General features: G+C 41.5%; 3 protein-coding genes across 7 annotated transcripts; 2 read left to right on the top strand and 1 right to left on the bottom strand.

Moving 5' to 3' along the window:
* Positions 1 to 106,318: 106,318 nt before the first annotated feature.
* On the top strand, positions 106,319 to 156,294 carry LOC126284811 (glucose dehydrogenase [FAD, quinone]-like). The gene is made up of 9 exons (XM_049984007.1): positions 106,319 to 106,369; positions 116,871 to 117,129; positions 129,660 to 129,891; positions 139,753 to 139,931; positions 141,972 to 142,226; positions 151,246 to 151,426; positions 153,129 to 153,304; positions 153,495 to 153,766; positions 154,769 to 156,294. The coding sequence occupies exons 1-9, from the start codon at positions 106,356 to 106,358 to the stop codon at positions 155,115 to 155,117; spliced, it is 1,917 nt and encodes a 638-aa protein (XP_049839964.1). The 5' UTR covers positions 106,319 to 106,355; the 3' UTR covers positions 155,118 to 156,294.
* Positions 156,295 to 158,064: 1,770 nt separating this feature from the next.
* Positions 158,065 to 309,380, bottom strand: LOC126284810 (ankyrin-1). Of its 5 annotated transcripts, none has more exons than XM_049984004.1 (10): positions 308,883 to 309,380; positions 304,831 to 305,078; positions 290,263 to 290,423; positions 255,846 to 256,038; positions 251,703 to 251,923; positions 221,048 to 221,315; positions 205,053 to 205,292; positions 203,869 to 204,126; positions 190,129 to 190,347; positions 158,065 to 167,676 (listed from the first exon to the last, which is right to left on the bottom strand). In XM_049984004.1, the coding sequence occupies exons 2-10, from the start codon at positions 305,005 to 305,007 to the stop codon at positions 167,374 to 167,376; spliced, it is 2,040 nt and encodes a 679-aa protein (XP_049839961.1). In that variant the 5' UTR covers positions 305,008 to 305,078; positions 308,883 to 309,380; the 3' UTR covers positions 158,065 to 167,373. The 5 variants fall into 5 exon arrangements, with proteins under 5 accessions (XP_049839961.1, XP_049839963.1, XP_049839960.1 ...); XM_049984006.1 differs by having other exon boundaries at positions 309,231 to 309,380; XM_049984003.1 differs by lacking the exon at positions 308,883 to 309,380 and adding an exon at positions 308,248 to 308,364.
* A 70-nt stretch (positions 309,381 to 309,450) lies between these two features.
* Positions 309,451 to 368,349, top strand: LOC126284809 (girdin-like). Its single transcript, XM_049984001.1, has 3 exons — positions 309,451 to 311,857; positions 367,478 to 367,709; positions 368,254 to 368,349. Exons 1-3 carry the CDS (start codon positions 309,695 to 309,697, stop codon positions 368,295 to 368,297), a joined length of 2,439 nt encoding a protein of 812 aa, XP_049839958.1. The 5' UTR covers positions 309,451 to 309,694; the 3' UTR covers positions 368,298 to 368,349.
* The last annotated feature ends 82,454 nt before the right edge of the window (positions 368,350 to 450,803 follow it).

Here is a 450,803-nt window from a genome sequence, read left to right as displayed (position 1 = left end):
CATGCAATGTGTGATTTTCATGAGCAATAAAAATGGCGGATATCATGTTTATGTTGATCTCTATTCCAATTTTCTGTACAGCTTCCGGAACTCTAGTAACCGAGGTGATTGAAAACTTTTTTTGATGTGTGTAATAAAAATGCAATCCTTCAAAGCAGTCACGACACATTAACTATTAGTATCTGTGCAGTATAGCTGTTACACAATTTCTTATATATTTCTCTTCAGTCCTCTTCTGAATATTTAACAGTCAAAATATTTTCACTATAAGGCACTATGGCAGACAAAGTACCCAACGTCTAATTAACAGTTCGGCCTGTAATGCAGCCGTCTAATGATGAACAAAAATTCGAAACTGGTAATGGCACGGAACATTAATGACAACCATATCCTCTCCCGATTACTTGAACTAAATTTATGGCATCAGAATAAATATGGACAACAAACTGAAATAAAAAATGAACTTTAGCCGCTTATGACTGTGTGCAAAATCTGTGTACATTTACATTACTCCTACTCCATTTATTGGCATAGAATACACAATTGTATTACAAATTCCTCTGATGAAGTCGTGACAGTGATTAACTAGTATGTTTCACCATTTATGTAACATGTGAGAGACGTATGAAAAGAAGGTCAGTGCAAAATAAAAGAGTGTAAATAACACTACATCTACATTTTCAGAAGGGATAGATAAATGCTCGACAAAAATAAAAACTATAATAACTTAAGTACAATTTATTATCAGTCTTGCAAAGACTGTTGTGGATAGATATGTCAAATTGGTAACATTAAATCCAAAAAAAGTAAAGAAAATAAAAAATTGTAAAATAAAGTATTTATGCAAGAAAGCTGGATATTCACTTGTTACTGTTGGAAAAACTATGAAAGTAGTTTACCCTTTTGTTGTATCCTGTCCTTCAAACTGCATATTATTATATACACAAAGTCCCATAACGACATCGCTCAACTATAGTTTTATTGACACATTATCTTTTGTTCATATGCCTTTTCAGTAATGGCGGGGTAATAAAATGAAGAGATGCTTAGAGTTCTTCTGTTCACCTTAAAAGGCAAATGAAATAACCAAAATAAAATCATTTCAGGCCACAGTGTTTTCTGTAAGGAAAGAGAAAAATAAATTTGTATATGTTGGATGTAAGACAATTAAACGTACTATTAAAGTAAGAAACAAATCTTTGTTTTAAGACAGGTGTATGAATCTTGCGTGAGGAAAAAACTCTCTGGTAAACGTAGTATAGGTTTTTAACAATTTTTGAGTATTAGAAGTCGAACCACATGCGTTGAAGACAGTACTACAGGAAGAGGGTAAGAAATGTTGGAGGAGACAAAAGTTGGAATACGAGCTGGACAGACAGATTGATACACAGGCGAACGCCGGCAGCGGTGGCCTAGCGGTTCTAGGCGCTTCAGTTCGGAACCGCGCGACTGCTACGGTCGCAGGTTCGAATCGTGCCTCGGGCATGGGTGTGTGTGATGTCCTTAGGTTATAATGAGTGTGTGTATAGTGTAGTGTAACGACTGTGCTGTATTATGGAGACAGTTAAACCCCGAGCCGACACAGAGCATACTACTTTCGAATAGTACAAAGGAACTTCAGGTCTCTATCGCACGGATGGATCAGCATAAACAGTGTCACATGCCATCCCTCAATAAGGTACTGTAGAGTGGTTTGGAATATGATTTAGGACGTTAAGGCAAAGGTTTGTGATCAGGTGTTTCACGCCACCACCTCTCCAATTCTTTCCAGCTAAATACTGGCTGTGCAAATTTCCTCTGACCTTCTAGGTTTCAGATTGGGTTCCTCCAACTGAACAGGCATGTGTTTGAAGTTTCTGCTTCAGAAGTGGGTACAAAATGTAAGGTAGCATAATTCAACTGAATTTAAAGCTGCACAATTGGTTGTTTTAAGTCAGAACTGTTCAATAAAGTCCTAATTAACAAATTTAATGTTACAGAAGCCATGAATCTGTAACAGAAAGATGCATTACGTAAAATACATTTTTGTGCAAAACAGACTTTCCCTTGATGTGCCACATTCAACGAACATAGCCTAATGAAACTTGGATCACACGTTGAAAGAATTGCTAAAGTACAGTTCAGGAGATTATACGCAAAGAGACAAACGGAAATAACATTTTTATTCACAGACAAGATTATACTGAAGTCGCCAAGATTTCTTATGGTCCGTGTGAGTCGCCCTGCTAAACCGGCAGGACAGGACGGCTAGTTTAAGTTGTGCAAAGGGACCAAAACAAGCAGCTGTCAGCTACACTCGAACATACAACATTTTATTTGATCAAACATTACAAGAGCCAAGAAAAATTAAAAAAACACAGCGTTAATTTTGGAAATTAATTAGCGGCTGAATCTCATGCCTTAAGAGCAAGACCATTTTAATTTAAAAAAGGCTGAAATCCAATAACTTCAAGCTCAGCCAAAATCAGAAATTTAAAGGGAAAGCCTTAAAATAGTTCGTTAAGTAGGATGAAGGCCCAAAGAATCTGACACTTTAAGAGCAAAACAACTTAAATTCAAAATCGACTGAAGGTCCAACACTTAAGACTCAATAACATTAATTTTTTAAAATACCAGAGGCTTTAGGTAAAGCATATAATAAATTTAGCTGAAGGGCCGAACCATCTAACACCTTAAGAGCAGAACAACTTAAATTCCAAATCGACCGAACACCCAACATTTAAGACTCAATAACATTATTTTTAAAAATGCCAAAGGCTTTACGTAAAAAAGTTCTTAAATTAGGCTGAAGGCCCAAAACCATCTGACGCCTTAAGGGCAAAACAACCTTAAAATCGGCTACAAGTCATACAAGTACAAACAACAAGAAAAGGCAGTACAGACAAGGGCGCTCAGAAGTTCTGAGGGTCTGCCTGGAATTCAAACACTAACACCCGCTTAGTTGAGACAGGCAGTTGGCCCAACCATTGCCGACCCAACGACAACCCGACCAACAAACAGTCAACGTGCTCGATGGGATTTAAATCCATGCAAATGAAGTCAGGGGCGAATGTACCCCTCGAAGGACGCACATGGGCAATGAGTACAGTGTCACAATAACGTTGACCAGTGTACCACATTTAAGATTTGGAGATCAGCACATCCATGCAACATTATGCCTCTCCACACCACAACACCTGATCACAACGATGATGTTCCTAGCTCTCAGCATATGAGGTACGACCAGCATGGTCGAACATCATTGTTTTGGTGACCCAGGTGCTAACGTGTGAGGGGAGGGTATAAAGTTGTATGGACGTACTGACTTATAAACCTTTGAACATGGTAACTCACCAGTCAGCGTTACTGTGACAATGTACTCATTTCCAATGCGCGTCTTTGCACAGATGCGTTCGCCCCTGATTTCATTTTTATGGATGACAATGCGCGACCGTATCAAACAGTGCAGACGCAGAAGATCTTGGAATGAGAAGATATTCGGTGAATGGCGTGACCTGCCCGTCCTTCCGACTTAAATTCCATCGAACACGTGTGGCATGTGCTGGCGAGATGTATAGCAGCACATCTATATTATTAAACTTCCAAAAAGCTGTAGAAATAACGCCACTGATCAGTATGACGTCAAATTGCAACGGATTATTATCAGAGAAGGGGAAAAACGTACGGCAGAAGAAAAAATAGTGTGAAAATTTGTCGATAGATGGCGCTGTATGTGTCAGATTTCGTAAATGATAACACCTGTCTTGCGCACGACCCATTGAAGTTGGTTCCTTCTTTCGCGTCTGCGAGGTTCGCCATGACAGTTTCAATGCAGGATATGGCTCTGCTTAGAATGATGACCGTGCACACGTCGCTCTGCAGAAGTTCCGGACACTGAAGGGTTTGAAAAACGGCGTTGGTCCGATGACTACCGTGGGTCTGGAGAAAATGATTCGGAAATTCGATAAGGCGGGTTCTTTGGCGTGCAATCTGGTAGAAGGAGGAAACGAATTGATTCGACGTGGTGTGGAAACGTGTAGTGGACGGAGAATTTCCCGAACATTTGACATACCCGTGAGCACGATGCGTAAAATCCTACGAAACATCCTTCTTTGCTATCCATTCAAAATTACCCATGAGCACGAGTTGTTTTCTGTTGACCTGCCAACAAGAGGAACCTTTGCTTTAGAATTTCTTGCTCGCATGGAAGTCGACAATGATTGGCTAGGAAGATTTTGTGGATAGACGAAGCCCACTTCCGTCTGACAGGATATGTCAATACACAGAAGTGTCGAGTATGGGCAACTGAAAATTCACACGCAAATCAACCAGTACCACTTCATCCTGAAAAGGTCACTCTGTGGTGCGGGTTTACTGCATCATTCATCATAGGGCGATATTTTTTCGAAGAGACGGGTGCTTCCGGTCCTATTACCTGTACCGTCACTGGTGAGCGCTGTGAGTGTCTTTTGCGCAACCACGTCATTCCAGCTCTCCAACAGCGTTGATGTGTGGATGGGATCATTTTTATGTAAGATGGAGCACCTCAGCACATTGTAAATCCAGTTCAGCAGCTGCTCAAGTGCCATTTCGGATATTCTAGAATTATTAGCCACCATTTCCCTACAGCCTGGCTGCCGCGAACACCTGATATTAATCCGTGTGAGTTTTGGCTGTGGGGCTATCTGAAAGATGTTGCGTTCAGTGCTCCCATTGCAAGCTTAGCTGGATTGAAGGCACACATTGCGCAAAACATTCTGAACGTGACCCCGGAAACACTTCGATCACTTGTGGAACCTGCTGTTTCTCGATTTCAACTGGTTGCAGAAAACGGTGGACAGCATATTGAAAAAGTTTTGCACCAGTCACACGGAAATTAATAAGCCAATTAGATTTTGATTGATGCCTTATATTTGGTTTTGTGGCCTCAGAACAATTACAAACCGACGTGAGTGATGCTTTTTATGCGGGTTTTGGCGTCAGGACAATTAAAAACCGATTTATTACATCCGACGTGATATGAACTTCCGTTGTGGATGGGCTTACGTAACTAACAGTATCACACCTGTACACAAATGGGCACTGAATAGTACAGTTTGTTTAACGTCAAACGTACACCTTAGGCATTGTTGTATGATTCATTTGTCATTTGTAGTCGACCAGTATTAAATTATCATGTTTACAGCGTCATCTATTTCTACGTTTTGTAACTATTTATTTTTTTCTTCCGTACGTTTTCCCCCTTCTCCGATAATATTCCGTTGCAAATTGACGTCATTTTTACCAGTGGTGATATTTCTACAGTGGTTTGAAAGTTTAATCATGATCACCCTCTACGTACACCAATGGCCATTCAGCAGTTGTGAAGAGCACTTGTGGAGGAATGCCACAACCTACCACAAGAGCTCCCTATGAACCTTGTGGGCAGCTTAGGAGGACGTTGTAAAGCATATACTCCCGTATGTGATATTGTCTTTGAATAAGAGTATCATTTGTGTTCGTCTCATTTCGTATTTATTTCCGTCACCTTCTGTATTACACTGTAGCACTTCTTTCTGTGTATGGTCCAAATTTCATCGAGCTACGTTACTTGGCACTGACACATCATGCGAAACGTACTTACGTCCTTAAATTTTGCACACCATTGTAGTATAACTGCGCGACAACAATTTAACAAAATTTATATTTTAAAACCAGCTGAAATTCCTACCGAATAGAAACGATCTTTCTACATGAGCAATATGACTAGGTATTTGAAGATGGTTCATTATGCCAAAAACTTGTAATTTCAAGTTGAAGTTATGGGGTTATTGTGCCAGAAAACAAACCATTCTTAAAAAGTATTTTAGCACTCATAAACGCCTCTGTATTGTCTAGGAAGCCTGCGCTAGACAGACAATCAAACAAGTCGTATTAATGAAATGGTTCAAATGGCTCTGACACTGAAGGACTTAATTGCTGAGGTCATCAGTCCCCTAGAACTTAGAACTAATTAAACCTAATTAACCTAAGGACATCACACACCCATGCCCGAGGCAGGATTCGAACCTGCGACGGTAGCGATCGCGCCGTTCCAGACTGTAGCGCGTAGAACCGCTCAGCCACACCGGCCGGCTGTATTAATGAGTTTTATTAAAATAAGAAAATTACAAAACGTAACTTTAGTAAGCAAAAGGCGACATACGAAATAATCAATCTTCTTCAGTATAGACAGTTCCAATTCTGTGCTACACAGAGACTACAAACGAAGTGACTAGCGTTGGCACTGCTATCGAAATCGCTAATCTTGAAGCTGCTATTCAACTGGGCCGTCCCCAGTCGGTCGCGGCGCTTACGTTCTCCTCACATAGGGGCCGCTGCTGTCGCGTTGTCGTCCTGGAGGTAGGTCCACTCAGCGTGCGATTGGCTGATGTCTTCTCACAGCCGTCTCTTCTCTTTCGTTCCCGACTGGTGGGCCAGAGCTTTATTTACGCCGTAACAGTCTCCATTACGAGGAAAATGTACTTTAAATTTTAAACAGAATTATTAAAACTTTTCTGTCTTATTAAACTGTGGGCGAACGTATTTTCTTGGTAAACACAACGATTTTGCCCTCGACTGTGGAAAACGATCGAGATGGCACAGCGGCAGAAGGCAGTGGACTCCCATTGGAAAGGAGGTAGTTTACACACCTAAGAGACCATCTACGTATGGGTATTTCTTGATTTGTCTAAAACGCTGTAGGCGGATGCCACAAGTTTCCTTCGAAAGGGCGTGGCCGACTTCCTTTCTCAGACCATTTTGTGATCCGTCACTGATGCTCTTGAAACGTCCCTTTTCGACCATCGCCAAAGTTGCTGTAGCGGTTCGCGATGTCTCGCGATCAGATCCGACGGAATCTTTGGCGCTGAGCGGCGCAATTCAACGACGGTCTGATCTACGGATTCCACGGAGAGGTTTGTCGGTGGATCTGCCATAATCCTGAACATATCCGCACTGTAGAACACAGTTTAAAATAAGGCTCGGCCAACATCCCTTTGAACAGCTAGACAAACTTCTTAAGACATCTAATCCAACTCCAGCAAACCAGCAGAGAAGACTCCGATATCCAACCACTGGATTTCAAAATAGGACTGGTCACTGTATCTCCTGCCGATAACAGGATAATAATCTAAAGTCAAAAAGGAGATTTTTTCAAAAGGCTCTAAGCACTATGGGAGTTAACATCTGAGGTCATCAGTCCACTAGACTTAGAACTACCTAAACCTAACTAACCTAAGGACATCACACACATCCATGCCCGAGGCAGAACCTGTGACTGTAATGGCAGCGCGGTTCCGGACTGCAGCACCTAGAACAACTAGGCCACAGCGGCCGGCAAAAAAAAGAAAAAGGAGATGGACACACACAAAATCACTACAGTTCAAATATCTGCTTCATTCGTTACAGGAAACGACCAGCTATGGCAGTGTGCACATAATGAGGGAGGTGGGGGGGGGGGGGGGGGGGGGGGACGATGTACAGTGGCAAAGAGCAGTGTGCCACGTGACGCTCCAGCTCATAGCGTCAATCTGCTGCGCCTGCCAGTTGGGACTGCTAATACTTTTCAAAATATCAAGATCCTAGTATATCGATATTTAAAAAAATATCATTATCGGTTCTCGATATGTCGACAAAAGTGTCGGTATAGCGACGTAAAAAGTATCAACGTACCTGCCAATAAAGATATCCGTTGCGCATTGCAAATACACTGCTGGTTTTAGGGCTGTATATTTAAGTATTGATTTATTATTAGATATTCTGTACATCAACAAGCTAGCAGCGTGCCTATCCTCCTTAGAACAAGAATCGAAAGGAAAACAATGCACGATCACGCTTGGCGATAACCACTTGGCTAACAATGGTAACTGCATGTAGTGGCACAGTAACAGGTGTCCGATGGTCCGTCGTTAGGTTTCGTCACATATCGTTTTTGTCCAGAACATTTCATGTTGAATTTCCTATTTTTTTCTTTAATGCCGACGCCAGCTACCTAACAGTTGTTTTGTCAAAACTGCGTACTGAAGCTGAACGTTCCAGTTTCTGTTGGTAGCGCCGAGCGCCGAATACGTCAGCATTTCCCTCACACGTCTCCACCAACCGCAAAGACCAGTCATCATTCAGATCTCTTTCCATCAGCTTCAGCAGCTTTTTTTGAAGAATGCCGATGTAAAGAAATAGCACACTAGTTGCGTTAAAGATGTTTTTAACGCAACCTGTGTGATATTTCTTCATATGGGAAGTTATTCCATTCACACCGCCACCCTCCAGTGCAATCGGGCTGCTTTTTTTGTGTCTTATACACTTGCTTCACATAGTCAAAAGAGAAAGATTGAATGTGACGGAACCTCAAAAAGTAGTAAGACTCCGTCACATAGTAAAAGTAAAATTATGCTCTACTACAACATCAAAAAAAAACTTCAAATACTTACCGAAATTTCGGGAAAAATATAATGCAAAATAAAAATATCGGCACTCGATATAGACATTTTGATATATACAGGGCGAGTCACCTAACGTTACCGCTGGATATATTTCGTAAACATCAGCAAATACTGACGAACAGATTCCACAGACCGAACGTGAGGAGAGGGGCTAGTGTAATTGATTAATACAAACCATAAAAAAATGCACGGAAGTATGTTTTTTAACACAAACCTACGTTTTTTTAATGGAACCACGTTAGTTTTGTTAGCATATCTGAACATATAAACAAATACGTAATCAGTACCGTTTGTTGCATTGTAAAATGTTAATTACATCCGGAGATATTGTAACCTAAAGTTGACGCTTGAAACCTCCGACGTTCAGTTGCATGTTGTAACAAACACGGGCCACGGTCGGCGAGCAGCATCTGCAGGGACATGTTTACGATAACGAACGTGTTTAAGAGTGTGGCTGTAGTGCACTGTTGTGGTTTGGTCTAGCTGTCGCAGTGTCCGCATGTAGCGCTTGCTGCTATTGTTATTCTGCATTCGTCTCCGCACGCAGACCAACTGTAGTACACCGTGTTACCAGACGTCAGTGACAGTGTAGTGTTGTAGGAACTGTGACCATGGTATATTCGAACTCTGAAAGGGCGGAGATGATACTCATCTATGGCGAGTGTCGACAAAATGCAGCTGAAGCCTGCAGGTTGTATACAGAACGGTACCCGAACAGAGAGCATCCAACGTGCCGCACATTGCAAAACATCTACCGCCAACTAACTGTATGCAACAGGTATGGTCGTAGCACGAAACGGGTCCGTAACAGGCCCGTCACAGGAGAAGCGGGTGCAGTTGATGTGTTAGCTGCTGTTGCCATGAACCCACACATGCGTACACGGGACATTGCGAGAGCCGGTGGACTGAGTCAAAGTCGTGTCATGCGCATACTGCATCGTCACCGCTTTCACCCGTTTCATGTGTCGCTACATCAGCAATTACATGGTGATGACTTTAATCATCGAGTGCAATTCTTTCAATGGACATTAACAGAGAATGCGTTGCAGTTCTACCTGTTTACTGATGAAGCGGGTTTCACAAACCACGGGGCAGTGAACCTACGGAACATGCATTACTGGTCCGTGGACAATTCTCGCTGGCTCCGACAGGTAGAGCGACAGCGACCTTGGACTGTGAATGTATGGTGCGGAATCATTGGCGACCACCTCATTCATCCTCACTTCAGTGCAGGGGCTCAAACAGCTGCAACGTACATCGCGTTTCTACAGAATGATCTGCCAACGTTGCTCGAAAATGTCCCACTGGAAACGAGTCGACGTATGTGGTATCAGCATAATGGTGCACCTGCACATTCCGCAATTAACACTAGGCTGACCCTTGACAGGATGTTCGACGGGTGTTTCTTAGGACGTGGAGGACGCATAAATTGGCCAGCCCGTTCTCCTGATCTTACACCTCTGGACGTCTTTCTGTGGGGTACGTTAAAGGAGAATGTGTACCGTGATGTGTCTACAACCCCAGAGGATATGAAACAACGTATTGTGGCAGCCTGCGGCGACATTACACCAGATGTACTGCGGCGTGTACGACATTCATTACGCCAGAGATTTCAATTGCGCACAGTAAATGATGGCCACCATATTGAACATCTATTGGCCTGACATGTCGGGAGACACTCTATTACACTCCGTAATTGAAAACGGAAACCACGTGTGTACGTGTACCTCACCCCTCATGGTAATGTACACGTGCGTCAGTGAAAAAGACCAATAAAAAGTGTTAGCATGTGGACGTAACGTGCTGTTGCAGTCTCTTCTGTACCTAAGGTTCATCACCGATCCCTTTGGATCCCTACGTAATTCGGTGCTCTCCAATACACACGATCGAACAACGGAGGAGTGGTACTCAAGCGTCAACTTTAGGTTACAATATCTCCGGATGTAATTAACATTTTACAATGCAACAAACGGCACTGATTACTTATTTGTTTATATTTTCAGATGTGCTAACAAAACTAACGGGGTTCCATTAAAAAAAACGTAGGTTTGTGTTAAAAAAACATACTTCCGAGCATTTTTTGATGGTTTGTATTAACCAATTACACTAGCCCCTCTGTTCACGTTCGGTCTGTGGAATCGATTCGTCAGTATTTGATGTGGTTTACGAAATATACCCAGCGGTAATGTTAGGTGACTCACCCTGTATATATCCACCGATAATAACAAACCACAACAAACTGCTCACATTTTAATATTAGACTCTGTAGGTATCTATCTGGAAGTACCACCATTCGGTTTTTAAAAATCTTTATTTGTTATCGATAAACACTCAAACGACTATGCACAGCAAATGGGTGTAGTTTCTACGATACGTTTCTAAGAGCCCTATCTCGAACAAACTTGAAAATTTTTATCCGTTTCCGAGATACAGAACTTCAAAGTTACCCTACTTCTATACGTAAAATACGCACGTAAAACCCAGCGTGAAAATACGGTCTGAAGTGTAAAATTAGTTTTGCGCGATTTCAGTTTCACATAAGTAAACTATGAAAATTTTAGGGTGGAAAAATATACAGGTAGATATTTTTTGCAAAAAATACCGACGTATCAACATATCGATATTTTGTCAACAGCCCAACTGCCACAAGCACGAGCATTGATTTTCATGGTAGCTTTATCTTTGGTGGCGTTACTGAGGCGACCACGACAAGTAATGCTTTAGGGAAGCGACAGCGATAGCTTTCTGTGCACGTAAGTTCTGCTAGACAGAGTCATTAGCAGAAACAGTGGGTCGATGCACGCCCAACCCAGCGTTGCCAGTGAGCGTGGCAGGCAACGACTGGAATATGAAGCACAGTGCACACACGTGACGCCGTGAAGTATACTCGGTCCGCCTCCCCGTGCAGAACGCTTCGCATTGCCGCCTTATAGCGTTCACCCCGCTATAGCTACTGGCTGAACCGCCCTCTGCTACATGACCTCTTCATGCAGAGTTCTTCTACGCCCGCTAAAGCACAACACTCCCCTTGAAAATTGGCAAGTGGCTAAGCTGGTTCCCACACCTGCCCTTGAAAAGGCATTTGGGAATTCTTTCGAAACTTTCACAAGGAGAGAAGAACTTTATTAATCACTGAAGGTCACAGACTGACAACTCCTAAAATCCACTTTGCAATGCCGCCACAGCCCCAGAGGACACAAAACTTGTCTCTTGCACACCATCAGGGATTATAGCATTTTGCCTCTTAAAATAACACCAAGTTCTCGCTATGACGTATTAGTTCATCAGCTGCACTAACCGCGCAAGCTGTGGTTTGCGGGATGTTATATGAAATGAATTATATTGAATGAACCATGAACGTAGATCCAGATAACTTCACCTGGCACTTCCCTAGATAATGAAGCGCCTCATCTCTTCGAAAGGTGTCTCGAAGTCCTTCGTTCATAGGCTGTGGCTCCTGACATCTCATCACAGACTCTGATTATAGTGCTGCAAGCATCATAATACTCATAGAAAAGTGCACTGTATCTGTTTCCATGTCTCTTCAGTGAATTTTAAAGAGGTTTTCGGAGATATTACTACAATGCTACAATATACACTACTGGCCCTTAAAATTGCTGCACCACGAAGACGGCGTGCTACACACGCGAAATTTAACCGACAGGAAGAAGATGCTGTGGCATACAAATGATTAGCTTTTCAGAGCATTCACACAAGGTTGGCGCCGGTGGCGCCACCTACAACGTGCTGACAAGATGAAAGTTTCCAACCGATTTCTCATACACAAACAGCAGTTAACCGGCGTTGTCTAGTGAAACGTTGTTGTAATGCCTCGTGTAAGGGTGAGAAATGCGTACAATCGCGTTTCCGACTTTGATAAAATTCGGATTGTAGCCTATCGCGATTGCGGTTTATCGTATCGCGACACTGCTGCTCGCGTTGGTTCAGATCCAATGACTGTTAGCAGACTATGGAATCGGTGGGTTCAGGAGGGTAAAACGGAACGCCGTGCTGGATCCCAATGGCCTCGTATCACTAGCAGTCGAGATGACAGGCATCTTATCCTCATCGCTGTAACGGATCGTGCAGCCACGTCTCGATCCCTGAGTCAACAGATGGGGACGTTTGCAAGACAACAACCATCTGCACAAACAGTTCGACGACGTTTCGAGCAACATGGACGATCAGCTCGGAGACCATAACTGCGGTTACCCTTGACGGTGGATCACAGACAAGAGCGGCTGCGATGGTGTACTCAACGACGAACCTGGGTACACGAATGTCAAAACGTCATTTTTTCGGATGAATCCAGGTTCTGTATACAGCATCATGATGGTGACATCCGTGTTTGGCGACATCGCGGTGAACGCACATTGGAAGGGTGTATTCGTCATCGCCATACTGGTGTATCTGCCCGGCCTGATAGTATGGGGTGCCATTGGTTACACATCTCGGTCACCGCTTGTTCGCACTGGCGGTACTTTGAACAGTGAACGTTACATTTCAGATGTGTTACGACCCGTGGGTTTACCCTTCATTCGATCCCTGCGAAACGCCACATTTCAGCAGAATAATGCACGACCGCATGTTGCAGGTCCTGTGCGGGCGTCTCTGGATACAGAAAATGTTCAACTGCTCCCCTGGCCAGCACAATCTCCAGATCTCTCACTAACTGAAATTGTCTGGTCATTGGTGGCCGAGCAACTGGCTCGCCACAATACGCCAGTCACCACTCTTGATTAACTGTGGTATCGTGTTGAAGCTGCATGGACAGCTGTACCTGTACACGCCATCCATGCTCTGTTTGACTCAATGCCCAGGCGTATCAAGGCCGTTATTACGGCCAGATGTGTTTGTTCTGGGTACTGATTTCTCAGGATCTATGCACCCAAACTGCGTGAAAATGTAATCACATGTCAGTTCTAGTATAATATATTTGTCCAATGAATACCCGTTTATCATCTGCATTTCTTCTTGGTGTAGCAGTTTTAATGGCCAGTAGTATAGTTTTGATACATGGGTGGCCACCTCATTTATTAAGTCATGCCAAGCTGAGGAAAACGCATTTTCACAATCAACTCTGAATGAGAGTCAATCTCATCAATCAGAATAATAATTGCGGGTTCTGATTTTAACGCATTGAGCACCATAATACTCGCAAAACAGTCCACCATAACTGTTTCCGTGTTTCTTGAGTTGTACTGTTCAGAATAAAACTTCAGGTTATTCTCTTAAGTGAAATGTAGCACACGTTATCTATCTACTAGTGTTCAAAATCTGGATGCTAGTTCTAGACTGGGCTGCGCTATTCTAAATCCCTCTGGCTGCGTGCATTGAGTGCGCTATTATGATTTTTCTCTCAAGTTTATCAATCTGTCGTATCAGCACAACAATCATTTTGTTAATTTTAGCAGGTCAGTTTTTAATAACTGAATTTGTAATTATATGGATATCAGTGTGGTGTGAGTTGGCTTCCACCTTTGCTCACTGAATATGTGCCAACGTTGCACGATATAATTATCCCAGATTGAGAGCGGGGCAACTATAGATGTGGACCAATGGAATTTCAAAATGTAAATTGCATAGCACGATTTTGTTATCGCTCTATGCTGTGTAATTAATTGAAGTTCTCTAAATTTTTCTCCGCATGACTGTAAGATCAGGTTGTACAATAAAAGAAAAAAAGATACTGAAAATTCGTAACGAAGTCACGTCAATGGCGGATAGGTGCCACGTAGAAATGTCGCGTTCTCTTCCACAAAAGGCAGCAAATCAAACTGTTAATACATTCGTAGTTAGCATAAATATGTGGATTATTAAGACAAGAAAGCATTTTAACACATTCTTGTTTGAGATTTAACTTAATATAATTTAAGCACAGCTACAGAGCACGATGCTTACACGATGAGAGCAGGATGGCAAAAGACAAAAGCAAACAGCTAGGAATCTCCTGGCTGCTCCCGAAAAAAGTGAAAGTCGCACCTTCGTCTATTGGTATAGATAATACAACGTTAATATGTGAATTCTTTGGTTCGCAAACGCCACACAATATTTTTACACACAAAAAATATTCTTTTAGAAAGGGTTATAACATTGGGTAAAGTCTTCAGTATTGTCAGGTTGGTTTCTTAATCATATGAACATTAAATATTAATACTAGAATTTATACGTATGACGTCAAATCTCTTTGCTCAAGGACAACACAGTCTATTCTCTTTGCTTCCCCTCACTCGCAGTCCACATGGCACAAACAGCTGTCACTTGTAAAGTGGGTAACCTTTCTTTCATACTGGCTCCCATTGCTATACCAGTGCATGTTGTTTGATACTATACAATCTATATTTTTCCGCACTGTGGTATTACACAACATATGTTGGCAGTCTACTTGCCAAGCAGTTACACGAAATCACGAAATTATTCGACATTTATTGCGTTGACTCCATGAACCTCAGTAACAGAATACGGGCTTCCCTTGTTCAAATGGCTCTAAGCACTGTGGGACTTAACATCTGAGATCATCAGTCCCCTAGACTTAGAACTACTTAAACCTAACTAACCTAAGGACATCACACACATCCATGCCCGAGGCAGGATTCGAACCTACAACCGTAGCAGCAGCGCGGTTCCGGACTGAGCCGCCTAAAACCGCTTGTCCACAGCAGCCGGCAACGGGCTTTCCTGATAACTGTGATTTCCTAACAGGAGGTGGAACACATCGGCCATTTGAAAAAGTCACTCGCTCTTGAGACAGACCACCATTTGGAAGGACCAGAACATAAAGCACATCACTTTCTGGATGGAGAAGGCCTCTTCGGTCCAGTACCCGAAAACACCTCTAGCATCCACGACAGCCACAATACACACAATACACAGGGAATGGTCTAATCATCTATGGAGATGTCGAACCCTGCATTCGCTCAGTTTCTTCTGAAGAGGGCTTCTTCAGCAAGCTCGGGGATGTAGTAGACTCTAAATCAGTGAATTTTGAATGAAGTGAAATTTCGTAGCGATGTACATTCACATCAGCGATCTCTCGCTGGGGTGGATGCTGTTTAGGAACGTCTCCAGCCCCACTGAAACACCACCACGAACCTCGGAACGTGCCACGCCAGCCAACTCATTGTTGGGAATAATCATCTCTCTCCTTCAAAAATTTGCGCGAAAATTCTGGTATGCGAACATATTCGCACGCTTTTTAATATCCAATTCATCTCTCATTTCCACAATCTCCTATAACTTAACTCGCTCAGACCCACCTACACCCACGTGTCTATTCTCTCTCACTCATACAGCACAACTCATTATCATTATCTCTTTGTACCTCTGTAACTGCCACTATCTCCTGTCTCACTACCTCGTTCTGTTCTACTACTACTCTCACCTTTGTCTTTCTTCCTCTCTCTTATTGCTAGTATCTCATTCTTCCTTTTCCACGGCTGGTGTCTCTTCTACCATCATCTCCCTCGTACTGGTTGCTTTTGTCGTATACTCTGTCCTTCATTATCACTGCCTATCACACGTTTCCACTTTCTCCTTCCCTTTGCTCCTCTCCCACTGGCACTGTCTCCATCACTCTTCTCCTATCACTGTTTTGTCGTTGTCAACTACGCTCCACTGCAACTGTATCCCTCCCTTTCTCTCACACGGTCATTGCCTCCTTCACTCTTTCCATACCGCAACCAGTGTCTACTACATTCCAGCAATTTTAACTTTTTTGTCTTTCCCACTGCCCCTTTCTCCTTCTATCTCAGCAAAAAAAGCGCCAATAAGTTCGCATACCAAAAATTTTGAGAAGAATTTTTAAGGGTACTGAGAAAAGTAGAATGAGACAGCTGATGCCCCACTTTTCGGTCACACTCATTTAAACAGGAGCATAATCGCCTTTTTTGTGCTCCAATAAGTGCTTTTTTATGCTGGATCCCTTCTTCTCCCCGCCACAATAGGACAAGTCACTCATACGAAAAGAATCTTATCGTCCACCCCAAAATTTTGATAGTTTACTTATGTGAAACTGAAATACCGCAAAACTAATTTTACACTTCAGACCGTATTTTCACGCTGGGTTTTACGTGCGTATTTTACGTATAGAAGTAGGGTAACTTTGAAGTTCTGTATCTCGGAAACGGATAAAAATTTTCAAGTTTGTTCGAGATAGGGCTCTTAGAAACGTATCGTAGGAACTACACCCATTTGCTGTGCATAGCCGTTTGGGTGTTTCTCGATAACAAGCAAAGATTTTTAAAAATTGAAAGGTGGTACTTCCAGATAAATACCTACAGAATCTAATATTAAAACGTGAGCAGTTTGTTGTGGTTTGTTATTATTCAGATTTCGCCTCATACCGGATTTTAGGTGCATATTTTACGTGTAAAAGTAGGGTAACTTTGAAGCTCTGTAGCTCGGAAAGTGATAAAGATGTCAAGAACATTTTCATGGTTGTTCGATATCGGGGTCTTAGGAGTATATTGCAAACATTTCAGCCATTTGTTGCGCATAGCCTTCTTGGCACCTGCGGCTTTGTTATGGTACGAAAAAACAATTTTGGGGGGTTTGCTAAGGTACTACACATAAACTAATGGTGCCCCCATAAGCCTCTTAGGGCCAACCGTAAACCACATCAAATGCAAAAGAACCAAATGATTCGTTCCATTTGCGTAAGCAGAAGGATGTGCGTAATATTCAAATGGTTCAAATGCCTCTGAGGTTATTAGTCACCTAGAACTTAGAACTGCTTAAACCTAACTAACCTAAGAACATCACACACATCCATGCCCGAGGCAGGATTCGAACCTGCGACCGCAGTAATATTCACACTTTGAAAGTTTACTGTAGGCTACTGATACTAACACGATCCTTCTGTTCGGTATACAAATCGTTCTTTGCCCAAGGACTATCCTAAACATTTATCCCTAGCTTTCTGTCACCAATACAACCCGATGTATGAGACCCAGAAGAATCCTATGAGTGGCGTTTCGGAACATATTAGGTAGCACATGCTATCGCACGCGTATCTATGAACTTCATCTTTCTTCATTGATTCTCTACATCCTTCTATATACTGAAGGCTGCAAGCACATTTCAGAAATCTTCATTCCTGTCGATGACTACGCGCATACTCTATTAGATGTTCATCGCCCTTCATGATGTGTCCTATCAACCTATAGCTTCTTTTAGTCAAGTTGTGCCATAATTTTTTTCTCCCTGATATCATTCCGTATTTGTTCATGAGTTATCGGATCAAACTATACAATCCTTAGCACTGTTCCGCATCACTGCAATTCAGAAACTACTATTCTCCTCTTGTTAGCACTCTTTAACGTCCACTTTTCGACTTAACAAAAGGCTTCATTCACAGAAATACATCCAAAAAAATCTTTCTAGAACATAAATTTCTTGCTATTTCCAGTTTTCACTTCACATATTCTTTACTTCTATGCAGTCAGTACTTCTTCTTGGCAAACTACAAGATTCTTCTACTACTTTCCTAACGTAGCTAACTGGGACTATACACTGTTACCTTTGTTGATCTCCGTATTACCTTAATAGTGTGACGGAATTATTATCTTGATAGTGTGACGGAATTGTTACCTTGATAGTGTGACGGAATTTCAGTTCAGGCTAAAGTACAGTCAAAGTATTAGTCAGAAGCACTCCTGTGGCGTTTGCGCCATACGATTATACTAAGAAAGAACTGTGGGAACACGGAACTATCGTGCTTCTTTGTTATGACGTACATCACGATACAGCAGATAATTTCTTCGAACGGCTTCCGCGATTTGGTAATTTTGCTTGCGTTACAAATAGCGGTAAAGGAAAACCTGGATGGATCTTGTTTTGTTCCACACGAGACGGCAAAGTGCAACCAGGACACGCCGGCCGAAGAAGCCCGGAATGCAAAATGCTGAACAGTCTAAAACGGTTCTGAGAGGGCGTTCTCTGATACTGCAATGGCAAAACCAAGTCAGCTCCCATTTGCGGCTCATTACTTCTGTCATTAAACATATTACTACCTTTCAAGGTGCGCCAGAAAATAGCAAACTTCCTCTGGCGACAGAGAAAAGTAGATCACTCGAAGAAAGGTTTAAATATGTTACATAACTCTTTAATTATATTTCTTTGGCTCCATATCATTTTGCCAGTAAGAAACAAAATACAGATAGAACGCAAGTCCTTTAGTGAACTGGAATAGCCTCAAAACCATCCTAGAAGGAATAAATGTTCGTCGTTTGATCACAAACAAGAATTATTTATTAACTTGTACGATTAATGTCCACTTATGGTTTCAAAAACTGGTTTCGATTTAGTAATCTACGATGGCTCTGAATTTTTTACGTGAAATCTGTTAAATCTCTTTAGATGAAACAAACCTTACTAGCATTCTACACCTTTATTCCCCACGTCTTCATATTTGCAGCCCTCTGACGCTAGATGGGGTCGAATTGTAGTGTTTAACATGGCGGCATGTAACACGGCGATGTAACTACACACATCAAAAAAAGTTTTGCATCACCCCGGTTCCCAGAACTCCTGAATACAGACGTTGACTGTGTATACTGTATCACAGACACAGTCCTTTGAATGTTCAGAGATGTCACAACACCCACCCAAATATGTAAACAACCATGCATGAGCAGCGCCTATTAGACGGAGGGGGTCCAGGAAGGAGGCACACGGCTCGTCTTGTCTATAGTTCAACCATGCCTAGGCGGTCAGTACCGCGGTTTGATCTCGTCCGCATTGTTACTTCGTGCCAGGAAGGGCTCTCAACAAGGGAATTGTCCAGGAGTCTCGGACTGAACCAAAGCGATGTTGTTCGAACATGGCGGAGATACAGAGAGACAGGAACTGTCGATGACATGCCTCTCTTAGGCCGCCAAAGGCCTACAACTGCAGAGGATGACCGGTACCTAAGTATTATGGCTCGGAGGAACACTGACAGCAACGACACTATGTTGAATAATGCTTTTCGAGCAGCCACATGACGTTGTGGTACGCAATAGGCTGCATAATGCGCTACTTCAGTCCGACGTCCATGGCGAGGTCACCTTTGCAACCACGACACTATGCAGGGCGGTGCAGATGGGCCCAACAACATGCCCAATGGACCGCTCAGGATTGGCATAACTTTCTCTTCACCGATGAGTGTCGCATATGCCTTCAACCAGACAGTCATCGGAGACGTGTTTGGAGGCAACCCGGTCAGGCTGAACGCCTTAGGCACACTGTCCAGCAATTGCTGCAAGGTGGAGGTTCCCTGCTGTTTTGAGGTGGCATTATAAGGGTCGACGTACGCTCTGGTGGCTAGGAAAGGCGCCGTAACAGCTGTATGATAAGTGAATGCCATGCTCCGAGCAATAGTGCAACCATATCTTCAGCATATTGGCGAGGCATTCGTCTTCATGGACGACAATTCGCGCCCCCATCGTGCACATCTTGTAGATGACTTTCTTCAGGATAACGACATCGCTCGACTAGAGTGGCCAGCATGGTTCTCCAAACATGAACCCTATCGAACATGCCTGGGATAGATTTAAAAGGGCTCTTTATGGTCGACGTGAGGCACCAACCACTCGGAGGGCTCTAAGACAAAAGGAGTGGGACAATCTGGACCAACAGTGCCTTGATGAATTTGTGGACAGTATGCCACTACGAATACAGGCATGCATTAATGCAAGAGGACGTGCTACTGGGTATTGGAGGGACCGGTGTGTACAGCAAACTGGACCACCACCTCTGAAGGTCTCGCTGTATGGTGGTACAATATGCAATGTGTGGTTTTCATGAGCAATAAAAAGGGTGGAAATGATGTTTATATGTTTATCTCTATTCCAATTTTCTGCACAGGTTCCGGAACTCTCCTAATCGAGGTGATGAAAAATTTTATTTTGATGCGTGTATATCGGTGCGTGAGAAACAGTGTGCTGTAATCGAATTCCGAATTATAAACATTCGTCCACACATGCTCCTTGAGCATGACAATACCATACCACACACGATCCCTGCGACACCTGCATCGATCCGGCAGCTTTGGTTCCCTGTCATCTATCATCCTGCATACAGTTCCAACTTGGCTTCATCCGATTTTCATCTGTTTCAAAAACTTAGAGCACACCTTCTGGGATCCACTTTGATAGTGATGAAGCGGTGCAAGCAGAGGTGAGGCTGTGGCTCCGTCAACAAAGTCGAACATTCTAAAGACGGTATCAACAAATGGGCTCTGAGCACTATGGGACTTAACATCTATGGTCATCAGTCCCCTAGAACTTAGAACTTCTTAAACCTAACTAGCCTAAGGACATCACACAACACCCAGCCATCACGAGGCAGAGAAAATCCCTGACCTCGCCGGGAATCGAACCCGGGAACCCGGGTGTGGGAAGCGAGAACGCTACCGCACTACCACGAGATGAGGGCCGGTATCAACAAACTGGCCTCTCGTTGCAAGAAATGTGTCCGTCGACTGCCTGACTACGTTGGGAAATACATGTGTGGAAGTGAAAAATAAAGATGTAGAATGTTTAAACGTATGTTTTATTTAAAAAAGCATAAAAAATAAAAGGCATTATTTTTCAGCATGCCCTCATATTAAGATGTGCAGTAGATTTCACTATGAGTCACGGAGAATTAACAGCCAGTTTAGTCACAGTTAACTCTAATTTAGTTATTTATCGTATGATGGCGGAAGAAATACTAGACAGCTACTTACAGCTAATATAGACATTTCATCACATTTACATACAATCACAGGTTCGGAATGGGCTCACAGCTCTAAGTCCAGGTTTGCAATACAGTCAGAAGCTTTTGCAACAGATTGTGAAGGTCTTCCATCGTCCCTGTGAATGCTCCGATGGAACATTCAAATGTTATGTGGTGTACTGTTTACTGGCGTTCGCCGCAGTCACATTCAGGGAAGGATTCCCATCCCCATTGGTGCAGCAAAGCTCAACATCTGCTCCCATCAGTTCAGATCCGCTTCAGTACTCACCAGTGTCATACGGGTAGATGTAACTGGAAATGCCGTGCGGCTAGAGCCTCCCGTCGGGTAGGCCGTTCGCCTGGTGCAAGTCTTTCGAGTTGACGCCACTTCGGCGACTTGCGTGTCGATTAGGGATGAAAAGCTACTTGTCGACACAAGGGAGTTTTTACTGGTTGTTGAAGCTTCAGAAAAGATTGTTCCCCCATTATTTGTTTCATGCGTCTTACAAGTAGAAGCTACTATCCTGCAGGAGCATTGCTGTTCGCCACGATGCTTGTATAGACTTCAGTCGCTGGGCTTCTGATAGTAAAGTTTCTGAATGAATTGGTAATTCTGGGTTGTCTTCTTTATGCACTAACTTTATATACTCTCTAAGACAAAGTCAAAAAAAATGGTTAAAATGGCTCTAAGTACCATGATAATAAACACCTGAAGTCATCAGTCCCCTGGACTTAGAACCACTTAACCTAAGGACATCACATACATCCATGCCCGAGACAGGATTCGAACATGTGACCGTAGCAGCAGAGCGATTCTGGGCTGAAGCGCCTAGAACCACGCGGTCATAATGGCCGGATAAGACAAAGACAAGAAATTATCCGAATGGAGCTGACGTCGGTAGATGTGATGTACATGTCCAGACAAATAAATGATTACAATTTCAGAAAAATTGGATGATTTATTCAAGAGAAGGAGCTTCACAAACTGAGCAAGTCAATAACGCACTACTCCAGCTCTGGCTCTTATGCAAGCACTTATTCGGCTTAGGATTGATTGATAGAGCTGTCGGATGTCCTATTAAGCGATATCGTGCCAAATTCTGTACAATTGACTCGTTAGATCGTCAAAATATCGAGATGATTGGCGGGCCCTACCCAATAATGCTACAAATGTTCTCAAGTATGGAGAGATCCATCGGACTTGCTGGACAAGGTAGGGTTTGGCCAGCACAAAGACGAGCTGTAGAAACTCTCGCCATGTGCGAGCGGTCATTTTCTTGCTGAAATATAAGCCCATGTTGGCTTGCCATGAAGGGCAACCTTACTGGGCGTAGGAGATTGTCAATGTTCCGTTGTGCTGTAAGGGTGTCGCAGATGTCAATCGAAACGATCCTGTATGAAATGAATGAAATGAAATGACACCGCACACGATCGCGCCTGATTGTCGAACCGTATGGCGGCCGATGGTCTGGTTGGTATCCCACCACTCTCTGGGCCAACCACGGACACGTCTTTGCTGGTCTTCAGGGCTCAGTTCGAAGCGAGACTCATCACTGAGGTCCGCAGCTCGTGGTCTAGTCGATAGCGGTGCTGCCTCTGGACCACGGGGTCCCGGGTTCGATTCCCGGATGGGGATTTCCTCCTGTCGGGGTGCTTCTGGTCCTCAGCATCGTCATCATCTTGGAAGTGGCGAGACTGGATTGAGTAAAGATTGGGAATTTGTAGGGACGCTGATAACCGCGCAGTTGAGCGCCCCACAAACCAAACCTCATCATCATTATCTCACCACTAAAGACAATTCTATTCATTAAGATTCCATGCCGAATAAGGCCAATGCTCTGTGAGCTCAGCCCCTTTCTGTAAGGCGCCTTTCAATGGCCCGTGTGGTCACCGAAGCACCAGTTGCACATCGAATCGATGATATTGATAAATACGGGACTGAAGATTGCTCGTCTCTCCATTTCGACCACTTCCTTCTTGACGCTATGTTCGGCCATAGTTCACCCATTCATACCAACATTGTCGAAGAGTGGCATCGCTCTCTTTCAAATGTCTAGCGATTCTCCTAATACTCCAACATGTTTCTTGGACGCCTGCTACACGTCCTCTGGCAATCGCTGACACCTGCATATATTAAAACTTCCTGGCAAATTAAAACTGTGTGTCGGACCGAGACTCGAACTCGGGACTTCTGCCTTTCGCGGGCAAGTGCTCTACCGCAGGAGAGCTTCTGTAAAGTTTGGAAGGTAGGAGACGAGGTACTGGCAGAAGTCAAGCTGTGAGGACGGGACGTGAGTCATGCTCAGGTAGCTCAGTTGGTAGAGCACTTGCCAGCGAAAGGCAAAGATCCCGAGTTCGAGTCTCGGTCCGGCACACAGTTTTAATCTGCCAGGAAGTTTCATATCAGCGCACACTCCGCTGCAGAGTGAACATCTCATTCTGGAAACCTGCATATATTCTTTACGCGCCTGTCTGCGAGGCATAGTTACTGTCCATCTGAGTACACGGAATGAACTTCGCAAAGACTTTATGTATTGGTATCGATTTGTCCCCTGTTCACTATCCTTGCAAGCGGTATAGGGAAATTGTGCTGCAGCGCCACATATTCATCCACCGACCGCCAAAGTCTACAGTTTGGCATTTTCATTCGATACCTGTAGGAATATCAGTTTCTGACCAATTATCGTATCTCCCTGGTGGTGCGTCGTTATTTATTTATTTATTGTGACTTTATTACATCTCGAGAACTAGTATATCATCTATAAAAAATGCCAGCTTCTCATTCAAAATAGTCGGAAATTAGATTTTTTGTAATTGTATTTTTTGAGAGTTGTATGTGTCTGGGATGTTGGGACGAGAAGGTTTCTTAATCCATGCGTTACAAATGTTTCTACAGCCCATTGTTCGAAGCAGTGTCACGTCAGCCGTGGGACGCTCTCAGCCGGAGACGGCCGGCTCAGGTAGAAAACTTGTTGTGCTGCGACGCACGTTCACAAATGATATATATTAGATGGCTAGGTCACATAACTCATGAGGAGGTATTGAATAGAATTGGGGAGAAGAGGAGCTAGTGGCACAACTTGACTAGAAGAAGGGATCGGTTGGTATGACTTGGGGGGGGGGGGGGGGAGGGGCTCTGAGCACTATGGGACTCAACTGCTGTGGTCATCAGTCCCCTAGAACTTAGAACTACTTAAACCTAGCTAACCTAAGGACATCACAAACACCCATGCCCGAGGCAGGATTCGAACCTGCGACCGCAGCGATCTCGCGATTCCAGACTGCAGCGGGTAGGACATGTTCTGAGACATTGAGGGATCACCAATTTAGTATTGGAAGGCATCGTGGAGGGTAAAAATCGTAGAGGGAGACCAAAAGATGAATACACTAAGCAGATTCAGAAGGATGTAGGCTGCAGTACGTACTGGGAGATGAAGAAGCTTGCACAGGATAGAGTAGCATGGAGAATTGCATTAAACCAGTCTCAGGACTGAAGACCACAACAACAAGAACAACAACAACAATGCACGCAAACACATACGCCAAAAAAGCTGACGACCAACGTGTGCAGGCTGCCGAACTCAGCATATCCTGCTCAGCCACGTCTTTTAACGCCTAGAAGATCGAGGGAATTGCTGTCAAGGACCAATTCGAGTTACAGGAAGGATTAATATGTGGTCCTGGAATTTCAGACTGAATGTAACTAACGAAAACACACTCACACATAATTTTTGGTCCGCCACATTGGATTAGCCATATTGAACTTTGAAAATCCTACCTCAGATTCGTTTCAGCGACAACAAAAAAATATAATAACATGTAATTTGTGCAAATTGAACTAATATAACATACAAAAGTATTCCTTAAACTTTAAAGAGGTTTTTCTCGAGAAATGATTTTACAAAACTTCGTGCAGCATAAAATAAAAACTATTCAAGCAATCAACTTCTTCCTTTGACCCCGAAAAGTAAACACTTTTCTTGAAAACTTATATCGATAATATATGAAATTTTTTAATATTAACTATTTTTCGTACCTTCATAAAGAGTGAAACAAACTCCCAAAATTCGAACTCAAAGTTCGAGTTAGCACCATATCGTTAAATTTAATGTTATTTCATTGTGGTTAAACATAAGCTCCCATAAATTTTATGAAGTATCTACTGTTATCCATTTTTTATTTCAGATAATTCCTGATCAAATCATAGTTATGGCGCCATTTTTCTTTGTTTTTGTATTTAAAATGTAAAATAAAGTTCATAGTAGAATCATTCATGGTCCCCAAAAAGATCCATTGTATGTATTTTCATTGTCTGAAAAAAAGTCCAAACTTTGCCCACTTTTTGCTCATTTGAATGAGAACCTGGCTTTTAGACAAGACTTACACATCCTCTGATTCAACGTTTAAGCGGCATTTGAAAGACGCAAGGTATACAAGTAACGCGAAACATTTTAAATTTTTGATGTTTAAAATAGATGGAAGGCTTTCTAGGACAGTATACATTCAGGTTCTTGTCCAGTTACTGTCCTCACCAACGACACGCATGCGCGGTCTTTTACTCTAATACATTACATTCTGCTTTATTTACGAAAAAGAAAACCACTTTTTGCCCTGCACACACTTCGCATTCACATCGAATGCAGTGTGCATGGGAGAGCGAGATTCCATATCGGTGACTCGGCTTGAGATCTGTCGTGAAAAACATTTCAGACGGAACGATGGATCTGACTGTTTACTATTCTTATCAACCAATTGCGAAATTTTCGTCGAAATATATGACGCTGAATGTTTCCCAGAGATCGCGTGAGACGCCTGAACCAAAATAAATTTAAATGCTCCCACTGTAGGCGCGTCGTTATGTTTACCGGTAAATATTTACAGCTGAATGTGGAGCAGATAGGTGGTACACACGTCCATTCATGGCACAGTCCCTCTCCGTCGATTTAACAACTTCAACAGAAATTGCCTGCAGAGACTGATATCTGTTATCTCTACTGCCACTAATGCGTTTCTGTTTTCATGAGGTGACAGAGCGACGGCGAGTCACACTGTTGATAGGGATCTGTACAACAGCTGCGGACGTTTAACCCGACGGCCCACTTCTTGCTGTTCGAGAAAAAGGTGCATACAGACACAAGCACGACACTAAACTCCACACGCAGTCATCAGAGCCAGGAGTGCTGGGGAGATACACTAATGACGTATTACCCACACTTTGCTGAGGACAGCTGCCATCGTGCGCAAAGAAAGAACCTCTCCATTTGGGGACGGCGCTTTCCGGTTGTCCCCAATTACAATGCAACACGCCATTATTCTACACGTTTGCACTTCATCCACATTCGTTTCTTAGTATGTAAGTAGGCTGTTTAGGTTTTCTTATTGGTAACGCCACGTAGCGCTCTGTATGAAAATCACTGGCTGTGCCGTGTGCAGTCTGTGGCTGGTTTGCATTGTTGTCTGCCATTGTAGTGTTGCGCAGCTGGATGTTAACAGCACGTAGCGTTGCGCAGTTGGAGGTGAGCCGCCAGCAGTGGTAGACGTGGGGAGAGAGATGGCGGAGTATTGAAATTTGTAAGAATTGGTGTCATGAACTGATATATATATATTATGACTATTGAGGTAAATACATTGTTTGTTCTGTATTAAAATCTTTCATTTGTTAACTATGCCTATCAGTAGTTAGTGCCTTCAGTAGTTTGAATCTTTTATTTAGCTGGCAGTAGTGGCGCTCGCTGTATTGCAATAGCTTGAGTAACGAAGATTTTTGTGAGGTAAGTGATTTGTGAAACGTATAGGTTAATGTTAGTCAGGGCCATTCTTTCATAGGGATTTTTGGAAGTCAGATTGCGTTGCGCTAAAAAATATTGTGTGTCAGTTTAAGCGCAGTCGTGTATAACTTTTCTAAGGCGTACGTTTCATATGTCGACCCTTAGCCGATGATACCTCACTGGCATCTTCTGATTTTTTTTCTTGTAGTTTGTATAATAATTGTAGACTTTGTTTATTGCTAGCGCGTAATTGTAGAGAGAATCTCCTTTGTAGTTGTAGTCTTTCATTGTTGTACAGTAAAACAGTTGTGGCATGCATGTAGTTTTGCACGAAGTATTTCGCAGCTGCGCTTGCAATTAACTAGATATTATTTTCAGTGATATGTTAATGTGTTCTCTTATTTTTGCTCTTCAAATTGTGCTTTTTTGTGTTGTCGTGTGAAATATTGTGACAATAATGGCGTGTGAAAAACGTAATACTAGGCTCCAAAGTAAACTGAGAAGTGACAGTGAAGACGAAAGCAGTGTGTTAGCGCCACAATGTAATGAATTAACTAATGTTCAAAGTAGTAATTTGGTAATTGTGCATAGGGAAATGGAGCGGGTTGCAAATAATGGTGTAGGCAGTGAAACATTTAGTGAACAGGGAAGCATTATCGATCGATCGGTCGGCAACAGCTCGCCTCAGGATTCCGAATTGACAGGACACAACCTTGCAAATACTGTAGATTCAGGTTTTGCGTCCTCACCGTTTTCTCAAATAAGTCAAGACACATTTTCTGTTTTTCAAACTGCGAATATTGCCGGTTCAAATGCATTGCCGAATAGCACTAAGGAACATGTTTCAGACACCAGTGCATTGTTATTACAATTAATGCAACAAATGGGACAAAAGCTTCAAAAGTGAGACACAATGGAACAAAATCTTCAAAAGTTAGACACAATGGAACAAAATCTTCAAAAGTTGCACACAATGGAACAACCAGCCACAGACTGCACACAGCACAGCCAGTGATTTTCATACAAAGCGCTACGTGGCGTTACCAGTAAGAAAACCTAAACAGCCTACTTACAAGTAGCCTGCAGAACCTATTTGGTAAATAGGAACGAACAGTGAGAAGGGAAAGAGATTTTTCTGAACACTTGTTTCTCGTAGACGCGGAAGTGACCACGACTTCCTTTGCGATACTAGGCTGCCTTTTCAATGCCTGATATACAGTAAATAATTGCGCCACCATGCCCAGAGTATTACGCAGTGCCATCTTGTGCCTTATGGCGTCATTCGGATGTGGTATGGAAGCGCATGTGGTCAGCAAGCCGCTCTTTCAGCCATTCCCGACGGTGGAATGACACTTCTCATTTGAGCAGCTCACATTTGCCCTTACTAGGCTGGGTGCAGCCTACCTGGTTCTGCCACCGAGGTCAAAACCCTGGCGGTATCTGGAACTGAATCCGGGTCCTCCGCATGGGAGTCAGACGCTCTGACTCCTCAACTGCTTTGTAGGCAAGTATATATAGTGTGCCTCTCCTAAGAGTCTTTTTTTTTCTTCAGAGTGCAGGTGGACTCATCCCAAACAAATACTGCGACGACTAGTATCGACAAAAACGCTGTTTTGCTTCCGGTTAGAGAAACATTATTTCTAAAGCGGAATTTTATATATATACTATGTGGTCAAAAGTATCCGGACACCACCAAAACATACGTTTTTAATATTAGGTGCATAGCGCTGTCACTTACTGCCAGGTACTCCTTATCAGCGGCCTCAGTATTCATTAGAAATCGTAAGAGAGCAGAATGGGGCCCCGAGTTCCCGGGTTCGATTCCCGGCGGGGTCAGGGATTTTCTCTGCTTCGTGATGACTGGGTGTTGTGTGGTGTCCTTAGGTTAGTTAGGTTTAAGTAGTTCTAAGTTCTAGGGGACTCATGACCATAGATGTTAAGTCCCATAGTGCTAAGAGACATTTTGAACCAGAATGGGGCGCTCCGCGAAACTCACCGACTTCGTACGTGGTCAGGTGATCGGGTGTGACTTGTGTCATACGTCTGTACGCGAGATTTCCACACTCCTAAACATCCCTAGGTCCACTGTTTTCGATGTGATAGTGAAGCGGAAACGTGAAGCGACAAGTACAGCACAACTGTGTACAGGCTGACCTCATCTGTTGACTGACAGAGACCGCCGACATTTGAAGAGGTTCGTAATGTGTAATAGGCAGATATCTATCCAGCCCATCACACAGGAATTCCAAACTGCATCAGGATCCACTGCAAGTACTACGACAGTTGAGCGGGAGGTGAGAAAACTTGTATTTCATGGTCGAGCGGCTGCACATAAGCCACACATCACGCCGCTAAATACCAAAGGACGCCTCACTTCGTGAACGATTGAACTGTGGAAAAACGCGTGGCATGACGAATCACGGTACACAATATGGCGATCCGATGGCAGGGTGTGGGTTTGGCGATCGCCCGGTGAACGTCATCTGTCAGCGTGTGTAGTGCCAACAGTAAAATTCGTAGGCAGTGGTGTTATGGTGTGGTCGTGTTTTTCATGGTGGGGTCTTGCACCCCTTGTTATTTTGCGTGCCACTATCACAGCACAGGCCTACATTGATGTTATAAGCACCGTCTTGCTACCCACTGCTGAAGAGCAATTCGAGGATGGCGATTGCATCTTTCAACACGATCATAATGCACGGCCTGTGGCGGAGTGGTTACACGACAATAACATCCCTGTAATGGAATGGCCTGCACAGAGCCTGACCTGAATCCTATAGAACACTTTTGGGATGTTTTGGAACGCCGACTTGTGCCAGGCCTCACCGACCGACATCGATACCTCCCCTCAGTGCCGCACTCCGTGAAGAATAGGCTGTCAATCCCCAATAAACCTTCCAGCACCTGACTGAACTTATGCCTGCGAGAGTGTAAGTTGTCGTCAAGGCGAAGGGTGGACCAACACCATACTGAATTCCAGCATTACCGATTGCGGGTGCCACGAACTTGTAAGTCATTTTCAGCCAGATGTTCGGATACTTTTGATCTCTTACTCTCTCTTTCTCTCTCTCTCTCTCTCTCTCTCTCTCTCTCTCTCTCTCTCTCTTTCTATCCGCAAACATTTGCTTTAGAATGTATTCCTTAAGAGCTATGAGCACTTGTTCATCTTTGCTACTTTGTAACACAACTCTTCTAATGATCAAGTGCTCATAACTTTTAAGGTATGCGTTTTAGAGCACACGTTTGCTGTACATTTTTTTCTTATTGTGGTCCATACTACCACTCCCCAAAATATGGAAAGCAAAGAACTTGCAGTAGAAGGGATTTTGTTTCACAGTATCGAAGATGAAAAATTGCTCGTAGCTCTCAAGGTATGGACTTTCGACCCTATCTTTACTGAGACTTTACGCCATTAAGTATGATAGACCCTGTATATATTCGTCCTATACGACATGGTCCATTTCCTTAGCACTGGCTCTTTCTTATTCTTACACTCCCAAAAATTCCTCGGTCTTTCACATTGGGCTTGGCTTCTTTCTTGCACCCACGACGAATTTAATTAAAAGAGGTAATGGTTTCAATCTTGATATATCATAGAATCCGGCACTTGCTGTAATAAGCTCGCAAAGACGTCGTCACAGTGCAGCTCACAATGATATATCGACATGCCAACACAGATCAACTGCGGAGTCACAGATACAACTCGCGCATTATGCACGTCTCTGCCGCCGACCACCGTCTCTGGCGCATTTGCATCTGTGGCCGCATGCGCTGCGCGCGGTACAACGAAGCGAGCACTGGAGCGGCAGTCTTGCGGCTCACTCTGAATATGGCTGAACGCTATACAGCCGAAATATTAGAAGAAGAAGGAGATTTGTTGCGGCTGCACACCCGAAACTTAATGGAACAGTCTTTGCGCTGCCAAAACCTGAAGATTCACATTCATCTGTGATGGTTGGCGTTCGATCACTGCGCTGCACCCGTCGTTACACCATATCTCAGAGATTTTCGATTGGCGACAGGTCTGGGTATTTGGGCGGCTGCCCTGGCTGACATACTGGAACACCAAGAAGGCACATGTTCGTGCAACAATGTGTGGTCGTGCATCGCCTTGCTGAAAAATGGCGTCTGGGGTGTTGCGCAGAAAGAGTTTGGCTACGGGTCAAGGATGCCGTTCACGTGGGACACATTGGTCGCAGTGCCCTGGACATGCACCAACTGCGATTTATACTTGTACCTAATAGCACCCCACACCAAAAGGCCTTGAGTTGGCGCTGAATGTCTTGCGCGAATGCATTCACTGTGATGCCGCTCCCCCTGTCTGCGTCGAACCGCAATGCGGCCATCATTTTCAAACAAACACAACCTGGATTCGCCCGAAAGCACTACCTCATGCCATTGCTGTTCCCAGTGACGTCGTTTCATACACTACTGCCATCTGGCACGTTTCTGCACATTCGTCAAAGTTAGGCGGAGAAGTAGACGACGAGCACGGAACCCATGCCGCAATAAACGGCACGGACTGCTGCCACCCCTGATAGTGTACGATGTGTTACACTGTTCTACTGTTGCGCCAGAGAAGAGGAGCACGCAGCTCTGTCCGTGAGTGCCATTCGGATGATGTGTCGACTGTCTCGTGCGTGCGGAGTGGGAGGGTGGGGGGGGGGGGGGGGGGAGACGAGCGGGTGCAACTAACGCATCTACGGGTTTCCGTGAACCACTCTGCTCACACTCGGTGCACCATAGACACACTTTGTTCCACACTATCAACAAATACATTCTTCCATGCCAATAAAGCGCTCTCTATCAAACTCACTGATTTGACAGTACGGTTTGGTCATACGTGTTCAAAGAGTCGTGCACGCCGCGAGTTCTAGCCGCGCGGTCTAGGGTGCCTTGTCCCGGTCCGTGCGGCTCTCCCGGTCGGAGGTTCGAGTCCTCCCTCGAGCATGAGTATGTGTGTTGTCCATAGCGTACGTTCGTTGAAGTTAGAGTAGGTAGTGTGTAGGCTTAGATACCTATGACCTCAGCAGTTTGGTCCCATAAGACCTTACCACAAATTTTCCAGTTTTCGTCGTGAACGTCTCCTCAACTCACACCTTCAGTTTATAACTGTAAGTAGGCTGTTTAGGTTTTTTAATTGGTAACGCCGCCGCCACGTAGCGCTCTGTATGAAAATCACTGGCTGTGCCGTGTGCAGTCTGTGGTTTGCATTGTTGTCTGCCATTGTAGTGTTAGGCAGCGGCAGCTGGATGCTAACAGCGCATAGCGTTGTGCAGTTGGAGGTGAGCCGCCAGCAGTGATGGACGTGGGGAGAGAGATGGCGGAGTTTTGTAATTTGTAAGACTGGATGTCATGAACTGCTATATATATTATGACTATAAAGGTAAATACATTGTTTGTTCTCTATTAAAATCTTTCATTTGCTAACTGTGCCTATCAGTAGTTAGTGACTTCTGTAGTTTGAATCTTTTAGTTAGCTGGCAGTAGTGGCGCTTGCTGTATTGCAGTAGTTCGAGTAACGAAGATTTTTGTGAGGTAAGTGATTTGTGAAACATATAGGTTAATGTTAATCAGGGCCATTCTTTCGTAGGGAATTTTGGAAGTCAGATTGCGTTGCGCTAAAAATATTGTGTGTCAGCTTAAGCACAGTCGTGTATAATTTTTCAAAGGGGACGTTTCATATAGACCAGTCTTGTATAAAGTTTTCTAAGGGGACGTTTCATAACGACAACGAGAGCTGCAGGCATATTCTACAGGTAGGTGGCATATAGCCGCGGTATCGGAGTTGACCTTGAACCCGCGGACCGACATGCTTCAAATGCTAACTATTTCTGCAGAACTTACTAAAGTACATGTTCTGTGAATACGAGCGTCCTATCTCTAATCGTCCAAGGGGTTCTGTTTTCCCTGAACATGAGTATTTTTCTCAGTATTTGTGTTTCTATTTTTCGATGTCTTTGACGCTGGTAGTTACTGACGACGTCTCCGGTGCGTGGAAGGCTTCTGTGAGAACGACTTTGGCTTTGATGGACAGTGATTTCTTGTTGTACGCATTCCAGGTAATTCTGTGACCTTTACTCGATTTTTCCGTGCGTGTCTTACTAGCTACTCCTTCGTTTCTAGTGTTTCCAGGAATTTCATCTCGATATTTGCAGTGTTAACTTGCGTCATGTTGTCATACTTAGTTGCAAATGATGTCAGATTTGGAATCTGTAAGTCTATGTGTTGTGCTACTTCGTAAGAGATTTATAGTCCGGTCTGATGGCGGTCTCATTAAACTATGGCGTGACTGGTTTCCTGGGAAGTCCGGGTAATTATTCCTAGATCGTCAGCAAAAGCAGGACACTTAATGCTGATTCGTTTATCTTGTGTTCCCACACTTACTCCACGTATTTCTCCCAAATTTTGATGATATAACCGAGTACTACGTTGATCACCCTGGCTTACTATCGTTCTAATTTGAACCGTTTTTACTTCAGAGAACGTGTCTCTCAAGGTCTGTTCCATTAACATAATTGATATCCACACCGTATTCACGGAATATATTAAACAGGGTCATGCCGTCGATCGAGACGCAGGCTTTTTTGAAGACTTCATTGTTTATTCTGCAATATGCCCTCCTTCGCTCCAGCAATACGCTTCAACGGAAATGCGATTCACGAATTTGGCACTAAATAAAAATTTCAGCCTTCAAAGTCTAGTCGAAGTCAGAAATTGAAAACAAACTAGTGCTGGGCAAAGATGGGAGTGGGAGATCAGCTGTGACTTACTGCGTGGCACTCACTTTAACTGATTTAGCAAAACACGTAAATCTAAGACATAATAGCTCCCCTCTGCTATTAAAAAGGCGCCCCATCTCTGAAACACCTCTCCGTCGTGCGCGGTCCTGATGAAGTTGTAAGTCTGCACCACTCTTCCAGTTTCGAAACGGCCATATAGCTCCTTTACGCTGCCCTCTCAGTAACAAAGCATTTTTCTCGAACTGTCAAATAAACTAACTGCGGCTATTGTATTCTGCTGTTACTACACGTAATACTTTCCGAGCTGTTCATATAGCGTAACGAGAACGGCGTTAGTTTGTTGATCAGGGGGGTCAATGAGACCCGAGTCGAATCTATGCGATGGATTAACGACCGCCGCCGGAGCTCCGGCCAGGCTAAGTGGAGTTTTTAGTCGTTTTCCCACGCTCGTTTAGGAAAATGCTGGGCTGGTCTCCAATTCCGACCTCGGAAAATACGCAAACAGTTAAAATACGATCACAGAACAAGAGATACACAATCCACCGACGCCTGTCGCACATGACTCCCCTGCCTTAGGTAACGGACGGCTGCCGCGACAGGTAGGGCAAAGATAAATGAAAATTTCCCAAATCTTAAGTACAGAGGACAACGTAATAGACAGAATTAACGCTAAGAGGGAAGATTACGTGTAATAGTTTCTCGAATAATCTCTCGTTTTTTTTCTTTTTTCAAATTTATGACTGATCGTAAGACTATGAAACTTTAGGGACACATTTTTAAGGACATGCTGAAGAGACATAACGAATAAAACACTGAAAGAATCACATTTTATTTTCCATCTGAGAGCGTAACTTTGCGTGCCATGTTTACGTTCCGTGTTACAAAAGCTACTCAATGTGGCTGCCATCTGCATCGACGACAGCCTGGAACCGCTCTAATAGCGAAAGTTGGGTGTCAGCGTTGTATGACGTAAAATGCAGCACATATAAAGTGACCTGTATCTACGTTTTTACTATAAACTTTTTCCAATATGTGGTATGTTTTACTTCGGAGGATTCCAGTAACTATGGGCAATAGCGGGAAGATACCCAGGTCTTTATGAAGCTCTACTATTAGACTATAAGATGAAACCAACTTTTTTTTCTAAATAATATCGTCAAAATCGAAAGTTAATGGTTGATTAGTGGAGAACACGTGCTAATTCTAAAACTGTAATTTTTAATTTTTTTGCGCGAAAAGTAAAAGTTTCACTGAGAACTAACGACAAAGACACGTGTAACACTGCTTCATCTACATAAGAACTTTTTCTTTATTGTCGTCGGCGCAACCATTTTCTATCCCACGTGACAAAACATGAATGCATGGCTGGATATTGGTTCTGAAGTTTCCATAGCATCAATTATCAAACAGTTTTGAACATGTGTACAGACACAGTAAAACGGCTGTGTGTGCGTTTGTGTCACCGAGCGAGCTGATGCGGTAGTAAGACACTTCATAGGCAGTCGTTCAGAATCCAGTACGGCCATTCAGATTTTGGTTTTCCGTGATTTACCTATATCACTTAAACAGAAGCCGGGAGGGGCACCATCGATTTCCTTCCCGAATTTGAGCCTTTGCACCGCCTCTAATGACATCATCATTGACAAGAGGTTCAACCGTAATCTCACATTCTTCCTATCGCAATCGTTTCTTCTGTAAGCGATAAAAGCGATATTTCTATTGAAGTTGCAGACCACCGAATCTTAACAGTGTTTACGGAATCACCACAGATATGACTACACAACAAGCGAGATATACCACCGTATCAGATTTCAGAAGTATGTATCATATTTATTTCCAGATAACGTTTGCGTAAAATTATTGCCTGACGACATAGGAGCTCAAGTTTCCCAACAAACTAAATTAAGAAAACAGTCTAAAAGCTAACGGTTTCTGACGTGTGCCATGTAGCACGCAATAAGCTGCGACCAATAACTCTGAAGCTCAGTATCATCTACACTGTTTTATAGAGCCAAGTCTTTAACGTTGTCACCAAAAATCTCGAATATTACATGACAAATGTACTTCATATTTTTGCACGATACTGTAATGAAGGTTCGGCCAGACATAGGCCACGTATTTTATTAATGCATGTAACATATAAATATGGTGAAACGTTGTAACCATAAGTTTAGAAAAGTTTTTTACCGATTTAGTTCAAATGTTTACAAATTACTCTAATGAACCTTTCTACACACGCTGGCCATACATTTTTAAGATATATAATTTGTAATGGGGAAACGTTCTTAGCAAAAATCTTGATAAGTTCCGGAATGATTTATTTCTAATTTTTACATAATATTCTAATAAACTATAAGGCGAACTTAGGTTATGTATTTTAAACAACAATGTACAGGGTTATTGTTAACACAAAGAGTTACAAAGATATTGCGTGATTTGTTTCCTTACCTGTAGTAAAGTATAACCTCGATAGCAGGACATTTAAACTATAATACAAATTGCTTCTGCCACATATTACATTCTGACTCATTACATATAACAGTAAAGTTGTCTTACGTATTAACGGCTGATGATTATACACTGCAGAGATAAAGAAACTGGCACACCTGCCTAATATCGTGTAGGACCCCCGCGAGCGCGCAGAGGAACCGCAACACGACGTGGCACGAGGTCGACTAATATCTGAAGTAGTGATAGAGAGAACTGACTCTTTGAATCCTGCAGGGCAGTCCATAAATCCCTAAGAGTACGAGGGGATGGAGTTATGAACGGCAGGTTGCAAGGCATCCCAGATATGCGCAATAATGTTCATGCGTGGGGAGTTTGGTGGCCAGTAAAAGTGTTTAAACTCAGAAGAGTGTTCCAGGAGCCAATCTGTAGCAATTCTGGACGTGTGGGGTGTCGCACAGTCCTGCTGCAATTGCCCTTCAGAATGCACAATGGGCATGAATGGATGCAGGTGATCGGACAGGACGCTTGCTCACGTGTCATCTGTCATAGTCGTATCTAGACGTATCAGAGCTCCCATATCACTCCAAACGTACACGCCCCACACCATTACAAAGCCTACGCCAGCTTGAACAGTTCCCTGCTGACATGCAGGATCCATGGATTCATGAGTGTCTTCATACCCGTACACGTCCATCCGCTGGGCAGAATCTGACACGAGACTCGTCCGACCAGGCAACATGTTTCCGGTCGTCAACAGTCCAATATCGGTTTTGACGGGCCCAGGCGAGGCGTAAAGCTTTGCATCGTGCTGTCATTAAGGGTACACGAGTGGGCCTTCGACATACTGAATGGTATGCACGCTGGCACTTGTTGATTGAATCTGCAGCAGTTTGTTGGAGGGTTGCACTTCTGTTACGTTGAACGATTCTCTTCAGTCGTCCTTGGTCCAGTTCTTGCAGAATGTTTCACCGGATTCCTGATATTCACGGTAGACTCATGAAATGGTCGTACGGAAAATGCCCTCTTCATCACTACCTCGGAGATGGTGTGATCCATCGCTCGTGCGCCGACTATAACATCACGTCCAAATTCACTTAAATCTGCCATTGTAGCCGCAGTAACCGATCTAACAATTGCGCCAGACACTTGGTGTCTTATACAGGCGTTTTTGAATACGCATGTCTATACCAATTTGTTTGGTGCTTCAGCGTAGTAACGCTACGGGAACGCTACATCTTATTAAAGACGGATGGCGAAGGAAATTGAACGTCCCCTTTCGAAGAAACAATAACAGTAAACAAGACTAAAAGTCATAGAGACAGAGAGAGGAGGGAGGGGGATATGGAGAGGGGAGAGGGAGGAGAAGTTGGAAGGAGAGGGGTGGGGCAAGATGAAGTGATGAATAAAGAGAGGGGAAGGAGAAGATGGGCAGACAGAAGAGGCAGAAGGAGATTTTCACGTATATTCAGTTCCCATAGATGTTTAGAAATTGCAAAGCATTGCTGTATCCGCTAGTCATCTACAGGGTGGTTAGAAGGACATAGCCAAAGAGGGGACCTAGGGCGTCTGGGAGCCCTCTCTCCCACCCCCACCACCACGCCTTACCACATAGGGACCACACACGACCTAGTTACCATGCACTGATTTTCATTTTCAATCATACAATGAAATAGGGATACGCACTGTCCATAGTCCTCAAGGCCAATGACAGATTTAAAATATCTATACATCCATAGCACTAACGGCTGTCACCCATCCCTATTTAAGACAAGACCAGTTGCTGGTCTTGCTTGAGTTACTTTTTTTTTAATGAGTTCTTACTTGCAGTTGTGGTATCGTGTCCTATCGATGATGCCAAAGCCGGCCCCTCGAAGATCCCTACGGGAGCCGTGAGCGGCCTATGAACATGGGCACCAATGAAGAACCTCCAGATCGGCGACCGTACAAGTTGTTGTTGTTGTTGTTTGATTTGGGGCAAGGGACTAAACAGCGAGGTCACCGATCCATTCGGATTAAAGAGGGATGGGAAAGAAAGTTGGCCGTGCCCTTTCAAAGGAACCATCTCGGTTTTTGCCAGAAGCGATTTGGAGAACTCACGGTAAACCTAAATCAGGATGGCCTGACGCGGATTTGAACCGTCGCCCTCCCGAACGCGAATCCAGTGTGCTGAGCGACCATACAAGACCGCCAGGATGGTGTTACAAAGCAGCGGGTACCTGATTCTTCTAATTCAAGATTACTTCTAGTTACTAATTCGTGACAACGTTACACCGGGCTGATGATAACTCAACTGGCAAACTTTCAGTGTAAACAGGCTCACGCCTGTGTCGGGCCTCTGCTTACAGCTAGGCACGACTGCCCGAGGTTGTTCACAGTGTAGCAGGACTTTCTCACAAGTTGAGTAAATTATATTTATTTAAAATGCACTTGTGCCAAGTAATATTTTGCTTGCCTGTCCACATATCTACGGCGACAGGTACTTAGGCCTCATTCCACCATTTATAATCAGCAACGAGGACATACTGTAACATTCGGCTCCTCGAAACATAGCGACTACCGTCTCGCATCATAACACGATCGTTTGTTGTTTCTGTGCTGTGTGCTATTTTGATAGTTTCTTGTTATGAATAATTTTGTAACAAGAAAGCAGAGGAAAACTGATCCTGATCTGTCCACTAGCATTATGCTCAGCTAAAAATGTGTACGCACTACTATAATAGCCTAATTTCCTATCTATAGCGGTTTAATGCCAGCACTGGAGTCGTTATCTGAAGGCTGGTACTTGCAACAGTCTGGGACAGCAATATTTCAGTATTTCACGAGGCAGCGGAGCTGCTGATATCTTTACGAATAACATTGCATTAAAACCAGTGCACTTGAATTTGTCTGTGTCGCTCAAAAATCGCGTTGATCACAAAAACATCGCCAAAATGGCGATAGTTGCATTTCTTTAAAAAAAATTGCTCAATATTCTATGATTAATAGCCCAAATGCCAAAATATCACTCACTGATGAAAACCAGTTCCAATGCGGAATGGAGTTGAAGGGTTTTGAGGAGAGCGGAAAGGGTATGTGATGACTGCACATTATATAGTCTGTTCGTTTCTAAAAGATACACTGGAGTCCAAAATTAAAGCAACAAACGAGAATTTTGCAAGGTTTTTTTATTTTGTCACAAAACGGCACACCCAGGTGACAGTAAAGTAGAAACAATGTAAAAGATACAGAGCGCAAACAACTGCAACATTCATAACAGTAGACAAAAAGTTCTTCGTTTCTCCAACTTAACGTGTTTGCACACATATTTCGACAACTGGTTAATATGCTCAGTATGGGTTGTGACCACTTCTGGCATGAATGCAGGCGTGACAACGATGGGGTGTGCAGTGAATAATGTCATAAATCACATGTTGAGGCAATAACGCCCAGAGCTGGTCGCAAGTCTTTGAGAGTGATTGTTGGATGTTGACGTGATGCAAACTGTCTCCCTTGTGCATCCCAGACGTGCTCTATGGGACTCAAATCGGATGAGCTAGCAGGCCACGCCATGCGTGCATTACCATTCGTTTCCAAGAAAACACAAATCACCCGTTCCCCGTGAGGCCAAGCATTATCATCCATCAATACAAAGTCTGGGCCAACAGCACCTCGCAACAATCTCACAGGAGTCTCAAGATCTCGTCACGATACCCCACTCCAATTAAACCTTCTGAATGCACCCATATAATTTCATGAGGAGGTTTCCGAGTGGTCAACATAAACCCTGTCCACACCATTAGGGATCCTACCATGATGTTTGGGTCCCGAAATCGTGTTCCAATTCCAGACGTGATTCCGTAGAGAATCACTCTCCAGACTAAATCGGGACCGATGTGTGAAAATAACATTGGCTCACCGTTCGACTTCCCAGGCGACGTATTGACGACTCCATTCTAGACGTTCCCTTCTGTGAAGACGCGTCAGAGGTACACATACAGCAGGTCTCGGACAATAAAGGCCACTCTGCAGTAGCCTTCTGTACACCGTTAACTCCTGTACAACGTCCAGTGGCTGTTGCGAAGTCAGATTCCAGTTGCCGTACAGTACTAAGGCGGTACCGTCGTGTCCTAACAGCCAAATAAGGGTCCTATCTTCTGATGTCACACGTGATCGGTCGTGCGCTGGTCTTCGGGTACAGTTTCGTTCTCTATAAACTGTAGCCGCATCCGAGAAACAACGGAGCGATTCATATTAAGCCATCGGGCCACATCAGTTTGCAGTTGTCCCTTCCATTCTTCCTATTGTCCTCTGCCTCAGAGAGTCTGGTAGGTGTCTTTTCTGTGCAATACTGCACCGTCTGTGATTGGATGTGGAACTACTTCGCAAACATTATACCGTTCGATAGGTGCCCTGATGTCATCATTAGGGTACTTGTCCGTTGACCAGAATGCCATCTTCCGTGCACGGCATGATCGTACGGACGTCTGCTGACAATTTGTATGATTATATCGTGAATTAGAAACAGGACGGGGAAATAGCCATTTGTTGCTTTAATTTTTGACACCAGTGTATTTAGAACAGGCTGTTAGAATTCTTCGAGCCGTCTGCGCCCTGCATTCCTCCCTCCCCCTTTCGTCCCAAGCCTCTTTACGCTTTCGTAATACTGTAATAAATGAAACCAGCAATTCCATTCACATTAAATATTAAAATATGCATGCATTCATGCACTATCAGATGAGGAAACATGTACGATTAAAAGAACAACATGCAATGTCAGAATTCCATATTTTATTATGACGTATTTTATTTTATTTTAAAACAACGTACAACCACCAGTTTTTCCAAAGCCTCCACCGACGTGAGGTAGCTCTCCGTGTTGAGCCGCTGAGTTAGTAATTCTTGGATTCGGGAGGCGATGCAGTTTGAATGCATCCGCTAAAAATCTTACAAATGGTTTTCTGTGATTTCCCATTGTCAAATTAGGCAAATGCCGAGGCTGGTCCCTTACTATAGGCTACAGCCAACTCCTTCCGAATACCTTTCTTTCCTTACAGACGCCAGTTCGCTCTGCGTAAATGAAACGGGCGGCATCGAAGGCAAGCCGAGTATTTCTTCTGAGACTCCCGGCACGAAAAGCCGTATGATAAATAAATAATCATCCAAATTCTCCTCATTTAGGCTCAGACATTTGTCTGCCACGACATTCTTTAGCGCAGAAAATGGTCTTCCATACGTGGCAAGAAGTGACAGATGTGTACTTAAATGAGGAACTTTTGGAAAATGTAATGTTGAATAATTCTAGATCATTTGCATATTCCCCACTAAAACCTGTTCTAGCTTCACTGTCCAACAGAGATCTCTTTATTACAAAACCCCTGGCCGAATAATCACGGTGTCCCAAAAACTTGCCCTCGTCTATTCCTGATCACTTCCTCAGCTCAAATCCAGAAGAAAGACGAAGAGTGTAAAATGACTTTGAATGGTGAAGGGAGACTGGAGCACTACTACTTAGTAGTCAAATGGTTCAAATGGCTCTGAGCACTATGGGACTTAACATCTGAGGCCATCAGTCCCCTAGAGCTTAGAACTACTTAAATCTAAATAACCCAAGTACACCAGACACAGCCATGCCCGAGGCAGGATTCGAACCTGCGACCCTAGCGGCCGCGAGGTTCCGGACTGAAGCGTCTAGAACCGCTCTGCCACAGCGGCCGGCGCTTCTTAGTCATTTGCCAAAATACACCACTCCTAAATAAAGAGATGGTATATTGTTATTCATGAAATTTTCAGAATAAATGAAACATATTAGTCTTTTTAAGTCCTCTTCAACAAATCGGACACTTCCCTTTAAGAAAATCCTTGTTACGTCCTTGGTGGTTACAATTAAAGTTTCTCTACTTGATCTAGTGTAAACAGAAAACGTTTACCCAACTTTATAGGAACGGTGTTCAGATTGTACGGTGCAGGACTTGCGTTGTTACTAATAATAGTCACATTATCCCGTTAGGCGCCGGTACTGTTACGGCTATGTACGGTTGAAACACAATCATCAGTGTGCACTACAGCTGCATGCAGTCAACGTGAGTCTGGACGAGGTGGGCAGGGTTTTACTCGAAAAACTGTTTTATCAAAACAACAGCAAGTGTCGACGCTTAACAGAAGTGCGGAGACGTCGTCTTTTCACACCGATATTGAAGAACGTGTTTCGGAAGCGCGAATTAACTGGTGACTGAGGAATTGCTCGTGGGAGAGGCCAACGGCCAGTTGCATATCAAAATGACTGAATAAGCTTCTGCTGCCGTGGCTGACAAGGGAAGTCTCTCAGCTCGAACGGGAAATCTATCTTCTAATTGAAGTTAGCAGCTTTTTGTACTACTGTGATTAGGATGGCGAAAGCATTCGATTACTCTTACTTTGCCCATTATCGGACTTTAAAAACATGCACGAGGTTCCCCAACAAAATGCGTGAAACAGTGTGCAAATCACCATGGAAACGTTTGGCGGAAACAATATCTAGACCCTCCTCAGAATCACATTCGTGGCCTGCAAAATCAAATGCCACTTGAATCACATACTTGAATTTAGCGATGTGTGAAAGTATTGTACCTAGCCGATAGTGAGGCATATTGAAGCTTAGGCTGACACACTGGAACAGAATGTTGGTTATGAATAAGAGAATGCATTTACATTACGAAAATTGTCTTTCCTGTTTTAGCGCCAAAGTCCTCCACATTTTTATTTTATACTGTCGGAAGAAATATACATCCATTTTATTGGTTTTAGTGGAATGATCATGTGTGCAATGTCTTTACACATAAATGAATCATGTACTACTGTTGAGTCCTTGTGGGCACTTCGAGAAGCACAAAATATTATACGTTTCTGGTTATTTGCGACAATGTCATTAACAAAATTCACGGATAGGAATTTTAAATTGACTTTCGATATTTTCCTAACTATACCAGCCACAGAATGTATGTTTGGTGGAAGATTGCCTTCAATAACCTTTTTAATTTGAGAACAGAAAGTTTTTTTTTCCCTTGAAGACAAATGTACAGTTCGTTTTAGGTATCCACTCCTTGACAGTGAATATACTGGGTGATCAAAAAGTCAGTATAAATTTGAAAACTGAATAAATCACGGAATAATGTAGATAGAGAGGTACAAAATGACACATATGCTTGGAATGACATGGGGTTTTATTAGAACAAAAAAAATACAAACGGTCAAAAAATGCCCGACAGATGGCGCTTCATCTGATCAGAATAGCAATAATTAGCATAACAAAGTAAGACAAAGCAAAGATGATGTTCTTTATAGAAAATGCTCAATGTGTCCACCATCATTCCTCAACAATAGCTCTAGTCGAGGAATAATGTTGTGAACAGCACTGTAAAGCATGTCCGGAGTTATGGTGAGGCATTGGCGTCGGATGTTGTCTTTCAGCATCCCTAGAGATGTCGGTCGATCACGATACGCTTGCGACTTCAGGTAACCCCAAAGCCAATAATCACACGGACTGAGGTCTGACGACCTGGGAGGCCGACCATGACGAAATGGCGGCTGAGCACACGATCATCACCAAACAACGCGCGAAAGAAATCTTTCACGCGTCTAGCAATATGGGGTGTTTTTCTTTTTTTTTTTTTATTCTAATAAAATCCCATGTCATTCCAAGCATGTGTGTCAATTTTTACCTCTCTATGTACATTATCCCGTGGTTCATTAAGTTTTCAAATTTATACAGACTTTTTGATCATCCGGTATATTGTATAATTATAAGTTGTATTGTGTGCAAACTGGACCAAGGCAACGGTTCATTTTCCCTCTGTTTTAGATTTTGTCGCACCGGAAGTTAGTTGATAATTAAATCAGTGTTCCAAATGCAGAGTGGCTGTATCTACAAACTTGCAGTTTTCTGATATGCTCCTTCGACATAATGGGTAGCAGACTAGTATATATGTTGGTCTTCCTGTATATCACTGCCATTGATGAGATTAGTGATGCGTCTATGGCACAGTCTGTATTCTTCGTTGAGGTGTGCTACGGAAGCTCAGAACGTTTAAACTTCGTGTATCCGATTTCCCTTGATTTTTGCATTCCCCAAAATTTCAGATGCCAATCACGCATAAATTTTCCTTCATTCCTTGCTGCTTCAAACTGAGATGGAATGTACTGTTTCATCTCCCGTTCTCTGACTGACTTGTTTCCTGGAAATAGATGTTCATTACGTCTTTTTTTTTCTCCACATAATCAAAATTACTTCGATGTTCGATGTGCTTTTTATATATAGATGTCTCTTCAATAACGACCCGTAAATCTCAACATGAAAGTGTATCACAATCGTAATAAATACGTTGATGACGTTCTTCAGGAAATTTTGTTAAAATATTGGCAGTGTTGGAGTTCTTTTCTGGTTAAGGTTCATTGTCACCACAGCCGTTGGCTTCTCTTTGAGGAGTGCCGTTTCCGCTGCTGCCACTAGCACTATAATCTCGAACACTATCAACCGCATTATCGCCTTTTTCTTCATCCAATATCCTATCCAACGTAACTTCAGTTCAGGGATCAAAAGAATATTCATGTTTCTGAATAATCAGATATACCAAAAACATTGCACTAGCACTCCGTCTTCATGCCACAATTGGCCCATCGGGACCATTCGACCACCGTGTGATCCTCAGGGGGCGTGTGGTAAGCACACCGCTCGCCCGGTCGTTACGATGGTTTCCTGTGACCGGAGCCGCTGCTATTCGGTCGAGTAGCTCCTCAGTTGGTATCACGAGGCTAAGTGTACCCACAAAAACGGCAACAGCGCATGGCGGCCTGGATTGTCACCCATCCAAGTGCTGGCCACACCCGACAGCGCTTAACTTCGGTGATCTGACGGGAACCAGTGTATCCACTGCGGCAAGGCCGTTGGCAAAAACATTACAAAAGTGTCATAATCGTGTCGTACACCGTCTTCCATTGGATAACGCCTTCTTAACTTGGATGCCACAATATTTAAAATGTTCGAAACATAAATGGTTTCGTTCATTTTTGCTGTATATACATGACAGTACTGGCAGGCGTATACTAAATACATCAACTACTTGTTTAGGTAACTCACTGACTGAGGTCTTAACTCCCGTCCTCAAAGACTGCACGCTCTGTTGTGTACAAACCTATGAGCAACACAGCCACGTGCTATCTCAGGCGTGGTTAGAAATGTGAGATGGGTCTACGTACAAATTTTTAAACGCAGATTCCGTTCCAGCCGAGAGACTTCCCTTCTGAGAATGCTGGAAGCAGGCAGTGTACGAGCTGTGTCATGACATCTGAACACTGCATGGTCCATCGTTCGAAAAGTGCTGCGAACAGTTGTGCATGGTATCTCTAGTGAGTGCTGCTCCAGGCTGTCACCGATTACAGATGGCAATCACGTTGAGTAACGTTTGTAACTTGGAACTTAAATGTGGTACGCAATTAGCAGATATCACCCGCTCAGCCGCGCGGGTTTAGCCGAGCGGTGTAGGGCGCTGCAGTCATGTCCTGTGCGGCTGGTTCTGGTGGAGGTTCGAGTCCTCCCTCGGGCTTGGGTGTGTGTGCTTGTCCCTAGGATAATTTAGGTTAAGTAGTGTGTAAGTATAGGGACTGATGACCTTAGCAGTGAAGTCCCATAAGATTTCACACACATTTCAACACATTTCACCCGCTCAAGTGGAAATTAAAATGTGTTTATTTCAATGGTTTATTCGTTATTTCTCTTCCGCGTGTCCTTAAAAAATGTTTTCATAAAGTTTCATTGTTCTACGATCACTCGTTTTTCATGAGGGCCTTCTCAAGAAGTGAAAGTTTTAATTGAAACTACCTTGTATATCTGTATTCTTCTGACAGCAACGATACATTTTCTAATCAAAATATCCACGGGCGTACTGCCGGTCTACAATGTCCAACGGGCACAATATTTCGGCGAGCATACACGTCGCCATCATCATGACCTCAGTCCGTCAGTTCACCTGATGATGGCGGCATGTATGATCGCCGAAATATTGTGCCCGTTGGACACTGTAGACCGGCAGTACGCCCGTGGATATTTTGATTAGAAAATGTAATGTTGCTGTCAGTCCTAAGTTATCCATTCGCGAAGAAGAAGAAGAAAGAAACGATGGAATTCATTTTTTTAACATCTGCTGTAACTGTTTATGATAAATTTCATGACTAGCTGTACAAGTCAGCGCCAACAACAGCTGGTAACTCTCAACTCCACTTATCGAGAGATAATTCTAGAAAGAAATCTGTTTAAATGATTATCTTAGCATTCCAGCTTAGAAAAACTAGAGTAAGAATTTGCTCGCCAACTGGTTGAATTTCATTATATAAGCAGCCTAAGCAAGTGGCGGAAATTCTTTCATACACTTGCATGATGAACATACTTTTTATTAGCGAACAGTAGTTCTTCTATGTGAATGTGGTAATAAGTCAACTGTGATGGATAGTTTTAGTCTTTTGAGTAATGTTGATTGTTTTGGTCAGTTAAGGGTTCAAAAATCTAGCTTCGTAGCTACTGTCAGCATCTAATTTAGTAACTTAAAATTTCACAAACGTTACCTTCATGTAGTACAGCGGAACTGAAGTAAGATGTAACATTTCTCAATGGGCGCCATAGTTCATCAGTGTTAAAAGCCACCACGATCTTAAACCAGAGTAAGCTTGTATCAGTTCCCCCTCCCCCCCCCTCCCCCACACCCATTGACGGAATATGGAAGAACTAGGATCATAAACGCTGTGGGTATACTGGATGTTAAGTATTAAGCAGTTACGAAATAAATTACTATCCTCCCATGTAAGGACTAAGCTTGTCTTTCCCAAGCCAGATGAATTGCATTTCATTGCAACAAGCTTAAAAATTCAAAAGACGAACCATCTCAAAACGATTATTTTCATATTACTGCAACTAGTAAAACGAATGTCAGCTGCCACAAATGTAGCAAAATGCAAAATACTTTGGTATGCCAAGCTGGAAAAACGTAACAGCGGAAATAACAGTTCACAGCTGGAAACAATGCTGTGACACCAGTACCAACATACAACCATCTACAGTGATGCAGAAACGCAAAATCATATGAAGTGTGGGAGGGGCAGGTAGTAGGCTTGCACTATGGTTAGAACACTAAATAGACCTACCGTAGTCGGACTTGCTTACTAGAGAAACTGTCTACGATAGGACGTCCCGTGCTGTCCTTCTACAGTATTCGCTAAGCAGTGTTCCTACCATATACCACTGATGCACTTCGCAAGGTCAGTCGTTCGACTAACAAGCGAGATAACATTAGCACCTGGGAACAACCTAGATAAACTCCTTAAACCCAGTTCGGAAATTACGTAAGTACGTTCCCACTGTAGAAACTAACAACGCACATCAGCTAGATTCGCGTCACGTAGGTGTCGCTAGAGAGGACAAAATTCCAGTACAGCATTAGTAATGGCGTATGAACGAACGTTCTTCGAGAGATCCGGGCATGTATAAATCAACTAGTGCATTTGATGTCATTTGTTTTTCTGGAGAAGTACTGATAGATGTGGACATCAGACAATTTTCTAGTGGTCACATGCAGTATAGGTCGTTCTACTCACGTTCCGCGTCATCATGAATGGTGAAATCCACCCCTACTGCTGAAAGAATTGCTGCAATACGGTGAGTAATGCACAACGTAAGCTCCGTTAACGTATTTTAGACAGATCAGAGCGCGGAGTGACTGCTAAAGGTAGTTATTTTAGCTATTTGCATCTGCGAGTTAAGAGTAAGGCCAAATGGAGATGGCAGATTCCTGTATTTGTGACTTCCTTGAAACGTGACACGGCAGTTTTTCACAGTCACGTATGTCACGTTTGCGCGGCACTAGCTTATCAATAGTTTCTTAGTGAGAGCGTACATCATGACACAAACTTATGTACAAATCGCACAGAGTAAAAGATCGGTAGAGGAAAAGTTGGAAACAGTCTACATATAAACATGCTTCGTGTGCCCTGTAACAGTGTGTTTCAAAAATACTTCCACAAATTTTGTTGACGTTCGACATCTTTCCAGGTGCAAACCAACAACTTCACTCATCCACCGGTTCGACTCATTGCATCGTGTATGGCGTTGTGTCGCCAGGGAGACTTGTTTATATTCGACTTTCGTCTGTCTTCTACGTGTCCATTGCGCATATGTACAACAGGTAGTGGGTTAACTGAAAGTGCTCCGTTCAAACATGGCACGATATTTCTTTCGTGAGCAGGCAGACATGATTTTAATGTACGGCCGCGAGAATAGTAATGGGGACGAGCCCGGACTGCTGTACCAGACAGCATTTCCAGACCGAAGACAGCCGAGTCATCCAACTTTTGGTACCGTAGTCTTGGCGAGACAGTATCGGTAGCACCACAGACTACTGACCGAGGAAGACCACATCTCATCACGAAGAACACGTTCTACGGACTGTCAAAGAAGAGCCAGATTAGTGGTCCTGAGATGTGGTATATTTCTAACTTCGGAAACGAGCATACTTCAGGGGCAACCCTACATCTACATCTACATCTATACTCCGCAAGCCACCCAACGGCATGTGCCGGAGGGCACTTTACGTGCCACTGTCATTACCTCCCTTTTCTGTTCCAGTCGCTTATGGTTCGCGGGAAGAACGACTGTCTTAAGGCCTCCGTGGACGCTCGAATCTCTCTAATTTTACTTTCGTGATCTCCTAGGGAGGTATAAGTAGGGGGAAGCAATATATTCGATACCTCATCCAGAAACGCACCCTCTCGAAACCTGGCGAGCAAGCTACACCGCGATGCAGAGCGCCTCTCTTGCAGAGTCTGCCATTTGAGTTTGTTAAACATCTCCGTAACGCTATCACGGTTACCAAATAACCCTGTGACGAAAGGTGCCGCTCTTCTTCGGATCTTCTCTATCTCCTCCGTCAATCCGATCTGGTACGGATCCCACACTGATGAGCAACACTCAAGTAGAGGTCGAACGAGTGTTTTGTAAGCCACCTCCTTTGTTGATGGACTACATTTTCTAAGGACTCTCTCAATGAATCTCAATCTGGTACCCGCCTTACCAACAATTAATTTTATATGATCATTCCACTTCAAATCGTTCCGCACGCACACTCCCAGATATTTTACAGAACTAACTACTACCAGTGTTTGTTCCGCTATCATACAATAGAGGATCCTTCTTTCTATGTATTCGCAATACATTACATTACTCATGTATCCATATCCTCTCAAACGTTTCCCGGGTGGTACGCCTGCCGATCACCCACCACAGGAGAACTTCTGTCAATGGTTTGTTGCGCAAACTGCCGATTCGTTATTTCTCTTCAGTTTTATTTACAGACGCTTGGAAGAGGTGAGGTAGCAAATTCACACAGGCAACACATATGGGCCGGTCGCAGTCCTCATGCTACATCACAGGCCACACATCAGCATCAGTTAATGTGTGGATCGGAATTGTAGGTGACTGTCTGATTGGGCCATAAGTTCTCCCAGCACGTCATACAATTGCTGTCTAGAGGGACTTTACTCAGAACATGCTCCAAGACCTTCTAAAAAATTGTGCATCGTGGAGTCCCATCACATTTCATTCCCAGTGTTGGAGATGCACTGGCTGCGATGTACCATGGCAGATGGCCAATTATAGAAGGACCAGTTCCGTGGCCTACACGCTTCCCCGACCTCTCCTCTGGATCGTTATACCTGAGATCACATTAAAAAATCGGTCTATGCAACAGACCACCCGGATACAGAAACTCTTCGTCGATGCGTCATGGGAGGCTGCAATACCATTCGAACGCGTCAGGAGAATTTGAAAGAGAATGATAGTTCACGCTTCAAATTCTATTAAGAATGGAAGAAACCAGCTGCGTGCACTAACAAATATATTTTAATAGTATACAAGTGTTCACCTGGCAAGTCAACAGCCAGTATTATGCAAAATAAAAATTTATACATGACAATGCAGTATCAAATATTATATACATTTTATGTGAGAACGAATTACAATGTAATAAATACCAAGGACAGAGTAAGATGATGTTGTAGTCTACTCGGAGGAAAACGAGCACTCAGTTTTAGGCTTTTCCAAGTAAGGGCGTTATACCATTAAACAAATTTTTATTACGTAGCAGCAGCTGTTCATTCAGAATGAAACCGTCATTAAGAGGAAGGCGTATGAAAATTTCTAGTTCTTCAAGGATATAAAGTCTGAAGCCTTTCTCGTCTGTGAGCAGGATAATGACGTCATGAACTTGTTTAGGTTTATGGCCTGTAATTAATAAATGATTAGCAAAGGACGAATTATATGTATTTGTACTTTTTTTCCCTAAGAGATTTTCTTTAAGTATAACAGCAGTTCTGTCTGTCTTGCGTAATAGGGTGGACATGGACCACAGCTAATTTTATAGACTCTCGAGTTTTGTAAGGGAGAGTGCACTGGTTTCAAATTATGAATAAGATTATTTTTCAAACTATTGATAGTAGAAAATGCTGCTTTACAATCATATTTATTTTGAAGGAGACACTGAATCCTCAAGGATACAGGCCTCAAAATTGTACAGAAAATTTTTTTGTTTTTATTATATTCCTCACTAGGAGAAGTGCGAAGAGTGGTGATTCTATCATTAGTTTCATTTTTTTAAATATTGTCCATAATGGTTGGTTCGTACACGTTGTCAATTGCGATAATTTTATCAAATTAATCTCAGTATCGACATTTTCATTAGATGAAGGAGTGGACACAGTTCTACGGATGGAAGAATGAAAAAATGACTTTTCCGTGAGAATGAGCGTGTGTTGAACAGGACGGTACTATTTCATCAGTGCATGTTTCCTTGAGGAAAATTTTGAAAAAAATTTTATCAACTGTAGCTAATGTTAAATGCAAATAATTTAACTGACGGAACTTGTTTTCAAGCTCACGATTGAAAGCAATTTTTTCGTGAAGTTCGTTAAAGATTATAAAGAGGTGATCAAAGCTGTTAGTAGCACCTTTGTAAATAATCATAACTGGAATATGAAATAATATTTAGAATGGGGCCGAAAATTTTTTAAAAAAGCTTTTCTTCTAATAAAATGAAAAAAATATCTGCAAGAATACTAGCTAATGGGTTACCCATTCTAAGACCGTCAAATTGCGGGTACAACGGTTCGATGAAACCGAAATAGTCATAATTGACTACAGTTTGAATTAAATTCATGAAGACAGTTATTTGCTAATCAGAAATCTTTTTTTATGAAGATGTATATTTTTTCTGTTGTATCTTAACTTGTTTGCATTAATATCGAACGATAGCAGCTTGGTATTTTGATCACAATGTAAGTCTTTGATTTTGCTAACGAGATTTTAACTGTTGGAAACTGAGTAATTATTTTGGAAGGCATAAGATAGTTTTAACTTCTCTTGAAGAAACTTTGCTAGGCAGTGATAAACACTATTCATACTAATCGAAATCGGGGGAATCGGATGATCTATTTTGTGAACTTTAAATTGAAAACGTAACTTTGGATGTTGATGGTTCATGTTAATAAGATGTCTTTTGTGGAACGGTCGGAGTAGAAATTTATCATCATTAATAGCGCATCTAATTTCTCTTTGCAAAAGTGGAGTGGGGTCCTCATATAACTCGCAACTACTGTTTTCCCCAAAAACCTATACAATTGTCGTTAGATACTCCAGTTTGCTAGTAACAACTAGGGCGTTGCCTTTATCGGATTCGTTACTAATGTGTCGTTTTTTAAGCTTTCTGTTAATGCTTTTAATTAATTTTTTGTCAAATTGACTGTACTTTAAAAATTAGCTAAATTTTTGCTAACAATACTGCATACATCATGATACAGGTGGCGAGAATTGTCCGTTTTCATTCTGCCGAGACCAATTTTATGTCGATAATCAGATTTTCTAACATTTTGATCAGATGAATTATTACAGTATACTTTAGACATTTTTGCAATAATGAAGCTCGTCATTTGAAAAATTTATGCCAGTTTCATTTAAAATTCTGTTTAAAATTTGTACTCAGTTTTTTCGAAGTTGTTAGCCAAGAACGACTTTTAACCAGGTTCAAGGCAAGAATGTTTACTTAATTGCTATTCATTCCTAATCTGGATCATTTCCTTACAATTTTCTAAGCTGTCGCTGATGTGATTCTAAAATTCATCAATTTGGAAAGTGCAATGTACTCGAAAAATATTTGTTATTTGTAAATACAGATAGTAAGCTTCCTCATTTAAAGCGTCTTTCTTTGCGTAAAGATTTCTTATTTGTTCTGAAATTATTTTTTACACTAAAAGCCTGAGAGTATTTGGTTCCTTTTTACACTGCTTGAAATTAAAAGAGCTTTTACATAACTAGGTACGTCCCATTTCCTCAATCGTTTTTTAAAAATTAATTCCCATACTTTGTGCCTATAATCTTCTTTCTTATGTCTTTATGTGTGCCAACAGCCTTAGATACATAATCTGGTAAAAATCTGACAATTTTAATAATGGCTGTGAACCAGAAACCGTACAATAATGTTATTGTACAATACAGCCAACCGGTTGCAATGAGATTTAACTTGATCTGATTCGATGCCGACTATGGATGTCTTCATCAGAAAATCCAAAATGATTACCTAAAAAGATTACAAAAGCATCAACATAGAGGAAAACGAAGAACAGATAGTTATTACACCGAACAAATTTAAGAGGTGACTATATTCACATGTAGTGACAGATGAACAAATATATGAGCAAAATGCTGTCGTCACGTAAAATAACTTCTTAAAATCATAATTAAAACTATATACAAGTTAACAGTGGTAATTGTCAGTAAAAACTGTAGCTACTTGACGTAGCTAAGGGCCGTAACAGGGAACAGGAAGTGGAGGGGTGGGATCAGACTAAAACCCCATCTATTAAGAATCGAAGAAGTCAGCTGCTTACACTAACAAAAACATTTTAAATAGTATACAAGTGTTCATCTCGCAAGTCAACAGCCAGCATTATGCAAAATAAAAATTTATACAAGACATTGCAGTATAAAGTATTCTATACCTTTTGTATGAGAACGAATTACAATGTAATACATAAAAAGGAGAGAGTAAGACATTTTAGAGTCTCTTCTGAGGAAATATTTTGGAGTTTCTAAGTAAGATGTTCATAAAATTAAATTATGTCAGTCGGTGACAGGAATGGAAGATGGAAGTGGCGGAAATGAGGATGCTGAGGTGGATGTGTGGGGTAACAAAGAAGGACAGGATAGTGGAACCCATGGGGAAAAAGATATAAGAGAGCAGACTGGGGTGGTACGGACTCTTACAGAGAAAAGGGGAAGAGTACATCGGAAACAGAGTTGAAGATAGAAGGAGCGAGAAGAAGAGGAAGACCGAAGATGAGGTGGAAGGATAAGGTATCCGGGGACCTAAGGGAGAAATGATGGAAGAAGGGAGAGGCAATGGATAGAGTACTATGGAGGAGAAGGCTCCAGAAGAGCAACGCCGACCCTTCGTAACGTGGGACAAGGCACGTCAAGCTCCTGTGTTGCGGTTCTTAATTTTAAGCACGATTCCTGGTTGCCGTCAATAAGACGACTTCTCAATTTACTCTTTAATAGGTTCACGCTTGTTCCTTAGACTAAATAAGAAAGTAACAGCAAACAGCAGATTATTCAGATAATTTCATGAGTCAGAAATACTCTTCCAGCTGTAAAAATCAACATATCTTTATTCTATAGGCCTTTCAAAGAAGACCACTTGTGCTGTGGACTAAGTTCTCACTTGCTTTTCTTCAGAATTTCTATATCAGCATAAAGGCATTCAGATTTCAAACTCGACAACTCTTTCTTTTTTAATTCTAGTAATTGACACTTAAAAGTGAAACAAAAATTCTCTTTCAAAATCTACAGATAATTCATTTTCGAATGAAGTAACTTCTTGTCATAAAAAAATTGTTTCCCATCTCCTGTAGTTTATGATTAAGCTGATTTAGATAGGACGTAACGTCTTCCTCGAAATATAACTTTGTTCGAGAAATTTTGTCAAATAATGACATGGTTGGAGACCGTGGTTGTTATATGAAATAAATATTCACTGTGTACAGCAATTCACAGGAAATCAATGTTAATTTGTTTTGGTGTAAGCACAACAAAAAGTTCCGCGATGAACTGAGAAAAATACGAAATCAGTAAAATTACTTTTTCAGTAAAGTAACCTAAATCCCAAGCGGATGCTCCGTGTACACCATCAACAATAAAATTTTGGATCCTCTGATCGTTCATTAGTTCTGGATTGTGAACACATTTCTCAATAAGAAATGCTTTATTTTCTGTTAATGAGGAAGCGATACGTTTCAAAACGTTTCCTCTTGATAAACAATCAGCAGAAGATCTACCCACTCACTTTTCATTTCAAGTAAAAGTTCTTTAAATTTGCCATGCTTAAGAGTTGTAGCTACACTATGTGAACAAAAGTATCTGGACACCCCCAAAAACATACGTATTTCATATTAGGTGCATTGTGCTGCCACCTACTGCCAGGTAATCCATATCAGCGACCTCAGTAGTCAGTAGACATAGTGAGAGAGCAGAAATGGGCGCTCCGCGAACTCAAGGACTTCGAACATGGTCGGGCAATTGGGTGTCAATTGTGTCATACGTCTGTACGCGAGATTTCCACACTCCTGAACATCCCGAGGTCCACTGTTTGCGATGTGATAGTGAAGTGGAAAGGTGAAGGGAGACGTACAGCACAAAAGGGTACAGGCCGCCCTCGTTTGTTGAGTGACAGAGAACGCCGACAATTGAAGAGGGTCATAATGTGTAATAGACAGACATCTAACCAGACCATCACACAGTAATTCCAAACTGCATCGGAATCCACTGCAAGTACTACGACAGGAAGGCGAGGCCCGGGCGTATTGGCCGACCGGTTCTAGGCGCTACAGTCTGGAACCGCGCGACCGCTACGGTCGCAGCTTCGAATCCTTCCTCGGCCATGGATGTGTGTGATGTCCTTAGGTTAGTCAGGTTTAAGTAGTTCTAAGTTCTAGGCGACTAATGACCTCAGGAGTTAAGTCGCATAGTGCTCAGAGCCATTTCTGAACAGTAAGGCGGTAGGTGAGAAAACTTCGATTTCATGTTCGAACGTCTGCTCATAAGCCACACATCACGCCCGTAAATGCCAAACGACACCTAGGTTAGTGTATGGAGCGTAAACATTGCACAATTGAACAATGGAAAAACGTTGTGTGGTGTCACGAAACACGATAAAAAATGTGCCCGTCAGATGGCAGGGTATGGGTGTGTCATCTGCCAGCGTGTGTAGTGCCAACAGTAAAATTCGGAGGCGGTGGTGTGGCAGTGTTTTTCATGGAGGCGGGTTGCACCCCTTGTTGTTTTGCGTGGCAGTATTACAGCACAGGCCTACATTGACGTTTTAAGCACCTTCCCTTCTTGCTTCCCACTGTTGAAGGGCAATTCCGGGATGGCGATTGCATCTTTCAACACGATCGAGCACCTGTTCATAATGCACGGCCTATGGTGGAGTGGTTACATGACAATAACATCCCTGGCCTGCACAGAGTCCAAACCTGATAGCTATAGAACACCTTTGGAATGTTTCGGAACGCCGACTTCGTGCCAGACCTGACCGACCGACATCGATACCTCTCCTCAGTGCAGTACTCCGTGGAGAATGGGCTGCCATTCCCCAAGAAATCTTCCAGCACCTGATTGAACGTATGCCTGCAAGAGTGGAAGCTCTCATCGAGGCTAAGGGTGGGCCAACACCATTTTGAATTCCAGCATTACCGATGGAGGGCGCCACGAACTTGTAAGTCATTTTCAGCTAGGTGTTCAAAAGGTTCAAATGGCACCAATCACTATGGAACTTAAAATCTGAGATCATCAGTCCCCTAGACGTAGAACTACTTAAACCTAACTAACCTGAAGACATCACACACACCCATGCCCGAGGCAGGATTCGAACCTGCAACCGTAGCAGCAGCGCAGTTTCGGACTCGAGCGCCTAGAACCGCTAGGTGTCCGGATACTTTTGACCACATAGCGTATAATGGAGTTGATAAATCTTAATGACGAATCCCACAACATTGCAAATTTCTTCTGGAAATGTCTGTGCAAAAATTAAATGGAATTCCCATGTGGCTTGGGCCTCCTGTCTGGTAGATTGTTCTCCTGATGCAAGTCTTTCGATTTGGCGCCATTTCGGCAACTTGAGTGTCGATGTGGATGAAATGATAATGATAAGGACAGCACAACACCCAGTCCCTGAGCGGAGAAAATCTCCGACCGCAGGAATCGAAACTGGGCCGTTAGGTATGACATTCCATCGGGATGACCACTTATCTAGCAGGGGCGTACTGTGCAAAAAGTGACTCTTGATGAATAATTTAACTGTATCTCGCAATTAATGTTCCTTCCAAAATGGCAACAAATCCGTCTCTTATGCCGGTAATACTTCCCACCCGATCTGTTAAAACTGAGACAATTTTGTCGAGTAGAGTGTAACGTCTTTCAGTGTATTCAGTTACAGCGTTTGCTATAAACACTCAATGCGTCTATTATTTTAATGACAATTTTCCTAGAGTGATCTGCTTAGAACATCTAGATCAAATAGGTCGTACAAAATGGGGAACTTGAGCTATGTCATGTCACAAGACTCGACGATTGCTGTCGATAGGACTTAAACAAATTTAAGATCTTGGATCTGATGTTTGGTTATATTCCAATATATTTTGACTATTACATTTTCACTGTTACAGCAGACTTTCGTAAGTCTTTTTTGTGAGGATATCTGTTTGTTCTTAAAATCCCGGAATACCTCTTCGGATGGGTATGTTATAACGTTTTACGAGGGTATTTCGAAACGTTCAGTGCACATTATTATGCCAGGTCAAGTAACTTTTATTGAATGCGCGCCGCACTTCAAAAAATGGTTTAAATGGCTCTGAGCATTATGGGACGTAGCATCTGAGGTGATCAGCCCCCTAGAACTTAGAACTACTTAAACCTAACTAACCTAAGGACATCACACACATCCATTCCCGAGGCAGGTTTCGATCCAGCAACCGTAGCAGTCGCGCCACTGCACTTCAAAGTGCCACACAGCACACTATTTTATAACAAGTCGCAGTCCGACCAGCAACACCCACGTCTATGCGTCGTCGGTCAAATTGTTGTCACCATTTCACAACGGCTGGACCCGACATACCATTTGGTCCATACACCGCCGGAATTTCATGATGAATCTGTGCGCAACTAAGACGTCTTGACCTCAAGAATCGTAATGTCTCGCATAATTGAACTTTGGAGTATATTTCCAGCTATCGTGCCATTTCACTCCCAGATTATGAGTTACCGTACCACAGCAGGATGGTGTCTGTAGGAAACCCAGACCATTCACTCTTTCCCAACAATAGGCTGTTCTTACACTGAAGAGACAAAGAATCTGGTACACCTGCCTAATGTGCAGGGCCCCCGCCAGCACGCAGAAGTCTCGCAACACGACGTGGCATGGACTCGACTGATGTCTGAAGTAGGGCTGGAGGGAACTGACACCATGAATCGAGCAGGGCTATCCATAAATCCGTAAGAGTGTGAGGGCAGATATCTTCTGAATAGCACGTTGTAAGGCATCCCAGATATCCTCAATAATGTTCATGTCTGGGGAGTTTCGTGGTCAGCGGAAGTGTTTAAACTCAGAAGAGTGTTCCTAGAGCCACTCTGTAGCAACTCTGGACGTCGCATTATCTTGCTGGAATTGACCTAGTCTGTCGGAATGCACAATTGACATGTATGGATGCAGGTGATCAGACGGGATGCCTACGTACGTGTCACCTGACAGAGTCGTATCTAGACGTATCACGGGTCCCATATCACTCCAACTGCACACGCCCAACACCATTACAAAGCCTCCACCAGCTTGAACAGTCCCCTGCTGACACGCAGCGTCCATGGAGTCATAACGTTGTCTCCATACCGGTCACGTCCATCTGTTTGATGCAATATGAAACGAGTCTCGTCCGACCAGGCAACATGTTTCCAGTCATCAAGAGTCCAATGTCGGTGTTAACGGACCCACGTGAGGCGTAAAGCTTTGTATCGTGCAGTCATCAAGGGTACACGAGTGAAGCCTCGTCTCCGAAAGACCATGTCGGTAATTTTTCGTTGAATGGTTGGCACGCTGACACTTGTTGATGGTCCAGCATTGAACTCTGCAGAAATTTGCAGGAGGGTTTCACTTGTGTCATGCTGGACGATTCTCTTCAGCGTCGTTCGTTTTGTTCTCGCAGGATCTTTTTCTGGCCGCAGCGATGTCGGAGATTTGATGTTTTACCGGATCCTTGATATTCACGTTAAACTCGTGAAATGGTCGCACGGTAAAATGCCCACATCATCGCTTCTTCGGAGTTGCTGTGTCCCATCGCTCGTTCGCCGATTGTTCAAATGGTTCAAATGGCTCTGTGCACTATGGGACTCAACTGCTGAGGTCATCAGTCCCCTTGAACTTAGAACTATTTAAACCCAACTAACCTAAGGACATCACACACATCCATGCCCGAGGCAGGATTCGAACCTGCGAGGGTAGCGGTCGCGTGGTTCCAGACTGAAGCGCCTAGAACCGCTCGCTCGGCCACTTAGTCCGGCTATGACCGACTGTAGCTCCACGTTCAGACTCACTTAAATCTGGATAACCTGCCGTTGTAGCAGCAGTAACCGATCCAACAACTGCGCTACACACTTGTTCTCTTGTACAGGTATTCTGTCTGTTTATATATATCTGTACTTCTCCTTTGGCGCTTCAGTGTATAAAACGAATTCTGCAGGTCAGTAAAATTTTGACAGTTTATTTACATTTGTACATAGACACATTTGTTATCTGACAAAGCGAAGTGGTACTATGGCAGTAGAAGGCCCTAACTTGCTCTAGGTACAGCCAGGCTCCGGTAAAAGTAGAGAGCTTTGTGAAACTGCAGTGCAAGCATGGAAGGTGAGCCCGGAAAGTGTCTTAGCGGGCAGGCGCGACGGCTTGCAGTTAACGTTTGTTGCATTTGTTCACGATGAGAGAACGAATTTATCGTTACGAGGAAGAATGTGGGGCTAAAATGTTAAAGTTGAGCAAGAGGATGGTTTGCAAATTACGGAAGGAGAAACTCGAGGTCTCGCAGAGTGGAATTAAAGTTGTTACTCCAAATAATGTGAAACAAGGTGCTCACAATAAATATTTCATTGGCGATATGGATAAATGAATTGCCAGGCAGCAGTTTCTATACCATTACGAACAATATAAAGAAGTATCACCTTTGCGAAAACTACTCAGCTTTTGTCGCAGACCTGTACTTCAAGACTAGGAAGGAAACTCTTAGAAAACTTTGTTTTGTCCATGGGATATAGTTTTAAAAGGTATCAAAAGAAATGTGTTATGAGCGATTGAGAGAACACAGTTACACAAAGGGCATGCTACATTAGATTTTTACAGACGAAAGAAGCATTATTGTCAAAGCGGCCGGTGACTTAGACGAAACATGCTTTCATGCATGTTGTTGCTTTCATTCATGTTGTTGTTGTACCACCTTAGTCCGCTCTCTTGTATCTTTTTCCCCATGGGTCCCACTTTCACAGCTCCTCTAACAAATTCATTTCTAATCCTGTCCTTCCTTGTTACCCCACACATCCACCTCAGCATCCTCATTTCCGCCACTTCCATCTTCCTTTTCTGGGCTACTGTGACTGGCCACGTCTCTGCCCCGTATATCATAGCAGGCCTTACCACCGATTTGTACAGTTTCCCTTTCAACCCAATGCTCACCCTCTTGTCACACAACACTCCACTCATTTTACTCCAGTTATTCCAACCTTAATTTATTCGGTGTTGTATCTCGCTTTCGAGTCCTCCGTCCCTCTGTATGTTATTCTTCGTACCAGGCTAATTTTTAAACTATTATACACAATTTGTCTTATTGGCAAACACTCTCCTCCACGATCATTTGCTGGTGACAAAACTTTCGGCATTTCGCAAAGTGGGGGATGGAATCTACTTTTTGAAACCAACCACAAGGTGATGGGGGAAGAAAAATTTTCATGCGATGATTAACATGGCTCACCAAAAGATTAAAAATAAAATAGATTAATTGAATAGATATAATGAATAAAGTCATTTTGACAAAGAAATAAAAATAAAAATTTCAAAGTAACTATAAAGTCCCGAACTTAAAACTTTTGGAGTGTCACAATAACGCTTTAATCCCTATGTCACTCCAGCTTTAGTGAGACCACTAATAATTTTAATGCTCTTGAGCAGCGGTCGTTCAAATTCGGCCCGAGAGCCGCATGCTGCCCATACTTCTCGCCCGCATTTTATCCATAATACACTCCTGGAAATGGAAAAAAGAACACATTGACACCGGTGTGTCAGACCCACCATACTTGCTCCGGACACTGCGAGAGGGCTGTACAAGCAATGATCACGCGCACGGCACAGCGGACACACCAGGAACCTCGGTGTTGGCCGTCGAATGGCGCTAGCTGCGCAGCATTTGTGCACCGCCACCGTCAGTGTCAGCCAGTTTGTCGTGGCGTACGGAGCTCCATCGCAGTCTTTAACACTGGTAGCATGCCGCGACAGCGTGGACGTGAACCGTATGTGCAGTTGACGGACTTTGAGCGAGGGCGTATAGTGGGCATGCGGGAGGCCGGGTGGACGTACCGCCGAATTGCTCAACACGTGGGGCTTGAGGTCTCCACAGTACATCGATGTTATCGCCAGTGGTCGGCGGAAGGTGCACGTGCTCGTCGACCTGGGACCGGACGGCAGCGACGCACGGATGCACGCCAAGACCATAGGATCCTACGCAGTGCCGTAGGGGACCGCACCGCCACTTCCCAGCAAATTAGGGACACTGTTGCTCCTGGGGTACGGCGAGGACCATTCGCAACCGTCTCCATGAAGCTGGGCTACGGTCCCGCACACCGTTAGGCCGTCTTCCGCTCACGCCCCAACATCGTGCAGCCTGCCTCCAGTGGTGTCGCGACAGGCGTGAATGGAGGGACGAATGGAGACGTGTCGTCTTCAGCGATGAGAGTCGCTTCTGCGTTGGTGCCAATGATGGTCGTATGCGTGTTTGGCGCCGTGCAGGTGAGCGCCACAATCAGGACTGCATACGACCGAGGCACACAGGGCCAACACCCGGCATCATGGTGTGGGGAGCGATCTCCTACACTGCCCGTACACCTCTGGTGATCGTCGAGGGGACACTGAATAGTGCACGGTACATCCAAACCGTCGTCGAACCCATCGTTCTACCATTCCTAGACCGGCAAGGGAACTTGCTGTTCCAACAGGACAATGCACGTTCGCATGTATCCCGTGCCACCCAACGTGCTCTAGAAGATGTAAGTCAACTACCCTGGCCAGCAAGATCTCCGGATCTGTCCCCCATTGAGCATGTTTGGGACTGGATGAAGCGTCGTCTCACGCGGTCTGCACGTCCAGCACGAACGCTGGTCAAACTGAGGCGCCAGGTGGAAATGGCATGGCAAGCCGTTCCACAGGACTACATCCAACATCTCTACGATCGTCTCCATGGGAGAATAGCAGCCTGCATTGCTGCGAAAGGTGTATATACACTGTACTAGTGCCGACATTGTGCAGGCTCTGTTGCCTGTGTCTATGTGCCTTTGGTTCTGTCAGTGTGATCATGTGATGTATCTGACCCCATGAATGTGTCAATAAAGTTTCCCCTTCCTGGGACAATGAATTCACGGTGTTCTTATTTCAATTTCCAGGAGTGTATAATTGTTACTCAGAATAGCATTTTTACAGAGAGCTAAATAGCTTGCAAAGAATCTTTCCAGATTTTTGGTACGGCAAGAGAGCTCTTGACATTACTAGTGTGCTCTTACTGACAGGACCTGAACGAGAATCGCCGCCGCGAGAACTCATCAACGTGACAGCCATACCCAGGAAGAAGTGCGCGGGAGAAACGTGAAGCGTGGCGGCGCGCCGGACGTGTGCCCGTCCAGCCGGCCGTCAGCTCTGTCATGTCGCTCAGTGTGAGTCACACATTAACTTTTGGTGATCCTGAGCGTCACCGTGTTTAAGTATATGTGTACTCGTTCGTGTTGTGATTATCTTTCTTAGAGTAAATAATGTGTGGTGTACCGTTAGAAATAGTTAATAACAGGAAAATAAGAGAGGACAACAGAAGTTCCTAAGCAAAATGGGGAGAAGAATTTTGTCTTATACAGGGTGTTTCAAAAATGACCGGTATATTTGAAACGGCAATACAAACTAAACGAGCAGCGATAGAAATACACCGTTTGTTGGAATATGCTTGGGACAACAGTACATTTTCAGGCAGACAAACTTTCGAAATTACAGTAGTTACAATTGTCAACAACAGATGGCGCTGCGGTCTGGGAAACTCTATAGTACGATATTTTCCACATATCCACCATGCGTAGCAATAAAATGGCGTAGTCTCTGAATCAAATTACCCGAAACCTTTGACAACGTGTCTGGCGGAATGGCTTCACATGCAGATGAGATGTACTGCTTCAGCTGCTCAATTGTTTCTGGATTCTGGCGGTACACCTGGTCTTTCAAGTGTCCCCACAGAAAGAAGTCACAGGGGTTCATGTCTGGCGAATAGGGAGGCCAATCCACGCCGCCTCCTGTATGTTTCGGATAGCCCAAAGCAATCACACAATCATCGAAATATTCATTCAGGAAATTAAAGACGTCGGCCGTGCGATGTGGTCGGGCACCATCTTGCATAAACCACGAGGTGTTCGCAGTGTCGTCTAAGGCAGTTTGTACCGCCACAAATTCATGAAGAATGTCCAGATAGCGTGATGCAGTAATCGTTTCGGATCTGAAAAATCGGCCAATGATTCCTTTGGAAGAAATGACAGCCCAGACCAGTACTTTTTGAGGATGCAGGGACGATGGGACTGCAACATGGGGCTTTTCGGTTCCCCATATGCGCCAGTTCTGTTTATTGACGAAGCCGTCCAGGTAAAAATAAGCTTCGTCAGTAAACCAAATGCTGCCCACATGCATATCGCCGTCATCAATCCTGTGCACTATATCGTTAGCGAATGCCTCTCGTGCAGCAATGGTAGCGGCGCTGAGGGGTTGCCGCGTTTGAATTTTGTATGGATAGAGGTGTAAACTCTGGCGCACGAGACGATACGTGGACGTTGGCGTCATTTGGACCGCAGCTGCAACACGGCGAACGGAAACCCGAGGCCGCTGTTGGATCACCTGCTGCACTAGCTGCGCGTTGCCCTCTGTGGTTGCCGTATGCGGTCGCCCTACCTTTCCAGCACGTTCATCCGTGACGTTCCCAGTCCGTTGAAATTTTTCAAACAGATCATTAGATCCTTTATTGTATTGCTTTTCAATCCTTTGGTTACATTAAACCTCCGTTGAAAACTTCGTCTTGTTGCAAGAACACTGTGTTCTAGGCGGTGGAATTCCAACACCAGAAAAATCCTCTGTTCTAAGGAATAAACCATGTTGTCCACAGCACACTTGCACGTTGTGAACAGCACATGCTTACAGCAGATAGACGACGTACAGAATGGCGCACCCACAGACTGCGTTGTCTTCTATATCTTTCACATCACTTGCAGCGCCATCTGTTGTTGAAAATTGTAACTACTGTAATTTCGAAGGTTTGTCCGCCTGAAAATGTACTGTTGTCCCAAGCATATTGCAACAAACGGTGTATTTCTATCGCCGCTCGTTTCAAATATACCGGTCATTTCTGAAACACCATGTAAGTGGACACAAAGAACAAACTGCTATTTTCTTAGCGCGCTGAAAAACGGTTTAATTTAGAGATGCAGTTTATTTCGCCATTACATAAGTGAGCACAGTTCATTTACAGTAGCTTTTCCTTTAAATTCAGATGAAAGTAAAGAAAATTGTTCACCTACAATCAACGTCATTAACTCTTTGTGGCCGCGCGAGATTAGCCGAGAGGTCTAAGGCGCTGCAGTCGTGAACTGTGCGGCTGGTCCCGGCGGATGTTGCAGTCCTCCTTCCGCTGGTCATTAGGATAATTTAGGTTAAGTAGTGTGTAAGCTTAGGGACTAATGACCTTAGCAGTTAAGTCCCATAAGATTTCACACACATTTGAACATTTTTAACTCTTTGTGCCAATACCAGTTTGCAAAATGAGGCTGTCAGGAAGTATTACACGACGCAAATAACATTCTTTCAAAAAAATACGAGACCTTCCACGGACGCTGATTTGTTACGCAATGAATGATAATTCTTTTTAAAACTTTCCTTCAACGTTTCTCAAATATTGGCTAAAATAAATAAGCCTATGCTTTTGGAATCTACTTGTCGCTGCCGCACAGAAGATATATCAACACATATGTTTGAGAAAGTAATTAATAAAGTAAAAATATGCAAATACATTAGTTTTGCGTGTTATTCCAGTGCAGATACAGCTTGGACGGCTCAGTTTTCATTACTTGTGCGCCTCTGCACAAACGATGCAATAGTAGCAAGTGATTTGTTGGCGGAATGGCCACGAGACGTCACACAAGAGATTGTGATTTTATGGATGTAGCTAACGATTTTGTAGGAAACAATTACTTACATAGGAGCGCTTTAATATGAGTGTGTACATACAGTTATGTGTCAAAGACGGGCGTACACAATCATTTGATACGATTGGTTAAGAGGGAGTGGAATTTAACAAAATTATTCTCCATTCACTGCCTACTGCATCACGAGAGCTTCACACGTTAAATTTCAAATAATGGATTCTAGAATGTTATGAAAACCATTATAAGTGTTGTTATTTTCATTCGTGCACGCGAACTTAATCACCGAAAATTTGAAGAACTGCTGGACGAACAGCAACCTTGTTACGGTGATGACGCCACGTGTTGCTCTCAGATGGCTAAGCAAAGGACAAGTGCTGCAACGGTTTTCGAATATGATATTTGAAATTATTTCATTCTTACCACATAGCAGTAAAAATTATGCTGAATTGAATGATGTGTAGCGGGCTCTTACAGTTTTTTGTCCAACGGTACACAAAAATTCAATAACGTAATTTGAAATTGCAAATACCAAATAAGATAACTGAGCACGTGACTATGAACCCAAACTACAATGTACATATAAAGAATGGGGCGGTTAAGACTGTTTGTGGAAATATCTGGGACACTACAACTTCGATGAAAAAAATAAAATTTGTTCGTCTAGAAAAGAGACATCCAATGACATAAACTCGACCCCCCTCTCCCCCCTCCCCCTCCCCCCTCCTCCCTCCTCCCTCAGCCCCTGCCCCACCCTCAGGGGCTGGAGGCTATTCAGCTTTGACATCTTCAATAAGACTCTTCAATTTTTAAGGCGTATTTGGATTCTCCGAAAAAAAATGTAACTTTTGTACGGAACAATTTCATCGTTGCATGATGGTTGCCTCTGTAATCGACACAAATCAAAATAGGTAACAAACTGTCGAAAAGTGACAGAGAATGTTCGATATCTTAACCACTGCGATACGTTTTGTATCATTCAAATAACCGCCTGTGATGCACAACGGCGAACATGCGTCGCAGTCCATGGTCAGACTCCCGCTTTAGGTGCAACACCTCTAGCTGCAAAGGTGTAGCTCCATTCTGTCGAGCGCGACTGGGGCCGTACCGCGAACGACGGACAAGGAAACAGCGGCGTGAAGCGGCCGCGGTTCGCTTTACTGCAAACATTTAAACCGCAAACGTCCCTTCCAGCGTGTGCAACGATGTGGATGATTGCAGAGAGGGTGATATCATTGCTTCGTACTTTGCCTCAAATAACCATGTAGGAGAAGCTCATCTATGGTATGCGAACGTGTTCCGTAAGAGGGATGTTCCTTCTGCAACGATATTTTGCAGTATTACCCAAAGGCTCACTGCAACAGGAGGTGTTCAACCCACACGAATAATTCGACCACGGCCTGCGACGAACGAAGATGTCGCAGTGGATGTTTTAGATGGAACTGCTGTATATACTCACAACAGTTCGCGGCAATCACTCGAGGTGCAGGAATGCCGCGACGAAGTGCTCTGCGCACACAGCATGACTGCAGATACCACCTATATCAATTGTCGTACATGAAGCCCTACATGGGGGCTACTTTCAAAGCTCCTTGAACTTTTGCAACTGGATATAACAACAACTAGTAGCCAATGACGATTTTCATTCACCGGTACTCTTCTCTGATAAAGCAATGATTACGAATAGTGGTCACATGAATAGGCATAATATGCAATTATGCGCAGTGAAGAATCCCCAGTCGATCTGGATTGTCAATGTTTGGTGCGGTGTATTACATGTCCGGATAATTGGCCCATACATCATTAACGGTAATATGAATTGCAAGAAAATGTAACTCTTACAGCCGTCCTTATGATCTTATTTATTCTATAGCTAACAGTTTCTGCATTTCAGTGCGCCATCTTCAGGCCTTGAAGGGGTTATCACGATTCATATATACACTGCATCAGTGCCCAACAGAACTGGTTTACGCAGACTATCTGTGACTGTGATGTCAGCACTCCAACCATCAACTGCAGTCGATGCGGAGTATATGTGGATCCTAACAACTCCTTCAGCATCAACTAAGGCCTGAAGATGGCGCATTGAAGAGCATAACCTGGCAGCTACACATAAATAACATCATAAAGACGACAGTAGGCATTTAGTTTTCTCACAATAATGAATGGCCATTGTCCTCAAGATCTTCAGTCAAAAGGATGGACATACAAAAAAGGTAATGTAAATGGTTGAATCTTTGAGACTGTTTAGATAACACAAACATCAAAAAACGTTTTGCATCACCTCGGTTACGAGATTTCTGTAATCTGTACAGAAAATGGGAATAGAGATCAACATAAACATAATTCCGCCCTTTTTATTGCCCATGAAAACCACACATTGCATGTTGTACCACCACACACCGAGACCTTCAGAGGTGGTAGTGCAGATTGCTGTACACACGGGTACCTCTAATACCCAGTAGTACGTCCCCTTGCACTGATGCATCCATGTATTCGTCGTGGCATAGTATCCACAAGTTCATCAAGGCACTGTTGGTCCAGATTGTCCCACTCCTCAACGGCGATTCGGCATAGATCCCTCAGAGTAGCTGGTGGGTCGCGTCGTCCATAAGCAATTCTTTTCAATCTATCCCAGGCATGTTTGATAGGGTTCGTGTCTGGAAAACATGCTGGCCACTCTAGTAGAGCGATGTCGTTAACCAGAAGGAAGTCGTTCACAAGATGTGCACGATGGGGGCGTGAATTGTCGTACATGAAGACGAATGCCTCGCCAATATGCTACCGATATGGTTGTGCTATCGATCGGAGTATGGCACGTATCGTACAGCCGTTACGGCGCCTTCCGTGACCACCAGCGGCGTACTTCGGGCCCTCAAAATGCTGTCCCAAAACATCAGGGAACTTCCACCGTGCTGCACTCGCTGGACAGTGTGTCTAAGACGTTCAGCCTGACCGGGTTGCCTCCAAACACGTCTCCGACGATTGTATGGTTGAAGGCATATGCGACACTCATCGGTGAAGAGAAAGTGCTGCCAATCCTGAACTGTCCATTCGGAGTGTTTCTGGGCCTATCTGTACCACGCTACATGGTGTCGTGGTTGCATAGATGGATCTCGCCATGGACGTCGGGAATGAAGTTGCGCACCATGCAGCCTATTGCGCACAGTTTGAATCGTAACACGATGTCCTGTGGCTGCACAAAATGCATTACTCAACATGGTAACGTTGCTGACAGGGTTCCTCCGAGCCATAGTCCGTAGGTAGCGGCCATCCACTGCTGTAGTAGTCTTTGGGCGGCCTGAGCGAGACATGTCATCCACAGTTCGTCCTCTGTATCTCCTCCATGTCCTTACAACATCGCTTTATTTCACTCCGAGACGTCTGGACACTTCCCTTGTTAATAGCACTTCCTGGCACAAACTAACAATGCGGTATTGACAGTCTAGGCATGGTTGAACGACAGACAACAAGAGCCGTGTACCTCCTTCCTAGTGGAATAACTGGAACTGATCGGCTGTCTGACCCCCTCCATCTAATAGGCGCTGCTCATGCATGCTTGTTTACATCTTTGGGCAGGTTTAGTGACATTTCTGAACAGTCAATGGGTCTGTGTCTGTGATACAATATCCACAGTCAACGTCTATCTTCAGGAGTTCTGGGAACCGGGGTGATGCAAAACTTTTTTTGATGTGTGCATTTTGCCAATACTACTGGAATAAGTCTCACTTCGACAGGTTGGCTTACCTGTGCATTATTTATAGATATCGAAAAGTTCTGAATGGATATTATCATGGTCGGTGAATTGGACGATGACGTCCTCATGAGAGCCTGAGTGTTCACCTCATTTAAGGCCTCCCATTATTTTCCTATGGGGAAAGCTAAAAGAGAAATGTTACACGCACGTATCAACAACACCTACAAATATGCGGCACTGAATGTGCAAACATTGGCGAAGATAGTTAGAGACGTAGAAATAGGGTTGCGATATGCATAGCAGCAAACGGGCACTATTTCGAACGTCTGCTCCAGTAAAACAGTAATATTTGTAAGAGGCTAGGGACGCACCTAAGACAGGCACCCCGATGGTAAGAGGCAAGGAAACTCACATTAAAAAAACACCCCGATCGTAAGAGACGAGGGGACTCACATTAAAAAAGCTACCCGAAGGGAACAAAACACATCTACATCCACGTCGTTGTTCCTGAGTAGCGTTAAATGTACTTGTTACTGCACTAATAAACAAACCAATGACCTGTTCGAACCCATTTTCACTTCGGCGCCATCTGTAAATAATTAATAATTTGGACACCGTAATGTATTATGGTTTGGAGAATCACGTTGGTTTGCTGTAAAACACTGGTGTCGCATTACAGAGTATAAGAATACCATCCTTCTATCCTCCTGGGATCCTAATCTTTTGGTTAATTTCCTGATTTCCTGAGATACTAATACGTTTGTATTGGTTGTAACCCATTTTGATTTGTGTCGATTACAATGCCATCTACCACGCAACGATAAAATCGTTCCATTCAAAAGTTGCGTATTTCTTTCCGGAGAATCCGAATCCGCAATAAAAATTGGAAAATTGGGGGTTCTTATTGAAGATTGCAAAGTTGACCCGACTCCCAACCCTTGTGGGGAGGGGGGGGGGGGGGGCAGGAGGATCGAGTGTTGAGTGTTGTATAAGTCCCCCATCGAGACGAACAACTGTTGTTATAACCCTTTTTGTAATCCGATTCGTAGTTTCCAAGATGTTTTCCAAAACAGTTTTAACCGCCCCACCATGTATAAAAGGCAATGTCCTGCCTGAATGACTCAAAATTACCCAGCCCAAAGGGCTCAGGGTAACAGAAACAAGAAATTTGGAGAGGGTGTTAATCGTAGGCGCCGTTTAAGAAGTGATTTTTCGAAATTCCATCCCTAAGGAGGTGAAGGAAAGGATGAAAATTTTTTTGGAAAATATGAAGCTATTAAGGCAGTTCTAAAGCTAGATCAGCAAAAATTGGTATTAGTTGTCTCGCTCAGAAATAAAGAAATACGTGTTTCAGCATTTTTTCGAAATTTAACTCCTCTGGGTCTGAAATAGCGAGTGAAAGATTTTTTAAATAAAGCATCACTAAACAATTTCTAAAGTACTTTTAAAGCTACATCTATGAAAATTAGTATTTGACCTCTCGGTTAGAAATAAAAGAATTTAGTTCTAATGTTTCTGGAAATTCAACCCCAAACGGTGGGAAATAAGAGATGAAATGTCTTACAATATTTCGTTATGAAAGTATTTTCAAATCTAAATCTATGAAAATCTGAATTTGTCTTCTTGGTTAGGAATAAAAAAATATGTGTTTCACTGTTTTTGGGTATATAACTCATTTGGCGGTGAAACAGGGAATGAAAGTCTTTGTGGAAATATTTCATAATGCAAACATTTTTGACGCTAAATCTATGAAAATTTGTATTTGTCGTCTCGATTAGAAATGAAAAATACGTGGTTCACTGTTGTTTAGAAAATCAACCCGTGAGGAGGTGAAATAAGGAGTGAAAATTTTTAAGAAAATATCGTAATATTAAAAATTTAAAGATAAAAGTATAAAAATTCGTATTTCAGTCCTCGTTTAGGTATAATCCCTGTCAAGTCTCAAACATCTATAATGTATATATGCAGACTGAAGCTGCAAATGAAAATTTGTCTGTGCAATTGAGCAAAGCCTCTCTGTGCCGCTTCAGTCTGCATATACATATCAAAGAAATATGTGTTAGGGAACAAACGTTACTATGGAAATATCTCCACAAGAACGAAAAAGACACGAGTAACAAAAACCTTGGACTCCAGTTACCAGAATCCGTTTCTAGTCAGAAATACACTCAAGAAAGACCGTGATTCTAAACCTTCAATTAGCATGAAAAGCTTAAAAGGTGTTGCAATTCGTAAACAACATAAAATTCGATTAAAGAAAAACAAACAAAAATCTGTGTATATCATACAATCTACGGGAGCAAAGCAGAGGATGCTAAGCTGGTTATATATAAATGAACTTGAAGAAAAAGATTTGTCTAATTTTCCGACTGTTTCTATGCTCCAGTCTGACTCAACTAACGCCGAAAGTATTTACCAAGACGTGGCGTCTTATTTGAAAGAATATCTGAAAGAAAAATGCTTTTTGGAAAAGCATATTTGTTTCATCCTCATAGAGAACCCTTGGAATGTTGAAGATGACGCTCTCAAATTACTCTGTCAGTTTGGGTTTCATACAACTTATTTGAGAAATGAAGCAATCGAACTTCAACACGATACGCACCTTATTTATGCGGCATTGTGAAAAGTTTGAATTTTGGAGATGAGTGCCTAGCAATTACAAGAATTTACGAGATTGTTCACAGTTTAACACCCTTCCCTTCAACATACCTTTTTGAAGATTCGTTTTTGAGAATGAACTACTTGAGAATAATTAACGTAATAGGTTGTCCAGTAGTTTAACAGATGCAGGGAAGACTTCATGCAGTCCAAACGAAGCACATATAAACAAAACAGCCGAAAAGTACAATACAAGTCACATTAATTATCATTTTTATTTTTGTACTTAAGTTTGCTTTGAACTGAAAAAAATTCAGTTTCATGAACTATAGCTATTTTTGAAGCCTTTGGCATGCGAAGATTATCAGAAGTGAAGGGGCTTCTCGGTTTTTTGTTGTTTGAAAGTTTGAGATTAATGGCAATAGAATATAGTTTATGTGGCCATTTGAACAACGTAACATAATTTTTTAATGATACGGCTGGCTAATATTGCACAGAAGTAGTTTGAAATCAAGTTCAGGGACAGAATACACGGATCCCAGGCTCGTTTTTTGACGATGATTAAAAATAATAAAATTAATAATGAGTTCCTTCCTTTCCTGCAACTGTCCAGTGACATAAACGTTATAAGATTGTGCGGGACTGGTCAACTTTATTTTTAGGAAGGAGTTAGACTGGACTCAATTAGACATGCGCAGTGTATTCCTTCTTTTAGTTCACTGAAAAGTTGACAGGGCCATTTTAGTCCTATGTTATTTTCTACATTCGCATACATGCTGTGAAATTCTGTCTGTGTCAAATCCCCACGCTGTCCAATGCTTCCACAAAGATTGATTATTCAAGTAATCACCAACATTCCTAACGGGTGAGCATCGCTAAAAACGTAATTGTTGTGAAAACGGCGCGAGGAAATTTTAAATTCTTATTCTGTATATTGGAGGATTTTATTGCCACTTTGTTGATCATATCAGCAACTACACAACAATTTAATTATACGAAGGAGTCAGATTCAGCCAAAGTTGCAGTCTTTCCAGATTCAGGCATGTTAAGACCCTTTTTGGTCCATTTTCTGTCACTGCACTACTACCTTGGGCATTTTTACATAGGCGTGAAGTGCTCGTTATACAGATACAGCACGTCATAAAGTTTTGTTCGTGGAAAAGTGCTACTAAAATCACAGCTTGGTGACCTCAGGATCCTTGCGATGTCCCTAGAAACCTTTCCAAGGGTTCACTACATCAGTTCAAATTATATTTGGAACTCAGACTTCATTTTACGTGTATATTTTACGTGCATAAGTACGGTAACTTTGAAACTCTCAATCTCGGTCATGAATAACATTATCGGAAGAAAGGTTTCTAGGAATCGTCATGTTAAGAACATATGGTGAAAGGTTCAACTATATGCCTTGAATAGAAATTGTAGAAATAGGCAGCCATACAACTGGTACTTTTGGTATGCAAAGATTATGGTTTTCCATGTGTAACTGAATAACGAATACAGATTTTCGAAAACGGGAAAGCCGGCCGCTGTGGCCTAGCGGTTCTAGGCGCTTCAGCCCGGAACTGCGCGGCTGCTACGGTGGCAGGTTCGAATCCTGCCTCGCGCAAGGATGTGTGTGATGTCCTTAGGTTAGTTAGGTTTAAGTAGTTCTAAGTCTAGGGCACTGATGAGCTCAGATGTTAAGTCCCATAGTGCTTAGAGCCATTTGAACCATTTTGAAAACGGGAAAATGGTGTTTCTTTGTGAATGTGTAAAAGACGTAGTTAATATTTGAGTCATTTGCTATGGATAATTATTTTGCTAATAGTGGCCCAAGGTGCAAAAAAAGCTAAAACATGATTTTTGCTGTTTCTGAGCTATCCTGCATAAATATGGTAACTTTGGACTTCTGGATCGCGGTAACGGATAACGACACAGGAAGAAGTATCATAGCTCCTTGTGACTTCCACCTTAAGAACATATAGTAACAAATTCGACGATCTGTAACGAATAGAAATTATAGAATTGGCCATCCCCACAATTGGTACTTCTCGTATCCAAAAATCGTGGTTTTCTCGGAAATCACTGATAAGCAAATGCTTTTATGAGCAAGATCAGGTCCACATTATACGACACCTAATGCGAAAGAACCAACCGATTTGCTCAGTTTGCCTGGGCTGGAGGAAGTGCGTAATGTTTAAGTTTGTACCCCACACTGTAGGATAGCTACACTATGGCGGTACTTCTGATAGGCATAACAATGGTCCCCAGGGCAAAGGCTATGTAAAACAGTTGACCCCTTTCCTCTCTGAACAACAGAACCCGAGAGAAGCGTCCTTGAAAAATCGCATTTTGGCGCGCTGTTTTTGAGACATATTGATAGCGAGCACTGTCGTGTACGGATAGACAATGAAGTATGTAACACAAAATAATTGCAATTCTTAAACAGATCTTAAATACTTATAGGATTTGCAAATGGTGGAAAAAATACAGGTAGCTTTAAGCTTCCAATAGCGACATTTGTGGACCTGACCATCACTAACCAAGGCAAAATTGGACTGCTGTCTGACTGGATCACTCAGCTCGCGCTTAAATCGAACCCACCGCCCCCGCGCGCATAGGCCGACTGAAAATTCGTGGCCCTAAACACGCAACACGGCTGAGAGTGCAGCGGAAAGTGTCACTAGTGGGACCTCGGTCAGTGGCAGATGGAACTGCTAACAGTAGGGATGCGAATTTTAACTACTATTCTTGCGTTTTGTGCGCTCGGTACATGGTCCAGTCACCTTAATGTGAGCGTCGCCTACGTTCGAAGTGAACGTGTAATAATCACGCAGAGACGATAGGTGGCGGCACTGACAATGGAGGATATACACTATGTGATCAAAAATATCCGGACAGCCCGAATAACATAAGTTTTTCGTATTAGGTGCGTTGTGCTGACACCTACTGCCAGGTACTCCAAAACAGCGACCTCAGTAGTCATTAGACATCGTGAGAGAGCAGAATGAGGCGCTCCGCAGAACTCGCGGACTTCGAATGTAGTCAGGTGATTGGGTGTCACTTGTGTCATACGTCTGTACGTGAGGTTTCCACACTCCTAAACTACCCTAGGTCCACTGTTGCCGTAGTGATAGCAAGGTAGAAACGTGAAGGGACACGTACAGAACAAAAGCGTATAGGCCGACCTCGTCTGTTGACTGACAGAGACCGCCCACAGTTGAAGAGGTTCGTAATGTGTAATAGGCAGATATATATCCAGACCATCACACAGGAATTCCAAACTGCACCAGGATCCACAGCAAGTACTATCACAGTCAGGCGGGAGCTGAGGAGCGGCTGCTCATAAGCCACACATCACGCCCCTTAATGCCAAACGACTCTTCACTTGGTGTATGGAGCGTAAACATTGGATGATTGAACAGTGGAAAATGTTGTGTGGAGGGACGAATCACGGTACATAATGCGACGATCCGATGGCGGGGTGTAGGTATGGCGAATGCCCTGTGAACGTCATCTGTCAGCGTGTGTAGTGCCAACAGTAAAATTCGGAGGCTGTGGTGTTATGGTGTGGTCGTGTTTTTTATCGAGGGGCCTTGTACTTCTTGTTGTTTTGCGTGGCAGTGTCACAGAACAGGCCTACATTGATGTTTTAAGCACCTTCATGCTTACCACTGTTGAAGAGCAATTCGGGGATGGCGATTGCATCTTTCAGCACGATCGAGCACCTGTTCATAGTGCACGGCCTTTTGTGAAGTAGTTACACGACAATAACATCCCTGTAATGGACTGACCTGCATAGAGTCCTGACCTGAATCCTATACAATACCTTTGGGATGTTTCGGAACGCCGATTTCGTGCCAGACGTCACCGACCGACATCGCTACCTCTCCTTAGTGCAGCACTCCCTGGAAAATTGGCTGCCATTCCCTAACAAACCTTCCAGCACATGACGGAGCGTATGCCTGTGAGAGTGGAAGCTGTCATCAAGGCTAAGGGTGGGCCAACACCATATGGAATACCAGTGTTACCGATGGAAGGCGCCACGAACTTGTACGTCTTTTCAGCCAGGTGTCCGGATACTTTTGACCACATAGTGTATAAAGTACGTCGCAGGTACGCGCAAAAGACTGAAGTTGCTGCGTTGTCTGACGCCAAAACGGACAAGACCATTGGCTTTTGAGAGAAGGGGTAAAGCATATCGTCCATCGCAAAATGGTGCTATCCAAAACCGACGCCGAGGCAACTTTGGTGTACCATGGGCCCTGGATGACAGGTGTGAACGACGGCTGCAGGGATCTGTACGGATCAGTAGACGTGTCACTGGTGAGCAACTGACCGCCCAGGTGAACCACAGGGCTCTCAAAAGTGTCACCTCAACGATAATTCAGCGAACGTTGCTGGGTATGGACCTCTAAAGGTGGCGCTGGTTAATGCACCCATGCTGACTGCTGTTCATAGGCGACGAGTGTTGGAGTTTGCACGTCAACACAACAACTGAACGTCCACTGAGTGGTGACAGGTGGCCTTTTCAGATGACTTCACTTTATGCTCCATCGGATTGAAATCAAACACACAGCAGCAACCGTCAGAGGGTCCACACCGGATAAGGTAGCGTTATGGTCTGGGGGGATACTTTTGTGGCATTCCATGGGTGACCCCGTCATTCTGAAAAGCACAGTTGATCAACACAAGCAAGCATCTGTTCTAGAAGAAATGATCACCCTTACATGCAGTTTGTTTTTCCTCGGCGTGGTAGTATCTCTTAGGAGGGCAATGCAACGCGTCACACAGCTGGCAGTGTATGTCCGTGGTTCGAAGAGTACCAGGACGAGTTTACCGTAGCCCGCTGGCCACCAATCTTCCCGGAGAGAATCTGTGGGACTTACTCGATCAGGCTGTTCGCATCATGGATCCTCGGCCGAGAAGGCTAGCGCAGCGGTGCAAATGGTGGTTAATCAGGCTTTTGATGGTTGGTCACATTAATGTGGTTGGACAGTGTTCATTGCAGAGCACGAATAAAGGTATAGCGTGACGATGCACATTGACATTTTACCTTTCTGTAATTGTAAGTGAGCGCCCGCACATGGTAGCTTGTAGCAGAGCCACACTCAAGGAGCCAAAGAGCCGCATGTGGCTCTCCACCCATGGTTTGGCGAATTCTGGCCTATACCAAAATAAATTGTTGGATGTCGGCCTACATAGGAAATGGATAAATCCTATCTCTTTCAGTAGCCACAGCCAACATACGAAGCCAGTAGCTACACAGAACATATAAAGTTCCGACCCGACCACAACGAATTAAAACTCAGGTAGTTAAGTTAAAGATAGTACATCAGCTATAACGCAACCGGCACTAACTAGCATGCGGTCACCTTTAAGTCAAGATTTCGTAAAACTTTATGAGGAACTGTCCACGCTCTAACCATAAAGTGTATGTTAGTAACGTTTGTCGCAGACGATCGTGTGAACTTACATCTGTAGATCCTGGTCTAGCAGTACAGTAGCTCAGTGGGTTCGCTCAGGGGACTGGCCACATTCTGAAATAAAACACTGAGTTATCATCGAGTGAGTTAGAAAGGTATTGTGTCACATCGGCGAGCAACCACTGATGACATAACGGCCAAGAAATAGATCGAAAGAAAGAAGAAGGAGAAAGAGAAAGTAGTGAGCGTTGTTGCCTGGAGTCCCATGTTCGAGTCACGAAGAGATCTGCAGTTTTCTCCACTCAAGGGCGGGATGTTTGTGTTGTCGCATTGTTTCATATCATTACCATTGACGTGCAAGTCGACAAAGTGGCTCCAAGTAGACAGACAAACCTCGTGGCTGAACTGTGCCGGCCTATACAGGCATCCCATCATTACATTTTATGGGAACTTATGATGGGGGAAAAAACTGGTTTGTACAGCCAATGATGTAGCGATCTGTTTCCTTTTCGATCGCGAGTGAAACAATGAGTGTTTAATGGGGAACTAGCCGAAATTGTGTTCATAAATAAATAAATATAGCGAAAGCCTATAGGAAATATGAAGGGCTTATTTTAATAGTGGTGCAAGTCCATTACCTCCACTTTTCTGCCTATAATGCTTCTGCAATTAATGATCAAAACAAACAGAAAAAAATGTTCATCTCTAGCAAGAAGTCATATGCTTGTACAGTTCTGTTATCTCAACTGCAGAGTTTTCAGCGCTCATTTGACTTCAGGACACTGTATCTCACAATGAACAAAAATGGACTTGTACCACTATTGAAATAAGCGCTTCATACGTTGTCATTTGTAAAATGCATCAGAACTGGACGCATGTAAACAGAAAATAAAGGAAAATTAAACTTTCTCCCAAGTGGACAGAGATCTCTGGCTTCGCTACAGGTCAGTAAGTTGCATTCATTCATCAAGTTATTATTTACGTTGTCGACTTGTAAGTCGACAAACTACTAATATGTACTGACTCGATGAATGTCGTACAATCTCTTGCCAGGGCAGCCGAAGGAAGAGTTGTAAATCCTTTGGAACACGATATACTGAGAAGTCTCAATTGAGTAAAGGAGGTGCGTCAACCAATTCATCTACAATGGATATCGGGGCAAGTTGAAACTAGGGGCACTGAACGTGCAGATCAACTGGCGAAAATGCTGCAGCGTCGGCTTCTCGCTGACGTACCCATACCAAGCGATGATTTTCGAACGAACCTGACCAACGAAGCAATGACGACATGGCCAAAGACAGTGGACACGGACTAGAACGTCAAAGCCACATGGTATTGGGCGACTCTGAAACAGATTCCACGTCACAGTTGGTTTTTCAACTTGGCACACGCGAAAAGAGAGCTTGTTGCCATCAACAGAATAAGAGTATGGCACATGAATACCAATAAAAAAAAAAGACAAAATTAATTCCCTCTTCAATCTGTGGTTCCTGCCTCAATGACGAGGACATCGTAAGTACGTTGATAGGATGCGATAAATAGTCATCCAAGAAAAGTTACACTGTACAAAATTTTAAAAATTAAGAAAGTTTTTCCTCTTACAGCAGCTCTTCGTTCCATAAATAATTTCCTTGCCAGACGTATTTGCCATTTCATTCGTCTTTGTAAAATGAAACTTTAAAATCTGAAGATTTTTTCTTAAGTTCATTATGTGTTTCAAAATGCCTTTTACAAACTTTGGGGACGGGTGTCTTACACTAAATCAAGAAAAAAGACTAGTAAACATAAGTCCCAAAATGCATACTTTAAGAGCCATAAGCATTTGTTCATATTCCATACTGTGAAACACACCTCTTCTGCTGCTTGGTCTTTCCTTTCCGTATTTTTGGAGAAGATAGAATGGATCAAAACAAGAAAAAAAACGTCTAGTAAACAGGGGCTCTAAGTCCATGCCTTAAGAGCTATGAGCACTTGTTCGGTAGAAGTGATATGTTTCACAGTAGCGTAGCTAAACAAGTGCCCATAGCTCTTAAGACATACATTTTAGAGCCCATGTTACTGGAAATTTTAAACTTGTTTTGATCCATAATACCTTCTCCTCTGCTATTACAATGTATTTTTTCACATATAAGCTGTTCTCGCCTTTTCGTAACAAGTAATAAGTATTCAGAGATGAATACACCAAGCAGATTCCGAAGGTTGTAGGTTGCAGTAGGTACTGGGAGATGAAGAAGATTGCACAGGATAGAGTAGCATGGAGAGCTGCATCAAATCAGTCTCAGGACTGAAGACTACAACAACAGCAACCTTCTTCTAAGATACGGAAAGGAAAGAGCTTGCAGTAGACGAGGTGTGTTTCACACTATCGAAGATGAAGAAGCGCCCATAGCTCTTAAGGTGTGCATTTTAGAGCCCGTGTTCAGTACACATTCTTTATTGTTTCAGTGTAAGGAACCTGCCCCCAAAGTTTGCAGAAGTATTTTAGAAGCACCCTGTATAACTGAACTTTATTTTATAATTCATTGCTGTTATTTTGATGGTGCAATCAGACTAATGTACCTCCTTGATTACGGCACATATTTTGCTCAATTATGTTTTATATTTCGTAATTGACTCAGATTAATGTCTTGTTTCTATCTTTGTGCTAAAAAAATTGTATCTGATGATACAGACTCTGCCTAAATCTAGATAGAAATAAAACAAGAAGAAGATCCATACATCACCACAGGTGAGTTACATATTTATATTTATAGGCTACGCCGACGGTCAACCTAAATGACGCTTTCCAACCTAACCAAAACCTCATGCTACCCTACAGATCAATCACCACACTACAGATTCCACGATCGAGACGAAACCATTAATCATATTTTAGGTAGAGAGTGCAAAAGAATTGTAGACATCAACGGCTGAAATGCCTGCACACGGCTAAAGCAGAAAATGGAGGAGGAAACAACGCAAGTAATAATTGTAATTCGTATAAATCTCAGCGCGACTAACTGGCAATAGTAATTAGCAACAACTGTTGTTGTGTATTTTACGCTTAGTTGCACGACTGCGAGAAAAAATATAATCGCGGTGCGCAGTGTAAACTTTCTGCCTCTCGATTCACGTACTTATTATTCAACAAGGTATTCTTACATTATTAACAATTATTACCTTCTTTCAGCCTCAATTCTATCTTCTTTTTTCTGTTGTTATGCACCAGGCAAACGTATACTACTAAATAAATGCTGATGTACCACCTCAGAGATATTCTGCATCAAGAGGTCATAGCTGAATCTCTGGTGAGGTGCTGTTCGCCAATGCAGAAAAGCATCGTAACAGTATCGCATTGGCTGTTTTTCTCTGGTTAATTACTTACAATTACTAATGCACGTACCAACAACTTGCAGACAACACAAACTACTGATATGAAATAATTTAAAGTCTGCATCAGTACATAAAGTCAATATGGAACGAGATAAGAGTGTAAATAGTTACTCATACCGGCCATTCTGGAATGCATGTAGGTGCCAGATGTCTTTACGTGGTGCTGCAAATTTATTTAAATGTCAAACAGTTACTTGAGAGCCTCTGCTATTACAATGTATTTTTTCACATATAAACTGTTCTCGCCTTTTCATAACATTTAATTCAAGAACGTTCTCTTTTGGCCAATTTGCTATTGTCCTGTACGATCATTACTACTGCTGTTCACTTGTCATTGTCAATACGTTAGAATTTGATAAAAATTGTACATTCACTGTCCATAAAAATAATTCGTTACCCGAAAAGCTATTCCATCTTCTCAAAATCAGCTTTAGTACAGTTGTTGGACTTTCTCGCTATTGAAATTTGGAGAGAGTGTTGAACTTGCACTGCAGGAATCGTTTAAGAAGGGATTGTTTAAAATTCAACCGTAAGAGAGTGAAGAAGGGGATGACAGACTTTTTGGAAGTACGTCGCTAATAAAGTAATTTTAAAGGTGGAAGAACGAAAATTGATATTTGGTTTTTATAAAACAAAAAAGTATAATAGTGTTTTTGGAAATTCAACCCCTGGCAGTATAAAATAGGAGCTGAAAGTTTTTATTTAAATATTTCATTATGAAAGCATTTTTGAAACTAAATCTTTGAATATTTTCATTTGTCTCCTCAGTTAGAAATAAAAAAACCTTGTGCCAGTGTTTTCTGGAAATTAAACTTCCAATGGAGTGAAATAGGGGATGATATTTTATGTAGAAATATTTTGTTGTATTAAAACATTTTTAATGGTAAAGCTATGAAAACTGGTATTTGACATCTAATGAAATGTGTATTAGGGTATGAGAGTTTCCATGGAAATATCTCCACAAAAACTCAAAATACAGGATTAAGAATGACAACCGACTCCAGCGACCAGAATCGCTTTTTGGTCAGAAGTACATTCGGAATAATTAACGTGAAAAGTTTAGAAGATGTTGCAGTTTGTAAAAAGATAAGAGGGAGACCATTATAAGAGGAATAATCAAATAACGAAAACTTTCTAGAATGCAATTTTCACTCTGCAGCGGACTGTGCGCTGATATGAAACTTCCTGGCAGATTAAAACTGTGTGCCGGACAGAGACTCGAACTCGGGACCTTTCCTTTCGGGGGCAAGTGCTCTACCGACTGAGCTATCCAAGCATGACCCACGCCCCGTCCTCCAGTACCTCGCCCCGAAAACTTTTTTCAGCAGCTAGTCGTGGTAGCGACTTGACACAACGTTTATGCACTGACCCGTGCTACAACTTTAGCACACCTGACTTTACGCAGTCAGGCCCAGAGAACAGCCCGACGTCACATCCATGACGAACGTCACTTCCATCTGCTTCTGTCTGTCTCCAATTCTCCAAGACTTTCTGCTGCAGCAAGTCTTGTCTTACCGTATCCTTCAATCTCTTCCTAGATCTTGCGATCCAGCCCATTGCTACTTTCGTCCATCTCGTTTTTCCATTCTCACTACACATCAAGCCCACTGAAGCCTTTTGCTTTACATCCCTCCAACGCTGCTAGGCTCCTAGATAAGACTTCCTGTTCTACATTGGGGCGGCTTCTCCATTCTCCAGTAGTTGAATCCCAGACTGGTCCGTAGATTTTCCTCAGATGCTTTCTGTCAAATCCAGGTAGTCGATTAACGTCTTGTTTTCGAGTGCTTCAAATCTGACAGCCATATAGTACCACAGGCGCTATTAATGTTCTGTGCTGGGTGTCCCAGCAGGAATGGTCAACATGCGACGTTATGACAAGAACTGTCATTTGAAGCAAAAAAACTCCATATGGACATATGTCCTATTTCGAACGGTTTCCGAAACAGAAAACATTTGATGTTCATTATTATTTATTTATGTACTATTCTGTACATCGCCAAGTTTACACATGTACACATATACACATGTAACCAGCACAACATGCATTTTACGAAGTATCAACTGAAAACTACGTATTTTTACAACATTCACCTCTAAAAACTATCGTAGACGTTATATTACAGCTGTTGTAGAGTCAACAGTAAATGTTCGAATATCTCACCGTCAACTTCAGTGCACTTGTGCACTCTTGAGAGAAGACGTTGTGTCGCCTGTCAGAGCACCCCTGCACGTTCACCTAACAATGGCAGCATCGTCCACGACGTTTCCACATTGTAACACACGATTTGGAGAGTAATATTGCCGGTTCCCGTCTGCACTCCATTTGAAGTCCGAACCGCGACGCCACTAACTCCATGGTGCGCTTCAGTTGATGTTACTTCAGTAAAACTTAATCCACGATACTTGAACTCTTTCACGTGCTTATACCTGGTAAAATTCACGGTTAGATCTTGGGGGTTATAGAGATTTTTCCTATGGTCAGGCAATCAGTCTTTCTAGTACAAATTTGAAGTCCGAACCGCGACTCCACTAACTCCATGGTCTGAACACTTCGTTTCATACTGTCACAGAAGAAGCTGAGTAGAACCGTGATTATGATACTGAACTGTTCCATGGGGGGTCGTGAGTTCAAAACTCACCGGGAACGGACAATTTTAATTTCTAATTTCTAGAAGTATCCACAAATGTCAAAAATCATTGTACCTGAATGTTCTGTAGCTGCACACAGGGTGATCCATTGATCGTGACCGGGCCAAATATCTCACGAAATAAGCGTCAAACGAAAAAACTATAAAAAACGAAACTCGTCTAGCTTGAAGGGGGAAACCAGATTGGTTGGCCCGCTAGATGGCGCTGCCATAAGTCAAACGGATATCAAGTGCGTTTTTTTTTTAAATAGGGACCGCCATTTTTTATTACGTATTCGTGTAGTACGTAAAGAAATATGAATGTTTTAGTTGGACCACTTTTTCGCTTTGTGATAGATGGCGCTATAATAGTCACAAACATATGGCTCACAATTTTAGACGAACTGTTGGTAACAGGTAGGATTTTAAATTAATATACAGAACTTAGGTACTTTTGAACATTTTATTTCAGTTGTTCCAATGTGATACATGTACCTTTGTGAACGTATCATTTCTGAAAACGCATGCTCTTACAGCGTGATTATCTGTAAATACCACATTAATGCAATAAATGCTCAAAACGATGTCCGTCAACCTCAATGCATTTGGCAATACGTGTAACGACATTCCTCTCAGCAGCGAATAATTCGCCTTCCGTAATGTTGGCACATACATTTACAGTGCGCTGAAGCATGTCGTCAGGGGTTGTCGGTGGATCACGATAGCAAATATCCTTCAACTTTCCCCACAGAAAGAAATCCGGGGACGTCAGATCCGGCGAACGTGCGGGCCATGATATGGTGCTTCGACGACTAATCCACCTGTCATGAAATATGCTATTCAATATCGCTTCAACCACACGCGAGCTATGTGCCGGACATCCATCATGTTGGAAGTACATCGCCATTCTGTCATGCAGTGAAACATCTTGTCGTAACATCGGTAGAACATTATGTAGGAAATGAGCATACATTGCACCATTTGGATTGCCATCGATAAAATGGAGGCCAATTATCCTTCCACCATACATTAAACCGCCAAGGTCGCTGATGTTCCACTTGTCGCAGCCATTGTGGATTTTCCGTTGTCCAGTAGTGCATATTATGCCAGTTTACGTTACCGCTGTTGATGAATGACGCTTCGTCACTAAATAGAACGCGTGCAAACAATCTGTCATCGTCCCGTAATTTCTCTTGGGCCCAGTGGCAGATCTGTACACGACGTTCAAAGTCGTCGCCATGCAACTCCTGGTGCATATAACTATGGTACGGGTGCAATCGATGTTGATGTAGCATTGTCAACACCGACGCTTTTGAGATTCCCGATTCTAGTGCAATTTGTCTGCTACTGGTGTGCGGATTAGCCGCGACAGCAGCTAAAACACATACTTGGGCATCATCATTTGTTGCAGGTCGTGGTTGACGTTTCACATGTGGCTGAACACTTCCTGTTTCCTTGAGTAACGTAACTTTCCGGCGAACACTTGGATGATGTCGTCCAGGATACCGAGCAGCATACATAGCACGCATCCATTGGGCATTTTGATCACAATAGCTACACATCAACACGATATCGACCTTTTCCGCAATTGGTAAACGGTCAATTTTAACACGGGTAATGTATCACGAAGCAAATACCGTCCGCACTGGCGGAATGTTACGTGATACCACGTATTTATGTGACTATTACAGCGCCATCTATCAGAAAGCGAAAAAAGTGGTCCAACTAAAACATTCATATTTATTTACGCACTACACGAATATGTAATAAAAAATGGGGGTTTCTATTTTTAAAAGACGCAGTTGATATCCGTTTGACCTACGGCACCGCCATCTAGCGGGCCAACCATAGTGTCATCTGGTTTCCCCCTTCAAGCTAGACAAGTTTCGTTCTTTATAGTTGTTTTTCGTTTGACGCTTATTTCGTGAGATATTTGGCGCAGTCACGATCAATAGACCACTCTGTATATACTGTATGTGTTCTGGCCCGAGGCAGCTCGCTCCGCGCTCTTGTATGTGCAAGTGCTGAATAACTGAAGCTAGTGTTCGTCATTCATCTAATTACACCTTCTGCTACGTGACAATATTTATGTGCATTGAAGGGGGAGGTGGAGAAAGGAAAGGAAAAGAGAAGGAACTACTGATGTCTGTTGTATCGGGACTTTATTCGGAATCAGCGACTAGGGGTGAAAGCGTGTGACGGACCGCGATTCGAATCCGGGATCTCCTGCATACTTAACAGCTGCGTTAACCTCTGGGCCACCCTGTTCATCGCAGTTTCGCGGACTGCTGTCCTCCATGCCCGTTACTTTGAGATTCTCCCCACGAAGTCGAACGTAATGGTGCATCTGCACTGGAGAAGGTGGTTTCATCACCAATCGAAGCAAATCAATCAGATGAATGCGTGGTATGCGTTCTTTCGGGCGTATCCAAAAGAAAAGACACCACGCATTCGTGTAGCACTTCTTTTCAATTCTTGTCGCATGCATGCTATTAGTAAAAAGTCATTTTCATACGTGATACAGCTAATACGTTCATTGTCGATTTCAAGAGCCTGAAAGTTCTCTTCGTTGAACTGCCGTATTAACTTTTAGAGTGGCAGACTGCAAAAGACAGGTCACAATCCATCTCGCTGACTTAATGCTGTTTCCACTTGGAGGCTTTCTATCATTTTATTGTCTGTCTTAACCTTAGCTTTCGTGTCACTTAGGTATATATCTACCAGACTAACCAATTTCTGTCATGGTCTTCATTAGACTCTGTCTATGGATTCTATTGAAAGCCTTCTTGAAGTCTACGAAGAGAAGATGTGTCTCGGTCGCATTCGTAATTTTCTCACGGACTTGTTTTATGACAAAAATCTGGTCTTTGATTGATTGTTCTGTTTGGGAAACTCCTTTCTATTACCAGAGGTTTGACTCGTTCTAGTAGATAGTAGGAGAAGTTCTTGTAGCAGATTTTGAGTAGTGTTGTGCCTCTATAGTTCTCACATAACGATTTATCTTTCTTTTTATGTAGGGGGCATGACACAGAAATCTTTCATTCCTCTAGCACTACCTGTTTTGTCCCGCTTAACTCAATTAACTCGTAGACTTTGGAGCAGAGAGCTTGGTCTCCAGTCATTGAAAAGTTCAATGGCAATTCCATTTCTCACCTGGACTCTCGCCATTCTTAAGGTTATTAATCTGTTTTCTATCTTCAATATAGTGCGTATGGTATATTCTGGATCTACTCTTACTGAGTCATTAAACTCAATTAATTCACTCGGTTTTTTGTGTAATTTAGTAGGCCTCTGAGGTATTCTACCTATCTTGCCCCGATCATTCCTGTATAGTTGTTTACATCTACACTCCTGGAAATTGAAATAAGAACACCGTAAATTCATTGTCCCAGGAAGGGGAAACTTTATTGACACATTCCTGGGGTCAGATACATCACATGATCACACTGACAGAACAACAGGCACATAGACACAGGCAACAAAGCATGCACAATGTCGGCACTAGTACAGTGTATATCCACCTTTCGCAGCAATGCAGGCTGCTATTCTCCCATGGAGACGATCGTAGAGATGCTGGATGTAGTCCTGTGGAACGGCTTGCCATGCCATTTCCACCTGGCGCCTCAGTTGGACCAGCGTTCGTGCTGGACGTGCAGACCGCGTGAGACGACGCTTCATCCAGTCCCAAACATGCTCAATGGGGACAGATCCGGAGATCTTGCTGGCCAGGGTAGTTGACTTACACCTTCTAGAGCACGTTGGGTGGCAAGGGATACATGCGGACGTGCATTGTCCTGTTGGAACAGCAAGTTCCCTTGCCGGTCTAAGAATGGTAGAACGATGGGTTCGATGACGGTTTGGATGTACCGTGCACTATTCAGTGTCCCCTCGACGATCACCAGAGGTGTACGGCCAGCGTAGGAGATCGCTCCCCACACCATGATGCCGGGTGTTGGCCCTGTGTGCCTCGGTCGTATGCAGTCCTGATTGTGGCGCTCACCTGCACGGCGCCAAACACGCATACGACCATCATTGGCACCAAGGCAGAAGCGACTCTCATCGCTGAAGACGACACATCTCCATTCGTCCCTCCATTCACGCCTGTCGCGACACCACTGGAGGCGGGCTGCACGATGTTGGGGCGTGAGCGGAAGACGGCCTAACGGTGTGCGGGACCGTAGCCCAGCTTCATGGAGACGGTTGCGAATGTTCCTCGCCGATACCCCAGGAGCAACAGTGTCCCTAATTTGCTGGGAAGTGTCGGTGCGGTACCCTACGGCACTGCGTAGGATCCTACGGTCTTGGCGTGCATCCGTGCGTCGCTGCGGTCCGGTCCCATGTCGACGGGCACGTGCACCTTCCGCCAACCACTGGCGACAACATCGATGTACTGTGGAGACCTCACGCCCCACGTGTTGAGCAATTCGGCGGTACGTCCACCCGGCCCCCCGCATGTCCACTATACGCCCTCGCTCAAAGTCCGTCAACTGCACATACGGTTCACGTCCACGCTGTCGCGGCATGCTACCAGTGTTAAAGACTGCGATGGAGCTCCGTATGCCACGGCAACCTGGCTGACACTGACGGCGGCGGAGCACAAATGCTGCGCAGCTAGCGCCATTCGACGGCCAACACCGCGGTTCCTGGTGTGTCCGCTGTGCCGTGCGTGTGATCATTGCTTGTACAGCCCTCTCACAGTGTCCGGAGCAAGTATGGTGGGTCTGACACACCGGTGTCAATGTGTTCTTTTTTACATTTCCAGGAGTGTATTTCCACGAAAGTCTTGCTGAGCTTCCTTCACGATGTTTCTTATGTATCCTCTCTTTGCTTTCCTCAGCGTAGCCAGTATTCGCCATCGAACGCCTTTCAGATATCTTCCCCACGTTTGCCATCAAACCACCCTCGTTTTCTCTTCATTCACTTTGTATTACTTCTTGGACTGTTTCTTTAATTGCGTCATCAGTTACCTGCCAATTCTGATCTACCTCGGCATTTTCACCCTATTCATTTTCCAATGCTTCAAAACGGTCAGCTTAAAGTCCCTAGTATATCATCTTCGCTCAAGCTTTCCTGGTCACATAGGGAGATTTTTACATTCCTTCGTATTTTCTGGTCCCTAGATCGCCTTCATCACTAATCTGATGAGGCAGTGGTCTGATCCGTATTCAAGTACCTCTTTCCTTCTTGACACTTTGTATCTAGTTATTTATTCTTGTCTCTATCAATACACAGCCAAGTTGTTTCATTGTCTTCCAGTCCGAAAGTGCCCATGTTCCTTTATGCAGGGTGTCCAACTTTACACATTTTCGAAACGAAATATTGGCCATGGATGAAGTTATGTTAGGGACTCACATAATGGGCAGGAATGCACAACCCATCAATGTAAACAAACATTACTTTCAACACTAAGCTACGTTTTTCTTAAATTGCATAAATGTGTTTTTCTACGGAAATTAAAACTAAAGGTATAATTAGTGACAGAAGATCTATTTTACTGTTCTAAATCCTGAAACACGTAGACTTTAAAGGAGCGCAACAGCGCCACAGTTTGTGCCGTAATGCGCAGGCCAAGGGTTGCCTACGACAGGCTTTAGGACGGTGCAGGCACTCCAGCACTACGGCACTCCAGCACTACGGCACTCCAGCACTACGGCACTCCAGCACTACGGCACTCCAGCACTACGCCAGAGACTGTGGCACCGTTTCCATCATTTAAAAGTCTAAGTTCGCCACAAGGCATAACTTTACAGCAGTATTTTTCATTTTGGTAGAAAAACAGATACGTGCCATTTAAAAGAAACATAACTTTGTGTTGAAATTGATGTATGCTTACTTGTACATTTCAACTCATTATCTGAGGCCCTAACATACGTGAATGGCTGTTCAGTTGCATTTTTCACATTTTGTATCATTTCGAAGATACATGAAATGGAAAAGTGGGACACCCTGTATATTATCTTCCTGTCGAAGTCAATATCACGTATGAACGTACCTTTTGCAATCGCGAAATTAGCCAACCTACTTCCGTTACTGTTGTTCACATCATACAAGCTGTGATTACAGTTAGTTTCCTTGAAAGCTACTTCTTCCCCTTTTGCATTAAGATATCTCAAGATGATTTTTTAGTGCTCACTTGGCACATTGTCTATGACATTCTCAAATTTCTCGTAGAATATACCTTTTTTAAAATATCATCACTCTCTTCGGTGGGTGCATGACAATTTATATATGTGGTTTTGTATTTCTTGGTATCTCTTTATGCAGTGAGATTCTGAAGTTAATAGATTTAAAATCTACGTAACCATAAAACCAGTACCTTGAGAATGGTTTGTTTCTGGACCTCCATGGAACACGATATAGTTTTCCATTTATATAGATTCCTGACCATCTTGTCCCTTGCAGAGGTAGTAAGTCAGTTAGTGTATTCCATATTTGTCCGCTGCACTTACAACGCTTTGTGCAGCTCCAGCCTAGTATAGACTTCTGGTGTACAGGTTCTTAACTGTGTTTCACTTCTTAATCTATTTTCTCCCTAAGGTTGTTTCGTAGAAATAAGTCCTATCCGAAGCCCTTATATGATGTTCGTACCGATAATTGGTTTCCCATTACGGGTTGTTAACACTTCGCCAAACCCCAAAGTGGAGGACTGGGATTTTTAAGTCGGGGTTTTCTCCCTCTGAATAATTGGGTTCTCCAGGCTTTTTGGTTCGCAATGCTCTTTGGTTTTCTGTTAGTGTCTTCCTCCCCTTATTATTTGGGCTAATCCCTGACCGCAAGACAGTGGGGGCAGCAGTTATAGCGGTGCTTACCCGCTTTGACATGGGATCAGCATGGACATATTTGGCGTCTACAGAGTGTATCTGTGCCATAAGCTACTGTCCCACGCTCCCTGAACCTGCCGTCTCGGTCCAGGACTAGTTATTCTTACCTAAACCCCAAAACATGATGGCCATCTGCTCGTCCTAGACCCACACTACTGCACATATGTCGAGTAATAACAGCTATGAGAAGCTGCAGTCGGCTATTATCTTAAATACACTACTGGCCGTTAGAATTGTTACACCTCGAAGATGACGTGCTACAGACGCAAAATTTAACCGACTGGAAGAAGATGCTGTGATATGCAAATGATTAGCTTTTCAGAGCATTCACACAAGGTTGGCGCCGGTGGCCACACCTACAACGTGCTGACATGAGGAAAGTTTCCAACCGATTTCTCATACACAGACAGCAGTTGACTGGTGAAACGTTGTTGTGATGCCTCTCGTAAGGAGGACAAATGTGTACCATCACATTTCCGACTTTGATAGAGGTCGGATTGTAGGCTATCGCGATTGCGGTTTATCGTATTGCAACATTGTTGCTCGCGATGGTCGAGATCCAATGACTGTTAGCAGAATATAGAATCGGTGGGTTCAAGACGGTAATAAGGGACGCCGTGCTGGATCCCAACGGCCTCGTATCACTAGCAGTCGAGATGACAGGCATCTTATCCGCATCGCTGTAACTGATTATTCAGCCACGTCTCGATCCCTGAGTCAACAGATGGGGACGTTTGCAAGACAACAACCATCTGCACAAACAGTTCGACGACGTTTGCAGCAGCATGTACTATAAGCTCGGAGACCATGGCTGCGGTTACCCTCGACGCTGCATCACAGACAGGAGCGGCTGCGATGGTGTACTCAACGACGAACCTGGGTGCACGAATGGCAAAACGTCATTTTTTCGGATGAATCCAGGTTCTGTTTACAGCATCATGATGGTCGCATCCGTGTTTGGTAACATCGCGGTGAACGCATATTGGAAGCGTGTATTCGTCATCGGCATACTGGCGTATCATCCGACGTGATGGTATGGGGTGCCATTGGTTACACGTCTCGGTCATCTCTTGTTCGCATTGACGGCACTTCGAACAGTGGAAGTTACATTTCAGGTGTGTTACCACCCGTGGCTCTACCTTTCATTCGATCCCTGCGAAATCCTACATTTCAGCAGGATAATGCAAGACCGCATGTTGCAGGTTCTGTACCGGCCTTTCTGGATAGGAAAAAATGTTCGACTGCTGCCCTGGCCAGCACATTCTCCAGATCTCTCACCAATTGAAAACGTCTAGTCAATGGTGGCTCGTCACAATACGCCAGTCACTACTTTGATGAACTGTGGTATCGTGTTGAAGCTGCATGGACAGCTGTACCTGTACGCGCCATCCAAGCTCTAATTGACTCAATGCCCAGGCGTATCAAGGCCGTTATTACGGCCAGAGGTGGTTGTTCTGGGTACTGATATCTCAGGATCTGTGCACCCAAATTGCGTGAAAATGTAATCACATGTCAGTTCTAGTATAATATATTTGTCCAATGAATATCTGTTTATCATCTGCATTTCTACTTGGTGTAGCATTTTTATTGGCCAGTAGAGTAGTGTAACAAAATGGCTGCAAAGTTTTCGACACTTAGAAATAATAAAAGGAATAAAAAACGTAAAATAAAAAAGTTTATTTCAGTGCCTATTTTGGGTAATAGGTTATACAGTATTTTCCGCCTCTTTTGTACAAAATATGGTTTTTAGAACACGTTTTCCACCAATAACTGTATGAAGAATAACCTAGTGGACACGCTTGGAATAAAAGAAAATCCTTTTGCCAATTACAGTGTTTATGAAACATTAAATGATAATTGTCCGAGATACACTGACGGAAAAAATCAAACATCAAAAAATAATTAATGTAGAGTTAGGAAAGTCCGAGAATAAATTTGTCTAGGTAACATATTTAACTGATTCAGATTGCAAGGCCACAGGTTAATGTTAGCGCGAGGTAAGTCTCTGCAAACTTGAAGTGCTAGCACATTAGTAATCGATGTAACTGCCAGAATGTCGAACGCAAGCATGCAAATTTGCATACATTGTGTTGTGCAGGTTCTGGATGTCAGTTTGTGGGATGGAGTTCCACGCCTGTAGCACTTTGTCGGTCAACACAGGGCGTTTAATGCTGTTTGTGTATGACACTGGAGTTGTCGTCCAATGATGTCACATGTCTGCTAGACTGGAGATAGATATGGTGATCAAGCACGCCAAAGTAACACGTCGACACTCTGTGGAGCAAACCGGGTGACAATAGCCGTATATGGGCGACCATTATCCTGTTGGAAAACGCACCCTGGAATGTTGTTCATGTATAGCAGCACAAAAGACTGGCGTACAAATTTGCAGTCAAGGTGAGTGGGATAACCACGAGAGTGCTCCTGCTGTCATACGTAATCGCAGACCAGATCATAACACCAGGTGTGAGTCCAGTGTGTTTAGCACGTAGGCAGGTTGGTTACGGGTCATCAACTGGCCTCCTACCAACCAAAACACGGCTGTCATTGGCACCGATGAAGAACCAGCTTTCGTCAGAAAGAGTTAGGAAAGTCCGAGAATAAATTTGCCTAGGTAACATATTTAACTGATTCAGATTGCAAGGCCACAGGTTAATGTTAGCGCGAGGTAAGTCTCTGCAAACTTGAAGTGCTAGCACATTAGTAATCGATGTAACTGCCAGAATGTCGAACGCAAGCATGCAAATTTGCATACATTGTGTTGTGCAGGTTCTGGATGTCAGTTTGTGGGATGGAGTTCCACGCCTGTAGCACTTTGTCGGTCAACACAGGGCGTTTAATGCTGTTTGTGTATGACACTGGAGTTGTCGTCCAATGATGTCACATGTCTGCTAGACTGGAGATAGATATGGTGATCAAGCACGCCAAAGTAACACGTCGACACTCTGTGGAGCAAACTGGGTGACAATAGCCGTATATGGGCGACCATTATCCTGTTGGAAAACGCACCCTGGAATGTTGTTCATGTATAGCAGCACAAAAGACTGGCGTACAAATTTGCAGTCAAGGTGAGTGGGATAACCACGAGAGTGCTCCTGCTGTCATACGTAATCGCAGACCAGATCATAACACCAGGTGTGAGTCCAGTGTGTTTAGCACGTAGGCAGGTTGGTTACGGGTCATCAACTGGCCTCCTACCAACCAAAACACGGCTGTCATTGGCACCGATGAAGAACCAGCTTTCGTCAGAAAACACAACAGACCTCCACCCTGCCCTCCAATGAGAAGTTTGACACCACAGAAGTCTCAATTGATGGTGGTAAGGTGTCAGTGGAATGCACGCTACATGGCGTCAGGCTCGGAGCTGTCCTTAAAGTAACCGATTTGTAAGAGTTCGTTGCGTCGCTGTGGTGTCAACTGCTACTCAGATTGCTGCAGCGGATGCAGTACATTGCGCCAGAGCCATACACTGAACACTTCCCTGTGCTCTTCCCTCTCCGAAGTGCCACGTGGCCTTCCGAACCCCGGTCATCTTGCTAACGTTGATTCTCGTGAGCACTGCTGCCAACAATGATGTACAGCAGTTACATTCCTGCCAAGTCTTTCTGCAGTATCGCAGAAGGAACATTGAGCTTCTCATAGCCTTCTTACACGACCTCGCTCAAACTCTGTTAGATGCTGATATTGGCCTCTTTGTCGCCTTAAAGGGCATTCTTGACTAACATCAACTCACCGCGGCAAATCTGAAAGGTAACTAAAGCTCAAGACCGTTACAGCCTGTATTTAAATTAAACCTGATTTGCATCCTCATATCGGTGCTACTACCGCAACTCTTACGTGACTGACGCGAAATCGAAATACATACACTACTGGCCATTAAAATTGCTACACCACGAAGATGACGTGCTACAGACGCGAAATTTTACCGAGAGGAAGAAGATGCTGTGATATGCAAATGATTAGCTTTTCAGAGCATTCACACAAAGTTGGGAAGACATGGTCTGAGGCATCAAGGGATCACCAATTTAGTACTGGAGGGCAGCGTGGAGGGTAAAAATCGTAGATGGAGTCCAAGAGATTAATACACTAATCATATTTAGGAGGATGTAGGTTGCAGTAGGTACTGGGAGATGAAGCTTGCACAGGATAGAGTAGCATGGAGAGCTGCATCAAACCAGTCTCAGGACTGAAGACCACAACAACAACAACAACAACAACAGCAACATGCAGCACCTAAAGGAAGAGGACGGTTTCACTCTCAGGCTGTTTCTTAACGATGAGGCTGTTTCACATGAACGGTGCAGTAAACCGGGACAGCGCACAAGTATAGGGATCAAGGATTCCCCATAGTGTTGTCGATCATGTCCGTGGATCACCAAAAGTGAATGTGTTTTGCGCTGAGCTAAGGCAAAAAGTGTAAGTGCCCATCTTCTTTGCAGAGGCGTCAGTTAATGGACATTATTATGTGGACATGCCTCAGCTGTGGCTCATGCTGCAATTGCAAGAGGACGCCGTAATTTCAGTTTTAACCAGGATGGTGCGCCACCACGCTTCCACAACGATGTCTGTGAGTTCTCGGATACTGGGTTGCCACTGAGATGGATCGGTCGTTCTTCACTGAGCAGCCTGGAGTTGCCAGCGTGGCCCCCACATTCACTAGACCTGACAGAGCGAATTTTACTAGAGGTGTTACATCAAGACATTGTTTTCAGACCTCCAGTTCCCTACAACATCGCTGACTTCAGAAGACGTATCAGTACAGTTGTGACTGATATCGCTACGGACACTTCGGGGCGAGCATAGGTCCAACTGGATTGGACGTGTATTGTGTGGCTAACGTATCACACATTAAACGTTTGTGAACATGACACATAAAACATCTTGAGTTGTTATTTCCTTACATATAATCATATACTACCTTGCTTCAAGTCATATATCTTTCAGTCACTTAAAAGTGTCTACATAATTTTAAATAACCCTGTATACCTTATTACATTCCTTGCCCAGCTCATCCTCTTTATACCTAATTCTGAACGCCCTTCCAGTTTCTTCTGTTAGTGCACTGACGAAAAAAAATCGCAACAACACGGAAGAGTTGAGCGCCATAAACGAAAGTTGGTGGGCGTGTTGTAACCTCCCCACAAAATAATTTCCGTAACCTCCCAACAAAATAAAATAATATGAATAATATTCTCATTTAGTGTAACCTCAAAACAGAAAAATTCCTAAACCTCTCAACAGTAAAAAAAAAAATAATTATGTCGTTCACATTCAATATAACCCACCAACAGGAAAATTGCGTAACGTATCAATAGTAAAATGTGACTAATCTCTCAATAAAAAATGTGTGTCACTTATAACCTTTCAATAATTGACAGTCAATTTAACCTGGTAAATTTTGGACGTCAGCAATGCTGCGTCATGACCCTGATACATCATTCTGAATAAACTGAAAACTCTTACCTTAATTAGATCGCCGGATAACGCGTATATATCTGCTCCTATAAGAAAATTTCCTGGCGCAGCTAAGTGCAATGCTGGCCGACAGATTTGTCTTATATAAAATGAAAGAACTGATTTTTCTTTTCAATAATCGGGATGGCCAAGGATTTGAGAAATTATTGAATTCTTTAAATTTAGATGAATGTCAAAAGTTACTTTTTATGAGAAAGATTATTATTAACAGATTTTTTAAAAACATTTACATGGGACTTGATGTAACAATACTACATATGCGCGAGGCTGCTTTTACCTTATCCTACAACGCTCAAGCTCCGCCATCGCTGCACACGACCGGCCCAGCCAACACGATGCACCAGACTGCTCGCTAGCAACTACTTACTGCTACTGCCACACAGTTCCTACTGCAGTCAACACTGCTCTTTGGTCTCAGATTCTCTTATATCTTACATGTTGCAGGCAGCGCGTGAGCAATCCATGGAAATTACATCTGCTCGACTGCGCTAGCAACAAATTCTTTAATCATGGACCTCTTACAGTGTTTCTACATTTGAAAGATTATTCACCAATGGCCATCAAAGCTGCTACACCAAGAAGAAATGCACATGGTAAACTGGTATTCATTGCACAAATATATTATACTAGAGCAGACATGTGATTACATTTTCACGCAATTTGGGTGCATAGATCCTGAGAAATCAGTACCCAGAACAACCACCTGTGGCCGTAATAAGGGCCTTGATACGCCAGGGCATTGGGTCAAACAGAGCTTGAATGGCGTGTACAAGTACAGCTGCCCGTGCAGCTTCAACACGATACCACAGTTCATCAAGAGTAGTGACTGGCGTATTGTGACGAGCCACCATTGACTAGACGTTTTCAATTGGTGAGAGATCTGGAGAATGTGCTGGCTAGGGCAGCAGTCGAACATTTTCTGTATCCAAAAAGGCCCTTACAGGATCTGCAACATGCGGTCGTGCATTATCCTGCTGAAATGTAGGGTTTCGAAGGGATCGAATGGAGGGTAGAGCCACGGGTCGTAACACATGTCTAATGTAACGTCCACTGTTCAAAGTGCCGTCAATGCGAACAAGAGGTGACCGAGACGTGTAACCAATGGCACCCCATACCATCACGCCGGATGATACGCCAGTATGCCGATGACGAATACACGCTTCCAATGTGCGTTCACCGCGATGTCGCCAAACACGGATGCGACCATTATGATACTGCAAACAGAACCTGGATTCATCCGAAAAAATGACGTTTTGCCATCCGTGCACCCAGGTTTGTCGTCGAGTACACCATCGCAGCCGCTCCTGTCTGTGATGCAGCGTCAAGGGTAACCGCAGCCGTGGTCTCCGAGCTGATAGTCCATGCTGCTGCCAACGTCGTCATATGTTCGTGCAGATGGTTGTTGTCTTGAAAACGTCCCCATCTGTAGACAGGGATCGAGAGGTGGCTGAATAATCAGTTACAGCCATGCGGATAAGATGCCTGACATCTCGACTGCTAGTGATACGAGGCCGTTGGAATCTACCGGTGCATTTAGATCATGGAAAAAAATATTGAGCCAGATCGGTCGTAGCTGATGAAGACTACAGTGAGTAGGCTCAATGTATAGCTAAATGTTCAACGTATGTGTGAAATGTGTGTGAAATCTTATGGGAATTAACTGCTAAGGTCATCAGTCCCTAAGCTTACACACTACTTGACCTCAGTTATCCTAAGGACAAACACACACACACCCATGCCGGAGGCAGGACTCGAACCTCCGCCGGGACCAGCTGCACAGTCTATGACTCCAGTGCCTTAGACCGCTCGGCTAATTCCAAGTTTGTTCACAAAAAATTTCATTCTCCTCCCGCAAAAAGTAAAAAGAAATTAGAGGTGACTGTGCAAAATTTGTTGAACGCTCTTTGTAAGTCCCGTCGTGGGGCCGAAATCACGTCGTACATCCTTTCACATGGATCATGTGAATACGAATTACAGCTGCGCCAACGGGCTTCCCTTTTATACCTTGCGTACGCGACACTACAGCCAACTGAATACGTGCATATCGCTATACCATGAAAACTGTGTGCCGGAGTGGGACTGGAACCCTGCTTACTTTTCTTTTCTTTCCTTTTTTTTTAAATCTCATTTTGTTCGTTATTGCTGGTCATTGGTGTATACAACACTGTTTGAGGGGCAAAGTAATCGTTCATTCCGCAAAATTGTAGCTAGTTGTGTGTTTCGCTCGCCGGCGGCTGTGGGAGAGCGGTTCTAGGCGCTTCAGTCCGAAACCGAGCTGCCGCTGCGGTCACTGGTTCGAATCCTGCCTCGGGCATGTATGTGTGTGATGTCCTTAGGTTAGTTAGGTTTAAGTCTTTCTAAGTTCTAGGGGACTGATGACCTCAGACATTAAGTCCCATAGTGCTTAGAGCCATTTGAACCACTATTCTCGTTCTTCTGGCGTTCCTAAGTCAAGTACAGACTGATCTCCCTGCAATTCGTGTGTAGTATTCCAGGTAGGCGGTCTTGCACCACATGTTGCAAACCTGCCGTAGCCACCCTTTTCCTCGAAAACCGTGCAATGTTACTCGGGTCACATGAGTGTTGGATGAATCTTTTGCAACCAGTTACATGACGAAACATTTCCTGAAATCTGCTAGAAATTGGTGAAATTCAAGTTAACTTCACAATTTTAAATATACAGGTTACGCAGAATCAATGTAGTTGACAAAGACTTCTCAAAACTAAACAATATTTGTCTACAAAACTTATTTGATATATTAAGTTGATTTGATGGTATCGTAAGAACATCTCTGTAACAGACAAGAGGAGTAACGCATTAAGAAAGAAATCTATTGTTGTGCAATAATTAATATGGTTAAAAGTGGGTTTCAATGTTATTTAAACTCATTGACCACCTTCTCCTTCCCGCCCTTTTTTTACAAATTCTCACGTCAAACTGCTAAAAGATGTGTCGCAACAAAAGAGAACGATCCTAATATTTTCGTGAGTAAACACACTGTGTTCGCCGGTAAATCTGCAATCTCTAACGACAGAAATATTCAGATGCTTGTTTCCTTTAGAACAAGCCATTAGTACATGAAAAACATAAAATAAAAAACACGATAATAATCTTGTGTAAGATGAACATACCCCCAAAATAAGTTGTAATACCTGGCATTAGCAATTTCAACTTGCCTGTTCTGAACGGCCGACTTTTGGTCAGAACAGCTGTTGGAAGACTGTAACCGCACGAGAGAATCGGATTTGCAGGTGACATTTTCCTTATTGCTGAGATTAAAAAATAACTAAAAACCATTGAAACAATTGAGTTAATAACAACAAGTCGAATATAAGATCAAATAAAAAAGTCCAAAACAAACTATATCAGATGCTCCAGAAACTGACTTAAACAAGTACAAGTCAACCTAGGAAACAAAAAATTCACCAATGTAAAAGAATTCTGATACTTGGTTAGCATTGCCTTATATGGCGGAAGACGGAAGGGAAATATAACAAAAAGGAGTGATGATGCCAAAGAAGCTTTTGACAAGAACAGAATCCTGTTAATATCGAACTGATATCTACTAAGCAGCATACAAAAAGCTTTGTGAGGTGTGTATTGCTTAGAGACTTGGACTATGAAGAAGGAAAAAATAACTAAATTGGATTCTTTTGAAAAGAGGTACTAGCGATGATCATCACGCAAATCATAACCGACAGGATGACAAATAAAAGGGTTTTGAAAAGAATGAATGAAAGAAAAGAAGCTTTGCGGGAAGAATAAAGAAAAGAAAACATTGCTTCAGTGGTCATTTTCTGTGCCGCTTCAACTAATGCATCAAAATTATTAAGGGTAAAATTAAAAGAAAAATAGCAACAAGGACACCCCGAAACTAGTTTGTGGTAGCTACAATTGAAGTGCGACGTTATCACCAAAACAAGATGCTGTTGCGGATGTATCCGAGAGGGAATCATGCTGACTACCGACTTTTTGGTTGAGAAGAGGAAGAAGAAACACGAAAGAAGCGGAAGATAATATAGACTTTTGCAGATTATAATTCCAGTTTTGAGATAGCTACACAACGACACTAACTTTGCACCATTTTTGCATTTACAGTTCTGGAGATTATTTCCTTTCTTTTGTTTTCTAATAGACTTCGAATACTGTAGAGTTCGGTGCTCAGTTTGTTCATAAAGTACTTTCTTCGTGTACTTGTTCACAGACTCTATATATGATCTGAATGATGGAACCATTTTAACCACAGTGGGTTGTCAGCTTTATTCCCTTAATGCTCCATGCGTATGAATTGCATTACTGGCCAGTTTCGGCCTTAGACCATTATCAAATGTATGATATTGGTGATGTATGTGTCACACTTAAAAAATTGTCTGTTTCGTGTTACGTAGGGACAGACAAGTTCCCACACGTACACATGTCGAATGTCACGGATATGGTCTTGCACAGAGCAGTCAGCTTACAAGAACAACTTTCACAACGCGTTATGTAGGCAAAAACTTTACTAACCGGTAGCTTTATGCCTCTTCCACATTCAGTTAGAAGCATACTGTGTGCACAGTATGCTAAACACTGAATAAATTTTCAACTGCCAAAATCACGAAAATCATTTATTCATACAGATGACTGGTTTCGGCAGTTCTCTGTTGCCATCTTCGGATCTATGTTTACATCATTACATAATCTGCTCCTTGAGTACAGTAAGTGTTGCTATATAACGTATGTCCACAGTCCGCCCCCTGTAGCTGAGTAGCCAGCGCGACAGAATGTCAATCTTAAGGCCCGGGTTCGATTCCCTGCTAGGTCGGAGATTTTCTCCGCTCAGGGACTGGGTGTTGTGTTGTCCTCCTCATCATCATTTCATCCCCATGGACGCGCAAGTCGCCGAAATGGCAGCAAATAGAAAGACTTGCACACGGCATACGGTCTACCCTAGTCAAACGACATTTACATTTTGTTTACGAATGTCCGTGTTGGTATCTTGAGCTGTACTAGAAGTCTTACATTGTACAGTACCACTTTCTGTATTGAAGGAGGAGATTGTGTAACGATGTAAATATCGATCCGAAGACGGCAATAGAGGCTCGGCGAAACCAGTCATCTATATGAATAAATGATTTTAGCGATCTTGTAAGTTGAAAATTTATACAGTTTTCAGGATACTACGGTTCGATTTTACCCCCACCACCCTGACGATTTCAGAAGTGTATACGCGATATACTGCTAAATAAATGTGCAAGGGCTAGTAAGCTCCCTGTTAGTAAAGTTTTTGCCTACATGACGTGGAAGTTGTTCTTGGAAGTTGATTGCTATGTGCAAAACAATATTTCTAATATTCAACATGTGTATGTGTGGGAACGTGATTATCCCCACGTAACACGAAACAAAAAAAAAATGTTTAAGCACCTAAATCTACATGGATACTCTACAAATCACATTTAAGTGCCTGGCAGAGGGTGCATCGAACCACCTTCACAATTCACTATCCTCCCAATCTCGTATAGTGCGCGGAAAGAACGAACACCTATATCTTTCCGTACGAGCTCTGATTTATTTTATTTTATCGTGGTGGTCGTTCCTTCCTACGTAGGTCGGTGTCAACAATATATATTCGCATTCTGAGGAGAAAGCTGGTGATTGGAATTTCGTGAGAATATTCCGTCGCAACGGAAAACGCCTTTCTTTTAAAGATTTCCAGCCCAAACCCTGTATCATTTCTGCGACACTCTCTCCCATATTTTGCGATAACACAAAACGTGCTGCCTTTCTTTGAACTTTTTCGATGTACTCCGTCAGTCCTATCTGGTAAGGCGTCCCCGGAGGCTGATCAGAAAGCCTCCCCGGTGCGTCTGACAAACCGGTTTCCGGCACTGTCTCTGGCTGAGTCAGATGCAGCTGCCTGCCCTGTTTCAGAGGATCATTCTCAGCCTTCAAGGTCCGGGAAATCGCAGAGGGTGGGCTTACTGGTAGTTGGGAGCTCCAATGTTAGGCGCGTAACGGGGCCCCTTAGGGATACGGCGGCTAAGGAGGGGAAGAAATCCAGTGTGCACTCCGTGTGCATTCCGGGAGGAGTCATTCCTGATGTGGAAAGGGTCCTTCCGGATGCCATGAAGAGCACAGGGTGCAGCCAGCTGCAGGTGGTGGCACATGTCGGCACTAACGACGTGTTTCGCTTTGGATCTGAGGAAATTCTCTCTGGATTCCAGCGGCTATCTGATTTGGTGAAGGCTGCCGGTCTTGCTTACGAGATGAAGGCAGAGCTCACCATCTGCAGCATCGTTGACAGAACCGACTGCGGACCTTTGGTGCAGAGCCGGGTGGAGGGTCTGAATCAGAGGCTCAGACGGTTTTGCGACCGTATTGGCTGCAGATTCCTTGACTTGTGCCATAGGGTGGTGGGGTTTCGGATTCCGCTGAATAGGTCAGGAGTTCACTACACTCAGCTGGCGGCTACACGGGTAACGGAGGCTGTGTGGCGTGGACTGGGCGGTTTTTTAGGTTAGAAGGCCTCGGGAAAGTGCGGGATGGGCTGCAATGTCAAAGGGTGCTTGGCAATTACAGGACGTGCTTGGACCAAGGAACAGTCGGAATTGTAGTTGTAAATTGTTGTAGTTGTGCTTGGAAAGTCCCTGAGCTCCAAGCGCTAATAGAAAGCACAGAAGCTGAAATCGTTATAGGTACAGAAAGCTGGCTAAAGCCTGAAATAAGTTCTACAGAAATTTTTACGAAGTCTCAGATGGTGTTCAGGAAAGATAGATTAGGCAGAACTGGTGGTGGAGTGTTTGTGTCTGTCAGTAGTGGTTTATCTTGTAGTGAAGTAGAAGTAGATACTCCGTGCGAATTGGTATGGGTGGCGGTGATACTTACCAGCCGAACTAAGTTAATAATTGGCTCCTTCTACCGACCCCCAGACTCCGATGATATAGTTGCGGAACAGTTCAGAGAAAATTTGAGCCTCGTAACAAATAAATACCCCACTCGTACGGTTATAGTTGGTGGGGACTTCAACCTTCCCTCGATATGTTGGCAAAAATAATTGTTCATAACGGGTGGTAGGCAGAAAACATCTTCCGAGATTGTCCTAAATGCTTTTTCCGAAAATTATTTCGAGCCGTTAGTCCATGAACCCACGCGAATTGTAAATGGTTGCGAAACCATACTTGACCTCTTAGCCACAAACAATCTAGAGCTGATAGAGAGCATCATGACTGATACAGGGATTAGTGATCACAAGGTCGTTGTAGCTAGGCTCAATACCATTTCTTCCAAACCCATCAGAAACAAACGCAAAATAATTTTATTTAAAAAAGCGGATAAAGTGCCACTAGAAGCCTTCCTAAAAGACAATTTCCATTCCTTCCGAACTGACTATGCGAATGTAGACGAGATGTGGCTCAAATTCAAAGATATAGTAGAAACAGCAATTGAGATATTCATACCTCATAAATTGGTAAGAGATGGAACGGATCCCCCGTGGTACACAAAAAAGGTCCGAACGCTGTTGCAGAGGCAACGGAAAAAGCATGCGAAGTTCAGAAGAACGCGAAATCCCGAAGATGGGCTAAAACTTACAGACGCGCGAAATTTGGCACGTACTTCGATGCGAGATGCCTTTAATAGGTTCCACAACGAAACATTGTCTCGAAATTAGGTAGAAAATCCGAAGAAATTCTGGTCGTATGTAAAGTACTCAAGCGGCAAGACGCAGTCAATACCTTCGCTGCGCAGTGCCGATGGTACTGTTATCGACGACTGTGCCGCTAAAGCGGAGTTATTGAACGCAGTTTTCCGAAATTCCTTCACCAGGGAAGACGAATGGAATATTCCAGAATTTGAAACACGAACATCTGCTAGCATGAGTTTCTTAGAAGTAGATACCTTAGGGGTTGCGAAGCATCTCAAATCGCTTGATACGGGCAAGTCTTCAGGTCCAGATTGTATACCGATTAGGTTCCTTTCAGATTACGCTGATACTATAGGTCCCTACTTAGCACTCATATACAACCGCTCGCTCACCGATAGATCTGTACCTACAGATTGGAAAATTGCGCAGGTCGCACCAGTGTTCAAGAAGGGTAGTAGGAGTAATCCATTTAACTACAGACCTATATCATTGACGTCGGTCTGCAGTAGGGTTTTGGAGCATATACTGTATTCAAACATTATGAATCACCTCGAAGGGAACGATCTATTGACACGTAATCAGCATGGCTTCAGAAAACGTCGCTCTTGTGCAACGCAGCTAGCTCTTTATTCACACGAAGTAATGGCTGCTATCGACAGGGGATCTCAAGTTGATTCCGTATTTCTAGATTTCCGGAAAGCTTTTGACACCGTTCCTCACAAGCGACTTCTAATCAAGCTGCGGAGCTATGGGGTATCGTCTCAGTTGTGCGACTGGATTCGTGATTTCCTGTCAGGAAGGTCGCAGTTCGTAGTAATAGACGGCAAATCATCGAGTAAAACTGAAGTGATATCAGGTGTTCCCCAGGGAAGCGTCCTGGGACCTCTACTGTTCCTGATCTATATAAATGACCTGGGTGACAATCTGAGCAGTTCTCTTAGACTGTTTGCAGATGATGCTGTAATTTACCGTCTAGTAAGGTCATCCGAAGACCAGTATCAGTTGCAAAGCGATTTAGAAAAGATTGCTGTATGGTGTGTCAGGTGGCAGTTGACGCTAAATAAGGAAAAGTGTGAGATGATCCACATGAGTTCCAAAAGAAATCCGTTGGAATTCGATTACTCGATAAATAGTACAATTCTCAAGGCTGTCAATTCAGCTAAGTACCTGGGTGTTAAAATTACGAACAACTTCAGTTGGAAGGACCACATAGATAATATTGTCGGGAAGGCGAGCCAAAGGTTGCGTTTCATTGGCAGGACACTTAGAAGATGCAACAAGTCCACTAAAGAGACAGCTTACACTACACTCGTTCGGCCTCTGTTAGAATATTGGTGCGCGGTGTGGGATCCTTACCAGGTGGGATTGACGGAGGACATCGAAAGGGTGCAAAAAAGGGCAGCTCGTTTTGTATTATCACGTTATAGGGGAGAGAGTGTGGCAGATATGATACACGAGTTGGGATGGAAGTCATTACAGCATAGACGTTTTTCGTCGCGGCGAGACCTTTTTACGAAATTTCAGTCACCAACTTTCTCTTCCGAATGCGAAAATATTTTGTTGAGCCCAACCTACATAGGTAGGAATGATCATGAAAATAAAATAAGAGAAATCAGAGCTCGAACAGAAAGGTTTAGGTGTTCGTTTTTCCCGCTCGCTGTTCGGGAGTGGAATAGTAGAGAGATAGTATGATTGTGGTTCGATGAACCCTCTGCCAAGCACTTAAATGTGAATTGCAGAGTAGTCATGTAGATGTAGATGTAGATCTCACAACGCGCAGCAGTATTCTAAAAGACGACGGACAAGCGTAGTCTCCTTAGTAGGTCTGTTACATTTTCTAAGTGTCCTGCCAATAAAACGCAGCCTTTGGTTAGCCTTCCCCGCAACATTTTCTATGTGTGCTTTCCTATTTAAGTTGTTCGTTGTTGTAATGCCTAGGTATTTAGTTGAATTTACGGCTTTTAGATTAGACTGATTTGTCGTGTAACCGAAGTTTAACGAGTTCTTTTTAGCACTCATGTGAATGACCTCACACTTTTCGTTAATTAAGGTCAACTGCCACTTTTCACAACATTCAGATATTTTTTCTAAATCATTTTGCAGTTTGTTTTGATCTTCTGATGACTTTATTAGTCGATAAACGATAGCGTCATCTGCAAACAACCGAAGACGGCTGCTCAGATTGTCTTCCAAATCGTTTATATAGATAAGGGCCTATTACACTACCTTTGACGTGACACACATATCACCAGTATCTTTAATTTGATAATGACCTAAGGCCGAAAGTGGCAAGTAATATGAATCGTATGTACGGTGCATTACAGGAATAATGCTGACAGTCTACAGAGGTTAAAATAGTTCCATCATTTGGTCGTTCATAAAGGTTTACCTAAAGAGCACCTCGTCTGTAAATTTTGAGACGAACCATTATGGAGAAGAAGTTACTCCGGGACTATGTAGATAAAAATTGCATAATATGAATAGAGATGTGGTACAGTAGAACCCCTCTAATCCGACCTTGGATGGTCCGTCACTCCGGTTAGTCGAACTATGCTGAGTCTCGCTAGCCTGTGCCAACTTGTCACTGACTGGACGCCTGTCGGGCCATTGTTGCGGGGTCTGTCGCTGTGCATATTGTTATACTGTACGTTATTGTACAGTTTTATCCTTTGTTGGAATTAAAAAACTTCATTGTTTGCTTTATTCCGTGTTCTCTACCGTACTTATTACTGTAGATTCACTGTGTGTACAGTTGTCTGTTTTCGAACGTGTCTGGATTCGAACGTAAACACGTACCTCTTTCACTAAATGAAAAATTAGCAGTGCTACAAAGTCTGGACGAAGGAGATTCGCTCCAAAAAATTGCAAAGTAACTGAATGTAGGTGTTATGACATTTAAGGATTGGAGGAAGAATCGGAAAGACATTGACTCCTATACAGTTACGATTGATGGTGAAAACACTCTGAAGAATCGCAAAACATTAAAAAAGCCTAAACTTGAACTGCTTGATAACTCAATGTAGATATGGTTTTGTCAAGAAAGAAGGAAAGGAACTCCAATATCCGGGTCAATTCTCAAAGAAAAAGCGATAGTTTTTCACAAAAAAAACTGGAAGCCGAAAGTAAATATGCTGCCAGTAAAGGCTGGATTGATCCTCGGAAAACTCATCAAAAATGTATCCCCGACTTTTTTCCAAGTAATCTGTTTTCGTTTTTAGTGTAAAAACAATGCATACAGTATAATCATTTATTAGTTTAAACATACAGTAGTTTATTTATTTGTAAAAAATTACTTTTTTATATACAGCGCTATAAACCTTTTTTTAGTTTACAGTATATATCGTTTATACGTTATTATGTAGAATACAGTACTGTAATTTGTTTGTCGTTTTTCCTTTTAAAACCAATACATATTATACCGTGTGTAGACGTTTTTTATTTAATATGCTGATTAATACTGTGTAAAAAGCATCTTTTTATATTACTGTAGACATCTTTTAGTTCTTAAATCGTTTAATTTTTTGTACTAAATGACTTTTTATATTTTTTGCGATGAATATTAGATTTTACGGATAATCCGACCTTTTACTCGTTCCGGCCATACTCCCGGTTCCGAAGGTGACGGATTAGAGGGTTCCTACCGTAATAAAATATTGCAGCAGCGGCGTATGATATTGAATAAAGAGTAAAATTGGCGGAGCGAATGCTGAGATCATAATTGTACCATCTGGTTCTGAGAGCGAACTGAGCAATAGAGCAGACAACTTCACGGAAGCTCACGAGGTACCAGGGGGAAGGTGTTGCCCGTGTCCGGAATCCCCGCGTCTTCCCGGTGTGACGTCACTCTGGTGGTTTCGGACGCCTCCAAGGTCGCGGAAGACGCACCCACACACCGGGCTTCTCTTCTCGTTATCAGCGGCTCTGCACAGAGTGCGCTAACCGCCGCAGTTTCCGCGAAGAGCCGACTAGGGAGGGGAGAGCGAGAGGGGGAAACTGCAATATTAAAAGCGAGCCCGCCCAGACGGGAAGCAAGTCCACCGCCGAGATCGCTTCTGGACACCTGAGCACCATGGGGACGCAAGCGTAAGTAGCCGCACGAGCAATTTCCCCCGCACTTCCCGCACACTTCGTGCAGACCTCACAAGAACCCTTAAAAGTGTTGCAGCCCAAGTTCACTGCTCTATCAACTCACCATGAGAGGGCGAATTGGCCGCTGAGTTCTATAGCGATGGCTGCATTACATAAAACAAACGGGGCAACAGTTTTCGTTTTAAACTAAATCTTCAGGGTGGGCAACAAGTCCCTGAACCCCCTAGTACCGAAAGCTAATTGATTTGACTTGTTTTATCACAAACACTTACTTATACATTAAGTGTCGAATATATGGGCGTGTTCCCCATCAGGCTGTAAACACATTTCCATTAGCCTCTATGTTCTTCTCGACATATTTTTGAGCGTGTACGTGCGAAATGTATCGTCAACAGCCTTGCGCAGGTCTTCGTTTGTAGCATAATGACGTGCAGATGCATGCGCCTTAATGACTCTCCATGGCGAGTTGTCAGATGTGATGGGGTCAGGACTCCTCGGTGAACATTTCAAGGGAGCTGCTGTTGCTGGTGAAACACAACCTGTCTACCGTCCTGGGAAGTGTTAATTTAGGAACTCGCACCTTGCAAGAGCGTAGTGAAGCGGCGCTACTCCTTGTTGCAAGAGTATACGTTCTGTGAGGCCCCTTTCCTAACCCTGAGGTATTAACCACGATTGTGACGTGTGTAAATAATTTGCTCCGTTCACAGTCTCTCCAAAACAGTACGGTTCAAGCATATGTTGTGATATCATCGCTGCCCATATTATTACGAGAGGCGGGTTCCATTCTACGTCGACTATATAAAGGGCGTACTCTTCGGCCCAAACGACAATATTTCTGGCACGTGAGCTGCTGTAAATGGCACATTCATCTCTAAACATAACCTTGCCACGGTTCGCTGCATTTGGTAACTGAGTTAGCAAATCACAGCATTCTAAAACGCGCTCATTCCGGCCTGCATCCGATAACTCGTTTACGAACGTCGGTCGAAAAGAACGGACCTTAAAGTCTCCATTCGTGTGATCTCGCTTTGTTGTCCTCGGTATGCCTAGTTCCTCTACGTGTCGACTTCCCAGGAGATAACTCAATGGAAGCAGAGGCTCCGAAGATGTTTCTTCTCGTGCCTTCTCCCTTCCACTCCGTGAGCTGTCTTTAACACAAGCAAAAGGACGTCTTTCCCAATCCAGATGCCTTGCCTTTCGCGGTGGAGTCTTATTAAATACTTCCTGGGGTGTCCCATAATCTGCCTCATTGGCTGCCCTGTGTGTTGTGGTTCGTGCACCCACACACTTGTCACTAAGGGCTGCTTACTAGTGTAACTATAGCCGCTCATATCTGCCACGGCTACAAATTAAAACTACACAGCGACTCTTACTGCGGTTCTAGGAGCTTCCTGCCTCGGGCATGGATGTGTGTGATGTCCTTAAGTTAGTTAGGTTTAGGTAGTTCTAAGTCTAGGGGACTGATGACCTCAGATGTTAAGTCCCATAGTGCTCAGAGCCATTTGAATCTTACTGCGAAAACATGTAAACATGAATTCCAATAATGTATTGCAACAACTGATACGAAGTGACAAAGTTAGCAACCTGCATAATAATGTTTTATACTAAACAGGTACGGGAGCGTCTCACCTTTCTTGTAGGTGATAACTTGACAAGTTTTAAATACTGGTAGGCGATTTAAATGGCATATAAAGATACATCTACAGTTACATAAATTTTAGGCGCTCTGCAAACGACTTTGAAGTGCATAGCAGACAGTACTTATGATTGTACCATATTTTAGAACTTGTACCCATTCCCATCATGCAACAAGTGATAAAAGACTCATTGCTTGAATGCCACTTGGCACGCGGAAATATTTTACCTTGCATTCGCGCTTCCTACGAGAACGACAGGTGGGGTATTGGGGCGAACACCTAGATTCTTCACTTAATTTTGCCTCTTGAAACATGGTAAGTAGGCCTTCAGGGGAAAATTTGCATCTATCTTCAAGCTCCTACTACTTGAGGTATTCCAACATTTTGCTGACGCCCCTTTTCACAATGTCGTTCATGCAAGACGTGTTATTTTCGCAGATCGCATTTATTCTGGCGTGAGGACATCTTTAAGACCAGAGTCAGGTATGAGGCACCACTCAGTGAAACAGAAGTGAAACGTTTACAGTTTAAAAGATTTTGAGCTATAGCTCCAAAATCAACTATGCAACCAAAATTAACTTACGTCACTTGCAGAGTGTATAACTAAAATCTCTTCAAGTTTCCTCTTTTCCTGACAAGCGGAGAGCCTGCAGTGCGTGACCTGTAGCAACCATCACAGCTGATTACTACATTGTCGCTTCTGCTCTGCAAATTGGAAGGTTGGGGCAGCGAGTCACTTACATATAAATGTTCGTTTGTTGAAAATATTTATAAACCTCCAGAGCGTATTTACTGTATCCGAAGTACATAAAGGGAAAACGGCTATGGTGGAACATCGACAAGACCTGCCACGACCATGATTTATGACTGCAAACAACCAGTTTTGAAAGCACTCCCGTTTATTATAGCGAAAACTAACAGTTATATACCAAATAAAGTTGTTGGAACACATACAGTGTTAAATACGACGAAACTCGATAAGCAATTCGTGAAATGCATTTTAGTGCTACAGTTCCATACTAACAATATTTGATAGGTTTTTACTGTACTACCCTAAAAATATTTATATCTATTTGATTATGAAGTTAACACCAATAAAAACGGGAACGTGGGAAAACTTAAAGGAAGTCACAGACAAAGCATACAAAATTGTCCTAGAGGAACGTGATAGGAAGAAAGTGTATGTAAATGGTAGTCTATTAATGGCAGATCCAAGGGGGAGGGATAGTTGGGGAAGGATGTCATACATTTTTCCATGTATAAACGGCTCTTAATCACAAAATCTGGATTCAAAAGAACTAGCATGTGATGAATAGTGCGTATTTTACTTATTATTTCTTTATTTATTTCGAAGTGTTTTTCTCAGCCATACTCCTATAGATAGTTGAGGAATTTTTGGGCCATCATATGCTGACATTTACCTGTATTTCTTTAGTATTAAATTTTTCGCCTTTGAAGGGACTTTCAAGATGACGTAGATACATTTCAAGTGCTACATAGGCACATGGTAGAAGTAGAATGTCAAAACTGCAGCAGCAAAAGCTGCTGTTTTATAGGACGCAACCAAGGTGACCAACTCCAGCGTTTCCTTTGTCATCTGTTTCACTATACAGCAGACATTTTCCAGTAAGATAACAGATTTATGAATGAATCGTATTTCCAAATTATTCTCACAGTTCTACATTTTTACAAAACTGGTTGTGCGATCCAATCGTCCCCTCCCCGCCCCCACCCTCGCATAAATTCTAGGGCCGGCCATCCTCTTACGTTGTCCCATGGATCAAACAAACCTGTGATCGTCAGCGCTGCCCTTCTGTGAATATATTCAGTTTCCTCTGTTAACCCAATCCGAGATGGGTTATACGTACTTGAACAGTGGTCAAAGACGGAACGCACAATTGTTTTCTGTCCAGTACCGTGTGTAGACTGGCTGCATTTTTCCAGTACCCTACCAATATTCTGAAATGTAACATCTACTTTCATTGTAGGTGAAGAATTTACTATGACATGAGTAGTTCGTGGGGTGGGCAGAGTCAACCTGTTCACAGAGACAAATTGCGCGTAATACGGACACTGGAATATAAAATGCTCCGGTGTGCCCACCTCACATCCACATTCACATTCTAAGTTTGCCCTTTCTCTATTCGGTGCAAATACACCAGATGTAGTCCATGGCGCAACAAGAAGTGCAGAAGGTAGAAGGTGTTTCATTTTTAGTCTTTCTCCTATTGAAAAGAATATGCTATCAATCCTTCGCGCCTATTGTAAATTCTTGTTATCATAAATGTATTGCGTGTTCCTAATTTGTTTAATATTTTGACAAATCGTACCCATTATCTGTTCCGCTTCCATAAATTCGTGAAGTTTTAATTAATAATGTGTAGCCGTCTCCCTAATGGCCAAATAATAACGAGGCGACCATGTGTTGGTGTAGTTCCGAAATCAACTATTGATCTCACAAAGATATTCCTTTGCACACGTCGAAGAGCTACTGAAGGCTTCAGTAGCTGAGTGTTTGCTGCCAACGTTCCTACTGCACCCAACAATCGAAGCAAGAACACTCGCCATTGGTAAATAATATTATTAATCCGGCTGGGAGGTGAAATCTTCTCTGTCTGCTACTGATTAATTCGTTGTACAAAAGCTAAGGTTTTGTTACTTACTTGCACGAATACTAACACTGTGGGAGGTTCAAAAACGGTTCTAATTGCTCTGAGCACTATGGGACATCTGAGGTCATCTGAGGTCATCAGTCCCCCAGAACTTAGAACTGCTTAAACCTAACAAACCTAAGGACATCACACACATCCGTGCCCGAGGCAGGATTCGAACCTCCGACCGTCGGAGGAGCACGGTCCGGACTGAAGCGCCTAGAACCGCTTGGTCACAGCGGCCGGTTACTGTGGAAGGTACTTGACAGTAGAAGCTATTCAGGTTCCAGTAAACATGAGACCGGAAGGTGCCGTTTACGAGACACCTGCGAATGAGCGGTTACTAGCCGCCACTGCCTCTAGTATGAAGTATTGTTGGGAATGCGCTACATGCATTGACCAGCTTGTCAGTAACGGTTAGTTATTCAGCGGGAATCTGAGACTGCGGGCGCTTTCTTGGCAGCTGACTATATCTGTGTAGAAGACGTAGTATTTGCCGAGCTGAGCTGCCAGATAGTCACTCACGTTATCTTCCGAGAGAGGTACCGCGATATTAGCGCAGATGATCCCGCCGTTGTTTGGAAGCAGCAGCGAAGGGCGCCGCTTGCTCGATATTCGGCAAGTCGAGTAGACGAGTCACAGACGTGGGCGAACGGAAACGTCGCCGGGCGTGCAAGGACCGTCTGCGCCTGTACAGTGATTAACGTAATAGTATTACACTGCAATCTTAGTATCAGACAGCTTAGTTGTAAGCTCTCCGCACGAACTATTAGTGACTTCCCTTACAAGAGCTGACTTATCGTGTTGGAGCGCTGTATATGTTGTATAGAACTGGTGCCAGACACTCGTGTGAGCCTCCAACTCTGACCTGTGTAATGGTTGTGAAGTCGTGTGCAGTGTGTGTGTGTGTGTGTGTGTGTGTGTGTGACAGTTGGCTCCGTGTTGTCAGTGCACCAACAATGGGGAGGAGCTCTCCTCATCGATACCGTCCAAATCTGAGGTCCATGCAAGCCTTGGTCAGAAATGAAAGTGGCAGAAGCTCCAGATCGCCAAGCGTTTAGAAAAAAGATTGGGCAGGTACGAGTTGGACCCGCGCACTGAGGGTTCCGTACAAACTTAATTACATTCATACACAGTTCATTCATACTGGGAATCGAAAATCTTGACGATTTTTGCCTGTTATCGACATTGATAGTGGCAAGATATCGGTCCAGGGAAGTCCAAGGCCTTCCAGAAAGTTACGCATGATTTTTAGTTTGAGGTCGGATAACAAATGACAAAAGAAATGTCTTTTTTCAAGTCAACGGAAATTACCCTAAAGATTTTATGTGCGAGTTTGAGGGTATCAAAATATGTGACGTAAATGGCCGTAGCTTTTGGTTGCATTGCCTTTGAAGCTTGAATTTTTTACACCGCCAAGAGAGCGTAAGCGTTAGTATTTGACATAAGTTTCAATTTGATATGCCTATCCGTTACTAAGAAAATGAGGTCTGAAGAGACGAACGAACAGACATACAGTCAGATAAGAAACGATAAAAAAAATTTTCGTGAGATATCATCACAAATTTAGTTTTCAGATTTTTTCTTTTCGTTTTTTTTACGAAATTTCATGATTCTAGGCCTACGGAAAGTACCCTATAGGTTTTGATGGATCTGCGAGTACTAAAATATGTGACATTAATGGCGGTACCTTTTGACGGCATTGACTTAGAAGCTTCAATTTTTACTCTGCGAAGGGACACATACCTCATAACGTGACGTAAATTTAAATGTGATACATCCACCTATTCCTGAGAGAAATGTTTTTAAAATAGGGTAGAGAGACGGTCAACAAAGCGATTCTATAAGCGTTCCATTTTTACCAGATTAGACGCGAATCCCTAAAATCGAAAAAAATGTACCTCATAAATATTCGACAAACGACTCTCGAATTATCATTCTGTACTCTCTTCCGCTGCGCCATCCGCTGCCTGGAAACTATTAACATAAGTGGCTGATGCTTCTCCTGAACCGCGCCGAAAACGCTATTTTTTCTAAATGATCGGCTATCCGGAGTTCCCACTAGTGTCACTCTCATTTCTGGCCAAGCCTATATCAAAAACGTAGACAAAATCGGTGACGCCGAGAAGGCGCTTTCCCCTTGTAAGGTTGCTGGAGAGGGGACGTGACAGAAAGTAGCTACTGTGTTTGGACGTGCCATGACCACACGGTGAACTGAAGTTGCCCGACTGGTTGGGTTATCAACGCCGACTGTCCAACGGGTCTGCGACGAATGGTGTACCACTCGCAAACATGTAATGCAGCGTAAGATCAGTGGTCGTAAAAAGTTCCTAACTGACGCGGACCGGAGGCGAGTACAGGGAGAAGATGCGGCCGAGGTAGTTCCGTGACGTTTTACGGACATATTTGGATCATGACGGTGACCAGTCGTTGCCCTTGCTTCTAGATTTTTTTTGGCGGGTACAGTTGTGGCACTCCTGTCTTTCAAGACGACAACTACTGCGATCACAGCGCTGCATGCTTACGTTTCTGGTTCGACGAACACTCAGGTACCGTGTCGCAATTCGACTGGCGTGATTTTGTGGCCCCAGGGATGTTTACCGGCTGCAGTGTCATCCTCTGTCTTGCTGTATGGAGTCGCATACTCTCCCGGCCGTTTTGGAGACTTTCCAGACAGTTGGTTCAAATGGTTCAAATTGCTCTGAGCACTATGGGACTTAACATCTGTGGTCATCAGTCCCCTAGAACTTAGAACTACTTAAACCCAACTAACCTAAGGACATCACACACAACCATTCCCGAGGCAGGATTCGAACCTGCGACCGTAGCAGTCACGCGGTTCCGGACTGAGCGCCTGAACCGCGAGACCACCGCGGCCGGCTCCAGACAGTTGAGCCGCCACTGTTCGGTCGAGTAGCTCCTCAGTTGGTATCACGAGGCTGGGTGTGTCCGTTCCATTCCGGGAATCGAACCCGGGCCTCCACATGGCGGCCATCTACTATGACCACGAGGGCACACGGTCGCTTTTTATCACCCAGTCTTTATTCCACAGGAAATATCTCGGACTATTTGAATCGCCTCGTGCCTAAAGGGCCTCAATCAGGATATATCCAAAATGGATTTAAGCACATCGACGTCCTGCTGTAGGGTAGCCGCATCTTTTGATGCCATAAGGCACTCTGTCAGATGACTGGTTATGGTAGGAAATACGCTACAGGAATCACGCTATACGCTATAAGGAATTCAGCCAGTGACTGAAACTCTACTAGCACGTCAAGGGAGCCCTTCCAACAGAAACAAGAAAAGCTATCCGGCAACACATTGTAAGTTTCCCGCTAAAAGAAAGTCATTATGCTGGCGAGGATATAAAATGTTTAGATCCCGGACTTAATATTCCAGTGATTTACAAGTTGTTTAAGAAGAAACATCCTGGTATAAAGATCACATTTTTAAGGAAAATGTCAATCCGCATTTCGGACTCCCTCAAATAGATTGCTGCTGCACGTGTTAAGAGCTGAAGGCGAAAATGGACTGCATTAAAACAGCCGACAAAAGTGCTGCTCAACCTGTCCCTCAGATCATTTACGTATACACAAATAATAGATGTCCTATCACATGTCCATGGGGCACTCCTCACCATAGGTTTGTCTCCGATGAACGCTCACATTCGATGAGAACGTACTGTCTTCTAATACTTAGTAAGCAGACTTCTAAGACTACCGTACGCTACGGTCGAGTATTATAAGTAAGAGTAGACAATAGCAGTTTTCTTAGTGGCTTCGGTCTGTTAATACTGTAACGGCGCTACCTTTTCGATCGCTTTGTTTCTGTATGCGATCAGTGTGTTACTAGGTTCCTCTACAACTGCAATTGGGGAACCGTCTAGAAACTGAGTGAGGAAATATATACTGGGCCGTGTAACCTACGGAAAATTTTTGTTTTACATAGTTGCCCTCCTATCTGTTACTTAAAAGTGAACACTATTTACAGCAAAACTGAAATTGTCAATGTTTAATTCAGGTTTTATTTTAAAATTGTTGATTTGTAACGTGAAACAAAGGGATGTTGTAGTAAAAATTTAAAAAAAAGAAACAATACGGGCTTATCATATAGCGTTAGAAAGCGCAACTTTCTCAAAGAAAAAGGTAAAATTAAAAGGAAAACTCAAAACAGAAACATAAACATCCCTTCAATCCTCTGTCAAGCTTAAATAATACATGTTACTATTATTCATAAGCTACTTCCACATTGATCAGTAGTAACAGGAAACTTGTCTTTGATGACGATGAAGAATGTTCTATTCAGAAAATTAACAACAATAATAAAATAGATTATTTTATGTTTGAGTATGCAAACTGAAGTTGTACCAAAAGTAATTCTTTGGTTGCATAAAAGTGCAGAAGTTACGCGATCAACTAATTTTTATTACTTATAAAAAGCGTTTTTCTTTTGTGACGTACTAATGTTGAACGATGTTCGGTTCTAATTATGAGCGACACAAACAAACAGAAAACAAACAAAAGTCGTCGGTTCCCAGCTTGTCTGTCACACATTCTTTTATGTATCTTTCCTTAGCTGTGTTATCAATACTATCGGTAATCGTACCATTTACACTACTGGCCATTAAAATTGCTACACCAAGAAGAAATAAAGATGACAAACAGGAATTCATTGAACAAATATATTATACTAGAACTGACATGTGATTACATTTTCACGCAATTTGGGTGCACAGATCCTGAGAAATCAGTACCCAGAACAACCACCTCTGGCCGTAATAACGACCTTCATAAGCCTAGGCATTGAGTCAAACAGAGCTTGGATAACATGTACAGGTACAGCTGCCCATGCGATACCACAGTTCATCAAGAGTAGTGACTGGCGTATTGTGACGAGCCAGTTGCTCAGCCACCGTTGACCAGACGTTTTCAATTGGTGAGAGATGTGGAGAATGTGCTGCCCAGGGCAGCAGTCGAACATTTTCTGTATCCAGAAAGGCCCGTACAGGACCTGCAACATGATGTGGTGCATTATCGTGCTGAAATGTAGGGTTTCGCAGCGATCGAATGAAGGGTAGAGCCACGGGTCGTAACACATCTCTAATGTAACGTCCACTGTTCAAAGTGCCTTCAATGCGAACAAGAGGTGACCGAGACGTTTAACCAATGGCACCCCATACCATCACGGCGGGTGATACGCCAGTATGGCGATGACGAATACACGCTTCCAATGTGCGTTCACCGCGATGTCGCCAAACGTAGATGCGACCGACATAATGCTGTAAACAGAACCTGAAATCATCCGAAAACCTGACGTTTTGCCATTCGTGCACCCAGGTTTGTCGTTGAGTACACCATCGCAGCCGCTCCTGACTGATGCAGCGTCAAGGGTAACCGCAGCCATGGTCTCCAAGCTAATAGTCCATGCTGCTGCAAACGTCGTCTAACTGTTCGTGCAGATGTTTGTTGTCTTGCAAACGTCCCCATCTGTTGCCTCATGGATCGAGACGTGGCTGCACGATCCGTTACAGCCATGCGGATAAGATTCTTGTCATCTCGAATGTTAGTGTTACGAGGCCGTTGGGATCCAGCACGGCGTTCTGTATTACCCTCCTGAACCCACCGATTCCATATTCCGCTAACAGTCATTGGATCCCAACCAACGCGAGCAGCAATGTCGCGATACAATAAACAGCAATCGCTATAGGCTGCAATCCGACCTTTATCAAAGTCGGAAACGTGACGGTACGCATTTCTCCTCCTTACGCGAAGCATCACAACAACGTTTCACCAGGCAACGCCGGTCAACTGCTGTTTGTGTATGAGAAATCGGTTGGAAAGTTTCCTCATGTCAGCACGTTGTAGATGTCGCCACCGGCGCCAACCTTGTGTGAATGCTCTGAAACGCTAATCGTTTGCATATCACAGCATCTACTTCCTGTCAGTTAAATATCGCGGTTGTAGCACGTCATCTTCGTGGTGTAGCAATTTTAATGGGCGGTAGTGTACTGCGTCATTTATGTAGTGTACCAAAACTACCGAACTACAGTTTTGGTACAGCATATCTTATTAATAAAGTCTGGTAACCTTTCCGTACGCTCGTAGCTTCGTTAACAGTGTGCAGTGGGTCAAACGCTTTTCGGAAACGTAGGAGTGCGGAATCTAGCTGTTGACCTTCATCCACGGTTCTCACCCGACCTGCCCACAGTGCCGTGACGTTGCCGCTGCTGCTGCTGCTGGTGGCGGCGCTGGGGACGTGGGCCGCGCCTTACGCCCCCCAGTCGCCCTTCGGCGCCCCCGCGCAGCCCAAGGGCAAATGCGACTGCGTGCAGGCGGCCGACTGGCCCCCTGTGGTGGGCAACCCGGACACGCCCCCCATGGTGGCCGTCGAGAGGACGCTGCAGCGCCAGTGCGACCTGGTGGACCCCACCGCCTGCCTCGACACCAGCGGCGACGGCCTCAACGGGGTGAGTGCTGCACCACGCTACACCACACCAGCTGTTCTCCAGTCTCAATGGTTTCCTTCGTCGTGGCCTCGGTCGGACGGCCAGAGCGCGCTTCGTCTTCGGTGTTTGTCCGATCACGTTTAAATTCAAATGGCTCTGAGCACTATGGGACTTTACTTCTGGGGTCATTAGTCCCCTAGAACATAGAACTGCCCGAGGCACGACTCGAACCTGCGACCGTAGCGGTCGCGCAGTTCCAGACTGCAGCGCCTCGAACCTCTCGGCCACTCCGGTCGGTACGTTTAAATTCATTAATCCAAAAGAAAACAACCTTCAGAGACCGCGTGAACTTCATCCACTATTATCTTGATTTATGTGGCAGTTCAGCCTTCAAATTAAAATGTTTAATAAAAGCATGAAACTCGGTTTTCGCGCATTCTTATCGTAGTCGACGAAATGACCAATTCAGAAGGTTGTCGACAATAAAATGTTCGCTGTACATTGTTGAGATCCTTAATACAATCCTTGGAATAATCTAGCTTACCAACCATGAAGGCGGAAAAAAACTGTTCCATTCTTTCGCGGAACTTTACCAGACTTGTCAAACCACCATCGTAAAACTCTTTTAGCAGAATGTTCTTTGAGGTGAGGAGGGTCATGACCACATTGGCACGTGCCCTCTCCCTCACCAGACGGATTTGAGCATGAGCATTTCCGTCCAATTATTTCCAGACATTTTTCTGTGCTATTTGAGTCATCATCTTGATGACACCTTCCGTCTACTCCTATCTTATGCATCTATATCTACCAAACACGACGTCCTCAACCATGTCCGCCTTTGTGTACAACATTTTACCTTTGCTAATTCTTTCAACTCTACATTGACAATTCAGACTTCAAGAAGAATACAACAATTCCAGTCCCAAAGAAAGCAGGTGTTGACAGATGTGAAAATTACCGAACTATGTTTAAAAAGTGACGGCTGCAAAATACTAACGCCAGCTGTTTACAGACAAATGGAAAAACTGGTAGAAGCCGACTTCGGGGAAGATCACTTTGGATCCCGTAGCAATATTGGAACACGTGAGGCAATACTGGCCCTACGACTTATCTTAGAAGATAGATTAAGGAAAGGCAAATCTACGTTTCTAGCATTTGTAGACTTAGAGAAAGCTTTTGACAATGTGGACTGGAATACTCTCTTTCAAATTCTGAAGGTGGCAGGGGTAAAATACAGGGAGCGAAAGGCTATTTACAATTTGTACAGAAACCAGATGGCAGTTATAAGAGTCGAGGGGCATGAAAGGGAAGCAGTGGTTGGGAAGGGAATGAGGCAGTGTTGTAGCCCCCCCCCCCCCCCCCCCCGATGTTATTCAATCTGTATATTCAGCAAACAGTAAAGGAAACAAAAAGAAATTCGGAGTAGGGTTTAAAATCCATGGGGAAGAAATAAAATTTTTGAGGTTTGCTGATGATATTGTAATTATGTCAGAGACAGCAAAGGACTTGGAAGAGCAGTTGAACGGAATGGACAGTGTCTTGAAAGGAGGATATCAGATTAACATCAACAAAAGCAAAACGAGGATAATGGAATGTAGTCGAATTAAGTCTGGCGATGCTGAGGGAATTAGATTAAGAAATGAGACACTTAAAGTAGCAAAGGCGTTTTGCTATTTGGGGAGCAAAATAACTGACGATAGTCGAAGTAGAGAGGATATAAAATGTAGACTGGCAATGGCAAGGAAAGCGTTTCTGAAGAAGAGAAATTTGTTAACATCGAGTATAGATTTAAGTGTCAGGAAGTCGTTTCTGAAAGTATTTGTATGGAGTGTAGCCATGTATGGAAGTGAAACATGGACGATAAATAGTTTGGACAGGAAGAGAATAGAAGCTTTTGAAATGCTGAAGATTAGATGGGTAGATCACCTAACTAATGAGGAGGTATTGAACTGAATTGGGGAGAAGAGGAGTTTGTGGCACAACTTGACTAGAAGAAGGGATCGGTTGGTAGGACATGTTCTGAGGCATCAAGGACATCGTGGAGGGTAAAAATCGTAGAGGGAGATCAAGAGATGAATACACTAAGCAGATTCAGAAGGATGTAGGTTGCAGAAGATACTGAGACATGAAAAAGCTTGCACAGGATAGAGTAGCATGTAGAGATTCGTCAAACCAGTCCCAGGACTGAAGACCACAACAACAACAACTTCTTTCAACGGTACATTGACAATTCATCAGTACCTCAGCAAATGTCCCGCAATTTAGTCATTTATGTAAGGTAGAGAATGCGGAATTCGTGACTTCCAGTTGCACAGAGCATTGTGGTAATGCAATGACGAAAGTTGAAATTTGTGCTGGACTGGGACTTCAACTCTGGTTTAGCGCTTCTCACGAGCGGCTGCCTTAACCACTTCGGCCATCCGGTCACGGTCCCTGAACGACTGAGATTTCCAGCTAATCGCATGCTGGAACGTACCGTCTCTCGTCGATTAACCCCCTACTCGCAAATTATTGATTCCCGTAGGAGATCGGACGACATTAGTGCATCCGCACTGAAACAAATGTCAAGGAGCCGTCGCGCTTTTACAGAAATGTATAAACCCTTATTCTCGTTACGATATTTCCTATCATTCTCTTCCTAGCCACACTCTGTGCTCGCTCTCTGTTTCACAGCTTAATTTTCCTTTAATTTTTTAACGTCATTCTCCTGAACCACATTTCGACCACTCCCAATTTATTGTTTCATAGTCCTCTGGCTTTCCAAATACGGACCGGCTCCACACACTCTTGCTTCAGAACCGAGCGGGGTGACGACTGTTTAACACACTGGACTCGCATTCGGGAGGAAGATGGTTCAAACCCGGATCCGGTTGGTTGGTTGGTGTGGGAGGGGGGGGGGGGACCAGACAGCAAGCAAAGTCATCGATCCCACTGGATTAGGGAAGGATGGGGAAGGAAATCGGCCGTGCTCTTTCAAAGAAACCATCCCGACATTTGCCAGAAGCGACTTAGCAAAATCATGGAAAACCTAAATCGTTCCACAGAAGTGCCAGGATGACTCTTTTAAAAAGGCACGCGATTTCCTTCCCCATCCATCACACAACATGAGCTTGTGCTCCGTCTCTAATGGCCTCGATTTCTACAGGACTTCAAAACCCATTCTCCCAATATCCATTCTTGTTTCAGAACTTAACTTCACCAACTGTTTGCCAGTATCAGATACCAGTAAGGCTCTATTGTACAACCTACTTCAACCTTACATCCACCAACCTCACAGCTTACATCAAACACTTCTTACAAACAAAATTGTATTATATATTTCGCGCTCGGTTCACAAGAATGGTATAATTACCTATTTCGTCTTATTAGCAAGTGACGACCAGATGACCTGATTAAAAATAAAGACACAGGCGGTAGTAAAATACCATATGCACTTGAATACGCCACATAATAATTCTACAACTGACCCGGTCCACAGTTACTTTCTGTGAGCTGAAGTATAGGAGTTAGTTTCTTTTGTAATTAATTTTGGCAGTATTTTACTACTCCTGCGTCCGCAGCTGGTGCTCTAGTCACTTGTGCGTGATCTCTAGCTGCGGTGTCGCTGGGTGATTCCCCACAGGATCAGGGAGAAGCTCATGGACTGCGTGTTTGTCTTGTTCTAATCATTTCATCTGCGCGTGAGTCTCCGAAGTTGTGTGAAATAGAGACTTGCATAGGGCGGCCGGTCAATAAGCCCATACTTTCATTCATTTACGATCCCTTTCTTTCTTTTCAAAAGTTCGTCTGATGACGACTTGGTAAGACGAAACTAGTAATGATACCACTTGTGTCACATGAGGATGAAACACATAATTCAAAAAAGTAACAAGACGGTCACTGTGTTTGTCTAACGGTGTATGCCTGCACTGCATGCACTTCTTTCAATTTTATGTACAGGTTTCCTTAACACTGATGTTTCGTTAGTCGCTATTCACGTATTCGCTACTCTTCATCACTTCCGTCGTTACTATTCTTATGCTAAATTCAACTTCAGAGCAGCCTGTGCACTGAACAGTTCTTCTGAATCTCCCTTAGTTTTCTCTTGACGTTAATTCCTATTCTCAAATTTCTTTCTCTTTCATCAACGGATCTTGGATACACAATTTAATTAATTCTGCTATATATAATACTTAACACGATCATGAGCTGAATGATTCCTAATTTAAGCCTTCCAAAACGTACCTTTCTGCTAAACGACCAAACGAAAGATCCGTTACTGTCGTGAACGAGACAGGGAGTACATAGACCTACAAAGAGGAACACCGTCAATGGTCTGAAATCTGTCTATATATATAAAAAAAAAGAACTTGTAATGTCCGGAGAATAAATGATGCATGTTATCTCACGGAAATCGTCTCAGAAAGTAAGTCATATCCATGTCGTTCTTGCAAGTTTACTAATCTCACGTAACCATCTACCATTTGATTATCGTGGCATTCATTTCTTAAATTTTGGAATATAACTTCGTATCAGGGTACGACTTAAACTGACGTATACTCTGAACGGTCGAAACAAACTGTTGTACAAGATTTCACGTTTTGAGATGGCTGTATGGGCATGTTCCGAAAGCCAATAAATAAATAAAAACCTTTGGAATGTGGCAAAGAACATTCCTGGTGCATCTATCATCCGTTAACTCAGGTGCAGACCAAGGGTTACAATAATAATACGTTGAATAGAGAGTATGGCTGATGAATGGCGGTGTTTGAACAGCTGTTATTTGGATGTTGTCTTCAATGAAGAATGGCGTTCTGCAGTGCGGTTGTCGATAAGTACGTTGTTTGCACGACGAAACTCGCCTGACTGACTTGTTGCTCTGAAGCTTACGTGCGTCAGGGAACTCTGACGAGTACTCCGCAAGGTCAGCATCCGAGTGTTCACCAAGTTACGTAGTCGGCCGCAGAACGGCAGCTTTATCGCGTGCCTCAGTCACAGACCGTCTGCCGGAAAGAGGCGGGTCTTCTATTTTCCGCTTGACTGAAACGTCATGTGAAACAAACCGCCATTGACCAAGCAACAGTCTCTCGGCTGCACCATCAAGGACTGACACAGAGAGTTGTCAAGGACCAGGATAGGATGAGGATGAGGAAGAGGAGAGAGAGGGGGGGGGGGTTGAGAGGGGCGGAGGGCGTGCGTTCCAAATGGATTGACAACGCGAAATGCAGGCGTGCCTGCTTCCGGAGCGGAAGGCACGGGAAATTCCTCTTTCGCTGCAGCCGCCCCAGACGGCGATGCACCAGCGGTGCGCTGACGCGATGCAGCTGGGGTCAAACGCTCTCGCCGCTGCATCGCACCTCAACAGCGACCGGCTGGCAGTCCTGAAGGTCGTACGGAAGTCTTTTGTCCCTCGCCAGCTCTGCCGCGCCCCAGCATTACCCTCACATACATCTACATCTACACTGTGTAAAACACTGTGGAGTGCGTGGCACAGGGTTCTTCCCTTTACCGAGGAATTAGAATTATATATTAATACCTTCAGCTGCTAACGGGGCGTTGATGTATATCAACGGGGACAGGTGAAAATGTGTACCCCGACCGGTATTCGAACCTGGGATCTCCTGCTTGCATGGCAGACGCTCTATCCATCTTTTTTTTTTTAAAATTATGTAGTCAAAGTAAGCGCGGCAGGCAGGTGGCGGCAAGGAGGTCAGGGGCCAATTAGTTCGCGGCCTGGCCACGTTACCGCCCCCATACCCGCCACCACTCACATTGATTGAAAAAGAACATTGATTTTTATTTTTATTTTTTGGGAGAGCATCAATACGGGATTTGAACCAGACTATTCGCTTGATATATAAACGGGTGGGAGTTTTAGAGCACGAACAGCTGTCCAATCCCTGTTCTATTGAATGCAATGTGGAGCATATCCCGTACTTGCGACGGTGATCCGCGTAGTTTCCAATTTTAATGTATTCCGTTTCCATGTGTAACAGAAATTAGCTGTAATCGTCTCCCGTCAGCCGATTGAATACATGACTTGAATAGTGACCCAACAACCACATGACGGCATTATTTTTAGTTGGCGGAAAATATTTGACGTCTGGTCAGTGCAGTAAGTTATTTTCAGAAGTCCTAGTTATAAGTGCGACGTTTTGACAAATCCATTGCCAATTGTGCATGCGGTGACTGCAAGTATATCTGTGGGGTCTGTATCCACTTGCGACAATCTGGACAATGGGCTGTGTCGCTTAGCCCAATCGCATGCAGGCGCTCATTTGTGTCGATAATGTTGTTTTTGAAAAAGGACGGAAGTACACTGCTGCTGATGTTTGCCCACAGGACATCCCAATTGACACAAGTATGCTTTTGTTCGATTTTGTTCTTGCCCTCATATTGTTTCCTGTGCTCCAGAATGTCCTTGGCAGTTAAGGGGCGATGTTGGAGAAGGACCTCGCTCAAGTAGCTCTTTTCCAGATAATATGTGCGGATGTGGGAGAGCTGGTAGTCGATCGTCTGCACATCGGTCGGCGGTTCTACGCTTTTCGGCGAGACTGCATCGAACAACTTAGCCGTAAGGGTGTCAGAGTAGCTTTGGATTAAGGAGGTCATCCGTTTAATGTACAAAGCCATTGCTTCGGCGTTCAGATCGGTCAGACCCATACCGCCATGCAGAGGGTCGAGGGTCACAGTCTTGACGTCAACTCCAAATATTTCCCCCCGCAGCAGAAAATTGGTCAACTTGCTCATTATCTGGCTATGACGGTGGGGAGTGGAAACACCTGTGCCACGTAATATGCTCTAGCCAGGATACATGTATTTATAAATTTAACCCCCGAAAATTGGTCCATGCTGCGATGAACGTTATCTATTAAAGCACCATTTACTTTGAGCGAGACATCCCGCCAATGTGCCGTTATCATCCTTTGTGGGGGGACCGTCAGTATCGTCCCAAGAGATTTGCTTTCCGTAACATGGTTAGCCCATTCTAGGCCGACATCGTCAGGTCCCCTTAGACGTAGAAATTTGCTTTTAGTTTCATTCATTTTTGCACCAGAAGCGGAACAATAGCATCTGAGGTGTGCCTCCAGTTGAATCACATCCATCTGAGCCACTGAGAGCACAGAGGATAGCGCGACTGTAGGGACTATCTCGTGCACGCCTCCCGCCAGACCCACATTCTCACCTTGTATGTCCACACACTACATTCGTGGCGTCCCTACGTAACACATTCATTACTCGTGGAAGACATTCTTACCAAGTCCCGTAAGAGTTCGGGTACTATGTGTGCATACGCACAGAAGAACAAGGGCGTGGCCGGTATTGTCAGAACCATATACTTATATGGATATGGTGTCTGTTCTTTAGGACATGGTCCGAAAGAACAGACACCATATCCATGTAAGTATACTTATCGGGGTTTCCTCCCGTACTAATAGCGCATGTAGGGCGGGAAGAATGATTGCTCAAATTGCCTCTGTGGGCGCCGTAATTATTCTGACCATTTCTTCGCGATCCGTAGGTTGCGATACGTAGCACATTGTAGTACGTCCGGGCCGGCCGCTGTGGCCGAGCGGTTCTAGGCGCTTCAGTCCGGAACCGCGCTGCTGCTGCGGTCGCAGGTTCGAATCCTGCCTCGGGCTTGGATGCAGTATCCAGAGGCCACTGGAATGGACCTTGTTTGGACACCATACCTGAACACATGCGACTCCTTTTTGTGGAGCTATATTAAAGACAAAGTGTACAGCAATAACCCCAAAACCATTGCTGAACTGAAAAGAGCCATTCAGGTCACCGACAGCATCGATGTTCCGACACTTCAGCGAGTCATGCAGAATTTCGATATTCGTCAGAGCCACTATGTCGCCAATGATGGCAGGCGTATCAAACATGTCATAACCTAAATCCAAATATCAGTAGTGACGTTTACATGTTGAATAAAGTGCGTGCAAAATGTAGTTTATGATTAATTTGCCTGTTTTTCATATAGTTCAATAGTTGTCACTCTGTAGCTTCAAGTAGTAATTTCCCTGCGCTGTCGCTGCCAAGAATCGTTAATAAACTCCTTGTTTTTCAAGTAAATATTACTTGTTATGTTAGCCGGTCTGTGTAGCCGGCGGTTCTACGGTCGCAGGTTGGAATCCTGCATCGGGCATGGCTGTGTCTGATGTCCTTAGGTTAGTTAGGTTTCAGTTGTTCTAAGTTCTAGGGGACTGATGACCTCAGAAGTTAAGTCCCATAGTGCTCAGAGCCAACTTGATATGTTAAGAAGCTCCGTAAGGTAGGAGATACCCTATCGCCTGTACGTCATGGTCATTAGCAAAGTCATTATCACCAAAAGTACAGGACATGGAACTTAACCTGCGAGTAGGGAGAGTTTATATTCATTCTCGTTGCGTGCGCGTTAATTTCATCAGGACAGCAATTCTTCCCGAGAGTCTACTCCTCCGCCGGCTTTTTCCTCCTCTTCTTCCCCACGTTGCCATAAGGAGTTACACGTCGAGTCAATTACAGACGTTATAGTAGTACAAAATAACGTGAAGATATCGTCTTCGACGTAAGAAAGACAACAGAATCCATAAAGTCGCTTTGAAACCTGATTTCAGAGCAAAACGAGCTGTTGGTCACCATTTATAAAGAGGATGTGAACAATTCTGAATCGGAACACACCAGTACGTCTAGTCACTGACTGAAATGATTATGATGCTGATGTCTTGCTAGAAGATAGGCTGTGTCAATCGTACACTATGTAACAAAAGGTGACCGGACACGTCACTGTAATGGGGAATTGGCCACCTGATGTCACCAGAGGCGGAACCGCTGCTTCCATAAAAGGAGCCGGGGAATATCGCTTTAGCAGCAGAGAGGCAGTAGCGGCAGAATGAGTCGATCAGGAGATATCCGTGATTTCAAAAGTGAACTAGTCATTGGATTCCACTTGAGCAGCAGATCCATCTAGAACATTTGAAGATATGCGCGGAAAAATGGGCTAACCGTCAAACGTAAAAGGTTAGAGATAAGTATTGCGATCTGTTAGTGGGTACGCGAACTACCAAAATTGACATTGGTCTCACCCCTAAATAAGCACTTAGTAGTGAGACCAATGTCGATCTTGGTAGTTCCCGTAACCACCAACAGATGGCAACATTTATCTTTAACCTTTCACGTTTGACAGTTAGCCCGTTTTTCCGTGCATGTCTTCATTTCAGCCCGTCTAAAGCTCCCGAAATAAACTGTTGGTGATGTGACGAAGAAGTCACATGAAGGAACAACCATAACTAAAACTAGACCAGACAAATCTCACGTAATGGCTGTCAGGAACTGTCAAGCATTGCGGGGAGTGGTCGTAAAAACTCACATGAAGTCGTGGGAAGGAGTCACTCAGAGTGCTACCAGCATTCCAGCTAGCACAATGACTGTTCGTAGTGGGTTAAAAACAATGGGGTACAGCAGTCGAGAACCTCCTTGCAAGCAGCAAAGTTCGAGTTTGTGCTAAGAGGCGCTCGAGGCGGTGCAAAGGGCGACGCCACCGGATAGCGGATGGCGAGAAATGGCAGATTTTGAGTGACGGATCAGGTATATCGTGGCAATCCAATAGTGGGTTTTTGGTTTGGCGAATGTCTCGAGAAGTTCCCTGACATCACTTGTAGTGCCAACAGTGAATTAGGGAGGAGGTGGCGTTATAGTATGGGGGTCTTTCTCGTGCTTAGCGTGTGGTGGTCCTCTCATTCCGCTTAAGAAAAAGCTAAATGCTGAAGGACATGGATGCATTTTACAGCATTATGTACTGCATAGAGGAACAGTTCTGGGACGATGTTTTTTTGTGTCAGTATGACAATGCAGCCTACAATCGTACTTAATGAACAGAAAGCAAAACATTGTGCTGAATAGCACAAGTAGTGTTGAGAGGGTGGTAAGTTATAGTGCGTGGGGAGTCCCACAGGGTTCAATTTTAGGTCCTCTGCTGTTCCTTATTCATGTGAATGACCTCCCACTTCAGCAAGCAGAACTAGTACTTTTTGCAGATGACACGAGTGTTATAATAAATCCCATTCCAGAAAAAGCAGCTGAAGATATTGTTAAGGATGTCTTTCAGAGAATTATAAAGTGGTTCTCAAAAATGGACTCTACCTTAATTTTGAAAACAACTCACTTTCTTCAGTTCTGTACACCGAATAGAGTCATACCGACAATTGATGTAGCATACTAACAGGTCTCCGTTAACAGGGTAGGTTTCTCCAAATTTTTGGGTGTTCACATCGAAGACAACTTGAACTGGAAGAAGTATATTACTGAGCTTCTCAAACAACTAAGTCGTGGTAATGAACAGATCAGCCTCCCAAGTACTTTGCATATTTCCACTCAATAATGTCTTATGGTACTGTTTTCTGGGTTAATTCATCTCTTAGACATAAAGTATCGATTGCACAAAAAAGAGGAGTGAGAATAATTAGTGGTGTTCATACAAGGACGTCATGTAGGCACCTTTTCAAGGAGTTGGGTATTTTAACTGCACCTTCAGAATACATACACTACCGGCCATTAAAATTACTACACCACGAAGATGACGTACTACAGACGCGAAATTTATCCGACAGGAAGAAGATCTGTGATATGCAAATGATTAGCTTTTCAGAGCATGCACACAAGGTTGGCGCCGGTGGCGACACCTCAACGTGCTGACATGAGGAAAGGTTCCAAACGGATTTCTCATACACAAGCAGCAGTTGACCGGCGTTGGCTGGTGAAACGTTGTTGTGATGCTTCGTGTAAGGAGGAGAAATGCGTACCATCACGTTGCCGACTGTGATAAATGTCGGATTGTAGCCTATCGCGATTGCGGTTTATCGTATCGCGACATTGCTGATCTCGTTGGTCGAGATCCAATGACTGTTAGCAGAATATGGAAGCGGTGGGTTCAAGAGGGTAATACGGAACGCCGTGCTGGATCCCAACGGCCTCGTATCACTAGCAGACGAAATGACAGGCATCTCATCCGCATGGTTGTAACTGATTGTTCAGCCACGTCTCGATCACTGAGTCAACAGATGTGGACGTTTCCAAGACAAAAACCATCTGCACGAACAGTTCGACGACGTTTGCAGCAGCGATGAACGCACATTGGAAGCGTGTATTCATCATCGCCATACTGGCGTATCACCCGGCGTGATGATATGGGGTGCCATTGGTTACACGTCTCGGACACCTCTTGTTCGCATTGACGGCACTTTGAACAGTGGACGTTACATTTCCTATGTGTAACGACCCGTGGCTGTACCCTTCATTCGATCCCTTCGAAACCCTACCTTTCAGCAGGATAATGCACGACCGCATGTTGCAGGTCCTGTGCGGGCCTTTCTGGATACAGAAAATGTTCTACTGCTGCCCTGGCCAGCACATTCTCCAGATGTCTCACCAATTGAAAACGTCTGGTCAATGCGGTGGCCGAGCAACTGGCTCGTCACAATACGCCAGTCACTACTCTTGATGAACTGTGGTATCGTGTTGAAGCTGCACGGGCAGCTGTACCTGTACACGCCATCCAAGCTCTGTTTGGCTCAATGCCCAGGTGTGTCAAGGCCGTTATTACGGCCAGAGGTGGTTGTTCTGGGTACTGATATCTCAGGAATTATACACCCAAATTGCGTGAAAATGTAATCACATGTCATTTCTAGTATAATATATTTGTCCAATGAATACCCGTTTATCATTTGCAGTTCTTCTTGGTGTAGCAATTTTAATGGCCATTAGTGCATATTCGTTAATAAAATTCGTTACAAATAATCCACCTCAATACGCGAAGAACAGTGATGTTGATACGTACAACACTAGAGGGTAAAATGACGATTTCTATCCGTTATTGAAGCGTGAGTTGCTCAAAAGGGGAGTACATTATTCAACAACAAAAATCTTTGATCATTTGCCCAACAATATAAAGTGTCTGGCATGTAGCAGATCGAATTTTAAATCTAGCTTAAAATCATTTCTTTGGACAACTCCTTCTATTCCATGGACTAGTTTCTGTTTCAGAAATGGTAAAAAAAATTGCACCTCTAAATGTAGTTGCATGTATAGAACTAAAAATTTCAGTAGTATTAATATTAGCACTATTCGTTTGTATATATATATATATATATATATATATATATATATATATATATATATATATATATATATATATATCTTGTAATCTGACTTGTTCCACATCATATTGATAAAATAATCGGGAAAATGATCTACGAAACATGACATAACTAAAACAATAAAGCAGCACCTGCGAAGCAAGGATCTGTGCCCAGGTCCCGAACTGAACCAAATGGAACACCTTCAAGAGGAGTGAGAATGTCGACGTCGCTCAAGCCCAGTGTCCAACAACACTTCCGTCTCTGTTTTAAGCTCCTTAGTAAGAATGGTCTGTCATTCCTCTACAGACACCTCACTAAACGTATCCAAAGCAGAGTTCAAGTAGTCATAAAGGATACTTTTGTTGGGATAATGTACTGGCTAATGCTGTATACCTTGTCGTGTCCATTTTCCTGGAGCGTTTCTCGAGATCGCGACGTGTCGCGCAGGAGACGGACTTCGTGGTGGTGGGTTCCGGCACTGCGGGCAGCGTGCTGGCGTGCCGCCTCTCGGAGGACGGCCGGCACCGCGTCACGCTGCTGGAGGCGGGGCCTCCCGCTCCCGCCGCCGCCGCCGCCCCCAGCCTCTACCACGCCTACGAGGGCACCGTGCTCGACTGGAACTACCAGCTCGAGAAGGACCCCAACAGCTGTCTCGCCTCCACCTGTCGCTGGCCGCGAGGTGAGTTGCACTTCTCTTGCCTCGGTCTCTTCTTCACAACCCTTCCTCATATCTCAGAAACTGACTCTTGCTGGCACTGACTGCCTGATTCTGGTCAGCTTCGCCTTAAACGAGTTATGTACTTTCACCACACTCTTCGTCCGAACAGGCCTCGGAAGCCCCTAACGTACCGACGCCGTGTTATCCCGATGATCATGATGATGTCATTACGACTACGGTAACGAAAGTTAAGAAGTCGGTCGAGAAGGCTAGGATTCTTACTAGAAAGAGCAGATAAGCAGTTGTTACCACCCCACTTAGTAAATGAATCGACTTCATTAACTTCCGGTACGATGGACGTGGAAGAATTATGGGCAAATTTTAAACACATTATAAATCACGCATTGGACAAGTATGTGCCGAAAAAGTGGGCTACGGACGGAAAAGACCCACCGTGGTTTAACAGCGGTACAAGAAAGATCGGGAGAATGAGGACAGGCAAAAGTTAGTAGAGATTCGTGCTGCTGTAAAAAGAGCGATGCGCCAAGCATACAACCACTACCAACATCTTACTTTAGCAAAATATCTTGCTGAAAACCCAAGGAAATTCTGGTCTTACGTAAAATCGGTAAGCGGGTCGGAGGCTTCCATCCAGTCTCTCACTGATCAGTCTGGCCTGGCAACGGAAGACAGCAAAACGAAGGCTGAAATTTTAAATTTAGCATTTGAGAAATCTTTCACGCAGGAGGATCGTACAAACATACCGCCGTTTGAGTCGCGTACAGATTCCCGTATGGAGGACATAGTGATAGACATCCCTGGGGTTGTGAGGCAGCTGAATGGGTTGAAAATAAATAAATCGCCAGGTCCTGATGGAATTCCAATTCTGTTTTACAGAGAGTACTCTACTGCATTGGCTCCTTACTTAGCTTGCATTTATCGCGAATCTCTTGCCCAACGTAAAGTCCCGAGCGACTGGAAAAAAGCGCAGGTGACGCCTGTATATAAGAAGGGTTGAAGGACGGATCCTCAAAATTACAGACCAATATCCTTAACATCGGTTTGTTTCAAAATTCTCAAGCATATTCTCAGTTCGAATACAATGAATTTCCTTGAGACAGAGAAGTTGCTGTCCATGCATCAGCACGGCTTTAGAAAGCATCGCTTCAGCGAAACGCAACTCGCCCTTTATTCACATGATATCTCGCGAACCATGGATGAAGGATATCAGACGGATGCCATATTCCTTGACTTCCGGAAAGCATTTGACTCGGTGCCCCACTGCAGACTCTTAACTAAGGTACGAGCATATGGGATTGGTTCCCAAATATGTGAGTGGCTCGAAGACTTCTTAAGTAATAGAACCCAGTACGTTGTCATCGGGGGTGAGGGTATCATCTGGAGTGCCCCAGGGAAGTGTGGTAGGTCTGCTGCTATTTTCTATCTACATAAATGAACTTTTGGATAGGGTGGATAGCAATGTGCGGCTGTCTGCTGATGATGCTCTAGTGTACGGGAAGGTGTCGTCGTTGAGTGACTGTAAGAGGATACAAGATGACTTGGACAGGATTTGTGATTGGTGTAAAGAATGGCAGCTAACTCTAAATATAGATAAATGTAAATTAATGCAGATGAATAGGGAAAAAAATCCCGTAATTTTTGAATACTCCATTAGTAGTGTAGCGCTTGACACAGTCACGTCGATTAAATATCTGGGCGTAACATTGCAGAGCGATATGAAGTGGGACAAGCATGTAATGGCAGTTGTGGGGTAGGCGGATAGTCGTCTTCGGTTCATTGGCAGTATTTTGGGAAGATGTGGTTCATCTGTAAAGGAGACCGCTTATAAAACACTAATACGACCTATTCTTGAGTAATGCTCGAGCATTTGGGATCCCTATCAGGTCGGATTGAGGGAGGACATAGAATCAATTCAGAGGCGGGCTGCTAGATTTGTTACTGGTAAGTTTGATCATCACTCGAGTGTTACGGAAATGCTTCAGGAACTCGTGTAGGAGTCTCTGGAGGAAAGGAGGCGTTCTTTTCGTGAATCGCTACTGAGGAAATTTAGAGATCCTGCATTTGAGGCTGACTGCAGTACAATTTTACTGCTGCCAACTTATATTCCGCGGAAAGACCACAAAGATAAGAGAGATTAGGGCTCGTACAGAGGCATATAGGCAGTCATTTTTCCCTCGTTCTTTTTGGGAGTGGAACAGAGAGAAAAGATGCTATTTGTGGTACGAGGTACCCTCCGCCACGCACCGTATGGTGGATTGCGGAGTATGTAAATCCTCAGGCGATAGTCATCACTGGATGCTTTCCCGAATTCCCGGCTTTTGTCAGTTTTCGTTATTGGAACCGGTACTTCTCGATCAAGCAGCTCCTCAGTTATCCTCACAAGAACTGACTGCACCCCGCCAGCCGATAGCGCTCTGTAGACAGGCCAGTCACCCATCTAAGTGTTATCCAAGCCCAACAGCGCGTAACTTAGGTCATCTGACGGGAACCGATGTTAACAGTACGGCAAGGCCGTTTTCAGTTTCATCATGCACGCTAGAACAAAAATATTGCAGTCACTTCCTTCCTAATAACACTTATTAATTACTCATTGAAACTGTAATGTTGGCGTAGGAGGATGTCTACAACTTGTACAGAACACAGGTTGCAATTATAAGAGTCGAAGGACGTTAAAGGCAGACACAGCGCCTGAGAATTCAAAATCCAGTTTCATTCTATTTGAAGATTCAGCAAGCTGTAGAGGAAACCGAGAAGAAATTTGGAAAGGGAATTAAATTTCAGGGACAAAAAAGTAAAAGTTTGAAACTTCCAGATGAAACAGTAATTCTATCTGATTCGAAGATCAGTTGAATGGAATGGCTCGCATCATGAAAAGAAGATGTAACATAAGCATCAACTAAAGTAAAGCAAGAGTAATGGGCTGCACTCTAATTAAATCAGGTGATATAGTGGGAATTAGCAGTAGCTGAGTTTTGATACGTGAGCAGCAAAATAACTGACGACGCGCAGAGCAGGAAGGATATAAAATTGAGACTGGGAATTGGGAGAAAAACGTCTCTATTTGTCTGGAGTGTAGTGTTGAGCCGAAGTGGAATATGAACGATAAACAATTCAGTGAAGACGAGCATAGAAACTTTTGAAATGTCGTGTTAGGAAAGCTTGTTGAGAATTAGACTGGTAGGTCGAATAATTAATGAGGAGTTAGTATATTTAATTAGGGAAGCAACAAAATTTATGGTACAAGATTACTAAAAAGAAAGATTAGTTAATAGGACACATACTGAGGCGTCAATGTATGGCTGATTAGTTGATGGAGTGAAGCGTGAGTGGGGAAAATCGTAGATGAGAAGGGGAATGAATACAGAAACCAGTTTTAGATCGATATAGTTTGCAGTAGTTATGCAGATATCAGAAGCTGTGCGCAGGATAGACCAGCATAGAGAACAGTCATCAGCCCAGTCTTCAGACTGTAGATGACAGCAGCGTCTGGTACGTGCAGATTTAAAAATTCGTTGTTTTTCAATTAATAAGCAAATACGAAAATTATTTTGTTTACTTTCTCTTCATCCTTGATAAATCTCTTACTTAGGATCTAATTGAGGAACATTAGCATATCAGTTCTTTTGTCGGAGGAGAAATCATAAGGTTTTAATTGCCATCTTGAAAAATACTGTTAAGCAGTTAATTTATTGTTTGTCTGTAGGTATCTACCTGCATCCCGAGTCAAGTTCCGTGGCACTCCGATAGAGGATAAAGTGCGCATCGGCCGCGCAGTTTGGTTTTAAGTCCCCTCTAGCGGTGTGGTACGGATCTGCGGCGAGTGGATTTCAAAGCGTGCCAGGACTGCAGATATGCACCTATAAACGCACAAAATATAATTATGTACTTTGATTTTTGCAAAGTGGTGATTAAAACTTTACGTCGTCGTCTTTTATTTCTTCTTCTTCAGTTTGCACCCGGTAGCTGTGTGGTGAGCGCGACAGAATGTCAATCGTAAGGGCCCGGGTTCGATTCCCGGCTGGATCGGAGATTTTTCTCCGCTCAGGGACTGGGTGTTGTATTGTAACAATCATCATCATTTCATCCCCGTCCGCGCCCAAGTCGCCGAAGCGGCGTCAAATCGAAAGACTTGCACCCGGCGAACGGTCTACCCAACGGGAGGCCCTAGTCACACAACATTTACATTGACATTTACTTATTTATTAGGAAACTAGCTTGTTATAGTACGCCATCTCTTGCATGGTCTTCCTAGATTTCTTCTTTCAGTGTATTTATAATTGAGAGCCTTTACCAGCACTCTTTCTCCTCTCACATGGTCTACGTATTCCTTCCATTCTCTCCTTTACTTTTTCGTTGACGTTATATACTGTCCAATCACATTCATGCGAAAACCTGTCAATAGCCTGAATAAACACTTTTTACAACGCGGGCCCCTGCGAGTCGTTGAGGAAGAGAGTCGGTAAGGTTCTGGAAAGCCATGACAGGGATGTGAAACCATGCGGACTCCCGTGTCGTGGCCATCTGCACTATGTTCGTCGGTTCAGGAACTGCCCTAACGACGTGGTCTCACAGATTCTCGATTGGGTTTTAATATGGGGTGTTTGGTGGTCACGAGAATAAGGTAAACCCGTCCTGATGCTCTTTAGACGACGCTATTGTATTGCAAGCTGTCTGATGCATCGCATTGTCTTCCTGGTAAATGTCATCATACTGAGGAAAAACAAACCGCAATTAGAAAAAATGTGTGTGAAATCTTATGGGACTTAACTGCTAAGGTCATCAGTCCCTAAGCTTAGATGCTACTTAACCTAAATGATCCTAAGGACACACACCCATGCCCGAGGGAGGACTCGAACCTCCGCCCGGACCAGCCGCACAGTCCATGACTGCAGCGCCTAGACCGCTTGGCTAATTCCGCGCGGCAAACCGCAATTACAGATGGACATGCTTACCAACGATAGATGCATACATGTTTTTATCCATTGTGCCTTTCAGAATGACGAAATCACCCACGGGACCTCACGAAAATATTCGCCAGACGATAACTCTTCATCCTCCGGTCTGGACAAAAAAAAAAGAAGTTCAAATGGCTCTGAGCACTATGGGGCCTAACAGCTGAGGTCATCAGTCCCCTATAACTTAGAACTACTTACACCTAAGGACATCACATACATCCATGCCCGAGGCAGGATTCAAACCTGCGACCGTAGCAGTCGCGCGGTTCGCGACTGAAGCGCCAAGAACCGCTCGGCCACAGCGGCCGGGCCGGCCTGGATCGTTCCGACGGTTGTTACAGGGTGTTTGCTTTCAGAGGTTTCACGCCGGTGGCGCATGAAACGCGAGTCCTCTGAGAAGGCCGCCTGTCGGTACTCAGTGGACGTCCAGTTGCGGTACGGGCGTCTAAATTCCAGCTTACGTCGCCGATGAACAGCAGTCAGCATGTGTGGATGAACCAGGGGCCTGTTGCAAAGGCCCATACGCAGCGCCGCCCGCTGGAACGGTCGTTGAGGAGACACTGTTGGCTACCCCTCGCTTTATCTGGGCAGCCAGTTGCTCAAAAGTTGCACGTCTATACGCCTGTACAAATCTCCACAGCCGTCATTCACCATTGACATGTATGGCCCGTGCTCCACCACAGAAACCTCGCCGTCGATTTTACATTGCGCCAGTTTGTCATGCACGTTATAATTTAGCCATGGCCGCACACAAACAGCTTACAAACTTAACCGTTCCGGGTATATCCACCGTAAGCCCGAAAGCCAATGATCATACCCTTTTGGACGTCATATAAATCGCTCCGTTTCCGCATTACCACAATGGCTGCAGTGTTGTCTCAGTGCGCTTCACCTATCCTCCACTGCTAGTGGCGCCATTTCCCGCCTGTGATTAATTGTTGCACGTTGAAGTCGAGCGTAGGAAATATTTACTGTTGTGTACATAGTTCTGCATAGTCAGCACATACACAACTTTCCCACTAGAGCGCGCCCCGCTAAGCACAACAGCGCAGGTGCAGCTCTCGTCCGTCTCCGCACTACGAGATGGCACTGCCTTAGAGACGGACCAAATTCTGCTTCCGCCGATCCACGTATTAATATGTAATGCAGCCAATGAGATTACTGCTAACGTAGAACCTTCTCTCCTCGCGAATCACACTCACACAGTGATACCTGAACGCACGAGGTATTATAACGAATGTACAGGCCTCCGATTAGTCAGTCTGCATTTCTCTGCACCATTCTGTACCAGTCTGCATTTGTCTGTACCATTCTATAGTCAAGTTTCAGTCTGCGCCTAATAAGATTATCATATTCCTGTACTTAGCCATGAAGATAAATGTCAAGTATCAGAGATATGTGAGAATAAGATTAACGTACCAATACCAAGCGAAATTCAGATTGTCAATTTTGGTCCCCGTCAATCTGCAACTCTAAGTGTGCAAGTGGCATTTCTTCCATCTGACCTAATGGCAGAAGATAAACACGCCACAATAAGACCACGAGACATATCGCTGGCATTCACCTACTTCGTTAAAGCAACAAGTCAAATAATCTGATGGTGTGTGTACCGAAGGTCTTACAGTACACACCCCACATTTTCTTATGTCCTCATTGGTTTACTATCTTCTCTTGTACAGGGTTGTTCGAAATGATCTAGATACTTTCAAGTGATTGCAAAAAAAAGTCTGGCAGTATATGATTAGATGAATGAAAACAGCAACTTACAAAGTTTTTGTGTCATGTTCACAACTGTTTTATGTGTGAACGATTATCGCATGGATGAGTTTTATATGTGAATGATTATCGACCGCATGAGAGTCAGTAACAGGTGCCCAGATACGTCCTACTTAGTGATGTTGAGGGAAAGTGGTGGTATGAAAATGGTGTCTTTGATGTAACCACACAAGCAAAAATCACATGGTGTCGGGTCTGGAAAACATGGTAACCATGCCATAAACTGGAGATTGCAAGGCAATGCACAAGTGATCGGTCATAGTAGCCACGTACATCATTGCGAAACTGCAGTGGAGCGACACCCTGCTGGAAAATGAAATTGTCTCTGTCCTCTTGCAACTGCGACATGAACTGCGCAAAATGCTTTTTCTTTCGGTCTGCGGGCAATGTTACTGGAGATTGCTGTAACAAAACAAACTTCTTGAGTTGCTATTTCTGTACTTATAATCATGTAGTACCTTCCCTCAATACTAATATTTTTTACAGTCACTTGAAAATGACGATGTACATTCTTCCACTCTTCTTAGGACTCTCGTTTCCTGAGTTGGTATTCTAATTTCTTGATTGCTTGTTGTTACCCTTGTTTCAGTTCCATAAATCAGAGATGGTGTTGCTACAGTTTTATAAAACTTCAGCAGCTTTTTATCTGGCTGTAGTGTGCAATTTTTTTTTTTACAATCGTTCTACAGGTGAAATTATATTTACTTAATTTTTGATCCATATCATAGTCTTATTCATATGTAATGTCATACTCTAGATATTTAAAATGTTTGTCTTGTCCCAAGGTATACATATATAGTTGACAGACAAGCAGCATATCTTTGAGTTAATTACTTTTGAATACATTGTGGGAGTGAACAGTGATCAATGTGTTACAAATATTTACTATCAAAAACAGTCTTGATCACAATTTATTTATTATAGTCACAGGTTTCCACCTCTACTGTGGTCTCTTCAGACTTACAAGTCGTATACAAAGCTTTAATTAGAGGGCTACATACATTAAAGAAAATACATAAAGCTATAAAACTATAAAACGATGAATTACCAGTGAGTAAGAACCTCCTTCTAGTGGTAAATCACTACTGGAGAAACCAGTGTACGTCTTACTGCATATAATGGAGGCTCCGCCCACTTCTGACAGAATGATGTCATTACTAACCAATGGGTTATAGGTAGAATAACAATGTAAAATTTCTTAGTTAAAAAAATATTGTCAAGAAAGGAAAATAAACACACACTAAAGTTAGCTTGTTCAACAGCTATTGTCAATTAAGAAGCGTTAAAAATATTTGAACATGTAGGATAAATGAACTACGTTTTGATAGTACATGGGTTGCCCTCTCAAGGCCTGTTAGTGAATCATTTGGAACCACTGGTTGCCATGGTGAAGTTGGATGCCATTTCAAAGCTGTGGCACCAGGCTTCTTTCCACTGAAGTTGTTGTAAAGTCGATAGGCAAATTAGTGGTTGCTATGGTGAGGATAAACGCCAGTTAAAAGATGTGGCAGCTTTATAACTTCATTTACTTTCTTTAGTGTATGTAGCCCTCTAATTAAAGCTTTGTGTACGACTTGTAGATCTGGAGATGACCACAGTAGTGATCGCAACCAGTCACCGTAATAAATAAATTGTGATCAAGACTGTTTTTGATAGTAAATACGCTACTGGCCATTGAAATTGCTACACCACGAAGATGACGTACTACAGACGCGAAATTTAACCGACATGAAGTAGATGCTGTGATATGCAAACGATTAGCTTTTCAGAGCATTCACGCAAGGTTGGCGCCGGTGGCGACACCTACAACATGCTGACATAAGGAAAGTTTTCAAACGATTTCTCATACGTAAACAGCAGTTGACCGGCGTTGCCTGGTGAGACGTTGTTGTGATGCCTAGTGTAAGGAGGAGAAAAGCGTACCATCACGTTTCCGACTTTGATAAAGGTCGGATTGTAGCCTATCGCGATTGCGGTTTATCGTATCGCAACATGGATGCTCACATTAATCGAGAACCAATGACTGAAAGCAGAATATGGAATCGGTGGGTTCAGGAGGGTAACACGCAACGCCGTGCTGGATCCCAACGGCCTCGTATCACTAGCAGTCGAGATGACAAGAATCTTATCCGCATGGCTGTAATGGATCGTGCAGTCACGTCTCGATTCCTGAGTCAACAGATGGGGACGTTTGCAAGACAACAACCATCTGCACGAACAGTTCGACGACGTTTGCAGCAGCATGGACTATCAGCTCGAAGACCATGGCTCCGGTTACCCTGCATCACAGACAGAAGCGTCTGCAATGGTGTACTCAACGACGAACTTGGGTGCACGAATGGTAAAACGTCATTTTTTCTGATGAATCCAGGTTCTGTTTACAGCATCCTGATGGTTGCATCCGTGTTTGGCGGCATCGCGGTGAACGCACATTGAAAGCGTGTATTCGTCATCGTCATTCTGGCGTATCACCCGGCGTGATGGTATGGGGTGCCATTGGTTAAACGTCTCGGTCACCTCTTGTTCGCATTGAAGGCACTTTGAACAGTGGACGTTACATTTCAGATGTGTTACGACCCGTGGCTCTACCCTTCATTTGATCCCTGCAAAACCCTTCATTTCAGCAGGATAATGCACGACCGCATGTTGCAATTCCTGTACGGGCTCTTCTGGATACAGAAAATGTTCGACTGCTGCCCTTGCCAGCACATTCTACATATCTCTCACCAACTGAAAACGTCTGGTCAATGCGGTGGCCGAGCAACTGGCTCGTCACAATACGCCAGTCACTACTCTTGATGAACTGTGGTATCGTGTTGAAGTCACATGGGCAACTGTACCTGTACACGCCATCCAAGCTCTGTTTGACTCAATGCCCAGGTGTGTCAAGGCCGTTATTACGGCCAGAGGTGGTTGTTCTGGGTACTGATATCTCAGGATCTATGCACCCAAATTGAGTGAAAATGTAATCACATGTCATTTCTAGTATAATATATTTGTCCAATGAATACCCGTTTATCATCTGCATTTCTTCTTGGTGTAGCAATTTTAATGGCCAGTAGCGTATATCTTTGAGTGCCTGGTGACCTTGGATATCCAAAGTAATCTCACTGTGACGTGACACATCCAGGGCGCGTGGTGGGAGGCACGAGCGTGCTGCACGGCATGATGTACATGCGGGGACACCCCTGGGACTACGACCGCTGGGCGCAGTCGGGCTGCCGCGGCTGGTCCTGGAAGGACGTGCTGCCCTACTTCCTGCGCTCCGAGGACAACCTCGACGTCAAGAGGCGCAGTGACTTCGTAGACGTGAGTATCCATACACGACGCTCCTCCACATGTACTCTCCCAGTCACTGAATAGCGCACGGCAGAGCCTATTACTTTCAGCGCGCACTAAGTAACTTGGCCCGTACCTGCAGACGCCGCGCTAGGGGTGGGGACGGCAGTAGTGGTGCAAGCTACGCCGTGAACCGACACCACAGAGTAGGGGAGACCGGCTCGACAGCGGAGACCAGTACACTAACGTATATCTCGAGTGACTTGTAAGCTACAGCTAGCCACTCTGCAAATGAACGTATTAACGGGTTAAGAATAACTCGAGAACACAGACGTTCAAAGTCAATAATTTTTCATTGTAGTACCAAAAAAACGGAATAGTTGCATAAAGAATGGCTCAACCAAAAAAGACGACCACGTACTACTAGAAGGAAACCGATAAAACAAAAAAGGGATAAAAAATGTAACGTAGCAAACGACATTGCTAAACAACATATTGTGTCACATGGTGCCCTGAGAAGCTGTTCGGCAAAATTACCTCAAAATAAGTCTGACTCCATAGCTGAGGAATTAGCACAAGAGAATGCCATGCGAGAGGCCCAGGTTCGATTTCCGGCCGGGTCGGAAATTTTCTTCTATCACGGAATTGGGTGTTGCGTTGTCCTTATCATCATTTCATCATCGACACACAAGTCGCCAGAGTGACGTCAAATAAGACGACTTGCACTTGGCAGCTGAAGTCCCAAAATATGTCATATGCACATTCCATGGCTTAATTTTTTTTTCTCCTTCCTCCGCATCTGTCTGAAGTAGTGAGGATTTGGGAAGTAGCTATGGTGTATTCTCCTTATTCAGCGAATGGAATAGCTATTGGTTCCTGCAATCCTCTCAAGCACAATTATAATGAGATTTTACCCTCGCATGCATCTTATGATAAAAATTTAATGGCACAGCATACAATCACAAAGCAGATTGACAGTTCAGTGTTACAGTTGTTCTCATCAGAATCGGCAGCAAACCAATGGCACCTGCCTGATTGCCCGCCGAGGTGGACGAGCGGTGCTAGGCGCTACAGTCTGGAACCGCGCGGACCGCTACGGTCGCAGGTTCGAATCCTGCCTCGGGCATGGATGTGTGTGATGTCCTTAGGTTAGTTAAGTTTAAGTAGTTCTAAGGTCTAGGGGACTGATGACCTCAGAAGTTAAGTCCGATAGTGCTCAGAGCCATTTTTTACACCTGCCTGATTCCTTCGTCATCGGCGTAAGTCCTACTTTCACTTCCACTGACACTTACTACATGTGTTGCGTGCACCAAGTTTGTTTCCCGGATTTGCGTGATGCCTGTTAAAATATTATTGCAGTACTCAAAGCAAATGGGTTCTGCCACGCTGTTCAGTCTCCCACAAACGGGAGCATTCATAAGACAGTTTCTAGGGAGGCTAGATCTGGGGGTATGGAGTATTCTTAATGTTTCGGAAGATGGATGGCGATTTGTATGAGTATGTAGATATAAAAACCTCCAGTTTTGGCCGTGTTACAAGCCGGCATAATTTTCCTTCCCATGAGAGAAAAGTGTCTGGAGGGGAAGGTGGGGGAGGGAGGCGAAGGAACCGTGGCTGCCCCTTGTCCCAGGGTATGCGTGAGTTACTCACAATTCTGGATCCTTAATAATTATGTTTAATTGATGTTCTTGTATTATCTCTGGTCTATATAGGTTGTACAATGAACACTTGAGTGAAATGCGTTCTGCACTGCCAACCGTTCTGCAGTCACACACTCCTCGCTGTCAGCGTTGGACTCTAGATAGGTGCTGTGGATAAGGGCTGTGCCCAGTCTGCACATAAACCGTGCCCCAACAGGGTCAGACATGGTGTAGCTTTATTTAGCCTTTCTCAGGTGTTTGGGAACATTTCGGAGTCCCAGTCGCTTTGTCAGGTATCCACCCTCCGGCACCTTAGCTGGATTGAATAGCACATCACAACACTGGTTAACGTGTGGTCTTTATGGCTGTCCTTAATAGGGACAACGCGCCTTTATTTAGTATCTGTGAGTGTGTTGTCTGTTCCCCGCAGCCGTCGCTGCACGGCACGGGCGGCCCGATGACGGTGCAGCGCTTCAACTGGCAGCCGCGGCTGCTGGGCAGCATGCTGCGCGCCGCGTCGCAGCTGGGCCAGCGCGTCGGCCACGACCCCAACGGCGGCGCCGGCCAGCTGGGCTTCACGCCCGCGCAGGCCACCACCGTGCTCGGCGCCCGCTCCAGCCTGCTGCGCCAGTTCTGCGGCGGCTCCGCACGCCGGCCCAACCTCAACATCGTCACCAGGGCGCAGGTCAGTCGCAGTCTGCCGCCATAGACTAAATTTCTCTGGAGTGAGCATCCAGATGCTCAGAACAGATTTCGTGTTGTCAACATACATTGCCGGCCTGGTCACGCGATCTCGGGACGTCGCGTGTGTGTGTGTGTGTGTGTGTGTGTGTGTGTGTGTGTGTAGCGCCCTGTATATTTAGAATGTCACTACATCCCTAGTACAGACGGATTCTTTTCGTACGTGTCGTGTATTATTTATATATGTTGCACAGTCATTTTAACAGTATCCATTTGATACTGGGAATAAACCAGGTACGTAACTTTTAAGGGCAAGTGATATTACATTCTGCTTCTTTGCAATAGGTGTCATAGTTCAGATGCATTCCATTTTTGGTAGTTTTCTGTATGATACGGCACTTTATAGTATTACAGAGCCCGACGTACAGTTTTGCAGTGATAGTCCTGCAGAACGACTTGACAGTACACTAGTACTTTTGCAAGTGTCAGAAAAACACCGAATTTGCCACACATTACCGATTATATCCCTGCTAATTCGTCCTATTTTCTTGTATCTCTGAGTATTTATTTTCTCGTTTTTTCGACTTAAAGCATAATTTTTCTTACTGGTGGCACTTTGAGGCATTTATTTAACGCATTTTAAGTACTTGCCCCCAGTTTATTAAATAAATAGTAGACTGAGTAATCTACATGCATAATCGACAAGTCACTGATAAATGCATGGAGGATAGTATTTACTGAAACAACTAACCTTTCCCTTTCCTATTCAACTAGTAAATTTACGAGAGGAAGTAAGCTTTTGTACGAGTCGTGATACTTGTTATCGTAGAAAATAGGTCTACAGAATCAAGCCTTAATTACAAGGCGTCTCGAAAGTTTTAAACATATACAGTGTCTCTTACTAATATGATTACTATAATTAGAGCTACATGGTATGTACCCATGAAAAGGTACTATCCCTCCTTTCACATATTTTTCTTCGCATCCGTAGCAACAACAATAATTCGCCCTAGCTATTACACTATCAAACAACGGTGAAACACAACAAAAACTCTTGATATTATAAAGTTCAAACGCTGCAGAAAGCACGCACGCACAGCGAAGTCCCGAAAACACGTGACCATCCTGGTTTAATATTGACAACATGCACAGAACGCAATGCTCACTCCAGAGATATTTACTCTATGTCTGGCGCGCACAAGCAGCACGCCGTCGAAATTCCTATAGGGACTCTCGGTAACACTACCTTGGTTCGCCGCCGGGCCACATGGAGCGCTGCAAGTTTATCGACCCATCATTTCGGTTTCTACATCTACATATGTACTCCGCAATCCACCATACGGTGCGTGGCGAAGAGTACCTCGTACCACAACTAGCATCTTCTCTCCGTGTTCCACTCCCAAACAGAATGAGGGGAAAATGACTGCCTATATGCCTCTGTACGAGCCCTAATCTCTCTTATCTTTGTGGTCTTTCCATGAAATATAAGTTGGCGGCAGTAAAATTGTACTACAGTCAGCTTCAAATGCTAGTTCCCTAAATTTCCTCAGTATCGATTCACGAAAAGAACGCCTCCTATCCTCCAGAGACTGCCACCCGAGTCTCTCAAGCATTTCCGTAACACTCGCCTGATAATCAAACCTACCAGTAACAAATCTAGCAGCCAGCCTCTGAATTGCTTCTATGTCATCCCTCAATCCGATCTGATAGGGATCCCAAATGCTCGAGCAGTACTCAAGAACAGTTCGTATTAGTGTTTTAAAAGCGGTCTCCTTTACAGATGAACCACATCTTCCCAAAATACTGCCAATGAACCGAAGACGACTATCCGCCTTCCCCACAACTGCCATTACATGCTTGTCCCACTTCATATCGCTCTGCACTGTTACGCCTAAATATTTAATCGACGTGACTGTGTCAAACGCTACACTACTAATGGAGTATTCAATCATTATAGGATTATTTTTCCTATTCATCTGCATTAATGTACATTTATCTATATTTAGAATTAGCTGCCATTCTTTACACCAATCACAATTCCTGTCCAAGTCATCTTGTATCTTCCTACAGTCACTCAACGACGACACCTTCTCGTACACTAGAGCATCATCAGCAAACAGCTGCACATTGCTATCCACTCTATCCAAAAGATCATTTATGTAGATAGAAAATAACAGCACACCTACCACACTTCTCTGGGGCACTCCAGATGATACCCTCACCTCCGATGAACACTCACCATCGAGGACAACGTACTGGGTTCTATTACTTAAGAAGTCTTCGAGCCACTCAAATATTTGGGAACCAAGCCCATATGCTCGTACCTTAGTTAAGAGTCTGCAGTGGGGCACCGAGTCAATTGCTTTCCGGAAGTCAAGGAATATGGCATCCGTTTGATACTCTTCATCCATGGTTCGCAAGATATCATGTGAAAAAAGGGCGAGTTGCCTTTCGCAGGAGCGATGCTTTCTAAAGCCATGCTGCTGCATGGACAGCAACTTCTCTGTCTCAAGGAAATTCATCATATTCGAACTGAGAATATGTTCGAGAGTCCTGCAACAAACCGATGTTAAGGATATTGGTCTGTAATTTTGAGGATCCGTCCTTCTACCCTTCTTATATACAGGCGTCACCTGCGCTTTTTTCCAGTCGCTCGGGACTTTACATTGGGCAAGAGACTCGTGATAGATGCAAGTAAGGAGCCAATGCAGGAGAGTACTCTCTGTAAAACCCAATTCGAATCCCATCCGGACCTGGCGATTTATTTATTTTCAACCCATTCAGCTGCTTCAAAACCCCAGAGATGTCTATTACTATGTCCTCCATACGGGAATCTGTACGAGACTCAAACGGCGGTATGTTTGTGCGATCCTCCTGCGTGAAAGATTTCTCAAATTCTAAATTTAAAATTTCAGCTTTCGTTTTGCTGTCTTCCATTGCCAGGCCAGACTGATCAGTGACTGACCTGCTTACCGAGTTTATGTAAGACCAGAATCTCCTTGGCGATTAAAATATTCCATATTTGTTTCGGTTTCCTCCAAAAAAGCAAGAGTGACGATCTTATATGGAAACTCGAAATTTAGTGCGGACTTCAATGCGAGATGCTTATAATAGTTTCCACAACGAAACTTTGTGTCTCGAAACGTGGCAGCATATCCAAAGAGATTCTGGTAGTAAGTGAAGTATGCTAGAGTCAAGACACAATCAATGCCTTCTCTGCGTGATAGCAGTGGAGATACTATCGAAAACAGGGCTGCCAAATAAGAATTACTAAACACAGCCTTCCGAAATGCCTTCACAAAAGAAGACGAAGTAAATATTCCAGACTTCGAATCAAGAACAGCTGCCAACATGAGCAACGTAGAAGTAAATATCCTTGGAATAGTGAAGCAACTTATATCATTTAACAAAGCAAGTCTTCCGGTCCAGACTGTATACCAATTGGGTTCCTTTCAGAGTATGCTGATGCATTAGTTCCGTACTTAACCATCATATACAACGGTTCGCTCGACGAAAGATCCGTGCCCAAAGACTTGAAAGTTGCACAGGTCACATCAGTATTCAAGCAAGGTAGTAGGAGTAGTCCAGTAAATTACAGGACCATATCATTAACGTTGATGCGCAGCAGGGTTTTGGAACATATATTGTGTTCAAACATTATGAATTACCTTGAAGAAAACGGTCTATTGACACAAAATCAACACGTATTTAGAAAACATCGTTCTTGTGAAACACAACTAGCTCTTTACTCGTATGAAGTGTCGAGCGCTATTTACAAGGGAATTCAAACTGACTCCGTATTTCTGGATTTTCGGGAGGCTTTTGACACTGTACCTCACAAGCAGCTTGTAGTGAAATTGCGTTTTTATGGAATATCGTCTCAGTTATGTGACTGGATTTGTGATTTCCTGTCAGAGAGATCACAGTTCGTAGTAATTAACCGAAAGTCATCAAGTTAAACTGAAGTGATTTCTGGTGTCCCCGAAGGTAGTGTTACACGCTCTTTTCTGTTCCTTATCTATATAAACGATTTGGGAGACAATCTGAGCAGCTGTCTTATGTTGTTTGCAGATGAAGCTGTCGTTTATCGACTAGTAGTCATCAGAAGAGCAAAACAAATTGCTAAACGATTTCGAAACGGTATCTGTAAAGTACGAAAATTGGCAATTAACCCTAAATAACGAAAAATGTGGGGCCATCCACATGAGTGCTAAAAGGAATCCAATAACTTCAATTACAATCAGTCAAATCTAAAGGCCATATTTTCAACTGAATACCTACGAATTACAGTTACGAACAACTTAAGTTGGAAGGAACACACAGAAATGTTGTGGGAAAGGCTAACAAAAGGTTGCGTTTTATTGGCAGGACATTTTAAAAAAATCTAACAGATCTACTAAGGAGACTGTTAACATTACGCTTGTCTATCCTCTTTTAGAATACTGCTGCGCGGTGTGGGATCCTTACCAGATGGCATTGACAGAGTACATCGGAAAAGTTCGAAGAAGGGCAGCACGTCTTGTATTATCACGAAATCGGGGAGAGAGTGTCACTGAAGTGATACAGGATTTGGGATGGACATCCTTGAAACAAAGGTGTTTTTCGTTGCGGAGGAATCTTCTCACGAAATTCCAATCACCAGCTTTCTCCTCCGAATGCGAAAATATTTTGTTGGCGCCGACGTACATAGGGAGAAACGATCAGCAAGAAAAAATAAGGTAAATCTGATCTCGTACGGAAAGATATACGTGTTCGTTCTTTGGGCGCGCTATACGAGATTGGAATAATAGAAAATTGGGAAGGTGGTTCGATGAATCCTCTGCCAGGCACTTAAATGTGATTTGCAGAGTTCCACGTAGATGTTGCTGTTTACGGGTTCATGTGTGTACTGCACTCTGAATTGCATTGTGAATATGTTGCTCGTATTCTGCTTGATTTTTCCATGCATCCGTAATATTGGATGAAGTAAATGATTCCATATTTGTTTTGTTTGATATAAAACAGAAGCTGGTTTCATCGCACAGTGTTTTGTGGACATTCGTTCCTGCTTACGAACCAATGTGCAAACTGCTCGATTTAAATGTATTGTACGCATATTGCTCATACTCTACTTTATTTTCGTTCACATACGTTTTTCGTACTTTCTCGCATTTAAGGGAGAATTCCACATTGGCACCTTTTGGCAGAAATTACACCAAACTTTATTACATCTAGTCATGAAATGAGTGTATAACCATGATTTGAATGGTGTTACTTCTTGCCATCGAGTGTCATGCAATTTATAGTGGTTTGCAGAGTATGGATGAAATGACAAAAACATTCTTCTTCGCAAATGCTAAAAATCGGGCAATAGTTACGCAAACGTGTTGACACGTTATTAGCAGGTAATACACACAACACAGTTTAGGCAGAAATCAATTTATGGTATTAGAATAACGCTCCAACTTTAGTGAAATTTTGTAATTCTCCACTGAACGCAAGAAAGTACGAAAAATGAAAGCGAACAATTACAAAGTGGAATACGAGTAATATGGTTAAAACGGATTTAAAGCAAGCAATTCACACACGGATACTTCTGCTATACATGAGCACACAGAACATCGTGCGACAAAACCAGCCTCTGTTGTACATGAAGCTAAAGCGAATGTGGAATTATTTACGTCACCCTGTATTACGGATGCGAGCATAAATTAAGCACATTCACAGTGCAATTGAAAGAGTGCGATACACATAAAAAGCCGTGATTAGGTACACAACGCGATGAAACCAGCTTCTGTGTCATGTCAGATGATTTTCAGATTTTTACAAGCGCTAAAGCGCAATTATGTCCACCTGAAAATGGCCACATGACCAAAATTGCATTATTGTGTTTTACAGATACGTAATTTTACCATAATATAAGTTACAAAATTTTACATGGCTTTACCGCCGACTGAAACTGCAGTTCACAGTGGTCATATGTGTGTGTGTGTGTGTGTGTGTGTGTGTGTGTGTGTGTGTGTGTGTGTGTGTGTGTGTGTGTGTGAAGCTTTTTTTTGCCGAAAGCTTAAAATGTATAGCAGTCTTTTTGTTTGCCTTTCTGCGACTCAGCGTCTCCTCTATGTGGTAAAAATCAATTAACACTTCCCTGGCATTGTACTAGAACCTTGTACATATCTTGGCTGGAGGTTTCGCTGGTTTCTCAGTACAGTTGAGGGAGAAATTTAAAAGCTGAACACTAAATGACCGACGTCCTATGTAACATGAAGCAACCGGCGATATTTGTGTCATTTGATGGCTGCTGTATCTCAGATTGTTCCCAATGTCTGCAGTGACATATGCAAAGTACTTCTAAGATTTTATTACTGTTTATATAAGTAAGAAGATGTCAATAAAGTATTAGACTATCAATAAAATGTGAATATCTGTACAGCCTGCCGCATAATCTACCAGAAAAAATCTACTACAACGTTTGTTAGAGAACAGATAGTTTGGTCATAAGAAATTGGCTGTTATTTATTCATGCAGTTAGTACGCCAAAAACTTCTAAAATAACAGTGACACACCAGCAATCTAAGCACAGCTACAATGGATGTAAACAGCAAGAATGATAGCGTCCTTTATGTATTTTAAATTTTAATCAGCAGACTGGACACACATTTGTACTTGTCTTCTTTCAAGGAAAGTTATTGTCTGTTACTTTTTAACTAAAATAAATGCAAAGCTTGTGCTCATTCACTAGGTTCCCACCTGCTGGAAGCGTCTAAACTAAGCTTTCCACACATTACATCAGATCACGTACTCCCACAGCGAGTACTCGATTGTGACCAGAAAGTCGCTCATGAAAAACGGCCTTTAACGTGTTCACCATAACAATTGTATGGATTATTTTTCATGGAGCCCATGAGAAATATGGGCCCGCAATGAACTTGTGACGGCATATTAGTTGCCTTGCCCGACATACATCGCTAACACTCGATTCTGTACAGGTCCCATGGGAAATCAATATGTCAGTTCAAAGGTAACGACTATGTTATCGAGAAGTTGCTTGTAGTTAAATGCGTAGTTAAGAAGTAAGTCATTTGAAATAATAACTCGTTCCCTGTCCGGGCACAGTCGCTGGAACTCATGAGACCTGTATGCTACGTGCTATGATGCACACCATAGTGTCGGTACATAAATTTTCTGCTGTGACGTCAGTGTTTCAACAAAGTTAGCTGGATATGCTTGAGCAGTGGTTGATTTCACGGCTCAATAGATTCCTCAAAAATTTTTACGTTCATAAAGCACTGATAAATCAAAGGTGGAGAAAGGACCACAAATTATAGAACAAGAGAGTAAGTCCACCTAACTATTGATCAAACGCAAATACAGAAATCTGGTAGCTACACGAATTGTTGCACTCCCTGACAAAGTTAAGCAGACATTGTCGGATGTCCATGCAAGTTCATAGACATACCCACCATCGATGCATATGTAAATAATTAGCATTGCAATTCCCTGTCACAGGTACACTTGCCACCAGAGTGCATTAATGTCGTTCGTGTTTTGCGCTGTTACCAGCCCTGGTAGAATATACAACGAGCATGAACAGCATCAGATACTGAGTGAGCAATGTGAAGGTTATGGAAATGCCATGCACTCGTGTCAGACAGCATTATCAGTACCTGACACACCCCATTTGGCCAGCAGAGCGAATTGTGCAATTTCGAGATTTCAGATGTAATAGTGGCTCGATGTTGGTCTGCTTGGGAATGTGAGGCCAGACATAATCAATTTCATGGATGCAGTTATCCAAATCTGCTCGCCACAGGGTAAGAGCACTGCATTGTGCACCAAATAAATTGTAACTCCTTCACATCTGCACCTGCCATCCAAGAAGAAGTAACAGATTCCCTGCATCATTTTGTGCCATCCCGCATCATTGGTTGGAGTGAAGCAGCAACCAGATTGGGAAATTACCATCCCATGTGTAGACTGCCGTTAACACCTCAACACAAATAGCTGTGTTTGGAGTGGTGCAGTGACTGGAAAGTGACTGGAAAGTGTGGACTGTTGAATGGCATCATACTGTGTTCCGTAGTTCTGCAATACCCCAGATGACCATTGTCGGCCAGTATGACGACGACTTGGTAAGAGGACCCACATCTGGTGTCACGGAGTGGGGAGCCATTACATATCATGGCTGACAGTGATTAAGGAAACTGACTGCACAGCATTATGACACGGATATCCTGCGTCCTCACGTTACCTCTCATGTGACAGTATCGTGGTGCCATTTTTCAACAGGACAGTGCTCGTCCACGCAAGACACATGTATCTATTTACGCACTGTCTCCGTGACGCTCAGGTACTCCTATGGGCAGCAGAATCTCCATATCTGTCCCCTATTGAATACATGTGGGATCAGCCTGTTCCTTAACTCGATCACAGTGCCAGTATCTAGGATATCAAGCACCAGTTTATATACTTGTGGGCCAGCTAGTCTCAGGAGAAGATATAATGGCCTTATGACGTTCTTCCCAAACGAATCAGTGCAGGCATCCAAGCCGGAGTGCATGCAAAGTCATACTAATTAGTGGGCCCATACTGCCAAGTTCTTTGTAAACTTGACGCAATTGTATAATCACTGAAGTAACGTGACATACCCTCGCAATTGGTAAGTTTCGTTTCATTTTCCACCTCCTTCTGGGCGTTTCTCTACTTTTGTCAGGCAGAGTCGCTTCCATAGCGCAGCTGCAGTGTCCAAAATGCAGCTGTCAAAAATGTTATGCTGACGTGGCATAAATAATTTATTCCAGCTGAAGATGGATGAAGCCCAAAACGTGTTTTTGGCACACAAAGCTACTTTCAGAATGGTTGATTGCTGTTTTTATTCAAGTAAACCATTGCTTGTCTCTTATGTGATGTTTCAATGCCTCTAATCCAAATTCAGATTAAAAATACATTAGTACTGTGTGTGTCATGAGCTCGTGATAAGGGGATGTTACTGAAACAGAAGGACAAAGGTGAGCAGCAGAGTGGGATGTTTTTGTCTGTTACAGGTGACCCGTGTGCTCATAGACCCACACTCAAAGAGGGCCACAGGCGTGGAGTATGTGCGAAAGGGCAAGACACGAAGACTCATGGCTGCCAAAGAGGTCATCCTCAGTGCTGGAACTGTCGCATCGCCGCAGATCCTCCTCCTGTCTGGAATCGGTCCTAAGGAGCATTTGCAGAAAGTTGGTATGTAAACAAGATGTGGTACCAAAACACAGCTAACAGTGACGTAACTCTGCAGTGAAACTTATGGCCATGAACGACTTCGTCCTGGAATAGGTCGTGCTTTCCATTTGCTAGGCGTGACACTCAGTATCCCTGTAACCCTTGTCGGATTCAAAAAAGTACATTAGAGTGCCAGTGCTTGATCCAGAGGTAGTGGTTTCGGATGCTGGTAGCAAAAAAATTTTTGTCCCCACTATTTGGCAAGATAGGAAAGGAGAAGAGAGTTTATTCCATTTCTTATCACCAGTCTCTGTGATAAAATTTTGGATTAAATTACAAACGTCCCCACGGGAATCTGAAGTTTCGTGGTAGTCTGTCCACTGAGTTCATCTATTAAGTCGTTATTCAGCAATGGGCTACATTCGCTGTTTATTAGTCTCACCTTCCTCTCTCATCATCAACAACACAAGCACAATACTGTTACATTAAATGAAAGGATGGGAAGTTTTAATAGCGTTTATTGCAGATTTTGAAAAGCAATCATAAACTCCCATAGGTAATTACATCTAACATCAATCGCATTGAAAATGGTAGCTGCTGATCCATAATGAACTGTAGTATTCAGACTGTCACGGACGACATGTATGGGAAGTACCCTGATGTATTGTACTGCATATTGGAGTAATTACTTATAGAAACTAGGTATCCAGAGAATTGGTATTTGCGCCATTATGTGTTATGCAGAGATCTAACTGTTTCTATGTCTTCCTTGACATCTTACACAACATCTTAGGACTTATGACTTAGTTTCACAAGTCTTCTTCAACTACATTGTGCAATTATTCATTAGTCTTGTACTGAAACTGATTATTCCCCATAATAATCTGTCTGGTGTGGTAAGGTCTAGGCATCATGATGTACCTTTCAGTGAGCCTGGAGGTGTTGCTAAAGCATGCCCAATGCAGTAACTGCATCTTTGTTCGTTGAGGAACTGTCACATCTTTATAAAGTGCACTGGAGTTCAGTTCCGCTGTAACCATACATTATCTAAATTGTGGTTTATTAGTCATGTAATGTACATAATCTAAATTATCTGATTCAGTTACAGGACACACAACAATAGTGTAGTAAAAAATCACCATAAACATACAACAACTGGCCCTAATAATAAAACAACTAAGTGCATGTTAATTTATATAATTTGAAAAATCAAACACTGAGTAACTCCTTCCCAAACTGTCATTTATATGTTATCATTAATTATAAATTGTTCTTAGTATACTTCAAAATAGAAGCCTGTACTGAATGCTTCTGCCTGTTAACATATAATTTGACACATTCCCCGTCCCTGAAAGATTTCCTTCGTGACATTTACAGACTGAAATGTCTGAATGGAAATCCTGAGGTTTTCCAGGTGTGATTACTAAAAGTTTCCTTGTACTATTTAGACTTATTGTCTTAGGTCAAGGCTTTTTAAATGAGAACAAATCCACGTAGAACCAAAAGAATCACGTCTGAAATGTTGTACACAGTCTATTCTGCTTCAATTACATTGTCCTCAGGAGGCAGATAAATAAACCTTGTAACATGCTGTGGCTGTTGTGTATCTTTACATGTTTTAATAGCTTGGATTGAGTCAGCCCAATCACATGCAAATTTCACAGAAAATTCAGCACTGTTGTTCAAGGAATGGAATTACTAAATATCTGACTCATTTCTTTAGGGATACCTGTCATCCATCACTTGCCTGGTGTTGGAAGACGTCTCCAGAATCATGTTTCATACAAGATGAGGGTCCAGCTGAACAACTGGAAGCAGGAAGCACTGCTGAACAATGGAACACTTCATGAATATGTGAAGAAGAGAGTAGGACCAATAACCTCCACAGGAATGTCACAGGTTTGTTGCTTTCTTTGAAGTAGTATACTAACAAATTATCTCTAATCCTTCTGATACAAACAACATGAAGAATGATGAGTTTATGAGCAGAGTGAGAATGGATTGGTACAGAAAAGATTAATTTCCAAACGGTAAGACTTTTAGTCACAAGCTTATTGTGTGTATGACTGAATGGATGGTTTGCTTGCAGCTGACAGGCTTCATCCGAACCAAGTATGCACCTCAGATGCCCGCAAATCTGCCAGATGTGCAGATATTCTTTGCTGGTGAGCAGGCTAATGGTTCTTCTGTAGTGAGCAGCTCCTCACCTCCAGCATACATAGACATTGTGCCCACACTGCTTCGACCAGAGAGTCGTGGTTACTTAGAGCTACGCAGCAAGGACCCATTCCAGCCACCACGCATATTTGCCCAGTACTTCAGAGATACGTTTGATGTCAAGGTGCTGATTGAGGGCATCAGGTATGTACCTGAAACATTTATCATGTTTGTTTATATAGTCTTGTGTTAAATACCATGTAATCTGTTACTCTGCAACAGATGTTATAAAATGCATGGAGAAGGACTTGCTGCAGGGTTGGACAAAATAATATTAACACCTGCCCAATATGGTACATGGTCTCCTTCATCATCCAGAATTCCCTTGGAGATCATCAAATCATATGAACCCAGTCTAAGAGGTCAATGTGAGAGGGTGCTAATTGTCGCATAATTGTTCTCCCCATATAGATAAAGGGCTCAATAATATTAAAATATGGTGTTTTTTAAGGACAGAGATGACGTATTACTTTATCCTTATATTCAGCTATTTTCAGTGGTAAAATAGGTCATTGTATGTTGTAAGATTTAGTGTCACGCCATTCTCATGGGATGAACATGATAACCTACAAAAGTTTCATTGACTTCGCAGTTTAACTTACTGGTAACACGGAACACCTCCAAAGAGGACAACAAAGGACAGTGTCTTTGCATTACAGAAAAAAATTCTGTGAAACTGCATGTTCGTATCAATCTGTTCGCATTATTTTGTCTAATTTCTGCCAGACGATGCAGAACAACTTCAGTTTGACTTTGAACCACATTGGTGATAATATCACCCATAAGCAACAGTTTTGCTTTCCTTTGTTCTATTTTAACCATGTGTCTGTATCATCTGCTTAACTGATATCTTGTGTAAAAAGGAATCTCCATAATTTTTTTTTCTTTTCTTTTTCATTCATAGGTTCTTATCCTTCTGTCATTCAATCCTCAGGGCGTTTTGAGACCACTATATATTTTTTTTACTCTGTACTTACTTTTCCCCCAAATCATATTAGTGACAAATTAGCACATCATTAGTGCACGGCAACCTAAAAAAGAAAGTGGTTGCCTTTAGTGTTAATTTATTTTTGTTTGTTGTTCTGATAATTCATGCTATTTTCATAATTAATATTGTAAATTCAATGGGACTCTGTTTTCTTGCAGATTCGTGCTTGAATTCGTCAGAACACCAGCCATGAGAGAGCTGGGTGCCAATCTTACACCTGAACTGACCCAGGGCTGTGAAAGATATGTAGCAGGATCAGATGACTTTTGGGCTTGTGCTGTAAAACGCTACACAGGCCCTGAGAATCACCAGGTGGGAACGTGCCAAATGGGTGACCCTTATGATCCTAACACTGTCGTTGATCCCCAACTCAGGGTAGTAGGAATAAAAGATCTGCGTGTCGTAGATGCCTCTATAATGCCACATGTTCCCTCAGGCAACATTAATGCACCTATTGTCATGGTTGCTGAGAAAGGCGCACAAATGATCAGAGATGATTGGCACTGACGTCACATCTTCGTGAACACAAATGCAACACCAGTGAAAAGATGCAGCTACATGTATTAACAAGAGGCTTATGTTAGTCAATATTATTGATCTATTTCTGAGATTCGTGAGTGGTGTGTGTGTGTGTGTGTGTGTGTGTGTGTGTGTGTGTGTGTGTGTGTGTGTGTGTGTGTGGTGTAGTATAATTGTGATTTATATTTTAAGAGTTGAAGGGGTTTACTTAAGTTTAATCAGTTTCTCTCAAGCAATTTCAATGTCTCTACTTTTCCTTTGGCAATAATTTTTACTTCTGGTACTGCGTACAACTGAATTTTTTTTTTGGTAGTTAACATGCTCCTAGAACATTTCTCTTCTAGTCACATTCTGTTTTTATCTTATGATGTCACTACATTTTTCTTTGAACATTAGGTCTTAGAAAAGTAATAAACTCTATGAAGGATCTGTCTGTCAATTCTCAGAAAATGATTACTATGGATGCCACATAAATGGGCAGTGAAAGTTTTCATTTTCCATAGTTTCCCCTTCAGTTTAATTCATTCAGACTGAAAGGAGAATATTTAATAATACCTTTATGTATAATTTGCCTTGTTATGGGCACACCTACAACGTTCAGGCTGTGAGTCTATTTCTACCTCTTGCACATTTTCTGAAATTCTGCATTACAGATGCAGTGAAATTTAGAAAGCACTGAGGTGACACTACACAAACCAGGACATTCTACATCTAGATGCTGTCTGTTGGTACCTCATAACATTCAAGTTGTTTTGGTGTGTAGTTTTAGTATTATAATGCCCCAGTATTGTCAAGTCAATAATTGCCATACTATTGTGATCTAAAGAGTCTTTTTGAAGGCAGTAATAAAGCATGAATACTATTCTATATTGGATGATTTAATATAACAGTAATAATCTGAGTAAATTCGGATTATATATTCAAAACTGAATGAGAACAATTGACTGGGATGAGTAATTCTGAAATTGTATGTAAACAGTCTACCTGTAAATCACAATCCCAGTGACACAATTAATTTAAGATCACCTGATTATCCTTCATCAAATGTGAGGAGTTATTGCTCCAGAGTTACAGATTTGTTTATTTAGTCAGTAGTCATATTGACTTCCTCTGCAGTGTAACCAAAGATATAAATATAATTATAAATAAATTATGCTCCAAATTATTTGTAAAAACTATTCATTTTTAAAACATTCTCTCTCCTGCTTCCTACCAGATTCTTAATGGAATTTGTGGTGTTACAATAGTTCATATTTGTAATGAAATTTATAGTTCAGTGTGAGTACAGGGACTCATATGGAAGTCTACCTGCCATAAATTATAGCTACAATACTCATTAATTCTATGCCAGCCATGAGTACGGCTGCTTTACAGAAACTGATTGATTTTTCTCTTCCAATTACTTGAACTCTGACAGTATCATTAGTTATCTATTAAAATTATACAAATTTCTGGCAACAAAATAGCTAACTGTGGACAATAAAATGAAAAAAAAAAATACATAAGCTTTATCCATTTCTAACTGCTAACAATATGTGTTAGGCTAACACTAAGACTACCACACTTACTGCCAGAGAATACATAATTCCATCAAAAATTCCTCTTATGAGGAGGCCACATTGATATATGAGTATTTTTTTCCTGTTTAGATAATATATAGGCAAAATGGAAATAGCAGGTCAGTGCAAATAAAGAAATGACAATACACAGACACATTCAAAAAGAACACATTAATGCCCAACAACAATAAAAATAACAACTGGAACTGATTTACAAATTACAATTTCTGAATACTGGGGCAGGCAGGTAATATTAAATCCTGATAAAACAACAAACCTAAAGTTAATAAAATAAAACATGAATCCAAAAAAAGTGAAAGTTTATTTCTCACAGCTGACGAAACCATGAAAACACTTTACCCTTCTTTTGTATCCCATCTGTGTACACATACTTTCATAAATCACATATTCTACTGATATTTTGTCTTCTGCTCATGTGCCATTTCAGTACTGGCTGGGAAATAACATGTACAGATAGTATGAAGAGTTCTTCTGTTCACCTTAAATGGGAAATGAAATAACCAAAATAAAATCATTTTGGTCAACAGTCTTTCGTATATTCACGGTATGAGAGACTAACAAAAATGTGAATCTGTTGGCTGTGGGAAAATTAAATGAGTTTTTACACTAAGAAACAAGTCTTCGTTTGAGACAGGTATCAGAAACTTGCGTGAGGAAAAAATCTCAGGAAAATGTAGAAGAGATTTTTAACAAATTTTGAGTGATTGAAATCATGGCATGTACATCGAAAACAGAACTATAAGCAGAGGATAGGAGGAAACATACATTGTACTATGTGTATGGCAGGCAGGTTGATACATGGAGAAAAACAGAAATATGAAACTAATCTGCAGATCAAGAAAATACATGTTGAAATGAAAAGAAAGAGAACTGAGGAACACCACAGGATTAGCCATCCCCCTACATGGAAAGCATTTTCTGCTTTCCAGTGGAGTATGAGAGATGTGGTTAAAGATAATCTATTGAGTACATATGGCTCTAATGAGTGTGAGAGTAGGGTGGTGTAATGTTTGTGTTGTATGATGTAAACAGTGAAACCAGGTACCAACAAAGCATACTCCTGTCTAATAGCATGAAGGGGTTTCATGTTCCTAACCAGCAGATGGATCAGCATCAACAGTGTACTAAGCAGTAGTTTGGAATTTAATTCAGTACATTGGGGCAAAGTCTTACAGTCAGAAACTTTATGCCACCCCATCTCCTTCCCTTACCACCAATATACTGGCTGTGAAAATTTATTACTTTCACAGAATTAAAATTGGTTACCTTCATGTACGGTGCCACTGAACAGGCATGTGTTTACAGTTTTGACTATGGAGGTAGATACAAATTGCAAATGAAACTCAACCATAAAATTTTGGTATAAAGTGATTTCCATCACTTGTTTCATAATTATCTTTATTTTAGAGATGTGTTTAACATCACATTTATGTTTGTACACCCTGTTTAGTAATTTACATTTTTACAGTTTATAATTCATACTTACACAATTTGAATATCATTCAGAAATTTCAACATTTCTTTTTTTCTTTCTTTCAAAAATACAACAAGTTTTTTTATAACAGCATATGAATGCACAGAAATTTAATTGTGTTGATAAAGCTTGTGTACTGTAAGTGATGATTTATTATTTTATACAACTCTGAATTTAATACAAAAATTAAATATTAACATTCCAACATGCTCCACATCTTAAATGTATCAATCATGTATGAGTATTACACACTTCCATCTGATATTTGTACTTGTATCATTTCTTACATACAGTCGACAGAGAAATACAAGATTTAAGAATGAATGAGAGTAGGGCAGATGAAAACACGCAAATGGGTGACACTTAAGATGCAGCTTAAACTCTGCACCAGTCAAAAGAATTGAGTTAAGATACATTTATATAAAAAATAAGCCATTTTGAGAATTGGATTTTGGTGGATTCCTCAAATGAGTACAATTCTTGAATCCTAACTACACAATTCTGATACAATTATTTTGACAATTTTAAGTGCAGAACATGCAATGCTCTGTCGCATTTCTTTTCTGAGATATAACATTGATTGAATATCCATCTACTATAATTCTAAAAGCATAATTTTGTTCCGCACAAAGTAATTCCATACTTGCACACATTTCAATATACAGATTCCCACTGGCGAGTTTCAAGGATGTTCTGGCAATATACAGTTTTTATTTATTTACATTCTTTTAATATATCATAATGGAAGTTTATAACAAAAAATATATTACTCTCATCTGAATATGCTGGCTATTCCACACAGAATGAAACAACAAAATAAATTATTCACCAACAACTAGCATCAAAGTATGTCACATTTAGCACGTTGAAGGTACATAATGAAGTCAGCAGACATATCTTAACGGGTGCATTGCCTGTTCTAGTATCAAAACAGCACCTCTTTGGATGAATGTTGAGAACAATAATATGGAGAACTACTAGTCATTAACACTAATAAAATAATGGCACCTTTCCAGTATTGATGAGTAGTGTCCCTTTTAACATTCACAAACATTCTAAAGGTCTAAAGAAAAAATGCTTAAATTATCATGAAATTAAGTTTCAAGGTACAGTATAAAGGAATAGATAGTTGTACCAGTATACAACGCCTTATATTAAAAATCTGTTTTTGGGAAAATGCAAAATTAAAAACACAAGAAGGCTGAAGAACGATGCTTTAACTGTTCATATGCAGAAGTATCATTTGGTTACAAAGGATGGTAGTTAATAATGCAGATACGTCCAGAGTTACTCATCTTGAGAACAACAGTGTGAAGATGCTAAGAAAATAAAATTATGCAGGATCACTTCCATAATCAGACAGTTATCATTGTCGCCTTCAGTGTGGAAGGACCTGGGTTCAATTCCTGATACCTCCTTAGACTTCTTCCGAGATGAGGATGTCTGGAATGACACCCACTCAGCCTTGCGAGACCAAATGAGGAGCTATTTGAATAAAGAACTAGCAGCACCATCAGGATTCATCTAATGGCAATAACGGGTGGAGGGGTTGGTGACATGCTGATCACATGTCCCACAGTCGAAGACTGCTTCTCATACTAACTTGCAGGCAACAGTCAGTCAGATGGAACTGCCTAAGGCCTAATCCATGAGGGGTGTATATTTAAATCATATACACTGAGCAGATAAATGCATATCAAGTGTGTGTGTGTGTGTGTGTGTGTGTGTGTGTGTGTGTGTGTGTGTGTGTGTGTGTGTGTGTGTAGGAAGTGGGGGAAAGTAGGAGATAAGGGAGGGGCTCGTAGCAGCAAGCAACAGTTTCAGTAAGTAACTTGGCAAGCAATAGGCAACGGTGACTTACATTAATAAATGACAGTATTATGTGAAGGAAAATTGCTACCCATCATATAGTGGAGATGCTGAGTCACAGATAGGCACAACAAAAAGACTCTTATAGCTTTCGGCCGTTAAGGCCTTTGTCAACAATAGACAGACATATGCACATACACACACATTCATTCATGCAGACGCAACTCACACACATGACTGCAGTCTGAGGCAACTGAAACCACAGTAGTTTCAGTTGCCTGAAACTGCAGTCATGTGTGTGTGAGTTGCATTTGCTTGAGAGAGAGAGAGAGAGAGAGAGAGAGAGAGAGAGAGAGAGAGAGAGAGAGAGAGAGAGAGAGAGAGTGTGTGTGTGTGTGTGTGTGTGCATGCTCCCATGTATGTCTGTCTACTGTTGACAAAGATCTTAACGGCCAAAAGCTATAATTGTGAGCGAATCTTTTTGTTGTGCCTATCTGCGACTCAGCATCTCTGCTATATGGCAAGTAGCAACTTTCCTTCTCATAATATGGTTACTTTCCATCCTGGACTTTTCATTGATCGATAAACAAAAGAAAAATATACACAAAAAATAATTTATTACTAAACGCTACATTCAGTATGATTTCTTTTCGACATAATCCACTCAATGATTGAGTCATGTGTCATAACTGTGGACAAGCTTTCCAATAGCCTCTTCATAAAATGTTACACCAATTAACTGTGAATGGAGATAAGACCCATCATTTGTTCCCTGCAAGCAGAAGAGAATAGTGCACCAAAAATTCATCGAAGAATAAGTAGAGAGCCAGTCTAACCAAACGAAGAGGTACAGTGACTTCTGCAATTGTTCTGATCCATAACAACACCCGTCCTCAGTGCTAGTGCAACCCGATGGCTCATTGTGCAATTTCAGTGGGATATTTTTGATCACCCGCCATACAGTCCTGACAATGCACCAAGTGAGTTCCATCTTTTCCCAGAACAGAATAATTACTAGGAGGGCTGTTCTTCCAAACTAATGATGAAGACTTACCATCAACACTCATTCAATTTATTGGCAGCAACATTTTATGAAGAGTGTATTGGAAAGCTTGTCCACAGGTATGACAAATGCCTCGATCATTACAGTGGTTATGCCGAAAAGTACCCATAAGTATACATACTTTTAGCAATAAAATACATTTTATATACACTTGTTTTTTTAGACCTATTAGCGGTTAAAAAAAGACACTCATAAATACACTCTAAAAAACAAAATGTCTTTGTTTGGCATAATGGTAATTACCATGTAAATTTCAAACTCTGAAAACACCTCTACTTTTACAATGTAGCATTTTGTTCTTGAAGTAATAGTATTCCACTGAAAGGATTAATTCACAGCTTCCTAATGTTAATCATTTAAGTCTTCTTACCAAAAACAAAATCTTATCCCACACTCAACATGTCCCTTACAAAATGAAGCTCAAAGGTCGAAGCAGAGGAATGAGACTTCTTGTATCACTTTTCTGATAACAATCTTGTAAATTGGTTGTCTCAGGGACCACAGACCACTAAAGGAGAATCTAACATCCTTTTATGCAGTATATATTTAATTTCTGCACTCTTACGTATGGTGTCAGGAGTACTTTATCTTTAATATGAAGGATGTATTCACAGACAACAAAGAACAATTCAGGCTCAAGAAACATTACTCTAAAATCAGTTTTAGCAATGACAAGAAAAGGGAATGTGCCATGTAGAGAAAGAACACTAACTGGAGTTTAAAAGAAATGATAAAGGATCAAATGGTGCACCCCTTTACAGAGAATGTTCAAGAAAAGTTGCCTCAATAAATGTTAAATTACCAACCATAAAAAAAAATGAAATGCTGAAGGAACAGTAGTAGTAGTAGCAGCAGTAGTGGAAGAAGAAGAACCAACAACAAAGGTGGATGTATGGCTGTCCCCTAAACAAGATTTAATGGACCATCAATAAAAATCACATAAAAATGGTACCACTTTCGAATGACTCTCAATTAAAATTTCCTGTATTAAAATAGTACACCTTTTTCTTTTCTGTAGTTTGACAACTAAAAGCTTCACCATGTGTAGCAAATAGCACACTTCATCAAAAATGAATAGTGGAAACCACTGTCAATGTCTATTTCAAAATGAGACAATATTATGATACCAAAAATAGGTTACAGCACATCTAAATAGTCACATAAGGTTTTTTATGACTCACAGTGAAAAGGTCACAGGAATGACATTTTGGAAAAAAGTTATACTATTACAAGAATCAAATCAACACCTGTAATTAAGGTAACCCACTCATAAAACCCTTATTCAGTGATACCCAATAAACTGAGATGGAAAGGAAATTATAAGGTGTTCTATAAAGTATTCAGTTATCTATGTATTCTTTTTATACACATTTGTGTTGGTCTGTAGCAATACAATTCATACATAATTATCTGTGTTCGTAAAACCACATTCCATGTAATACTATAATATTTGGACACACACACAATATTTGCATGATCTAAGAGTTTATAATAGCACAGTTCTCTTGAAATTCTTCCATATATATGAAATTTTTGTTGTTATGTTTTATGCTGATGTTTCTAGCAAATCAATAGCATTGGTTTCAGGAGTGCTTTTCAAGATAATATCCAAGTACTTGGATGCCTCTAGGCTTAACATTATCATTCAGATAGATAGTTATAAATGGTAGTGCAAAACTGGTGACTTGGTACAAATAACTGCAACAGAGCAACTGGATTTAGCGCAGCAATGCTCTAATCATTTGTCATCAGTCTCAACAGTTTTGTCAGTCAACTCAGCATCTTCTTGCACTCATATACATGTTACAGGAAACTGTTTCTGGAATTTTGTAATCACTAGCCTTTGGCATCAAATTTAACAAATACCACAAATTATTGGCTTCTTGGTTTTAATTAGTAAGTTCCTTTCACACATTTATTCAGTGGATCAAATTAATAATGCACACTATACAGTAAAACTATTAATGTTTGAAAAATCATGGTTGCTCACAGCTATATTAATCAATTCATTATACAACCAGTGTCCATACTGAACAGACCATCTGCTGGTGAATTGTGACACCATAATCATGTATGTGAAAATCAATAACTACTATCAAGCATCATTTACAGATCAACATCTCCATTTTGTTATAAATCATGAAAAAGTATGGCATACTGTAAATTGGTGGTGAAGCACATGAAAATACAATGAGTATTGTGGCGCACCTCACCGCAGATTTACTGTATGCTAATGCTTCATAGTGGGTATGGGTTGTCACACAGATGGTTATGATGTCACAGTGCATCTGAGGATGGTGTGTTTATGATTGACCTTGGCTATGTAATAAACTAATTCATACAGCTGTGATCAACCATGATTTTTCAACCATTTTTACAGGCTGTTAATCATTGCTTTCTCAAAATGATGTGAAAACTATTAATGTAGTGTACTTTTACTAAAGCATAACATTTCAAATTTTAGTTCAATGCCATGGACAGAGATGTTACTGGATCGTAATGCTTGCATTATTTCAGAGCCAGTTTAATACAGCTAACACGTGTACATTAGTTACTTATTTAATTATGAGTTGCTGGAAAAGGAATGAAAAAAGATTATGACTTAAAATCTCATCAACAATGTGGTCACCAGAGGTAGAGTACAAGTTCATACTGTGTCAGGGATGGGGAAGGAAATTGGTTATGCCCTTTCAAAGGAATATTCCCAGCAATTGCCTGGGGGGATTTTCAGAAATTATAGAAAATCTAAATCTGGGTAGCTGGACATATATTTGAACAGTCATTCTCCAGAGTACTGGATTACTGGAAATGAGGGGGCAAGAGGAGAGGGGGCAGAACAAAATAATGCAGGACATTTAGCAGTGGCATGAAGCAAAAGTGCAACAAAAAGCACAAAGATAAACAATTCATTGTGAAGCAAAGATAATATGTTTAAACACAGCATGAGATTATATAAACATTGATACTGACAAAACTGAAATCAGTTTCAGAAAGCCTAAAAAATCACCCATGAAGTAACAAGCTGTGGAGAAGAAATGACTGCTAAAAATAAATATAAAGGTTTCATTCTTCTGATGGCTTACACTAAGTGCCCATGAATGCTTATGCCATCAAAAAAACAATTAATGGTTATTATATTTAAGTTCCTATAATTTCCAGGGAAATAATGTTCAATTATGAGACCTCTGTTGAACAATACTAATATCACAAAATCTTTCTATTTGGAATTCTAAAAATTGCTTTAATTTCCTTTCATTTTCTGCACATAACAAGTAACGTGGTATTTATCTTTCAGCCCATATTTAACTGTATGCAAAAATCATATTTACTTAAGAAAAGCTTGGACTTTTTTTCTGGGGGTGGGGGGCCTTGTACAGCAGGTCTGTGACACCCTGTACATGATCTAATGTGCTCACAACAAGCAGCAGCAGCAACTAGATCTAGATTAAAGAACATGTTTTCCACCAAAAATAAGAAAAAGGATCATATACAATGCACACAGTATGGTGTGCTTCCTTATCTCTGAATCTCATCAACACAAAGAAGTGAGAAAATAACGGAAGACCAAACATTTCCATAAAAATTACAAAAGAAAACAATTTTTTCAAACCACTGTTATAACTGTCATGGTTTGCCAAATATTTCCACAAAGAGATTTAAAAATTACTTAAAATTAAGTAAATATTGATAACCAGACAGAGAAAATATGACAATTAAACTGTAAAATGTGTATAGCTACAAATGAGGGTGTGTCATAGTGTATTGCTATTTCTAATTATGGATGAGTGGTTACAAAAGAAAGGTGTAGATGTATAACAGGTATTTTTGTTCATGCAAACTGAGTGATTAAACACACACGAAGAGGCAGATATACAGTGAATAACACATTTCAGAGAATTTTGTGACAAGTTCATAGAACATATAATAATGGGTGACTAACTGTGAAATAATGCTATTAATAATAAATGCAATAATAATAATACTGGCAAGAGAGAGGAGGGCCACAATTAGATAACAATGTCTTCTTTTAAAGACATGCAGTAGCTTCAACAAACCACTGTGTGACATAGATCCTTTTCAAACTTGTTAAATTATTCATTAATAAATATGAGATATATCATTACCAACTGGCAAGTATACAAATATTTTACCGATATTTGTAACAAGTTGAAAGACTTAAACTATGTAACAGAAGTGAAAAGATCTCTGGTAATGAGATTCATTTGAGAGTGTAGCGAAATTTAAACATCTGGTAGAACAGTGATACCACAACATGTTTGATTCCAAATGAAGTAATTCAAATAACCACAAAACAATTGCATTGTCATTAACACTACAGCAATGCTTGCTACTGTCATCTTGTATAACCTTCATTGAGCTACAATTGCCACAGCATGTTACTATAAGTAGGATTATCTGTTCCAAAGTAAAAAATAAAAATGAAATCTTTATGTGCAAAGGAAAATGATTAGCAATGCTATCTCTCACTTTTCTCCTATAAACAGACTAATATAGATCACAAACCTAACACATTTCAATATGAAACAATTTTCCTGAAGATAAGGTTCTTCTTGTTTCAGTCTGTCTTAAAAATGATAGGAATATTAAGATAAAAATGAATTTGACTATATTTCCACTGGGGATTTTTGCCATCTGAGGAGGAAGACAGTTGCAAAAATCATTTTCACGACACAAATGAATTTGACAATGGACGAAAAGCTATCCCATATGGGTGGCAGTGCTGAGATACTGCAAGGTTTTGAAAAGTGTCATACTCATCCTATTCTTGGGAAATGTCATGATACTGTGCTTGTCCCCAGTATAAATATCAGAACATCCACAATACCTCAACACTTCACAAGGTTATGACAATGATATTCATTTAAACATCGCAGTATTTCAATGCTGCTAGATGAGTGGACATGCAGGGTTTTTCAGCAGCAGTATATGTGGGTAAAGTCTACATTCACACTAACGCAACAACTGATCCACAGGTGACTAAATTATCAAAAAACTTATAAATATCATTTTTTTTTAAATCTGCCAATAACTCTATTACAATTATTGAAAAAGAAAGGCCAGAACAACATTGAAAACTTATTTGAACAAGACAATGTAACTCAGTGTAACTCTGGACTGGCTACATAACTGCACCACTTATGTTGTAAAAGGAATTATGAAACAAAATCGCTGTGAAAATAAACACAGCATGAAATGAACAGTCTTATAGTCTTACATTTATAGGGTCACAAATATAACTTAACAAGGTAAACAGTTAAACGTGAGACATATGAGAGTAAATTAATTAATGCCTCCAAAACCAAGCAGATCTCCAGGAGCATTTCAGGAGTGATCACAATGGATAAATCAGGTTGCATGAAATTATAAAGTACTGGAAGGAAATGATACAATGAATTTCAATGGAAAGAGACTTTTAAAACAATAAATGTCAAAAATTTCTGCAAATCCTGAACCTGAGAGTGGAATAATAGAACATTTTTCTCTGAAATATGTAAGCATAGAGAACTAACTGCAGGAGCAGAAACATAACTACAACTAAAAATGTCTGAAAGAAAGCACACTAAAACATATAAGGATAATGGCTATATGGTTTCTATTAGAAAAAAAAAACAAGGTACTGACCTGTCAATATTAGTGTAGTTACAACGGATCCCTTACATACACATGCGCGCACGCACGCACACACGCACACACACACACACACACACACACACACACACACACACACACACACACACAGAGAGAGAGAGAGAGAGAGAGAGAGAGAGAGAGAGAGAGAGAGAGAGAGAGAGAGATTCTATCTGAAAGTTGATGTTCCATGATATTCCAAGAGTTTGGTACAACAGGAAACAAGAAATAAAGCTCATGTGGATTAATATTACAAGCACATGGTAAAAAAAATAGAATGGAAAAGCCAAGTGAGCACCACTAAGTAAACCATGTCACCCAATAATTGTTTTGAACCTGCTCTTTCCTTCATGCCCATGTATAACAACTGCCTGGACAGTTCAGCAGACAAAGTCAGTCACTGACTGGTTGCACAAAATGCTCTCACACAAAGCTTTTAGCACAGTAGCCTATACACACTCTCATTTCCAACAGCACAATATTACAAATATGTCTTCAGAATTTGTACATCAAACATATCACTTCACTATGTACTAATTGTTTGTTTCATTATATTAGTACAGAATGTTGTAATTAATCAGCCATTTCAATATCATACATAACTTTACTTGGAAGAAACCAGAATTCACAGCAGACTACAAAATTCCAGGAGCTACAAAGAACACCAATTTATGGCTCAAAGTTGAGAATGTATTCACGAAGTGTGACGGGCAGTGGCAGCTTGTTTACATGAGTTCCAGGACGGCGACCGAGTGCAGTATAAACAGCCACACGTGCAATCTGTTTGAGTGTACGAGGTTTCCCACACAATTCTCGCACTAAGTGGCAAAGAGCTGCTCCACGTGGTGGTACGAGAGCTGCTTGCGCGTGGAGCTGCCTTAGACAACTGAAAAGTGTAGTGTGGTCCATACAAAAGTAGTACAACCAAATAATTCGTGCAAATCGTTGTTGTGGATCAGACAGCAGCTCCTCCTGTAGGGGGAAAAAAAATCACCTCTTTAGTTTCGGAATGTATTTTATAATTATCACAATGTTTTAATTATTAGCTGCAGTTGCCCATCTGTCTTATTTACTGAAGCACAACATTCACATATTTAAGGAAATAATTAGCCTTTATTTCTATGAGGGAAAATAATTCACTCAGAAATTCATTTATGACAGAAAGTACAGATGACCAATAAAATCCAAATGATAATGAACAAATACCAATATCACACTAGTTCTTAAGGTACAGTATGAGAGTGGGGTATGCACTATTTTCTATGGTTTAAGTGTAAAATAAAGCCTGAAATATTAGCAGCAGCAGAAATGTGTGTGTATTTCTGAAAACAATCAATAAACTTATAACAAGACAGCAATATTCTAATTCATTCATGTTATGCACATGTGCTGCTCATTATTTCATCATAACTGTCAGTGGTAGTCTTTCTTATCAACCTCTGTTTTCATCCATTCAGAACATTACCTACTTAAACATTTGTTGAGTTCACTTGCATATTTGTAAGTCATGTTCTCAAGGAGAAATGTAACATATAACAAAAGTGAAATTTGACTCAGAATGTGCACTTTGTTATATAATTATAACTAATTTTAACCACTGACATAATACAACAGTAAAATATTGAGTGGAATACAAACAGTATGTAATGAGTGAACAAAACAACAAATTGAATAGTGGAGGCACAGTGCAGCAGATAGTCACATAAACAAAAACTAGAACATACTAGATTAACTTAGGACATCAAATTCTAGGTGAGCACTCGAGAGATGGACATACACACAGAACTATGTGGGTAGTAATTTGTGTGGGGGCAGAAAACACACAGTTATACAGTGGCAGAGAACACACCTTTAAGTCACAAATTTGGTGTATAGGAGGTAATCAGACCATGCAATAAATTGCAGTTTCAACTAGTTTACATTATTCATTCAAAATCGAGTCACATAATTAACAGACACTAAGTAAAACTTCAAAAATCTTAACGATTCTTAACATACATTTATCAACATTAAGAGCCAGGATTTTCCAGGTAAAACAGACCTATCACCATCTAAAAATTCTATTACTTAATAATAACATTTATGTGTGAAACAGTTTCTTTTTTACAGTTTCTTTTTCATAATACTGATTTCATACTGTGAAACTTTCATCACATTAATTTGATACACAATTTCATGATTATGTACTCTGCAAACATGGCATAGACTTGAATCTGTGAGTGGTGGACTAAATCCTCTTTAATGAGATGGTGACATGGAGCAGGAACCCTATGTGCACAAGAGCAGTTGAGGTCCATGCCACACACAAGGGTTCTTGATCTGTGTCATCTCCACCTGCTACCTTTGGACTATAATCTGAGATGGTTTTAAACAGATTGAAACTGGTCATCAGTTTTAAATAAATGTGTGTATGTGACAAAACTGTCTTTTAATTTTTATTGACTATTTTTCAGGATAGTTTGTGCTTCTCTTCAAGCATCTGCCAGTTCAGTTTGTTCAGCATCTCTTGACAGACTGGCATGGGCCAAACAACCAAATGTCCATCCATGCTGCCCTTCTTTGTACACATTCAATATCTGCTGTTAGTACTATTTGGTATGGGATTGGTTGCAAGTGTGTTTTGTAAGCAATCTCCTTTCTCTGTCTGCCCCTTGCTTTATCTATAATTGGACTTACATTATCATTCCATTTCATATTCCTACAAATTATTGCGCCCAGGTCGTTGAATGACTTGACCAATTCCAAATGTGACTCATTGATATTGTAATCATAGGATACTTTTTTATCCTTTTTCTTCTTTGGAGTGATCAATTATGCACATTTCTGAACATTTAAGGCAAGTTGCCAATCTTTGCATCACTTTTACATATTGTCAAGAGCCGACTCAATTTTATTGTGCAGCTTTCTTCAGGCAGTACTTCATTATAGATAACTGCATCATCTGCAAAATGTCTGAGGTTACTGTTTATATTGTTTAGAAAAATCATTAATATATAATAAACATATCCCTGGAGCACTTTCACATCTGTCTATGTCTCTCCATCCAACTATGTCCTCCCCACCAAGAAATCCTCTACTAAGGTCTAAATTTCATTCAAAACACAATACAATTGTGCTTTTGATAGTAACTTTAGGTGTCATATTGAGTTCTGCAAGACTGCTTTGATACGTGGCTTTCAGGATGTCATATGAGAAAAGTGTGTGCATTGGGTCAAAACTTGAGTCCAGATCTTACGTTTATTGTGAGCAGTATGCAATTGATTGCACCTGCTGAGCATGAATTCATTACTAAATGCAATACCTCTCATAAATGTGTCAATGGTTATTACCTGCTCATCTTCCTAATCATCATCATCATCATCATTACCATCAACAGTTTTCTACTATGTTCACAGATCCTTTCCAACTTCATTTCCTGTGATCCAATGCTTCCTTCTTCATGTTGATGCATGTGTAGTCACCGAGCACATCTCTTTCTCCCTTGCCTCCTCTTTCCTTCCATACACTCCTCTATGATTGTTTTTATAAGCCCCTCCTTCTTTCTTAATGTATGCCCAATCCACTTTTCTTTTCCTTCTTTTATTACATTCAGTAATTCTTCTTAGGATCTTTACACTCTATGCATCCAACTACTTCTTTCCATCCTCCACCATGTCTGTATCTCAAAAGTCTCCACCCTTGTTATATCTTTCCTCCTCACTGTCCATGTTTCAGCACCATGGTAGAGGACACTCTACAAAACATTTTATTAATCTTTTCTTAAAAGTTTTGTCCATATTGCTGCTGAAAACTCTTCTTATAAAATTCTAGTGTACTATGTGATAAACAAGACCACTAATAAATTAACTTTCTCTGAAGTTCTTGTGTGTTTTGCCTTATATAGCACTTTTCATTTGTAGACCATTCTCAGCAGGGAGTTCCTTCTCTGTTTTCCTTTTTATCATTTTTCCCCTCTTTTCCCCATGCTGATTTACAGAGAAGATATACAATTCTAATGACTTTTAGCTAAAATTTAAATACCTGTACCTTCTGCCTCTCATACACACAGGTAATAAGATAAAAAAATTAAAATTGCATAAAAGTATAAAATTTCCAACACTAACTTCTGAGAAATCAATGGACACATATCTGTTAGTAGTTAGTTATTTTCTTTGGTAAAGTGATTTCATGACTTTTTCTTTTTTCTTTTTACCTATAAGATGGTAAAATTCTAGCAATCTAAATATCTTGCACTGAATCGGTATCTTATTTAGAATTTTATCTTTGGTGGAGATAGATTTTCTAACAAAAACATTGAAAACCTCATCACTGGCTTTATCTTCATCTAAATGTGAGGTCAAACACACATGATCATGGAGTAGTTTTCATCTTGGAAGTAGTCAGTTTTGAGCCTAGTAATGAATGAAATTTATTTCACAAGAATTCAGGTGAGGAGGACTGGTAGGTTACACAGTTCATGGTCACCAGTATATGTGTAAATGTTAGGTCTTCAACGTATCTCATACAGATTGAGTTAATAATGATCCATCCCCAATAGGTGATACTACAATGTACAAAACAAAATGTTGTAATCTACAACACTATCTCCACTCAGACTTAGCACATTTTCTCTAGATTTATCACCACTATCTCATTTGGAATCAATTCAAAGTCATTAAATAAGTAGATATGAGTCAGTTAAGTATCATCTTGTTGCTACCCACATTTGCATAATCTGAACTATTTATAAGCTTTCTTCATAAGCCTACAAATTTCACTTGATACACTGTAAGATCATGCCTCCAATATTAAGTATTGATGTGGTACTGATTTAAACACTTTTCAGAAATCAAGAAACACTGCATCTACCTGACTCTCAAGGTCCATGACTTTCAGGATGTCATGATAAAGATAAGTGATTTTAGTAGTAATAAACTGTTTCTAACACTTTACACTAATTTATTACATTAATTATAGTGCCCTTCAAGCATACCATTAAAAGTTTTTGTCTTACTTGCGTATTTTCACAGTAATCAAGCAAAGTTCGTTTTGTTTACATATCGCAGCCAGGCCGAACTTTTGAGCTTTCAGATTAAACTTCATACCGCAATTTTAAGTGCATTTACTGATAGTTTAGTGTGCCAAATACGTTTGCTGCCCCTTTATATCTGTAGAGTATCGTCATCTCTTAAGTAATTTCCAGTAAGAAACTTCTGAACCATTGTTTACATTGTCGCGAGTAGGCCTAATTTTTTGTACACGTATTTTCATTGTTTTCCAGTAACTTAATTGTCTTTCTGTCACTAAAATCGATTTATACCATGAGTGTAAAGTGCCTGACGCGCCGTAGAATCGTTAGCTCCGGGGTCTGGTGTGATGGATGTAGTAACTTTTTTCATTGGGGAGATTGTAGTGGCGTGGGAATTGGGAAAATGAGCGAGACTCGTCAGTGGTTCTGTAGGCTATGCAGTAGAGATAGAAAGATTGTGGAACAGGAGGGGAAATTGCTGCCCTTCAGGCTGAGTTAGATGAGGCTAGACGAGAACTGTGCAGGTTAAGGGGAGAGAAGGGTAAACAGGGGTGGGAAGTGGCAACAGGCATAAGGAACAGGCCAAGAAATTCTTCTGACAGCTTTCTTATTAATGTACAAAATAGGTTTGACCTGTTGCCTCAGTCGGAAACTGATGAGCCTCTCACAGAAGTAGATGTAGACAGAGCTCAACAAGCTTTCAGCAGCAAATTGACTAAGAAGGTAGGGAAGTGTGCAAAGAGAAAGAAAGTCTTGTTGCTAGGTAGTTCGCATGCTAGGGGTGTGGGCCAACTTCTGCTGGATGAATTAGGGTCAGAATACCAGGTCACAAGTTTTTTCAAACCTAGTGCTGGACTGGGGCAGGTTACAGAGGATTTAGGTTCACTATGTAGAGGCTTTACTAAGGAAGATACCGTGGTTATTGTGGGTGGGCCGGGCAACAGTATTGACAGAGATCCGGGGTACATGGCAAATATTGCATCGGCATCGAGTCATACCAGTGTTGGGTTTGTGTCGGTTCTGGAGCACCACGACCGGCCTCATTTGAGCTCTTCTGTCAGGAGAGTTAATTTGGAGTTGGAACGGCTACTTGGATCTGATGCGGGGTCACACATTGGTGTGGTTCCTGTTGATTCAATCTGTAGGTGGGACTATACTAGACATGGCCTACACCTCAACAAGAAGGGGAAGGGTAAACTGGCTGGGCTGATAGCAGGAAATTTAAAGGGGGGAGGAACTACATCTCATGGTGGTAACTCTTTTTTAGTGTAAGATCAGTGTCCAGTGGGAAACTCAGCCACGCAAGTACTAAAGATGTTAAAAAAGTTCAAGATACTCACTAAAGTAAAATGAAAAATGTTAGTATATTTCATCAAAATATTGGGGGATTGAAGAATAAAATTGATGAGCTTCTGCTTTGTTTAGAAGATATAGAAACTGAGAATGTAATAGATGTACTATGCCTGTCTGAGCATCACATTGTCACTGATATGCAAAAGGTTAGTATCAATGGGTACAAATTAGCTGCACATGTAAGTAGAGATAATATGATGAGAGGAGGAGTTGCCATATATGTCAAAAACTTCCACAGTGTAAAAGTTTAGAAACTAAAAAATTTTGTGTAGAGCAACATATGGAAGCATGTGCCACTGAACTAAAACTAAATGATGGCACTTTCATAATTGTAACAGTGTATAGGTCCCCCTCAGGGAATTTCCAGCTATTTCTAGAAAACTTGGATGCTTTGTTGTTCTATCTGTCAGACAGGGGGAAGTAAATTATCATTTGTGGGGATTTCAATGTTGATTCCCTGAAAGATTGTGATAGGAAGAATGACCTTGTAGTATTACTCAATTCTTTCAATTTGAGCCCCGTCATTGATTTTCCTACTCGGATAACAAAGAACAGCAGGACATTGATAGATAACTTTTTTATAGACCAAGATAAGTTTAAGGACATAAATGCTTATCCTGTTGAGAATGGTCTTTCAGATCATGGTGCACAGCTAGTTACAGTACATGGCATACCTCCATGCAGTATATCAAATCAGAATTTCAAAGCAGTGCATTCAATTAACAATATAAATACTGCAAACTTTAGGGAAAGACTAAAGGAGCTAGACTGGGATGAAGTGTATATGGAACCCGATGCAAACTTGAAATATAACTTATTTCACTATACATTTTTAAGGGTATTTAAAAATTGTTTTCCCAAGAAAACAGTGAAACATAATTCCAAGAAAACATATAAAAAACCTTGGCTAACTAAAGGAATAACAATATCTTGCAACCGTAAAAGAGAACTGTATCTAAAAGCAAGAGGGAGTACTGACCCCGAAATTGTTCAATATTATAAAAACTATTGTGCGGTACTAAGAAAAGTTATTAAAACGTCCAGAAGCATGTGTATCATGTCTGAGATCAGTAACTCTGATAATAAAATTAAAGGAATTTGGAATATTATTGAAAGGGAAACAGGGCAACCAAGAGCACAGGAAGACTTTAGTGCCATAAGACTGAATGACAAGTGTACTAACAAACAATCTGAAATTGGAAATATTTTCAATAATCATTTTTTAAATGTTGTGGAGAAAGTAGGATCTAGATCTTCACTAGAAGAGACAAGGCTTCTAATAGAAGAGGCCATACCTGTGCAGTTTGAAACAACTGTATTTCCACGAACCTCTCCCTCTGAAATCAGTAAAATAATAAACTCACTGAAAAGTAAAAGCTCTTACGGAATTGATGGCATTTCCAGCAAGATACTTAAAGCTTGTTCCCCACAGATAAGTAGGATTCTCAGCCACGTATGTAATACCTCTTTGGAGTACGGTGTTTTCCCCGATAGACTGAAATATGCCATTGTAAAAGCATTGCATAAAAAGGGGGATACGTCGGACCTCAACAACTATCACCCAATCTCTCTTCTGACAGCTCTATCAAAAATTTTTGAGAAAGTAATGTATTCAAGAGTAGCCTCCCATATATGTAAAAATGAAGCACTAACAAAATGTCAGTTTGGTTTTCAGAAAGGCTTTTCAACAGAAAATGCTATATACGCTTTCACTGATCAAATATTAAATGCTCTGAATAACCGTGGTTTTCAGAAAGGCTTTTCAACAGAAAATGCTATATACGCTTTCACTGATCAAATATTAAATGCTCTGAATAACCGGACATCACCCATTGGTATTTTTTGTGATCTCTCAAAGGCCTTTGACTGTGTAAATCATGGAATTCTTTTAGATAAGCTAAATCATTATGGTTTGAGGGGGGCAGTGCACAAATGGTTTAATTCATACTTAACTGGAAGAATGCAGAAAGTTGAAATAAGTGGTTCATGTAATGTTAATACAACAGCTGATTCCTCAAACTGGGGGGCTATCAAGCACGGGGTCCCACAGGGTTCGGTCTTAGGTCCTTTACTGTTCTTTATATACATTAATGACTTACCATTCCATACTGATGAAGATGCAAAGTTAGTTCTTTTTGCTGATGATACAAGTATAGTAATAACATCCAAAAACCAAGAACTAAGTGATGTAATTGTAAATGATGTTTTTCACAAAATTATTAAGTGGTTCTCAGCAAATGGACCCTCTTTAAATTTTGATAAAACACAGTATATACAGTTCCGTACAGTAAATGGCAAAACTCCAGTAATAAATATAGACTTTGAACAGAAGTCTGTAGCTAAGGTAGAATTTTCAAAATTTATAGGTGTGTCCAGTGATGAGAGGTTAAACTGGAAGCAACACATTGATGGTCTGCTGAAACGTCTGAGTTCGGCTACGTATGCTATTAGGGTTATTGCAAATTCTGGTGATAAGAATCTCAGTAAATTAGCTTACTATGCCTACTTTCATTCACTGCTTTCGTATGGTATCATATTCTGGGGTAATTCACCATTGAGTAGAAAAGTATTCATTGCTCAAAAACGTGTAATCAGAATAATTGCTGGAGCCCACCCACGGTCATCTTGCACACATCTATTTAAGGATCTAAGGATCCTTACAGTAACCTCACAGTATATATATTCACTTATGAAACTTGTTGTTAATAATCCAGCCCAGTTCAAAAGTAATAGCAGTGTGCATAGCTACAACACCAGGAGAAAGGATGATCTTCACTATGCAGTGTTAAATCTGACTTTGGCAGAGAAGGGGGTAAATTATGCTGCCACAAAAGTCTTTGGTCACCTACCAAACAGCATCAAAAGCCTGACAGATAGTCAACCAACATTTAAAAATAAATTAAAAGAATTTCTAGATGACAACTCCTTCTACTCATTGGCTGAATTTTTAGATATAAATTAAGGGAGGGAAAAAAACTAACTCAAGCATTAGTGTCATGCAATATTTTGTGTAATGTAATATCTTGTACAGACATCTTTCATTAACCTGACACGTTCCACATCATTACGAAGTGTCGTATTCATGATCTATGGTACAAGTATTGATCTAATCTAATCTAATCATGAGAAAAGTGCAAATTGGGTCAAGTCTCACATCCAGATCTCAGTTTCTGAAGGACCTAAATTCATAACTAATTGCAATGTTTATTTTTCTGTCTTTTTCTTTTTTCTGGTGGTAAAGCAATGAATTGTCTCCTCCCTCTAACCAATGACACAATACCATGAACTCAATGGGAAAACATGGAGATTTCATCTATATCCCACCCACTTCCACATCCAAGCATGCTAATGTATGCTAGTATCTTGGCACTCAATCCAATACTCTTCAGTTCAAATCCCGCCATTGGAAGAAATTTCCATTACAAAACTTTGCGCAGTAAAGGAAGGAGACATGTTGAGGTTCTGTTTCTTTTCACTGTACATTACCTTGAGTTAAATGTCAAATGCACTTACAGTGTCCTATGACATGATGATATGTCACACTGTTGATGACAGACAATTATCAGGTACTGGCATTGAACTAAGTGGTCCTCACTGTGTTATTTATGACTGGTAGGCTATGATCTGGCATCTGGTTCCATCTTCTCCTTGGTTTTCATTCCATATTTATTCATAACAAAACACAACATGCACTACAACAGCATTTATCACAGTCATCTGTACAATACAGGTAAACATTTGACATTTCAGAAGGGTCATCAGAAGAAAATGACAAATAGTGTGGTCCTTCCTAAAATAGCTGTGTAAGTTCCTCTATTTTTTCCAAATTTCACTGACAGCACAAACTAATTTCAGTTTTGATCCATATGTTTCACGTACTGGGAACTAAAGGATATGTATTATGTGAAAGCATCTTAGGAGCACTTACATTATAAAACTTGAATTGCTCTCTCTGAGAATTAGCAATAACATTAAAAAACACAGGGAACTGTACTGAAATCATTAAACATATTACTAATGGACATGCTACGGTATATGAGAATACATTTCATCATGTCAGCTATTTAGATTCCAGCTTCAAAGACAAATACCAGTACCATACCACTTCAACTGAATCAATACTTTCAGCTCACAATATCTCCTCTCCCCCCCCCTCCCCTTTCCAAAAAAATCTCTCATATTGAACATTTTTGTATCTCCTATTTTTTTCCTGGCATAAAATGTAACTGAATGTTTCAGGGCCATAATAATAGCCTACAGTGAAGAACTTGTTACACGATGTTGAGGTATAATGGCAGGAAGCTATCAGCAGATTAAACGGACAAAGCACATGTTGTTTCTTTGTGGGCAGAGGCAAACTAATACCTACAGTTAGATAAGACATCAAGAAAATTTATTAAATAATTCAGATGATTTCATATCAGGGTAAACTCAACAATAAGACAAGTGAGGTCATAACAATGGCTCTTGACAATTAAAGTGAGAGACAAGTTGGGAGGAAAAAATTTGCAACATTATTGAAATACTGTTCACACATAGTTTTAGAAATGGAAAAAAGATTTCCTCGAGGGTTTCATACAATAATATATTTTGGTCTGATTTTTAAATGATATACCAAATGATTGGTATACTTCAGATACACAATAGCAGTTTTGTCAAACACAGAATCGAATGGTGTCTTACACATATACATTTTCCAGCCTCACGTTACTCAAATGGTATCATTACAGCTTCTGACTTGTTTCCAAGACATTAGATGATCTCTTTAAGAAAGGAAATAGAATTAGTAAAATACTAGGAAATTAAAATAAAAGCAAACATGACTGTTTTAACACTATAGTGTGTGTGTGTAACTAAAGAGTGCACGATACAAGTGCCTCCACAGCCAGCCAAGAGAGGTCACTTCAAAACCTGGACAGATGGCATAGGAAGAGCTGTGCTATGAGCACAACAGCCCAATATAAACCCAGCCCACTGGCCCTTGGTCTCACTTATGTTAACTTGCTTATTGTATGCTCACCTATGAGACTATATATTTAAGTGTTCTATAGTTGTACTATTTTATACCTCATTCAGTATTACTGAGGAACTCTCCATGTGGAGGCAGAATAAAACTTGGTTGAGTTACTTCTGATATTGTGTCTGTATGACATTACAACATACTTGTTGAGAAGTGTAGCATTCTATTCTGCATGTTTCATTTCTTTGGTTCAATATACAGCCAACATGTCAATGGAAGAAGTACTTCAAACTCTTGCCGAACAACAGCAAGCTCTCACTGACCATCATCAGGCTCTCACTGTGGCACCAAACAATTTGACAGCCTCATTGATGAAACAGGTTCCATTACTGTTGATGCGACCCCCACCATTTGCTCCACATGACGATTCTGAGGAATATAGGGAAGCACATGAAAAACACCTTCAGCAACATTTTCAACCTTTTGGAGTTCACAATCCCAATGATGTGTAAGACTTTATTTTTGGCATGGTTTTAATCTCATGTTTATCACCTTTTATATCAGCTAGCTCATCTTCACAAGCCTACCAATCTCTCTTTAGATGAAATGTGTCAGTTGCTCTCTGTTATCACTACTTGTGTTGAGATCTACCGTTGTCAAAAGTGGTCACAACCACTGCACACAGCTTTGACAGAGGAACTTCATAGGCTTAGCTAACATTGCCAGTTTGTTACTGAGACCCACTGGGACTCATATGCTGATTTGATGGTTCATGATGCCATAATATGTCTGGCCCCAGAGAGAAAAGTTCATGAACGTGCTTCACAATGTGAAAATCTGTCTCACGAATGTTCTGAACATTGCTCAGTCTTCTGAAGTATCTTTGGCAGCAGGAAATTAAAAAGACAGAGTGTGAAGTAGGCGCTACTGCTTGCTCTTCTCCTCGGCTGCTTTCAGTTAGCTCACAGGAGGGAAGACGATGTTGCATTCATGCAACCGCAGCCTCCACGCCACATGGAACAGTGCCGAGCTAAGTACCAGCAGTGATCAGCATCACAATAGTGCCTGTGTGCACTCACTGCTTTGTTCAACACATGAGGGTTCCATGTCCAAAGCATTGGGTGACATGCAACCATAGTAAAGAAAACAATGAGGATGGGGAGGAGGGGGGGTGCATATTGTGTCTGTGTATATGCTCTCAATCTCCTTCACCAGACACGAACATGGATGTGGAGAATATTTCCCAAATGATGGTAGCCCTCAACAAATTCTGTATTGAAGTACGTGTGATAGACAAGATGTTAAAAGTGCAAGTGAACACAAGCACACAGTGATTTTGTTAAACTCTCAAACTTAATCAGATCTTGGATCAGCAGTGTCGTCTCTTGTCTCTTGATGGTTGGTGAGTTATAAAAAACAACAAATACTCATATTGGGACAGTTTTCTACTTCTGTATTGCACAATGCAATTGTTTGGCCTTTGGCTTTTCTAGTAGTGGGTGATGCCAACACTGAAATTTTATTTCGGTTAGATGCCTTCAAAATTTTTTGGTTCTCTATTTCTAACAAAGTGCATCTGGTATTGAATCAAGTTCTGTATCGACAACTGGATGCACTCTGCTTGGAATATTCCTCCCTGCTTTCAGAAGGTTTAGGGTGTCCTACTCCTTTCAAAGCTCACACCAAATGAAACCGACAGCGTGCCCCATTGTTTTCGTGCCCACACAGAAGCAAAGTCAAATAAGAACTAAATTGACTTTTGTCTTTGGGTGTTATCACACCTAACCCCTCTTGTGAAGGGTCTACTCCACTTGTAATTGTCAGAAAACCTAATGGCAACCTTAGACTCTGTAGTGTCTGTAAATTCTATTATTGATACCTATTCCTTACCCCATCCACATGAATACTCGACACAGCTTAAAGGGGCCCAATAGTTTTCCAAACTTCTTCTGGATGATGGCCTTCATGCCGGAGCACATTAACTACTTCGATGATATTGTGGTTTCATGTTCCTCAGACGATAAACATTTGCAGAACCTTCATGCCTTGTTCACAGTTCTACAGACCACTGGTTTGAAATGTAACTTAGACAAATCACAACCTTTTTAGCCATCTACCTCTGTTTTGAAGTCTTGCATGCTGGCATCAACCCTTTACTACATCAGCATGTCAATGTCTGCCCCTGGTAGCTGAGTGGTCAGAGTGACAGAATGGCATGCCTAAGGGCCCAGGATCAATTCCCAGCTGGGCTGGAGATTTTCTCCACTCAGAGAATGGGTGTTGTATTGTCCTTATCATTATCATTTCATCCCCATCTACACACAAGTTGCCGAAGTGGCGTCAACTTGAAAGACTTGCACCAGGCGACCAGTCTACCCAATGCGAGGCCCTAACCACATGGCATTTCCATTTCCATCAGCATGTCAATGCCATTACGGCTTTGCCACACCCAAAGAATGTCAAAGAGTTGCAAGCCTTTCTCAAAAAGATTGTGTACTACCATAAATTTCTTACTGATGCATCACAATGGCCTGCCACTTCATGCTCTCTTACATAAAGATGTTTCTTTCCACTATTTACCCACCAGCAAGTGTACTTCTACCCTGTTAAGATCAAAATTACACTCGGTACCTTGGTTGGTCACTTTCCAAACAGGCCAACATCTTGTTTTGGTCAAAGTTACTCACCAGTATGGCCTTGGGGCCGTTCCAATGCACAAATATGCTGACAGACCCAAATGTCCCACTGTATACGCTTCCGAATCAGGCACAACATCACTACTCACAGACAGAGAGAAACCCTCAATATTCTGTACATGGTCCAAAAATTTCATGTTTTCTTACATGTTTCTACGTTTCATTTGATTACTGATCATAAATCTTTGGTTTCTCTTTTCAATCCTATGACATCTTTACCGAACATAGTGGGCCTTCATGCAATAACTATGAGATTCATTTTCTACCCACAGCACAAAACGCTAATGTAGATGCTCTTTCTCAACTGCTGATTGTTCCCAATCCAACATTTTATTAGGATGAACTGTTGTCTTTTCACTTGGATGTTGAAGCTGTCACAGGCAATTTGTCTGACAAGATTTGCCTGTTAAACCTCTGGGCTGTGCATAGATCCTATGCTCAATTATTACGTTCTCGACCACTAGCTCTCGGTTCTTGTGAACATGGATGGACAATGAATCACATTGGGAAATTTTGAGAAAGCATCAACTACTACAAGCCAAAAGGAGTTAACGAACACACCTGCAAGATCAGCATAAACACACTCCCAGGGGCACTGTGGGACAGGACATGGTGAAAGAGAGGCCGATGGTGCTATTTGACAGGTGATGCACTGTGGACAGCGTGTCGTAACATGCATGATCTAGCCAAACTATGTGGTGGCAGGCCAGCAATTTTGTATGAGAAACACCCCAATGGTTCAGCTGCAGAAGGCTCATGATGTCCCACCACAGTGCATGACATGGCAAAGTCACAATGCCATTGAAATGCTGATGTAAAGGGTTGATGGCTACTGAAGAGACAACAGTCAGGGTTGTGATATCCTCTGCATTGTGGCAGGGCGTCATCCACAGCGGTTATGGATATGGCCCTCTCAAGGATTTTTTCAAATGACCTAATAGTGTTCAGAAAGAATGGATTAAATACAGTTGGTGGTGGAGTATTTATTGCTGTCAGAAGTAGTTTACCTTGTAGTGAAATTGAAGTAGATAGTTCTTGCAAAGTAGTATGGGTCTAAACTATTAAACTATTAATTAAGTCAATTTACTGACCCCCGACTCAGAAGACATAGTTGCTGAACAGTTCAAAGAAAACTTGTGTCTCATTTCATATAGGTACCCCACTCATGCAATTATAGTCAACGGTGACTTCAATCTACGCTCGATATGCTGGAAAAATTATACATTTAAAGCTGGCAGCAGGCATAAAACGTCATCCGACATTGTACTGAATGCTTTCTCAGAAAATTATTTTGAACAATTGATCTCACTCAAAGCATAAATGCTTGCAAAAGCATACTTGACCTCAAAGCAACAAATAATCCTGGACCAATAGAAAGTATCATAATAGCTACAGGGATTAACGACAAAAAGGCAGTTGCTGCTACGCTAAATACCATAACAACTACAACCATCAAAAAGAAACACAAACTACATCTTAATGCTCTTTTAAGAGACAGTCTCCACTCCTTCCAATCTGATCATGTAAGTGTAGAACAGATGTGGAAAGATTTCAAAGAGAGAGCATCAATGGCAAATTGAAAGATATATACCACATAAATTAATAAGTGATGGTACTGATCCCCAATGGTACACAAAATGGGTCAGATCAGTGTTGGAGAAGCAATGAAAAAAAGCATGCCAAATTTAAAAGAAATCAAGATTGGCAAAGTTTTGCAGAAGTTCAAAATATAGTGCATGCTTCGATGCAAGATGCTTTTAATAATTTCCACAACGAAACTCTGGCAGAAAATCAAGAGAGATTCTGTTCATACATAAAGCACACCAGTAGCAAGACGCAGCCAATACCTTCACTGCACGATAAAAATGGTGAAGTCACTGATGACAGTGCACCTAAAGCAGAGTTATTAAACATGATTTTCCGAAACTCCTTCACCAAAGAAGACAAAGTAAATATTGCTGAATTGCAATCAAGAAAAACAGCCAATATGAGAAACGTAGAAGTAGATATTCACAGAGAAGCAAGGCAGCTTAAATCACTTAATAATAGGAAGGCCTCTGGTCCAGATTGTAGACGAGTCAGGTTCCTTTCAGAGTATGCTGATAAAATAGTTCCAATTTAGCAATTATATATAACCACTCACTCATAGAAAGATCCTTACCTAATGGCTGGAAAATTGCTCAAGTCATACCAATACCCAAGACAGTAAATAGAAGTAATACGCTGAATTGCAGGCCCATATCACTAACATCAATTTTCAGCAAGGTTTCGGAACACATACTGTGTTCGAACATTATGAATTACCTCGAAGAAAATGATTTACTGACACATAGTCAGCATGCACTCAGAAAATATCATACTTGTGAAATACAACTAGCTCTTTATACTCATGAAGCAATGAGTGTTATCGACAGGGGATGTCAAACTGATTCCATATTTTTAGATTTCCAGAAGGCTTTCAACACCATTCTTCATGAGCACCTTCTAACCAAACTGCGTGCCTATGGAATATTGCCTCAGTTGTGCGACTAGACTCATGATTTCCTGTCAGAAAGGTCATAGTTCACAGTAATAGATGGAAAGTAATCGAGTAAAACAGCAGTAATATCTGGCGCTCCCTAAGGAAGTGTCATAGGCCCTCTATTGTTCCTGATCTATCTTAACGACATACGAGGTAATCTGAGTAGCCCCAGAGGAGGCTATAATGTTATGAATGGGGTATCCAATCAGAAGTTACAAAATACCGGCCTGTTCTATCCCTGTTGCATGAAGGTGGGGTCCCACGTGCCATTGGACGTTCAACGAGTAGCGTGTCATAAATTATGATTGCGCACCCATTTCTATTTCTCCGATTACAGGGCCACCCGTGATGAAATAAAGAAAATGCTTCAGACAAAATATATGTAGATTTTGCTGTAGAACCATAATTAGCAACTGCAAATGGGGACTTCCATTGAAAATTTCAAAGTTGCCGTCTGTCACCCATACATGGGTTGGGGCGGTGAGTCGAATGTGGCATCATTCGATGTCCACCTCTGACACAAACAAATTGAAATTATAACTATTTTTGAGTTGATGTGTAGTTTTCAAGAAATTTCAACATCTTCAGTCAAAATTAACACACTATATAAAATCCACTGTAACAACAATTTTAGACTGTTAGCAAAAACGAAACTTTTTGAAACATTGGCCCTTTGTGTAAAACAGGGCTCAAACCTGAATCTTTGCCTTTCATGGACAATGATCTTACCAACTGGAAAAGGGTGCCAAAAGTTATGTGAAACTGAAGAGAAGTGGTTTGTAGCCTTATTTAAGAAATGATTCTGGTATTCAATTCATAATTTTTGAAAAACTGAAGAGTTAAATTCAACTGAACAGAGAGTCAAGTCCTTCTGCTTTCACATATGTAAGAGTGTCAGTGCCCTCACCAATCAATCTTTCCATCTGAATCATCTAAGTATATCTCATGCCCAATAATGACATTTTCATCTGCAAGTTCAGGCTCTGAATTCCTTACTATACCAGAAGTCCTACAACAAAGTATATTGCAAATAATGGCCTAGTGGTAATGTCCAGCATGAAGTTTTTACTCTGCAATGGAATGTACCCTGAGCGTGCAGCTTTTTGACAGATCAAAACTTCATGTTGAATCAGGTCTTAGGAGAGGGCCTTACACATTGTTCTTCCTTCTTTGATTCTCATCTTACAGGGTTTGAAGATCTGTGCCCATACATCAATTTTCTTAAGCAATATGTTGTACTCAAAAAAATTGAAACAATAAATTTGAAGACTTAGATTTTTGACCAATGTTAAACATAAAACATTTAGACTATTGTAAGAGAACTGCTGGGTGCTGAGTTCGTAGCATATAAGTTTCGTACTCACAGAATTCTAGTTCAATTCCGGCTAGTAGCAACTGATTTTAGTTGAATTCTTTATTTATTGTCAAATGGAAATGTTAATTAAAAGACTTCAGTCACAATTATTTCTAATAAAAATAACATTTTTTATATTTAATTATTAACTGGATGAAAGTAAATAAACATTTTATATAAAAATGTAAAATGACAATACTGCTCAATCTCCAGAAATAAAATCTTCTGCTTTAGATTTTTAGACCTAATTTTAATTTATTGTGAATATTCATGCTTTCAAGCAAATAGTAGATAAAAATAAAAGATGTTATTTTTATTAAAAAATTAAGATCAAGTATTTGTTACTTAATTTTTCATTCGATAATAAATATAGAATTCAAATAAAAGTTCAATGAAATGTTGCTACGGACAATCACATTCTGGCCATAATAACACACAGATAATAACAGATACAACCCTTTATTAAGTATAGATTAACTTTTACAAGAAGATAAGAAGATACTTGCCACAGAGTGGCTACACTACTAATCCGATAAACATAGGCTGAATGACGACATGTGTGTGTGTGTGTGTGAGAGAGAGAGAGAGAGAGAGAGAGAGAGAGAGAGAGAGCTCGAAAGGGGGGGAGGGGGGGGGGCGGGGGCTGGCCAGGTCCGACTCTATAAGCTACTGGTCAGTCATTACAGAGCACTGCAGAGAGGCTGCATGTGCATTCAAGAGCAGCATCCTCTGCCAGTGCTGGCATCTTCCAACTTCTGTGACATCAGTAGAACTACACACCCTGATTACGGTTGTGGAATCTTTGTGGGAGTGAACGAAAGACCTTCCACACAAACAATTTTCAAGAGAGCCTGAATGGTGACTTTGGTAGCAGCCAAGGAGCACTCAACCAAGTACAAAAAACATGAAAACGTGTCAATGTCAATCAGTCAAAAGACATTCAGATACAGACCTGCAAAATACAGACAGATTTGTTTTCAGGGTTGGGTTGCTGGAGTCCATGGGGAGAACGAAGCCTTGGGAGAAACCTGTTGACATGCACCTAGGGGACATGCAACAACAAAAAGCTAAAATACTCAATGTCCCAGTCGGGGGAGGGCGGGGGGGGGGGGGGGGTTGGGGGGGGGAGGAGGAGGAGGAGGAGGAGGAGGAGGAGGAGGAGGAGGAGGAGGACAATGTCTAAGACTGACAGATGTTGTTCCAAGACAAAGTAGTTACGAGGCAGATCAAAAGTGCAGCTTGGAGGACAAGAAGACCAGCAAGTTGACAACCCGCTTGAGGATGGGATCTGACAATGAGGCCCTATGAGACTGGTGGGAGACGATACCCAAATGAAAAACACATGAGCTCTTCTTGATCAAACTCAGGGTCCGGACCAATGATCAGCCAGGATAAGGTGTCCATGTTGGCATTGGGCCCACTGCAGCAAAAATGAACGTTGCAGTTGTATTTGGAGAGGAACAACGCCCACCGCTGTAACCTGTGGGCAACCTTATAGGGGACCTGTGTGGATAGAATAAACAATTGTAGTCTGCAATTAGCTGGAATTTGTTTCCATACAAGAAAATGTGAAATTTGGTGAGTGTTTATTCAATGGCCAGAGCCTACTTCTCGACATGACAGTAGTGGACCTGTGCTGGACTGAGAGTTTTGGATGAAACACCAGTGGCAGCTCTGAGCTGTCTGCATTCCAATGGGTATGGACTGCTTCCACACTGTACTGTGAGGTACCCATAGCCAAAACCAGTGGTTTGTCAGGATCACAAGTAACTAAGCATGGTGCGAACCTGAGGCAGTCCTTCTATATGGTGAGGTCTTGCTTGCACATAGGAGACCAGACAAAGAAAGCACCCTTGTAGAGAAGGAGGTAGAGAGAGTAGACAATGGTGTATGTTCCATGGATGTACTAGTGATAATAGGCAGTTTTAACCTGGAAAGCGTGAAGTAGTTGCAATGGACAGACACATCAAGTCCATGATGACCCTGATAAGACTCACCAGGGGTTGGATGCCCTGCCATGATATGGTGTGGCCCAAATACTCAAGAGATAGTTGGAGAAATTTGGACATCTGCAGACTGCAACACAGACTCATGGAACAGAGCCTTTTACAAAGGGCCCGGCGATTCTGCAGGTGGTCAGCAGTAAAATGTCCAGTAACAACAATGTCATCCAGACTGGTTTATTCAACTAGCATTGTGGACAACAATAAAGGTAATAGTTTGAGTGACTGCTCTATACATAATGTCAGACATGAATTGGCCAAGCAAGGGAATTTCCTGTTCACCACATATCCATAGACACCTGCATACCAGTAACAGTGGCAGAGAGCCGTATCTGAATATGTTTGGGCATTAAGCAGCAAATGTGCCCTGATGGTGTCTACCTGTAGTCGCAGTGGTAGTGAGAGAACCAAAACCTAAAAATAAAAGCTTGTTGGAGTCCTGATCAGGAATTGGCCTTGACAATGACAGTTCCTGAATGTCCATATCCATGTTCTCTGATGTTGCATTCAGTGCAACTGAGTATCAGACCACCACATTGTGGCCTTTTCTGACACTTACATTGTGACCTTTTCTGACACTTACAACAGACGGCCCAATACTGGGGATACACTGATCTGTCATGTTTGAAGTAACAAGAAGCACACAACGGCGACAAGGAGCAGTGGCTGGAACACTGTTTACGGGCTATGCAGAAGTCACAACATCGTCGTCCTGATTTTGTCCCTTTTACATAGTTTCTCTGAAAGCCTGTGACAGTGAAAACAATAGGTTTATTTATAAATAACTTTTCTGGTACCAGTCATGATTTTCAATTATTCATATTTTACATGAAGTGCCTCAGGAATTGTTTCCCATTTTCAAGTATGTTTTCTCTTTGTACTACGAGATTTTTACATAATGTTTTCGATGTGTGAGGTTCTGCTTTGTTTTGTTGATGTTTTTTATATACTGCAGTAAAGTCAACAAAATGAACCAGAACCTTACACATCGAAATGGCATAGTATAAAGAGAGAACACACTTGAAAATCAGTATAATTTCCCAAAATATGTCATGTAAAGTATGAATTAAAGAAAATCATGACTGATAGCACAAAAGATATTTATAAAGAAACCCATCATCATGAAGCTTCCTGGCATATTAAAACTGTATGCCAGACTGGGACTCAAATTCGAGACCATTGCTTTTCACGGGCAAGTACTCTTTTGACTGAGTTACCCAAGAACTACTCACAACCTGTCCTCTTAACTTTACTTCTGCCAGTATCTTGTCCCCTACCTTCTTAACTTCACAAGTGCTCACCTGCAAACCTTGCAAGCGCTCCTTGAAGAAAAGATACTGCAGAAACATGGCTTGCCATGCTGGCAGGGTGTTTCCAGAACTCTGAAGCGGAGTGAGCATTGATAAGAAACTTCCTGGCAGATTAAAACTGTGTCACGGATCAAGACTTGAGCTTGGGACCACAGCACACAGTCCACCAAACAGTTTACATCTTCCAGTAAGTTTCATATAGTGCACACACTGCTGCAGAGTGAAAATTTCATTCTGGAAACATCTCCCAGGTGGTGGTTGAGCTATGCCTCTGCAATATCCTTTCTTCAAGGAGTGTTATTTTGCAAGGTTCACAGGGGAGCTCTTGTGAAGTTTGGGAGGTAGGAGATGAGGGAGAGCTTTTGCAAAGTTTGGAAGGTAGGAGACGAGGTACTGGCAAAAGTAAAGCTGTGAGGACAGGTCATGAGTCGTGCTTTGGTAGCTCAGTCAGTAGAGCACCTGCCTGTGAAGAGCAATGGTCCCAAGTTCAGGTCTTGGTCTGGCAGACAGTGTTACTCTGCCATGAAGTTTCAGATCTGCACCCACTCTGCTGCAGAGGGAAAAATTTGATTCTGTAAATCCATCATCCTCCTGAATGAAGTGCACACAGCCAGGTCACTCTGTACCGCCGCGATGTTGACCAAAGGCATGTGAGACTTCATATGACTGGGCACTGGACAAATCCTCTTCAATGGAAGGGTTTGCTAATTGGAACACCCACTGCTGGACTTCCTTATCTGGGGCAGAGCAGGTGATAACATCATGAACCATGATGTTCACATATGACTCCTTTGACTGGCTGTGACAAAATGGCAATTGCGGTTAAGGCCATGGAGAGTCACTGCACAGGCACCATAAGTCTTATGGGGATGCTTCTTGCATTGGTACAATTCAACCATAGCAGCCAGGATGTGTGTCCAGCAACAATAATAGGAAGACAACAATGAGCATAGACTGTCAAATGAAAATGCTGAAGGTTCCAGCAATGGGGCCAACTGCTAGATCACCTGATACAATGACAGAGAAATCCATAATAAAAACAATGCACAACATACCTCCACATCTGTAATGTGAAAGGCATGGAAATGTTGCCGTAGGCAGAGTTTGTATGCTTCCCAATCTTCTGCTGCCTCATCAAACTATGGGAACGGAGGAAGAAACATAGACAGAGACAAAACTGGAGAGAGCAATCCAGCACAGCCTGCTGCATGACCAGAAGAAGTTCTGTCTGTCATTACACCAACATATGAGGCAGAAACTCCATATCACAAAAAGATGCAAAAAGCAACCGTAGAATGACACACGTGAAAGTACGATCCTACTCGTCGCCAATTTGTTCTGACCAAAGAACACACAGGTAATAACAGACACAACACTTCATGGCATCCGGAATAACTTGCACAAGAAGATACATGCCACAGAATGGCTACACTACTAGTTTGTGAACATACGTCGAATGTCAACATGTGACTGATAGCAAGACTTGCCGGGTCTGATTCTATAAGCCATTGGCTGGCTGGTATAGTGTACTGTGTAAAGGCACCATATGCATCCAAGAGAGGCAACCTCTACCTGTGGTAGGACCTTCTGACTTCTGTGGCACACTGTACAACTGTACACTCAGATTGTAGATGTGGAATTTATTCAGGTCACCACAAATCAAGCCTGTGACTTTACTATTACAAGACTAATATGCTATGCGCTCAGCTACTGGCAGCTCTGTTTAAATTATCACAATGTTTTGTACGTAACAGTATTTGTAAATTTTCAGAAGAGAATTTTTTCCAAGTTCTTGAAAAAAGGTGTGTAGCATGCTGGTTTAGGATTGTATTGATATTCAAATCCTGCAAGAAAATCAAAGGAGGTCACTCTATAGGGCACCTTTGCAACACGTAGGGCTTTGCATTTGGAGGTCAATGATTTTATCAAGTAAACCACCCAAAAGTACCTCACAACTTGACCCAAAGTGTCACTCTGTATGTACCCCTTTACACCATTTTCAAAGTCTATTACGTATCAACAGCGAAAGAGAAAACATTTGAAACACAGTAGTTATATAATGGCACAATGCTAGTAACATGAAAGCTCAGCCAGTTGCTCAACTTCTCGAATTCACTATGGTGACATTTAATTTTGTGACAAACATTTGACGCTGATATTTAGAAGCAGAGGTAGTAACTTCAATGAGTCAAATAACAAATGAAGGTGTTCTTCATTACCTTTCGGCAGACGGCGGAGACGTAGCACTGCAGCACCCAGCCGACCCTCTGCGGTCGGCGGCCAGCACCACCCGCAGACCCGGAGCCTGTGTGACAACCTGTCCGTCCGATCTGACCAGCATCAGGCACCACCACATTTGGGTCTGCCCCATACTGAATTAACGTCAGTGTCAGATTATACACATGCATCAGATCTGATGGACCTCTAGCATTCTGAACCTGTGGAAACAGGAGAAGTCAGTGCTGTCCGATGACACTGTCTTCAAAAACAAAAAGTACTCTCCTCACACACACACACACACACACACACACACACACACACACAGTGAGAGGGAGCTTTAGAAAATGAAGGAACTTGCTTTACATCCTTCCAATTTGTTGTTTCTGAACAAAGCAGCTATTGCTCCACAATCATTGGTATGTAACTTTTTGATTCCTTTCAGCATCCAAAAATTAGCCTCTATACAACCTAGAAAGTGTTGTGCATGAACTGAAAATAAAAATATTATGAAACAGTCACAAGGAGAAATTGACATTGTTACTGTGATTAATTAAACGAAGGCCAAAAGGCCCATACTGATGCCGTACCCACAATGGAACCAATGAAGATAACATTATGCAACATGTATGCAACTCAAAATTTTTAATGGTTTCAACTAATTAAGAGAAAACTAGCAATGTAAGCAAACACCAGAATGTAAGCAAACATCAGAGTGTAACCTAACATCAGAATGTAACCAAATATCAGAATGTAACCAAACATCAGAAAGTAACCAAACATCAGATCAAATTAAGAATAATACGAGAAACTATACTTTTCATTTTAAAAGGAAGAAAGAACTTGAGGTACTAAATAACATACAATAAAAAAAACCACAATGGAATAATGACAATATTATGAAAAGGATGGATTCCTGTGTACCATATAGTGGAGATACTGAGTCGCAGACAAGCACAACAAAATGACTGCTAAACAAAAACGTTTTCTTCAGCTAAAAAAACCTTCTTCAGCTAAAAAACCTTCTTCTAAATCAGACAACACACACACACACACACACACACACACACACACACACACACACACACACACACACACACCTAACGACTTTCTCTGGCTGCCAGCTTCGGCAGGTCGTGTGTGCGTGATTAGTGTTTGCGTGAATGTCTGTGTGTATGTTGTCCAATTCAGAAGAAGGCCTTTTGGCCAAAAAGCTTGCCTCTTTAGCAAATCTTTCTGTTGTGCCTGCCTGCAACTCAATATCTCCACTATATGGTGGGTAACAATTTACCCTTTTCATAATATTGTTATTAAATAACATACCAGAAATGTGAATTAGTTATATTAACATGTTGAAGCTGGAAATAAAAGCCAGGAATATAATTATTACAATCAAACTTTACGTCACATACAGATAATCAAATTAATTATAGCATTACTGCATGTATGTGCCACTTTCAACAGTAACATTAATTATAAATCAATGGATAGCAATTAGAATAGTAACAGATTTGGATGTCAGCTCATGATCTTTATGAAATTACATTTAAAAACATGTAACTTTATGAAACAGTTTCAAACAATGAAACATTCAGGTTAGTATAGCAACAACATTAAAAGGATAGATTGCTACTCACTGCAAAGACGGCATGTTGAGTTACTGTCTGCAGCTCGTGTGTCATCTTTGTGGTGAGTAACACTCTATCCTTTTAATAATATTATAAATCAGTTTTATATTTAGGAAGATTATTTCCCATATAAATACATATTTTTATTACATGAATGAAAATTCCACTACTTTAGATAAGATTTGTTGTGGAACTGGAGCTAAAAAGATTTGTTGTTTACTAATAGCTTTTCTGGAAGAATCAACAGAAAGTAAAATAAAAATCTGTCAAAGTAAAAAAAAAGAAAAAGATAACTTTTTACCTGTAGTGACAATTAAAAATTTGTGTCAGACCAGGAATCACATCCGTATTTCCTGATACACAAAAGTTCATTCCAGTAATGATTTCCTAACACTACTTGAGGTTCTCTCATAAGAATAGAACCACTAGGGCAAAAGAATTGATGGGGGCAATAGTTTACTGTGCCATAAGGGATATATATTAAACAAACTAAATGCACTGAAATGAAATGAATGGAACCTCTCTTAACTCAGTACCACCTGGGACTGGAGCAACTGAATTACGTACTCCGCCAGGGTTTCGACTACCTTTCATCATGCACTCAAGTGAGAAATGTCCTGCCCACTATCCTTCCCACCCTTCCCACAGTGGTATTCTGCCATACACCAAACCTACACAATATACTAGTCCATCCTTGCACAATCACTGCTCCCAACTCCTTACCTCATGGCACATAGCCTGTAATAGACCTAGATTCAAGACTTGTCCCATACATCCTCCTACTACCACCTACTCCAGTCCAATCATGAATATCACCTACCCCATCAAAGGCAAGGCTATCTGTGAAACCAATCATATGATCCACAAGCTAAGAAGCAAGCACTGTCCTGCATTCTATGTGGGCATGACAACCAACAAGCTGTCTATCTGCATAAATGGCCACCGACAAACTGTGGCCAAAAAACAAGTGGATCATCATGTTGCTGAACACGCTGCCAAACATGACATCCTTCATTTCAATGTCTGTTTCACAGTCTGTGCCATACAAATCCTTCCCACCAACACCAGCTTTTCTGAATTGTGCAGGTGGGAACTTTCTCTGCAATACGTTCCCATAACCCTCCTAGCTTCAACCTTCGTTAGTCACTGTCGTCATCCATCCAGCCCCTTCCCTGTTCCCATTCCAGCACTACACAGCCATCATTCCACCATCACACTCAGTCTGTTTACTCCTCTCCTTTTCCGCTACTCCCCCCCGCCCTCCAAGTAGTTGTTTCCATTTTGACGACCAACCCAGTGGTCACTTCAGGTGCTGCTTGTTGCGCTGTCATGTGTGCTCACAGCACTGGAAGATGATGACTGACTGTATACCCAACAGCACAACATTAACCCATTATTCCGAGAAAGCCTGAGAGAGCCCAACAGAAATTTCACTCTGATACACTCCTAAATACCTCTTTCTTTTTGCAGTAATTACTTTGTATTTTATGGTGGTCCCAATTCTACAAGAAGTATAAAATAGCAATGTATTACAGTAATAGCACTACTTTGTTATTATACTGTTATCATTCTTTTACAGTTAAGATTACAGCTTCCAGCAGTTCTCTGTGTTATGCTACAATGGCAGGTACAGCGGTCATAGTGGATAGGATGTTGACAACTTTTCGTAGTTGTTTCCAACTGATGGCAGTATAATTATTTCAACAAAAATGTCGTTTTATGAAAATACATTTGTTTATTGAACTTTAAATTTTGTGCTAAATTGTTCAAAGTGGCCATATGAACGAGCTATTATTTCACGAGCCCGACTGCTTATCTGTCACGCACTATGGATATTAAGATATCTTTTATGTTTCTCCCAGTATCTTGCTAATCAAATGCAGTTATCTTAAAATGTTTTTTGCAAGCTTCAAGTATTCCAAGAATCGTCATCTAGCAGCAGGAAGTCAAAAATAATTACAGGTCTTGGTTTGGATGAAATGAAGCATATAAGAAAAAGCGTATAAGCAAAACTGAACTCACTTCAGACAGTGACAGTGTTCATTAGCCACTGTTTTAAAAGTCACAGCGAATTTTCCAGCTGGAATGGGGAATTTGAAGTGAGGTAGTGAGGTTGTTGAGAGGTGATTTCTGTCCACAGAAACACTTCACCAAATAAGCCCAAAATTATATCCTTTGCAATTATAAAGTGGACACACACACTGTGTCAGGACATGTTTTATTCGGTATAATTAGTGAAACAACACGTCATGTAACAGCTGTTACGTAAACACTTTTCGGCCATTTACATTGGCATGACTGTCACCTAGTTATCAGTTACGATGAATGGGCATAGGCATAGGGTGTATTTTGTCAAAACACACTATCACATTGCAGAGCATGCATTACAACATGACAGTCATGACCTCGATGCCTGTTTCACCACACATGCCACCTGGATTCTTTCCCAAGACAACAGCTTCTCAGAACGAAACAGGTGGGAACTGGGATTATGACAGGATGTCAAATCAAACACCTTTCAGCCATCAAATTTCCAAATTCTTATTTTATCTGGATACTAGTTTCGGTGATCTACTATGCCATCTTCAGGTTCCCTGACTTACATGTAGGAAGATTTCAACCTCAGTTCTGGTCAAAATAGGGGCCGGCATTCAAATACTGGCATCTGTAGACTTCTGCTTGATACAGCAATCACTTGAACCACCATCTGCCATCACTGTATCAAGCAGAAATCTACAGATACCAGTAGTTGAACACTGGCCCCTATTTTGCCCAGAATTGAGATTGAAATCTTCCTACACATCAGTCAGGGGGCCTGAAGATGTCATAGTAAATCACCAAAAGTGGTAGTCAAATAAAATAACAGTTTGGAAATTAGATGGCTAAAAGGTGTTTGATTTGACATCCTGTACTGAACATCCGAGTCCCTGCAACAATCTCTGAAAAGATGGACATACAGGGACTACAACATGTCCTTGGTTCTCGCCATCCACCTGGCATTAATTAATTTCTTCGATCTCAGCATTTCTTCATAGTAACTGTTCCTTTCTTTACTCCGTTTTAGTTTCCTACATGTTTCATTTTCTGAGCTGTCTATTTTTTGCCATCGCCCTCCCATTCCTTCACATGTAATGCACTTAGCTTTGCACTCTTATTAACTCATGCATGATGGTTTAGCAGTAATCTCCATCTTGTGTATTACCCTATCTTCCATCTTTGAGCTCTCAGGCTTTCAAATCTCATCTGGTGCAGTCCACAACAGTCAGTCATTCCTCCACTTTTTCAAACTCCACCCCTTTTCCTAAACCTCACCATTTCTTTTCCTTCACCCCTCTTCCTTTCCCTTCAGTCCTCCTGCCAGAAGGAGGGGTCACTGGCTCCAAAATCTTGCATGCATAATCCTTTTAATATGTATGTTCTCCTGCTGCCACTTGGTGAGTAGGTTTTTTATCTATCAAGTTACATTATTAATTCCTAGTTACTAATAAATGTTAACTGATATGCATTAATTTTTGTTTTAACACTGGTCCATCTAGTAATTAATGTATCAAGTAAACTGAAATTTTGTACATCATTTAGTAAGTCTGGAAACACTGAAACAATTTTCATAACAATGCACTTTGAGTCCAATAAATCATCATAAGAATGATCAAGAAACAGTCCCATAAAATGTCTCCTTGGTGCAGTACAGGTGGGTTGTAAATGAAGTATGATCAGATTGCACCTTCATGACTGAACGTTTGAAGCAATTCTAGTGCAGCCATAATTTCATACAGTGTACATGCACACAGGGACAGTTTCGGTTTGGTGTTTATATCTAACTGCGACAGACAAGAGGTCAGATAAATTAGGTAAGAAACCCACTCCAAGTTATTTTAATAATATTTTCCCTAGCTGTAATGGATAGGTGCGCTATGGAACAGCTAGAACTGTTACAAATATATCACAGTTTTGGTGGAGACATGATATGTAGTATTAAAACAAATACAATGTTTAATTTTAAATTTGATACACAGGCCCCCAAACTGCAACTTTGATAGCCTGCACGTAAACACAGCCTTGCATTAGAAGTGAAATAAATAAAGATGCAATGAAATGAAACTGTTCAAAAATGCTGAACATGCAATGTAGGGACACAGTAGTGGCAAATGAAAATTTGTAGCAGACCAGATGACTGAACTAGGTTTTATTGCTTATCCCGAGTAATCAGCCTAACTATTAAGCTGTCTGTCAGGTCTCCAGACTTGACTCACAGCATCACTCATTTATGGTATGTAATTGTGAAACAAGTTTAAAGAACTTTTCAAGATAAAATCAAAATTAGTTCAATACTGAAACATAAAACATCAAATGAAAACTGCAATTACAAGAACAATAATACTCATTACATTCAACAAGAATCTATTTCTTTTACAAAGTTTAATCAAAAGGAGCAGATGGGGAAGGTATCAACTGTTATATTAAGACTAACTCCAAGCAGTGATGGCAATGTTATCTGTGTGACAGTTAGTTCTGCTTGTGGCTGCTCCAACTCCAGAAGTTGTGCCAAACATGCTATATGGGGGTAGTCGCTGGACCACCACAGGAAAGAAATATTCAGCACAGTAGTACATTTCTTGTTATTGAAGCCTCCAATGCTGGTTTGCAAACATAACAGTTACATGTTCTGGATTTTGATTTACAAATCTGCCTTTTTTAAAAATAAATGCTGATGGTTTTTTATGTTGATACTGTTTTGTGCTAATTTTACTACAATTTTAACTCTCTCTCTCTCTCTCTCTCTCTCTCAATTTGTGGTAAATATTGGTTTCTACAGGCTAGTTTGTCTCATATAACTTCACGCAATCAGCCATAATCTTATCAGTATGAATATAATGGTAATGACCTTGTATGATTTGGGAGACCCATATAACAAGGTGGGCTGGATCACAAAAAAGGCCTGTATCAATTTTACATGAACACTTTCTTCCTACTTGGGTCTATAATGGACCTCGTGGTTATAGACACTGACTGACTACATCTACCATTGCAGCCACTGCACTGTCACATTGCTTGTGATTGGTGATCAGGTGGGACTTAGTATCACAGAGAAACACATGGAACTTCTTGACACTATATATTATAAACAATATATCTCTCTCTATTCAAGATTAATTTCTCCATGCTGTACTTAATGCTTTTCATATTTGACACAAAAACCCTTTCCAGCTATATGTGAAGCTTTATTTACAGAAACATGAGCGATTTTGTGATATTGACTCACATCCCCAGGCATACATCTGAACAGGATACAAAACATATAGTAAACATTATGACCCAGAAATGAACACTAATTCAAATAGCATAAGCCATATGACAACCAATATGAAAATACTTACACACAGCTAAAACATTAAAAAAAAACGGACATGTTAAGACCATGTTAACCAATGAAAAGAAAAAGTCCCAACTAGTAAGAGTTGTTGGCCTGACAGTTAAAAAACTCACATAATGTAGGGAAGCAGTGGACGGCATCCCTGCCTCGTTGTACAGGGCCGCACTGCAAGAGCTCACGTGTGTAACGGCAAAGGGCACTAGTGTCAATACACGCAGACAAAGGGTATTTACAAACATTTCTGTGCATATCCCACTATCATAAGAATGACTGAAGCTCCCCATTACACAACACTACAGTACAAATTACAAAATATTTTACCATAAAAAGTGTATGGAATAAAAACAGGCCAGACGAAAGAGTATAACAGAAAGCACAGGATCAATAATCAGGCAATCAAAAAACCATGACATTACGTCCTTGAGAGGCAGTCAGAGTTTGATAGCATATTGTAATGCCTTAACTCCTCTGATTATTAAGGGTATATTGGGAGTATACTTTTAAACTCCACATAATTTCAATCAATTCAAGAATGTTTATTTTAAATTATTAGCTGCACTTATTACAGAGTGGCCAAAACCTTTTACGTGGTTGCTTAAAGGACTGTTTGAATACCTCAAACTTTTGGCACTAATTCCCTCCTCAGTGACACACACAAGTACATTTACTAGCAGCGTGGCCCTGTATAGCGAGGCGGTTGTAAAGATGCTGTCTGCCGCTTCCCAACAAAATGAGAGTATTTTAACCATCAGGCAATCAATGCTAATATAGTTGCGTCAGTGAAAAATGATCCCCGACAATTTCTGTGGGCTGGGCACAGTTGATTCTTATATCTACCTCAACCAGTCACATAAAAATTTTGTAAATGTCTCTATGGTAACATCTCAGTGTCATCACAGCCCTATAGATGGCTAATACTTCATCTGCAGCCGACTGCACTTCATAGTTGAAAGTTGACTACAGCACTACTAACTGTCACTAATTTACTCACGACGAATCAACTAAAGCCAGGAATTGTCATTTTTTAATTGTGTATTAACGCTGTTTCAGTATATCAGTTTTTTGAATTGGTGAACTGATTCATGATGCCCTGCCTGTCGCAGGAAATGGCATTTTATTTTGAGAAGATCGAGTTCCTCTTTTTCCCATTTTATGGGCATAATGTTTTAGCTACATGTATCTTCATACTGGTTGTCATATGGTTTATATTATAGGATTGGTGTTCATTTTTGGGTCATGTCAAGAGTACGTTTTTTATACTGTTCAGATGTACAGCTGAAGGTGAGATCTGATATGAAACTGGCAATGTTCCTATAAATAGAGGTTCATATCAACTAGAAGCAGTTTGAGTGTCAAATTTGGATTACTTCAATAAAAGTTGCGCACAACATAAAACTATTTGTAATTTAATGCTTTAGATGCAAATTCAATGAGATGTTCTGTGTCATCATCATATTTATGAGACAGTGGTGCAATCTGAGGCATTAGTGGCTCTAGCATTAAGCATTTGGCCAGTTTGAATTTAGCTAATAAAGGAGCTGAGATAAGGTACTTTATCTTCATCTTTTCATCAGCATTTTCCAACCCTGTTAGCGTGTTCACTGACTCAAGTTTCTCAAAACTTATTTTATTTAACTTTGCGGCTGGATGCTCTTCCTTTCACAGCAGTCATCAGTCCAGTGAGGGACAATATTGAACAGGTAATTCGGTATGTAAAGGGAGATGAAAATCTAATGGTAAAGGGGGATTGGAATGCGGCTGAGGAGAAAGACTAATTGAGTCCTGCAATAAATTTCAGCTTGTAGTAGTGAATAGTCTGTCCAAGAATCACAAGGAGAGGAAGTATACTCCGAAAAGGTTAGGAAATGCACAAAGATTCCATTCAGATTACATCATGGTCAGGCAGAGATTTCAAAATCGGATATTGGATTGTAAGGCGCACCTACAAGCAGATATAGACTCTGGTCACAATTTAGTAATGACAAAGAGTAGGCTGAAGTTTAAAAGAGTATTCAGGAAGAATCAAAATGCAGAGAAGTGGGATATGAAAGTAGTAAGGGATGAAGAGCTATGCTTGAAGTTCTCTGAGGCTATAGATATTGTGTTGATGAGTAACTCAGTAGGCATTACAGTTGAAGAGGAACACACAACTCTGAAAAGGTAGATCACAGAAGTTGGAAAGAAGAACATAAAATGGTTCAAATGGCTCTGAGCACTATGGGACTTAACTTCTGACGTCATCAGTCCCCTAGAACTTAGAACTACTTAATCCTAACTAACCTAAGAACATCACACACATCCATGCCCGAGGCAGGATTCGAACCTGCGGCCATAGCGGTCGTACGGCTCCAGACGGTAGCGCCTAGAACTGCTCAGCCACTCCGGCCTGCGAAGAACATAAACACAGAGACAGTATTTGTGAAGAAAGGAGAAAACTATAGCTGAATAGCTGATTGATGAAAGGAGGAAGTACAAAAATGTTCAGGGAAATTTAGGAAGACAGATATACAAGTGCAGGGAAGCTAAGGCAGAATGGCTGCATGAAAACTGTGAAGAAAGTGAAACAGAAATGATTGTCAGAAGGACTGACTCAGCATATTGAAAAGTGAAAATAAAAGCAAGTGCAGTAACATTAAGAGGGCAATGGTAATTCCACTATCCAATGCAGAGAAGAGAGCAGATAGGTGGAAAGAGTACATTGAAGGCCTCTATGAGGGAGAGGGCCCATCTGATAAGGTGATAGAAGAAGAAACAGAAGTCAACAGGTACAAGGTTGGGTATCCAGCATCATAATCAGAATTAAAAGAGCTTTGGTTGACTTAAGACCAAACACAGCAGAAGGAATAGATGACATTCCATTGTAATTTCTAAAGTCATTGAGGAAAGCAGAACCGAACCAACTACTCACATTGCTGAGTAGACTGTACGAAACCGATAATATACCAGCAGACTTCTGGAAAAATATAATCCACACAATTATGAAAATAAGAAGAGCCAACAAGTGTGAGAATTATCACACACATAGCTTAACAGCTCATGCATCTAAGTTGCTGATAAGAGTTATATACAGAAAAATGGAAAGGAAAACTGAAGATCTGTTATCTGACAATCAGTTTGGCTTTAGGAAAGGCAAAGGCACCAGAGATGCAGTTCTTATGTTTCGGTCGATAATGGATGCAAGACTGAAGAAAGATCAAGACACATTCAAAGAATTTGTAAACCTGAAAAAAGTGTTCGACAATGTAAAATGAAGTGAGATGTTCAAAAATTGGGAAAAGCTATAGGGGAAGATGGGTAATATACAATATGTACAACCAAGGGGGAACAATAAGACTGGAAGACCAAGAACGAAGTGCACACAGATTAAAATAAAAAGGGTGTACGACAGGGATGTCCCTAGTGTTCAATCTATACATTAAAGAATCAATTATGGAAATAAAAGAAAGGATTAAGAGTGGGATCAGAATTCATGGTGAAAGGATATCAATGATAATATTTGCTGATGACATTGCCGTCCTCAGTCAAAGTGAATAATTGCAGGATCCTCTGAATAGAATGAACAGTCTAATGAGTACAGAATATGGATTGAGAGTAAATCAAAGAAAGACTAAAGTAATGACAAGTAGCATAAATGAGAACATTGAGAAACTTAACATCAGAATTGGGAATCATGAAGCAGATGATGTTAGGGAATTCTGCTACATAGGCAGCAAAATAACCCATGATGGACTGAGCAAGGAAGACATAAAAAGTAGACTAGCATTGGCAGAAAATACATTCCTGACCAAGAGAAATCCACTAGCATCAAATGTACGTCTTAATTTGAGGAAGGATTTTCTGAGAATGTATGTTTGGAGCACAGTACTATACGGTGGTGAAACATGGATTGTAGGAAAACCAGAACAGAGGAGAATCAATGCATTTGAGATGATGTACTCCATAGGAACGTTGAAAATCATGTAGACTGATATAGTAAGGAATGAAGACGTTGGCAAGAAAAAAGAGTATATGGAAAACTGACAAGAAGAAGAGAAAGGATGATAGGACTCTGTTGAGACATCAGGGAATAATAATGAATAATGAGTGTGTGGCATCGGTGGTGGGGAAGAATATCTTCCACACACTATAGGGAACTTTCACGTTAAAAACTGGAGAGGAAAACAGAGATTGGATGAAAAGGTTGGTACAGAAGAGGAATTCATGGTTGGCCACATCAAACCAGTCAGTAAACTAATGAAGAAAAAAATGTTCTGTGTATGATTGTAGTCTAACTGTTTTTGTATCATATTTGACACAGAAAGCGGGAACCACCCCAGCATTTACCTAAAGGAGCATGAGAAACTGCCTAAAAACCACATTAAGGCTGTCAGTACACCACCCACGATCATTAATCCATACGGGCCAGGTGATGTATCCGTGGCTGCAGTGGCATCAAATATGGGAGCAAGAGGCATGAGTACCTCTGTCCTTTTCTACATGTTGATACACACACTGGGCAGAGAATCCAAATCACTGTCAGATACTAAAGCAGTGATACCCATTATCTCTTACTATACAGATTTGACTCCTTTTATTTCTTCCAAAAAATTTGCCTATGGCAGAATAATGAGTCATTTTGCAGAGCAGAATTTCATAATTGCCTTTCAGTCTGCCTTTTCTAAGGGATTCTCTATTAATTCTCATCTTCTTTTTATTGGCCCCATCCAATGTCCTCATGGAGTTGGAGTGTTATTCTGGATCTGACAACCGTTAATGGGCAGGCAGATGCCCTTCTTGTCACCCTCCCCGTCCCCCACCCTCTACCCCATGGGAATGGAGAATTTGTGTACCCCACCTGTCTGCTTTTAGCACTAGCCCAGGTCGAAGCATGAGAACATTTTAGAAATGTTTGTAAATCATATAACTGAGGTGAGATTTGGGTGCCAGCCAGTATTCATGTATTTGGATGTGGGAAACTGCCTGAAAACCACATCCATGCTTGCCAACACACCAGCCCTTGTTGTTAATCCCCCAGATGGATTTGGTCCAGGGCCAGATTTGATATGCGGCCGGCGTGATTTCCTGAATCCCAGAACTGGCATGCTAATGCTCACAGCTATCCTTACGAGTCTTACGAAGTATTACCTTAATAATAAAAAATTAAGGTCGAAGTGTCAAACTACAACACAGGAATAAAACTAAACTCAGAATGAGAGAACATAAAATACGGAGTCCCCCAAGATTCATTGCTTCATCTGCTACTCTCCTAACCCACATAAATGACATAACAACAACTTTCAAAAAACTACAGAAAAACTGCCTCATAATATTTGTTGATGACAGAAGCTCGCTAAGGCCACAAATTCTCATTCATACTGGACACAGTCCACAAAATAGTTGAACATCCTCCAAGTGGTTTACAACAAACAATTGTATCTTCATCTCAAGTAGTCTCTAATTAATCGTTTCAAATAAATTACCTACTGATATCTGAAATAAACATAAATGATCATACAGTAACTTGAAATTCCAAATTAAATATTCATTAGACTAATAAGTTAAAATGCAGTCAGCACACAGATAAACTATTCAAGAGGTCCTATTTGACCCGTTTTTCACTCAGGAGTATTTCTCAATATGTTGATTTCAGATTAGTGTGCTTGTGTATTTTCTATAGTTTTAGTACCTGTTGTTACTGATGTAACATTCTCAGACAATGCATCTAAAGTAAAGAATGGATTAATTCAGCAAAACTGGGCAGTAGGAATACTGAGTCAAGTAAACATTGCACATCTTGCAGAGATGTCTTCAAAGAAATTCTCAGTACATTTGCGTTTAAATTATATTTGTTGTTAAAAATAAAAGTCAGTTTCAGTTGAACTGTGATTTACACAGCCACAATACACAAAATTGTAACAACAAAATTCCATGTTGACTGAGCCCCTGCAAACAAATTATTTGATTATCTACATTCAATGATTAGTCTGTTAGCCACATGACATATAGCGCCGTTCTCTATAAAAAGGCCTCTACCTTAGGGCACATGGCTAACTCCTGTACTTCAATAAATATCAGAGTGGTCATTTAATGATGATGTAAATAAAATAGAAAGAAACTTCCACATGGGAAAAATATATCAAAAACAAAGATTCCAAGACTTACCAAGCGGGAAAGCGCCGGCAGACAAGCACATGAACAAAACACACAAACACACACACAGAATTACTAGCTTTCGCAACCGATGGTTGCTTCTTCAGGAAGGAGAGGGAATTGTGTGTTTTGTTCATGTGCCTGTCTGCCGGCGCTTTCCCGCTTGGTAAGTCTTGGAATCTTTGTTTTTGATATAGAGTGGTCATTTAGATATTCAAATAGCAGCAGATAATAACAGGTGGGTGTTTACTACAACAGATGAAGCAACAGTCTCTTTTGATCCTTTAAAGTAGCACTTTTCCTGTTAGTTTTGGCACGACGAATTTAGTTTGAGTATGTACAAACATACAAACACATTACAGCAACTTCAGATACTTAATGATCAATGCAGTTTCAATCAATTGCTTTAATTTGTTAATGAATACCTTGAGCTGATTCACATCTCTGCAGTTTTTTCTTCACCATGAGATCTACAGAACACAATGGATAAATAGATGGATGAATAAATGAAGAGAAACATAGTGCATTATGTGACTGTGCTGATTAAATAAAACCAAAAACTTTCTGCATTTTCTTGCATTGGTGTACTCAGGAATGGCATGCATACTTACCATATCTGACAATGATTGAAGGATGTGTTGCGTGCGTTGTGAGAATTGTACGTTGGGATCGAGCCCATACTGGAGAAGCAGAACCAGCAAGTTCCTAATAAATTCAAAGTTTTGTGCTTTCTCCTCTTCTCGGTTCAAAGCTATGCTCTCACTGGCAGTGAATACAAGCACGTGCATTGGTGTTAAATTGCTGCGAGATGTGCAGTTTGGATTTGCACCATGCTTACAGAGGATCCGTACACAATTCAGGTAGCACACCTGTAAAGCACACATTTGTTGTTTGAAAAGAAATCAAATAAGCTGAACTGCTCAAAAACGATTATCTCGGAAGCAGTATATTTCCAAACAAGTGCAAGACAGTTTGTCTTTGGAAGGCAATTGTTTTCTGAAAACATACAATCCAAGAAACTTATGTCTCCAAAATTTCCATGTTAATGAAGAGTAAATGAAAAAGAATAATTCACAATTGCATCACACAGCAAAAGTGAGTCAGCATTCACAACACTCTTTCATTAAGATTAATAAAGTTATTTACAACAAAGTTGGATGATTGGAGACATAAGTCTTCCATGGAGCTACAGTGCATAAACAAAAGAAAAAAAATATTCACTCAGGAAATCATACCAATATACTTATGGTGCAAATGGAGATTATACTTCACACTCTATGGAAAATAACAGTATTTTGGAAACATTAACTGTAACAGTGCCAGACTTATTGAAAACTTGAATTATTTCATTTATGAAGCTATGAGACTCATAAAATTGCTCTAAGGACATTATCACTCTACATGAATGATTATTTGTCAGTAAACTTCACAGATGTAGCCAGCACCTGTTGTTTCTGTCTGTTACTATATCTTACGTACTGCCATATTCATGAAGGCTCTCCTTTATGATGGTATATGTGGAACACAAAGTGTCAGTTAATGAACAAATGAATGAATTACATGAGCCAAAGCTACTCTGGTTATTTCCAATGGTTTGTTGAGGTTTTCCATAGTTTTTACCCAGGAATCTAAGTATGAATAGCAGTAATGCAAAGAACAATTATTGATGAAATTTTGCTAATCGCTCCAGCAACTGTGATTCTTTTTGTAACTAAATTTTTTTAACAACACTGGGTTATATATAAAGCATACTCTACAGTTCTGCAGCCTGTAACCTGGGCTGTGCAATACTTACCTTCATAGTGTGTGTGAAATGATGGAGAGGATCTTTGTTGATGAGAGGAACAAGGCAGACCATAAGTGGTACAGATCCATCACGGCCAACAACATTTGGATTTCCTCCCTCTTGCAAAAGCATATTTAGTAGCTCATAGCGGAACTCCCAGTCACGCACATGCCTCAATACGCAGGCCAGTGCACTGTTCCCTGGGTGATTTATAGATGGTCGTGCGCCATTTTGCAGGAGGAAGCGTACCTGCCAAATATTTGCATGTTTCACAATAATTTTTTTCAGATGTAAGGTAAATCTGCACAGTGGAGGTCAATGGAAGTTCACATTTCTTATTTTATCTCGAGTTTTAATTATAACACAGGTTGTTTACAACTCTAACTCTGTCTAACACACACAAAAATCAGTAAATTACCTAACCAATGTAAATAATTTTTATCAAATTGTAGAAATATAGAATTTTTGTGACAAATTATCACTGAAAATTGGATGTGCAATAAATCTTTTCGCGCCAATTTCTGTAATATCACAAACTAGTGTTGGGCATACTGCTATGTCTTTTGCCTGTCTGACAGCTAGTACACCTTTGTAGTTTGACAATTTAATGTATTTATAGTATTTATGTTTCACTCTATTTATTTACATTTGATTGAGACCTTCGCAGATGCGAACAATACAATCTTTTTGCACATGCCCAGCACCCACAAGAAGATAGCAGCCACTTTGTCAATGTAACATTCTTTACTGTATCAATACAATTAAAGAAACCCTTATACTCTGAAAACAAATTTTGTAATTTGAAGGAGGAAAGCATTAGCACCTGTCACTCTGTCTAAAGGTAGCAATCATACATAGTAATGATGGTGGTCAGTCAGTAACATTGAAAAATAAACTGTATTATGAAATGAGTCATTTGAAGAAAAGGGATTTTAGAACTAAGTGTTTTTAGTATTACAACAGATTGACCTCCACAGCAGGTCAGAGACAAACTTGCTGTCTTCTTTTTTTCCTGGCCTTTACCTGCATCACCACAGGGTCAACATGTGAATTTTCGGATTTGGCATTGTTAGTGGTGGAGGATAGCCAGATGCCTTTCATTTCCTAAATGATTGTGAATCAAGTAGTTTGGGTAGGACAAGGGTACCCACCCAGTATTCACCTAGATGGATGTGGGAAACTCCTTAGAAACCACATTCAAGCTGGTTGGAACACCAGCCATCACTGTTGATCCACAGGAAATATTCGATCCGAGGCTGGTGCATGTTTCCGAATCCCTAGAGCAGCATGAAAGTATGTGCATCTACCCAGGTGGTTAGAGACAAATTTGTTGTCAAATAGACAAGCACTTACTCAGCCTGGAAACAGTGCTCTAAGCACATGGTGGGGCTACATTGGTTACTCACAGTACACTGTAAACCATGTGGCCACAAAGCAACAAATCAGTTGCTGTGTTTTGATGGCTCAGTAATTTTTGCTATTCAAACTGGTTTTCGTTCTGCACTGAAGTTCTCTTACTGAACATCACTGCTTGCAAACCAAGTGCTATGTCTCAGCTATGCAGCACTAACCGCATTAACAGACCATAGTATTTTGGTGTGAGGGCAAAATGACAAATTTGTCAAGAAAAAACAAACTCAAAGGGACAAATGCTCGCGGATCCAGAATTCATGGAACTCTGGAAACAGTAGCTAATGCAGCAACAGCAACTAATGTAATAGAATCTATTGATAAAATTACTGCAGCTGCAGAAACAATGAAAGACTCTGCTGATAACACTTAGCAGTTTCAAGGAATGTGGTGAGTTGTCAGCAGATTAGCTACAATAACTCCTGCTGCACTGCAAGCAAGAGGTATCATGGATCCATCTCATCAAAGAGCTTTACTTCTTCACTTCAGTAGCTTGTTATATAAACTGGCGTAGAACTTACACCTATTAGTATGACCAGGTAGTTTGTCATTTTCTATAACCTGTGATTTGCTAACCACGAAAGCCTGCAAACACACACAGTAGCCGCAAGTCCAAAATTTAATCAGTACAGCAAACAGTCTGATCAAATGTGCACACCTTGGGCTGCTTCCTTACAAGGCTTATCTCACTGGTGCAGTTTCACATGTCAACAGAGCAATGAGTCCCACACTGAATCCCTCATTAGAAATGTGACACTTAGCTATGCTCCCAGTTGAGAAGTATGATCAAAAGCCCATAATTTTCTCAGTGAAATGTTTACTTAGCTGATTCATTTGAAATTGCTTCTAGTTCTAACTGAGTTTTTGAAAATGATATTGTGGTACTACCTCTTGCACACACATAATATCCTTGATTACTTGTTGGCTACATTAACACAACTTATAAGTAGTGCATACTCATTTGATTCATTGCCTACACCACAAGGGGATCTTGCCAACTCATGTGGTGTTCATGCCATCACAGTGTGGCTACAAAATCCTACTATTCTGGATGACCAGTACTGGTGCATTCATCTCAATATCAGTGTTCAAATCTAGCAACAATACTAAATCCATTTAATGGTTACATAGAGTCATAAATAATCAGACTTGTGCCTCACTCACTGGTGCAAGGCAGAGTGCTGTACAGGTAGCCCTGCCAGTGGCTCTAATGGAATGTCAATGTCTACTGTTTTCATCCACATAGTGTCTTGTTCATTCACTGAGCTGGTCCACTTGAGGTTGCAGCTGTTAAGGAATTGACACTGTCTGTCAGTTCAGTGTTGGAGGAAATGGTTCATCATCCATGGGTTGACAGTCCTTCACCAGTTCCGTCGGCAGTGGCTGCTGTTGGTGGTGTGGTGGTGGTAAAGATGGCTTAGACACATGCTGGTGGTGGTAAAGATGGCATAGACACAGGTTGTAACGGCACTGTAGGCGTGTCCAGGGTGTGAACCAGGGAGTATCAGCAGTCCGTAGGGATGGCCTGAGAGCATGTTGCTGAAAGTGATGGGGCTGGAAGTCCTCTGCATTGGCTCAAAGAGTAGGGATGGCCCCTATGTATATTGCGGCAGCAACTGGTTTCAGTGATCGATCAGGTGCTCCTGCATGGCCGTGACGAGGAACATTTGGCACCAGTTGTGGCTGGTTCTCATACCTGGCTTCCAGTCAAACACACAAACTTACACCATATGCGCAAAATAAGAGAGCACATCCACCGTCACCAACTACACTGCAACCCAGAAACAGCCAGCAAAGTCAATGTGCACCCTGTAAAATCAATGTACACCCTCTCACAAGGGTGCTCAGCACAGGGCTTTGGGGAAAAGCTGCATGCTGGTGATGCCTGGTCGCAAGCACAAGGCTGACACATACGCACAGCATGCTCAAATGCAGTGTCTATCCTTGGTCAATAAATGTAGGGCTGAGCTAAAGTTTTCATCTTCAGTATTCCCAGGGTGAAATGTGTAGCAATTGCAGCATTCTATTTTGGGAGACACTCTGGCCAACCACTTTTCACAACTGACACAATTCTATTCTGGAGGGTGTCCTAGCTAGTACCACTACAATTCTGCGAGCAGTATTGGGATATCTTTGCAAGATATGCTGCAGAATCTCATCTAGGGCAAAATACACTGCTTCCAGATGGTCAAATTCAACACTGGTGCCAATGGGGAGCCATGATAGTGCTGTGGCCTTCTCACCAGACATCACAGTGCCTAGAGTATCAGCAACCAAACTGAGAGCCTGCAGCCGCAGGTTGCCCGCCTCACAGGCACACCGAAGCATTACACAACCGACAGGCAATATTGATGAACGACCACAGCAACAACCACAACAACAACAACACCACAGCAAAGACACCAGCGGCCACCAGGGGCCACTAGCGGCCCACGTAAACATAAGGAAGAAGTCGCTGCAGATCCCGGAACTATTTTCACACGTCAAACCACGTGATGGAAAATAGTTCTGAGATACTCATCCACCAAAGCGCTATAAAAGGCCGCCACTTGGCCTCACATCGGCAGTTCATCAACCGCCAGCAGACTTGGATAGCTGCTGCCCCGGAAGCCTGGCTTGGATCTTCTCGTGATCTCTGGATTAGGCTTGGTATATCAGAGAAGTCTCTGGCAGAGACTAGTAGTATATTATTTCAGTTGTTTTCTATCTGATTCTTGTATGTAGTTGTGATTCGAAGACAGATCACTGTTTTGTGCTGGTGTTAGACTTGGAGAATTTGTTTTGGTTAATTGAACAGTCCAATAAATTGTTTTCAGACTTTGATCGTTAGTTTCTTCTGCTTACACAGACATATCAGATAGTACATTGGTATTTGCATGCTGTGGAGTGGACCAAAAGTAAATGTCATAATGGTAACTGCTCAAGACCAAAGAGCAATATTGCATGCACTGGGCCATTTTGTCTAGAAGGTGAGAATGTGGAGCAAAGAGAGAAACAAGGAGTCTGTAGTCTGTAAGTAACTGGAACTTATTCCCACAAAGGAAAATGGGCAATTTTTTAATACCATAAACAACAGCCAAAACCACCAGCTCAATTTGTGAATAATTTTACTGCACCTGTGAGACTGTCTTAAGTGCAAAAGCTATTGATTGCTTTCTACTATCACTATTCTTATGCAAGAGGATAGCCTCAATCCCTTATTGGGTGTATTGGTAGCAAAGGTCAGAAGCCTGCCCAGTGTGAACATCACTAAATGTGGTATAATGTCAGACGTGTTTCCAACTGCAAGAATGGTTTGCGACACTCAGGAGACCAAATGATGCGACACCTTTCTTCCTCAAATGGTCCACTGGGTGTATGAGGTAATATGCCTGGGAAACAAACATTGTGTAATACTTCATTTTCCCCAGAAGACACTGGAATTCCTAAGTTTTTAGGAACCAGCAGCTTCTCGATTGCTTCAATGTGCTCTGCTAATCGTGTGATCCTTTTGTTGCTTAATACATGCCCCAAATACTGTGCTGACAACCCAATCCAAATTGGTCTTGTTCAGGTTACAATGGAGCCTGTTTTCCAGCAACTGCTGAAATAGTGTTTGAAAGTTCTGCATGTACTCTTCCCTAGTAGCACCCATCACCCACACATTGCTCAAATATTTTACATAATTTTGAAATGCCACAACTTATCTGCCCTGTATATCTTTGGAAAATTCATCATGTTGAAGCTACCTCAGAAGGAAACTTCTTGTATTGATACATTCCAAAACATATATTCCACTACCAGAATTTTCTACATGTCTGCGTCTAGAGATAACTGCATGTACGTGTACTTTGTGCTGATCTTTGAGAAACATTGCCCCCTTCTAACTTTGCTAAACATTTCTCTGACTGAGGGATTGTATGAATCTCATTCTTTCTTGGTGTGTTAATCAAGCCTTAAAAGCACGGCAAATTCTAAAGGACCGCTTTGCTTTCTTTACAATGATCACGGGTGTCACCTACTGACTAGCCAAGATGAGCACAACTGCATCCAATTCCAGTAATCTGTGTAACTCAGTTGTGAATGGCCATGCATGACAAAATTTCAGCACAGCGGACTGCTTGAGTGAAATATACACCTCAAAGTCTTTGGCCCTGCGCAACACTGATAGGGATAACTGCTTATAATTCAGTAACGATTCTAAATCCTGGAAAAGTACCAAGCTGGACACCAGGTTCACCTCATCCAATAGTTGGAAACCAAATGCAGAAAACACATGTAAACCAAAACTATTTACAGCCAACAGTGACCTACAGCCATCAAAGTGATTTGCCATTCTACATTCTGTCTACACAGTAAATTGTCATCACAAAAGGATCTTTTGTTGGTTATATGAAATAAGTTGTGGTGCGGCAATGGCTGCAGATGGGGAGTCAAAACACTGGTATGTTTCCTGGTTAATCAGTGTAACTACTGCCTCTTACCCACCTGGAATTTAGTTGTAATATCATTGATACCCAATCAGGAATTTATTAGGCACTTGGTGGGTTTTGCCAAGATGGAAGTTAAAGCAAACACCAATGCATGGTCAGGTTCTGCCATCAAAAGTACATTGGCAAACACTGTGGCATCAGCACCTAGTGCTGTTTTCCTGGTCTAGCACACTGCTGTCAAACGCCCATGCTGTAACTGGTGTAGCATTTGTCGAAAAACCATGGGCAATGGTAATGCTTGTGACATGCCAAACAGTCTGGACAAGACTTAAGCATCAATGGGGTTTAACCCAACACTAAGTGAAAACTTTTCTTAAAATCTATGTTGGGATGCCCAACTAGGTTGTAAAAACTTTTCTTAAAATCTATGTTGGGATGCCCAACTAGGTTGTAACCCTGAGTGTCATCCAGAGAACTAGGTTGTTGACATGTGATGAAGAGCTGAACTATTTACTGAGAATCTGGAAATACATTTTGTGCCACTTCTGATATATCAGACATTTTGGCAATATTTTTTATCATGCTCAGCTCAGGGTTGGAAGATTCCAAAGCTATAGTCTGGACGTCGTTCTCTGCTGGTAATCTGACAACTACGAGCTTCAAACAAGAGTGTCTTATTTTCAGTTATCTGTATAGTTACTAGTTTATTTTTGTAATTTCTTGCTGGTTTGAGAGCTTACTAGGCACAACCTTTTATTTTAATAACAGTGTAGCATAGAGTACCGCCATTGTTATCTAGCCAGGTTTTGATCCCTGTATCGTACAGAGTTTTTGTTTGCTTCGGTTAGAACAGCTCAGTGTTGGTTAGACCATAAGAGAGAGGGCACCGCGAGTTCCTGCTGCTAATAAGGCGAGTACACCGTTCGTTTATTACATATTTTTACGGGCTTCAAACAGGAGTGATTCACAAATGAATGTGTTGTTGTTGTGGTCTTCAGTCCTGAGACTGGTTTGATGCAGCTCTCCATGCTACTCTGTCCTGTGCAAGCTTCTTCATCTCCCAGTACCTACTGCAACCTACATCCTTCTGAATCTGCTTAGTGTATCCATCACTTGGTCTCCCTCTATGATTTTACCCTCCACACTGCCCTCCAATGCTAAATTTGTGATCCCTTGATGCCTCAAAACATGTCCTACCAACCGATCCCCTCTTCTAGTCAAGTTGTGCCACAAACTTCTCTTCTCCCCAATCCTATTCAATACCTCCTCATTAGTTACATGATCTATCCACCTTATCTTCAGAATTCTTCTGTAGCACCACATTTCGAAAGCTTCTATTCTCTTCTTGTCCAAACTAGTTATCGTCCATGTTTCACTTCCATACATGGCTACACTCCATACAAATACTTTCAGAAACGACTTCCTGATACATAAATCTATAATCGATGTTAACAAATTTCTCTTCTTCAGAAACGCTTTCCATGCCACTGCCAGTCTACATTTTATATCCTCTCTACTTCGACAATCATCAGTTATTTTGCTCCCCAAATAGCAAAACTCCTTTACTACTTTAAGTGTCTCATTTCCTAATCTAATTCCCTCAGCATCACCCGAGTTAACTAGACTACATTCCACTATCCTCGTTTTGCTTTTGTTGATGTTCATCTTATACCCTCCTTTCAAGACACTGTCCATTTCGTTCAACTGCTCTTCCAAGTCCTTTGCTGTCTCTGGCAGAATTACAATGTCATCGGCGAACCTCAAAGTTTTTACTTCTTCTCCATGAATTTTAATACCTGCTCCGAATTTTTCTTTTGTTTCCTTTATTGCTTGCTCAATATAAAGATTGAATAACATCGGGGAGAGGCTACAACCCTGTCTCACTCCTTTCCCAACCACTGCTTCCCTTTCATGCCCCTCAACTCTTATGACTGCCATCTGGTTTCTGTACAAATTGTAAATAGCCTTTCGCTCCCTGTATTTTACCCCTGCCACCTTCAGAATTTGAAAGAGAGTATTCCAGTCAACATTGTCAAAAGCTTTCTCCAAGTCTACAAATGCTAGAAACGTAGGTTTGCCTTTTCTTAATCTTTCTTCTGAGATAAGTCGTAAGGTCAGTATTGCCTCACGTGTTCCAACATTTCTACGGAATCCAAACTGATCCTCCCCAAGGTCCGCATCTACCAGTTTTTCCATTCGTCACAAATGAATAGGAACTGTAATTGCTATGTTCAGATGTGAGCTGAGTTGTTGACGCTTAGCTCAAAGTTCCAGGCTGTGGTGGCTTCCGTCACACAGCTTGAGGCATCACTGTGGGGTGTCAGATGCAGGAATGAGAGGGACATCAAGCATGTCCGATGTGTCCCCTGGATGGTCCACTGCTGTTGCCACCCCAGATACTGCCTGCACTGAGGTTGATCCCCTACCCGTGGTCGAGTGGGAGATCATTCCAAAGTCTGGCAGGTAGCGAAAGACTTCCCAAGAGGCCAATCATAGGGCCTCCCCAGTTCATTTGACAAATAGGTTTCAGGTGTTATCTGTGGCTGACGAAGTCTCTGAGTCAGATGCCGTCATCTACCCTGTTCCAGAGGACGTCTCTGAGCCGGATGCCATCATCCACCCTGTTCCAGAGGAAGCTTCTTGGCCCACAAGGTCTGGGTATTCACAGAGGGCGGGTTTGCTGGTAGTTGGGAGCGCCAACATCAGGTGCATAATGGGACCCATTAGGTACATGGCTGCCAAGGAGGGGAAGGAAGCCAGTGTGCACTCTGTGTGCATACCGGAGGGAGTCATTCCGGATGTCGGAACGGTGCTTCTGGATGCCATGAAGACTACAGGGTGCAGACAACTGCATGTGTTGGCCCATGACGGTACCAATGACATGTGCCACTTTGGATTGGAGGAGATTCTTTCTGGCCGGTTAGCGGAAATGGTAAAGACTGCCAGTCTTGCTTGCAAAATTAAGGTGGAGTTCACAATCTGTAGCATCGTTGACAGAACCGTCTGTGATCCTTTGGTGCAGAGCTGAGTGGAGGGTCTGAATCAGAGGCTCAGGCAGTTCTGTGACCGTGTAGGCTGCAGATTCCTTGACTTGCGCCATCAGGTGGTGGGTTTCCAGGTTCTGTATAAGAGGTCAGGAGTCCACTACACACAGGATGGAGCTACCAGGTTATCGGGCACTATGTGGAAGGGACTTAGCTGTTTTTAGGTTAGAGGGTCTCAGGAAACCCACAGAAAGGGCATCCATCTAAAAGGGGGCAGTTAAACACAGTAAGGTAGCTGTAGAAACGATCGGTATTGTAGTAGTAAATTGTTGTAGCTGTGTTGGGAAAGTACCAGTGCTCCAAAAAGCACTACAGCTCACATAGTTATAGGTTTGGAAAGATGGCTAAAGCCAAAAATAAGTTCAAGTGATTTTTTCAAACGACCTAACAGTGTTCAGAAAGGATAGATTAAACAGAACACTTGCCCGCAGATTCAAAGGTTCCGAGTTCACGTCTCGGTCCAGCACACAGTTTCAACCTGCCAGGAAGTTTCAAATCAGCACACACTCCACTGTAGAGTGAAAATCTCATTCTACATTAAATACAGTTGGCAATGGAGTGTTTAATGTTACAAGTAGTTTACCTTGTAGTGAAATTGAAGTAGATAGTTCCTGCAAAATAGTATGGGTAGAGTCTCACTTCCACCCTCGGTATTCTGAAAAAATTATACATTTAAAGCCGGTGGCAGGAATAAAACATCATCCGAACTTGTACTGAATGCTTTCTCAGAAAATTATTTTGAACAATTAGTTCATGAGCTCACTCAAAGTGTAAATGATTGTGAAAGTGTACTTGACTTCTTAGCAACAAATAATCATGCACACATAGGGAGTATCATGATGAATACAGGGATTAGTGACCACAAGGCAGTTGCTGCTAGGCTGAATACCATAACACCCACAACCATCAAAAAGAAATGCAAAGTACATCTATTTTAAAAAATCTGATAAAAATGTTATTAACACCTTTTTCAGAGACAGTCCCCACTCCTTCCGATCTGATCATGTAAGCGAAGAAAAGACGTGGAATGATTTCAAAGAGATAGTATCGATGGAAATTGAGAGATATATACCACATAAATTAATAAGTGATGGTACTGATCCCCTGTGGTACACAAAATGGGTCAGATCGCTGTTGCAGAAGCAATGAAAAAAGCATGCCAAATTTAAAAGAATGCAAAATTCCGAAGAGTGATAAAGTTTTGCATATGTTCAAAATATAGCTCTTACTACAATGCAATATGCTTTTAATACTTTCCACAACTCTGTTACTTAGCAGAATGAAACGGTTCAAAAGCTGCGTCCATGCACAGACCCTGAGGCTTTAGAATTTACTGTACTGTCGCAGTATGAGTTCAATGGCATAAATACTCACTTAGCAAACTGCAACAGTACAGTAAATTCTAGTGCCTCAGGGTCTGTGCATGGACGCAGCTTTTGAACCGTTTCATACTGCTAAGTAACAGAGTGTTCTGGATTACAGAATCTGATATGTTTCCCACCTTTCAGCACAGCATAAATATACACAGGTAGTTTTCCCATAGCCCTAGAGCGTCATCAAACACTGCAAATGATGGGGATGGGAGTGAAATTTGCACCACAGGTGGTCGAGTGGCAGGTGCCCTGGTTCGGATCAGCTCTACATTCTACCGGATCTCCTCCTGCTGTAGTTTTGTTGCAACAGCATCTGTTCCTGCTGTTGTTACTGCAGCACTATTTGATTCTGACAAAGCTACATAAAGTTTTGAATCATTGTTACGAGCTATTTTGCATGTGATAATCAACCCTGTCATCACTTTTGTAACACACTACCTAGGTTGGGAATGCCACTAGACAGTTTCAGAGATAACCAGTAAGTGGCCGAAAAGAACCGAGTGGACTACAGTAAATCAAACACAAATTTGAAAGGACATATGGAGAGTAATTCAGAAATGAAGCCACAAACAGTCAACAGTGTACAAACAAACCTGAATGGCAAACTGACAAAAATAACCAAGGAACTGTCATGGGGTGTGAATAGCAACATCAGCAACTGGAAAGTTTTAGATACATTAAGACCACGGGCAGAGAAATGCGCACTCAGTTTCATCACTGCTTTAGTCATCAGAGGGTCTTGCCAAATCACGTTGTATTCAGATGCCCATGGTTCAGCCATGAAACTGTACAACTCTGAATAGCCAGCACTTGTGCATTCTTCTCAACATCAGTGACCAAATCTAGCACCAGTACTAACTCAACAATTGGTGCACAGACTGCAGATGACGCTGACCACAAATCAATGTAATGTATTGTGTATAAATAGGTAAGGAGATCCACTATTAGTTGGTTCTGAGCACTATGCGACTTAACTTCTGAGGTCATCAGTCACCTAGAACTTAGAACTAATTAAACCTAACAAACCTAAGGACATCACATACATCCACGCCCGAGGCAGGATTCGAACCTGCAATCATAGCGGTCGCTCAGCTCCAGACTGTAGCACATAGAACCACACGGCCATTCCGGCCGGCACTATTAGTTGATTATCCTATTGAGGATATATTATTGGGAACAGTAACTACTGTAAAATACCTCAGAGTAACCATTCAGAGAAACCTAAGGTGGAATGACTGCATAAAACAAATAGAAAATAAGAGAAATTGGATGTCACGGGAAGCTTTACCAACCGTCTTCCTTCACACATTCCATTTATGAATGGAACAGAAAAGGGGGGAAATAACAGTGGTACCAGAAGCTCCCCCAACCACATGCCTAAGGTAACTTTCAGAGTACAGCTGTAGATGTAGATACATGAGTATTAAGCCCTGAATGACACCATGCAAAGTTTCCTTGATGAATTTCATATACTCACTTGTAAAGCAGCCATAATCATAGGGCGGGACCCACTACTTCCCTGGGACCAATTGGCGGTGCAGTGGTGGTTGGGGGACTCACTCTGCATTTAAAGCATTCTTATTCTTACATCACCAACTGAGTGATACAAAGGGCAATGAGCTAACAAGGAGGAAGAATTCCACTCATGATATACCCACCCACCCACACTTCACACACCCCAAATATCCTGCAGATTGTTTTCAGATTGCATTATTATGTTTGCTGGATATAACTGGACACACGTGGAACGAACATGTCATGCATGTGTACAAAATCAAGAAGCTCCAGTCTAGGGTTTCGCCCTATGGCCTATGTCACATCACCTAGGGCAGACGGTAAGGTGAACCATTTCAGGGAACAATGTGACTGTTGAGGGAACCTGTGCTCTTAAATTTTCCTTATGTGGCACAGATGTCTACAAAAACAAAATATGTCATCATCAGTGTCCTTGCGACTATTTTCACAATCGACAAATCTCCTCACATTATTATTAAATACAATGGTCCCAGCTTAGCTATTCTACATTTCATCTGTTTTGATAACAAAATGGAATCACATACCATATCACTCATACCCATGACACTCACTCCTATTTCAAAATAGTAGACACTGAGCTGCATTTCTCTGAACTTTTTCAGTGTCTGCTGTCTATCCTGTCTGGTAAAGATTCAATACCATGCAGACATATTCCCAAAGAGAACAGATAATCATAGTATAGGCAGCCTTTTTAGGAGATATGTTGCATCTTCTAAGTGTTCTGCCAAAATAACTCAGTCTTTATTTCGCCTTACCCACCTCATTTTCTACATAATGGTTTCAATTTAAGTTGTTCATAATTGTAACCTGAGATATTTATCTGAATAACAACCTTTAAATTTGTTTGATTAATTATATAACCAAAATATAACGTCACCCCCCCCCCTTTTTCTGGGATAGGGGGCTGTACTCATGTGCATGTGGAGGACCTCATATTTCTTACTGTTCAGGGTTAGCATTTTTTTATTGGTCAAGATCAATAGCTATAAGGGGCATTCAATAAAAAACACATCATGGATTTTTTTTTTTCCTTAGCAAATTTTGGATAAGAAATTCTGAATTTGCTGTGGGACATCATGGAATATTCCAGCTTCGGTCCCTATAGTTTCATGAAGTTCCAAAAGGTGTAGATGCCACACATGAGCTTCAAATTGGCATCTGCAATGGGGGGGGGGGGGGGTGTCCCAAGCAGAGAGTTGCATTGAGATTCTTTTGACAGGAAACCATAGCATCACAGATATTTATAGGTGCTTGCATAAGGTCTACTGAGACTTGGCAGTAAACAAAAGAATGGTGAGTCACTGGGTGAGGTGTCTATCATCATCACAAGGAGATCAAGCAAACCTGTCCGATCTCCCACGTGATGGCAGGCTGTACATAGCTGTGACTCCTACAGCGCTACCTTCACAAAACTGAAGAAATGACTTCGCTGTATTCATCACCATAAAAATGTAAATGATCTTCCTCTCCTCCATGAGAATGCGAGGCCTCAGACATGTCTGTGCACCTGAGAGATGCTCACAAAACTTTATTGTACTTTACTTCCTCATCTACTCTACACTCCACATCTCGCATCTTCATACTTCCATCTGTTTGGCCCAATGAAGGTTGTACTCCATGTGAAGCAGTGTGCTGATGGTTGGGAGGTTATCAATGCAGCAAGACATTGGCTCCAATGTCGACCAGTAGAATGACAGCATGCAGTCATACAAGCCCTCCCAGTAAGGTGGGGTAAGGCCGTCACACAGAACAGACCTTATGTTGAAAAATAGGCTTATGTAGCCAAAAAAAGATTAACATGGTGCACTGGAATTCTGAATAAAACCAACCAGCTTTAAGAAAAAATGTGTTCCATTACTTATTAAACACCCCTCATACTTTTAGCACTATACAGATATCTTGTCCAAATCATTTTGCAATTTGTTTTGATCTTCTGATGACTTTAATAGATGGCAAACAAAAGCTTCATCTACAAACAATCTAAAGAGGACTGCTCAGATTGTCTCCTATAGCCAACATTAATAACAGCAGAGGGCCTATAATGCTTACTTGGGGAACATCAGGTATCACTTCTGTTTCTCTACATGACTTTTCATTCTTTCCACCTCTTATGTTTTTCTATTAAGTAAAATAACCACTTGTTTTTGAAAATTTTTATCTTTTTTCATTAATGTTTTCTTGGGGAATACCACACATCACTTCTGTTTCACTACATGACTTATCATTCTTTCCATCTGTCATGTTTTTCTACACCCAAAATAACCAATTTTTTCACTGAATTTCATCTTTTTTTCATTATGTTTACCTAGCAATATGTAGTGCCAACTTGAAAATCTCACGTTATTGTTCAGACCACATTTCACTGGAATTTATTGTTCAGGTTCTTATTTCAAGTGGTTTGATTCCATTTGTGTAAGCAATTTTCAGTAGGGACTGTTAAGTTACGATTAACTGAAGTTACATACAAAAGTACCATGAGTTAGTACTTATATTTGAGAATGAGAACTTATACTAACCCACTTGAAAGTTAAGCATCTCAGTTTTCCTGTATAGTATTTTATATTACTAAAAACTAATTGCCTCTCATAATAATTAAACTTGAAGCTCTCAAGCAGTCCCATTTTCCATCACAGATTTACATTAAAATCACTGTTAGATTAGAATTTTAACTACTTACTATTGCCACTTAAATTTTTCTGAATCATCGGACATACAGCATTGATTAATAATTTTATCCATTTTGCTTTTCAATATGGCACTCATTCATAAAAATGAGAGGAATCATAACACAGATGACATATAGTGTTGATATATTTTTATAAATTTGTATGCAGCAATATTTTCTGTGGGTCCAAACTTCTACTTATTCTATCAGGTCATCGTAATAAATGAGTGAACTTAGCAAGGAATAATATACAAGTTAACGTCAACTAAACATATGGTGTCATGTATATTTTTTAACACCACAGTCGACACTTGGGTGAACTTTAAGATTCAAGGCAACGAGGAAGAGGTGCTACCGAGGAGAGGCTATGAATTACAAGCCTGTAACATCACAGACAGATATGATACTTCACACGCACGCAAGATGATTAGAAGCTGCTTGTGGAGAAGAGTGTCAAAAGTCTTACGGAAACCTATCAATATGGAATCAACTTGAGAACACTGTTAACAGTACTCATTACTTCATGTGAAACTAAAAACCATTTCTATCTAAAAACAAAGATGATGTGACTTACCAAACAAAAGTGCTGGCAGGTCGATAGACACACAAACAGTACCGTGTATGTCTATCGACCAGCCAGCACTTTTGTTTGGTAAGTCACATCATCTTTGCTTTTAGATATATTTTCCCATGTGGAATGTTTCCCTCTATTATATAAAAACCATTTATGTTTCACAAGAACAATATATTCTGAATCTGTGCTGGTTATGTGTCAACAGGAACAAAGTATATGTTCCAGAATCATATTGCAAATCAGTTTCAATAAGATGGGTCTACAATTCAGCAGCTTGCTTCTATTTCTTTTCTGGTGTATTGATGTGATCTGTGCAAATTTCCAGTTTTCAGATATGGATCTTTCCTCCAGTGAGCTGTCGTATATTACTGCTCAAAATGAACCTACTTCATCAGTATATTCTGAAAGGATGACTTGCCTTTATTAAGTGACAAATTTCTTCACTACACAGCGGGTATCTATTAAAAAAATCTTTCTTGTTGGCAGCCATTTTTTATTCTAATTCTGGAATATTTATTGCATCTTATACAGTGAAGGAATTTATGAAAACTGTGTTACATAACTCTGCCCACAGGTAAAAAGAGTACATACAATTGCAGGTTTCTCCTTCACTAACTGTACACAAGTTTAGTTCACTCCACTCTCTGTGGAGACAGGTTGTTGTTCATTTTGGTCTATTTGGTCTGCAGCAGACACAATAACCACTAAATTTAAAAACTGAAAACATTAATCATTCATCCTTTTCCATTCACAACAAGTTTCTTGAGAATGCAGGGCCAGATAGATGCCCATTTGCTTGTTTTTCAGTAATATTAACATAAAATGTCGAAGTGGAGTGTTTAAAAAAATAAAGTGGCACAATACGCAAGAGGCAGAGTATCAGTAACATGCTTCAGTAGAGAATAATATGGTGTTAGTACCAATCAAGCCCAAGCAATAATGAGCATAACAATTAATCGAATGCTAGAAAAACTGCTAATGTCTGCTTACCAAGTGCAATACATCCCACTTGTTCCAAGGCTGATTATCATGGTCATAGCCATACCGTGCCTCCTCAAGGGCATATCGCACGATCAGACCATGTAAAGGAGTGTTGCCTAAGGAGTCTGGCTCATTAATCAGCTCCCGTAATCCATGATCCAGCAGCAGCTTACATGTTTGCAAGGTATCTTCTGCTGATTTACGTCCAATGAGGAACACAATATGTAAAACTGTCATCTGCTGCGTTGCTGTCCTCACTCGAGTCTCTGCGCCACAACTGTAACAGGAAACCCATTTTAACATCAGACTTGGAGAATACTGTTGTCACCCACACTGATTCATCCACTTGTCTAAAGTCTCATTTTTATATACACTGCGTGATAAAAAATATCTGGACATTTGACTGAAAATGATTTACAAGTTCGTGGCACCCTCCATCAGTAATGCTGCAATTCAGTATGGTGTTGGCCCACCCTTAGCCTTGATTACAGCTTCCACTCTTGCAGGCATACGTTCAATCAGGTGCTGGAAGATTTCTTGGGGAACAGCAGCCTGTGCTTCACGGAGTGCTGCACTGAGGAGAGATATTAATGTCGGTCGATGAGGCCTGGTACGAAGTTGGTGTTCCGAAAAGTTCCAAAAGTGTTCTATAGGATTCAGGTCAGTCCATTACAGAAACATTACTGTCGTGTAACCACTCTGCCACAGGCTGTGCATTATGAACAGGTGCTCGATCATGTTGAAAGATGCAATTGCCATCCCCAAATTGCTCTTCAACAATGGGAAGTAAGAACATCCTTAAAACATCAATGTAGACCTGTGCTGTGGTAGTGCCATGCAAAACGAGGGGTGCAAGCCCCCTCCATGAAAAAAAAATGGACACACGATAACCCCACCACTTATGAATTTTACTGTTGGCACTACACATGCTGGCAGATGACATACAACAGGCATTTGCCATACCCACACCCTGCCATCAGATCGCCACATTGTATACTGTGATTTGTCACTCCACACAACGTTTTTCCACTGTGCAACCATCCAATGTTTATGCTCCTTACACCAAGCAAGGTGTAATTTGGCATTTAGGGGTGTGATATGAGGTTTATGAGCAGCTGCTCACCCATGAAATCCAAGTTTTGTTACCTCCCGCCTAACTGTCATAGTACTTGCAGTGGATCCTGATGCAGTTTGGAATTCCTATGTGATGGTCTGGATGGATGCCTGCCTATGACACATTGCAACCCTCCTCAACTGTCGGCGGACTCTGTCAGTCAACAGACAAGGTCGGCCTGTATGCTTTTGTGCTGTGCGTGTCCTTTCGCCTTTCCACTTCACTATCACGTTGGAAACAGTGGACCTATAGGTGTTTAGTAGGAGTGTGGAGATTTCATATGACACAAGTGACACCCATCACCTGACCACGTTCGAAGTCCGTGAGTTCCGAGGAGTGCCCCATTCTACTCTCTCATGATGTTTAATGACTACTGAGATAGCTGATTTTAAGTACCTGGCAGTAGGTGGCAGCACAATCCGCCTGATATGAAAAAGTATGTTTTTGGGGGTGTCCAGATACTTCTGATTACATAGTGTAGATATCTTAATATTTTAACTTTCATATAAATATGGCATGAAGATAGACTACCCATCAACAACACTAATCAGGCACTGAACAGTAAACAGGTGCACACAAAGTAGTAAAGATGTGTGCTGAGTTGTCAAATGCTCAATGTTAGTCAAAGGGCGGGGAGCGATGGTGGGAGCAGAGCGTGGGGGCTGGGGATGGGGCGGGGACAGGGACAGTGGGTGGAGGAGGTGGCGGGGTTGGGGGAGTTGGAATGGGAGTGGCATTGATGTGGGGTGGAGGCAGGGGTGGGGCTAGCACTGGGGTGGGGGGTGGAGTCAGGGGTGGGGCTAGCACTGGGGTGGAGGGTAGAGGCAGGGGTGGGGGTTGGGGGTGGTATTGGAGGGAGGTAGAGACAGGGTGGGGGCTGGGGGTTGGGGTAGGAGGCAGAGGCATGGGGGTAGGGGTAGAGGGGTGGGCGAGTGTTGGGGCTAAGGTGTAGGGTGTAGGGGTGTAGTGCTGAAGGTAGGCAATTTTAGACCTATTTGTATGCCAGCAGTGTTTGCTAAAGTAACTGAAAAGGTCATGTATCTAAAAATAATTGATCATTTCATTCCACATAACTTGCTGTCAAATGTACATTTTGGTTTTAGAAATGGTTTAACAACTGAAAGTGCCATATTATCTTTTCTCTGTAAGGTACTGGACAGACGAAACGAAGGTTCCAAATGGTAGTCATCTTTTTGGATTTAATTAAAGTGTTTGGTAGTTTTATCACAAAATATTGCTATAGACGTTGGGCCATTATGGAATATAGGCAGTACCCAGCAATTGGTTCACCTTTTACTTCAAGAAGAGACAGCAAAAGGTCATTCTTCATGACTATGATATGGGGTCCAAGTGGGCATGGTTACATGGGAGAAGGAGGGAGGGAAGGGTCCCCCAAAGATCTCTGCTGGGGCCACTTCTTTTCCTTATTTATATACATGATATTCCTTCTATACTGAAGAGCCAAAGAAACTGCTACACCTGCTTAATATCACATAGAGCCCCCATGCGCAAGCACAAGTGCTGCAATAGGACGTGGCATGGACTCGACTAATGTCTGACGTAGTGCTGGAGGGAACTGACACCAGGAATCCTGCAGGGCTGTCTGTAAATCTGTAAGAGTACAAGGGGATGGGAACTTTTCTGAACAGTACGTTGCAAGGCATCCCAGATATGCTCAATAATGGACATGTCTGGGGAGTTTAGTGGCCAGCGGAAGTGTTTAAACTCAGAAGAGTGTTCATGGAGCCACACTGTAGCAATTCTGAATGTGTGGTGTGTTGCATTGTCCCACTGGAATTGCCCAAGTCTGTTAGCAAGCACAATATGCATGAATGGGTGCAGGTGATCACACAGGATACTTACGTATTTGTCATCTGTCAAAGTCGTATCTAGACATATAACGGGCCCCATATCACTCCAACTGCACCCCACACCATTATAGAGCGTCCAACAGCTTGACAGTCTGCTGCTAACGTTCAGGGTACATGGATTCAAGATGTTGTTTCTATACCCACACACATTCAAGCGTTCAATACAATTTGAAATGAGACGTATCCGACCAAGATACATATTTCCAGTCATTAACAGTCTAATATCAGCATTGAAAGGATAAGGTGAGGCATGAAGCTTTGTGTTGTGCAGTCATCAAGGGTATATGAGTCAGCCTTCGGCTCCGGAAGCCCATATCGATGATGTTTCTTTGAATGGTTCACATGCTAACATCTGCAGCAATTTGCGGAAAGGTTGCACTTCTGTCAAGTTGAACAATTCTCTTCAGTCGTTGTTGGTCCCATTCCTTCAGGATCTTTTTCCGGCCATAGTGATGTTGGAGATTTAGTGGTTTACCGGATACTTGATATTCACAATACACTCATGAAATAGTTGTATGGGAAAAGCCCCACTTTGTCGCTACCTTGGAGATGCTGTGTCCCTTCGCTTGTCTGTCAATTATAACATGACGTTCAAACTTGCTTAAATCTTGATAACCAGCCATTACGCAGCAGTAACCAATCTAACAAATGTGCCAAACCCTTGTTGTCTTATATAGCCATTGCCAACTGCAGTGCCATATTCTGCCGTTTACATAGTTCTGTAATTGTATATGCATGCCTATACCAGTTTTTTTGGTGCATCAGTGTAGTATTACTAGTGATTCTAAAATATTTCTGTTTGCTGATGACACTAGCTTGGTAGTAAAGGACGTTGTGTGCAACAATGGCACTGTTTCAAATAGTGCAGTACAGGACATAATTTCATGGCTTGTATAAAATAAAGTAACATTGAATCGCAATAACACTCAGTTTTTACAGTGTCTAACACAAAATTCAACAAAACTTGACATTCTATTTACACAGAATGGGCATATGATTAGTGAGAATGGACAGACCAAATTTCCAGGTATGCAGATAGACAGCAAACTGTCATGAAAGCCCATGTTCAGGATCTTCTTCAAAGACTTTATGCTGCCATTTTTACTATTAGAACAGTAACTACAGTTAGTGATAGTCTGATACGAAAAGTAGTCTACTTTGCTTATTTTCATTTGTTTATGACATATGGTACTATATTTTGAGATAAGTCTTCTTACTCTCAGAGAGATACTGCAGAAAGGTGTGCAGTTCTCTGCTGTATCCATTTTCAGTATGCTGCCACAACAATTCAAAACCTTAGCAGTAATCGAAGTGCTTTCAAATCTAAACTGAAGACTATCCTCATGGGCCACTCCTTCTATTTTATTGAGGAGTCCCTTGAAAAAAATAGGCTAATTACTATGTTACTTTGTTGATTGACTTTACATATACTTATAGCTTGTCATTTTTTAGGATTCATAAACTTTTTTTGTTTGTTGTAGCTTTTCTGTTGTGATTTCATGTACTGACATATACCATGACTCTGGAGATTTGTTCCTCAATTTTGGTCCTATGGAACTAGATGTGTAAAACAGAGAAAAATAAGGAAATAAAATGATATGAGAGCTTTGTTGAACACCCTAATACACACAACTAGGACATCATCAGACAATGACCACCTTGACTCCATCAAGTGACATCTGATGACAGAATTAATAAGAAACTGTATTTGTCAATGACATTACGTACACTCCACCTCGGAAACCAACACATAACAACAGTCACACACGAAAGGAGGACGAACATATAGCATCACTTCTACTCTGTGGTGCAATGACAAGTAAACTAAATAGGTAGGTAGGTACATAGGAATGAAGGACATTAAACACTAAGATATCAAACCTGTATTCTGACCACATGAAAAAATTAAAGAAATGTTGACGTGTAAAAGATAATCTTGGCCTAAAAGTTCCAAGGATTCATAATATTCCATGTGAGTGGAAGCAGTTATGTGTAGCTGATTGTATAGATCTGCGCTGAACACCAACATCACCATAAGTATAAAAATTTTAAAAAAATATGTACTCGCTACACATTGTTTAGTCAGTAAACACAAGACTATGTTCAAGCAAATAAGGATTATGGCCCACATCAAAAACTACTGAGACACTGTGAACAGGGAAGCCACTGAATTTACACTGTGTGACAATAACCTTACCAAACACTTCAGTTACACAAGTACCAAAGCAAGGAAGCTGGTACATGACAAAGAAACATGACAGAGGAATTCATTGACTAGTTTACCATTTTATATGAGTGGCACCATTGCAAATTGTGGTCATGTGCGTGCAAGCTGCATTTGCTTCTCTCTCTCTCTCTCTCTCTCTCTCTCTCTCTCTCTCTCTCTCTCTCTCTCTGTGTGTGTGTGTGTGTGTGTGTGCGTGTGTGTTTTTTAGTTAATTCAGAAGAAAGCTTATTTGTTTAACAGTTTTTTTGTTGTGCCTGCCTGTGACTCAACGTTTCCACTGTATGGTGAATAGCAATCTTTCCTTTACATAACATTGGCAGTTATTTCTCTACTTTGTTTGTGAGTATGCTTTTCAATTCCCTGTCTGATATCTACACACTGCAGCACATGAGTACCGTATTTACTCGAATCTAAGCCGCACCTGAAAAATTAGACTCGAAATCAAGGAAAAAAAAATTTCCCGAATCTAAGCTGCACCTGAAATTTGAGACTCAAAATTCAAGGGGAGAGAAAAGTTTTAGGCAGCACCACCAAATTGAAACAAAGTTGGTCCATTGTAATATGAGACACAATTTAGGTGGAATGAATGATGATACAGCTACAGTAGTTTGGTTAGAGACGTAAGCTTAGCAGTTAAGCTTAACCAGGTAGCCATTGCTGTGTGTCCATCCGTACTTATACGGGTACCCTTCCTTTTTCACGTGCTTCGTCTGGTTTGAATTGATTGCTTATTTTTCTTTGATCTGATAAGTGCAGTTCTCTTTGTTATAGGTGTTTACGCCACTCTAAGCTGAAGATGCATTACTGTACTGTGTCATGCATTGTTTCTCGCATTCTGATAATGTATGTTCACGGCCTGTCGCTGCTCGCAGCATGGCTTGCTTTTGTGCGCGCTACCGCCGCTTACACACACAAAAAAAAAAGAGAGAGGAAGCGACTCATTAGCAAAATAATGGCAAGAGACTGCTATTTGTTGTTACTTACACTGCTGCTTTCTTTGATAATGATCAACAAGAACCAAATAATAGACTGCATATGATAGAAGATGTTCTGACAAGAGTTTAGCGAAAATTTGTCTGCGTTTGAAAATCTTTGCAGGCTCCTCTTTAGTACATTACATTCTGCACAGAAATTAGAGTCATCTTAGATTTAAAAATCTAGTCAACTGCCGTGTTTCATTTCTGACTGTATCACTATTAGGCATAAGAATAATACGAATATAAACATGACATGATATGTATATTCTTCCACATTTGCTGTTGTCTCACTCTAGTTTCGTAGTTTATTAGGCAGACAGAATTTAAATGAGATAGCAGCAAACACGAAAGAATACGTCTCAAAATGTTTATATACATATTATTCTTATGGTGAAGAGAATATTGCATGTGAGTCACAATTCATAAAAGTTCCTATTAGCAACCCTTCTCTTCCCACAGGTAGGAAAAAATTCAGAATGTAGAGTTGGCCATATTGACACAAACATCCCTAACAGTCTTGCCAGTCAGATTTTCGTAGTACATTTAAACGCTGCAACATCCGAAGATGAACAATGCAGAATTTGTATTTATTTCGATGGATAATGTATGAAAATGCAGTGGTCAAAACTCGGGACGGAGGAAAAAAAGCTCGTTTTCCACCTTTTTTTTAAATTTACTTACTGCAGAGGTTTTGGTGCCAGTATTTATCTTCGTGCCTGCAAAGCATGCCTGTGTAGTGCTACATATATTCGACAGCAGAAGTTAGTTGTGGCGGCACCTACCAACATTTTTCACTCAATTCTAAGCCGCAGGTGGTTTTTTGGATTACAAAAACTGGAAAAAGTGCGGCTTAGATTCGAGTAAATACGGTATATAACTCCAGTCTGAGACCTAGAGAGGAGAGCATTGTCTAAATGAAAATTATTTCTACTTCTGGTGTTGGGGTTGTGAATTGCAGATTTCATCCTAAATCCACTCTGGTGATTACCTTCCGACAGCATATGCATTGGCACAAAAGTGTAAGAACCCCTATGTTGTTGAAGAGGCTTCTGTAAGGCTTATGGTTATCATCTTTACACGCTATACTTATTGCACACTTCTGCATAATACCTATTTATTTCACCTAAGGTTAAATTATGATGCAGGACAGTACTGAAAGAAAGAGTGCAAAGTATGCTAGCAACCCCATCTGCACATCAACAAAATTAAAGAAATTTCAGTGTGTAAATCAAGCTGAAATGAGCTTTATGATACACTTATCCCCACGCCTGTGCCACCTCAGTTTATTATCTGATCGGCTGCTCTGAAATTTTACACATGGAGTTTGATCTCTATTTCTAGTAATCATAAGTAGGACTTGAGAAAACTTACAATACAAGAATGCAGCATGTTTTTTCCACTTTTAATGTGTTTATCAGCAATAATCAAATTCTTCCTTCTTAAGATAAAAGTTGGCAATCCTGTTTGTATGTCATAAGACTGGTTTATAACAAACATTTTGGTAAGCTTGTTCCACGTTTCTCCTTGTCTGAAAGGGTGTGTTGGGCCACTTTATCAGTGTATTAATAACATTATGAAACATCACATTTGGAAAGAGTCCTTCAGTGCCTTTGGTAAATCATTTATTTAGGACAAGAATAGGTGCAGGCCAGGTATCAAACTTTCTGAGACACGCAAAATTTAGTTTTATTCTTGTAATCCCCAGTTCCATCCATGAAAAAGGGATGCCTTTGATACAATAACATTTTAATTTACCAAGTAAAATATTACGATCTAGACAATCAAAGGCCCTAGCAAAGGAACAATGGGACTGAACAATATGGAAATCAGGTGGATGGCAGATGGACTTTAAAGATGAGTGTGGACAATTTTAAACAGTTTCATTTCAAGGTATATTATGAATTTCATAGTGTTACTGCAGCATTTTGAATTCAAGAATGAACATATAACAAGAGAAACACTGCACTAGAGTTGAGGAGGATGTGAAAGATTATTTACACCTCTAATTACTTTCCTGCAACATCCCTCTGGGTCTATAGTTCAGAATGATTTTCTCTTCTATTGATGCCTATACATCTTTGTTTTACTATGTATTGTTTCTATGTCCTGCTTTATCTTCCATTATAAAATGTTTAAAATCATAGAAACTGGAGATTTAATTATTTTCATTTTGGTTTCTGTCCATTATATTCCCAATGTCGCAGTTTACAATTGGTAATTACAAGCTCTTCATTTGCCCCTAATGAGAAAAAATGCTTTCTTTCATGGTGAAAGTTTCGTCCTTGACATTGTTTCACAGGCACTTTCATCTCCTCACTCACTTAGAAAAAAAAAGAAATCAGTAAGTCCTGAAGAATAAACAAATAGCATCAAGAAATGTGTAGGGAAAAATAGCATTAAAAGCTGCCATTCAGTGCTTCTACTAATAATTTCACATTGCAAGACCTGATGAGAAGAGGCAGCAAACCAATTTTGTCACAAGCTACTACCAATCAATAAAGTACAACTCATGAGTTCCACAATCTCATTCATACAAAATCAACAGAGTATTTCCATGCAGCAGCAAAAGTTCATAGACTTAATAATATTGAATGCTTTTTGAACAAAATAATTTTGAGTATTGGACCATGTCATTATAAATTACTAAAGCACTTAAACTGCTGATGTTTCGACCAACTTGCTGCAACAAGTTGGCTGAATTGTTGGCAATTTAGTTGCTTCAGTAGTTTACAGTGAAGTGGTCCACTACCCGAAATTATTTTATTCAGAATGACAACAGCCATGGAAGACTGAAAAACTAATACTGAATACTATCTTAAAACATTAAGAAATAATAAAGCTTCAAATTCAAAAACATTATGCTAAAGTGTTCTAAGAACAGCAATCAACACTTCAGTTCAAATACTTCAATGCTTCTGCAAGTTAAAGAAATAATGAATTGTAAATAAGTTTTAACTGTTGCCTGTGCACTGCCACTTTGCTCTTATGAGTGTGTTTCAAAAACAAGGAGGAAATTGTATTTTTGTGAAATATATATTTCTATTACACGCACAAGAATATATCATTTATTGACATTATCATCCTCCTTCACTTGACACTTCTCAAACTGCTGCACCAACTTTTTATTGCAACAGAACAACTTTTTCGTGATTTTAGTTGTATGGGATTAGACCATGTTCTAAAGCAGGATGTTTCACTGATATGCTCCTCTCAGGTGGCTCGCACTCATTTCACAGCAGTCAGCACCCAGCTGGCTTGCAGAAACTAATGATGGAGAAGGAGAGGTGATGGTAACAGAAGTGAGTGAGTAATCAGAATGAGATATTTTCATAAGAGAAACGGTAGTCAACTAGTACAATTCTATGGCTGCTAACATCACGTTATGCTAAGATGTATCACTTTGGAGTGGCTCACTAATGTGTTCCACAGTAAATTTCATAACTTTCATCTTGTTTAATATTTTGACAAAGCGAAGGACATGGGGCAGGGAAGCATAAAATGCGATATTTCTTATGATTTGTGCATTTCTGACAAAATTTAAATTGAGCTAACTTGTACTTCATGACCATTTTCTTAATCATTAACATTAAAACACAGTATGTAAATGAAAGTTACTTATTTTGTTCTCGCTAAAGCAGCCATGTTCGGTAGCACTTCTGGAGCACTGCCCATTCAAAGACAGGCTTTTAAGTTGAAACCTGTCAGTGAGCTTCTGTGAATAGATTTCATTCTCTTCATTGTAGAAAATACTTGCTGACACAAGCATGTAGAACCAAACAATAACATAATCACAGCTGCAGACTTGTAAAGTTGCAGAAGTTTATGTTGAGAATAAGTCTCATAAAATTCTATGAGACTAATTTTATTATCGCACTTACCACACATCTGGCTATCATAGTGCAGGATAATAAGTTCTAATTGTAGCTCAATTTCCACACTATCAACATCAATGAAAAAGGGAAGTGTAAAGACTTTCAAAATCCCAGAAATGAATCTAAAATTCATGGATCAGTTCAGTAAGTATATTTTGATACTGTTCAACATTCCACTCTGTTCCAATGTTCCCATTTCCTAGCTCTATTCCACAAATGGAGTTTCATCTCAAAGTCCTGACTGCAGACATACATCTATGCAATCAACACATTTTTAATCTGCAATGCTAAATGCAAACAGTCATATGGTGCATAACATCACAGAGGAAGGCCAAATCTACTATCCACTGTTCATTTTTCAGTTCTGCAACAGGCTTACAATTTAAGTCTGTAAATTTTCTCTCTTTTGCCCCATAGTTAAAGGACTTTACTCCAACTCTGCCAGCATGTTTCACTGTTATATGGCACATCACAATAGCTTTAACTGGAAGTGTTTGAAAGCATCACTGCAGAAGAAATTTGCTGTCCAAGTCATGACAGTCATTACTTCCCTCACGTTTATGTGGCCATGTTTGCAGCATCGACACCAGAAGTAAACACAACAGCCATAAAATGGCGACAATATTCAGGGCCAGTTTAAGGCACAAGGGGAACAAGCCGCTGTTTGGTGTGCCGAGCTGAGAAGGGTTCCAGGGGTGCCACAGCTGTAAGATAGCCATATACATTGTGTATCATAATTAGTACCAAAAACTAACCCATGCAAAAGTGTGCAAGAGGAAAGGGGGAAGGGAGGGACAGCAAATGACAGGTTGTTTGTGTGGAAAAATGTTGTTCTGAAACGAACCCTGACAATACTAGAGTCTGCAGTTCTTTTCCTGTTGATGTGTTAAAGTACTTGTTATGGTTCAAATGGCTCTGAGCACTGTGGGACTTAACATCTGAGGTCATCAGTCCCCTAGAACTTAGAACTACTTAAACCTAACTAACCTACAGACATCACACACATCCGTGCCCGAGGCCGAATTTGAACCTGCGACCGTAGCGGTAGCGCGGTTCCAGACTGAAGCACCTAGAAACGCTCGCCCACATAGGCCGGCACTTGTTATGTATTTTAATATTAAAGTCATTATGTTTTATGTCCTTATTTTACAAAAAGAAACAAATTGCAATACAGTTTTACATATTTTACAGTAAAGATAAAAGTTACATTAAGCTTTGCCTTATACAGTTTTAAGCCCCATGTTAAAACCGTTTTTATCAACACAACTGTCCATATTATTATTTTTATAGATTATTATTTATGAAATGATTGCATGTTTAAAAATTAATATTAAAGTCTACATATTAATGTAACAAGTCCAATTCATTATTTTTACAGATTATATTTCAATAAATGACTGTGTAGATAAAAATTCCAACACATTTTTATAGATTATTTTTATGAAATGATTGTATGTTTACTTTGAACTTTGAGATGACATGTCCAGTCACATTTAACACCACCTAATGGCCACAGATTGTTATTTAACATAGGGTGCCTCACTAAACAGCAATAATTCATGGTACAAGTATAAATATGAGCTGACAAGATGCAGTGTATTGAGAAAATTTAGAGGATCAGCATTTGAAGCTGAGTGGCAAACGATTCTACTGCCGTCAACATACATCGTGCATAAGGACCATGAAGATAAAGTACAAGAAATTAGGGCTCACATGGAGGCATACAGTCAGTCACCTTTTCTTCACTGCATTACGATTCGAGAGACTCAACTAATAGGTCTGCAATTTGAGCATGTTACCATATAGCTCTCCAGATTGGCAAAACAATCTGCAATTTCACTGAAGGAGTGTTTAGAAAGGCATGTTTATTGCTTGCATCTGAACATATAGTGTTTTCTGTTAGTGGCATAAAGTCATTCTATGAGTCCATGATCATTGTCACTAGTCAATACAATTGTCCATCTGGAATGTTATTTAGACAATGGAAACTCCAGGTTGGATTATCAACAACAGGAAAAAGGTACAATGTTACTCACCATAAAGATGACTCATTCCATTGTCTTTGTTTGATTCGATAAATGTATTATTGTAATTCTTGCAGAAATATTAAATCTCATTTGTTACATTTAACTGACAGATTCCAGTGCTGGCTGTGGCTGAAGCATATTATGGTATATATTTTTTTAATGAAAAATGTAGATAGAGATTAACAATAAAGATGACCCTCACAATTGCAGAAACGCACAATGAAAAGGCTGTTATGCATTGCAGTTTTCAGACAAATACTTCTACAGCAAACACACACACACACACACACAGACACACACACACACACAAGTACCCCTCACGCACACAACAGTTACACTCGGCATATATGACCGGAATGCAGCTATAATGTGAATAGCTATCTGCAGTGGAGGAAGAGGGAAGAGAGGAAGATAGCATAGTGTGGGTGTATGTATGTGAAAAGAAGGGGGGGAGGGGGAGATGAGTGCTGTGTGGCATAGCGTGCAGGGACTAGGAATTGCCAGGCAAAGTATCAGGTGGTGAGCTGTGGGGAAAATATGGATATAAGAAAAGAACATAAGCAGGGAAGGGGATAGGACAGGCAGGTACAACAGCAGAGGGTTGCACACAAAGAGAGTGAGGGAATGTGAAAATGGGGAAGGTGACAGGATGAGGGGGGGGGGGGGGGGGGGAGGGGGACAGACACTGTTGGGTGGAGGATGGAATGACACTATGTTACTGTAGATTGAGGCTAAGATAATTTCGGGAACAGAGAATGTGTTGCAAGAATAACTCCCTCTGTGCTGGTGGTGGACGGAAGCATACAGATGACTCAGGTAGTAAAGCAGCCATTGAAAAAGGGATGTTATGTCCAGCTCCTTGTTGTGCCATGTGGTAGTCTAATTTGTTCTTGGCCAAAGTTCGGTAGGGGCTGGTCATGTGGTTGCTGGTCATACCAGCATAAAAAGCTTCACAATGGTTGAAGCAGACAACATGACTGCTTTCACAGGTGACCTGGCCTTTGATGGGATAAGATACACACTTGACAGGACTGCAATAGAAAGTGCTGGATGGGTAAATTGAGTAGGTGTTGCACCTGGGTCTTCCACAGGCATATGAACTCTATGGCAAGAGGATGGGATTGGGAGCTGGAGACGGACTAGAATGCTGTAGAGGTTGAGTGAGCGACAGATCACCATTTTAGGAGGGGTGGGAAGGATCTTGGGTAGAATGTCCCTCATTTCAGAGCATGATATAGACAATCAAAGCCCTGAAGAAAGACGTGGTTCAGTTATTCCTGCACTGGGTGATGAAGGGGACAATCCTTTGCAGCTGGTTCTTTAGGGTGGTGTAAGGATTGAGGGTGTGTGAGAAAATGGCATGGGAGATGTTTTTACAGACTAGGTCTGTGGAATAGTGCCTGTTTGTGAAGGCTTTGGTGAAACCTTCAGCATACTGGGAAAGAGAGTTCTTGTCATTGCAGGTACACCATCCCCGAGTTGCAGATATCCTGCCCCCGAGTGGCAAGGCTGTTTGGGAAAGAGAGACAAGAACTCCCTTTCTCAGTATGCTGAAAGTATCAAAGAGGTTCTCACAGACAGGCACTATAACCCCAGGACCTAATCAGCACAGAGATTTCCCATGCCATTTCCTCATCTATCTCCATGCCTGAAATGAGGGACACCCTATCCAAGATCCTCCCAATGTGGTGTTCCATTGCCCACACAACCTTCGCAATGTCCTAGTCCATTCCTATGCCACTCCCAATTCCAACCACTTGCCACAGGGATCATATCCTTCTGGAAGATCTAGGTGCAACACCTACCCACACCACCCACACCCTGCAGTTGTTATTCCAGTACTATCACAGGCTTATCTTACCAAATCAAAGGCTAAGGCTGGACCAACTGCGAAGGCAACCATGTTGCTAAGAAGGCTTTGGCTGAAAGCTATAATGTGTAACAGTGTTTTCGATGTGCCTGTCTGCAATGCGATGGGTCATCTTTATGGCGAATAGTAATCTACCTTTTGCCTGTTGTTGATAATCCAACCAAAAGTTTCCATTGTCTAAATAGTAATGAAGATGGACAATTATATTGACTAGGGAACTAGTGACAATGATCCTGGACTCATAGAATGACTGTATGCCAGTAATAGAAAACACTATATGTTCAGATGCAAGCAATAAATATGCCTTTATAAACTCTCCTTCAGTGAAACTGCAGAATGCTTTGCCAATCTGTAAAGCTATATGATAACACACTCAAATTGCAGACCTGTTTGTTGAGTCAGTCTCTCTCTCTCTCTCTCTCTCTCTCTCTCTCTCTCTCTCTCTCTCTCTGTCAGTATCCTGTACAACTACTTGTCATTTCATCTCTGGTTCCAATAATAAATACAGCAAAGAAAAACTGATTGTGTGTATTCCTCCATGTGAGCCCTAATTTCTTGTACTTTATCTTCATGGTCCTTATGCATGATGTATGTTGGCGGCAGTAGAATTGTTTGGCACTCAGCTTCAAATGCTGGTTCTCTAAATTTTCTCAATAGTGTTTCGCAAAAAGAACGTCACCTTCCCTCCAAGAATTCCCATTTGAGTCCCTGAAGCACCTCTGTAACACTTACATTTTGTTCGAACCTACTTGTAACAAATCTAGCAGCCCGTCTCTGAATTGATACAATGTCTTTCTTCAATCTGACCTGGTAGTATCCCAAACACTCTATCCGAACTCAAGAATAGCTCACACCAGCGTCCTATATGAGGTCTCATTTATAGGTGAATCACTCTTTCCTAAAATTCTCCCAATAAACCGATGTTGACCATTTGCCTTCCCTACCATAGTTCTCACATGCTAGTTGTTCCTCGTATCGCTTTTCAATGTTAGGCCCAGATATTTAAATGACTTGGACTGTAAGTAGGACACTAGTAGTAATAGTGCATCCAAACATTACAGGTTTATTCTTCCCCACTCATCCACATTAACTTACATTTTTCTAGATTTAGGACTAGCTGCCATTCATTATATCAACTGGAAATTGTGTCTAAGTCATCTTGTATCGTCCTATTGTCACTCAACACCTTACCGTACACCACATCATCAGCAGCAAACAACGGCAGATTGCTGCCCACCCTGTCTATATAGAGAACAACAGTGGTCCTATCATGCTTCCCTGGGGCACTCCTGATGATACCCTTATCTCTCACGAACACTTGCCATCGAGGACAACATACTGGGTTTTACTATTTAAGAAGTCTTTGAGCCACTCGCATATCTTTAAACTTATTCCATATATTCATTAACAACCTGCAGTGGGGAACTGTGTCAAATGTTTTCCAGAAATATAGAAATATTGAATCTGCCTGTTGCCCTTCATTCATAGTTCTGAGTATATCATGTGAAAAAAGGGCAAGCTGAGTCCCGCACGAGAGATGCTTCCTAAAACCATGCTGATTCACGGACATAAGCTTCTTAGTCTCAACAAAGTTTATTATATTCGAACTGAAAATATGTTCAAGGGTTCTGCAACAAACAGAAGTTAGGAATATTGGTCTGTAATTTTGTAGGTCCATTGTTTTACCTTTCTTACACACTGGAGTCACCTGTGCTTTTTTCCAGTCACTTGGGACTTTGCGCTGAGCGAGAGACTCATGATAAATGCAAGCTACCTAAGGTGCCAATGCCACGAATTACTCTTGGTAAAACGAACTAGGATTCCATCCAGACCTGGTGATTTATTTATTTTCAAATCTTTCAGTTGTTTCTCTACACCATGTGCGCTTATTTCTATATTGCCCATACAGGAGTTTGTCCAATGGTCAAATGATGGTATGTTTGTATGGTTCTCCTGTGTGAACTATTTTTTGAACAATTTTCAGGAAAGTGTTCAAAAGTATTTCACATGACTGTATCTGTACACCCCCCCCCCCCCCCGCCTCCCCCCACACTTACGAATCCATAGACATCTCAGACTACACTCAGCAGGTTGATGTTGCCTCCAACTACTATTGCATGATCTGGGTATTTACACACTACTGACTGTAGACTTTCTTTGAATGATTCTAGAACTGTCACAGCAGAGTCGGGTGATCAGTAAAAACATCCAGCAATTAACTTAGTTTCATCTACACCTTTTACGTGCAACCATGTAACTTCATTGTCACTCTAACCTTAACCTTAATAGAGACTATGTTTTTGTCAACTGCAATGAACACTCCAATGACTTCTTACCCCTTCTTCCAGATATATGTTCCTAAATATCTCAAAGTTTTCTACTCTGGGTTTCTGCCAGTTATCTGTCCCAAGGATGATCTGAGCGAGAGAACTTTCCTGGAAGGCAGTAAATTCAGGAACTTTATTATGAATACATTGACAATTTACAAATAAAATTGTGACAGTTGAAGTGTCTTTATTCTGAATACTGTTTGACTTCCCTTCCTGTGAATAAACTGGCTAGCACTCTTCAGTCACCTCAAACTATCGCCTAGATTAAAAAACCCTCACGAACACCCAGCAAGTACTCCGCTACCCAATTACCTGCTTCCTTTTTATAGTGTGAGGGTCGGTCAAAAAGTAATGCCTCCCATTTTTTTTCTACTTAAAAAAATTAAGTTAAGTGAAAAATTTGAATTTGGCGCCATTCCTCAAACCTTCTTCTGCAATCCACTGCAGTAGTAACTTTCTGTGTCAACAGGTGGCAGCACAGCAGAAGTTTGTAAGATGGCCGACATCGATGTTCGTTTGAGACAGCGTTGTGTGATTGAATTCTTGAATGCAGAAGGTGAAACGCCCATACGCATTCATGAAAGACTGAAGAAGGTGTATGGTGTTGTGACAGTGGATGTCAGCACTGTTAGACGATGGGTTCGTCGTCGTAAGGAAGCTGAAGGGCAAACACCGTTGACTGACGAAAAGCGGAGCGGCAGGCCGGTGAGTGCAGTGACTCCACACAACATTCAGCAAGTTGATGACATCATTCGTGGTGACCGTCGGGTGACTGCAGATGAAGTGTGTCGCATTATTTCTCTTAGTAAAGGCAGTGTGATCACGATTATTAAACAATTGGGGTACTCAAAAGTTTGTGCACGGTGGGTTCCAAGAATGTTAACCGATCAGAATAAAGAGGCAAGGAAAACAATAGCCTCCCAACACTTGCAGCGCTTCCGTTTGGAGGGAGATGAGTTTCTGAAAAAAATTGTGGCCGGGGACGAAACATGGGTGCATTTTTTTGAACCCGAATCAAAGAGGCAGTCATTGGAGTGGCGTCACATAAGCTCGCCGAGGAAGAAAAAATTCAAAACTGTGCGATCGGCAGGGAAAGTTATGGCAACAGTTTTCTGGGATACAGAGGGTGTGATTCTGGTTGATTTTTTGGAGCAGGGATGCACAATAAATTCTGTTCAATACGTCACAACCCTCAAAAAACTTAAAGCACGTCTTCAGCGAGTTCGCCCAACAAAATTAATGGCAGATGTTCTTCTTTTGCATGACAATGCAAGACCACACACCAGTCGTCACACCTCTGACGAGATTGTCAAAATTGGATGGGAAGTTTTGCCTCATCCCCCATACAGCCCTGACCTGGCACCATCAGACTTCCATCTGTTCGGGCCACTAAAAGAAGCTCATCGTGGGATTCATTTTGAAGATGAGGAGGCCGTCAAAACATCCGTGCGTCAATGGCTTAGGAAGCAGAGCTGTGATTTTTACCGTGCTGGGATACATGCCCTTGTTCAAAGATGGACCAAAACTGTAGAGATGGGCGGAGATTACATTGAAAAATGACAAAATGATCCTCAATGTTGTGGTTTTCAACCTATGTAATTGCATTTAAATTTCCTGACAATTAACCGTAGAAAAAAAAATAGGAGGCATTACTTTTTGACTGACCCTCGTACACCCCTGACCTACAAGGGGGCCCAACAAATTCTTACACAATAACACAGCCCAAGAAATCTGCAGCCAAGACTGTCACAGAGTCAACAAAGTTCTTGCTTGAGACCCTCCACATAGCTCCAAACCAAAGGACCCTAATCAACTTTGGGAACGATGCTACAAATTGCGAGCTCTGCTTGAACCCTATGAGGCTAGCAGTCTTCCTTACCTCTTCCAGCCACCTGCACATACTGAGGATCACCTCAGAACCCATGCGACAGGCACCGTTGGTGCCAAAGTGAGCCACAACTTGCAGAGAATTGGACCTGCACACTTGATAGCCACCAGCAAGGCCACCTCCACATCTCGGATGAAGCCCCCGGCAGACATTCTGAGTGCACGTTGGCTTTCTTTCCAGCCCCGAAGACCTAAGGAGTTACACAATGTGCCCAACATTGGAGCTCCCAATAACCAGTAAAACCAACCCCCCCCCCCCCCCCCCCCATGTGCTTGCTCAGCCCTTGCTGAAGGAGCAGCCACCTGTCCACTCACAAGGTGAATAGGCGAGGCCAAGTGGCTCTCCGCCTTGAGCGATGTGAATGTATTATCATCTGCTACTCACTCTACTGACACCGAGGATCCACTGTGTAAGGTGCACTAGGAGGTGCCTCAGAAGCAGAGCCCATGGGCAAACAGGTGACATGTGAGGTATACCATGCATAATGCCAGATTCTCTGCCACAACTGCACCCCGAGGTAGCATATTAAAGGTGATTGACTGTAGCCAACAACACATTCAGCTGTTTGTGATTTCTGGCCAGCTCCTCCCGTGACCACACACAGCATGCACACAACCTTTCCATCCTAGCAAGACTAACTGAAGTGAATTATAAAATCAGACAATCCTAGATATGAGACTTGCTATCCACCAGATGTGTCAGCAAAGTATGCTGACGCATTATATGTGGAAAACACTGAAAAGGATGAACACTTAACTTGCCACTCTGCAGGCGCACTCATATCAAAGCCGAGAGCTGGAGCCTGACCGACTGGCTTACTGATTAACAGATGGTTGCTTTCAAAACGAAACAAATGATCACCTATTGAACTACATACTGAATAAATGTACACTTACAAAAATGCAAGATGAACCCTCTTAAACATACAAATATGCACAAAATTTTATAAATATATTAGGTGGAAAACACAGAAAAGGATAAACACTTAACTTGCCTCTCTCTAGACATACTCATATGTACATATATATGAAAATTATTCAGACACTTATTTCTCTGCCTCCACCAAATGGATAATTTCAGTCACAATGATTAACAGTCCTTTCCTTGATTTTTGCACATACACTAACTGATTTTCGGTTTCTAAATGTCCGTAATCTCTTGCATGGAAGCCTTTGTAATGTCACTCTGAAATGAATTTTTTCATTGTGTTCAGAGTTTTGAAGCACAATAGGTGTCTCAAGACACCATCAGATGATGATGATGATGATGTCCCATACTCCGAGGAGTGTAGGGAATAATGCGGGAGACCCGCACCGCCGACAAGGCAAGTACCAGGAACACAAAGACATCTTACACTGACATGTTGTACATTGATGTTGGTGTGTCTTACCTTCACTCTGAAGTTCCTAATCTGGCCATCATGCTACTTTTCACTGATTTAAGCACTGCGCTGTAAGCATATAAGCTTGTATTTACAGTTATGCTGTACCTATCAACAGTCATTCCTCTGATGGCACTGCATCGTTTGCACTTACCTTGTTCTGCATAACGATGTCTGACCACCCCATTTTACCGCAAACACTCTCTTCCCAGAGAGAAAATGAGCATGAATGCTCTTGCTCACCTAGCCACCTTCTGAACAGATCTGGTCTAAGGCACGTTTCTGAGCCTAATGCTTCTCTTCCTGAAGCTGAAGACACTTTGAAAGGCTTAATTGTTATATGGACTTTTCAACATGCTGAGACTATTTCTGTTCAAACAGCAACTAATGAAGTCTTTATAGCCTCTGAACATGTCTCCAGCAATGGGAGATGAAATGTTAGACACAATACATGCCTTAAACCATAGCCTAATGTTTATAAAACTAAAATCACCAAGAATGTAAAGCTCAGCCATGAAACCCTACATGATAAGACCAATTTCTTTATTCCAAAACAAAAAAATGTTTTTGGTTTTGTCTCAACACAAGAATGGACTACTTTTTGACCTGATTCTCAAAGTAGCCTGCAAGTGTCCATGCACACATTCATCCAAAGTAGTGGGGTTGTATGGGTGATGCTGCACAACTGAAATTTCATTTCTACATCATAACAGATTTTTTGCTGTGTTGTGAGGATGAGTGTGTGTGTTTGGATCTTAATAGCACTCAATGGCAAGGTTATCAGTGCACTTACAGTCACTAAAACAAATTTATTTATTTATTGTTCCATGGGACCAAATCCAGGAGAAGTCTCCATGGTCATGGAACGAGTCAATACATGAAATTATAACACGATAGTAGAACCAGATAAAATGAAATATAAGAAACAAATTCAGGAGACAAGTCATAAGTTTAAATAAAGAGAATTAACACTCGAATTGGCGTAATTTTTCAGCTCTTCCAGGAGCTCCTCGACAGAATAGGAGAAGTGAGCCATGAGGAAACTCTTTAGTTTACACTTAAAGGTATTTGGGCTACTGCTAAGATTTTTGAGTTCTTGTGGTAGCTTGTTGATAATGGATGCAGCAGAATACTGCACTCCTTTCTGCACAAGAGTCAAGGAAGTGCATTCCACATGCAGATTTGATTTCTCCCTAGTATTAACTGAGTGAAAAATGCTTACTCTTGGGAGTACGCTAATATTGTTAACAACAAATGACATTAAAGAAAATATATACTGTGAGTGCAGTGTCAGAATTCCCAAACTGCTGAATAGGAGTCAACAAGAGGTTCTCGAACTTACGCCACATATAGTTCTAACAGTCCGTTTTTGAGCCAAAAATACCCTTTTTGAATCAGAAGAATTACCCAAAAAAATAATACCATTCGACATAAGCCTATGGAAATATGCAAAGTAGACTACTTTTCATGTTGAACTGTCACTTATTTCAGATACTGTTCTAATGGTAAATAAAGCAGCATTTAGTTTCTGAACAAGATCCTGAACATGGGCTTTCCACAACAGCTTACTATCTATCCGAACACCTAGGAACTTGAACTGTTCTGTCTCACTTATAATATGCCCATTCTGTCTGATCAAAATATCGGTTATTGTTGAATTGTGTGTTAGAAACTGTAAAAACTGAGTCTTACTGTGATTTAGCATCAAATTACACTCCTGGAAATTGAAATAAGAACACCGTGAATTCATTGTCCCAGGAAGGGGAAACTTTATTGACACTGACAGAACCACAGGCACATAGACACAGGCAACAGAGCATGCACAATGTCGGCACTAGTACAGTGTATATCCAGCTTTCACAGCAATGCAGGCTGCTATTCTCCCATGGAGACGATCGTAGAGATGCTGGATGTAGTCCTGTGGAGCGGCTTGCCATGCCATTTCCACCTGGCACCTCAGTTGGACCAGCGTTCGTGCTGGACGTGCAGACCGCGTGAGACGACGCTTCATCCAGTCCCAAACATGCTCAATGGGGGACAGATCCGGAGATCTTGCTGGCCAGGGTAGTTGACTTAAACCTTCTAGAGCACGTTGGGTGGCACGGGATACATGCGGACGTGCATTGTCCTGTTGGAACAGCAAGTTCCCTTGCCGGTCTAGGAATGGTAGAACGATGGGTTCGATGACGGTTTGGATGTACCGTGCACTATTCAGTGTCCCCTCGATGATCACCAGAGGTGTACGGCCAGTGTAGGAGATCGCTCCCCACACCATGATGCCGGGTGTTGGCCCTGTGTGCCTCGGTCGTATGCAGTCCTGATTGTGGAACTCACCTGCACGTTGCCAAACACGCATACGACCATCATTGGCACCAAGGCAGAAGCGACTCTCATCGCTGAAGACGACACGTCTCCATTCGTCCCTCCATTCACGCCTGTCACGACACCACTGGAGGCGGGCTGCACGATGTTGGGGTGTGAGCGGAAGACGGCCTAACGGTGTGCGGCACCGTAGCCCAGCTTCATGGAGACGGTTGCGAATGGTCCTCGCCGATACCCCAGGAGCAACAGTGTCCCTAATTTGCTGGGAAGTGGCGGTGCGGTCCACTACGGCATTGCGTAGGATCCTACGGTCTTGGCGTGCATCCGTGCATCGCTGCGGTCCGGTCCCAGGTCGACGGGCACGTGCACCTTCCGCCGACCACTGGCAACAACATCGATGTACTGTGGAGACCTCACGCCCCACGTGTTGAGCAATTCGGCAGTACGTCCACCCGGCCTCCCGCATGCCCACTATACGCCCTCGCTCAAAGTCCGTCAACTGCACATACTGTTCACGTCCACGCTGTCGCGGCATGCTACCAGTGTTAAAGACTGCGATGGAGCTCCATATGCCATGGCAAACTGGCTGACACTGACGACGGCGATGCACAAATGATGCGCAGCTAGCACCATTCGACGGCCAACACCGCGGTTCCTGGTGTGTCCGCTGTGCCGTGCGTGTGATCATTGCTTGTACAGCCCTCTCGCAGTGTCCGGAGCAAGTATGGTGGGTCTGACACACCGGTGTCAATGCGTTCTTTTTTCCATTTCCAACGAACCTATTTCATGAACTACATTATTTGATACTGTTTCAATATTACATACAAGATCCTTCACTACGGAGGTGGTGTCATCATCAAACAGAAATATTTTTGAATCACCTGTAATATTACAAGGCATAACATTTATATAAATTAGAAACAGCAATGGGCCCAGCACCAACTCTTGGGAAACGTCCCCCTTAACAGTGCCCCATTGGGACTGAACATCACTACCACTCTCAATATTGTGGAGGATTACCTTCTGATTTCTGTTCTTAAAGTAAGAGGCGAACCAATTGTAAGCTACTCCCCTTACTCTATAATGGTCCAACTTCTGCAGTAATATTTTGTGGTCAACGCAGTCACAAGCCTTCATTAAATCAAAGAAAACATCTAGCGATCACACCCTTTTATTTAATCCACCCAAAACCTCACAGAGAAAAGAGAATATAGCATTTTCAGTTGTTAAACCATTTCTAAAACCAAACTGTACATTTGACAGCAAATTATGTGAAATTAAATGCTCCCGTAACCTTGTATACACAACCTTCTCGATAACTTTAGCAAACACCGATGGCATAGAAATATGTCTAAAATTGTCAACATTATCCCTGTGTCCCTTTTTATAATGTGGCTTCACTACTGAGTACTTTAATCGGTCAGGAAACCGACCACTCCTAAAGGAAAAGTTACAGACATGGCTAGGTACTGGGCTAACATACATAGAACAATACTTCAGTATTCTGCTAGATACACTGTCATATCCATGAGAGTTCTTGGTATTTAGTGATTTAATTATTAACTCAATCTCCTTCTTGTCAGTATCATCAAGGAGCATTTCAGGTAACAGTCTTGGAACACCTTTTTCTAAGAGCGCTACACGATTCCCCGTTGGGACTAGGTTTCTATTTAGTTCACCTGCTATATTCAGAAACTGTACATATATGCGACTTATCAGTAACACAGACATTCCCACTACACACTGATTCTATATCCTCGACCTCTCTCTGCAGACCACCCACTTCCTTTATGACTGACCATATAGTTTTAATTTTATCTTGAGACTTAGCTATTCTATCTGCATATGACATACTTTTTGCCTTCCTAATAACAGTTTTAAGCACCTTACAATACTGTTTGTAATGGGCTGCTGCATTTTGACTTTGACTGTTTCTAATGTTTTGATATAATTGCCACTTTGTTCTACAAGATATTCTTATCCCTCTAGTCAGCCACCCAGGCTGCCTGTTTGTGCTAGTAACCTGTTTTGAACGTTCTAACAGAAAGCAACTTTCAAAGAGCACAAGAAAAGTCTTGAGGAATGCATTATATTTATCATCTATTGTATCAGCACCATAAACATCTTGCCACTCTTGTTCCTTGATAAGTTTTACAAAGGTCTCTACAGCAACTGGATCAGCTTTCCTAAAAAAGTTGATAACTATATTTAACATGTGTTGCAGCACAAAAATATTTTAGAGTTAAAATTAGTGCATCATGATCTGAAATGTGGAGATAATCTCTAAAATTGTTGCACACTTTTGCACTCAAAATGACCACACAGTCACTCTATCTCATATGCACTGAAGCAACTTAGAAAGAGGAAAAGTAGCTGTGCATGAAATTAAAACACAAATAAAATGACAAAGGAACTAAAAGAAAAGCAGAAGGAAAAGTCACTGGCTTTCCACTAACAAAAAAAAAACTTGTGTGAGCTAATCATCCCATGAACACATTAAAACCATATCCTCAAAAACCTTGGGAAAAATGTTGGACAATTTACAAAACTTTAAAACTTGAAGTACATTCATTTGTACATAACTTAAAATAGAGGGCAGATCCTGCAGCAAAGAGCCTTGTCAGAAAATAAAAACACATTCCAAAAAGTGTGATGTACAGTGATCTGTACACCACAAGAACCACACACTGGAGGGTCCTTTCACCAAAGCAGGAAGCAAAGTGTCGTAGGGCTGTGCCCTATGTGAAGATCTTGTCCTGTCAACATGATGGAAGCACATATGCCGTGACTTTGTTTTGTGCTTTACTAGACAAAGCTTATTATCTATCACTTCCAGTCAATTGGCTTCCCATCAACACACGACTTTGTACATCAACAGCAAGGCAATAGCATGTAGGGGAATGGCACACTGAAATAACTGAGGGTCACGACATGCCTCCTTGGCTGCCAGATCTGCCCTCTTATCCCCACAATACCCATGTACCCTGGCACCCAGCAGAAAGACACCTCCTTCCCCAGTCTTTGTAGCTGGAAGAGGACATGCTGCATATTCTGGACTACTTTATATGCTGGGTACAAACATCTCATAGAGTGAAGGACACTCAAAGAATTGGAAGGAACAGACAAAAAATTTAGCACTGGAAGTATGACTCATCTGCTCTAGTGTTCACAAGATCGCATACAATTCTGCATCAAAGGCAGCAAATTCTTGAAGCAGTCCAACCTTGGGGAAATTATCTGGGAAAATGATACAGCACCCAACCCCTGTTTAGACTCATCCGTAAAGACGGCCACATTGTTGTGGTGCTCATATAAAATGCCAGAGAATATTTCATTAAAAACAGAAGCAGGAGTGCAATCTCTCCTGTATTGCATCAAATCTAAAATTATCCTGAGCCTCCACAGTAACCAGGGCGGCAGACAGTAAAACCCGGGATTTGCGGTCATATTTGCTCCATATCATGTGACTCCAGTGTACAACGCACTTGGATCCTAAACAGCATTGTGGCTCATGGATGGTTGGAGAAAAAGTGTTCCAGAGGTGGATGAGCAATAGTATGTTATGCAGATGAAGTCGGAGCTGTGAGAAACTTAAATGCCTGATGTACCATGAGGAACTGCCACAAGATGGTGAGTGGTTGTTCCCCAGCCTCAGGACAGACGGGATATGGGACTGGTCCTATAAGCACCCAGTGTCAGCCAAATCCCTTCATGGTAGATAGTGCCAATGATCTTCAGAAAGCCTCACTGATCCATACACCGTGCATCCACAGTGCAGCCGTGAATGCAAGAAAGCTGTAGAAAACTGGAGAAGACATGCTCTGTCTGCTCCCTGAGATCTGTGGCTAAGGAGCTTTATGATGTTCAGTACCTAGAGGGACTGTACAGGACTCCTTATTGTAGACGTAATGCTGTTCATGGCTGTGGCAAAGAGGGTAACACTTAAAAATACTGCCCTGAGGGACACCAATGTCCTGCTCAAAACACTTTGACAGTCTCTCATCAGCTCAGGTCCTAAAAAACCGCCGAGACAGAAAAAAACGTACAAAGATGGGGAGGTGGTCATGAAAGCCCCACTAATGCAGTTGTGCCACAAGCTGTGTCTCCAAGTAGTATCGTAGGCCTTAGTGATATTGAAGAATATGCTATACAATTATGTTTATGTAGAAAAGGCTGCTCAATAGCTATCTCTATCAGGGACAAGTTGTTGACAGTGGACTGAAATCTCCAGAATCCACCCTGAGAGTGGCTAAGGAGTTGCCTGGTCTCCAACAACCAGACCAGATGGTGGTTAACCTTTTGCTCTAGTATCTTTCCTCTACAGATTATTAAGGCAATACTCCTGCAACTAATGGAACACATGTGGTCCTTTCCTGGTTTGAGCAGAGGTATCAGAATTGCCTCTCTCCATGAGTTGGGGAAGTTGCCTGTCAGCCATATAAGATAAAAACATTCAAGGAGGATTTCCTTTGACACCACTGGCAAATGTCTAAGCATGTACAGCCGGATTTGGCCATGACCGGGTCCAGTGTCATGAGTCTCAGACAGTGCCAATTCCAGCTCGTATGTGAAGATAGGGGAGTTGAAGGCTTCAGAACCATGGGAACTGAAATCCAACTTGCCCCTCTTGACGGTCACACTATAGCAACGAAATGCTGAATCCTGGCCTGCATTGGCGGTAACTTTTGCAAAACACTCAGCCAGTGTCTAAGGGATGTCTCTGGGTGTTGTTGGGAGTCACCTCTGTTTCGTCAATGCTGCTATTGGTAAATAACTGTGTTTATTGTAAATCTTCTGGACGGCTCTCAAACTCAAGTTAAACAAGTGGAGAGGTTGATAGACTCCAGGAACACTTGCCATGAGTGTTCCTTGCTCTCCTTAATGATGTATTGAGCCTTAACTCTGAGGTTTTCTGCTGCTGGCCGACATTTAAACCATCAAAGAGCAGCACACCTGTGCCGGATTATTGATGCCACTCATGGGACCACCAAGGTACAGGTCACCTCATAAGATGGCCTGAAGGCTTCGGGATGGCTACGTCAGTGGCATGATGGATCACTCATGTGATGTAGTCCACCAATACCTGGATGTTGTGGCATTCAAGGACAGCCAACTGGCTGGCTGAACAGTACCCAGTTAGCGACAATGATCATCCATCTCAGTAGCTTCTGTTCAACCAATCCTCCATCCAGTAGGTGGATCCACAGTGGGAAGTGGTCACTGGAAGAAGGTCAACAGTTGCTTCCCACTGTGCTGACTGGCTGGAGATCAGAAAAAGAGGTCAATGGCTGAGGATTACCCAGTAGCAGTCAATAACTGAGTTGGATTGCCCGTGTTGAAGTCGCACAGTTCCCGAGACTCAACCCCTGGGGCAAGTATAGTTCGAGCCTCATTATACTTTGACCAGTAACCTCACTGTTTGGCCCCTCCCCCAAATCAATCAACCAACCAACCCCATAATACATTATGGGCACTGAAATAGCCCAGTAGGAGAAATGGATGGAGGAGTTGTTCAATAAGGTTTGCAAGAGTCTCAGAGTCTACTGTACCCTGTGGAGGTAAATACATTGAGCAGACAGTGGTCTTCTGACCCAAATGAACTGCAGTGGCTACTGTTTGTAGGTCAGTAATGAAAGAGAGAGCAGGGGAGTGGTGTGTGATATTGACAAACACAGCAACACCTCCCTTAGCTCTGTCGCCAGTCAGATCATTCTTTCGATGGAGGACACAGCTCAGCAACACGGGGCATCAGTGGCTTTGAAACATGTTTCTTGTAAACACAAGGACAGGGACCTGGAGTTTCAGTCCCTCCACATGAGTCCTGAACCCATTCATGTTCCACTATAGTATGGGAGCGATCTATCACAACTGTTGTACTTTCACCAGGGTGGGGAGCCCGTAATGAGTGGAGTTTCAGTTTTGGAACAAGACAGCTGCCCCAGGCTGGCTTCACACTCCACTGGCTCTGAATCAGAAGCAGCAAAGTTATCAAGGTGAATGATATTGACAGTATCTGTGGTGAAAGCTTCCCATTTGCTTTTTTTTTTTTTTAGAATGGGAGGTCTTTGGAGGAGGCAGTGCCATATTTTTTATGAGGCTCTGCCTTTGGAGATATTGGAAGGTCCACAATGATGGCAACCGTTCCTTTGTCTGATGTTCACAGGAGGGCTATGGGCTCTGAAACAACTGCAGCTTGACATGTGCACTGACAAATGCAGGTACTAGTGCTGATGCTCCATTTGTGTAGAAGCATTTGCTGTCAAAATAGGCTTTTTAAGGGCTGAAGCAAAAGATGTAGTGAATGTGGGAAGCTGCAAGGCCTTATAGATCATCTTGGCCTCTCCATAAGGGATGTCTCAATCTCTTGTATCTTCCATTCTTCAAGGAAGACAGAGCAATCACTACTCTAGACAAGCTGATCCTCAGAGCAATTGACACACTTTGGAAGTGAAAAGCAGCCAACACCGTCAAGGGTGGCCTTGCCACTTTTGCCACAAGCTGTTTTAGTCTTATACCCTAAGGTGACATGCCCAAAGATCTGGCATTTAAAACAGTACACGGGGTTGGGGACATACTGCTGTATACTTAGTCGAAGGAAACCTGCCTTGATATGCTCTGGGAGGTAAGGATGAAAGAGTCAGATTTTACGAGGTCCCCATCCACCCTTTTCAACATCATCACATCAACAATCCCTTCTTTATCCCACCTATCCTTCAATTTATCCTTGGGAATGTTGACAGGATCTCTACAGGCCAAAATACTTTTGCTATAGTTTAAGGCGTCGTGGAGCTCTGTTTCTATGGCATATTCCACAAGGCATTTTGTTTTCCAGAAGCTGGTGACTTGTTGGGAACTAGCAGTTTCAACCAATAGCATTCCATTATGCAATCACTTGATGGATTTCAGAGTACCTGTGCCACCAGCAGTCCATACTTTCTGCCAGGAGGAGCAAATGGCTGGTCCCACGAGCAGCTACCAAAATGAGCCTTATTCAACTGAGGTGCAGAAAGTTCCACAAGAGTTGCCCACTAAAGACTTTAACAGCCATGAATCTAATCAATGTGCAGCACACATTGAGATTGAGGGGGTTTCCATCTTCATGATCCGGGTGGTCAAGCCAAGATCCCTGCTCCCTGCCATGGCATACAGTGGTCGCTGAAGCTTGCCCATAGCTTCTGATGATGGGGGATTGGCAGCACTTAATAGTCCCCAGCTCAGGAACCCTGTGGTCGCCAAATGAATGCTGAGCCCCTGATGGCTTGTGAGGAAGACGATCGTGGTAAAAGAGAAGGCTGCTTTTAGACAGAAGTCTTCTACAATAGCTTCATTTAGCTAACTTGAACTCCCTCTCCAAGCTTCTGCTGTTGTGGCAAATATTCATTGTACCCCTACTCCATAATTATCACATTCACAGCCTAAAAGAGGGCAGAAAGGAATCCTCTTGACAGAGAATTAAGTTCTGGACCACTTCTTAAATACAGAAGATGTGTATCACCATTCTAAAGACTGTCTATAGCTCTCTCACTTATAATAATGAACTCAAGTTTTGTTCCCTGTAGCAATACATGTTGTCAGCATTACACAGCAAAAACAGTAATGGAAGTTTGCAAATATATTACGTTGTCTTCGTCATGGTGAGCACAACCACCTTAAATTTATTAAATGAAGGTGACATTTTCTGAGTTTAGGCTGTTTTCATTTAAACCTCTTCTTCATTTCACAACATTATTCCTATCTTAAGTGCACCCCCTGTTTGCCAAATCGAACTGAAACAAATGGAACATCGCATGAATATACCACCATTTTCATACATATAGCACATTATTCTAGGACCCTATCCTTCCGTTAAGTTACGCTCACACCATTATGTCTGCATTTCATGACTAATATAGCTTGCATTTTATATACCTAATCACTCAATAATGGCATAAAAAGTGTAAACACGTTGTGGGACAAAGAAGACGTCTAACTAAATGTATCATTTTGTAAGCAGAATGAGATTTTCATTCTGCAGCGGAGTGTGCGTTGATATGAAACTTCCTGGCAGATTAAAACTGTGTGCCGGACTGAGATTCAAACTCAGGACCTTTGCCTTTCACAAGCAAGTGCTATATCATCTGAGCTACCCAAGCATGACTCACGCCATGTCCTCACAGCTTTACTTCTGACAGTATCTCGTCTCCTTCCTTCCAAACTTCACAGAAGTTCTCCTGCAAACCTTGCAGAAGTAGCACTCCTGGAAGAAAGGATGTTGCAAAGTGAAGTTTGGAACATAGGAGACAAGATACTGTTAGAAGTAAAGCTGTGAGGACAGGGCGTGAGTCGTGCTTCGGTAGCTCAGATAGTAGAGCACTTGCCCGTGAAAGGCAAAGGTCCCAAGTTCGAGTCTCGATCCGGCACACAGTTTTAATCTGTCAAGAAGTTTTGCGTCATTTTGTGTTTGTGACTTAGCATCTTATGCACCTATTGTTGTCACATTCCATATTATGTATATGTATATTACATATACAACTGTATCAGTCTGCTACTGACATTCCATTCCCTAGCCCAGCCCCTTAGTCAGTTTCAAATACTGTAAATACTTAATGTCCTTCTATGGCACATACAGTTACAGGCATTAACATATTATTTCAATTGCTACTCCCACTGCACAGGTGATTTCATCAGTTGGAATACATTAACACATCCTCAAAAGGTCATATCTCTCCTTGGCACCAATTTAAAATATGCTGTCTCTTTTGGAAATATTCTCTAACAGAATATTGCATACTGCATATGTACGTACTTTATGAGCAGTTCGAGGAATTTTATGTGATGCAGTGCTGCTTGATGTATAGGATAGTACTCATCATAGCACTGATTAATTTCATCCGAGCGTTCTGACACAAGATACTTAACACAGTTCCAGGCACCACGTTCACAAGCAATGTGCAATAGTGGGCGACGCTGTTGCCATGGCAACCAGTGATCCTCACACTGTTGGGTCAGCAATTCCAGGATGTCTGCCTGAAAAATAATACCACAGTTACAGCAAGTATATCAACAAGAGGCTAATTCAAGTGAATGCAGGACATCTTACTATAAGCAATTTTCCACAAATGACTACTCTGTGAAGTATGTACTTACTCATACTCATTACAATCTACCTTTCAGCTGCCTGTTACCTCTTTACTTACATATTAAATGTGAGTGAGCATTACCTCTCTGTTATTTCTCACATAATAAAGTGAACATCCACAAACAATGTTTCAGTTACTCACTCTGGATGGTATAAAAAAATACAAAAGATAGATAATCTGGGAGAAATAAGATTGGGGTGCACATACTATTTATGTCAAAGTCATTAGTGAAAGCACTATCCCAGATTGGATAAGTCATGAAATTGGCAGCAGCCTCTGGGTTGGGGCCATTTTGCAATAAGGCTGCAGAACTGTAGAAAATCTTAATCAGGGCAGCCAAAAGAAGATTTTGAGCCTGCCCCACCCAAATATAAGTCTAATATCTTGACCAGTGTGACACTGGTCATCCTAGAAGTGTAGCTCAAAAATTAACATGTGGATAAAAACTAGATACTCACCAAGCAGTAGCAGAACACACACATAAAAGACAGTTGTAATTGGCAAGCTTTCAGAGCCAGTGGCTCCTTCTTCAGACATAAGGGCTGGAGGGGAAGGAAGAGGGGTGAGGTAAAGGACTGAAGAGATCTAGGAAAAGGGGGAGATTTCACAAAAAGTCACCCAGAACTGGGGACTTTCCTGAAATCTCTACCTTTCCCTAGATATCTCCAGTCCTTTACCTTCACCCTTCTTCCTTCCCCTTCAGGCCTTCTGCCTGAAGGAGCTGCCACTGGCTCCGAAAGCTTACCAATTACAACTGTCTTTTATGTGTGTGTTTTACTGCTGATTGGTGAGTAGATTTTTTTATCTATCCAATTAAATAATTTTGTCAATAATTGATTTTGTTGTTGTTATAGATAAAAACTATGGTATAAGAAAGATATATAGATTGAAACTAAATGAGAAAAAGTTTAATTGAATGGGGAGAGAATGCACATACATAAGATAAATGACAAACAGTGCACACAACCACGATTAAAAACAATGCTAAACAGCAATGCCATTTCAACTCTGAATGCGACACACAAGGAATAACTACTTTCTAACTATCAAGCTGCGAAAACATATTGGAGCTTACAGGCTAACAAATGTGAGAAACAGATTGTAAATATCTCAGTTTCACAACTTTAAAATAAAGATATGGTGTGGGGAAAGGTGAATACAAAATGTACAAATGAAGGAAAGAAAAAAAGGTTCTCTAGTACCCAATATCAGGTGAGAAAATGCTGCATGCAAGGAACTGTAAACAGGAAGGAACTGTCATCTCTTGCTATTTCCTACACATCTGATGAAGAAAGTTGTTAAGTTACAAAATCTTGAGCTTCAATGTATTTCGTCCATTTGAGTGCCTGTCACATCTACTTCCTGCCCCTGCCTTAGCAAATGGCAAACAGAATACGGGCAAGAAGAACTACACAGCAAAGGTTGGCAAAATCCCTGATTTCAAAGTTGCAGCGACACATTAACAGCTGCAATATAATAGAGGAACTCACTGAAGAAAGTTATGGGCATAAGTTGGCAACAACAGTGTGAACTTTCCATGAAAAGTTTCGTGTGGGAATACACACACACACACACACACACACACACACACACACACACACACACACACACACACACAGAGAGAGAGAGAGAGAGAGAGAGAGAGAGAGAGAGAGAGAGAGAGAGAGAGAGAATGTTGATGCTAGTGGATATATTCTGGCAAAGTGGATCATTGCTGTGACAGTAAAGAACATCTGGACAAAAACACTAATGCAGGCAAGGTGTATGCATACCAAAGGCTGGAACAAGTTTTGCAGTTCCTAAGAAAGAGCCAAACATTAATTGCAAATAAAAATAACTTATGTTATCTCTCATACACAAAAGACCTTGGAAAGAATATATGCAGCTGGTAAAAAGTATGAGTTGTCTCACATGTGGCCCTGACTTTAATGTAATTTATCAATGGTGGCATTATGGCAGTAGTGCGTAGGTACATGGGTCAGATTATCCAGTGGGAATGATTGTGTTGGTAGGAACACTGGTGTTGAAAACTGGTTTTTAGAGAAGGTCAGTGGGAAAATTTGCAAAAGAGGAAAGCATGGGAGAGGAGTTTGGTACAAGTGTTGAGGAATTTAGTTTTGGAACATATATGTTTACCAGAGGCTAATAAGTTATGAGGAATGGTGACAGCTGAAGAATAGTATATGATGTTGCTTTTTGGTTGGTTAGATGTGGACCAAAGTTTGGAAATGAGCTACAAAAAATAAAGGTCAGAAACCAAAAAAGTAGTTTTGAATTTGGAGTATGATTAGATGGACTGAAGATGGAGAAAAGACTTGGGCTGCTGATTAAGAGTGCAAACCACAAAAATATAATTAATTAATTATGGGAAGTATAGGAATATAATTTCAACATGGCCCATGAAAAAGCTGCCAAAAGATAAGGACCCTCCTTGTTCCCGTGTAGCAATCCACATGACATATTTGTATATCCTTGGCTCTCAAAGATGAAGAAATTGTAAGTAAGAATGAAGTTTTTTAGTGTGGCAATGAGTGAGGATTAAGGGATGTGGTTGGTATGGGGGGCAGTGTTGAATGGAAAAAAGATCATACATATTGGGATTTTGTCAGCTTTGACAAAGTAGGTTTCAGACTGGAAGGTGTTGGGAGTGGATCTGAAACACTCCAGGAGTTATTAGTATATGTAGTGTGGGAGGATTTGGGGTAGTACGTTACAAGTGCTGCCTTGCCAGGATTGAAATGTATCTGGTTGGGCCTTTGAAGTCTACCACAATGGAACAGCCAGGGTGATTTGTCTTTGCATACTTTAGGTGATATGTAGAAGACAGAGCTGTGTGGATCAGAGGAGCTTTATAAGAGGCTGTTGCGAAACTTTGTGAGGTCCTGTAATTGTAATAGTTTTTCACAGTCCAGTATGGAATGATGGAAGGAGGTTCTTTATACATTGGAGTGTCAAAGAATTAATGTACACTTCTGACTTTGGCACAGAAAGGGGTAAATTATGCTGCCACAAAAGTCTTTGGTCACCTACCAAACAGCATCAAAAGCCTGACAGATAGTCAACCAACATTTAAAAATAAATTAAAAGAATTTCTAGATGACAACTCCTTCTACTCATTGGCTGAATTTTTAGATATAAATTAAGGGAGGGAAAAAAACTAACTTAAGCATTAGTTCATGCAATATTTTGTGTAATGTAATATCTTGTACAGACATCTTTCATTAACCTGACACGTTCCACATCATTACGAAGTGTCGTATTCATGATCTATGGAACAAGTATTAATCTAATCTAATCTAATCTGACATATAACCCCCATGGTAAAGTACTCCTGTAATGTAACCCTTATCTCAGGGAGGATGATCACAGAGTGATCTGTATTCAAATTACAGACAGCACAGGACTATGTTAAAGTACAGTTTCAGGTCTCAGAAAAGATTTCACAAAGAATATGAAAATTACACTTGAAATGAGGAATATCTAAAGTGCTGGTAGAGACTGATTTTGAGGGATTGGAGCAGGATTACTTTGGGGCTGAGGTCAAAACTGTTTAAAGCAAAAGTTCAACGGTTACTCTGTCTGTGGGTTTCATCTGGAAGGTGAAATGGCATTTCTAACTGAAGCTCTGAGTGAGTGAGATCAGTTTCATACAAAATATGTATTCTGAATGTAATGTCCCATAACAATTAACACTAAATTAGCAGGATGTACTTTCACAATGGAATTTTCTATTATTTCAAAAGAAATTATGCACTGATACGATATTTTTAAAACAAAACAAACAGATGGATGACATTTATCTTACTCACTTGGTCACCATCTATAGCATAAAAAACTGCACTCTGCAGTTTGTCACTTGATCTATCAGCAACACTTTCATTGGGCACTCGACATTTCCCGCGTTCTTCACAGTTTTGATTGTGAGGTCCTGGCCAACACATACGTGCCTCCACGTCAATTCGAGCACCATGCTTGAGAAGAATTTCAACACATTCCTCGTACCTATAAATATAGATTTTCTTGAATAAAAATGTATTCACAGAAGAAAAAATTCTTTAAACAGATGCCTTACTTTTGCACATATTATAGGTTCACATTAATTAGGAGTTTACAGCCTTTTAAGATCTGTAGCTTTCCATGATACAATTAATGAAAACTGAAAAGGGGGGGGGGGGGAATTAAATTTGTAAGACAAACTAACATGTATACAATACTGTTTAAATGAAAAGAATATACCAAGCAGAATGTGCACATAATTAATGAACATTGCTCATTATGGACGTAAAAAAAAAAAGAAATATTCTCAATGGCCCATTACATATGATCAAAAATGCATGGATACGGCAGCCAAAAGTGCCTCTAATCCAAGACAGTATCTTTTTACGTCTTTGAGTGCTTTTGGTAACTTCAGTGTCAAATCCTTCACAATTCACATTGCAACTGATTCTAAGAATAGCTCTGTCAATGCACAGCAGATATAAGATATTGGAGACACTACGGCAGACTTTCTCAAAAACTTTTCTGTGAAAGTTACTCAGGTCCAAATTTATAGCATAAAAATCAGGAAGATCCAAAGAAACAAAAGTTTGCGTCTCTGTGCAAATATACCGCAGATGTAAAAGTGCTGTTCAGTACTATTTAAAACCTATTGTAACAATGAAATAATTGTTAAAGCATTATAATTTCTCTACAAAGGCTTAGTTCATAATAACACAGCCAGATAACTAAAAATTAAAAAGAATATGAAAATGATTTTTTTGTTTACGAAAAGGAAAGTTGCTACTCGTCATATAGTGGAGATGCTGAGTCACAGACAGGCATAACAGAAAAACTGTCACAAACAAGCTTTCGGCCAGCAAGGCCGTAGTCAAAAATAGATGACAGACACAGACACACAAATCACACAGACGCAACTCACACATACATGACTGCAGTCTGTGGCAACTGAAGCCACACTGCCAGCAGCAGCACGCGTGCATGATGGGAGTGGCGACTGGGTAGGGGTAATGAGGGGGCTGGGGCAGGAGGGGAGGGATAGTAGGGTAAGGTTGGGGGACAGTGAAGTGCTGCAAGGGAGTGCACATGGACAAGGAGTAGAGAGGGTAGGGCAGCTGTGTGCAGCCGTGAGTTTAGGGAAGTGGTAGGGGGAGGGGGTATCTATCCTCCCCCGACAACACATAGCTGCCTTACCCTCTCTCCATGTCGTCTCTGCATGCTCCACAGCAGCACTTCACTGCTCCCCACCTCTACCCTATTATCCCTCCCCCTCCCAGCCACAGCCTCCACCTTACCCTCGCCCAGTCGCCATTCTCATCATGTGTTGGTGCTGCTGCTCGCAGTTTGGCTTCATGGCTTCAGTTGCCGCGTGTGTGTGTGTGTGTGTGTGTGTGTGTGTGTTGTCTATTTCTGATGAAGGCCTTGCTGGCCAAAAGCTTATTTCTGACAGTCTTTTTGTTATGCCTATCTACAACTCAGCGTCTCTGCTATAAGGTGAGTAGCAACTTCTTTTCCATAATATTGTGCATTTTGTCCTGGAGTTTCCATTATTTGTTTCTTTTATTTGCATTATAAAGAAACAGTTCAGCAACTGCAATTATCTTAGACTGATTTGTAGAGAAATAGTATAACCCAGTGTTCCATCATTTCGTGATATATTGATTTGTTACATGACCTGATGTAACAGATGTTTCCGTACAACGAGATAGGCTATTGGCTTAATTTTCTCACAATACTTTGATAACAAACCAACTTGTCTTCAGCAATTGTGTATAACAACATTCTACAACTATGTACTCTCTGGACCTCAGTCAACCAGTTCTGCAATAATGGTTATGTTGCAATATTTGTAATTCTACAGAAAACTACTGCTGGCACCAACAATTAAGCATGGATATAAAAACTGGAATGATACTATTGCCGGGAATCAACTGTAACTGCCAACAGCAGCAGCACTTGAACCATGCAGCTACAGAATTTGTTGAATTAAAGTTGAAAATTAAGCCAAAACCTAAGTGGATGAGTGAAACTGTATGTGTTAAAAGTAACCACAGCTTATTTTAAAAAGTCTATCAATGTAAAGTCTTGACTAGTAGCACAGTGTATTACAGTTCTTTGATCAAAATGAGTGCAAATTTTTCTAATATACTAGCAACCCACTCAGGCTTCACACAGGTAGCATCAGTTATCTACAGCCACATGGTTTATCTGCAAAAGAGTAATAAATTATATATCACAAATCTTCCTTGTGAATCACACTGTCTATTGATGAAAACAGAATCAAAGTTCCTGTGGTACTTCCTGAGATTGGTCTTTACATACACACAGAAAGACATGGCAGGGACTTTAATTTCTAATATGTATAGATTTTGTTCCCCATTGATGCTATAACTGATTGCCATCCAATCCTTGCTTACGAACATGAAATAACATTACCTGTAAGTCATTTGCATGATGGTTCCCATCAATCAAATTAAAACAATCATTTCAGTCAATTGTTGAAAAACAATTCAGGTGTAGTTTTATGTATCAGTTGGATTATTCGTTCATTCTTTTGAGTGAAACTAGTCAATGAGAGAAACTGAATGGATTTAATTCAGTCGGTTGTAGCTTTAACTATCAGTTGAGCTATTTATTCACTCTTTTGAGTCAAAACCATCTTGTGGAAGCCACTGAATGAAAACAGACAATTTAGTCAGTTATAGCTTTACTTATCTGAACAGTTATTACTCATCCATTACTTTCAAGTGAAACTGGTCTGCAGAAGCAACCGAAAGAAAACAGTCAATGCAACCTGGCGCATTCGGTTATGAGTAGAAACTATCATTTTGCCACTGTTAAATCATCATTGTTCACTATGCTTCGTTATCACCTGACGTCACTGTTATTGCCATTCTGATATTTGCTTTTTCATTGAGTGTCAATGTTTACAAGTAGGAATTATCCTAACAGTGAATTTTGAGACTGGATCAGAAGGCCAAAGGGTTCAATGGCACGGAAATGGAAGAAATCGTACGATTGGGTAAAAAGTAATCCTCAAGGTAAATTCAGTGTGATACAATGTATCTGCAAGGATTATTCATATTATGAAACTAAAATTAATTACAGAAATTCCTAGAAAATTACCAAATGATGACAAATATTTCTTGCAAGATACGTGTTTGCAAAAAATAACAGCATGTGCTTGAATAGCAAGTGATTAAGACACCACACTGTTTTAGAAATTGTATCATATGCTTTCACTTAACATCATTTACCACAACAGAACTATCAATGATGGGTGCAAACCAGAAGGAAGACAGAGACAGAGCTTCAATAAATTTAAATAAAACTTAATTTCTCATTTATTTAAACATATATTTATAATGTAGCACTGGTTATTAATCTTTTAGAATCAACCAAAAACACGTATCTAACTCCATAAATACAAAAAATTCCTATTTAAGTAAATAAACATGTACATTTCGAAAACCCTTTATTTTTATCAATATGCTTCTTTTTCACCTCTCCTTTAACATATGTTGTCTGTCTCTAAAAAAAAAACTTGGCAACCCTAGCCATGGTTCAAGTATACCCACCAGAACTAAGAAATATGGAACATTACATCACCCAACACTGGAGAGTGAGGGAAAACATTCATACAGCTGACATGGTCCAGAGACTAGTTTCATCCCGCTGTTTCATTCAACAACTGAAAAAAAAACTGACTGAAAAAATAAAAAAAGAGAAACAATAACTAGCCAATCAGTTGTTAAAACCAGTCAGTTGTCTCATCACTTATGACAGGATGCATGTGTGTTTCGTCAATATAAAGCAATAAAGAGGAAAGAAACAAACAACTTATTTTTGTTAGTTGCTGATTAGTAACAACAAATCATTGGAAAGGGATTTATTACTTATTATTTGCTAATGTAAATGATGAAACACTCTGGATTAAGGTGTATATAACATGTGATAAGGAAAAAATAAGAAACAGTATAGTATGAGTAAATCAAACCAGGACTTAGAACTGTACAAATCTTTTATGTAACTGAAGGCAGAGTGGGGAGAAAGGAAAGGGCAGGAAGTAATGATATCAACTGCATTGAGACTTTGTGTGGAATCAGTGTGCCGGATTGGGATATGAATCTGGGATCTCCTGCTTGCTCGGCAGCTGCGGTAACCAGTGTTCATTGTGAATGCGATCTCCCTGGCCGACTCTCATTCCCACACAGTGCCACCTATCCACAGGCCCCCTAAATGTCCTCCATACTCGCTACTTTTAGATTCCCACAGGAGGTGGAACAAAATGTGTATTCATGCTGAAAGTTGTGGATTTATTGCCCATCTAGGCAAATCAATAATAAGAGTGCACGCTGTCTGTTCATCCAGATATGTCTGAAAGAAAAGACACTACTGATTCATACAAATGTACAAATACTCTAAGATTTTGTTGAATTGTTCTATAGTTACAGAGGTGATTCAGAAACACAAATAATTAATGAAATTCCATATAAAGGTAGGTGAGCTATACAAAGTCATCTCAAGCATGAAGAAGGAAATGCGAATGGACATGACAGTGCTTTCCGATAAACGTTGGAAGCTAGAGAAAAGATAATAAAAGGTGAACTTGCAAAATTATTTTCAGAATCTCTGCGGAGGGAAATGGCTTCTCAAGGTATTCATTTAAATTGTCACTGACTGAATAGCAAAACATTTTTAATAAATAACTGGCTTTGAGGCTGATATAGCATAAATGACCATTTACAAATCCTGAACAATGTTATAGAAAGAAGCAAATATTTCAAGAGATAATTCAGAAACACAAATAGTTAATGAAATTCCATAAGTAACAGCAGGTGAGGCAGAAAAAGCTGTCTCAGATGTAGATTCGTCCAAGCTTCCATAAAATATGTAAGTACAGTAAAACACGTCACTGGTTCAACTTGTATTAGTGTATTGAAAAACTCATATGTCAATGATGCAGGTTCCACGTACTTCAACAGGGTAGTGTGAAACTCATAATTCAAAGAGGAGTGAGACAAGGACATCCCATATCACTACTGTTAGTCTCAGTAGCTGCAGATGAAGTTTTAAGATTCTCATAGATATCTAGAACAAAAAATATTGACCAATCATTCAAAAAAAGAATAGATCACTTTCAGCTACAAAATGGTCACAAGAAGTGATCCGCAAACTACTGTCCAGTATCTGATAACGTACTGTGAACTTATAAGGTGACAATTATTGGAGTATATGAAAAAGAAGATAATTAGCTACAAACCACAGCATGCGCAAACTTTATTTAACATGTAAATGTCGCTACAGATAATCAAATTTAGGTTTTGACATGTTTGATACGCCTGCTGTCATTGCCGATAGTGTGGTGCAGACAAACAGTGAAATTCTGCATGATCCACTGAAGCTTTGGAACATTGATGCTATTGATGACCTCCTAAATGGCTGTTTTCAGCTCAGCAATGGTTTTGGGATTATTGCTGTACACCTCGTTTTTAATAAAGCCTCACAAAAAGGAGTCACATGTGTTCAGTTCTGGATAATATGCCAGTGGCCTTTGGGTACCCCAGAGCCAGCATGCAGTGCCCAAAGTGTTCCTCAAGGACATCAAACACTCTCCTGCTCCATATTGCATGAACCAAATCTTGTCAAAATCAGGGTCACTTTGGATAATGGGGATGAAATCATATTCCAAAACCTTCATGCAACATTTGGTAGTCAACATGCCATCAAGGAATATCAGACGGATCATTCCACGACTGGACACTACACACCACACAGTCACCCATTGAGGCTGAAGAGACTTCTTGATCAATAAATGCAGATTCTCTGTCCTCCAAATGTGCCAATTTTGCTTATTGATGAACACATCCAAATGAAAGTGAGATTCGTTGCTGAACCAAACCTTATTCACATCAAATATCTGTTCATCAATTCTGTGGCGAAACACAACAGCTGTTCCACAGTCCTGGGGCTTAATGGCTGATGGGTTTGAATTTTGTATGGGAAGAGATGAAGGTCTTCAACAACAACTGGTTGCAGTGTCTTCCGGTTCGTTCCCACCTATTGTGCAGCTTGTCTGATCGATTCCCCGGGGCTGGTTTGAAACATAGCGCATGTCTTCTCAATGTTTTCAGGCAGTTTCACCCTTTTTGGACAACCGACAATGCCAACACTGTCATCATGAACACTATCCATTCTCTCAAACTTGTGAATCAAATTCTTGATTGTTAGTACACTTGGACCAGTTGTCTTCAGCTTGAACTCAACTGCAAACTTCCTTTGAGTCACAATTAGGCTGTTATTGCTCGCATGGTAGGTCCTCACAGGCTCTATATCTCAGGTACACTGTACCATGATATTTTCACAGCCAAATGGCTGACAACAAAAAGGCGTGTACACATGCGCCGAATAATTCCCATCAGGCCCTGCCGCCACCCATGCAGTTTAAACGTCCTAACGCAAATTGTTCAGAAGTTATGATGATTTTATTTCATATAGTTCAATAATTGTCACCCAGTAAATGTAATGACATATCTTTGAACAAAACCTTCTCCTCATCCCAACCAGAATGAATTCTCAAAACATCAATCATGCTTGTGATTTTTCATATGACAACCTGAAAGCCGCAGGTCAAGGCAGTCAAACAGATGTGATATTTCTTGACTTCTAAAAAGCATTTGACAACATGCCACACCTTTGCTTATTGCCAAAAGTACAATTATATGGGATATCAAGCGAAATTTGTGGCCATATTGAGGATTTCTCGGCAGAGAGAACATAGTATATTATCTTGGATTACACGTCATCAACAGATGTAGACACAACTTCAGGTATCCACCATGAAAGTGCATTCGGTCACATACTGTTTATGATGCAGTTACCTATACTGAAGTACTGACTGAAAAAAAGCAGCACAAATATTCAGTCAGATCTTGATAGCATTTCAAAGTGGTGCACAAATTGGCATCTTGCTTTAAATATTCAGGAATGTAAAATTTTGTATGGCACAAAATGGAAAAACATAGTATCCTATGACTACATCACCAGTGAGTCACAGTTGGAATCAGTCAACTTATACAAATACTGTGACTAACAATTTGTAGTGATATGAAATGGAATGATAACACAGACTCAGTTGTACATAAGTCTGTGATAAACTTAATGAATATTACAGAAACACACTCGGCTTACAAAGGAGATTGCTTATAAAACCTTATCCAACACATCCTCAGATACTGCTGAAGTGTATGGGACCTGTACCAAAAGGACTAACACGGGACATTGTAGGTATACAAAAAAGGGGAGCATGAATGGTGACAAGTCTGTTTGCACCATGGGTAATACTGAAGAATCTGAAATGGCTAACACTTGAAGATAAATGCAAACGATCCCATGAAAGCCTGGTTAGTTTAAGAGAACAAATATTAAGTGATGTATCTAATAATATACAACAACCCCCATGTACAAAGTGAATGAGAAAAGTAATGAAACTGACAACACTGCTAGAGATCTAACAATGCTGTGTTATTTTGCTTGCATGGACTGGTGTGTTCATCCCTTCCAGGTGCTCAGTCCGAGTTTCAGCTTCATACAGCCATCTTGTGATTTTTGAGGGCACCATCAGTGAAGTTGGGTTATGAAAATGGGCAGGATACTTTAGAGCGATGTTATGTAATCAAATTTTGTGTTAAACTTGGAGGATCCACAAGTGCGACATTTAAAAAGTTGAAGCAGGCCTATGGTAAATGAGTTTTTTGCTGTCCCAAGTCATTTCTGGAAGGCTGAGAACACACAAGATAACCTCATTCAAGGAGACCTTCAACTTCAAAAGCCACCTCAAACATTGAACTTGTACATGCTCTTGTGAAATCAGAATGACACTTAACAATAAGGATGACAAGTTAAACTTAACCTTTCACTGTACATCAAATTTTGACCAAAGATTTGTACACATAAAAGATTTGTGTCAAAAAAAAAAAAAAAAAACTCTCAACTGAGTAGAAGGACAAATGAAGAAATATGTGCATCAATCTTCTTGAAAAAGTTGTCACTACAATGAGTGGTTCAGTTATCACAGGTCATCAATTCTGCATTTTTGAGTATGATCCTGAGAGAAAATAGCAAAGTGAGGAGTGGCACACCGAGACATATCCTCAACCAAAAAAAGCTAAAATGAGCAAACCCATGCAGATTTGCTTCATTCCTCCAGAACAAACTGTCAAGATCTCCTTGAATGGCTCAGGAAAAGGGTGAATTGAGTGAGACTAGATGCGACAGATAACTGGATGCTGCATCATGACAATGTCCTATGTCACATGGTCACTTTCGTCATAGAATTTTTGACCTCGAAAGACATTTCTGTTGTTCAATAGTTCCCATATTCAGCCGATCTTAGTCCTTGCAACTTTTTTCTTTTTCCCGAATTCAAAAATGTCTTAAAATATGTCATTTTGGGAACCTGGAGAACATTCAAAAGAATGTGGCTGACATGTTAAAAACCCTACTAGCTGATGTCTTTCATTGTTGTTACCAAGACTGGGAACAATGACTCCACCAGTGTATAGCTGGTGAAGGAACTACGTTGAAGGGGAAAATATTGTTGTCTGAAAAACAAAAAACTCTGGTAGATCAATCATTCTTTCTGTGTTCCATTTATGAACTCAACAGGAAGAAGCCCCTACTAAGTGGTACAATGGGAAGTACTCTCTGACACACAGTTCATGGTGGTTTCCAGATTACGTGTGCAGATGTAAAATCATCTTCACTTTGTTAATGACAGTGTTCTATTTGCCTTCAGTATAGATACATGTCAACAATACGTGAATAACTTAGTAGAGCAATGTTGAAAGAAGGCCTGAAATTTAATTACAAAATAATTTACAATGAATTGACGAAAAACAACTCAATACAAAGTAACACCGAAGTATCAGAACTAACTGATCATTTCTTGTGTTAAGAGCACTTCAAGTAGATGAATGAATGAACAGCAAGAAAGTAAAAAAGTAAAATAGCATGGAGTGCATTGATAAACTGAACAGGGTTTTAAAACTATGCTTTTGATATATCTGTAAAAGAAAGTCTAATTCAGAGTGTATTATCATTTCTGGCTGATGGCAGAGGCATATGGACTTTTAACAAAAAAACTATCTAACTACTGAGGGCTGCTCACAGATCAACTGAGATATGTGTGTTGAGAATTACTAGGAATGATAGATAAACAAATAGAAATAGATTTGAGGCAAAGATTATACCTGCAAAGAAAATGAAACAGAATTGGGCAGAACATCTAGCCCTTGTGAATGGATGATCGATAAACTGAGGAAGTCATTTGCTGAATTCCAAGATATAAGAATGGACTAGGACCACAACCAAATTTTAGTTCAGTAAATGACACAAGAAGACTTAGAAGAGTAACATGGTCAAATGCAGTATTTCATGGAAACGTCTAATGGGTGCGTTTACCCAGCAGCAGAAGTCAAAAGGCTAACAATGATGACAAATTACATAAAAGTACAGTCTCAGAAGAATTAATTATTTGATTAAATGTATAATTGTCAAAAAGTAGTGTATTACATTACACTCATGAGAAGCCTCCCCACTCACAAAAAAGAAAATGAAATTATAATTTTACACAGAAAAATTAGAAAAGGACTCCAGTTACCTGCAGATGTTTTATCTTTGGCATAAAAGAAACAGGTTCTCATTGCAAAACAACAGCCCTATATCACTATTCCACACACCTCAAAGGTAACAATTTTTCAGCTACTCTCTATAATCTACTTACAGTCACATCACTCAAATTCTTTAATTTGACCCCTACACCATAACTTTGCATACCTTTGTAATAGGCACAACATTAATGGGATTTGATCAACTGTCCAATTTTCAAGAAGCATGGGCAACACTGGTAGCCAATTTCATCTATGGTCACAAGTTGAAACAAAGTGCATACATTAACAGTTGTAGATTGACCTCTAATGTCATGCTCCATATGGTATTCCCTATTTACTTAATGTCAGCCAAGAAGCACTTCCATGCAAGGACTTGACACAATTTCAAAGAGGGTTTGACCATGAATTAATATTTTGAATAGTTGCCTTTGGATTTTGAGGATTCTTCTCTTTCCATGGATATGATTCATTCAAGAAGTCAATACACAAATAAATTTTTCTGAACACTGCATATGCTCCAAGCAGTAGGTAGAAATTTCTAGTGAAGAAAACAGATCATCTGTACACAGAAATGATAAAAGAAGGTTCCCATTCCACCTACCAGTACATTAACAATTTTTAGTGACTGGATAGGCAGTCATATTTATGATATTTCTTTAGGGTCTTCATGTCATCAAGACATTCAGTTTATGGAAACACACTATCTAACCAAGGGACAGCTCAATGTTGTCATATTTAATTCTGGAAGCTCAAAACTGGTATTCACTATTATATCTGATGAGAAAACATTGCTGCAGGAATTTGACACATAGGGAAGTATGGATCTCCCCAGTGATTCCCAGCCAATAAAAAGGAAGTGAAGGAAACAAGGTTAGAGTTTGATACACATTTTAAAATTGCTAGTAGCCAATGAATTAATGACAGAGATTAGGGTTTAACATTCTGTCAATGACATGCCCATGAGACACATAAGTAGAGCAAGGAACATTTTCAAAAGAATGGTGTATATTTTATTTGGTTCAACAGGACACAGCAGCACTTGAAGAGAATGAATCACTAAACACAAATTGGTATGCTGGAGTAGGCTTTCCTGAGCTATTCAGATGAATCATGAAGAACAGAGCCAAATGTAGACCAGCATATGTTTTATACACCAAATCTGTTCTCAAGAAAAGTCGCTTTCTCCTCACAATCAAACAAAGTAAACCACACATAGGTTTGAGAAATCCTTGAAGTGGTTGTGTGTAGCTGCTAAACGCTTGTGAAGGAAGCTTATAACCACAACTAAATGAGTTGGGAGGATGTACCAGTACTACAACAAGAAGAAGAGTACAACAAAAAGATGATACGGTCAAAGGTTAGAAAAGCAGAATTTTTAGTTACTTTCTATAAGTATGGAGGAAGAGGGGGGGGGGGAGTAGGGGTAGACATAAAGACCAATATATTTAGAAATACTGGAACACTGCTGAAAAAAAAATTAGTACACCCCTTTAGAGGTTTCCAATTCACTCATGACTTACTGTTGGAACTATGCTTATGGAGTACATGAAATGATTACATTAAGAGATCAATGGTACAAGCATACAAGGATACAAATTTCAGAATACCTCAGCAGTCAGCACCAAATATTCAGTGATGAGGACGAAGATGTGGAGAACAAATGGAAAAAAATCAAAGGTATCGTTCAATATGCCCTAGACAAGTGTGTTCCGAGTAAGCTTTTAAGGGATGGGAAAGCTCCACCATGGTTTAATTGCCTTGTTAGAAAAGTGCTATGTAAACAAAGAGCACTTCATCTCAGATTCAAGAGAAGTAAAAATCTAGCTCACAAACAAAAGCTGAACGAAGTGAAAATGAGCATAGGGAGAACAATGAGAGAAGCGTTCAACGATTTTGAGAATAAGAGATTTTGGTCGTATGAAAAATCAGTAAGTGGGTCAAAATCATCTGTTCATTCTCCCTGTGACCACACCGGCACCAAAACAGAAGATAACAGGGAGAAGGCCGAAATACTGAATTCGGTCTTCGAAAGTTGTTTCACCGTGGAAGATTGTAACACTGTCTCTCCTTTCAATCACCATACGAACATCAAAATGGCAGACATTGAGATAACTGATCACGGAATTGAAAAACAGCTACAATTGCTTAGTAGTGGAAAGGCTTTGTGACCAGATGAGATACCTATAAGATTCTATAAAGATTATGCAAAAGAACTTGCTCCCCTCCAAGAAGTAATTTATCGTAGATCGCTTGAGCTATGAAAGGTACTTAGTGACTGGAAAAAAGCGCAGGTCATTCCCATTTTTAAGAAATGCCGTAAGACAGATCCACACAATTATAGACCTATATCACTGACATTAATTTGTTGTAGAATTATGGAACATGTTTTATGCTCAGGAATTATGACGCTTTTGGAAAATGAACATCTCCTCTACAAAAATCAACATGGATTCCACAAACACAGATCCTGTGAAACTCAGCTCATTCTGCTCCACCATAAGATCCACAGACCAGTACATAATGGCACTCAGTTTGATGCCGTGTCCCTTGATTTCAATAAGGCATTTGACACCACCCCGCATTGCTGTTTAATGAAAAAAATATGAGCTTACAGAGTGCTGGAGCAGACCTGTGATTGGACTCAAGACTTTCTTGCTGTTAGAACTCAACACGTCGCTCTTAACGGAACTAAATCAACAGATGTAAAGGTAATATCCAGAGTACGACACGAAATGTGATAGGACCGTTGCTGTTCACAATATATATAAATGATCTAGTAGAAAGCGTTGGATGCTCTTTAAGGCTAATTGCAGATGATGCAGTGGTTTATACCAAAGAATCAATGCCAGAAGACAGTAAGAATTTGCAGAATTGATGAATGGTGCACACTCTGGCAGTTGACCCTGAATGTAAATAAATATAACATATTTTGCATACGTAGGGAAAGAAATCCACTACTGTACAGTTACACTATTGATGACAAACAAGAGACAGCATCTGCCATAAAATATCTAGGCATAACTATCCAGAGCGGCCTTAAGTGGAATGACCATATGAAACAGATAATGGGAAAAGCAGACACCATAGTCAGATTCATCAGAAGAATCTTGAAATGTAACTCATCCATGAACGTAGTGGCTTATAAGGCACTTGTTTGCCCAATTCTTGAGTACTGTTTGCCTATCTGGGATCCCTATCAGATAGGACTGATAGAGGAGATAGAGAAGATCCAACGAAGATTGGCGCATTTCGTCACAGGATCATTTAGCTGGCGAGTGTGTTACAGATATGCTAAACAAACTACACTGTCAGACATTACAAGAGAGGCATTGTGCATCATGGAGAGATGTACTATTGAAATTTCGGGACAGCACTTTTCAGGGGGATTTTGACAACATATTACTTCCCCCCCACATACATCTCGCGTATTGACCACGAGGAGAAAATTCAAGAAATTACAGCCAATACAGAGGCTTATAGACAATCATTCTTCCCACACACTATTCGTGAGTGGAAGAGGGTTGGAGAGATCAGATAGTGGTACCGAAGTACCTTCCGCCACACACCATTAGGAGGCTTGCAAAGTATGATGTAGATGTAAATGTGAAGCACCACTTTTTAGTCTGAACAATGTTTGAGATAGAAGAAGAGCATTTCTTTACCTGCATTAAAACGGTAATAATTAAAGCCAATTCACTCCTAGTCACATTAGGGAAAATCTGTAAAACTAAAAAATTATGAAACAAAAGTTGCATAGAGAATAGCTGCTCTAAACCATGCATCAGCCTGCCAGTTATTCAAGTTAATGTATCTGTTATCCCAGCAATTATGAGGCCACACGAGATGAAGCATAAGCTTGGGTCAGGACAAGAATGGGGAAATAAATCAGTTTTGCACTTTTCAAAGGAACCATCCTGTCATTTGCCATGACTGATACAGATAAAACATGGAAAAGCTAAACAACAATGGATGAATGGGCATTGAACTCAGCACCTCGAGAAAATGAGTCCGTCTTAACCATTGTGCCAGTCCATGTGGTAGAAACACATACTCAATTTCAATATTGTTTTTACTTCCCACAATCATCCTATCAACCAGGTTCACAAGAATGTCAGCTGAATTTGGCACCTAAAATTAGGCTCACCCAACCACAATACTGTCCACACCAATCACTAGTGCAGCTCTTCATCCTCCTTCAAATATCTCCATTGTTTTTGTGAAACCTGACTCCTTACATCTATCCTAAACATATTTTATTACCCTAAAAATTATATTCTTGTGATCATTCCCCTATGAAACTTGTCCTGTCCATTCTCCTTCTTACATTAGGAAAAAAGAGATTTTGCCAATTGTTGTGCTTAAGGAACTTCCCATTCTTGAATTTCTGTTCCGATTAACTAAATTAATACCTTAGACACTGCCATTTACAATTTAATAGTTACAGAAATTTAATTTCAGTGCATTTACAGCTACAGCAGTATCTAGGAGATAATACATGCCATAGTGAGAAAATGCACCACAACACTCTTGTGGGGGGGAAAAAAAGAAAACAGGAAAATACCAATAAACTTAAGCAATTACTAATTTTGTTTAATTTTAATATTCACAAAACTATTAGTTGCTGCCTTTTCAGTAGTTGTAGCGGCAGTGGTCTGAATGAATGTTTGATCTGGCCTCATAACATCAGCCAACATGACCTTTCTCTGCTAACAGCTGAAAGCAGGGAGAAACTACAATTTATACTTTTCCCGAGGACATGCAGCTCTACTGTACAGTTAAGTGATGATGGCATCCTCTTGGGTAAAATATTCCAGAGATAAAATAGTCCCTGGTCGGATCTCTGGGTGAGGACTGCTCAGAAGGATGTCATTACCAGGAAAAACTACAGATTGGAGTTTAGAATGTTAGATCCCTTAAGCGGCTAGATAGGTGAGAATAATTGAAAAGTGAAATTGCTAGGTTTAAGTTAGATATACTGAGGATTAGTAAAGTTCAGTGGCAAGATGAAAGTAACTTCTCGTAAGGTGCATACAAAGTTGTAAATACCAAATACAAATGTGAGAACTATAATCCACAACTGAATACATATGGTGTAAATATTATACACTTTATTACTTTAATCAAACACAAAAATCGAGGGAACAAAAAAACACAACTAGAGAGATCTCACAGAAACACGGAGTAACAAATAAACAAAGATACTGTTAGATCATTCATTACATAGACACAAAACAGTCCACACTTTCAGTTACTTGTTAGGCTGCCTGTCCTGTCTTATATGAAATATATAATGCACACTAACTCAAGGCATTTTCCCACAGAGGCTGAAATATGCCATTATTAAACCCATCTTGTTTGTTTCTCTTTCTATCTAAATACTGTCCTAGTCTTGTTGATAGATTTATTCACTTTAGCAACCATTGTTGCTATGATGGCATCTTGATCAACAATCTGTATCGCTACACTGACACTGTCGATAAAGTCAAGCCTGGTTTTAGCTACAAGGTCTAAAATATTTCCATTGTGTGTAGGCTGCATGTGTCACTGAACAACCCTCCTTCCTGAAGAGCAGATCTTCTGGAATGAAAGGAAACTTGTACTGAATTATCCCGCCCACTCTCATGCAGACCGGCACAGGTATCGGTGATTGGGAATACTCACTGAGAGGAGAAGTGCCTGTCAATGTGAGCAGCTCACTCTATCAATGACATCAGGGTGATGGTTGGAGCCAGTAGCATGGAAAGCTACTCAACAGGGGAAGATCTAGAAGCTGTCAAACTAGCTGCTCATGATAGTTTTCAGAAAATGTGTTCATAAATAATTCATGACTGTTTGTATGTATAATTTGCACAAAACCCAAAGACATCCCAGACTGTACTTCATTAGTTAATGTCGTCTCCAACTATTATTGCATGATCTGGATATTTTCGTACCACTAGGTGTAGAGTTTCTTTCAATGATTCTGAAGCTATCACAGCAGAATCAGGTGACTGGTAATAACATCCAATAATAATCTTGGGTTCGCAGAGGCTTGTTACTGACATCCAGATAACTTTAGGTTTGACTCTACCTCAGCCTTGATGGACACAATATTTTTGTCAACTGCAATGAACACTCACTCTCCTATGGCATCCAATCTGTCCTTTTGATTCATGTCAAATGCCTCGCTAAATATTTCAGAGCTTTCAACTTCGGGTTTCAGCCAGCTCTTGATTCCATGAATAATTTGAGCACAACAATTTCCTTGGAGGGCAATAAATTCAAGAATTTAGTTATAAATACCTTGACAATACACTGTTAAAATTTTGAAGGTCAAAGTGTCTTTACTTTGCACATGGTTTGATTTTGCGGTCCACACATCAACTAGCAAGTGTTCATCAGAGGACCTCAAACTACTGCCTAGACAAAGGAATCACATGCGCGCTCAACAAGTACTCTGTTACCGAAGTAGCTGCTTCTTTTGTTTAGTGCACTCTCTGACCTACCAAGAGGAGTCCTACAGTTCCCCACACCATACTGCAGGCCAGACATCTGCTCCCAGGACCATCACACAACTCATGGATCCTTTGGTTGAGACCATCGACTCTTACTCCAGACTAAAGAATTCTGATTATTTCTGGGTATGAAGCTGCAAATTATGAGCACAGCTCACACACCATGAGCAAGGCCAGCAGTTTTCACCACTTCTGCCAGTTGCCCATACAAGCTGAGGATGGCCTCAGAACTCAAGTGACAGACATGTTGGTGCTGACATGAGCAACTTTCACAGTTACAAGATGGCAGCAAGTGGTAGTGAAATGTTTCGTGGAAAAATGCTTCTTTAGATGATGAAAAGTGTAGGAAGTGCGAAAAAATATAAAAAACCGGAATGACATGGGGAGAATGCAACAATCTCTTTCATGTTTGATCTGCCAAAGTCGACTCATAAGTGAAAGAAAACAACAAATTTATGACTAGCTAGAACTGTATTCAATGCTACCTCAAAAACTCAAGTAAAGTTAAAAACATAAAAAATTGTGACTGTAAGTGCAAACTGTCAACATTAGTTGAAGATTTAGAAACTGAAATTTATGTCTAAAGAGTGAGATTACATAACTAAATATAAAGATTAACAAACTTGATCAACAGTATCTGCTGAATGACAGTAGGCCTAAATCACAAACCAAGGAGTGCTTCCTGACCATTCTAACTCAAAACAGGTATCAGATTCTTGATGAAATACTGGTAGTGGAAGTTGCAGCATTGAAATGCATGAAAATTAAAAACAACAGTTCAAACTGTGAAAAAACTGACAGTGATAATTTCAAAAAACACTAAGTCCTAAACTTGTGTACTAACATAGTGAGTATATGCAAACAAACTGTTTAGTGTAACGACAGTGAAATCCATGAAAGAAACTACAGTGAAATCCATGAAAATGTTTGCAAGAAGAACCAGAAGTTCAAGGACTAGATTCTTATATAGAGAGACAGTCATGGACATGAAATAGCTCAAAACATCACAAGTATGCAAGACAACCTGGTGCACCTGTTTCTGCTGTGATGAAGCCGTGTATGCAAGATAGTAAATCTTTCTCAGCAAATGATGGGTGGTACAAATGATGTGGCTAAAAATGAAGCACATGATGCTATCATGCACATGAATGTAATATTCGATAAGTTGACTGGCACTACAGTAATTGTTGTTAACATTCCACAGAGACATGATCTAATCGAACAATCTATTGCAACCTTGGAAGTGCATAAAACAAATGAAAGGCTTAAAGCAATATGTAATAAATTTTGCAATGTGTCTTGGTAAATGTCAGTAACATAGAAAGAGACCTGCATGCAACTCATGCTATGCATATGAATAAGAGAGGTAAAAAGATTGTGAGTAGATTAATTATGGATGAAATCAGGTGGAACATCACACACAGCACTGTAAATGAGTGCATTGGCATGGAATGGCACAACCCACCCATACAGGACCTGCCACACGAACCACCACTGTTGACAAGCCAGGAAAACTTGTAAACCCTGCTGGACAGCTTGGTAGCTCTAAATCTCACTGTATGGTCCAGCAGGAGGAACTCGGTACCAACATCACATAGTGGAACTTTTGTAGTCCTAAAAACAATCACTCTGGTAGGGTGACACCTCCAACCAGTGTTCAACAATCCAAACTCACATTCAAATTAATTCAGCAGATTTTCAAAGCCTTAACAATAAGGAATATCATTGCAGCAATTGATAAACCTGATGTTTTAGTTATAAGTGAACATTGGTACACAGATGAACTAATTAGTGTATGTAAAAGCCGCTCTTCATGATCTTTTGCTCTGCCTTCAGTAGAAAAGAGAAACATGGTGGTGAGGTAGCTATCTTTGCAGTGAGTGGTAGTAACTATAACATAATAGATGTAAATATTTTCAGCATTGAAGGAACTAGCAGCAGTTAATTGTTATAGGCCTATACAGACCTCCATCTGGTAGCCTAGATTCTTTTTATGTTCTCAATTACCTGCTTGTTGACATATGCAGTAAACACTGGAATAACAATGGCTGGAGTAAAAGCATGCTAAATAGAGATATACACATTGACTTGCTGTCCAATGACTCTAGCTCTAAAAAACTAATGCTAATACTACCTCAATTTAAGTTAATGTTTCTGATAAACGAGCTCACTAGAGAGATCAGTAGTCTAAAATCATGCACTGACAACATGAACCACTTTACATACAAAGCATCAGTTCTGAAGCTTACCATTTCTGACCACCATACTGTACAGGTACTGATACAAGCTGAAAATTTTCTTGTCAACAGCAAGAAGAAACATTACATAACAAAATGAACCACCTATGATGGCAATGTTAAATATCTCAACAGTTTGCTGAAAAGCTTACAATGAGGTGCAAACAACAAACAGCAACAGTTTCAACAAATTTGCATCAGATTCAATTGCTTAAATGTCTCATGCCCAGAAATGACCTTTCCAGTAAATGACTGCAAGAGACACAAAAAATAACTGAATAAATCATGAAGTCAAAACAGCAAGAGAAAAACAGACTATTACAATATGCAAAGCTAAATAATAACAATAATAAGAGACTAAAAGTAGAATTTAAGAACCACCAAGATTATTATCACTGGCTTAGCTGTTCGGAAAGTAATAAATGGCTTTAGGGAAGGTAAGGACAAATCATCAAACCAGTCTCAGGACTGAAGACCATAACAACAACAACAACGACAAATCAACAAACAATTTTACTATAAACCATAAAGGGCGTATCATGAGATGCCAATATCTGATCGCAAATGTTTTTAACAAGTACTTTTCTTCTGTTGGAAAATCCATCAGTCACCATTTCAACAGTCTTCAGTATAGACATAAGGGCATTCCCATCAAACAAAGCATATACTTGGCCCCAAATAATAGCAAGGAAGTAAAAACATCGTGTGGTCATTAAAAAATACAAAATCAGCAGTCTATAATGGATTGTCTATCAACACATGAAAAGATGCATAGACAACATATCTGATGCCATGGCCACAGGAGTAAATGATGTAGCTACATCACATTGTTTCCCAGATAGTCTAAAGGTAGCACAAGAAAGGTGATAAATCTAAAATTGAAAACTACTGCCCCATGTAAATCTTGCCTGCATTTTCTGAGTTAGTTGAGAAAGTTATTTATATTAGACTAATGAAATTCCTGAGTGAACACAACTTTATATTTGAAAATCAAAATCGCTTTATGAACAGCAAGTCATCTTCAGTAGCTGCAGCACAATTAATAGACAAAATAATAACTGCCATAGAGAACAAGGAATATGTTACTGGAGTGTTCCTTGATCCAGAAAAAAGCTTTTAATTGTGTCAACATCACCTTATTACTTGACAAGTTGTGGAGTCTGGGTACCAGAGGAACCAGCTATGAGTTAATAAAATCATATACAAGCAATAGAAAAGAATTTGTCTTACTTAAATCAAACATGGGTCTTTCAAATCCAAAATTGCTGATCCTGAATGTGGAATACCTCAAGGTTCTGTCTTGGTATCCCTTCTTTTCTTGATTTATGTCCTGGGAACCCTTCTTTTCTTCCTAATTCTTGAAAAATATTTTATGCAGACGATATATCAATCGTGTGTAAACACTAACCTATGACAGTCTGGAGGTGCTGTGCAACAGCGTATCCAGTGAAATAGTCAAGCATTTCAATGAAAGCAATCTAAATGTACGTGCTTCAAAGACTGAAATAATGGAATTTAACACAAGGAAACAAATAGAATTTGGCATGAAATATCCATAAGAAATGTTATTGTAAAAAAGGAAAAATGGATAAAATTCTTGGGAATCACAATCCAGGACAATCTCAAACGGGGCATGCGTTAGATTCCTTAGCCTGTAAGCTGTCAAAGAATGTATTTGCCATAAACATGATTAGCAAGGATATGTGTGTACTAAAACTGCTTATCACTCACTATCCTCATCAAATTTAAAGTATGCTGTAGAAATATGGGGAGCAAAAAGTGAAGCCAACCTAAGCAAATTATTAACACTACAGAAAAAAGTTATAAGAATTATTGTGATGCCAAACCCAGAGAATCATATTGGAACCTGTTCCCAAAATTAGGTGTGCTTTCCATTATAGGTGTATACATATTCAAAGTTATATTGCTTGTGAAAATAATAAATCCAAATTTCAACTGAGAGCTTGCAAAGAGATGCCCTCCTCTAGCATTGCCTTTCCTCAGCATAGGTGACCGATACCAAAAAATAATTATGAATTTTTAAACAGGTTTATATTATCTTAGCTGATTTTCTGCAACAGTTGCATATGATATTGTACACGATGTGCTGTATTTCGGGCTGAAAATATGTAAAGGTAGATTACTGTTTTTGTTGCTGCCGTCAATATGTACTATCTCTGTATGTGCAGTTGAAATTGCTTTTCTTTTGGAAACTTTTGAAATTACAAAATGTTTGCATGCTTAGAATTCCTGTTATTAATTGCGCAATCTGGCAAAATTTGTTGTGCTTACTTCTGGATATATTTATGAAATGGTGATGTGGATTGGTGGAGATTCATTTGTCATGAAGGTTTGTGAACTCTTTGGGGTATTGTTGGTACTGCATGCCTCCGATGTTATCGGATGTTTTTATTTTTGGCAATAACAATGTAATTTTTGGTTTTGAAGTGGAAATTGCAAGGACACTGTGTTACAGAAAAATGTGAGAGAATAAAATTAACTGATCAGGCAAGTCTTCAGAAGTTACTATGTCAACTGGAACCATGGAAACTTATAATACCAAAAATTTCAGCTTCAAGAATCAACCCCTAGAGGTGAAAAACTGGAGCCAACTATAAGAAAAAAAGACAAGTAAAAAGTTTATTGTAAACCTTACTCCTCTCAAAGCTTATTAGAAGAGTTTAATATGAAGTCAGTGACAATCAACAAAAGATGTGAGAAAGGGGTGGATCACAACCTGTGCCAGCATGATACAAGACAAAAACCCAGATACCACGCAAATACCCACAGAACAAAGATCCCAAGACTTACCAAGCAGGAAAGTGCCGGTAGATAGGCACAATGAATAAAACTCTGTGTGTGTGTGTGTGTGTTTTATTCATTGTGCCTATCTATCGGCACTTTCCCGCTTGATAAGTCTTGGAATATATATATAAAGAAACTTCCACATGGGAAAAATATATTAAAAACAAAGATTCCAAGACTTACCAAGCAGGAAAGCGCCGGTAGACAGGCACAATAAATAAAACACACAAGCACACACACAGAATTTCTAGCTTTCACAACTGACGGTTGCTTCTTCAGGAAAGAGGGAAGGAGAGGGAAAGACGAAAGGATGTGGGTTTTAAGGGAGAGGCTAAGGAGTCATTCCAATCCCGGGAGCGGAAAGACTTACCTTAGGGGGAAAAAAGGACAGGTGTACACTCGCACACACACAGACACAAGCAGACATTTGTAAAGGCAAAGAGTTCGGGCAGAGATGTCAGTCGAGGCGGATGAACAGAGGCAAAGAAGTTATTGAAAGACAGGTACGGTATGAGCGGCGGCAACTTGAAAATAGCGGAGGTTGAGGCCTGGCAGATATCGAGAAGAGAGGATATACTGAAGGGCACGTTTCCATCTCCGGAGTTCGGATAGGTTGGTGTTGGTGGGAAGTATCCAGATAACCCGGACGGTGTAACACTGTGCCAAGATGTGCTGGCTGTGCACCAAGGCATGTTTAGCCACAGGGTGATCCTCATTACCAATAAACACTGTCTGCCTGTGTCCATTCATGCGAATGGACAGTTTGTTGCTGGTCATTCCCACATAGAAAGCGTCACAGTGTAGGCAGGTCAGTTGGTAAATCACGTGGGTGCTTTCACACGTGGCTCTGCCTTTGATCGTGTACACCTTCCGGGTTACAGGACTGGAGTAGATGGTGGTGGGAGGGTGCACAGGACAGATTTTACACCGGGGGCGGTTACAAGGGTAGGAGCCAGAGGGTAGGGAAGGTGGTTTGGGGATTTCATAGGGATGAACCAAGAGGTTACGAAGGGTTATCTGGATACTTCCCACCAACACCAACCTATCCGAACTCCGGAGATGGGAACTTGCCCTTCAGTAGATCCTCTCTTCTCGATATCCGCCAGGCCTCAACCTCCGCTAATTTCAAGTTGCCGCCGCTCATACCTCACCTGTCTTTCAACAACTTCTTTGCCTCTGTACTTCCGCCTCGGCTGACATTTTTCCCCTAACTCTTTGCCTTTACAAATGTCTGCTTGTGTCTGTGTATGTGCGGATGGATATGTGTGTGTGTGCGCGAGTGTACACCTGTCCTTTTTCCCCCCTAAGGTAAGTCTTTCCGCTCCCGGGATTGGAATGACTCCTTAGCCTCTCCCTTAAAACACACATCCTTTCGTCTTTCCCTCTCCTTCCCTCTTTCCTGAAGAAGCAACCGTCAGTTGCGAAAGCAGAAATTCTGTGTGTGTGCTTGTGTGTTTTATTTATTGTGCCTGTCTACCGGCGCTTTCCCACTTGGTAAGTCTTGGAATCTTTGTTTTTAATATATTTTTCCCATGCGGAAGTTTCTATATATATATATGGGGAGCAAAAAGTGAAGCCAACCTAAGCAAATTATTAAAAAATGTACTTCATGCTGAACTGGAGCTGCCCATTGCCGTACGAAAAAGTTTCACACCCCTTTATACTGACAAATTAAAAGACCAACTAAAAAAAATTCTAATTGAAAACCCTTGTTATTCCCTGGATTAGTATTTTATCTTTATGAAAAGTGCTTTGTAAGAAACCCTTGTTATTCCCTGGATGAGTATTTTATCTTTATGAAAAGTGCCAAGTGCCAAGTTCATAGTTTTAAGTAACTCACAAGTGACCTAATGGCAATAACAACAATGTTTGTAACATTATTATTTGTATATTACCACATGTAAAATGCATCAAAATGTAAAATTTATTAATACAAACAAATCTTTGGTTTGCAACTTGTTCAGAAGAATTATCAGTATGATGTCCTAAAATTGTATTATTTCTAAGGACTGTGCTTGACTGTTTGATTATTAACAACAACTTGGAGACAACTGAACCCTGCATCCTCTACAGCCACAGACAGGGCCTCCTCTACATCTCAGATGAAGCCGCCCAGCAGATATACAGAGTACACAAAAGACTTCTTTCTAGCACTGGACTCTATTTCCTGTGCCTACACAGACCCTGTTGAAGAGGCAGCCCGTCCACTTACAGGGTGAATGGGGGGAGGCTAGACAGCCAGCCTCCACATTAGCACTCTGCCTCAAGCAATGCAAATTTGCTACAATCCACCATTCACCTTGCAGTGAGGGTGGTTCCTCAGTGGTAGGTATGCTGCAAGGTGCCTCAACAGCAGAGCTTGTGGGAAAAATAAGTGACACTTGAGGTGTCCCGTGCTACACGCCAGATTCTCTGCCACCACTACACTCCAAGGCAGCAGCCTGAAGACAGCTGACCACTGTCAAAAGCACCTGCAGCTGTTTGCGAACTGCAGCCAGATCCAGCTGCACACAGCATGCATATAATCTACCTGTCCCACTACTACTACCTTAAGAATTGACTATGAAAGCACAAATAATCTCAAGTTGGACATCAAACAACTCTAGATGTCTTCAGTTGCTACTCTCATGGTGCATCGTCAATAGAGGCTAGCACCCTAATAATTTCATTGTTAACACTTGACTATCATGGTCAGATAAAGCCACTGACTATCCTATCACAACAGTCTGATAAATACAGTCACAACATTCTCTGGTGTGAAAGTTGTTACCGTTTGACAGCTGGAGTGACACTAGCACTCCAAGTGGAGAGAAAGCAGATTGTCATATATGTTTTATGGATAATGTTCACGTTTAACTATTTTCTATTTAATGAATAAAGTAGTTGTTATAATTGTGCATTCCATGTGTTAGTAAATTACCAAGAGACATGACTTATAGAACTAGCTGAATCACTCTGACTCACTGACATTAGCTACAACTTATTTGTGAAGAAATACTTTCAAATATGTGTATATTTACAGCTTACTATGCTGAAAGAAAGAGAATATAAACATATATTCCATGCATACAAAGCCAATATTTTTGTTGCTGTCTGCTGCTGTTATAACAGGCACTCTCCATGACACGTAACCATTTTTTATGGTGTCTAATGATTCAATCATCCTTACACTTCACTCGGCTTTCTCATACAGGAATAATTTTATAAATGTAGATACTTTTACTGAACCAAATGCACTGAAGATTCTTGCCACTTATGCCTCAAATTTGGCAATAATTGCGGAAATGGGTTCTTCTGAGTTGGGAAACAGTTTTATTGCTTTTTACGATGATTTATCATCATCTCTCTGCCACTTTCTCTTAAGCTCCAGCTGTTGTGGCTTATTTTGTACATTAAATACTGTACATATTCATTCCGTATAGATTTCCTATGTTCCAAATTGACTAATATGGCTCAAAGTGTAATGAACAAAAATCCACTTTGTTGGGTTCATATACAATGCCTTTCTGCAAAAGGTTGAGTCTTCCGATGTTTCTTCACACACATACACACGCTCGACGAAAGGTCTGTACTCAAAACCTGGAAAGTACCCCTTATCATTAATGTCAATTTGTAGCTGGATTTTGGAATATACGTTGTGTTCAAACATTACAAATTACTTCAAAGATAATGGTCTATTGACACAAAGTCAACACAGATTTAGAAAACATCATTCTTATGAAACAAAAGTAACTCTTCATTCACATGAAGTGTTGAGTGCTACTGACAAGGGATTTCAAATTTTCCCATATTCATAGATTTCCAGTAGACCCTTGACACTGTACCTCACAAGCAGCTTGTAGTCAAATTGTGTGCTTATGAAATATCATCTCAGTTATGTGACTGGACTCATGATTTCTTGTCACAGTTCATAGTAACTTACGGAAAAGCATCGAGTAAAACAGAAGTGATTTCTGGCATTCCCCAAGGTAGTGTTATAAGCCCTCTGTTGTTCATTATCTATATAAACTATTTAGGAGATAATCTGAGCAGCGGTCTTAGGTTGTTTGCAGATGATGCTGTCATTTATTGTCTAGTAAAGTCACCAGAAGATCAAAACAAATTGCAAAATGATTTAGAAAAGATATCTGTATGGTGTGAAACATGGAAATTGACTCTAAATAATGAAAAGTGTGAGGTAATCCACATGAGTGCTAAAAGGCATCAGTCAAACATCAGTTACACAATAAATCAGCCAAATCTATAGGTCATAAATTCAACTAAATACTTACTGATTACAAATAAAAACACTGAAATTGTAAAGAACACATGGAAAATACTGTGGGGAAGGCAAACCAAATACTGCGTTCTATTGGTAGAACACTTAGAAGATGTAATAGGTCTATTAAAGAGACTCCCTGCACTACACTTGTCAGTCCTCACAGTGTGGGATCCTTGGCAGATAGGATTAACAGAGTACATTAAGAAAGTTCACAGAAGAGCAGAACATTTTGTATTATTGAGAAACAGGGGAGAGAGAGTCACTGACATCATACAGGATTTGTGGTGGACATCATTAAAACAGACATTTTTCATTGTGGTGGAATCTTCTCACAAAATTTCAGTTAGCAACTTTCTCCTCCAAATGAGAAAATACTTTGTTGATGCTGGACTACATAGGAAGAAACAATCATCATAAGAAAATACAGGAAATCAGAGCCTGCACAAAAAGCTATAGATGTTTGTTTTTTCCATGTGCTGTTTGAGATTGAAATAATCGAGAACTACTGTGAAGTTGGTGGTTTGATGAAGCTTCTGCCATGTACTTACGTGCAGTTTGCATGTAGATGTAGATTAAAAGACAATGACATTATCTGGTAAATATCTGTATGTTACAAGAGAATCGTAAATTAACTGTTGTATACTGTATCATTTCGTAACTTCCAGGATTCTTAAGAAAATAAAGTGACGAATGTGCTGTCATTTTGTAGTTATGGTCAATTGTTATGGCACTATATAGATTTCCTATACATCAGGATAGCATTCGCACTCATCCAAAATAGTATTCATAAGTGTCACTTGCTGACCATTTGGGGTGCTGTTATCACTGTGAACAACAAAACGAGACTGTGCCTATCACTCTTACATTTAAATCTCTGAAAGTAGTTTGGTCTAAAAAGAAATTGTCAGTGGCTTTTACGCTACATCCTGTTACTGTAAGGAATTTTACTGTGGCAAATAATGTAGGTTGGACATCAAAAAATTGTAGATTTTCTCAGTTGGTATTATCTGACAGAAAATCAACATTAAAGCCTGCAACAACAATGATTTTCCACCAATAAATTTTGGATCTGCATTTTCAAAAAATCAACTGAAATCTGTGTGACTGATAATTCAATCAACAGAGGCATAGGCTTCCAACTGAGCCATTATTAAGTTCCGTCAAACCAGAACATGACATATGGACACCATGTGCAGCACAGATAGTGAAAGCCATCTGAGACTCCCTGGACAAGCACGGCACAGGGCTGGCGAGGCCTGAATCGTGGACCAGCAGAATACAAACATCAACAGCATGCAGCAAACACTTCATGTCACCTGCATTACCTGATGGTGGAATGGTTGTGCACCAAAATATTGTGGCTGAAGCTCCACAACCGGCAGTACACCTGAGAACCTTGGAAGCACCTATTTTCCAGTTAATTCTGTGTAACACTATTAGAACCATTTCTAGTTGCTTTATGAAGCTTAAGATATTTCCTGCTGATCGCCTGTAAACTGTCAACACTATAAGTTTGTGTGTTTCTGGTGTGCTATTATTTCATAGCATTCAAAGAGTTGTTCAATAGAATATTCATTAATCTGAATGACCTGGGACTTGACTCCATTTTCTGTATATATCACCACTCTTTCATCACATGTAATTGTTTCTTTTCAATGATTTTCATTTGGTGTTTTGATAAGTATAACAAGTCTACTGGAATTCCAACCGTGCTTTCATTTTCCTGTTTGGATGTAAGAGGTTTACCCTGTTTATTAATAATCTTCTAACATTTTGATAGAAGGCACTAAAAGCATGTCCTATCTTTATCCAAGCTGCAGTATTTTGTGTTGTTAGTAGCTGTTTCAACTGGAACTATTTAGCTTTGATCTTCACATGAATTTACCCATAAAAGAACTAGGAAACACATTGCAAGTCTCTGGGATGGGTTTGTATGCCGCTATCCAGTTTTTGAGCAAAAACTATATGTATTTAGCGAAATCAATGAGCAAAAGTAATGAGAAAGCCATTGTGGAGCATTGTGTTAACAGCCATGAATTGGTAGCCGTCAGTGGGGAGTCATATGGGTGACAATAAGACGCGTACGTAGGGTGCAAAGCTAGAATAGCCGAGCACAGCAGAAAAAAAAGACTTTTGATACCATTCCTCACAAGTGAATATTAATAAAACTGCGTGCATATGGAGTATCATCTCAGTTGTGTGACTGGATTCATGATTTCCTCTAAGAGAGGTCACAGTTCATAGTGATAGACGGTAAATCATCAAGTAGAACAGAAGTGATATCTGGCATTCCGCAAGGTAGTGTCACAGGCCCTCTGCTGTTCCTGATTTACATGCATGATCTAGGTGATAATCTGAGCAGCCTCCTTAGATTTTTTGCAGATGATGCTGTAATTTACCATCTAGTAAAATCATCAGCCAATCAATGCCAGTTACAAAATGATCTAGAGAGAATTTCTGCATGGTGCGAAAAGTAGCAATTGGTACTAAACAAAGAAAAGTGCGAGGTCATCCAAATATGTACTAAAAGAAATCCAATAAATTTTGGGTAAACAATAAATCTCACAAATCTAAGGGCTGTCATTCGACTAAATACCTAGGAATTCCAATTATGATCAACTTAAATTGGAAAGACCACATAGATAATATTGTGGGGAAGGCGAAAGAAAGACTGCGCGCTTGTAGGATTGATGGAGGACATCGAAAAAGTGCAAAGAATGACAGCTCATTTCGTGTTATCACGCAATAGGGGTGAGAGTTTCACTGATACGATACGAGAGTTGGAGTGGCAGTCACTGAAAAAAGGCAGTTTTCTTTGTGGCAAGATCTATTTGCAAAATTTCAATCACCAACTTTCTCTTCTGAATGCAAAAATATTTTGTTGACACCCATCTACATAGGGAGGAATGATCACCATAATAAAATAAGAGAAATCAGAGCTCAAACAGAAAGATTTAGGTGTTCCTTTTTCCCATGCGCCATTCGAGAGTGGAATGGTAGAGAAGTAGTATGAAAATGGTTCAATGAACCCTCTGCCAGGCACTTAAGTGTGAATTGCAGAGTAACCATGTAGATGTAGATGTAGATGTACACTGTACAATACAATGGTAATTGTTTTGCCATCAGGGTGGTATCACTGTAGAATGGCAAGGCTCCTGTTATGGGCAACTTCAGTAAGTGCAAGGTTTTAGTGAAACAAATGCATGCCACAGGCACATAAACAAGTCTGAATACTGAGACAGGGGATCCCTTCTCATCACTGGAAACCAGCAGCACAACCATGATGCCACAGCTATGTGAGATAGTGAGGTGACTGGGCAGCACCGGCAGCAGCCATGGGTTTGAGACCAATCTGTCCCTACCACCAGCACTAAGTCCTTCAAGGGACTTGGTGCCACAGGCCCACCAACCTGCCATATGCACCTGCTGCCATCAACACTGAGTTCCTAGTGCAACTTGGTGCCACAGCACCAGTTGACTTCAGACTCCTGCCAGATGGCAGCGAGTTGTACCACATGCACAGCCATCTTCACACACAACTTTGGTGATGCCAGCAGAGTGAGAAACCATCAGACTTCCAAAACGCCAAGGAAAGTAGCACATCACTGATATCAACAGCTGTGGGCTCTGAAGGCTGCTGGCTGACCACAGGCCTTCCATCAACAACAACACTGACATCACAAAGTACCGGCTCAGCACCCAGCGTGGAAGCTGTTGCCTACTCGTTAACACCAGCCACGCACAAAATGTATTGAAGTCAATGAAACTCTTTCTCAACTGTCAACAGTGTATCCACTGGGCCAACTGGCCCACAACTCACCACCACATCCTACCACCAGGTATCAGCAGGTGATCTTCAAGCCCATCACCATGCCATTTGGTGAAAGCAGGAAGAACACCACCACCTATAGTATAGTATCTTCATTGTGATGTGAGTGCAGTCTTTTTGTTTTCTTTTTGTTTGACTGGAAGGTCATGGCAAGTCAGTGGATTTTGTCAGGGATTGAGTCATACTTGTAAGATCAGTGGAGGAACATAGGAGGAATCTTTTAAGGATGTGTAAATGTGTGTTAATTTTTGCCTGGTTGATATAGGTAGTGTGGTTGTCAAGAGCAAGAGGTGTTGCTCATTATCTTCTAGTAGTATTTACGCTGTTAACTATGAGTAGTGATTGGGGAGGAGAATTTTAGTCATTGTTGCTGTGTGTAGTAGTAATTCTGAGCAGTCACTCAGGTGAGAGTGGTTAAGTTGTAGTAGGGAGTAGTGTGATAGTGTTATTGTTAAGTGCTCTCGTAATATGGTTTAGTTTTGTGTGGAACAAGGAATATGACTTGGCATTTAAGCATGTAAAGTAGTGAGAAATATTAGAGCAGTGAAATGTTTTAGGTTTTTTTTTCTCTTGATTATTATTGTGTAACTGATAATCACATCGTGGTCAGTATCACATGTAGCATGGATGGCAATACTGCAAGGACCTACCAGAAAGGAAGTACTCCAAATCTTAAGAGGGGAAGTAGATAATCTGCAAGTAGTAAAAGTGGAGCAGGACAAGAGATTAGAAGTGCTTAATGTTGATATAAACGAAATGACTTATCACAAAACATTGGAGTATGGGGAAAAGTTGCAGATGGATAATGGGACATGGGCCTTGGCACGTGCAGAATACGTTGATTATGGAGAGTCTGGAGAGGAAGGAAAGAGGAGAAACAGAGAGAAGGGAAAAGTAGGAAACTGTGAGGGAGAAGTGCAGACTTGTGGACAGTTTACCTGTTCCAGCAGAATGTTCAACTGCCGTTGAGTAGGAGGAATGTCTTAGTTTGTTAGACTTTTTTTCCAGTAGGATGGTTAAATTAGTGGTAGATGGTGTCGAAGTACAAGTTCCTGGGAATTTATGTGACAGAGAGAGTAGTGACTTGCTAAAGTTAAGAAGAGTAATCTAGAAATACCAGCTCTGATATCTAATAGAACTGTGGAGTTTCGGTAACTGTAAGCCCAGGCAAGAGTGTGGGCTGCGCTGAAGTGATTAAGTGTGGGAATGACAATATGGGTGATATAAGTGCAGTCTGCCCCATTGGGTGATGATGGCTGTTTTGTTGAGGCCAGAGAACTTGTGTTGGATGGAGGAAAATGCATATCCTGGTGATTTTTGCATCATGCATACTCAAAGCACAGACAATGTTGTTGTTTTAGACACTACAGGGAATACACAAGAAGTAGTTGGTAGTTGTGTTGCAGAGAGTGTGGAAGAAACTGCACCAGCACATATATTTTCTAAGAAACAGGGTGAGTGGAAGAAAAGAATGAGGAGATTAGTTCGTAGAGTGGATAATGAAGCCAACAGGGCTGAACCTGTGAAGAGCACAAACCAGAGGTTCAGGATGTAGTGCAAGTGGAAGAACTGGGTCACAGCCTTCAGGGCTGGCAGCTGATGCAAACAGCAAGCTGTTTACAGCACAGCCACAGTAGCATGCACATGCACGTGACAAGTATTAAGTGGTCGAATGGTGCAACACAAGACAGAAAGAAAACACTCTGACTGAACATCACACTAAAGTGTCTTCGGTGACAGGAAGCTGCTGTCAGTGTAGAACTGTCACAGGGTGCATCTAGTATAAAAGACAAACCACTTAAACCATGTACACGTACATTAAGGAGTAACTCACATGATACAGTACCAGCAGGCATCAGGAAGTGACTTTGGGTGAGCAGACAAACAAGACAATCAAGCATTTTGGAAAAAATTCAGTCTTTAAGGAGCACTACAGGGGGAGTAATAAGTGGGACTATATGTTGAAATATTGTGAATGGTAGTGTTGTATGTGGTTTCTTGCAAAGATAGTTTTGGGAGCGTGTAGTCCTGAGTAGCATAAGAAGAACTGTTGCCTCAGGAACAAAGTTCTGAAAGTTGTTCCAAAACAATGGCTTAAGACACCACCATACAGACAGATGATATGCCAAGCGTATGAGTTCTATGAATTCAGACCAAGTTTTGTTAAAGTTGATATGTTAAGGATAATTATTTAAAAAGAAGGAGAGTCAGTTTAGCTTGTAAGTGTAGAAGGGACAGTTAAAAGTTCCTTTGTGCCTTAAGCATGGCAAGATGCCTGGCAGTGACACATGTTATGTAGTATTTGAGTTAATGAGTAGGGCAACGGATCCTTAAGAGATGACGTGGGATTAAGCAGTACGAGCAAGGGGTGATAAATAGATTCATGAAATTGAAGAGGAGTATAATAATTAAGAGTTAATTAGTACAATAATTTCTCATTTTACAGTTTAAGGGCAAAGGTAATCACAGTAGAGATCCAGGTTGGAGCAAGACCTAAGGGACCAGGTCTTCTCCATGCAGTGGGGCAGTGTAGTGCTGTTTCCCAGTCTTTGAGCAAAAATTATAAGTATTTAGCAAAAGTACTGAGAATCAGTGTGGGAGCCAACTTGAGAGTGTTGTGTTGACAGCCCTGAATCAGTAGCTGCCAATGTGGTGACACATGGGTCACAATAACAGGCACACGAGGGGAATGCAAAGCTAGGATAGCTGAGCACAGCAGTAAGCTGTTCCGCACACTGGTAACTGTTTAGCCAGTAGGGCAATGTCACCACACTAGCCCAAGTCTCTTGTTATGGGCAATGTGACCAGGTGCCGGGTTTTGTTGAAATAAAGCACAGGATCATTTCTCATCACTGGAAACCAGCAGCAGCAGCAGCAGCAGCAGCAGCAGCACCACCACCACCACCACCACCACCACCACCACCACCACCACCTCAATGCCAGAGCTACACTGGACACAACGACAACTGGGCACCACCAGTAGCACTTGTGGGTTCAAGACCATGCTACGCCTGCCACCAGCACTAAGTCCTTCATGGGACCCATGGCACTGTCTCACCCACCTGACACCCATGTCTACCACCATCAACGGTGAGTTCCTAGTGGGACTTGGCGCCACAGCATCAGGTGCTGTCCAACTCCTGCCAGAGAGCAGCAAATCGTACCTTGAGCACAGCCATCTTCGTGCACTCCTGTGATGACACAAGCAGAGCAAGAGTCCGCCAGGTCTCCATGATGCCGAGAAAAGTAGCATGGTGCAGACATAAATGGCCATAGCCTCTACTGGTTGATCATGGCCCTCTGTCAGCTCAGCATCCAGGGTAGCAGCCATCACCGCCTCATCAAAATCAGGCCAGAGACATAAGAAAAGGCATCGCCATCTCACTATATAATGTACTGAAGTCAATAAAAGGCATTCTTAACTGTCAGCAATGTTTCCCCTGGGCCCACCACTGCAACCTCCATATTCGATACAGCTTTGATCAAACTAGTCATTAGCCATGCAAGTGGCCCCTAACCAAAAGCATTCTGTATATGAAGTGACAGAGAGAGGGGTACTGCACCATCATGTCCACACATGAACCTCCTCTTTCATGAGAGATTTTTCAACTTTCGAATTAACATGATTTTCACACTAGTGTGAGGAGCATTCTCATTGATGTTACTAATGTAAACCTCTGTTGTATAACGATGGTTACCACCAAACTGTTACCTGCACCTCCTACTATTATTACACAATCTTTTTGCCCTGAGGTCCTTTCCCAAAGGGCCTAAATCACAGGTGACACTGCTGAGCTCCACACTAGGTGTAAAAGTACTAATTTCATGGTAATCATTACCCAAACTGTTCTCTACCAGTTCTGATACCCACCTTGACCACTGCCTCTTTAGCCACTCTTTATACAAATTATCAGAATATCTACATTCAGAAATTTTAAAGTTCTGTTAGCTACATGTCAGCTAGCACTGTTTGTGATAAAGCTGTATTGTAAAATTGTATGCAGTATTTACAAATGTAAGAAAATGTTTCCTTTGAGAAAAAAAACACATTGTAATTGTGTATATACTAATCTGTCATCACTGGATAAACAGCAACAGTCTGGTATAACTTAGGAGGCACATCTTTTTTGAAAGTATCATCTCAGCATGAATAGCATTATGCAGCATAGTGATAGTTCACTTTTAACACAATACACAGATTAAGTTTCAACAATTTCCTTCTCTTTCATTGAAATATATCTTGACTCATTCTACGTCTCTGAGGGCCTTAATGATATCTATACAACACTGTGAATTAATGAATAAACTATATACTTCAATCTTGCAACTGGTAGGACAACAGGAGAGCAATGTGTGACACAACCATATAAGACCAACAGAAATACGATAACTCCTCAGGTTTCTATGTTGGCTAGTCAAGTTCTAAGCTTCCATTGTGGGTAATACTGCAGAAATATTTCAGAATTTATCGCACTTATCTCCTGCTCTACATTTAATTGTTCAGGTTTTCTGATCTCATCAGTTGGTATCCTTTCATCGGTGATTTCGTCTCATTCTGGATAGCTGTCTCTCTGGATTCACATTCCCAGGTGACTTTCCTACCTACTACCTGTAGTAGCATCTCCCACAAGGATTCTGTTCTTTGGCCATATCAAAGTATCTCCAGTTTGAAAAGCAAATATTTTTTATCAGCGTCTGTTCATATACACATATTTTGACGACTTATAAATAGATTTTTACATCAGTTTCTAGTAACACTAAATATTTGTAACCCTGCAAATTTTTGTTTCGCAAATGATCTATGGTCCACACTGGTAGCAGAAATAAAAAATATACACAAGTAGCATTAAAAAACCATAACATTTGTGAAACAACAGTACAGAGTGAAAGGTAAATTTAAATTTGAAATGTTAGGATGACAGAACGTACTCACCCCTTGAGGCACGCTATATGTAATGGTAAGGAGCAAGCTCCCCTGTTGACATCTGTATTTCGTGACAAAATCCAGCGTACCATTTCCACATTATTGAGACCCACACACTTCTGCAGTAGGTTGTAGCCTTCATCATTGTGCTCCAATAAAATGTTTTCATTCTACAAATTAAATTATGTATTTAAAACATCAATCAACATGAGTCTTATATTTTTAAAATAATTAACTACTCTTGTCACTTGTTCTGGCCCAATCAGACAATGATAAAATTCCACTTCACACCTATCTATACAAGGCATTTGCAACTTATTGCAATAACTAGTGATACTGTAATAACAGTGCAACATACAAAATGTGAATTTTGTAATAAACTTAACTTTTAAGATAAACATTGTAGCAAAATTTTGCAAATCATGACAGTTTACATCTTCCAGCTTTTCAGATCAGAATGAAATCTTCCTGTAACAATTATGTTGCAGCCATGGCCAGTGTTTCATTCCTTACATACATGTCTTTTCATCTCATCCTTATCTGTACTGTCTAATCCCCACTACTTATTAAAGGCTTGAAGAGACTAAACATCTAAGATCACCAGTCTCTTATTGTTATCCAATATATTCATTCCTTATTTTGATTTTACTTGTTTGTGTTACCTATGAGTGTCTCCTGTGTAATCTAGTTCTTGTTGCCACTTCCAACACCTGCAGATCAATAAAGGTGCAAGGTATGTTTCATACAGGCTCATCTTGGACACTTATGGTAATATACCATGTCAGTGTATTGGTACTTTTGAACAAGGAATTTATCCAAATTCTGTTACAAATCTTCCTGTAACAATTATGTTACAGCCATGGCCAGTGTTTCATTCCTTACATACATGTCTTTTCATCTCATCCTTATCTGTACTGTCTAATCCCCACTACTTATTAAAGGCTTGAAGAGACTAAACATCTAAGATCACCAGTCTCTTATTGTTATCCAATATATTCATTCCTTATTTTGATTTTACTTGTTTGTGTTACCTATGAGTGTCTCCTGCATAATCCAGTTCTTGTTGCCACTTCCAACACCTGCAGATCAATAAAGGTGCAAGGTATGTTTCATACAGGCTCATCTTGGACGCTTATGATAATATACCATGTCAGTGTATTGGTACTTTTGAACAAGGAAGTTATTCAAATTCTGTTACAAATCTCTAAATATATGGCACTGTTTGAAGAATCAGTATAAGCTATCAATTCACGACATCTATCTTTTCATCACTTAATCTCACATGGACTGTCAAAAAGTTCCTACTCAGCACCAAATTGTCTTGCTCGCTGACATTAACACCCATTTTCATCAATTCTTCATATCAAACATCCAGTTTGTAGTCAAATTTTCATCTCTAATCTCAGTATTTAAATCCATTTAATGCCCCTGAAGAATAACCATGTGAGCAAATATAGAAGCCACCTGTTTATACCAAAATATTTGTATTTTTAAATCATCAAATAAACAGCGGTGGCTAACTTTTATGCAATGACTAAGTCGAATGCTACCGATGTTATTACCTCAGAGTTATTGGATTATAATAAGACTAATTGAATTAGTTATTTTACTTTTTTCCTTTGACTCAAAGGCTTTGTACACCTACTTTTAAAGCCTTTTTCACGCCACATGAGAAACAAATGCATTTCTGTTAGGGTAGCACAACTTTGTACTTCCGTGACAGGGGGCAATTTAAATCATACTTGATCCTGATAGTATTCCTTCCAAATTATTGAGAAAAATGCACTAACAATCTCAATACTGAACTGCAAAAACATTAATATGGAATTGGGAAAGATTTTCTCGAAAGGGTACACCTGAAGCACAAACAAAAAAGCTCACCTTGAATGTAGTTGCACTTAAACTTAAGCACCCAGAGTTGATAGTAGCCATTTCTCTATATCTACAACCACATCTTGCCTCTGTAAGCCACTGTGAGGTATGTGATAAAGGATACATCCAACTGAACCATTTATTGGGGTTTCTTCCCATTCCATTCACTTATGCAGCATGAGAAGAATGATTATTTGAATGCCTCTGTGTGTGCAGTAAATATTCTAATATTGTCTTCATCTTGTCTTCACAATCCCCATGTGAACAATACACATGGAATTGTATTATATTCTTAGAGTCATCATGTAAAGCCAGTTCTCGAAAATTTGTTAACAGACTTTGTTTGAGATTGTGTGAATGTTTGTATGTGTTTTCTACTTCTGATGAAGGAATTTGTCCAAAAGCTTAACATTTCTAGCATTCTTTTTCATTGTGTCTGTTCACAACTCAGTGCCTCCTCTGTGTGGTAAGTAGCAACCTATCCTTTCTGTATTGCTGTTATTCCTTCCTGGACTTCCCATTGTTTGAAAAACAAATAGAAAGATTTACAAGTTCAGTAAAGCAAGCAAAGAGCCATTAGTGGAAAGCCCTGCTTTGGTCACAGGAGTATGCATTTGTGTGTCTGGTTGTTATGTGTGTGAATGTGTGTTCTTTCACTAGAAAAAGAGCTACAGCTCAAAAGCTAGTGTGGATGATGTTTTCCGATGTGTGTTTCTGTGCTCCATGCAGCAATCCACCACAGGTCAGTAGTTGCCTGACTCTTATTTTACAGATTACAGAACCTCTTATATGTGTGTTCTGCCAGCACTTGATGAGTAGATTTTTTATCTATCCAATTAAATTACATTACAGACTGTGATGCACAATGGGGAAGGTCACCGACAGCCACAATGAAAAAGAAGGGGCTAGGGACAGATCCCTGTGGAACACTTGTACCATCTTTACTAAGGGGGAATGTCAATTTCTTATTGAGGCAAACTATCTTCTGTTGTTGAGGCATGAGGTAATAACTACTAATTTAGATTTGTGTACACCACTATCTTGTTATTAATATGTTAAAAGGCCTGCAGCCAAATACTGATGTAGATCGAATAACACAAGTGATGGCAACTCCTCAATTTTGAAAGCTGTTAAGTTCTGATCAACGATTTCCAAACAGCTGCAGTGGTATTTTTAGCTAGCCAAAATCCTTACTGATTTTTGGAAATGAAGTCATTCTTTTCAAAATAATTGCTTAATTGTTGGGTTCAAATTAATGATGATGTAAATCAAATAGAAAGAAACTTCCACATTGGAAAAATATATTAAAAACAAAGATCCCAAGACTTACCAAGAGGGAAAACGCCGGCAGACAGGCACAAGAACAAAACACACAAACACACACACAGAATTACTAGCTTTCGCAACCGATGGTTGCTTCTTCAGGAAGGAGAGGGAAAGACGAAAGGATGTGGGTTTTAAGGGAGAGGGTAAGGAGTCATTCCAATCCCGGGAGCGGAAAGACTTCCCTTAGGGGGAAAAAAAGGACAGGTGTACACTCGCGCACGCGCACGCGCACGCGCGCACACACACACACACACACACACACACACGCACACATATCCATCCGCACATACACAGACACAAGCAGACATATTTAGGCCTAAATATGTCTGCTTGTGTCTGTGTATGTGCGGATGGATATGTGTGCTTTTGTGTGTGTGTGTGTGTGTGTGTGTGTGTGTGTGTGTGTGTGTGTGTGCGCGTGCGCGAGTGTACTCCTGTCCTTTTTTTCCCCCTAAGGGAAGTCTTTCCGCTCCCGGGATTGGAATGACTCCTTACCCTCTCCCTTAAAACCCACATCCTTTCGTCTTTCCCTCTCCTTCCTGAAGAAGCAACCATCGGTTGCGAAAGCTAGTAATTCTGTGTGTGTGTGTGTGTGTGTGTGTGTATGTTTTGTTCTTGTGCCTGTCTGCCGGCGTTTTCCCGCTTGGTAAGTCTTGGAATCTTTATGTTTTTAATATAATTGCTTAATTGAATGTACATGAGGGATTCCGGCATTTTTATGAGTATTGGCACAACAGAAACAGGTCAACAGTACTGCAGAAGTCATTGATCACCATTTTTTGAGATTTAGGGTGAATCTGGAAAAACTCCATACTCTAAACATTTATTAAAATGAAGCTTGGTTGCCTACTTATCAACTAAACTGATCTTTTAATAACATAATTAGACATCCAGTGGCAGTCCCTACTTTTGGAATTACACAATTTAGTAACAGTTTTACAGACCTCATCAGGTATCATTTTATACAAATAAAAGATAGGCCCTTCAGATGTGGCTGTGGGCTTAACTTGTCTCCAGGTTCTCTGACTGAAAGTAGTCATTTAGTTCTCCTGGATCAAGCAGAGTTTGATATACTCAGTTGGAATAATTATTTCCCACACAACCTTACACTTATTTGGAGAACCTCCTATGTACCTTTCACATGCTGTTTTTCTGGCTTGTATGAGCTTAGCTTTTTAATACTTTTTTACTTCTAAGGTAAACATTATACCTCCGCTCAGTCTAAATTATCTTCACTTTTTATACTTTATACACTATGAGCCTTATTCTCTTATTTCTGACAACTCTTTTGTATACTGGCTGTTTATTTTTACATTTACCTAAGGAACTAATTAATGAGGGAAAAGAATACCATAAAAACACTATTTTTAAAAGGTTATCAAAATCTTTCCAACTCCAGCTTTTCCTGTTCAACACACAAATACAGTGTCCCAATTTGTGTTCATTAACTTGTCAATAAATAACATAACACGCTCTTTTCTCTGACATTTTATCATGGTACGTGAAATTTATTGGAATAAGTTGGGTGCTTATGATAAAATGTTAAAACCTATAAATCATGGTCCATAACATTTCCATCAGCCAGGCTCGTCACATATTCACTATACTTAAGTTAACAACAATATTATCTAGACAAGCATCACTGCGAATAGGTCATTTGTTTGTGCAATACAAGTTTAAGGATCTGGAAATATTAAAAAAATGTTCTGCAGTTTTGTTGCTTTAAATCTCTCATTTGAATGTTAAAATCCCCACAGATAACAAACTTGGTTTTAATCTTTAAAGTCTCTTAACCAATAATTCAGATTAACCAAAAAACATTTATATCTTTGTTTGGAGACCTATACAAGATAACTATTATTATATTTTCTTCAATCAGTCTTGGTATTTATTTATCAACAGTGTTGAGTGATATCCAGTTTTGAAAACGGTATACCATGTTTGATGTAAAGTCTAGCGCCTCCATTATTTCTGTCTCCTGCACATTATGTCAACTACAACATATCACTGAGGAACAAAACTGTCTACTTGATTTTCTGTTAACCAGTGTTCTGATACATAAATCACAGCTACATCCTTCATGTCACAAAAATGTTCTAATTCTAACAGTTTATTTATCATAGACCAAACATTGATTTGCATCAACATACATATTTTATCATGGTTTTCATTCTCAAATACATCATTTTTGTCTTTTGGAGACTGTTGTTCGTTTTTTCAGTCCGAAGACTAAGGTTTGCTGAAGCTCTCCACATTACTATATCCTGTGCAAGCCTCTTCATCTTCGAATAACTACTGCAACCTTCTCAGTCTGCTTACTGTATTCGTACCATGACATTTCTGAAGGCACTATTCTCTTCTTCTCTAAACTATTTATCGAGCATATTTCACTTCCATACATAGCTACTTCCAGACAAATACCCTCAGAAAAGACATGTTCACACTTAAATCTTTATTCAATGTTAAATAATTTCTCTTCCTCAGAAACACTTACCTTGCCATTGTTAATCTTCATTTTATACCCTCTCTACTCCAATCATCATCAATTATTTTTGCTGCCCAAATAGAAAAACTCATCTGCTAATCCTAATCTAATTCTCTCAAAATCAACTGATTTAATACAACTACATTCCATTATCCTTGTTTTTCCTTTTTATGTTTATCTATATCTTCCTTTCAAGAAACTGTGAATTCTGTTCAATTGCTCTTTCAAGTTCTTTGCTATCTCTAAAAGAATTACAGTGTCATCAACAAACCTCAAAGTTTTTATTTCTTCTCCTTGAACTTTAATTCCTACTCCGAATTTTTCTTTGACTTCCTTTACTGATTGCCAAATGTACAGTTTGAATAACATTAGGGATAGGCTACAACCCTGTCTCACTCTCTTCTCAATCACTATTTTGTCTTTCAGCCCCTTGACTTACATAACTGCCCTATGCTTTCTGTCCCTGTATTTCACCTCTGCTACCTACAGAGAATTTCAAAGAGAGTATTCCAGTCAACATTGTCAAAAGTTTGCTCTAAGTCTAACGCAAATGCTGATGCTATAAATACAGGTTTGCCTTTTCTTAATTTAGCTTATAAGAGAAGTCATAGGGTCAGTATAGTTTCATGTTTCCAACACTGCTCCAGAACCCAAACTTATCTTCTCAGATGTCTGCCACAACCAGATTTTGTGAAAGCGTAACTTGCTTAATACCTCACTGCATCTGAAATTTTGCAACTAACAAATGTGTTTCCCAACATGTTGATGTGGAGGCCATGAGCTATATGAAATTATGTGAAGTAAAGGAAATTTATTCTGTATGAAATCATTTCACTAATGTGGTTATTTCAACAATTGTTGCCTTTTAAAATTCCCTGAATACATGTGAAACATCTTTATTTTTCTCTTGTACTTCCTTATTCACACAGAATCAGTTATGTAGTTTATGACAATGTAGTACATTAAAAACAATCACATTCAAGAATTCTTGAATTCTCATTTAAGAAAAGAACAAAAAGTTTTGCATCATTTTTTGCAACATTGTTTGTTGCCACCAGAAATACAGAAAAATCATTACTGTTTAGCCCTGAAGTGTTTTCATGAGTGACTGTAATTGTAGCTCTGAAGTTCACACCTGGTTTTACGGTGCTGTTAATCTTGCGCCCACACACCTATACTTCACATTTCAGAGGCTAGTCCTCACACTTGTGTTGTACGATGTTACCAAACTTGAACTTAATGCAGTGTTGGAAATAACATGGATTCTGGAAACATCAGTCATGAGAAACCTAACTTGTGCTTACCTCACATGACATACTGAAAGCCACAGATCAGAGCAATCAGCTATATATGGTATATTTTGACTTCGAAAAAAATTTGACTTGATAAGTACCATATTAATGCCTATTAATGAAAGTACAATCATATGCGGTATCAAAAGAAATTTGTGACTGGATGGAACATTTTTCAATAGGGAAAGCATAGCATGTTAACTTGGATGGAGAGTCATCAACAGGTACAGTAACAGCTTCAGGCGTTTTATGGGGAGGTTTGTTGGGACACTTATTGTTCATGCTGTATGTTAAAGACCTGGCAGACAAAGTTAATAGTGGCCTTACACTTTCTGTCTACGATACAGTCATATGAAGTACTACCCAAAAAACTTGCACAAATGTTCAGGCAGATCTGGACAAGATTTCAAAGTGGTTCAATGATTGACAATTTGGTTTAAATATCAGAAATATGAGATTAGAGTAGATTCAGCTTTCATTTCATAGACCCAAAAATGAGATGATTCTTGTGGGTGTGGAACATGTCATAAAGTATAAACTGGAATCGCTACTATTTACAGAGTTAACACGCCATCAGAATGAAACATTGTTATGCACTTTTAATAAATTGATCATACATAAAATGACTAACCTTGACTGCTGTGACCAAGTACTCTTAAAAATGTAACTTTACAGACATTTTTACTTAAGCTGATCTAACTGTCCCTGTTAAGATATTCTTCTACAGAGCAATAGTAGTTTCCTACCACAAAGTCTTTCAAACTCTGTTTAAACAGTGCTTTATCTGAAGCTAAGGTTTTAGTGGTCACAAGAAATTTATTGAAAATGTGTGTTCCTTAATAATGGGCCCATTTTTGGTCCAAGGTAAGTGATTTTAGATATTTATGTAGACTGTTCTTATTCCTAGTGTAGATACTATGTATTGAGCTATTGGTTGGGAACAGACACATTATCTGCAACAAATTTCATTAAGGAATAAATATACTGGGAAGCAGTGGTTAGAATACTCAGTTCCTTGAAGAGATTTTTACATGATGATCTTGAATTTACATCGCAAATGTGTCTTATTACACGCTTTTGCACTCTAAAAACATTTGCATGGTTTGACAAGTTACGCTAAATATGATACCATATTACATAATAGAATGAAAGTAAGCAAAGTATGCAGGTTTTCCTTTTTTTTGTATTTATATCTCCTACAACTGATAACATTTCGCATTGCAAATACAGATTTGTTTAAGTGCTCCAGCAACTCTGTGTTATGCCCTTCCCATCTGAATTTATTATCAAATTCTAATCCCAGAAATTTAACACTGTCAACCTCTTCTACCTGCATGTGTTCATATGTTATACACATGCTGAAAGAAAATCTCCTACAGGTTCTGAGCTGCAATACTGTGTGTCTTTCCAAAGTTCAATGAGAGTGAATTGGCTTTAAGCCATTTACTAATGGTCGGTGAAAATTTAATTAGCAGCCATTTCTAAATTTCTATTTGACTTGCTATTTATTGCAATGTTTTTATCTTCTGTAGACAAAACAAACATTTCATCTGGCAATGTAACAGAAGAGAGGTCATTAATGTACACAAGAAAAGGAAACAAACCCAAGAAGGGATCTTGAGGAACATCACATGTAATTAATTCCCAATCAGATGAAGAATAACTGCTTACTCCACAGGAATTTCATAATGACACACATTGTTTACTGTTAGCTAGATAAACTCCAACAATTTCACAGCACTACCAGTGCCAACATGATATTCTAATTCACTTAAGAGAATGCTGCAATTCAGTCAAAGGCTTTTAACAGGTCACAGAAAATGCCAGTAGCCTCTAATTTGTTATCTAATGAATTAAATACATTCTCACTGTATGTGTACATAGTCTTCTTTATATCAGAATTGTTAAGGAACCCCAACGGTGACTTACACAATATATTATTTGCAGTCAGATGCTTAAATTTTGCACATTAGAAAATACAAAAACACTACATCCTATGACTAATACATACATGAGATACAACTGGAGTCCAATCGCACAAATATCCAGATGTAACAATTTGTGGGAAAATGAAATCAAATCCAACATAGGTGCAGTCGTACATAAGCCAGGAGACCACGTAGTCTAAATCAGGAGATAGACTTCAGTTCCTTGATAGGATACTGAGGAAATGCATGTAATCTACAAAGAAGAATGGTATACAACATTCATGCATCATAAGCCTGAATATTATAAGTGTATGTGGGACCCATACCAAACACATCTAACAAAGGATATTAATTGTATACAAAGAAAGGCAGCATGAATGATGTCAGGTTTGGAGACCCCAGGAGAGTGTAACAAGAATACTGATAAACCTGAATTGGCAAACACATGGACACATATGCTAACTATTTCATGAAAGCATACTTACAAAAGATTCAAGTATTAGATAACCTTACCAGAAGAAGGAACATGTTAATGTCACACTTAGTCCAAAACTGGGTATCGTATAACACAACAGAGTTGAAATAAGCCAAGAAAACAAACTTCCATGGTGTCCTAAAACATCTGCTACTGTGTGTGGTTCTGGCTAGTGAAGAGCATGAAGAGAGTAAATGAACAGTGTATATTTATTTTTTATGTTGTTAACCTAACTTGTTCCAAGTATGTACAAATATAAGAGAATTGTATGTTAATTAACCAAAAGATGTGGTGTATTTGTTGCAGCGCTAGCCTCAGATTTGCGTACGAGGAGTCTCAACACAAATAGAGTTTCCTGTGGTTTCTCTACATATCTTCAGGCAAATACGGGGATAGATACTTTCACAAGGCCACAGCTGACTGTTTGTCCTGTTCTCTTCTCTTTAAACACAACAAAACTCCTATTATTCAATTTTCTTTCTAACAAAATAAAGCTTGCTGACAGCCATAAGTTCACTAGTTGGTGGTACATGACAGGTCCTTTATTATCACATTGAAGTTCAGAGTAGCATTAAAATATGTTTTTCATTAACCTTTGTAACCAACATGCTTCTTGATATTCTGAGGTTAATGCTATAAACCCCATTGTCAGAAATAAGATTGGTGGCTGCTTGTTGCAAATTCATGCTCCACATGTTTTAAGTTGGGTTGGGTTGGTTGGGTTGTTTGGGGGAGGAGACCAGACAGCGAGGTCATTGGTCTCATCAGATTAGGGAAGGATGGGGAAAGAAGTCGGCCGTGCCCTTTCAAAGGAACCATCCCGGTATTTGCCTGGAGCGATTTAGGGAAATCACGGAAAACCTAAATCAGGTTGGCCAGACACTGCACTGAACCGTCGTCCTCCCGAATGCGAGTCCAGTGAGCTAACCACTGCGGCACCTCACTCGGTCATGATTTAAGTAAAAATCATTTTGGTAAGTTGATTCCTGAATACTGATAGCCTGCCTCAAAGATAACATAATATTTTGGAGGTTGTTCCGTTACTAATTTTGGCATAATTTACATCTCAGTATTCAATGATATGGAGTGGTTCTTCTTTTGAGAGTAGTGGTGCCATGTCTTTTACTTCTTAGAGACACTATATAATTCTCTTGACTGCCTGCAAGTGAGGCATGCTACAGCTATTTATAAAATAAAATTCCTCATCTTTCTGTAGTGTAGGGAAAATTTGGTTTGGTTGACAAATGGAACTATCAATGACATCTCGATACGGAATCTCTCTCTCTCTCTCTCTCTCTCTCTCTCTCTCTCTCTCTCTCTCTGTCTCTTTCTCTCCCCCTACTTTGTCCCCCCTCTCCATTTATGATTCATCTCTTGGGTGATGTACTTATTCTTAATTAGGTGCACTGGAATCCTTCATACTGCACTTATTTATGATACAATATATGTAGTGAGAGTCACAGATGGCCTTATTTACAATCTTGTTTCATGCAAATGGCTAACCAGATCAAAATTGTCCCACGATCCTGGTTTTCTTCTTAGAACAGAATTTTTAAATTTGTATTTATTATTGCTGAAGATCAACGTGAAGTTTACATAGACTGTATGATCAAGACTTTCTCTGCTTCATCTATCTGAAAAATACTACATTCTTCTGCTGTTCTATTGAAATACAAATTTATCAGCAATTAGTTTAGCTTAAAATTCCAGCTGTAATTTTCTTGCTTTACAACAATGTCTACTTGTTACCCATAGACACAAATGCCCTTAAGGGCAGGTGTGCACAAAATCAGCTCGAAAATTTGAATTACTTTTTTTTTCATTTCAAGTTCACTGCAGTTCTACTTCAGCATCCTTTGACACTGTTTCAGTTTGCTCATACTTTATTTTTTCCATGAACTGAATATATTACATCAATTCTTTAGAATGATCAGCAGTACTACCATTACATCAGGAACATTAAACTTAAACTTCTCTCATGACAGATGTCACACAGATACTTCCTTGTTCCTGATATGAATATTAAAAATAATATCTTGTTTACATCCAATCATTCTGACGCAATGATCATTGCTGTCAATCGTTTGTACATGTGTATGTCAAACTTAGCAGTGTAATCACATTTGATAGTAATTAACACTGTCAATTTACATAACCACCTAAGATTTTCACTTTAATATTTATTATTTAACTAGGGTCACTCAGATCTAAGAAATATGATGAAGTGTAAAGAGTGGCACACAATGAACACCACTTTAGATTAAGATGGATTGGTTATGAGCTGAAACTGGTAATCAGTAAAGGCAATTTGCAATATTGACATGGAATTTTTATCCACACCTTTTTAAATCAACAGGTCACAGGTTAAAGAATAACAACTGCATAGGATGTTTTAGGAATTGAATGCTGTACTCCAGGAATTGTTTGTAGTGTCTGTTACCTATGGTGTTTAGTTAAGGCTAACCTTCATTTAACCACTGCTTTAGAAAAGTCCAAGTCCCACCAGAAAACACACTGTTTCAGAGTAAAAATTTATTTTCCATTGGGGTATTGAGTTGTTATTTGCCAGATCTATGGCTGACATAAGTGAGGTGTAAACTTCCCTTGATGTCCATGCCAGATTCTATTTTCTGAGTACTTCCTATATGTTTTTTTTCCCCCCACTAGGAATCCTTTATTTTCCACAGGCTGTTTGAATAATACCTCTTTCTCACACTTGTCTCAAGAGCCAATACTGATTGAATAGGGAAAATGGTATGATCCCACAGAATACCAAAGTAGCACCCCTCACCCCCACATCACAAATATAATCCTAGACTGGAAACCAATCAAATTTTATTTACCACCATCACCAAAAATGAGGAATGCCCTATCCATTAACCTTTTCACTCCTCCCAAAGCAGTACTTCGTCACCTATACAATATATGAGGGTAAGTCAATTATTATCCACAAAGTAATTATAAAATTTTATTGTAATCAAATAGGAAAGATAAGAACATCATTTTTCGACATAGTCTCCTTGTGTTTCAACACACTTGGTCCATCGCTGTACAAGCTTCCTGATGCCCTCATTAAAGTAGGTTCTCGGTTGAGCTGTGAGTCAGGAACGCACCGCTTCTTTCACTGCTTCGACCAAGGCAAATTGACAGCTCCTGAATGCTTGTTTGAGTGGACCAAACAAGTGATAGTCAGAAGGGGCAAGATCGAGACTATATGGAGGATGATCCAGTAGTTCAAATTTGAGTTTCTTGAGCATTTCAACAGTGTAGTCAGCAGTATGCGGACGGACATTGTCATGCAGCAACACAACACCTTTTGACAGCAATCCTCGGTGTTTGCTTCGAATTGCAGGCTTTAACCTGGCAGTAAGCATCTCAGTATAACGTACACTGCTAGTTGTTGTGCCCTTTACCCCATAATTTTCCAGTACCCTGTAGATGGTTGGGTCTTTGAACTTTTTCTCGCACGGCGAATTTGGATGTTTCCATTCCATACTCAGCCATTTGCTCTCCGGATCGTAATGATGGATCCATGTTTTGTCACCAGTATTGATACTGCCTAAGAAGTTGTCCCCTTCATTACCATAGCAATCCAAATGTTTCTTGCAGATGTCCAAGCGCGTTTGTTTATGCAACTGTGTGAGCTGTTTTGGGACCCATCTTGCACAAACTTTACAAAACCCAAGTCTGTTGTGGATGATTTCGTAGGCAGAACCATGACTAATTTCCAGACGATGTGCCACTTCGTTAATAGTTAATTGTCTGTGTAAGACAACCATTTCATATGAACGCTCAATGTTCTCTTCAATTGCGGCGGTAAACAGTCGTCCGGCTCCTTCATCGTGTGTGCCACTTCATCAATAGTTAATCATCTGTCAATGACAATCATTTCATGTGAATGATCAATGGTTTCTTTAATTGTGGCTCCCTCATTGTTTGTAAGACTTGTGCGGCCATTTCGGAATTTTTCAATCCATTTGTAGACACGCTGTTGTGGCAAAACACTGTTCCCATACTGTACTGAAAGTCTTTGATGAATTTCAGCCACTGATACGCCTTCTGACCACAAAAACCAGATCACTGAATGTTGCTCTTCTTTGGTGCAAATAGACAGTGGAGCAGCCATGATTAACAGCACAGCAGCAATAATGAAACAAACCTAGCAGCTTGAAAATTGCAAAGATATAAAAACAAATAAACAAAGCATGTGTCATCAACGTAAATTGACAGTACTAGCAAAATAAACAAATATATAACTAAATTGTGGATAATAGTTGACTTACCCTCGTACCTATCCATTCTTATGCCACACCCACTCCCTAACTTATCCCACATGGCTCACACCCCACTTGAAGATACTGGTATGTAACCTGCCTGACACACTCAATCAGCACATCCTATTCCAGTACAGTCACAGGCTTATCCTCTACTATCAGAGGCAGGACTACCTGTGAAAGCAATTGAGTAATTATCAGCCCTGCTGCATTTTCTGCACAACATTTTATGTGAGTATAAAACCAACCCCCCCCCCCCCCCCCCCACACACACACACACATGAATGGCCACCACAAACTGTGGCGAGGAGTAGAGTTCATCACTCAGTGGCAGAACACAATGCTGAGGACAACATGCTTAGTTTCAATGGCGGCTTCACAGCTTATGCCTTCTGGATCATTCCCCGCAAAACCTACTCTGCCGATTTATACAGATGGAAGGTGTTCCAACATATTCTCTGATCCTGTAATCCTCTAGACATCAATCTCTGTTAACCCCTTACCCCACATTCATATCCACACCTACTCCAGTACCCTAATTCCACTTATCCTGTACCTACAGTCTCCCTTTTCCACCTCCTAATCCAGTCCTCCACTTCACCAGATGCTGTAAAAGCTCATCAATGCAGATGTTACAAGTGCCAATCTGCATTCCCTTTCCACGCACTTGCCTCCTCTCCACCCCACATTCCTATACTGGCACCTGCAGCCCCCCCCCCCCCCCCCCCTTCCCAAGCCTGCTTTAATTGTTCTTCACATATATTCAAGGAGATGAAAATTTGCAATTATTTCGATGACATAATAATTTAGTATAGACACAATTCTTATTGTGAATTCTGCCCCATCCCTCATTTTTTTTTTTGTTTTTGGCATCTATATGCTATTAAAATGTGTTACACAAAACACATTTGCTATGCGATATTACCTTGGGTATTTGTGACAGCAGGCCTTCAAGTCTCTGAACAGTAATCCGAGGGTTAGCACGAAGTGCATCGAAGATGTCACGCACTTTGGTACGTGTCTGTTCTGAGATGCCTCGGTGGTTACCTGCAGACAGCAAGGCACTGCCTGATTGGAAGAAATTGCTGAGTGCACCACCCATGCCTAGGGTGGCTGTGTGAGCCCTCAGCTGGCAAGAGGCAGCGCCACAAACACACCGTGCACTTCTTGCCCCTGAAATTTAAACATGGCATATAAAGCTCCAACTGACTGCCTGTCAGTACCAAAAGTATTAGCACATTAACATACATGAATTATGAACATTATGATAAGGTGAACTTGTTCAGACTGAGGTTCATATGCAGACACTGTCATTCTTGGAAAATTACACTTGTTGCTTGTTCCATCCATGCACATTTCACAAACTGACTCTGATCTTTTGCAATAAACCCAAAGCAATGGTCAGGTAAACCTCTACTACATCATTCTCCAACACGTTCTTTTTCCTTGACTGCTATACCGATGGCTTGTGTCGGAGAGCTTATTTCCATTCGGAACATTTGGATATGAGCTAGTGGTATGCAGAAGGTTTGATACGCACAGAAGAGCGAAAAAGAAAACCAAGTGTTTTGGTGCAAATCTCATTTGAGGCACAGTTTTAACTTATCTCAAACTTTCAGTCCAGTGCATAAATATATAAAACAGAAGCCCAGTTAAATTATTTTGTTTGTTTACTGCCTTTCAAAATAAAAAGAGGATTCGAAGGATGAGATGATAAAAACAGGCTATGAATTTCACTTTCTTTTCATGCTGTGGAGTACCTTCCAAGCTTCACTGCTTCTGGTGTCATAAATGTAATAAGACATAAAGTAATTAGGGACTAGTAAATATTTTGGTTGATTCAAGTATGAACTGAAGATATTTAGCCCTACATATTAATTGTTTCTGGTTACTAATTTGTATGTATCCTTATTCACTTAAATAGGACCTGTAGAACAGTGTCATTCCAAGGGAGGGTCATATCATTTATTTATTTGGTATTCCACAGATTCCATCGTGAGTGAATTGCTCATACGTACACTGTGTCATAAAAATCTGTCTGTCTATTACAGACAGTGACAGTAGCTGCTGAGAAAGAGAAACTTAATAGTCCAACAGTGACAAATGGAAGAGGGTTTCAAAATTATCAGATCATAAAAAGTGACACACTAACGAAATGGTTTTGCAAAATTCACAGGACAACAGAATGAAAGCATATAGCCTATTGCATTCTTGTTCACAGACTTGACCACATCCCTATACATGTTTTTCTACCTTGCAAAGCATTATCATCATTCCCTCAACCAAATAGTTAACAATAATTTGAGGAAATTGTGATTTTGATCCTTAGAGCAGAAAGCATTAATCTGAGAAGCCCAAATTATCTTATTATACAGATTAAATGGTTGAAGATTGCTGTTAGTTGCATGATAAGATAACTGTACATATGCCTCTCTAGTTACACGTGCTACGTGTAAATAAATGGTATTCTTGAACAAATATTAGTATTATCATCAAACATTAAATTTGTTAAATTAACATTTGGTGATAAAAGCAACTATTTAATATAACACAGGAAGCAGTAGCTTTTTGCAAACTAGTGGTATTTCTGATAATTTTACTGTTTTAAATATGCAGATATATTTTATAGCAGTTTACTAATAGCTGATTATCAATGTGATTGTCAATGTATAACTCAGGTTCTTGAAGGTTGTCCATGATGTGACATGTGGAACTCGGTGAATGAATGAATATGTGAACTTTATGTATGCATCTTGACAAAAAAAAAAAAAGCTGAAGTTTTAGCAACAGCAATAGTGATCACTGTGCATCACACATCGAAAGTTACACCTCTTTATCTAATTTATAGTGATTGATGATCTATAATTTACAGCGATTTTTTGCTACAGGTTTTAATCACATAAATGTGTATTTCATTGTACCTGGACCTTTTATATGACTGGGGTACCTAACGGACACAACAGTGCACATAAGTAAGTGACTTTTATCATTTTTACAATGTATTAGCACTTTTAGCCAGTTTTCTTCTCATTTAGGTGGTCTGTGAGAACCACAGCAACATAAAAGCTACAACAATATTTATTCAGTTATCATAAAACATGTTGAACTAAAACAAAATTGGCGAGCCTAAAATGAATTTTCTCCCTATCCTCATATACAAGAATAACTGCCACTGCAGTTGCACCAATTTTGTATAAGCTACAGTATAGCCAGAAAGGAAATAATTGAGGAGATCTATTTTATTTTTAAAATAAGGGGTATTCTGATGTATTAACTGTAAATTGGCAAGCTGCCATTGTTGAGGAATACCAAAATCAGTCACAAAGACTTGAAAACAGAGAGAGAAATATTACTACCATAAAGAAATCAAACTGAATTTCCAATCCAGAAGAAAGCCCTAATAAAATGACTAACAGGCAGACACAACAGATTTCTGGTGACAATTTTACTACAAGGTCAATCAGATAGATCACAGCAAAGACTTTAATGTTTCTAATAGAATAGTAACTGTTTTCACAAATCAGCAGCAGAGGGATTAAGAATTTTTTTAAGAACACAGTCTACCTCTTATCATATTATGCAGTTCTAGAGCAACGACAACCCTCCTTATACAAGTGATACATTCTTCCACTGACATATTAAAACTACAGCATTGAAAATGCAATACTTGGCACTTCATGAGAAATTTACACTGATAGCATGCATGGCACTCCAAACAATGAAGAATTTGCACTGACAGTCTGAATTGCATCCCCAACCATGGCCCCTCAGCATCAGATGCTACTGCTATTCACAGTGTATCGCTCAGATAATTGTTACCATATGATGCTCATTAATAACCAGATGTGCTTCTGCGTGGCAGATAATGAAAACCTTATGAACAGAGTGAATAAATGCTTCCATACTTTTGTTACTGAACCCATTTATGGTCCTAATTGCGCCCTCCCCCCTAAAAAATGAACCTGTGTGTGTGTGTGTGTGTGTGTGTGTGTGTGTGTGTGTGTGTGTGTGTGTGTGAGAGAGAGAGAGAGAGAGAGAGAGAGAGAGAGAGAGAGAGAGAATATTTCTTCACTGTGTGAAGACTAATGCTCTGTACGCTACACTTATCTAAAAGATGTCAGATTTCAGTTGAGAATGTTGAGGGAGGTGGGAGAGATATATTCATTAATAAATTCTATAATAAAATCTCACGATACATTGAACGTCTCCAAAAAACAACAGTTCCATTAGTTTTTCTTATCACACAAGTCCACTGAGTTATTCACAAAGGTCTGCAGCATCTTAAGCAAATGTTTATTACATCTTGGCATTAGCGTATAATGACGATGGAAATAGTCGTTACCGTGACGACATGATGAAAAAACTGAATGAACCCTTCTTGATACAATAACTCCTCCACTGTTACCCATTAAAAATTAATAATTTACAAGATGCATCAATATAAATAACTTGTCATACTGTTTGTGGGGAAGCATTGGAAAAATGAGAATCTCCGATGTGACGTACTACTTGTTACACAACGCTTTTAGATCCCATTTTGGTCCGTGTTTTTAAGGATTCACTGTCAGTGAGCCGTAAATAATACTCATTACGTATTACATCACAAGTGCGGCTTCCATAGCCACCGTCGCCCTCACATACGTTTGGTCTTATAGAAGTAAAGTGTATTCCCTTACACAAATTCTTCCTTCCGTAACTAAGAAAATATAAGGGAACATAGCAATGGCTTGTGATCCCTTTGTTTTGACTGAATCTGTCAGGTTCATAATATGGTTCGGATTACCTACATATATTTTATAGGTTAATTGACGGTAGCTATAATGATGCTTTTTGTTCGTGATTAAGAGCAGTTGTTGATTCATAAAGTAGCAAATTAAGAAATGAAGTTGCGAGCCAGGTAAAGTGTAGAATTATAAACAAGGAAATTAACATTCGCAAGCAAAACTGATGAGTATTTATGAAAATATGTGTAATTACCATACGGTTTATAAAACAGTGGACAAAATTTATCCTCGTCATTAAGTAATCACATTGTATCTTGGTTCCCTTAGCACCACTCTCGATATTGTAACAGAGGTCACTAACTGTACAATAAGCAGACGAATCCCTGTTTGTCAGGTGAATAATAGTGGCAGCTCTTCGTCATTCAAAACTGACTGAAGATCTATATTCTTTATTTACTCTTACTACTTATTATCACAGCAAGCATTGTATCATATTCTGTTATTAACGTATGCCCCTTAAAATTCCAATGAAAACATATCCACTTCGGAACTTGACTACAGTGCTTTCCGTCAATTGCAGCGCTTTCGTTACTCAACATACCAACGATGTATTTTGTGACAGTAGTATAAATACATTGGCAGGTCAAATCTCAAATTAACTAAACAAGCTCTAATGTTCAGTGCTTTTATTTCGATTCAATGTCGAATCATTTCACGTTTGTCACTATAGGTTTTCATCCCACTGTTTTTCTTGCAGGTAAGACGCACCTAGTATATCTGTAGCCATGAAAGTTATTAGCATAGTTTGACATAAGACTGTGTTATTTGTTTAGTAAACTCTTTGAATTGAAAAGTTGGAGCGAGTTTGAATGTGTTTATTGTTCATATTCGTTGTGCAAGAAGCAGTTATAGTGTATGTGTTTGGCACATAGTAATGTGTTACATTTATTAAAGAGTTTTTATCGTATTTTATCAGTAGATGTTTAGTAAATGTTGGAGACTTTGTTTCTGTGAGGAAAGTTTTAATTTATGACAGAAAAAGAGAACTAAATTGTCGCGTGTACAATGGAAAGTGGCATGGATTCCTTTGCAGATTCTGATAACATAAATACTTCTACACCTTGGAAACTTCGTTTTATCAAGTCACCCGTTCTGTCGTCATCTATTTGTAAACAAGTTGACACCGGTTTTCAATTATTCGTGTCAGGTTTACAAGAAAAAGTTTTATCCGCAGAAAACAGCCTGACGGAAGATTCAGAAGAAAAGATTCAGACAGTTTCGATTAAAGAACAGGAAGGACTTCCCTGCGACGATATTGGTGATGAAAAAACAATAGTATCCTGTAGTACAGAAAAGGAAACTACATCAACTACTGTCAGTTCAGTCATCTGCTCGCAGACTACAGACACACTTCCATCTGCGAAGTTATGGAAGCCGTTTGATATGTCGTACGGTAGTTTTATTGTACTTGATGAAACTATTATGAGCGATGAATCGAATGAGGAAGATTCATTTAAAAAATGTGATGAAAATTTTGCAAAGAACATTTCTGGCATTTTACCCCTCGATACTGCAAAACTCGTGTACTCTCCCAAATTTGATGCCACAAAGTCAGGTATTGTTACAAACTTAATATTAGACGATGGGAAGAATGTAAGAAACGAAGTTAAATCGAAGCCTATGATAACAGAAGAAAACGTTCTCAAGGACACCCAAAATGTGGCTTTAGTTACACTGGGCCTTAACCGCAATGAGAATAATACAAGAGAAAGGGAAAAGAATGTTGATGTGCAAAACAACCCATTACATTCTGCGGAGGCTGTCCAACCAGATTCTGTATCCAATAGTTTGGTGACAGACAAATTTGAGCCAAATGCCACTTCAGAACAGATACTAGGGAGCACTGGAAAAAACGAACAAGTTATTTCTACTGATCAAAGGGGCGACAAATTAGGACAAATTAAATCTGATATTGAGGAAACTGGAAAAATTGAACAAATGGAGTCTAAGAGTGGGGACACTGAACATAGAAAGTCTGACAGTGGGGAGACTGGAAAGCTTGAACAAATGAAGTGTGATAATTTGGGGGCTGGACAGATTGAACAAGTGAAGTGTGAAGGTGGACAGACTGAAAAATTGAAGTCTGATGTGAGAGATACAGAAAAAACTGAAAAATTGAAGCCTGCCAGTGGGATTGCCATAAAGACTGAAGTAGTAAAGTCTGAAAGTTTAGAGACTGAACAAGTGAAACATGACAATTTGGAGACTGTACAAGTGAAATCTGATAATAAAATGTTTATAAAGATTGAACAACTGGAGTCTGAAAATTTGGATACTGAACAAGTGAAACTTGACAATTTGGAGACTGAACAATTGAAGTCTGACAATGAGGTGTCTATAAAGAGTGAAAAAGTGAAATTTGATGATGAAACTACAACTGAACAAGTGAAGCCTGACAATGGGGTAACTGGAAAGATTGAACAAGTGAAGCCTGACAATGGGGTAACCGGAAAGATTGAACACGTGAAGCCTGACAATGGGGTAACTGGAAAGATTGAACAAGTGAAGCCTGACAATGGGGTAACTGGAAGGATTGAACAAATGAAGGCTGACAGTTTGGAAATTGTAAAGATTGAACAAATGAAGTCTGGCAACCTGGAGACTTTAAAGATTGAACAAGTGAAGTCTGACAATTTGGAGACCGGGAAGACTGAACATGTGAAGCCTGACAGTGGGGAGTTTGTGAGCAGTGATCCAGAGGAAAATGCGGACAATAATAATCCTGAATGGGAACTTTTGAAAAAGCTAGAGACTGATGAAGAACGTTATAAGGCTGTGAGACTGCGATGGAGGAATCTTGTTATTCCAAATCCCAATAAGAACCTGACTTACCGTAGTCGAGGGTACTGGATTACAGATAAAAGTCAAAAACAAATATCTGAAGTCAAACCTAATCCTGTAGTTACTGGTAAATCAAGAAAACGTACACATTCTGCGGACCCCACTGAGCACCACGTCCCAGTGAAACGGCAGAGGACATTCTCTTGTACAGAAGTATTCGATAGAAAGATGCTTGATGTTCAGAAAAACCTGAACAGAGAACGGAATGCCATTCTTCAGCAACATGAGCGAGCTGTACAAAACCTTGTGAACAAAACAAACCATCAACTTCGATGTTACTCACCAGGAAGTTTTAATGATGAGCGTATTCGAGCACTTCATGTCCAGGTAACACATTCATTTATGATAGGCCTGTCTATTTAATAATCATTGTGTTTGTTTTAGTCAGGACAAAAATTAAAAAGAGACTCTAAGTGTTAGAAACAATGATTTCGTACCATTGTATAGAGCTGTTAAAAACAACTTCAGTTTTACATAGTTGGGTCCAATAACAAACAAAATACCCTATCTGCTTCCACCTTTCCTTTTGCTGCCATCAGTTCCCAGTCTTACGCATATTAAACTTGCTCAAGGAGTCTATATTGTGAGAAGAGGCAATGTTCAGAGAAATAAAATCCCATACGGATTTAGAGCACTATGGATAGTAATTCAATATTTTAAGTACTGAGTGATGCAGTCTGACACGTAGAAATAACATTAATGTGTGATCATCAATTATAGGAGGCTTCAACAGTAATAGCAGTAAAAAAAGTTAAAAATAGCTTCGTAAACCTCTTTTAAAAACATGATGATGATACTGCACTGTTTTAAGGTATGAACATGTGCAGATTATATTTGGTAGATGACCAAAGATTTTTGTGGCAGCATAATTCCCTCCTTTCTGTAAAAAAATTCAGATTTAATCCAGAGTAGTGAAGACTGTCTTTTCTTGGAGCTACAACACTAGAAGAAAGGATGATCACTATTCTGGGTTAAATCTGACTGGCACAGAAAAGGGTGGATTATGCTGCCACAGAAACTGTTGGGCGTCTACTAGATATCATTGAAAGTGTTACAGATAGCCAGCTGGCATTCAAAAACAATTAAAAGTATTTCTGAATGACAATTCTTTCTACTCAGTAGATGAATTTTTAGATATGAAGCAGCAATTTGAAAAAAAGGAGGGGAGAATTTTTTTCCTAAGGAAAACTTATGTTAAGCTGATATGTTGGGTCAACCGAAGCGTCCGATCCCAACCGTCGGCTTTGATATGTGACATAAGGCTGTTGTGGTGTGTGACGTCACGACGGCGTGGAATTTAGTTTGTGAGAATGGTGTGTTTGTAGGTGTCGTTTTGATGCGATCGGTGGTGCTCTCTGGTGGTGTGTTAGGTGATGTTTTTGGTTTAGTTTGCGAGTGTGGCGTCGTGTGTGAATTTTGGGACATTTCTTTTTTTATTTCTTTGGTGGGTATGGATATGACTGACAGGGTCAACAGTTTTCGGTTGTCGACTATGATTGGGGACAGTGCATTGTCTCTAATAAAATTTCTTCAACTATTCGGATTTTTTGATGAAGTCGTGGAGTGTTCAGTATGTCGTGGAGAAATGAGGCTTACTTAAAGTTCCGGTGTCTCGGACCAGGGACAGCTGTATGTGGAAATGTCGTAAGGATAACAGGTCAAGGGAAGTGTTCGATCTCAATGTGTGGCTGTTGGTATTGGTATCTGGAGATGTTTTTGAGCTATATGGGTCAAAGGAAGATGGGTAGATCACATAACTAATAATGAGGTATTGAACTGACTTGGAGAGAAGAGGAGTTTTTGGCACAACTTGACAAGAAGAAGGGACCGGTTGGTAGGACATGTTCTGAGGCATGAAGGAATCATAAATTTAGCACTGGAGGGCAGCGTGAAGGTTAAAAATCGTAGAGGGAGACTAAGAGATGAATACACTAAGCAGATTCAGAAGGATGTAGATTGCAGTAAGTACTGGAAATGAAGAAGCATGCACAGGATAGGGTAGCATGGAGAGTTGCATCAAACCAGTCTGAGGACTGAAGACCACAACAACTTATCGTTTCACATCATTATGAAATTTTGCATTTATTATCTATGAAACAAGTATTAATGTAATGTAAGTGATCTTACATTGGACAAACTCAGGTGCTGTATGAGGCTAGAAGATAAAAATTCTTACCATTCCATTGCAGCCACCATATATTTTATAAAACTGAAATCGATTAGAAACAGCAGAATTTTGATGAAAAAATTTAGCAACTGGTTAGTATGTAATAATAGTTCTCATGTTTATTCAACAGAGGCAGTTGAGGCAGAGCATGTGAGACAGCAGTAATCCTCGCGTAGGAAATGGGTATTCAGGTCAAGGATTCTACAAGGTTCCTACCCTCGCAATTGCTGTAAAACTTGCCAAATACTCCCAGCCACTGTGGCTGCCTCCAGCGCCCCTTATGGTAAATAAAAGTCAGAGCAATCAGTGGAATCCTGCATGTTGTTTACCCACTACACATGCTAACTTCTCAGCATTTCATGTAGGTGTGACCACCAAGAAAGTGGCTGAGTGTGTGAATGAACACAGAATTGAGTCATCTGAAATTACTAACAAGAGATGTTGACTTCATCCACTGACATAAAAAAGGTGGGGCACATGATGTTACACATATGTAAACTGGAAGAGAAGAGAATGCCAGCAATACTCTCTTTTGTCTATATTATTTTATGAAATGTAGGTTGCAGTGGCAGACTGCTCTGTAGCATAGTCGACAATATAGGATAGGTTGAAAGATATCAAATTTGTTGTGAATTGGCAAAGCCAGCAAATGTGAATTTTACAAAGTTATTCACAGAATGCAAATTTTGTGACATCAGCTGCAATTGGTACTAAAATATTACCCAGTTGTGAGGTATGAAAATTTATGTCAGACTGGGACTCGAGCACAGATTTCCCACTTATTGCGAGTGGTTGCCTTAATCACTTCTGCTATCCATGCATGTTCCTGGCCCAGACACAAACCTCCAGGAGTAATGACTGATGTCTTTATATCATAGTCTTACGTATCCCTCCTTTTAAGCTTGCAACAGTACTTGATTCCCACTTTTAGAAAATGACGCTGTCACAAGGAATCAAGACCATTTTTACAGTCATATACTCCATCTCAGCTTTATGAAACTTACACATGAATCGATGATCAGCAGCTGTATGAAGTAGTACTCCAAATTATTTGCTGAATGCAAATTTCTTGAAGTCAGCTGCAATGGGCATAGATGTATATTATCAACTTGTGACCTACCCAATTGTTGAACATGCTCTACAGCTTGACTCAAGGGACCTGAGTGCTTGCTAAACCAAATGGCCTGTTTGAATCCTCCTACCCAGTTCAAGTTTCTCAGAACTCTAGAAATAAGAACTTATTCTTCAGTGTATCCCTGCATCTACCGTTATCTGCACCATTACTTTTTAATCTTAATTTTATTTCCTCTCTTTTATTCTCTCTGAGTCATCTTTTCTGTGTTCAACCTAGTTCTGAATTGCAATATTCATTGCACTTGTAATTTCTCATCATCAATATCTGCTTCTCACTTTGTCCTTCTCTGACCCTTTGAGTCCTGGATTTTAGTTGGGGAGGGTGGTGATTTCTCCTTGTTTCAGTCCCTCCAGGATGGCCCCAGATACATTCCGCCTACTGTCAAAATGAGTACTGGAGATCTTTCCCAGGGGTAAAGGACAGCTGGGATTAGAGACACTTCATAATGCCACAGGGGATAGAAAGTATGCACTCTGCCAGCAGTCGGTCAAGGGCTTACACCACGGACTTTATCTTCTACCTTTTCAGTGTGTCCTGTTATATTTCAATTGAAGGAGGCACAGTGATTTCTCAGACATCATCTGCTTCAACTTTGTCTCTCAGTAGGTGTGTCCCTCGCATAAATGTAGGATTTCCTTTACGTATCTTCTAAGATATGTCATAGGGTCAATACTCCCTCATGTGCCCCTACTTTCCTGCAGAACCCAAACCAATGTTCCCCATAGACAGATTCTTCCAGTTTTTCCATTGTTCTATAAATAATTCATTTCAGTATTTTTCAACCATTACTTAATTAACTCACATTACAGCACTTTCCTCTTTAAGAATAGAAATTATTATATTTTAATTGAAGTCAGCAGGTGTTATGGCTGTCCTGATAACTCGCACACAGGGTGGAACAGTTCTGTCATAGCTGAGTCTACCCATGATCATAATTATTCTGGAAAATTGTCATCTACTCCAGGGGCCTTGTTTTGACTTAGGTCCTACAGTATCCTGTTGAATTCTTCTCGCTTTATCACACCTCTACTACTACTCTTCCTAAAAAAAATTGTCTTAAGGTTCATTTCTCCTGTATATACAGGGTGTACATAAAGTCCAGGAAAACTTTCAATTATTTATTGCACAAGAACCAAACATTGTACACATATCAGACAAATGTCATTTTAAAGAGAAACCCTGAAAGTTTCTCTCTCTCTCTCTCTCTCTCTCTCTCTCTCTCTCTCTCTCTCTCTCTCTCTCTCTCTCTCTCACACACACACACACACACACACACACACACACACACACACACACACACACAAAATTGCAGTGTAGTTTGGTAATTTGCCGATAGTCAGTGCTAGTCACAAACATGGTGAGTTCAGGTGCGGAGCTAGCTTTCTGTGTGTTGGTGTTCAACGGATGTTTAGAACAAAGTACCATAAGAAGCCACCAACAAGGAAGACTATTTAGCACTGGCACAACAAATTTGTTACAATGGGTTGCTTGTGCCCGGCAAATAGAAGCGGACGTCCCACTGTGAGTGAAGTGAATGAATGTGGAGCACATACAAGAGACATTCATAAGGAGTCCAAAGAAATATGTGTGTTGTGCATCCCATGAACTCAAAATGGCTCCAGTGACAGTGTGGAAGTCCTGTGACGATTCAACTGGGAGCTAGTGCAGAAGCTCAATGACGACAACAAAGACAAGTGTTTTGAGTTTTGTTCGCAGTTGCAACAATTGAATGAAGATGGGGATGGCATTGTTGATCGCCTAATTTTTAGTGATAAAGCCACTTTTCACACAAATGGAAAGTGAACAGGCATAATTGTTGAATCTCAGGTACAAAGCGTCAACACAATTGCATTGAATTTGAATGTGATTCCCCAAAGGTAAATGTTTGTGCCTTGTCACATTGAAAACTGTGCGGACCATTCTTCTTAGCAGAGCACCATCACTGGATATTCCTACTTGGACATGTTGCAGCAATGGCTGATGCCTCAAATGCAGTCAGAGTCTCCAATCATCTTTCAGCAGGATGGGGATCTTTCCGTTTTCATTGTGAAGTTCACAGGTACCTGAACACAGAGCTGCCGCATCAGTGGACTGTCCATGCTATAGGAGGGGACAGCTGTTTCATGAAATGGCCTTCCCTGTCACCAGATATCCCTCCGTGTGACTTTTTTCTGTGGGGATACATTAACAATCTTGTGTATGTACCATGTGATGTAGCAGAGCTCCAGGAGAGAATTCGGGAAGTGACTACCACAGTCGAGGATGCCATGCTGGGACGGGCATGACAAGAATTCAGTTATCGTATTGACATCTGCCAGATCACTCCTGGCTTGCATATCAAATGTTTGTAAAAAAAACTTCCAGAGTTTCTCTTCAAAATGCAACATATGATGTCTGTACAGTGTTTAGTTTTTGTGCAATAAATAATTGAAAGTGTTACTGGACTTTATGTACACCCTGTATATTCCTTCCATCTTTCAGCTTTTACTTCTTTTCTTAACACTGGCTTGCCATGTGATTTAATTTTCTCATAGGTGGCATGTGTGTTTCTCCTAGTCAAGCATGCTTCTGCAGCCTTTCATTTGTGCTCTAGCCCTACCTGCTTAAGCATGTTGTACTTTCTTTCATACTCACATTTTAAATATTTATGGTCTTCTTTGTCTGTTTCATTTACTGCATTTTTTTATTTCCTGCTTCTATTAGTAAAATTCAGTTTATTATTCTTCTTCTTCTTCTGATTATTATTTTATTTATTCATCTATTCAAGAATAAATAGCTCCAATATACATACACACAGAATATGTAAGTGTTTTTGAGGATAGGACAGGTGTTTGGCTGTGTCTTGCTGAAGGAACCATCATGACATTTACCTGAAAATATTTAGGAAGACCTAGATCAGGACTGCTAGACAGAGCGAATAAAAAGGCAACCTGTCCTAACAACTCCACGTTTCATCCAGTTCATCCACACTGTAAAATGGTTTGTTGATGAGACAATTTGCACCAAACATCTTATGATAAAAATGTAGTTTTGACCACAAGCATTTGCATCTCCACATCCACCCTTCAATCCGCCTGGAAAACTTGAATCGGCATCTCCTCAAATGAGAGATGTTGAACTCGCAAGAAGACTAAACATTACTATAATGCTCTATAGATTATGGCCCACTAGCTCATAAAAGTACTACTGTGTGATTATGCATTGCAGTGTGACAGGGTGCTGAAATTATCACCTTTTATTAATAACCATTGCTCTGAGACCTGTAAGTTATCTTCCAGTGTGTAGTTTGCTTTACTTACAAATTATGTTTTAGCTAGCTTCCTAAACAGATGTATTTTTAGTAAGCTATGGAACCCCTATGTGGAAAAAAAATTATTAAAAAAGTTGTTATATTAACTTAAGTATGTTGTTAAATTAACTTAATTATGTCATTTATTGGAAAATTTGACTTGTTCCACATCATTACGAAATATCGTATTCATGATCCATGGAACTAGTATTAATCTAATCTAATCTGACTGAGTTTGTCCATCTTCTGACTATAATCTACCAGAGATCCTATTCCTGTTTCTTGGAAAAAAGCACAGGCCACATCCTTCTACAAGAAGGGAAGTGGAAATTATCCAGAAAACTACCATCCAATATCTTTGACACTGGTATGTTGTAGAGTGTTAGAACATATTCTGTGCTAAAACATAATGAGGTATCTTGAAAGAATGACTTTGTACAAGCCAACCAGCACGGATTCTGAAAACATCAATCATGTGAAACCTTAACTCGCATTTTTTTTACATGATATACTGAGTGCTTTTGATTAAGACAATGAGATAGGGACAGTATTTCTTGATTTCAGAAAAGTGTTTCACTGAGCACCACACTACCCTTATGGTCAATTGTTCAATTATATGGGGTATTAAGTGAAATTTGTGACTGGACAGAGAACTTTTTTGGGAAGGACGCAGCAGGTTCTCTTGCATGGAGAGTCCACATCAGATGTTGAAGTGTTCAGGTGTGCCCCAGAGAAGTGTGGTGGGACCTTTGCTGTTCATGTTGTATGTTAATGACCTTGTTTTAGCTACCTTCCTAAGTAGATGTATTTTTGTAATCTATGGAATCCCTATCAGAATCTATACTGAATTTGTGGCTGAATTAGAGGTTAGTGGGAATGATCCACAAAACTACCATCCAATATCTGAGTCTTTTTGCAGATGATGCAGGTATCTATATTGAGGTACTGTCTGCTAGAAGCTGCATAAATATTCAGTCAGACCATGATGAGATTTCAAAGTGGTGCAGAGATTGGCAACTTGCTTCAAATGTTCAAAAATGTAAAATTGTGCACTTCACAAAACGAAAAAACATAATGCTGGAATTGGGCAGCCCATACAAATACCTGGGTGTAACACTTTGCAGGGATATGAAGTGGAATGCTCTCATAGGCTCAGTCATGAGTAACCACCCTCCAGAGAGGGCTCATCGTGCTTTCATAAGTTTGTGCGTGGCGCACATGGGCCCCAAGCTATTGCGGCCCATTCTTCCTTTCCTGGGTACATTTCTTTCACTGTGCCCCTACTTCCCTGTCCTCTCTCCTTCCCCACTGCCCCCTCCTTCTGCTGTCTCGGTGTTCTGATTCATGTTGACCTGGCTATCCACGTATTTCCCTGTATTGCTTTCAGTTTTGTTCTTCCTGCCTGTTCTACTTCATCCTTTCTGGCATTTACATAACCCACTTGAGAGCTGACCTCCAGGTCTAAATTTTCTGTTTTTAGTGTGAGTCATTTGGGAAGGAACTCTCTCCCTAGCGTCTACAGTGTGGACTCCTCTCCCTCCTTCCTTCCCCGCTGTAGCCCCACTCCACCCCACCAGGTTACCCGCATGTGTAGCCAGTTTTTGTGATGGGCTGTTATGTACCAACCTAGCTGAGCCCCCAGACAACACAGGATCGCACCACTAACACCTGAGCTGTTCCCTCTCCATGTATTCCAAGGAGTGGTTGCCCGTCTTCCCGGAGCATTGGAACTCCTGACAACAACTGCCATACAAAGTGGCACCTGCTGTGGCTGTGTGGCACCCATGGGGAGAGCTCTTGATCAGAGTGGGTGGTATCAGGATGGATACTTGGCACATGAAGCTTATCAAGCTGCAAAAATCTGGCTATCTCTTTGAATGGTAAATGATCATTGAATGCTGCTTCGTGTGATCTGGGAGCCTTCCCTTCCCTGGCTGCGTCCTGGGAGGAGGGGCAGGCTCGCTGTCTTGGGATGAAACACTTTCCCTGCTAGCTCTCCTCTGTACGAGGACGGACAGGACACATTCACTGCCACATCTACATCTACATGACTACTCTGCAATTCACATTTAAGTGCTTGGCAGAGGGTTCATCGAACCACAATCATACTATCTCTTTACTATTCCACTACCTAACAACGCGCGGGAAAAACGAACACGTAAACCTTTCTGTTCGAGCTCTTATTTCTCTTATTTTATTTTGATGATCATTCCTACCTATGTAGGTTGGGCTCAACAAAATATTTTCGCATTCGGAAGAGAAAGTTGGTGACTGAAATTTCTTAAAAAGATCTCGCCGCGACGAAAAACGTCTTTGCTGTAATGACTTCCATCCCAATTCGCGTATCATATCTGCCACACTCTCTCCCCTACTACGTGATAATACAAAAAGAGCTGCCCTTTTTTGCACCCTTTCGATGTCCTCCGTCAATCCCACCTGGTAAGGATCCCACACCGTGCAGCAATATTCTAACAGAAGACGAACAAGTGTAGTGTAAGCTGTCTCTTTAGTGGACTTGTTGCATCTTCTAAGTGTCCTGCCAATGAAACGCAACCTTTGACTCGCCTTCCCCACAATATTATCTATGTGGTCTTTCCAACTGAAGTTGTTTGTAAAGCAAAGTCATTGTTTTTTGTGGAGAACATCAACTACAAGTTTGATGAAATGGAATCCCTCAGTAAGATGTGGTCAGGCTCCCTGTTGATCAAAGCTGCTTCTGCTGCCCAATCAGTTGCTCTTTGCGCTTTTGATCGTCTTGACAATGTCCCAGTGTGTATTACCCCTCACCAGTCTCTAATATGATCAAGGGAGTGATTTTTCACAAGGACCTCATCCTGCAAACTTATGAGGAACTCTGGGCTTATCTGGAGTGATGCAACATTCATTTTGTTTGACATGTGCAGAAGGGTGATAAAGACAACCGCACCAATACCTGCGCTTTCATTCCGGCTTTCAGGGAGATACCCTCCCAGAGAAGGTCAAGGTTATGTGCTACAGATGTGATATGAAACTATAGATCCCACCACTCATGAGATGCTTTCAACAGGCGCTGATAACTTCGTTGTTGTGCACCCTAAAACTCTAATCGTCATCATCAGGTACTTTCAATGCTTGCATTTTGGGCATGTATCTTTCTCTAAACACTTTGGTGCCATTCATGACACCTTTACTGCTATTGATCTCATGATCTCCTCCCCTGCTCTCATCGCTTCCTACATAGGTCACGCCATGATGATCTTTGTGACAGTTACCACTTCCCAGTGATTCCATCATTCCTCTGCTGCCACCAAGCAGACAGGCTCTCACATTTGGCATTCTGCAGGGCCAGTTGGCCTTTATATACATCAGCTGTGTGCTTCCCCTCCTACCTCGCCCTTACCCCAGCCCCATCACACTCTCTCCTCCAACTACCCCCTTCCCTCCTCTCAAAGGGAATTTTTGAGGGCTCTTACTTCTTACATAGCCCCAGGCCCGGATTCCATCCACAACAAGATGATCCAATACTTGGTCATTATGCAGAGGCAACATCTACTCAGGGTCTTCAAACGAATTTGGCCCACTACTATCTTCCCCTCACAATGGCGAGACAGCCCGGGAAGAACCCGATGTCTCTCGACAGCTAACTCCCAATTATCGTGACGAATGTCCTTTGTAAACTGCTTGAGAGGATGGTTAGCTTCCAATTATGTTCAATACTCGAATCTCGTATCAATGTGGCTTCTGGGAAAGATGATCTCCAAATGACCTTTTATTCAGATTGGAAACACCAATCCAACAGGCTTTTTTTAACTGCCGGCACTTTCATGTGTTCTTTCTTGACCAACTTAAAGTATATGACACGGCTTGGCACCATCACATTTTTGTTACACTCCATGACTGGAGCTTTCAATTTTTATCAGCATGTTCTTATCCCATCATCGGCTCTTCCGGGTTCGAGTTGGCACTTCACTCAGCATCCCTCAGATTCAGGAGAATGGTATCCCACACATTTCTGTGTTAAGTGTCACTCTTCCTCATACCCATCAATGTATTTGTAACATCTGTTAGGTCTCTGGTTACCCGGCATTGTATGTTGACTATTTTCGCATCTGGTTCAGCTCTCACTTGGTAGCAACTGCTGAGCACCATATCGAAGGTGCCATTCGATGGGCATTTTCGTGAGCCGTCTCCCATGGGTTCCAGTTTTCTCCCTCCAAAACACGGGTTATGCATTTTTGTCATCTACCTACAGTCACCCTGATGCAGAACTTTATTTATCCGACCAGCTTCTAGATGTTGTTGCACAGTCCCCTTTCATGGTCCTTATCTTTGATAAAAAAGTTGTGGTGGCTGCCCCATATTCACCACCTGAAGACTACATGCATGCGGAAGTTTAATGCTCTCAACCTTCTGGACCACACGTCTTGGGGTGCAGACTGTGCTATTTTTCTCCATCTTTACTGTGGTCTGGTCTTGTCCAGAATAGATTATGGTAGTCAGGTTTATGGCTAAGTGGCTCCTTCCACTGTGAAAATACTTGACCCTGTTCACCATTATGTGGTATATCTGGCTATTGGTGCCTTTCTCACGAGTCCCATTAACAGTCTCCTCACAGAAACTGGGATTCCTCTCTACAAATACAGTGGAGTCAACTCCTGGTTTGTTATGGAATTACTATATGCTGATTCCCTGACTAAGCTGTGTACCGTGCCCTCTTCACAAACGAGGAATGTCTCCTTCCTGACAACCACCCATGGGTGGAATTGCCGGTTGGAATGTGTTTCACTACCCTCTGTCGGCTCTCCATCTCCACTCACTGGAATGCACCCCGTGTATTTCCACCATGTGGCACACGGTGGAACGTTGTGTGTCTCAGGGAATGGGGATCTTGGCTTCACCGCCTGGATTGTGAGGATGGAATAAACCTCTATAAAAAAATGTTGATCTCAAGGTGTGCTGCATGCTGATGAGATGCATGGCTATTGAGGTGGAACAGTCATTAGCAGGCAACCTCTGGCGAACCTCAGTTCTATAAGGCTTACCTAGGCATGTGGGGCTCTGTCTAGTGGACTTCCAGTTCGCTAGCTGCTCGTGGGACCGAGATGGATCGTTCAAAATCTTATTTGCCTCCTCCCAGCAGAAAGGGTGGACTGCTGGTAGGTACCAATACCCATTCCAACAAGAGGGCTTGTGTAGCCAGTCCTCCTGATTCAGTCAGTAGTAACAGAATGCATGCTGCTTCGCAGAAGAGGGGAGTTTTGACAAAGTTTCACCATTTTAATTTTATATACAGAAAGTATTAGAAGGCATTGCTAGCACCTTGAAATCTGTTAAGCGCTTGCGAAATGGGACCTTGTGGGTTGAAATATCTAGCTTCCAACAAGTCAAGAACCTTCAGAAAGCACAATGCCTTGGGGAGTTTGCGATAGAAACTGAATTTCACAACACCTTGAACTACAACAAAGGTGTGTGACTTGCAGGGGTCTTGTTGACATTCCCCAAGAAGAACTGAAAGCTGAATGGTCCCAGGGAGGCATTGTCGATGTGCAACAATTTATGAAACAAGTGGATGGCGCACTCGTGAAGTCAGACTTGTTTATCCTTACTTTCAACAGCACCAAACTACTGGATCATGTGAAGGCAGGTTTCCTACATCTCAGTGTACGGCCTTACTACCCCAATCCAATGCGGCATTTTAAATGCCATCGCTTTGGGCACACTACTCTCGGCTGTCGAGGGGAAGCCACTTGCTGTAAAGGCGCCCATGAGGGTGTTGGTTGCTCCTCTCCTCCCAAGTGTGTCAACTGCTCTGGGGATCACCCTGTGTGGAGCAGGGGCTGCAGAGTTTTCCTTGAGGAACAGAAGATCCAGGAGATGAAAACCACAAAGCGCATCCCGTATGATGAAGCGAAGAAGCTATAAAAGTTCATGCAGCCCCTCACGTTCGCTGCCTTCTTTTCTTCTGTTCTGAAACAGGTAGTCCTGAAAACTGATGCCGTTACACAAATGGAGGTTGCTGCTGTCAGCACTAGCACCTGCATGTGTCCCCACACTTGTGCTGCTGCAGTTGTGTCTAAACCTGTCCGTCCCCCGGGAACTTCAGAAAAAGCTGTGGTTGCTTACATTGTGGAGCTCCCTGTCTCTCCAAAGGTTCCATCTGGTACACTGTCAAATGCTGCCACACTCTCAACCACAGTTGTGGCTGCAAGGTCTACCTAGGGAAAAAAATTCAAGGCAAAACGTCCAACACCGGTGGAATCGGGCAGAAAACAGCCTGACGATGTCAACATCGACCTCTCTGGCATCTCAGTCGATTTTTCTATAGAGGCTGTGGAGCTTGATGTTGGATTGGGGCAACCATCTCGCTCCAAACCTGAGCTCCCACCCATTGTGGGCTCCCATCCCCGTCAGAAAGTCAGGATGAAAGTGCTTCCTTCCTCATAGATGGCTCCCATTATACAGTGGAACATGAATGGATTCAGTACGCACATGGAGGAACTGAAACTGCTAGCACAGCAACACCCTCTGTGCTTGTGTTTGCAGGAAACACATTTCAAAGCATATGATGCCCCTGCACTACAGGGCTATACCCTATATCGCAAGGATGACCTGACTAGGGAAAGAGCCAGAGGGGGGGTTGCTGTGTGTCAATAATGTGCACCACTCTGCTGCTCTTCCCCTAGATATCGACGTGCAAGCAGTTGCAGTTGAAATTTCTGCATGTCAGCGGCTTACAGTTTGTGCTCTTTATTCACCTCCACTGGATGCAGTAGACTCTGAAGCTCTCTCAGATCTAATTGTGCAAGTCCCCCAACCATTTCCCCTCCTGGGAGACTTCAATGCCTACCATGTCTTGTAGGGCTCAATGTCTACTTGCCATCAGGGTCGAGTTTTGGAGAGCCTCGTGACATCTCGAGAGCTGTGCCTCCTAAACTTATTTCTGTGGTACTGCTGGGTCATTCTCAGCCATCGAACTATCTGCTCTTCACCCTCGCTGACTCTGTTCCCTGGGATGTCACTGATGACCGTCATTCCAGTGACCACTTCCCAATCCGCCTTCAGCTACTCAATGGTGTGTTGCTGGAACAGAAGCCACCAACATGGATGATTGGCACGGCTAACTGGACACTGTTCGGCCAGTTGGCTGCGTTTGAACACCATGACAGCGTCCAGGAATGGGTGGATTACATCACTCCTGTGATCCATCAAGCCGCTTATCTATCCATACCAACATCTTTCGACTCTCTTCAGAGGCGACCTGTCCCTTGGTAGACAGAATAGTGCCATTTAGCCATCTGGGACAGGAGTGCGGCTCTTCGACTGTTTAAACGCCACCCGACCGCAGACACTCTCAACCTTTCGAATTGCGAGAGCCAAGGTCTGCTGTTTCATTGAAGAGAGCAAAACGCGGCCATGGCATGAATTGCTGAACTCTATCAATCGATCCACTTGTTCCTCAAAAGTATAGGAAGCCATCCAGAGGATTTCGGGTAAACACAGCCGTTTACCGATAACAGCAGTGTTGAACCAGGAGTGCCTCCAAACAACACCTAGAAACATTGCTCAGATGCTGGCTGAGCATTTTGCTCAAACTACTGCCAATGCAAGTCAGAATCCAGAATTTCCTCACTACCATGTGACTGTCGAGAGGGAAAAGTTGGACTTTAGGTTGAACAGTTCTGAGGCCTACAACTCCCTTTTCTCCATGTGGGAGCTCGAATTGGCACTGAGAATTCTGATACTGCACCCCGTCATGAACACAACCAGTACTGCATGCTTCGACATCTTCCAGCGGCGTCAAAGGAAATCATCCTCGAATGTTTTAATCTAATATGGCAGACAGGTGTCTTTCCCCAACTCGTGGAGGGAGGCAATTCTAATCCCTCTCCTCAAACCAGGAAAGGACCACACAAGTCCCAGTAGTTATCGGAATATCGCTTTGACGAGCTGTGTAGGAAAGACTGTGGAACGGATGGTTAACAGTTGTCTGGTCTGGCTTTTAGAGACCAGGCAACTCCTTAGCCGCTCTCACTGTGGATTCTGAGAGTTTTGGTTCACAGTCGACAACCTGACACTCCTAGAAGCGGCTATTCAGCAGGCTTTCCTCCGTCAGCATCACTGTATCGGCATATTCTTTGATATCAGTAAGGGGTACGATACTACTTGGATACAAAATATTCCCACACAACTGCATCACTGGAGCTTTCGTGGCCACCTCCCCATTTTCATTCAGTCTTTCCTGTCTCGGCAGTTTTTTCGGACCCGAGTTATTCACGCACTGTCTGATTGATTTGAGCAGGAGAATGGAGTCCCCCAAGGCAGAGTTTTAAGTGTTACCCTCTTTGCCATAGCCATCAACAGTATAACATCTACGGTGAGGAGTCCAGTACAGTGCTCCTTATTTGTGGACAACTTTGCTGTTTTCTGTTCCTCCTCCAGTGTTGCAACAGTGAGCCGTCAGTTGCAACTTACAGTGCAGTGGTTAGAGGTGTGGGCTGCAAAGACGGGTTTTCAATTTTCTGTCAATAAGAGTGTGTGTGTGTGTGTGTGTGTGTGTGTGTGTGTGTGTGTGTGTGTGTGTTTTCATTTAAATCGTTCTCGTCGTCCTTTTAATTTGCCTGCCTTGCATATAAGGGACACTATCCTACATTTTAGAGACACAGTGCGGTTTCTGGGCCTCATTTTTGACTCCAGATTGTCATGGTTGCCACACCTACGAGACTTGAAAGCCAGAACCCTGAAGGTGCTGAACATCATCAAGTGTCTTAGCCATAGGTCTTTGGAAGGGGACAGGGCATGTCTTCTCCAGTTTTATTGGGCTTTTGTGCGTTTGCGGCTGGGCTATGGGTGCATGATGTATGAGTCAGCGAGACTCTCTTATTTGCGGATCCTTGACGCTGTCCATGCTGGGATTCAACTGGTCATGAGCGCTTATCGCGCTGAGACGGGAGAAACACCACTTACCATCCGGCGGCAGCTCCTGTTGGTGCGCCAGGCTTGTAAGTTTCTTGCAGTTCCAACCTCAACCGCTCACCACATTGTTGCTCGTCCACCTCTGGAGTGCCATTTTTCCAACTGTCCCCAAGCCATGATACCATTAGGGATTCATGTGCAATGTGTGCTGGAGTCCCTTGGGGTGGAACCCGTACAGCCTCAAATCCAGGGTTTTAACCGCCTGCCACCCTGGTTACTGGAGAGACCCAGTGTGATTTTAGATTTGGTGTGGTACAAGAGAGATCGCACTCCTGCCACCGTTTTTAATGCAACATTTTCTGCCATTTCATCCAAGCACCAAGACTATGTAGCTGTTTTTATGGATGGGTCGAAACAGGAAGATTCTGTTGGTTGCTCTTGTTTTTCCAGATTGTGGCCTCAAAGTCTGACTGCCTCAAGCATTTACTGTTTTTGATGCAGAATTGTCTGCGATCTTGTGGGCACTTAAGCAGATGAGATGCTCTTCTTGTCCTAAATTTCTTGTCTGTTCACTAAGTGCCCTTCTCTCATTGCAACATCTGTATCCAGCAGATAAACTAGTCCAGGACATCCAGGATGCCCTCCTCCAGGTACAACGACTGAGGTAGGTGGTGGTTCTCTGCTGGGTTCCAGGGCACATCGGCATTGCTGGGAATGAAAGAGCAGATCTCGCAGCCAAGGAGGCATGTCTCGATCTGCAAGTGTTTAAGTGTGCCATCCCCCTGCATACACTCACCTTGCTATTGAGTTCACAAGTCATGCATCGGTGGGAGGATGAGTGGTTGGAAATGACTGACAATAAGCTCTGTTTGTGTTTTAAAGTTCTGTGACTTGTCCAATGTTTTTACCAAGATTTTAGAGAGATAATCTTAATTTGTTCCCAGGATCATTGACTTGCCCATATTTTACATAAGTGGCCAGCCAGTGACAATTTTCTGTGGCATCCTTGACACTCCTTTCCCATTTTTCTTACATCTTATTTTCTTATACAGCATTTTGCATCTTTTCTTGCTTTCTTTGCGTGTATGCTTCCATTTTACTAAATTTGTCCACATTCATTTCTTTTAATGTGTGTCAGGACACTGATGACCTCAACGTTGAGTGCCCGTAAGCTCCAACACACACACACACACACACACACACACACACACACACACACACACACACACACACACACACACTAAGTATAGTCTTTCAGATTCCTTAATTTTAACATCAGCAGGCGATTCATGGATGGTTGAAATGGTCCTCAGTTTCCTCCGTGAAAGTGGTTTTTATTTTCAGATGTAAGGTTTTGCTTTACTCCTGCAGCAGGGGCAGGGGCAGGGTGGTTGTGGTTGGAGCTTCTCTTCGTATTTTTCCTGTCTAGGACTCATGATCACTCCCCAGTGGAAAGACAGCTCTTTTACCCCTCAATTTTTCCAGTTTTTAGATTTGGTCTACCCTTTTATGCCTTCTACTGTGTGTGTTTTAACTTCTTCATTTTGTAGTTGATCCTCTGACTGGATCTGTCCACTTTTAGTGGATCTGCTCTTCCGTGAGTAACTTTGGAATTACAGGACTGATGATGATCTCACCGTTTAGTCCCATATCCCCTAAGCTAATCAGTCAATCAATCAGTCATGGCTAAAGCAGGTGGTAAACTTCAGTGTATTGATAAAATACTGGGGAAGTGCAATCAGTCTACAAAAGAGATCAGTTTCAAATCACTTGTGCTACCAGTTCTAGAATATTGCACAAGTGTGTGGGACCCATACCAGATAGGATATTGAACGTACACAGAAAAGGGCAGCCTGAATGGTCACAAGTTTGTTTGCTCCTTGGGAGAGTGTCACAGAGATACTAAAGAAGCTGAATCGCCCGACTCTTGAAGATAGACAGACATAAACTGAAAAAGTCTACTGAGAAAACTCCAAGAACCAGCTTTAAATGATGACTCCAGGAATATTCTACAACTCCCTATGTACCATTCACATAGGAATAATGAAGATAATAACACCACACACTGAGGCATTCAAACCTTCATTCCTCATGCCCTCCTAATGTGAATGGAATGGCAAGAAACTCTAATATCGGGTACAGTGAGACGTACCCTCTGTCATGCAGTTCCCAGTGGTTTGCAGAGTGAAGTTGTAGATCTACAATCTGTTGCATCTCCTTAGGAAATTTATTACACTATTTTATTCCCTGGTAGAAAATGCTGCTTTTAGTTTATTTGTTTTCCCTTGCTAAATGCAAGTCCAGACTGGTCCTTATTCTATAACATGTATAGACTTACACTCCTGGAAATGGAAAAAAGAACACATTGACACGGGTGTGTCAGACCCACCATACTTGCTCCGGACACTGCGAGAGGGCTGTACAAGCAATGATCACACGCACGGCACAGCGGACACACCAGGAACCGCGGTGTTGGCCGTCGAATGGCGCTAGCTGCGCAGCATTGGTGCACCGCCGCCGTCAGTGTCAGCCAGTTTGCCATGGCATACGGAGCTCCATCGCAGTCTTTAACACTGGTAGCATGCCGCAACAGCGTGGACGTGAACCGTATGTGCAGTTGACGGACTTTGAGCGAGGGCGTATAGTGGGCATGCGGGAGGCGGGGTGGACGTACCGCCGAATTGCTCAACACGTGGGGCGTGAGGTCTCCACAGTACATCGATGTTGTCGCCAGTGTTCAGCGGAAGGTGCACGTGCCCGTCGACCTGGGACCGGACCGCAGCGACGCACGGATGCACGCCAAGACCGTAGGATCCTACGCAGTGCCGTAGGCGACCGCACCGCCACTTCCCAGCAAATTAGGGACACTGTTGCTCCTGGGGTATCGGCGAGGACCATTCGCAACCGTCTCCATGAAGCTGGGCTACGGTCCCGCACATCGTTAGGCCGTCTTCTGCTCACGCCCTAACATCGTGCAACCCGCCTCCAGTGGTGTCGCGACTGGCGTGAATGGAGGGACGAATGGAGACGTGTCGTCTTCAGCAATGAGAGTCGCTTCTGCCTTGGTGCCAATGATGGTCGTATGCATGTTTGGCGCCGTGCAGGTGAGCGCCACAATCAGGACTGCATACGACCGAGGCACACAGGTCCAACACCCGGCATCATGCTGTGGGGAGCGATCTCCTACACTGGCCGTACACCTCTGGTGATCGTCGAGGGGACACTGAATAGTGCACAGTACATCCAAACCGTCATCGAACCCATCGTTCTACCATTCCTAGACCGGCAAGGGAACTTGCTGTTCCAACAGGACAATGCACGTCCGCATGTATCCCGTGCCACCCAACGTGCTCTAGAAGGTTTAAGTCAACTACCCTGGCCAGCAAGATCTCCGGATCTGTCCCCCATTGAGCATGTTTGGGACTGGATGAAGCGTCGTCTCACGCGGTATGCACGTCCAGCACGAACGCTGGTCCAACTGAGGTGCCAGGTGGAAATGGCATGGCAAGTCGTTCCACAGGACTACATCCAGCATCTCTACGATCGTCTCCATGGGAGAATAGCAGCCTGCATTGCTGCGAAAAGTGGATATACACTGTATTAGTGCCGACATTGTGCATGCTCTGTTGCCTGTGTCTATGTGCCTGTGGTTCTGTCAGTGTGATCATGTGATGTATCTGACCCCAGGAATGTGTCAATAAAGTTTCCCCTTCCTGGGACAATGAATTCACGGTGTTCTTATTTCAATTTCCAGGAGTGTATTAGTGTAATATGTTTTCTGTGATATGCACAACTGACTGACACATGTTCTCACTTGATGATAGTCAGCTTAAAACTTTATTACATTGAGTGTGATTACTACATTTAGGTATTATTCTCGTGACTCTTTTCTGCAATTTGAAAACTGTGTCAATATTTTTCGCCTTTTCGCCTTTCATCTTCAGAAATGAATCCCATAGCTAAGATTGAGGGTAAAAGTTATTTAGTGAACCTTGCCCCCCCCCCCCCCCCCTTTAAATTTTTGTAGCTAATGTACGACGTTTATGAAAACAATAGATTGCTGCTCACCACGTAAAGGAGATATTGAACCTAAAATAGTCCCTATGAAAAAGAGTGTTAAAACATTACAGCTTTCAGATAAAGCCCACACATGCACATCCACAGCTCATACACGTTGCCACTGACTCTGGCCATTGGGATCCTAGAGAGAGGGGCCATATCTCTCTCTCTCTCTCTCTCTCTCTCTCATATTGTGCCTGTCTTTGACTCAACACATACTCTCTGTTGTGAGTAACAATGTATCCTTTATATATTGTTGTTGTTCCATCCTGGACTTTCCATATATGTACATAATGTGCATCAGAATACCTACTGGCTATTTGTCCATTAGCTGCCATAAATTTTCTGAATTTACCTTGCAGTTTAATTTTTTGTGACAAAAAATGCTGTAAATACAGTAAAACGCATTTAAAATGGCACAAACATAAACCTTAGGCTAAGTTACATGTCAGTCTGTAAAAACCACCTTTATTTGGTCATTTGCAATCAATGGCTTCATCAGCTCTCAGCCATATTTTGATCTTTTGTCCCAACCTAGACCCCAGATGCACTACTACCATTTAGCAAAGATTTAAGGGGGGAAGGGGGGGTTCCAGTATTTCACTCTAGCCAAAATTGATGTATGTAGGAATAGTATGTGACCACGAGTAATTGGCTGTTACAAACTGCTTATAGAACTCTAAGAACATAAATGCTTACATTCTTTTCACCACTATCTTCATGTGATCACTCCATGTTGACAGTGTTCACCCAATGCAACATAGTTGTTTATTGTCACTGAGATGTAATGCATGCTGTTTGTTTTATTTATGTTCAGTGTTAATGTTTATCCTACCGCCCAAACATAAACATCATTGAAGGTTTCCTTTGTCTTTTCTATGAGGAGTGCTAGTGTTTTACCAGTGACTGAAATGTTGCTGTCATGAACACAGAGAATTTCTTAATTCCATGTCTTGTACTGTCTGGAAAGTCATTGATAATATTAAGAACAGAATTTGACCCAATCCACTATCTTGAGACATATGTGCATTTTGTATATTTCAGGTCTGATAGTAATTTTTACTAAAATTTTGTCATCGCCAGATTTGTGTATTTGATCTTTACCTTTTGTGTCCTATTTTCAGATAAGACTGGAAACACTCATATGCTGTTTCTCTTAACACCTAATTATTCTTGTTTATTTGATATTATTTTGTGGACAACAGTGTCAAAAAGCTGGAAAAGTCTGAGAATATGCGTGTAACACACTCATCCTTGTCAAGAGCTTAAAGTACCACTTTTGTGAACTCTGCTATGGCCAATATTTTCATTTTCCCACTTCAAAAACCAAACTGTGCTTGGGTAAAAAGGTTGTACTCATTCATGTAACTCATTAGTCTACCTTTCACAAGTGATTAAATTGCTTTTGAGGAGGAGACAGTAATGATACTGTCCTGTAGTCTTCTATACTCTTTTGCATCATTTTCCTTTAGTAATCACTCAATTCATGCATCTTTTTGGTATTCTGAAAAAATGCCTGAACTAAAGGATGCATTTGTTGTGTGATAATGGCATTTGTATGCTGTCCATGCCCGCCTTCAGAACAGAGACAGGAACCGCATCACTTCTTGTTCTGTTGTGAGGAAATAACATAATTGTGCTTGCAGTTTAATTCATTGCAGATGCTACATGTGTTATATGAAGATTTTGTTGCAACTTCTGATGTGTTATACAAGGATTTCTACCGGGCCTTACTTTTGTGCCTGTTTGGTCATGTGCTGCTTTCGCTATTTCATCTCTCAAAACTACCCATTCATCTACTGTTGTATTTCTTTTGAATTGTTTCCATCAATTGTTGCCTTATGGTCATTATGAAACTCTCAACAATGTGTAATTCCTTCTGTTTATCCAGGTCTCATCCCCTCTTTCTACAGTTTCTTTAGTTTGTATCTGCTGTTCATAACCAAAAAATTATGGTCAGAGTCTACACTGACTCTGCAAATGTTTCACAGTCAAAAATCTGGTTTCAATATAACTTGTCCGCTTTGGCAAGTGACACGAAATATGCGATAAATGCCATAAACAATGTGGCTAGTACAGTGTGGTGTTATTGGCAGTTTTTTAATCAGGCTAAGTTACAGATCAATCTTTCACCACAAACAGATTTAATTATTTTCTCATTCGTTGGTTTCACCAACTTACAACCAAACTGTCACCTGCCAACCTATACCTTGCTGTTCATAGTAGCTTACCCACATTCCCGGCTCATTGAAAGTGACAGCTGTAGTTTCACTTTGCTTTCAACTGTTTGCAATACCAATATCCACATCTACATCTACATAAGTGCTCTGCAATTCATATTTAAGTGCTTGGCAGAGGGTTCATCGAACCACAATCATATTATCTCTCTACCATTCCATTCCCTAACAGCGCGCGGGAAAAACGAACACCTAAACCTTTCTGTTCGAGCTCTCATTTCTCGTATTTTATTTTGATGATCATTCCTACCTATGTAGGTTGGGCTCAACAAAATATTTTCGCATTCGGAAGAGAAAGTTGGTGACTGAAATTTCGTAAAAAGATCTCGCTGCGACGAAAAACGTCTTTGCTGTAATGACTTCCATACCAACTCACGTATCATATCTGCCACACTCTCTCCCCTACTACGTGATAATACAAAACGAGCTGCCCTTTTTTGCACCCTTTCGATGTCCTCCCGTCAATCCCACCTTGTAAGGATCCCACACCGCGCAGCAATATTCTAACAGAGGGCGAATGAGTGTAGTGTAAGCTGTCTCTTTAGTGGACTTGTTGCATCTTCTAAGTGTCCTGCCAATGAAACACAACCTTTGGCTCGCCTTCCCCACAACATTATCTATGTGGTCTTTCCAACTGAAGTTGTTCGTAATTTTTGCACCCAGGTACTTAGTTGAATTGACAGCCTTGACAATTGTACTATTTATCGAGTAATCGAATTCCAACGGATTTCTTTTGGAACTCATGTGGATCACCTCACACTTTTCGTTATTTAGCATCAACTGCCACCTGCCACACCATACAGCAATCTATTCTAAATCGCTTTGCAACTGATACTGGTCATCGGATGACCTTACTAGACGGTAAATTACAGCATCATCTGCGAACAACCTAAGAGAACTGCTCAGATTGTCACCCAGGTCATTTATATAGATTAGGAACAGCAGAGGTTCCAGGACGCTTCCCTGGGGAACACCTGATATCACTTCAGTTTTACTCGAGGATTTGCCGTCTATTACTACGAACTGCGACCTTCCCGACAGGAAATCACGAATCCAGTCGCACAACTGAGACAATACCCCATAGACCCGCAGCTTGATTAGAAGTCGCTTGTGAGGAACGGTGTCAAAAGCTTTTCGGAAATCTAGAAATACGGAATCAACTTGAGATCCCCTGTCGATAGCGGCCATTACTTCATGCGAATAAAGAGCTAGCTGCGTTGCACAAGAGCGATGTTTTTTGAAACCATGCTGATTACGTATCAATAGATCGTTTCCTTCGAGGTGATTCATAATGTTTGAATACAGTATATGCTCCAAAACGCTACTGCAAACCGACGTAAATGATATAAGTCTGTAGTTCGATGGATTACTCCTACTACCCTTCTTAAACACTGGTGCGACCTGCGCAATTTTCCAATCTGTAGGTACAGATCTATCGGTGAGCGAGCGGTTGTATATGAGTGCTAAGTAGGGAGCTATTGTATCAGCGTAATATGAAAGGAACCTAATCGGTATACAATCTGGACCTGAAGACTTGCCCGTATCAAGCGATTTGAGTTGCTTCGCAACCCCTAAGGTATCTACTTCTAAGAAACTCATGCTAGCAGCTGTTCATGTTTCAAATTCTGGAATATTCCATTCGTCTTCCTTGGTGAAGGAATTTCGGAAAACTGCGTTCAATAACTCCTCTTTAGTGGCACAGTCGTCGGTAACAGTACCATCGGCACTGCGCAGCGAAGGTATTGACTGCGTCTTCCTGCTTGTGTACTTGACATACGACCAGAATTTCTTCGGATTTTCTACCAAATTTCGAGACAGTGTTTTGTTGTGGAACCTATTAAAGGCATCTCGCATTGAAGTCCTTGCAAAATTTCGCGCGTCTGTAAATTTTAGCCAATCTTCAGGATTTCGCGTTCTTCTGAAATTTGCACGCTTTTTCCGTTGCCTCTGCAACAGCGTTCGGACCTGTTTTGTGTACCACGGGGGATCCGTTCCATCTCTTACCAATTTATGAGGTATGAATCTCTCACTTGCTGTTGCTACTATATCTTTGAATTTGAGCCACATCTCGTCTACATTTGCATAGTCAGTTCGGAAGGAATGGAGATTGTCTCTTAGGAAGGCTTTTTAATAATTTTTTAAATAAAATTATTTTGCGTTTGTTTCTGGTGGATTTGGAAGAAACGGTGTTGAGCCTAGCTACAACGACCTTGTGATCACTAATCCCTGTATCAGTCATGATGCTCTCTATCAGCTCTGGATTGTTTGTGGCTAAGAGGTAAAGTATGGTTTCGCAACCATTTACAATTCGCGTGGGTTCATGGACTAACGGCTCGAAATAATTTTCGGAAAAAGCATTTAGGACAATCTCAGAAGATGTTTTCTGCCTACCACCCGTTATGAACAATTATTTTTGCCAACATATCGAGGAAAGGTTGAAGTCCCCACCAACTATAACCGTACGAGTGGGGTATTTATTTGTTACGAGACTCAAATTTTCTCTGAACTGTTCCGCAACTATATCATTGGAGTCTGGGGGTCGGTAGAAGGAGCCAATTATTAACTTAGTTCGGCTGATAAGTATAACCGCCACCCATACCAATTCGCACGGAGTATCTACTTCTACTTCACTACAAGATAAACCACTATTGACAGACACAAACACTCCACCACCAGTTCTGCCTAATCTATCTTTCCTGAACACCGTCTGAGACTTCGTAAAAATAAATTTCTGTAGAACTTATTTCAGGCTTTAGCCAGCTTTCTGTACCTATAACGATTTCAGCTTCTGTGCTTTCTATTAGCGCTTGGAGCTCAGGGACTTTCCAAGCACAACTACAACAATTTACAACTACAATTCCGACTGTTTCTTGATCCAACCATGTCCTGTATTTACCATGCACCCTTTGAGATTGCAGCCCACCCCATACTTTCCCGAGGCCTTCTAACTTAAAAAACTGCCCAGTCCACGCCACACAGCCTCCGCTACCCGTGTAGTTGCCATCTGAGTGTAGTGAACTCCTGATCTATTCAGCGGAACCCGAAACCCCACCACCCTATGGCGCAAGTCAAGGAATCTGCAGCCAACCGTCTGAGCCTTTGATTCAGACCCTCCACCCGGCTCTGCACCAAAGGTCCGCAGTCGGTTCTGTCGACGATGCTGCAGATGGTGAGCTCTGCCTTCATCTCGTAAGCAAGACCGGCAGGACATGGCCAGATCAGTCACTCACCCAGACTTTTGCCTGAGCAGCTGCCAAGAAGGCTGCGTGCCTGTCTTCAGAAACCACAAATCAGTCTATCCTGTTTACTGATACACCTCCATTGTTTATTTTCATCTGGGTGACCACCACTGCCTCGATAAATTTGAAGGCTTAGGACATTGTTCCACCCTGTTATATATTAAATTACTTTATTCTTAACTACTGGTTTTGGGTACGGTCCATTCCTAAGCGCATCTACAAAAATTGCAGTTATACGTACAGTAGAGCTATCATATCATTGGAGGCATGTGAGCCATCCCCGTTTGTCGAGGTCCATGGTTTGTGGTAATTTCACAGTTTTCAACAGTGAATTGTTGTTTTGATGCAGTCCATGTTTACAACCATTCACATACTTATAGTTGTACAAGCATTAGACTTCTAATTGACTCTGATCTGATACAGTAGCATGAAACATATCGATGTTCAAAATATTAAAACACATTGATACCAGACTTCTGCTTAAAACTATAATATCATCAAAGTGGTGGATAACTATTTTAAATTTTGTATGGCAACTATGACATCACAAACACAAAACATCAAAAATCCAACATGTAACTAATGAGATGGTTGTGTAGAGTTGGAGGTACTGCATGGAGAGAAAAAACTTATGAAACCAAGCCATCTATGCACAACCACCATTAGTGAAAGTAATGCCACTTTTATCAAATAAAACCTGTGAACAACAACCTAAAGTTGGTTTCATTTTCTTCAGTTAACTTATATAACAGAAATGATCTATACAGTACTCACTGATTGTGTAACAGTCGAAGTTGCGCAAAAGTAAAACAACCACACATTGCAATGTAAAACTATTGTTGGTAAAATTCACCTGTGCAACTCAAATGAGCCACACAACATCCATCAGTGCAATAACGGTCAACATTACGTTAAAGTAAAACAATCAATAAACTGTAAATTAAAATTTATCTTTGTGTATTCAGTTCACATACATAGTTAAACTGAACTCCACAATTCTCATCAATTACGTACCAGCCAATGTCACTCAAAAATCAGACAGACAGCAAATTGCAACCTAAAACTGCTGTCAATATTTTCATTTAACCTGTGCAGGTAAACTGAACTGCCTGGTACTTGCCAGACACTTAGTAACCCACTCATCACATTTTTTTAAACTTTATAAAAATGGAATAAAAGCAGACTTATCTTACAGAAAGCTCATCATACAAGAAATCTAGATTCGTGTAAAAGAAATACAGAGAAAAATACCATTCAGTTTACAAAATACTTCCTGATCTCCCCCAACCTCTGCCCCATTTCCAAAAGGAAAAAAAAAAGCTCCAGAACAAATCATCATCCTTATACCTATCATCTAACCTAAATTTAAGTGGTACAAAAAAACAGAATTACTGTAACAGATAAACAGGAATAATTTAAATATGAAAGAACTTTCCACTGTCACTCTACTATCCCTTCCTGCCATCACCACCAGTGCCACAAGAAACCTATAAGCCCCAACTCTATCACTAAATCCCAAATGAAACTGTCATACATATTCCAGATTCCCAGGCCCCACCAGCCCCCAGCTCGATGCCCTCAAATTCACCTGACGACTTCATACCTGACTCAGAATAATAAAGTGATTGACATATATACATGGAAGTGTGGGGTGCTGTCAGTTCATTGTTATGCACAAGTGCATTAAGGCTCAAGTAGTAGGAACGATGCAGTTCTGTGCTGAGTACATTCATAAGTTCCCCATTAACATGCCCTATTGAGGTCACTTTGCATGACTTTCCTACCAGTTAACATCACACATTTTGTAGAAGAAACTTATCACACACACACACACACACACACACACACACACACACACACACACACACAAATGCAACTCACACACACAAGACCACACTTGTCTGGCTCCAGCTGCCAGAGACTGTGGTCATGTGGGTAACTTTCTGGCAGTCTTTTTGGTGTACCTTTGTGCAACTCAGCATCTCCACTATATGATGAGTACCCAACTATCCTTTTCATTGTATTGTTACTTTCCATCCTGAATTTTCCATTATTTAAAAGAAACATTGAAATGGACAACAACCGCCAAGCAAACTCTTCCACCAAGTGTACTCACTTAAATAAGCCTGCAGAGGAGGAGAGCTTCTTTTGTCTCTCCTCAAAAAAAATTCACAGCTCTCCAGTGCCGTAGTAGTGTTTGTACATGTCTCATTGCTACCGTTTTTAAATTAATTACCATGATTGAGTGTCCATACACTCTTTCTACCAAATCAGTATAAGACAAAAATGAACCTAAAAGTACAGTTGAGCCATTCATAGTAAATTCCTCAATTGGTTCAACAAGATGCCCCTTACTGTGATTATCCACCACCTGAAACACAACTTAGAATAACCACCCTCCTTCCCCTCCCCTAAAAAAGCAGCTCCCCACACCGAATTTCCTGCAATTTATTTACTCATCCCTTACATAGATTTCTCAATAATAGGCTGGTCAGTTTCAGCTACAGCCTCATGCTATGTATATTTAATACATTCAAAACACATTATCATCATGGCACCACCACCACATCTATTTATTGCTAGTATGCAAGAGAACAACCAACAACGCTATTCTCATACATGGTAGATGGAGAACCCTCATGATACTAGGAAAACGATATTCCAAGTTAGATTCTCAGTGAACATCTGGTCTGGTATGATTGATGACCTGGTGATGGGGCCTGTGTTGCTGCCAGATCACATGACAACCACGGCATATGCACATTTCCTGATAGAAGACGTACCTGCACTTTTGGAAGACGTGACATCAGAGGAGCTATAGCAGGTGTACCTGCAACATTGCAGCATGATCGATCACCGATTCACTGTACCAGAAAAGTATCCCAATATTAACTGGCCTTCCAGGTCGCCCAACCTAACCCCATTAGACTTCTATTTATGGGACTGGTTAAAAGGAGGGGGGGGGGGGGGGGTTGCACGCTGCAGTGGTGGATACATGTGAAGAACTTTTTGCTCACATCACCGATACTCTTGCCCGCATTAAAGCCTGCCGAGATGATGTTCGATGTGCAACACAGTACGCCCTCCAACAAATTGACAAGAGCATTGAGATGGGTGGGGGATTTTTTTGAATACTTCTTGTAGGATGGATCAGTCATCAGTCTGACCATTATTCTGTTGACCACAGCTCCTACACACCATATGTCCATAGGACATTTTCAGTTTATTTCTGCACAAATTGTGACATTCCTCTTGAATTAACCTGTATAGTTTCATTTTGTCTTCGTGACCATGGAGCAGAAAGAACAGTAGCAATCATACTTAAGGCCACAATCATAGTGTTTTGCTTTGATGTACCGTGTTCAAATGTCACAATGAGCAGTACTGTATCCTAATCTCTATGTTCGGTGTTACCACACATCCAGAGCTATCTGCCAAAGTGTTATGTCAGGTCTTCTGTGAGGCCATTCGTTTGTGGGTTGCAGGCTGTTGTCAGCCAGTGGGTGATGACACAACGTGAAATTACCTCTGATAGTAGTGTCAACTGGAAAACTTTTCTACATTCCGATATCATCATATGAGATGATCCTCGAAATGATGTCTGTTACAAGGAACACAGCAGTTCGTGGAGCTTCAGCTATTGACACAGCTTTGGTGGCAGTGTAGAAAGTGAGGTAGTCAGTCCAGACCAGTATCTATCGATTCCTGTTTGTTGACTTTGGGAACTTCCCCAAGAGGTAGATTCCAATCTGGTGGAATGGAACTGCTGCAGGCAGATGTCTTGAAGGTAAATGGAGCACATACTTCTGTCTTTGGTACCAACATAGTGCCTAACTGATAGGCAGAAAACTTGTCAGTGATACCTGCATCTAATTCTGTCGTGAATCCATGGCGACCAAGAGTTGAAGTGTCATGGAAATATTTCATGATATCTCGCTGTAGATGAGCTGAGATGGTCTATCTCATTGGACATTAATCCTTCACATACTATTTTCTGTTTATTAATTGAAATTCTTCTTTGGCTGAGCCCACCTCCTCCAATGTGTCTATGCTCTTCAGCAGTGCTGGATCTTCCTTCTGTTCACTAGCAGTGTCATTTAATGCATTGATGACTGAGATTTCATCCACCCTGCTGTTTTCTGCCAAAGGATTCCTTGAAAGGCAGTCGATGTCCTTAGGTATGCATCTGATTTCGTATACCATACTGAAGCCCCAGTACCCATCTCACCACTCTTCCTGACAGATCTGTGAGGCTAGTCGCCAGCATGGAAAACGGTGATCCATCGCAGCAGTGAATGATTTGCCAAATAAATACAGTTGGAATTTGTTGATTTCCCAGACAACTGCAAGGCATTCTTTCTTGGTTGTAGAGTAGTTCATCTTAGACTTGGAGAGTACTTTGGAAGCATAAGCTATCACCACTTCAGCACTACCTGTATTTGCACTAGAACTGCACCTATCCTATAACCACTAGTGTCAGTTTGAAATTCTGTCTCAGTGCTCTTGTCATACAATATTAGAACCGAAGAGGGTATAAGTGTTTTCTCAAGGACAAGGAAAAGTTTTTCTTGCACCTCATTCCAGGAAAATTTGGCGTCTCCTTGCAGTAGTTCTTACAAGGTACATGCCTTGGTGCAGAAGTTCTTTATAAATTCTGAATAGTACAACCACAAGCCTAGAAAACTTGCATCACAAATGTGCTGAGGAATTGAAAAACCTGTGACTCGCATTATTTTCTGTGGATGGGGATTGACTCCATCACCATTAACAAGGTGCCCCAAGATTTTTATTTCTTGGATGACAAAGAGGCACTTTTTCAGCTTCAGGCAGAGGTCCCTAGTCTGAACACATGAGATAGCTGGCTTAAGTGTCTTTGAAAAATGACGAAGTCGTCCAGAGCATTACATAGTCCAAATGATGTAACTTTGAAGTCGTAGAGGCCGTCAGCTGCTATGGAGGCAGTCATTTCTCGTTCAGCCTCATAAGCCATGATTTGCCCTTAGCCTGTCTTCAGGTCTACAGCCGAGAAATAGTTTGCCCCTTTCAAGCAGTCTAGGGTGTCATCAGTGCACGACAATGGGCAGATTTCATTTTTTTTCTCAAGATTTTAGTCAATCGTTAATAACTGACACAGAAATGCCTTGTGGCATCCCTCTTCTTCATAAGGATCACAGAAGAGGACCAAGGACACACTGAATGTTTAATGAAATCATCTTGAAGCATCCCCTCTGCTTCTTTCGAATTATATGTTGTTGAGCCAATGATACCCTACATGAGTATTGGCTAATTGGTGGGTGTTAATAAGCTATTTAACCATGGTTTTCTTACTCTGTCTTTTCTGCAATCTGTATTTGAAAGCACTCAAAAACTGTTTCAGAATGGCTGACATTGTTCCTTGATCAGGTAAGATCCAATTGACAGTTCAATGGTAGTTTCCTCCACTGCGTTGTCTCTAATGCTAGCAGAGCACAATTCTTTGTTGTCACTGAGGTGCCATCCAGGGTTGATTTGTCTGTTCCTACACACATTTTTAGGGTCACGTTGTGACTGCTCATGAAAATCAGTGATACAGAGCTCTCCTTGATCACTTGCAATGCTTGTAATCTCACTGTTATTTAGTTTCTTTTGCAAGTCTGAATAGCTTTTTGTAATTGATAAAAGCTTCACAGTTTAATTGAGCATTCTGATTGACAACTGGAATTCATTTCATTAATTACTGCAGAATAACGTCTTCATTGGCAAACAACTACCAAGAGCAGACTTTGTTATGGCTTCATGTTGAAAAAGCTTCGGCCATCTGCAGTTTTTATCTCCCACAGTCTGTGACTGCTTGTGATGCCTGCAACAAGTCACACATGAGGACAGCATCATGTCTACATTCTGTCGAAACGAAATATTCGAAAGACTGTGTTCTGTCATTGATAGTTGTTCTTGCTATACATATTCCTGTTGGGTGGACGTATTTCCAATTTGTGAACTTCAACACAATCACTTTTATATCACGGAACATAGTAGTCTTCTTTAGCTGGTGATGATAACCATTCTTCATTAAATAATAAGAAGAAGAAGCTGCCTGAGTCATCTAGCAGCTGGACAGTTTGACCATCGATGATGACATCAATGAGATTTACTGATATATTGATAACTGTCATCCAAGGAGACTTTTCACCTGTGGTGGTCTCATCTCCATAAATTGCACCTTGTTGAATTTGGTGGCCGGTATGTCTGCATGATTGTGTGACCTCATTCAGGGCATGGCAATTGGCTTTGGCTGACTGAAATTGTCCACAGTTGACTGGTGTGAATAGGACTCATCTGCTGGTCTATATCTTGTGGCATAATAGTTGTCAAACAGTCTTCTTTCTCTGTAGTAGCGTATAACGTGTGAAGCATGGACAACAGAAACATACCAGTGTGTTGTCCTCTATCCCCCAAATGTCTGTTCTTGTGTGTGGCATTACATTTGGAAAAGGAATTGGTCATATCCTCATTGGTTGGATGCTGGGTTGTCATTTGATGGCTGGGGCATATGTTCAAGCTGGCAGAGACCTCTCTTCATAGCGTGTTCAACTAGTGGTGGATATTATTGCTAAAGATTCATGTACCACTTCTTCAGCAGTCTCTATTACTTCCTGACACGTCCCGCAAGGGGGCTCACCAGTCTTTGGCAAGTTTGTGCTTGGCTATCATGGGGCCCCAGCGTTTGCAGCATCTTTTCCCTTCCGTGCTGCATGTCTATCCTCTTGCTATTCTTTTTCCCCTCCTTTGGGAAACGTGTCTGTGATGTTCTTGGGAACATGTTCCGCAATTTCAATAGCCTGACATCAGAACAGTCTCTCCACTGTTTTTTCGTCCTTTTTTCTTTCTTCATTCCTCTTCTCATCTCCTCCTTCTGATTCAGCATTTGAGGTTCCTCTTTTCCTTCTTCCTCCTTGCGCACTCCTGAAGGCAGGCACACACGTCTGATGCATAAAAGGTGATGGGGTAAAGTGTAATTCCCAGCCCCAAAATGACAGATGGTGTTCGCACGTACCCATGGTACAGGCCAGGCCCAGCAAAGAATGACTGTCTGAGTTGTTACCTTCTGAAATTGCTAATTGATCCCTCTGTCAGGTGTTCGGGAGGTGTGACCAATCACCTAAGGCAGGTGCAGCCCCCTCTGGGTTTGGGGTGGGGGTGGGGGTGGGGGTGGGGTGGGGTGGGGGTTGGGGTCTCCAGTTGGAAGGAGTGTGCAATTGGAGGTGCTGGCAATCATGGGGGATTTTCTCGCAATGAACCAATTGTCTTCTTCACAGCCTACGTCTACTAAAAGTAAACAAAATGAGGCTAACTGTTCCAAGAACCTCTCGTCTGCACTACGGTTTTTCATGGTTTCATGTTCGGAAGATGGTCAGTCCTTTGCAACAGTAAATTTATTTGTTATTCAGAAAGATGTTGATGCAGTTGCTGGCCCTGTAAAATCATGCTCTCATTTATGCAGTGGTACTTCGCTTTTAGAGACTACTTCTGATTCTCAAGCACAACAATTGCTTGCCACTTTGCTCCTCCAGGGCTATCCTGTTCATGTCATGGCCCATCAAACGCTGCATTCTTTGCTTGGTGTTTACACTAGGCTGCTTGATAGTCTGACCGAGACAGAAATCCGATGTTACCTCTGATTAGGACGTCATTGCAGTCCATCGGGTGAAGAAAATGGTAGATGCGTCTGTAGTGCCCACATGCTCTATGCGTCCATAGTACCCGCATTTACTCTTTCACTCACACCTGGTAGAGTAGTACTTTCCTCAAAGATCAAAGCAGGTTATGAAGTTATCACAGTCAGACCGTACATTCTGGACCTGGTGCCCTGCTACCAGTGACATTGTTACAATCACATTCGAATGTCCTGTCGACAGCTGGCCAAATATGTAACGTGTGGTAGGGATGCTCATGATGGCGATTATTCTCCTCCTCCTCCTCCTGCGTGCTGTAGCTATTGCAATGGCAACCATACCGCGTCCTCCCAAGATTGCCATGTTGATGAGCGAGCCGTCAAGGGCAATTGTCCACCACCTTCTTGCTGCAGTATCAATAGCAATGGCGAGACTGCAGCCTCCTCTTCAGATTGTCCTGTGCATCTTGATAAATGGGCCAACCAGGAGATCCTGGTGGAGGAAAAAGTCCTGTAGCCAGTCTCTCCCAAGTTGTCGGCTAGTCGGAATCCAGCATTCTACCATCTGGCACTCACTGTATTGCTCTGATTCATCTCGCTCCACGAAGGACATGGCCACACAGACATGTGACCTCAAATTCGCCGACTCAGAGATCCTCTTCAGCAGTGTCGCCATGTCATACCTTCACCCGGCCGACCTCTGTCGCTGGTGTGCACTGCCACCCGTTTTTCTGCCCTGGACTCCGCAGACCGGTAGAGGGAGAATGCCGACGCCCCTATAGATCTCATGGAGCAGGATCCTCCAGCCTCTGCGTCCGGTAGCAGAGTGTCTTTGAAGACTTTCACTGGACAACCACTGAGGTGACACCCCTTCATTTCTTACCTCCTCCGCTCTCCTCATTGTGACTCTCCTCCCTTGGAACATTTGCAGCCTTAGATCCAAGATGCCTCCAGGAAACAAAATTGCATTTTCACAATATCTTTGAGCTTTCACATTTCTATCTGGTCTGCTTTGACCTTCCCTCTGAGGACAGCATTCAATCTCATTGGGAAGTCACACTGCTCACCCGGACGATGACATTCACAGCCAGACCAACTCCCTGACTACCCGGCTTCTAGCTCTTGCAGTCCACATTTTTCTTCTTCACTTCACCTTTTCCCTTTGTACCATTTATGTCCCTCCGTCATTTGATGTCACCAAGGCAGACTTCCTCCAGCTTATTGGGCAACTCCCTCACCCCTTTTTTGCTGCTCAATGATTTTAATGCACACCATCCCCTTTGGGGCTGTCTTCTAACCTGTCAAAGAGGTGGCCTCTCAACTGACCTCACTCAACTCCACCTCATCTGCCTTAACACTGGAGCACCCACATTCCTTTCAGATTCCGTGCACACTTATTCCCATTTGGACCTCTCCTTCTGCACTGGCCAGCTTGCCCAACATTTCGAGTGGTTGCTTCTCTCTGAGACTCGACCGTTTCACACGTGGTGTCCGTTATCTGACTCCTACCCCTCCTACATGCACACCCATATGGCAGCTTTCTTAGGCCAACTGGAGGCTTCACTCCTCCCTGGCAACCCTCAATAAACAACATTTCTACAGTTGTGATGACCAGGTAGAATATTTTACAAACATTATCCTTACCACTGCAGAATACTCCATTCCTCGCACTTCCTCTTTACCATGCTGTGTCCCGGTCCTGTGGTGGGTTGAGGTGTGCCGCAACACAATTAGCACTCGGAGTCATGCTCTCCACATCGTCCCATGATGCATTCATTATAATCATTTGCATGCACAATGTCCTCACATTCTTCGGGATAGCATAAAAGCTAACTGGATTTCATTCACTAGTTCTTTTAACATTCTCACTCCCTCTTCCATCGTGTGGGCCAACCTCTGACAGCTCTTGGCTCTGTTGTCCAATTTCTGGCCTGACCGTAGTAGATGACGTCATAGTGGACCCATTTTGAGCTATCCCTTTGCACTGCCCATCTTGCCCGTCATCTTGAGTGGTCCGTTCTTTCTGGCAGCACCTACTTGAGTGACCATTTCCCATGTGCTCTCCATTTGCTGACTTCTACCCCACCTGCGTGCACACCCAAATGGCAGCTTACTACAGCTGACTGGCAGATTTACTCCTCCCTGGTGACTTTGAAGAACAAATTTTCCCCAATTGTGATGACCAGATGGACTATCCATCAACGTTATCCTTACTGCTGCAGAACGTTCCATTCCTCACACTTCCTCTTTACCACGTCATGTCCCAGTGTCGTCGCGTTCTTTGGGATAGCAAACGGGCTAGCTGGATTTCATTCACTAGTTCATTTAAAGGTTACACCCCTTCCTCTGTCATGTGAGCCAACCTCCGACAGCTTTCTGGGACCAAGATCCATTCCCCCATTTCTGGCCTCACATTCGCAGATGATGTCATCATGGACCCTATTGCCATCTCCAACACCTTGGCCCACCATTTTGCAGAAGTTTCGAGCTCTACCCACTATCACCCTGCCTTCCTCCGTCGGAAACGAGTGGAGGCGGCTCGGGCGATATCCTTCTCTTCTCCGAATCGTGAGTACTACAATGTCACCTTTACTATGAGGGAGCTTGATCATGCTCTCAGTTCATCCCAATTCTCCGCCCCTTAGCCGGACACCATCCACATTCAGATGTTGCAGCACTTTTCTCTTGTGGGCAAGCACTTTCTGCTTAATATGTACAGCTGCATCTGGGCAGAGGGCATATTTCCCAGACGCTTGCGTGAAGCCACCGTTATACTCATACCTTAGCCCAGTAAGGACAAGAACCTCACTTCAGGCTACCGCCCCATCTCTCTTACCAGTTGCGTATGCAAGATGATGGATCATATGATTCATGCCCGGCTAGTATGGTGACTCGAACACAGCATTCTGCAGTTCACCATCTCATTTCTCTGTCCACTCATGTCATGAATGGTTTTCTGCAGAAATCCCAGAGTGTGGCCATGTTTTTCAATTTGTAGAAGGCCTACTTCACCTGCTGGAGAACTGGTATTCTCCGTACTCTTTACATGTGGGGCTTCTGTGGCCACCTGTCCTGTTTCCTTGAGGCGTTTTTACAAGTTCGAGTTTTCAAGGTACATGTGGGTTATGCCTTGTTGGACACCTTCATCCAGGAAAACTGTGTGCCTCAAGGTTGCGTCCTGAGTGTCGTCCTCTTTGCTATTGCTATTGACCCTATCATGGCCTGTCTCCCACATGTTATCTCCAGCTCCTTTGTTGATGATTTTGCCATCTATTGCAATTCTCCACAGACGTGTCTCACTGAGCGGCATGTTCAGTGGTGTCTTCATCGTCTTTACTCCTGGAGCATCGACAATAGCTTTCGCTTTTCCACTGACAAAACTATCTGTATGAGTTTCTAAGTGGTTTCTCCCACCATCTTTACATCTTGGACCTGTTGCCCTTCCATTTTTTGAAACTACAAAATTCCTTGTGCTGTCTTGGCCCTCCCATGTTTCTTACCTGGAAGCCTACTGTACACAGTTCCTCAGTGTCCTACGTGTCCTTAATGGTATTTCCTGGGATGCCAATTGAACCACCCTTCTCCCTTTATACCGATCCCTTGTCCATTTGAAACTCAACTATGGGTGCTTCGTTTATGCGTCTGCACGCCCATCCCTATTAATGCCGTCTCAACACTACTCACCATCGTGGCATCCGTTTGGCCAAGGGCGACTTTTATACTAGCCTGGTTGAGAGTCTGTATGCTGAAGCTGCTGAACTACCTCTGTCCTACCACCGTGACTTTCTCCTCAGCAGGTATACATCCATTTGTCTTCCATGCATGGCCACCCCTCCTATGCTTCCATCTTTGATGATTCCTTTGATTGTCGGTATGGGACTTGTCCGTCTTCTCTGTTACCTCCTGGAGTCCGCTTTTGGCACTCAATATGGCAGCTTAACTTCACACTACCTGCACCTTTCCCCATGAGTGTGCACTCTTCATCACCTTGGCTTCGTGAAGTGGCCAATGTTGACCTTGGCCTTCATTCGCTTTTTGAGGTCACTACTCCAGACTTGGTCTATCGCCTTCAGTTTCATGATCTTCGCATGGAGCGTCTCGATAGTACCTTTTTACACACAGATGGCTCTTGGACCAACTGTGGGGTTGGGTGTGCCTTCGTCATTGGCACCCGTGTCTTCCAATATCAGCTTCCAGCACACTTCTCAGTATTTAAAGCTGAGCTCTTCGCCTTGTATCAGGCCACAGAATACATCTGGCGACACAATCTTTTCAATTGTGTCCTCTGCTCAGACTCAGTCAGTGCCCTTCAAAGTCTATGTGCCCTGTACACCGCCCATCCCTTAGTGCAGTGGGTCCAGGAAGACTGTCAACTGCTCACGCTTGGTGGGACCAGTGTGATATTTCTGTGGGTTCCTGGTTATGTTGGTCTGCTAAGAAACAAGGCTGCTGCCAAAGCTGCAGTCCTAATACCCCAGCCAGTGAATACCTATATTCCCTCCGATGATCTCTGTGTTGCCATCTGTCAGGAGTTGTTCTCTCTTTGGCATCACCAATGGTCCTCCCTTCACAGGAACGAGCTCCGGCTTGTTAAGCCTCTCCCAGGAGCTTGGACGACCTCCTCTCATTCCTCCCACTGGGAGGAGGTTATTTTAACTCGGTTGCATATTGGGCACTGCCTTTATACCCACTGTCATTTGCTAAGTGGCGCTACCCCACCACTTTGTCCACGTTGCACTCAATTTTTAACTGTCCGCCACTTCCTGATGGAATGTCCATTTTTTAACCTTTTATGTTTCCGTTTAGGTTTGCCATGTGAGTTATCGACTGTTTTTAGCAAATGACTCACGGGCTGTCGACCGCATTTTACTTTTTATCCACCAAAACAATATGGTGAAGGCCATTTAATTTTTAGTTTTGGACTTCTGTTTCTGTGTGGCGTATTTTTTTAGCCTTTTTTCCATGTGCCTGTTTTTAGCTGTCTTCTATTCTGTCAATTGGGACTGATGTATAGTCATTTAACTCCTCTCTGTGCTCGTGTTCTATAGTTTTGCGCGTATGACCACAGTTGTTTTCTGCACCCTAAAGCAAAACAAAACCAAACCTCTACAGGTGAACCACATTTCCCTAAAATTCTCCAAAAACCCAAAGCTGACCATTCACCTTCCATACTACAATCCTTTCTTGCTCATTCCATTCCATATCGCTTTGCAGTGTTACGCCTAGATATTTAATCGACATCACTGTTTCAAGCCTCACACTATTAATGCTGTATTCGAACATTATGGGCTTGTTTTTCGTACTCATCAGCATTAACTTAAGTTTTTCTACATTTGGAGCCAGCTGCTATAATCACACCAACTAGCAATTCTATCAGAGTCATCTTGTATCTTCCTACAGTCACTTAACGATGACACCTTCCCATACACCACGACATCATCAGCAATCAGCTGCAGACTGCTGCTTACTCTGACCATTTCCAGCCAGGGAGCTCGCCGCTCTTTGACACGTTCATGCTTGGCTACCACGGGGCCCCAGCCTTTGTAGCATCTTTTCCCTTCCATGCCGCATGTCTGTCCTCTTACTATTCCTTTTCCCCTCCCTTGGGGAACATGTCTTGTTCGTTTTTGAGCATGTGTTCCGCATTTTCAGAACAGTCTCACGACTATTTTTTGTTCCCTTTTTTTTTTCTCTCTCCATTCACCTTCTCTTTTCCTTCCTCTGCTTTGGCGTTTGAGGTTCCACTTTTCCTTCTTCCTCCCTGTGCCCTTCTAAAGGTCAGCCAATGCGTGTGGTGCATAACAGGTGACTGGTTAATGCATAATTCCTAGCCCATGTCGACAGGTAGGGTTCACACATACCCTCTGGTACAGACCAGGCCCAGGGAGGAGCGATTGCCTCAGATGCTACCTTCCCAAATTGCCCAATGGTCTCTCTGTCAGGTGTTTGGGAGGTGTGACCTGAGGTGTGAACAATCACGTAAGGTGGGTGAGCCCATCTCTGCGGGAGCTCTCAGTTGGAAGGAGTACACCGTCGGAGATGCTGGCAATCATGGGGGACTTTCTCGCAATGAGCCAATTGTCGTCGTCGCAGTCAACGTCTACCAAACATCAATGGAATGAAACTTCTGATTCAAAGACCCTCCCAGCAACACCACGGTTCTTCATGGTTTCACGTTCTGAAGATGGTCTGTCCTTTGCAATGGTAAATCCATTTCTTATTTAGAAAGGTGTTAATGTAATTGCCGGCCCTGTGAAATCCTGCTCTCGTTTACGCAATGGCATTTTGCTTTCGAGACTACATATGATTCGTAAGCATAATAACGGCTTACCACTTCAGTCCTCCACAGCTATCCTGTTCATTTTGAATCCCTTAGAACTCTAAATTCTTCCTGTGGTGTTATTTGCAATATGCTGCTCGATGGTCCGACCAAGGCAGACATCCAATTGCACCTTTCTGATCAGCGTGTCATTGCAGTCCATCAGGTGATGAAAAAGGTAGATGTATCCTTAGTGCCCACACGCATTCTTCTTACCACTTTTGATAGAGTGGTGCTTCTGTCCTCGATCAAAGCAGGCTATGAAGTTACCACAGTCCGACCGTACATTCTGAACCCGATGTGCTGCTGCCAGTGTAATCGTATCAACTACACTCGAATGTCCTGTTGACACCTGGCCAAATGTGTAACCTGTGATAGGGATGCTCACGAGGGCATTTGTCCACCTCCTTCTCCCTGCTGTATCAACTGCAATGGCATCCATGCTGCCTCCTCTCAAGATTGTTCCATGTATCTCAATGAGTAGGCTGTCCAGGAGATCTGGGAAAAGGAAAAAATGCCTTACCCTGTTGCTCGCAAGTTATTGGCTAGTCACAAACCCTGTGTTCTACCATCTGGCACTTACAGTATTGTTCTTGCTACATTTCTCTCCACAAAGAATACGGCCATGCAGACATGTGATCTTAAATTTAGCACTGCAGTTCTGGAATGACATGGTAATATCACTGTCTCCTGCCCAAGCTGTGCAACAAGTCACTAAACTTTCGCCTCAAGGGTGAAGTCACCTGCTACACAACTGGCAGGCTGGAAAGGGCAGAAAGAATACTCCTGCATAGACTTCCTACATCTCTCTAGCCCACAAATATCTGAGTCTTCTTCTGCCAACCAGAAAGGCTCCAAGAAGTCAAACAAAGGTAAACAGTCTTCTTCTTCACTGCCTCGGAGATCCTCTTTGACGGTATCGCTACATGATACCCCTGCACATCCGACCTCCATGTCACTGGTGCACACCACCAATTGTTTTTCTTCCCTGGACTCCACAGATTTACAGAGGGAGAATGTGGATGTCTCTGTAGATCTCATAGAGAAGAATATTGCAGCCTCTGCTCCCTGTAGCAGTGAGTTTTTGAAGCCTGGCACTTTGTAGCTGTCACCCCTTCATTTTTCCCCTCTCCTTTTTCCTCGTTATGACTCTCCTTCAATGGAAAGGCTTTCGCTCCAACAAAGAGAATTTACAACTGCTCTTAGAATCACAGTGTCTGCTTGTTCTCTGCCTCCAGGAAACAAACTTGCAACCTCACAACCGCTTTGAGCTCTTGCATTTCTTCCTGGTCCATTTGACCATCTTCAGCAATGTCTTGATCGTCTTTGCTCAAGGAGCATCAACTACAGCTTTCGTTTTTCCACTGACATAACGGTTTGTATGAATTTCTGGCAGTGCAGTTGGTTTCTTCCACCATCTTTGCATCTTGGGCCTGTTGCTCTTCCATTTGTTGAAACTACGAAATTCTGGGGGCTCATGCTTGATAGGAAACTTTCTTGGCCCTCCCATGTGTCTTTGCTGGCAGCCCGCTGTATTTGGTCCCTCAGTGTCTTACATGTCCTCAGTGGTACTTCGTGGGCAGAAAATCAAACCGCACTCCTCCGTTTGTACCGGTCCTTCGTCCATTCGAAACTAGATTATGGGTGTTTTATTCCTGCATCTGCATGTCCATCCCATTTACACCGTCTCTATACTATCCACCATCGTGGCATCCGTTTGGTCGCTAGCACCATTTACACTAGCCCATTTGATAATCTGTATGCAGAAGCTGGTGAACTACTGCTGTTCTACCATTGTGACTTTCTTTTCAGCAGATATGCATGCCGTTTGTCTACCATGCATGGCCACCAATTCTACACCTCCTTCTCCGATGACTCCTTTGATTGCCAGTATGGGGCACGTGCCTCTCCCTGTTACCTCCTGAAGTTCACTTTCTGCTCTTGCTGTGGCAGCTTAACTTCACACTACATGCCACTTTCCCAATCTGTGTGAACCCTTCACCATCTTGGCTTCATGCGGTGACCCATGTTCATCTTGGCCTGTATTCACTTCCTAAGGGCACTACTCCAGCCTCACTCTATCGCCTTCAGTTTCACAACCTTCTCGCACAACTTCACGATAATACCTTCGTGTACACTGATGGCTCTGACTGACCGTGGTGTCGGATTTGCCTTAGTCAGTAGCACTGACAAGGTTCAGTATCAACTTCCAGAACACTGCTCAGTGTTTACTCCTGAGCTCATTGCTGTGTCTCAGGCCAAGCAGTACATCCAACGACACAGGCTTTTCAATTGTGTCATCCGCTCCGACTCCTCCAGTGCCCTTCAAAGTATCTGTGTGGTGTACACTGTCCATCTCTTAGTGCAACGGATCCATAAAAGTTGTCTTTTGCTCACTCTTGATGGAGCCACTGTGATGTTTATGTGGGTTTCTAGTCAGTTCGGTGTGACAGGGAACAAGGCCACTGATGCTGCTGACAAGGCTACAGTCCTCGTACCTCAGCCCATTAGTTCTTATATTCCCACCAATGATGTCTGTGTTGCTGTCTGTCAGCAGGTGGTGCCACTTTGGCGTCACCACTGGTCTTCCCTTCACGAGAACAAGCTCCGGACTATTAAGTCTCTCCTAGTGGCTTGAACGATCTCCTCTTGGCCATCTCGCCATGAGATCATTATTTTAGATAGGTTGCATGAGATCATTATTTTAGATAGGTTGCATATCAGGCACTGTCATTTTAGCCATCACTTTTTGTTAAGCGGTGCTCACCAACCACTCTGTGCTCATTGCCCTCAACCTTTGACAGTTCACCATTTCGTGATGGAATGCCCTTTTTTTTTTAACCACTTTCATTCCAATTTATGTTTACCGACTGAGTTATCGGCCGTTTTAGTGAACAATGCGTGGGATGTCGACCGCGTTTTACTTTTTATCCATCGTATCAATATGGCGAAAGACATTTAATCTTCAGCCCAGGCCTCCTTTTGTCTAGGGCATATTTCATAGACCTTTCTCAATGTCCCTGGTTTTGCTGTCTTCTCTACCGTTGATTGTGATTAATGTGCAGACATTTTTAACTCCTTTTTTGTCTTTGTGTTCTACAGTTCTGGCACGGGTGCCTGTGATCCTAGTTGTTTTTGCGCCCTAAAACAAAACAAAACAAAACCAGATCACGTATGTGTATAGAAAATAACAGCAGTCCTATCAAACTTCTCTGGGGCACTCCTGACAATACCCTTGTGTCTGATGGACACTGAGATTTTATCAACTTGTCCATGTTGCTAATGTATGTGTGGTAGTGGGGAGAGTGGAAGCACCAGTCGGAAGCAGAGGGGTGCATCTCCTGTCATATAATGTGTCCCAGGGGCTTCCACCTGCTTTCTGGGTAGAGCAACTCTCCCATCTTCACCCTTTTATCCCCCTCTCACTTCTAGTTGCTCCTAACTCTTGGGTTTCTTGAGTTTTGGGTACAGTCATAATGATATGGATTTATCTTTTGTGCCCTTACTTTCTGGGAACTATTCCCAGCTTGACACACAAAGGATTGAGGGACTGATGAGCTCGTAGTTTGGCATCTTTAATCCCACTAGTTCATCCATCCACCAGGGATTTTTTTGCTGACTTCCTCCATAGAAATTTGGCTGTCTGATACAACCTTTTGGCTGATTATCCTCTGGTTCTCTGACAAGATCTTCTGGTTCTGTGCCTGTACTTTCTCGAACTGTCTTTTGAGTAGTTTCAGTATCCAAATTGATACCTTTGTGGTCCTGAATAACTTGGTCACTCTCTTGACCAACAGCTTCAGCTCCTCCCATGAAGATATCTTGGTCACTATCTTGGGCCAATGTGTTATTCCCACCCCCTCACAGGCTATGATGAAAGTACCTTTCGAATTTAGGGCCTGGACTTCCATCCTCTCCAGTCTTCTCAAAGAGAGCCAACTGAACAAGCTCCACCTGCAGCAACGTTATGTTGACCAGTGGATATCCGTGTCGAACAACTGGCATCTTGAAAACTGAGACTGCAGTACTATAGGTATTTTCCTTATTTCGCACCTGGTTTTTTTTTTTTAGTTTATCTTGATAATTGGGAGTATTAGACTTCTCCTTTGTTCTCTTTCTTAGAGGTAGAAGACTTCTAATTAACCCCTTCACTCTGAGACAGTATTTCTTTCTTGGGGCTCTTGGGTTCAAGACCTTTCAGTTCCCGTCATTTATGCTTAGGGTACCATTCTTTACCTTCCTTTTCTTTTTGTTTGTGAGGAGTTTTCTCCTCTAAGCCTCAGACAAGGATATGATCACGACCTGGTCTGATTCCTCAGGAACAGTTTCCACTTCATGCGCTGGTCTACCATCTAATCCAACTGCAAAAATGGCTTCCATTGTTTCCAATCCCAATGCTTGGGTGTTTGAAGACTCATCAAGTCCCCCAGTTCTTGTTTTATTTTCTGTGTTCTCCATTTTGCTACCACAAGGATTAGGGTTTTATTCAGTCAATACCACAGAACTCCATTGGGTGTACAGCTAATTACTCAGGGGGAGGGGGGGGAGTCACCCAGCATTCCTGAAACTTCACGAATGGCTAGAGTTGTGTTGTGAAACTACTGTAGGCTATCATAAGTACAGCATAGATTACTGTAATTTTATTTGCAGCCTTGGTCAGTTAAGGTCATACCCGCATTGCCTGTACATTAGTGTGTTGCACACCTATTGGGTACTACCTGATATTGATTCCTTTGTTTACATGTGCAGGCAGTGACTTACTAATTCCCATAGAAACAGGAAATGGTGAACTGTTTGTAAGCTAAATGAGGATATATAAATAGCTGCATAACCTACGGAATATTTTTATTCTACATAATCATTATCAGGTCTGTTTTTAAAAATAAACAGTATTTACAGCAAAATTGAAATTGTCAATGTTTAATGCAAGTTTTATTAAAAAATCATTGATTTGGAACGAGAAGAGGAATGTTTTAGTTTTAAAAAAAATTTAAAGTTATATATCGTATAGTGCTAGGAAATGTAGTTTCCTCAAAAAAGATAAAATTAAAAAGAAACACAAAGGAAAAATATATCAAACATTACTTCAATATTTTGTTGAACTTATATAAAACATGTTTGTGTTATTCATAAAAAACTTGTACATTTATCAATAATAATAGGAAACTCTTGCCTTTGATCACGATGAAGAACATTGTATTGAGTGCAAAATAACAACTGATTATATAGATCTTTTTATGTTTGTGCATGTAAACTGTGCTTTGTGCTTCAGAAGTAATTGGGCGTAGGTTATATAAAAGCACAGAAACTATGCAATAAACTAATTTATATTATTTTAAAATGTTCTTAAGTGTGTAAAATACACAATGGAGTAACATTGAATGATCTGCAGTTCTAATTATGTACAAAACAAACAACCAGACAACAAATAGAGAAGTCATTAGAAATCAGTAGTATTGGTAATCCTGCCATTTACTATATCATTTGTGTACTGTTCCAAAAATACCAATCTTTAGTTTTCGTAGAGCGCATCTCTAGTAATGACACACCTTCCCATGTGTCATGCACCCCGCGGCACTATTGCACCAGTGTGTGGGAAAATGGAGGAGGACTCTGTATGTGGTTAAAGACCGGTGAGGTTCACAAAAACGGGGAGTATGTGGTTAAAGACCGGTGAGGTTCACAAAAACGGGGAGAGTTCAGAAAAAGTCACCCATAATCCCAGATCAGGAGAGACTTACCGGATGAGATGGAAAGGATTAAAGGTTATACTAAGAAGAAATATGAAATGGGGCAAAGATATAAATATCAGTATTAGAGACAGTGAAAGGGGACTTAAAATTGTTAGAAGGATTCTGGAAAAATGAATTGTATCTGTAAAGTAAATCGCATACAAGACACTAGTGTGACCTATTCTAGAGTAATGTTTCACTGTGTGGAATGCATATCAAGCAGTTACGACAATAGAGGTTGAATAAATCCAGAGATGCACTGCTAATATCATAACAGATCTGTATAGACCATATAAAAATGTAACAGAAATGCTCAGTGAATTAAATGGGAAGAAAGATGGCATAGTTCTCACAAAAGCCTATTGATTAAATTTAGAGAAAGTGTATTTGAAGAAAACTGTCTGACAACTACATTATCACCATTATATATCTTACTCTAGGATTGTGAGAATAAGAAAAGTGGGTTGGTATGTGTACAGAAGCATACTGACAATTATTTTTCCCTTTCCATATGCAAATGGACTAGGTGTGATGTACTCTGCAGTGTGTGTGTGTGTGTGTGTGTGTGTGTGTGTGTGTGTGTGTGTGTGTGTGTGTGTAGATGCAGATGCTACTCAGAAGTCAGGAACAGGTCGGCAGAATTGCATAGGTTCAAAACCAGAGTATCAAGGTGAGAGCAGCAAAATATTATAATTTGACTTCTTATTTTTTACTTTAATGTTCAGTAAAGTAGTGGTCATGGTTGTGGAAGAAGCATACATTTTATTATTCTAATGTACACACATAATATTCAGAAAACACACACAAGAACAAGAATAAAATAATCATATAAATTAATGGCACAGAACATATAAATCAGCAGAGGCATAGATTCGCATTTATAACACTTACACTAGAATCAGTGCCCAATAAAAGAGCTTCATACTATCAGTCCACATTTCTTATTTATTTGATGATGTCTTGTTCTTGCAAGTGACTTAGTTAACCGAAATTATCTGTTCCAGTATAACATGACCTGAGACTATCTTTTCTCTAATAAAGTGATGTCTTGTATTAATATGTTTTGTCCTTACACTATGGCCACTTGTTTTGTATAAGTCATAAGCACCTTTGCTATCCTAGTAAATTTTAATGGGGTCACTTTCAGGCCATGGAGATATTTCGTTGTTTAATCTCTGTAACCAGAGTGCCTCTTGACGAGCAGAGGCTGATGCCCTGTATTAAGCTGTAGTATTTGATAAAGCTACTGTAGGTTGTTTCTTATTGCTTCAGAAATTACATCTCCTTGTGATTTAAACAGAAAATCAGCGACTGACTTGCTGTTCCCTTTGTCTCATGTCCAGTCAGTCTCCTGTGATGTTTTGGTTCTCCTCCCTAGAAAACTACAGCTTCAAGCCCATATCATCTTCCAAGTACCTCGTGATTCTTTTAAGTGCCTGCTAGTGAGCCACTCTTGAATCTTCATTAAAGTGACATACACTATGATTGCATATGCAAGGTCAAGTCTGGTTTCCAAACTGCCTATAGCTTCTCTGTAGGGTACATTTCTCTTGAGTTTCTTTTGGCTCATATCGTATGAATACTTGAGTGTTGTCCAAATGTGTCGATACGAAGTAGCTATCCTTCATGCTGTATTTATTTAATATTTGTTCTGTATAATGAGATTGATCCACCCATAATAGTCCCCATTTGCAGTCCCTTGTTATTTTGATGTCCGCACAATCTGACACTTCTTCTAGCTCTTTTAAATTACAGTGGGCTGTCAAATGAAAACAATACATGGAAAAAAGTAATTAAACTGAATCAATACCAGAGAAGGAAATTGCTACTCACCATAATAGCGGAGATGCTGAGTCGCGATAGGCACAACAAAAAGATTCACACAATTAAAGCTTTTGGCCATTAAGGCCTTTGTCAGCAGTACACACACACACACACACACACACACACACACACACACACACACACACACACACACACAAATGCAACTTGCACACATGTCTGAAGTCTCAGAGAACTGAAGAACTGAAGCCACATTGTGAGCAGCAGCACCAGTGTGTGATGGGAATGGCGAGACTGGGTGGAAGGTAAGCAGGAGGCTGGAACGGGGAGGGGAGGGATAGTATGGTGGGAGTGGCGGACAGTGAAGTGTTGCAGTTTTGACAGAGGGCAGGAGAGAAGGTACAGAGGGGGGAGGGGGTAAGTAGTGGAAAGGAGAGAAATAAAATGAAAGTAAAAGACTGGGTGTGGTGATAAAATGACGACTGTGTAGTGCTGGAATATGAACAGGGAGGGAGCTGGATGGTTGAGGACATTGACTAACAAAGGTTGAGGCCAGGAGGGTTACAGGAATGTAGGATGTATTGCAGGGAAAGTTCCCACCTGCGCAATTCAGAAAAGCTGGTGTTGGTGGGAAGGATCCATATGGCACAGGCTGTGAAGCAGTCATCGAGATGAGGGATATCATGTTTGGCAGCGTGTTGAGCAACAGGGTGGTCCACTTGCTTTTTGGCCACAGTTTGTCGGTGGCTGTTCATGTGGACAGACAGCTTGTTGGTTGTCATGCCTACATAGAATGCAGCACAGTGGTTGCAGCTTAGCTTGTAAATCACATGACTGGTTTCACAGGTAGCCCTGCCTTTGATGGGGTAGGTGATGTTAGTGACCGGACTGGAGTAGGTGGTGGTAGGAGGACGTATGGGACATGTCTTGCTTCTTAGGTCTAGTGCAGGGTATGATGAGCCATGAGGTAAGGAAATGGGAGCAGGGGTCATGTAAGGATGGACTAGTATATTTCGTAGGATCGGTGGACGGCAGAATACCATGGTAGAAAGTGTGGGAAGGATAGTGGGCAGGACATTTCTCATTTCAGGGCATGATGAGAGGTAATCGAAACCCTGGCAGAGACATGTGCAAGTTGTGTGTGTGTGTGTGTGTGTGTGTGTGTGTGTGTGTGTGTGTGTGTGTGTGTGTGTGTGTGTACTGCTGACAAAGACCTTAATGGGCGAAAGCTTTCATTGTGTGAATCTTTTTGTTGAGCCTATCGTGACTCAGCATCTCTACTCTATGGTGAGTAGCAACTTTTTTTCTTTGGTATTGTTACATTCCATCCTGGATTTTTCCATTGTTTAATTAAACTGTTTCTTATTTCAGAAGTAATCCCTATAACTGTTAATACATTTATCCACTGTGGGACAGGATGGTAAGTGCCTTCATGGAAAAATGTTTGCAATTGCCTACAAAACCACAATTTTACCCAGCTGCGCACTTCTTTGCTCAAAGCAAATTGACAGCCATAAGCATCCTTCTTCAGGACTTCTAAAATATGAGACTGTAACAACCATGGCAACATGTGGACAGTCCTCAGATGAAATAATAAACAGTTTACTTACTCAACCCACCATCCTCCTACAAATTGCTCTTTGGGTTTATTTTTGAACATTTCCTTCTCTTGTGGGTTGTTACTGAAAATAACTAAACCAGATACATTAATGAATTGGAGTGGATCATTAGGATAGAAGTCTCTTCATAGTTTAAACCCCTTTTTATTTACATCCCTTAACTATTAGCTGTGTTTTGTATCTAAAAATGTCTATTTTGAGATTCTTTTTAGTTTTGAAAAATTGCTTGTTGTCTGTTGGCCTTATATCTGAGAATTAAATTGTCTTTCATTCTTTACTTTGGAAAGCATGTTCTAACGATGTCAGATCTGAATTCTGTGTGTCTGTAGAGTAATAAGTCATGTAGTCATTCATTTTTATCAGCTTCAAAAATTCTTGTTCATCTTACAAGCACTTAATGTTACTGTGAGACTGCCAAATTTTTATTTGCTTTTGTTGAATTTGAATCCTCTAATCTGCTTCAGTTAGCTAAAATACATCTTGCATTGTCATTATTCTCATTAGTAATGGGTTCAGATTCAACCATTTCTGATTCATTTTTCATAATATCGGGCAAAACTTCCAGTTCCTGAGACTTTTTGGGTACTGTTAACGTCACCATTCTTCTGTATAGTATTTTCTTTATATATCAAATCTCTCAATGGAATGATATTTCCACTCTGCTACAAGTGCTCTGGTATAAGTAAAGCTTTGAGGACAGGTCTTAAGTTATGCTTGGGTAGCTCAGTTGGTAGAGCACTTGCCCACAAAAAGCAAAGGTCCTGAATTCGAGTTTCGGTCCAGCACACAATTTCAATCTGCCAGGAAGTTTCATACCAGCGCATACACCACTGCAAAGTGAAAGTGTCATTCTGGAAACATAGCCCAGGCTATGGCTAAGCTATTTCACCATTGTATCCTTTCTTCCAGGGGTGGTAGTCCTGAAAGTTTTGCAGGAGTACTTCTATGAAGTTTGGAAGATAGGAAATGAAGTACTGGCTGAATTAAAGCTGTGAGGACAGTCATAAGTTATGCTTGGGAAACTCAGTCGGTAGAGCACTAGCTCACGAAAGGCAAAGGTCTTGAGTTCAAGTCTCGGTCTGGCACACAATTTTAATCTGTAAGGAAGTTTCAGCATATTTCTCACCTTTACTCATTTTTGTTAATTGTGTTGAAAAAGCTGATGTGCCTTCCTCTGTTCACAATGTCCTACCAGCATGCGGTCAGTGTTCTTCTTGTCCCATTTATGCCTGCTTGCTTCAAGTATGTGAACAAAGACCTTACTGCCAAATACTCTTAAATGTGTGAGGTTTGGTTTTTTTCTGGTTAATGCTTCTAATGAGGTAATCAGTTGTAGAGACTGCTTTCCCCAAACATGATTTAGACAAGCCTGCATCAAATAATAAGCATCTACCTAATGATGTTCTGTTATACCTTTCTGGTGCTTGACTTTGTTCCAATTCATAGGATACTGTTGTTTGATGAATTATTCCTTCAGTCCTTAGGAAGTTTTCTAGTTCACAATTCACATACTGCTTCCCATTGTCTGTGGGCAAAACATGAATTTTACTACCAGTTTGTTTTTCCACTAGCTTCTTGTAATTTCTAATAGTTTCCAGTACTTGATTTTTGTTCCTTAGTGTACACAAAAATATCTTCCTTGAATAGTCCTCTATTAGAGTTTGGAAATATCTGGCATCTCTGGTTGTTCTTGTGAGTCACAATGTTTTAATTCAAGGATACATTTTGCCCTTGATTCAGAATGTTGGAGAGGTAATCTCTCCTTTTTACCTTCGTAGAACGGAGAATCAGTAATGTCATTGGCCATATCTTTCTGCAAAGCTTCCATCAATATGTGTGTCACCAATTCATTCAATGGATAATTTCTCATCATTCACCACCACCTCTGCAGTTAACATGATCTACATGGACTCATTTCAGACATGAGCTTAGACATAGTTGCTGAAGCAATGCACTGGTCATTATTTATGGCTTTACTTGGTGCAATAAAGATGTCTTGTAATTTGAAGTCTCTTCTCATGACTTGTTACTTCCCTTGGTTCTGCTGCAACAGTTTCGTGCAATATGATCTTACATCTCAGTCCCTTGGCAGTATTGTGTACAAAATTTCTGTAATCATTCTTGTTCACTTGAAGGGCTGCTTTACTATTCATAGTGGCAATGCTTGTTGTCCTAAATTTCCACCAAATATTTAGTTTTAATAGAGTCTCCAGTTATTGGTACACTGGACTTACGTAGTAGTAAGCTGGTAACCCTGCCAATAAAATTCACCCTACTCTCTCATCTTTCACTTTGAAATTCAAAGCTTTTAACTTATTAGAAGTGGAAATTATTTTGGATACATATTCTTCTGATGATGATGTACAGTTCTCCAGTCAAGTTGAGAAGCATAGTCAGCAACCAATTTGCCTCTAAAGTCCTGAGTGTTCACGTATGTGTTGTAATTCGTCCCAAGCTTGTTTCACAGTTGGGATCAATTAACAGCATAATTTATACTCTAGCATCACACACTTTTGACTTGTGTTTTATGTCACCTGAGGCACATTCCTATAGTTTTTCACTTTGTACATAGGTTTTCATTGCAAAGTGGCATGTTTGTTGTTATCTTTTCCTGTAAGTTTTTCTGTAAGTGGCAATAAATTTAATGCCATAATTCTGGCTTAAAATAGATTGCTGCTCTTAGATTTTTTTATTTTTAAAAAAGCAAATGTTTACTGTGTGGACAGAAGAGCTGGTTCCATAATCTGTTGTTGTTGTTCCCTAAACATTCAGTAAAGCGATTGATTAAACCTATCACAATTTATGGTTTGAGGTGGCACACAAGAAACACTTTATTATAGTAAAGCAAGTGCCTGATATTTAGAACACACACATAAAACAAGAATAAAGAATAGATATAGAAGTTAACAATAAAGAAATTATCAGCAGAGGCATAGATCCTCATTTTATGACATGATTTATTTTTGTTTTTAAAAATCCATATACAATAATCAGCATTGCCCATTACAAGATATAGTGTGAGGAATTTGACATGAAAGAAAGGTTGTAATATAACTTATTTAAATACTGTTATTAAGATTCCCTAGTTTTACTTCTGGCATGTTACCATTTATTAACAATCAGCAGTTTTAACTATAACTACTTTTTCCATCAAGCAGCCTGGAGTGCTCTGACCTTGAATTTACATGTTGATCATGAACAAACAAATGAATGACTTTCTTGTAATGCACACTTTCCTTAACTCAGAACTCCATTCAAACATCACTGAAAGAAGTAAAAAATTTGTGAAAGTGAAACAAATCATCAAACCCCAGATAAAATGAAGAATTCAAAACAATTTAATATTCGAGGTATAATTCGAGATCTCCGGGTGCGGACTACTCAGGATGATGTCATTATCAGGCGAAAGAAAACGTGCATTCTACGGATTGGAACGTGGCATGTCAGATCCCTTAATTGGGTAGGTAGGTTAGAAAATTTAAAAAGGGAAATGGATAGGTTAAAGTTCGATATAGTTTGAATTAGTGAAGTTCAGTGACAGGAGGAACAAGATTCCTGGTCAGATGAATACAGGATTATAAATACAAAATCAAATAGGGGTAATGCAGGAGTAGGTTTAGTAATGAATAAAAAAAATAGGAGCACAGGTAAGCTACTGTGAACAGCATAGTGAACACATTATTGTAGCCAAGATAGATACGAAGCCCACACCTACCACTGTAGTACAAATTTATTATATGCCAACTAGCTGCGCAGATGATGAAGGAACTGAAGAAATGTATGATGAGATGAAAGAAATTATTCAGACAGTGAAGGGAGACAAAAAAAATTATTAGTCATGGGGGACTGGAATTAGATAGTAGGAAAAGGAAGAAAAGGAAAAGTAATAGGTGAATATGGAATGGGGGTAAGGAATGAAAGAGGAAGCTGTCTGGTATAATTTTGCATAGAGCATAACTTAAGCATAGCTAACACCTGGTTTAAGAATCATAGAAGCTGGTTGTATAAGTGAAAGAGGCCTGGAGGCACTGGAAGGTTTCAGATAGATCATATAATGGTAAAACAGAGACTTAGGAACCAGGTTTTAAATTGTAAGACATTTCCAGGGGCAGATGTGGACTCTGACCATAATCTATTGGTTATAAACTGCAGATTCAAACTGAAGAAACTGCAGAAAGATGGGGATTTAAAGAGATGGGACCTGGATAAACTGAAAGAACCAGAGGTTGTAGAGAGTTTCAGAGAGAGCATGAGGGAACAATTGGCTAGAACAGGGGAAAGAAAAACAGTAGACGGAGAATGGATAGCTTTGAGAGATGAAATACTGAAGGCAGCAGGGGAACAACTAGGTAAAAAGACAAGGGCGGGGAACAACTAGGTAAAAAGACAAGGGCTAGTAGAAATCCTTGGGTAACAGAAGATATTGAATTTAATTGATGAAAGGAGAAAATATAAAAATGCAGTAAATAAAGCAGGCAAAAAGGAATACAAATGTCTGAAACATGAGATTGACAGGAAGTACAAAATAGCTAAGCAGGAGTGGCTAGAGGACAAAGGTAAGTATGTAGAGGCATATATCACTAGGGATAAGATAAATACTGCCTATAGGAAAACTGAGACACCTTTGCAGAAAAGAAATCCTCTTCTACGAATATCAAGAGCTCATATGAAAAACCAGTTCTAAACAAAAAAGAGAAAGCAGAAAGGTGGGAGCAGTGTACAGGGTGTTACAAAAAGGTACGACCAAACTTTCAGGAAACGTTTCTCACACACAAAGAAAGAAAATATGTTATGTGGACATGTGTCCGGAAACGCTTACTTTCCATGTTAGAACTCATTTTATTACTTCTCTTCAAATCACATTAATCATGGAATGGAAACACACAGCAACAGAACGTACCAGCGTGACTTCAGACACTTTGTTACAGGAAATGTTCAAAATGTCCTCCGTTAACAAGGATACATGCATTCACCCTCCATCGCATGGAGTCCCTGATGCGCTGATGCAGTCCTGGAGAATGGCGTATTGTATCACAGCCGTCCACACTACGAGCATGAAGAGTCTCTACATTTGGTACCAGGGTTGCGTAGACAAGAGCTTTCAAATGCCCCCATAAATGAAAATCAAGAGGGTTGAGGTCAGGAGGGCGTGGAGGCCATGGAATTGGTCTGCGTCTACCAATCCATCGGTCACCGAATCTGTTGTTGAAAAGCATACGAACACTTCAACTGAAATGTGCAGGAGCTCCATCGTGTATGAACCACATGTTGTGTTGTACTTGTAAAGGCACATGTTCTAGCAGCATAGGTAGAGTATCCCGTATGAAATCATGATAATGTGCTCAATGGAGCGTAGGTGGAAGAACATGGGGCCCAATCAAGACATCACCAACAATGCCTACCCAAACATTCACAGAAAATCTGTGTTGATGACGTGATTGCACAATTGCGTGCGGATTCTCGTCAGCCCACACATGTTGATTGTGAAAATTTACAATTTGATCACGTTGGAATGAAGCCTCATCTGTAAAGAGAACATTTGCACTGAAATGAGGATTGACACATTGTGTGATGAACCATTCGCAGAAGTGTACCTGTGGAGTCCAGTCAGCTGCTGATAGTGCCTGCACACGCCGTACATGGTACAGAAACAACTGGTTCTCTCGTAGCTCTCTCCATACAGTGACGTGGTCAACGTTACCTTGTACAGCAGCAACTTCTCTGACACTGACATTAGGGTTATCGTCAACTGCACAAAGAATTTCCTCGTCCAGTGCAGGTGTCCTCGTCGTTCTAGGTCTTCCCCGGTCGCGAGTCATAGGCTGGAATGTTCCATGCTCCCTAAGATGCCAATAAACTTCTTGGGAGGGCCAGCCCTGACAAAACTCTACCATCTGGTGAGCAAGATGTCCGAGACAGGTGAAATACCTTCAGACTACAAGAAGAATATAATAATTCCAATCCCAAAGAAAGCAGGTGTTGAGGGGTGTGAAAATTACCAGACTATCAGTTTAATAAGTCACAGCTTCAAAATACTAACATAAATTCTTTAGAGACAAATAGAAAAACTGGTAGAAACCGACCTCTGGGAAGAGGATTTTGTTTTCGGTAGAAATGTTGTAACACATGAGGCAATACTGACCCTAAGACTTATCTTAGAAAATAGATTAAGGATGGGCAAACCTGCATTTCTAGCATTTGTAGACTTAGAGAAAGCTTTTGAGAATGTTGACTGGAGTACTCTCTTTCAAATTCTGAAGATGGCAGGGGTCAAATACAGGGAGCAAAAGGGTATTTACAGTCTGTATAGAAACCAGATGGCAATTATACAAGAGTCGAGGGGCACAAAAGGGAAGTAGTGGTTGGGAGGGGAGTGAGACAGGGTTGTAGCCTATCCCCGATGTTATTTAATCTGTATATTGAGCAAGCAGTAAAGGAACCAAAAGAGAAAATTTGGAATAGGAATTAAAATCTGTGGAGAACAAATAAAATCTTTGAGGTTTGCCGATGGTATTGTAATACTGTCAGACACAGTGAAGGACCTGTTGAAAGGAATGGACAGTGTCTTGAAAGGACGATATAAGATGAACATCAACAAAAGCAAAACGAGGATAATGGAATGTAGTTGAATTAAATCGGGTGATGCTGAGGGAATTAGATTAGGAAATGAGACACTTAAAGTAGTAGCAATACGAGAGAAGGAAAGTTGCTACTCACCAAATAGCGGAGATGCTGAGTCGCGATAGGCACAATAAAAAGATTCACACAATCATAGCTTTCGGGCATTAAGGCCTTTGTCAGCAGTAGACACACACACGCACACGCACACTCGCAAGCGCAACTTGCACACACGTCTGCAGTCTCAGAGAGCTGAAACTACACTCAGGTTGAGAGTACTAGCATGGAGTGCGACATCAAACCAGTCTCTGGGCTGAAGATCACAACAACAACAGCTCGAGAAGCTTCCAAAGAGATTTATTAAATAGATGTCACCATACTCAAAATATTTACTAAGTATCCAGTATCAAAATGCACACATTTTTTAATCAATTTATACCACTTTGTTTTTCAACAAAGCATATGACCATTGAAACCTATAAATGTGTCAGGCATCCATGCAAGTATTCATTCATAATAGCCTCTTATACAGTCAGATTATGAGCATGATCCATCTGGAGCTTAAATGGGTTTCCTCCCCCGCCACCCCATTTTGCTCTCTAATTTTTATTCCTTCCCTTACTTGCCCAAGAACAGAGCCCTTGTCATATCTGTTGCAATAATTTTCTTGAATGTTGGTCTTTGCTGTGAGTGGATGATTTTTTTCTGCCAGTTTGTATATTTGATGTTCTAATACTTCGAATTCGTCTGTGTCTGTCCTTTTTTTTCCAAACAATGCCATCTAGACAATTTAGTTATATTCATTTATTATGACATCTTGGTTACTGCAACCAGACTTGTAATTAAGATCAGTAGCCAAAGTGTTGTTATAAATGGATATACGTTATGGAACTAGATGGTATTACTAGTAAAAATTCCTAATGATCGAGACTCGTTCAAGGAATCTACTGTGTTTAGTAATATTTGAAATATGTTACAGGTATTTTACAGCCATGTACATTTCTCTGTAAATTTTTCATCTTCACAGTCTAAAACTTTTAATGCACAGTGACATAAATTTCTCATCTTGGCTCTCGCAAATGTTCACTTATTATGAATTGATATATTATGCCTCATCTAAGAACTGTTATTTTCATCATTGTATTAGCTGTGCGTAATGAATTAGGGGAACTTAATTGGATGCATACTCTACCACTTTGTGCCCACAGAATGTAGTGGAATTGCGCTATAAGTGTGACAACCAGCTGGCGGCAGTTGAATCCGAAAGTATGGGTCAGTTGCGAGCTCTCGAAAAGGCGATGGAAGAAGTGCGTGTCTTCAATTCTTTCTACCAAGGACTGGAGGAGGGTTGTGATGATGCATTGTTTCTGACTGATGAACAGCTTCTGGAAGTTCTCGAGGAGGATCACCTTTACGAATGTTTCAATGAATTCTATAACGGTTAGTTTTTATTTTTTGTAGAATTGTTTTTTATGTTTGTCTAATGGTCCTAGAAAATTATTTATGTTGAGAGACTGAGAGTCTTTGCATTTATACAATTTGTCAAAATTATTGCAGTAATAAGACTGATTACTTTTTAAAGTTGAAACTGACATATATTTTGTGAACTTGTGGTGTTATAACATTCTAAATGTCATTGTTACCTAAACAGAAGTGACCGTTATTTCTCATTTAAATTCTGTTCTTTGTTTAGCTCAGGAATATTCTATTTTTGCAACTAAGAATGCTTGAGACAGGTAGGAAAATCTCAAGTAAGTTCATACAGTAGTTTTCTCTTAGCCAAGGAAGCGGATACAAATACTAGGATTTTTCTCAGGGATTTTCATATGTGTAATTTACATTTACAGTTCCTACTCTTATAAATTTAGGTAGATCTTAAAAATGTTTTGCAGAGCTTTGTAAAACTGCTGTAGATGTTTACTCTTTTTGTAAATACATTTCTAAGCTGTTATTATTATTTATTCATTTTTTTCCTTTGTTTCAGACATAGTTTTCAGTGTAAATAAAGTTGAGTATGACCCTAGCTGATGTTACTTGTGTATTTCTGCAATGCAATAGAAAGAATAAAACATGAATATGTGTCCAGCAGTATTATTCCCAAACTGACATCAAACTCTTCAGCCACCAGATCATGGAAACTAGGTAAAAGCTTGTGTGACAGAAAACATTTTACACAAAAATTGTTGTTCAGCTCTCTTTGGATTGTGTATCACCACATGCATAACAATGAAATAACTGTTACGATAAAGATTTTTGTTTAGAGGAAGGCCATATTTCTTAATTGTACATAGTTATCATGCATCAGGAGAAATACTATTGCACACATAAAAAAAAAAAAAAAAAAAAAAAAAAAAAAATTACTCTGGAAACCTGATACGACAGAGTTCAGATTTAGACGTTTAGATGATGGAGAGGTTCATTATCACACCTGTGTGAGAAATGGAAACAAATCAGCAGTGCAAACCTATAAATATATATGACGGATGCCAGAGTGTACACAGCTTAGGTGCAATGTTACCTGAGTGTCACTATTTGAACATTGACATTAATTCCCATATTTAACTGTTGACAATAGAAAAGAATTTTGCTTACATGAAGAGCCAAGTCCAAATGCTTAGCCAGGTAAGAGGGAAGACTTCATTTGTGGATGGAAATGGGAAGGAAAGACTTACCACTGTTAATGGACAGTCTTACATGTGAGAAAATTTGCATGTAATTCTGATATGACAGTGTTTCACAGTAAATGTTTAACTAATTACAGAATTATTCCCACATTAGATACTACAAAAGGTACAAATACATTTGTCATTACCAGTGTCTCACCTCCAGGTTGAGTAAATAAGGTAATACGAGCCGATTACTTTAAGAGTGTGTTTTTAGTTAAGTAACTGTCACAATATTATACAAATGTAGCTACAAACATTAAGTGCTCAGGGTAACAATGTAAATGATGCTGTTCTTCCATATTCTTCTCACTCTGGTTAACTTCTAAAGGGCAATCAGCTGTACTAATCTGAACTTCTTTCATCTGAGGTAGCAAGGATGACTGTTCAAAGTAGTCCATCTCAATCTGTTCGTACTTCTATCACTCTTGCTCTCTTCTCCAATCCAGACCTTCAGTGATTTACCAATATTCTTAAGTTGATTAACCAAAAGAGCAATACTGATTGCTCTACCACATCCAAAAGTCGTTGGATATCTTCTGGAGCAGCTTAAATTGCCTTACCAAGTCAGTTGTTTTTGGTGGCTCAACATCTGTGGGTTGGGTGTTGTCTTCTTCCCATGAGATAGTAAGCTGGGGTAACCACTTTGTCCTCAGTTTGTGTGATGGATCTTGAATTTTAGGAAGGTTTATATATTCACACGTACAGTCCATGCTACAGCAGCCCAGTATCTTATGGAAGTATCGTTAAATTGAGCTATCTGTCCACTCCACCAAGCAGTTTGTGGCCCTGTGAACTTCCATGTGATTCCTTGTTGTTTGACAAACTGGCGTGTCTTATCAGCAAAGATAGCAGTCCAGCAATAATAGGAATTGTGCAAATTTGCAAAATAGCTATTAGTTGCTGCAGTCACCTCCTCGTTTGAATAAAATCCTTGTCCTGCCAGCCATTTCTTCAAATTGGGGAACAAGTAGTAGTACAAGGGAGCCAAGTCTGGAGAATAGGGAGGATGTGAAATGAGTTGGAATCCTATTACCATGAATTTTGCAACCACAACTGCTGATGTGTGTGCTGGTGCATTGTCGCGATGGAAAAGAACTTTTTTGTGGTCCAATCGCTGGTGTTTTTCTTGCAGCTCAGTTTTCAAACGATCCAGCAACGATGAATAATATGCACCTGTTATAGTTTTACCCTTTTCCAGAGAGTCGATGAGGATTATCCCTTGCGAATCCCAAAAGACACTCGCCATAACCTTTCCAGCCGAAGGAATGGTCTTCGCCTTTTTTGGTGCAGATTCTCCCTTGGTAACCCATTTTTTAGATTGTTGTTTGGTCTCAGGAGTATATTAATGTATCCATGTTTCATCCACAGTGACAAAATGACGCTTAAAATCCTGTGGATTCTTCCTGAACACCTGCAAACCTTCCTTGCAACACCTCATATAATTCCATTTTTGGTCAAGCGTGAGCAGTTGCGGAACCCATCTTGTGGATAGCTTTCTCATGTCCAAATGTTTATGCAAAATGTTATGTACCAATTCATTCGAGATGCCCACAGCACTAGCAAACTCGTGCACCTTAACTCTTCTGTCATCCATCACCATATCATGGATTTTATCAATGATTTCTGGAGTCGTAGCCTCCACGGGGCGTCCAGAACGTTCAGCATCACTTGTGCCCATATGGCCACTCTGAAAATTTTGAAACCACTTATAAACTGTTCTAATCGAAGGTGCAGTGTCACCACAATATTTATCAAGATTTTCTTTAGTCTTCTGAGGTGTTTTGCCTTTCATAAAATAATGTTTAATCACTATATGAAATTCTTTTTCGTTCGTTTTAGACAATCACTCAACTTCCTTGATTCACACGAGTGCCAAATAGAAAGAAATAGACCAATATGGCTGAAACGTAGCAAAAATATCCAATTTTGCCCATCTTTAACACTGTATATCTTAAAATTGACGCCTCTAATGTTATAATTGGTAACACAACTGGAAAGAGTGAACCTATGCCTATCAGACACGCTAATTTTTATTGCAGTGCCATTCCATTTCGCATTCAAATCAAATTCATTTTGGGGCTTAATCAGTACATTTAAATACTTTTTGTTATTTTAGTGCGCAATGAAATTTCTGCTTCTGTCTCCCCTGTCTTTTTACAAAATGTACTTGAAGCATTGTTGCCTTTTAGATTCACTGTTGTGTTTAATTATTGTAAACGGTGAACTCCAATTTCTAAGACAGGTTACTACCATTCATTGTAGTGACTTAAACTTGTCACATCAGCAATGAGTTTGTGATACGAGGGGAAAATGCTAATAATTTTGTATGCCACTAGCGAACCCAGCAATGCTTTGTAATTGCTAAATATGTGGGGGAATTCAATATGCGTCCTTTAACCCCCCCCCCCCCCCCCGTCCCCCTCCGTTTCTCTCCGCCCTACTCCTACTACCTCTTTGTCCATCTCCTCTTCCGCCCTTTCTCTGTCAACCACTTCTTCCACCCTTTTTTCTGATCACCCCATCCTTCCTTCTTTTTGTGTGTATTTCCTGCCATCATTCTCTCTGTCCCCTTACACCTCACTCTAACCTTGAACCTGATGTATTATTAATGCAAACGAAATCATGACTGGAAATTGAAGTCGCTTAAAATAAACAGATAAATTGCTTGGGATCATTGGTGTACGAGGTATGAGAGAGACCTCTCCATCTGCTGGATATGTGAGGATAGTAGCTTCAATGACAGTATTTTGCTAGTTGTAATCTGTGACAGCCATGATTGCAAAGTTTCAGACAATTCAGATTCTATAGTAGAATTCCCATTGCAAACTTCTAGAGGGGAATAAGTGCATTATACTTGGAGTAGGAACCCATGTCCATAAACATACTGTTTCCATTCTATAGTGGTTTCAATTCAGATGTTTCACTCATCCCAATCCACTTGAGAAATGTAGCTGACACTACACAGCGAAGCTCTATGAGACTGCAGATGTGTGTGCTAATTGCAATTGCAATTGCACTTGCGCGTGTGCGTGTGTGTGCGTGTGCGCGTGTGTGTGCGTGTGTGCATGTGTGTGTGTCTACTGCTGAAAAAGGCCTTAATGGCCAAAAGCTATGTTTGTGTGAATCTTTTTATTGTGCCTATCGCGGCTCAGCATGTCCGCTATATGGTGAGTAGCAACTTTCCTTCTCTCATATTGTTACATTCCATCCTGGATTTTCCATTGTTTGATTTCTGAAGATATGTATACAAGCTCATTGGCTGTTGAATATCACCTCTGAAATTTTATCAGATTAGTTGCAAGGGTGAAGAAGGGTACACAAAGTGAAAGATAGATCAGCCTGAAGACTGAATTATTAAGAAAATAGCAGCAGGTGGTGGATTTGATCATAGTGAATTGGTGGAACTCTGATATAAGCAGTGTCTTAAACAAGTGACTAATAAAAAAAGAGAGAGAAGGAAAAGTTGAATCTATCATACCATCTAGAAGAAATTCACATTTTGACTTTAATGTATCAGAGATAATTCATTAAAAATACTATGGAAGAATTCTTATCAGAAATACTGTCAAAAGCAGTAAGGAAGCTGAATCTGACAAAAGTAATACTATATTGACGTGTTCTATAAGCAAGTGTGGAAAGAAGGCTCCATAAGACAAAAAGTTACGGAATTTTTTGGAGATAAAGGAGGGAGTAGATTTCAGCTTGACAAAAAGACTGTTTCACATTCCAGAAGATGGAGACACTCATGAGAAGCAAAAGCACTTGTTACTCAGTGATTTGAAAGAAGTAAGTGTGTGTTACTTATTGAAACAGAAATGGACTTGAAGATAATTTTTTAAAATTCTTGAAATTACATCTAAAGTGGTGTGTGACCAGGTGTAGCCTACTACAGAAGCAAAGTTTTTGCATGCTAACTGAAATGACATAAAAATTAAAATGAGTGTTTCTGATACATTAAAATGCTCTCTTATAATGATGTCAACAATTTTAAAATTAAAAGTGTATGTTGCAAGATACATAGTTTTAATTAAAGATGGGCAAAATTGGATATTTTTGCTAACTTTAGGTGCTAATAACATTGTGAATACATTCATGAAAAAGTTCACAATTCATTAATTGTTTTGTCAGGGATAGACAATGCACAACCAAGTATCATTATCCTCAGTATATTTAACACACTACGTGTTACTTATTAAATTATGGAGAAATTGTGGTATAAAAAAATTTTTCATCAAGTTTGAAGAGAGATCATGACATGGGCTTTCGTTTGGGAACTTTGTTTGATTTATTTCTGCATTCTGCACAAAAATCTGTGTCAGAATGGCAGGTTGCAATAGCCTATCTCAATTACAGGGTGCGGCAGCATTCATGGTAGGATATTAAAAACACACCGTCAGGAAGTAACTGTAATTTATTTATTACCTCTTATGTCAATTAATCGTTAAAAGTATGCCATTTACTAATGTGTAATGCATTGCCCATTGTATGTACTACTATTTGAATATGACTCCTGTCACATGATGCCCCCTCTGGACAACATATACATCTAGGCTGTGTTGGAAGCTTTCCATAACTCAGCGTAACATATTCCCTGGGACATTGCCAATGGTAGTTGAGATGTGATCCTTCAACTTAGGAATGGAATGGTGGCACAACGTGTTCGGAACACTTCTTGCTTCAGGTAACCGCAAAGGAAAAAGTCTATGAAAGATCAGGTGAGTGAGGCGGCCAGAAAATGTCACTAAAACAGGAAATTGCTCTACCGGGAAATGTGTGTTGCAAGAAATCCATGCAAATTCTGGCTGTATGCAAGGTCGCGCTGTCATGTTGAAACCGTAATTGTTCCACATCCACATCGAGCATACCTAATTGGCGAAGAACGAAGTCTTGCAGCATCTTTAGGTAGCGTTCACTGGTGGCAGTTACAGCCACACCGCTGGCATCCTCAAAGAAGTAAAGGCAAATAATTCCAAAGGAAGCAACTCCACACCACACTGTAACACGAGAACTGCGCAAAGGCTTGATGTGCAGTTCATGTGGGTTTACATCACTCCAATAACGCATATAATGTTTATTCACTGAACCGCATAACTCGAAATGATCTTCACTGACATCAGGGTGGTGTGCAACATTTGTGGATTTTGACGGAGGAGATCATGCATGGCTAAGCAGAATATTTTGTGTGAAACCCAATCATGAGGCCTAATTTCTCGAACAATCTGCAGCTTATATGGGTGAAAATGCAGATCTTTGTGCAATATTCTCCTGAATGAGCAAACGAACATGTTGCACAGCTTCTGGTGTCTGCACAGTTCTTTCACTTCTTCCCTGTTTGCCATTGCAAACAGAACCTGTTGTTGAAAATGCACGTACCCACCTCATAATGACCCATCCATCTGGAACTTTTCGATGACTTGCCAAAATAGATGCTGGGTAGCAATAACAGAGTCGTTATTCTTGAAATAACTTTGAACGCAAAGGCACAATGCTGTGCACTCCACCACGCCATATCACTGTCACAATCGAAATGGCAGCTCAGTACATGAATGTGGCACAAGCTGTCATGCATTCCTGCAGTACGTCATTGTACTACGCAAGTCAAATTACGCTATGAACACTGCCGCACCCTGTACATCATGCACAATGGCTTCCCAAACATACGGATCTTTTTAACGTTTCCAATTCCAAAGAAGGTGGCCTTTGTGGAAGCGGCACTAGTACCAACTCCAAATTATTAACTGAGCTGAAACTTAAGTGAGTCCCAGTTACATTCTGTACAAATTTCAACAAAATCAATGATAATTGAGCTGGTAGCCACATCCAGATTACATCACTTGACAAGAAATGATCCAAATATGTTCTGAGTTTGAAGTAGTTAATCAAGAGTAACATTCACATGTACATTCAAAAGCATATTCGAGGATGGAAAAGTATTGACCTGCCACATGTAGTGCCTCAAGAATTTCGTTGTAAATTCTAGCAGCAATTGGCCGTCAACCATCTCGAACACCCGATATTTTAAGTACAATTGCGAGAGAGTGAGAATGTTTCTACTGATCCACCCGTTTCTATGTACAGGTCGGAAGTTGGTTATTAGAAGACTGTAATAGGGGAAAGTCACTAATGATAAGTGTTTGCTGCCAGTGCCACAGAAGACGTGAGTAGAACTCAAGGAATAGTTATGTTGTATTCTTTGATGTGTTAGTGTCTGTGGTGGTTGTAAGAAAGACGATTGAACAGTTGAGGATACTCGTAGAGTGCTATACACATTCACGTATTGGATTCGCTTGAGACTAGAGACTTTTGAATTATTTCTTGTCTTGGCTATGAACGAAACCAGACACATGTATGCTATTTCAATTTGTATAAATGAGTCTAACATGCAGAAGTTATTATCTGTGAAAGTTGAAAATATAAAATGATTGAACTGAAAAGTGTTACATGAGTGCCAAAATTATTTCAAGGATAGAGAAGTATTTTAATAAATCCCTTAATCAGCTATAGTCTTCGGAGAAGAAGCTTGTGGAAGGTCGAGGTAGCTGATTACCCAAAGAAGAGGATCGGATACACATCCTACAACATTCAAGTTAACTGAACTGAGAGACGTGTGTGCCTTGCAATCCAATATCACACTGTTTCTTGTCCTCGGAAAAACGTTAGACACAGAGCATGTCTCGCTGCCAATGAATTTTTGTTGTTGTTGTTGTTGTTATTATTATTATTATTATTATTATTATTATTATTATTATTGTGGTAGATGTTCATTAACTGTGGTCAGCTTAGTTTGTTAACCCTCAAATGGATCCACCGTTTTTCCAAACATGAGCAGATGCATTGTGCACTTCGTACTTGTGCAAAGCATGTACCAAGGTAAACATGTATGAACAAAATTACACTTTAGTTAAACACAGATAAAGTAAACTAACGTTATATGAGCTAAATAGCTGTTTAATAAAACATAACAACAAAAAGACTCAATTATTGATAATATATTGTAAATGATGGACAGATAAAAAAAATTACTCACAAAGCGACAGCAGGGGAGCGCGCGCACACACACACACACACACAAAAGGATTTAACTTTCACAAGCTTGCCAGTGGCTTCTGCTTCTGGCAGAAGAGTTGAAGGAGAAGGAATAGGACTGGAGAGGTTTAGGGAAAGGGGTGCAGATTAGGAAAGTCACACAGAACTGTGGGTCAGGGGAGACTTACAGGATGGGATGAGAAGGAGAGACTGATTATTGAGGACTGCACTGGTTGAGATTTGAAAACCTGAGTGGTTAAATATAATATTATGGTGCCTGTGTTAGTCTGATGAGAATGCACTGCAGTGACCACAGCCATTATGAAACTCATCGGATGAATTCGAAGTTGCAAATGATGACAACCATCAGCTAATTGAGCCACCTGTGAAACAACACATGTCGTATACCAGCTGTTATGTAAATACTGTTCAGTCTTTTACTTGGGCATAACTACCACCCAGTTATGCGTCAGGATGAATGGGCATAGGCAGATGGTGTGTACAGGCAACACACAATGTCCTGTTGCAGAGCAAGCTGTACAACATGACAGTCATGACCTTGGTGCCTGTTCCACTACACGCACCATCTGGATTCTTCACCCAGACACCAGTTTCTCAGAACTCTTCAGGAGGGAACTAGCACAACATGTCTTCAGTTTTTGCCACTCACCTGTACTTAATTTACGTTAATTCTTTCCATCTCAGCATTTATTCACAGTAACTACTCCTTTCTTCACTCCATTTCAGTGCTCTACATCTTTCATTTTCTGACTTGTCTATTTTTGCCACCCCCCTTTTCCCTCCCACCTCTGTTATATGCAATGCACTTAGCTTTTGACTCTTATTAACACATGCATGATCTTTTAGTATTCTCTCTGTCTTGCATATTACCCGGTCTTCCACCTTTAAGCTCTCAGGTCTTCAGATCTCGGCAGTTCTCAGTTGTCTCCTCCTCATTCCGTCCGGTAAGTCTCACCTGACATGGTGTTCTGGGTGACTTTTCTAAACTGTACCCCTTTCCCTAAATCTCTCAAGCCCATTTCTTTCATCCCGCTTCCCCTTCAACTCTCCCACCTGAAGAAGGAGCCGCTGCCTCCAAAAGCTTGTGAAAGTTAAATCCTTTTGTGTTTGTACACCCTGCTCCTGCTTGGTGAGTAGGTTGTTTTGTCTGCTCATTTACATTATGTTTAATTAAACAGTAATAAAATAAACCTTCCGTTGTATTACATTGCTGTAGGCAAGTGTTACCCACAGTAATGACTCACTAGAAGCATTGGACAGTGGTGTTATATAGGATCTCTACCAGCTACTTATTTGATTAATAATTCTCTCGTAAATAAGTGCCCCTTCATGGGATTGTGCTGCTAGCTTGGAATCTTCTTGCACAGATCGTAAATTTTGTCTTATGTAGCTAGTTGTTTATTTTATATTGCTGCTGCTCATATGGATGTATAGCAGCTTATTACTGTGTTAGCTGATGCAATAATGAAGGAATAGTTACAGACTTGCAGTTGTAAAACAACAGTGGAATTCTACAAAACAGTGTTATTTGTAATTGGCATGCCTTATACACATGAACACCCACTCAAGGGTTAAAGAGTATTGTTGATATGACTGTTTCAAATAGTCATGTTGCATGACCTTTCTTCAAATAGATGAAATGGAATAATGTGCCATCGTAAAAAATGTTTGTCTGAGACAGTTTATTGTCAATATAAATTCATCAGAAGTGGATGGAGAGTAAGGACACATCTTTCCTTAGTTTCCAACTAATAACAAATGAGCACCTGAATTCAAATGTGATCATACTTCTCTTTAAGGTGACCCATTTGAAGGAGTCTCAAGAAGTGCAATACACATGCAACTATTGAGAAAGTGCACAATACAATGGTGAATAATTTGCAATTAAAGGTGTATTGGGAGATAATTGTATGTTTCACATTAGATAGCTATGTGAAAGTTGAGTGCCACATTTGTTAAATGCTGCCCAAAAACAGACAAAAACTGATTTCTCAGACAGGTTTGGACTGTTTGAAATAGACTCCAACTAATTTGGTGCACTGTTTGTTACAATGCATGGCAAATTGGTATGCTGCATCTCGTTAGAAACAAATAGTTGGAGTTACGATCCTCTGTTACGACAAGACTTTTGAGCAGAGTTTCAAAAAATTAGACTCAGTAGTGGTTTTTTGTTGTATTCAAACCCCCTCATTACTTCTATAAAAAAAAAAGCAGCAAATGGTAGGCAGATTGACTTTTCTTTTATTTACCTATTTCATTTGATATTTTCGTACTGCGTACCTGAACTTCAGAAGCTGGTTATTGTGAGGATGTTTAACAGACTGTTCAAACTGGTGATGTAAAGAACCGATATTACCAAAAAGTTTGTTTCAGCGATAACTGCAATCCCTATTGTGAACTGGCATTGCACTTTTGGTCTGGTGTGCATCTGTGGTTGGTTGTAGGCACCCGGTCTACGGTCTGTTCCACTATAATTGTTCTGAGATGTTCCGCCTTTGGTCCAATACACCTTGCTGTTTTTGGTTTGGTGTGCATCACAGTGATCTGTTCTTGGTGCAGTGCACCTCAACTGTTTTTGTTGAGTTTTGCTGCTGCAGCCACAGGTACGCAGGGTAGCAATTCATGAGATTTCCACCTTTATCTTCACTGGAAGCCACAGGTATCAAAATTCTACGCATTCCACTTGACTGCTAGTCTCATGTAGCACCAGATAAAGATAACGAATAGCACTGTTGAACTATTGTGTATGGACAACAGTGATAGTTGGCAAAAGAGCTGACATCTCAAGATGTCAACAGATAGTCCAGAAAGCCTGAAGAATTATGTGAAGAGAGACTACAGCAAGGAGATGAACTGAGATATACAGCGGGACAAGCTTTAATGGAAAGGGAGAATTACACTCCTGGAAATGGAAAAAAGAACACATTGACACCGGTGTGTCAAACCCACCATACTTGCTCCGGACACTGCGAGAGGGCTGTACAAGCAATGATCACACGCACGGCACAGCGGACACACCAGGAACCGCGGTGTTGGCTGTCGAATGGCGTTAGCTGCGCAGCATTTGTGCACCGCCGCCATCAGTGTCAGCCAGTTTGCCATGGCATACGGAACTCCATCGCAGTCTTTAACACTGGTAGCATGCCGCGACAGCGTGGACGTGAACCGTATGTGCAGTTGACGGACTTTGAGCGAGGGCGTATAGTGGGCATGCGGGAGGCCGGGTGGACGTACCACCGAATTGCTCAACACGTGGGGCGTGAGGTCTCCACAGTACATCGATGTTGTCGCCAGTGGTCGGCGGAACGTGCACGTGCCCGTCGACCTGGGACCGGACCGCAGCGACGCACGGATGCACGCCAAGACCGTAGGATCCTATGCAGTGCCGTAGGGGACCGCACCGCCACTTCCCAGCAAATTAGGGACACTGTTGCTCCTGGGGTATCGGCGAGGATCATTCGCAACCGTCTCCATGAAGCTGGGCTACGGTTCCGCACACCGTTAGGCCGTCTTCCGCTCACGCCCCAACATCGTGCAGCCCGCCTCCAGTGGTGTCGCGACAGGCGTGAATGGAGGGACGAATGGAGACGTGTCGTCTTCAGCGATGAGAGACGCTTCTGCCTTGGTGCCAATGATGGTCGTATGCGTGTTTGGCGCCGTGCAGGTGAGCGCCACAATCAGGACTGCATACGACTGAGGCACACAGGGCCAACACCCGGCATCATGGTGTGGGGAGCGATCTCCTACACTGGCCGTACAACTCTGGTGATCGTCGAGGGGACACTGAATAGTGCACGGTACATCCAAACCGTCATCGAACCCATCGTTCTACCATTCCTAGACCGGCAAGGGAACTTGCTGTTCCAACAGGACAATGCACGTCCGCATGTATCCTGTGCCACTCAACGTGCTCTAGAAGGTGTAAGTCAACTACCCTGGCCAGCAAGATCTCTGGATCTGTCCCCCATTGAGCATGTTTGGGACTGGATGAAGCGTCGTCTCACGCGGTGTGCACGTCCAACACGAACGCTGGTCCAACTGAGGCGGCAGGTGGAAATGGCATGGCAAGCCGTTCCACAGGACTACATCCAGCATCTCTACGATTGTCTCGATGGGAGAATAGCAGCCTGCATTGGTGCGAAATGTGGATATACACTGTACTAGTGCCGACATTGTGCATGCTCTGTTGCCTGTGTCTATGTGCCTGTGGTTCTGTCAGTGTGATCATGTGATGTATCTGACCCCAGGAATGTGTCAATAAAGTTTCCTCTTCCTGGGACAATGAATTCACGGTGTTCTTATTTCAATTTCCAAGAGTGTATGAGTTCTGTCAGCATCCCATAGAGAAGGGGATGTAGTACAAGTTTTGGCCAGGATCAAGCATCGCATCAATGCCGGTTTGGAGAACAAAATAAAACATCAAGCAAACATGGCACTTGTTAGGGAAGGGATTTGTGATATGCATCACAGGTTAGATGTGATCAGTGATGTGATTCACCTGTACATGGCAGCCTCTGTAAGGATTGGGGCTGAAGAGATGGTGCCTCTTAGTCCCTAGCAGAGTGCACCGAGAAGAATACCTCAGTGTGCCCACATGTGAAGTTTGACCGTATGTGTGAAAAAGTACAGCTGATGGAGGGTACAGTCACTAAGAATCATCTAAGTGGCAAACAGTTTCATTGCACCACATAGTAGGTACTGAGCAGGGGACTTAACTTCACACATGCCCCCAAGACTTCAGTTTTCATCAGTGCAGTAGAGCAAGTAACCAACATACATCCACAAAGTGTAGCAGAAGAAATTCTCTGGAAGACCTTCAGGAACATCACCAAGACGACAATCGAACGTTACCATTGATGACAGGGTGTCATACAAGAAGCTCCAGTAACACAGCAGTATTGTGGTTTTGCCAGCAGACAAAGGGTATTCCACAGTCATTATACAGCAGACTAATTACAATGGGAAAGTTCGTCAACTTCTGAAGGACCCAGTATACAGACTTTTGGCATGTAATCCTATGAACAGAGCATGGACAATAAGACCACGGCTCTCTTGAAGGCAGCAGGCATACCTGATAAAGTCATCAAATAACTACAATCTAGTGCGCCAGTTGTACCTAAATAATACTGACAGAAATAAATCACATCACCAAAAAAATAATTAATGTAGAAAATGAAATTTTGGGAATACATTTGTCTAGGTAATATATTTAAGCAGGTCACGTTACAAGACCACAGGTTAATGTAAGTGTGAGATACGCCATTGCAAACGTGCGTGCATTGAGTTGTACAGATGCTGAATGTCATTTTGTACGATGGAGTTCCATGCCTGTTGCACATGGTCGGTCAATCGAGGGGCGATTCCAGCAACATTGGCACATCAATGCACACAGCAGCTAAGTACTTGAAGGAACTGCTGGCCTGTATGTGGGCAAGTGTATTCACCATTTTCGCAACTCAAAGCACTTCTTCAACATCGTAGGCAACTATGTATCATGGAATCTGATACAATATTCAGTTTTGATGTAGTCTGCCAGTTTACCAAGTTTTCAGTGCAAGACTCACTGGAACTGATTGCAGAGAAATTTGATGATATTCCGATGGTTCTGTTCAGACATGTATCAACTTCAACCTACGAGGGAGGACTTAAAAGTAGCGAAAAATTTTCTCTGGCTGTTAGCAGAACACTAGCTTCCACTTCTCCTTCTAGGTACCATAACCAGGCGCCATTTTCGACTACTTTTTTTTAAATAGTAAACCGCCATTTGACTGTATTATTATATATATCTTTTGTACTATCCAGATTTCGGTTTTTATGCCATTATGAAGTCCAGTGCTAAAGATTGTTGGACCATGTACTTAATAATGGTCCCATTGTACTTGTTCCGCAATTTTTCAATGGCAGACATTAAAAACCAAAGTGCTAAACTCAGATACTGTTTCGTGTTTAGAAAATCAGGAGCAGAAATAGTCGCAAGCTTTGGACCGGATCTGGGGAGAAAGCTGTAAGCTAGGCAATGGTTTACGAGTTATTTTCTCGTTTTGAGATGTCCTTCGACTTCCAAAATGGACTAAAACATTGAAAAATCCGTGTTACCGTCGTACTTAATCATCGTAGAACAGTGGGTGAGTTGGTGGAAATTACGATTATCCTGGAGTTCATGTGGTTGAATACTGACTGAATATCTGAGGATGAAACGTATTGCAGCAAAATTCGTTCCACGCGGACATTCTGACGACCAGAGAACCAATCTTTTGTTCGTGTGCTGAGAATTGAAAGAATGGTCAGAAATTGATCAAGATTGTAATGCGATGGTCATCACAGGTGAAAAATGACGGTGTTATGGGTATGAGCCAGGAACCAAACAGCAATACAGCCAGTGAAAGACTCCTTCATCACCAAGACCAAAGAATGTAACTTAGGTGAGATCTCTTGTGAAGACAATGTTTTTTTTTAATATCAAGAAGTTGTCCACCATGAATTCATTCTCCAGCGTACCATAGTTTACCAACATTACTACTTTTAAGTACTAAAACGTTTGTGTGAACCAGAGAGAGAAAAACGACCCAAGGGGATTGGGTTTTGCAACACAACAATGCGATTGCATCCTCATCATTGGGTGCCAGGCAGTTTTTGGTTGAAAACCGAATGGCAACTGTTTCTCAGCCATCCTTGTACCTGGCCCTCTGTGATGAGTTTTTTTATTCCTAAGAATCAAAAGAAGCGAGAAAGGAAAGCGTTTCCAAGATGTACAAGAGGTGAAAAAAGTCGCTGGAGGCACTAAACAACATAGCTTCAAATGAGTTTCAAAAAACAATAATATTGGACATTAGACACCAAGAACGTCAGAGGCATACTTGGCAGATCACAAGTAACTAAATCAGCTATTGTAGAGCACTGTCTGGATTTTAATCGTACTTAATTTATGAAAAAAAAAAAAACGGGGGTCTGGTACAGAGATACTGGGACATTGTTACCAGGGATTCAGTAGAGATAAAGTTGGTGGAAAACAAAATTTGTGACAGACACTAGGTTCCAAATCAGTAAAACCCTGGATCGTACTTTAGAATTGCTAAAAAGACTACGGTTGCAGCACTGGAGCTCATCAAAAAGAAGAATTGTGATTGTAGACATAGAGAATGAACTCCCAACTGAGTACCTAGAATAGATCAGCGTCAGGCGCACAGGACCAAATACGGATTGCCGGCACACAGCCAAGTGCATCATCCTGAAGATGGGTTCGTCTTAGAATGGTTCTAGTGGGAACAGACTGCAGATGGAACGCGCACCAGACCAAAATCGGAACACCAGCTCGCAGCCAAGCACTTTGGACCGACAATGGGGCATCTCGGATGTTTCTAGTGCGAGCAGCGACCATGGAGGAGGGAAGGTAGTAGATATAAATATTGTAACCATTCCACTCTACTAACACTCTCAGGTGCACTTGACTTTCGTCACATCGACGAAATATTGTGTATGGACGACACAGATATCCAGCAGGAAAACCTGGCAACACAGAGTACTTACTGACAAGTATACAGCTACATCTAATCACACTAGCTTCCTGTAAGTTACAGTATTTAATCCTGCTAGTCGATCTACAGGACACCGTAAACAGCTCAGATGTCTTCACGTTGTTTATGAGTGTGCTTTTTACAGTTTGACGTAACATCAGTAGTAACCAAACACCACACTGTTCCATTCACTTCTATTGTGCGCCATTCCATATCGGCCTAAGTATGATGTGTATTTAGCCCAAGTATGTTGTTGTAGATATTGCCAACTCAAAGAAGGACTTCAACAGCTCCACCCATAGCATACAGGCACGTGTGTAATGGTGATACTAGAAGTGTGCTCTGTGTCAGAATGTGGGCTTGTGGAGTTGACATTCAGATGTCAAATTAATTCTCCCTAGAAATGTCACGAGTCATGAAATGTTTGCTTTCTGTAGATATTAAAGAAATTCCAGAATGAGATTTTCACTCTGCAGCAGTGTGTGCGCTGATATGAAACTTCCCGGAAGATTAAAACTTTGTGCCCGACCGAAACTCGAACTCGGGATCTTTGCCTTTCGCAGGCAAGTGCTCTACCATCTGAGCTACCGAAGCACGACTCACGCCCGACACTCACAGCTTTACTTCTGCCAGTACCTCGTCTCGGGTCCCATGCCTTATCCAGTTGCAGCCCATCGCCTTTACTAATGTCTTCTACCAAATGTATTTCCAACAGTTCCATAATAACTGAATCTCAGAAGGATTTCGCCGAGACAAAGATTTATATGGCAGAATAATCCATAGAATATTCTGTGTAAATACAGTTCTCAGCTATGGCAGACTTTCTGGGCTGCAAAAGACGAGTGTGACGATCGCGTTCAACGCATCTTTCTTGTGTTGTGCATGTTGTGTTACAAGCGTAGGCTTTGACACATGCGATAATGTTTTCTTAGGATTCTGTTTAATTTCGATAAAATATTTGCGCCATATGAAGGGTACGCCAATTCGGTCAGACTTAAACCAAAACTCCTCTGGCAGTACATAGATGACAACTTTGTAGTGTGACCACATCCTGAAGAACTGTCATGCTTTTTGTAGCTTCTGAATTTAATCCTCCAGCATGTCCAGTTCACGATGGAAGTGGAGAACGGCAGCAGTCGGCCGTTTATGAAAAGTCTTGATCAATCGGAAAGTGAATGGATCCTTGGGTCTTTCTGTCTACTGTAAGCCCACACATACAGACCTATATTTGCAGGCGTCTAGCTGCCACCACCTGTCACGAACTGTGAGCCCTTTTCCCTTGTAGAGGAGCTGAAACACCTGCAGTCTGTGTTCAAAGATGATGGCTACTCTCCACCTGAGATGGGCACAGGTTTGAGGAGGAATAAATGCGATCACCCACATGAGCAAGAGGAGAAGAAGAGGTTCCAGCCCAGGGTATTCCTCCCATATATCGGCGGTATTTCGTGGAAATTAGGCAGAATCCTAAGGAAACATTATGCCGAGATAATCTTCCAGCCACCTACAATGACTTGCGCTCTTTTCGGTTCGGTACAGGATGTTCTGGGTTTTTGGAAGGCTAATATCTGCAGAATACCTTGAGAAAGTGAAAAAACCTTCATTGATCAGACAACACACACAGAACATAGAAGATATGCTGAACGTACTTGCCACATTTGGCTTTCACAGCTCAGTAAGTAGCCGTAACTGAGCGCTACATTTGTGCAGGAAAGTCTATGGATTATTGTGCCATGGAAATCTTGGCTTCGACAAGTTCCTTCTGGTTCAAATGGTTCAAGTTGCTCTGAGCACTATGGGACCAAACATCCGAGGCCATCAGTCCCCTAGAACTTAGAACTACTTAAACCTAACCAACCTAAGGACATCACACACATCCATGCCCAAGGCAGCATTCGATCCTGCGACCATAGCAGTCACGTGGTTCCAGACTGAAGCGCCTAGAACCGCTCGGCCACCGTGGCTGGCAAGTTCCTTCTGGGATTCAGTTATTAAGGAACTGGTGGAAATAGTTTGGTGGAAGATCTTATTACTTATGATGGTATCTGTCACCTAAATAAGGCACGGGACTCCGTGGTTTCTTTAATACCTACAGAAAGGACATATTGTACGGCTAGTGACAATTGATTTTATTAATTTGACAGCTGAATTTTAACTTCATAAGCCTGCATTCCAACAGAGAGTCCGTATTTACTATCACCATTACACACACACACACACACACACACACACACACACACACACACACACACACACACACGTGTGCCATGGATGGAACAATATTTGAAGAAGGCACGAAACTCGGCAGAAGCCATTCATGTAGGAGCTACCTTTGTACATGCGTCCCCACACCAATTTTTCGTAAAAATTAGCTACGTGGACTAGTAATCTTCAGAGATCACTTAGAGATAGCTAAATATGTTGTCCACCGATAGGAGTTGAAGTCGATGTCGTCCAGCTGCAATCTCGAAACTACATGGAATACTCTTTACACTGTGAAAATTTCGAGAGGTAATTTAACTCTGTTTACCCCACTCATTGCAGTAGGCATATGCCTGACTTCCAGTTTACTGACTCACCGTAAATGCCTGAGACTGTGTATGCAGAAGAAACTTGGGCATTCTACCCCTTATACAGCCGTCAAACAGTAATCAGTCATTGATTCCACACATGTGTTCCTGTGCTTACATTTACTGGAAATGCAGCTCAGTGGCCACAAATTCCCATTTCTGTTTGGCACCCGGCTGTGAATTCAATCATACATTCATCTACCCTCAGCATGTGGAAACATTGTTGAAATTCCTATTCCAAATGTCTAACGCATTTACAGTACCCACATTAAGGTTTCCCACAGTTGCGCCTAAAGTGATCAGGTTGGCCATACCAATACAGTACTATATCTCTTTAGACACTACCTTTATTTAACCAGGGCCTTCATAGCTGCCACAGCTTCATTCAACACTTTTTGAAACTCAACTCATACTTTGTGGGATACATTACCCTCCAGGAAAGCATCCAAGGGTTTTATTCACTGCTGTCCATCTGCTTATACCTGTTGGTATTCAGCCTCCTAATCCCACCTACAAAATTATCAGTCATCTGCCTTTATTTCGGCGCAGTGTTATTTAACTGTTCCCTATACTACTTGGTCGTTTTCTTCTTCTCTTGTATCCACTCTTAATCTTAAGCTGGTCAAATATAAAAATTGTTCCTCATTCAAACTTCCCAACTTCGTGGCTGTAGTTTATCCTCAAATGTTAAAACATCCTCCTCTGCTTTGTCAGAAAAAAGAGGCCCCAAGTGGCTGCACTAGCATTGCGGATGAGTAGGAACACGCTTAGAGATGATTGTTGGCTTCTGTCCTCCAGTAACCTTCCTTTTTCCTTTTATAAATACAATTTATGAGCCTACATTTGAGTGACTTAACCGAGAGTAAGTACTGGATCATCTCCCAGGCAGGCAGCTTCTCGCACGCAGTGCCAAATGGGCTTTTTGTAGAACACTCATTGCTTCTGTAATGAATTAATGATTCCAAGATGTAAATACAACACCAAACCATGCAGTGGGTGACACACCTCAGAGTTGTTAGTCAGATAATGTCTGTGTTGTCGGAGATGCTGAAAACCCTAATACAGAGGGGTCCAAGAAAATGTATCCCCTGTTTAAAAGTCCATAACTTGCAAACTAATTGACGGAATTGTCTCATTTTTTGTGAAAGTATAGCTTAAAGACCAACTTAAAGATATTACTGTAGGTGTTCGAAATGGTCACCATTGACACCCACACATAAACGATGTCGCCGAACTGCAGCACGATCTACTGACTGCAACGTGTTCAATTAGATATTTGCACATGAATAGTCTCGAAGTTAATCTAATGTGCATGGCTTTTGTTGATAAACGACGTACTTTAGTGTCCCCCATAGGTAAAAGTCCAGAGGAGTTAGGTCTGGGGAATGTGGTGGATACTCCACAACACCTCTACGGCCTATCCATCTTCCTGATAGATTTTCGTTGAGATACGCCCTAACACGATTTTGGTAGTGGGTTGGGGCACCATCTTGTTGAAAGTAAACTCTTCCGTCTCCATATTTGTCTCGGATGGCAGGTAAAATGGATGTCTGAAGCTTCTTAAGGTACACCTCACCAGTAACTGTGCCGTCAAAGAAGAATGGTCCAAACATGCCCCGGTAAGACAACCCACACCACACATTCACTCTCGGCAAATTCACGGCTTTGTCTACCTGGACGTTCGGATTTTCGGCGGCCCAGTAGATGCAATTGTGGCGATTTACTGTACCAGTGACTTTGAATTGTGCGTCATCAGACCACACAATCATCTCTGCAAACTCTTCATTATGTCGCACTATGTTAGTAAACCACTCGCAGTACTCCATTCTACAATCTGGGTCGTCCTCGTTCATTGCACGTAGCAAGCGTGGGATGTAGCACTTCCACTTTGCTGTCTTCAAAATTCGCTGAACGCTCGAGCAACTCACTCCAGTTTCACGGGCACGCTGTCTCTCAGACTTCTGTGGTGAGCAAGTGGATTATTGTAACACACGATGGGAGTTAGCTGGTCTTGTTACTGTTACAGGTCGTCCAGATCATTGTTTGTGTATCTCTTTATCACAGCCTTCGGCTTCAAAGTTGTCTCGAATGCGACGAATCGTTTAACGTGTCGGTGGCTCTGTTTGATACTAATTACGCCATTGCCGTTGAACCTCATTAATGTTTTCTTACTTAAAATACCACTTCAAAACCGACTTCCTTTCACCGAATGTAAGCCTTGCGCCAACCATGTTTACTCGAATAACCAGGTACAACTAAGAACAAAACACTGACTATCTGGCGACTGTCATCTGACAAAACAAAACAACACAATACAACGCTTGTGGGGCGATTTCCAGAACAACAAACTATTACACTACCAAAGATGAGACAACTCCGTCAATTAGTTTGCCAGTTATGGGCTTTTAAACAGCGGATACATTTTTTGGACACCTCTGTATAAAGAGGCAATGAAGAACTTACTGTAACTATTTTACAAAACAGATCACACCTAAAAATTGCTGCTGTATAGGGTGTAACAGGTATAAGTGTAAATATTTCTGTTAGTGACTGTGGATGCTGTACTGAACGACATTACATCAGTATTTACATCTTTAGCAGGCTAATAATTGTACACTCCTGGAAATTGAAATAAGAACACCGTGAATTCATTGTCTCAGGAAGGGGAAACTTTATTGACACATTCCTGGGGTCAGATACATCACATGATCACACTGACAGAACCACAGGCACGTAGACACAGGCAACAGAGCATGCACAATGTCTGCACTAGTACAGTGTATATCCACCTTTCGCAGCAATGCAGGCTGCTGTTCTCCCATGGAGACGATCGTAGAGATGCTGGATGTAGTCCTGTGGAACGGCTTGCCATGCCATTTCCACCTGGCGCCTCAGTTGGACCAGCGTTCGTGCTGGACGTGCAGACCGCGTGAGACGACGCTTCATCCAGTCCCAAACATGCTCAATGGGGGACAGATCCGGAGATCTTGCTGGCCAGGGTAGTTGACTTACACCTTCTAGAGCACGTTGGGTGGCACGGGATACATGCGGACGTGCATTGTCCTATTGGAACAGCAAGTTCCCTTGCCGTTCTAGGAATGGTAGAACGATGGGTTCGATGACGGTTTGGATGTACCGTGCACTATTCAGTGTCCCCTCGACGATCACCAGAGGTGTACGGCCAGTGTAGGAGATCGCTCCCCACACCATGATGCCGGGTGTTGGCCCTGTGTGCCTCAGTCGTATGCAGTCCTGATTGTGGCGCTCACCTGCACGGCGCCAAACACGCATACGACCATCATTGGCACCAAGACAGAAGCGACTCTCATCGCTGAAGACGACACGTCTCCATTCGTCCCTCCATTCACGCCTGTCGCGACACCACTGGAGGCGGGCTGCACGATGTTGGGGCGTGAGCGGAAAACGGCCTAACGATGTGCGGGACTGTAGCCCAGCTTCATGGAGACGGTTGCGAATGGTCCTCGCCGATACCCCAGGAGCAACAGTGTCCCTAATTTGCTGGGAAGTGGCGGTGTGGTCCCCTACGGCACTGCGTAGGATCCTATGGTCTTGGCGTGCATCCGTGCGTCGCTGCGGTCCGGTCCCAGGCCGACAGGCACGTGCACCTTCCGCCGACCACTGGCGACAACATCGATGTACTGTGGAGACCTCACGCCCCACGTGTTGAGCAATTCGACGGTACGTCCACCCGACCTCCCGCATGCCCACTGTTCACGTCCACGCTGTCGCGGCATGCTACCAGTGTTAAAGACTGCGATGGAGCTCCGTATGCCACGGCAAACTGGCTGACACTGACGGCGGCGGTGCACAAATGCTGCGCATCTAGCGCCATTCGACAGCCAACACCGCGGTTCCTGGTGTGTCCGCTGTGCCGTGCGTGTGATCATTGCTTGTACAGCCCTCTCGCAGTGTCCGGAGCAAGTATGGTGGGTCTGACACACCGGTGTCAATGTGGTCTTTTTTCCATTTCCAGGAGTGTAGCTATGACAAGTCATACATTTTTAGGTTGGGTAGTACTTCCATGTACATGTGGCGAAATTGTGTCATTAGCGCGTATTTTCTCTAAGGCACCAGGTCAGGTGTTGAAGTTTGGATGTGTGGGCGCAAAATGGTTAGTCTATACTGGCTAGACTATTCAAGTTAGCAGTGCAGTTACGAATAAGCACAAAATATCAGGCAGTAAATTATGTTATGTGTTTGTAGGAAGACTGTTCAACACAGAGAAAAAAAGCAACCAACACAGTGATGTGTGTACATATTAAGGCATCACATACAAAAATCTCTACACTTAAGCCCATTACACCATGTATTAGGAGTCAACTTAAATCAGCTATCATTTACGGACATTTCATGAAATATTGTCTTATACAGAAATATTACATCTGAGAGCTCATTGTCGCATCCCATTGACAACTTTATCACATTGTGTATTTTAGTTCATGCAGCTTGAAAGTTGTGTTCCGCATATGGGCCATATCGTGTTTCTGCTACCTATTCTGGGCATAATATTCAGTAAGTGTTTCTTTCTTTAAATAATCGTATTGAAACTGCTCCTTTTTCCCCATGCTTTATTCTGAAATTTAGAGAGATCTCTTACTTATCCTTTAACTGATTTCAAGATAGATCGTTATGTTATACACTCAAGTACTTCACAAGCTTAGTTAAATATTTTGGACTGGTCTTTTCACTTCGTGAGACTGCATAACTTTTTGTGTTTTCTAGTACACTTTAGAACTTGTTTATTGCGTCAACCACTCTTAAAGTATCCACAAGCGAATAGTCTTGCGATCTGGAACATTTATTATTCATGTTAAACATACTTTTTTTGCAGATTATGACTAAATAAATATGAATGATGTGTGTGTAAATACGCAGCATGCTTTACTTTTTTTTCCAACTTATCTGAACAGGAACGCTAGTCCAGGAATAGCTCACTACGTTTACAAGCGACACATCTTCCAAAAGACGGAAACCTAATTTTGGAAACCGTTTTTCACTGTCTGAGCGGATTTGCTGGCCCAGTGTCTGGAAAATAGCTGATCCAGATTCGGATTCAGGCAGCACAAGCGTTATTTATTTTCACTTAAATATTACAAATGGCTCTAAGCACTAAGAGACTTAACAGATGAGGTCATCAGTCCCCTAGACTTAGAACTACTTAAACCTAACCAACCTAAGGACATCATACACAACCATGCCCAAGGCAGGATTCGGACCTGCGACTGTAGCAGCAACGCGGTTCCAGACTGAAGCGCCTAGAACCGCTCGGCCACAGCTTACATATTACAAGTAGACACCTTGGTGCTCAGTATAATATTTCTGCTTCTCCTTCACTGCACAGAAAGTCTATATTGACCGAATATTCTGAAAACAAGACTTGACAACCCTATCACAATTCAAAATGGATTGCGTTTACATGGGAGCGAAAACCGATGGCTGCATTGGAAAACCGACAACTAGAATTTGATTGCCAAAATTTATTTTCAAGTGCTTACATGAGAACCCGGAAGAAGTATTGGGAAATCGGTTTACAAATCCGGTTTTGGGAGCTCCATGAAAACATGGTGACTAACCAGGGACTAAAATGACATCATACAATGTGCACTCCAAGTTATACCACAGTCAGCATATTCCTTGGCTAGCTATTCCTGGACTTAACTGGGGGCTGTACAACTGGCCCTCGATGGAACTTCAACACCTCATTGCTGAAGAGTGAAAATGAGGGAATAAAATACATATGTGATAAAAAATCTCAGAATGTATTTGCAGTATCAGTATCAGTGAATTAACAATCATTACATTTATTGAACTCATAAAGTATATTCTTGACAAAAATTTTCTGGTAAACTGCTGGTAAATAAAACAACAGACAGAGAGTGTTGTCCAAAAAATTCTGCACATTACGATTAATTTGCTGGAAAAATTATAAATATGCAATTGTCTTAAATAAAATTAAGATGGCAATACATTGAGGCCTTTTACCTCTTTCATGGTATTTTCTTCCATTTTCAGTATTTCAAATTACACACCTACTCATCTGTTAAATAAAGCCAGGTTTCCACAGACATGAATTACTACAATCCTTTTAGTTTTGTTGGTTAAACTAGTGCTGTACATTTTTTATTTTTTGTGTAATATATTTTATAATCGATTGGTCACCAACTTGAATGAAATATATCTCTGTTGGGAAGCCATTTTCTCTTGTCTCCAGTGAGTTCTGTCATGGCTGTCACTATAAGAACCTGGAATTGTTAAGCTGACAGCATCATAGCCTGTGAGATCAGTGGGCAGGTTACACTTTTGATTTCGCTAAGTGCAGACAGTATGACAGAATTCCTAAGTTATTAATCAGTTTCTTTTTGTAGATAAGATTTCAACAAATGACATAGTAACTTCATAAAGCTAGTTTCTTGCAGTAATATACCGATTTTATATTGACAATATACATTTTATTCTCTTTTGTCACAACAGTTGCAAAATTTTGTGATGATCATTTTGGTAACTCTCAACTACTTCATAACAGCATAATATTTATCATCTGAGATTTACTGTTGCAAGTTCAACAGCCACATAGTCTTGTGAGATGCCTGTGTATAAAGTTTCTCAGACTTGTAATTATTTCAACCTATTGTTATTTGAAATGTGGAATCATTAACATTTCTTTATAAATGGCATTAAGCAACAGGTTGTAAGAACTGCAACATAATATCTTTTACAACTTTATATATGGCTGTGGTGTAATAATAATTATTTTAATAACCTTTATATATACTATTTATCAGCATGTTGAATGAGTTTTTTCATTACAGGTCGTATATACATGTTTAAAAACTCTTGGAGCTCTTTCTGATACTGGGTGAATTGGGGACTATGCAATAGGATCTGTATAAGAAAAATAACTGTTACAATATTTGTTAAACAGAAATTTATTCATGTTTGTAGATTATAGTGGTTACCTCAAACAATTATTAATCATAATATGAAAGGTTTCAGATCATGAACAGAAAAAATAGCCTCCTTGTGCTCTGCAACAATACAATATATGAAGATGATATAATTTGTGTAACCTGTCATTACTATATAAAACTAACCGTTTTAGCCTATAATGCACAGTTTTAACCTGTAGAAAGTGCTACAAGCACACCAAAGTTTGATCTGTGAAATACTGTGAAACTAACTAAATTCTGCATCTATTACATCATTTGACTTATAACTGCAATGACATTGATTTTTTAACTGGATAAGATGTGTCTTTTCCTTAAAGGACTTGCAACATGGAACAGTGGTAGTCCAAAAAAATATTTCGCTACATGTTATATGTACAGTATGAGGAGATGAAGGTTCAAACAATGCATGGTAAATGGATGCCAGTTGCTCAAAACTGCATTTTGCACTATCATATGTCTGCTCATCTTCATCACAGACAGCAAAGACATATACACATAAACACACAGTATTCATGATGGTGTGGCCATATTTTTCTTAACTCAAGACTTTGAACAAAGTTAAAAGGAACAATTTATGACAAACGAAGGAGAAATATGAATTCACATTAGCAGTAACAGATTGATAATCAAGTGATCATTTAATTGGTATCAGTACACATTAAATGAGTTTGCCATTGATTTCATACTCACTTTAACCAGAGATACGTCTTCAAAAAAGTTTACACTGTAAATGTTGTCTTTATTTTAACACTCCTCTTTGCAACACTGTTCACTCTTTCTTGACACTCAGCATACAAGCATTTAAAATTTGGTAAAATGTCTGCCTTTAACTAGGCCTAATTGTTCTCCTTTTCTTTGCATACATATTTCCTTCTGATATCTGGTTCACACATAGTTGGAGGCGCCATGCTTAAACATGGTGTCAACACAGGAAATAATATTGAAACAATTTCTGGAGGCATCCGACGAGAGAACTCGAGACAGTTCCCATCAAAATCTTTTAAACTTACACCTTCGACATGCTGGACTTGGTCAGGATCGCAAATGAGTGGGAAGCAGGCATCCAGTGGTGTTTCGAGAAAACCTTTGAAACACCAGTGGAGGCTTTATTTCTCCAAGAGCGTACAGTAACAGGAGGCTGCCACAGTTAACTGAGAGGCATCGAAGGAAGGAACTAAAGGACACATCTGGTCGCAGGCTGAGCTGGCAGATACAGGATGATTCTGGATACCGACACACTCTCACCAATCCTTCAGTGCACCCCACATGACTACCCCCAGTTCTCCTGTTGGTGGGCAAATGGTGGTTCAGTGGGCGTAACTCTGTTTGCAGTACTCAGACGTAGCGTCTCTACTACCATTGGACAATGTTCATATGTATCGAGCATGGATGTTATACAAAATATCTGGTATTATTTCAGCCCAGGCTCACTGTTTTTCCAAAGAGGCAGTACTGTATGTCATATGAAAGACAAAATAGGAAATTCGAAAAACATTGAAAAATGGTTTTTCTTCTCAATAAAACTGATTTGCGTGCACATCCCCCCCCCCCCTTTCTGTGAGAGCCATTTATGGATCCTAAGAATGAGTTACAAATTATAGAACTTAATGCAAATTTAAATGGCACTCACTGAAAGTTCTGCCAAAATTTACAGTATTATGGGACCTTAGAAACTTAGAAATATTTGTGGGATTGAATTATCGTAAATCATTTGAAAGGGAAATTGTTTACAAATCATTTGTGATAGTTGTTTAAACTGATTTGTTTTTGACATCTGAAAAAGTCAAATACAGAATGGCCACTAAAGTTTGTTACAAATATAACAAAATGAAGCAAAATTACAGGAAGTGGTCTTGTAAGTTGATGCAGGCTTGCAGATGTGACGCTGTTGTACAAAGGGCAGTGTCGTGAAAATGACTGCTGTCGAAGCCAGTGGATGGCGCAAGGGTGCTGTCAAGGTAGGCAACAAGACGGCAGCTGAACTGCACGCTGCAGGGCCCATACAGAGAAGGGTCGCTGTCGAAATCGACAGTGTTGCTGTTAGCATAGCGTGGGCAGAAGGCTCAGTGAATAGGCCTCACAGGTTACAGGTGGCTGTAACACTCAAGGGCGCAGCTACTGGCCTGGCATCAGTGGAGGGCTCAGGAAGGAATTCAGTGTATGGGGCGCATTACAAGTAACAGTAGCATAGTTATTTTTAACACACATGTTATGTAACAGACTTGGTTCAACAAATAAACACAATTAGGCAATCTCCATGAATGTGGTTTACAAAAATGTTTAATTATATGTGTTTCTTAGTAAAAGTTGCAAAATAGCCCTTGTGCCCGATATGCACGACCTTTAATGTTCAAATACAAATGACCCCTGATACCCAATTCTTCACTGCAGTGACTCTACTTGACTCCATGTCAAGACACAAAATTTGACCATTCAAAAGGAACATGAATGTAATAATGTAGATCACTATTCTCTATGTCTTAACAAAAGGGAGGGCTTTGCCTGAAGTGCGCCTAAACTGCGCCTGTGAAACATTGCACTTGACAGTACACATTGTGTCAAATTAGGATGCAACAGCAGCCTCTATACACATAGCAAACGATCGAGATTTCCGTTCTGTCTCATATATGTAAGCTAAAGAAATGACAAGAAATAAGCATTTGATGATGACCAATACCTTGAAATCGATTGCGTACATAGTTTATAAAACAAAATAATAACCGAGGAACTTCCTTCTTTCTCTAGACTTTATTATGGTAGTGATGCAATAAATAACAGAACATCATAGCTTTTCACTCACCAATTTATGGCGACAATGGTGCGATTCCATCCAGCTCCCCAACCACACTGTCGTCAGAATCAGTGAAAAACCATCTTCATCGCTGTCATCAAGACAAATCATTAGCTGTTCATGCTCAGTAATGATACCTTCTATTGTCTGTGCTGCTTGAATAAGCTTATTGATGCGCTCAACCTTTCTCCTCCATGAGGCCTCATACAGTCACGGGCTTAACACTACAGCCTTTCCACCTTCGCTATTGTAAGGACTTGTTACTGTTCCTCATGTATGTCTTCACTCGATGGGGCTGAAATGACAGTGAATACAGAGCAGTCTTATTACAGTATGATACTGCCCCACAGCGATTTAGTCTACTGTGTATGTAGACTTCATAGACTTATTTTCTTTAACAAGTGAATATACGGGGATTACGGAAGATGGCGGCTGCAGTGTAACACGTGTTAAGTTCGGCTCGCGAAATGTAGTTGAATTCGAAGGTGTTCTCGCAGGTGGTGTTGTCTAGTACCAGTGGAAATTGTGTAAACAACAGTGTTCTGTGCAGTAGTGCTATTTTTTTCTGTGTTCCGCCAATATCTTCGAGAAAATGGTAAACAAAAGAGTCAAAAGCAGTGCGTTCAGCACCGGGGAAGCAGCAGGTGCGGCGGGCCTGCTTTTAGCGGAAGGTGTGGCAGCGGCTCCCGGTATAGCGGAGCTCGTCCGCTCTGAGGTAAACGCTGCGCTTCGCGATAAAAACAATCTCGACCTGATAGCAGGCAGGCACTATATCAGATACTGTAACGGCAGCAGTATTGGCCAAAACTGTTGAGGCCAATACTGCCGAAATTACAGCACTAAAAAAAGTCTGTGTCTGAATATGAGAAAAAGGCATGAGAGTTGGAAGTGAAACTATCTGCCACAACAGACGAGCTAGAACAGTACCAAAGGCGAAATAGTGTATGACTGCTTGGAGTAGCAGAAAATGAGGAAGAAGACACAGACAACCTGCTTATACAGGTTGCGCGTGAAAAATTAGGCGTTGAAGTGACTAAGGCAGAAATTGACAGGAGCCATTGGGTGGGACGAAAACTACCAGGTGCTACCAAACCTCTTCCAATAATAATTAAATTTGTTTCATACTGAAAAAGGTCAGAGATCTTTACCCAGAAGAAGAAGTTAGCAAGGACAGGGCTTACAATAAGGGAAGATCGGACACACGATTGGCTAAAGATTTTAAACAGCGCCATATCCCATTTCGGTCTTCAGAATGTGTGGACTCAGTATGGCAGAGTAATCATTAAGACAGCAGCTGGAAAGAAGACAGTCACAAACTTGACTGAACTGAATAGTATTACGTGCAGCTACTCGAGCCAAAAGTGCAAACTTAACAACATTTGCAAATTGTAACAGCTCTATACTCAGATATCCTGTCTTGTAATTGTATTAACTTTTTAATGATACCCATATCTGTACCTTCAACTAATTGTTTTTGTAACTGTATTAACGTTTTACTATTTTTTTGTACCTGTAGCTCTAACCTTTACTTAATTTTAGTTTCTGCTAATACTTTTTTCATTTTGTCAGTTTATTCTCTTCCATTCTGTAATAGTTCTTTTACAATTATAAGTCTCTCCTTTAGTTCATTAATCACCCATCTCTTCAGTTTAAATTGTTCATAACAAAAATCACTAGCAGTATCACTTTAGCAAATTTCAATCTAATTGTAGCTTCTTACGATAATCACTACCAGTATCACTTTAGTAAATTTCAATTTAATTCTAGCTTCCTACGATAATCTATTAATTATTAAGATTACTTCCCTCTGCTGGCAGCATTGGCCTCTTAAATCACTCCCCTTTCCCTTATTTCCACCCTAAGCTGTTTCAAATACGCTAATTACATTTCCCCTCTTACGACATTGGATACACAGTGACACACAGCCGTCACTATTTTGGTCATATTCTCCTTGCACCGAATACCACTAATCCATTTTCTATACACCTGCAACTTCGGGAAATCTCTTGCAGTCGCCTTTCTTTCGGCACACGCGGAGTCACAAACAGCGCGCGCGAAGTCTCGGACACCCCTGTGTTATATCACTTGGCGGAAGCACCGACCAGTGTCCCTTGCGGCAGGTAGTGCCTAACAAAGGGAAAAACCAGTCTGCCACCCTACTCCAGGCTCGTCAGCAGAATGCGTCAGAGCTTTTAGTAGCTCACTGCAACATCCAGTCTTTACCCGCAGATTACGAAGAACTTAGCCTCCTCTTCAACCAACTAAACTACCACGTAATCCTCTTATCCGAAACGTGGTTAAAACCACACATATCCTCTGCATCTATTCATCTCCCAGGGTTCACATTTATTAGGGCAGACAGATAAAAAAAATCGAGGTGGCGGGGTCGGCGCGTATATACCAACAGATCTCAAAGCGAAAGTCTTATGTATGTCAAACTCTGCTGAAGAAAAAGAGGCTGAATTCATGTTCATTGAAATAAATATACAAAGTCGGAAGTTCTTGACTGGCGTCGTGTACAAGCCGCCAAAAATAAGCTCAATGAGTTCCTTTCAGTCGGAATTACATTCACTTCAGTGTCAATACGAACATGTCATCATAATGGGTGACTTGAACATAGACCTGCTAAAAGACACTCGTTCCACAATAAACCTAAGAAGACTGTTTAGTTGCAATAGCATGAACATTCTTCCATTACAACCTACACACCATACGGCGCACAGTCATACTCTTATAGACGTAATCGCAACGAAACAGACTGACAGAGTAAGAGATATTGGACAAACATCGGCCCCTGGCCTCTCAGCACATGATGTAATATTCCTGGCCAACTCTGTGCAGCCCCCAAGGATCAAATCGCGTTACATAACTTGTTGGAACATGAAACGTATTGACCTTGACTCTCTTTTAAAAGGTTTTTGAACCACTCAACAAATCGCGTGTGGTCCATATCATTGTGGTAATCTCCTGTCTTTTTGGACCGAAAAACTGATAATGCATCAGGAACAAAACCACTGAAGAAATCTGCCTGGACCACAAACAGCCTCTTTCCTTTTCCTGTCACCTGATGACGACTACTGCTTGGAGTGTCATCTGTCTATAGTTGGAGTCATGAACGATGGTGGTGGAGTTAGGCTTGTTCTGCACACCTATGTTATGCAGTCTCCGAAAACCAATGGGCATTCAGTAGTGTTCTGAGCGCTCTGTCCATAGCTATAGTGAGCATTATACATGATCATAGTAGTGGTTAGTGAATTTTTATTCCATTTGTTGCGAATTCTCGTCGCTGATGTTGGCGGTAGGTGATACACCCTGCATAAGTAAGGGTATATGTTTTCTTGAAGTCGCTTGGAATCGGCAACAATACAATCCTCATTCATGCCTCGACATGCGCAAACTGCTGTCGTTCGTGGATTGCATGTCATGCCTTTTTTCTAACAGGAAATTATTGGAAATTTGTGGTAAGTTCCTTTGGGACAGAACTTTTCAAACAGGACTTCATGTCTATTTAGGACTTTGTAATGAAAACCCATACTTTTCAGTATAATTTTTAGTGACATTCTACCATCCCTGAAATGTTCACTTTCTTTTAATGACAATAGCAACTTTGCTACAGTAGGATACTCTTTCCTGTTGTAGTAAGCATAAATATGTCAAGAGTTGCATCAGTCTGGAAAGAATAGTAGAAATGAAATGGAGTGACCAGCACACATTTTGTGAGTGGCCCCATTTTCTTTCTACAGTCAACTGAAATGCTAATCATTTTCTAGCAAATTATTTTTACTTCCTAGCCTTTTGCTTCCTGTATTTGACCCCTACCAACTTCAGAATTTGAAAGAGAGTATTCCAGTCAACATTGTCAAAAGCTTTCTCTATGTCTAAAAATGGTAGTACCATTATCTTATAAGATAAGCCGTAAGGTCAGTATTGCCTTGTATGTTCCAACATTTCTACAGAATCCATAGTGATCTTCCTGAGGGCAGTTTATACCAGTTTTATCATTTTTCTGTATGAATTTGCATTAGTATTTTGTAGCCATGACTTATTAAACTGATAGTTTGGTAATTTTCACCCCTGGCAACGCATGCTTTCTTTGGGATTGGAATTATTATATTCTTGAAGTCTGAGGGTATTTCGCCTGCCTACCAGATGGTAGAGTTTTGTCAGGGCTGACTCTCCCAAGGCTGTCAGTAGTTCTAATAGAATGTTGTCTACTCCCAGACTCTTGTTTTAACTTAGGTCTTTCAGTGCTCTGTCAAACTCTTCATTTCTCCCATTTCATCTTCATCTATGACCTCTTCCATTTCCATAATATTGTCCTCCAGTACAATGCCCTTTTATAGACCTTCTTCCACCTTTCTGTCAAAAAATGTATGCATGGAAAATGTTGAAGTTTAATTGCAAACTGTTTATGCAACAAATTTTGAAGATATTAAGCCGAAATATAAAATAGGTGACAAAGTAAGAACAAGTAAATTAAAAAGGCTGAGCAGCTAACTGGTGAAAGGAAATTTTTGAAATTTTGAAAGTTCCTGAAGCATTATTTAACCAACAGTCTCTTGAATAATAACAGGTCAAGGAACAGATTTCAGAATCAATTTCCAATGCTTAAACTCAAAATTCCTTTTTAAGCAAAGGAAAAAATACAAACTGCACACTGCAAGGTAAAATAAAAAGATTCCAACGCCACATGGCAATACCAAAATTTTCCTAGCTATCACTTGTGATCTCTAAAGGCAATAAAATATTGATCACAAAATTTTAATTAAAACAGTAACTTAAATGCAATGAAATCTGATTACTATCAGTGTACACTGTACACATGTAAACGTAGCATCTACGATGCGCACTGTACCAAAAAATATTTTCCCTCCTTTAACACTTTACACCATAAATGTAACCATGTGATGCATATGATACCCAACGAATTATTACAAATAATTAAGCATAGATGTTATAATTAACCAGGTATGTAAATTTTTCCAAAAAAAACCCACACAAATCAACTCTTAAACTCAGTGGTTATGTCCATTAAAAAATATATACAGTACGTATCTTTCGATTTCGTCATGGTCTTGCACTGTGCATCGTGCTGTCCTTCAGGATCATATGCAGCATGGGAAAGATTTTCCACGATGTACAAACCGTTAACAGAGCGCAACCCACTTACAGAAATTGCCTACTGGGGTTATACATAGATATAGTTTGATATGAGACTGCTTCTACATCGTAAAGAACAACATTATTTATTTAATTAACTTGCTTGCTCTTTGATTTTTTGTCTTTGACAAATGTAAGATAGGAACAGCATTAAAATAAGCTCTCATTTTAAATTTTTGACTAGATGCATACATTACAAAATTTTTACCTGACTAATACAAACAATTTGTGAAAAAGAATTTGACTGTAGATGAACGTATTTTCTTCATGGTTGCTGTAAGGATAGTTGGCGATTGGAGGTTTCTGCTCCTCCAGTTCTCAGAGAACGCCAGGAAAGTCAGAGAAAACTGCTATAACTCGCGATGAAGACGCAGTCTCCCTAGCAGCTACAATATTTACAGTCGCCGTAAGATTTTGTCTTCTGGAAACTCGTTCGGAATGAAAAGGCTGAAGTAACAGTGGCAGTGTAGTATCTTCTGACTAACAAACTGGTTGCTTAGGGAACGTCTTGAACACACAAGCTGATGGCGAAATGTTGCACGTCGTTCAGACCGTGATAGTAGCAGGGAAGAATCACTGTCACAGTTTTTATGAATGTCCGAGGATCCAACATTGAATAAAAGTTTGTAAATGATAATTGCCCTTTTCACAAATTAAATTTTCTTTCTTGATAATCGCGATTACATGTTGCCCTCTGCATTTCATATTACTTCTACATCCAGATTTATCTGACCTCAAAAGGCACATTATACTATCGTCATTTCTTATCTCCAACAATTACTAGAAATCATAGATGCTCCTCTCTTTTTTTCAGTAAAGAGCGTTGTCACCAGAGAAAGAGTATTGTCATACCAATTTCCAGTAGTACATCATTGCTGGTACTCGCAGCCGGAATATTATAATCATATCACACTACAAGTTGTGGCTCGCAAAACTTGAAACAGGCAAAGGAGTAGATGTGGTTCTACTGAGTACTTCGACTTTACCCACACCGCACCAAACAGCAACAGAGTGGGGTAGAGAAGAGACAAATCAACAACTGTTGCAAGGCAACCTCAGCAAGAGAGTAAGAAAATATTGGAGGCTTTAAACCCTTGGGAGGGCCACACCAAACCACAGAATGAAGTACCAAGCTAAATTATGAAAATACTATCGGAGATTTCGCCAAAAGTAGGACCATAAAATACAATAAGAAGTGAACTGCAATTAACACTATTCATAAGGGTCCAACGGAAAAGCTCCACATTCGATCTTTCCATTACTACAAACACTTAACAGTGCCTCTAAAGCTCACCTGTGGACACAACCAGAGTGTCAAATTACTCGTTATAATTATAGATAATAGAGTTTAACACGCTGGGTGCCGACTTAGGTTACTTAGTAAGACAAGCAATTATTCGGTCCCTCACTTGGATCCATCTCTGATCCAAAACAGTCATTTACTTCAAAGTAGCTGAATAGATGACAATGCCGATTTCAACGCTCTGCTCCCAAGCAGCGCTCTAACTGGAGACTGTAGTGCCGAAGCAAAGCTTTCACCACTCACAAGTCTGATATATGCGCCACCAATGTGCACCCTTTTAGAATTTTTATATTCATCTCATACACCAAACTTGCCATAATCCTTTGTCAGAATCCTAGGGCAGAATCAATAAATCACTTCTCAGCCCTTGAATGACCACACGATGACCTCCATCGTGACAACACCAGCCCTATACAGTAGGATCTTCGAGCACACGGCGTTCCGTCCCCAACCGACTCCTTCCATAGGGCCCACCGACCAAGCGGCCTTGCACTCCAACGCCGACGTCGCTCCTCGCACACAGTCCAAACTCCCAGCAACTCCCTTCTTCCTCCTGTTGCATTGTGGCAGAAGGCCAACTAGCCAAAGATATTTAGCAACCAGAGACTCCAATCCGATCTCGATAAGGACATCGCGGCGAGCACTGAGAAGGTGGGTGATTTCAAAAACAAAAAAAAGTTTAAATAGCGAACCATACCAGCTCACCCTGATGTCCGGACAAAGCCATTTTCTTTGCACATGCCGGACCATTAGCCGCAGTAACTTTACACTGCAACATATACACATTTCAGACAAGCAGTGCAGACCCGGAAAAATTATAATATGCCCACACGCAAACGAAGTAGGTTTGGCGCTTCTCTTCAGTCCTAGAAAATTATTTGACGTTTCAGTCTTTCTGTCAGCGCCTCCACAAGGTGCTGCATTCTGCCAAGACTCTCAAATGTTGAAAAGCACAGGTGTCGTGCACTGTGTGATAACCAACAGTGATGCCACAGACGAAAGGGCTCGGAAGACATCACTGATACAGGTTGGTGTACTGTAATCAAAATCGCAGTCAGTAGTGCAACAAGGAAAACTTGAGGATATGCTTGGGGAAACCGATAAGGGGACGTTCAGTGTATCCATTTTGTTACAGCCTTATTGCCCGTCCTGTTTGTAGACTATGGCAGATCCAGTTGAACCTGTGCATTGCTGTATTGTGCAGCTGTATATGAAATAAATCTAGCACTCCTTATGTTCGGATATGCGTTGAAATTACAATTCACCACATCGAAGCTATTTTCCCCTTATGTTACACATACATAATTTTTTTCACATGAAGAGTAGCTTGATTACTTCCCACAAACGACTGGTGATATTTCAGACCATAAACCACAGCATCTTTACGTTCAAGTAGCATAACATTTCTATCATTTATGGGCGTATAAAAAAAATTATGTTACGTCCACATTAGCACCTACTGGATGTCGTTTTCACACTGCCAAGAAGTAAATAAGTCCCCCACCAGCACGTATTTGTCAATGAATAAATGATGTTATTACATTTTAAAAAAGCCCTAGCGTCTTTTTTTTCATCGTTTTCCCTACATCCACGAAATGTTTTCGTATTTTTGATACTTGTAAATCGAGCCAACACACAATAACGTCTCATATATATTCAGACTGCCAAGTTGATGTTTGTTTCAGTGCATTCTCCCATAGTCCTACCATCCATATCATACAAATACCCTTGAGTAAGAAATCATTGCACATGCCAAATAGACTAGAGCAGATCGATTCGGAGTTACTTACAGGAGCCGGGCACGTAGGTGGAGAAACCGCAAAACTGTTCTAGTTTAAGCACATCTTTAATTTCCCTTTGCTAAGCACCATGCCTGTTTAACACTTCGGAGCACCAAGGATGATCACCGCAAGATGGATCTGTTGTTGCAGCTGGAAAATTTGAGTTTGTTGCGAAAAAACAAAAGAACCTGTTAGAGTGCCATACAAAGGTTTTGTTTGTTATGTATGTGAGAAACGTCGACTTAATTATGCAAATGTGTTTAGGTCCTATAACAAAAGGGTGGGAGCTGAATTTTGAAAAAGGAATACCATGTTATGTAGAAACCTTCAATTGCTTGAATGCAAAGAATGCTTTATTCTAAGTGTTCAACAGAGTTTTTTGTCCCTATCAGCGCACAAGCTGTATGTAATTCAATAATCACTATGAATCCATCGTCATTCAGTTTATCAACTTCAAGTGTGTGCATGATGTCTGTGAATAAGCTAATGCCATATTCTAATAGTGAATTTGAGGGGAGGCAGTGAGGGTATTGTGCAAAGTATGGTCGTGATTTAGTTATCGCTATTAAAGGGGGCTAGTGACTGCACAACTCCGCTTGTTCAAGAACAGAGCTACAGCCACACATCAGAAAAATACTCTACAGCTCTTACTTCCTTAATGTTACGACAGTTAGCCTTGAGGACTACGCTTTCACTGTGAAAGGAGTATGTTACTGCTTACAACGAGTTTGACAATGTAAAATCAAGAAACGGGTGTAATGTGCTCTCGGATATTTATATGAAACCGATTGAAAGTCGTTGCCATGTGAGTGCTTTTGATTAGTGCATGTTTCCTACACAATATGTACCATAACTAAGCGCTATATACTGCACAGATTTTATTTGCTACCTGGCGTTTTCAAAAGGGATGAACTCTTTTCAAAGTATGAGCCCTGCTTTATGCACTATGACTCAAATGTGCGCTCTCAGATTCATGGACTACTATCAATTTAAGATGTATTGGGTATATGGCTGAAAAAATCAATAATAATAATAATGTTCGTTCCATAGCCAAGTAATACGGTACTACTTTTTAATGACCTATTTCTTCACTTCAGGGTCTCTATGATGATGAGCGTAGTCAGTTCATATTTAAAACATATGGCATATACAGAAGATACTGGCACCATTGAGACATTTGCAGCAAAAATTGCATCACCAAGGTCTTTCAAGGATGTGAAGTGCGCTAAGACACGAAATAGTGCAAAGTGGTTAACACATTTCTACCAAGGAGTTTACTGGGATGATCCTGGCATACTCTATAGAGACATGGTGACGTCGCTTCGACTATTCGATCATCGTCTACGTGAAAGAGCTCTCAAGTTTGCTGCTACACAAGACTTGGAATTCTATAGGTATCTTGCTTTGCATCGACTCAAGAAGAAGTCTGAAAGTAATGTTACTGTCCCTGCCTATGAAAACGTAAATTTTCTTTGAGAAATAAACGAAATTTTACGTCACAATCTGTATGTACTGTTTTATCTTTTACATCTTGACAGTTTCGTCCAAATGTTATGTCTGTGGTTCTCCTAGATACAATTTCTTAGACATGTTTGCTATATGTCTTTGGAAGTGGACACATTCACATGCTTCCTCTCCCATCAGCCAATTGACGCAACCATTACAAATATCTTGTTAGCTGTCATCTTAAACTTCAACTCCTTAATGTCACTCAGCTTCAGAAAAATTAATGTCATTTTTGTCCTGCACAACTTTTATATGTACACACGATGAAAAAATGGATAGGTTTCCTGTAAAGAACGACAACTACAAAAACGTACAGTAACGAATTTTTTCATTTATTCAGTTCACACAAATGCAATGAAGTTATTGAGATTCTTCAGATCACAATTCAGTTCTTGAAATTACAGTTCAGTTCTTGAGGTACAGTTCAGTTCTTGAGGTGAATATTTCTTAGGGTACAATATAGTTCTTGAGGTAGACTATGGTTCCTGAGGTACAATTTCACTCTGCTATTTAAATGCAGAGATACTTATAACTTACATGCTACAACAGTAACACTGGCTGAAAATATTCTTTTACAGTTTTTTTCAGTAGCACGGGATGAGAATGTTTACAATTTTTCCATATGCGAGGGTTGGAACTTTAATGTTGTTGTTGTTGTGGTCTTCAGTCCTGAGACTGATTTGATGCAGCTCTCCATGCTAATCTATCCTGTGCAAGCTCCTTCATCTCCTAGTACCTACTGCAACCTACATCCTTCTGAATCTGCTTAGTGTATTCATTTCTTGGTCTCCCCCTACGATTTTTGCCCTCCACACTGCCCTCCAATGCTAAATTTGTGATCCCTTGATGCCTCAGGACATGTCCTACCATCTGATCCCTTCTTTTTGTCTTTTTGTCTGCCAGGAAGTTTCACTAATACATTATTATTGCAATTCATGCAACAAATGGAACAAAATCATAGACGAACACAGCAAGAGCTTCAAAAGTTAGACACAATGGAACAAAATCTTCAAAAGTTAGACACAATGGAACAACACCAGAGACAAACACAGCAACAGTTAGACGCAATGGAACAAAATCAGAGACACACACAACAAAAGCTTCAAAAGTTAGACACCACACTTGAACAAACACGTGAAGATTTAACTACTGAATCGAAATGTCAAAAAGTCTGTAATGACGAAAAGACACAAATTTGTGAGCATTTTTAACCTATTTTTTCGCGGCCTGAAAGTGCATTAGAGAATCACGAAGCAGCCATAAAAGAACTGCAAACCATTGTTCATGAAAATCATGAGACCTTGTGGGCTAAAATTGGCTCAGTTGTATCTACCGATTCAGTTACGCTACTTGTAAAAACTCAGGAAAACTTAAAGGACACAGTAGATACGATTTCAACGCAAATGGACACACTGAAATTTGGTTCATAAAAACACACTGAACAAATAAGTACACTATTGGAGAAAGTAGCCGAACTTTCGGATCAGCTCACTAACTTATCTGCAAAAGTAGATGTTGATCTGAATGACACAAGACCTGTAGCCGTCACTGACACAGAAGATTATGAACAAATTAAGAAATTCAAGCAAAATCAGAATCAAATTAATACGCAATACAAAAGAGAAATCCGGGAAGTACAGGATCAGTTGGCACAAGTAATACAAAAATTACATATTTCAAAGGACAACCGCGCTCCAACACTGGAAGAGGAACTTAGAAATACGGAACAGCCACAAAATAATAACACAGGGCATTTCGGAAATTATGAAAGACATTGGCAAGGTGCACCGAATTTTGAGATGGAACCGCCGACACGACGTAACAATGACCGATCTACTACTCGTCGACACGATGATTTTGATTATAAGCTGTTCATTTCTACACGTAAATTCAAAACATTTAAGAATTCTAGCAACGACATTCATCCACAAGCGTGGCTCCATCAATTCTCTCATTGTTTTCCTCCCAACTGGTCATTAGAGCACAGATTAGAATTTATGTGTGGCTACTTACAGAATGAACCAGCTGAAAGAATGCGATCGTTCATTCACGATTGTCACAGTGAAGGAGAATTTTATCGTGCCTTCCTCTCAGCATATTGGTCTGAAGCTACACAAGACCGAATAAAACATAGCATCATAATGATGAAACATTTCGAACAATCTGAATTTTCCAGTCTTGTGAAATATTTTGAAGACATGTTGCACAAGAATCAATACCTGTCAAACCCATACAGCTCCTCAGAACCCCTCCGCATTTGCTTAATCAAACTACCTGCACATTTACGACATATTATTTAGGCAGGACGTTGCAAAGATGACATTGAAGCTTTTCAGGGACTGTTACAAGAATTGGAAATTGACACTGACAATCGCGGAACGCGAAAACAGGAACACAACAATTACAGGTCACATCCGTCGCAATTCCGCGATGAAAGAAATAATAACTGGACACGACAAGGCTATTCTCACAACACAAATCGTGACCAAAACAGACACCACCCGTATGACAACCGTTGACAGAGTAGTAATAATTACAGGGAAAGATCACCTCTCTGCGGTCGTGACTATCACAGAGACAATCAGAGAAACAGACAATATGGGAACCAAAATAATTATTATCAAGGGAGACAGAATAACTTCAGGCGCAACGCTCCAGCGCGCAGTTACGATTCCGGGAGAAATTCTCCACCACATGACCGACAAACAAGAAACTATGTAAACTACCGACAAAACGACAGACCTGAATTCCATCAGAACTGGCGAGCTTCAAACAGGGCAGGGTCTTCTCGTCAAGGTGAATTTGTAGACGTTAGGTCTCATAATCCCAATAACAGCGCGCGCCAAAACAGAGACAGACAATGACTTGCACCGCCGGCAGCCATGTGCGCCTGCTGGCTCAGAGAAAAATAACATAGACGCTAACCCTGAGAAAAATTCCAGTATTCTTTACCGACGTATACCGCATGATAATTGCGTTCAAGTTGATTTGCTGCGTACTGAGGAAGAGTAAAGGTTTACACCACATTTCACATGTAAAGGCGTTTACTGAATGGTAATCTGCTTTTTAACTTAGTCTTTGCTATAAAAATTTTCACTTCACGCTACTAGTACAATTTGTCACACTGCGAGACTGTTAACATGCAACAATGTTTTAAAGTTAACTATCCAGTCAAGAAACTGGACAACTTATTTAGACAAGTATTACAAATGCATTGTTATAGTGAACTGACGACACAGTGTTATTGTGTGTGTACATTCTTGCTTGTTAGTTGCACGATTACGTAACGACTATATGGCTTACATACTGGTACTGTTAATGAGATTTTAATGCAACATTTTGGTTTACTTGAAAATACATTCTTTATTTGAAGTACTTTCTGTGGGATTAAAGATGACTTAGCATTTGGTTTCTTTGACAGCTACACGATTATATCACGACGCTACTAGTGTGTGACACAATTTACATTGTTGCCTTTGCGGTGTATCTGTTTTATATCTGCACAGTTTTTCTGTATTAGTCTGGAAAGTAAAACATGTTTTAGTAGTAACTTTTGTGGTATAGCTACAATGAGACAGTCTTTTCCGTAGCACAAAAATACGTTACAGAACAGTACTTTCTTTATCACAGCAATAAGCGTAATAACTAAGATATCTACATGCAAAGCATTACACTTTTGTTTATCATGAGGTAAGTACATTGACTTCTGCAGAACTTAGCTTTCGGAGGACGGTAATTACGACACTTCCACAGATATTATATTACAAGAAGACGCACAGTTTAGCGGTACAGTACACGTATTTGAGTGATTAATAATAAATGTTTTAAGTACAAAATTAAAGATTTTTGAATTACAATGATACAAAGGTTTTCCGTGATACATTTCATTCGATTGCTGTAATCTGTAACACCTGAGGGTATAATTACATTAATCCTCAGGGGGGGGGGGGGGGGGTACACGCCTACTTTGTGTACCATGTGTCTTGCAAGCACAAGGAGCCCTAGCTAATATGGTATTTGCTTTTACAACTTTACACATCGGTACCATATTCCTCTAAGCGGAATTACACAGCTATCTGATTATTTAACAGAGAAACAAACATTTCTTTAGCATGTCAGTGACAGATGTTTACGCAATTACACAGTTGGATAACTTCACACTTATGAAATTGTATTTCGTCTGTACTTTGTGAACTGTTCATATTTTTTCGGAGCCATTGTGATACTATGAGAGCTCTGAATAATGTATTTGGTATGGGATCATGATTTTTAAAGTACATTTGAGGTAGATGAAACTTTTGACATGAGCAGAGAATTATTTTTAGGTTTTGAAATTGTTGGAGGAAGCTACAACGTTTATGAAAATTAACTGAGATGTTATGATATTATTACGACGACGATGTGTATTAGGCTGTTGAGGTATGTTTATGATCAATAAGATGATGCTACCATATGTGAGGAATTTAAGTATGCTACATATTTATTATGATGAAATATTGAAGAAGTGTCTGCGAATATGTATATGTGTAATAACGCAAGGAATAATGAGTAGTGGTTAGGGACTCTGGTTTGTGAAAAAGGATGTTGGAAACAGAGAATCGTACTTTAAGAGTTATTAAATGTGTGTATATGCGTGAATGTATCACTATGCTGGCGGAAATTTTTTGGACGCTGTTATATATACAGGATTTTGTTTCTACAGATTTGAAACGCAAATTCTCTACCTGTGAAATTTTTTATATGAGACTGCCACTGTAGCGCAAACTGCTGTCATAAATATTTCGGTAAGAAAGTTAAGTGACCACCTGCACGTAAGGCGTCATGGGCACCCAGCTGCGCGACAGTCGCCTGGAAAAAAGCCATTAGTGTGTGTCTTTCAGAGGCACAGGTGGAGACTTTGTAGAAAGCATCGCAAAACGACACACTCAAACTTGAAAACATGTGATGAAACGTCCCCTTGGGAAAATTATACAAGACTGTGCTTAATCTGACACACAATATTTTTTAGCGCAACGCAATCTTTCAATAATCCCTACAAGAGAATGGCCCTGACTAACATTAACCTATACCTTTCACAAATCACTTACCTCACAAAAATCTTCGTTACTCGAACTACTGCAATACAGCGAGCGCCACTACTGCCAGCTAAATAAAAGATTCAAACTACGGAAGGCACTAACTACTGATAGGCATAGTTAGCAAATGAAAGATTTTAATAGAGAACAAACAATGAATTTAACTTTATAGTCATGATATATATATCAGTTCATGACACCAATTCTTACAAATTTCAAAACTCCGCCATCTCTCTCCCCACGTCCACAACTGCTGGCGGCTCACCTCCAACTGCGCAACGCTACGCGCTGTTAGCATCCAGCTGCCGCTGCCCAACACTACAATGGCAGCAACAATGCAAACCAGCCACAGACTGCATACGGCACAGCCAGTGATTTTCATACAGAGCTCTACGTGGCGGCGGCGTTACCAATAAAAAAACCTAAACAGCCTACTTACAATGATTATACTGTGGAGCTCTTAATTTATAATATTTAGTAAAATGCCTAATGAAATGATGAGAAACATTTTACATCTATTGTCTTTCTACTTGAGAGATTGCTCATTTTGTTTAATATCTAGTTTCTAGCTGCTGTGCAAAATTGGTTTAAAAAAATTAATAGATGTGCTAATATAGATATTTTATGCCTACAGATCCAGTAAACAGTAATTTTATGATCTAATTCCAAAAAAAACGAGGGAGCACAAAAAGACATTTCCCTTCACAGGAATTGCATACATAATTTTTGTCAATGTCTGGTAACTTTTTAGTGATGCATCAGTCTAGTATTAAGTTGTGACATAGGTATTAAACATGGCCATTTTTACTGTAATATTTTTTCTGCTTGAGCTTTGTCATGTTTAGATATAAGTTATAGCATTTGCTGCAGTTGTTTGCCAGTCATAGTGCTACTAAATTTCACTTTGTATTACTCTGTTAAGACAGTTTTACTATTGCTTTATTTTTCTTTTTGCTGCACATTGGTTCATATTAGTGATAATGTTGCATTTGCTTTGCTAACGTATATATAACTTATATATATTTCTGCTTGTTTGCCAATTTGCATTTTTTGGTCATTGCTGTTTGTGTTAATTGTTTTGTGCTGCTGCATTGCCCCATCCCTTAGTTTAGCATCTGAGCTCAGTAGATTTAAGTTAGCTTAAGATGGGATAGGCTATATAAGAGAACGAGTTATGATGAATGGAAAGAAATGCATTGAGAAGCGATAAGAAAATGGTTTGGCCAAAAAAGTATTTAAAAGAGGATATGAACAAAAAGTAGGGTTTAGGGACAACAGGTTTAGGTAGGATTTTCTTGGAAATAAATGATGAGGTAAGATAATGGAAAATAAATAATGAGGTAAGAAATATGTGAACATATACATACAGAAAGTATGCCTGGATAGGATTTTTTTGGAGGAAACAAATGTTGAAATAAGATGAAAGATCTATGGAATGAAGTTTTGGGTAGTACTGCAGTAACAAATGTTATACTGAAAACAAACCCTGTCCTGTATTTGTGTGTTATTACACTATGTGAATTTGTGTTTTTCCTGTCTGTATGTGTCTAGCTAATAAGATTTATGTTGTAGAATTTTTCTGATAATATGTTACTTACCTTGTAAATATGCTTAGACATTATTTATTCTGTTTTGTTTTAATGCTCATGTGTGAAGTTGATGCTTCAAAAGTTATTCTGATCTTTTATGTATGTACTTAACACTGATGTATACATTATTTCGATTCTTTTGTAAAGCCTGTATTACTAGAAATGTTATATGTATTGTTATGTTCTTTAATGATGTATTTTGTACCTTTGTAATTGTATTCTTATGTTGTAAATTTATAATTGTATAGACACCAGTTCTTCAAATTAAGTTACATTTCACTGTACACATTTCTGTTGGTCATAGTATATGGACAATATGTGAGAAGTAGGAACTGATAGTGTTTGCACGTGTGTTAATAATTCAGCAAGGGACTGGTTAACAGCACTGCTGGTTCTAAGGACAATTAGAAAAAAACTTTGTGAGTGCACAAGTTGTGGTTTATGGACTTGCTATATTCTCCGCAAGACTCTTCGATGGTGATTATGCACCTGCACAGTTGCAACAGACGGCTGCTAGCCATCTCTACAAGGACTACAGTGGGTCTGCATCTTTGACAGCCCACGAATACCACTATTTCTACAAGGACTACAGTGGGCCTGCATCTTTGGTATCCCACTAATACCATAATCTCTATCAGGACTACAGCGTGTCTACTCTGTAACGACCTACCTACCAATATTTTTCAAAACTTCGACTGACTCTGCTGTGGGTTTGCTCTGTTGTGGCCCATTACCTGTCTGCATGTCAAGAGTCAGCACTGTCTTTCTGTTGGGAGGGACAACACTACTTCTTCAAGACTGTGTGGAAATCCACTACTTCCGTGTGAATTTTCTTTTACTGCTCAGACTTTGAGAAAAACACTGCAATTTTACTGTGATGAACGATCAGGACTGTCTTTATGGACTGTGAGAAAATTTTAGCTTTTCACCAACATTGTCTCGATAAGTGTGTGCATTTCATTTCTTTGTTATTGTAATTATGAAAATGTTTTTCAAGTCTGTATTGGCCACTGCCCAAAACAATTTGTAAAATATTTTGTGGGGACCATGGGGGCTATGTAAGTAGGCTGTATAGGTTTTTTTATTTTGGTAACGCCAAGTAGCGCTCTGATAAAAATCACTGACTGTGCTGTGTGCAGTCAGTGGCTGGTTGGCATTGTTGGAATACTCGCCATTGTAGTGTTGGGCAGCTGGATGTTAACAGCACGTAGCGTTGCGCAGTTGGAGGTGAGCCGTCAGCAGTGGTGGATGTGGGGAGGTGAGATGGCGGACTTTTGAGAATGGAGAATCTGGAGGAGTGTCCATCAGAAACAGTACATTTGTAAGAATGGATGTCATGAACTGCTGTATATATATATTATGACTATTAAGGTAAATACATTGTTTGTTCTCTATTAAAATCTTTCATTTGCTAACTATGCCTATCAGTAGTTAGTGCCTTCCGTAGTTTGAATCTTTTATTTAGCTGGCAGTAGTGGCGCTCGCTGTATTGCAGTAGTTCGAGTAACGAAGATTTTTGTGGGATAAGTGATTTGTGAAAGGTATAGGTTAATGTAAGTCAGGGCCATTCTTTTGTAGTGATTATTGAAAGTCAGATTGCGTTGCGCTAAAAAAATATTGTGTGTCAGTTTAAGCACAGTCATGTATAATTGTTCTAAGGGGACGTTTCAAATGGCAGCCCACAAATATGAGTCAACCACGTTATTGTAAAAATCTTCATTCTCCTCCGATTTGGTCATTGGAACGTTATTGCTGTAAAGCTTATCAACCTCCCATGAAATTTTTTCGAGCTCAGTGAGCAGCCGAACTGCAGGATTATCCCTGACATAAGATTTGTACCAAGTAAGACTCGAGTCATAGAACAATACAATTTTGTACACTGCCGCATATAGTACGTATCTTTCTGTAAAGGTGGTATGTGAGGTCGTGATGTCACGATCATAGCAGGTCAAAGGAGCAGGTAAGTATTCAAAGTCGGTGTACAGTACAAACGGGCATTTTTAAACTTCATGAATTTGTTTTCCTCAGTAGGCATAAATAACATGTACTGGGTCCCTAGAAGTGCAGCCTACTAGATGCGCCGCTAATAACTTGTCTGAGGCAAAATAATTTGGGCACCTTAAGCAAATATGTTGTTTATGTTCATGTTTACTCATCTGGGAGGCGAGAAGGAGTGGCATGTCACTGATCCAAACATAATGATAATTGCTTTTTCATGTTTACATGCATCTGACACTAACCAGAAAATTTTTGGAAATACAGAACAAGACTGATCTTTTCTGTTTCCGACGTTAATGCATGCCCTCTTGTTAGCTGTATCGTTAGGTAGCTTGTATAACCAGGCCATCCATTTACCGGATTGTAGACATGTTATGAATGTCCAGGTGTAGTATTCGGCTGAGTGCTTTAACTGACCACCTAACCTCCATATCAGGAAACCAGTCTCTTACAACACACAAACTGGATCACGAAATCACTCGGAAATTGACATGTTCCGCGACATCACTCCATTTTCCCCCCGAAGGTAATGAAAACTTGTCTTTTGAATATAGAGTCAACTTTGAGTTGGAGGGGGTGGGGGATGCCACAGATCGATGCAGAACACTGTACTCCATTTAATGGTGAGATATGGCGGATCATTGGCTACTCTGAGGAACACGACAGGAAGGCACACCCTAAAAACCCAACAGGGGTCGCAGTACCCCTGCCACATACTTGACCCTTGTGAATGAGATTCGCTCCTCGAAGGCGTCTGCAATCCCCATGTATTCTAACTGCAGTATGGTGTCACTGACCTGGTGTCCTTCACTAAAAGGATGGGAGAGGGAACTACCGCTAACCACAGGATCATTGCTATTACTAATACTGTAACTACAACTAGGTGATGAAACTGCTTGTGGTTGTGTGTTGAGGGGTAAGTGCCATACCTCAAGAGATTGGTGAGGACGAGACGTTGGAGGAGGAGGACGAGGAGAAGCATATGCTGCGGAATCGGACCAGTGCAAGCAGTCTTGTTGCTGCAGCCCTAACCGTCTTGTCAGAGGGAGTGTGGCCCATGGACTCCATTGCGGAGCTGGTCGGGGTACGGAGGCGGGGGCAGCAACTGCGTTGGAGGCGACGACCACGATGGTGGCTTGCCATGCAGCAGCTAGTGGCGCTCTTGCTGGCGAAGTGTGCTGCACAGGATCCCGTCTCGATGTTATGAGCTTTATTGCCCCTGGCACCTGAGTCACGGCGTATTGCAGCAATTATTCCCCTGATGCAGCCTCTGTAGAAAAAAAGAATAATGAACAAATTCAGCATGACATTCTCGACGTCACCTGCTGCTGTTGCTGCAAGGCCGGTCGGAGTGGCCATGCGGTTCTAGGCACTACAGTCTGGACCCGAGCGACCGCTACGGCCGCAGGTTCGTATCCTGCCTCGAGCATGGATGTGTGTGATGTCCTTAGGTTAGTTAGGTTTAATTAGTTCTAAGTTCTAGGCGACTGATGACCTCAGAAGATAAGTCGCATAGTGCTCAGAGCCATTTCTTTTGTTGCCGCAAGGAAAACAAAAACACTGATTATTTGTAGACAGAGTGAGTATGTATTGCCCATTTCGCTCTAGCTCCTTGGCATCTCCCTCATCTCCTCATGACGACGGTCTTTCTCTCCCTCTATTCCACCCACCATGGCATTTCACCCTTGCCTAAAGTGGGAAAGGTCCATCGATACATTTCACCGATATCGTCTACTATATAATCATCTAATAATAAAAACATTCACACACAGACACTATGGGAAACAAAAATATTTTTTTTTAGTATTTTTTTAGAGCATGCACTTAGGTGAGATCAGTGATAGTTCCTGAATATCTCCACTACATACCCCTCCCTGTTCTGTCCCCCTCCTTTGTCTGCCAGGAAGCCGTCTACAGCAAAGAATATACACCATATTACATATACGATGAAGTTTAATTATGTATACACAGAAATATGGCGACGAAAAAAATTATATATATACAGAAGCAATATGGAATTCTTAGTGCTACGAATGGAAGCAACGTTTTAACGTTTTCGATCCTCCAATTTACCTACAACAATAACGACAACAACATATAACATACGCGAATACTTAGAAAGGAAGTACGTATACATGACATATACTGCAACAATACGAAATTCTTAATGAAAAAGTAACATTTATCGATTTTAGTCAATCAAAATAATTTACAACAGACTCGAATTTGTTGGTCGCAAAATGTTACGTATATACACTATTGGAAATTGAAATAAGAACACCGTGAACTCATTGTCCCAGGAAAGGGGAAAATTTATTGACACATTCCTGGGGTCAGATACATCACATGATCACACTGACAGAACCACAGGCACATAGACACAGGCAACAGAGCATGAACAATGTCGGCACTAGTACAGTGTATATCCACCTTTCGCAGCAATGCAGGCTGCTATTCTCCCATGGAGACGATCGTAGAGATGCTGGATGTAGTCCTGTGGAACGGCTTGCCATGCCATTTCCACCTGGCGCCTCAGCTGGACCAGCGTTCTTGCTGGACGTGCAGACCGCGTGAGACGACGCTTCATCCAGTCCCAAACATGCTCAATGGGGGACAGATCCAGAGATCTTGCTGGCCAGGGTAGTTGACTTACACCTTCTAGAGCACGTTGGGTGGCACGGGATACATGCGGACGTGCATTGTCCTATTGGAACAGCAAGTTCCCTTGCCGGTCTAGGAATGGTAGAACGATGGGTTCGATGACGGTTTGGATGTACCGTGCACTATTCAGTGTCCCCTCGACGATCACCAGAGGTGTACGGCCAGTGTAGGAGATCGCTCCCCACACCATGATGCCGGGTGTTGGCCCTGTGTGCCTCGGTCGTATGCAGTCCTGATTGTGGCGCTCACCTGCACGGCGCCTAACACGCATACGACCATCATTGGCACCAAGGCAGAAGCGACTCTCATCGCTGAAGACGACACGTCTCCATTCGTCCCTCCATTCACGCCTGTCGCGACACCACTGGAAGCGGGCTGCACGATGTTGGGGCGTGAGCGGAAGACGGCCTAACGGTGTGCGGGACCGTAGCCCAGCTTCATGGAGACGGTTGCGAATGGTCCTCGCCGATACCCCAGGAGCAACAGTGTCCCTAATTTGCTGGGAAGTGGCGGTGCGGTCCCCCACGGCACTGCGTAGGATCCTACGATCTTGGCGTGCATCCGTGCGTCGCCGCGGTCCGGTCCCAGGTCGACGGCCACGTGCACCTTCCGCCGACCACTGGCGACAACATCGATGTACTGTGGAGACCTCACGCCCCACGTGTTGAGCAATTCGGCGGTACGGCCACCCGGCCTCCCGCATGCCCACTATACGCCTTCGCTCAAAGTCCGTCAACTGCACATACGGTGCACGTCCACGCTGTCGCGGCATGTTACCAGTGTTAAAGACTGCTATGGAGCTCCGTATGCCATGGCAAACTGGCTGACACTGACGGCGGCGATGCACAAATGCTGCGCAGCTAGCGCCATTCGACGGCCAACACCGCGGTTCCTGGTGTGTCCGCTGTGCCGTGCGTGTGATCATTGCTTGTACAGCCCTCTCGCAGTGTCCGGAGCAAGTATGGTGGGTCTGACACACCGGTGTCAATGTGTTCTTTTTTCCATTTCCAGGAGTATATACACTCCTGGAAATTGAAATAAGAACACCGTGAATTCATTGTCCCAGGAAGGGGAAACTTTATTGACACATTCCTGGGGTCAGATACATCACATGATCACACTGACAGAACCACAGGCACATAGACACAGGCAACAGAGCATGCACAATGTCGGCACTAGTACAGTGTATATCCACCTTTCGCAGCAATGCAGGCTACTATTCTCCCATGGAGACGATCGTAGAGATGCTGGATGTGGTCCTGTGGAACGGCTTGCCATGCCATTTCCACCTGGCGCCTCAGTTGGACCAGCGTTCGTGCTGGACGTGCAGACCGCGTGAGACGACGCTTCATCCAGTCCCAAACTTGCTCAATGGGGGACAGGTCCGGAGATCTTGCTGGCCAGGGTAGTTGACTTACACCTTCTAGAGCACGTTGGGTGGCACGGGATACATGCGGACGTGCATTGTCCTGTTGGAACAGCAAGTTCCCTTGCCGGTCTAGGAATGGTAGAACGATGGGTTCGATGACGGTTTGGATGTACCGTGCACTATTCAGTGTCCCCTCGACGATCACCAGAGGTGTACGGCCAGTGTAGGAGATCGCTCCCCACACCATGATGCCGGGTGTTGGCCCTGTGTGCCTCGGTCGTATGCAGTCCTGATTGTGGCGCTCACCTGCACGGCGCCAAACACGCATACTACCATCATTGGCACCAAGGCAGAAGCGAGTCTCATCGCTGAAGACGACACGTCTCCATTCGTCCCTCCATTCACGCCTGTCGCGACACCACTGGAGGCGGGCTGCACGATGTTGGGGCGTGAGCGGAAGACGGCCTAACGGTGTGCGGGACCGTAGCCCAGCTTCATGGAGACGGTTGCGAATGGTCCTCGCCGATACCCCAGGAGCAACAGTGTCCCTAATTTGTTGGGAAGTGGCGGTGCGGTCCCCTACGGCACTGCGTAGGATCCTACGGTCTTGGCGTGCATCCGTGCGTCGCTGCGGTCCGGTCCCAGGTCGACGGGCATGTGCACCTTCCGCCGACCACTGGCGACAACATCGATGTACTGTGGAGACCTCACGCCCCACGTGATGAGCAATTCGGCGGTACGTCCACCCGGCCTCCCGCATGCCCACTATACGCCCTCGCTCAAAGTCCGTCAGCTGCACATACGGTTCACGTCCACGCTGTCGCGGCATGCTACCAGTGTTAAAGACTGCGATGGAGCTCCATATGCCACGGCAAACTGGCTGACACTGACGGCGGCGGTGCGCAAATGCTGCGCAGCTAGCGCCATTCGACCGCGTTTTCTGGTGTGTCCGCTGTGCCGTGCGTGTGATCATTGCTTGTACAGCCCTCTTGCAGTGTCCGGAGCAAGTATGGTGGGTCTGACACACATGTGTCAATGTGTTCTGTTTTCCCTTTCCAGGAGTATATATATATATATATATATATATATATATATATATATATATATATATACTGCTGCACGATAGGTGATATAGGGTGGTCCATTGATCGTGACCGGGCCAAATATCTCACGAAATAAGAGTCAAACGAAAAAACTACAAAGCACGAAACTTGTCTAGCTTGAAGGGGGAAACCAGAAAGAACTATGGTTGGCCCGCTAGATGGCGCTGCCATAGGTCAAATGGATATCAACTGCGTTCTTTTAAAATCGGAATCCCCAGTTTTTATTACTTATTCGTGTAATAGATAAAGAAATATGAATGTTTCAGTTGGACCACTTTTTTCGCTTTGTGATAGATGGCGCTGTAATAGTCAAAAACACATGGCTCACAATTTTAGACAAACAGTTGGTAACAGCTAGGTTTTTTAAATTAAAATACAGAACGTAGGTGCGTTTGAACATTTTATTTTGGTTGTTCCAATGTGATACCTGTGCCTTTGTCAACTTATAATTCCTGGAACGCATGCTGTTACAGCGTGATTACCTGTAAATACCACATTAATGCAATAAATGCTCAAAATTATGTCCGTCAACCTCAATGCATTTGGCAATATGTGTAACGACATTCCTCTCAACAGCGAGTAGTTCGCCTTCCGTAATGTTAGCTCGTGCATTGACAATGCGCTGACGCATGTTGTCAGGCCTTGTTGGTGGATCACTATGGCAAATATCCTTCAGCTTTCCCCAAGAAAGAAATCCGGGGACGTGAGATCCGGTGAACGTGCGGGCCATGGTATGGTGCTTCGACGACCAATCCACCTGTCATGAAATATGCTACTCAATAGCGCTTCAACCGCACGCGAGCTATGTGCCGGACCTCCATCATGTTGGAAGTACATCGCTATTCTGCATGCAGTGAAACCTCTTGTAGTATCATCGGTAGAACATTACGAAGGAAATCAGCATCCATCGCACCATTTAGATTGCCATCGATAAAATGGGGGCCAATTATCCTTCCTCCCATAATGCCGCACCATACATTAACCCGGTAAGGTCGCTGATGTTCTACTTATCGCAGCCATCGTGGATTTTCTGTTGCCCAATAGCGCATATTATACCGGTTTACGTTACCGCTGTTAGTGAATGCCGCTTCGTCGCCAAATAGAACGCGTGCAAAAAATCTGTCATCGTCCCGTAATTTCTCTGGTGCCCAGTGGCTGAACTGTATGCGACGTTCAAAGTCGTCGCCATGCAATTCCTGGTGCATAGAAATATGGTACGGGTGCAATCGATGTTGATGTAGCATTGTCAACAGCGACGTTTTTGAAATTCCCGATACTCGCGGAATTTGTCTGCTACTGATGTGCGGATTAGCCGCGACAGCAGCTAAAACACCTCCTTTGGCATCATCGTTTGTTCCAGGTCGTGGTTGACGTTTCACATGTGGCCATTTTGATCACAATAACCATACGTCAACACGATATCGATCTTTTCCGCAATTGTAAACGGTCCATTTTAACGCGGGTGATGTATCACGATGCAAATACCGTCCACACTGGCGGAATGTTATATGATACCACGTACTTATACGTTTGTGACTATTACAGGGCCATCTATCACAAAGCGAAAAAAGTGGTCCCACTAAAACATTCATATTTCGTTACGTACTACACGAATATGTAATAAAAAATGGGTGTTCCTATTTTTAAAAAACGCCGGTGATATCCATTTGACCTATGGCAGCGCCATCTAGCTAGCCAGCCATTGAGCCATCTGGTTTCCCCCTTCAAGCTAGACGTGGTTCGTCTTTTGTAGTTTTTTCGTTTAATACTTATTTCGTGAGATATTTGGTGCAGTCACTGTCAATGGACCACCCTGTATATACAGGGTGAGTCACCTAACGTTACCACTGGATATATTTCGTAAACCACATCAAATACTGACGAACCGATTCCACAGACCGAACGTGAGGAGAGGGGCTAGTGTAATTGTTTAATACAAACCATACAAAAATGCACGGAAGCATGTTTTTTAACACAAACCTACGTTTTTTAAATGGAACCACGTTAGTTTTGTTAGCACATTAGAACATATAAACAAATACGTAATTAGTGCTGTTTGTTGCATTGTAAAATGTTAATTACATCCGGAGATATTGTAACCTAAAGTTGACGCTTGAGTACCACTCCTCCGCTGTTTGATCGTGTGTACGGAGAGCACCGAATTACGTAGGGATCCAAAGGGAACGGTGATGGACCTTAGGTACAGAACATTACGTCCACATGCTAACACCTTTTTATTGGTCTTTTTCACTGACTCTCATGCACATTAGCATGACGTGGAGGACGCATAAATTGGCCAGCCCGTTCTCCTGATCTTACACCTCTGGACTTCTTTCTGTGGGGTACGTTAAAGGAGAATGTGTACCGTGATGTGCCTACAACCCCAGAGGATATGAAACAACGTATTGTGGCAGCCTGCGGCGACATTACACCAGATGTACTACGGCGTGTACGACATTCATTACGCCAGAGATTGCAATTGTGTGCAGCAAATGATTGCCACCGCATTGAGCATCTATTGGCCTGACATGTTGGGACACACTCTATTCCACTCCGTAATTGAAAACGGAAACCACGTGTGTACGTGTACCTCACCCCTCATGGCAATGTACATGTGCGTCAGTGAAAAAGACCAATAAAAAGGTGTTAGCATGTGGACATAATGTGCTGTTCCAGTCTCTTCTGTACCTAAGGTCCATCACCGTTCCCTTTGGATCCCTACGTAATTCGATGCTCCCCGTACACATGATCGAACAGAAGAAGGAGTGGTACTCAAGGGTCAACTTTAGGTTACAATATCTCCGAATGTAATTAACGTTTTACAATGCAACAAACGGCACTGATTACGTATTTGGGTATATGTGCAGATGTGCTAAGAAAGCTAACGGGGTTCCATTAAAAAAACGTAGGTTTGTGTTAAAAAACATACTTCCGTGCATTTTTTATGGTTTGTATTAACCAGTTACACTATCCCCTCTCCTCACGTTCGGTCTGTGGAATCGATTCGTCAGTATTTGGTGTGGTTTACGAAATATATCCAGCGGTAGTGTTAGGTGACTCACCCTGTATGTATACTACTTACAATGATATAGCTGCTGCTGCAGTTCCTGGCAGTGCTGCTGCTGCTGCTGCAGCTGCTGCCTCTGCTGTTGCTGTTGCTGTTTCTGCTAGTGCAGCTGCTGCCACTGTTGTTGTTGCTACTGGTATAACTGCTGCCACTGTTGTTGCTGTTACTGCTGGTGCTGTAGCAGTCACTGTTCTTTCTGTTGTTACTGGTACAGCTGCTGCCACTGTTGTGGCTGTTGTTGCAGGTGCAGCTGCAACCACTGTTGTTGCTGTTGCTGCTGCAGCTGGTGGAGCTGTAGCCGCTGTTGTTAGTGCTGTTGCTGGTGGAGCTGCAGCCACTGTTCTTCCTGTTGCTGCTGATGCAGCTGCTGCCACTGTTGCTCTTGCTGCTGGTGCAGCTGCAGCCACTGTTGTTGCTTTTGCTGCTGGTGCAGCTCCTGCACTGCTGTTGCTGTTTCTGCAGCTGTTGTCTCTCGGTTTCTTCAACTGCCTGGTGGATAAATGCTGAAACAATAAGATATGTATCCAGTGTGAAATACTTAGTGAAAAATTTCAGTGTTCGATTCTAACCCCGGAAGTCATCTACAGACGTGCTGTTTACTCCAGTACCATGAAGATGGAATATAGGCTTACAATGCTGCCGATGCTGGTGCTCCCACTGTGTCTACTGTTTCACCACAGCATTCATTTCATCCACGCTTCGGTGTAGGTGAACATGCACTGAGACCGTAGGGAGAAGTGTATTCAATACTATGAAATTCTTACTGGAAAAGAAAAGTTACAGTTACCGTTTTGAATCTGTACTTACAAGGTAAATCCCCGTCCTGCTCCAATGGTCTCTGCCGTTTGTCATCACTGCCGCTACCGATAGTGCTTGATGCCGCTGAACGCTTCATTTTTCACCTAAACTGGTAACAAGCACGTATAAAAGTACGACTGACGGTAGAGTGGCCCTTATAAAACCTCTGCCTCCTCCGCCCACCACTTCCCCTAGGTTCGAATCCTGCCTCGGGCATGGATGTGTGTGATGTCCTTACGTTGGTTAGGTTTAAGTAGTTCTAAGTTCTAGGGGACTGATGACCTCCTATGTTGAGTCCCATAGTGCTCAGAGCCATTCGAACCGTTTGAACTTCACCTAGGGAGCCAATAGGAACGTAGAATTCTATCCCCCCTGCGGAAGAATGGTGATCTGAGCACACTGGCTACTTCGGTGCTGGTCAGAGCGCAATGGACAAATCTATGGCCGTCTACAGGCATGCCCGTGTCCTGCTGGTTGTGGGGTTTTTGCTGTTCGACAAAAACGAATGTAAGATTAAACGTAGGCAATGGTCGCCCACATTTCATGATAACTCTACGTTCAACTTTTTAAGTACAGTACCTAGGATTGCCATAAGCCTGAGAAAGCTTCTGCTCTGCCACAGCTTATGACAATTTGTCTCGCTGCTCTCCCTGGACAGGTGAATGGTGAACTAATACCCAGTATGCGTTGAGCCGCCTTTGGGAGTGCCTGTCTTGCGTGTATACTCCATGGAAATGTGAGAAGATTCAGTATGACGTGCGTCTGCGCTGGGAATATTGGTAGCATTCGGATTCCTACCACTCAAGTCGTCCTGGGGAGGACTCTCGACCACAGCCGGGCCTCTCTCTGACTGATCGCGCTTCTGCGTGTGCGTTTACAGCAGTATTTTTCTCCAGCCTCTGAGTGTTGGCGCTGTACTGAGGCACAGAGCGCTGACTGTGGACGTCTGGAAGTGTTTCCAGCGATCTCGGCCATCTATCCCCGAATAGATCGTGTATCTCAATACATCGCAGCGGTATTTGTTGTTGTCATCCTATACTGTAGTAAACCCTTTCCTCCCTCTTTCTAAATGTAGTGGAGACGACCGATTTACGAATTGTACAGTGCTTTAAAAGCCCAATCGCGAAGTCAAATTCCCAATTGATCAGTATCTTGTTTCTGACAGTTGTATTGCGAGCACGCAAGCGCTCGGTACGGGCAGGCATGGCCTGTGCAGGTATGAGTCTCCCTTCTGGCTGATGCTGACGGGGGTACCACGTAGGCGGCGGACAGTGCGCGCTTCGCGATCGCTAGTTTGTGTTACCGGAAGGACTTTCTTTTGTCAAATATGTTTAGTGGAAACTTTGTGGTGGAGGACGGTGTTTGCGCTCTGAAACGTCGGTGTGTATAAGACGTCAAATATATTTAGTGCTACGATCTTCAAAATAATTCAAATGGCTCTGGGTACTATGGGACTTAACTTCTAAGGTCATCAGTCCCCTAGAACTTAGAACTACTTAAACCTAACTAACCTAAGGACATCACACACATCCATGCCCGAGGCAGGATTCGAAACTGCGACCGTAGCGGTTGCGCGGTTCCAGACTGTAGCGCCTAGAACCGCTCGGCCACCCCGGCCGGCTGCTACGATCTATTTGTGTTGAAAATTTCATTGCTTGATTTGCATAATGTTTGGGTGTGACACTCAAACGTTACAAATATCTTTTATTATGAAGGAGGATCATCATAAAGTGTAGGTGAGTGTTTTGGGCGCTCTATTTGACTCCTGTAAATTGATAAACAATTAATTTTATAGGGTAGTGCAAATCGATTATTTCACCTTATTTTTAATATCGAAATTGCGGCAGCTTTCCCTTTGTCTCCAGCATTAACCAGTAGGAACACTATATGCCGAAGAGAGTTGAAAAACTCCGTTTGTATGTTTCGAGACACTGGTTGACGCAGATGAACAAGGAGTGGCCTCTGGAAAAAGACAGAAAGTGAGTCTGGAATATCCCAATGAACAAAATGCTGTCACCTGATGCTTTGTTTGGGGACCGCGAGATCAAAGGAGGGCGATATGCGGTCCGTGCTCGGTGGTATTTAGTAACGCGACTTGCAATGAGGACATTGGATGGTTCTGACAATCGTGGCAGCGCCCTAGTGATCGACACACACGCGATCTTCCCCAAATTATGGCTAGTATACCGCACTTCATTCCATTCATGCTCTATAGACCACTTTTGCCGGGCTTAACTGTCAGTGCAATATGACTGCAAGTTTCTTGATCTGCACAAAACAGTTTGTTGCTCAGATTCTAGTAATTTTTCCGTCTGCAGAAGATGGCGTTGGTATGTAAAATATGTCATGAACTTTCAGATACGCAATTGTTCTGAGTTTCCCGTCATTGCTTATATGCCAGTGTACTTCGAAAAGTGACGAAAATAAAAAATAAGAGATCTAACATCCCTGACTCTGGCAGAAAATATAAGCTAAGCCCACTTAGAGTTTCCACAGTTCATCAGAATATAAAACCGCCGCAATTATTTACATATTTGACACTCCCTTTTCACCCACAATTTGTTTAAATAAACAGTATACCATACACTGCAGTCAATTTTCCGACAAATTCTGTAACTAAATAAATAAATTATATCCCAAGCACCGCCTTCTATCCCATAAATTGTTTAAATTAACAATATCCGCACATTGTCTACATGAAATTGTTTAAATAATATTCCGTACACTGCAATCGATTTCCTACCAATTGGCCAGTCAACTAAATGTTTTTCCCACCAGTTTCCTAATGGAGAAGGGATTGGGGTTTGAAATTTTCCTAGAGGGGGAGGAATGAATTAATTTATCGATTTAATTAATTAGTGAATCAAATTAATATCAATAATGTGCTTCTATTGGCAAGAGGAGTTCCCAGAAGGGTGGGGGAGGAGGGGGTGCATGGGGTTTCTTAGAAAACCACTTAACCGAACAAGGGTTAATGATATGTCAATGAAAAGGATGGATGATCCCCTGTCGGTCATAATCCTCTTAGCAGAACAATAGGTTAAGGCCCTCTCAATGAAAAGAGAACAATGTGTCTGCCTCTGAATGTATACTTGCTCCTGGTGTACGTAACACGCAATGTGGGGCGATGCCTCCCTTAGCCTACCACTCGTGTTCAACTGTTGTTGTTGTCTTCAGTCCTGAGACTGATTTGATGCAGCTCTCCATGCTACTCTATCCTGTGCAAGCTTCTTCATCTCCCAGTACCTACTGCACCCTACATGCTTCTGAATCTGCTTAGTGTATTCATCTCTTGGTCTCCCTCTACGATTTTTACCCTCCACACTGCCCTCCAATACTAAATTGGTGATCCCTTGATGCCTCAGAACATGTCCTACCAACCGATCCCTTCTTCTGATCAAGTTGTGCCCCAATCCTATTCAATACTTCCTCATTAGTTATGTGATCTACCCACCTAATCTTCAGCATTCTTCAGTAGCACCACATTTCGAAAGCTTCTTCTTGTCCAAACTATTTATCGTCCGTGTTTCACTTCCATACATGGCTACACTGTTAACCAATTTCTCTTCTTCAGTAACGCTTTCCTTGCTATTGCCAGTCTAAATTTTATATCCTCTCCACTTCGACCATCATCAGTTATTTTGCTCCCCAAATAGCAAAACTCCTTTACTATTTTAAGTGTCTCATTTCCTAATCTAATTCCCTCAGCATCACCCGACTTAATTCGACTACATTCCATTATTCTCGTTTTGCTTTTGTTGATGTTCATCTTATATCCTCCTTTCAAGACACTGTCCATTCCGTTCAACTGCTCTTCCAAGTCCTTTGCTGTCTCTGACAGGATTACAATGTCATTGGCGAACCTCAAAGTTTTTATTTCTTCTCCATGGATTTTAATACCTATTCCAAATTTTTCTTTTGTTTTCTTTACTGCTTGCTCAATATGCAGATTGAATAACAATGGGGAGAGGCTACAACCCTGTCTCACTCCCTTCCCAACCACTGCTTCTCTTTCATGTCCCTCGACTCTTATAACTGCCATCTGGTTTCTGTACAAATTGTAAATAGCCTTTCGCTCCCTGTATTTTACCCCTGCCACCTTTAGAATTTGAAAGAGAATATTCCAGTCAACATTGTCAAAAGCTTTCTCTAAGTCTACAAATGCTAGAAACGTGGGTTTGCCTTTCCTTAATCTTTCTTCTAAGATAACTCGTAAGGTCAGTATTGCCTCACGTGTTCCAGTATTTCTACGGAATCCAAACTGATCTTCCCCGAGGTCGGCTTCAACTAGTTTTTCCATTCGTCTGTAAAGAATTCGCGTTAGTATTTTGTAGCTGTGGCTTATTAAACTGATTGTTCGATAATTTTCACATCTGTCAATACCTGCTTTCTTTGGGATTGGAATTATTATATTCTTCTTGAAGTCTGAGGGTATTTCGCCTGTTTCATACGTCTTGCTCACCAGATGGTAGAGTTTTGTCAGGGCTGGCTCTCCCAAGGCTGTCAGTAGTTCTAATGGAATGTTGTCTACTCCGGGGGCCTTGTTTCGACTCAGGTCTTTCAGTGCTCTGTCAAACTCTTCACGCAGTATCGTATCTCCCATTTCGTCTTCATCTACATCCTCTCCTATTTCCATAATATTGTACTCAAGTACATCGCCCTTGTATAGACCCTCTATATACTCCTTCCACCTTTCTGCTTTCCTTTCTTTCTTAGAACTGGGTTTCCATCTGAGCTCTTGATATTCATACAAGTGGTTCTCTTTTCTCCAAAGGTCTCTTTAATTTTCCTGTAGGCAGTATCTATCTTACCGCTAGTGAGATAAGCCTCTACATCCTTACATTTGTCCTCTAGCCATCCCTGCGTAGCCATTTTGCACTTCCTGTCGATCTCATTTTTGAGACGTTTGTATTCCTTTTTGCCTGCTTCATTTACTGCATTTTTATATTTTCTTCTTTCATCAATTAAATTCAATATTTCCTCTGTTACCCAAGGGTTTCTACTAGCCCTCGTCTTTTTACCTACTTGATCCTCTGCTGCCTTCACTACTTCATCCCTCAAAGCTACCCATTCTTCTTCTACTATATTTCTTTCGCCCATTTCTGTCAATTGTTCCCTTATGCTCTCCCTGAAACTCTGCACAACCTCTGGTTCTTTCAGTTTATCCAGGTCCCATCTCCTTAAGTTCCCACCTTTTTGCAGTTTCTTCAGTTTTAATCTACAGTTCATAACCAATAGATCGTGGTCAGAGTCCACATCTGCCCCTGGAAATGTCTTGCAGTTTAAAACCTGGTTCCTAAATCTCTGTCTTACCATTATATAATCTATCTGATACCTTTTAGTATCTCCTGGGTTCTTCCATGTATACAACCTTCTTTTATGATTCTTGAACCAAGTGTTAGCTATGATTAAGTTGTGCTCTGTGCAAAATTCTACCAGGCAGCTTCCTCTTTCATTTCTTAGCCCCAATCCATATTCACCTACTACGTTTCCTTCTCTCCTTGTACCTACGGTACGGCTATCTGTATCGCTGAGGCACGCAAGCCTCCCCACCAACGGCAAGGTCCTTGGTTCATGGGGGCGTACTAGCAGTAAAATAACAACGAGGTTTCCGCTACGCGGTTACGTGCAGTGCTGCAACATGTGAGTCATCCTCTGTGTTTGCAGTAGTTACATGAATCTTCCAGGATCATATTGTATGATGTAATACGACAGGATGATAAATGCGATAGAGTATCTCAACTGTCGTGGAACACAGCAGTAATTATCAGTTATCCGTAACAGACTGGTAATGTGTTTGATCACTAAAGATCGACTATATGTCCGTACACATTATTCCAGTGTGTTGTGTTAGTGTTTTTTTGTCCAAAATTTCGATTAAACCCTATTCAGTAGATGGTGCATAGTTTCAGCACATAGGGGACAGGCCTGTTACGGACTCAGTTTGAAAAACCTTTTCAGAGGGTGGCTTCACAGGCAGCTAATGTGAGGAATATTCACAACAACTTAGGAGTTGGAACTGTATTCCATTTTATTAGGTGACATCAGCACCTATATTGATTCGCGGTATGCGCGGGAGGTGGATGTGAAATTAATGTTTATGCCTTTGTAGAAAGATATTTAATTAATGTTTAGTAATTTTTAGGGTGAAAATAGATAGCCTCGTTGGCTTCGTAGGTGGATGACGCAAGTCACGCCTGGAAATTAAGAATTTTAGTATGATCGTGAAATTATGGAGGTATTCGAGAATAAGTATTGTTTGGATTGTAGTTTGAATAAGATTTCTTTATAAGCGTGACTTTATTTGCAGTGCCGCTAAAGGTCAGCTGTTTCATGCATCGTTCAGATATTTGCTTATCTTCCTCGTATCGGGCAAATCACGAAGATGCACTCAGTAGTAATGTCCTTGCTAATACATGGACCTCTTAATCACCTATGCCACGATAATATATAAGACAATCCAAGCCAATTGGAGGGGTCTCTTAGCAGGGCAGACAAAATTGTTTAACCAACAGCTGAACTGACCGCAGTATTAGTTCCTAGGAATTAAACGTCGAAATCAAATCACTTGTGGAATCCAATAAAATCTTCTCAAAGAGCCACGGATAGTGGACATTATTTTTCGAAAGGCTTACAAGAAAGTCTCAAAAGAGTACTGAACATTCCAGGAAATGCGCCATGCAAAGTTTATTCGGTGTACGGCAATGCTAGAGGGTGTTACTTTGATGCTTATCTCTGTATTTTGCTGTTTCCCTTCCCATTATTTTCGAGGAATTACATTACGATGCTACTACAGTGGGATCGATATCGCGTATTTCTCTGTCGTGTGGTAGTATTAGAAATGGACGACAGGTTGTGCTGAAGGCTGTGCCATAATTTGTTTTCTTCGTAGTCGTCATATGGCAGGCTTAGGGCATGGTCGAATAAAGGTGCTCAGCGTCCAGTGTGCTAAGACTGGCTATGTTTCGCGTGACTTCGCGTAACATGACTGCTACACGATGGAGAAGAGAAGAACAATACAAATTCGTGCTCGGTGTGACGTATCTGCATGGAGTTCCCCACGAAATTTAGACCGAGGTTGCTATTTATATGTGGCTGTCTACTTATGCAATGAATGAAACTTTCCACTTCACCAATGTAATCTTACTTTCTCGTTGTTCTAATGTGTCCAATAGGTCATTGCTTAGATGTGTAATAGATTGACTGAGAGTGATTAGTTAACTGTGAGGTGGTACAGTGTCAAGCTTGCTACATGCAAGCGGATCCAGTATAAAAGCTAAGCACCCTATCTTCATGGTTGAGTCATATTCACCAGCTCGTTATGGCAAATTTGTTGAGTGTCACTGAGAGTTTCATAAAAAGATGAAGTTGGTAGACTTTCTGCCAGAAAATAATTCATATCCTTTGCGTGTACACAGACACTCGAGTGAGCCTCGTATAGAGCACAAGTGTTCTTACTCAAATAGCTATGCATATTCCTCCAGATCTGGATACAAAAGATCCAGATGTGCCAATTTCTCCCACAGTTGATTCGTTATCAGAGATGTAATTGCACGAACGTATCTCACAGGCAAATTCTTCTTCCTACTTCGCTTAAACGGTTCTTCACAATGAACTTCCGTTTTTATAACCTCTTCTGAGCTTGCTAATATTGCCAATATCGTTCCACTTGTACTCCCGACATCTCATTGATCAAACCACTAACACAAACTGGTACTCTGAACTTCCTTCCTAAGACTCCTGGTTTACTTATGTGTCGCTTTATATGGTTTTGCAATCAGTCGAAAATGTCGTTGTGGCTGAGTGGATCGATCAGAAAGTCCGATTTCAATCGTATTCGAGTTTTCGCATCAGTCCAGAGAACTGTTCCCATACTTCAGCTGATCCCGACAGAGGTGGTAGTGACTATGTACACAGTTCTATTGGAGCTTGTGGAAGAGGCCTCGTATACAAGTTCATCGTGACTGAGGAGCATGCTTACTGCCAAAACAGTGAATTGTGGAACTGAATTGTCTGGAGAACATTCTGACTAATCTAGTCGAGCGATGTCGTTATCCTGGCAGATGTGCACGATGGGGGCGCGAATTGTCGTCCATGAAGACGAATGCTACGCCATTATGCTGCCGATATGGTTGCACTATAGGTCAGTGGAGGGCACTCGCGCATCGTACAGCTACTACGGCGCCTCGCATGACAACCAGCAGCGTACGTCGGCCCCACAGAATGCCACCACAAAACATCTGGGAACCTCCACCTTGCTGTACTAGCTGGACAGTGTGTCTCGGGTGTTCAGCCTGACCGGGTTGCCTCAAAACACGTCTCCGACGGTTGTCTGGTTGAAGGCATATGCGACACTCATCAGTGAAGAGAATGTGATGCCAATCCTGAGTGGCTCATTTGCATGTTGTTGGGCCGTTTTGTACCGCGCTGCATGGTGTTGTGGTTGCAAAGATGGATCTCGCCACGAACGTTGGGAGTGAAGTTGGGCATCATGCAGCGTATTGTGCACAGTATGAGTCGTAGCACGACGTCCTGTGGCTGCACGAAAAGCATTATTCTGCATGGTGGCTTTGCTGTCAGTGTTCCTCCGAGCCATAATACGTAGGTAGCGGTAATCCACTGCAATAGTAGCCCTTGGGCGGCCTGAGCGAGGCACGTCATCAACAGTCCCTGTCTCTCTCTGTCTTATCCATTTGGAACAACGCTGCTTTGGTTCACTCCGAGACGCCTGGACACTTCCCTTGTTGAGAGCCTTTCCTGGAACAAAGTAATGATTCGGACGTGATAGAACCGCGGTGTTGACCGTCTAGGCATGGTTGAACTACTGACAACACGAGCCGTGTACCTCCTTCCAGGTGGAATGACTGGAACTGATCGGCTGTCGTACCCCCTCCATTTAATAGGCGCTGCTCATGCATGGTTGTTTACATCTCTGAAAAGTCAAAGGGACAGTGTCTGTGATACAATATCCACAGTCAATGTATATCTTCAAGAGTTCTGGGCGCTGGGTGATGCAAAACTTTTTTTGATGTGTGTAATATCGAAATCTCGTCTGCTTCTCCTCACTCTCCATATTATAAGTCGCTTGTCTGGGAGAAACATCACGGACCGACCCTGCTTGTACCTACTAACATACAGACAGTCTTCTCTCATAAAATACCTTCTCATACTGAATTAGGCACCTCATTAATCCTTCCCTTCTTGACTGGATCATAGTTGTGGGTGGTGGCGAGGGTAGATGACAGGGCTTACCCCTTGTTCGTTTTCTCATTGTGTGTCGTTCTTCTGGGACCTCCCATTTCTTCATCATTATGTGGAGCAGCCCTTTGTAGAAAACTTTGTCTTTGGTGTTGTGGACATCGGTTATTGTTACAGCATTAGGGCCAAGTTTTCTATAGACCAACGACGTTACAAATGAGGGGTCTCAACAGCAGTCTATACTAGATTAAGCAGCGACGCATACGTGGGGCGGAAGCTCGCAGCTCAGACGGTGGAGAGGTGTAAGGACGTATTGCTGTGGCACTTTAATATCCTACATCGACAGAGACAGCGACGAAGGCGACGGTGCCGATAGAGCAGGGGCGGGCATCGAGATGAGAGCTGCGGCGGCGAGGCGACATGGACTCTCGGCGGCGAGACGAGAAGGGGGCGAAGATGGGGCATGGCAGGCGGCCTGCGCCAGACTGTGCCGGCAGCAACGCGGAAACTGCGGCAGAAGCGTGACGCAGTCCGGGGAGGGAGGTGCGACCACCAGCAGAGGGCCCATCTGCTGCCTAATGCGTTGACAGTTCACTCTGCACGCGCTGAACGTGGCGAGCTCACCAACTGCAAGCACAAACAGGGTATCAAATTTACTTGGTAACTACGAGACAAACAGACTCTGCCAGCTCGTATTAATTCAAGTGGCAACAATCTGCAAACGAAACGTGTCAGCCAGTCCTAACGCTGAGCTTATCCCACTGCAGCTGCCACCACTTTCTATGCCCTGGAATTGATTAGGATGGAAATGAATGGGAAATGGGGCACATCTACATCTACATCTACATGATTACTCTGCAATTCACATTTAAGTGCTTGGCAGAGGGTTCATCGAACCACAACCATACTATCTCTCTACCATTCCACTCCCGAACAGCGCGGGGGAAAAACGAACACCTAAATCTTTCTGTTCGAGCTCTGATTTCTCTTATTTTATTTTGTTGATCATTCCTACCTATGTAGGCTGGGCTCAACAAAATATTTTCTCATTCGGAAGAGAAAGTTGGTGACTGAAATATCGTAAAAAGATCTCGCTGCGACGAAAAACGTCTTTGCTGTAATGACTTCCATACCAACTCACGTATCATATCTGCCACAATGTCTCCCCTATTCCGTGATAATACAAAACGAGCTGCCCTTTTTTGCACCCTTTCGATGTCCCCCCCCACGGCCCAGTCCTTCTGTTGATGGGCAGAGGGTGCTTCAGTGGGCATCCCTCTACCAGTGGTATTCAAACATAGTATCTGTAATCAACAATACTACTGTGGTATGATGTTCATGTGGAATGAGTGTGACTGTTATTCAAAACTGGGTACCTTGCCAGCCCAGGCTCAGCCACTGCCTAGAGGCAGTACTATACATCATATGAAAGACAATTAAAATGAAAACCTCGAAAAAAAATTGAAAATACGCTTTTGTTCTGAATGAAATTGCTTACTATGCACATCTTGACACATAACATTATTTAAACTGTTTAATACCACTGAACCCAGCAATGCTTCACACTTAATCAGACATACATCCTGATCTCCTTCTCCCCCCTCCCTCTCTTTGCCCATCTCCTCCTCCCTTTAACACTCTCCACCTCCTGTCTCTGCCTATCTCCTCCTTCTCTCTATACATACATATTCTCCCTCCATTTCTGTCCGTCTCCTCTTCCCTCCTCTCACTGATCTTGAGTCTTGTTTATTCTGATAGCCAAAGAAAACTTGACTGGGACTCTACGTTCCGTAAAATAAGTGGACAAACTGGTTGGGATCATTGGTAATTGGGGTATGAGAGATCTGTCCTGCTGCTGAATCTGTGCGGATTGTAGCTTCAGTGACAGTATTCATCTGAAAAGAGGTAGGATTCCAAGTGTTCGCATGATACAGATTCCGTAGCAGTATTCCAATCATAAGACGATAAGCCATACATACAGCTTTCCTGTTTTCTGTTAAAACCGACTGATGAAGAAAACCAAACAGCACGTAGTTGAGTATATAATTTTTGTTTAAGATTATATGTAAAGAGGAACAATATATATGGAAGAAACAATTTGTCTAACATTATCATGCCCTGCCACCTTAGACAAAAATTGACTGCCAGAAAGAAAACGAAATCCCACATTTTAAGAGCACAGCACCTTCTTCTTTTCAGTCGGTTTTAACAGAAAACCTGTAATTTATTGTTAAAAAAATAAGTAGCCTAGGCCCGTCGGAACGTCTATTGAGTATTACAGAATTTTATACTTAAATTTGTGTTCTATCTTCGACTGTAACCATAAGTAAATGCTAAAATTTAACCAGAGTCCAGTATGCCTCAACTGCACTGTAAATTTGGGTTAAGCAGAAGACACGAAAGTATAAACACACTTCTATTTACTACCAAACAGCCACAGGCATGCAACAAACTTTCGTTTAAATTAGCACCAAGAGGTAGCAGGTACCTTGAGCCTCTACAGCAGTGCACATGCGCAAACTGGCTGGCTGCTTTAGCACTGGTGCACACAAGAGCTGTTTCGTCTGCAACATGAAATTTGTTCAACAATTTCATAGGTAAGTACACGTAATAATATGATAGCGACGCAACTTTTCTGTTGCTTTGGGCACCGACATGAAAACAAATAACTGTCTTTCCTATCCTGCCCTCCCATAGTTTAATACTGCATGCGCACACATATATTCAAGATGACATCTTATTCATATTGAACATATTCTACAGCTCCCCAGATAGTGACAACTCGTATATTCATATGGAAATATCAGAAGAACTTCCGTGTGTAGCATCCTAGTCCATTAAACATCAAAAAATGAATTTCGCTTTATTTAGTCTTTCAAACATGGGCGATTGAATAAAATATTTTCTCTTCCATTCATTTTTCTGTGTCGAATGACCAGAGTACAAACCACTGTAGTCTCCCAGAAATGCATCTTTATACATGTGCTTGTCAAATGCAACACATAAAACCATTAAAAATGGGTTTACTATAAGGAAACAGTTGCTCATCATGTGCATTCCTCAAAAAGTGAAGCAACTGAAGGTCCACAAAGACAAAAAATTGCCTGATTAAAAGTCTCCCATGTGCATCCATCCTTATACGAGTGTGGCACTGTTACATTTCGAAAGTTTTAGGTAGCATGTCGAATAGAGCGGTAAGTCACATGCTCTTTACATACTAAAATATTAATTTTATATTTTGAAAAATTATGTAAGAAAAATGCATTTTCCTTATTGTTCCAATTCATTATGGAGCCAAGTGGGATTTACTTCTGATGTGCGAATGATTGAATCAACTAAATTGAATTTGTTGTGTTTACAGTAAATGTAACCAAATCTAAATTCAAAATATATTCACTAAACGTAATCACGAGAATTTCAACATTACATGCAATATTGGTGAACACCACCTATACAAGACGAATGTTTGTTTGATAAATTATCATAGCCACAAACTTGTTGCAATGATGTTAATTTCCTCTTGATAAAATGAATTTGAAATGATTTGCTGCATTCTCTTTTTGTTTTTCGTTGCCGAAAATAAGCTCTGGGATACAATTGTCAGGCCCAGCATCAACGTTTGGCTTTAAGCACTTGCGTTTCATGGTACTATTTGCTTTTCCATTGCTTTAATCTCCTCTTGCAGACCATCACTTTCATTGATGTAGTTATCTAGACTAACTTATATATAAATTCCTTCTTCCTCCTGTACAATGAAGAAGTGTTCCGCCTTTTCAATGCTGCTGTGGGTGTCAGTGCCTCTTCCTCTTGAGTTACATCAGTGTCCATCAGTAATAAAGCACTGGTGTCTTTTTCAGCCATACCAGTTTCAACAGAACTGTTGTTTTTCATGTGTCATACCGAATGTATATGTTTACACGTACTACATGAATGCTGAATTAGGACAACTGTGCATGTACTGATGAACACATGCCATGCACTCAGTATATGAGATTTTTCACTCAAATGTCTGTATCACTTGATAGATAGTGTGATCTTTTTCCTTTCCGAGGAAGATACAACTCCCAAAAATCACCATAGCAAATTGATACTGTAAGACTAGATGTATGCCTCTTCCAAAGATCAGACAATTTAGACGTTACTTCGCCTCTATGCATGGTAAGACGTAGTCTCTCACAATAGTCATAATGGCATGGATATCCTTGTCAAACGATTCTTGCCATACAGATAAGTATATTTAACTGTTTCGTGCCTTTATTCAATTCAGATAGCAGTGTTAACGCCAGAATACAGCATATGTCCACATTTGCTTATAACAAACAAGTACGAAATTTGTCCAAACTCTGAAGTATCAGGATATTGACACAAGTACTTCATGCTTGCTTATAACAGCGTTTGGACTGACTTACACACTTTTGAGTTGCTCCTTTTTCGTTTTGATTCTGCAGAGGTTTCATCTCCACCCTGTATCAACATGTCAACTACAAAATAAAAAATGGTTCAAATGACTCTGAGCACTATGGGACTTAACATCTATGGTCATCAGTCCCCTAGAACTTAGAACTACTTAAACCTAACTAACCTAAGGAGATCACACAACACCCAGTCATCAGGAGGCAGAGAAAATCCCTGACCCCACCGGTAATCGAACCCGGGCTTGGGATGCGAGAACGCTACCGCCCGACCACGAGCTGCGGACAACTACAGAATAGTCTCTTCTCTGGCGCACCTATGACAGTGTAGTGTGCATTATAAAAGGAAAGTGGCATATCTGATGCAATATGTTAGGAATAATTTTATTTCTCTCCCAATGCACTCTCGCCAAAAATGCAGACAACGTCATTTGATCTGCCTTATTTTATATTAAAAATGCACACAGGAGACTTTGTCTCAGTTCATCTATGTTAAGCACAGTCACGAGTCAATAACAATAATTAATAAGACAATGAGTACTATCCATGCAGATGCAATGACCACCATACTTCTACTGTTTGAGTTGTTAATTGCTATTAACCCAAAATCATTTTTTTATTACGGCGAGACTTCTCCTGGTGGCTAATACAAAGAAACACGCAAATTTTAACTTTATTGCATTTCGTTGATTTTCTTCAAAGCATGAAAGTCACAAATACTGCAAATAATAGTAATATTAAGTAGGTTTTACATGGGCATGTATCATCTGTGCACATTGACTTCCATACGTAAAGATGCATGTGTCAACTCCAAAAATCGCAAGGCGTCGCAACTGGCGCATGTAGAAATGCAAGTTGAAGCCAAGTCTACTTACTTGCACACATTGGCTTTCCCCCACTACTTTTTCGCTGTCTTTGCGAGATGGCTCTTCTTGTCGAATAGCATACAGTGTGTTTTTGTCCGTTTGAGAGTTGACACCATGTAAATTTTATTTTGTTTCCGAAGTGTGAAATACAATGACAGTGACAAAAAAGTGACCATTACAGTATACTGTTCAATTTCTAGAGCTCTGTAAATAATAGTCGTGTTTGTGGTACTTATAAAGACAGAAATACGAAGGAAGAAGCAATAAGAGACATTGCACCAGAATGAAGGAATATATACCACATATTGAAGAAAATGGGGTAAAAACCAAAATCCCAAGTTTACGAAATGCAGACGTGATAGAGAACAAAAAGGTTAGAATACAGTGAAGAGTGATCCTACAGCTAGCGCAATTTATAAAACAACATTGCCGTTGTTTTCTATTGCTGACTGATTTGAAAGAATACTGCAGTAGCAAGAGAAGCAAAAAACAGTGTGTTAAGCCACCCGCATTAGGCAATCTTTTCTCTGAATAGAAGTGCTTATGTGTCTCAAAAAATGTTCAAAACTACAGATGTTCATTCGGTAATGGTTTTGAAAGGAAGCGTCGTCTTCATTTTCCAACACCCTACATTGCACTCTAGATGCTCCCAGCTCATTTCTCATCGCAGTCCACTTTCGAAACCAACATCTGCGTCTTTTGTTTTCCCGTTTTCCATGTTCAAGTGTTCTGTGACTATTTGAATTGCAATTAAAGTCACGACTCGAATGCCTGCACGAATTAATTCAGTTGACGGTATGTTAAAAACCTAAATTGTACATGCTTGTACTGAAAATTTTCACGCCTTTGTGAACGGTCGCTGGCGCGCATTGAAGTCAATTAATGCATGTCCGCTTTATCGTTACGAGATGAATCTCCTGTGTGGAACTGCCTTTCATGCCGCTGAAGAGCTGACACCTGACTGACAACGTTCTTGCATGAACTGCAGAGGTAATCACCTTTTCGTTTGTTATTACCTTTTTTGGAGATGCGCTTTTTTAACACATCTATATAAACACTCGTGGAGTTCATACTCACACTGACAAATACGACTCACAAACATTATGAGAGAGTAGCTGAATTAGCACTCACTATAGACACAAGGTAAATCACACAGCACACTACAAGTAGCTAGCAGGGAGCAACTTTGCACGTGTGCTCTTGTGTCAAGCCCATGCATGCACACTGCAGAAGCGGCACTAGGTACCAGCTATCCCTAGCTGCTAGTTTAATGCCTCATTGCCACACTTCAACGCTGTGGCCTCTAACATAGGCGACTGTGTTTCTATACTGCCTGAATGTAGAAGTCTGCTCTCTGAGCATAGAAGTTCATAGTGCAATGTGGTGAAACTCATGAAAGGACGTCCAGTAACATGACCTTGGTTCACTGCCAGGCCACTAAAAGCATTTTGAGTTTATCAGTCGCCCTTCACATTGATTTATTATTGGTCTCCAATGTCTGTTTTCGTTTTGTGGTAAACAGAAACTGTTTTCATGGCAGTGTGTTCCTGATTACGAACCTCTTGTGTGTATTGCACTTACTGAATTGCTTTGTAAATCTGTTACTTATATTCAGCCTGATCTTTACTTGCAACAGTAATATCGGGTAGAATAAAAGATTCTGTATTTGTTTTGTTTCATACAAAACAGAAGTTGGTTTTATCACATAGTGTTCTGTGGACTCACATACATTTGTTCCTACTCATGGATTCATGTGTGGACTGCTTGATTTAAACAATATACTTGAACAAGATTAAATCAAGCAGTCCTGTTTCATTTTTTTCACATACGTTTGGCGTGTTTGCTTATATTTAATGGAAAACTTTATGTTAGAAAGTCTCAACAGAAGTGGTATTCAACTTTATTATGTCCTGTCACAGAATAAATATATAATTCTGGTGTTGTTTCTTGCCACTGAGTATGTTTTGTAGTCTTAAAGTCCAGTTCATTCTTCATTGCAAGTGATAAAAATGTAACAGTAACTACACAAATGTGTTCACACATTATTAACAGCTACTACAGATAATACACTTTACCATCCTCCAACACTAACAAAAGTTTTGGAGTTCTCCATAAAATGTGAGAAAGTACGAAAGATGGACGCAAATAGAAATAAAGTGGGATGCAATCATTATACTTACAATTCATTAAGAAGGAACAAATACACTCCTGGAAATGGAAAAAAGAACACATTGACACCGGTGTGTCAGACCCACCATACTTGCTCCGGACACTGCGAGAGGGCTGTACAAGCAATGATCACACGCACGGCACAGCGGACACACCAGGAACCGCCGTGTTGGCCGTCGAATGGCGCTAGCTGCGCAGCATTTGTGCATCGCCGCCGTCAGTGTCAGCCAGTTTGCCGTGGCATACGGAGCTCCATCGCAGTCTTTAACACTGGTAGCATGCCGCGACAGCGTGGACGTGAACCGTATGTGCAGTTGACGGACTTTGAGCGAGGGCGTATAGTGGGCATGCGGGAGGCTGGGTGGACGTACCGCCGAATTACTCAACACGTGGGGCGTGAGGTCTCCACAGTACATCGATGTTGTCGCCAGTGGTCGGCGGAAGGTGCACGTGCCCGTCGACCTGGGACCGGACCGCAGCGACGCACGGATGCACGCCAAGACCATAGGATCCTACGCAGTGCCGTAGGGGACCGCACCGCCACTTTCCAGCAAATTAGGGACACTGTTGCTCCTGGGGTATCGGCTAGGACCATTCGCAACCGTCTCCATGAAGCTGGGCTACGGTCCCGCACACCGTTACGCCGTCTTCCGCTCACCCCCCAACATCGTGCAGCTCGCCTCAAGTGGTGTCGCGACAGGCGTGAATGGAGGGACAAATGGAGACGTGTCGTCTTCAGCGATGAGAGTCGCTTCTGCCTTGGTGCCAATGATGGTCGTATGCGTGTTTGGCGCCGTGCAGGTGAGCGCCACAATCAGGACTGCATACGACCGAGGCACACAGGGCCAACACCCGGCATCATGGTGTGGGGAGCGATCTCCTACACTGGCCGTACACCTCTGGTGATCGTCGAGGGGACACTGAATAGTGCACGGTACATTCAAATCGTCATCGAACCCATCGTTCTACCATTCCTAGAACGGCAAGGGAACTTGCTGTTCCAACAGGACAATGCACGTCCGCATGTATCCCGTGCCACCCAACGTGCTCTAGAAGGTGTAAGTCAACTACCCTGGCCAGCAAGATCTCCGGATCTGTCCCCCATTGAGCATGTTTGGGACTGGATGAAGCGTCGTCTCACGCGGTCTGCAAGTCCAGCACGAACGCTGGTCCAACTGAGGCGCCAGGTGGAAATGGCATGGCAAGCCGTTCCACAGGATTACATCCAGCATCTCTATGATCGTCTCCATGGGAGAATAGCAGCCTGCATTGCTGCGAAAGGTGGATATACACAGTACTAGTGCCGACATTGTGCATGCTCTGTTGCCTGTGTCTATGTGCCTGTGGTTCTGTCAGTGTGATCATGTGATGTATCTGACCCCAGGAATGTGTCAATAAAGTTTCCCCTTCCTGGGACAATGAATTCACGGTGTTCTTATTTCAATTTCCAGGAGTGTATATATGATTTTAAATGATTCAACTGGGGATTGTTAGTGAAACATTGTATATTGTATTAACTAAACGAAACACTTTTTCAGCATTGTTTCACAAACTATATTGTTACTGTACGACGTAAGATTTTGGGGTGAAATCCCATTTCCTAGTAGACAACAGGTCCCATGAGGGAACTAAGCAAAGATGAACATATCGACTTCTAATCTATCGGCTCTTGACTTAATGAAAATCATCTCTCTTGACAGTTTTGACGCAGTTACGAACGTATTCTACAAAATTCATTAGGATAAATTATACAATAACTAGAGATAAACATATGTTAGAGTAGATCTATGCACACAGGAATTTACATAGTTATCTATTTATGAATGAAGGCGCCAAAGTTCCCCTCCTATTTAGTGGTTGTGACATTATCTAAAAGGGCTGAATAATTAAATTTAGTTTGCTCAATGTGAGGATATATAAGTCTGTTTCTTAATTTCTGATATTTCTAACTGAGTGAGCTTTGCACGCTTTCTCTGTGTTTATAGGATTTCTACACCTATTACGTAGTTGCGGGTTCCATTACGCAATGTACAGCAAAGGAAGAATCTGGCTGTTTAATCTCCAGTTATTGTACAATGTTTTTCACACAATTTTTCAAAATCTAAAGTTAAAATGTTAGTACGTAAAGAGCATGTGACTTGCCGCTCTATTCGACATGCTAGCTAAAACTTTCGAGATGTAACAGTGCCACACTCGTATGGATGCACAAGGGAGACTTTTTATCAGGCAATTTTTTGTCTTTGTGGATCTTCAGTTGCTTCACTTTTTGAGGAATGCACATGATGAGCAACTGTTTTCTTATAGTAAACTCATTCTTAATGGTTTTATGTGTTGCAGGTGACAAGTACATGTTTAAAGATGGATTTTTGGGAGACTACAGTGGTTTGTACTCTGGTCATTCGACACTGGAAAATGAATGGAAGAGAAAATATTTTATTCAATCGCCCATGTTTGAAAGACTAAATAAAGCGAAATTCATTTTTTGATGTTTAATGGACTAGGATGCTACACACAGAAGTTCTTCAGATATTTCCATATGAATATACGAGTTGTCACTATCTGGGGAGCTGTACAAAATGTTCAATAGGAGTTACCGAGCGAGGTTGCGCAGTGGTTAGCACACAGGACTCGCATTCGGGAGTACGATGGTTCAATCGTGATTTAGGTTTTCCGTGATTTCCCTAAATCGCTCCCGGCAAGTGCCGTTATTGTTCCTTTGAAAGGGCACGGCCGACATCCTTTCCCAATGTGATGAGGCCGATGACATCACAGTTTGGTCTCTTCCCCCAAACAACCCAACCAATCTCCAGTTTGTAGGGTGATCTCTGAGCCTAGTACAGACAGACAGACAGACCTTCCAGTCTGTCCACTACACCAGGACCGGTTTATCTTTTGAACTGAGTAAACAGCTGTCCAATATTTGTATGACATAGCAAAACACAGAAAAACCATTTGGTTTTAATGTGGTGCTTATCGTATTTGAAATTTTTTTGTAAAAAAAATAACCTACGCCTTTTTTTTTCAGTCTATCTACATTGTTCACTGGATACAGCAGGAATCTGGCTTGATTTTTAAGTTTAATTACGGAATATTCTGTTAATAATATTTGATTCAAATTTATTTATGTAGCAGTTTTTTATTGTACTGAGTTCATGGTTATAGCCATCTTGGGAAACAGGGATAAAAGCAGACAGTGGATCGTTAGGTGAAATGCTGTATGTTTGTAGGTTGGTTGGATGTTGAGAGGAAGCTGAGATGAATTGTCGATAATGGACTCTTCATGGGAAATTTAAAAATTTATAGTTGCTGTTTTCTAACTGTAAGTTGATGTTTAGGAAATTAATGCTGGAACTTCCTAACTCTATACTGTCATGTTAGTATGCCATAATATTTTTCAAGAACTTCTGGAGATATCTAGTGGAACCTTTCCACATACAGCGAATCTCATCAACATATCTGAACTAATACACAACATGTTTACCAGTAGTTCCGCCTCCCATTATTCTGTAAAAATTTATGTTAGCAAGGGGGATAATGTTGTGATTATCTTTCTTCATACCTTCCTCAGTAAATAAATGTATATATATATATATATATATATATATATATATATATATATATATATATATCTGTGTGTGTGTGTGTGTGTGTGTGTGTGTGTGTGTGTGTTTAAGCTCTCATGCACATGTTCATGTGTTTTTAAGAGACTGATTATGAAAATCATAAATTTTTCACATACTTAGTTTGCCTAACTTATTTAATTTGATATAAAATTATTTGAGTAGTTTGCTACCTTCTGCAAATGTACAAAGTATCTATAGCAACTTTGTATAGTAGCAAAAGATACAACTGTGGCTGCAGGAGAGTAGTGCGGCAAGGAGAGAACAAGCCAGGAATTCTCTGACTGTACAGCTGTCAGTACTTTTGCACCTGAGGCAACTACACTTGTCATATTTCCGTGACAGCAGCATCAGCGCTGTCTTATTACCAAGGTCATTCCAAAAGTCACAACATCCTGTCTCCTGCTGAGGTCAAGGAGGGAATGCGTGGGCCTTGCACTTCTTCAAGTTTTTCATGATGTACCCCTCACCCGAAGCATCTCTCCTATGCATTTGTGGGAGTGAGACTCGACTACAGTTACATGCATGTCATATTTTGCTGACATCAGTACCTCATTCCCCAGTGCTCTGCTCTCCTACAACTTTCATGAATCACTCCAATCCCTGCACTCGACCATGTGCATCTGCACTCCCACACATTAATAACTTCCAAAAATTCGTTCAAGAACTGGGTCACCTGTCCCCACAATGGTTACTTTGATTTGAAGCTATATCACTCTCTATGGAATATTGGCTCGAGTAGATAGCATATTTCCTTATACATTATTAAAAACCACCATTTGGTTATAAAATATCAATAACAAAATAGGAACTCTTATTTACTAAAAATTAGTTTTTTTGTCTTAAATACTGTCCCACAAGCTCTGAAAACGTAAATCAAAGCAAGTCCACTTTCACATCCTACTTGCTCCTGTCGTTGGCAGATCGCTGCACTCTAGAGAACGACCTTAGTTCGATCTCTGTACCACACTAATAGAGGGCTCCACCATTAAAATCGTCCTTAGGTCATTCGTTGAATCCTGAGTAAATAGTCCTCTCCGTTACCAACACATGGCTCCAGAGTAAAAAAAAAAAAACCTCAACTCAGTCGTAAATTAATTATTTTCCATGGCTAAGATGTTAAAATATTCTAAAATGTCTGCAAAATGCGTCAGATGTGCAAAAAGTACAACCAGGGCTTAGTTGAGGTTAATACATGAAATCCTCTGTGAGACTCAAATCAGTTAATTATATGTCACAGTATTGCAATTAAAAACGCAATGTTGTTGTTGTCTTCAGTCCTGAGACTGGTTTGATGCAGCTCTCCATGCTACTCTATCCTGAGCAAGCTGCTTCATCACCCAGTACCTACTGCAACCTACATCCTTCTGAATCTGCTTAGTGTACTCATCTCTCGGTCTCCCTCTATGATTTTTACCCTCCACGCTGCCCTCCAATGCTAAATTTGTGATCCCTTGATGCCTCAAAACATGTCCTACCAACCGATCCCTTCTTCTAGTCAAGTTGTGCCACAAACTTCTCTTCTCGCCAATCCTATTCAATACCTCCTCATTAGTTACGTGCTCTATCCACCTTATCTTCAGTATTCTTCTGTAGCACCACATTTCGAAAGCTTCTATTCTCTTCTTGTCCAAACTAGTTATTGTCCATGTTTCACTTCCATACATGGCTACACTCCAAACAAATACTTTCAGAAACGACTTCCTGATACATAAATCTATATTTGATGTTAACAAATTTCTCTTCTTCAGAAACGCTTTCCTTGCCATTGCCAGTCTACATTTTATATCCTCTCTACTTCGACCATCATCAGTTATTTTACTTCCTAAATAGCAAAACTCCTTTACTACTTTAAGTGTCTCATTTCCTAATCTAATTCCCTCAGCATCACCCGATTTAATTTGACTACATTCCATTATCCTCGTTTTGCTTTTGTTAATGTTCATCTTATATCCTCCTTTCAAGACACTGTCCATTCCGTTCAACTGCTCTTCCAAGTCCTTTGCTGTCTCTGACAGAATTACAATGTCATCGGTGAACCTCAGAGTTTTTACTTCGTCTCCGTGAATTTTAATACCTACTCCAAATTTTTCTTTTGTTTCCTTTACTGCTTGCTCAATATACAGATTGAATAACATCGGGGAGAGGCTACAACCCTGTCTCACTCCTTTCCCAACCACTGCTTCCCTTTCATGCCCCTCGACTCTTATGACTGCCATCTGGTTTCTGTACAAATTATAAATAGCCTTTCGCTCCCTGTATTTTACCCCTGCCACCTTTAGAATTTGAAAAAGAGTATTCCAGTCAACATTGTCAAAAGCTTTCTCTAAGTCTACAAATGTTAGAAACGTAGGTTTGCCTTTTCTTAACCTTTCTTCTAAGATAAGTCGTAAGGTCAGTATTGCCTCACGTGTTCCAACATTTCGACGGAATCCAAACTGATCCTCCCCGAGGTCTGCATCTACCAGTTTTTCCATTCGTCTGTAAAGAATTCGCGTTAGTATTTTGCAGCCGTGGCTTATTAAACTGATAGTTCGGTAATTTTCACATCTGTCAGCACCTGCTTTCTTTGGGATTGGAATTATTATATTCTTCTTAAAGTCTGAGGGTATTTCGCCTGTCTCATACATCTTGCTCACCAGCTGGTAGAGTTTTGTCAGGACTGGTTGTCCCAAGGCCGTCAGTAGTTCTAATGGAATGTTGTCTACTCCGGGGGCCTTGTTTCGACTCAGGTCTTTCAGTGCTCTGTCAGACTCTTCACGCAGTATCGTATCTCCCATTTCATCTTCATCTACATCCTCTTCTATTTCCATAATATTGTCCTCAAGTACATGGCCTTGTATAAACCTTCTATATACTCCTTCCACCTTTCTGCCTTCCCTTCTTTGCTTAGAACTGGGCTGCCATCTGAGCTCTTGATATTCATACACGTGGTTCTCTTCTCTCCAAAGGTCTCTTTAATTTTCCTGTAGGCAGTATCTATCTTACCCCTAGTGAGATAAGCTTCTACATCCTTACATTTGTCCTCTAGCCATCCCTGTTTAGCCATTTTGCACTTCCTGTCGATCTCATTTTTGAGACGTTTGTATTCCTTTTTGCCTGCTTCATTTACTGCATTTTTATATTTTCTCCTTTCATCAATTAAATTCAATATTTCTTCTGTTACCCAAGGATTTCTAGCAGCCCTCGTCTTTGTACCTACTTTATCCTCTGCTGCCTTCACTACTACATCTCGCAGAGCTACCCATTCTTCTTCTACTGTATTTCTTTCCCCTATTCCTGTCAATTGTTCCCTTATGCTCTCCCTGAAACTCTGTACAACCTCTGGTTCTTTCAGTTTATCCAGGTCCCATCTCCTTAATTTCCCACATTTTTGCAGTTTCTTCAGTTTTAATCTACAGGTCATAACCAATAGATTGTGGTCAGAGTCCACATCTGCCCCTGGAAATGTCTTACAACTTAAAACCTGGTTCCTAAATCTCTGTCTTACCATTATATAATCTATCTGAAACCTTTTAGTATCTCCAGGGCTCTTCCACGTATACAACCTTCTTTCATGATATAGAATGGCAAATTAATTATATTCTGCATATAAGATCTTAAAAACGTCTAAAATACACTCCTGGAAATGGAAAAAAGAACACATTGACACCCGTGTGTCAGACCCACCATACTTGCTCCGGACACTGCGAGAGGGCTGTACAAGCAATGATCACACGCGCGGCACAGCGGACACACCAGGAACCGCGGTGTTGGCCGTCGAATGGCGCTAGCTGCACAGCATTTGTGCACCGCCGCCGTCAGTGTCAGCCAGTTTGCCGTGGCATACGGAGCTCCATCGCAGTCTTTAACACTGGTAGCATGCCGCGACAACGTGGACGTGAACCGTATGTGCAGTTGACGGACTTTGAGCGAGGGCGTATAGTGGGCATGAGGGAGCCCGCCTCCAGTGGTGTCGCGACAGGCGTGAATGGAGGGACGAATGGAGACGTGTCGTCTTCAGCGATGAGAGTCGCTTCTGCCTTGGTGCCAATGATGGTCGTATGCGTGTTTGGCGCCATGCATGTGAGCGCCACAATCAGGACTGCATACGACCGAGGCACACAGGGCCAACACCCGGCATCATGGTGTGGGGAGCGATCTCCTACACTGGCCGTACACCTCTGGTGATCGTCGAGGGGACACGGAATAGTGCACGGTACATCCAAACCGTCATCGAACCCATCGTTCTACCATTCCTAGACCGGCAAGGGAACTTGCTGTTCCAATAGGACAATGCACGTCTGCATGTATCCCGTGCCACCCAACGTGCTCTAGAAGGTGTAAGTCAACTACCCTGGCCAGCAAGATCTCCGGATCTGTCCCCCATTGAGCATGTTTGGGACTGGATGAAGCGTCGTCTCACGCGGTCTGCACGTCCAGCACGAACGCTGGTCCAACTGAGGCGCCAGGTGGAAATGGCATGGCAAGCCGTTCCACAGGACTACATCCAGCATCTCTACGATCGTCTCCATGGGAGAATAGCAGCCTGCATTGCTGCGAAAGGTGGATATACACTGTACTAGTGCCGACATTGTGCATGCTCTGTTGCCTGTGTCTATGTGCCTGTGGTTCTGTCAGTGTGATCATGTGATGTATCTGACCCCAGGAATGTGTCAATAAAGTTTCCCCTTCCTGGGACAATGAATTCACGGTGTTCTTATTTCAGTTTCCAGGAGTGTATGTCAGTAGTGCGAAAAATGTGATGTTTACATAGATAGTTGATGTGAAGTTAGATATCTAGACTGCCACATTCAACATGAAAAATTTCTGAAATTACAGGATAATACATCAGCAGCGTGAAAAAGTGCAATGTTAACATTTCTTGTTGAGGTTAACACATGAAAAACGCTGCTTGATGTTACAATATTCCGAAAAAGTCTGCAGTGTAAAAGCAAGCACAAGTTAATTTCCACATATCAACATTTTCGCCAAATTTGTACCAAAAATTCTAGAGAATGCGCCCCAATGGTAAATTTCAATAACTAATAACAGTTGGCATTTTAGAAGTTAGGCCTTAAAATTCGACGTCTTAAAGTTACCCTGACCAGGCTTATAACAGCGGAAAAATACATATTAGCTAAGCAGGAAAACAGACAGACTGAATGCACCGTTTTAGGAGGGCCGTAGATAATGAATTGTGTCTTTTAGTAGAAACATAAATAAAGCTATTCATTGCCTGTTACTACTATTATTACAAATAACAGAGGCATACTAAATGCTGTGGAACTAGCAGAAATTTGAAGTTAGAAGGCTCCCTGAAAGCTTTATAGACTGTACTTGTCGGATATTATAGCTCAGACTATTCTAAAAAAAATACGACAGCGGCCCAAAAGGAGCGACTGATTTGATCTGATTTGATTTTATCAGGGAAGGAAAAACAACATCGGTCAAACACACTGCTACCAACACCAAAACAGAGTTCATTGTGCGGTATCGTTCTCTGTCTCTAGTAAAGCCAACCAGTGCCCTTCAACAGGGCAGATCCTTTACCAGTGCTTTGCTAGACACAATTTCTTCAGGTCTGGTTGATCCAAGTATTATGTGTCTTTTCATCTCCAATGCATCGCATTCGAAGATCAAATGTGATTCGGTTTCCTCGCCCACACCACAAATTCTACATTTGAGTCTTCTTCTATTATTGTGTGTAGGTGTTTTTTGAAATTCCCATGGCCTGTCAGTAGCCCAAACATGAGTTTCATTTCTCTCCCGTTCAAGCCCGGGATTGAGAGACTTCTCTTAGAACATGGCTTTGGCATCAATATCTTGCCATATTTTTGTTTTTCGACCTTAGCCCAATTTTCTACATGTTGTCTCCTTATCCAGTCTCGTAGTTTTATTTCGATCATCGTCTTGGTGACTATCAGGACAGGTTCCAGTCCAATAAATGGTGTCATCGCCCCTATCCTGGCCAACCTATCGGCTTGCTCATTATCACTTATCCCTGAGTGACCAGGGACGCACACAGGTTAATCCTATTGCTTTTCCCTAGCTCCACAAGGAGCCACGATCTTTGATCTTGTTGCAGAGACATCCAGTGCAGTGTATAATCAGCTGGCATATCCTCAACCATACCATGTCTACCTCACTCAGTATCTTAGTGCGAGGTGCTGGATTCCCTAGTGAGTTCCAGTTTTTGCCAGTCTTTAACCTGTGTGTTCCAGCTGCCGTCTCCATCTTTACCCACAGGTGTAATGATGGCATGTCCAGCATGATTTCCCTGCCAGCAGTAGGTGTGCTGGTAATTCCGCCCGTAATGGCTAAGAAGGCCAGTCTCTGCACCTTAGCCAGCTCCTTACCAACTACCTGCTGTTCTACCATTTTCCACCGCACTGTAGCCCAATAAGTAATCATAGGTCTTACAACCGCGATGTATATCCAGTACATACTCTTGGGGCTTAAACTCCAGTTTTTACCACATGCTCTTCTCACACTCATTAGAATACCTTTCGCCTTGGAACAGGTGCTCCTTATGTGAGGGGTTCACGATAGTTTCTCATCCAGTGTTACCCCTAGATATTTCACTAACCCCTTCATTGGTAGAGTTTCACCGAGAAGCTTGAGATTCCAATATGTGTGTTGGATCTGCTTACATACTCTTGGGGCTTAAACTCCAGTTTTTACCACACGCTCTTCTCACACTCATTAGAATACCTTTCGCCTTGGAACAGGTGCTCCTTATGTGAGGGGTTCACGATAGTTTCTCATCCAGTGTTACCCCTAGATATTTCACTATCCCCTTCATTGGTAGAGTTTCACCGAGAAGCTTGAGATTCCAATATGTGTGTCGGATCTGCTTCCTCGTAAATGGTACTACAACAGTCATCTTAGGACTGATCTTAGATCCTGTTTCTTGCACCAACTTTGCACAATGTTCAATGCTCCTTGTGCCATAGCTCTGACTGTACTTGAAATTTTGCCGAGTATTACTATGACAAGATCGTTTGTATATCCCTGGCAAAAGTATTGTCTAGAGTTTCATTCTACAAAATGTTCATTCACCACAAGGTTCCATAGTAGAGGGGACAGGAACCCTGCTTGTGGACAGCATCTGGTGGTGTTGATTACCATTTTTTCTTGCATCATGGTGGCTTCTACCTTTCTACCACCAAGCACAGCTCTAATCCACCTTCAAATAGTGGTCTCCAAGTCATGCATCTCTGCTGCCTTAACCATGGATTCGAAATTCGTGTTGCTAAAAGCCCCTCCAATGTCCAAGAATCTGCAGAGAGCTACTTCCTGAAAGTGTAGTGCTGTCTCCACCTTC

Source organism: Schistocerca gregaria, chromosome 8 (assembly GCF_023897955.1).
Source record: "Schistocerca gregaria isolate iqSchGreg1 chromosome 8, iqSchGreg1.2, whole genome shotgun sequence".
Taxonomy (NCBI): Eukaryota; Metazoa; Arthropoda; class Insecta; order Orthoptera; family Acrididae; genus Schistocerca; species Schistocerca gregaria.
Note: the sequence above shows the minus strand (reverse complement) of the source record. Positions and strands in the feature narration are given on the sequence as shown.

Excerpts from the sequence above, each read along its gene's own strand:
- LOC126284811 (XM_049984007.1), top strand. Across the intron at positions 129,892-139,752 it reads CACCTGTCGCTGGCCGCGAG|GGCGCGTGGTGGGAGGCACG; the intron begins GTGAGTTGCACT and ends TGACACATCCAG. Across the intron at positions 153,305-153,494 it reads CCTCCACAGGAATGTCACAG|CTGACAGGCTTCATCCGAAC; the intron begins GTTTGTTGCTTT and ends GTTTGCTTGCAG.
- LOC126284810 (XM_049984002.1), bottom strand. The coding sequence starts at position 307,656 with ATGCAATTCAGACTGTCAGTGCAAATTCTTCATTGTTTGGAGTGCCAT. Across the intron at positions 305,079-307,469 it reads ACTGCATAATATGATAAGAG|GGGCAAGAAGTGCACGGTGT; the intron begins GTAGACTGTGTT and ends TTTAAATTTCAG. Across the intron at positions 251,924-255,845 it reads ATGCTATAGATGGTGACCAA|GCAGACATCCTGGAATTGCT; the intron begins GTGAGTAAGATA and ends ATTATTTTTCAG.
- LOC126284809 (XM_049984001.1), top strand. The coding sequence starts at position 309,695 with ATGGAAAGTGGCATGGATTCCTTTGCAGATTCTGATAACATAAATACT. Across the intron at positions 311,858-367,477 it reads TTCGAGCACTTCATGTCCAG|AATGTAGTGGAATTGCGCTA; the intron begins GTAACACATTCA and ends TTGTGCCCACAG. Across the intron at positions 367,710-368,253 it reads TTTCAATGAATTCTATAACG|ACATAGTTTTCAGTGTAAAT; the intron begins GTTAGTTTTTAT and ends CCTTTGTTTCAG.